The sequence below is a fragment of the Myxocyprinus asiaticus genome, chromosome 8 (genome assembly GCF_019703515.2).
Source record: "Myxocyprinus asiaticus isolate MX2 ecotype Aquarium Trade chromosome 8, UBuf_Myxa_2, whole genome shotgun sequence".
NCBI lineage: Eukaryota > Metazoa > Chordata > Actinopteri > Cypriniformes > Catostomidae > Myxocyprinus > Myxocyprinus asiaticus.
The window spans coordinates 46,171,668-46,692,804 of NC_059351.1; the positions used below are offsets into that span (position 1 = coordinate 46,171,668).

A 521,137-nucleotide genomic window follows, 5' to 3' on the forward strand; every position below is an offset into this window, starting at 1 on the left:
ACATATGTGAAATAGAGGAGCATTCCTAAAATTAAAGCACGAGTTTACAGCATCTTTCAAGTCTTTGGTGTGCTACCTGACAACATTTTTACTCTGGAACATTTGAACTCTGTGGCCCCCTGGGAGTTGGGGGCCCCCCTGCAGCCAGGGGCTCCGGGGCTTCAGCCCAGGCAAGCCTGTGCATTAATGCAGCCCTGCTGCCCTGAAACTAGTAACATATACTTGACATGATGGGTGCATTCCATTCAGAAGTGATAATCCCTATTCCCCTTTACCTTCCACTATTGGAGGGCTTAATGGTTTAATAAAACAGTCATTCTAAACTCATTTTTTAAGTAATTCTTTGATTGAAAAATCCTATAATGTGACCATCATTAATGTATTCCCTTGGAAATGTCCTGTGAAGCATCATTTATGCTGTTTGGAACGCAGTATATGTCTTCTCGTCGTAACACCTGATGAAACAACCCATAGTGTCCAATGATGATAAAACACATAAAAATCCGGTATGACCGTTCAGACTGAGATGCATTAACAAAAATCAGATTTATCGGATTCCAAACCACCTACGAATGTGGTTTGGATCAGGCTTGTAAAAAAAGATTTTTTGTGTTTTTGTCCTGTTCAGACTACAAAAACCTAAACAGACTGGAGTCAGATTGGCCAAAAAATTCTATTTTTTTTCTTCCTGTGTGAACATATCCTAGATTTTCCCAAATACTTGAGTCCACCATCTGCACGGATATTTTTTTCTGTCTGCACAGAAGCAACATATGATGTGCATGACTGCACACATGTGCAGGGAACAGTGTTTCCGGGACTGTATGCACCAGCCAAGCAACTGCTACTGACATGAATGGGAAGGCTAATAGAAAGCTCTTTCCAGGTATATTACAACTACTTGATTAAATCCAGGCACGATTTGGGGTTTCAAATATGAGACGATTTGCATAAAAATGTTCAGAGGTATTGAAAGTTGAAGAATAAGCCTCTCACACCACTGATTAATAAAGTTTGGAAGATTCATGAAAATGTTTGGGCATCTAAGTCAAGAAGGACCAAAGGGACAAGACTCTTTCTAGAGTTCTTTTTTTCTTTCTTCTTTTAAGAAACCGTGGCCATTAACATTCTGCACAGATTGCCAAACACTCCCACATAAAAACAGTGGCTCTATGTAAATTACAATAGTCTGATGAGTGAACGATGAATCCACGTGCTCTTACCAAAAGCCACAGAAACCATTCACTTTTTAGAAGTGAGTCGACTAAACCTTTTATTTACTCAATGATCGTACAAGTTGGCTTGTACAAAAGTGTATGACTTTTACTCCCATACAGAACAAATAAATGAACCAACAAACAATGTTATTATGATTTTTCATAAGTTTAACCCCTAACCCAAACTTAAACCTAACCATAAGGTCTAACTATGCCCTTACCCAACACCTAACCTTAACCATGATCTTAATAGGAAAATCACTGTTGTGAACCATGGAAGAAAGAAAAGAAGCATAAAGCAGGTTATAGATCTACATCAGTCATTTGAATTGCAGAAATAAATATGGAATGAGTAACAAAACCATGCCAATCATGAAAGAAAAACAAATGTATGTGTGTGAACAGGGCTGACTTGTTGCTGTAAAGGCAAATAGTGAAATGTCACCCATTGTAACTGCAGACTAGAACCAATATATGCCTACTAACAATGAGGATACAGTCCATGAATGATGCGCGAAGTTACTGCCTATGTAGAGCATTTCAAAATTGGTCTCTTGTGAGACTTAATTTCAGTTAGGATGCTACCATAGAAGACAGCTGGTGACTTAGGCAGGAGACAGCAAGGCAGCTCACTAAGTTTTAGAGCAGACCAGTGGTGTAGTCAGGGCCATACGCACATATACGCCGTATGCTTACTTTTTTCCTAGGGCTGTTTGCATTTAACAACTTCTAAGGATCAATATTTGCGTATACCCTTGGTATACCCACTTGTTTTGCTGCTTCAAAAGTCCATAATCTACTGTTGTTAGTTTCCCTTTAACTGTATTTAACTGCTGTTTTGTGAAACTGGAGATTCTTTGTTGTAATTGGTGCACTATCACTTGAATTCTGCCATTCCCTGCCCCTGACAACCGTTGTCACCACCATCATTGACTTAGGGAATTTATGACAGTGAGTGGAGAGAGAGACACCCTCACGCTGAAGCAGTATCAGGTAAAATTAATTAACAAAATATGCCAAACGCCTGTAAAATAAGGAATCGTCACGTAATTAATGGAAAAAACTGCGTTCCGTATGAAATCCACGATGCCGTTTGTCATGTATTTTAGTGTCACACAACCGAACTGCTGAGAATGTTTCCCTAATTTAAATATATTGACCTGAAACACACACACCTTTCGCGTGAGATATTGGATGTTGCTTTACACGGACGCAACACTTGACAGAAACAGCTGGGGGAAAGATCAGCACAGGTTTTGCCAGATTTAGCTAACTTCTAGACACAGGCTCACACATGTAGGCCCACCCTACACTCACATAACATCAAACAGCATGTGATCTATGGCAAGCCGTTTTGACATTTATTCCTTAAAATTTACTAGTATCTATTTTTATGTTACTAGTACTTATTTTTTAGTGACTAGTAACTATTCCATTAGATACTAGTACTTATTCATTAGGTACTAGTACTTATTCTAATAGTGACTAGTATCTTAGTATATATGTTACTATCCTAGAAAATTTAAGCACTAGTAATTAATTTTTAATGACTATTAACTATTTAGTCCACAGATATCCATTTCCAGAGCACATTTGCATACTATGCAAATATTATGTTGAATATAAATGCAACACCACTCTCTTTCTTAAATGGGTAGTATCACTTTAACACCCAGTGACACCTAGTGGCAGAAAACTGAAACATCAGTGCTGCTGAATGAACAATTAATGGCATAGACATTACAGAACTGCTGAGCAGCATGATGAAATAAATAAATTAAATGGAAAAGGGTGTCATGTTTTTTCTATTTATCCCACAAATTCGGCAGTAATACAATACATGGCTAATTAAATTATAAGAGGCTATTGTAGTCAGTTACTTTACATTTCTATTGTAAATTGTCTTATTTTTTAATCCATGATGACACTTTTCCTTAAAGATTATGTGCAATAAATTACAGCAACAAACTAATTACAACAAACTACTATGACTGTATATAGTCATGGAACCAACATTCTGAGGAGAATGCTTCTTTCTGTGTTCATATTCTAGTTTTTTTTTTTTCATTCATAAATCAATAATTATTTGCACTCCGTCTAACCTCGGATCATTCCTAGGAGGAAAAAAAATCTGCCTATATGCGTAAGCACGTCTTTGACATATATGCAGTCAGTCAGTGCTTGTTGTTGAGCTCAGTCCATAATGAAGTAGGCCTATACAATGGCAAGTAAGTTAAAAAAATTCTTGGTTCTATTCTATTCTAAATTCAGTTTTGTATTGGTAGATAAACTGTATACTTAACGTAAATGAACAGTAATCTTGACTATTTTCTCTCTCTCTCTCTCTCTCTCTCGCTCTCTCTCTCTCTCGTTCTCTCTCTGTCTCTCTCTCTCTGCTCCCTCCACCCTCGGCAGGGGAGACAAATTTACCTCAGAATCAGGTACAAGCTGACACAGGTGCAGCTGTCTAGAAAAAATCTGCATTTGTGCAGATTATGTCAAATTAGGTAAATGCAAGTAGTAATAAGTGATAATTAAAAAAAAAAAATTATGGAATTATAAGAAAAAAAAAAAATCATCCAAATGATTCAATTGTAGTTTGGGGCCATTCACACAGGACGCGTTCTAGCTTTTCCTCCGCATTGTTTTTTAAGTGCTGGTAAGATCTGTGTTAGAGGACTGCACTCTGCAGGGGCATGAATTTAAACCTGTATCATAATTAATAGCCATGATAGGTTTTCTACACTATATGGATGCATACTTTTAGGCTACAGATGTTTTTGCCGCTGCTGTCCTCTCATGGAACTCTCAATAAAGTTTGTAGTAATTATGATACTGATTATTAGCTCATATATCATTTAGTGATACATGGGGGCACTGTTGCATATTGAATTGCTCTTCCACCTGGTCCTTAGACATCACACAGAACAGAATAAATCTGTTATGATGATAACAGCGGTAAAAAAAAAATATTTATTTTTAACATGCATTAGAACTTCAGTTTTATAATTAATGAAAGCGAACAATGACTGTCAGAGTTAATGAGCATTGCGTTGTTCAGACAGTGAGTAAAACTGAAAATGGTTTAACTTTTGAAAAATGCAAATCGAGACCCCTGCATTCAGTTCCATTCTGGTTTGATCCATCTTTCTGTTTTGTACGCAAAAATTTTAGGTCTTTCTCAACTTGTATTTAGACCAGTAGTGTCCATTAAGTAACATTAATATCGATTAAATATTTATCTTTCAGTGTTTACTTGATCCTGGCCCTGCACTGAAAAATGCACTACTTCTCCTGTCTGTCAGTTTTTATCCTTGTTACCATACCTTTTAATTTGCTTTATATGTATCTTTTACTTCAGTGTTTTGCTATATGTAATTGTCATGTCATGCTCTAGTTTCCCTATTCTTGCCATGTTCCAATAAAAAATAAAGAATAAAAGACTAAAGTATTGTGTTTTCTTTATGAAGCAATAATAATAATAATAATAATAATAATAATAATAATAATACAAAGGCAGCTAAATGCAAATAGAGATAAGCTAGATGCTATTTACACTAAATAGCAACAAAAAGCATCTTCTTTGCATTAAGTGTGACTAGTGTTAGGTATTATTTGCACTCTTAATTAAACACTAACATGCAAATAGGGGCATCACTTCAGCGTGTTTATTGTGTTTATTTAGAGTCCCACACCATCCCCTACCCCTAAACCTAACCTTAACCTTACAAAAATTAACCATGGTTTTACTGCTGTAACCATATATTACCATGGTATTTTAAAGCACAAAATTAAACATGATCACACTAATATTACTGTTGTAAGACCATGGTTAATTGCATGAAAACTATGGCTTCCACCAAAAAAAACATGGTTACTACCATATTATTAGAAAACCATGGTTAATTTTACCCAGATCATCCCTTCCTCTCAACTCACCAACCTTCACACTGACCAAACCACTGCCAGGCAATCAACCTTTATATTAATTTGTATTTATTATTATAGTAGTATTAAAGGAAATATAAAGAGTAGAGACATGAAACAGGATTGGGAAAAGTGGGGAATCCAACCCCGGACTTCTGCTTCATAAAACATTGATTTGAAACTTTTATAATTCTTTGATTTATCTAAAGTATAGTTGTAAAGTTGAAAAGACATCTCTTCTTTTGAAAAAAAAAAAAAAAAAAAAAACTTTGTGTTGAGGATTTAAGATGTATATCTGTCTGGATTTGATGGATAAGTGATGCAGACATACAATTTGTGGTAGAAGGCTGTTAGTGCATTATGATAATGTATTCAAATGTCAGTCGAGTCTTGCCCTTCATTCCATAACTAATGCAACAAACAGCCAAATTCAACTAATTTCTCTTTCTTTGTGTTTTCATTGATGCTATGCTAACATTCCTAAAGCAGGTTAGCTATAGCCTATAATCCTATCAAAATTTAATTTCATTTCGATCTATATGGCAATATAGATGTGGTAGCTAAAAGGTTCTCATGTTTATGCAATGACCAGTTTGAATGAAGATATCCTCATTCACATTCTTACTAGTTCCTTTTGTTGTTGGAGATACCTCCAAATTTAAGATACTAGTACTTATTCTGTTTTTGATATCAACTGTTCACTTCTGACTGGTATGTATTACGATAGTTACTAGTACTTATTTATTAGACACTAGTACTTATTCATTAGGTACTAGTACTTTTTATTTAGATACTAGTACTTATTTATTAAATACTAGTGCCTATTTATTAGGCACTAGTGTCTTTTCCTATTGTTACTAGAAACATTTCATATCTTACTAGTAACAATTTTTTTTTTTACCTGTCAAATGTAATGACTAGTCAGAATGGCGACTGTAGAGTAGAATTAAAAACTTACTAGTAAAATAACAAATCTTACTAGTAACATTTGGAATAAGTACTAGTATATAATGAATAAGTACTAGTATCTTATGAATAATAACTAGCATCTAATGAATAAGTACTAGTATATATTGGATAAGTACCAGTACCTAATGAATAAGTACTAGTATCTAATGAATAAGTACTAGTCTCTAATGAACAAGTACTAATATATAATGTATGAGTACTAGTATCTAATGGGATATTTACTAGTATCTATTGAATAAGTACTAGTATCTGTTGGAATACACACTAGTAAGAAATGAATAGGTGATATCTGAACCACAGATCTCCATAGGAATCAATGGTAAAATTTAGAAATGTGTTATTAGTAACAATGGAATAGTTACTAGTCACTATTGAAATACATACTAGTATCTAATGAATAAGTACTAGTATCTCATAAATAAGTACTAGTACCTAATAAACAAGTACTAGTATCTATTGAATAAGTACTAGTATCAAATGAACAATTACTAGTATCTAATGGAATAGTTACCAGTATCTATTGAATAAGCACTAGTATCTAATGAATATGGAACAGTATCTAATAAATAAGTACAAGTATCTATTTAATAAGAACTAGTACCTAATGAATAAGTACTAGTATCTATTGAATAAGTACTAGTATTTAATGAAATAGTTACTAGTCACTAAAAAATAAGTACTTGTATCAGACAAATAGATACTAGTAAGTTTTAGGGAATAAATGTCAAAACAGCTTGCCATATGTGGTCATCCTGTCTCTGCTGAAGAAAGGCAGCCTGCTGAAGCAGCCCATGCGAGCTGATCTGTGAGGACTGTTGGTTATCCATGCTGAGCTCCTGCAATTTTGTCCTTGTCAACACAAGTGCGCCTTGTCTGGCCACAGCATCCCCGTGCGCGTGGATGACAAGAGAAAAAAATAAAACCGTGCGCGTTCTTATGCCAAACCAACCAAACCAACCTGATCTCCCTCTTCTTAGTGATACATTACGCAAAAGAAACAACACATTTTTAGGAATGCATTTTTTATTTGTATTTAATTTTATTGGTATAAAGATAATTCCATAAGTTATGCTACGTGGCTTCCGCCGATGTTATATAGCCTAGTTTGCGCACATGAAGTCAGTGTTATCAGCTGTGCAAACAGGACAATGTGTCTGAAGCAAATAATAGCCTAATAAATAAATATTAAAATAAATAAATAAAAAGATAAATGAGTAAATATTTTTTTTATTATTATTATTATTCTGAAGCAGAAACCTAGTGATTAAGGTTAATACATTTGAGCATTAACAATAAGAATGAGAGTATATATAATAAATAATAGCCTAGTAAATATAATAAAACATTATTATTATTTTTTAAATTATATTTGTACTACTTAAGTATATATTTATTATATTATTATTTATATAAATAATACGCACGCTGTCACTATGAACCCCCCCCCCCCCCCCCACCGACGCAGCAACGACTTGGCTTGGATTCAGTACCTCCCTATGTGCTGCCTCACTCCATCACATCCCCGAACGTGAGCGGTGTTGCTGAGGAGCACTTCTTTAAAACCCCGACACTTCACTGGAGTTGTTTCCCTGCGCGTTACAGAGTCGGAGGAAGGGGAGAACCATTCCCCAAAATCTATTCTAACAATGGAGACCAGTCTGGGCTTTTTCCCTGGCTCACAATTTACTATTTCTACCTGGCTTATTCTATCCTCCTTATATTTTTTTCCACATGTAAAGGCTGATATAACTTGCGCACCATGCGTGTCGCCAATGCAAATGTACAACGGAGGAAATGTGCATTTGCGCGACCCGCCCGATCTTGGGAAAAATCCAAGACAGGATCAAAAGAAACCCAAAATGACAACAGATCTTTACCCGAATATTGGAGTACCCGATGGAAGCGCGGTGGATGATTTTCCTGAATTGGAAAGGGACGCGAACGCAGAGGAGCTCAATTCCCGTGCGCCTGTGGAGAACTTCACCGAGTCCGCTTTGGACGAAGAATTCTTTTCGGATGAATATATGGGAAGTGAATCCGAGGTAAATCAAGTGGACGCCGCTTTAAGGAGGGTCCAAAGAAGCGTTCCGGAGCAGCCCGAGTTTGTGGAGAGCGCACGGAGGAGCGGTGATGCCCGCACGGAGGAGCAAAGAAAGAGCACTGTTCTGCGACTAGACAGGCAGAGTAAACGTGCCGAAGTTCGCTGGAACAGGGATGATGATGAGGAGGATGGCAAAGTATCGGATTCCAGACCAGACGAACCCAAACTGACCAGCAGCACTTTTGCACTGGCTGGAGACTCCGCGCACAACCACGCAGTCGTTTACTGGTCCGGCAAGAACAGCAGCGTAAGTCCGCAACATCCAATTCCACTTGGCTGTTTCAATGTGAAATATCACCCCATTCTAATATATAACCCCCCACTTTTATCACAACCATGGCATATGATGCTGAATTCAGGAGTCTTTGTTGTCACATTTTGCTATGAGGGCTCATGTCAACTTCAGTTGTTGTCACTGAAATAACGCACATCTTGAGTCACCATGGTGTCATTTAGGATGTGTTACCCCAATGCGCCCTGAACATAAGAAAAACGTTTAAAGAACATAGTGTTGATCATCTGTTTGTAGCACATGAAGATCTGATGCATAATATGATCTCTAGAATTGGAATTTCATGCATTATTGCCATGAAAGTCTTTGATATGCACTTCTTGTATTTATTTTTATTTTTATTTATTTTTTACAAAACTGCATTGAGGTGAATCGATTGTAGGAGGAAAAGTCTGCAAATATTAATTTAAATATGAAGCATCCTCAGCATTGTCAGTAATCATTTTCCGCTGAAATGGTTTGCTTGTAGAGAGAGCAGGTTGTTGGCTGGATCCTCCTGGACGCAGCACTGTCTGTTGCTCACTTAGGTGCGAGACAGACAAGTGTTGCCTGAGATTTTTTGGATTGGCAAGATAGCAGACTTCAGAATACCACTTCTTAATAATTCAGAGATCTACCTATTTGAGGCAGATGAACCAAAATAACCCTGTCCTTAAATATGGAAAGTAAAAATAACTGGAAACTTGTGCTTTAAGGAGATCTGGATGTTCTTCGGATTTGTGGTTCACAGGCAGGTGGTGTTTGATGATAGTAGAATGGAGTGAGATCTGAGAGAGAAAGAGCAGAGAGAAAGGCAGATTAGTTCTACCATGTTTAAGCCTGTTTTTTTATGTCTTTGCAATATAATATAATATAATATAATATAATATAACAAATACATCTCAGGTATCTATACTAACCTCTCAAAAATAAAGATTGTTCCAAGCTATTTGTGTCACAATCAAATTAATTTAAAGTCAACAGGCTCTTTTGCTATATCTTTGAAATAATTTCTCCAGCAGTACGAGGAGGGCAAGTTATATAAATCAGACTCAATTAAACATCCCCCTGTCCAAAGCCCTACCGACTCAACCTTATCAAGCGGACCACCTCATCCATTGTCTTTAGATGTTGCACAAGAAATGCAATAAATCTGAAGAAATAGCCCACAGTTTTCGGACCCAGTCCAGGCAATTTACACCCGGCTTTATTAACTTGTTTAGTAGCTGTCAGTAAAAGTAAAACTGCAGCAATTTTGGGGAAGGGTTACTGTCCGTCAGGTCCCCTCCCTCATTCCTGTAGCTGTAAATCTCCCATAATTATCTTCAAGACTGAGGCAGCCATTTTAAAAGATTCTGTCCTGTTCAGGGACTGCCTAATCGAGCATGTTTTCCCTGCTTGCATGCCTGCCTGAGAGCTTTGTCTTCATTTGCTGGAGGTTTTATGAGAGATGAATGAAGAGTTCAAGGACAGTTAGCGGTATTTTTTATTTTTTCATACCCTGTTCATGAACAAATAATTTCGTTTGCATACTGTTATGGAGACCAGTACAGTTTTTTGTGCAATATTTAATATAAACAGTAAACACATCTCTAGATCGCAGCTCTAGAGTCCCAAGCACTATATTTTCATTACTAATTCTTCTGGAGGCACTTATACAATGCATATCAAAAGTTTGGAAACACTTGACTTAATTATTTTTCCCACAATCTTAAACCTTTTGATCTAAAGGTTTATGCTTAAAAGCTTGAAATTAGTTTAGTAGATAAATACAAATCATGCCTACCTATGAATCTCTTTACAAAAGAAAAAAAAAATGATTGAAAGGGATGAATTGAAAAAAAAAAAAGAATCTTCCCTCAATAAGTTGGTTGAGAGAATGCCCAGAGTGTGTAGAGGTGTAATCTAGGCAAAGGATGCCTACTTTTAAAAAGCTAAAATACCTTCACCCTGTGAATTTGGCAAGACAAGATTGAAAGTTCTTCAGCTGAAATCGGTCTGTGCTTACTGAGATTCAAATCACTGCCCACAGTGGCCAAAGCAAAAAATAAAAATAAAGGTAATTTCTGAGTGAAAATGCAACTTACGATCTGTGCTCACCATTGTTTATATGAAGAGGATTACTTCCTGATTCCCATGGGACCAGAACCTGTGTCTCTGAAGTTGATCGCATTCAGTCAATTCAGGTATCTCATCCAATTAAAATCCAGCATCTTCTTGATAAGCTCTCCAGCTGTCTTTCATTGCTCATTATGCCGTGTTATTTTCTCCCCACCACTTTACCATCAGTTAAGGTCTTGTCCTGCTGTAAGGGGAAGTTCCTCTCCCCTGCCATCATAGTCGTCCTGCAGGATCTGACGGATCAAGCGAGAATCTGAGTGCTGAACCGTAGCACTGGGCTTACGCCAAAGGAAAATATTTTCTCCCTCTATCCATGATTATTCACATTTATTCAGAGTCTCTCTGGTAGAAAGAAATGTGTTCACAATTTAATGAATGCAAAAATGTCTGATGGGTGATGACGCTACTCAGTAATTTGACTGAATGGAGTTGATTTCAGGGTACATGAACCTTTGGAAGCAACATGGGGCCTGTCAATCCATTAGGCATCATAGGCAGCCACCTAGGGCATCACCATAATTGGGGCGCCGCCCCACCAAATCCGATTAACAGTACTGAGCCACATTTAACGTTCCTCATGCCTTTTATTACCTCAGAAAATTTGTTTGGTCAAATTGGCTTGTTGGTGTCCCCTAGTGCCGATGTAAATAAGCGGCAGTGTGTGCATGGCTGTATTAAGTGCAACACGACACTCACCACCGGTGGTTTTTTACATTTATTTTTAATAAAATTAAAAAGTACATCATACTTATCAGTCATCACCGTTGGTGTGTCTGTGTGACTGTGAAGTGTGTGTGAGAGTCAGTGATGATGATTTTGTTTTTTTACGGCATTATGGACGATAATGATCATGGCATAATTTTTATGCTAATGCTGCTAAAGTATTACTGGCAGTAGCAATCAAGATTGTTAGTTGAGATGCAAAATGAAGCGACAAAAACCATCAGGAGCTCAATTTTGAAAAAAGAAGAAGAGGCAAAGCATGAAAAAAACAAAAGTAAGCTTATTACAATTTCTATATCATTTGTCATTTTTGTGGTGTTAAATTATTTAGATAATGAATTTACAATGAAGACCGGGATTGGTTGACTTTTGTCCAACTTCTGTAAAAATGCTAATGGTTAAGCACACCACAGAATGATTTTTGCTTCCATAATAAGATGCTGTTATAGATGTGCAGTATCTGAATGTTTGACTTGTGTTACTAAAAAGTTCAAACCTGTTCAGTCGATGAAGTCACACACTCTGATAATTTGTGCCAACAACAAACCCCAGGCAGTCTCCCCTAATATATTTAAATAATAAAGACGATTATTACTAATTATTACTGTGCTGTCCGCAAGCAACAAGCTAGCTATTTAAAAGCAAAGCCAGTGATCTTTTAACTAGTTAGCGCTGACTGAGAATACAGCAGTTCTGCAGTAACAAAGAACAACATGTTCTAATTATGGAAATAGCTATGGCTATGCTTTTAATAGTAATGACTTACAATTTCAGATACTTTTTTAAAGTACCTGGAAACACCTGATAAAACTGGAAAAACAAGTACATCTGTCTCAGATCCACAGATGCCAGCTTCCACAGGTGAGGAAAAACTTGTTGTACTGTACACCATAAAAGCATGCAAACTGATGGCCTAAGTAAAGTGGACTATACTTTGCAAGTTGTATCTAATTAGTCATTAAAACTTTCTATTTTTATTCAAGCTTACTTGGATTTTTAAAGGCAGTCCATTTGCATGCTTTTTAAAATTAAGTTGAACTAATTCAATTTTACAGTATAGTAGATTAAAATGTAATTTAATGTAAATGACAAAACTGAGGAGTAAAATAAAATAAAATAATAATAATAATAATAATAATAATAATAATAATAATATATATATATATGCAGTTGTGATAGTCAAACTTTTCTTCCTTCTTTCTTTTCTTTTCTTTTCTTCATCATCATGAACTGTAAAATTATAGAATCAACCGAAGGAACATCATGTCTTGAACCTATATCCTCTTCTGAAGATGAGAGCACATTAATGACATTTGACTCCACAATGCCACCTTGCCCAGGTATGTGTGAAAACACAAGAAATATTATGTGTGAAATATTTCTCATGTGTGATTGTATTGTACATAAGAGATATTATGAAACTCATTCATGTGAACGCAATGACAAATATAATGTTTGTTCCCTGGACCCTGCAGAAGCACCAGAAGAATTCCTGAAGGCTGAGGAATCCGCTGGGCAAAGTTTGGCCACTTTAATTTTGCAGAGATTGGAGAATCTTCAGATTTCCTTCGATGACTGCAGAGGACAGTCATATGACAATGGTGCAAACATGAGGGGCAAAAACAAAGGAGTTCAGGCCAGGCTACTGCAGAAAAATCCAAGAGCTCTGTTTGTTCCACGTGGGGCTCATACTTTAAATCTGGTCATTTCAGATGCTGCCAAAAGCTCAAAAGATGCCACAGGATATTTTGGTGTCTTGCAGAATCTTTATTACTTGTTTTCTGCCTCTACACAAAGGTGGGCAATACTTGAAAAACATATAAAAAAGACTCTCAAAATGTGATCAGACACAAGATGGGAGAGCCAGGTGATGGCTATTGAACCTCTTCGATATGAGGCAGCAGCTGTGAGAGAGGCATTGCTTGAAATACGGAGCCAAACCAAAGACCCAACCATCAAGATTGAGGCCCAGTTTCTGGCTAAGGAAGTGGGGTCATTCCGCTTTTCAATTTGCACAGCGGTCTGGTATGACCTCTTAAAGAAATTCAACAGGTGAGCAAAGTTATGCAGCATGAAAAAATCCAGCTAGATGTATCAATCAGTCTGCTTAAAAAAGTAGATGCAGCACTCCAGACATACAAAGCCACAGGCTTTACAGCTGCACAAACCTTAGCAAAGGAAATGTGTGATAACATTAACGTGGAGGCAGTCCTTTCACAGAAGAGGCTGATGTCTACAAGGAGGCACTTTTCATATGAGGCTCCTGATGAGCCAATCCAGGATGCTTTAAAAAATCTGGAGGTGACTTTCTTTAACCAGGTTGTTGATGTTGCCATCTCAGCCCTTAGGGAGAGATTCCAAACTCTTGGAGATGTTGGCTCAATGTTTGGAGTGATTATTAACTTCCAAAGTCTACCAGATCAGGATGTGATTAAGCAAGCAGAATCCCTTGGACAAACCGTAAGCTTTGAAGGTCTGTCTGATATTGATGGGAAGGAGCTTGCTCGTAAATTGAAAAGCCTAACTGACTTGCCATCAAGCAACATGACCGCCCTGGAGATGCTGGACTTCATACAAGAGAAGCAGCTATCAGAAATTTACCCAAACCTGTGGGTTGCTCTTCGGATTGCAGTGACTCTACCAGTCAGTAGCTTCAGCGGAGAGGAGCTTTTCAAAACTGAAACTTATCAAGATATGCTTATGGTCAGCTATGTCACAGGAGCATCTCAGCGGTCTGGCTGTGATTGCCATTAACCATGACATTGCTGGTCTAATCTCATATGATGACATTATTAATGATTTTGCAGCAAGGAAGGCCAGGAAGGTAAAATTTCTAAAAGCACACATTACTTGAAACAAATGCAGGTACAGCACAGTGTTTAAATTACAGTATATACTGCATTGTTATTTTTGTATTTTTATTTATGTTTATTATTATAATTTTTTTATTTATTATTATTTAAAAAAAATCTTAGCACTTGCTTTGTATTGAGCATATAATAAGGTAAATTTGTTTTTATATTCTTTTTTGTGGTTATACCTACCTGTATCCACGATGGCTATTTATTTGTAAAAATTTGCTTTATGTTATTATTTTTTATTAGTGAAGTAAATAAAATGTTATTGAGTATGAGAAATGAGTGTTGTATAATTTTTATTTTTGTGGGGGGGGGGGGGTGTTGAGGATGAATCTCGCCTAGGCACCAAATGGGCTAGGACCGGCACTGAAGCAACACGTTGATTTCCTACAGTACTTCCCATATTTGCATTTCTGTTATTTTATAGTTCTGATGAATTTACTATTATTTAAAAAATAGAATATAGTAATAATACAAATTGAGCTTGTAGTGTATGTATATTGGTATTTTATGAGCCAAATTTCAGCTTCTCAATCATGTTGAATGATAGTCATCATATTTTATTTTGATCTATGATTTTAGTTTAGTGCTAGTTTCAGACATTCTTCGAAGTTCAAATCTGTCTTCATGTGACCCATAAACCAAGTTCATAAATTCTCCATATGAATGAGACACATTAAAAAGAGTGACTAACTAGGTGGAGAGAAAAATCCACTCCACTAGAGCTTAACACTGGCGTTTTCAGTTTTACATCACTTATTTATATATTTCATGATTCACACGTCCCATCAAGCTTTGATGTCAGGCATTCAGGAGGAAAATAAAGCATCAGATTTGCATAAGATCCAAGTTGTTAGCCTGGCATGCACGAATGGATTCTGAAATAGTCTTCATGAAGACTGGGTCATTCTAGACCATAATGTCACATTCTCCAAGGATCTCTTTGAAACTGCAACACCTCAGTGAATATCTAAGCAAAAAAAAAAAAAAAAAAAAAAAAGGCGTGAACTGCTGTGGTAAATGAGCTTTGTCAAATAGTTTCCCTAGAAAGATGTGCTGTCATGTTAGTGGTGTTATGCAATTTGCTTAAATTAGGGGACAATGGAAAAACTTTTGGCATTAATTTGTTTAAATTTAAAACAAGACCCAGTTCAGTATTTAACTATTTATATTTATGCATTTGGAAGACACTTCTGGCCAAAGCGATTTACAGTAAATTCAAGGTACATACTGGATTAGTAGGTGAGTTCTCTGCACTGTAGAAATAGTTTAGTCTTTCATTTAACTTGTTCCAATCATTTCAGTCATTTCTACTTTAGAGTTTCAACTCGATTTTCATCATTAGCAAAATTCATGGATGACAAAAAGTGCAATTAACTAATTTCATCAGGTTGTAATTTTGGCACTACTGACACATTTAAAGCAGCAATTTAACTTGAGTTCTCAATTTTAGTGGCTTGAATTGTGTTTGAATTGACATTGGCAATGTTAGTACATTTACTTCCAGATGAGCTACATGAACTAGATTTATCTCTGTGTCTACTTTTTTCTTTTCAGGGCTATCTGGATGTGTGTGTTTCTTTTATATATATATATATATATATATATATATATATATATATATATATATATATATATATATATAATAATTATTATTATTATTATTATTATTAAAGGAAAATTTTACACCAAAATGAAAAATGTGTCAACATTCTCAACCTCACAAAAAGTGAAAAATGTTAACCTCAACCACCTTTTACTTTTGTTGTATCATTTTTCCATACAATCAAAGTGAGAATGTTGTCATCAAACATGGTGGAGATTCCTTGGCATGTAACCTCAGGGAGTCGCATCCCATTTTGTTGTGAATCCAGATTGCTGTGTGAATTGGGGTGCAAATGGGACGACGGGAGAACAGTGTTGAAAGTCAAACCATCTGTTCTGCTTGTATATGATCTTTACATTTCTGGAGTCATGTCTGAAGAGATTTGCCCTTTCTGTGTTGAATTCTTTGCTTATAAAATGGTTGTTTACATTTAGGTGATTTTTAGGTTTTACAAGTTTCTGTCTCAGCAGGATGAATACTGTGTTTGTCTAAGACTCCAACCGTGTATAGACAAGGATACTGTCTGTTCTGCTGTCCCATTTGCTTGTGGGTCTGGTGTCTCTGTTGGACTTTCTTAGTTTGTTGATGAAGGCCCAGTTGGGGTACCCACTAGTCTTTTTGAGTGGGTTTTCTGTACTTTGATGTTCAGAACCCTGCCTTCTTTAAAGCTGTGTGTAATGTTTTAATGGTCAGATATATTTTCCAATCCCAACTTGATGTCAACCTGAAATCAAAATGTACTCTGTTCACTTTTATAATATGTGTTTCTGGTCTTATTGTGAATGATTGATCTGTGCACTCTATTCCAAAGAAAAAAAAAAAGGTCACCAAAATGTAGGGTTGAACGATTAATCGAACTAAATATCAAAATCGCAATTTTACGTAGTGCAAGGACTGCTATTTCATTAAATAATTGGTTCCGAACACGCTGCCTGCTATGAGCGCAGGTCTGTTTTGACTGTAGTGCGTAGTGTTTTCTTAAGTGCATTAGAGTTAGTATATTTCAAAATCCAATTTGTTATCTTGTACACACTCCTGTGTGACACCTCTTTAAAATTGCTTAAATTTTTTTGACACTTTTGACAATTATAAGCATAATAATATACACCAATCAGCCACAACATTAAAATCACCTGCCTAATATTGTATAAAAGTGTCAAAAGAAAACAGTGCCAACCCGCATCTCAGAATAGCATTCTGAGATGCAATTCTTCTCAGCACAATTGTACAGAGTGGTTATCTGAGTTACCATAGACTTTGTCAGTTCGAACCAGTCTGTCCATTCTCTGCTGACCTCTCTCATCAACAAGGCATTTCCGTCCACAGAACTGCCGCTCACTGGATGTTTTTTGTTTTGTTTTTGGCACCATTCTGAAAAAATTCTAGAAACTGTTGTGCATGAAAATCCCAAGAGATCAGCAGTAACAGAAATACTCAAGCCAGCCCATCTGGCACCAACAATCATGCCATGGTCCAAATCACTGAGATCAAAAATTTGTTTCCCCCAATCTGATAGTTGATGTGAATATTAACTGAAGCTTCTGACCCATATCTGAATGATTTTATGCACTGCACTGCTGCCATAGGATTGGCTGATTAGATAATCGCATGGATGTTTGTTGGTGCCAGACGGGCTGGTTTGAGTATTTCTGTAACTGCTGATCTCCTGGGATTTTCACACACAACAGTCTCTAGAATTTACTCAGAATAGTGCCAAAAACAAAAAGTATTCAGTGAGCAGCAGTTCGGTGGACAGAAATGCCTTGTTGATGAGAGAGGTCAACAGAGAATGGCCAGAATGGTTCGAACTGACAAAGTCTACAGTAACTCAGATAACCGCTCTGTACAATTGTGGTGAGAAGAATAGCTATTCTGAGATGCGGGTTGGCGCTGTTTTGGCAGCACGAGGGGGACCTACACAATATTAGGCAGGTGGTTTTAAAGTTGTGGCTGATCGCTGTATCTTTTAAGAGGTATTTTTTTTCTTATTAATCAGGTGCTATTTTCAGTGGGCTGTAATCCAGAACCCAAAATTCTCATTTTAATGAGGGAACATGTCCATATTTAGAATGTGTTTCACACGAAAAGTGCTAATCAAGATATTTCTATTCAAATTTAACCCATCCTAAATCCTCAACTTGTAAATATGTTATTGTATATTATCAATACAATGTGTACAGATATCTATAGAGTATGAATAAATAGATATGTCCTCTCTTCAATGGTTTGCTACACCAACACTTCACTTTTAAGCACACTTCAACGTTTAAAGCACCCAGGCTAACAGTAGTTCATCACCAACAACTCAAGAGTAGATTTTTGCTCCCTCCTCAACAGCATTTCCCATTCCTGAACATGATGTAGTTGCACTAATGCTTTGTAAAGTGGTTTGTTTATTTAGCATAGATGCTAATTACTAGTAAAAGAGGCTATGGAATGTCATAAATAATTTAGCTAACCCAATGTAATATGCCCTCCAACCTCCAATTAGTGTTTACACATTTGTTTCCCGGCCCTTTTTAATGCAGCTGAGGTCCTTCTGGTGGGAGCTGTTGGTACAGTAAGGGGATTTATTATTTTGCCGTAGGAGCCAAAATCCAGGCTGACATACCAAGATCTGTGGGCAATATCATACTCAACTCCTAAGCACAAATTATTACTTTAGGATACAAAATGAAAATAAGTGGAACATTTTAAAGCTGTATTATTTATTTATTTGTTTGTTAATAAAATACCTTTTCTACTGTTTCTATACTATTAGAAATGTTTTGTCAGGTAACATACAAATGTGCTTAATGTGGTAACATCTAAATTTACTGATTTTATTCAGATTGATCTCATAGTGAAATTAGAAACAATAGGTTGACTATCCCTTAGCTAAAATCGGTCTGTGCTTACCGAAATTCTAAACACTGCCCCCAGTGGCACAAGCGGTAAGTGTTGTTGGGCATATATGGGCACGTGAGCTCCATTTTTTAGGTGTACAGGCTGTGATACAGTGAAGATGAATGCACATTTTATAAATGTACTCCCCAACACAAACCCCAAACCTAAACCTAATCAGAGGAGTTAAAATATAATGTTAGAGGGGAAAATGCAGCAAAAAGGTGCACAATACGACGATACTTGAACAAAAATTAGCTGCATGGTTGAGTTGCCAGAAAGAAGCCAATGCCACAAAAAAAGCCCAGTTACAATATGCCCGACAACACCTTGACAGGCCTCACAGCTTCTGGCACACTGTAATTTGGAGTGATGAGACCAAAATAGAGCTTTATGGTCACAACCATAAGCGCTATGTTTGGAGAGGGGTCAACAAGTATTGTGCTCCTTGAAACAACCACACCATCTTTTTCTAGAGCAGCCTGTATTTCTCCTGAGGTTACCTGTGGGTTTTTCTTTGTATCCCGAACAATTCTTTCTGGCAGTTGTGGCTGAAATCTTTCTTAGTCTACCTGACCATGGCTTGGTATCAAGAGATCCCTGAATTTTCCACTTCTTAATAAGTGATTGAACAGTACTGACTGGCATTTTCAAGGCTTTGGATATCTTTTTATATCCTTTTCCATCTTTATAAAGTTCCATTACCTTGTCACACAGGTCTTTTGACAGTTCTTTTCTGCTCCCCATGGCTCAGTATCTAGCCTGCTCAGTGCATCCACGTGAGAGCTAGCAAACTCATTGACTATTTATACACAGACACTAATTGCAATTTAAAAAGCCACAGGTATGGGAAATTAACCTTTAATTGCCATTTAAACCTGTGTGTGTCACCTTGTGTGTCTGTAACAAGGCCAAACAACAAGGGTATGTAAACTTTTGATCAGGGCCATTTGGGTGATTTCTGTTATCATTATGATTTAAAAAGGAGCAAAACAACTATGTGATAATAAATGGCTTCATATGATCACTATCCTTAAATAAAAGACTTTTTTTTTTTTTTTTGCATGATCAGTCATATTTTCAAAATCAATGCCAAAATTTCACAATTTCTGCCAGGGTATGCAAACTTTTGAGCACAACTGGATTGCTCATAGAATTCTAAACTGCCAGCAGTAGGTGAAGCATCTTACTATTCCCTACCGAAAGAGGGCATTGACCGCCAACGGACGAAACTCTCAAGATGGCCCAATGTGCTGCATTTAACTGCGAAACAACGTTCACTAAAGGATGTGGCATAAGTGCCCACAGGTTGTAATGTATACGATTCTCTGCCTTCATAGAGTTTAAAAAAAGTTCTGAGATCAGTGATTTTTAATAAAAACGACTAGCTTTGTGTTGATATTGTAACTTGACAGTACCTCTTTAGAATAAATCCAGAAGAGCCAAATATAAAAATGCAGTATAGTATATATACACAGAAGTTCATATGCAGTTTATAGTATATACATGAATTTACCTTTACTTAATGTAATTATCCCATGCATTTGCATTCATTTTTGGAATATGCACTCACCAGCTAGTGAGCATTTAATAATTGACCAATCAATAAATCAATATTTCCACAATCCTCTGATCTATTAGATCATAATCAGAAAGAGGTATATTGACATTTATGCACACTCAAGGAAATCATACATATATATTTGTTCAATAACAGAAGCTTCCAAGTACACACACAAATTGACTGTTAAACTGAGCAATACAATAAAAATTTGAAGATATGTGGGGACAAATCTGCTAATGGATTTAACAACAAACCCACAGCAAGGCAATTTAAGTCAGCTTTCAAAAGAATGATAGCAAGACAAGCCATCAGAGCCTGTGGCAACTGTTCACCACTGGATAGCACAGTGGGACTGGAGGCAACACCTTCTGCTATGCTGAGTGACATTCAGCCTTCAGTCTTCCCAGCTTGTCCATGTTCAAAGAGGCTGTGGTGGGGACATAGCAGGCTTTGTAGTTAAAACTGCTATGAAGAAGATTCAGTGCACTACCTGTTTATCAGCACTCAGTGTTGAGAGCTCTTCCCAAGATGAACTTGGACACACACTGATCGACATGATGTCCCGAGGTGGACTTATCAGACCATCAGACAGCGTCCTGAAAGTCTGAAAGACAGCTGAGAGATTTATTCAACAGCACACACTCACAAGGCTCATCTCTGAATTTGACACCAAATTTAAATCCAGGGTCTCCACAAAGGTTCTGTAACTCTATGGTGATTTTGCATTCAAGGAACTTGAGGCACACATGTTCAACCTCGAACCATACAACAATCACATCTATATAAGTGCATTGCAGAAAGCTACACTAACATCAGGCTCCACTCCATTGCCAAGGAAACATGTGCTGCATCACACTCCAAATGGCTTAGGAAAACTCTGGGCAAGCTTGTACTGCAAAAAAATAAAAAAATAAAAAAATAAATAAAAAAAATCAGTAAGATATAAAGATCAGTTCCTACTGTCAGCAACACTCTCTGCAAGAGCCAAGCCCATCCCTAGAAATTAAATTTTTTAAATAATCATCATCATTTTTTTTTTTTATAACAATATGTAATAAAGATAAAAAAAATAAAAATAAAAATAAAAAAGAGATGAGAAGTGTATTATACATATATTACAAGGGATAGTTTACCCAAAATGTAAATTATATCATCATTTATTCAACCTCATGTCCTTCCAAACCTGTATGACTTTTTCTGTGGAACACAAAAGATGATATTTTAAAGAATGTTTTTGTCCATATAATGAAAGTCAATGGTGACCAAAATAAGCAATTTTGCTAACCATTTACATACAAAATACCTTATTTTGGGTTCTGCAAAAGAAGGTCACATGGATTTGGAAGGACATGAGTTTAAGTAAATGATGACAGAATTTTTTTTATTTTTATTATATTCATCAGTTGTATCACCGTTGTTGATCTGTAAATATCCAAAAAAGCTAACTTGGTGAGCTACTGTTATTCATTGTGGTTGTTTTCCTAAGCTAACGTTAGCTACATAGCTAATATTAATTTAGCCTAAGAAAATAACCACAATGAATGTTCAACGTAAACAAAAGTTACAAAACATAATTATGTATTCAGAATAAACGCTTTAAAGCCTGCAAAACATATGTTTGAAAATGTCTACTGATATCTTTCCTCAGTTTCTTAAACTTGTTTCTTTTGAGGTAACACGTGCACCGCTGAAGATAATGCTGCTGCAGTAGAGAGTAACATAACACGCTCACACTTACAATAAGCAGGGTAAAAAATTGAGAGTCCAAATAAATAACTAATTACATGTATAGGAAGATTGCATTGTGATGCTGTATATGCAGACTTATTTTCTTTTATTTTTTAAAGTGACTGGAGGGGTAAAAATTACTCACCAAAAACAGATGATTACCCATCAAGACCCATAGGGAGTACAGAATGTTAGGTAATACAAAGATGGTGGCGCAGTAGCTTCACTGTTGTGACGTCATGATCAGTCCAGTTATATATATAGATCAGTGGTTTCAACACAGGATCTGAACCCAGGTCTACCACATTGCTGATGCAACGCGGATCCACCAGGGAAGGTTAACATGCTGGAGCCGATCCAAAAATATCTGACAGGAGATGGCGCTTGTCAGTGAGTTGGTATAATGTGGCCGATCCTAGGGTACTCTCGGAAACAACACGCTGACTTCCGGTGCGATGTTGTTTTATTCAGGTGAGAAATGCTATTACCTAAATCAACCTGACAAATTAAGGTTACACCAACAAAAGTAATTTTTATGATTTAGATCAAGAAAAAAAGATCATTGAGGTAACAATTGCAGGTTACCACTTTTTTCAGTGTATTAATTTGCAGAGACTACTAGTTAAGTTTTGCTCTATTACATCTCAAACATTGCTCTCTATATTTGAGCATGTTCACCATCCTGACATCACAATATTGGCTCAACCAATGGCATGAATTTGGGGGCAGGGCTATTTATTTGTCCGACCGATAACTATTTATTCTTTTTTCATATTTATTTATTTATTTTACACTGGTCACACTAGTGGCATATACGTCTCACACTTCACCTTTAAATATTAGAGGCCCTTTGTGAAGAATTCAATGATTCAGCAGCATTATAAAACACTGAAAATGTTAGGGCACTTTTCGTCACAATCTTTTCTATTCAGAACTGTAGAAAATTTAATTTCCTTTTATCTAACTCTGCGTTTATACTTCATTTATCTCTCTAATATTAAGCTCTCCAAGTGGTGCATGGTGGGACATAGCATACCAACGTATCAGCCACATCCCCCTCCATCATAAAAGCATCATCCACTGAATGAGCTTGGTGAAGAATCAGTTTACAAGCCGCCTAAACGTAACCATCATCTCCATTGTTAGGGACGACAGAGACATAGTGGAAGGGCTGGGCTCTCTCGAGACGAGAACACTCCGGCATAATCACACGCTTGGTCGCTGAACCCAAGCAAGCAACAAGGGTGTCTGTGAATCTCCCTGTCCTCCTGTGCTAATTACACTGATATAACAATGTCAGATGTGATTTTAGTTTCATCTCTGTTGCGTTAAACACTTTGTTCTCCACTGGGTTGCTCAGGAAGTCTCTCTTTTGCTCTCTCTTTCTCTATATCCCTCTATCTCTTGGCTGTGTGACAGATCAATACTCTGAGGTAGATTAAAATAATACTCTGCTGTGATATCATCTATATATCTCTTTGGATTCATTTGAAAGCTGCACTCAGTATTTTTATTTATTTTTTACTCAAAGAGTTTTACCTTTAAATAAATGAATAGTACTTTTAAAAAATGAACTACGATTTTCCATTATTCTCTCACGTGAACATCATTTCACTGGAGTTCTCCATCGCTCTTACATAATTCATCCATTGCACCTGTGACATGATCGCTTGAGTGGGAATACTACTATATGGTCTTGTAATTGCATGTCACCAAGGTTGATTTGAACAATAATTTCACAATAATTTGCACCTACTAATGACATAAATCTTCCTAAGGTGGACATTGTTTGAGACCAGGGACTAAAAACGGTTCAAGGAACAAAAAATGAAAACAAACTAAACGTTTGGCAGAACTTAACCAAAAATGGGAACAAAGTGATCTTCAGTTGTTCCGGAGTGAAAATGTTATTTTTAAATTCTGGTAATGGGTTATAACTGGTTAATTTTGTTCCGATAATTTTTTCATGAAACCAAAGGTTAAAGGGTTTGTCACAGTAAATATTTGGACCTACACCACTTCATGTTGCCTGAAAAAATTGAACATGTGCTTTGATCCTGAAGAAAACTGCTGCATCACACATTTCTTTGCCTAATCCTGCTATAGATGTAGCATTCTACCCTTTTAACAGCTATGTATAATTATATATACTCTACATGCACAGCTAATCCAGATAAAATGAAAACCTTATTAGAGGTAAAAAGTATATTCCTCAGTTGTTTCCAAGTCTTCACTGAATTATTGTTAGATATGATGCATTGATACAGATTTGATGCTGCCAGGTTTTGAAATTAAAATTATGCTTAACTGTTAATTAACTGTATGCTTGTTATGTTTTCTATGCTGATATATCCATCACACAGGGGAAAAATTGCTTATATTTGCTTATTTTGGTGAGGTGAGTGGCTTATTTCGGGCTTGTTTTTCCAGACCAGGTTCCTTGTTTCTCTTGCGAGATCTTGCAACACTGCAACTGGTATTACACCCACCCCTTAGCACATAGTACTGTCATTTTAAAAAAGAACGTAATTAACCATTCTTTTACTTTGATCTAACTGGTTACCATTTGGAAAGGAGGCTGCAGAACTTCTGAGCCGGAAAAATACAGTTTTTGCTCAGAACGAATCGGAATGAAAAACATTTCATTTTTAGTCCCTGTTTGAGATTGTGTTAATTGGGTTAATTAACATTCCAGTATTTTCAATAATAATAAGACTCAGAGAGTCTTATATTAGTATTACTTAGTATTAAAATGTTTACAGATGTAGCTGATGATAAAAAAAAAAAAAAAAAAAAAAAAAAAAAGTGTCAACATAATCTTTTTTTTCAAAATTCTATGTCGGTACTTCAAATGTCACGAAAAACTAGTTTGGAAACTCTTTTTGTGGAGAAAAAAATGGCATTACGCAAAAAAATAACGTGTCACATGACAGAATTTACAGCATTTATGTTAGACTTACCTGTACAGATGAAAAACACAGCTGCATCATGGGCACTTCCAGAAGTGCCAACGCAGTTATCTCATGTCATGCACCTGTCATTGACAAGTGCATGGAAAACAATGGATGGCCACCTTCTGAGATGAATGTAGCCATCCGTCGGGGGAAGAATGGGGATGTGTAAACCTGTGGCACATGGTGCGCCAAGGAATTACGGTGCACAATTTTATTGGCCTCCGCTACAGTTGGCTGCCTGATATAATGGCGCATCAATTTTTCTCTAAAAGCTGTGCACACAGCATATACAAATCGATGGATGGTCATTTTACTTACCCAGAAAGTTTCCACCACTACTCTGTACTTTGCGATGGTGATGGGCACAACATCAGTACAAGTAAATTGGCACAGCATCTCAAACATCACCCGTGACATCCTAAAATGTTGCAGCAAGAGACTTGCTGTGAAGTGTCTCTCTAACAGATCCTCCCAGAATGCCATGCATTGTCGCTCCCAGACCCATGGGCTTAGTCACATTAGGGCGTTTAATTTCAGTCCTATCAGATGAACAACTGTTCCATTTTGGCATTGTCTTCTGATATTTCCTTCTATTGCAATTATTTGTGAAATTACAATGACAGTACGCTGGCCATTTTCAATGAATTGTCTCAATACTCTGTCCATTTTACCAAGATTTGTGGACAAAATTTGGGGACTTCTGTGTACCAAAAGGTACACGATTTGCAAAATACACAATTCTGTATGGAAACAGCTTAAGGGCTGATTTCTTTTGAGATAAACCAAAATGTATGCGACAGTGCATTTTTTTTAAGGATGATGTCAACAAGCACACAATTTTATAGGTGAAAGGCCAAGTGGATGGAAATGAGCAGGAGACAGCAAAAAAATTTGTTTACGCATGTTCACTTTGTCGATAACAGAACAGCGCATAAAGTGGATGAAAACTTGGTTGGTGAAAAGCCTAATGCACAGATCCGATATTTTGACATTTGATTGCTTGGGTCCTGTCTGTTTAGATTCACTTTAGATAACTGTCAATGGATTCACTTGATGCTGTCCAGTAAGTTTGTGCAAATATTGGTGAGGCACAAAGATCTGACCTCTGCAAACAAATCAGAATTGTTGGGCATTGTAAATGCACCCAGAGAGTTCATCTTAACCATGTTTGTGCCCTCTCTCAGGGAAAGTGAATGTGCCCTTAAAATGTCTCTCCCTCACACTCTAATCAGGGGAGAGGATGGATGAACAAGACATGACCATAGACTTTCTGTTCACTGGTGTGTGTGTGTGTGTGTGTGTGTGTGTGTGTGTGTGTGTGTGCGTGCGTGCGTGCATGTGCGTGTGTGTGCGAGTTTTGCAGAGAGTGTGTCTTAACAAGTGTGCGTGTATCATGTTCATTTGCAGCCTCTCTTGATGTAGACTAATTATGACAGATTCCTCCCCAGAACCAGCACTCTATCTACACACTGTCTAATTAAAACTAATTTGCTAGCTCATCTTCACTGGCTGAAATCAAAATATGCTACATTAACATTATTACAGTTTCTGACAGCTTTGTTGTTTACTCTCTGGCATGTAATCTGATGCTTAACCGGCTAAAACACACAAAACAAGTTGAGGGTACATTTTGCCTTATTCAGAAGGACGATTACATGGATGATGTGTGTTTCATTTGCTGATGTGGTAGTCTGCTGGATTCCACCCCCCCCCCCCCCCATTTTTTTATTTTATATGTAAAGAAAAAAATAGGGGAAAGGGATGCTTTGCCAAGGAATCTCTTCTTCACAAATGCAGCTTTTAAATAAATAATAATAATACCTGAACTAAGGCAGCCCAATATTTGGATCATTCATCAAAAGGAGTGCCATTTCTGTCACTCATAGAAACAGTAGGCTATGAAAAAAATACTGTATGAATAGCTGATGGAAACTTTTACTGTTAATGTAGACATTTTCTTAAATGTATGTGAAAAAAAAAAAAATGTATGTGACATGAAAATGCCTTTTTAGCATGACACATACGTGAAATTTATATATAAGTTTATTCAAAATAAGCTAACTCCAACAAACTGTTTAAACAAATAAATACAAATAAAACAAACAATATGCATTAATAAAAAATAAAAATAAATAAACAAATAAATAAATAAATGAAGGTTTAAAAATAACAGCTGGAAAAGGCCTGTATCCGATTGAGGCCTGACTAAACCTTGAGGGAAAGATAGCCTATGTTGTGTTCTGTTTAATGATGTCATTGCAGGGATTGTTTGAAGTTTTGAGAGTCATGTGACTAAGCCAAAGGATCTGAGCTCAGAGGGCCTGTCGGATTTATGATAAACCTGCAACCCTTACAATACTTGCTTAAGATTTTTGTTGAAAGATAACCAATGATGCACCTCTGAATCATGGCATTTATGTAGTTGCGCAGAATTAAATGTATTAACCCGTAAATATAATTTTTCTGATTGAATGTTTAAAGTCCTACAAACATGTACTTAAAGGAATAGTTCACCCAAAAATGAAAATTTGCTGATAATTTACTCACCCTTAGGCCATCCAAGATGTATCTGTTTTACTTTCTTCATCAAAACAGAATTGAAGACTTTTAGGATTTCATTTCAGGCCTCCTCCTCTAAACAATGCAAGCTCACGAGAGGGATGACGTAAGCTCGTTGGTAAGGTCACGTGGAGGAGGAGACACGTGACGCGTGACCTTACCAACGAGCTTACGTCATCCCTCTCACGTTACAGAGATGTACGGAAGTGAACATTTGTAGTTAAAAAGTATATAAGTATTGTTTTGTTTCTAAAAATAATCAATCATTTGCATTCAGAAGAACTTTATTTGTCGACTGGAGTCGTGTGGATTATTTTGATTCACCCTAAATATGCATTCAAAAAATGGAGGACATTCATTTGCATTGTTTAGAGGAGAAGACCTGAAATTAAATCCTAAAAGTCTTCAATTCTGTTTTGATGAAGAAAGAAACTCGGATACATCTTGGATGGCCTGAGAGTGAGTAAATTATCAGCAAATTCTAATTTTTGGGTGAACCATTCCTTTAAATCCCCAAACTTGAAATGACAGTCATAGAATGATCCATTTGCTCCAAGTAAACAGAACAAAACAAAAAAGTTGGCTAAACTGTGAGACAGAAATGTTTTTTTTTTCTTTTTCTTTCCTTTTTTTTTTTTTTTTGTGAATGCTTTTATCTTTATATATATATATTATTTTTTTTTTGTTTGTTTTTTTTTTTTAATTTTTTTTTTTTTTGGTGTTAAGCTCAATTTAAATATTTAAAGCTTTTGTAACAGTTTTGAAAGAGTCTTAATGGAAACAGCAGAAGAGCAGAGTAGAGAGATGGATGTAGATAAATTTTTAAAGGCTCTTGTTCTTTAAAGGTCTGTGTGTACAGTATGTGGGATTAGGAGTCTAGATGCCAGCAAAACTAGGATGAGTTTAAGAGTTCAGGAGAGCAGAGTCTTGCACCAGGGTTCAGGCACTTATCTGTGTTTTGAGTTGTGGTTGTTGTGTCCGCGTCTATAAGAAGCGCTTTGTGTGTTGTTATATTGTGGTCCTCCTGGGTTTTTTATTTAATGTGCTTGATAAAAATTCTAAAACTGTTGAAAGATCGCTGAGTAGAGGTATCTACTATGGCAACACTGGCCCTCCGTAGACCCCTTAACCAATAATCAGTTTCTCTTAATTAATTTTATTTTGACTTTGACCCATACTGTACTCCCAATTAACTTTTCTATTCACATTGTGTCTATGGAGCCACCTACCCAGGCTTTTTCAGCTTCTGTGCTCACCCGTACTCAATAGGAACAGCAGATGTTATTTCACAACCTTTATCTAACCTTTGTATTTCATACTCTCAGTGTTAAACAGGCCTGATCAGCTGTTTAGGTAATCACTGTGCAGAAAACACAAGTTTAGCATATTGTCTGGCTACTTAATTCACACTACTTAAAGGGATAGTTCACCCAAAAATTAAAATTATCTCATTACTTTTTTCTTCTGCTGAACACAAATTATGATTTTTAGAAGAATATTTTAGCTCTGTGAGTCCATACAATGAGAGTGAATGGGTGCCAAAATTGTGATGCTCCAAAAAGCACATAAAGGCAGCATAAAAGTAATCCACATGACTCAATTGTTTTAATCCATATCTTCTGAAGTGATATAATAGGTGTGGGTGAGAAACAGATCAAAATCTGAAATTCTTCTCCCTGCCCAGTAGGGGGTAATATGCATGAAGAATGTGAATCACCAAAAACACAAGAAGAAGAATGTGAAAATGGCGATTGACTGAGCAGAGAAGATAATTTAAAGTAAAAAAGTACTTCAATATTGATCTATTTCTCACCTACACCTATCACATCGCTTCTGAAGACATGGATTTATCCACTCAATACAATCAGTTTCTGTGCTAGGATGTGCAGTCAAGTTGAGCATGTACCTTCTGGAAATGTATATATGCCAATTTTAACCACAGAAAGTGGGAGAAAACATTTCAGGAAGTGAAAAAAAGAATACTGCATTAATTACGTAATTTTTTAAAGGCGTTAAACAGTCAACTATTAATCACAGAAATTAACGCGTTAAAATTAATATTATTTATGATCAATATAACTTTATTGGACATTAGTGTCATTTATCATATTGCTGTTGCCACAGTTTTCTAAAAAAAAAACAATAAGACACTCTGTATTTTACATTTGACCACAGGTTATAGGTGTTTTTAGTCACAACGCAAAGCAGCGGCACCTTGTGGCCCTTATTTAGTACTAATTCAACTTCATTACCAGTGACCGGAGGAAATTACACCATTTGAACAGTTTTGCATTTAGCAAACACGTTAATCAGATCTTTGCTCACAGCGTGAATGTTTCTTCTGCTTGCAAGGGTGCCTATCTGACACACAGTGTGACTCTTGGATCATAATAAACTTATAAATAAATATGATAATATAAATAATATAAATAATAAACAAGCGAGTTGAGGCTTTACTATTTGCGGTTATTGCCCATCTCGGCGAGTTCGATAAAGAAAGGCGAAAATTGCTTTCAGCCCTTATTACTTGTCTGTGTGCACCTGGATGTTTCTCGTTTCCTCTTTAAGACCCCAAATATAAAGTAAGGCAGACAGGGAGCGAGTGAATCAGACCATCAGAAAGCGAGAGAGTATGGAAGAGGAATACATAGGTGAATGAAAGACATTGCAAAATGAAGATGAAGGCATACGATAGCAAGAACAAGGAAGAAAAAAGAACTTGTGTATGCCTAAGCACTCAACAAGCCAATGCAAGCGCCAAGTGAGTGTGTGTAGATACATGTGTGGTTAATTGTTCTGCCCATTTAAAAGAGTCACTGAGTAGCACTAGGTTTGTTCACCATGGCTGTTGCTATGACGATCCAGAGCATGTTTGACACAGGGAAGACTGTGAAAGAGTGAATTAAATGTGTCTGATCATAATTTGCTGAGTTCTGTTTAACAACATGTTGCAAGAAAATGCTCCTTTTCACAGCATTAGAGCTTTGTTTAAAGTAAGTGGGCCAATTACTGAAAAAAAGATATGCAATATAAAACATTGTGACATTCTCACAAAGGATAAAGCTACATGTGCACACAAGTTCGCACCTCAAACATTCACACTCACTTGACCAACACACGTCTGTAAGATCACATTTTAAAGGAAAGTTTACCCAAAATTAAAACTTTTCTCATTGTTTACGCACCCCCTGTTTTTGCAAAACTGCATGCTGTTATTTTATTGTGGAACACAAAAGGAACTTATTTGCAGAATCTTTCCACAGCTCTTTTTCATACAGTGGTAGAGGTCTGCATGAGCATTAAAATGAAACCCGACCCGTACCTGGGACCGTGTGGCCTGACCCTACCCTGCCTGAACGATACTGTCAGATTTTAAGCCCGATTCCGACTCGAAATCGCTTACTATCTAATTTCTTCTCCTAGTAAATACTGTTGTAATAGGCTGTATTTTATGTAAGCATATAGGCAACATTCGTAACAGTACTGAAACAGTAAACATACACAGTTTTATCAAGGCACAGCAGCCCCTCAGTACACTAGAGCACAAGGGGAAAATAAGCATTGCCTTACCGTTTATTTGCTGAAACTTCATTTGGTGCAGAAACATCTGGAATAATCTGAAACAATACAACAGTCCCCTCTATGCAGTCTGAACTTGTTTAAAATGTTGAATCTTTGTGACAACTGTGCTAAAACAATCTAGATGCAGCGAAATGAATGAAACGGAGTGCAGGTGTCTCAACATGCGTTTTTGAAAGTTTTAAGTTCTTTTTAACTTGACATGGTGTTTAAAATATGCCGGTCCTGTGTGAGACGCTGAAGAAAAAGCGAGACATGGTGCAAATGTCAAAGGCATTGTGTTTAAACAATGGGAAAACAGAACAGATGCACGCAAAAACACTTTCGGTGTGAATGGCCCCTAACTCGTCTGTTCGCACGTGTCTGTGAGTGAGAACATGTGTGCGAAACAAGTTCAGTAAGCCTGTTTATTTTTTCATTAATTGCAAACCGGAACCCGACCCAAACCCGAAGTCCTACTTGAAAAACTGACCCGAACCCGGCCTGAAACCCGTTGGGTTCTCGGGTCCTGTTGGGCCCAGGTCGGGTTGCAGACCTCTATATAGTGGCAGTTAATGGTGACCATGTCTGTCAAACTCCAAATAAGACAGCAAAACAACAAAAAAGCACTATTCAAATAGTCCATATGACTTGTGCACTTTACTTCAAGTCATACGATAGCTTTCAATGAGGAACAGACCAAAATATAAGTCTTTATTCACTAAAAATCTTCCCCTCCATTGTAGTTCTCAATTCAGATATCCATCAAATCCGTATTGTTTGGTAACAAGATACACAAGAACCAAAGAAGTTTGATGTTGTTGACAGCCATCCTGCGGCACAGATGGCACATTTTATTTCAGTGCTTTTTCATAATATAGTTTCAGAATATTTGGAATATCATGCATATATACTGTATACAGCAGTTATGAACTCATTGTATGGACAAAAGCTGTGTAAATTATCCTGTTGTGTTCCACGGACAAAAATAACAGCATATGGGTTTGGAAATTACTCTTTCTTTAAAGATTAACACAACACATTTCTTGAGGGATGTAGTATGCTGTGGTATTCCCAGGTTGGCCAGCACACTTTTGTCTCACTACTGTCACACTGTTAGTCTCAGTTCTTTGTATTTTAGTCAGTCAAAGTTTAGTCCTCTCTGTGTGCCATTAAAATTATAAAAACTAAAAGAGCAGTTAAAATACATTTGATATCTGCCCAATCCTTTGCAGCCCTCCTACCTGCTTCCATCTGTGTCATCTTGTGCAAATTAGATGACTTTTTGGGTTTGAAGAGTGCTGGGCAGACACACTCCTCATAATAATATCAAACATTCACACCTAAAACACAAAAGGAGAACGGTTCCATTTGGAAGAACTGCACTCCAGAAATTGTTCAGCAGCTAAACCAGATTCCCTATCTGTCACTCACTCGACATTGTGTTGATGTAGTGACACTAGGGGTCACTCTTGGGAGCTCAAGTCACCAATGAAAATTGGCGAGTGGTATTTGCATGCCACTCCCCTGGACATACGGGTATAAAAGGAGCTGGCATGCAACCACTCATTCAGATTTTCTCTTTGGAGCCGAACGGTCGATGTCTACTGAGCTGACTGTTCATTCACCTCTGCTGGATCTGACGGCGCATTTCAGCGGTTTCTCCTTCCTCTGCACTGGTGCACTGCAGAGAACGCCCCTGGGTGCTTCGGCAGAAAAAAAAGAGTATATTTTCCTGAAAGAGTATATTTCTCTAAAAGAGCGGCACACACGGAACGTCTTTTTAAAGACGCGTCTTTTTAAAGATACCTTTCCGATTGTGTGTTATTCCTGGTTGCGGTCGTTACCTCTCAACTTCAAACAGTCACGATCGCTGTCTTTCATGTCTGAGCGCAACCCATACGGAGGCAGCATTCATGGATGGCTCATGTTCTCACTGTGAGAACATGACCATGGCAACGTTGAGGTCATGGCTTGCTTTCATGAGAAGCCGATGAGCTCTCGAGCGCAGCATCGGAGAGCGGGCCTGTCCAATTGGACGCAGAAGCCTCAGCTGGGCTCCCCCTTCGGGGATGATTGCCCAGTCACAGGCTGATGCAGAGATGATGGACATGCTTTCCCGGGCGGCCACGAGCGTCGGGCTAGAGTGGAACCCTCCGCTCTCCCCTGAACCCTCGTGGCTCGATGATTGGTTCCTGGGCTCGCAGCGCCTCTCAAAGCAGCCACGCCCCGCTCCAGTGCCTTTCTTCCCGGAAGTGCACGAGGATTTGACAAAATCGTGGGAGGTACCTTTTACTGCCCGATCCTGATTTCTCAGTTCCCCCGCCCTCACTACCCTTGATAGCGGGGCGGTCAGGGGCTATACAGTTTTCCCTGGTGGATAAGGCGCTCGTGGTGCACCTATGCCCGCAGAGCACCGCCACCTGGCGTGGACACCCTAAGCTACCGTCCAAGCCCTGTAGATTCACGTCGTCCCTGACGGCCAAAGCCTACAGTGCTGCTGGACAAGCCGCCTCTGCCCTGCACGCCATGGCTCTCCTGCAGGTCCACCAAGCCAAGGTGCTAAAAGAACTGCACGAGGGTAGTTCCGCCCCAGATCTGATGCAGGAACTGCGCTCAGCGACCAACCTCGCTCTCCGAGCGACGAAGGTCACGGCGCGGTCTCTCAGGCGGACGATGTCCACAGTAGTCGTCCAGGAGCGCCACCTTTGGCTCAACCTGGTCGAGATGGGTGAGGCCGACAAGACACGGTTCCTTGCTGACCCTATCTCCCAGGTTGGCCTATTCGACGGCACCGTCGAGGACTTTGCCCAGCAGTTCTCGATGGTGAAGCAGCAGACAGAGGCTATCCGCATATCCTGCCCCGGCGCGGCTCAAGATCCCACAACCCATCTGCTCGTTGCCAAGGGCATCACTCTGCGGTGACTGCACTGGCTCCGCCACAGCCCGCCCCTTTGGCCCCGCCCCGGCTTGGAGCCCACCACAGGAAGCAGACGCCACCTGTCTCATGGCCGGCCGCCAAGAACCCATGAAGATCGTCAAAGCGCCCCTGAGACGGGTGACCCAGGGTCGACTAAACCCACTGCACTGGGGCTGGTAGTAAGACCATTCCATCCTCCGGTGGAGGGCCGGGTGGAGTATCTTTTGTTGCCTTTACATTTGATTTCGCCGCATGCCCAAGTGGCTGCGGTACCCAACAGTTCAGCAAAAGAGCAGTTTCATCCTTCCCTTGGTCAAATACCCGGTGTGCACGGTCGTCATCACGACCACCATCCACCTTTTTTCCCTTGCAGGATTGGTGCTCCAGTGGCGGTCTCCCCGCCCCTGTGCGCCCAGCTGTGGCACACATCCACCCCCGATGTGACAGTCTCCACGGGTTGCGAGGACAGGCCTCTTCCTCCCCCGTCCCAGGCTGTTCTGGGGATGGTCTCAAGGAGCCAGGTAAGTGCTTCGATGTCCCTAGACTCAGCACGGCCACGACATGGTGTGGCACCATGAGCTCCACTCTGCCGCGAGGCCCTACCTACCGGTATGTCCTACGGTACGTCCGTTGTCCCTTTGTCCCCCTCGCACGGAACTTGGATGCATGGCTTGCGCTTTCCAATCCGTCGCGATGGCTGGTCCAGACCGTCTGACTCGGCTATGCGATTCAGTTCGCCAAGCATCCGCCAAGCTTCAGCGGTATCCACTTTACCTTGGTGAAGGACAAAAACGCTGCTTCCTTGTGCGCGGAGATAGAACCTGTCCCTCCGACTGAGATGAAGAAGGGGTTTTACAGCCCCTACTTCATCGTACTGAAAAAAGGCGGTGAGTTGCGGCCAATCTTGGACCTGTGAGTACTGAACTGGGCTTTACACAGACTCCCATTCAAGATGCAAAAACGCATTCTGGCGAGCGTCCGGCATCAAGATTGGTTCGCGGCGGTAGACCTGAAGGATGCGTACTTTCACGTCTCGATTCTACCTCAACACAGACCCTTCCTCCGGTTTGCATTCGAGGGTCAGGCATATCAGTACAAGGTCTTCACGAAGGTTGCAGAGGCAGCTCTTGCCCCGTTAAGGGAGGTGGGCATTTGCATTCTCAACTATCTCGAAGATTGGCTAATCCTAGCTCACTCTCGGGACATGTTGTGTGCACACAGGGACTTGGTGCTCTCGCACCTCAGCCGATTAGGGCTTCGGGTCAACTGGGAAAAGAGCAAGCTCCTCTTGGTTCAGAGCATCTCTTTTCTCGGTTTGGAGTTGGAAACAGTCTCATTGACAGCACACCTTATGAAGGAGCACGCACAGTCGGTGCTGACCTGTTTGAAGGCATTCAAACAGAAAACAGTGGTTCCACTGAAACTCTTTCAGAGGCTCCTGGGGCATATGGCATCCTCAGCGGTGGCCAACCTGCTTGGGTTGATGCATATGAGACCGCTTCAGCACTGGCTTCAGACTCGAGTCCCGAGATGGGCATGGTGCCATAGGACACATCGCGTGGTCATCACGCCAGTCTGTCACCGTATCTTCAGCCCTTGGACCGACCTCTCATTTCTACAGGCAGGCGTTCCCCTAGAGCAGGTCTCCAGGTGTGTTGTGGTCACGACAGACACCTCCAAAATGGGCTGGGGCACTGTTTGCATTGGGCACGCAGACGCCGGCTTATGGACGGGCCCGTGGCTGCGTTGGCACATCAACTGTCTCGAGTTGCTGGCAATTCTGCTCGCCCTGTGGAGGTTTCGGCCATTGATCCAGGGCAAGCACGTGTTAGTTCAGACAGACAGCATGGCAACGGTAGCATATGTCAACCGCCAAAGCGGTCTGCGCTCTCGTTGTATGTCACAACTCGCCCGCCGTCTCCTCCTTTAGAGTCAGCAGCACCTCAAGTCGCTGTGAGCCATTCACATCCCGGGTGACCTCAACACTGCAGCGGATGTGCTGTCACTGCAGGTTACCCTCAGGGGAGAGTGGAGACTCCACCCTCAGGTGCGGGGGCAGTGGTGGCTCAGCGGTTAAGGCTCTGGGTTACTGATCAGAAGGTCGGGGGTTCAAGCCCCAGCACCGCCAAGATGCCACTGTTGGGCCCTTGAGCAAGGCCCTTGACCCTATCTGCTCCAGGGGCACTGTATCATGGCTGACCCTGCACTCTGACCCCAGTTTAGCTGGGATATGTGGAAAAAAAAGAATTTCACTGTATATGTGCAAATATATATGTGTGATAAATAAATATAATTAAAAAAATTAAAATTAATTAGGTGATCTGGAGTTGAATCGGACAGGCACACGTAGAGACCTGTTCGCCTCCCAAGAATCCTCCCACTGCCCGTTCCGGTACACCCTGACCGAGGCACCTCTCGGCATAGATGCCCTGGCACACAGCTGGCCCTTTTGGCCTGCACAAATATGCGTTTCCCCCAGTGAGTCTACTTGCACAGACTCAATGTCAGGGAGGACGAGGAGCAGGTCATCCTGGTAGCACACTACTGACCCACCCAAACGTGGTTCTCGGATCTCACGCTCCTCGCGACAGCCCCCCCCTGGCGAATTCCCCTGAGGAAGGACCTTCTTTCTCAGGGACAGGGCACCATCTGGCACCCGCAACCAGACCTCTGGAATCTCCATGTCTGGCCCCTGGATGGGATGCGGAAGACCTAAGCTGTCTACCACCCACAGTGGTAGACATGATCACTCAGGCTAGGGCCCCCTCTACGAGGTGCCTGTATGCCTTTAAGTGGCATCTGTTCGTTAAGTGGTGTTCTTCCCGACGGGAAGACCCCCAGAGATGCGCAGTCGGATCGGTGCTTTCCTTCCTGCAGGAGAGGTTGGAAGGGTGCATGTCCCCTTCCACCTTGAAGGTGTACATTGCTGCTATAGCAGCACACCACAACACAGTGGACGGTAAGTCCTTAGGGAAGCATGACCTGATCATCAGGTTCCTGTGAGGCACCAGGAGGCTGAACCCCTCCACACCGTGCCACATTCCCACATGGGACCTTTCTGTAGTTCTTCAGGGTCTACAGAGAGCCAGCTGAGCTTAAGGCACTCTCCTTGAAGACTGCCCTCCTGACTGCGCTCACTTCCATCAAGAGGGTAGGAGACCTGCAAGCGTTCTCTGTCAGTGAAATGTGCCTGGAGTTCGGTCCGGGCTACTCTCACATGATCTTGAGACCCCGACCGGGCTATGTGCCCAAGGTTCCCATGACCCCTTTTAGGGACCAGGTGCGCTGCTTCAGGAGGAGGCATACCCAGCCCTGTCATTGCCGTGTCCAGTGCATGCTTTACGCATCTATTTGGAACGCATTCAGAGCTTTAGGATCTCTGAGCAGCTCTTTGTCTGCTTTGGTGCGGAAAGGAAGCGCTGTCTCCAAGCAGAGGATCTCCCACTGGCTCATCGACGCCATAGCTATGGCATATCACGCCCAGGACTTGCCGCCCCCGGTAGGGCTACGAGCCCATTCTACCAGGGATGTAGCAGCCTCCTGTGCCCTGGCCAGGGGTGTCTCTCTAACAGACATTTGCATAGCAGCGGGCTGGGCAACACCCAACACCTTTGCGAGGTTCTACAACCTCCGGGTGGAACCGGTTTCCTCCCGGGTAGTGGCACGCAATACAAGCAGATAAGCCAGATAGCCGGCCGGGTGTATCGCTTGCACATAGCGCCTGCACCAGACATGCGCCATTAATTCCCAGTAATGTTTACAAACTATGTTGCTTCCTCCGAGCCCTGTGGCAGTCGAGTTTTTGGAGAGACTCGCTGCCGGCCCAGTAAATGTGCTAACTAAGAGCCCTATTCTTGGGTAGGTGCTCCGCATGTGGCGGTTCCCTGTAAGGTAACCCCATGTGATGTATATCTTACGCTAATTCGTTTCCCTGTTGGCAAACGGCGTCTTCCTTGGGCAGAGCCCCCTCTCCCCCGTTGGGTTGGATCTACCATGAGACTTCTCCACATGGTCAGCAAGACATATTTTCCACTTAAATATCCCCCCCCTCTCTGGGCGAGGTATGGTCTGCAGTGTCCTCCCCTTGGGAGGGACACCCCCTGACTAGACCTGGTCGGCCCAGTCGGATATTCCCTCTTTTTTTAGGGAGTGACAAAAAGAAGGGGAAAAGAGGCCACGACTGGGCTTGCCTGTCTCTAACTTTTGGGTAGTCGACTTGTCCCCAAAGCGCTGTTCAACACTCATAACTATGTTGGGGGAGGTTACGTGTCGGCCTGGTGCACTGGCTATGAGGCATACAGTTGTCTGCCCGTCACACACCGCCAGTTCACGTAACACAGTTCAGCCAGTTGTGGCGTTTTGCATAGGGACCCCTAGTGTCACTATATCGACACAATGTCAAGTGAGTGACAGGTAGGGAACGTCATGGTTACTTGTGTAACCTCTGTTTCCTGATGGCAGGAACCAGACATTGTGTCCCTCCTGCCACAACACTGAACTACCTGCTGAAATGGCCGGACCTTGTCTCGGCTCCTCAGCATAAAACCTGAATGAGTGGTTGCACGCCAGCTCTTTTTATACCCGTATGTCCGGGGGAGAGGCATGCAAATACCACTCGCCAATTTTCATTGGCCTTTTATCAAAGACCAGAAGTGTCTCAGGCTCCCAAGAGTGACCCCTAGTGTCACTACATCAATACATGTCTCGTTCCCTCAGGGAATGGAGGTTATGCAAGTAACCATGACGTTTCATGTAATCAGTTAAAAGGCGAAAGAAGAGTGTCTAATTAAAAGACACATCGGCCAATTTACTTTTCAGACACATGGTTGGAACCACAGAGATAGTAATTATCTAAAGAGCTTTATGTTTTATTTGAGCCTTACATCAGTGTTACCCTGTCAAGGCTGATGTGTTACTTAAAGGGATTGTTCACACCCACTTTATCACCTTCATTTTGTTTCTTTGCAGTTTCTTCTGTCTGTGAAACACAAAAGGAGATCAGTGATTCTGGAGATAAGGGACAAAACATGTCTTACATAAAAAAAGACATGTTTAAAATTCAAGAAATTCATAATAAAAATACTGGAAAAGTTTAATATAAAGGAAATATTTATTCTCAGGGCATTTATTACTTCTATTTTTAAATAATTTCATTTTTTTTAAATGCATGCTTTTAACAAAGTGTTTAAAAATGCAGCATATTCATAAATATCAATATCAAATGAAAGGTATGGATCTGAAAGATATCAAACAGTACACAAAGAAAACTACATTATATTTTCCATTAAAAAAAAAAAAAAACTGTCCATCAAATTTGTGTCCTCACTTTGCATTAACATTTTTTTTTTAAAAATCCTGAATAAATCAGACAATGTTGTGGTCAGCTATAACTCTGAGTACCCCTTTCCAACTTCCTGCACATGGTGGATGCAACAGTAGGACACGTGGTTTGGTAAGTTTTATATATTTTTTTATATTTTAAACAAACAATGTTTAAGTCTCTGTGGTCACAGCTTCAACTTCGTCATTCCTATTATGATTATTTCTATTAGAATTGTGGGATATAATTTGCCATTTTAGTTTAGGATATAGAGGCAGCTTTAACTGAGGAAAAAAACAAAATGGCTCCAATGTACAACATTTAAGATGGAAAAATATTTAATTTTGTCAACTCCATCAGAATTAAAAAAAATAAAAAAATAATAATAATAAAAAAAAAAACATTTATAGAATGCATTTCATCACTTAACTCAGTAATTGAACACTGTTATTAGATAAAGACTTTACACTTTTGTTGGATGGATCAAATTAATATAGCACGCTTTTTATTGTGTCTGAGGGAGTTGACAAATTACAGTAAGATGTAAGTGAATAAATGTCAATTTTCAGATTTTTTTAAAATAAAAACCCATTCCCTTACGTGGTTCGTTAACTGACACCTTCATCTACAAATATATCTAATTCGAATGAATTTAGTATAAAAAAAATAAAATTAAAAAAATTAACGTGTTGTCCCTTATCTCAAGAATCAGTGAGATATTAATCAGAATGCCCAAACTGCTCTTTTCCATAAATTGAAATTTCAGTTTAATTGTATGCAAAAAGCATCACTCAGACATTCTGCTAGATAACTCATTTTGTGTTCCTCGAAAGAAAATTATATGGGTTTGAAAAAATGATTTAGTTTTGGGTCAATTGTATTTTTCAGCCCTAACTTCTGTAACTTAAATGTATATTTGCTCATAGCATGTTTTATCAAGGTTAGAGGTCAGTTAATATTTACTGCTTATGAGAGTGTGAGAGATCTGACCTCTGCCAGTAGAAATTTAATGTATTTATATACCTAGATGATCCATCTTATTAGCATACAATGGAAGTGTGCAAGTATGCAAATAGCCAGCTTTATAAATATTTTAAAGCAATAATTTTCAGCTCTTCTAGTTTAAAGATCATTTTGCTGCTTATAATTCCATGGTAGGCTACCACCGTTTGAGTTCACTGAAAACCATTAAAATGTATCTTTCACCCTCCGTCCACATTCATTGAAATTCCAGCATATTACAAAACAGGCTGGTATTTCTGTTCATATTACAGGTCACATTACAGGTGACTTAATTCTGGAAGTGTTAGATGAAGTTCAGAGCAAAAGTTTGAGAGGATCATAATGTCACCTGCTTGAGGATGAAGATGAATGCAGAGGCTGCAGGTGAACACAAAAGCAGTGTTTTAATGATGAAAATAGACAATTATAAACTTAGAGATACCACAGATAAATAAACAAAAGAGATTAGCAATAATATACAGCATTTAGCTTGGAAACATTTATATAGATAGATCAATGCTGCTTTAGACAAGACTAGACACTGACTGAAGGAAAGTGGTGAGTATAAATAGTCCTTGATTAGTATGTGACAGGTGATGCCTATGATGAGATTAGTGTTGATGAGAGCAGGTGATAGTGGAGGACTGGAAGACTGGTGGGGGTGGGGGAATGCTCTTGAAGCCCAAAAAAGAAAAATGACAATAGTCCAGGGCGGAGCCGGTAGCCAGGGAAGTGGCTCCAGGAAGGGAGCGGGGTCCAGCGGTTGGGTGGCGGCTCCAGGAAGGGAGCCGACGGACTGTTTGGAGGTCTAGGAGGAGGCCTCAGGAAAAAGACAGAATCTGGCGTCCATGGTGTCAAAGGCGGAGCTGCTGGAGGCGGAGTCAGAGGCAGCTTCAGAGTCAGAGCCACAGGTGTCTCAGGGAATGGAGTCGCAGGAGGCAGAGCCGGAGGAGGTAGAGCCACAGGAGGAGGAGTGGGCAGAACCACAGCAGGCTCGGGGAATTGAGTCTCAGGAGGCTGAGGCACAGAGGGAGGAGCCACAGGAGGCTCAGGAGGAGGAGTGGGCAGAGCCACTGGAGGAGAAGAGGATGCAACCACAGTAGACTCAGGGAATTGACTCTACGGAGGTGGAGCGGGCAGAGCCTCAGGAGGAAGAGTTTCAGTTTTAAGAGGAGTGTTGCAGAGCAACAGAAGACTCGGAGGGCGGAGCCACAAAAGACTCAGAGTGCAGGATAGCGGGGATGACAGAGTCTAGACGCGCTAGCTCTGAGACGGACAAGGTTCCAAGCACTGGCTCTGGGACTGTGGCAGGCGTGGGCGCTGGCTCGTAGACTGTGGCATGTGTGGGCACTGGCTCATGGACCATGGCAGGCATAGTGGGGAACTCCACCATGGAATCCACTGCAAGAGTGTTGGCCTCCTCCCTCGCCCCTACAGTGAAGGCTGATCCACTCAGTAACAATGCCAGATCAATAAATTGGGCCAGGATCCAGGGGCTTTTACCATAAGGCATGACGGACTTCACTGGCCTGTTCAATCCAATTTGGAAAAGTTCTTTCAAAGCCACATCATTGAAGTCAACCACATTAGCCAACTCACAGAATTCCACTACATATTCTTCCAGTGAGCAATTCCCTTGACACAGCTAGAGAAGTCTAACTGCTAGGTTCATGTTGAGTCTAGTCTTCTGTCATGCTTGAGGATGAAGATGAATGCAGAGGCTGCAGGTGAACCCAAATTCAGTGTTTTAATGATGAAAATAAATAATTATGAACTTAGAGATTCCACAGATAAATAAACAAAAAAGATTAGCAACAATAGCAATAATAATGCACAGCACTCAGCTTGTAGAAACAAACGTAGATAGATCAATGCTGCTTTAGACGAGACCAGACATCGACTGGAGGAAAGTGGTAAGTATAAATAGTCATTGATTAATGCGTGACAGGTGATGCCAGTGATGGGATTCGTGTTGATGAATGTGTTGTCAATTCCATTTGTTGTCACTAGAGAAACAGAAATGACATATTTTAGCTTTATTTATATTGTAGCTGAATTCATATTTCTCATTTGATTGTAAGATTTAGGAAGCAAATAGGGACAAACATCACCAAGATCATCATTTAAGGGTTAGGTGACGCATGTTGGAATAATTTATTAGGAGATGGTTCGAAGCTCTGTAGATCATCATGGGTTCTGCAGAGAACTCGAGAAATGTTTTTAGCATAGCAGTGTAGGAGTTCTGACAAACGGTGTGCAAACCAACATTATTTTTTGTTTTTCAGCTTTGACTACAGAAATTATTCTGTTGAAGCATAGCTTCTTGGCATCTCCACCAATGGAGAATTCATTTTATGTGAGCATTACTGACCCAAGAGACCAAGAGGTCAGATCTGTTCAATTCTGTAAGTGCATTTGTGTGTTTACTGCCATGTTATGCGCACACCAATGAGCCAAAAGATGGACACTGACCTCTTGGGCACTTGAGGCTCATTGGGGTGCACACAACACAGATGCACAAACAAATACACATATGTCTTTACTGTCTCTGTGTGTAAAATCCCATGGCCTCACACAAATACACATACACTCTCTCCTCATTTCAACCTGGGAGGATATTCTTTGCGTGATGGCCCACTGAAACATCCTGAGGCATTAGCTCAAATGCTCACTAGGGGGAGTATGCAGCTTGAAGCTAAAAAGTGAAAGCACATTCTGTGGTGATGCCTCTGTACTGATATCTCATTAAGGGTTGTGATGTTCCTTTTTGCAGGCGTCCCATTTTCTTCACCCGCTGAGCTGTTAAAATGGCTCCTTTTTTGATGACTTCACTGGGGCTGAGTTTCCCTCACATGCTCCTGAGACCGGTTTTCAAGGCGAATAAAAAGTCAGTTGAAGCTGATGGAAAGTTTGAGTTCTGTGCTGTGCTTTCAAGAGAAGAAATACATTTAGATGAGCTCCCCATAATCACAAGGTTTATAGGAAATGGTGAGAGGAAGAAAACAGCGTGGGGCGAGACCCAGAATACAGACAAATTCTACAGATTTAGTCGGGTTCAAAGCTTTCATGTCGAGGACCATATACACCAGAAATGGAAACAAAACAGTAAGCAAAGCATTTTTGGAATAGATGGCATTTTGTCTTTTGTGGTGACAATTATGGCTTGCGGTTCTTCCCGTGCCTTACATTTTTAGGTAACTATGGGACTTTCTCATAAAAAAAAAAAAAATACAAAAAAATAAAACATTTGTAATTCATTGTCCTGGTATTCAGTACAACAGCACTTTGGCTTATTTGATATTGTATAACAATTCAATTTACAAGGTTATATTGAGTAACATATGTTTTAGATACAATATGGCCAGTTATTTTGTATATCCACCAACAAAACTATTTCCAAATGAAGCCAACGCAGGATTATAAGTTGCGTGTCACTAAGCAACAGTGTATGGCCTTATTTCATGCCAGCCAGTCAACACGAGTGGCTCAACAAAGTACAACCAAAACAAGACACCGCAAGACATTTGTATAAAACAAATTTCAGTTCTTCTGTGTCAGTGTCCTCGTCAATGCAACTAATGCAATATTCATGAGCTTACCCGGCACTTGAATAGTCCTGAGTTGTCAACATGGGCTCAAAGGCTACTGGGCTGTTTGATCCGCCTTCCTTCCAAGGCGTGGTATATGACAGGCTTAAGTGATAGAGAGAGGCAGGTTAGCCAATTCCTAACCCTCAGATGGGGTTTCGGGCAACAAACCTGACTCACCTTCTCAGTAGAGATATGGCCCCCAGACTAATATCACTCTGTTGCAAGAGTTTGGGTCTTTACTGCAATATACTTGAGCCCTTCTTTAGTGTAATAATGTGAGTGAAATCCAAGGAAAAGGAGTAGCTACAGTGAGAGTATAATAATGTAGCAATGGTGTTTGTTTGGCTCTTTTTCAGTCACAGTATAAAGCACCAGACATGAATAGGCGTTTGTGATCTATGACCTGATTAATTGTGTAAACATTTTTTTTGTTTGTTTGTTTGTTTGTTTTTATGCTCCTAAAAATAAGCTTCATTACATTCATGCAAAATAGTTTTTCTTCTTTCTTGTGATTTTGGGGTGACACATGTTTTTGTGAGATTCACCCAATCAGATATCGTTATGGAAATAATAACATCCTAACTGGCATGTGAACCTGTGCAGTTGTTACCTTAAGGAGCTATTTCACTTATCTAATATAGCCAGGTTGATTTAGTTATATTAAATTATACCATGGTCTGTTCGAATACTCAATTCTGATTTGATGGAATATGTGCATTAAAACAGTTTAGTTTAGCACAGGTATTTCCAATCAGTTTTAACCAACATTCTGTATGAAAGGGATAGTTCATCTAAAAATTAAAATTCACTCATCATTTACTCACCCTTACACCATCCCAGATGTGTATGACTTTCATCTGCTGAACTCAAATGAAGATTTTTAGGAGAATTTCTCAGCTCTTTAGGTCCATACAATTCAAGTGAATGGGTACTAAACTTTTGAAGCCTGATGGAGGGAACGAGACTTTGTGTCGATGTAGTGACACTAGAGGTCACTCTTGGGAGCCCCAAACACCTCAGATCTTTGAGAAAAGGCCAATAGGAATTGGCGAGTGGAATTTGCATGCCACTCACCCGGACATACGGGTATAAAAGGAGCTGGCTCGCAACTACTCATTCAGGTTTTGTGCTGAGGAGCAGAGACAAGGTTCCGGCCATTTCAGCGGGTATTTCAGTGTTGTGGCAGGAGGGACACAATGTCTTGTTCCCTCCATCAGGGAATGGAGCTTGCAAATGTAACCAAGACATTCCCTATCTGTCACTCACTCGACGTTGTGTCGATGTAGTGACACTAGGGGTCCCTATACGAAATGCCACAACTAGCTGAACTGTGTTACGTGGACTGGCGGAGCGAGACGGGCGGGCCATAGTGTGCCTCGTAGCCAGCGCACCTGGCCGTCACGTAACCTCCCCCAACGCTCCTATGAGCATCGTACGGTCCCCTGCACCTCGGGGACAAGTCGACTGCCCAAAAATGGCCTCTTCTCTTTTTCTTTCTCCCCAAAAAAGAATGGAACTCTTGTTCAGCTGGGGGCCATTAAGTGTATGCGTCGGGGAGGTGTCCCTTCCCAAGGGAGGTAATTGTGTGGAAATACATCACATGGTCTTACCGAGCTTGTCGGCAGTATCGCACGTGGAGAAGTCCCTGTGGTTGGTCCCCGTGGTAGGCTTGTCGATTGGTTCCTGGGCTCAGAGCGCCACTCACGGCCGTGACCCGCCCCGGTCCCTTTCTTCCCGGAGGTGCATGAGGAGCTCATGAGGTCGTGGCGGGCACCTTTCACTGCCCAGACCCGGTCCTCCATAATGACACATTGCGAAAATTTTATGCCTCTGTTCAAATGCCCTCCGGATGCTAATATAGTCTCAGGGCTGGGATTAACCATCACATCACAAAAAAAACATAATCAAGTCATGCAATACCATTTTTAAATTAAGTGTGAAGTGCTACAGGAAACACAGAAAATACAACAGTGTTCATCAGCCCCGTTTTACTCACCTAAAGCTCTTGTAAGGAATGTATGGTTTGATATTCAGCTGTTTTGCATGGAGGGGGAGAGAAGGTAACCTGGACCTATTAAATGCATATTTTGCTGTCAGACAAGACAAGGCAAGATGATTTGAGTTGTCATATGATAAAACATCATCTAATTTTGCTTCCCTGCTCAACATATGCGCTAGAGGGTGCCCCGCGATCACACATCACTGACTGAAGCTCTGGATGGAGACTGTTTCATAGCACGCAGCCTTTTGCGGTGCAGTAATCTTGCAAGGCCACATCACAATTTTATTCTTAATTCAGTTAATCGTGCAGCCTTAATGGATACCATATGGATGTTTCAGATGTCAAAATCTGCAGGATTAGAGCGTTTTGGATTATTTTTTCTCCTCATTATGAACAGTAAAAGCTACTTTTACAATGCCATTTTTTTCTCATTTATGTGAAAAGAACAGTGAATAGGAATTAAATATTACATGTTCTGAGAAGTGCCAATCCTTCTACATTATGTGACTACTACAATTTCTGGACTGAGTATTTAAATTAACAGTTTTTAAAGACTTTTTGGTCTCCACAAATCTGTGACGTTTTTGCACTACTTTATCTCTGTGTCTGATTTAGAACGGGCAGAACTCGAGATCTAACAACCTGTAGAGAAAGTTAACTGTTATTGTTATTCTTCCAGTCAAAATTTACACTGTACAAATCAAGGACAGTTGTAACTAAACAATGCTGGCAAGTAACCATGGTATAAGCGGGATAATTCATGGCTAGGTGTGCGGCTAAATGATTTGAATACAAGATATACAAGAGGGTATAGGTAAGGAAGGTATAGGATCCTGCCTCTATCAATCAAATTGATAAAAAGGACAAGAATAACCCATAAGTCGACTCCTCATTATATACGATATGAAATGTAATCAACATTTGCTTGTAATATCTCGTGGACATACATACAGTAGCTCCCAAAATCCCTTGTAACTTCTGTCCACTGCACAGATCTGGTTGATAATGTGATCAGTATCTGAGGGGAAGTAAACTCTGGGTCCGGCTGTGCTGGAGAACACATGGACACTTTTTAAATTCACAGGAGCAATGGAGCTATCATTTCCAGCCCTGATACAGACAGGCAGACAGATGATGCAGCCAGCTGGAAAGTCTCCGATCTGCATGCGGCGTGTTTATTCACGTGTGTGTGCAAGTTTTATGCAACCGCATGCAGATACTATATGTTCAACATGCGTGCAGCTACAGAAGTACACACAAATATTGGCTTACCTCCTTTTGTGTCACAGGCCTTATGGATGTTCCAACATCTAGATTATAATTTTATTTATTTTTTTTATCTTAGATGTAACTCGGGTGGAAAATCTATATTGTTATCCATCTAATCTGAGCACTATTTTTTCTAGACTTTGCACTATCTGCACATCCAATCTATCTGTAATTACACATACAAGGCATGGAAGATTTAACAAATTAGCAGGATTAATTTAATCCATGAATGAAAGTGTCCAAATAATTTAGAATTTTCATTTTTGGGTAAACTATCTCTTTAAAGTGATAGCTCAGCCATAATTTTATATTCTGTCATAATTTCCCTACCCTCATGTTGTTCCAAACCAGTGTGATGCTTTGCATTATGTGGAACACAAAATATGTTAGACAGAATGTTAGGGACTGACAGTCTCACCATTCACCATTCACTTTCAAAATATGGAGAAAAAAATACATTCACTGAAAGTAAATAGTGACTCATGCAAACATTCTGTCTAATTTCTCCTTATTGTGTTGCATGGAAGAATGAAAGTCATACAGGTTTGGAACAACATGATGGTGAATGATGACATAATTTCCATTAATAATAATAATAATAATAATTCTGTAATACATGTTCAATGTGTATTATCTAATGGAATATAGGGGAGTAAACGTCTGTTATGTAATTTGTGAAAGTAACGAGTTACTCACTACTTGAGTACTCTTTTAATTGGATACTTTCTACTCTTACTCAAGTAATTATTTATGTTTAGTACTTTTACTTCTACTTGAGTAATTATTTTTTTAAAGTAATTGTACTTTTACTTGAGTATAGTTTTTGGCTACTCTACCCACCTCTGAAAATAATGTAAACTAAAATCAATATTTTATGTATTTATTTGGTAAGTAGCCATGTAATAGGTCGCTCAAGCCTCTGCTTTGCATCAGGGTCCTGATTACCCTGTTAGTTCATATTACGATAATGACTGGCTTACTGTACATCATCCCTTTCTCATTTACTTCTCTAAATATCTTCTCCAGGTCTTTTTTCACTTCTGTCTTTGACCTTGAGAAAGAAAGATACGTTTTCTATCTTCCATCACAAAAAGACATGAGGGAGTGCTCAGATACTTCACTAAAGCTGTTGGCTACCCTTGAGAGATCCTTATTCTCAGATGCGCAGATTATGTTTTTTACTTCTCCAGATAAATTAATGAACATGATAGCAAATCAGAACTTTTTTGTAAGATTGTTTTTTTTTTTTTTTCTCATTTATTCTTTAACCCCACTTGAATATAAATGTATATTTTATATGAATGTCTCAATTATTACTTTGAGTGCGAGCGTGAATTTCCACTTTTGGTTCATTTAAGCGAGCAAAGATGGTCCACTGAACTGCTTGAACATTTAGACATGTTTTCATTAAGACTAAAATTAGAATTCAAATAAATAATTTCATTCAGATTTCAGGCTTTAATTCAAATGAGGCAGGCATTTCGAGTCAGCAGAATACATGATATCCTCTTCTTGACTTGCATTTCTTAGTGCAGCTCTGCACAATGCTCATTTCTGTCCACCTCTCTCTTCTGCCAAACCTAATCCAGTCCCTCTGAGAGATATACACAGATCAATTAGAACGCTGTATTAAAAGTCAGTCATGCCATATGCACGCTCGTAGAGACTGGCAGGTCACTCCCAAATCCTCCTTAGGCACTGATCCAATCAGAGTGGAGGAGAATGAGAAAATGTTCCTTGAAATAAGTCAAAAAGGAAAGTTTTCCCTTATGAGATAGAACAGAGTACAGGGCTAGAGTGAGCGTCTTGGAAATATAGAATTATACGGCTAGATAATAAGGATGGCCCAATGGCCTGGGGACAGTGTGAGAGAATTTGTGACCAGTTCAAGGAACACCAATTATATACTGTATTATGTAAAACTGAGTGTTGCATTTTAAGTCTGTCCTATAATAACATGACTATTAATGTAATTACATATGATGTTATGATGGTTACATTATGATGGTTACATTGCAAAGCTATAAAAATAACAATAATGGATGTACAGTGTAACATTAATGTGTGGTTAAAACAACACAGTCCCCTTTAAACAAAAAGTGCACTTTTGTTGTTAATGCTACGGTTGCTTTCAATTTGATTCTTTGAATTTGACTTCAAGGATTATATTCTCTCATCTGAAGCACCCAGCTCTTTGAAATAGTAGTTTTCTTTTCTCTGCTCCTGATAGCCATGCATTAGCTCTCTGAATGTGATCAAGCGAATAGCTGTGCTAAGATCCTTGCGGCCAGGCCATGTTGCCACGGCTTTGATGCCGGGCTTTTCTGTTGACTCTCGGAGGCCATTGTGGGTGTTATAAAGGCCAGGGTGTCCCTGGAGAGATCAGGAAGATGAAACTAAGAATACCCTCCACTGCGCTATCTAAAGTTCATGTGGTTGTCAAAGGAACTCAAAATGGTTTTTGTTGCTGTTTAAGCGATTGCTCTCGCTTGCGTTTGTTTGTTTCTCTGGTATACAAACATCATTAATGAGCTAGTACAAATCTGTTCAGTGAATTCTCATACAACAAGTCCTTAATTACCATTCCACAAGCATTTTAATTTAATACTGCTTTGCATTTACATTCTTTTTAATTTAATAAAACATTCAAAACTAATTATATTGTCAGCATAACAATTTGAGTGAAAAGTGCCTTGTTGAAAAGGGCATGTTGACATAAAAGGCCAACATGTGTTTAATGAACTGTTTTTCATTTTCATTTTCTTTTTCTTTTTCTTTTTTTTCTTCTGTGCAATAACTAAAAATATTAAATAGCTTTTTTGTAGCCAAGAATTTAAGGTATGTGGCTATGTAAAGTTGATTCTAAAAAATAAACCTATCCTGAGAAATACTGATTGCACACAATCACACTACATATACAGTGCATCAAAACTCAATCTAATGTTAAGGGCAATTCTAGTACTGTATTTACTAAATCTATACAACCTTGTTTGTCTCATAAGCTTTGATTAACACTTTCTGCAAGTTTCAAAGAAACTTCTTTCATGTTGTCATTATGGGGTATTGTTTGTAGAATTTTGAGGAAAATAATGAATTTAATCCATTTTGGAATAAGGCTGTAACATAAAATGTGGAAAAAGTGAAGCGCTGTGAATACTTTCTGGATGCAATGTAGTTCTCAACACTTTTCTTTTGTAGAATCTTCCCTGGATGCATTTCCCATAGCAGCAAATTTTAAACTCATAATGACACTTTTTAGAAGAAATTATTTGTGCTCATAATTATGAGTTCTTGTTAATCAAGGTCATTTTATTCCTGGGACAACTGTAATATAGTATTTACTCCGTGATGCATCCATTGAAACAAAATACAAAAAACAACGAAATAAACAACAAAAAAAAAAAATCCATTGAAACAAAAAAAAATAATAAAAAAATAAATAATAATAATAATAATAATAATAATAATAATAATAATAATAAACATGTTAATTGTCGTAGAATCCCCATTAATCCAATTCCATTTTAAACTTTTAACAAAATATTGACACGTATTGATTAAAAAGAAAGAGGATACACTTTAAAAATATACTTTACATATACAGTATTTTATGTTCAGATTAATGCATTTGTTCAGATGAGGACCAAGCAATATATTTCACAGTAGGGCATCCATGCACAATTTTCCCCTTGTACTTTGAAATGCTTCATGATTGTATTTTTTTCTGATTTATAATGCATAAGATGGGCTCAAAAGTTTTTGAGTGTAAATAGCTGTGATGTGGAGAGGATTGCAGGGAAGTTTAATCTTCTCTTGCTAGAAATTATCTAGGTCTGTGTCTCTCAGAGCAGTTACACTTCTGGTTTTGGCAAGGGAGGTGTGACATCACTTTAAAATAACTTTACTGACAATTGTTAAATCACTGACATTAGTCAGTTTGCCTTTTTTTAGTGGTCGTGAACATTTTTGATAGGACTGGGTACTGATACAGATTTCCTGTTTCGATTACTATTCACGATCTTGATTCGATTCCAATTTTGATTTGATATAGATTTATATGGGTATATTTCAGCTATAATATCCCTTTTGCTTACACATGAAAAATTATTTTCCAGCTAATGCTAAAATTATACAAGGTACAATTTAACTAGGTACATTATGAAAATATAATTTTTACTAATTATATTTTATTATTTTTTCATCATTTTGGTCACATTTATGCTTTAAAAAAATGAACAAATCCATGTATTCAATTGATAAATAACATATTATATTTTATAATTTATTTTTGGTTACATTTTTATTGTTTAATTGCATAATATTAACTATGTATAAGTATTTACATTGATTTGTTTATGGCATGCTAAAACTGAAAGAGTGTCTGTAAATGAGTGCATGATCTATGCTATGTATGATTAGAGTTAACTGGATATTTTTCGTTGTTTTTAATGAACAACTGACTGTAAAGGACAGAAAGGGTATTAAAAGAGACATTATTCAATGACAAATGGGTCGTGTGGATCTCGTCTTTGGACACACATTACAAGTCTCAACATGCAGTGAAAGGATCTCACTGCTGAAGACTTCACTACTGTACTGCACAATCAGTGGTGAGTGAAATCTAAACATTTTCAAGCCAGTTTCCAAATATAGACATATTAGCCGCATAGCATGAAATTTGTTTGCAAACGCCAGTGATTTTCTCATTATAGTAGAGGGTTGTGCATAGAGTAAAAGACTGACCTTGGGATTTAAGAATCGATATTGAGAACGTTCAAATGAAGATCGCAATGCATCAGAAAATCAATATTTTTTTTTACCCGCCCCTAATTTTTACAGAGCAATTATTAATAATGAAACAATTTACAAATTTAATGTTGTTTAAATGCTGAGAAAGAAGCCAATAAAATTTGTCATAAATATGTAGAATGTAAATCTATTTTACACTATTTAAAGAGTACCACATGGCTGTTGAATTGACACTCAACACACATCCTTTTTTTTTTTTCTTCTTTTTTTGGCTGTGCACAAGAAGCAACACAGTCACTGTGAAAGTGAAGGCAGATATAAATGGTAAGATATATGCAAGGGTAAATGCATTTGTGATCTGGTTACCAAAACAGATGTTGTGGATGTTACCCCAGGTATAAAGGAGGCCAAAGTAAGCTTAAAAGATCGAAATGGCCATTGATATGGCATGACCCCAAACAAATACAATATCAAAACCATCAACTAGCTTCATAATTCATTATAACTCCTGTTTTACAATGTACTCTGAACTAAACAAATGCGACACTTCATGGGGTTGTTGGTTATGCTGAATTTATCCTTTGTTGTGTATCCTAAATAAAATGAACTCTCAAGTGAGAGGGTTTCCAGAAACAGGATGTGCCCCTCAGGGGTTGGAGTCTAATGAGATCTAAATAAATATACCATCAAATATTTAATTGCACCAGAAACCCCACAGAGCTGAAGCTCATCTCTGCCACAGTAGTACCACTACTCGCTGTGCTATGATTTATTTAGCAGAAGATTCGCCAGTAAGGTAGGCACTGCAGGTTCCTTGTTTTTTCCTTAATAATAAAGGTGGCAATGAAATATTGCTCCCATGTGTGCAAAGTGTGAGACATGCGTCAGTCAGCGAGAACATTGACATAATAAATTTAAAGCCCTCCAAAAGTGTGAATATTTAATATATAAGAAAAAAAAAAAAAGGTTTCTAGCCAATGCTCCTCTCTGGAATAGAAGAGCAGAGATTGAATAAAGGGCTATACAGTGCAAAAATGATTAAATGTAATAAGACAAGCTCATAATCTCTGTATATAAACTGTTGAGCTGTCAGATTTTATGAATTTTGTAGACTCCACAAATTATCTTAAATCCCTCACAATAAAGCTGAATGTAGAGGGTTTCATTAAAGGAATTCTTCACCCAAAAATGAAAATTGCATTTTTCATTCAAAGATAGTTGTAAAGCTCCAAAAAGGACAAAAAAAGCAGCATAAATATTTCAAGTCTTTTGAAGCCTTTGTGGTGGGGAGTGTAAGAGACAGACACAGTGAGTGTGGCATCAGGCCTAGGAGAGGCATTTACACTGAACAAAAATATAAACGCAACATGTAAAGTGTTGGTCCCATGTTTCATGAGCTGAAATAAAAGATCCCAGAAATTTTCAATATGCATTGATTAGATTAGATTAGGGCCTAATGAATTTATTTCAATTGACTGATTTCCTTAAATGAACTGTAACTCAGTAAAATCTTTGAAATTGTTGCATGTTGCATTTATATTTTTGTTCAGTATATTTTAAATAATAAACAACATAAAATGTAAAAAAAGAAAAAAAAAAGAAAGAAAGGAAAATAATGTGTACATGGGGGAATAGTGTCCAAAAAAAGGGGGAATCTGGCATTCTCACAGTGAGTCGTGGGATTAATGAAGGTCGGGGATTGCAATGGGATGGTCCAGGATGTGGGCGGGGTCCGATGGCCACACGTGCTCCCTTCCTAGTTCTGGGACGCAAGGGGTGCCAGTTTCTTCGGCGGCCTAACTTCCCTGGGGCCACGGTGAGTGTAAAGGAAGGAAGCTTTCTAGGCTTCCTAGCCCGACATTCTGGGGAGCACGTCTATCAGTGCTTTTAATTCGGCTGGTACCCTCCGCGCTCTGCTCCTGGACCTGCAAGGACACCAGTGTGCATGCACTGGAGTTAGAGACTGGTCTCCTGAAGAGAGGCACACCCTGCCTTTTAAAGGCAGTGATGATAAGGCTCCATTCACCTCAGGTGCGCCTCATCATCCACTGCCAAACGAGGCTTAATAAATTGCACCTCTCCTCCAACCTCTAACCTGCCAATTCGCATTGTGATCCTGGCTGAAGGACGGCCTTTAGAAGAGGCAGCGCAACAGCGACATGAGGGATGTGCTGGTCATTCCGCCACATATTACAGTAGCTTTGTGTGAAGAACAGACCAATTTTCAAGACATTACTCACTGAATATCTTCCCTTGCAGAGAAGTTCTTCTCCTTTAAACTGGTCCAACACATTCAGATACTACGAGAACCATTTGCCGATTTCACAATCTTCAACACTGGGTTACATCCTTGTCAGTTTTGGTCACTATCACTAAGTAAACATTAACACAATTTCCATTGTTGGAAGAACTGTTCCTTTAACATTGTTATGTATTCATTGTGCATTTTGAACTCTACAAAAGTGCAAAGCATACTGTAGGAACGAACACCACCAGACAAAGCTTCAATTCCAGGCCAACCCAATCAGTGATCTCAGCGCCTAGTTGCCCTCTTTCTATTAGCAGCAAAACAGGCCAATTAGTATTCTTGGCTTGACAGACGACAAGGCTGGGAACACTTGGCACTGGATCTGACCGAGTGTCTAAAGTCTTTCATTTCAGGCCCATCCTCAGGCCCAGCTCTGTGAGAAGATTTACAGAGGATCAATACACAGGCAGCGTTGAGCAATTTCAGTTTCAGCGTGTGTAACTTTCAATGACTCACTTATCAACAAAAACATCTTATCAACAAACTATGTGCTATGTGATACGAAAAGAAAATATATTTAAAAAAATGGGTTTGGGCATTATTAAACAGATGGAAAAATCATGGTTTAGCTGGTTAGCATGGACAGTTAGCCCCTGCTGGCAGATACTGTAATTATACCATTTTGCGGGCCTGTTACGCTGTTGACGTCCATTCTAAAGTAGCTGTGCATCAAATCAAATCAAATCACTTTTATTGTCACACAACCATATACACAAGTGCAATACTGTGTGAAATTCTTGGGTGCAGTTCCGAGCAACACAGTAGTCGTGAAAGTGATGAGACATATACCAATTTACAATAACATCTGATTTACACAACACAATTTATAATCTAATATACACATAATTACACAAAACACAATATACAAATAATAACATACAATGTACAGTATACAATACACACAATATAGAATACACATTATACAATAAAAATAGTATATATAGTATATATAAAATATACAGTATGTTGTATTGTACTGTATTGACATTCAGGCTGTCGGTTGATAGTAAGCTGCCAGTGTGTTGTTAAGAGAATATAATTTATGACAGTCCGGTGTGAGATAATAAGAGTAATAAAGTGCAGTGCTGCTGTATTTGGTCGTGAGAGATCAAGAGTTCAAAAGTCTGATTGCTTGGGGGAAGAAGCTGTCATGTAGTTGGCTGGTGCAGGTCCTGATGCTGCGATACCGCCTGCCTGATGGTAGCAGTGAGAACAGCCCATGGCCCGGGTGGCTGGAGTTTCTGATGATCCCCCGAGCTTTTTTCATAAACCGCATGGTATATATGTCCTGGAGCGAGGGAAGCTCACCTCCGATGATGTGTCTGGCAGTTCGCACCACCTTTTGCAGGGCTTTGCGGTTGTGGACGGTGCTATTGCCGTACCAGGCAGAGATGCAGCCAGTCAGGATACTCTCTACAGTGCAGGTGTAGAACCGTGTGAGGATGTGGCGGTTCATTCCAAACTTCCTCAGCTGTCTCAGGAAGAAGAGGTGCTGATGAGCCTTCTTCACAACGACCTCAGTGTGGACCGACCATGTGAGTTCCTCAGTGATGTGGACACCCAGGAACTTGAAGCTGCTGACTCTCTCCACTGGTGCTCCATTGATAGTGATGGGGCTGTGTTCTCTTTCTCTTCTCCTGAAGTCCACCACAAGCTCCTTTGTCTTACTGACGTTGAGGGAGAGGTTGTGCTCCTGACACCAGCATGTCAGAGTGTGCACCTCCTCTCTGTAGGCTGTTTCATCATTGTCAGTAATCAGACCTACCACCGTCGTATCATCAGCAAACTTAATGATGGCATTTGAGCTGTGTGTTGCCACACAGTCATGTGTGTACAGAGAATACAGGAGTGGGCTGAGAACACAGCCCTGCGGGGCTCCAGTGTTGAGGGTCAGTGATGAGGAGATGTTGCTGCCCATTCTAACCACCTGGCGTCTGCTTGACAGGAAGTCCAGGATCCAGCTGCACAGCGAGCTGTTTAAGCCCAGAGCCCGGAGTTTCACATAAAGCTTGGAGGGCACTATGGTGTTGAATGCTGAGCTGTAGTCTACAAACAACATTCTCACATAAGTGTTCTTTTTTTCCAGGTGGGAGAGAGCAGTGTGTATTGTGGATGCAATGGCATCATCAGTGGAGTGGTTGTTGTGGTCAGCAAACTGCAGTGGGTCCAGTGATGGAGGCAGCACAGAGCAGATTTAATCTCTGATTAGTCTCTCAAAGCATTTGCTGATGATGGGGGTCAGAGCAACAGAACGCCAGTCATTTAAGCAAGTGATTTTGGATTCCTTTGGAACAGGCACAATGGTGGACGTTTTAAAGCATGTGGGGACCACAGACAAGGAGAGGGAAAGGTTGAAAATGTCCGTAAAAACACCAGCCAGTTGGTTCGCACACGCTCTGATGACGCAGCCCGGAATGCCGTCTGGACCCATGGCTTTACGGATATTCACCCGTCGGAAGGATCGGGTTACATCCGCTACAGAGACGGAGAGTGAACTAACCTCTGTAGCTTCGGCCGCGAGAGCTCTCTCCATGAGGGCAGTGTTATTTCCCTCGAAACGAGCATAAAAAGTATTCCCTATAAAGTCCATGATGATGTTAATTCCCTGCCACATGCTTCTAGAGTGGGTGGTGTTGAACTGTCCTTCAATCTTTTTCCTGTACTGACGTTTTGCTGTTCTGATTTTTCGGAGGACATAACTGGCTTGTTTATGCTCCTCCGTGTTCCCGGAATCAAGTGCCGCATCAAGTGCCGCGCGAACATCGCTATTAATCCAAAGTTTCTGGTTCGGGTAGATCCGTATTATTTTGGTCGGAACAACGTCCTCTACGCACTTTCTGATGAAACACGTTACGCTGTCAGCGTTAAGCTCGATGTCGTCATCAGAGGCGGACCGGAACATCTCCCAGTCTGCGTGATCAAAACAGTCTTGTAGCATAGAGTCTGATTGGTCCGACCAGCACTGGATCGTTCTGAGGGTGGGTGCTTCCTATTTCAGTTTCTGCCTGTAAGTGGGCAGAAGCAGAATGGAAGAGTGGTCCGATTTGCCAAATGGTGGGCGGGGGAGGGATTTGTAGCCATCTCAGAAGGGAGAGTAGCAATGGTCCAAAACCCGGTCCCCTCGTGTGTTAAAACGAATGTGTTGGTGGTATTTTGGTGCGACTGATTTGAGATTGGCTTTGTTAAAGTCCCCGGTCACAATGAACGCGGCTTCAGGGTGTGCGGTTTCCTGCTTGCTTATAATCCCATACAGTTCCTTGAGTGCCCGGTCTGTGTCGGCTTGTGGCGGGATGTACACAGCAGTGATAATGACTGCTGTGAATTCCCTCAGTAGCCAGAATGGTCGACACAGAAGCATGAAAAATTCCAGATCAGGAGAGCAGAAAGACTTGATAGAATGTACATTCCTCTGATCACACCATGATTTGTTGATCATAAAACATACACCACCACCTCTGCTTTTACCTGAGAGGTCTTTTGCTCTGTCCACTCGGTGCACGGAGAACCCCGCGGGTTCAATGGCTGAGTCTGGAATCTCCGCAGACATCCAAGTTTCTGTAAGGCAGATAATGCAGCAGTCCCTCATCTCTCGTTGGAAAGAGATCCGCGCTCTCAGCTCGCAGAGCTTGTTGTCCAGAGACTAAACATTTGCCAGTAGAATACTGGGTAGCGGGGGTCGATTTGCGCGACGTCTTACTCTGATGAGAACGCCGGCTCTGTTTCCCCTTTTCCTTTTGCGTTTCCGGGGCCGGGCTGCCTAAACAAAGGGCTCCGGCGTGTTTGTAAACAGCGGGTCGGCATTGAGGAATTTGAAGTCCGGTTTACGGTGTGTAATTGCAGAACCAATGTCCAAAAGTGTTTGTCTGTCCTAGACAATAAGGCAGACAACATCCAAGACAAAAAACATAAGAATTGTAAACAAAACAAACAAAAAACTACAATGTTGTGTCAGAGCTCGCAACGCAGCAGCCATACTCGGCGCCATCTTGAGTCCAAGACTGATTGCATTGTAATGAAATAAGTTTTTCTGCATGCAACATATAAATAGCATATATATATATATATATATATATATATATATATATATATATATATATATATATATTATAAATAGCATATATATATATATATATATATTCATATTAAAGTACATTTGCAAGTGAAATTTTTTGAAGGGCACTTAAAAGTAAAATGGTTATTTTCCAACATTTTTCCCCTGTCTGCTTCCTTTAAAGTCACTGCTCAGTCGCTAGTGAAGGGCTAGGCCAATCAGCATTCTCATGAGTCATTAGAGATAGGAACCATATGACATTTAATGATTCTGATTCTGATGTTTCATTAGTGATTCTTACTTTTGAGGAACACATATTTGGAAATAAATGCAATTTTTATTGCATTTACTGCCATCATTCTGTTGCCAAAGGTCATTTCAGATTTCAACAGAGCAGATTCATCAGATCAGATGTAAATAAAACACTTCTTGCAAAAGGCATGTTTACACAGACTTTTTAGTAATTTGGTCACTGGCCACGCTTTAGATTTAAAAGAACTGGCTCATAAGAGTCATTTGTTTTGGAATCGGACTACATTGGTTGCACTGTGTTTCGTAATATGAATTCAGTAGAAAGGCAGCATGTGTCACTCTTCATTTGAGAGATCCCTGTTAACAAATACTGTGATAACTGTAATATCAAACCTATCTTGATGCTTTTAAAAGGTGGTAGTTAATTTGTCATGTTAATTAAAATGCTGCTTTTAAGAAAATTCAATACAGGTTGATAAACGATGGAAAAATGTATGGGGAAAAAAGAGGTGTAAAACCACCTGCAGGTTACTCGTCGTTAGTCATTAACTCTGGCCCTCGGTAGACTGCTGGGTTGCATTGATATTGGCTAATATCTCTCACGGCTTGAACAAGACCTTTTACACAGGGCCGGCTTGCTTTGGTGCTAATGTATAGGCAAAATTATTCTCACAGCACACAGAAAGGAACAAGTGAGAGCTACAAAGTGAATGCAAGTGAAACTGAGCATGTTTGAACTATGCTGAAGGGAGGCAACACAGCTGGCATTATAGTGGAAGAAAACCACATTTTTTTCCCTTTCAAAGCATCCACCCACATGCAGAGCTTGTCATCTTTGCTGTTTTCTCTCGATCCTGGACAGCATTGTGCAGTTTAGACCCCTAATGGCCACATTTTCCCTTTTGTCTCATGTTTACACATAAAAAAAAAAAAAAGAAAAAAAAAAAGAAATTCATTAATTACAGTGGCTGTTAAAGGCCAACAGAGCCACAGATTTACCAAAATCATGTTAACAGCACCTCAAATATGAATGCTAATGGCTAGAGGCATTTGTGTGAGGGGTTAGTGCCATAAATGCTTTTCTCTGCTGGTGACTCACCCAGACAAAAAAAAAAAAAAAACTACAGGAAATTATTTAATTACACATGCAGAATTTTTGGGAACCTATTCCCATACCTACTGTGATGAAGCATAAAAGTCACAGCAAAGCAAAAGTGTAATTCATTTACTACACTTAGATGTTGACAGTCTTGTTTTTAGGAGATAATTTCTTGCCAAGGCAACTTTCTCTCCAAGAATAAGCTCCTGAAAAAAAAAAAAAAAAAAGTACAAAATATAAGAACTACAATTATATTTGCATCTGATTTGCATAAAGTCTGGTCCTCTTATTCTGGCCAAGAACTGCCGACTCAGACAGGAATAGACCATCTTACCAACATGTGAAGCAATCAAACATAGTTAAGTTTGTTTTTACGTGCCATTTATGGTGGGTAAATCCGAAAATGTAGATGTTAGAAAGAAGTCTGCTTGCTGCTCAGTGCCTTAAACAAAACGTCCTGGTTACTTTCATAACCTCCGTTCCCTGATGGAGGGAACGAGACGTTGTATCAATGTAGTGACACTAGGGTCACTCTTGGGAGCCCCGAACACCTCTACTTTTTGAAAAAATTCCAAAGAAAATTGGCAAGTGGTATTTGCATGCCACTACCCTGAACATACGGGTATAAAAGGAGCTGGCATGCAACCACTCATTCAGGTTTTGTGCTGAGGAGCCGAGACAAGGTCCCGGCCATTTCAGCGGGTAGTTCAGCATTGTGGCAAGAGGGACACAACGTCTCATTCCCTCCATCAGGGAACGGAGGTTACGAAAGTAATCAGGATGTTCCCTATCTGTCACTCACTCGACGTTGTGGGTCCCTATACAAAACACCACAACTAGCTGAACTGTATTATGTGGACTGGTGGTGTGAGACCTCTTTTCCCCTTTTTTTCTCCCCAAAAAGAGTGGAATTGGTTAACCGACTGGGGGCCATAAATGTCTACGTCGGGGGGGTGTCACTCCCAAGGGGAAGACAACGCGGAGACCACACCCCACCCAGATAATGGGGGGGGGGGGGGGGATTTCGAGTTGAAATATGTCACATGGTCTTACCGAGTCTTGTCGGAAGTATGTCATGTGGAGAAGTCGCATGGTAGGTCCTACCTGAGGGGGGAGGAGTTTCTACAAGGTAACTGGGGCAGAGGGGCTTTTGCCCAAGGAAGACACAGTTTACTGACAGGGAAACGATTTAGTGGAGATATATCACATGGAGTCACCTATGGGGAACCAGCGCATGTGGAGCACCTACCCCAGTACAGGGCTTAGTTAGCATATGTACTGGGCCGGCAGCAAGTTTCTCTGCAAACTCGTCTGCCACAGGGCTAAGGAGGAAAGTCATCCAGGGATCACAACTTGTGAACACGAATGGGAGTCAAAAGCGCATGTCTTCACCTCAGGGGAGGGGAAAGGTGCTATACGCAAGTGGTCCACCCGGCCAGCTGTCCCAGAACTTACCTGTTCGGACCTGACAACACACGGTACGAAACCAGCTCAACCCGGAGATTATAGAACCTTGCAAAGGTGTTGGGTGTCGCCCAGCCCACTGCTCTGCAGATGTCGGCCAAAGAGACACCACTGGTCAGGGCCCAGGAGGCCGCTACGCTCCTAGTAGAGTGGGCTCGTAGCGCCACGGGGGTGGCACGTCCTGAGCATGATATGCCATCATGATGGCGTCAATGACCCAGTGGGTGATCCTCTGTTTGGAGACAGTGCTTCCTTTCCGCTGTCCACCAAAGCAGACAAAGAGCTGCTCAGAGCTTCTAAAGCTCTGCGTGCGATCCAAATAGATGCGTAAAGCATGCACCGGACACAGCAACGCCAAAGCTGGGTCTGCCTCTTCCTGGAGCAGCGCTTGCAGGTTCACCACCTGATCCCTAAACGGGGTCGTGGGAACCTTTGGCACATAATCCGGTCGGGGTCTCAGGATCATATTAGAGTAGCCCGGACAGAACTCCAGGCATGTTTTGCTGACAGAGAACACCTGCAGGTCCCCTACCCTTTTGATGGAAGTGAGCGCAGTCAGGAGAGCAGTCTTCAAAGAGAGTGCCTTAAGCTCAGCTGACTCCAGGGGAAGGGGGCTCCCCGTAGACCCCGAAGGACTACAGAGAGGTCCCATGAGGGGATGAGACATGGTCTGGAGGGATTCAACCTCCTAGCACCTCTCAGGAACCTGATGATCAGGTCGTGCTTCCCTAAGAACTTAGCGTCCACTGTGTCATGGTGTGCTGCTATAGTGGCTATATACGCCTTCAAGGTGGAGGGGGACAGCCACCCCTCCAGCCTCTCCTGTTGCAAGGAAAGCACCAATCCGACTGCGCATCTCTGGGGGTCTTCGTGTCGGGAAGAACACCACTTAGCGAACAGACGCCACTTCAAAACATACAGGCGCCTCATAGAGGGAGCTCTAGCCTGAGTTATCATGTCTATCACCGCGGGTGGTAGGCCACTTAGGTCTTCTGCGTCCCATCCAAGGGCCAGACATGGAGATTCAAGAGGTCTGGTCGCGGGTGCCAGATGGTGCCCCGTCCCTGAGAAAGAAGGTCCTTCCTCAGGGGAATTCACCAGGGGGGCTGTCGTGAGGAGCGTGAGGTCCGAGAACCATATCTGGGTGGGCCAGTAGGGTGCTACTAGGATGACACAAAATAGTTCCCTATCTGTCACTCACTCGACGTTGTGTCGATGTCACACTTGGGAGCCCCGAACACCTCTGCTTTCTGAAAAAAGGCCAATGGGAATTGGCGAGTGGAATTTGCATGCCACTCCCCCAGACATACGGGTATAAAAGGAGCTGGTATGCAACCACTCATTCAGATTTTCTCTTCGGAGACGAGCGGTTGCATTCAGTGCACTGAATTTAATTCAAACTCATTTCTATTTACCGTTCACCTAAAACTGCTGGATTTTCGGCGCATTTCAGAGGCTTCTCCCCCTCTCCTCATCCTCCCTCACCTTGCACAGGGTCTGTGCAAGTATGCTCACTGTGGGAAATGCGTATTTGTGTAATACAGAGGGCCAGCTGTGTGCCAGCGCATCTATACCGAGGGGTGCCTTGGTCAGGGCGTACCAAAGCGGGCAGTGGGAGGATTCCCGGGAAGCAAACAGGTCAACCTGTGCTTGACTGAATCGACTCCAAATCAGCTGGACCACCTGGGGGTGGAGTCTCCACTCTCCCCTGAGTGTAACCTGTCATGACAGTGCATCCGCTGCAGTGAGTGGCTTGTAGCAACTTGAGGTGCTGCTGACTCCAGAGGAGGAGACGGCGTGTGAGTTGTGACATACAACGGGAGTGTAGACTGCCTTGATGGTTGATATACGCTACCGTTGCCGTGTTGTCCATCCGGACCAACACATGCTTGCCCTGGATCAAGGGCCGGAACCTCTGCAGGGCGAGCAGTACTGCCAACAACTAGAGGCAGTTGATGTGCCAACGCAGCCACAGGCCAGTCCAAGAGCTTGCAGCTGTGTGCATATGGCACCCCAGCCCATCTTGTTGGCATCTGTCATAACCACGATACGCCTGGAGACCTGCTCTAGGGGAACCCCTGCCCGTAGAAATGCTAGGTCATTCCAAGGGCTGAAGAGGCGGCGACAAATCGGCATGACGACCACACGATGTGTCCCACAGCACCATGCCAATCTCGGGACTCGAGTCTGAAGCCAGTGCTGAATTGGTCTCATATGCATCAACCCGAGCGGTGTGGCAACCGCAGAGGATGCCATATGCCCCAGGAGCCTCTGAAAAAGTTTCAGTGGAACTGCTGTCTTCTGTCTGAATGCCTTCAGACAGTTCAGCACTGACTGTGCACGCTCGTTCGTGAGGCATGCTGTTATTGAGACTGAGTCCAACTCCAAGCCGAGAAAAGAGATGCTCTGAACCGGGGAGAGCTTGCTCTTTTCCCTGTTGACCCGAAGCCCTAGACGGCTGAGGTTCCTGAGCACCAGGTGCCTGTGTGTGCACAGTAACTCACGAGAGTGAGCTAGGATCAATCAGTCAACGAGGTAGTTGAGTATGCGGATGCCCACTTCCCTTAGCGGGGCAAGGGCTGCCTCTGTGACATTCATGAAGACACGAGGGGACAAGGACAGGCCGAAGGGGAGGATCTTGTACTGGTATGCCCGGCCCTTGAAAGCAAACCGCTGGAAGGGTCTGTGTCGAGGTAAAACCGAGATGTGGAAGTATGCATCCTTCAGGTCTACCGCCGCGAACCAATCTTGATGCCGGACACTCGCTAGAATGCGTTTTTGCATCAGCATCTTGAACGGGCGTCTGTGCAAGGCTCAGTTCAGAACTCGCAGGTCCAAGATTGGCCGCAACCCACCGCCTTTCTTCGATATGATGAAGTAAGGGCTGTAAAACCCTTTATCTCGGCTGGAGGGACAGGCCTATCGTGCCCTTGCGCAGAAGGCTCGTGATCTCTGCACGCAAGGTAGAGGCAATCTCACCCTTCACCGAGGTGAAGCGTACGCCGCTGAACCTGGGTGGGCGTCTGGCGAACTGAATCGCATAGCCGAGTCGGACGGTCCGGGTCAGCCATTGCGACGGGTTGGAAAGCGCAAGCCACGCGTCCAAACGCCGGGTGAGGGGGACCAAGGGGATAATCACGACGGATGTACCAGTGGGTGGGGCCTCGCGGCGGGGCAGAGCCTGAGGCACCACATCACAGGGGCTCGAGTCCTGTGGCCGTGCTGAGTCCAGGGACATAGAAGAACTTACCTTGCTCCTAATACACACCATAAGATTAGTCGAGGAGGGGGGAGGAGGAACATCGTCCCCGCAGTCCGTAGGAGCCAATCCGGTGTGGGCGTGTTTGTGCCACAGCTGGGCGCGCAGGGGCGGGGGGTCTGCCGCTGGAGCGCCAAACCTGCCGAAATGGGATGGTGGACGGCGGTCGTGATGATGGCCGTGCGCACCTGACATGAGACCCAGAGAACAAGGAAACCACTCTTTTGTTGATGTTTTGGGTACCGCAGCCTCTTGGGAATGCGGTGAAAAATTAAACAAAAGATTCTCCTCCCAGCCCTCCACCGGGGGATGGAGTGGTCTGTCTACCAGTCTGTCTGCGGTGGGCTCCACGCCGGGGCCGGGCCGCGGGGGCGGGCTGCGGAGGAGCCGGTGCTGTTGCTGCAGGAGGATGCCCTTGGTGACGAGCAGACGGGTCTTGACCCACGCCGGGGCAGGATATGTTGAATGGCCTCCATCTGCTGCTTCACCACCGAGAACTGCTGCATCCTCTCTCATCTCGACCAGATTGAGCCAAAGGTGGCGTTCCTGGACCACCAGGGTGGACATCGCCTGCCCAAGAGATCGCACTGTGACCTTCGTCGCCTGGAGAGTGAGGTCAGTCGCAGAGCGCAGTTCCTGCATCAATCCCGGGTCAGAATTACCCTCGTGCAGCTCTTTTAGCGCCTTGGCTTGGTGAACTTGCAGGAGAGCCTTGGCGTGCAGGGCGGAGGCGGCTTGTCCAGCGGCACCATAGGCCTTAGCCATCAGGGATGACATAAACCTACAGGCCCTGAATGGGAGCTTCCACCTGGGGGATCACCGAATACCCCTTGGCCGCCCCACCATTGAGGGTTGGGAGAGCGGGGAAGCTGAAAGATTGGGATTGGGCAGTAAAAGGTGCCCCCCACGATCTTGTCAGCTCCTCATGCACTTCCGGGAAGAAAGGGACCGGGGCGAGGCATGGCCGTGAGCGGCACTCTGGGCCCAGGAACCAATCATCGAGCCGCGAGGGTTCAGGGGAGAGCGGAGGGTTCCACTCTAGCCCGACGTTTGCGGCTGCCCGGGAAAGTGACCGCAACCAGGAATAACACACAAATGGAAAGGCATCTTTAAAAAGACGTTTCCGTGTGTGCCGTTCTTTTAGAAAGAAAATATACTCTTTTAGAATATATTCTTTTGCTCTGCCGAAGCGCCCAGGGGCGTTCTCTGCACTCCACGGGTGCAGAGGGGGAGAAGCCTCTGAAATGCGCCGAAAATCCAGCAGTTTTAGGTGAACGGTAAATAGAAATGAGTTTGAATTAAATTCAGTGCACTGAATGCAACCACTCGTCTCCGAAGAGAAAATCTGAATGAGTGGTTGCATACCAGCTCCTTTTATACCCGTATGTCTGGGGGAGTGGCGTGCAAATTCCACTCGCCAATTCCCATTGGCCTTTTTTCAGAAAGCAGAGGTGTTCGGGGCTCCCAAGTGTGACATCGACACAATGTCGAGTGAGTGACAGATAGGGAACTATTTTTGTAGCGTCTCTCGCATAAGCAACATGTTTTAAGACGATGTGTCAAGTATAAGAGCTTAAACTTTTAAAAACACATCAAGACACCTGCATTCTGTTCCATTTGTTGTGCTGCATCTAGCTTTTTTATGCAAAAACACGGTCTGAACAGCCCCTACTGTAAGTGTAAATAGATCATTTCCCATTCTAAGTCAGTTTCACCTCTTTTTTTATGAGGTGAAACCACATTCACCTAATGAAAAAAAAAACTCTCCTGGGATTTCTACCCCAATTTCTATATAAATGAATAAATGTATGGGATAGACAAAAGAGATTGGAGTAAATGTGTTCTTCAAGAGTGACTCACATCTGCTGCTGCCTGGTGAGCATCATCTTGCTCTTCGTTTTCCTCGTCAACCATGTCTTCCTCCAAAGGTGTGTCCAAGATTGCTCCAATGTCCTTTGCACTGCAAGATTACTGTGCTTGGCAGTCACAATTTACAGTTACTTGGATGTGGCAAATTGCAATCCATCAGATGATTTCTTATGGTTCCATAAACAAAGCCTACACCAACCCAGTGGTGATCTCTGCTGGCATAACAGGCCTCACTTTTTCTGTTTCATTTTAAAGTTTGAACTAGGCTGGCATAAGCATTCAGTGTCATGTTTTGGTGGTGGCTTTTTGGTCCAAGTTCTTGAGCATTTTTTCAAATGTCAATAGCCTCCTTGCTACTGTATGCTGCTGTGATGTAAGGCACTGTAATGTATGATGCCCATTAGGTGTCCTAGTCATCGTGAAACTGTTGTCTTAACGGCAAGTATCACACTGAAGGCCTACAGAACTGGTTTGGCTTGACTGTCATTGTAGCCCTTTTGTCTGCGAGTTAATGTCATGGATTTGTCTGTAGTAACCTCATAAAGATTTTCCTGTGCCTTTCCATTTCATTACAACTTGTTTTATAGATTTCTAGAAATTGTAATCTGCAGAGTATTAAATGTGAATAAAACTGTGATTGATAAGAGCAGACCCCCTTGCTTACACAATGTCACATGTTTTTCTTGGGCTTACAGTCATTAATGTCTTAATTTACTTTTACATTTACATTTAGAATTTTTTTTTAGCAAGGTAATACTATTACTTGACAATGTTCAGTAGCATTGGACCATTTCATGACTCTTACATTTATGCATTTATGACAGAAACAAAAGTAACAGACAGTGCCTTCCAGCTATACATTAAAGGAATGTTCCAGGTTCAATCCAAGTTAAGCTCAATTGACAGCATTTGTGGCATAATGTTGATTACCACAAAAATTTATTTCAACTCGTTCCTCCTTTTGTTTAAAAAAAAAAAAAAGCAAAAATATGGGTCTCAGTGAGGTACTTCCAATGGATGTGAATGTTGCAATTTTTTTGAAGTTAAAATACTCACTGTTTCAAAAATATAGCCACAAGACATAAACAATATATATGTAAACATGAGTTTAGTGTGAAAACATCACTTAAAAACATTTTCTGTGTGAAGTTATAGCCAATTTTACACATTCGTTACCATGACAATGAAATGTCAACAAACCCTAAAACCCTAAATCGACTGTAAAAATTACAATTTGTACAACTTCAGAGCTCAAATAATACACACGTTTTAACAGAAGAATAATAAATGTGCTTTTGTCCTTATTGTCCCCATTCACTTCCATTGTAATTGCCTCACTGTAACCATGGATGCCATGCTCTACCATTTGAGCTAAAGAAACTTAATAATAGTAATAATATTTTTACCATGCACTTTTCACAATATTGTCCCAAAGCAGCTTTATAAGTCTTTTATTTTTATTATTATTATTTTATTGTTTTTATGTAGAGAAATTCCATATAATTGTGTCAGAAGATTTGGGCTCAGTTCAGCACCACTGGATTGGACAGCTCTTTTACTAATAAGCATATGTGCTGGTTTGGGAAACAGGCACATCATCATAGGTAACACAGTATGTCAGTGATGAAGATCATGATTTACAACATACTCAGGATGCCTGGAAACAATCAGAACAGGCCTTTGAGTGGAGGTACTACTTTACATGATTAAAAAGTTTATTACCTTTAGCCTACTTAATTAATGAATGTCCCCCTTGTTACTTGGAAAAAGACAAACACAAGTACTTAGTTCATTCATTCATCATGGATATGTGTGATATGATATGAAGTCCATCAAACCTTGTATGAGAAAGCTAACACATACATGTAGTGCAAATATCTGCAGACAATCAATAGTAAGATTACAAGGAAAATGTCAATTTTTTTTCCAGAAACTTTGTCTGAACTTTGCATCCTCAAATTCATCTGCAATTTTCAGCCCTTTTTATTATGTGATCTGGCCCCTGTCCATGGATATTCTCTCAACTGCCAGAGAGAAGTGTATTACACTAAAAATGAATTTATGACTCAATGTTTCCACAGCTGAAAATTCCAGCCTCCCTAATTTGTGCCGAATCTTTGATTCTGTTTTTAGAGGGAATATTTTACACTTGTATCCCTCTGTCCACTTGTATATACGTACGCAACTTTTGAACGTTTAATTTCTAGTGGCTGTATTTTTTTCCATTTGAACAACAGACAGTGTGAAATCCTTTGAGTAGGCTATAGTTTTGTATGGCAAAAATAAGAATTCCAGTGTAGTAGAGAACGAGAAAAGACTAATTTGATAATATTCAAACATTAAATATTTTATTATTATTATTATTATTATTATTTTTGCCTCTTTCGTGTTAAAAAATATGATTGAAGCTCAAGAAGAGGGGCCAAATACAATAAGTCACAGTTAAAAAACATCCAAACCTTTACCTAGCAGTCATTACCTCCTGAGGTTCCTCTTTTCTTTTGAGGTCCTTTCCTCTCTCTTGTCTCAGATCAGAGTTGACTGTTAACGTTAAACTTTCAGAGCCTCCCCTCTCCAAATTCTAAATGCCAGCATGAGTGGTGGCATTTAAATAGGCTAAACCTAAATATTTAACAGAGCTGGAGCTTTGTTAGACTGCCTCTGACAAGACCCCTCATTAATTAACAAACTGAGGATTTGACTATGCCAGAGTAGGTCCTGTCTGATTCCAAATCTAAATTGTGCTGTTTGATTTGATGTATTACAGAGCTACTGGTTCATTGAGACTGTGTCCCTCAACAGGCAAACTTATTAGCAGTTGTATTTGCTGATAGCTGTGATAAAAGACCATTGTTAAATGTAGGTGCTCGGTAGGGAATGACTACAGAAGGGTTCCAATAGGAACTGGGGTATTCATGTTTTCCAATTACAGTTTTCTTACTGATAAAAGAAGTGCTCAAATGTTGTAGAACGCACTGGAAAATTTAGTGAACTTGAAGAGCCCATGGAATAGTACAGAGCCTAATTTCTCAGAATAGTTTTGTATTCCCTTACAATCATTTGCTTTTTCTCACAATTATTTTGGGTTCCCTCGGAGTAGTATACATTCCTTAAGAAAACTGACCATGGTTTCACCACAGTAACCACATAATTGATCATGGTTTTAATAAAGTAACTACATTTTAAGCATGATATTCATCTTAAACCCATAGTAATAATAATAATAATAATAATAATAATAAACATGGTTACTATAGTTTTACAAATGGTAACACCATGGCTAATTTGTAATACAAGGTTTCCAGCAAAACACATGCACTCACAAAATTAACCATGGTGTTACTATTCTAAAACGGCTGTATCCATGACTGTAGTAACCATTTTTGTGGTTAGAACCATGGTAAATGTACCACTAATGAACCAAAGATTTACTATAGTAAAACTAACCATGTTTTTGTAAGAATGATTATGATTTTATTACCACAGTTTTGGTTTTCCTGTATTATTACTATGGTTTTACGAATATCATGTTTAATATATGTTTACTGTAGTAAAACAATGGAAATTTTGTAGATATGGATTCACAACTACAACTACCACAGTTGAACTATAGTTTTCTGTCCTGTCCTGTGTTGACGCATTTCCTATTAAAACAGGAAGTTGGGTCTGGATATATTGAAGTACTTGTCTATTTTATTTTATTTTTTAATAGCCAATAGGTTTTAGTTACATCACAGCCATGAACTAGGATTGGCAAGTTGCTGGTCAGTTGGATTATCATTCTTGAAAGAATTTTTCTGGACAAAAATGTAGTGCAAAAAGTGAAAGACTGGACATTTTAAATGCTTATATCTGCTAAAAACACATTTTGTCAGCCTTGAATCACTCTCTTTTCAAATCCATAATCAATTCCACATTCAAATCCATAATGTCAATTCCACATTGACAACATTATTCAGATCTTTCCTGCATTAGCAAATAACTTCTTTTTTTTTTTCCTTCTTCCAAAACGTCACTTAAGATGCAAGCTTGTACCTCAGCTCTTAAAATCTGGCACCCACACTGCCACGAAAAACTGTCAAAGAAGTCTTGAAGGCAGACTGCAGCCAAGAGAAACTGATGGCAAAGTCATGTTCCAACTTCATCCATCAAATATAGACCAAGAGTGAGAGACAAGTGGAGGAGCTGTTTTTGTGTTCCACCCATCATTAGAAAAGGCTTCTGATGCACTCTGTCTAAAGTGTTGGGAGTTTGAGGGTTCAGTGCTCAAATATTTCCAAGCACCACTGGTTAATTGGCTGTTTGGATAAGGTCTAGCCCACACAGTAGGGACAGCTCAATCGCTTATGTTCTTGTGGAGCTTTCAGGGGATGGGAGGGATTTAGGCTTTGTTTTATCTCTAGTCACCAGCCTTAGTCCTTTGGGTCATTCTGAACCCTGTGATAGAGGGCAGCTGATAAGACATATGCAGTTAGTGGCAAATAAAAACTATGAGAGTTCTGACTTGGTTTATGATTAGATGAGCCACGTTCAAACTCATTGTAAAATATCCAATATGTAGGGCCCTATGATTTCCAAGAAGCAGAGAATGTGGATGGAATGGCAGACTCCAGTGATAAAAATGGAATCAACTATAATTAATTCACAATTAAATTAAAATCATTAGATGGCCTGGTGTGAGTATAGAAAGGTCTTCACGTCAAAATAAAAGCTTGATTAAACTAGACACATGGAATTTAAGAAATTGTGACAAATATATAACTACTAAAAAGTAAAATGTAATATTAATAAAATATAATTTAAACAAAACAACAATTAGAAAAAAAGATTATTATTTTTAAAATTAACATTTTCATTTACATTTAACATGTTATATTTTCTAATATTTTCAATGATACTCCGATGTGCTGTTGTACTATATATTATGCTACGAGTTACTGTATAAAGACCTTGAATGTGATAAAAAATAATGCAGTGATTATTTTTATATTTTCATTTGATTATTTTTTTTATTTTTATTAAAGTTTATGAAATTTAATTAGACACACTTTTGATGATAAAATGTTATTAAACTTTATATGAATATACATTAAACATTGTATGTGCTGTTTTATTTTCTGTTGATTTTATATCTTTTTTTTGTTTTTGCAACCCTGTTACCAAAATTTGGGACTGATTTGTGTGATTTTTATTATTTTGTAGCAATACAAATAAAATTAACATAAAATATAAATACATGGAATAGTAAAAAATTATATATATAAAAAAAAAAAAAAAAAATAGAATGGATAACAGGGTTAACAGAGTAACATGGTAATTTAAGCTATTTGGTATGGGCTAGATATTTTGTGACCAAATGCTGTTTTGTAGTTATTGATAAACTTATTTTTTCGCATAAATTAAAGAAAAATATTTGCTTCAAATTTTTATTTATTTATTTGTTTGTTTGTATATATTTTGTGATCATATATTTGGTAATAGGATTGAATGGTTGAGCTTGACAAATGCAGTCAGGCGATTATTTACTACTGAGCAAATTATGCTATGATGTTGTTAATTTTATTTCAAATATAAGTTTAAATAACATAGATTATAGTTATCTTTCTAAAGAACACAAGATCTATGCCTTTTTTGTTTAAAGTAAAGGGTGTTTGTACCATATTTGTGGAACGTCAGACACACCTGTGTCAGACACACCTGTGACTGCATACCAGTTGAATTTATTACATGCATTTATGCAATAACTTTTTAATGGTTGCTTACTTTAGTATATTTCCTGTATATATTTATGCCATAACTTGAACCTCGAAATTAAAGGTGTGCGTTTACTTTAGTGTCTTTAAATATTAACTACTATCTGTGGATCTTTGGGGTTTACTGTGTAAAATATCTGCTTCCTTTATAGCTGTTGCCTTCAAAAGCCATTTCAGTAGTTTGCAAGTAAATGTAATCCTGCACTGAGGACAATGTAAACGTGTGGCAACGCAGCATCTAAACGGTGGGGCCAGCTTATTGAACAGATGAGGATGAAGCAAGCGTCCCCCTACCCCGATTGTGAACATTGTGATTAGTTAATTAGGGCTTGTTGTGCTTTCCTGATATGGAGATGGTTGGTGCGGATGTAGCTGAGATATGTGTCGGATGACCAGTGGCCCAGTAATCATATTTGGTTACACAAGCCTTTGTGGGCTGCTGTGGTTGCGGCACCGATGCAAAATAAACTGGCTTGATTATAGTTTATCTGAGATGCCGGAATTGAGCAGGACATATTTGAGGTGTTTTTGGAACCAGAATCGTGAAACTGCTTCGTTTTTGTCGGCTACGAAAAGTGGATTGAGAGGGGTTCTGGTTAGGGACCCTCTGTAATGGAGATAGTGTGCTAATGATTGAAAGGGCTGGATGGGATTTGGCAGATTGAAAATGAAAATTGAATGCCCTTTTTGGTCTGATCTGTTTTGCTTGGTTTGATAAGGTATTGGATTGTCTCTTTGTCTATGATATGGGAGTCCGAAATGGTGGGATGGATTCTTGGGTCGAATTTAGCCATGGTAGTGACTTCTGAACAGCGAAGGAAGCCGATGAAGGCAAGGATAAACATTGCGTCTAGAGTTTTTGAGGTGTTTGGGGAAATGTAGCCCTGGCGGAGAGTATTTAAGCATCGGATTAGCAGATCGATGGTAAGGTGGAAGCCTGGTATCGGTTCTGGTGGGTAGAGATTTGTGGAGAACTTTGACGAGAAGTGAGATCTGGGGTGGCTAATTGAATTAATTAATGAATGAATGAACGTTACATTTATATAGTGCTTTTCTGACACTACACACAAAGCACTTTACACAGTGAACAGGGGACTCTCCTCAACCACCACCAATGTGCAGCATCCACCTGGATGATGCAATGGCAGCCATAGTGCACCAGTGCGCTCACCACACACCAGCTATTGGTGGAGAGGAGAGAGTAGAGTTATAGAGCCAGTTAATGGATGGGGATTATTAGGAGGCCATGATTGAGAAGGGCCAATGGGGGGAATTTGGCCAGGACAACAGAGTTACACACCTACTCTTTATGAGAAGTGCCCTGGGATTTTTAATGACCACAGAGAGTCAGGACCTTGGTTTAATGTCTCATCCGAAGGACGGTGCCTTTTTACAGTATAGCGACCCATCACTGTACCCGGGGCATTGGAACCCACACAGACCGCTGGGTGAGAACCCCCTGCTGGCCTCCATAATACCTCTTCCTCTTATTGTGGAGGATTTTTTGCCAAAAATTTATTTATATAACAAATGGATGCTGCTTATGTAACCTTTGATGGTTCCAGGACAGAGGTTTTTGGATTGACTGAGGTGTGAGGCAAAGGAGGATGTGGAGAGGAGAAAAAAATCTGAAAATGGAAGAACCTATGTTTTTGTGTGAAAAGTTTACACTGCGTATGAGCGAGAACTCACCATGCAATATGAAAGGTTGAGTCGTTGAGCACGGCATTCGACGTGAGGTCATATAGAATGCTTTATTCGAATGAAATTGATTGATACAGAGATGCGGCTTGTGTTGAACTGTTTAGGGAAGACCTGAAATGGCCCGATTGTTATCGATCACCAAGTGGGTAATGGTTCATTTGGAATGAATGGAATAATATGGGTAATGGTGTCATGTAAGCTTAGACATATGGCCTGAAAGACATGCCACGGTTGTGGCATGTGAACGACGCATTGCGCTGTTTGCGGTGTAGTGGGAGTTTGTCGCATGGACCAAAAGACACCACAGTTACGGCACTTGGACAGCACGCTGCGCTGTTTGATGTGTAGTGGGAGTTTGTCGCATGCCCCAAAAGATGCCGCAGTTGTGGTGCTTGGACAGCACCTTGCACTGTTTGCAGTATAGTGGGAGGTTTAGTCACACGGCCCAAAAGACACCCGGACAACACATTTATGCTGCTTACAGATGTATTGAGCCAATAGAAAACATGGTAATGTGGTAAACGTAGCGTCTGCTGATGCCAGAACGCAATTGTTTGCTATATTAAATGTTGGGAAAATATATGAAGTAATGTCAGGAAACAAGGCACCTGAATCTGAGTGCCCAGATGAATACCATAGTCTGACGTTTATTAACTTAAGCATATGGTTTGGAGCTTTGTAGATTGTTCCCTATCTGTCACTCACTCGACATTGTGTCGATGTAGTGACACTAGGGGGTCACCCTTGGGAGCCCCAAACACGCTTTTTTTAAAAAAGGCCAATGAGAATTGGCAAGTGGAATTTGTATGCCACTCCCCCGGACGTATGGGTATAAAAGGAGCTGGTATGCAACCGCTCATTCAGATTTTCTCTTCAGAGCTGAGCGGTTCTATTCATTGAGGCTGAATTCATCCACGAGTTCATTCACCTCATCTGCTGGATTCTACGGCGCATTTCAGCGGCTTCTCCCCCTCTGCACCCGTGGAGTGCAGAGAACGCCCCTGGGCGCTTTGGCAGAACAACAAATGAGTATATTCTAAAAAAGTATATTTTCTTTCTAAAAGAGCGGCATACACGGAACGTCTTTTTAAAGATGCCTTTCCGTTTGTGTGTTATTCCTGGTTGCGGTCGTTATCTCTCCACTTCTAAAGGCCACGATCGCTGTCTTACGTGTCTGGGCGCTGCCCACGTGGAGACATCATTCGTGGATGGGTGAACATGACCATGGCAACGTTGTGGTCGCGGCTTGCATTCGTAAGAATGCAAGCCACCCCAGCGGCTCCCCGCCTCGGTCCTTCTACCTAGGGGTATGAGGCCGTGCCGGTGGCCATGGCGCCACCCCGACGCAGACACTTATGGCTCCCTGTCGGTTAACAAATTCCACTCTTTTTGGGGAGAAAAGAGAGGGAAAGAGGCCTCAGCTGGGCTAGCCTGTCCCTATTGTTGAGCAGTCGACTTGTTCCTTAAGGACCGTTCGACACTCATAAGAGCGCTGGGGGAGGTTACGTGACAGCCAGGTGTGCTGGCTACGAGGCACACAGCGGTCTGCCCATCACACACCACCAGTTCACGTAACACAGTTCAGCTAGCTGTGGCGTTTTGTATAGGGACCCCTAGTGTCACTACATCGATACAACGTCGAGTGAGTGACAGATAGGGAATGTCCTGGTTACTTTCTTAACCTCCGTTCCCTGATGGAGGGAACGAGACATTGTGTCCCTCTTGCCACAATGCTAAACTACCCGCTGAAATGGCCAGGACCTGGTCTCAGCTCCTCATCACAAAACCTGAATGAGTAGTTGCATACCAGCTCCTTTTATACCCCTATGTCCGGGGGAGTGGCATGCAAATTCCACTAACCAATTCTAATTGGCCTTTTTTCAAAAAAGTAGAGGTGTTTGGGGCTCCCAAGAGTGACCCCCTAGTGTCACTATATCGACACAGCGTCTCGTTCCCTCCATCAGGGAACGGAGGTTACGAAAGTAACCAGGACGTTTTCCAATGTAATGCGAGTCATTTCATAACTCTGTATTGTTGGCATGGGGTGACATCTCGTTTTGACGAGAACGTATGAAATTGTTGGAGTTTATGCCTAAGAGTTGGATTTAATAGATACTATGAGAGCACCGTTTGCAGTTGTGTGATGAATAAAATGACTTGTTTATATTGACGACTTGCAATAAATTCTAGTTTGCAGTAGTGTGGTGAATAAAACGACTTGTTTATATTGATGACTGTGGCAAGCAGGGCAGGTCCGAGTGGTGTCTAGGCCGAGTGAGGCCGGGAAGATGAGTGATGAATGAGCTCCACCTGTGTGCCACACCGATCTTGTGTTTCAGTGAGGGGCGGCGGGAGTATTTGAGGAGAGAAGACAGTGGCAAATGGGAGAGAGAGACACACGAATCTGTCTGTCTGTCTGTGTGTCAGTGTCGTTAGTGTTTAATGTCCACTGAAAAGTGTCACATTAAAGTGTCTTACGTGTTTGTAAAGCCGGTCCCAGCTTCCTCCTTGCCCATCTTGTGAACTTGTAATAAATTCTACAGAGAAACTCAAATATTGTGAGTATGAAGCAAAGTGCAAAGCCGAATCGTCCGGCGTCGGTTTGACCCTGTTACTTTAAACTTGGGTGGAGCGTGAGATTATGATGGATTGTTTAAATGCTTTAAAAGTCATGCAGCAATTAGGTTCTATGGTCGAGCTTGTTAAGAGTTTGTAATCCAATGATTCGGGCGAAAGTAGAGAAGACTTGTCTGTAACATAAAATGATGTACTGATTTTTACCTGCGTGAAGCATTTGTCCTGGGCGGGAGGAGGGAAAGTCATGTTATGGTCTAGAGATGAGTAGAAGTTTGTAGAAACGATTGTTTCATGGTTATTGGGGCTATGTGGCGAGGTGAGCTCGAATGCTTTGTGGAGGAGAGACACGTTTGCGGAATGATTATGAATGAGTTGGATGCGGCGCGCGATCCACCTTTTGCGGAGCCAAATACGGCTCATGTCTGTTTGAACAGAGGTTGTGTATAGCCGTAGTGAGCTGTAGAATGGTCAGAGCAGGAGCTGCTGTGGCAGCGAGTATGTAATGAAGTAGCGGTCGTACTGTTGCATAATGCCCCTGTGTTCCGAATGGAATAAATCACACTCTGAAGGGCGCTTTGAAGGGCGATTATCGCTGAATGGAGCATGCCCTAAACGAGCTGCGTGGCGAGATAATGAGGCTGACAGGAATCATCTGTGTGGGAGAACAAGATAGAAATGCTGGAGAGTGTTGGAATGATGCTTAAATTAAATGGTTAATCTTTTGTTTCCCTCGCGTTCAAATGAAGCTGTGATAGAGCTCAAGTGGCATGAAGCCAGAGCAGCGCCCGTTCACGGAGGCAGGCTTACACAATGGACTGTTCCAGGTGGGAAGTTTAGATAGGAGAACATATGAACAGCCGTAGGGAGCTGTTTCACGTGTATACAGAGCCAAAGTGGTCGGCGTGCGGAAGCAGATTTGCACAATGGACCGCTCTGGGTAGAAAGTTTAGATCAGAGGGCATATGAGCAGTCGTAGAGAGATGTTTGACATATATACAGTGCTGAAGCAGCCAGTTTGCGGAAGCAACTTCACACTATAATCTGCTTTGGCGAATAGAGAATAGAAAGAAAGACAGAATAAAATATAACACTTAACGTAGTAGCGGTCAATACTGCAAAAACCAACTTCTGTTAAATAACGAGATTGTTTGGACAGAAGAGCTGTTCTGATGAAGGCAAATGCTTTGCAGCGAAGTTGCATCAGACGATCCAAGTCACTTGCACGGGTTCTGTTCGTGGGCAATGGGCAGGGCTGAATGCCAGAAGACTCGATGCCACGTAGAGGTAAGCAGCTGTTTATATACTCTTACTCTGGCAGTGTGATTGGTCAGATTAAATGACTTGCTCCTCCCGAACCTTGTTAAATGAAACTCCATTTAGATCAAATTGTTTGTGGGTGGGTTGGTATCATTAGAATCTTATCAGGGACAGATTAACCACCGGGCCGATTGGGCCGTGTCCCAGGGACCTCTAAACCCAAGGGGCCTCGAGCTCCAAATAAATTATTTATTTATTATTTCATTTATTTATTTATTTTGAGATATCTATTATAAATCCATGTAAATGTCAGCCTTATGTGAAATACCATTTGTTCGGTTGAATGCGTGCTGGACTACAGTAGAGTGAGCACAGGCATTGAAGTATGCTCAAGGAATCTGCGTCTTGCAGGTGCAGCGTGTTTATTTGAAGGACTACAAAGAACAGCCTTTGATTGACAAAATACTTTCAAACACAAAGATAAGGTGCAGTTTACCCTGGCTGTGTACAAAACTGATGGTTTAAATTCATATAAGCGACAGAATTCGTGCAACAGTATGGAGGACTTTAAAATGTCATGTATGCATTTAATGTTTAATGATAAAGCGAAAGATGCCTTAAATACCCTAAATATGTGCACAAACTTTGTCGGGAGTCAGGACTCAACAATAAACTACAATTATTTACATGGATGCATCAAACACAAACTCAGATTAAAAGGAAATAAATGTGTTCAAATGATAACATCAAATTTAATTCGTACAAATATAATCTCTGTCACTGCCTGCAACATAGTACGCCAATTTTTAATCAATGGAAAATGTGTAATTCTTCCCGGGCAGGTTCACTTTTCAAGAGGCAGCGAACGTTACGCTTTATAAACCTCTTCGGGATGCTTTGATTTTTAAATGTTTCAGTATTTAACTTATGTAACTATTGTCTGCACACCAGAGCAAAAAAAAAACAACAAAAAAAACATTTGCTCACCATTTACTGTATCAAGCACTGAAAATTTGCCAGGTGAAAAACAATCTGGAATCATGTGTAACAGTCACATTAAGTTGCAACCTGAACTTCATCAGAATGTCGATTTGTGACACTAGCATTGAAAAAGTTTGATGCAGTGCAACAAATGATGAAACAGAACACAAGTGCCTCGAGATGCATTTATAAATATTGAAGTTCTTTTTAACAAAAAAATGCGACGGTCCTGCATGATACGCTGAAAAAGTGAGTTGTGATTCTCATTGATCAAAGACGTTCGTCCAGTGTGTGTTTACATAGAAAAAAAACTCGCCCTATAGCCTACTTGATCAAACTGAAATTCACGGCTTTTTAACACTTCTGTGTACAAATTTGAAGGTTGCTTATTGGATCAATACATGTAAACGTCATATTATGCGACTATGCATTACTTTACGGAGAGCTTACAACCTTCTAGTTAAGTCTTGCCTTAAGAACAGGTGGTGCAACCAAATTAAGCACTGATTTAGTTACAAACTAACTAGTAGTTATTGAGCCCTTAGTGCGAACTTTACGTCTCAAGTTAAGTCAGACCACACACAGTGGGTGCAACCCTATCCTGTAGCGCATAAATGTGAACGTAGTCACGTCATGGGGGGGCCTCCATGGTGTACTGGCCCATGGGCCTCTCAGTTCTTAATCTGCCCTTGAATCATTTCATACACAATTCTTATTGCTTCACCACCAGACTTATTATTGGTTATTAGATAAATGCTAGGGTGGCCAGACATCCTGTTTTTCCAGGGACAGTCCCGTATTTAAACACTTTTTCTAGTGTCCTAACTTATTCTTAAAAAATCATGTTTTGTCCCATATTTTCCTTCTCCTAATATTTCTCTATTGCCTATGTGGCTTTCTCAGTCACGTGAGTATTCTAATCAAAGGTAGCCAAGGATACGTCTTGTAAAACCAATAAAATCACACCATGTTATTTGAAGTACATGATTGGATTAAACTATCCAATCACAATCCCCTATCAATAGACGTCCAGTTAGTGAACTGATTGAAGAGTCATTTTGAAAGAGCACACAGATGAAATTGCGGCTGGAAAAATGTCAAGGAAGCATGTATTTACATTTAATGAGGACCTTCAAAAAGAGTTTACATTTCTAAAAAAGGAGTCACAGACAGAGCCTAATAAAGTGAGGTGTGAGATTTGTGGAGCTTGCTTTTCCATCGCCCATGGAGGTCACACTGAAGTCACACAGCATGTTCATAAAAAAAGCATGTGGATGCTGCTAAAGTAAGTGTGCCACACCAAGTGTTAGCGATTTTTTTTGTGAAGCAAAGTTCCAAATCTGACAAGGTGCATGCAAGTGAAGCACATTTTGCTTATCATTCTGTTGTGCACGGCCATAGCTTTGCACATTCATGACCTGAGAAAAGTCTTGCAGGCCAGGCTGGAGGAATCATTCATACCCTCTGACATTAAAAAGCAGTTGGATGCCCTGGTTGAAGCTGGTGACATGAGAGTGGATGATTTCTTTTGTGCAGTCAGAAACTTTTATTCAACATCGATGGATTACCTCCAAAATTGGAGCCACTCATTGAAGAACACAGAAACACTTGAGTGGGCCCTACTGAGAGACATTCCAGAGTGGAAAGACATTCAGAGCAGCCTCGAACACTTCTACTCCAGAATCCCTGCTCTCAGTTTGATTGATGAAATCATGCTCTTTGATGAGTGGGCTTGCACGAAAAACGTTGTCACTCGTCACATCGCTGAGTGGAACATGAACAAGACGGCCATGTCTGAGAGACATTTTTCACGAGCTGGAGAGCAAGACCATCAACTTAGGAGTCTTAGCCAAAGTTGTGGAGTTTTTTTGTGCCTGCCTGAGACATCTGCATCTGTGGAGCATGTGTTCTCATTAATGAACGCAGCATGGACACCGGATAAATCTCGACTCAGTGTAACAATCATGAAGACAATGCTTTTCATACGTCTTAATTTTGTACTGGACTGCTCTGCATTTTATGATAAACTCTTGAAAGACAAGTGCACACTGACAGAAATTGCTGCAGCGAAAAGTACAAGGTGATGCACCCTCTACTTCACATTGATCTGAGCCTAGGTAATGACACGTCAGTTTCATTTTTGCTGGGAGGGGTCTGTCCCGTTTTCCATAGGCAAGAATATGGTCACCCTATTAAATGCTCTCCACTGTCCAGATCAATGCATCAGTCTCCATACAGATGATGCATTGTTAGAAAGCATCTTAAAATAGAGCTCCTTTTCTATAATTCATCATCAACAAAACTCTGACAGCATCTTTTCTAAAAGATCATTATGTTGTTATTCTGCCATTGTCAGATATTGGTGTCTGTGTGCTTTGATGATAATCTTCGATGTACAGACACTTCTAAGTGATAAAGTCAGCCTAAACCTGGGTTTCTGAATACACTCTTTTATCCCTCCCAGCTATTACATGGATCATTTACCCCGAAACACGTTACTGACAGATTGAGAGACAAGGCTCTGTTCATCCCGGCCTGTTGCTTGGAACATTTACAGAGGCAATGGAGACGGTACAGAGAAAGAGAATGCTGTGTTATTCAGTAGGATAGAGGGAGAAAATTACAGATTGTTGCACTTCCCAAATAAAACCCTTAAACTTTTAATTGGCAAGTATGGTAGAAACTATTGATGCTCTGATACCGCTTTTTCTCTACTGATTGGATTCCGATACCTGAACTCTCGGTATTGGCCAATACAGATCCCGATCCGATACCAGTGTTTGTTTCTTAATCAGTTTATATAGAATATTATTGAATACTATATAATAATAGAATATTAATATATAGGCTACACATTTATATTGAAATAATGTGTAGTTAGAGATTTGTGTTATATATATATATATATATATATATATATATATATATATATATATATATATATATATATATATCACACACACAAATCTCTAACTACACATTATTTCAATATAAATGTGTAGCCTAAATAAAATATATTAACTTTTAGAAATGTATAATGCAATATTATTATACTATATATTCAGTCGTGCCTTTTTAACTTTAAAACCCTTAGGTTTTTATTTTGACGGTTGGAACACTCTAAGAAGTCCTTGAGTGTGTGTGTGTCTCTCTCTCTCTCTCTCTCTCTGTATGTGTGTGTGTGTGTGTGTGTGTGTGTGTGTGTGTAACCTAGTTCACAGTATTTAAATACGCTTCTCACATAAAATCTGATGAAATCCTTCTCTGGTGCTGTTCTCGATGCAACCGATCTGGTTAAAAACATCAGTATCATTGGATCGGTGCATCCCTAGTAGAAACACTAATGCAGTTGAACTGGTAAAATTACATCACAATGAAATCGCATAACTATAAGTCTCAGCCTCAGATGGCGCACCTACAGACCACCCACAAGTCTGTTCACTGATCGTCTGATGTGTATTTTAGCAGAAAACTGTAAAGCATTTATGGAAATTGAAAACTCAAAACTGATTGCGCAACTTTATCACAACTTTGAGGAGTTGAACAGGCTATTATCTGTTTGCTGGGAAACAGTATTGTGTTTAAAAGGTACCGGGTGGATAATGTGAGTGGTTGTTGTGAGGAAGAACCAATCAGAAATATATATATTGGTGTCTTTTCTGTATGGAAATTCTGCTCACAAAGTATTTTCCCATTTATTGATAATTTTTGTGATTTTTTTTCCCCTCACATATATATACACCGATCAGCCACAACATTAACACCACCTGCCTAATATTGTGTAGGTCCCCTTCGTGCCACCAAAACAGCGCCAACCTGCATCTCAGAATAGCATAGAGATGTTATTCTTCTCACTACAATTGTACAGAGCCGTAGACTTTGTCAGTTCGAACCAGTCTGGCCATTCTCACCTCTCTCATCAATAAGGCATTTCTGTCCACAGAACTGCCGCTCACTGGATGTTTTTTTTTTTTGTTTTGTTTTGTTTTTTGGCACCATTTAGAGTAAAATTTAGAGACTGTTGTGCTTGAAAATCCCAGGAGATCAGCTGTTACAGGAATACTCAAACCAGCCCATCTGGCACCAACAATAATGCCACGGTCCAAATCACTAAGATCACATTTTTTTCCCCATTCTGATGGTTGATGTGAACATTAATTGAAGCTCCTGACCCGTATCTGCATGATTTTATGCACTGCATTGCTGCCACACTATTGGCTGATTAGATATTCACATGGATGATTGTTGGTGCCAGACGGGCTGGTTTGAGTATTTCTGTATTTCTGGTTTGAGTACAATTGTGGTGAGAAGAATAGCATCTCAGAATGCTATTCTGAGATGTGGGTTGGCGCTGTTTTGGTGGCACTAGGGGGACCTACACAATATTAGGCAGGTGGTTTTAATGTTGTGGCTGATCGGTGTATATTTTTATCCTAAACATAAGGGGTGGGTGAAAATATACATTTATGGATCAGTATTATTATCAATATTATCAACAATATTACTATTATCAATATTAATCGCAATCTTAATTTGAATAGTCCCAGTATTGTTTCTTAAAATCCCAAGATATATATTTTTTTATTTAAAGTGTACTTTTGACACTTTTAGTTGTGTTAATTATTATACTGTATCTGTTAAATTAAAAGACTACATACCTAGCCCTAACAACCGTTTGCGGAGAGTTTCAGGCCATTTTCTTTAATTATTACTGAATTATTGTTTTTGGTACGTAAATACAAAATGAACTGTCGCACCCCATTTTTTTGCCCACTTGAGCACAAAAATTTAATTCCACATGATCTCTCCATTTTAAAAATGATGTGGCCAAAATATTTGTATTTGATTTTCCCAAGTATCACTTGACAATATGTGCCCATTAATTTTCGTTTTTCAGAACCCTTTGAGTGCCTCTTTATCCTCAACTGCCCACGATTAGCATTGTCTAAACTCAATAATCAGGGAATAAAAACAGGGACATTTGAGACCAGACAATAAACATGCACCCACAGTGCTGTTCTTACCACCTATGTTGAGCATGGACTATGAAAAATTACGCTAATTATCGTAGGGCGCTCCATCCTGATGCATCAAGACATTTGATAAGCAATGACTGAACTTTCTGTTCCATTTCCACTCACAATAATGTGCCAATTGACACTGGCGCTGCAAAAAAATCTAGTGCATGTCCCAGTGATTAGTGGCTAGCATCACATGCTACAGTATTTGAGTTTATTCAAACCTCCTACCTTATCAAATATGTATTCACTGTATTGCAGAAAGAACTTGAGGTGCGCTGGCTCGTGAAAGGTATAGTTATAGGTTTATGTATGCATTTACATTTGCCATTAATATTAGATTGAACAATGAAGGGAGTTGGTCATTTTAAATGTTACTAGAGCGCATCAAGCCCTTGTCAGTATGATTGTTTTCAAACGGTTGACATTATAAATGCAAAGTCACATTCGCAATTCCATTTCCCCTCATCATCGTATCTTTAATTAAAAACCTTGTGAAAATGAATGGATGTGAGTGTCAGTTGAGGTAGACAAGAGTCATGACAGCTGACACGTGGATGGTTGCGAGATATTACTATTCTGTCATAAATTGGGAACTTTTAATAGTTTCTGAACACTTTTGACTGATTGGACAAAATGTTAAAGTAATTAAAAAGTGAATTTTAAAGAGAGTGTTTGTTTGGAATTGTCATTCTGGTAAAGGAAGGACAATATGACGGAACGTTGTGAAAATGTCACACATGTGATTTGTTGGTAGGAAGTTTTGGCATGTTTTTATATCCCTTCTCTCTCTCCACTAGGGATATACACACACCATGCTTGGAGAACTTGGACCTCAATGTTCATGGCCCATTTGTTTGTAAGCACATCAATTTCGGAAGCCATCTGTGTTTTGTTTCAGTGGAAAATGAACTCCCTGAGAGCCTCGTAATGAAGCAGGGATAATAAAAATGTTCCTGTAACATTCCTTTTCTAAGTAGCAAAACATTTCCTTTTTCAAATATTCACAGTGTTACCTAACATGTATCTTTGAATTCATAAGCACTAGTGCTGCTTTCATTTCAATTATAGTTGTACTTTGGTGGAAAATTTTAAGCTATCACATTAAATTTAACTATTCTTACAGCTATAGAGAATGTGTGATTAAACATTAAACAAAAGTTCAGCCAACCAAGGTTATTATAGTTTTGGGTTTTTAAATTAGTTTTCATTTTTATTTCATTTTCAATTTCAAATTAATATTTAGTTTAGTTTCAGTTATTTTACCAACTGTGTTTGTTAGTTTTAGTTTAGTTTTAGTTTTTCAATAAATTTTAGTTTTCATTTTTATTTTAGTCTATCAATATATTTTATATGTTTTTATTTTTATTTCAGTTAACACAGATGAGTAAATTACTTTGCAGTGGACAACTTTATGTAATGTTCAAGCTAAACTATTCCCTATCCAGTCCAGATTACACATAGGTCTATAGTGTATAGCTAGGTTGACATCCAACATGGTAAAAACAACCAAAAAGGACTTCAAATGTGGAGAGACACTCATCGACCACTTTATTAGGAACAAGGTTTGACATGTTGTGCATTCTGAGATGCTATTCTGCTCACTACAATTGTACAGAGTGGTTATCTGAGTTACTGTAGCCTTTCTGAGTTACTGTAGCCTTTCTGTCAGCTCGAACCAGTCTGGGCTGCATTTCCCAAAACCATCGTAAGCTTAAGCTTAAGATCAGCAGTTACAGAAATACTCAAACCAGCTCGTCTGGCACCAACAATCATGCCACAGTCGAAATCACTGAGACCACATTTTTTCCCCATTCTGATGGTTGATGTCAATATTAATTGAAGCTCCTAACCCGTATCTGAATGATTTTATACATTACACTGCTGCCACACGATTGGCTAATTAGATAATGGCATGAATAAGTAGGTGTAAAGGTGTATCTAATAAAATGGTCGGTGAGTGTATGTATCCTTTTATTTTTTGAACAGCAATGGATGATGTGATTAAAACAACTAATCCATTTATCTTCCAACATTGAGCACATAACCGAATGTGGGCACACACACAAAACTCATGGCCTGTAGATGGCATGTTTGCAATGCAACAGATGGAAACATTAAGTATTAAGTCAAAGTATTAAAAATGAAAACTGAAAATATTTTAATATAATTTCTATTTAATTTTAGTTAGTTCTGAAGCAATCCATGATAGCTTTATCATTTAGTTTTAGCTTTTTGGAAAAAAAAAAATAGTTTTAGTTTTAATTTTGTTTTTCTGGGTTATTTTTTGGAATTTAGATTCAGTTTTAGTTTCAGTTTCATTTAACTATAATAACCTTGCACCCAACAATGAAAATTCTGTCATTTACTCGCCATTGTTGTTGTTCTAAGCCTGTATTACTTACTTTCTTCTGTAGAACACAAGAGATGTATCTTAGTCTCAGTCACCATTCACTTTCACTGCATCTTTTGTCCATACAATGCAAGTGAATGGTGACAAACATCTCATTTTGTGTTTTGTGAAAGAAAGCAAGTCTTACAAGTTTGGAACAACATGCAGTTGTTAACAGAATTTAAATTTTTAGGTGAGCTATCCCTTTAAAAATCTTTCTTTGAGAGGGAGTTTGAAGAATTTGCTCTTTTTCATATTGATTTCATATTGATTTCATATTTTTTGTGGACTTCAGTTTGGCTTTCAACACCATCATCCCAGCTATTATCCGGACTAAATTACACCAACTCTCTGTTCCCACGTCTATCTGTCAGTGGATTACCAGCTTTCTGACAGACAGGCAGCAGCTTGTGAGACAGGGGAAATTCACTTCCAGCACCTGTACAATCAGCACTGGTGCCCCCCAGGGATGTGTGCTCTCCCCACTACTCTTCTCCCTCTACACCAATGACTGCATTGCCAAGGACCCCTCTGTCAAGCTCCTGAAGTTTGCAGACGACACCACTGTCATCAGCCTCATCCGAGATGACGATGAGTCTGCATACAGAAGGGAGGTTAAACAGCTGGCTGTCTGGTGCAGTCAAAACCACCTTGTGCTGAACATACTCAAAACGGTGGAAATGATTGTGGACTTTAAGAGGAACTCCCCAACACTGTCCCCCCTCACCATGCTAAACAGCACTGTGGCAGCAGTGGAGTCATTCAGGGTCCTGGGCATTACCATCTCACAGGACCTGAAGTGGGAGACCCACATTGACTCCATTGCGAAAAAGGCCCAGCAGAGGTTGTTCTTCCTTTGCCAGTTGAGGAAGTTCAACCTGCCACAGGCACTGCTGATACAGTTCTACTAAGCGGTCATTGAGTCTGTCCTCTGCACTTCAATAACTGTCTGGTTTGGTTCAGCTACGAAATCAGACATCAGAAGACTACAAAGGACAGTTCGGACTGCTGAGAGGATTATTGATTGCCCCCTGCCCCCTTCAAGAAATATACACTTCCAGAGTGAGGAAAAAGGCTGGAAAAATCACTCTGGACCCCACTCACCCTGCCCACAACCTTTTTGAACTGTTGCCTTCTGGCCGACGCTTCAGAGCTCTGAGCACCAGAACCGTCAGGCACAGGAACAGTTTTTCCCCCAGGCTATCCATCTCATGAACAGTTAAAACTGCCCCTTTGAGCAATAATTAATGTTTAATACACAGCTTAGTCTTTTTATATTATCCAACACATCCTACCTCTTCTGCCATTACATTCCCTTGCACTGTACATAACCAATTTGTATTTAGATTTGCATTACGTATGTGTGTGTGTATGTATGTATGTATGTATGTGTGTTTGTATATATATATATATATATATATATATATATATATATATATATATATATATATATATGTATGTGTGTGTGTGTGTGTGTATGTGTGTGTGTATATATATATATATATATATAAATTATCTATTGTGTATTCTATATATACTTTTTCTTTTCAATATTAATCTATTTTTTATTCAATTTTAATTATTTTTTAAAAGTCTTGTTACTGTTTTTGTATTGTTGTGTACTGGAAATCCCTGTCACCAAGACAAATTCCTTGTATGTGTAAGCATACTTGGCAATAAAGCTCATTATGATTCTGATTCTGATTTTGATTCTGATTATACAAATAAGAAAGACAAGATGAACATGTTCACTGTTCTCATCACATTTACCTGGGTCATTGACAATGGAAGGATTTACTTTGTTTCGTTTTTTACTATATATATATATATATATATATATATATATATATATATATATATATATCCATATTTGTACTAATATATATATATATATATATATATATATATATATATATATATATATATATATATATATTATTATTATTATTATTATTGTTTTTTTGGTTTTTTTTTTGAAGATCTAAAGGGGTCTCTGTTCCCTATTTGTCACTCACTCGATGTTGTGTCGATGTAGTGACACTAGGGGTCACTCTTGGGAGCCCTAAACACCGATGTGGCGCCTCAGGCTCTGCCCCACTGTGAGGCCCCACCTGCCGGTACGTCCGACTTGATTATCCCATTGGTCCCCCTCGCCTGGAGTTTGGATGCGTGGCTTGCGCTTTCCAACCCATCGCGATGGCTGACTCGGACTGTCTGACTCGGCTACGTGATTCAGTTCGCCAGGCACCCGCCCAGGTTCAGCGCCGTCCGCTTCACCTCGGTGAAGGGCAAGAGCGCCGCTACCTTGCTTGCGGAGATTGTGACCCTTCTGTGCAAGGGCACGATAGAGCCTGTCCCTCCAGCCGAGATGAAGAACAGGTTTTACAGTCCTTACTTCATCGTACCGAAGAAAGGCGGTGGGTTGCGGCCAATCTTGGACCTGCAAGTTCTGAACCGGGCATTGCACAGACTCTCGTTCAAGATGCTGATGCAAAAACGCATTTTAGCGAGCATCCGGCATCAAGATTGGTTTGCGGCGGTAGACCTGAAGGACACGTACTTCTAAGTCTCGGTTTTTCCTCGACACAGACCCTTCCTGCGATTTGCTTTCGAGTGCCAGACATACCAGTACAAGGTCCTCCCCTTCGGCCTGTTCTCGTCCCCTCGCATCTTCACGAATGTCACAGAGGCAGCCCTTGCCCCGCTAAGGGAAGTGGGCGTCTGAATACTCAACTACCTCGACGACTGGCTGATCCTAGCTCACTCTCAAGAGTTACTGTGCGCACACAGGGACCTGGTGCTCAGGCACCTCAGCTGTCTAGGGCTTCGGGTCAACTGGGAAAAGAGCAAGCTCTCCCCGGTTCAGAGTATCTCTTTTCTCTTTTCTCGATGACGGCATGCCTCACGAACGAGCGTGCACAGTCAGTGCTGAACTGTCTGAAGGCATTCAGACAGAAGACAGCGGTTCCACTGAAACTTTTTCAGAGGCTCCTGAGGCATATGGCATCCTCTACGGTTGCCACACCACTCGGGTTGATGCATATGAGCAATCTCCACATCTGGCCCCTGGACAGGACGTGGAAGACCTAAGTGGTCTGCCACCCACGGTGGTAGACATGATCACTCAGGCTAGGGCTCCCTCTATGAGGCGCCTGTATGCTTTGAAGTGGCATCTGTTCGCTAAGTGGTGTTCTTCCCGACGCGAAGACCCCCAGAGATGCGCAGTCAGATCGGTGCTTTCCTTCCTATAGGAGAGGCTGGAGGGGTGGCTGTCCCCCTCCACCTTGAAGGTGTATGTAGCCGCTATAGTGGCACACCACGACACAGTGGACGGTAAGTCCTTAGGGAAGCACGACCTGATCATCAGGTTCCTGAGCGGCGCTAGGAGGTTGAATCCCTCCAGACCGCATCTCATCCCCTCATGGGACCTCTCTGTAGTCCTTCAGGGTCTGCGGGGAGCCCCCTTCAAGCCCATGGAGTCAGCTGAACTTAAGGCACTCTCTTTGAAGATTGCCTTCCTGACTGCACTCACTTCCAACAAGAGGGTAGGGGACCTGCAGGCGTTCTCTGTCAGCGAATCGTGCCTGGAGTTCGGTCTGGTCTACTCTCACGTGATCCTGTGACCCCGACCGGGCTATGTGCCAAGGTTCCCACGACCCCATTTAGGGATCAGATGGTGAACCTGCAAGTGCTGCCCCAGGAGGAGGCAGACCCAGCTTTGGCGTTGCTGTGTCCGGTGCATGCTTTAGACATCTATTTGGATCGCACGCAGAGCTTTAGGAGCTCCAAGCAGCTCTTTGTCTGCTTTGGTGGACAGCGGAAAGGAAGCGCTGTCTCCAAACAGAGGGTCACCCACTGGGTCATTGACGTCATCATGATGGCATTTCACACTCAGGACGTGCCGCCCCCTGTGGTGCTACGAGCCCACTCTACTAGGAGTGTAGTGGCCTTGTGGGCCCTGACCAGTGGCACCTCTTTGGCAGACATCTGCAGAGCAGTGGGCTGGGTGACACCCAACACCTTTGCGAGGTTCTATAATCTCCGGGTTGAGCCGGTTTCATCCCGTGTGTTGTCAGGTCTGAACAGGTCATTTCCGGGACAGCCAGCCGGGTGTACCACTTGCGTATAGCGCCTTTCCCCTTCCATGAGGTGGAGACGTGCACCTTTGACTCCCAGTCGTGTTCACAAGTTGTGATCCCTGGATGATTTTCCTCCTTAGCCCTGTGGCAGACGAGTTTGTGGAGAAACTCACTGCCGGCCCAGTACATGTGCTAACTAAGCCCTATACTGGGGTAGGTGCTCCAAATGTTCCCCATAGGTGACCCCATGTGATATATCTTCCCCTAAATCGTTTCCCTGTCAGTAAACTGCATCTTCCTTGGGCAGAGGACCGTTCGACGCTCATAAGAGCGTTGGGGGAGGTTACGTGATGGCCTGGTGTAATGGCTACGAGGCACACAGAGGTCTGCCCATCTCGCACCGCTAGTCCACGTAACACAGTTCAGTAGTCATGTCGTTTTGTATAGGGACCCCTAGTGTCACTACATCGACACAATGCCGAGTGAGTGACAGATAGGGAACATCCTGGTTACTTTCGTAACCTCCGTTCCCTGATGGAGGGAACGAGACGTTGTGTTCCTCTTGCCACAATGCTGAACTACCCGCAAACCTTGTCTTGGCTCCTCAGCACAAAATCTGAATGAGTGGTTGCATACCAGCTCCTTTTATACCCGTATGTGCGGGGGAGTGGCATGCAAATTCCACTCACCAATTCCCACTGGCCTTTTTTCAAAGATCCCAAGAGTGACCCCTAGTGTCACTACATAGACACAACATCTCATTCCCTCCATCAGGGAATGGAGGTTACGAAAGTAACCAGGACGTTTTTTTCACATGACAACAAAATGGCTAGTTAATTGTAAGTTACATTACATGAATTTGATTTGGTGGACAAATGCTTTTTGAGCATTTTTCATATTTTGAAATAAAATAGTTTCACTGATATTTTTTAAAGAAATAATAATAAAAGATAAATCTGCACTTTTTTCATTTCTTTTCTTAGGACTTTCAGCTTTTAAAGATACTTTTTCTTTCTTTTTTTTTTTTTTTTTTTTTTAAGCCCCGTAAAAAAATATAACGTCATTGACTCACCCTCCTCAAAACAAAGTTACAAACAGTAGAATATGTTATGCTGTCAAAATTACACCAAGATTAATAGAACAGGACTCTGAAATTATTATGTATTGCCATTACTACAGTTATAAGGTGATACGACTCTGAATTTAGGAGCATTGTCAAGGCTGTAATGAGGTCTTTGAGACCTTTAATGATGATGTAATGCTTTACAACAGAGACAGAGTTTGAGTGACATTCATAGACATTGGTAAGGCCTCCATCCATCTGTCCCCAAATCCAGTGGCTTTGCCTTTGAGGGAATGCTTGTTGAAATGCCATCATTCATGTCTGCTCTTGGTGGCACAAATAGCATATTTCTGGCACATATTGGAGGGAAACTAGTCACAGAAAGCCACCTTGAAGCTCTAAATCCAAATCACTGCTGTCTGCAGATGAACAGTTTTACAAAGTTTTTCCTGAGGATGTCAACTCTAAGACCGTGGATAGACATTATCTTTAACTCAAGGCTAGACATACAATACCATAATAAATTCTGTTTATCTCCTTAAGTTTGCATAAATTCATAAAGCTTGTCAGCTTTTTTAATCAAAGCACATTATGTATTGTGTTTACATGTGTTTACAGGCTTGTGAAAGCAATCAGATATATCAGCTATCATTACATTATTTAAAGGGCAACTATATAGGCTACAGTGGCCCCAAAAATGTATTTGGTCACATTTAATATATATATATATATATATATATATATATATATATATATATATATATATATATATATATATATTAGTGTGATTGAATTAGATAACAAAATATTAGGTGACATTTATTTTAAAGAAAGATAGCAGATGCACACTTTTCATGATAAATAAATAAATAAATAATAACAAAACAAAGGAAAATGTATTTGGACACTTTCTGGTCTTTAAATGTGGAAAATGTCCATTAATATGATGAACTACCTGTGGTTACTCCAGGAAATGTGTGAACATACACTTAAAATAAATGTAATTAAAAATAATTGAAATAAAAGGCAAAGGTAAATTCTGAGAAAAGGTCTAGCATCATTTATTTTCTATAGTTGCCATTTGGATTGATATTTTGTTATTAATACAATGAAATTAATACATTTTTAAGTGTGGCTCAAGTGTTCAATATTAGTATCAGGTGCTGTAAGAGAGAATACAGTGATGATGTATATTTGTAACTTTTAAAGTTTTTTTCTTTATCTTAATACTTTTAAGTACAGTTGTGGCCAAATATTGTCACCCTTATTAAATATGAGCAAAGAAGGCTGTGAAAAATATGTCTTTATTGTTTATGCTTTTGATCTTTCATTCAAAATATTCACAAACATCTTTCCTCTAATGGATATCAAACAATTGCAAACACAACACAAATTTAATCAAAAAACAAATATTTTTGTCAAATATATGTGTGGCACAATTACTGGCACCCTTTTATTCAATACTTTGTGCAACCTCCCTTTGCCAAGATAATGCCTAATGAGGTTGGAGAACACATGGCAAGGGATCTGAGACCATTCCTCATTACAGAATTAGTTCACCCCACAGGTTTTCTAAGGGGTTCAGTTCAGGGGACTGGGGTGGCAATGGTAGAACCTTGATTTTGTGGTCAGTGAACCATTTCTGTGTTGATTTTGATGTGTGTTTTGGATCATTGTCCTGTTGGAAGATCCAGCCAAGGCCCATTTTAAGCTTTCTGACAGAGGTAGTCAGGTTTTGATTTTTTATCTGTTGGTATTTGATAGAGCTGCACGATTAATCGTTAAAAGATTGCGATCTCGATTCAGACACCCACACAAACTCATTTTTGAATGACAATGATTCTGCAATGTATATTAATGTTCCCGTGGCATGCCTTTGGAAGGCAGACAAATGTAAATTTGAAATTCACCTCAAGACATGTTTTTAAATGATGATATTTTAAACTTTGTATGGCTTCTACAAAACACAATGCTCCAGCACGAGAAGCTGAATAAACTAAAACGCAATGCCAAAGACGTTTGTCCAGCACAGTGGTTTACAAACTGCAGGGTGCTGCCATGATTAGCTAGGAGTGTGATGAAATCTTTGCTCAGTTCAATATTTTAATAGCTACCGAGTCTTATGCTAAAAAAAAAAAAAAATACCGGCATTACCTAGATCTGACTAAATTCGCTACACGTGTGCTGTTTAATTACATGCGCTTGTGTCTCAAAGGTGCTTTTTAATTAAAATAGTTAATATATATATATATATATATATATATATATATATATATATATATATATATATATATATATATATATATAAACTTTTGTAAAATAACAATGTTTAATTGCATATTTGCTTACCAGTGGAACAATAAGTTAACATAGAACTGTTAATGAAGCTTTTTCCCTCTCGTTTTGCTTTTTATTTAGCATGTGAAAAACTTAATGCACTTTTTAACAGGATTTGTTTTGTTGTTGATTTTTTGCAATAGTAACAAGAACTCTGTTGCCTCACAGCAAGAAGGTCCCGGGTTCGAGTCCCGGCTAAACTGGGCCTTTCTGTGTGGAGTTTGCATGTTCTCCCTGTGTTCGCATGGGTTTCCTCCGGGTGCTCCGGTTTCCCCCACAAGTCCAAAAACATGCAGGTTAAGTGAATTGGAGGCTCTAAAATTGCCCTGTAGTTCTGAGTGAGAGTTCCCCAGCCACTAGGGGTTGCGTCAGGAAGGGCATCCAGCGTAAAACCTGTGCCAAGTCAAATATGTGGATCACGGATGGTCAAGTCAACCTTTATTTATAGAGCACATTTAAAAAAACAACAGAGGTTGACCCAAAGTGCTTTACAGATCAAACAAATAAATACATAATGACAGAGTAATATAAAACAGATTGATATAAAGTTAAATATAAAACTGTAACAAGGTTAAAATTGGAAAGGAGGAGGCGGGAACCAGCTGAACGATCAAAATAATATTTAATGAAACAAAAAGACACACAACACAAACGCACACACGGCAGCTGCGTGTGGCTCTCTCTCTCTCTCGAACTGCTGCATCCTGCTGCACTTATCCCTCTCCTCGGCTGATTAGCCCGACTGGGGGCCGGGCGTGCGTTTTCAAAAAAGATTTAAAAATGGATAATGATGAAGCTGACGTAACGTGGAAAGGGAGACTATTCCATTGATTACGACCTATCACAGAAAAGGTATGCTCACCCTTAGATCTATAGCGGCATCGAGGAACCCTCAGTAGAAGTAGATCAGAAGACCTGAGCGCTCTGGTGGGGGAGTAAGGGAGGGGAAGGTCACTGATATACTGGGGTGCGAGACCAGATAGTGCCTTGTAGACATAAATCAGAATTTTTAAATCGACCCTGAATTTCGCAGGAAGCCAGTGTAGTGATACTAAAACAGGGGAAATGTGATCCCTCATTCTTGACCCTGTTAAAAGCCTAGCTGCCGTGTTTTGAACGCAGTTTGGGGGATACCAATGTACAATGAGTTACAATAGTCTAACCTTGATGAAAAGTCTTTATGGGAAAGAAAAAGTTTTATTTTAACGATAGATCTCAGGTGGAAAAAGCTACCCTAAAATCACTCCTTGCATGATCTTGTACTATCAACAACAGAGGACCTAACTGAGCAACCAGGCCAGGTAAGGAGGACATGGATGAACCAACCTAAAATCAGAACTTCGATTTTGCTTTCATTTAATTGTAAAAAATTGTTTGCCAGCCAATGTTTAATATATTTGAAGCAATTTAGGGTGTTCTCAAACGAAAAATTATTGTCTACACTCACTGGGAAGTAAAATTGTGAATCGTCAGCATAACAGTGATAAGACATGCTGTACTTCTGAAAAATAGAGCTCAGAGGAAGCATATACAGGGAAAATAACAAGGGTCCTAAAATCGACCCTTGAGGGACACCACACTGTAATTGAGCCGACATAGAAGAAAAATTACTTAAATTTACAGAGAACGTCCTTTCTTTTAGATTAAGGAAAACCACTGGAGGGCCAAACCTGGATGCCAACCATACACTCAAGATGATTGAGAAGAAAATTATGGTCGATAGTGTTGATCGTGGCACTGAGATCTAATAAAACTAAGACAACAGATGAACCTCAATCCATGGAGAGAAAAATATAAATATAATTAGTGACCTTCAACAATGCAGATTCAGTGCTGTGCAAAGGTCTATAACCAGACTGAAATGTATCTAAAATGTTAAATGTATTTAGATAGGAGTAGAGCTGCGAATAAACAACTCTCTCCAAAATCTTGGAAATAAAAGTTTGGAGATTGGTCTGTAATTGTTGTGTATTGCCAGATTCCTTTTTAACAAAGGATGTAGAATTGCATGTTTAAAACTACTTGGAACAACTCCACTTGCTAAGGAACTGTTAATTATAGCTGTTACACAGGAGCTGGTAGTTATGAAAACTTCTTAATAAGGTGTGGTGAAAGAATATCCAGCTTGTAACTGGAACACTTCATCTTGGAGACTATACCTGCTAACTGGGCTGACGTAACTGGTTGAAAGTGAGTCAGGGAGATGGACGGGGAAGGTATTAGTGGTTGATCAAATTGTGAAGGTACAATAGCACCTTTAATCTGCTCAATTTTATGAGTAAAGAAGTTTAAAAATGTTTCACATGTCTCTTGGGTCACGTCCAGAAAAGCATTTCTAGTTGGGTTTAAAACAAAATTGATTGTTTTGAACAATACTTTTGGTCTGCTGTTGCTGTTTTAGTTGCACCCTCTTGTGGACTAAGGACATTTTAAATTAATATATTTGATTTACAACTTTATTGCATTTTTGCATAGACTGAAGCAAAGAACATTTTGTCAGAACCTCTAGTAAATTGCATGTTACTTTGTTAAGTACCCTTATGTCCAGGTTTTGTAAATCACTGAAATAAGCATTTTTTTCTTCTTCTTCAGAATCGTGAGAGAATTTATTTTAGGCAAAAAAAATTGTGAATCTCAATTTATCCAGAATCATGCAGCTCTAGTATTTAATAGAGTCCATGATGCCATGTATCCGAACAAGATGTCCAGGTCCTCTGGCATAAAATCAGCCCCACAACACTGAAGATCCACCACCATATTTAACCGTGGGCATGAGGTACTTTTCCATATGGCTACTTCTCTCTGATATTTGCTGCCAAAAAGCTCTATTTTTGTTTCATCTGACCATAGAACATGGTCCCATTTGAAGTTCCAGTAGTGTCTGGCACACTGAAGATGCTTGAGTTTGTTGTTGGATGAGAGCAGAGGCTTTTTTCTTGAAACCCTCCCAAACAACTTGTTGTGATGTAGGTGACGTCTGATTGTAGTTTTGAGACTTTCTGACCACAAGACCCAGCTGATTTCTGCAAATTTTCCAGCTGTGGTCCTTGAAGAATGTTTGGCCACTTAAACCATCCTCCTCACCATGCGTGGAGACACACGTCCCCTTCCAGGCCGATTCTTAACATCTCCAGTTGATTGGAAGTTCTTGATTATTGCCCTGATGGTGGAAATGGGTATTTTTTAATGCTTTAGCTATTTTCTTATAGCCACTACCCATTTTGTGAAGCTCAACAACCTTTTGCTGCACATCATAACTTTATTCTTTGGTCTTACCCATTGTGACGGATGACTAAGGGAATTTGGCTTGTGTGTTGACTCAGATTTATATCCCTGTGAAACAGGAAGTCATGGCTGAACAATTTCATGTTCCTAGTCACCCAGGTGTATTAAAAAAATAAATAAATAAATAAAATATGAATGGGAATATACTTCAAATATATTTTACTCATAAGAATTTCTAGGGGTGCCAATAATTGTTGCAAACATGTTTTGGAAAAAAAATATTTATTTAATTATGAGATTTTTCCCCTTTTCAATTAGTTTACTTGAATTAAAGGTAAGATTTTTGTGAATAATTTGAATGAAAGATCAAAAGCATAAACAATAAAGACATAATTTTAGGCCACAACTGTAGCTTTAGTCTACACCCACATAAAAACAGTGTTTTCATTTTCACAATGCTCTCAGTCCACACTGCCATTTTCAAAAAGTTGCTCATCCACACTAAAACAATTATCTGGTGTTCAGCTGCTGAACACTTATTCCGAATAAACTTCCATCAGCTTTGAAGGCATGCAACATTTAGGTTGTACAAGGTAACATTTATCTTTAACAGGGCTATCAAAGTGAACATCAGGCACAACAGTGCCACTATAACACAGGCCGCCATCTTGATTGCTTTGGGGTGAATGGATCACACGACTGCATCAAATGACAACAAATACGTCATCGTTTTCCAATGTCTCCATTTTTCCAGTCCACACTACAATGCGAAGATGATGTTTTCAAATGTATCCACTTGGGAGTGTTTTCAAAAAGCTCTGTTTTCCCTAGACAAAAATGCTGTTTCAGTGAGAACGGAAGGCCAAAATGTAGAGAAAAGGAAGTGTTTTAAACTAAAACGTATTAGTGTGGATGTTCCTTATTAGGCCTACAAACTGCTTACTAGAGAAAGCTCATACAGGCAGGAATGCATATGGCCCATTTGTGGAAAGAGCCATGACAGTTTGAAATTAAGTGGCAATACAGCAAATTTGCTCTTTGAAAGCAGAACCCACTTGTCTGACATTCTTATTGATCAACAGATACCTGGTCAGAGTGCATTGCAGCAAAAGTTCAAATGCTCATTTGAGATTAGCAAATACAATCCAGAACCGTCTTTATTAAAAACTAAAGATGAATGGAAAAGACACAGATTTCTGTAGGAATTAAAATAACATTGGGTTAATTGTTCATCATATTCATCTTCGTAAAAAAAGCTGGTCCTTTTATAAAAAGTGCTTGTTGTACAAATGGACTGCTCTATTTTTGACACATTGTGATATTTTGCCATACAAACTTAATAGATAGATAATGAGAATTCATATTTTTAAAAGGATATTGACCACTACTCATAGCAAGTATGTGAAAAGGTGGTACAAATTCCAAATGTAGAACAAGTTAAGAATATAACTGCACAAAACACCAAAGTCCAATGAAAATATTTTTAAATATGGGAAGCATCATTTATGAAGTTATGTTTAAATCTACTGTATACCAAACATAAGGGTAAAACATAATTCGAACAATTGTGCATCTATGAGCATCAAAATGGCTGTTGGACTAAAACTCAACAACACCATCAGTGGTGAGTTACAATGAGCAAAAAGAAGAAACCCTTAATCAGTGGAGGGAATACAATCTAAATGACAGCCTGTAGTTAGGTCCATCTGTGGTTAGCCTGTGGTACATAAAGGTCAAATGGGTAGGTGGAGGAAGAGAAAGAGACACGGAGATGTACTATTGAGGGAACAATACAGGGCCCAGGTCAGCCCCGAGGTACGCCAGCACTGAGAGGTTAATGAGGATGGCAAACCTGCTCTGTGATTTTTACAGTCAGGCTGCAAAAATGACAATAATCTGTCAAAAGTAGTTTATACAACTCTTGCGCTACATTCCAGATTATAATATATATATATATATATATATATATATATATATATATATATATATATATATATATATGTTGCTCTCCACAATACAGCGTTTAGTCAGATGTCATCTTCATCGTGTCTCTCTTACACCTTCCTGTACTGTGCTGTTCCAGAAAAAATGCACCCACATTAATCCAACGTCAAAAGGTATTAATCTCCTCTTGGGGCAATCACTGTGCTGCGAAAGATGTATTGCAATTGTTCTTCAATCGTGTTACTGTAGATCAGTGATGTGTGGGGCTTCTTATGAGATGCACATACACAGGGTTGGGAGGGTTACTTTTTAAATGTAATCTGTTACATATTACTTATTACTTAACAATAAATGTTATCAGTAACATAATCCAATTACTGAAATATAAAACATTATAAAAGTAATGTAATTGGGTTGGGTTACTTTTCATTACTTTTGGATTGCCACAAGGGCACATATGTAAATAAATTCAAGATGAAATCAATATGATCTCTAAAGCTTTAAATTATGCCTTGAATGTAAACAGATCATGTTTGAGTAATATTATGAGTACAGTTGTAGCTGTTATTATATCTAAGGAAAAGAAACATGTATACTGCACCCTACCAAGAAAACAGAAAATGAGCTGTTAATGTAGAACAACTCTGTATTTTTTAAAGAAATCAGGTGAGTTCTCTGTCTGCTACAGAAAAAGAAAATTTCTCATAAAGCAAATATAATCAGAACAGATGCACTAAATTATGTCTTAAAAACACTGCAAAGTGTAATTCTACCATGTATTGCAGTTAGTGTGTATAGGCAATGGTAATTTGCTCTATTCATTAACTTCAGACTATATTCAATAGGTAGATCACACATTATCATCATCATCGTTGTTATTATTGTCATAATTAAATGCTGGAGAGTGTCTTTCCTCTACTTGTACATGATCTAAAGTCAAACATCACCAGCTAACAATTTATGTCTGATTTCTATGTTTATGTTTATGTTTAAGGAGCATTTTAAAGGGAAAAAAGTTTTGATTCCAAAAAGAAAACAAAATCTAGTTTTAAAGAATAGATCAAAACAGATTTACACTTTTAGTGTGTCTTTTCAAATACCCTAATTAACCTAATTAAATGTGTTGAACATGTTACATTTGCCAGAATGTCTCCCTCATCCAGACATTTGAACTCAACAATAATGTATCAAAATCAATTAAATTTTTCATTGAACTTTCTTTCCTAAGAACTTAAAACACATTTTCAATTAATTTGGTATTTATTTGTACAATTTTGATTTGTTAATAATGATCAGTGATGCAAAATCATGAGAGGTAAAAAATGAGTGAAAGTCATAGCAGGTTTTCCAGGGGTATTTTTTTTTCTGTTGATTTTTGTATTGTTATTTTTTTTTTTTTTTTCTTAAATGATTAAGGTTTAAGTACCGTTCACCTGGGGGAGGGGTCATTTTGTCAGCTTACAGGACGTCCTGGCTAATATAGTACAGTTCACATTTTCAACCTTGCAAACCAGGGGATTTCTATGTCAGTACTGGCAGCTATTCCTGTTCCCGCCAAATGATGAGGGCCATGGATTTCTTTGAGCACTAAGGCTAACTCATTTAAAAAAATAAAAAAAAAAATATATTAACTAATTTTAGCTAACCTAGCTAATGTGATTTCTGTGTGGCTCTAATTACCTTCAAATTCTCATGTCCTTGGATAATGAGAGCATCTTCACTGCTGAAAGGCATAAATTCCACTGAACTTTAATGTTGTTTCACTTTTCACTTTTAAAGAGCAAATAATGTCACAATTTCCAAGAATATAATGCATGTTCTGCCGTGGCCATCGTTATGAAGTAGCTGTTTGCCTTGAGAGCTGTCTGTATCACTTTATGTCAGGAAAATTCACTATTTCTTTTGTCAGAAATTAAAACGTGTAATATACGTGTAATAATCCTGACAGTAATCCCAATTTTTTTTTTTTATGTAACTGTGATATGAACTTTTTTGGTGTTGAAAAGTTGTTTGAAAGCACTTTTGAAATGCATATATATTTAGGCTATGTGCAAAACCTTTTGTGTTTTGGAAATCATTGACAAAAACATCCCAAATATTATTAAGTCCGGTCATCAGAGAAAAAAACAACACATGACACACACAATAACACAGTTCTTTAGGACAGATAGTCCAGAGTTGTTTGTTGTTCAGTGGTTGCCAAACGCTGGTGGTTTATGAACAGCTGATTCATGGTAGAAAAGAACCACTAGCTTTGCCAAAGGCCAGGTTCAACTTTTGTCTGCCAAAATTTACATTCAGTTCACTTTGCACACAGCTTCAGTTTCATGCTAACTGGCATTACAGAAAAGGACATTAACAATGGGAACTGAGACATAGTGAACATTTAGTCTATGACAATTGATGTTTGCATAACAGTAAAAAAGTATTTTCATGAAAAGGGTGCATTTTGTTGTCCCATACTTTCCTTAGGAGTAGAAATACATGGGTTCCTCAACATTGACTAGTCGACCAATAGCTCAGACAATTCACCGAATGGTCAACTGGTAGTTTTGCACATCCCTACGAGTTAACAAAGCTAAATATATCAAAGCATCAAATCGCAATACTTTAAAAATCACAATACATTTCGAATTGTTAAGTAAATAACACTGTAATATCAAATCAGGAGGTCTGTGACAATCTCCAGTACTATACTGCAGTAGTTAAAATCATACAACAAGGTCATAATTTTGATATAATTTGTTGAATTGATATTCAACTCATTGGAACAAAAACTATTTTTTAATTATCTTTAAAGTTACATTTACATTTACATTTACATTTATTCATTTGGCAGATGCTTTTATCCAAAGCGACTTACAAAAGAGGAAAACAAAAGCGAATCATCAACCTTTCTTTTATCGTAATGAAACGTCCTTGACTTAATGAGCTATGCAAGTACACTTTGTTTATTTGTCATTCATTAGAATTTAAAGAGGGGTTAACCAAGTTCCTCTCTTCCACTCCAGTGCTTTACATAGCTTTTTATCTACCTGCATAAAGGTGGATGCAGTACAGATTTATTCACTTATTTTAACTATGCATAATACTGAATGCAATCAGGAAGTTAAACAGGTTTTACAATTAGAGATATCTTTTAGTTTGTACAGGACGTTACCAAAGCCACAAAGTTGATATGGTTCACAAATTAGGTGATCAAAGATATGCAATGACATTTTCTGAAAGAAACAAAAGCCTGTTTTCAACACAAAAGGTCTCTGTTTGAAGAAGACAAAAACAATTATGGAAGAACTGCAGCGTAACTAATCCCAGTTAGCTCGCGGGATTACTGCACACGGAGAATCCCAGCCTACTCTGGTGTGTTTCAATAGAGGTGAAACGATGCTTGTCTGTGTGTGTGTGTGTGTGTGTGTGTGTGTGTGTGTGTGTGTGTTGTATGCCCCAAATGGGACTCTGTATTAAGTGGCATTTTAAATTTTGTGCTACATGGTCCCAGTGATCTTTTTAAGTTTCAGTACATTTGAGGAAGACAAGCTTTATACATTTTGTGTATTCATTCATAATTTAATGCTTAAAACTCACTGGCATTTTTGTAGATGAGTGATCTATCAGTGCTTCTGTACCTTCCTTAGATGTGACTGTTGTTTGGTTATGTTAAACTTAAAGCAACAGAACATATATATATATATATATATATATATATATATATATATATATATAAGTTTAGGAGTTGTCCTGAGCCAAAAGCTAGATTAAAAGATGAAATCAATATTGACCTTATTTGCTACTAATATTTTCTTTCTTATTGCGCACAATTCATCAGTGCACATTATTTTTAAAGAAGATAGTTTGTTTTCATAATCTTTCATCAAAATATTATAATATTCTATGTCTTTAAAATAACTTGTCTATTCAGGCAGATGTAACCACAGAAGTGGGGAGAAATAACAATATTATAGCCAATTTTCATGATCCAATCAGATTCCAATGGACACAATCAACTTGATCATTAGCACATTATTTTCTACTGAATTTTCGTTTTTCTTTTGGAATTTGTCACATTATGAAAGTTAATGTATTCTGTTTCAAGATGTCTTCAATGCTCAGACTTGTTAGTGGTGCCTTACAGAAGTCAAACATTACATCAACCTTTCTTTTATTAATTTATGGGTGAATTATCTCTTGTAGGTTTATTTATTTATTTATTTATTTATTTATTTATTTTTTCTTAGGAGTGTATTTGTCTCTTTATTCATACTTCAAAGACATCCTCTACATTTTTTCACAAATAAGGACACTGTAAATACATTTATTTTTTTATTTTTTATTTTTTTTTTTGTGACAAATTTAGCTTAAGTGATCATTACATTTGCAAATAAATTGTTTTGGGGAGAGAGAAAAAGCCATCTCAATTTGTTTCAGCAGAAGACTGGAATGGTGCTTCATATATGATGCCAGCTTGGAATCTTTGCAATGAAGACAAATTAAGATTTGTACTTGTTTACTTATCTATACCATATGGTTTACCTTGCACAGGTGAGCAGAAAAGCCAGCCATAGATGATGGATTGGTTTGGGTTGCATGAAGTGAAAGAGCAAATAAACAAGTAAAACAAACAAGGTAAAAGTTGAGCAATCTTTTTATTTTCTCATTATATAGAGAGGTGTAACAGAGCAGGGAGGGGGTGTGCAAACACACAAACAGGGTCAGGGTTTTAGCTGAGGCTCCTTTGAATTATATTTCTGCATCCAGAGGGGAAAACCAGAGCTCTTCTCCCTGCAGACTGGATTTCTTGGTCGGCCAGTAGGTGAGGGTCCAAGGTCCTGGCCCTGATTCTATTTTCCTCGCCTGCTTCAGTAAACTGAACTCAGTATTGTGTGTAGAGGAAGATGCACTGCATATCCTTGCGATCTAAAGGCAAAAAGCCAAAGTAATAGAGGTGTGCAAGTGGACTTTGGTTTTCATGAGCATAAATTTGATTTCAGAATCTTGTGGGTTTATTATGGTGAAATGTATTCAGAAACATAAGTAAAAAAAAATTCTATACCCCCCCCCCCCCATTATATATTCTGTATATATAATCAATAATGCAAGCGTGCAAAATGTCATACTTAAATACAAATGATACTGTAATGCCACTTTGCCATTTCAATAAATAAATAAATAATGAACATTTATTTTCAACTGAAGAGACAACAGACAATTCAATTAATTTAGCAATGGTTACATAATTGCATATTAGCTTGTAGATCTCCATGTACTTGTATGTGTGCGGAATAGCAAAACAACATTCCTCCCTATGGCAGAATACAGCATTAATAAAACATTAAGAATTTACTGCATTGCTGATGAGACTGTGTTGTTAATGAGAATAATTTCACAAAACCATAGATGCCATTCATTCAAATAACTTTCAAGCTTTAAAGAAAGATCACACAAAAACTTAGGCTTGCAAGCTTCATTTGTGCTGAACTGTTCATATTATTCGTCATTTTGTGCTTTTAGCAACTTAAAAAGCACAAAACTAGTCTGAATGATTCTTTCATGAATCAGATCACTACTTCTCATAAAACCTCATGAATGAACCAAGGAAATCAAGCCAAATGTCATTTTTTTTTTTAAAGTAAAGAACTACTTAAATAACTTTTATATGACTTAAAATAGCTCTTTGTTAAATAGCTATTATAGCTTGGTATATACTCTAGAACTTGTATCAGCCACTTTTATGATATTTTTTATGGTGCATTTGTGTCCATTTTGAAGCCTGAAAGCTCCAATCCCCTTTTATTGTAATATTGTAATACACACACACACACACACACACACACACACACACACACACACACACACACACACATTACTGGTCAAATGTTTTGAAACACACTCATTCTTTATTATAATTTTTCTTCACATTTTAGAATAATAGTAAAGTGTAAACTATGGAATAACATAAATGGAACTATGGGAATTATGTTGTGACTAAACAAAATCCAAAATAAATCAAAACTGTGTTATATTTTATCTTCAAAGTAGTCACCCTCTGCCTAGAATTTGCAGACATGTACTCTTGACATTTTCTCAAGCAACTTCTTGAGGTATCACCCTGGGATGCTTTTTAAAAAGTATTGAAGGAGTTCCCATCTATGCTGGGCACTTATTGGCTGCTTTTCTTTATTATTTGGTCCAAGTCATCAATTTAAAAAAAATAAAATAAAAAAATAAAATATATATATATATATATATATATATATATATATACACAGTATATATTTATTTATTTTTTTATTTTAGTTTTATAATGAAATAAATTAATATGGTGGCACAATTATATTTTTGTCTACACAACTAATTTCAAACATTTAAGCATATGCCTTCAGATCAAAAGATTTTTAAGATCATGAGAAACATTTCAGTCAAGTGTTTCAAAAGTTTTGAACAGTAGTGTATATATATATATATATACGTATATATATATATATATATATATATATATATATATGTATGTATGTATACTTTTTTACTAAAAATGTTCTCTTCCGGCCAGCTTGAGGTTTGAACTTTGATGAGGGTGGAGTTCAAACTGCCTCTTGCATGATGTGACGTAAGCGTGTAAGCCTCCTCTGCATAGAGATTAATACATAGATCCCTTATTAGCAGCTGTTTCTATGGACCACAGTACTTTTTGACACAAAAGGAGTTTATGTAGCGGTCTGAGCAAGGAGCTCAATCTGAGGCATCTCCACTAACTCGCATTCAAACCGATTCAAATAGCTCTCTTTGTTCACTGCTCCAAGGAGCTGCAGTTGACATATTCAAACCAGCCGAATGAGGCATTTATGTATGATTCTCTATGATCCTCTGTTATAAACAACACTGTGCTTTTTTTTCGTATTTCACACGTCAGTTCTCACGTGAACTTGCCAACGCGTTAGTGAATTTTTAGTAAAAAACGTTTTAAATATTGATCCATTTCTTACACCTAGCATTTCGCTTCAGAAGATTTTAATTAATACACTGGAATCGAACGGATTACATTTATGATGGCTATATGTACTTTTTGGAGCTTCAAAAATTTGCCACTCATTCACTTAGAGCTGAAATATTTTTCTAAAAATCTTAATTTGTGTTCTGAAGAAGAATGAAAGTCATACATCTGGGATGGCATGAGGATGAGTAAAATTATGAGAGAATTTCAACATTTTTGGGTGAACTAATCTTTTAAGGGCACTTTGCCCATTTTAAAACTTGGTAGTAAAAATCACCAGCCACTTTAATTGAATGGAAAAGAGTATCAAAATTTTATTTTTCCAATAATAATAATAATAATAATAATAATAATAATAATAAAGACATGAGGATGAGTGAATAACAAAATTACCATTTTGGGTGAACTATTCTTTACAGCAATATTTTATAGCATTGTCATCTGAATGTCATTATAAATAAAAGTACACCATTCTATGACTGATGTAATATGGCTATGTTTTCTTTTTCTTATTTACTGAATTCAGATCAGGTAAAGAAATCCTGACCTTTCCTCACCATTATCACTTAGCTAAGCTCTAAGGACTGTTTTATTTTTCATGATTTGTTGTGAGCCTCATTCCGGGGTCTAAGTCTGATGGTGACCTTTACAAACACAGCAAATGTAGGCTATCACGGCTGGTTAGAGTGAGAGTTGTTACCAAATACCAGGCTGATAATGAGGCTGTAGGCAGATTCTAAACTGATAGCTGATAAGTAAGAAAAGGCCAATTGCCAAGGGACATAATTTGACCACTAAGGTTTGGAAATGTAGGACACAACCCACTGCATGCAGCATACAGACTTAATAAAGAGTTGAACGTGAATGGTACATGGGCTAAAGGGGAACATCCATGCTATACAAACAACAGAAGTGAAATGTAAGCCTGTAAGCCATGCATGTGCCATTACTGTATGTCTGTTTGCATGTTATATATCAGACAAGCGAGGGATGCAACGATACAAAATTACGTGTGCTGATACGTTATCCGATTATTTCGAAAAACATCTGCCGATACCAGTACAGATAGTTTTGTGGTTCATATCACTAAATTACAAGTTTGAAAGAAATTTAGGTAACACTTTACAATAAGGTTCCATTTGTTAACATTAGTTAATATGAACTAACAATGAACAATACTTATTAAGCATTTATTAATCTTAATGTTAATTTCAACATATACTAATCCATTTTTAAAATCAAAAGTTGTATTAGTTAACATTAGTTAATGAACAATGAACTAACGAGAACTAACAATGAACAATATTATTTTATTAACTAGCATTAACAAATATTAATATATGCTGTAACAAATATATTGTTAATTGTTTATTCATGATAACTAATGCATTTACTAATGTTAACAAATGTAACCTTATTGTAAAGTGTTACCAACATTTTTAAATCACTTTTCTTCTCTTTGTCTCTACAAGTTTTCCATGTTTCAGAGTAACTGGTCTCAGTTGTCAGCAAAACACTGAAACAAAAAGCACATTATTAACTCACATTAACATTCTTAATTCACATGAACTAAATTCTGAATAGCCTCCTGTTAGGCTCACATTAAATTGGGAAGATTTTGTAATTTTTTTATTGTTCTTAACTCACATTAACTTGTCCCTTTTAGCTGAAGGAGTCTATGCTTTAGCTTTAACAAACTTTTCATATTTCTTGCTGTGTCAAACTTTAATGTGAATGATCAGATTAGTTGTGTCAAAGGTTTTAAAGGAATATCCCAGATAATATTCCATAATATTAATGCAAGTTAAACTGAATCAACAGCATTTGTGGCATAACGTTGATAATCAGTAATATAAAAATATTTTGACATGTCTCACCTTTCCTTGAAAACAAAAAAACAAAAATCGTGGTTACAGTGAGGCACTTATAATACAAGTGAAGGGTTTTAAGGCAGAAATTTGAAGCTTATAATTTTATAAAAGCACTTACATTAATTCTTCTTTTAAATCTTTGTAAAGTTGTTTTTTTTCATCAAACTATAAGAAATTACTGATATTACAGGGTTTGCGATATGTCATCATGTCAACAAAGTTGTAAATTGGATATAACTTTACACAGAAAATGTTAGTAAGCAATTTTAACACAATAAAATTATTTTAACACACATATTGTTTAAGTCTTGTAGCTATGTTTTTTCATTTGAATTTACTTTTGAATAGTATTTTAATGTTTACGGATTGGCCCCATTCACTTTCATTCTAATTGCCTCACAGTAATCACGATTTTTGCTTTTAAAAAGAAAACGAGATTGTCAATAGAGCTTAACTTCTATTCAACCTGGAATGTTTCTTTAACTATAGTTCTATCTATCATAAAAATTCTAGCAGTGCATAATTTACTAATTGCAACTCGGTATTCATTGTCAAGTAATTCCACACAAGAGACATTTTCTTTCTCACATGAGTTTTGTAGGAAAATTGTCCTACACGTTTTTCCATCCACTTTTGACAGGAATTCATCAACCCTGATCATTAGCTGTTTTTAAACAATCGGCTGATGCACGATAATGCAGATAATTGCTTTTTCCGGCCGATACCGATGTTTGACCTATAGAATAGTGCATCTCTAAGATCTCTAACTAATTTAATTCATACTGTACTGTAATGGAATTTATTCAATTTTGTAGTCTGCATCACTGAAATACAGTACGTGATAGCATCATTCAAACATGATAATATCAAAAGATTGCTAAGGCTTTAGGAAATGTGACATACGCTGGGTGTTAGGGGTGGGTACATCTGAAATATATGAAACACAATAAAAGGCTGGCATGGAAAAAAACTCATTCAAAATCAACTCTTTTGGCGCAACAGTCTCTACTAATGGTTGTACAGAAAATACAGAAGAAACTTGCTGAAATGTGTGTAGACTAAGTTTTCAGTCTAGAGTGGTTACTACGAAGAAGGGATGTGAATGAATAATTGACTTAGCGAGTACTCGTTCGGCACCAGCTACTCGAATATTAAAAACGCTACTTGAATATCGCAAATTGATTTTTCTTTCTGCATTTGCCTGCCATGAGCAATGTTGAATTACACTGTACTTTCCCCCTGAATCTCTCACCACATCTTGCAGTCACAATTGAGTCCACGGTGAGCGCTGTCAATGTATGTCATTGTGGTGTTGGATGAGAGAAGATGTGATGGAGTCTGTGCTTTTGAAAGCAAAGCCAAATGTAGCAATACTTTACATTTTGATTCTCATAGAATTACACTCTGTTGGTCTTCAATTCTTGTTGGAGTCATGCAAACCATCACAAAATGATCTGATTTCATGGTGGAAAAAAATGCAAAGCAGTACTTGAAACTTAAGTGTGATTGTGTGTTAAATCTCTTAACACCAACAGAGCACATTTTATAAAAAGACAATTTTCACCACTTGTTTATATATATATATATATATTAAAATTTGAAATTATAAAAAAGGGGTAGCATGTAGATAGTTGACCCAATGTTTATATATGTCTGTTACCCCAATGTCGTCAGCATTCGAGTGAGTGCAAATCCTCTTGTTGTCTTCACTGGTAAATGTGCAACCATGTCCCTGCGCACGTCCACCGGGGGGGTGTGTGCAGATGGCCTCTTAGCTGGGGTCCCGTTTGGTTCACTCCCATCTGAGGACAGTCTCTTGTGAGCATTCAAAGGGCTCCTTGATGTCACCGTCTGTGTTACTGGGCTGCCACCGGCTGAAGATGGTCGCCCTCTCTTTGGTTTAATTGGAGTTATGTTCACCTGAATTGGATTAGAACAGAATCTTTAAGAAAAATTAAGATGTCAAAAATACATTAGGATACAAGTCAGATATGTTATAAACAGTGAAATATTAAACATATTGCAAACAGTAAATAGCAGAAATGCATTCTCTCCAGGATAAGGGAATCTGCTAGTTCTGCCTGAAAGTGTTTCCTGTTCAGCATCTCTTTTGGCAAAATCTTGAGTGCTTTGCAGTCTCGCTTGTAGAGGAGCCAGGTGTTGATCACAGCGAGAATAATGGTGTGCCAGAAGATGTACAGGTACCACTGTTTCAATTTTATGCTGAACTTATATTTGGCAGCAAATTAATCCAATAAATCCACACCTCCCATGAATTTGTTGTAAGTTCCCACAATGTAAGGCCTCTCAACTTCAATGTAGGTTTTGGTGGCTTTGTCCCAGCATTTAATTTTCTGCACAGGTTCTGGACCAGCAAAGGATGACAAGATACAATTTCAAATACTGCAACCAGAAATTATTTACTGACTGATTCAATTCTGGCCTAAACTAAAAATTTTAACAAAGAAAACACACATTCTCACAAGCCCCAGAATTATGCTACAACTATCCTCTAAAACATTCAAAAACATCCAGAACCTGTTTCTGCCCAACTGTTTCTGACTAACAAACAAAGCCCAGGGCCAGTTCAATGTAATTTTTTACAACTAGAATGTAGTAATTTATTCAATTCAGGTCTAAATTCAAAATGTTAACAAAGAAAACACATTTAGAACTTAGTTATAGTGAATAATCAAAGACATTATATCTATATTAGTATTAGTTTTCCATTTGGGCACATGTGAGAAGTGCAATGCGACACATAGCAGCAGAGTCCGACACCCAGCAGGAATGGAGATGGATCTGGCAGGGCTCTGGTAACCTTGGGATATGAATCCTGAGGTTGAGACATGTAAACAAATATAATAATATTAGCGTAGATGGCATTACATTTTATGCAGAGTTATAGATCATGTTGGATGTTCCTGGTTCCGGCAGACCTAACTAAAGCAGCCTAATTGTGAGTTGAAGGATAAATAACTTCATTGTACCAAAAAAAGGCGGTGGGTTGCGACCAATCTTGGACCTGCGAGTACTGAACCGAAACAGTATCTACCGGCTTCTCTTTCTCACCGACCTCCACTAGTGTTCGGATGTGTGCCTCTAACTCATTAAACTTCTCTGTCAGCCTGACTAATTACTTGCATTTTTCAAATGTGAATCCCTCACTGCTGACAGAAGAAGCTGTAGTAAACATGTGGCATGTAATGAAGGAAGCAATAACATGAGCGAATTCAATGACTTACCACAATTGTTTGTTGTTATTGTTGTTGTTATGGTTGTTCTTCAGTGGCGAGGGTTTGAGATCGATGTGGTTCCTAATCAGCAGATGTTTGAGATTGATGCAATACTCCGTGTAAAACAAAGTGGAGAAAACTAATGCACGAAGTCTGTACTTAAACTATACTGTAAAAAGGCACCGTCCTTTGGATGAGACATTAAACCGAGGTCCTGACTCTCTGTGGTCATTAAAAATCCTAAAAGAGTAGGGGTGTAACCCCAGTTTCCTGGCCAAATTCCCCCTATTGGACCTTATCAATCATGGCTTCCTAATAATCCCCATCCATTATTTGGCTCTATCACTCCATTCTCTCCTCTCCACCAATAGCTGGTGTGTGGTGAGCGTACTGGTGCACAATGGCTGCCGGGTGGATGCTGCACACTGGTGATGGTTGTGGAGAGTCCCCTGTTCACTGTGTAAAGCGCTTTGAGTGTAGAGTCAGAAAAGCACTATATAAATGTAATGTTCATTCATTAATGCACGCAGTCAAGACACGAGATGTAGACAAGCAGAAGGGTTCCCGGAGTGGCCGGGGTGGTCAGGTGTGTGCGGTATAATACACAGATGAAACAGTAGAAAAGCGGAAAAACCCAAAGCATGTGGTAAAATGGCAAAGGATAAAATGAACGTATAATAATAAGCAATGCTAAGCAGGCTAGCAAGCTACAGGGCCAACTCCGGAAGATTTGGTCCAATCACGAAAACTTTATAATCGTGCCAGGGGGCACTTGCTTCATCCTTGTCCATTCACTAGGACGGCCCTACCATTTGGACGGCGCGAGGACCACCCCCGGCCAGTCCGGGAACCCTCCTGTCTCAAATCGCCCGCCTGCTTAAGCACATCAAGGGCTCTCCCATTCAAATTGCAGTGAGGGTTCTCCCGTTTGAATGCAGTGTGAGCCAACTCACGTTTATTTATATTGTGGGCTCTCACATTCGAAGCTTTTATTCGAGCTCGGGTCAAGTCTCGAGCCTCAAGCCCTTCACCCAAGACAGTGAGCCAAACACATTTACACTATCCTCAATGCAGGATTACATTAACTTGTGAACTACTGAACTTAAATTTTAATTTACGAGTAATCGATTACGATTACTTCTATTAGTACTCGACTACAAAATTACTCAAAATTTCCCATCCCTTACTAAGTAACTCAAAACTCTATCTCACAAGCCATCATAAGATCAATAAGGTACCTTGTTAACACCATTTCCCAGCAGAGTTTGCCATCTGCAATATGCATCCAAATGGTCCATGGGTGTGCTGTGTAAGGCCAAGACAAGGCTTGACCCTCCTACATACAAGTATCAGTGACTCTGCTTTTCATATCACATAAGGGTAACATGACAACACTTACAGTCATATAAGTGGATCTCTCTTTAACTAGTGCTATCACTTCATTATAATGAAAGTGCAGGGAGAAAGAGAGAAAGAAGAAAGGAAAGAGAAGAGAAGGGTGAGCTACAGTAAAAGGGACTGGACAGGAATATCAAGCCTGTCTGGTAAGGTGCATCCAACATCAAATAAATTACACTCCAGTAGGGTTGCAGCGGATACCAGTTTCACGGTATACCACGGTATGAAAATTGACGGATATCATACCATGTACATTTGCTTATCTACGGTATTGAGAAAAAAACTGCAACCGGATGGAGAATCTCACCTGCGCGTGTGCATCTCCTTTCCTCCTCGACTGCCTGTCAGACTTGTCAACTTGCCCCCCACACACAAATGCAGTGGAGAAAATGTCAGAGAGAAGTTTGGCGAGGGTGTCTGACATAAGTGAGTGTGTGTGTGTGTGAGTTAAAGCAGTGTTTCTCAACTGGTGGGTCGTAGGTCTATCGACTGGGTCGCAGACAGCAGGGAAAGAACAATGCCATGGTTCTCCCATTGAAGATATTTCGGCGGCCCTCCAAGTGATAGCCTATTTAGGACTGCCGAGGCAGATTTAATGATAATCTCGCAATCAGCTAAAGGCTTCTCATCTGCATTTTCGCACAAGTGTAACGGAACCAGCTCGCGCTAATGATCTGCTCTGCTAATGAGACTTTTCTAGTTTAAAGCGTTACGGAGGAAGTCAAGTCAAACCCATCAAACAGTAGGCAGCCCTGACATGCCAAACAGCACTGAGGAGGAATCATCACCTATTTAAAAATATTTCACGATTTTACATGAGTAATATTTGGACAAAATTTTATATTTTCTTATTAAAATAATCTAAAAGGTAGAATCTATTTGACCTAATTTTATATCAACAGTGGCAGTTGTAGTTAAAGTTTCAATATGTGTTTCAGCTAGTATTTTCATAAATGCTATAATTGTTATTATTATTACTATTATTTAAGACTAGCTACACTGACTTAATCATGGTAATGAGGAGCCTTTCCTCCTGTGTAATATGTATGTTCTGTTTGAATTATGTTTGAAATTAGGAAACAAACGGGATAATAATGGGCTCACCTAAGTAAATATGCTCTTCCATTTTTAAAAGGGGGGAGAGAAAACTTCCTGTAGATTTTGTTGTTGACATCAACAACAAAAATAATGTCACTTGATGCATGTCCTTGTACTTGAAAACCATTAACAAAACTATTCAACATAAAAGGAAATGCGACCCAGGATACATTAAATACAGGTTATGTTTTTACTATGGCGGGTCGCCACTTGATTTCCAATGTAAAATCTGGGTCCTGAAGCAAAGCCAGTTGAGAACCACTGAGTTAAAGGTACAGACAGGAGCAGTCTGGCTGCGCTGTTGCGTACCTACATTATATGTTAATTGTTAATAATCATAGGACATTACTTCAAAAGCTCACACAGCTGATGTTTTTTTTTCATTTAGTAGTTAATTTAACATACTATGCTAATATGTAAACTAACATGCTTTAGTTATATAACATGTTATAGTTACATGCTATTTTTTTTATCATGTTTATAATTTGGTTTATTATTACAATTCTGTTAGCTTTCTTATTTATTCTATTTATTTTATTTATTTTCAAAAGGGAGAATTTTTTTTACACCATTTAAAAAAATTGTTTCAAGTTTCAGTTATAATATTGTTCAACCAAAAAAAAAAAAAAAAGAAAAATGACCCTTTAAGGGTCATTGTAACTGATAATAATAATTGTGTAATACCGTATACCGTGATACCTAGAAACCGTGATATTTTCTGTGACGGTTATCGTACCGTGAAAATCTCATACCGTTGCAACCCTACACTCCAGTTTCCTAAAGTGGGCCAACAAAGAGGACCCATATGGAGTCAGCAGAGAACTAATATTGTCCCCAAGGAACAAAATCACACTTGAACCTAATATAGTATGTGAGGTTGGCAGAAAACTGAGATGATAATGCTCCCACACCCTTTGTCTGTGGTTGTGCTCAGTTTGCTGTCTTCTCTCGTTGAGCCACACAAGAAGCCAGGACACAGGAAGTGCTAAAATCAGACATCCTTAAAAAAGTTCCCAAGGTGGAAGCATGCCAGATGTAGTCTGCATCTTTTATTAAAAATGAGCATCACAAAACTGCTGCATCTGCTCATTTGCAAAAAGCACACTATCCGGGATTTCTTTCCTCTAATTCTTTGCTGCACTTTGCACATTGGCCCGTAAACAATGTTTCACCTGCCAAGCGCAAACAGACATTATGTAGAGTAACTGAGGAAGGAACAGGAGGTGTGTGGATCAGCGGGGGGTGGGGGGGGAGTGGTGTTAGTACCGCACCACAACAGCTGGGATGGAATGGGACCCCTCACAAACTGACTCTCTCAAACGACTGGCTGTGATCAATTATGCAGGAGACTGGCCATGTACAAACTGAGTTGCCAGTCACTACAAAGGGATGGTTAACTGAGGAGAGGCATAGAATGAGACAAAACTGAGGGAATGCAGACAGATGCTCTAGTACTTTTCAGACTGGTTCCGATAATGCACTTGCACATTTTAGAGTTAAAAACAAACAGAAATTTTGCTTCTATCAAAAAGGCGATTGGCTTATTCGACTGAAAGGTGGGGCTTCTTTTCCTACAGCCATATAGAGCTCAGTAGTGCCCACCCACCTTTTCATCCATCTTGGTTCCAGAAGTGTCTTTCCCATTCATTTTCCCCCATAGTGATTTCATAAATGTCTTCATAAAAGTGTTCTAAGTCACGAACCAAATCAACCAGCTCTAAGGTGTTGTAATCACAAGAATACAAGATTTGATTTAAAGCAAAACAAGTATCTGAAAATCAGACACAAAGGTACAAGACTGTGTATTAACATATTACTATCCCATGAAGCATTGTGAATGATGTAATTGAATGAAAAACAATCTGAATATACAGTAGACAAACATCTGATTTTAAGTTGTTGATTGTAAGTATGGAAACAGTACATTTAAAGTTTATTGCTAAATATTCAGATATATACAAATACATAAATTGTTTGAGAGCAGGAGACAGACTTGATTGCATCATGGGAGTGAGCAGTCTCTGCAACGCTTTTTAGCCGCGGTTTGCTGCGACTCTATTATTGAGATGAAATAATGCAGACTGATGGCTTCAACAAAAGCATAAACCATCGATTAACAACCTCTGTGTTAAGTTATTGTTAAAAAATTAATTCCCCTATGGAGAAAATAAAAAGTGATCTTTACTTCTGGAACCAGAATGTTGCGCTCTGTTAAGATATTGTGATTTCCTTCATTCGATTTCAATGAGTGGTCCATCTCCTCCTCATTATGTTGTCTCTGGTTATTGCCTGTAGTGCTCCAAATCAGTCAGTTACAAGGATCAATTTTAGTTTTGCATTAGAAGGCAGCTGCCTATGTAGGCAGTAGATAGCAAGACAGCTCACTACGTTTCAGAGCAGAACTTGTAAGAGAAACAGAGGAGATAGATAGATGTTTTCTTGATGCCTCCTTTTTGTGGAAGTTTTAGTGATTTCTAAAACAAAGTGCTAATGATGTCTCACACTTTTGCTGACCTTTTCTCTCTGTCGTTTTCTCATACAGACACACACACACACACACACAAACAACAACATTTGGTTCCAGTCTAATATTCTTAAATGCCACTGACTCGTTCGGTCTCTCTGACAGTTCCTCACGTTCCTCAAAAGACCACAGTACATTGTGCCTCCAACTACAACAACACTACCCTGTAATTCCCTCTCAGCGATGGTCAGAGGCCGTTTTGGACTTCTCTTTGGAGTCTCAGGCTTAACTGAAAGAGAATTAGATGTAATTTGATGGGCTGGTGGGCTGTGAATATTCCAGAGGAGAGGACAGCTGTCTCGCCCAGAGAACAATTGTGATGGATTGCAGGGGTAGCCACAGAGACATATGGAAATTCCTGAGCATGCAGAGAAGAAACACTGTGGTTGTAGTCACTAGAACACACACACACACACACACACACACACACACACACACACACACACACACACACACACACACTGTTTGGTTTTCATTTAGCCCAAAGCAGCATGAAAGGAGACAAGGTAAAGAATCTTTCCCCTGTAAATCTTATCATGGCCAAGTTATGACAGATTGGTATAAATTAAGATGAATTGGCTGACTTCCATTGAATTCAGTACATACTATGTAAGTAAGAGAATTCAGACACAGCCCTAGTGAGCTGTGTTGCTGTATACTGCTCTACACAAATTTCAACTGCAGTGGAACTGTATAAGTGGCTAATTTGCAGGTCCAAACCAAATCTGCATACTTTTTTTGACATATTCTATGTTGTTGTTGTTGTTGTGTTTCTTAATGGCTGTTAAAAGCACTGTTAAATTAACTCAAATATTTAACAAACAAATATGCAAGGGAATTAGGATGAGTGCAAATCTGTGAATGATGGGTCTACCAAATCTGTGGAAATGTGCAGTTTTCTGCAGAATTCTATGTGCACTGATTCCATATCCATAGTTTTCCTGAGCAACCACTGGGAGGCTCCATTATGATTGTAATTGTCTGTTTTCTGTTTCTGGCCTCGAGACACAATGTAAAAAATAACAAAATTATAGATTCAGGCATTGAATAACAACCATTTAAGTTATATATATATATATACTGTACATACTGTATATGTGTGTGTGTGTGTGTTTGTGTGTGTGTGTGCATGTGTGTGTGTGTGTGTGTGTGTGTAAAAATGTATATATATATATATATATATATATATATATATATATGGCAGCCAGAAGTTTGGAATAATGTACAGATTTTGCTTTTATGGAAAGAAATGGGTACTTTTATTTACCAAAGTGGCATTCAACTGATCACAACATATAGTCAACACATTAATAACGTGAACTTCTTAAACTTCTTCAAAGAGTTCTCATCAAAAAATCCTCCACATGCAGCAATGACAGCTTTGCAGATCCTTGGCATTCCAGCTGTCAGTTTATCCAGATACTCATCTGATATTTCACCCCACACTTACTGTAGCACTTGCCATAGATGTGGCTGTCTTGTCGGGCACTTCTCACGCACCTTACAGTCTAGCTGATCCCACAAAAGCTCAATGGGGTTAAGATCCATAACACTCTTTTCCAATTATCTGTTGTCCAATGTCTGTGTTTCTTTGCCCACTCTAACCTTTTCTTTTTGTTTTTCTGTTTCAAAAGTGGCTTTTTTTGCAATTCTTCCCATAAGGCCTGCACCCCTGAGTCTTCTCTTTACTGTTGTTCATGAAACTGGTGTTGAGCAGGTAGAATGCAATGAAGCTGTCAGCTGAGGACATGTGAGGCATCTATTTTTCAAACTAGAGCCTCTGATGTAATTATCCTCTTCTTCTTTATTTGTACATCTTGCCTTCCACATCTTTTTCTGTCCTTGTTAGAGCCAGTTGTCCTTTGTCTTTGAAGACTGTAGTGTACACCTTTGTATGAAATCTTCATTTTTTATTTTTGTTTTTGCAATTTCAAGCATCGTATAGCCTTCATTCCTCAAAACAATGATTGACTGATGAGTTTCTAGAGAAAGCTGTTTCTTTTTTGCCTTTGTTGACCTAATATTGACCTTAAGACACGGCAGTCTATTGCATACTGTGGCAACTCAAAAACAAACACAAAGACAATGTTAAGCTTCATTTAACAAACCAGATAGCTTCCAACTGTGTTTGATGTAACGGTAAGTGATTTTCTAGTACCAAATTAGCAATTTAGTATAATTACTCAAGGATAAGGTGTTGGAGTGATGGCTGCTGGAAATGTCTAGATTTGATGAAAAATGACTTTTTTCCAAATAGTGATGGTGCTGTTTTTTACATCAGTAATGTCCTGACTATACTGTGATCAGTTGAATGCCACTTTGGTGGATTAAAGTACCAATTTCCTTCAGAAACAGCAAAATCTGTACATTATTCCAAACTTTTGGCTGCCAGTGTGTGTGTGTGTGTGTATATATATATATATATATATATATATATATATATATATATATATACACACACACACACACACACACACAGTACTGTATATATATATATATATATATATATATATATATATATATATATATATATATATATACAGAACTGTGCAAAAGTCTTAGGCACACAAAAAAAGCATTTGTCTTAAGATGGTTTTTTATATCTTCAGCTTTAGTGTGTCAATAGGAAATATAAATGTTAGACTCCCAAACATTACTTTTGCAAATTAAAAAAAAAGATTAGAAAAGAAGAACAGAGAGCCCTGCAACAGATGTCATGGCCCCCAGAAAGCCCCCCACTGAACATTGTGTCTGTCTGAGACATGAAGAGGCAGAAGCAATTGAGACAGCCTAAAAAGATAGAAGAACTGTGGTGAATTCTTCAAGAAACTTGGAACATCCTATCTGCCAACAACCAAGAAAAACTGTGTCCAGGTGTACACAAGAGAATTGGTGCTGTTTTAAAGGCAAAGGTGGTCACATCGAATATTGATTTAGCTTTTTTAAGTTTAATGGACTTTGTATGACATTAAGTGATAAATGAAAACTATTTATTTCATTACATTTGAAGACATCCTCACTATGCAACATTTTTCACAAGTGCCTAAAACTTTTGCAGAGTACTGTATATATATGAGTAAAAGTGAATTCCGGGCTGTCCCAGGCGTGGATGACATTCTTTCTTTGCCAGAACACATTTTAAGAAAAATAGAAAAATATATTAGCTCAGTAGGTCCTTAAAATGCAAGTGAATGGAGATTTCTCTTTTGAAGCTCCAAAAATCATAGACAGTCAGCATAAGCTTTTTTTTTCTGCAGCAGTAAGCACGTGTGACGTAATCACATTGGCATTTGAAACGCGAGAACTGACACAAGTGCATCACAGCCGGAAGAGCGGTGCTCTTTTCAAGTGTGAAGGAGGAACACTGCACTGTAGATTGGTTGGTTTTGGTTTAGATCTGGAGTAATATCAATGACGTTTATGCTGACTGTCTGTGATTTTTGGAGCTTCAAAAGAGAAATTACCATCCACTTGCATTTTAAGGACCTACTGAGCTAAGATATTTTTTTCAGTTTTTCTTCAAATGTGTTCTGGTGAAGACAGAAAGTCATACACACCTGGGATATCATGAGGGTGAGTATATAATGAGATAATTTTCATTTTTGGGGTAACTATCCCTTTAAACATCACATTACCTGCTAAGAATATTCGCTGATGTGAGTTAAAACACTGGAGACCAGAAATTGAAACAGTCGAATGATGGTACACTTCCGCGTTCGGGAAAATGGTGGATAGGCCTGCCAAATTGGAACACTCTTTATACGCATAAACTCTGTGTGCCCTACGAATAGCGTTCCTCATGCAAAAGTGCATGGGAGACTCAACATAGCATTGGTTTTAATAGAGTTTGGCGCTATCATGTTGCTTAACTAACGACATGATACTCCTAAGATGAGGTCACACTACATTTTGCGCTCTATTCACTCCCACTGAAACACTTTCAAATGCGAAAGACTGGAAATGCAAGCTGATGTGAATAGATTTTGCATTCCATAGCGCACAAAAGTTTGGTGAACTCTGACCTGCGAATTTCATTATTATTTACTTTTTTATTTTATTTTATTTTTTTTTTTTTTGCAGGGAAGTGAGTAGATGGTATATTTTAACATTTTTTTATCTAATATTATTTGTTATTTATTATTTATTAAAACCAGAAGTCTTGGAGTGTGACATCATATCCTGTCTTTTTAGTGCCCAAAATACATTTGCATGCTCAAAGCATAGTGTGACCATGGCTTAAAAATCATAAATATTAGAACCGTCCATTTAACATGTTAATTCAGTTAACTATATATAAAAATAAAAAAAATATTGCATTAAAAATTTACTCATTTCGAAGTGGCTTACATTGTCTTACAGTGACACCTAGTGGCCTGGATGCTACATCATTAAACACAGTAATTATTCAATTACCAACGCTACTAAAGAAATTCACTAAGCACAGTAAAACAGGATTAATTTAATCCATGAATGAAATTGTCCAGTAACAGGGCAGTTAATGAGATTAAGTGAATAGTATCCAGCTGGTCATGTGATCCTAACATGGCTACCCCCATAAGGCCGCCCCTGCCCATGTAGAATAAAAGAGCTTTTATAAGTTTACTGATATGACTGAACTCTTCATCTCACATGAGTGTTCATGATTTCATACATATGTTTCAATATTACTTTTTATTTATTTAGAAGTAACACTTTATAAATGAGAAAAAAAAAAAAAAAATGACTGAGTGCACCTTTAAGGTGAATTTTAGATGGAGGTTTTAATGAGTAAAATGTACCTCCCTCACCTAAAACTTTACCCTAAACCTAACCAAGAGTGTCCTGAATGATAAATGAGAGTTTAACAAAACAGACATCCTTACCCTTAACCAACAACTAACCCTAACCGATAGTGTTTTAATATGCCAATTAAAAATGAAAAGCACATTTTCTGAAGCAACCGTGTCATTTCGTGCGTCGTGCGTCTTTTGGCTTATGCCCCCTGGCCTGTATGGAAATGTAATTCTAAGTCATTGTTCCTACCATTGGAGCATTTCAACTTTTAAGTCCAACTTAAATCAAACTTTTTTGCATGTCCACGATCAACTCTGCTACTACATGCAATGCACCTAGCCGAGAACGCAAAGCTACAGTACATACTGCAAATGCACAGCACTGAAAGAATAAAAAGTCCTTTAGACAGAATGCATTCTTGCATTCAAAAACAGCTGGACGGAACCAATGTCTTTCTAGAAAGTCAGTCCACTGGCGGCCATCTTTGGAACACTCCTGGGAGACTATTTCCAGTCATGACAGTGCAGCTCCTATCTACTTGAATGGGGTAACACTGAAATCTCAAAAACTGGTTGTCAAGCTTGTGTTTAAACACCATATTTCAAATCAGCAGTAAAATCTGACAACACTGGTTTCATAAATTTTGATATTTGGTATCATAGTACGCTAAAACATGCACATTTCCCGGCTTGTGTAGCTAATGCACATGCGCATTCTCGAGTTGATTGACAGGCGATGTCTGTATCTAAAAGGTGATTGGCTCTTTTACCTGTGAGGTGGGACTTCCTTAATGTTTAATGCTCCTTGGTTGGGCGTTCCAATTTCTCCCATAAATTTTAATAGAAGTGGCACGTTTCTGCTAAATAGTCTCAGACGGAACAGAATGCAGGGGCTTCGAGACACGTTTTTTAAAGTTGAACTATTTTTAACTTTACACACGTGGCATTCAGGGTGCAATGCGCTGAAAACATTAACAGTGAGGTAAAGAATCTTTCCCCCGAGTATTGTAAAATGACCAAGTAATGAAAGATTATGAATGACGACAAATTGGCTGACATTAGCCTCCAGTGAATGTATTTATTAAAGCGTGTGTGTTCAGACCTACATATTTACTCCGAACAGGCTGAAACATCCCACAATGACACAAATTACCTCAGACCTTTGTCCCATTTTGTGCTTATACAGCATGTATCCTGGGAATCATTACAGGCCTGACAGTGGCTGAAGGTATAGGAGAGATAGAGGCTTGGACTGTTTCTTGGCGCTTGGGGTGTTTGTTTTTTGTTTTTTTTTTCACACTTCAGTATATTTTCCCACCCATCTGACTCAGCGGAAGCACTGCAGGCTAACCATTCAGGAACATAGATTTGGTTGTGCCCCAGGGAAATGGAGACAGGGAGAGACAGAGGGAATGACGGATAGATGCAAACCCACCCTGAGAGAATCAACAGTGAAAAGGGATGAGGTGACAGTGGAGCATATGAGAGATTATATACACATGTTTACAGAAGTTTAGGATAAAAGGACTTCAAGTCCTGAAGGATATATGTGGTTTCCCAAGAATTTGGCCAACAAAACATATCTTCTAAGGCAACACTGGCTCACTGGGTTTTGGAACAGAGCGATGAAGGATTCACACCCAGGCATTTAGCAGTACAATATTTTAAACAGCTTGTACTTCTATCCTGCACAGCCTCATTTACATTTGAATAATATTAAATGTGTATGGGACTGTTGATTGTGTTTCGAAGTCTTAGATTTAAATGAAATATAAATAGCTGTATTCTTTTTTACATTAGTTTAGCTTCATCGGAAACTGAATGCTGGCATTTGGTCATTTAAATTGGAATGATTTTTGGAGAATTCTCGTCATAACACTCCCTCTATCTTTTCATTCCATCCAGACATTGTTATTAAACAAGAGTAACAGAACAGAAAGCTTTTATTCATTTATTTATTCAGTTTTAAACTTTTGGTCCTGTGGACTCCTTTAAAACATACTTTTCAAAGTCACTAGTTTTTATAAACAATGTCAAACGATGAATAGACATGCGTGGCAGGACAGTTCTTGTTCTTTTTTCAATCATCATAAAAAATTTAATTTCCACCACATCTTAAATCACTTCTTATTCTGTTGTGGAATTCACATTTAATTATTATTATTTTATTTATTTGTTTTTTACAAAACACTTCTTTTGTTTTGCATAGGCTAATTTCATATCTAGCAATGCAAATGATGCACAGCAATTTTAAGACTGAAAGTCTAGGTTTGTGTGAAGGCTAAAACAATAAAAAATAACATAAAAGACATGTGAAAAATAACAAAAATAAATGATGGTAAAAAGTCACAACTTTTAATGTGTCCCTAGTAATAAAAAGAAGAAAAAAAAAAAAAAGTTAAAATCTGTAAAGTAATTTAAAATAAACCCCTGGAATATTAACGTGCCTGTAGTTGAAAAATGCCCTATTATAGGTTTGTCTAATTGTGAAAGTCTTTTAATAAGGAAACATTTTTAAATGTTTAAAAAAAAATAAATAAATAAATAAATAAAATCCCAGCTACAATGAAAACATTTGTTTTAAACATTCTCCATAACAATCTGCAGGAGGAAAATGGGAAACTCAGTCAAGTACAAGTAAACAAATATATAATTTGGCATATTAATTGAGATGCATGACCATTGTGCACATCTTTTTTTCATGGATCCATGGTCTCCATCTCCATATGGACGTCTGTAATATAACCACGGCACTATTTGTTTGTGCCATGCTTCGCTAGTGTAGGAAATTAGCGACTTCGTGGCAGGGATTATTTACAACTGCCAGCATTTATCACAAATAATATGTAAACATTTTATATGTAAATTAGTTTAGGAATCTTGGCTGCATCCTACCACCATTATATGAAGGATAAATGACAAATGATCAGATTAGAAATTTGAATAAAAATATGTAATACAACAGGCTTGTTGTATCTGCTCACAATTTATATCTAAGGGATTATAGAAGGGAATTATGATTAATTCGGGAAACACTGAAATAATTAAGGAGTACGTCTGATCACTCGGCCACGCTGAGTTGATCTGACGCATTGTTAACTCTTTAGATTAATACTATTCTCATGGCCATTGAAATTTCACAAATATGTTGAAATATTGTTCGAGCACAGAGCACAGATCTTTTAAGAATCAATTGACGAGATTATTTATCAAAATATACCACAGTCAAGATCTCTTTGAATACAAACAAGATTTTATTTCTAATATAAAAACTAAACTAACACACAGACAAACATACAAACAGGTTGGAGAATGAGATGTAACAGAAGGTGAATGGAGATGACATGTAATGGAGGAAATTGAACATTATGGAGTCTATAGGCCAAGCCCTGAGAACCATCAATACTTCATTTATTATACCTCGATTTGCAATCGGGTTACCTGAAGTATTTAAATAAAACACCAGCACTTTCTAGCAAAAGTCTGGAGGTGTACTTGTGTTTCGTTGCGTTGCATTTCGTTGCGTTGAATTTTGTTGCATTGCATTTCGTTGCATTGCTTTGGTTCTTTGGCTCTTTGACTGTGTCCGTAGAAAGTTATGGTTGTTCTCTGTCGATGTTTTTGGATGCCGGATGGTTCAGTGCTGGAATGATCAGGTGGGACTTTGAAGCGAGGCCTCCCACAAGAGAGACTCGTGACTCCCCTTCACGTGTGTGAGTCATAGCACAGAGAAGAGTACTCCTCTCGAAACTTTGTGCTCCGAGCTTTCCTGAATTCTACATTGTGCGGTACCTGGGCAGAGGGGCGCTGAAGCAAAGCCAGCCAAAGAAGGGCTAAAATAAAAGCAAGAGCCAAGAGAGAAGAGTTCATCCTAGGTGGGGAGGTTTTGTTGAGTTGAGGTTGGCCGCACCCTAAAGGTGTCTTGAGCCAATCAGAAGTGTCTTTTGTTGGGTCACATGGTCATTTCTGTCCTCCCCTCAAAATAAATATTTTATGGCCCATTGTGTATCATGATTTCTGTTTCCCACTCAAAACAGGGCAATGTTTAATCATGAACTTTTATATCTTAAATTTAAAAAAATATATATAACAATAAATTAATTCAGTTCATTCACCCATTGCTCTCCTCATGGGAAAACAAAACTTCACATACCACGATAAATTTTGATAAAAACCGTAAAATTGTCTTTTGAAGAGATAAGAAAAAAACAAAAGTTTGTGTCCAAATAAAAACAGCTAAACGGTTCAGATCCAGTACATGTCTGTTCAATCTCTCTGTCTTGAACAATGAGTTTTAGCATGTGATGGTCGTGCTTCCACAGAGAATGTCTTGTTATAGGTTATATCAAAGGAAAAAGGATTTCCATTCAGCGAATGGCCAGTCATGTGATGACCATGAACGTTTAGGGCATTTCTGATTTACATCATGGATGAGGAGGGGTCTTGTTGCATCCACAGAACTCTCTTTGTTCTCAAGACGGTCGACACTCAACACTACAGCTTATAACTCACTTATGCCCGGTTTTAGTAGACTTTTTTGGCATCAGCAGGCAGAGTCTTTAATTTATGACATTGAGGAATTGCGGGGGTATCTCTGTGTCTTAGTTTTAATTAGTTTTAATAACTTGGAAGTAAATATCTGTGTAAATCCTGGATTTAAATCATTCTATATATAAATTGTTAATTCTTCTGCCCATAAGATCCTACACTAGTTAAATTTAATTGATTGATTTAATTTACGTCTCTAGGTATAAAAAAAAAAAATCAATAGAAAGAAAGACAACAATAAAACCATGTAAAACTGTGTTTACTATGAGGATGAATTATGCAAAATATTCAACCTTTTATTAAAATTAATTAACTAAAAATACATGTTCCCTTTTGTGGAACTCGAGCTGCGTATTATAGCTATGGGACACCATCCGAGTGTCACATGCTCTGAAGCCCTTTTACAATCACGGCAATTTATTGGCTGATGGCGGATAAGCTGGAGAGCTATGTCACAGGCTCCATAAAGGTGCTCGCTTTCGTGCCATCGAGTCAGATTATTTTGTTCTTCAGTGCACGAATTGTCTAAGCCCATGTTTGTTTCTAGCAACTCGTGTCAAAGTGAGGATTATTTTTCTCCATTTTGAGTGGCAAACACATGAGGATGTCAGTGACACAGCTTAAATTTTCAGAGAAATTTCAATGTGCTTTTTCCAAACATTACAAAGGACCGACAAGGACAACGGTGTTTCGTCGAGGCTCACAATTTCTCACCACAAATTGTTATCCCCACTTCTTCCAGTTCTACGGCCTCCAGATTTGGAGCTCCTTGTGCTGGAGCAGGTTGGGATTTCGGCTTTGTGTCTGAGAAGATAGGAGTGCGAACGGACACCGGATTCCTCCTCGTGTTTGTTGCCCTCCCCCTGAATGAAAGTGTGAGTTTCGTCGGACATGCTCTGAGGCTTAGCTTGGCAGCCATTTTCTGACGAACAATGCGTGCGAGAGACCATGTGCATCGTGAGCTGTCACCATTAAAAAATGCTGTATGAGTGAATTCATCGTTGGACGATAAGGAAACAAAATGGGCCCCTTTGTACCTATTGTCTTTTTCTGTGTTGTTCTGGGAGAATACACATGAATAAGGCAATGGAGGAGCAGCCTCGGCCTCTCTCTCTCTCCCCTCCCCGTTCGAAGTGCTGCTTGCGGCGGAGGGGATCATGCATGGATTGGTGAGCCCGGCCGCAGAATGAGGGGGCTGGAATAAGAGAGTATTCCCCAACTGAGTGATGGCAAACCAATGCGCGATACCATTATCTCTCAGGTTTCTATCAGGAGATTCAAGTTTTTTTTTTTTTCTTGCATTCATGCATTAATTCCTCTGTCTGTCCATCTAGCGGATTGGCAGCAGTTGCAGAGCATTTCAAACTGGGTACTTTGAATGATAGAGCATGGTTATATCATTAAATTCAGACGTGCGCCGCCAGTATTCAATGGGGTTGTTCCGACAGACGTCTCTCTCTTAGAAAAAGGGGCAATAGAGGAATTCCCCCTTCTCAGAGAGATGGCGGAGAATACCGCAACTGGGCCCCATGGGAGTTCGGGGCCCCCCTGCAGCCGCGGGCCCCGGGGCTTAAGCCCCAGTAAGCCTGTTCGTTAATGCGGCCCTGATTGTATCGTTGTGTAATAAATTATCTCCTGACACATTTTGGAACACAACAATGCGCAAAATCAAGCTTGTGTAGCTAGAAGCACCTACATTCACATACTTACACAGAGTATGTTTCAGCCTTAAATGCATCATTGTAAATTTGCACATTTATTTTCTGTGGCTGTGTAAGAGAATTATTAACTTTCGAGCGTGTGACACATTGTTTGCCATTGTGTGATTCTGTTGTGACTACCCTTTAAATTTAGAGTTTATGATGCAGAACACTGGATGGTTGTTTTCTTTAAGATGTTGTAAAATAAAGCTTATACAGCCTTTTTGTCCTTGGCTGTTAAACTTAGCAAATGTTTGTTTTGCACAACACCACAGTATAAGGCCTCTTTTTTGTGGCATACTGTATATGCCAGTTCTAAAGCTCCATCCCACTTATATGATTTAATTCATCTAACTCAGACTGATCCTCCTCTGGGTTCACGGTGTCTCCAGCTTCCTGAACGATGTGTTGTGAGTGTCGTAGTCTGTGAGATCGATGGAACAAAAGCTGCAGGAAAACAGGCGCATAGATCTAACAGTCCAGCAAACCCCAACCCAAAATCAAGAGAGAGAGAAATATATGGTTTAAATTCTCTAATGATAAAGATCCTTTTAAAACCCGTGATGATGCATCTTTAAGTTGGATGCACATATACTGTAAATGTCATTCTTCATTGCAATCCCTGATGAATTAGAACAGAACAGGAATAGCTATCTGCAGAATGAGGACTGAAAAACAAAAAAAAAAAAAAAAAACAGCAGTAGTCTAACAGGAATGTCTGTTATGCTTTTAGCAGATTAAAGTGAAAATAATTTTTGGTCTTTTGCTTGCTTTAAGGTTTCTTCAAATTGTGTTTTGAATGTTTCTCCTAAGCTGGTTACACTGAAAATGATGAGTTGGATTTACTTAAAATATATACGTAACATTATTGCATCATGTTTTTCAAGCAAATTCAACTTAAGATAATTTTAAGTCTACTTAGTTAGAAATCAATAAATGTATGAGATCATTTAACTTCCTTTACATAAAAAAAGATTTAACAAAGTCACACCAAAAGATTTAACAAACAATGGCAAGTTGTTTCAAAGTAATATTTAAGCTAAACTTAACTTAATTAAGTTTACTTAACTTTTACTTAAAGTATGTCACACCATTATGATTAAACAAATAATGGCAAGTAATTTTTAAGCTTTTCAAATACAGCTTATTTACATTACAATGGTTAATTCATCATGTTGAACCAACATAAAATTAGATTGATATATTTTATTTTTAAAAAACTACATGGTCTTTTCCTTCCGATCATCCAGAACAAAGTACTAAAATAAACACACCACAAAGACAATTAAAACATTAACGTGTTCTTTATTTTTAAAAGTACAGCAATGTGCAACGCGAGCAGTATGGGAAATGTCTCAAGAAAGTTCATTTCACAAAATGCACTTTTTTATTTTGTATTATTTTATTTTTATTCCACTGCCACCATCCTGGTGGGTTTGTTCACCCAAAAATTCAAATTCTCTCATGATTTACTTACCTTTAAGCCATCCCAGATGTGTATGACTTTCCTTCTTCAGCAGAACCGAAATGAAGATTTTTATAAGCAGATTTCAACTCTGTTTGAACATACAATGCAAGTAAACGGTGCCATCAGGATGCTGGCTGTTTGATTGTCCAAAAGGTGTACTGTATTTAGGCAGCAAAAAAGTAATACACATGACTCGAGTCGATCAATTAATGTCTTATTAAGAAGACAGAAGTGTGTGCTTTGTATAGAACAGAGGAACAAACGTCAGTCGAGAGTTAGTTCATTTCAAACATAAATACAGGTGGCCGGAAGCAACGATTTAATGTTAAAAACATTTTTATTATCAATTAGTTTCTTACACAAACATATAAGTTTGATACAGAAGATATTAATTGATTGACTGGAGTTGTGTGGATTACTTTTATGCTGCCTAAATATGTCCCTTGGACCGTCAAATAGCCAGCACCCATTTACTTACATTGTATGGACTGAAATGTGCTTATAAAAATCTTCATTTCGGTTCTGCTGAAGAAGGAAATCATACACATCTGGGATGGCTTAAAGGTAAGTGAATCATGAGAAAAAGAAAAAAAAATTATGGTGCCTATGCAGGAGCTGACTTTTAAAAATAAATAAATTTACCCTGAAAAATATTCACTCAAGTAAAAAGTCTTGCCTACTCATACACTAACCTTCTTGCCTACTCACACAGAATGCAAATGGGAAAAAGTCTTGCGGAAATGTGAATCTCAATGCACAGTTTCACACGCATGCCAGTAACCCCATGGATGCATTTACAGTATACTTCGAAAATACTTGCGCATTAATGTCACTCGAAGGATGATCATGTACTTGTGAAATACACAGAGCATGCGCATTGTTAAGAAAAACTTACTTAAATAGTCTATTGAGGTAAAATGTGAACATGGGCACCCTTTCGCGCAGGCGCGAAAACTGGATTGACGCACATATACTTAAATTAGAAAATTCCAGATGCGCACATATTTCTAAAATACTCACGCATACTGTATATGTAACTTGAAGGATGCCTATTGTAATGTTTTTGTGTGTTTTTGTTCATTTGCTATTTCATGTCTTTTATTTTGAAAAGTAGATCACTGTTTCAAATCAAATCAAATCACTTTTATTGTCACACAATCATATACACAAGTGCAATAGTGTATGAAATTCTTGGGTGCAGTTCCGAGCAACATAGTAGTCGTGACAGTGATGGGACATATACTAATTTACAATAAACATCAGATTTATAACACAATTTAAAATCTAATATACACATATTTACACAACACAATATACAAATAATAACATACAATGTACATTATACAATACACACAATATAGAATACACATTATACAATAAAAAAGTATATATAGTATATATAAAATATACAGTAGGTTGTATTGTACTGTATTGACATTCAGGCTGTCGGTTGATAGTAAGTTGCCAGTGTGTTGTTAAGAGAGAATATAATATAATAATAATATAATTTATGACAGTCCAGTGTGAGATAATAAGATTAATAAAGTGCAGTGCTGATGTATTTTGATCGTGGGAGATCAAGAGTTCAAAAGTCTGATTGCTTGGGGGAAGAAGCTATCATGAAGTCAGCTGGTGCGGGTCCTGATGCTGCAATACCCTCTGCCTGATGGTAGCAGTGAGAACAGCCCATGGCCGGGGTGGCTGGAGTCTCTGATGATCCTCCGAGCTTTTTTCACACACCGCCTGGTATATATGTCCTGGAGGGAGGGAAGCTCACCTCCGATGATGTGTCTGGCAGTTCGCACCACCCTTTGCAGTGCTTTGCGGTTGTGGATGGTGCTATTGCCATACCAGGTGGAGATGCAGCCAGTCAGGATGCTCTCTACAGTGCAGGCGTAGAACCGTGTGAGGATGTGGCGGTTCATTCCAAACTTCCTCAGTTGTCTCAGGAAGAAGAGGCGCTGATGAGCCTTCTTCACAACTGCTTCAGTGTGGATGGACCATGTGAGTTCCTCAGTGATGTGGACACCCAGGAACTTGAAGCTGCTGACTCTCTTCATTGGTGCTCCATTGATGGTGATGGGACTGTGTTCTCTGTCTTTTCTCCTAAAGTCCACCACAAGCTCCTTTGTCTTACTGACGTTGAGGAAGAGGTTGTGCTCCTGACACCAGTGTGTCAGAGTGTGCACCTCCTCTCTGTAGGCTGTTTCATCATTGTCAGTGATCAGACCTACCACCATCATATCATCAGCAAACTGATGGAGCTGTGTGTTGCAACACAGTCATGTGTGTACAGGGAATACAGGAGTGGGCTGAGAACACAGCCCTGCGGGGCTCAAGTGTTGAGGGTAAGTGATGAGGAGATGTTACATCTCTGTATAATCCCATACAGTTCCTTGAGTGCCTGGTCTGTGTCAGCTTGTGGTGGGATGTACACAGCAGTGAGAATGACCACTGTGAATTCACTCGGTAGATCAGGAGAGCAGAAAGACTTGATAGAATGTACGTTCCTCTGATCACACCAGGATTTGTTGATCATACTCACACATTATTAATCATAAATTATAATTTTACTTATTTATCACACATTTGCAGTGAAATTCTTTTTTTCCACATATCCCAGCTAAGCTGGGGGTCAGAGTGCAGGGTCAGGCCCTAGAGAAGATAGGGTCAAGGGCCTTGCTCAAGGGCCCAACAGTGGCATCTTGGTAGTGCTGGGGTTTGAACCCCCAACCTTCTGATCAGTAACCCAGAGCCTTAACCACTGAGCCACCACTGCCCCTTACATACACCACCACCTCTGCTTTTCAATGGCTGAATCTGGAATCTCAGCAGACATCCAAGTTTCCGTAAGGCAGAAAATGCAGCAGTCCCTCGTCTCACGTTGGAAAGAGATCCGCGCTCTCAGATCACAGAGCTTGTTGTCCAGAGACTGAACATTTGCCAGTAGAATACAGGGTAGCGGGGGTCGATTTGCACGACGTCTTACTCTGATGAGAATGCCGGCTCTGTTTCACCCTTTTCATTTTGTGTTTCCGCGGCCGGGCAGCCCAGACAAAGGGCTCCGCTGGTGTGTTTGTAAACATCGGGTCGGCATTGAGGAATTTGAAGTCCGGTTTACAGTGTGTAATTGCAGAACTAATGTCCAAAAGTGTTTGTCTGTCATAGACAAAAAGGCAGACAACATCCAAGACAAAAAACATAAGAATTGTAAACAAAACAAACAAAACACTACAATGTTGTGTCGGAGCTTGCAACGCAGCAGCCATACTCGGCGCCATCTTGAGTCCAAAACCCTGTTCCCACCTTACTTCCTGTTCATGTGACATTATTTCCTGTTCCCACCATGTTTCATGTGTTATGTTTTTATTGGTTCCTTGGTTTATTAGTCTTCTCTTGTTATTTGTTCATGTTTCATTGTCTTGTTATCAGGCTTGTATTTTCATTGGTTGTCTTGTTAACTTGTTTCCCCAAGTCTGTGTATTTAGCCCTCATGTTGCCTTTTGTTCCGGGTCAAGTATTGTTGGTGTAATGTTTGTGGTAACGTTGTAGTCTTGTCTTAGTCTTAGTCTTAGTCTCAGTCAAGTCTAGTTCAAGTTCAAGTTAATTTTAGTCTAGTCAAGTTTACAGTTTATGTTCTGCTTCATGTTCAAGTTAATGTTTTACATCTTGGAGGAATTTCACATTTGGATGCCACTTTGTAAATAAAGATTCCACATCATCTTCGTCATCATTTTCGTCTGTTCCTGTCTTCAGCCTGCCAGAACATGACACCTATATAATTATAAAATACTCACACGCATCCATTTAACTCGATGTATGCACATATGCTACCATGTTAAATACGTGTCAACACAGTGCATGCACATAGCCTACACTTAAGAAAAACTCAAACTTACTTGGAGAGTCGATGGATTTACACATTAATTTTTCTTGCGTATGTGAAAAGTTGATGCACATTATTAAACACATGGAAACACTAGACATGCAAACTCGATATTCACACTTATGAAATACTTTTGTTCAAAAGACAAATTCCAATATTTTATAATTTATTTAAAGACATCTTACTTCAGAAAGATTCTGCCGTCGTCACTGAGCTTCTCAAAATGGCTTTCTCAATCGCTGTTGCTTTTCACATGGTTTGTAGTAAAATGTGTTAAATTTTAAGTAAGGTTTGCATAATTTTAACTGACAGTTGACACATCTCATAATTATTTGTTCTTTGTTTGCATCACTCTGAGGTCATGATATTACTTACATTTTTGTGGTGCACACATTAATGCATTTTAAGTAAAACTAAAAATGTCGGAAATATGGAATTATTTTAGAAAAATAAATATGTATCTTAATATGTTGTTGTTGTTGAGCCAAAAAAAAAAAAAAAAAAGTGTAGGCTTGTCTATTATGCTGGTTTTAGAGGGTTTTTGGGGTCTTGTTGTTGGGCCTCATGTATTCAGATAGAAGACAGTCGTAAAACCTAACTCAGGCCCACATACAAAGTCATAAATCTTACTGATAAAAACCACACCAAAATCAAACAAAGGGAGTCCACAACAGACTAAAATCCCATGAAGCCTTGCTCGCTAAAGGATCGAACTCTCAACTCCTATTGGATGAGGCACACAACAGAACGTCCCTCAACCATGACATCATCAGGAGTAGAAATACCTCTGAAATGCTTCCAGGATTTGCTTCCAGCAACTTTGCTTGCCGTGTGTAGACGCAGCTCATCGCTGCTCTCAGGTGTAGCCTCGTGGCACAAGGAAGTAACGTCCGACTTGAAACTGTGGCCATACAGTCTCCATCTCGCTGGACAAGTTGAGATTACTCTGTGTTCCACCAAACACTCTTAACGGATCCGAAGGAGACTGCCGAGCAATCCACATCTTCATCCGTTTGCCTGCAGAAGTGAAGAGAGAAAAGATTTCTCTTCCATCTTCAATCAAGTCGATGTTGCTGATTTCTCCGCCAGCCCGCCGAGAATCAGCAGCCGTACCACCCACCGACAGAGCAAGGAAACGGCCTCCCGTCATCACCCGAGCCTCAAGGAACCAAGTCGGAGTTAAAGGACGGATGAACACACATTCTACGTCCTCATAAGATTCAAGTAAGAGGTTTACGTCTGGGCAGAGATAGAATATTATAGTGTGTTATTCTTGTGTATCAAGGTTATTGCTTGTACAGTTTACAGACCGCCGAGTCCGCTCATTGCGGCTAATACTCAAGGTATTTAATTATCACGAATGAGATTTGCTGTGTTGTAGTCCAACCACATTGGACTGTTGTGCATTTCCGCCATCGCGGGTGAGACCGGCAAACTGAGTTTATCCATTAAAGAATCAAAGACCGCAGGATGGTTTACGAGTCGTCCACCGAGTCTCTGAGTGATAAACTAACAGCTGCTTTCTCTCCCACGATCGCGAAATCGGCTTTGGGGCCGTCACTTTATTCTCTCTTTCTCTTATACTAACCACACACACGCGACCCCTCACAAACATTCTCGCACACATTTTTGGCTAGTAGATAGCTTTGTGATAAAGCTCAGCTTTGTCCCTAAGCTATCGTACAAGCGGATACACGTGGTAAACTGGTAGACGCCATTGACTGGTTTCTCTCCACCCACATTCGCGGCTATATTCTCTGGCCGCAAGTCTCGCATGACATACTCTCCACGAGAGTCACGTCCGCCATTTTGTGCGCATTCCTCCTTACACACATACACACACACACACACTCACACACACACCCTCATGTGTTATAGGATTATTTTGATTTCCATATCTAATCATATCACTGTTTAGTTTGTAGTTGTAAGTTGTAAGTTTATTGACTGCATTGTATTAAATATTAATTGATATTACTGCATAAATAAACTTTGTTATATTTCAAAGAGAAGTGTTTTGGTTTGTTTTTCTTACACCTGTGTCACATGCTGACAGGATGTCAGTGCTCAGATTCAAGCCTTCATTCATTGTTTTTTTTTTTGTTTTTTTGAAAATCGATATTCTTTTGATGTCGATTTTCCTAAGAAAACAATCTAATATTGAGACTGTTATATTATCTGGTTATTAGTCCCTGATTCCAGGGTGGTGCCCCGGCAATATTAATCCTTATTAATATTCTATAGATTTTTGATAATTGATAATTATCTTTGATGATTGTTGAATTTGAATGATCAATAAGCTAGTGTTAATTTTAATTAATATTTCATCGATGTTAATGATTAGTGATTGTCTTTGATAATTGTTGATTTAAAGGATTAAAAAAAAGCTAACATTGATTCTCATCAATGTTCTATTGATTTTAATAATTATTAATTATCTTTGAAAATTATTAATTATTGCTAATAACAAAACCCGCTCCTAAACGTAGCGCACTACATTTACTGGAGCCCCATGAGAGGTTTTAATGAGTTAGATTCAATTAATTAATTTAAATATTAATTAATAACTAAATAAATAATTACCAATTATTTCTGATAGTAACACTGATCTAAACAACCAGTAAAGCCCTACATTGTCATCTTGTCAGACTGGGAAACAAACCAGTTAAACCAGCTTAAACAGGCTAACAGAAGCAAAACCACCTAAGCATGTGAAAGAGATTCAGTACAAAATCAAAACAGTTTAGTTGAGGGCCTTCCTCAAAGCCTGTTGTGGTTCAGTGGAGAATTCTGCATCTTTCTGGCTTAAAGGAATTAGAAATTCATGAGATGCATTGACTGTGCCTCAGATATTGACAGACAAAATAAATGTGCAGCACATTGTAACGATCAGGGAATTTGTGCCTGTTTGTGTTTGTTTGGGCGTGCTATTTTCAAAGTATGTAGAGTATCAAGGAGAAACTTGATTAGGCTTAAGTTCTGGCTAATAAGCTTTAATGGTTTAAATAAATTGCCTTAATAGAGGCTCCATTCTCTTCCTCTTCCCTTCAAAGCTTTAGAAAAAGATTACTGCTAAGAGTCAGAGAGTACCATGGAAAAGCCTTTGATTTAGTCATTGAGATTATATGGTAAGCCAATGAGTAAACCGTTCACATGGAATAGGCTATATTTTATCTCTAGCCACTTTTTCACTATCGGAAAGTGCGAGTCGGGGCAAAAACTGGTCAGCCGGGGCCAACAGCCTCAGACCTCGAGCTGCAAAACCAATACGAGCTCTACATTCCCACCATCAGGCCAAAAGCCCCGCAGCATTGCCCTAAAACCCACCCTTAATACCCCACCCTGGTGCAAACATCACACAAATATGCATGTTATCTAGTTATCAAGTATATCAAGTCTATATTGTATGTAAACATTAGCTAGCTACCAAGATAAATTAACGTTGACAACTCACCGACTTTAATTGCCATGGTGTCCCGAGTGATCTCTCTACTAACAGCAGGATGATGTCCCAGCTCACCATCAATGATCTCGAACCAAGGAAAGTTCTTCCTTTGGGCACTGCTTTGTCCATTGTGTGTCTTAACAGATTTGTAATGTGTCTGCAGTTTTTTTCACTGACATGCAGGTGCGTGACGTCACACAAACATGTCGGCATCCAGAGATGTACAAATTTAGTGACAAACATTCACTTTTATTAAATGATATCAATCACTGAGTCAGAGTTCCTACATTACAAGATGTTAAAGCTTGTTTAAAGCTACACTATGTAACTTTTGTCCCTCTAGCGGTTAAAAAATAAACTGCATGCTTCTTGCCGAAGAACATTGTTTTGGTTGTGGTTCTCTGCGCAGATGAATGTGGTTCGAGGCACCGGTGTACACATGAATACAGGACATCTTATCAGAGTGAATGGCCAAAAATTACGAAAGAAAGGAAAAGATGGATATCCAAAAACGTCACCTGAGCAGATAAATGCCATATCTTATGCTGTTATTTTGACTTACTGGAAACATTGATGTTTTTAAATAAATGACATTACAAAAGTTAAGCAACGTTTGTTAACATCAGACATAATGATTACTAGTCTGATAAGGTCAAATGTTGTAAAGTTTTTATAACTGCAGGATATTCTGGCCAAATAGACCACTGTAGTAAATACAAGTTAAGCTCAATCGACAGCATTTGTGGCATAATGTTGATTACCATCAAAAAATAAATAAATAAATAAAAATTCAACCCGTCCCTCCTTTTCTAAAAAAAGTTACAATTAAAAATAGTGTTTTTTTTTATTTTTTTTTTTAAACTTTCTATCATTATGACGTTCTTTCTTTCTCTCACACAAAAGAGAATGATACCCTCAGTCACTGTTCACTTCCATTTGTATGGGAAAAAAAAAAAGATGCAATGAAAGTGAATGATGACTGAACTATCCCTTTTACCCCAGGTAACTCAAAGTGGACTGATCCTGCAATAACTACACCATAAGTCTCTTTAGACAAAAAGCATCGTCTGATGGATGATAATGGTCATTTATAAATCTGCCAGCTGGACAGTGTTGAATATCTGGTTAAAACATGCAGAGAGGTTGGATTCCCTTTGTTGTTTTGGCTTCTACACAAGTGCACAAGTGTTCTTGTAGTAAACAACCACCTGATAATGTGCGTACTTGAACAGTGCAGAAAAAGGCCAGCGCTGTTGCGTGTCCCCGCTGAACTCTCTCTCTCTTCTTCTTCCATCTGTGCACTCGTTCCCTTCATCCTCTCAAATTCAAGTGTTTTAATAACATGCACAATTGGATTGCAAAGCATTAGCTCTGTTGGTCAAATTTAAACTAAGGACCAATCTACTTAGATGTTTTTTTTTTTTTTTTCTCTCTGACCTTTCCAGTGCTAATTGGTTTGAACGAAATCACCCAAAGGAACATTGTTTTCAAAATGGATTAGGAAACCTTCTCTTGGTTGTTTTACAAGCCTTAGTTTTCACACTGATTGTTTTAATTTTTTGTCATGGTGTCAGAATTATTTAAAACTTGTATATTGGACTTTGTAGGGATCTTGAAAGCTGCATATGAAGTTTAATGATGGCTGTATTTTCTGTAGAGCTGCTTTGAAAAAATATGTATTGTGAAAAGTGCTATACAAATAACAGTGACTTGACTTATTGATAACAACACTCATACAATCACAAGTTGTACACATAGTATTTGTTATGTATGGCTATATGGGTGGGCAGTATGAGCAATTTGTTTATATATTTCACAATAATTATTTTTGTTGGTAACTCATTTAAAAAATTAATTTAATTTTTTTTTTTTATCTATTTGAACTTAAACTGTGAAATGTTAAATAACACCCGAGTTAAAAGCAAAAGTAGTAAAAAAAAAAAAAAAAAAACATCAAAATAATACAAATAACATTATAAAATGGTACGTCCCTACTTTAAATTCTGATTGGATGAAGCCGCTGTAAAATCAACATGATTATACAGGAAATCAACATGTTGCTTCCGAAAGTTCATGTGTCTTGCATGGGACTTTCCCCTAGTGGCCAGTAGAGGTTGCGGGGAGTTTGGACTAAGCTATTGTGCATTGTTTAAGTTGTGTCTTTGTTCTTGGTGTCTCACTTAATGGTTCCCAAGTGTGTCTTGTTAACCTACAGTATTTAGTTATTGTGTAATTACATAATTTAACCTGAAATCAACCACATTCAGCCGAACTACTGACAAGCGCCATACTCCATTAATAATTTTAACTGTGATTGCATTCCCCTTAGAGCTACTGGTAGCGTGTTGCACGAGGCTCCAGTGGTCTTGCTTGAAACAGGTAGTAATCACTACATTTGAACTTCACTGATGGTTAGGTTTAGGGTTGGGGTTTGGGAGTACAGTTAATAAAATATGCATTTGTGATGAGTGGATAATAAAATTCACAACTAAAAATGCAACTCGCTTTTGGCGCCACACTGGAAATTTCAACCAGACACTGAAACTGACACGTGCCTAGACATTCAGCAACACTTCCAGAATCGGTCACTGGGAGGCAGAGATTCACATTTTGGCAAGAACAGACCATTTTCAGTTGCAGAACTTTTAATCTACCTTCACTGAGTTGACAGTGTGATAAAACAGAAAATATAAGCATCTGAGACCACAGAACAATTAAATACTATATTAATGCGTCAAGTTGCGATGTTGCTTGGTAACCATAAATCACTCACCTTAAAGGGATAGTTCACCCATAGACTTTGTTGCTTTGCAGAACACAAACAAAGATTTTTAGAAAAAATCTCAGCTCTGTTGGTCCATACAATACAATTGAATGGGTAAAACTTTGAAGCTCCAAAAAGCACATAAAGACAGCATAAAAATGATCTGTACGACTCCAGTGGTTAAATCTATATCTTCTGAAGCAATAAGATATGTGTGGGTGAGAAACATATTAATATTTAAATCTTTTGTATTATATATGTCCACTTTCAATTTCACATTCTTCTTTTGTTTTTGGTGATTCGCCCTATTCCTGCATATCGCTACCACAAAATCTCTACTGCTTGACACATTTCTACTGTTGCATGATGTATACCATCATACCGCTCAGCCCCACATGGCCAGTGTTTTAAATGTCTAGCTTATTTTATTTTTTTTTTTATTTTTTTTTTTTAATGACAAGAGTTTTCAGTGTTGGAGCCCGGATCCTGTATAATCTAGTGGTGGCAGAACAGTGTATAAAATATATTTATTAATAAAGAAAAATGTCTAAAGTATTTCTGTCATTTTCAGTGGCATTTTTTGTGTAGTTAATGTTTGACACTGGCACAGAATGAAGTGGAACCAGATTGCTTGTGGTTTTCTAGAATGACAGTAAAACCTTTGAGAGACATGACTATGATTAGCTGCATCCTGTCATGTCCTTTCGCTATGCCCCTTTAACTGAACTTATCTCTTTACGCATTTGAATTAACACGATAAAGAGCTTACACTTGGGAAAAAATATTACAGTAAATAATGAGAAGGATGTTCCCGCCATGGGTTAATTCTCTTACATAAATAGTTCCTCAGTCATCAACCTATGGTGCTTATAGGATTAGTCGTTCACCTTTCTTCTCATGTAATGTTCTCTGCTTTCGCTCTTGAGTCCAGGGGTAAAGTTCAGTGCACTGGAGCTGAAACGGTGACTCATTTGTATGGACCTTGAGAGGGCTCTCAGTGCACGTCAGGCCGAATCACGGCATGCCAAACATGGCAAGCCTGTTTATCTACTTTTGCTCTGGGGAAAGAGGGATTTTGAGGAAGTCTAACCTCATGTGAAGAGTTTATTCATTGCATTTTGCATTCAGTCTTTCCACATGGGCAGTTTCATTCTCTCATTTTCATTCTTTCATTTTTCATGATTTTATCAAAGATTGTCAGCCTGATCTCATGAAATTATGTGATGATGAAAACATTTAAGCAATTCTATATTAGGTATTACACGTTTGGCTGCAGTTTCCAGGTGAAATGTCCAGCTGGGGGTGCCAAAAGCAAGTGAAATGGTGTCGTATTCAGACAAGATTTTAAGTTGCAATTTAGATTGTTTTAATGATTAAAACGTACCTCACTAACCTAAAATTTCAGCCTATACCTAACCAATAGTGTTTTAAAATATAAATGAGACATTAAAAAAAGACATCCTAACCCAATAAACGCCTAAACCTAACCGATAAAATGAAAAGCACATTTTCTGAAGGTCCTCCGAGTTCAAAGTCTAACGGCCTATGAGGTGAGCTACCGTGCAAGATATTCACATTGGATTAAGTGTATATATGTAGGTGGATCTGTAAGTGTTTAAGGGATATATCACCCAAAAATGAAACTTCTCTCATCATTTACTCACCCTCATGCCATCCCAGATGTGTATGACTTTCTTTCTTCCACAAATTGTGATTTTTAGAAGAATATGTCAGTTCTGTAGGTCCCCACAATGCAAGTGAATGGTGAACAGACCTTTGTAGCTCCAAAAACAGCAGTCGAACAACAGATACATTTCATTACCCCAACACAAGTTTATGGTTTTCATCCAATAAGCTTCCAGGGGTGTAAAGTAACAAATTACAAATACTCTTGTTACTGTAATTGAGTAGTTTTTACCAATAATTGTACTTTTAAGTAGTTTAAAAATGCTATATTTTTATTTGTACTTGAGTACATTTTAAGTGCTGTAACTGTACTTTTACTGCACTATTTTCCTTCCGTCTGTGTTCGCTACCTCCCTTTCCTGATTTTATTTTTATCCAACAGCATGATTGGTTACCAGAGTCTCGTGACTCCCGTCAAATCAAATCATGCATAAAACACTTGCAGCTGTAGATCTGGCGCCAACTGCAGTGAATGTGGAGGATGCCTCAAGCAACAGTTCAACATTAACACCTGAACATCCATGGCTGCACCTGAAAGGGATTTTCGCAGTGAAGAAGGCCAAATGCTTGATCGTGCCATGTGAGTTTAGCTTGCTCAAGCCAGTCGAGATATCAGCATTAATTCTGCCTCTAATTTGAAGAAACGTATGGAGGTAAATTTCATATTTCTGCTTACTAGATTCTATGTATGTATAACGTACCTGTAAATTAGCTATGTATCACTGAGATTATTGGGCTTCTGTGAGAGATTTATGTAATGTTAGCAATATGGCTGGCTGATAAAACGATTGCGATATTAATTAAAAAAAAAAAAAATCCTCTTTATCGATGATAAACTTTGGAGTAATTTTCTATATTTAACCTATGTTTACATCTAAAACAGGTGAACTGTGACATTTTAATAATAATTTGTTTTAATAATATTGTTAATGGTTTTTTTTAATAATATTGACCCCTGATGTAGAGAGTATTTTAATTTGATTAAAAATGACCAGGAAAGTAGAAATTATAAAATAATCTATAATTATGCTTAGCCTTGATCATGTTTGTCTAATGCCTGATAGAGAAGTATGAACCTTTATAGAGCAATACTTCAGGCAGAATAATTTATCAGTCACAAATACACTTCAGAAAATTGTGCATCATGCATTAGAATGAGAACACAACTATTTCTGGGCTTAAAAGATACAAGAACTAAATCAATGTTGAACGCTGTATCTCAAAATGAATACAATGTGACCCCTCATGTACTACTTAAAGTCCAATGTGGCCCCTGTACCAAAAAACTATGCCCATCCCTGCTCTATACCCCCTCTATTGTGCAGAACATGACATGTCAAGTGACAATCTTTTTCTGCTTTTTTTAGCATTTTTTGCATTCTTTGCATTGTTTTGAACAATGTTTTATGAGCAACAATAACTCGCTCTGTTGGCATTAAGGGCAATTTAGACCCTACACATAAACTGATTTTAATGTGTTTGTTTCATACATTATGATTTAAAATGGTGATCAGTGTTTTGAAAATAACTTTTTCATCTTTTCATCTCTGTAATCATGTATCCCTTTTATTTTTTGAATTAGATACATGTAGATAAGTGATGTATTTTAAAAGTTGGCTGTGAAAAAGAAAATTGTTGGAGGATAATTACATTTTTCATTCTTTCTGACAAACAGCCATAACATGGAATGGGAATTACAGTATGTACAGTATTCAACATTTTGAAATTGCCTCATACAGTGTGTATTATAAGGGGGCATTTCACTACTCAGTACTCAGTACTAACTACTCATGAGTACTTGTAAATGAGCTACTCTTTTACTCATAGTTTTTAGGACAGGTACTTTTACTCTACTCACACTACATTTTTAAAGAAGGAACAATACTTTTACTTGAGTATGATTTTTCAGTACTCTTTCCACCCCTGTAAGCTCCATGTTGGTTGGCTCCATTTTGAAGAAGTATGGGTAAATTAGAGCAGTCTTGGAAATTAAGTTCTTTCACCTTGGTCCATAAATAAAACAAAGTATATATTGAAATTAAATGCAATTTTCTATGGGTGGGTTGTAACAATAAGGATTAATCTTAGATTTTGATTAAATCAGGGTTTATCTTATTGTTTTACACCAAACTTGAAATCGTGTTTAAAAATAATCAGGGTTACATTTAAACTATCATTTAAATCCTGATTTTAATTTCTGATTTTAATCTAGATTAATTTAAACCTATTGCTCTATTACTTTTAAACTCTGATTACAATCTCAGTTAGGGATTCACTTTAAAACATTACAAAGCTTTAAACTTTATTTAAAAGCTTTTAAAACAAAATTAATCGTAGGAGAAGGTTTTAATCACAGGTGAAAATTTTAATCTCTAATTTGTTAAATTCTATTTAAAATTAAGTGTTGCAACACAACTCAAATTTAAATAAAATTTGGATCAACAAACACTGGATTAGCTCTAAACTCTGCTTAATTTAATCCTTACTGATGCAACCCACCTTAAAGGTGGTTTTTCAAACATTGGTTATTAACACCTTGCTACATCCTCCTGTCTTAATTACATCTCTCTTGTCACACCGAGTTACTGATGGGTCACTTTTTAACCTCAAAGTTAGTTCAAATGCAAATTTAAAAAAACGGAGCCACATATAACTAATAGTGTAACGTCACATGAAGACATCAGTCATGGGAAATTAGAAAGGGAATATGTTGTCTGTTTTACAGCTGCGAGGTATGACTTCTGCCCAGTAGGTGTTACCACGAAGACTGCTTGCTGTCATCCATCAAGAAGTGAATCCTTGAGTAATATAGGATATTACCTATTGGACGATGCAAGGCTACTTAGCAAAGCTCAGACTGTCAAGGCTAGCGTGATGTGAGAGCTAAATTATGAAGAGAGCTCTGGTCTTCATGGATACTACAGTATGTGAATAAGGCTTGCAGTTCTTTGCATGACTCGTGCATCCTATCAGGGTTGTGCACAAATCAGAATATGCCTCTAATTCCAATTCAATTCCGGACTTTTATTTGATTTGAGATTCCAAGCAGCAAGCTGAATTATGTAAATTTAAATTCAAGGAAGTAGAATTACAATGAATTGTACTTCATATAATTGCAAATTTTCCATGACCATGGGGACCCTGACAACAGTAATTTGTTTTTTTGTATGAATCCTAAAAACATCTTTTCGTACTCAACATAAATTGTTTATTTATAGATACATTAGATTATACTAATCAAGAGGATGAGCTCTCTCTCTCTCTCTGTGTGTGTGTGTGTGTGTGTATGTGTGTGTGTGTGTGTGTAATATGTTTATACTACATTGTGGGGACCAAATGTCCCCACAAGGATAGTAAAACCTGAGATCACCACGAGGGAAATGGCTTATTAAACATACTAAACGATGTTTTTTTGAAAATGTAAAAATGCAAAAATGTTTCTGTGAGGGTTAGGTTTAGGGGTAGGGTTAGGGTTAGGAGATAGAAATTATCGTTAGATCTGTATAAAATCCAAAAAATGCATGGAAGTCTATGGAGAGTCCCCACAATGTTATAAAAACATAGTTTTGTGTGTGTGTGTGTGTGTGTGTGTGTGTGTGTGTATGTGTGTGTGTGTGTGTGTGTGTGTGTGTGTGTGTGTGTGTGTGTGTGTGTGTGTGTGAGAGAGAGCTCTTTCATTGCTGAGGAGACTTATGAAGGGATAGTTCACCCAAAAATGAAAATTCTTTCATCACTTACTCACCCTCATGCCATCCCAGATCCTCTTAAAGGGACAGTTCACCCATAGATATGTATGAATTTCTTTCTTCTTTAGACCACAAATTATGATTTTCAGAAAAATATTTCAGATCTGTAGGTCCATACAATGCAAGTGAATGGGTGCCAAAATGTTGACGCTCCAAAAAGCACATAAAGGCATCATAAAAGTAATCCATAAAACTCCAGTGTTTTAATCCATATCTTCAGAAGTTATAAAATAGGTGTGGGTGAGAAACAGTTCAATTTTTTTTTTTTACTATAATTCTCCTCCCTGCCCAGAAGGTGGCGATATGCAAGAATAATGTGAATCACAAAAACAAAAGTAGAAGAATGTGAAAGTAAAAGTTAAAGCAGAGACTGACTGAGCTGGAATGAGAATTTATAGTAAAAAAAAAAAAAAAAAAAAAAAAAGATAAATAAATAAAAATACTTAAATATTAATCTGTTTCTCACCCACACTTATCGTATTGCTTCTGAAGACATTCATTTAACCACTGGAGTCTGATGGATTACTTTTATGCTGACTCATGTGATTTTTGGAACTTCAAAGTTTTGGTCACAATTCACTTGCATTGTATGGACCCAAAGAGCTGAGAAATTCTTCTAAAAATCTTCATTTGAGTTCAGCAGATGAAAGAAAGTCATGCACATCTTGGATGGCATAAGGATGAGCAAATGATGAGAGAGTTTTTCATTTTTGGGTGAACTATTTCTTTAATGAAGTTTTCAGTTATTTTATTTAGTTAGCAAGCAAGCATTTGGCAGATGCCTTTATCCAAAGCAAATTACAGTGCAGTCACGCAATACATTTTATCAGTAAGTATCAACTTTGTCTTGGATGTTTCACTTTAAATTAATTTGGTAAAATACAAAATGAAGCAAATGTGACAATTGTTGACATACAGTAAGAGTAAAAAGGGATACAGTTAATGTGGATTGCATAACCCAGATATTTTCATTTTGTAAGAATTTGATGAGAAATGTTTGATTTTATATTGAAATCTGACTTTTGATCGCAGACTTTTGATATCTAGGCAAATCTGAGCATAGTTTGAGACGTTGAGATCTCAACGGAAACTCCCAAGGAGACACTTGACCAACTTGACACTTCACAAATGACAAACAGCTGACTTGAGCAAATGTCTCACTTTATGAAAGCATTTCTCTCTCAGCTTATGCTGTAAGAATTATACAGGAAACTTCTAATTTGGTACATTATGAAAATATTAATTCTAAAAATTACAAATGCAGTTCAGTTGCTATTTATTCAACATATAAAATGCTCAACACAACCAGAAGTGAAGTAAACTTTAAAGTAAAAGTTAAAGATAGATCTTAAGATTTTAAGAATCGTTAACGGGATCATTCTAATGAAGATGGCGATTATTTGGAAAATCAAGATTAGTGTATTCAAATGTATTTACTGTATATGGAGTTTCATAACAAAGTTCGGGAGGAGCATGTTCATTTAATCCGACCAATCACATTGCCAGAGTAAGTGTATATAAACAGCTGATTACTTCCATGCTGTGACAATTCCTCCAGCATTTGGCTCTGCTCACTTACCCACGAAAGATCCATGTGACAGTTTTGGATGACACACTACTCTGCGCAAAGCATTTGCCCTCATCAGATAAGCTCTTCCATCTCAATCGTTATGTTATTCACCAAGCTGCTGCAGCAGTCACTATTCATATTGTATGGCAACGCTGGCTGCCAATTTAACCTTTTTTTATTTTCATCTTTCCTCACCGAAGCAGACCTGGTGTCGAAGCTGCCTCCTCACAGGCCACTGCTTCGGTATATAACTGTCATACAGCCCCCTATTGCTGTACACAGTTCCTCTCGTATATTTTTCCACCCAGAGCGGTCCCTATAGCATGAGGCTTCCTCCGCGAATTGGCGCTGCTCCACTTGAGCTGTATTACAGATTTAATTTAACGTAAGGGAATCAAAAGATTAACACCATAATTCATTAATTAATTCAAACATTATTCCAACGCACTCCAGCGTTCCAGTCTGGTTCTCCCACACAGGTGATTCCTGTCAGCATGATTACCTCACAGTGCAGCTCGTTTAGGGTGTATTCCACTCAGTGATCGTTCCCAGGCCCTATTCCCTTTGAAGACTTTACCACCAACCATGAAATATTTGGAGGGCTAAGAAGTGGGGGGCTCAAAAAATTCAGAACTCACTTTTAAGCCTTTATTATCAGAAAAGTTATCTTCCAACATGACTATAATGATTGTTCTCCCTTCAAAGTGTCCTTCAGAGTGTGATTTATTCAATCTGGAACTCAGGGGCAATCATGCAACAAGTGAACTTCCTTTCAAATGACCGCTACTCTAATTACAAATATCTTTCCAAATCAGTGCAGATATTTTAGCGCGAGATCGCTGCCGTAGCATTATCCGCTCTGACCATGCTACAGCTCACTATGGCTATATACAGCTTCTGTCTGAACAGACCCAAGCCAAATTCGGCTCCGCAAGCGGCGGGTCGCACCCTGCTTCACAACTTGTTCATGAATCATTCCGCAAACATGTCTTGCCTCCTCACAGCATACGAGCTCACCTCGCCGCACAGCTCCGATAACTATAAAGCAAGTGCTTCTACAAACTTCTATTCATCTCTAGACTATAACATGACTTTCTCTCCTCCCGCCCAGGACAAACGTTTCACGCAGGTGCAATCAATCCATCATTTTAATTTTAAAGACAAGTCTTCTCTACTTTTGCCCATATCATTGGATTACAAACTCTTAACAAGCTTGACCATATAGCTGCATGACTTTAAAGTGTTTCAACAATATGTCATAATCTTGCGCTCCACTCAAACTTAAAGTAACGGGTTGAAAATGGCACCAGATGATTTGGCTTTGCATTTTGCTTCATCCTCACAATATTTCAGTTTTTCTGTAGAATTTATTACAGGTTATCAATATAAACAAGTCATATTTATTCACCACACCACTGCAAAATGGCACCCATGTAGTATCTTTTCTCAGACACAAACTCCAAATGATTTCGTACATCCTCGTAAAAACGAGACGAGTCACCCTGTGACAATAATACAGTGTTAACTGAATTACTCGCATTACGTTAGAGAACAATCTACAAAGCTCCAAACCATACACTTACAGTAAGTTAAATAAATATCAGACTTGGTATTTAGTTTCAGGTGCCTTCTAATTTAATGACAAATCACAACTTTAAATGACGTTGTATGTATGCACATGCAAGCATGTATCTTGACATTGCTTCACAAATGTTCCAGATATTTAATCTAGCAAACAATTAAGTGTAAGGTGTTTGCAGACATTACATTTAATTATGTCTCCCTCAACAAGCATTTGTACAAGCGTATTTGCAGGTGTCTTGCAACACCAAATCTTGAAAAAACAAAACTCAAAGTTCTAAATATCTTCCAAGAAGCGCTTTTACAGGGGATCCCCTTTTACGATCCTGGCTCAACTATTCGTCTGTTACCCCAATAGCCAGCACAATTTAATGCTAGGTGTTTCTGCAAATGCATGTTTTACATATTACTGTTTACATTATCCATAAATGTTATATTATCCATAAACTGTCCCTCTATGAAGCAGCAAGTAGTGGTAGACCTGCTTCCAATGTTTCCAACAATGCACACCCACTATCAGAGTGCTGGGCTAGGCCATTATCTCAGCAGAATACAGATGCCTGCCCAACCTTGAGCCCCGGCTAGCTGCAAGGTTAGTTGCGGACCAATGCGATCTATGTCCAACCACTTCAGGTTCCTTCGGCCACATTCACTAATGGCTCTAATACCAACCCACTGCAGCCTCAGCATTTTACCATGCTTCCGCCGTAGCCGCTTTCATCTATGCCTCACCAAGCCGTAACAAGCCCTGACTTTGCAACTGCAAGTCCCTTTCTCTTCGAACTCATACTTACCACCCCAGTACCTCACTGTAAATCCTCTCCTCAGACAGTGCACTCAAGCTTGGCAACACTGCAACCGTGGCACCCCTGTTATTGGCTCAATGCATCTCCGAAGCAGCGCAAACGCGCCGTCCACAGGCCATGCGTCTAAGCATCCATGGCTCCGTAACCATGACGTGTTTTTTTTTGCTTAACCGTCCCATATTATGCCACTAATACCAAACGAACCATTACCCACCTGGTGATTGACAACAATCAGGCTGTTTTAGGCCTTCCCTAAACATTTCACCATAAGCCTGCATCTCTGCATCAATCAATTTCATTCAAATATAGCCTACTATATGCCCTCCCGTCGAATGCCGTGCTTGACTCTTCCTGTTAAATGCCATGGGGTCCCCTGCTCAAGGATTCAGCCTGTTTGTTTCGCATAGGGAGTTCTTTTAAAATGTAGCATATATCACTTTCACAAGAATCAAGTGTCCTACATCATTACGGATTATATAAATAGGATCCTTGGGTCGCTGGTTTGATTCCTTTTTTATTCATTTGTTGATATCTGTCAATGTCTATATTGTTTGCTGTTTGCATATGCATGAGTTGAACTGGTGGCAAATGAGTTTCCCCCACAGGGATTAATAAAGTTGTCAATCAATCTAGGAAAATTGAATTCATCATGGTATAACCCCTTTAACATAATTAAAATAATGAAATTCTATTCTGACTTGTGGGCTTGGCGATACAGAGCTGAAAGAGAGTATAGAGTGAGAGAGGAGTTGTGGTTCTACATAAAAGGGTTTTAACTTTTGTCTTGCACTTAAACCTTGCTGCCTGTAATCCAAGCAGTCAAATAATGTTATATGTGCTCGACTTGCTTGAGAGGTGGCCAGGGAGAAGCAGATGCACCCTGGGAAAAGTGAAGTGGGCATTTGAGGGAGTGGAAACAATAGTCTCTGCATGTTTTTGCAGTTTATTTTTCCTTTTTTTGGAGGAATGTCAACAGGATTATAAGTTCATGCATACCTTAGACATGTACAAAAGCAAGTGTCTAAATTTTTTTTCTCTCTTTGGAAAGTGATGCTTGAACTCAAATTAGGTGTGTCAGTTTTTTGTTTTATTTATTAAATTTTTTACATAATATATGAATACATCAGCTGAACAAAAAGATGGTTTAGGATAATCCAAACATGTTTGAGTATAAAGTTACAGCGGCTTTAACATTTTGACTTGAGACAATTTCAATGGCTACATATGCTGTAATGCATTTATAGTATACATAGTTTTCTTGACTGAACAAAATGGATTCCTGATGATTGTCAGCCAGTCGCAAAGAGCCAAAACGGATGTAGCCACATATTTTTGTGGTGGGCCTTGTTTCCATAGTAACATGCTCCTTACAGAACTGAAATAGGGAAAAATGTGCAGTCAACAATGTTTATTACTTATAAATCTGTTTAATAGATTTATATTCCATGAATGGCAGCCATTAGCATGACTGAAGTCTTTAATTACTTTTTCGATTAAAATTGAAGACATGCTCTGGAAACACTTCAGGGTCAAGATGTTTGTAAAGATGAAACCCTAACATTGGATGTTATCACGTGACATCACTGTCACGACTGCTATGTTGATCGGAACTGCACCCAAGAATTTCACACACCATTGCACTTGTGTATATGGCTGTGTGACAATAAAGTGATTTGATTTGATTTGATTTGACTTTATCTTTACCATGCCCAAGGCTCTGACTGGGCATAGATTTATTTGAAAAAAATAATAAAATAAAAAAATAAAAACATTAAAATATGTTAGATGGAACATTATCATTCAGTAAAACTTTTATTTTCCCTACTACCAGTAACAAACTACCTGATGTACAATATTGGGGGGGACCAAAGATACATTTCAAGAACTAGTCAACTGGTCAAAAACCTGTACTGAGCACATCAACTTCTAATCTGAATATTAGAATGGATGTGTCCACCTCAATATCCATGAATTTAATTTCCACTTATTAAAAACTAAAGTTCTGTAGTCAAGAACATGTAGCTTTGTTAGATTGTTCTTGACAGATGGGGTGTAAAATCCATATTTTAAAGATCTGCTTAATTATATTTCAGAGCGTTTATCACACTTACATTGCTTTTAATTAGGAATAACCTAGGCTATGTGTAACACCATTGTGACTCCTTTTTGTATGGTGATCTAGGAACATCTGTTTAGTTTCTCTCTTGTGAAAACAGGGCCTAAACACAGAAAAGTACTATACTGAACACGTTTTTTTTTGTTTTTGTTTTTTAGAATTCTGTGTGCAGGGAGACAGTGTCGACTCATAGCAGTGAACTGTAGTAGCTTAATTAGACAGTGATAGGAACTCAAACTGTCGCTGTGCAGCAAAGTCACATTTTGGTTTTAGCCTGGCCTGTTGGTCTGATTAGAATCTAATTAACAGTAAAAATGCAAATTAATAAGTGTGAGGCAGTAATGGTTCTATAGTAATTTATGTGATTTCTGTGTTGCACTTGAAGGCACTTTAAAGTGCCTGTTGTGTGTTATACTACATTTTTGGAGTTGTGGTTTGGGTCTTGTGACACCTAAAACTTGGCCTTTGTCTGGATTTGGGTTTCATTACTTTGTGTTTTGGTTTGGATATGGGTCTCAAATTCTGAAGTCCTGGTCTTGGGCTCAGAACCTTAAGTCTGCTGTCAAGACCTGATGTTTTGGTTTGGTTCTCAAAACCTAAAGTACTGGTTGGTGTCTTAAAACTTAAAGCCATAATCTGGGCCTCAAAACCTGATGTCTTGATCTGGCCCTTATTTCTTGGTGTCTTGGTGTGTGACTCAAAACCTGACATCTTGATCAGGGTCTCATTATTTGGTGTTTTGGTCTGGGTCTCAAAACCTGACGTCTTGGTCTGGCCCCCATTGCTTGGTGTATTGGTGTGTGTCTCAAAACCTGACGTCTTGGTTTGGGACTTATTGCTTGGTGTCTTGGTCTGTGTCTCAACTCAGAGTCTTGGTCTGGGTCTCAAAGCTTAAAGTCTTGGTCTGGGCCTGGTTACTTAGTTTCTTGCTCTTAAAACCTAAAGTCTTAGTCTTGGCCTTTTTACTTTGTGTCTTGGTCTGGGTCTCAGCCCGAAGTCTTGGTCTGTGCCCCGTTACTTGGTGTCTTGATCTGGAACTAAAACTCAAATCTGGGTCTGGGCCGCAGAACCCAAATTCTTGGACCATCTGATCTTGGTCTGGGTTTTAGGGTTAAAGCTTGGTATGGATTTGGGTCTTGATGGGTCTGTCTAGGTCTGGCTCCAGGTCTTAAGGAAGTCTGGCATTGATCTGGGTTCTTTGAGTAGACATGTTGTTATTGTGACTCATATAATGTCCCTGTGTCTTTGTTTCATTTTCAGGTGTGAAATGACACAAGCTAGCATGGGTTTGATTCCTCGTTGAGTTACAAGGCAGTGGATGCCATAGAGAGAGAGAGAGAGAGAGAGAGAGAGAGAGAGAGAGAGAGAGAGAGAAACGATAAATTATATGTATGTGTGATAGCACAGAATATTCCATGTTCACTTTAATGAGAAATCCCCCTCCTATTGTGTGAACAGCTTCACTGACAAAACTACACTCTGTTAAGAATAGCAATATAGCATCATTGTGTGTCATATGTCTCTGTATGGATTTTCTCAATGCCATTTTATTGAGCTATATGGCATCTCTCTGGTACTACATCAAAACGTCAGCATGTTGTTTTATGTGTTATTATGCCAATACCCTGAGGCTAAACTATCCCTCCTTTTGGATTCAGAGAACAGGAATAACTGTGTCATCCAAAAACATTTTTAAAAGGGATGAGCCTAAATCAAGTCAAGTCATATTTATTTGTATAGCACTTTTCACAACACACATAATTTCAAAGCAGCTTTACAGAAAATCATGCATTAACAGAAAATGAAACTGTAATATCTATAACGTCTTAGAATGATCATTGTGTAGTTTGATTACATATGATTGTACATTGTATACAAATAAATAAATAAATAAAAATTGTATTTAGAACCCCATTGAGCAGGCCGAAGGCGACTGTGGTAAGGAACACAAAACTCCATAAGATGCTGGTTAATGGAGAAAAATAATCTTGGGAGAAACCAGGATCACTGTGGGGGCCAGTTCCCCTCTGGCTAAACAGCATGGATATAATGCCAGTATTAGTTATTTATGTGCAGTGCAAGTCATGGTTTAAAATTAGTAAACTAAGTAAGTGTTAAGGGCCAGTGTTTAAACAAAGATTTTGTATAAACTGTAAGATTAATGAGTAATGTTTTTGAAGTTCATCCTGGATTAACTGCAGAAGTTCACATAAATGCATTGTCCTTTGTTAGTTGGCTGATGAAGGCTTTTGTTGGCAATTAATTGATAGTGTATGTATTCCATTTTAAGAGTGTAGTCCATTATTAGACCAAGGTGAAGCAGGCAGAGATGAGTGAGGTGCATCACAGTTCAAACGGCAGGTCATTTAGTTGAGGTTAAAGTTCAAGCAGTGGCATATGAAGTATTCCAAATCCATTTGAAAACTTAACACACATACAGAAAATATTATGAAATGACAATTTGTAACTGACAGGTAATGTGTACATTTACCATTTGTATCAACAGATTGTTTTGAGCACGAAGCCATTCTTTCCCAAACAAAAGATTGATTTAAATATGTATATATATATATATATATATATATATATATATATATATATATATATATATATATATATTTCAACCTTATCTACTGTAAATGCAGTTATTGAAGTGTTTTTTTGTTTGTTTTTTCAATGTTAAAATACTTACATATATTTGCATTGCAAATAGCTATAAATAAATAAATAAATAAACACTTTTCTACTTCACAGGCCTTATTTCTTGGCTGAGCTTCTTGACTTCGGTGACTGATTTAACTCAACATATTCATAAACAGTCTTCACACTCTCCTACTTAAAATGCAACACTTAATTTATGGCCACACAGGTCAGTATGCAGTTGACCCTGTGGTAGCCTCCGGATATCAGGACATAAAACAATTCAAAATACTTCAAAAGAGACTGAGAGATGGAGAGATTCTAGGGCACAATTAAAAGTACTTGCGAGAGGGAGGGAGTTAGACAGTGACCAAATCTTTTTTCCAAAAAAGTCATTAGTCCCTTCATTAGTTGTGGGGCAAACTGTGTCAATTTACAAAATTGAGTTTGACACTTTCAGTTGGTCTTTGTGGACACAGAACATTTAGTTATGCTAATAATATTTCTGTTTTCCACGGTTGCATTAATGAAAGTCCAATGATGATAATCCAAGTCATGGATAATTGACATTTCTATGATTAATTGCAGGTCAATTGGGGTTTCGTGGATAGAATCATCGATGGAGGAGTAGCATCTACTTGCATCGTTTTTGAACTAGAACACACATCATGTGACAAGTTAAATGAATTAACAGATAGGCTAGTGCTTGAATGGAACTGTGAAACTCAATGATTGAAAACAATAAAACAAAATGGATTGTGCTTGTTTACTAATGCTTTCATCTAAAGAAATTCAAAACAATTCCTCAAAGAATGAATGGAACTTGTAACTTTCCTTCTTTATAGAGGCTTTTGACACTTAAGGCCTTAAGAAACTATTACGGTGGTGCCATGGTATTCCAATGGTATCAGATGGCAAAACGTCCTGGTTACTTGTGTAACCTCCGTTCCCTGATGGAGGGAACGAGACGCTGTGTCGATGTAGTGACACTAGGGGTCACTCTTGGGAGCCCCAAATACCTCTGATCATTGATAAAAGGCCAATGAAAATTGGCGAGTGGTATTTCCATACCACTCCCCCAGACATACGGGTATAAAAGGAGCTGGTATGCAACCACTCATTCGGGTTTTGTGCTGAGGAGCCGAGACAAGGTCCCGGCCATTTCAGTGGGTAGTTCAGCGTTGTGGCAGAAGGGACACAACGTCTCGTTCCCTCCATCATGGAACGGAGGTTACGCAAGTAACCAGGACGTTCCCTATCTGTCACTCACTCAACGTTGTGTCGATGTAGTGACACTAGTGGTCCCTATACAAAAACGCCGCAACTGGCTGAACTGTGTTACATGAACTGGCGGTGTGTGATGGGCAGATCACTGTGTGCATCGTAGCCAGCACACCAGGCCGACACGTAACCTCCCCCAAAACAGTTATGAGTGTCGAACTGCCCTTTGGGGACAAGTCGACTACCCAAATGATGGTCTAGCCCAGTCGTGGCCTCTTATCCCCTTTTTTTTACCCACTCCCTAAAAAAAGGGGGATTAACCGACTGGGCTCACCAGGTCTAGTCGGGAGGGTGTCCCTCCCAAGGGGAAGACACCGCGGAGACCACACCCCGCCCGGGTTACTACAAGCATGGTGACTGGGGCAGAGGGGCCTCTGCCCAAGGAAGATGCAGTTTGCCAGCAGGGAAATGAATTAGCAGAAGATATACATTGCATGGGGTTACCTACGGGGAACCACCACATGCGGATCACCTACCCCAGTACAGGGCTTAGTTAGCACATGTACTGAGCCGGCAGCGAGTCTCTCCGCAAACTCATCCGCCACAGGGCTCGGAGGAAATCAACCAGGGAACACAGTTTGTGAACACTACTGGTAGTTAACGGTGCATGTCTTCAGCTCAGGGGAGGTGAAAGGCACTATGCACAAGCAATACATCCGGCTGGCTGTCCCGGACTTACCTGCTTGTGCGTGCCACTACACGGGATTGTAGAACCTCGCAAAGGTGTTGGGTGTTGCCCAGCCCGCTGCTCTGCAAATGTCTGTTAGAGAGGTGCCCCTGGTCAAGGCCCAGGAGGCTGCTACACCCCTGGTAGAATGGGCCAATAGCCCTACCGGGGGCGGCACGTCCTGGGCGTGATATGCCATAGTTATGGCGTCAATGAGCCAGTGGGCGATCCTCTGTTTGGAGACAGCGCTTCCTTTCCGCTGTCTACCAAAGCAGACAAAGAGCTGCTCAGAGACTCTAAAACTCTGCGTGCGATCCAAATAGATGCATAAAGTGCGCACCGGACACAGCAACATCAGGGCTGGGTCTGACTCCTCCCGGGGCAGCGCTTGCAGGTTCACCACCTGGTCCCTAAAAGGGATCATGGGAACCTTGGGCACATAGCCCGGTCGGGGTCTCAGGATCACATGAGAGTAGACCGGACCGAACTCCAGGCACATTTCACTGACAGAGAACGCTTGCAGGTCTCCTACCCTCTTGATGGAAGTTAGCGCAGTCAGGAGGGCAGTCTTCAAGGAGAGTGCCTTAAGCTCAGCTGACTGCAAAGGCTCAAAGGGGGCTCTCTGTAGACCCTGAAGAACTACAGAGAGGTCCCATGAGGGAACGAGGCACGGTCTGAAGGGATTCAACCTCCTGGTGCCTCTCAGGAACCTGATGATCAGGTCGTGCTTCCCTAAGGACTTACCATCCACTGTGTCGTGGTGTGCTGCTATAGCGGCTACTTACTGCTTCAAGGTGGAAGGGGACAGCCACCCTTCCAACCTCTCCTGCAGGAAGGAAAGCACCAATCTGACTGCGCATCTCTGGGCGTCTTCGCCACTTAAAGGCATACAGGTGCCTCATAGGGGGGGCCCTAGCCTGAGTGATCGTGTCTACCACCGCGGGTGGTAGACCGCTTAGGTCTTACACGTCCTGTCCAGGGGCCAGACTTGGAGATTTCAGAGGTCTGGTCGCGGGTTCCAGATGGTGCCCCATCCCTGAGAAAGAAGGTCCTTCCTCAGGGGAATTTGCCTGGGGGGGGCTGTTGCGAGGAGCTTGAGGTCAGAGAACCACGTCTGGGTGGGCCAGTAGGGTGCTACCAGGATGACCTGCTCCTCATCCTCCCTGACCTTGCACAGGGTCTGTGCAAGTAGGCTCACTGGGGAAATGCATATTTGCGAAGTCCAGGGAGCCAGCTGTGTGCCAGCGCGTCTATACCGAGAGGTGCCTCGGTCAGGGCGTACCAGAGCGGGCAGTGGGAGGATTATTGAGAGGCGAACAGGTCTACCTGTGCCTGTCTGAATCGACTCCAGATCAGCTGGACAACCTGAGGGTGGAGTCTCCACTCTCCCTTGAGGGTAACATGCCATGACAGCGCGTCCGCTGCAGTGTTGAGATCACCCAGGATATGAGTGGCTCGCAGCGACTTGAGGTGCTGCTGACTCCAGAGGAGGAGATGGCGGGCGAGTTGTGACATACAACGGGAGCATATACCGCCTTGACGGTGGACATATGCTACATTTTCCATGTTGTCTGTCCGAACTAACACGTGCTTGCCCTAGATCAATGGCCGGAACCTCCACAGGGTGAGCAGAATTGCCAGCAACTCAAGGCAGTTGATGTACCAACGCAGCCGCGGGCCCGTCCATAAGCTGGCAGCTGCGTACCCATTGCATACAGTGCCCCAGCACATTTTGGAGGCGTCTGTCATAACCACGACACACCTGGAGACCTGCTCTAGGGGAACGCCTGCCCGTAGAAACGTGAGGTCGGTCCAAGGGCTGAAGAGGCGTTGACAGATCAGCGTGATGGCCACGCAATGTGTCCCGCATCGCCATGCCCATCTCGGGACTCGAATCTGAAGCCAGTGCTGAAGCAGTCTCATATGCATCAACCCGAGCGGAGTGGCCGCCGCTGAGGATGCCATATGCCCCAGGAGCCTCTGAAAGTGTTTCAGTGGAACCACTGTTTTCTGTCTAAACACCTTCAAACAGGTCAGCACCGACTGTGCGCGCTCGTTCGTGAGGCGCGCCGTCAACGAGACTGAGTTGAACTCCAAACCGAGATAAAAGATGCTCTGAACCGGGAGGAGCTTGCTCTTTTCCCAGTTGACCCGTAGCCCTAGTCGGCTGAGGTGCGAGGGCACCAGGTCCCTGTGTGCACACAACACATTCCAAGAGTGAGCTAGGATTAGCCAATCGTCGAGATAGTTGAGGATGCGAATGCCCACTTACCTTAGCGGGGCAAGGGCTGCCTCTGCGACCTTCGTGAAGATGCGAGGGGACAAGGACAGACCGAAAGGGAGGACCTTTTACTGATACACTCAACCCTCGAATGCAAACCGCATGAAGGGTCTTTGTTGAGGTAGAATCGAGATGTGGAAGTACGCGTCCTTCAGGTCTACTGCCGCGAACCAATCTTGATGCCGGACGCTCTCTAGAGTGCGTCTTTGTGTCAGCGTCTTTGAATGTGACTCTGTGTAAAGCCCGGTTCAGTACTCTCAGGTCCAAGATTGGCCGCAACCCACCGCCTTTTTTCGGTATAATGAAGTAGGGGCTGTAAAACCCCTTCTTCATCTCGGCCGGAGGGACAATCTCATCGGACGTACTGGCAGGTTGGGCCTCGCGGCGGGGCGGAGCTTGAGGTGCCACACCATGTCGTGGCCGTGCTGAGTTCAGGGACATCGCAGTACTTACCTGGCTCCTTGTGACCACCCCTGGAACAGCCTGGGACGGGGGAGGAAGAGGCCTTTCCTCATGACCCATGGAGACTGTCACATCGGGGCGGATTTGTGCCACAGCTGGGCGCTCAGGGGCAGGGAGACCGCTGCTGGAGCACCAAACCTGCCAAAATGGAGTGGTGGATGGTGGCCGTGATGACGGCTGTGCACACCAGGTATGTGACCCAGGGAACAAGGAAAACACTCTTGCTGAACTCTTGGGTACTTGGGCATACGCCGCAATTAAATGCAAAGGTAACAAAAGATTCTCCTCCCGGCCCTCCACCGGGGGATGAAGTGGTCTGCTTACCAGCTCCAGAGCAGCGGGTTTCGTCATCCCTGGGTTGCCCTTCACAGGGGCGCTTGGAAGCCTTTCACGCTTCGAAGCCTTTCGTGGGTTCTTGGTGGCCGCGAGACGGGTGGCGTCTGCTTCCTGTGGTGGGCTCCATGCTGGGGCTGGGCCGCAGGGGCAGGCTGCAGTGGAGCCGGTGCAGTCACCGCATGGGGACGCCCTTGGCGACGAGCAGACAGGGTTATTTATTAATAACAAAAGGCAGTCACTGTGGATGTCGAGGATCTCAGCTGCAGCAGCGGGAAGAGGCGACAAGGAAGTGAGCGTGCTGAGGCCGTGCTTGGGAACAATCCTTGAAGAGTGTGTTCGGAGAATGAGTGTGTGCATTGTGGAAGTCAGGAACAGATTCGTAGAATCCTCTGTTGAAGCTAATGAGGTGCTGAACAGCGCCCAGCTGGAGCTACTGATACTACTCCCGACACGTGGGCAGAGACAAGGTATCCTCCGTGGAAGACCAGCTGACATGCAGCAATACTGGAAGGCAACCACACACCCGACACGTGGGCAACCAACAGATACACAAGACAGGACCATCTAGACAGAGAGAGTAAGGTAGTACTCAACATCAAACAACAATTTAGTAAAGATACTGAGAACACGACAGACTTAAGAAGGGCATGAAATAGAGGAGAACAAGTGTTGCTTGGCATGCTAATCAGTGGCATGATCAGTGTTTCCCCGGGAACAATCAGTATTCCCATAGAAACGCAGATCATGCATGCTGGCCGTGCCTGCAAGACATGGGGGAAAGAAAATTACAAAACAAACAAAACAAATCAGCGAACTCACCAGAGCCGTGACAGTACCCACCCATCCCACCCAGGGATGCCTCCTGGTGTTCCCGACAGAATTATCTTGCCAGAGATGAAACTGATCTATGAGGGCATGGTCCAGGATGTCCTGAGCCGAGACCTAGCATCTCTGGTCCATAACCTTCCCAGTCAACCAGGTACTGGAACCCTCTGCCCCTCCGCCTGATGTCGATCAGTCTCCTGACCGTATACGCCGGAGAGCCCTCATCAAGATGCGGAGGAGGTGGGACAGGTGTGGCAGGGTGTAACTCAGAATGTAAAACAGGATTGATTTTGGAGACGTGGAAAACAGGGTGAATGCGCTTAATGGGAGGAGGTAGTTTGAGACAGATTGCTACTGGACTAATGACCTTGGTGATGGGAAAAGGCCCGATAAATTTGGGACCCAGCTTATGTGAAGGAAGTTGGAGCGGGATGTCCTTAGAGGACAGCCAATCCTTCTGCCCGCACAGGTAAGCTGGGGCCTTAGCCCAATGCCGGTCCACTGATCTCTTAATGTCAGCACCAGTCCATATGGTAGCTTTCCAGATGTGTTGGTACCTCTAGATAAAGGCGTGGGCACACAGAATCTGTACGTCAGGTTCTTGTGTGGAGAACAGAGGGGGCTGATAACCGAGGCTGCACTGGGAGGGTGATAACCCGTAGTCGACGACTGCAAGGAGTTGTGGGCATCATACAATGATAGCTTCAAGAAGACGGATTAATGGGAGGCCACACAGCGCAGGGCCTTTTCCAGCAATTATGAAATCCATGGCTATGTGTGACCAGGGTCTCGAAGGGACAGGCAGCGGCTGGAGGAACCCGGCTGGGGGTTCACAGGACATCACACTAGTCACACAAATGGGGCAAGCTGCTAAAAATCAACATACATCCTGCATTAGTGATGGCCACCACAATCGCTGTCTAATGAGTGTCTGGGAGCGAGTTGCCCCTTGATGGCAAGTGACATTGGATGAGTGACCCCACTGTAGGATGTGCATCCGGGCAGATCGCAGAACAAACACCCGGCCCGCTGGGCACGTGGCGGGGGGCGTGGTGTTTCGTAGCGCAGCCCGGAACCCCATGTGAGTGGTGGGTAGAATGGTATCTGGTGGGGCGGTGGAGGTCTTGACCTCAAAACATCGAGATCGGGCTTTAAGAACCCAGATGATATGACAGGACAAAATTGAATCACGTGAAAAAAAGTGCCCAGCGAGCCTGTCGTCAGTTGAGGCGTTTAGTGCTACAAATATACTCTAGGTTCTTATGATCTTTCCAGACCATGAAAGGTACCCCCGAACCCTCTAACCAATGACGCCATTCACCCAAGGCCAACCGGACAGCCAATAATTCTCAGTTGCCGACTTTGTAATTCCATTCAGCTGGTGTTAAGCGGTGCAAAAAAAAAAGCACAAACATCAACCTCAGATGCATCCACCTCCACCACAAACTGACTTGCAAGGTCAGGAGTAATGAGGATGGGTGCGGTAGAAAACCACTCCTTTAATTTGAAAAATGTGGCCTCAGCCCGCGGGACCAACACAGAGGTGCAGCAACTTGAATGTAGTTCCTTATAAATCTCTGGTAAAAATAAGCGAACCCCAGAAACCTCTGCAATGCCTTGCAAGAATCTGGGGTAGGCCAATCGGCTCTAACCTTAGCCGGGTCCATGTACACTCCCTCAGACGAAACGATGAACCCCAGGAATGGAACCGTCAGTGCATGAAAAGTACACTTCTCCACCTTGACGAACAGCCAATTCTCTAGCAGTCACTGAAGCACCTGCTTGATGTGCTGCACATGGTCCTGGATATTCTGGGAGAAAATCAGAATATAGTCAAGATAGAAAAACACAAAACGATCGACCATGTCTCTAAGCATGTCATTCACGAGCCCTTGGAAGATGGCGGGGGTGTTGACCAATCCAAAAGGCATGAGCAAGTATTCAAAGTGCCCCCTATGGATGTTAAAAGCCATCTTCCACTCATCCCCCTTCCTAATCCCGACAAGGTGATAAGCGTTGTGTAAGACTAACTTCGTAAAGATGGACGCTCCCTACAAGAGTTCGAAGGCTGAAGACATCAATGGCAAATGATAGTGGTTCTTCACTGTGATGTCATTTAGCCCCCAATAATCTATACAGGGTCTAAGCGAGCCATCCTTCTTCTCCACAAAGAACAACCCTGCCCCTGCCGGCGATGAGGAGCTGCCAGAGAATCGTTGATATACCTGTTCATGGCCTCCCTCTCAGGAGCCATGAGCGGATACAGCCATCCCGAGGTGGCGAGGTGCCAGGAAGCAGTTCAATTGCACAATCGTATGGGCAATGAGGAGGAAGGGTCGTGGCTGGCTGATTACCGCCCTCATGTCATGGTATGTCAACGATACTCCGCATAATTCTGTCGGTTCATCCTGCAACGAAACACAAGACTGGACAGGGGAAACAGCAGAGCTAAAACAGTGTAACAAAAAATAAGGACTCGAAGCAAGAACAGAGTTGGTTGACCAGTCTATGTGTGGGTTGTGCGCTACTAACCAAGGAGGCCCCAACACTACCGGTGCCGATGGAGACTGGATCAGGTAGAAAGACAACTGCTCCGTATGATTCCCAGAGACGAAGGTGACTGGCTTTGTGGATTGAGTGATGACGGACAGCGATGTTCCACTGAAGGTGTAAGCTGTGATGGGTTTATCCAACTGGACCATAGGAAGATGCCATTTAGAAGCCAAGTCGAAATCCATGTAGTTCCCTTTGGCTCCAGAATCGACCAAAGCAGAAATAGTGTGACAAGCAGATCCATACTGCAGCCGGGCCGGGAGAAGTGTGCAAAGTCCAGGGGTTTTGTCCAAAGGTGTAGCGCTCGCCAGTAACCCCTCTCCAACTGACGAGCGATGTCTTTTGACAGGAAGCAGAAAGATGATCAGATCGATCGCAGTTAAAACACAGTCCATTAACAAGACGTCACTGCTTCTCCCTACATGAGATTCAGGTTCTAGCGACTTGCATAGGCTCAGTGTCAGGCTGTGATGTCGGTGAGAAGGATGAAGAATCAGATCGAGTAGGAGGATCAGCCGCCAGGGTGGGTGGAGAGCAGTGTTGATGAAAAGCAAGCGTTGATCAACTCGGTTAGCCAAATCCGCCAAGTCATCGAAGTGTGGAGGCAAATCCAAAGAGTAAATCTCATTCAGAATGTTGTCAGAAAGGCCATGCAGAAATTGATCTCACATAGCGTGGTCATTCCACTCATACGAAGCAGCTAGGGTGCAAAATTCAATTGCATAATCGGAAACTCGTCGATTTCCTGGAGACAGTCCAGATAAGACCCTCGCCGCCTCCCGACCTTCAGCCGAGTGATCAAACACTCGTCGGAGCTCTGTGGAAAAAGCATGATAGGAAGCGCTGCAGGGATGTCTGTTGTCCCACATGGCAGTGCCCCATTCGCCAGCCCTTCTGGTGAGGAGCGTAATAACGCAGGCCACCTTGATCGTATCCGAGGTGAAAGTGGAGGGCTGCAATGTGAAAAACAGGGATCGTTGCAAGATGAATGCGCTGCAGGATTCAGTCTCACCTGAATATGGGGTTGGAGGGGGATGCGGGCTTCAAAGTGTCCAGGAGCCAGCGGAATCCCCGGAGCGGGTAAGGAAGCCTCCTGAGGGGGCTCAGCATCAGGAGATAGGCAGAGCTGCTGCACTGTGGAGGTGAGCTCGGCGAGCTGCAAAGCCATCATCTCCAGGGGCCAGTTTGAAGCAGAGATCTGGTCCTGCTGATGTCCCAGCAGGGCTCCAGGCTTAGAGAGGGTGGAGCAACGAGTAGATTCCTCCACTGGGTCCATACTGGCTAGATTGCTCTGTAACGATGCGATAGGGAGAACAAACTAAGGAAACGTTAATGGAATTTATCAATAACAAAAGGCAGTCACTGTGGATGTCGAGGAACCCGGCACCGGCTGCAGCAGCGGGAAGAGGCGACAGGGAAGCGAGTGCACTGAGCCACACTCGGGGACATTCCTTGAAGAGCGTGTTCGTAGGATGAGAGTGTGCATTGTGGAAGTCAGGAACAGATTTGTAGAATCCTCCGTTGAAGCTAGTGAGGTGCAGAACAGCACCCATCTGAAGAGGGCGATACTACTCCTGATACACAGGTATCGAGGTATCCTCTGTGGAAGACCAGTTGACACACAGCAATACTGAAAGGCAACCACACACCTGACACGTGGGCAACCAACAGATACATGAGACAGGACCAACTAGACAGAGAGAGTGAGGTTATTACCAGTGTTGTAGTCAAGACCACCTAAACCGCGACTAAGTCAAGACCAAGACCAGAGTGTATCGAGACCGAGACAAGACCAAGACTTGTGGGGTTGAGACCAAGTCGAGACCAAGACCAAGGCAGGGCAAGACTGAGTCAAGACCAAGACCAGACCAGTGTGAGTCCCACACTGCATGACACACTTACGATAAAATGTGGAACATGCAAACCATAGGCACTCCTCAAATTGATCTGAAAGATCCACATTCCCATAAAATCCCCACAGAAAACAAATGAAGATTCTTCTTCATTCACCTCTTTTATTGCCATATGTGTGTGTGTGTGTGTGTGTGTGTGTGTGTGTGTGTGTGTGTGTGTGTGTGTGTGTTTGTATATGTATCAGTGTACCATGAGATAAATCTATTATTTTACCATCTTGATAAAATAATAAAAAGGCATTGCAGAGGTGAATTGTATGTGTGTGAATTGTCCTTTGTTTTCTATGAGAAAACAAATACAAACAAACACTAAGGAGCTGAAATCAACTTAACTATCTTTATTCAGCACTCTTTTTCCAAGTTTTACCATCCACCTAAAACAATAGAAAAATTTGTGCAAGCATCACATCAGGTTTTCTGGATGACTCTTCCCCTAGAAACCATCATTAAGTACAGAATATATCAAACAATTATTCAATACTTAAGTCTTCACTTTTCTCTGTCTTTTCTTAAACAATATATTAACTTTCCGAGTTGAATGGAATTCAGCAAGAGGCAGATTGCTAACATTAGCTAGCTAGCTTTGCTAGCATCACTTACATTTAGCTTACCTTTATTTATGCTTCCTAAGTGCTGATAAAAGTTTTATGTAGTCCCAGCCATCTCGGTAAGCATTGCATTGCAGAATTTACATACTGCTGTGTGTTTTCTTTTGGATGCTTTTTTGCAGATTAACTCTTTGTGGTTTAGGTCAGCGTTTCCCTAATTTTTTTCTGCGGCACACTTTTTATGATTAAAAAATCCCATGGTACACCACTATCCCACATAACCATCATCGATAGTTTTCCTTTTCAAAAACTTATCTATGCTTTCTGTCTGTCTTAGTAACGTGAACTCGTAATGTTTGAAATTCGGCTATGCAAAAAATGCAATAAGATAGGTACGCTGTATAATGAGGTCACAGATGCCAAGAGCACTAATTGGATAATGAAAAACCAACAAATTTGTGTCTTTTCCAATTTGTAGATTTGTTCTTGCAAATTAATTCTTGCAACGGTACAGCAAATCATTTTATTTATTTATTTACTGTATTTTCCAAAAATAAAGTTGCACCTGATTATAAGTCGCACTGGGTCAAAATTGTGTTGTTGACAGAGAGAAAAAAAAAAGTTGCACTGACAGAGGTTGGATCTGACAGGCACTACATTTACATTTATTCATTTGGCAGACGCTTTAATCCAAAGCGACTTACAAAGGAGGAAATCATAAGCGAATCATCTTAAGGAGACAGTGGTATGAAAAAGTGCCATATTACAAAGTTTCACTAGCATCAGAATAGTATTAAAAACAGATTAAAGTGCAACAAGAATTATTATTTTTTTTTTAATTATTTTTTTTATTAGTGACTGGTTAAGTGCTTATGGAAAAGATGTGTTTTTAGTCGTTTTTTGAAGACAGAAAGTGAGTCAGCTTCACGGATGGAGTTTGGAAGGTCATTCCACAAATGTGGTATGATGAAGCTGAAAGTCCATGAAAGTGTTTTGGTGCCTCTTTGTGTTGGTACAACAAGGCAATGTTCCTTAGCCGACCGCAGGCTTCTAGTGGGTGAGTAGCTCTGCAGGAATGATTTTAGGTATGCTGGAGCAGACCCAGTGACTGTTCTGTATGTCAGCATCAGAGCCTTGAATTTGATACGTGCATTAACCGGCAGCCAGTGGAGAGAGACAAGGAGTGGTGTAACATGCGCTCTCTTTGGTTGATTAAAGACCAGACATGCTGCTGCATTCTGGATCATTTGCAGGGGTCTAATTGCACATGCAGGGAGGCCTGCAATGACAGTGTTACAGTAGTCTAGTCTAGTTATGACAAGTGACTGAACAAGAAGTTGTGTGGCATGTTCAGAGAGGAAGGGTCTTATCTTCCTGATATTGTAGAATGTAAATCTACATGATCTTGCGGTCTTTGAGATGTGGTCTGTGAAATTTAGCTTGTTATTGATGGTTACCCTTAGATTTCTGACCGTTTGGAAGGCGTTACTGTAGTTGCACCCAGCTGCACGGTGATGTTGTGTTCAACAGCAGGGTTGGCTGGAAAGACGAGGAGTTCGGTCTTGGCTGGGTTGAGTTGCAGGTGGCGTTCCTTCATCCAGGCCGAGATGTCTGCCAGGCAGGCAGAGATTCGAGCAGTCACTGTGGTGTCATTGGGCTGGAAAGACAAGTAGAGCTGTGTGTCATCAACATAGCAGTGGTAAGAGAAACCGTGTGCCTGAATGATGGGTCCCAGTGATGTTGTGTATATAGAGAAGAGAAGTGGCCCAAGCACTGATCTCTGAGGTACCCCAGTAAGTAGCTGATGTGGACTGGATACCTCAACTCTCCAGGCTACCTTGAAGGACCTACCTAAGAGATAGGAATTAAACCAGTCAAGCACAGTTCCTGTGATGCCCAGCGAAGAGAGGGTGGAGAGTAAGATCTGATGGTTGACTGTGTCAAAGGCTGCAGAAAGGTCCAGCAGAATCAGGACGGATGATCTGGATTCAGCTTTCGCCTGTCTCAGCGACTCAGTGACAGACAGCAGAGCAGTCTCGGTGGAGTGTCCACTTTTGAAGCCTGACTGGTTGTCATCCAGAAGCTTGTTCTGTGAGAGATTTGATTGAAAACTGCCCTTTGAAGTGTTTTTGCCATGAATGGGATGAGAGAGACTGGTCTGTAGTGTTCTATTTGTGTGGGGTTAATTGTGGGTTTCTTCAGCAGCGGGGTTACTCGAGCCTCCTTAAATGTAGTGGGAAAAGTGCCTGCAAGTAGAGATATGTTAATTATGTGTGTGAGTGCAGGTAGGATGGATGGAGAGATGGCCTGGAGAAGGTGAGAAGGAATGGGATCAAGGGAACAGGTGGTGGGGTGGTTGGAGAGGAGGAGTTTAGAATCTTTAGATTTCCGCCATCTCCTCTCAGCTGCCCTGAGGTCAGTCTGATGTTCAAGAAGGCTGTCAGAGAGCCAGGGGCTGGGTGGTGTTGCACATGCTGGCCTAGAAGAGAGAGGACAGATGTTGTCTAGACAGGTTGTTAAGTAGAGCTTAGTGTGTAAAGCTGTGAGCACTAGGACGCACAAGTAGCCGCCTGGCTTCCATTCACTGGTTCAGATGTCAAACACGCTCCATGAAGATTACAGAGAATCTACACATCGTATCACAGTGTTTTTGGACATGTTTAAAACAGGAGAATTTTTAGTAATCATATGTAACAGTTTCTCATATTCTTTTTATGTTGCATGAGAGAAATGCAACAAGTAAGCCACATCTGTTCATAATATCTGTAAATCTATGCTGTGCACAAATAAACAGCTTTTAGTCTTTGAGTAAAACAATACACCTGTTGTATTCTACTCATTCATTCAGTTCACTGACTGAATGTTTTTACTACAAGTGTGATTATAAAGTGTCATTTTGTGGGCATGTGAGGAGTTGCGTATAATAGCAGACTAGAGTTTGTTTGAACAATAATGTTATGATGGACAAAATGTTTAAACATTGCATAAAAAACTTTGTAATGGAAAATATACTGAATTGGCAACTTTAAAACTCTTCTACCATCTCTATGCCTTCACTAAAATACCGGAAAAAAACTGTATTTATTTATTTTGAGGAATTTGACAATTTTCCCATGGCAACACTGGTTTAGGTAGCCAAACTGTATTACAGAAGATTTGGCTGACATCTCTCAGACAGCCACAGATTCTTCTCCTGTATCCTGCATTTGCTTTATTGGAGTGCGTGTGAAGGGGGGCGGGGAGGGGTGACAGCCGTTAACATTAACGAAAATTTCAAATTAGAAATGAGTCAAGTTATTGCTTGCATTTGAAGCAGGAAGTTTTACATCTAATCACAGTAATGATGTGAACAAATAAATCAGACAATGCACAGGAAGTTTAGTGATATCTCCGCAGTTGTGGTCTTGACTGGTCTTGAAATAAAATCCTGAGTCCTCTTTGTCTGAGACCGAGACAAAAATGCAGTCGATTCCGAGACAAGACCGAGACCTTCAAAAAGTGGTATCGAGACCAAGACTGATTTTGAGTACTACAACACTGGTTAGTACTCAACATCAAACAACAATCTAGCAAAGATACTGAGAACATGACAGGATTAAGAAGAGCGTGAATTAGAGAACAGGTGTTGCTCTGCACGCTAATCAGTGGCATGATCAGCGTTTCCCCGGAAACAATAAATGTTCCCATGGAAACGCCGATCATGCATGCCGGCCGCACCTGCAAGACGTGGGAGAGAAAGTGACAAAACAAATTGCCGAACTCACCGGAGCCGTGACAAGTGCAGCGGTTGATTGGCAGGTGAGGGGTGGCGCTTCGCTGCTAAAGGAATGCAAACAGGACGGATTTGCCTTCAGATGCGTTTTTGACCACATACGTATGTGGTTTTTGAGATCCGATCACAAAACATTTTAGACCCCGTTTTGAGATCCAATCACCAAAAACACATCTGAATACCAGGTGGAAGTGGGGTCTGAGTGGTGCAGCACAGCTTGTATTCAAATTAAACTTGGCTCAACAAACCCTGGATTAGCTCTAAACTTTGCTTAATTTAATCCTTATTAGTTTTACCCACCCTTTATGTTGTTTACATGGGGGGAGGAAAATACTTTTGTCCTAAATATCTATTACATTTTGGAACAGCTACCATCTTTTACTGATATCTGGTTAGTTTGGACTGGTTCAGTCATCAGTGGTGGATCTTTGTTTTATTTATCACAAGAGTTCTGGTGACCTGCTCAAAATGTACAATGCAGAACAGCATCAAGAGGTTGAAGCTTTCCACTGTGTTTGTGAACAACTCACTTCAGCTAGGTTGTCTGTGGATTTTACACAATAAAGAATAGATGCCCTAAGGAATGACAGGAAATTTCATTCACACACCCCTGTTTTATTTCCTCTGGAGTCTTCTCAGTTTCTAAACTGCTAGTCTATATTTTGAGAGGATTTTTTTCTCCCTTGAAATAATTAAATTGATAAGTTATTTACCATTTTTTCAGAGTTGAATAACATTGAATAACACTTTACTATTCTTAAATCTTTGCAAAAAGGATTTTTACGTTGCTCGTTGTACCTATCGCGGCAATTTCCCACATAAAAATAACTCGAGGCGCTAAAACAACAATTTGTATTCCCTTTCACACAAATCACGAGTGAACATGTAAAACATCTCATGACATGTAAAAACTTTTACTTCAGTGCATGACTTGCAAGGCAATACATTTTAACATCTGCTTTACATAACCAACTACATTTACAAGCTTGTTTGAGTGCAATGAAATTTCACAGTAGCTTAAATAATAGAGCATTGCACTTGTAATGCAAAGGACCGGGTTATGAGATTGCAAGTCATCATGTGAACTACAAGTCTTGTTGAAGCGCCACATATTGACCTGGTTGCTTCAAAGATAGCATTTTACATATCAAGATGGATTTTTATGACACTATCGGTTTGGTTTAAGGTTTAGAGTTGGAAGGAAGGTTTTTACGATTTAAAACTTGATAGGGCATTAACCCAAAAAGCGGCATCCATGTGAGAGAAAAGTTAACTTGCTTTTAGCACCACTCACAGTGGACATTTCACCTTGAAACATCCATGATACATGTACATGGGCCTAAATACCATTTTTACATATTTAGTGGCATGGCTGGCCTTTGGTTTCTATGGAGCCACTGGTTCGGTTCACACTTTTTGTTCACACTTTTCTCTGACAAGGAAGCACATATTTCCCTCTCTTACATTACTTTCTTTCTTCTTCTTCTTCTTCTTATTATTATTATTATTATTATTTGTACATTTCATTCACTTTTATCTCTTGAAACAGACACGGTGTAGCCGCTACTACCAACATAACTCAAAGTGACAGCTTGTTTGTAGCCTTGCCTCAAGGAAAATGCCTGTTTTACACCAGGCAATACTATCAAAGGACACTTAATATGAATATGCAAATGAAACCCATCATCTCAGGCCTACCTAGACATGTACAGGAAATACAGCAACATTTGACAGAAGGAAATAGCCTTAATTAAGGAAAATGTCAACGTGAGGGAACGTATCGCAATAGTGACTTATAATCATGCCTGCCCACGGTTGCTAGGTACCACTGGCTTCTTAAAAGCTCTGAAGAAGTTTTCTGAACATTAATGCAGAGAGAACTCAGAAAACTAGATTTACATTTCCTGAAGGAAATACCAGTGCTTGCAATGCAGAAAAAGTGAGAACAGTGTTAGTGTTAAAGGAATATTTTCCCCAAAACACACACACACACACACACACACACACACACACACAAAATCCAGATCTATCTTTTCAATACAATGGCAGTGGCTTTAGTGCCTCACTTTAATGCTTAATAAAGCAGCCAAAAGTATCATAAAAGTAGCCCAAGTCTTCTGAAGCATTAAATAGGTTTTGGTGGGAAACAACCCAAAATGTAAGTAATTTGTCAGGAAAATCTTGACGGCCGTTCATTGGCACTTTTAGAAAAGCTTGTTCACAGTGGTTCACTTTTTCATGCAAGACCTTTGTGATGAGGAGGAGGGTGACAGCCAATCGGTCTAATCAGCCGAGGAGAGGGATAAAGGCAGCCGGTTGCGGCAGTTCGAGAGAGAGAGAGAGAGAGAGAGAGAGAGAGAGAGAGAGAGAGCCACACGCAGCTGCTGTGTGTGTATTTGTGTTTGTGTCTTTCTGTTTAAATTATATATTACTTTGACTGTTCAGTCAGTTCCCACCGCCTCCTTGCCCATTTTAAACCCTGTTCCATTGGTCCTGGGTTTCAGGACCAATGTAAGAGACTCGAGTCTAAAGTCCAACGCTCAATCAGGTGAGCTACCAAGCAAGCAATTCATGTTGGAATAAGTGTGCATATGTAGGTGGATCTGTAATAGGACCACCTACATCTACACATATACAATGTATCATATACAATGTATCATGCGTTAAAGTAAAAGTGTTTGGTATCATAACTTACCAGGAGGTGAGTAATAGAGCGAAAAATTATTGTTTATAAAGTCATAATCAGCATTTGTACTTGTGATTTGTGTGACAAAGTATAAAACGCACAGTTGTTATAGCGCCTGTAGTGTGCATTTCACCAGGAAACTGCTACGAAACTTAGAAAGCGGCACGTTAAAGTCAGTTTGCAGAAATGGATATAGAGTAAAGTTCATTCTGAGACCAGGTTGAAAGTTTTATGACAAACTTAGCTTTCAGGATTTAGTTTGGGCATTGTCATGACATTCAGTATAGTATTTATTTTTAGTCAGCTGTGTTAGAATCAGCACAATGTGAAAAAGTCATTGCTTTGTAAAGGCAGCTGTATAGTATTTGGTGAAATAGCTGCAAGGAATGAAGACCAATCACAATTCCGTATGAAAAAGGCTGTCAGAAAGAAGACCAATCTGAATTCATATGCACATATTTCGATTAAATCATCACTGTTGGTTACATTTTGAGTTCTGAACATTCTATTTATATAAGTCAATGGGAGATTTTTCAACTTTAGTCATACCTTTCTTGGGCCACGTCCACACTAAAATGTTTTAGGTTGAAAATGACACATGTTGATTTGCAACAATGATTTGAAACTAACCATCAGTGGAGTGAAAATGTAATGTTAGAGGGAAAAATGCAACCTCCGAATCATGCTTGTCACTAAGTACGCGAACGTGATTACTTCCTGGTTTCAATATGAGATCTTAACCCATGTCTCACATGCTGCTGACACAACGTGCTCCTTGTCACGGCACAGGGAAAGGCAAACATGGAAGATGGCGCTTATCAGTGAGTCTCAAAATGTGGATGATCCTTGGATACTGGAACTCTTGGAAACAACATGCCGACTTCCCTTGTGATCATGCTAGCATACTTTGGAAATCAATGATGTTAGGACACTGAAAACTGGAATTTTCAAACAAAAATGCCTTAGTGTGGACATGGCCAAAAATAGAATGCTTTTAAAATTGTTGGATTTGTGTATCATTTTCATGGTTTTCTTTTTGGCTCTTACAAACTAAATCATAAAACTTCTTGAACGAACCACTAAAACTGTTCTTTTAATGGCAACTTGCAATATATGCAGTCTCCTGTAGGTTGCTTTGCCAAAAATGTGTCTGTTATAAATGTAAATATGTTAGTGGAATGTAAGAAATGGATATTTATCAATAAATAAATAAATAAATAAATAAATAAATAAATAAATAACTCGATAAAAATTGATTTATTTTATGTTGTTTATCTTTTCACAGGTGATTCTGATCCTCACCAAGCTGTATGACTTTCACCTTGGCAGTGTTACAGAAAGCACTCTATGGAGGTGAGATAAAGCTCCCTGCTTTCTCACCCCATCTCTTTCCTCCTGTCTAAGCCCTTTTCCATTCTCAATTACCCTCTCTGTCCCTGCTTCCACCCACACATATTCATGACCAAGAGCTGTCTTTTGCCTTCATTTGCTACATTCATTACATGCAATGTTAAGATGCATTTTTTTCCTAGCATGCCCCCCTCCTCTTCTGTGTCTCTCAGATGTTGTTCTTTCCAGCATGCAAATTATGTTATTGTTTTGTCTAAGATTAGCGAGAGACAAACGTTCAGACATATATGGATGTCCCTCCATCTCTTGGAAAAGAGAAAGACACTCCACATTTAGAAACCACGTCATGAAAGCTGTTTAGTTTTCACCTGTAGTTGGGACTATTAGTAAAATAGTAATTTCCTGTTTAAACATCTACTACTGAATGGAAAGTGAACTATATCCATATTTAGAGAAGAAAAAGGGCTTCAAACATTTTCCTTGGCACATATCTGAACCCCATAAGTCTTCCACAATCTAAATTCAATTTGTTTTGTCATCCCTTTGAAATCCTTGTTGGCTCTGTTAGTTTCTCATATGATGGTGTTTTTGGTAATAATTTGTGCAGTTGAGGGATCTGAACAGTCTTATCCTCCACATGCTCAGTTGAACACTTCAAATCGGATGGAGCGAAGCTTCGTATTGAGGTGCTTAAATCTGATGAGTTGAGAAGACATCTGATTTTAGATGACAAGTGTGATGAGCTGCTGTAGGACAGAGTGATTTTAAGGTTAATTATTTTTTTAGAATATACTAAAGGATTTTTCTTATTCAATGACATCTTAGTTCTGGTGTAATATGAGAATAAAAAAATTAGGATGTGACAGGTGTTTATTATTATCATAATGCAAATATGGTATGTTGAATTTAAAGGTTACTTCAAATTACTTCAAAAAACTTGACTAAACTTAACTTAATTTGACATGACTTGGCTTGGCTTGGCTTGGCTATGAAACTTGACATAGAACGCTGTACACCAACAACGATACATGCAAACAATACTTGACAATTGACAATGGCAAACATGAGGGTAAAATACTTGGACATGGAAGAACACAAGACAAAGATAACCAATGAACACTAAGAACTCTAAACAAGATAACAAGACTGCAAACAACCTAATGAAACAATGAACCAATGGGGACAAGACACAAGAACATGGGAAACACATGACCAGATCACATGACAAGGAAACCACATGACATGAAACAGGAACAGGAACTAAACTTTCAAAATAAAAGACATGAAAAACATAAACAAACACACACAACCCTGACATAAAGTATTCAGTGGTAAATAAAATTTGTGGTAAACGTAACTATTTAGTTTATTTATGTATTTCTTTATTGTGTGTTTTGAGACATGTCCACCCTGTTATGAGAAGATATAGGAAAAATTTATATATTTTTTAACTATATTTATGTTATATATATATATATATATATATATATATATATATATATATATATATATATATATATATATATATATATACAGTTGAAGTCAGAAGTTTACATACACTTAGGTTGAAGCATTTTTAACCACTCCATAGATTTCATATTAGCCAAATATTGTGTTGGCAAGTTATTTAGGACTACTCTCTACTTTGTGCATGACACAAGTAATTTTTCCAACAATTGTTTGCAGACATATCGTTTCACTTTTAATTGACTATATCACAATTTCAGTGGGTCAGAAGTTTACATACACTACGTTAACTGTGCCTTTAAGCAGCTTGGAAAATTCCAGAAAATTATGCAAGCCTTTAGGCAATTAGCCAATTATCTTCTGATAGGCTAATTGGCAAGTTGAAGTTAATTGGAGGTGTAGCTGTGAATGTATTTTAAGGCCTACCTTCAAACTCAGTGCCTCTTTGCTTGACATTATGGGAAAATAAAAAGCAATCAGCCAAGACCTCAGAAAAAAAAAAAAATGTAGACCTCCACAAGTCTGGTTCATCCTTAGGAGCAATTTCCAAATGCCTGAAGGTACCGTGTTCATCTGTACAAACAATAGTACACAAGTATAAACACCATAGTACCATGCAGCCAACATACCACTCAGGAAGGAGACGCATTCTGTCTCCTAGAGATGAACGTAGTTTGGTGCGAAAAGTGCAAATCAATCCCAGAACAACAGCAAAGGACCTTGTGAAGATGCTGGAGGAAACAGGAAGACAAGTATCTATATCCACTGTAAAATGAGTCCTATATCGACTTAACCTGAAAGGTTTCTCAGCAAGGAAGAAGCCACTGCTCTAAAACTGCCATAAAAAAGCCAGACTACAGTTTGCAAGTGCACATGGGGACAAAGATCGTACTTTTTGGAGAAATGTATTCTGGTCTGATGAAACAAAAATTGAACTGTTTGGCCATAATGACCATAGTTATGTTTGGAGGAAAAAGGGTGAGGCTTGCAAGCCAAAGAACACCATCCCAAACATGAAGCATGGGGGTGGCAGCATCATGTTGTGGGGGTGCTGTTCTGCAGGAGGGACTGGTGCACTTCACAAAATAGATGGCATCATGAGGAAGGAAAATTATGTGGATATATTGAAGCAACATTTTAAGACATCAGCCAGGAAGTTAAAGCCCGGTCGCAAATGGGTTTTCCAATGGACAATGACCCCAAGCATACCTCCAATGTTGTGACAAAATGGCTTAAGGACACCAGTGTCAAGATATTGGAGTGGCCATCACAAAGCCCTTACCTCAATCCGTTATAAAATTTGTGGGCACAACTGAAAAAGCGTTTGCAAGCAAGGAGGCCTGCTTCCAGCAACTTATTGTGAGAAGCTTGTGGAAGGCTACCCAAAACGTTTGACCCAAGTTAAAAAATGTAAAGGCAATTCTACCAAATGCTAACAAAGTGTATGTAAACTTCTGAGTTCTGACCCACTAGGAATGTGATGAAAGAAATAAAAGCTGAAATAAATAATTCTCTCTACTATTATTCTGATATTTCACATTCTTAAAATAAATTGTGATCAAAACTGACTGTAATGAACTAGCCATGGAGACGGTGTTAGGATCCATATACACGAAGTTTATTAAAAGAGACACAAGCAAACACTCCAAAACAGCAGGCAGAAAGACGTAGTCGAAAAGCAGGCAGATAAATCCAATAAACCAAATAGACAGTCCAACCAGGCAAACAAAACAAAGAGATATCCAAAAAGCAGTAAATCTAGAAAACAGGCAATGGTCATAACATGAATCAATAAACAGTGGCAATGGAAAACGCTTGGTAAGGCAGGGTAAATTGGCAGTACTTCGCAATGAACAATGAAACTGCATGGCTATATATACATATGGTAAACAGGAAATGAGCAGTGAAGAAATGGGTGATGATCAGTAATTGGGAGAGGGCTCCCTCTGGTGGTTGGTAGGATGGGTAACAACCTCAGATGTTACACAACCCCCCCCCCCCCCCCCACGAACAACTCCTGGTGTTCTTCTGCTGGGACAGCCACTTGGTCGTGGTGCTGGATGATTAGGATGAGCTTGGTGGAACTCTTGGATCAGGAACGGATCCAGTATGTCCTTGGCGGCTACCCACAATCTCTCCTCTGGTCCGTAGCCTTCCCAGTCCACCATGTATTGCATCTGGCTCCCTCGTCGCCTTGAGTCCATGATCTCTCTGACCATATACGCAGGTGCTCCATCAACCTCCAATGGAGGCGGAGGCTCGGGATTCGTGATTCCAGGGCCAGACACCGGGTGAACCAGTTTCAGCAAGGACACATGGAAAGAAGGAGAGATGTGGTAGTTAGCAGGAAGCTCTAATCGGTAAGTAACTGGGTTTATTTGACGGATATTTCTGAATGGACCCACATACCTTGGACTGAGCTTCCTGCAGGGTAGTTGCAGCTTCACGGCTACAGTAGCTCCGAAGATATCTGCCAATCTCCTGGTTTAAACGTTCCACCTGTCAGTTGGCTTGGGGGTATAGCCTGAGGTGAGACTCACATTGATGTCCAGTTGCTTATAGAATGCCTGCCAAACTCGGGACATGAACTGTGAACCTCAATCGGACACAATGTCTTCTGGTAATCCATAGACTTTGAATACTTGGTGAAACAGAGTGTTAGCAGTTTCCATAGCCATGGGTAAACCCTTGAGAGGGATTTTGAGAATCGGTCAATAATTACCAGTATGGTGGTGTATCTGTTGGAGTTTGGCATGTCTGTGACGAAACCGATGGACAGGTGAGACCATGGTCTTTGGGGTATTGGCAGTGGTTGGAGTAATCCCATGGGTAGTTCCCTGGTTTCTTAGATTGTGCACACACTTGACAAGACTTCACATAGTTAGTAACATCACGAATCAAAGATGGCCACCAGAAGGAATTACGTACCAGTGTGATTGTTCTTTGGATGCCAGGGTGTCCTGTGCTCAAAGAAGTGTGGACCCATTGGATAGTTCTCAGATGTAGAGTTTGTGGTACAAAGTGCTTGGTTGGGGGGCAGTCAGGTGGTGACAGTTTGTGCTGTTGTGCTCGTTGTATTTCTTCCATGATATCCCAACTAATCGGTGCAATGATGACAGATGGTGGTAGGATTGATCCAGGATGAGGTTGCGTGAAAGTGCATCTGCTTTGCTATTCTTGCTGCCAGGGCGGTAAGTAATGGTCAAATTGAACCTGGTGAAGAACAAGGACCATCGGGCTTGATGTGGCTTAAGTCTCTTGGCTGCCATGATGTATTCAAGGTTCTTGTGATCAGTGATAACTTGGAATAGGTGAACTGCCCCCTCTAACCAGTGATGCCACTCTTCGAGTGCTGCCTTCATGGGAAGTAATTCCTTGTTCCTCACCTCATAGTTTCATTCAGCAGAATTTAACTTTCTGGAGAAAAAAGCACAAGGGTAAATCTTGCCTGGGGTACCATGACGTTGTGACAGGACCGCTCCAATCCCACAATCAGAAGCATCTACTTCAATGAGGAAAGGAAGATTGGGGTCGGGGTCTTTCAGTATAGGAGCGGTCGTGAAGCTTGACTTGAGGGAGACGGAAGGCTTGGTATGCGCCGTCGTTCCATGGTAACTTGTTGGGTTTTTCCTTGAGCAATGACATGATTGGTGCTGCAATGATACTGAAGTTTCTGATGAAGCGGTGGTAGAAATTGGCAAAGCCTTGAAATCGCTGTAGTTCTTTGATTGTGGAAGGTCGAGGCCATTCGGTAACTGCTGTGATTTTAGAGAAATCCATTCCAGTCTACCCCCCCCCCGGAACATGAGCAGGGAGAGGGGAGAGAGAAAGACAGAGCGGGAGAGCCAAAGATAGAAAAGAAAGAGAAGGGAAAGAAAAAAATGTGTGGTTCCACCAGGTCCTCAGTTAGCTGGAATACCTCCATCAGCAACGCTGGACAATGGCACTGGACTCACTCAGCCTTCGGGCTCCTCCGCCTATACACACATTACATAGTAATTGCATTGTGATAACAATGTTATTACACTGTAGTATAAGCACTTTGTTGGGGAACCAAGAAAAAAATAACAGAAGAAAAGAGAGAGCAAGAAATATGGTCTCATAAAAAAATGATTACAACACAGTACTAACATAATAGTGATCAACAATAACGCAAATACAATCCCAAACACAAATCCAACTGTTTACACAAACCCAACTGTTTTCACAGAGACTAAACTCTCACTCTGTTGTTTTGTCTAGCCTGCTAAACACTGCGGCTCTGTGCGGCGAGAGTTCCAGTCCATCACAGTGGCTGTTCCTACTGCAATAAAAGCATGTATTAAAAAAAATGATGGCTTGCTAATATTCAGTTTTCCACAAAGCAGGCCTCAGGGGAGTCCTTTCTAACCATTTAAACATGCTAACTGAAAATATAAGCACAACCCTTGCACTTCTTGATATTTTCTTTCTGCATGCACATTTAGCCTGGGTTATTCAGTTTCATAATATAATATGTTCCAGGACCCACACATCTTCATTGTTAATTGAGATCAAAGTTTAATTAATATAGAGGTGGATTTTAAAGGAGCAAATGGTGAAGTTTAGATCCGGCACCAGAAAACTAGACAGCTGTTGACTTTTTGAGAAAGGTCAGGGCACTAGCAATGCTCTGAGAAACGGCATGTCAGTTTTAATGAACAGCATGACCTTAAACAATGGAGCCAGATCAGTCATTTTTCCAGATAATATTCAAAGAGTTTGAACCCCTCTGTGCATGGATGTGAAAGAAATATCGATGCTAATAATCAAACTGACATGGTTATGTTCAAATCTCTGTACCACACTCTCACGCAAACATCCTTCTCGAAGGAAGACGAAACGCTTCATATCTTATTTATGATTCATTAGCAACAAATAGATGCAAAATGGTGCTCTTAAAGTCTGAAACAGCCTTGAAAATTGTCAGGAATTGTTTAGTTTAATCAAATATAAAGAAAGCAGAAAAGTGAATGGAAGAGAAATAACAGGCAAATATGTCAGAGCGAGAGTGAGACAGAGACCCAATTGCAGAAGAACAGTTCAAAGGATTTATTAACAACAAATGTCAACATAAACTGTGCTGGCGAAGTATTAGAATCCCAGCAGTGGCTGCATTAGCAGGAGGCGAGGAACAAGTCTGTGTGCACGTAGTGGGCGCGCAAAGGGCAAAGGAGGAGTGTGTTTGTAGACAGGTGTATGCATTGTGGAAATCAGGATCAGATTCATAGGAAGAGTCTGTTAAAGCGTGGTGTGGTGCAGAGAACAAAGCCCGGACGAAGGAGGGCAGTTGTATTCCCGACATGCGGGCGAGACAGGCAACCAACAGATACACGAGACAGCACCAACTAGACAAAGAGAGCAAGGTTAACTGCTTGACAGCACAAGCATTTGCATAAGATAGACTACATTCAACACTGAACCACATAAATGTTAAACCACACTGAACGATCCAGCATCAGACATGGCACACAAGGGGATTTAAATAAGCAGGAAACAAACAAGGGGCAGCTGCCACTCGCAGCTGAAAGTTGTCAAGATCAGCGTTCCTATGGAAACAATTAGGGTTCCCATGGAAATGTTGATTCCACGTGCCAGCGGCACCTGAAACACATGAGGGCAAAACGTAAATATGTCTTGACCAAAAAAAAAAGCAGGGAACAATGATGCCATGACATGACATCACCGGAGGGCGCATGGCGGTAACCAACAACCAGAGTTGTGCACCCACACAAAGCATGTACATGAAACACAAGACAGACAGGGGATGATGATGCCATGGTCCTCGTCAGAGAAAACCCAACCTGACCAGGTGACAGGACTGTGACAAAATGCATCACCAGTGTCAAACGTTGTATGGGGCATGCTCATAAATACTTTTAAGGATAACGTTTCTAAACGCCATTCACGCTTCAAGATAAAAAGCATGTTCCCTATCTGTCACTCACTCGACGCTGTGTCGATGTAGTGACACTAGGGGTCACTCTTGGGAGCCCCAAACACCTCTGCTTTTTGAAAAAGGCCAATGGGAATTGGCGAGTAGATTTTTCAATTCTAAAAGAGCGACACACACAGAACGTCTTTTTAAAGATACCTTTCTGTTTGTGTGTTATTCCTGGTTGTGGTCGTTATCTCTCCATTTCTGATGGCCACGATCGCTGTCTTACATGTCTTGGCAATGCCCACGTGTAGACTTCATTCATGGATGGGTCTTGTCCTCATTGCAAGAACATGACCATGGCAACGTTGCGGTCACGGCTTGCCTTCTTAAGAAAGCAAGCCACCCCAGTGGCTCCCCACCTCAGTCCTTCTACCTATGGGTATGAGGCCATGTCAGTTAGCACTGGGGGCGATTTGGGGACTCCAATGGGACCACCTCCGCCGGGTAACCCCCCACGGACCTCCCATTCCTCAGCATGCTCGCTTGCCCCGGTCAGGCTCTCTGATGAGACCGCTGGCTCGTCTCAGGGCGAGTTCGACCTCTTATTCGGGGCCTGGGAAGATGATGAGCTATCGAGCGCATCATCAGAGAGCGGGCTCATCCACTCTGACACGGAGGCTTCGGCTGGGCTTCCCCCTTCGGGTGTGGTCGCCCAGTCTCAGGCCGACGCGGAGATGACGGACATGCTTTCCCGGGCAGCCGCGAGCATCGGACTATAGTAGAACCCTCCACTCTCCCCTGAACCCTCGAGGCTCGATGATTGGTTGCTGGGCCCAGAGCACCGTTCACGGCCATGCCCTGCCCCAGTTCCTTTCTTCCCGGAAGTGCATGAGGAGCTGACAAGATCGTGGGGGGCACCTTTTACTTCCCGGTCCCGATCTTTCAGCTCCCCCATTCTCACTACCCTCTATGGTGGGACGGCCAAGGGGTATTTGGTGATCCCCAGGTGCATTTGTGCCAGCAGAGCACCACCACCTGGCATGGGCGCCCGAAGCTCCCATCCAGGGCCTGTAGGTTTACGTCGTCTCTGACGGCTAAGGCCTATGGTGCCGCTGGACAAGCCACCTCCACCCTGCATGCCATGGCTCTCCTGCAGGTACACCAAACCAAGGCACTAAAAGAGCTGCACGAGGGTATTTCTGACCCAGGATTGATGCAGGAACTGCACTCGGTGACAGACCTCGCTCTCTGAGCGTCGAAGGTCATGGTGCGGTCTCTCGGGCAGGCGATGTCCACCCTGGTGGTCCAGGAATGCCACCATTGGCTCAACCTCGACATGAGAGAGGCTGACAAGGTGCGGTTCCTTGACGCCCCCATCTCCCAGGTTGGCCTGTTCGGTGACTCGAGGACTTTGCTCAGCAGTTCTCGGCGGTGAAGCAGCAGACAGAGGCCATTCAACACATCCTGCCCCGGCACAGCTCAAGACCCCGCACCCATCTGCTCGTCGCCAAGGGCGTCCTCCTGCAGTAACAGCACCGGCTCCGCCGCAGCCCGCCCCATGGCCCAGCTTCGGCGTGGAGCCCACCGCAGGAAGCAGATGCCAACTGTCTCAAGGCCGGCCGCCAAGAACCCTAGGAAGGCTTTGAAGCGCCCCTGAGACGGACGACCCAGGGACGAGGAGACCCGCTTCTACGGAGCTGGTAGACAGACCAGTCCATCCCCCGGTGGAGAGCTGGGAGTACAAGCTTTTGTTTCATTTTTCACCGCATGCCCAAGAGGCTGCGGTACCCAAAACTTCAACAAAAGAGTGGTTTCCTTGTTCTCTGGGTCAAATGTCAGGTGCGTCGTCACGACCGCCGTCCACCGTCCCATTTTGGCAGATTTGGTGCTCCAGTGGCGGACCCCCCCGCCTCTTCGCGCCCAGCTATGGCACAAACATGCCCACACCGGGTTGGTTCCGATGGACTGCAGGGACGATAATCCTCCTCCCCCCTCCTCGACCAATCTTATGGTGGGTGTCAGGAGTCAGGTAAGTGCTTCGATGTCTCTGGACTCAGCACAGCCATGGGGTTTGAGCCCCCTCGACGTGGCACCTCACCTGCCGTTACGTCCGATGTGATTATCCCCTTGGTCCCCCTCGCCCGGAGTTTGGACGTGTGGCTCACGCTTTCCAACCCGTCTCGAAGGCTGACCCGGACCGTCTGACTCGGCTAGGCGATTCAGTTCGCCAGGTGCCCGCCCAGGTTCAGCGGCGTCCGCTTCACCTTGGTGAAAGGCGAGAATGCCACTACCTTGTATGCGGAGATCGCTACCCTTCTATGGAAGAGTGCGATAGAGCCTGTCCCTCCAGCCGAGATGAAGAAGGGGTTTTACAGCCCCTACTTCATCGTACTGAAGAAAGGCGGTGGGTTGCGGCCAATCTTGGACCTGCAAGTACTGAACCGGGCCACAGACTCCCATTCAAGATTCTGACTCAAAAATGTATTTTAGCAAGCATCCGGCATCAAGATTGGTTCGTGGTGGTAGACCTGAAGGATGCGTACATCCACGTCTCTGTCTTACCTCGACACAGACCCTTCCTGCGGTTTGCTTTCGAGGGCCGGGCATACCAGTACAAGGTCCTCCCCTTCGGCCTATCCTTGTCCCCTCGCATCTTCACGAAGGTCGCAGAGGCAGCCCTTGCCCCGCTAAGGGAAGTGGGCATCCGCATCCTCAATTATCTCAATGACTGGCTAATCCTAACTCACTCTAGGGATGTATTGTGTGCACACAGGGACCAGGTGCTCACGCACCTCAGCCGACTGGGGCTTCGGGTCAACTGGGAAAAGAACAAGCTCTCCCTGGTTCAGAGCATCTCTTTTCTCGCCTTGGAGTTGGACTCAGACTCAATGACAGCATGCCTCACGAACGAGCATGCACAGTCAGTGCTGAACTGTCTGAAGGCGTTCAGCAGCGGGCTGGGAAACACCTAACACCCAACCTTTGCAAGGTTTTATAATCTCCGGGTTGAGCCGGTTTCGTCCTGTGTGTTGTCAGGTACGAGCAGGTAAGTTCTGGGACAGCTGGCCAGGTGTACCACTTGCGAATAGCGCCTTTCCCCTCCCATGAGGTGAAGATGTGCGCTTTTGACTCCCAGTCGTGTTCACAAGCTGTGACCCCCGGATGACTTTCCTCCTTAGCCCTGTGGCAGACGAGTTTGTGGAGAAACTCGCTGCCGGCCCAGTACATGTGCTAATTAGGCCCCATACTGAGGTAGGTGCTCCACATGTGCTGGTTCCCCGTAGGTGACCCCATGTGATATCTTCCGCTAAATTGTTTCCCTTTTGTTAAACTGCATCTTCCTTGGGCAGAGGCCCCTCTGCCCCCGGTCACCATGTTTGTAGAAACTCCTCCCCCCTCGGGTAGGACATACCATGGGACTTCTCCACATGACATACTTCCGACAAGACTCGGTAAGACTATGTGACGTATATGGGCGGGGTGTGGTCTACATGGTGTCTTCCCCTTGGGAGTGACCCCCGATGTAGACATTTATGGCCCGCAGTCAGTTAACAAATTCCACTCTTTTTGGGGAGAAAAAAAGAGGAAAAGAGGCCACGGCTGGGCTAGCCTGTCCCTATTTTTTGGGCAGTCAACTTGTTCCCAAAGGACCGTTCGACACTCATAAGAGTGTTGGGGGAGGTTACATGACGGCCTGGTGCGCTGGCTACGAAGCACACAGCGGTGTGCCCGTCTCGCACCGCCAGTCCACGTAACACAGTTCAGCTAGTTGTTCCGTTTTGTATAGGGACCCCTAGTGTCACTACATCGACACAACTTCGAATGAGTGACAGATAGGGAACGTCCTGGTTACTTTCATAACCTCCATTCCCTGATGGAGGGAACGAGACGTTGTGTCACTCTTGCCACAACACTGAACTACCCGCTGAAATGGCCAGGACCTTGTCTCGGCTCCTCAGCACAAAACCTGAATGAGTGGTTGCATACCAGCTCCTTTTATACCCCTATGTCCGGGGGAGTGGCATGCAAATTCCACTCGCCAATTCCCATTGGCTTTTTTCAAAAAGCAGAGGTGTTTCGGGCTCCCAAGAGTGACCCCTAGTGTCACTACATCGTCACAATTTCTCGTTCCATCCATCAGGGAATGGAGGTTATGAAAGTAACCAGGACGTTTGGTGTAGCAGTCATGTTGATGTGGAAAAGTGGAAGACAAACATTTAATTATGCCCAAAATATGCAAACAATCCAAAACTTTGTAAATTGTCAGAAATATAGAAAAAATGCAACACGGAAATATCAAGAATTACATTTAGCTATTAATTCTTGGGTTTATGGTCTATTTTGGTCATTGATAACTATGATTAAGGTAATATATTCTGGTCATAATTTCTGCTACATGATTACCAAATATGGAGCCAAAAAGAAGCTAACTTGACTTGTGCTCCAAGTAGCAAACTTGCCATTCCACACATTAAAGATCTTTTATCACAAAGTAAATGAGAGTCTCTTCAGTTTGAAGAATTGATGTCTTCATAATGAGGCAGAAAATGTTATGGAAATAACTGTACTTTCAAGATAATGTGTAAAGAGAGATTGCACTTCAAATATTTGCCTCCGATTATTTCAGATTTCACAAATCAAACTGAAAGGCAATCATGCACTTCGAGTCTGAAGCTTGACGCCCTTTAATGTATTAAGTGTATGACTAGTCTGTGACAAAAAGCCAACTCTTTCTGCATTTGGCACTATCATCAGCCGCTGTGTAACTGTGAAGAGAACCCAGAGATAAGTCTTAACACTTAAAACTTAACATTGCCTGCTGTTTCTGCTTTAAAACTACATTTAAGTTCCCACATCCACCTCAAATGGAAGTATTTCTAGACCATCTAACCACCATTTCATACTTCCGCCCGACACTGATGCCGAAAGGGGTCACGCAAGGGTGAGCGCTTACAGACTTTCAAATTGCATCATTTTGGCGATGGCATCTTCTATATAGAGTTGATATTTCACAGGTCAGCGCATGCAACACCAGTCAGACCTTTCCGAGAAGGATGTACCTGATGTCCCTGACCTTTTAAAGATGTCGGAACTTACCTCTCAGCAAGAGCAAAAACAAGAATTTTGGCAATGTTCGATTTCCCCAGGGATCCTCTGCGTGCCATCTCTTATTAGGGGAAAGAAATATCTAGCTGTTTCTACGATGTCAGTGCCTTTATGGAATTGACATTTTTGTTTCTGCTGCCAAACAATGGCTCTTGTCAGATAGGACAGGCATTTAAATTGCAGCCTACTAAAAAACATTTTACATTAAAATGTCTTGTATCTTCACTTCCAACAACTTTTTATTTACTTTGTATAGTTTATCTGCTCTGAAGTAAATACACATATCTGAAGCTGCCTAAATATTTTACAAGCAATTTTATAGTTTTATGGACACTACCATGATGGTAATACTATGATATCCTTTGAAGTACCTTGGAGTACAATTTTAATACTGTAAGAGTATAGTATTTATGATGTACCATGTTGTACAGTGGCCCCAAGAAGTGTTTGGATTCTTAGTGGCAAATTCACTAAACAGTTGTGGCACTTGTGTGTGATATTTGAATGCAAATAAATAAATAAATAAATAAATAAAAATGCATAAATAAATAAAACCCTGCATCTCTTTCACTAACCACTCACAGTCTAGTTTAAGCAGGCACAATCAGAATTTAAATATTGCTGCTTCTTGAGGATTGAAATTAAGTTATTGTCGTTCCTTTCCATTTAAACTCTCCTTTGTAATTTAGGCTCATTATTATAGATTGTGCTTTTTTTTCCACAAAAATAAGTGTTATGTGCCGGCACAAAAAACATCACCCTATTACCACCCGAGGAAAGCAGGCGGTAAACTTAATTTCATTTAAAGGTGCTTTATTATTATTATAATTAAATGACATACAGGAAACGTGCCTATGCAGTATCACAGCTCGGAAGACAGCGGGGAAAAAAAGATGGCCATGGTCAGATTAGCTAATTAGAAGACTTTCTGCACTTTCTGCCAGTCAATCAATGTGCATGTGCACAGGGCAGCACATGTATGCTCGTGAAAGTGACGGTACGGTGTCCTGGTACCGCAAAACACTCTGGGTTGGATGGCAAAACGCTCAGAGGGAACCCTTCACCCTCCATCTGCTCCTTCTCTGATTACAACAGTCTCCAAGTGTGTCTGAGCTAAAACTAAAAAAAAAATAAATAAAAAAAAAAAACACCAGTAAAAATTACAATTTAAACAACTTTACAGCTCAAATAATTCTCAAGATTTAACAGAAGAATTAGCGTGTGCTTTTATATTAGCTTCACACTTGTGCCTTTAAACCCTCCAAGAATTGGCCCCATTCACTTCCATTGTAACTGCTTCACTGTAACATTGATTATTGGATATTCCTTTAATCATGGCTGCAGTAATTCATCAAATAATAATCAAATTATTGAGAAGAGCATTATAACCTTGCAGAGCCTTAACTAGTGGGGTGAAAGGTGGAAATTATTCTAGGAGTCCAAAGGTCCAGGGGGGCCCACAACAAATTCAAAAGCTCTTTTGGTCCATACAATGCAAGTGATTGGGTGCCAAAATTTTAAAGCAACAAAAATAAAAAATGTCAGCATAAAAATAATCCATAAGACTCCAGTGGTTAAGTAAATATCTTTAGAAGCGATATGATAGGTGTTGGTGAGAAACAGATCACTTTCACATTCTTCTTCTTGTGATTTTGGTGATTCACATTCTTTATGCCTACCGCCCCCTACTGGGCAGGGAGAAGAATTTCAAGCAAATAAGGACCTAAATATTGATCTGTTTCTCATCCACACCTTTCATATCACTTATGGATTAAACCACTGGCGTCATATGAATTACTTTTATGATGCCTTTATGTGCTTTTTGAAGTGTCCAAATTTTGGCTCGCAGTTGCCTGAATTATTTTTATTTAATTCCATATAATAATGTAGAACATTATTATTAATTTTTAAGTATGGTTAAAGTGTCCAAATATATTTTGGGGCCATTGTATTTCAAAGTGCTATGGGATCATTATGGTGTTTTTACATGAAAGTCCAGAGGAACACAAAATGTCTTTCAGCTGAATTTAATTCTGTACCATGTCATGCTTCCGCCCTCAACATTGCTCATAAACCTCATGGTTATGTTCCAGATTTAATATATATATATAAAATGTATGAAAATTTCCATGGGCTCTCATTCGCCCCCTCCCTTTGCTTTTAGACTACAATCATAAATCACTAACGATTATTATTCAGGAGGTCATTTACCACACTCTTTTTAGTATTATTATTATTATTATTTGATTTATTGATATTCTTACCTTTTTAAATACACTCTGGTGGGACTTCCCCTTATATCCCAGAGCCAGCTCTAATTTAGTGTCTGTCATAATAATAAATTGAGAATATCATCACCACCTTCAGCATGCACTCACAAGACTGAATTTGCAAGCAGGTTTGAGTTTCAGGAGCAGCATTAGAGGCACTTGTTATGTCTTTGCTGTAATCAAATTAAAATCCCATCAGCACACCAGTTGTGTTAGAAATGAGAGTGCGCTGTTTCTTGTCCTGCTTTACTGCCCCCAATGGTCTTACATTCTAAGGTATAGAGTCTAAATGAGTCATGTATTTGACAGAAACTCTGTTAATGTAAAGATTACTGGTTTAAATGTCTTATTTTCTTTTGAGTCCTTATTTTCTTTTAGTTCCATAAGTGATTGGGGGTTGCTAGGGTGGTCTGGACATTTGTTAGGTGGTTGCTTACTAGCCCAAGTCAAAAGAACCCCCACACCATGAAGTCTCACTGCTATGGTCCTCCACAAACCATACGATTTGAGAAGTATTTCATGTCCAAAGCACAAACGGTGCAAAATGAGTTACGTGGACTTTCATAACAAAGTTCGGGATGAGCATGTTCATTTAATCTGACCAATCACATCGCCAGAGTAAGTGTGTATGAACAGCTGATTACATCCATGCTGCGACGATTCCTCCATCATTTGGCTTCACCCACTTACACACTACAGATTCATGTGACAGTTTTGGATGACACACTAGTCTGCACAAAGCATTTCAACAATTTGTCATATTCTTGCGCTTCATTCAGGCTTAAAGTAATGGGTTGAAATCAGCGCCGGATGATTCGGCTTTGCATTTTGCTTCATCCTCACAATATTTAAGTTTTTTTGTGGAATTTATTACAGGTTATCTATATAAATAAGTCATATTTATTCACCACATTACTGTAAACAGCGGCCATATAGTTTCTATTAAATTCAATTCTCAGGCACAAACTCCGAATGATTTTGTACGTCCTTGTCAAAATGAAATGAGTCACCCCATGCCAATAATACAGAGTTAACAGAATTACTCGCATTACGTTGGAGAACAATCGACAAAGCTCCAAACCATATGCATAAGTTAAATAAATATCAGACTACGGTATTCATCTTGGTACTTAGTTTCAGATGCCTTCTAATTTAATGACAAATCACCACTTTAAATGACATTGTTCGAATGCACATGCGAGCATGTATCCTGACATTGCTTCACATATGTTCCAGATATTTAGTATAGCAAACTATTAAGTTTAAGCTGTCCGCAGATGCTACGTTTAATTATGTCTCCCTCAACAAGCATTTGTACAAGTGTGTTCGCAGCTGTCTTGCAACACCTAATAAAATTTTTAAAAACAAAAATAAAATAAAAAAAAAAACTCAAAGTTCGAAATATCTTCCTAGAAGTGCTTTAACAGGGGATCCCCTTTTACGATCCTGGTTCAACTTTTCGTCTGTTACCCCACTCGCCAGCACCATTTAATGCTATGCGTTACTACAAATGCATGTTTTACATATTACTGTTTACATTATCCGTAAATGTTATATTATCCATAAGTGCATCCCTCTAGGAAGCAGCAAGTAGTGGTAGACCTGCTTCCAATGTTTCCAACAATGTACACCCACTATCAGAGTGCTGGGCTAGGCTGTTATCTCAGCAGAACACAGATGCCTGCCCAACCTTGAGCCCCGGCTAGCTGCAACGTTAGCTGCGGACCAGTACAATCTATGTCTGACTACTTCAGGTTACTTTGGCCACATTCACTAATGACTCTAATACCAACCCAATGCAGCCTCAGCATTTTACCATGCTTCCACTGAATCCCCTTTCGTCTATGCCTCACTGCAGCCGTAACAAGCCCCGACTTTGCAACTGCAAGTCCCTTTCTCCTCTAACTCATACATACCACTCCATTAACTTACGCAAATCCTCTTCTAAGGCAGTGTGCTCAAGCTGTGTGACACAGCAACCACGGCGCCCCTGCTATTAGCTCAATACATCTCCGAAGCAGTGCAAATGCACCATGCACGTGCTGCAACCGCGCCATGTCTTTCAGGCCATGCGTCTAAGCATCCGTGACTCCATAACGTGACATGTTTTGTCTGCTTACTCGTCCCATATTATGCCATTCATACCAAATGAACCATTACCCGCCTAGTGATTGACAACCATAAGCCTGCATCTTTGCATCAATCAATTTAATTCTAATATAGCCTACTATATGCCCTCCTGTTGAATGCCATGCCTGAAGACTCAGCCCATTCGTATCGCAGAGTGAGTTCTCGTTTATATGCAGCATAAACTTTTCACACGAAAATACAGGCTCTTCCTGTTAAATGCCGTGTGGTCCCCTGCTCGAGGATTCAGCCTATTCTTCTCGCATAGGGAGTTCTTTTAAAATGCAGCATATATCACTTTCACAAGAATCAACTGTTCTACCGTCGAATGCTGTGTAGGCCCACATCTGCAAATTCAGCTGCTCGCAGCACTGAGCGAGCTCAGTAATATATAGCATAAACCTTTCTCACATGAATCGTATACTCTCCCATTAAACACAGTGCAGTGCCTCGCTCGAGGATTCAGCCCGATCATATTGCAAAGAGGGGGAGGGCTCTTATTTTAAAGCAACTTTAATCACTTAATTTGAATGTAGCACAGGCTCTCCCATTCGAATGCAGTGAGAGTCACCACGTCCAGGCCATGGGCTCTCCAATTCGAATCGCAGTACGGCTTTCCCGTTCAAACGCAGTATGGCTCTCCCATTCAAACGCAGTACGGCTGTCCCGTTCAAACACAGCACAGGCTCTTCCGTTCGAATCGCAATAAGGGCTCTCCCTTTCGAATGCAGCGAGAGTCACTATGTCCAAGCTGTGCCTCTCCCATTCAAATGCAGCACGGGCTTTCCCATTCGAATCGCAGTAAGAGCTCTTCCGTTCTAATGTAGTGAGAGTCACCAGGTGCCGTGGACTCTCCTGTTCGAATCGCAGTATGGCTCTCCCGTTCACATGCAGTACCACTCTCCCGTTCAAACACAGTACGGCTCTCCCGTTATAATACAGCATGGCTCTCCCATTAAAACACATCACAGGCTGTTCCATTTTTATGGCTCTACCGTTTGAATCGCAGTGAGGGCTCTGCCGTTTGAATGCAGTACGGGATCTTCTGTTTGAATCACAGTAAGGGCTCTCCCATTCGAATGCAGCGAGAGTCACCATGTCCAGGCTGTGGGCTCTCCTGTTCAAATTGCAGTGAATGCTCTTCCATTCGAACGTGGGAGGACCCACATTCGAATGCAGGCTGGTCTTACCTGTTCGAATCGCCATGCAAACCATACGTCAGTAGGATGCAGGATACGCAACAGAGTAAATAATTTACGCGAATCAAATCAACAAAAGAGGACACTCAATTTACATTTTCAACCTGCTGAATTTCGTCCAGCTCTCCCAAGTTAAATCCCCATGCGACCTGTTCTTCACAGACGAAATAAGTAAATTCCATTGTTTGGGGGCTCGCTTTAACATCTCAATATTCCTACCCAAACACATTGCTTTCGGTGTTTCATGAGGCTCCGACACTAGCGACTCACTGCCCAGTCTTGGCTTTTTTTAGGCGGTATTCAAGCTCGGGTCAAGTCTTGAGCTTCGAGCCCTCCTCCAGGGACAGCGAGCCAAACACGTTTACACTATCCTCATGGCAGGATTACATTAACTTGCGAACTACTGTTTCATAACATTGTTCGGGAGGAGCATGTTTATTTAATCTGACCAATCACATCGACAGAGTAAGCGTATATAAACAGCTGCTTACATCCATGCTGCGACGATTCCTCCAGCATCCCTCCACCACCCCAACTCCTCCCATCTATTCATTAATAACTCAACAAGTCCAGGGGGGGTTTCGAGCTCGGGTCAAGTCTCGAGCCTCAAGTCTTCCTCCAGGGACCGCAAGCCAAACACGTTTACACAATCCTTATGGCAGTATTACATTAACTTGTGAATTACTGAAGTGTCAACATTTAATACACTCAAAAAATAACTCTTTCTGAACTTGGTTCAATCATGGACAGTGGTTCCACATGTATAATATTAGTTTTCTTAAATTAAAATGACCATGTTATTTTAACTTAAATACTTCAAGTAGAGGGAACCTAAATGAATCGAGTAAACCCACCAGATTTAACATGTCAAAATGCTAAAATGAAACTTTTAGTGATATGCTAGCTAGTTCATTTTGAATGGATCTTTTATGGGACTCAAAATAAGAAGTAGTCTCAGAGAGTGATTCGTTCATTTTGTGTTGGCTGTGCATGCGCATTGCGCAACCTCCGTTCGTTTGTTACGTGAAAATCGCATAGGCGCTATACAGGAAACAGAAATGATTAGTTCACCTTTCAACTCTTTTGGTCTGAGTCGTTCATTCTTTTGTCACGTGACAGCCGTATATGCTATGCATTGCTCACACAGGAAACAGAAATTATTAGTTCACCACTCGAGTCATCTGGTCCAAGTCGTTCATTCTTTTGTCACGTGACAGCTGTACATGCTAAGAGCTCCAGAGGTGAACTAATCTTTCTGTTTCTCATAATTTGTCCTTGGCTGCATTATAATTTTTTTCCTTATTTGGACTATAGTCAAAGTTCGCGTAAGCAGACGTGTTGGGGGGATGTGGCTATTGAAAATTTTATCAGAATCAGAATCAGAATGAGCTTTATTGCCAAGTATGCTTACACATACAAGGAATGTGTCTTGGTGACAGGAGCTTCCAGTACACAACAATACAAAAACAGCAACAAGACTTTAAAAAAATAATTAAAATTGAATAAAAATTAGATAAATATTGAAAATAAAAAAGTATATATAGAATACACAATAGACAATACATATATATATATATATATATACACATACATACATACACACATACATACATACATATACACACACATACATACATATACACACATACATACACACACATACACATACGTAGTGCAACTCTAAATACAAATCGGTTATATACAGTGCAAGGGAATGTAATGGCAGAAGAGGTAGGATGTGTTGGATAATATAAAAAGACTGTGTATTGAACATTAATTATTGCTCAAAGGGGCAGTTTTAACTGTTCATGAGATGGATAGCCTGGGGGAAAAACTGTTCCTGTGCCTGACGGTTCTGGTGCTCAGAGCTCTGAAGCATCGGCCAGAAGGCAACTGTTCAGAAAGGTAGTGGGCAGGGTGAGTGGGGTCCAGAGTGATTTTTCCAGCCTTTTTCCTCACTCTGGAAGTGTATAGTTCTTGAAGGGAGGGCAGGGGGCAACCAATAATCCTCTCAGCAGTCCGAACTGTCCTTTGTAGTCTTCTGATATCCGATTGTGTAGCTGAACCAAACCAGAAAGTTATAGAAGTGCAGAGGACAGACTCAATGACTGCTGAGTAGAACTGTATCAGCAGTGCCTGTGGCAGGTTGAACTTCCTCAACTGGCGAAGGAATTACAACCTCTGCTGGGCCTTTTTCACAATGGAGTCAATGTGGATCTCCCATTTCAGGTCCTGTGAGATGATAGTGCCTAGGAACCTGAATGACTCCACTGCTGCCACAGTGCTGTTTAGAATGGTAAGGGGGGACAGTGTTGGGGGTTCCTCCTAAAGTCCACAATCATCTCCACCGTTTTGAGAGTGTTCAGCTCAAGGTTGTTTTGACTACACCAGACAGCCAGCTGTTTAACCTCCTTTCTGTATGCAGACTTATCGTCATCTCGGATGAGGCCGACGACAGTGGTGTCATCTGCAAACTTCAGGAGCTTGATAGAGGGGTCCTTGGCGATGCAGTCGTTGGTGTAGAGGGAGAAGAGTAGTGGGGAGAGCACACATCCCTGGGGGGCACCAGTGCTGTCTCACAAGCTGCTGCCTGTCTGTCAGAAAGCTGGAAATCCACTGACAGATAGACGTGGGAACAGAGAGTTGGTGTAATTTAGTCCGGAGAATAGCTGGGATGATGGTGTTGAAAGCTGAACTGATGTCCACAAAAAGGATCCTTGCATATGTCCCTGGTCTGACCAGATGTTGCAGGATATGATGCAATCCCATGTTGACTGCATCATCCACTGACCTGTTTGCTCATTAAGCAAATTGAAGGGGATCTAGAAAGGGTCCAGTGATGTCCTTTAGGTAGGCCAACACCAGTCTCTCAAATGACTTCATGACCACAGATGCCAGGGCGACAGGTCTGTAGTCATTAAGTCCTGTGATTTCTGGTTTCTTTGGGATGGGGATGATAGTGGAACGTTTGAAGCAGCATGGGACTTCACACTGCTCCAGTGATCTATTGAAGATCTGTGTGAAGATGGGGGCCAGCTGGTTAGCACAGGATCTAAGACATGCAGGTGAAACGCCATCTGGGCCCTGTGCTTTCCTTATCCTTTGTTTTCGAAAGACATGGCACACATCATCTTTACAGATCTTTAGTGCAGGTTGAGTAGCAGGAGGGGGGTTGTTGGTGTGTGTTGGTGTTTGTGTGAAGTGAAGGTCAGAGTGGATGTGGGGTGTGAGATTGGGCCTTTCAAATCTACAGTAGAACACATTCAGGTTGTCAGCCAGTTGTTGGTCCACCACAGGGTTGGGGGCAGGAGTCCTGTAATTTGTAAGTTGTTTCATGCCACTCCACACTGATGCAAGGTCGTTAGCTGAAAACTTGTTTTTCAGCTTCTCAGAGTATCTTCTTTTAGCCACTCTGATTCCCTTATTCAGTGTGTTCCTGGCCTGATTGTACAAGACTTTATCCCCAACTCTGTAAGCATCCTCTTTGGCCTGACGAAGCTGCCTGAGTTCAGCTGTAAGCCATGGTTTGTCATTGTTAAATGTTAAATAAGTCCTAGTAGGAATGCACATATCCTCACAGAAACTGATGTTTACCTTACAGTATCTGTGAGCTCGTCCAGATTGGTGTTTCTGCAGCTTCAAAATCACTCCAATCAGTGCAGTCAAAGCAGGCTTGTAGTTCCAGCTCTGCCTCATTGGTCCATACCCTTACTACAGGCTTAGCAGATTTTAATTTCTGTCTGTAGGTTGGAAGAAGATGAACCAGACAGTGATCAGATAGTCCCAATTCTGCTCTAGGAACAGAGCGATATGCATCCTTTATTGTTGTGTAGCAGTGATCCAGTATATTTCTCTCTGCTTGGGCATGTAGTGTGCTGTTTGTATTTGGGCAGTTCATGTGTGAGGTTTTCTTTGTTAAAATCGTTATATCAAGAATAATAATAACTGAGTCCGTGTATTGTTGTTCCATGTCTGTGATTTGATCAGCCAGCTGTTGTATCGTGGCATTCAAACACGCATTTGGCGCGATATACACACTTACCAGAATAAAAGAGGAAAACTCCCGTTGCGAGTAGAAAGGCTTACAGTTAATAAAGAATGCTTCCAAATTAGGACAGCACATCTTCTTTAACGTTGTTACATCTGTACACCAACTTTCATTGATGTAAAAGCATGTTCCACCGCCTCTCGTTTTCCCCGTTAACTCCGTGATGCGATCCGCTCTGAACAGCTGAAAGCCCGGCAAATATAATGTGCTGTCTGGAATGGCTTCACTCAGCCAGGTTTCTGTGAAGCACAAGGCAGCAGAGGTTAAAAATTCCTTGTTTATGCGGGTGAGGAGATGTAATACGTCCGTTTTGTTAGGGAGAGAGTGGAGATTCGCAAGATGAATGCTCGGCAGCGCTGTTCGAAAGCCACGCCGACAGAGCTTGACCAGTGCGCCTGCTCGTCTCCCTCGCCTGCTTCTCGTAGTGCATATAAACAACACAGCCATGCCTCCAACTAAAATGTCCAACAAAATGTCAGAATATTCAAAATCCGGGAAAAGATTGACTGGTATATGCTGTCAAATGTTCAGCAGTTCTTCTCTTGTAAAACTGACTGGAAAAAGATTACTAAACACAGGACAAACAAACAAAAACAACAAAACAATAAAATTAACATTTTAATTTAATTTTGCTCAAATGAACGAAATTACTTGAATAAAGATTTGTTGCTGAACGAGACTCAAAGATCCAAGTCAGTAAAATGATCCAATCTTCCCATCACTACTAGCTAGTGACAGGAAATGTTAGCATTCTAAATAGAGTACATGCTTGTGAAAAGCACTACTGAGTGCAGCTTGGTCACTATGCTATGGTTAGAACAGCTATTGCTCTATGGACAAATCAACATGAAGAATGCTCAGTTTGTCTTGGTTCTCAACCTAGGCTCAAGCTCCACTCTTTATAATGATAGTAACCCCCAAAACTACAACACAACATAAATTATTCTCAATTGCAACATAACAAAACATTAAACACTAACAAGTCTCCCCCTTTATATTCATTTTGCACAAAGACACATACAATAACACTTAATTTTAATATTTACTGTCCCTGTTGAGTCCCATAAAAAGCATGCTGGGAACTAGAAATCCTCTTCCCAGTAGTTAACTAAATTCATATTTTCCCAATGCAAATTAAGTAAAGCTGACAAGACACTTTAAAAAAAAAAAAAAAAAAAAAAAAAATTATTCAATCAACTCTGGAGTAAAACTGACGATAGTCAAAGTTAACATAGGGTTAGGGGTTTGTTCAAATCCTTTACGCTATGTATGATCTGTAGTAATAGTGATGTTTGTCTTAGAAAATAAAAACTTTAAAAAAATCTAAACCCTAATCCCTTAATTATGCCTGCATTTTGACTCATAAAAAAAAATTAAAAAAAATAAACAATTTAAAAAAAAAACCTCAACCCAATAGTAACCAAATTGCAACTCTAAAACTATAAATAAGTAAAATAATGAACACCTAATACATAACCGTAATGGTACATTTAACAATGGATTACACAACCAAAACAAACTTAAATGGTAACAGACCTTAAATAGAAGCAAAATGGTGTTTTCTTCACAATTTCAAAATGGTGATTCTTCAGATATGGGCTGCACGTCATCTCCATGGAAAATAAACTTTCCAAAAGAGCTTTGAACAATATTTCTCTCCTGAGTTACAAGTTTAGGCTGATTGGATCCAAAGCCACTAATTGGGGGAGAAAGAAACAGAAAATGGGGGGAAAAAAATTGAAAAAAGAACGATGGCAATAAAACAGTAACTTTCAGTTTCACTTGAAGGGTGGCTTTTGCAGAGTTATGCCTTTAAAACACCAACAAAACTCACAAGCGAGTTTTAAGGAGGAAATGAGAGTCTGTGTGAACATTCTATCAAACACACTCGTTGAAAATGGAAGAATGCCGGGTGGGAGGAAAGATACAACAAGTTCTAATATTGGAGTTTACACTTCTGTTCTACTTTTTAACCTCCCAACAACAGAATCCAGGGAAAGTCATGAAGACACAATAGCATTTAGTTGCTGCTCAATTGTTGAATGATTTAGGTGTCACAGCAGTAGATAGAGAGTGGGGAAAAAAAGTTGCGACAGAAACATAAATCACACTCTCACACTCTCACGTGCTCTCTTTTCCATTTTCTGTCCTGTTGCCCTACTTTCCAGGTAGAAAGTCAGAAACACACATTTACACATAACCAGACCTGCATGCTCACAACCCATAGATGTCACCTTAGTCCTGCTGTCCTGAGAGGATACTGCCTGCACACATGTCATGTTTGAAATGTTTATCTGTGCTGAACATTTCCCTCTCCTCTCCTCTCCTCTCCTCTCCTCTCCTCTCCTCTCTTTGTATCAGGGAATTAAATTGGGCACTCCCTGATGGATTTGAGTATCGAGTATGAATAAAAAACTAAAACATAAATAATTACATAACTGATTTAGACTAATTATCCCTCTCTAATAAGTGTAATACATATTTTCTCAGTTTATTAGACACATAAATTGTATTAACACCACCACAAAAACTCCACATTCAAAAACTGTCAATTTTGGTATGGACATCAAAATGGGAAACTATTACAGTTTTTCTGAATTGCTCCAGATCTCCATTCTCTGAACCAAATGCTCAGTGGCCTAAACACATTTGTCAAATCAATCACTCTTTTTGCAAAAATCAAAACACATTCTCACTCACTAAAACACATTCTGCACTGTGATGCACTTGTGTTGCAAAATGGTAAACACGGGTAGCAAAAGTTAAACACAACTACAACACAGTTGTCATCGTTTACACATAATGACTCAAAAACGTTCACACTTGTTTCTAATGATGTGAAAACGTGATCCTGAGGCTGAATGAATCTCTAATTGACTTTGATTTTGCAGTTGCACACCAGTTTTGAGTCAACTGTAATGTTTACATACACCTTAGCCAAATACATTTAAACTCAGTTTTTCACAATTCCTGACATTTAATCGTAGAAAACATTCCCTGTCTTAGGTCAGTTAGGATCACTACTTTATTTTAAGAATGTGAAATGTCAGAATAAAAGTAGAGAGAATGATTTAGTTCAGCTTTTATTTCTTTCATCACATTCCCAGTGGGTAAGAAGTTTACATACAATTTGTTAGTATTTGGTAGCATTGCCTTTTAATTGTTTAACTTGGGTCAAATGTTTTGGGTAGCCTTCCACAAGCTTCTCACAATATGTTGCTGGAATTTTTGCCCATTCCTCCAGACAGAACTGGTGTAACTGAGTCAGGTTTGTAGGCCTCCTTCCTCGCAAACACTTTTTCAGTTCTGCCCACACATTTTCTATCAGACTGAGGTCAGGGCTTTGTGATGGCCAGTCCAATACCTTGACTTTGTTGTCCTTAAGCCATTTTGCCACAACTTTGGAGGTATGCTTGTGTTGTCCATTTGGAAGACCCATTTACGATGGCGCTTTCTTTATGGCTGATGTTTTGAGATGTTGCTTCAATATATCCACATAATTCGCTTTCCTCATGATGCCATCTATTTTGTGAAGTGCACCAGTCCCTCCTGCAGCAAAGCACCCCCACAACATGATGCTGCCACCCCCATGCTTCACGGTTGGGATGGTGTTCTTCGGATTGCATGCCTCACCCTTTATCCTCCAAACATAACAATGGTCATTATTGCCAAAAAGTTCCATTTTTGTTTCATCGGTCCAGTGAAAATTTCTCCAAAATTACAGTTTTTCTCGATTGCTAACACACATTTCTTGAATATGTACTACGTTTTCTCAAAACCCTAAACACACGTCTTGATACTCACACCATTTTAGCCAAACACTTGACTTTTGACCCAAAAGTAAACATTGTAGTCAAAACCATATCATCTGTCGTAGAAACAAAACTTTGCATTCAAATTACACACAAAACCATCAAATACAATCAACCTTCTGAATACCCTTTACACACTGCTGGGAGGTATTGAAAAAACTATTATGAAAATGTTATCATGAACCAATAACTATAACGTGTCCCTGAATTTCAGATATGTTCCACTCCATGAGTTTGACACAATGTGAATCATACAATAACACAAATACTACAACTGTCCTTCTTACAGGATGTTTATTTTCTATTCAAACATTCTACAGTACAGTACTGCAATTGCTTGTTGAATAATCATGCTTGTCACTGTAGTGGTCACAGTAATGTACTGTAAGTCACCAACACAAATCGCCAAAATGGAATTTGTGAAAAACAAAGAAGGCTTAGAAAACAAGGAAAGGGACATAGAGCATTTTCACCTAGGTAAGAGGGTTAGAGTATGCTACACTACTGTTATAGCAATAACAGGTAATTCTGGGTCAGCATCCTGTCTCCGACCAGGGTCAGGCCAGAAATGTTCATCAACAACACAGGCTATGTTTTCCATAGCCAAACAGCGGAGGAAATATGCCCTTGAATGCCTGAGCCATCCCTGACTGGACTCCACAGCAATGTCCCCACAAGCTTTCTCCAAGCTTTCTCCATGGCTTGAAGAAGGTTGTTCTGTACATAGGGATTTCTGTCATAGACCTTACACTGCCATGCTGAGAAGACTCCTCTATCAGATTGAGGAAAGGTGAGTATGGTGGAAGGAACACATTTGTGAATCTTGGATCATTCATGAACCAGTTCCGGACCAGAACAACATGTTGGAAACGTACATTGTCCCAAACAACAACATAACAAGGCTGCACTTCTCTCTGAGAATGTTGGAAAAGAGCTTCCCGTAGGCCATCTAGAAAAGTCAGAAGACGTTGAGTGTTATATGGGCCAACAGTAGCATGGTGGTGAAGGAGTCCATGGTTGCTGATGGCTGCACAAAGTGTAACATTACCCCCACACTGGCCAGGGACGTCCACGAAAGCACATTGGCCAATAATGTTGCGCCCTATTTGTCTTCCCTTTGTGAGGTTGTCACTGGCATTAAGCTGGAGTATTGTCTGTATGAGATTTGATAACATTACATTTCAGTATAGCCAATCTAGTATTGTTACAGTAAGCCAAGAACACTATATCACAACATGCAAGTTATCTGTAGCCTACACAGTACAATAGTTGATATTTATCCACAAATTATGGAATACATGTAAACACATACCTGGACATACTGGAAATGCAGCTATTTCACTCTCTCTGAGTTCCTCCAAAATGGAACCTGGTACACTTGTTTCATGCGCATATAGTTGCGCCAAAGGATGCGATCAATTGTTGAAATACTGACTCTATACATTGGAAAATGTCATTGTCTTCAATAATTATTTCCTGGATTTCTCTGAGGCATATGAGGTTGTTTACCACAACCATGTTCACGATGGCGTTGACTTTGGACTCAGAAAAAATGCTTGGTCTACCACCAACAACTGGTTGACTTTCAATTTTGCAAACAAACAACAGTGTTTGACATTTTCACACATAATTGACAATATGAATCCTCAACTTCATGTCATTTTCTTGTATTGTCTGCTTCTGCTACTGCAATGCATATAGTTTCATGGTACGTATAGTACAGAAAAGTACAACTTCATAGTATGGTACCTGTTTTCATCCCTGAAAGTCTGGACAATCGATGCAACACTGAAACGGTTCAGGTTTGGCTGTACTCTCAGCCCAGCTTCCCTCATTGGTACATACATACCATGTACAACAACATGGTCCACTACAGTAGCACGGATCTCATTTGAGATTGTTGTTCTTCTTCTTCTTCCTCTGCCTCTCCCTTGTCCACCTCCTCTCATTCTTACTATTCCTCTGCCTCATTCTCTGATGTTTGCATCCATGATTCCGAAACACAGGTGAGCTTACCTGTTGCCCTTTTTATTAATTTCAATCTCGTGATTGCTTGTTGAGTAATTTTTGTCGGTAGTGCTTACACATGGACAATTGTATGTTAAGGGTGTTGGAATTGCACTGGTTTGAGTTTACTTATTGAACGGCAATGTTTTCTAAATTACAACATGGTGACAATTGTGTCTTAAAGTAAGAGGTGTGTTCAGACTTTTGCAAAGAAGTGTGAATGGACCAGAGAAATGTGGCAAAAAGGGTAAATAGTGTTTATAGACTGGGGTACATTGTCTTTCTGCTGGGAATTGGCAAACTGGTTTCGTGAGGATGGCTTACACTAATAATTTTTGTGTGTTAGCAGTCAATAAAAACTGTAAGATCTTTGTCCCCATGTGTACTTGCAAACTGTAGTCTGGCTTTTTTATGGCAGTTTTGGAGCATTGGCTTATTCCTTGCTGAGCAGCCTTTCAGGTTATGTCGATATAGGACTCGTTTTACTGTGGATATAGATACTTGTCTACCTGTTTCCTCCAGCATCTTCACAAGGACCTTTGCTGTTGTTCTGGGATTGATTTGCACTTTTCGTACCAAACTACATTCACCTCTAGGAGACAGAGTTTGTCTCCTTCCTGAGTGGTGTGATGGCTTTGTGGTCCCATGGTGTTTATACTTGTGTACTGTGGTACCTTCAGGCATTTGGAAATTACTCCCAAAATGATCCAGACATGTGGATAATGTGTCTTGGCTGATTTATTTTGGTTTTCCCATGATGTCAAGCAAAGAGGCACTGAGTTTGAAAGTAGGCCTTAAAATACATCCACAGGTACACTTCCAATTCAGTACACCTCCTATCAGAAGCTTATTGGCAAATTGTCTAAAGGCTTGACACAATTTTCTGGAATTTTCCAAGCTTCTTAAAGGCACAGTTAACTTAGTGTATGTAAACTTCTGACCCACTGGAACTGTGATATAGTCAATTAAAAGTGAAACATTCTGTCTGTAAACAATTGTTAGAAAGGGTTAGGTTTTGTCATGCAAAAAATAGATGTCCTAAACAACTTGCTAAAACTATAGTTTGCTTATATTAAATCTGTGGAGTGGTTAAAAAATGAGTTTTAATGACTTTGTTGGGCCTCATGTACTCAGATAGAAGACAAAGGCTGGCCTAACAGTCGTAAAAGCCTGATCACATACAAAGTCATAAATCTTACTGATAAAAACCATGCCAAAATCAAACAAAGGGAGTCCAAAACAGACTACAAATCCCATGAAGCCTTGCTCACTAAAGGATCGAACTCTCAACTCCTATTGGATGAGGCACACAACAGAACGCCTCTCAACCATGACGTCATCAGGAGTAGAAATATCTCTGAGATGCTTCTGGGATTTGCTTCCAGCAATTTTGCTCTCGGTGCGTAGACGCAGCTCATCGCTGCTCTCAGGTGTAGCCTCGTGGCACAAGGAAGAAATGTCCGACTTGAAACTGTGACCATACAATCTCCATCTTTCTGGACAAGTTGAGATTACTCTGTGTTCCACCGAAAACTCTAACGGATCCGAAGGAGACTGCCGAGCAATCCGCATCTTCATCCGTTTGCAGTTTAAAGTGAAGAGATAAAAGATTTCTCTTCCATCTTCAATCAAGTCGACGTTGCTGATTTCTCCGCCAGCCCGCCGAGAATCAGCAGCCGTACCACCCGCCGACAGAGCGAGGAAACGGCCTCCCGTCACCACCCGAGCCTCGAGGAACCGAGTCGGAGTCAAACGATGGATAAACACACATTCTAGCTGCATCCTCATGCGATTCAAGTAAGAGGTTTACGTCTGGGCAGAGATAGAATATTATAGTGTGTTATTCTTGTGTATCAAGGTTATTGCTTGTACAGTTTACGGACCGCCGAGTCTGCTCATTGTGGCTAATACTCAAGGTATTACTTTAATGTGCGGTTATCATGAATGAGATCTGCTGTGTTGTAATCCAACCACATTGGAATGTTGTGTATTTCCGCCATCGCGGGTGAGACCGACATTGAGTTTATCCATTAAAGAATCAAAGACTGCGGGACGGTTTACGAGCCGTCCACCGCGTCTCTGAGTGATAAACTAACAGCTGCTTTCTCTCCCACGATCACAAAACCGGCTTTGGGGCCTTCACTTTATTCTCTCTCTCTCACTCGTACTAACCACACACACACACACACACACACACACACGCAACCCCTCACAAACATTCTCACACACACTTTTGGCTAGTAGATAACTTCGTGATAAAGCTCAGCTTTGTCCCTAAGTTATCATACAAGTGGAGACACGTGGTAAACTGGTAGATGCCATTGACCGGTTTCTCTCCTCCCACATTCGCGGCCATATTCTCTGGCCGGAAATCTTGTGTGACGTACTCTCCACGAGAGTCACGTCCGCCATTTTGTGCGCATCCCTCCTTACACACACACACACACACACACACACACACCTTCCTCATGTGTTATAGGATTATTTTGGTTACCATATCTAATTATATCACTGTTTAGTTTGTCGGAAGTTTATTGACTGCATTGTATTGATTATTAATTTATATTATTGCATAAATAAACTTCGTTATATTTCAAAGAGAAGTGTTTTGGTTTGTTTGTATACATCTGTGTCAAATGCTGACGGGATGTCAGTGCTCGGATTCAAGCCTTCATTGTTTTTTTCCGAAAATCGATGTCGATTTTCCTAAGAGAACAATGTAATATTGAGACTGTTATACTATCTGGTTATTAGTCCCTGATTCCAGGGTGGTGCCCCGGCGATATTAATCCTTATTAATATTCTATTGATTTTTGATAATTGATAATTATCTTTGATGATTGTTGAATTTGAAGGATCAATAAGCTAGTGTTAGTTTTAATCAGTGTTTCATTGATGTTAACTAATAACGATTATCTTTGATAATTGTTGATTTTAAAGATTAAAAAAAGCTAACATTGATTCAAATCAATGTTCTATTGATTTTAATAATTCATAATTATCTTTGATAATTATTAATTATTGCTAATAACCAAACCCGCTCCTAAACGTAGCGCACTACATTTACTGGAGCCCCATATGAGGTTTTAATGAGTTAGATTCTATTATTTAATTTTAATATTAACTATTAACTAAAGAAATAATTAATTATATCTGATAGTAACACTGATCTAAACAACCAGTAAAGCCCTACAACTTCAACCTAAGTGTATGTAAACTTCTGACTTCAACTATACAGACATTCAATACTGTATTACTTGCAGTACTAACAGTATACAATATATTCAATGGAGGTTGTGATTACTATACTTTTTTTTGACAGCAATTGCAAAATGTGCTTACTATATACAATATTTTATTTTAATTTTATTTTTTTTTACTTCATGTTCTCCATTTTCTGATGTAGTGTCTAATGAATGCTTTGTAGTGTTTGTTTATTGGCCTGAGATTGTTTGGTTTTGCCGGAAGAGTCAGTGTTTATTTTGTGAATGTAGTTTGAAGATTTGGTTTTGTGTTTAAATTTGTTAGAAAATGGGTGAAGGTTTCAATAAATGTGTTTTAGCAATTTAGGAAAACTGTAATATTATATAGATTTTTGACTCCATTTTGAAGACTATTGAGTAAATTTACTATGGGGTAAATTAGATATTTTTGGGAAATAAAGTGGTGTTCCAGCATGGTCTATAAAAGTAAGGTTAATTTATTAAATATAATGAAATCTACCTAAATTCACATTTCTGTAGGTGGCATTTTAAATATTATGGGGATTTCTTTATTTTTTAATATTATTTCTTTGAATTTCATTCAATTTTAATTCAACTTTTCAATTCTATTACTTCACTTTTCAAATTACAACTCTGCATTCTAATTGCTACCTCATTTCAAATTAAGGAATTCAATTAGAATTTAAAAGACATTCTCAATTAAATTCTGAATGTCACATCCCTGCTCCATATTCAGTAGATTTGCTCTCTGTGTAAGCTGTGCTCAACAGTTTCCCAGAAAACTGACCGCTTTAAACCGCAGATGGATTACACAAAAGACAGGAAGCTCATCCTCTCTCCCAGCTCTATGTTTTGAATGTTGACATGCCGAAGATGATCCTGAATTGACCACCGTCTGATCCCATTTACAGGCTGCAGTCGTTCCCCAGTGAGCACCCGAGTATGTGTGACCAATGTTTCTTTTTGTCTTCAACCTGGGATGGTCTCGGCCCTCATGCATGAGTAATAGTGCCTTGTGGAAATGTCAAACTTTTATACTTCTATTTTAAAAATTAATTTATGAGAATAAAAGCTTTCTTGAAGATCAAGGAGCAAAGAGAGTGGTCTACAGAGGATACTTGCGTGTTTGACAAGATGTGAGGTTGCACCGTTGTGATGTAGTTTAGTTGTAGTCTCATTTTTCTTTAGGACAGAAAGGAAAGACAGATTTTTGTTTTTCTCCTTTTTTGTCATAATTCTAGGAATAGAAAGTAAAGGTAAAAAACAAATATTAATGCTTCTTTTTACTTCAAAACAAGAACACGTAAACTGTAATCATCCCCAATATTTCCCTTTTTTTAATAATACTGAGACAATTTTGAGAGAATTCTGTCCAGTGCAATTAATCATAATTGTAGACATCCCAAATATACTTTTATTAGCCTTTTTGAGTTTATGTTGTGATAGAAAATAGATATATAAATAAATAAATAAAATGACATAAAGGGGAAAAACATATAGAATTTTAAGTAAGGATCAACTCATTGTAGTTTGGATGTAACGTCACACCCTGATTGGTTCACTGCAGTGGGTGTCATTCAAGGGTTTATTTGAGTTATCGTTTTTTTTTTTCATTTCTTTTTTCCACAAATATAGGGAATGGGGGAAGGAAAGTATGGGTTAACATTATTATGAAATTACATGAGCCATACTCAAACTAATGTCCAACATGATCACACATGAAGTCGGTGTGTTGTTTCCTACAGTCCCACTACCCTAGGATCGGCCACATTATGCCGACTCACTGACAAGTGCCATCTCCTATCAGACATGTTTACATCGGTTCCAGCATGTGTACTTTCCTCTGTGGTGCAACTGGAAACACGTTGCATCAGCTGCAATGGAGACCTGTGTTGAGATCCCACGTTGAAGCCAGGAAATAATCGCGTTTACATAATCAGTTATGAGTGCGATTCAGAGGCTGCATTTTCCCTCATTACATTTTTACTACAATAATAGTTAGGTTTAGATTTGGTGTTTTTTTATTTATTTATTTATTTATTTTATATGCTTTCCTCTTCAGCTTGTATAGCAGAAAACAAGTCGCTTCAAAACCTCCACATGAGTGGAACATGTGATTGCAAATATTTTATCTAATCATGGTTATTTGAGATAACTGCTATTATTGTGCACTTCAAATTACAATCACATTTTAATGCCCAATTAAGGGATTTTTCATCAAATATATAAATGCCATCAACGGCATGTTTGTGTGACATTCAGTTGAACTTCAAGCATCACTGAGCCGCACCGCACATGTCAACCAGAACAGTTCCTGTCCGGAAGAGCACATGGAGAACTTCTCAAGCACTCTGATGCAAACACTGTCACACTGAAAAAATAAATAAAATGGAAAGCATTAGAAATTGAATATACTAAACCAGTACATTTAAAATCAACCTAATACATTTATGTTTGATATAAGAACATAATTATATTGTGTCAAGTCCAAGTAAAATTCAACACAGTCATAAAAAAGTGATATGATTATATTGATATGAAATGATCAAATTAATTCAGACTTTTAATGGATAGAGTTCACTCAACTCTCAGCTTTCTCCAATTAAATTGAGTTAATCCAACAATTATTTAGCATTTGGTCTCAACTTAATTTCATTTTATACAATCCAACTATGTTTACTTAATCCAATTGTGTTGGGACTATGTGAAAAAGATTTGTTGCATCAAAGTATTTCTGGGGAAAGGGGATTTACATTTCCCAGCATGCTTTGCATGAGACTGGATTGGTAGAGTACATTTTGAAATTTTGTGTTATTTTAATGTATTTCTACACAAAATGAAAGAAGTAGGAGACTTGTAATGTTTTGTTATGTTGGAATTTAGAGAATATTCTGTCATGGTTGATATTTTTCGGAGGTTACCATTGTGGAGAAGAGTGAAGCTAATGGTTAGGTTGAGGATGGGTGATTTTCAACATTGTATTTTGCTAAACAATATGTGTGTATTGCTTGGTTATGAAGCAGAGGCTGATTGAGGATCAGTAAACCTGCAGTAGCACCATCTTTGTAGATCTAGTTTAAGTGAGATTAATTTAATTATTTTCAGATTATGCAACACAAAACATTTAAGTAGATCCTACATTTTCATTTTATATTAAGGAAACTCATTTTCATTATGTGGAACCAGTGTCCATAATTGAATTATGTAAAATCAACTAAATTTGTTTTCAGTGCAACAGAGGCTCTCGTGAACGCAAAGCACTCTGGCTTCACTTTAAATGATTGTGTAATGGCAAATATTCCTGGTCATGCCAGGTTCATTCACGCTGTGTTAATAATACGCAATGACAAAGAAGAGGAGTCTCATGCTTTATTTCAGTGGATTGATAAAATGATGAAACAAAATCTCAAAGGTTTTGCTTCATGAGAAATAAGGGTTCATGGGTTTTGTCAAAGAGCATTAAAATAACTTGTGAATGTGAAGGAATTACGACAGAAATATTTTACTGTTGCATAATATAATATAAATATATAAAAATATGTATTTTATTTTGTATTAAAAATATAATATAAAATATACAATATATTCCAAAAACAACAGTGTAAATGTAAAATTTATATTATTTTATATTGTATTATCTATAAATTATATTATTTTAATTATTTCGAAATATTTTGATATTTAAAACATTATTTTTCATGCCATTCTGAGGTTTTAAAGCCTTAAAAGGAAATCATATATCCTATTTATTATCTGATTTACTGTATATATTTGAAGTTAAATATGTAAAAATTACTTCTTAAGGTGTATTAAGCTCACATGCACCTTAAGAAATATGACAATGTATATGACAATTAATCACAAAAGCCCTAAAAGAGACAATTAATCGTCATAATCACATTATTTGTTTGACATTTAATCGTCAGCCAAATTTCATAATCGTGACAGCCCTAGTGATACACAAAGTATTGTGATATAGTACAATTTATCAGCGGTCAGTCTATAAAAAAAAATAAAAATAATATATATATATATATATATATATATATATATATATATATATAAATTGGGTGAACCCATGTAATCAGTTTCACTTTAAAATAGTATTATTAAACTATTAGATTATAAGAAGCAATTCATTTTGTGTAAGTGGACCTAGTTGAAAAAAAAAAAAACAAATCAGGTTGATGGATAATAATAATATAAATAACAATAATGATTACAAATATTGATACTTTACATAATTATATTGATGCAATATCCAGACAAAAGTGTCTGAATACTATAAGCCTACTATATTGAGGTGGTTTCTGTTCACCTCTGATAAGTGTTTCGACCTATGCCAAAAAACTGACCCAGACCTTTGAACTTTGAACCTCTAACTGCAGACACTTTTACCGTTTAAGGAAATCTACAGTAAGAATGATTCAATTTATGTTTTGGCTCAGGAAGACAGATCCTAGGTTATAAAAAGTTTGTGCAGGGCAGTTGTTATGTTACTGAGGTAATCGTCACCTTTGATTCTTAATTGATCTTTAACAGACCCCAACAATAAAGGTTGTGACCCATAGTGTTTTTATTTCTGCTTATGGATGGTAGAACGAAATCCCAGAATGTTTGCTCTCCTACACAGACCTACTTTTTATCTGTTCTTTTTATTTTATTTATTTCTGTATTATTTTTGTATCCGTGTTTCAGTTCTTTGTTTCTGAAACTCTGACCTTTGTGCTGTCATTGTGAAGAGCTTTGCTTTAATATTCATACTGTGACGAGGCAGGCGAGGAATGAGGATCTAAATGCAGCTTTAATGAAAACAAAGTAACTCAGAATAAAATGAAACAAAAACAAGGGAAACCAGGCACAGAACATGACAGGGAAAACAAGGGCTTAAATACACAGGGACAAACAAGGGAACGAGGAACACCTGGGGAAACAATCGGGGAAAACCAATCATGAAAAAAAAAAAAAAAAAAAACAGGAAACAGGAACAAAACAAGAATTTCAACATAAGTCTAACCAAAAAACAGGGAATACATGACAGAGCCTCCCTTTAAAGAGCAGATTCCTGACGCTCCGAAAAAAAAAAAAAAAAAAAAAATTGTCCATGGGGTGTGGGGTCAAAGGGGAAACAGGCAGTTCAAGGGGGCACAATGGGAGCAGAGGAACAAGGCAAAGACAGGGAGGCTTGAGACCAAGGCAGAGCCATAGGGATGAAGAGCCAGGGTGACGCTGCAGGCTCGGAGGACCAAGCTGGAGCCAGAGGTACAGAGGGCTGAGGTGGAGCTGGGGCTCGGAGACAGAGGCAGAGCCGGTGGGAGTGAGGACCAAGGAGACCAGAGCATATCAGGTGGGTGGCCAGGAGACCAGAGCAGATCAGGAGACCAGAGCAGATCAGGCGGATGGCCAGGAGACCAAGGAGACCACCTCAAGTTGGGGACTGGGTCAGGAGTCCTGGTAGGTGGCCGCAGGACCGAGACAGGGTCAGGAGCTCTGGGAGGTGGCCGCAGGGCCGAGACAGGGTCAGGCGGCGGAGCCGCTGTAAGAGGAGTCTCTGATAAGGCGGACGGAACCGCTGGAGGAATAGTCTCTGGACGAGCGGGCGAAGCCGTGGAAGACTCAGTGGGTGGAGCCGGGAGAGGCTCAACGAAGGCAGACGGAGCCGGGAGAGGCTCGAGGGGTGAAGCCATGGAAGGCGGAGCCGTGGGAGGCTCGAGGGGTGAAGCCGTGGAATGGAGCTCTGGCAGGCTTGAGGGGCGAAGCCGTGGAAGGCGGAGCCGTGGGAGGCTCGAGACAAAGAGTCCTGGATGACTGGCAAACGACCTCCGTGGTCGCGAACATGGGAAGAGACTCGGGAACGACCTCTGTGGTCATAAACATTGGCTGAGACTCGGAGACGACCTCTGTGGTCGTGGGCGGAGACTCGGAGACGACCTCTGTGGTTGTGGTCGGAGACTCGGGAATGACCTCCGTGGTCGTGGCCAGAGACACGGGAACGACCTCCGTGGCCGGAGACTCGGGAACAACCTCCGTGTTTGGAGACTCGGGAACGACCTCCGTGGTCGGAGACTCGGGAACGACCTCCGTGGTCATGGGCGGAGACTCGAGAATGACCTCTGTGGTTGTGTACACAGGAAGAGACTTGGGAACAGAAGCCTTTCTTCTCCTCCTCCTCCGGATGGCTGAAGTTGGCAACACTGGCTCTGGGATGGGCGAGGCTGGCAACACTGGCTCTAGGAAGGACGAGGCTTCCGGCTCATTGGCCGTGGCAGGCGTTGGCGCTGGCTCGTTGGCCGTGGCAGGTGTGGGCGCTGACAATTTGTGAGGTAGGGTCTTCATGGCCCTATGCACCGACATCAGTGGCAGATCATTCAACTTGGAGATAGGGGATGTGGAAGGCTTCGAGACAGGGGCCGTGGAAGGCTTGGACAAGGGAGCAGAAGATGCAGGTTTTGGCCTGCGGTTCCCGGCATAACCCACTGTGTAAAGGGATCCTCAAAGTTCCAGAGCCTTCTCCATGTATTCGCAAAGCTTCCAGTGAGGATCAGCCGGAGGCATCAATTCATTCAGTGCACTATTCAGACCGGTCCGGAAGAAAACCACCAGAGAGCGGTCTGGATAGTGCACTAAATTTGCTAGTTCTAAAAACTCACGGACGTGATCCTCAACTGGACGCTCCCCTTGCTTCAGAAGCAAAATTCTGACAGCCGCTAGATCCATTTTTGGTCAGTCTTTCTGTGATGAGGCAGGCAAGGAATGAGGATCTAAATGCAGCTTTAATGAAAACAAAAGATGAACAAAGTAACTCGGGAACGAAAGTAAAACTAAACAAAAACATGGGAAACCAGGCACAGAACACAACAACACATGTGAAGACTGACAAAGAAAACAGGGAAAACAAGGGCTTAAATACACAGGGGCAAACAAAGGAACGAGGAACACCTGGGGAAACAATCAGGGGAAAACCAATCATGAAAAGAAATTACAAAAGACTACAAAACTAACAGAAAACAGGAACAAAACAAGAATTTCAACATAAACGTCTAGGCAAAAAACAAGGAATACATGACACATATGAGACATTCTCTCAAAAACACCTTGCAAATTTTCAGGTGAGCTGCTGTTTTTGCATTCCGCACATCCATTTCTCACCAATCACTCCTTGTACAGAGTGTCTCATATTTTCTCTTTCCTCCTGTCTCACCTTTATCTCTCTCCTGAAAGATGTCTCATTTCTTGAGGTCACCTTGAGAGCGCCGTGGAAATGAAGGAAAAGTCCTCTCAGACCGTGCGCCATCTATAAATGTGAACGGTTCAGTTTTATTATTTATCCACACTCCATCCCTTTCTATTCCTCCCTATCGCCCTTCTTTTCTTTTCCGCATTTGGCTTCTTCTCGCTCTCTAACGAGAAACCCTTCCACCTCTCCTTCTCACTTTATTTCTCTGAAACACCTGCAGATATCCACCATACTCCCTTAATGTGGCAATTCCCCAAAGTCATTTTCAATTATGCTTCAATAAGCACTGTTATTAGAGCAGAGATGCTGCCACCGATGGTCTGCCTGAGGCCTGAATTGTGAGAGAGAGTGTATGTGTGTGTGTGTGTGATGATTGTCTTTGATGTGTGTTTGAGAGGAAAGGTCTACACTAGATTGAAAATGTCTGGGTGTGTGTTGCTGCCTTTAAGTCATGTCAGAATGATCATATTTATAAGACTGAATGCACGTAAATGCTACCACAATGTTGTAATTACCAGTACAATACTAGTTTTTCCTTAAATCTTGAGGTGGGGCGAGGGATGTTATGATACCAATGCAGCATCGCCTAATTAATATTAATAAGCCAGGCCAAAAAAATAAATAAATAAATAAATAAATAAATAAAATAAAAGAAAGAAAAAGGTTTATAATGTAAGCCCTCCCTCTTTTCAGATTGTTTATTATTTAACTAAATAATGGTGTCCTATTGTAATCAATTCTGACAGACTTACAGTAATTTCACCTGTTTGTAGGCTATATTGATTTTATTTGAATTTCTTTTAATGTTTGAATTTGTATTTATTATTAACTGCAAAATGTGTGCTTGACATTTCACAATTTGCTTGACATCTCTTGCCTCCAGAATAATGTTGTTATACATGTACAGACAAACAAAAATTCTGTTTCATGCAGATATTAATATCTGAAATATCAGGAGAAATCACAACATATTCCACAGTTAATGTAGCCTACAAATTCAGCTTCATCTGGTAATAAAATAATAATAATAATAATAATAATAATAATAATAATAGTAATAATAATAATAATGATAATAATAATAATAATAATAATTATTATTATTATTATTATTATTATTAGGCTATTATTATGAAAAGGAATATGCAAGGCATATTTTATTAATAGAAATTATAAATGTAAGAGTAACACTTAAAAAAGGGTGTTTCATTTAGTTTTGACTTCCGGTTAAGCCCCGCCCACACACTGTTCTATCCAAGTACATAGACAGATACAGATAATTTTGTCATATGAACAGATACAGATACAAATACAGATAAAGACTTCGCTGCACACCCCAAATGCAAGCCTAACATTATAAATATATTGCTGATTCTTGAGATAAGGGACAAAATATGTTGAATCTTATTTTTTATTTTTTAATACAAAATTAATTTGAAATGGATATACAGTATTTGTAGACAAAGGAGTCAGCTAATGAACCATTTAAACACACATAAAGAATGAAATTTTAATTTGATTCATCAAAAAGAGTGCAAAGTCTTCAGTTACCAAATTATCACAATGGGATAACAGTATTGACATGTTGAACTTACCAGACCACGTGTCCTACTGATTCATCCACCATAAGCAGCAAGTGGGGAAAGAGGTAGTCAGAGTTATAGCTGACCACGACATTGTCTGATTTATTCAGGATTATAAAAAATACAAAAAATCTTGTTGAGTTGACGCAAAGTGAGGACACAACTTTGATAGACAGTTTTTTAAATAGAAAATATAATTTAAAGTTTCATTTATATATTGATTATATCATTCAGATACCTACCTTTCATTTGATATTTATATTTATGAATTTGTTAAATTTTTAATCACTTTGTTTGGCAGTTTAACATTGTGACCTCTTGCTGTGGAAAGGTTGTTACAGTGCATCCGGAAAGTATTAACAACGCTTCACTTTTTCCACATTTTGTTATGTTACAGCCTTATTCCAAAATGGATTAAATTCATTATTTTCCTCAAAATTCTACAAACAACACCCCATAATGACAATGTGAAAGAAGTTTGTTTGAAATCTTTGCAAATTTATTAAAAATAAAAAATGAAAAAAATCACATGTACATAAGTATTCACAGCCTTTGCTCAATACTTTGTTGAAGCACCTTTGGCACCAATTACAGCCTCAAGTCTTTTTGAGTATGATGTTACAAGCTTGGCACACCTATTTTTGGGCAGTTTCTCCCATTCTTCTTTGCAGGACCTCTCAAGCTCCATCAGGTTGGATGGGGGGTGTCGGTGCACAGCCATTTTCAGATCTCTCCAGAGATGTTCAATCGGGTTCAAGTCTGGGCTCTGGCTGGGCCACTCAAGGACATTCACAGAGTTGTCCTGGAGCCATTCTTTTGTTAACTTGGCTGTGTGCTTAGGGTCGTTGTCCTGTTGGAAGATGAACCTTCACCCCAGTCTGAGGTCCAGAGCGCTCTGGAGCAGACAAAGATGTCTCTGTACATTGCTGCATTCATCTTTCCCTCGATCCTGACTAGTCTCCCTGTTTCTGCTGCTGAAAAACATCCCCACAGCATGATGCTGCCACCACCATGCTTCACTGTAGGGATGATATTGGCCAGGTGATGAGCGGTGCCCGGTTTCCTCCAGACATGACGCTTGCCATTCAGGCCAAAGAGTTTAATTTTTGTTTCTCATGGTCTGAGAGTCCTTCAGGTGCCTTTTGGCAAACTCCAGGTGGGCTGTCATGTGCCTTTCACTGAGGAGAGACTTCCGTCTGGACACTCTACCATACAGGCCCGATTGGTGGAGTGTTGCAGAGATGGTTGTTCTTCTGGAAGATTCTCCTCTCTCCACAGAGAAATGCTTGAGCTCTGTCAGAGTGACCATTGGGTTCTTGGTCACCTCCCTGACTAAGGCCCTTCTCCCCCGATCACTCAGTTTTGCCAGGCGGCCAGCTCTAGGAAGAGTCCTGGTGGTTCCAAACCTCTTCCATTTATGGATGATGGAGGTCACTGTGCTCACTGGGACCTTCAATGCTGCAGAAATTTTTCTGTACCCTTCCCCAGATCTGTGCCTCGATACAATCCTGCCTCTGAGGTCTACAGACAATTCCTTGGACTTCATGGCTTGGTTTGTGCTCTGACATGCACTGTTAACTGTGGGACCTTATATAGACAGGTGTGTGCCTTTCCAAATCATGTCCAATCAACTGAATTTACCATAGGTGGACTCCAATCAAGTTGTAGAAACATCTCAAGGATGATCAGTGGAAACAGGATGCACCTGAGCTCAGTTTTGAGTGTCATGGCAAAGGCTGTGAATACTTATGTACATGTGATTTTTTTCATTTTTTATTTTTAATAAATTTGCAAAGATTTCAAACAAACTTCTTTTACATTGTCATTATGGGGTATTGTTTGTAGAATTTTGAGGAAAATAATGAATTTAATCCATTTTGGAATAAGGCTGTAACATAACAAAATGTGGAAAAAGTGAAGCGCTATGAATACTTACCGGATGCATTGTATCAAATCAAATCAAAATCAAATCACTTTTATTGTCACACAACCATATACACAAGTGCAATAGTGTGTGAAATTCTTGGGTGCAGTTCTGAGCAACATAGTAGTTGTGACAGTGATAAGACATATGCCAATTTACAATAAACATCAGATTTACACAACACAATTTAAAATCTAATATACACATAATTACACACAACACAATATACAAATAATAACATACAATGTACAGTATACAATACACACAATATGGAATACACATTATACAATAAAAAAAAAGAAAATAGTATATGTAGTATATATAAAATATACAGTAGGTTGTATTGTACTGTATTGATATTCAGGCTGTCGGTTGATATTAGGTTGCCAGTGTGTTGTTAAGAGAGAATATCATTTATAACAGTCCAGTGTGAGATAATAAGATTAATAAAGTGCAGTGCTGATGTATTTTGATCATGAGAGATCAAGAGTTCAAAAGTCTGATTGCTTGGGGGAAGAAGCTGTCATGTAGTTGGCTGGTGCGGGTCCTGATGCCGCGATACCGCCTGCCTGATGGTAGCAGTGAGAACAGCCCATGGCTCGGGTGGCTGGAGTCTCTGATGATCCTCCGAGCTTTTTTCACACACCGCCTGGTATGTATGTCCTGGAGGGAGGGAAGCTCACCTCCGATGATGTGTCTGGCAGTTCGCACCCCCCTTTGCAGGGCTTTGCGGTTGTGGGCGGTGCTATTGCCGTACCAGGCGGAGATGCAGCCAGTCAGGATGCTCTCTACAGTGCTGGTGTAGAACCGTGTGAGAATGTGGCGGTTCATTCCAAACTTCCTCAGCCGTCTCAGGAAGAAGAGGTGCTGATGAGCCTTCTTCACAATGGCCTCAGTGTGGACCGACCATGTGAGTTCCTCAGTGATGTGGACACCCAGGAACTTGAAGCTGCTGACTCTCTCCACAGGTGCTCCATTGATGGTGATGGGGCTGTATTCTCTTTCTCTTCTCTTGAAGTCCACCACAAGCTCCTTTGTCTTACTGACGTTGAGGGAGAGGTTGTGCTCCTGACACCGGTGTGTCAGAGTGTGCACCTCCTCTCCTCTCAAAGTTTCATCATTGTCAGTGATCAGACCTACCACTGTCGTATCATCAGCAAACTTAATGATGGCATTGGAGCTGTGTGTTGCCACACAGTCATGTGTGTACAGAGAATACAGGAGTGGGCTGAGAGCACAGCCCTGCGGGGCTCCAGTGTTGAGGGTCAGTGATGAGGAGATGTTGCTGCCCATTCTAACCACTTGGCATCTGTGCCAGCTGCACAGCGAGCTGTTTAAGCCCAGAGCCCGGAGTTTCACATAAAGCTTGGAGGGCACTATGGTGTTGAATGCTGAGCTGTAGTCTACAAACAGCATTCTCACATAAGTGTTCTTTTTTTCCAGGTGGGAGAGAGCAGTGGGTATTGTAGATGCAATGGCATCATCAGTGGAGCGGTTGTTGTGGTCAGCAAACTGCAATGGGTCCAGTGATGGAGGCAGCACAGAGCAGATGTAACCTCTGATTAGTCTCTCAAACCATTTGCTGATGATGGGGGTCAGAGCAACTGGACGCCAGTCATTTAAGCAAGTGCTTTGGAACAGGCACAATGGTGGACGTTTTAAAGCATGTGGGGACCACAGACAAGGAGAGGGAAAGGTTGAAAATGTCTGTAAAAACACCAGCCAGTTGGTTCGCACACGCTCTGATGACACAGCCCGGAATGCCGTCTGGACCCGCGGCTTTACAGATATTCACCCATTGGAAGGATCGGGTTACATCCGCTACAGAGACTGAGAGTGAACTAACCACTGTAGCTTCGGCCGCGAGCTCTCTCCACGAAGGCTGTGTTATTTCCCTTGAAATGAGCATAAAAAGTATTTAGCTCATCCGGGAGAGCCGCAGCGGTGTTCACAGCAGAGTTTTTATTCCCTTTAAAGTCCATGATGATGTTAATTCCCTGCCACATGCTTCTAGAGTTGATGGTGTTAAACTGTCCTTCAGTCTTGTCCCTGTACTGGCGTTTTGCTGTTCTGATTTGATTCTGTTTTTCAGAGGGCATGTGCATGTGCTTCAAGTATAGAGCAAGCATTTTTAAAGAATTCTAATGAAATTATTTAAAAACACAAGTAATAAATGCCCTGAGTATACACATTTCCTTTAGATAATTTTTTTTCTTTCTGTATTTTTATTAATATACATTTCTTGGTTTTTAAAGGGATAGTGAAAATTATCTCATTATTTGCACACCCTTATGATATCCCAGGTGTGTATAACTTTCTTTCTTCACCAGAACACATTTGAAGAAAATTAGAAAAATATCCCAGAAGGTCCTTAAAATGCAAGTGGAAGGCGATCCGGTGATCCGGTTTTTGAAACTCCAAATATCACAGACAGACAGCATAAATGTCATCCATACGACTCCAGCTGTTAAATAAATGTCTTCTAAAGCAACACGATCGCTTTTGGTGCAAAAAAGATACATGTTTAAGTACTTTTTTTACCTCTAAATCATGCTTCTGTTTGGCAGTGGTATGCGCATGTGACGTAATCACTTTGGCATTTGAAACACGCAAGAACTGATGCACATGACTCACAGCCGGAAGAGCAGCACTGTTTACAAGTGAGAAGGAGGAATGCTGTACAGTAACTTGTTTGTTTTTTGTTTAGATTTGTATTTATTGTTTCTTTACTCACAATTGTGTGTTTGTGTGCTTATCCTGGTAGTCTCAACTGAGTGGAGAACATGAGATTACATTCATATCATAGCAACGGTAATACGTCACATGAGAGACTGCGTGATCTCCACCCTCTCGTGAAGCTTACAGGAAGCGATCATTTAGAGTTTAAAAAGTACTTAAACATTGATATTTTTCACATCAAAAGCGATCATATGGCTTTAGAAGACACTAATTTAACCGCTGGAGTTGTATCGATGATGTTTATGCTGACTGACAGTGATTTTTGGAGCTTCAAAAATCATTCACTTGCATTTTAAGGACCTACTGAGCTAAGATATTTTTCCAATTTTCTTCAAATGTGTTCTGGTGAAGAAAGAAAGTCATACACACCTGAGATTTCATGAGTGTGAGTAAATAATGAGATAATTTTCATTTTTGGGTGAACTATCTTTTTAACAGAAAGAGGAATATTGTGCGTAGGACATGTCCCTTTTCTCAGGAATCAGTGAAATACATAGTATATACTATATACCACAAGAGTGTCAGGATCCAAAAAAAAAAATAAAAACTATAAACAAGACCAACAGAGGTGGCAGGATCTTGAAATAATTTGCCATAGTTCTTCTATCTGTTTAGCTGTCTCAATTGCTTCTTTCTCTTCATGTAATCTCAGACTGACTCAATGATGTTGAGATCCGGGCTTTGTGGGGACCATACCATCTGTTGTAGGGCTCCTTGTTCTTCTTCTATTCAATTCTATTTGCAATCTAAAATTGATATTTCCTGCTGATACACTAAATACAGAATATATTAAATAACCATTTTAAGACAAATGTTTTTGTGAAAAATACAATGCACCTAAGACGTTTGCACAGTACTGTATGTTTGTGTATTTGTGACACTGTAAAAGGTGACTGGTACAGTAATGAAAATCATAACCGAAAACAATTTGAATGGTAAATATAAAATGTCTTTGCAATAATCAGAATTAGGGGTAAAATGTTCTGATTTTTATTTATTTATTTATTTATTTATTTGGTATGTTTATTAATTTGGGGTTAAATACGACCAGGACGTTTTCTTCACAGGTTTTTGAGAGTTATCCATTCCCCCTCATTCTCAGTGATGACATGAATTTCTTGTGTCTTTGTTGTGTGTTTGTGAGAAAATTGCTCAGCGTTGAGTAAATTGCTTGGTGTGTGTTGCCATATTCACAAACACTCTACGTGTCCGGTGTGAATGTATATTCAACTGATAAACATGATGACAGCATGTGCAATAGCTCTCTGCTCACTAAGATAAGCTTGCTGATGGAAGTCCAGATTATGAAAATTTTAGTTGCTTTGCCTTTTCCTTGGACACCATGACAGCAAATGCATCCATAATTTCTCCACCCTATCTCTCTTTCTCTCGATTTCCTTTTCATTTCCTTGGTGTGGAGGCTTAGCAGAATGGATTTTCAGTCATCATACAACTTTCAGTTATGCATCTGGGTGTGAAGACTTGTCTGGGGTGAACTACCATAGTACAATGCATTGTTAGATAAACTAACTAGTTAGTCACAAGTGTTTCCTGAAACCTTAGTAACTATGTTGCACATCCATAGTTCGAACCATGTTGTTTCAACAATGTGGAGCTGTCATTAATGATGTTACTCAGGGGGTTGAGTAATAACTTATGCAGAGATCGAATGGATATCAACTTATAACAGCTAATTTACATGGACAGAAAGCCGTTTATTGTGAAAAAACTGCTTAAGACACGAAATAGACATTTAAGTTTATATGCACTTTGTTAGTGGTGTACTCTTTACTATAGTAAGTGGTTTGGTCAGTTAGCAGCTCCACAGCAATGTGTGTTCCCTGTGACGCTGCTGTTAATAACGAACATGGCATCAGAGGACTACTTGTTATTTTCTGTTCTCCATTGTTTGGCTTTATTTTCACATGCCCCTCTGTTGCTGGTGTGTTTTTTTCATCACAACCTCTAACAGCATTGAGCTGCAATAGTGGGGTTTCACTCTTACCTCACTTTACCACACTTGAGCACAAAACATATGCGCACTCTTCAAAAACCAATAAGAACCCCACTTTTATTCTTGACACAATGAAAGATATATAATTAAATATATATGGAGTGAAAGATACAGACTGGGTCTGTCAAATGGGGCTCTAGTGAAGCTGTGTGGTGCTGCATGGCAATAAACATACAAGGTTGCTTTTCAGTGACAGAGAAGTTAAAACCCTTCATAATCTGAATTTAAATACAAAATTTTATTGAATTTATTTATTATTGAAATGCCAGATCAATTGTAGGCAATTATTGTGTGAATCATGTCATGCAATGTAACGTCCCCCAACGCTGCTATGAGCATCGAACGGTCCTTCAGGAACAAGTCGACTTCCCAACAAATAGGGACAGGCTAGCCCAGCCGAGGCCTCTTTTCTCTCTTTTTTCTCCCCAAAAGAGTGGAATTTTGTTAACGGACTGGGATCCGTGAGTGTCCACGTCTGGGGGGTGTCACTCCGAAGGGGAAGACACTGCGGAGACCACACCCCGCCCGGGGGGGGGGGGGGGGGTATTTTGAGTGGAAATACATCACATGGTCTTTAGCGAGCCTTGTCGGAAGTATGTCATGTGGAGAGGTCCCATAGTAGGTCCTACCCAAAGGGGGAGGAGTTTCTACAAAGCATGGCGACCCCTGCCCAAGGAAGGGGAAAGGCGCTGTGCGCAAGCAGTACACCCGGCCAGTTGTCCCGGAACTTACCTGCTCGTGCCTGCCACTACTCGGGACGAGACCGCCTCAACCCGGAGATTGTAGAACCTCGCAAATATGATGGGTGTTGCCCAGCCCGCTGCTCTGCAGATGTCTGCCAAAGAGGCGCCACTGGCCAGGGCCTAGGAGGCCGCCACACTCCTGGTAGAGTGGGCACTTAACCACACAGGGGGTGGCATGTCCTGAGCTTGATATGCCATAACGATGGTGTCAATGACCCAGTGGGTGATCCTCTGTTTGGAGACAGCGCTTCCTTTCCACTGTCCCCAAAGCAGACAAAGAGCTGCTCGGAGCTTCTAAAGCGCTGCATGCAATCCAAATAAATGCGTAAAGCTCGCACCGGACACAGCAATGCGAAGGCTGGGTCTGCCTCCTCCTGGGGTAGCGCTTGAAGGTTCACCACCTGATCCCTAAAAGGGGTCGTGGGACCCCGGTCGGGGTCTCAGGATCACGTGAGAGTAACCTGGACTGAACTCCAGGCACGATTCACTGACAGAGAACGCTTGCAGGTCCCCTACCCTCTTGATGGAAGTGAGCGCAGTCAGGAGGGCAGTCTTCAAAGAGAGTGCCTTAAGCTCAGCTGACTCCAAGGGCTCAAAGGGAGCTCCCCGTAGACCCTGAAGGACTACAGAGAGGTCCCATGGGGGAACGAGGTGTGGTCAAGAGGGGTTCAACCTCCTAGCGCCTCTCAGGAACCTGATGATCAAGTCGTGCTTCCCCAAGTACTTACCATCTACTGCATCGTGATGAGCCGAAATAGCGGCTACATACATCTTCAAGGTGGAGGGGGACAGCCGCCCCTCCAACCTTTCCTGCAGGAAGGAAAGCACCGATCCGACTGCGCATCTCTGGGGGTCTTTGCGTCGGGAAGAACACCACTTAGTGAACAGACACCACTTCAAGGCATACAGGCACCTCATAGAGGGCGCCCTAGCCTGAGTGATTGTGTCTACCACCGTGGGCAGTAAGGCACTTAAGTCCTCCACGTCCCATCCAAGGGCCAGACGTGGAGATTCCAGAGGTCTGGTCACGGATGCCAGAAAGAAGGTCCTTCCTCAGGGGAATTCGCCAGGGGGGGCTGTCGTGAGGAGTGTGAGATCTGAGAACCATGTCTGGGTGGGCCAGTAGGGTGCTACTAGGATGACTTGCACAGACCCTGTGCAAGGTCAGGGAGGATGGGGAGCAAGTAGGCTCACTGTGGGAAATGCATACTTGCATAGTCCAGGGGACCAGCTGTGTGCCAATGTGTCTATACCGAGAGGTGCCTCGGTCAGGGCGAACCAAAGCAGGCAGTGGGAGTATTCCCGGGAAGCAAACAGGTCTACATGTGCTCGAATGAATCAACTCCAAATCAGCTGGACCACCTGAAGGTGGAGTCTCCACTCTCCCCTGAGGGTAACCTGACATGACAGCGCGTCCGCTGTGGTGTTTAGGTCATCCAGGATGTAAGTGGCTCGTAGCGACTTGAGGCGCTGCTGACTCCAGAGGAGGAGACGGCGGGTGAGTTGTGACATGCAATGGGTGCGTAGACCACCTTGGTGGTTGATGTAAGCTACCATCGCTGTGTTGTCCATCCGGACCAACACGTGCTTGTCCTGGATAAACGGCCGAAACCTCCGCAAGGCGAGCAGTACTGCCAACAACTCTAGGCAGTTGATGTGCCAACACAGCCGCGGGCCAGTCCAAGAGCCGGCATACATTACATACAGCACCCCAGCCCATCTTGGAGGCGTCTGTTGTAACCACTACGTGCCTGGAGACCTGCTGTGGGGGAACCCGTGCCCATAGAAATGCCAGGTCGGTCCAAGGGCTGAAGAGGCAGCAACAGACCGGCGTGATGGTCACTCGATGTGTCCCGCGGCGCCATGCCCATCTTGGGACTCGAGTTCGAAGCCAGTGCTGAAGCGGTCTCATATGCATCAACCCGAATGGTGTGGCCGCTGCTGAGGATGCCATATGCCCCAGGATCCTCTGAAAGTGTTTCAATGGAAACGCTGTTCTCCGTCTGAACCCTTCAGATGGTTCAGCACCGACTGTGCGCGCTCCTTTGTGAGGCACGCTGTCAACGAGACTGAGTCCAACTCCAGACCGAGAAAAGAGATGCTCTTAACCGAGGAGAGCTTGCTCTTTTCCCAGTTGACCTGAAGCCCCAGTCAGCTGAGGTGCCGGAGCACGAGGTCCCTGTGTGCGCATAGCAACTCTCGAGAGTGAGCTAAGATCAGCCAGTCACCGAGATAGTTGAGAATGCGGATGCCCACTTCCCTTAGTGGGGCAAGGTCTGCCTCCGTGACCTTTGTGAAGACACGAGGAGACAAGGACAGGCCAAAGGGGAGGACCTTGTACTGGTATGCCTGGCCCTCGAATGCAAACCGCAGAAAGGGTCTGTGTCGAGGTAGGACTGAGACGTGGAAGTACGTGTCCATCAGGTCTACCGCCGTGAACCAATCTAGATGTCTGATGCTCACTAGACTGCGTTTTTGTGTCAGCATCTTGAACGGGAGTCTGTACAAAGCCCGGTTCAGTATTCACAGGTCCAAGATTGGTCGCAACCCACCACCTTTCTTTGGTACGATGAAGTAAGGGCTGTAAAACCCTTTCCTTATCTCGGCTGGAGGGACAGGCTCTATCGTGCCCTCGCTCAGGAGGGTCGCGTTCTCCGCACGCAAGGTAGCGGCGTTCTCACCCTTCACTGAGGTGAAACGGATGCCGCTGAGCCTTGGCGGGCACCTGGCAAACTGAATCGCATAGCCGAGTCGGACGGTCCGGGTCAGCCATCACGACGGGTTTGAAAGCGCGAGCCACACGTCCAAACTCCGGGTGAGGGGGACCAAGGGGATAATCATGTCGGACGTACCGGCTATATATAGCCTCCGTCTGCTTCTTCACCATTGTGAACTGCTGGGCAAAGTCCTCGACGGTGTCGCCAAACAGGCCAACCAGGGAGATGGGTGCATCAAGGAACCATGCCTTGTCAAACTCTCGCATCTCTACCAAGTTGAGCCAGAGGTGGCGCTCCTGGGCAACGAGAGTGGACATCACCTGCCCAAGAGACCGCGCTGTGACCTTCGTCGCCCGGAGAGCGAGGTCAGTCGCCAAGCACAGTTTCTGCATCAATCCCGGGTCAGAACTACCTCGTGCAGTTCTTTTAGCGCCTTGGCTTGGTGTACTTGCAGGAGAGCCATGGTGGCTTGTCCAGCGGCACCGTAGGCCTTAGCCGTCAGAGACAATGTAAACCTACAGGCCTTGGATGGGAGCTTCGGGCACCCACGCTAGGTGGCAGCGCTCTGCGGACATAAGTGCACCACGAGCGCCTTTTCCTCCTGGGGGATCACCGAATACCCCCTGGCCACTCCGCCATCGAGGGTAGCGAGCAGGGGAGCTGAAAGATCGGGACCAGGCAGTAAAAGGTGCCTCCCACAATCTTATCAGCTCCCCATGCACTTCCTGGGAAGAAAGGAACCGGGGTGGGGCGCAGCTGTGGGTGGTGCCCCGAGCCCAGGAACCAATCGTCGAGCCACGAGGGTTCAGGGCAGAGCGGAGGGTTCCACTCTAGCCCGATGCTTGCGGCCGCCTGGGAAAGCATGTCCGTCATTTCCGCGTTGACCTGAGACTGGGCGACTGTTCCCGAAGGAGGAAGCCCAGTCGAAGCCTCAGCATCAGACCGGACAAGCCTGCTCTCCGATGCTGCACTCGATAACTCATCATCTTCCGTGGCGCCGGACGAGATGTCGAGCCCACCCTGAGACGAGCCGGCGATCTCGCCTGAGAGCCTGATCGGGGCAAGCAAGCGTGCTGGGGAATGGGAGGTCCGTGGGGGGATACCCGGCAGAGGTGGTCCCATTGAGGTCCCCAAATCACCCCCAGTGCTAACCGGCACGGCCTCATACCCGTAGGTGGAAGGACCGAGGCGGAGAGCCGCTGAGCCGCGACCGCAACGTTACCATGGTCATGTTCTTGCAATGAGGACATGATCCATCCACGAATGATGTCTCCGCGTGAGCAGCGCCCAGAGACGTAAGACAGCGATCGTGGCCATTAGAAGCGGAGAGATAGCGACCGCAACCAGGAATAACACACAAACAGAAAGGCATCTTTAAAAAGATGTTACGTGTGTGCCACTCTTTTATGAATGGAAAATACACTCTTTTCAGAATATACTCTTTTTTTTTTTGCTCTGCCGAAGCGCCCAGGGGCGTTCTCTGCACTGCACAGGCACAGAGGGGGAGAAGCCGCTGAAATGCGTCGTCAAATCCAGCAGTCTTTAGCGAGGTGAGTTCTTTTAAGAGTAATTGTATTCAGTGCACTGAATGCAACCGCTCGGCTCCGAAGAGAAAATCTGAATGAGTGGTTGCATACCAGCTCCTTTTATACCCGTATGTCTGGGGAGTGGCATGCAAATTCCACTCGCCAATTCACATCTGCCTTTTTTCAAAAGATCAGAGGTGTTTCGGGCTCCCAAGAGTGACCCCTAGTGTCACTACATCGACACAACTTCGAGTGAGTGACAGATAGGGAACAGTCATTAACACAGTTCTCCAAACAACACACACAAGTACTGGTTAGATGATAACATTTAGACTGGTAATTTAGTGTATTCTGTAACTGGAGCCATCTATACAGCAAGGCTGAGAGCAAGAGTGTTCATGTGGCTTTTAGTATTTATAAATCTACACGTTTGAGTTGTCAGGCGGTATCAAGTGTCACTTAGAGTTGTCTCCCTTTGCTGTTATCCTCCTCCAATATTTATCTACCTTCTGTGGCATCCCCAGCAAACAGCAGCCCATCTCCTCAACCAGTTTTTATGAAGAAATTAGATTTTTACATTTACTGAAGAAAATGTTAGTGGTACTTGCCTGTGCAAAACTTGCCACCATGATGCTAGTAAGGCGAGGCTCTGTGGTTGCTAGGGTGTTCTAGGTGGTTGTTATGTGGTTCAGGTTGGAACAAATCAGAAGAGCCCACACCCAAGTCTTGTTGATATTCCGGTCCCTAGATATGGCTCTGGGCAGTGCTTGAAGTGGGGCAGTGCTTGAAGTGGGGCGGTACGCAGTACCTACACTTCTATAATTTACTCTACAGCGTACTGGCAGTTTTTCTTGCGTACCACCTCTTCTCAGAGTCTCCCGGTACGATGTAATGTCTTTATTTAATGAAAGTCAGTGATTCAATGAGGCCAGCCAATCACATTTATCTTAACTTCCTAATGATTTTTGATAAAACCTTGTTGAGGTAAACATCCAAGCCCTCTGCGCAAAACTCAGCAGTGAGTTTAACAACACTCAACAAATGCAACAACAGCATCGCGGCCGTCAAGTGATCTATGGTCCAGTTCCAGAGGAGCGCGCATGATTAAGCTTGTCTGGGCATAGTTCAGTTACACTCTTTTCCAAAACACGAACAAGCAACTTTTAGGTGAGTACATTTTATCACGTCTTATTCAATCAAATGTATTTATGCAAACTGTTTGGCTGCTGGGTGCAGTCTAAACTACAGACTTTTAAAAAAAAAATTCAAAAAAATGTCAAAGCTGTTACAGAGGTGATGACAGCTCATATGCACAACCTTTTTTCACAAAAGATAAATTGATGATGAAAACCAAAGCTTCAAATAAAATACACAGGAAAATTAGCTTTTTATTCTCAATTCTTTTCTGTAGTGCTCGTAAAAAGATTGTGAAGTGTCATTGAACCTGCCTATGCATGAATCCTGACAGTGTTTAGTTCTACATACTAGGGATGTGTCTAAACCGAATACCTTATTCGGAAATGTACGAATATTGACTTCAAAACAAATAATGGATTCATCGGAATAATATAAAAAATATTCGTATGACTGTTTATCCAAGAGGCACAAGGATAAACTGAGATTTTAAATAAACATATACAAAATTACAAAGAATTTATGAATCTGTGCAAACATGTAAACGTTATGAATGAAAATGTGCACGTTGTTATTTCAGATCGGATGGGCGCGGTCTCTGTTAATTGTGCGTGTCTGGAGTCTGTCAAGTGTAACATTAACTAAGATACGACATCATAGACACTTTCCACTTCTTGAAATGTATTTGATAATATATCACGTTTCACACGTGATTCCCATGTATTCATTCATAGCCTAAACCTGAGCGTGACATTAAATGCCTGACATGAAATGATGATTTCACATCGGAGCCCATCTATCCCTCTTTTAAAGTTGACCATATATATGTCCACATCAGCGATTAAGAAAATTATCTGGTTAAGACTTTATTCTGAAAAAAAAATGCTCCATAGAGTATTCATCTATTAGGAAAATTCCTCCTTATGTAAAAATAAATATGCTGTCTTTTTTCTTCTTTAAACTGTGCTAACTCTGGTAAGGCGCTATATAAATTTAACATTATTATTGTTAATTTTTTTCTCGGTTGCTTAAACACATTTCTTGAAATTATGCCTCCTTTTCTCGATACTCTAAACACAAATCCATAACTTCTCACCCAATTCCCCAAACTTCCTATTTTCAGTTCAAAATGAAGCTCTCCACTCAAAACCATTCAATCTTGCTGAAAAACCAAACTTTGCCCTCAGACATGACACACAAGCCCTCAAAAACACACACACTACAACATAGTCTTACACACTGGTGAGATAAATTCAAAACAATACTACAAAAACCGGTAATAAGTTATGTTGCTTGTGGTTCTCCCTCTCAAAAACCTTTTCACATGATGAACACAAAGACACAAATGTATACATTTGCACATTTTTTAATTCCTTAAATGAACTTACTGTACAGAACAATACACCAAACAACAACAACACAAAATTATTCTGCCCCAGCATCCCGTCTTTGTTCTGGGACAGGCCAGAGAATCTCGTCAACATCACAGGCTATATTGGCCCTAGCCAGGCAGCGGGAGTAAAATCCTCTTGCATGCCTGATCCAATGCTGGCATGCATCAACTGAAATGTCTAGGCAGGCTTCTTCCATGGCCTGGAGGAGGTGAACATGGATGTGAGGTTCTCGGTCACACACTTTCCACCGCCATGCAGAAAAAAACTCCTCTATCAGGTTTAGAAAGGGAGAATATGCAGGCAGAAAGATGTTGGAAAACCTTGGGTTATTGGTAAACCAGTCACGAAACAGAGCAGCACGATGGAAGCTGACGTTATCCCAAACAACTATGTAGCGAGGCTGCTCTGGTTGTTGTTGCTCCCTCTGGTCAAGCTGGAACACACACACTCTTAGACCATCAAGGAAACCGAGGAGCATAGTGTTATAGGGTCCAAGAATGGCATGGCGGTGGAGTACCCCTCGTTGGCTGATGGCCGTGCACATAGTTACATTCCCTCCTCGCTGACCAGAGACATTCACAATAGCCCGATGGCCAATTATGTTCCTCCCCCTTCTCTTGGTCAAGTTAAATCCAGCCTCATCAACAAAGATAATCTCATGGGGAACAGGCCGGCCTTCAATCTCAAAGATTCTCTGCAAAACACACAAAACACAGTAGAGTAAATGACTACCCTGAAACACAGTTCAAGAGGGCACAAATGGCAGACTACCATATGTACTTTGTGCTACAGTATAAATTGCTGTACTGCTATACTGTGATGGTACACAATACTTCATACAATATAAAAACTCAAATAGACGCTGGTTTTTCACTCTGTCAGAATTTCGTTCGAAAGGGACATGGTAGGCCTGTTTCATCCAGAACCTGTGCTTTCGGAGGATGTGATCAATTGTGGAGAGGCTGATGGCATTTATCGCTCGAAATTGGTGATTGTCTTCAATCACTCTCCTTTGAATCTCTCACAGGTGGATTACATTGTTGGCAATGACCATATTTATCATGGCATGAAATGTACAGGTATATCATGATAAATATTGATATCGATGATATGAAATATATATATATATATATATATATATATATATATATATATATATATATATATATACACTATATTGCCAAAAGTATTCGCTCACCCATCCAAATAATTGAATTCAGGTGTTCCAATCACTTCCATGGCCACAGGTGTATAAAATGAAGCACCTAGTCATGCAGACTGCTTCTACAAACATTTGTGAAAGAATGGGCCGCTCTCAGGAGCTCAGTGAATTCCAGCGTGGTACTGTGATAGGATGCCACCTGTGCAACAAGTCCAGTCGTGAAATTTCCTCGCTACTAGATATTCCACAGTCAACTGTCAGTGGTATTATAACAAAGTGGAAGCGATTGGGAATGACAGCAACTCAGCCACAAAGTGGTAGGCCACGTAAAATGACAGAGCGGGGTCAGCGGATGCTGAGGCACATAGTGTGCAGAGGTCACCAACTTTCTGCAGAGTCAATCGCTACAGACCTCCAAAGTTCATGTGGCCTTCAGATTAGCTCAAGAACAGTGCGTAGAGAGCTTCATGGAATGGGTTTCCATGGCCGAGCAGCTGCATCCAAGCCATACATCACCAAGTGCAATGCAAAGCGTCGGATGCAGTGGTGTAAAGCACGCCGCCACTGGACTCTAGAGCAGTGGAGATGCGTTCTCTGGAGTGATGAATCACGCTTCTTCATCTGACAATCTGATGGACAAGTCTGGGTTTGGCAGTTGCCAGGAGAACGGTACTTGTCTGACTGCATTGTGCCAACTGTGAAGTTTGGTGGAGGGGGATTATGGTGTGGGGTTGTTTTTCAGGAGCTGGGCTTGGCCCCTTAGTTCCAGTGAAAGGAACTCTGAATGCTTCAGCATACCAAGAGATTTTGGACAATTCCATGCTCCCAACTTTGTGGGAACAGTTTGGGGATGGCCCCTTCCTGTTCCAACATGACTGCGCACCAGTGCACAAAGCAAGGTCCATAAAGACATGGATGAGCGAGTTTGGTGTGGAAGAACTTGACTGGCCTGCACAGAGTCCTGACCTCAACCCGATAGAGCACCTTTGGGATGAATTAGAGCGAAGACTGCGAGCCAGGCCTTCTCGTCCAACATCAGTGTCTGACCTCACAAATGCGCTTCTGGAAGAATGGTCAAAAATTCCCATAAACACACTCCTAAACCTTGTGGAAAGCCTTCCCAGAAGAGTTGAAGCTGTTATAGCTGCAAAGGGTGGGCTGACATCATATTAAACCCTATGGATTAAGAATGGGATGTCACTTAAGTTCATATGCGTCTAAAGGCAGATGAGCGAATACTTTTGGCAATATAGTGTATATATATATATATAGTGATTATATTTTTGGCCATATTGCCCAGCCCTATTTACTGTTTAAATCTTTGTACCTCCCCTTCCTCCATGTATTTCTGTTATTCTCAATGCCCCAAACCACAATGCAGGTAGTCTGTCATGTCAGGAGCCAAATTAACCACCTACCTCACGCACGCAAACACAAACTTCCTCTACCAATGGTTTCAACCAGCAAAAATGCCGTAATAGATCACAATGGGATCACAATGGGTTGTGCCCACATTTCACCTGATGTTCAGCTCACATTCCACCTTTGTTCCTACACACTCAAACAGTGCTGGATGCTTACTGCTGTCCTCCAGGCTTACTGTTGCTCCAGGGTGTCTAGGCTGAGGGAGTTTCAGTCTCTCTATAGTATTATCCTGAATAGCTTAAAGGATAGACTCACCCTCATATTGTTCCAAACGTGTATGACTTCAATTATTTTGTAGAACACAAAATTATTCTTTTTTTTTTTTTTTTTTTTTTTTAAGAATCTTGTTGCTTTTATTTCCATATATTGACAGTGCATGCCATCGGAAGCCATCAAGCAATAAAAAATAAAAAAAACACAAAAGTACCATAATTCTAAAAAAAAAAAAAAGAAAGAAAGAAAAGAAGAAAAAAGTGTCATATGGTTTGGAATGCCATGAAACATTTTTGATAGAATTTTAATTTTTGTGTGAACTATCCCTTTAAGTTCAGGTATGAAAAAGCTTTTCCATTCATAATCCTCTTCCAGTCACCCAGGCAGATGGCTTGAGGGGAATGTGTGGCCAAGCGATTACTCCAGAAGTTATTTTTCTGCCTTCTTTCACTTTTCACTGCTCTCTGCCGACACCACTGTCCCTCTCTGTGGATTTTGTGTTCGTTGTCTAGTGTTATCACAGCCAACACAGACACTATCTTCTGGTCAGTGGCCCACTGACTTCAGCAAAGTAGACCATAGTGTGTTCTCCCAGGGACAGATCAGGAACGATTTCCTTTTTTCAATTGCAACTATGCAATCAAGAAGTGTCTAAAACAATATCTTCTGTAGGGTCTCATCCTGATATTATTGAGGGGAGGGATTTGGTGAGCAGTGGTAGTCCATGAGGAAATTTTTGTCAGAGGCCGATGTGTAAATTAATATGGATCAAACGGGGAATCCATATGCACAGACACCATTTATATTTGTCTGCAAAACTAATTTCAAACATTTACGCATAGGCCTTAAGATCAAAAACAGAAGTTCAGTCAAATATGTGTCCAAACCTTAGCTGTGTACACTCATTCATGTAGTACAGTTGTTCGCTTGTTTTGAAATCCTTCAGTAATGGACTCCCATCAATGTTTTTGCTGTTTATTTATTTATTAATTGTGTCTCTCTCCACCTGTTGTGTTTACCAACAAGCATCTAGATGCACAAAAATTATACTGAAAGCTAAATCAGGGCTTGACAATAAGGACTGTCCGAAGGCCCAGGGCCAGTACGACAACGTTTCAGGCCAGTTGTTAAAACTGTCACTTGCCCGATCGGGCAAGTGCCACCCTTATAATTTTAGTGCAAGAAAAGAACATGCAAGATAGCACAAAAATTACACAGTGCGAACACAGTCTTCTAACCTAGAACTCAGTGACGAGAGAGCATGATTATATTGAGCACAGAGAAACAAATGAGCACATGCCAAGGCACCGTCGCATGAGCACATGAGCATGCAGACCGACGAGCACAAGCACTGAGCAAGCTGTCCTTGAACTGTCATAAATCTGTTCCAAGTTTCTTGGCAGCATCAATTTCCAATGTGTTTACATTACAAACCTTATAGAAGAAAAAAAAGAAAAAAAAAAAAGAAATAAAAAGTCATATTTTAGACCAGGATTGCACATCTTGCACATTTTAATTATCCTTGCACAGTTCACAGTATGTGAAATTCCCACATTTTATACATACAAATTCATTTAACAACTAGGTAACGTTTCAAAATAAAAGCATTCATTCGATATGCTATTAGCGTTTGATCTGAAAAGAAGCAAAATCACTATGGCTAATATTATTATCAGAGTTTTTCAGCTTCAGGGTGAAGATGACTATTTAAAACAGTCTACTTCATATTAGCCTCATAACTGTTACATTACTCATTTCTGGACTGTGCAAGCATTTTATTTTATTTTTTTCTGTGCTTTGTGTATCAGTCAGTTTTTGTCTTGTTTGGGTTGTCTTATTTCATGATAATATGCACATTATTTAATTCAAAGATTATGCCTAATACTACTGAATATAGTTAGTAGCTTGATTGGTTCTCTCAGGGATATGTTTATTATACTCAGCCAACAATCAGATCTTTAACACAGTGACTACATCTTTCATCCTGCTTGTGAAAACACTAAAAAAAAAATTAAAAAAAAAGTTGACAGCATGACTAAATGACAGAACGAAAACCCATCATCTGCTCCACTGAACTCTTCGCTAAAAAACACAAGTGTAAAGGGCAGGACTGCTAAGTTTATATCATGTATTTATGAAATCATATCTGTAAATATGGGGTTACATAAAGCGTAATGCTGTAATTTACAGCGTTACTACAAATTATAAATGTGATACAATTTTGGGGGAAATTGTCTTACACATAATATACAGTATATATAGCTGCTTAGGACATTTGTTTTAAAGCTGTGATTGTAGCGAAGACACCGGGGCATTTATGTTAAGCTCCATTTGCAGTTTAATAAACGTATGAACAGTACAAAGTAGCAAATAAAAGGATAAACGACAAAACAGGCGAGGGTCCGTTACACAGGAGACAGTCCAAGAAATGCAAACCAAGTAAATTCGAGAGAGAGGGGAAACCCAATAAACAGGCAAAAGGTCCAAAAACTCACAAGCAGACAGGGAAATACAATAAACTGGCAGGAGTCAAAAACACATGAAGAACAGATATGATAATAACACTCAGAATTGCAGACTAGTCAGAACAAGACTTTGCACTGAATGCAGGTAAATAGAGAACTTAAATAGTCTGGGATAATATGAAACAGGTGAGTGAGTAATCAGTCTGAGCGGGGGATTATGGGAAATGTAGTTTGTGAAGGGAAAGCTAGAATTCCGGAGATGGAGACCTCTGGCGGCGTTCTGGAGAGATACCAGACGCTGTAGGTGTAACAGTGATGGTAAAAACAGCTATTTTTCTTTTTTGTGTTGGGCCTGACCTGACCAGCAGAAAAAAATAAATAAATAAATAAATAAATAAATAAATAAATAAAAAATAAAAAATAAAAACTATAGTATTGTAGTGATAAATGGTTTTTGCTCATACATTTGGTTATTTCATTCAAATTTTATTTCTACTCCCTTATTTGCTAGAATCAGAGAATTATGGCAAACAAACCACAACAGAGACTTCTTTCTACACTCTCAAACTACTTATAGATTTGCAAATATCTGAATATTTTGCAGTACACTTGAAATACTGTATATTGATTCTGAACAAGCAACTTTAAATCAATAGTTTTATATTTTCCCCTCATTTTAAATTTGATTACGTGACATTTGTAATCCTTCATGGGATTGTTGTTCATTCCCTCAATAAAGACTGTAAGTACACAATCTTGTATCTTTATCTTGTCTTTTATTTTTATAATTTTTTGCTTGAAATCAAAGTTTGTAATGGTGCGATTTACCTCAGAGCAAGTTGTTTTTGGTTTATTAGAACTCTTTGAAAGATTTTATGAAACCAAAAAATGAGAAAAATACTTAAGACAGAAAATGTGGGTGGGCACTGTTGTGCTCTTTTGAGGATAACTCATTTGCAGAGCCATTCTGATTGATCAGTAAACTCATCAGAGGAGTGTTTAGGCTCTTAGACTCATCGGGCATTCAGGTAGTGATGTCACTCACCTTATGGGCTACAACAAATAAAAAAAAAAGTTAAAAAAACCCCACTGTGTATATATATATATATATATATATATATATATATATATATATATATATATATATATATATATATATAATAGATCAGTTATAAACAAGAGTTATGAACATTAATAAGAAATTGATTAAAACAAGTTATTTGTGGTGTTTTCAGGCCTGTAGCTTGATTGATTTGTTCTGAAACAGGGCCTAAAATTGTTACAGTGTTGCATTTACTTCTTGATTTGGTTCGCTTTCACGAGGGAATATTAAAAACAGACACCAATTTTGTTGATAAAAGTCAGTGTGATCAAGCTTTCCCCTCACTGGTCACAATGTTTGTGCGCTGTTCTGGGATTTAGCTCATCCATTGATATACCAGTTAAAATGATATACCTATAAAAATGTGTCAACCTTTACAAATTTCTGAGTATTATGTTAATGTTTTTTATAGGGATATTGTTTGGTACGTTGGTACGTTGGGTCGGATTGCATTCTCACCACAGGCAAACCACTCCAGGGGGTCTCGGATTGATTGTTTTGTTATGGATCTGAGTATGATTGCAGTGTTCTTAAATGCCTAAACTAACTGAACTAATGAAGACAATGCATGAGGTTTATTAACAAATGCTCCAAATGAAAACGCCCATAGAATACATTTTTTAGGAAGCTCAGCCTCACTTGACAGACTGCTACGGTCAGTGAGGTGGTGACTCTTTTTGAAGTTCTCTGCTGAGTTCATTGTTCTTGCCATCCCTGGAGCTTGGATCACATGCCTCCACATTGTTCTGCTTTACTGCTTCACCATCTGGCTTCTCCTCACAGACAATCCCTGATGTGATACAAGGCAACCAATTCTCTCATTTCCTCGCATTTCTCTATGCCTTTGTCTCTTTCTCGCTTACCTTCTGTTTTTTCTTTATTCATTGGAAGTTTGTGTAGAACTTGGATTTGCTACTGGCTTGCAGTTCTGGATTCAGGGGACTAAGCCCATTTTCATCAAAACAAAGAAGGCACGTGGTCAGACCTCAGGAAACACATCTTGGAATTGGGTGTCCCTACATTGTAGAACACACACTCAAGTCTTTTTGTCTGCAGATGGAATATTTCCAAGTTGTGCGACACATTGCGCTTTCGATATTTCCAATCTTGAATGTGAAAATGGAAGACAACAGTTATTCAAAAGGTACGCCAGTCTCACACAGATCTGAGACATAAAAAGCCATTGCTTTCATTTCACCAAAAGTGTACCTGTCCCGGGAGTTTCAGTGAGAAACATTTTCACATGTGCCTCCAAAAAACAAAGTCTCGTTTAATTTCCGAACTTCAATTCAAGTTGGGATTGGATGCAGTCCTTTTTACTCCATTTATTTATTTCCTGGAATACTGGAATAGTCCATATTGTGTTGTTGGGCTGTGTTAATGTTGCCACTGCTTCAAGCAGTTTAGTTTTTACTGGACTTTCAAGGCTCGAAACAAAAGCTTTTTTTTTTTTCTGTTCTTACCTTCCGTTCATGCATTTGCTATCCTGCTGTTCCCTATCTGTCACTCACTCGAAGTTGTGTCGATGTAGTGACACTAGGGGTCACTCTTGGGAGCCCGAGACACCTCTGGTCTTTGATAAAAGGCCAGTGAAAATTGGCGAGTGGTATGTGCATGCCACTCCCCTGGACATACGGGTATAAAAGGAGCTGGTATGCAACCACTCATTCAGATTTTCTCTTTGGAGCCAAACGGTCATGCTCACTGAGCTGAATTCCCACGACTGTTCATTCACCTCTGCTGGATCTGATGGTGCATTTCAGCGGCTTCTCCCTCCTCTGCACTGGTGCACTGCAGAGAATGCCCCTGGGAGCTTTGGCAGAAATAAGAGTATATTTCTCTAAAAGAGCGGCACACACGGAACGTCTTTTTAAAGACGCGTCTTTTTAAAGATGCCTTTCTGATTGTGTGTTATTCCTGGTTGCGCTCATTCTCTCTCGCCTTCTGATGGTCACGATCACTGTGTTTCATGTCTGGGCACTGCTCATGCGGAGACAGCGTTCGTGGATGGTCATGTTCTCATTGCGAGGACATGTCAATGGCAACGATGCGGTCATGGCTCGCCTTCGTAAGAAAGCAAGCCACCCCAGAGGCTCCCCGCCTCGATCCTTTTACCCACGGGTATGAGGCCAGCGCGGCTAGCACTGGGGGCGATTTGGGGACCCCGATGGGACCGCCTCCACCGAGTATCTCCCCGCGGACCTCCCATTCCCCAGCACGCTCGTCTGCTCCAATCGGGCTTCCAGATGAGTTCGCCGGCTCGTCTAACGGCGAGTTCGACCTCTTATTCGGAGCCCGCGAAAGTGATGAGCTCTCAAGCGCAGCATTGGAGAGTGGGCTCGTCCAGTCAGACGCGGAAGCCTCAGCTGGGCTCCTCCCTTCGGGGACGATTGCCCAGTCACAGGCTGACACGGAGATGACGACATGCTTTCCCGGGCAGCCGCGAGCGTCGGCTAGAGTGGAACCGTCCGCTCTTCCCTGAACCGCTCAAAGCCATGCCCCGCCCCCGTTCCTTTCTTCCCAGAAGTGCATGAAGAGCTGACAAGGTCGTGGGAGGCACTTTTTACTGCCCGGTCCTGATCTTTTCAGCTTCTCCGCCCTCACTACCCTCGATGGTGGGGCGGCCAAGGGCTATTCGGCAATCCCCCGGTGGATAAAGGCACTCACGGTGCACCTATGCCCGCAGAGCGACGCCACCTGGCACGGGTGCCCAAATCCCCTGTCCCAGGCCTGTAGGTTTACGTTGTCTCTGATGGCCAAGGCCTACAGTGCCGCTGGACAAGACGCCTCCGCCCTGCACACCATGGCTCTCCTGCAAGTCCGCCAAGGCACTATAGGAACGGCACAAGGGTAGTTCTGCCCCGGGATTAATGCAGGAACTGCGCTCGGCGACCGACCTCGCTCTCCGAGCGACGGAGGTCACGGCGCGGTCTCTTGGGCGGACGATGTCCACATTAGTGGTCCAGGAGTGCCACCTTTGGCTCAACCTGGTCGAGATGGGTGAGGCTGACAGGACACGATTCCTTACTGCCCCCATCTCCCAGGCTGGCCTATTCGGCGACACCATCAAGGACTTTGCCAAAGCAGTTCTCGACAGTGGAGCAGTAGACGGAGGCTATCTGGCATATCCTGCTCTGGCGCGGCTCAAGATCCCGCACCCCGTCTACTCATCGCCAAGGGCATCCCCCTGCAGTGACTGCACCGGCTCCGCCGCAGCCCACCCCTTCAGCCCGGCCCCGGCGTAGAGCCCACCGCAGGAAGCAGACGCCACCCGTCTTGTGGCCGCCAAGAACCCGTGAAAGGCTTCAAAGCGCCCTTGACGGGCGACCCAGGGATGACGAAACCCGCTGCTCTGGAGCTGGTAAGCAGATCTCTCCATAATTTTGTTACCTTTGCATTTAATTGTGCTGCATGCCCAAGTGGCTGCAGTACTCAAGAGTTCAGCAAGAGCGGTTTACTTGTTCCCTGGGTCACGTATCCAGTGTGCACGGCCGTCATCACGACCACCGTCCACCACTCTATCAGTACAAGGTCCTCCCTTTTGGCCTGTCCCTGTCTCCTTGCATCTTCACAAAGGTCGCAGAGGCAGCCCTTGCCCTGTTAAGGGAGGTTGGCATTCACATTCTCAACTATCTCGACGACTGGCTAATCTTAGCTCACTCTCGGGACATGTTGTGCGCACACAGGGACTTGGTGCTCTCACACCTCAGCCGACCAGGGCTTCGGATCAACTGGGAAAAGAGCAAGCTCCTCCCGGTTCAGAGCATCTCTTTTCTTGGTTTGGAGTTGGACTCAGTCTCTTTGACAGCACGCCTCATGAACGAGCGCACCCAGTTGGTGTTGATCTGTTTGAAGGCATTCAAACAGAAAACAGCGGTTCCACTGAAACTTTTTCAGAGGCTCCTGGGGCATATGGCATCCTCAGCTGTGGCCATCCCGCTCGGGTTGATGCATATGAGACCGCTTCAGCACTGGCTTCAGACTCGAGTCCCGAGATGGGCATGGTGCCGCGGGACACATCGTGTGGTCATCATGGTGGTCTGTCACCATCTTTTCAGCCCTTGGACCGACCTCTCATTTCTACGGGCAGGTGTTCCCCTAGAACTGGCCTTCAGGTGCGTCGTGGTCACGACGGACGCTTCCCAAACGGGCTGGGACATTGTTTGCAATGGGCACGCAGCCGCCAGCTTGTGGACTGGCCCGCGACTGCATTGGCGCATCAACTGCCTCAAGTTGTTGGCAATTCTGCTCGCCCTGCAGAGGTTTCGGCCGTTGATCCAGGGCAAGCACATGTTAGTTCAGACAGACAACATGGCAACGGTAGTATATGTCAACCGCCAAGGCGGTCTGCACTCTTGTTGTATGTCACAACTCGCCCGCCGTCTCCTCCTCTGGAGTCAGCAGCATTTCAAGTTGCTGCGAGCCACTCACATCCTGGGCAACCTCAACACTACAGTGGACGCGCTGTCATGACAGGTTACCTTCAGGGGAGAGTGGTCCAGCTGATTTGGAGTCGATTCGGACAGGCACAGGTGCACCTGTTCACCTCCCAAGAATCCTCCCCACTGCCCACTGTGGTATGCCCTGACCGAGGCCCCCCTTGGCATAAATGCGCTGGCACAGCTGGCATGCGCAAATATGCATTTCCCCAGTGAGCCTACTTGCACAGACCCTGTTCAAGGTCAGGGAGGACGAGAAGGAGGTCGTCCTGGTAGCACCCTACTGGCCCACCCAGATGTGGTTCTCAGACCTCACGGTCCTCGCAACAGCCCCCCCCCCGGCGAATTCCCCTGAGGAAGGACCTTCTGTCTCAGGGACGGGGCACCATCTGGCACCCACGACCAGACCTCTGGAATCTTCATGTCTGGCCCCTGGACGATACGTGGAAGACCTAAGTGGTCTCCTGTGGTGGTTTCACAATCACTCAGGCTAGGGTCCCCTCTATGAGGTGCCTGTATGCCTTTAAGTGGCATCTGTTCGCTAAGTGGTGTTCTTCCCGACGGGAAGACCCCCAGAGATGCGGAGTCAGATCAGTGCTTTCCTTCCTGCAGGAGAGGTTGGAAGGGAGGCTGTCCCCTTCCACCTTTAAGGTGTACGTTGCCGCCACAGCAGCACACCACGACGCAGTCAACGGTAAGTCCTTACGGAAACACGACCTGATCATTAGGTTCCTAAGAGGTTCCAGGAGGCTGAATCCACCTAGACCACGCCTTGTTCCCTCATCGGACCTCTCTGTAGTTCTTCAGGGTCTACAGAGAGCCCCCTTTGAGCCTTTGCAGTCAGCCGAGCTTAAGGCACTCTCCTTGAAGACTGCCCTCCTGACTGCACTCACTTCCATCAAGAGGGTAGAAGACCTGCAAGCGTTCTCTGTCAGCAAAATGTGCCTGGAGTTCGGTCCGGGCTACTCTCACGTGATCCTGAGACCCCGACCGGGCTATGTGCCCAAGGTTCCCACGACCCCTTTTAGGGACCAGGTGGTGAACCTGCAAGCACCACCCCAGGAGGAGGCAGACCCAGCCCTGTTATTGCTGTGTCCGGTGCGCGCTTTACGCATCTATTTGGATTGCACGCAGAGCTTTAGGATCTCTGAGCAGCACTTTGTCTGTTTTGGTGCATAGTGGAAAGGAAGCACTCTCTCCAAGTAGAGGATCACCCACTGGCTCATTGACGCCATAACTATGGCATATCACGCCCAGGACATGTCACCCCCAGTAGGGCTACGTGCCCATTCTACCAGGGGTGTAGCGGCCTCCGGGGCCCTGGCCAGGGGTGCCTCTCTAACAGACAATTGCAGAGCAGCAGGCTGGGCAACACCCAACACCTTTGCAAGGTTCTACAACCTCCGGGTGGAACCGGTTTCGTCCCAGGTAGTGGCACGCAATACAAGCGGATAAGCCCGGGACAGCCGGCCGGGTGTATCACTTGCACATAGCGCCATCCACCTCCTTTTGAGCTGAAGAAATGCGCCATTAATTCCCAGTAGTGTTCACAAACTTTGTTCCCTGGTCGACATCCTCCGAGCCCTGTGGCAGTCGAGTTTTCAGAGAGACTCGCTGCCGGCCCAGTACACGTGCTAACTAAGAGTCCTGTTCTGGGGTAGGTGCTCCGCATGTGGCGGTTCACTGTAAGGCTAACCCCATGCGATATATATCTTCCGCTAATTCGTTTCCCTGTTGGCAAACTGCATCTTCCTTGGGCAGAGCCCCTCTGCCCCAGTCTCCATGTTTGTAGTAACTCCTCCCCCATTGGGTAGGATCTACCTTGAAGACTCTCCACATGGTTGGAAAGACCATGTGATGTATTTTTCCACTTAAATATCCCCCCCTCTCTTTTTGTGCGAGGTGTGGTTTCCGCGGTGTCTTCCCCTTGGGAGGGACACCCTCCGACTAGACCTGGTGGCCCAGTCAGATAATCCCCCTTCTTTTTTAGGGAGTGGAAAAAAAGAAGGGGAATAGAGGCCACGACTGGGTTAGCCTGTCTCTATCTTTTGGGTAGCCTGTCTCTATCTTTTGTCCCCAAAAGGCCATTTGACACTCATAACTATGTTGGGGGAGGTTACGTGTCGACTTGGTGTGCTGGCTATGAGGCACACAATAGTCTGCCCACCACACACCACCAGTTCACGTAACACAGTTCAGCCAATTGTGGCATTTCGTATAGGGACCCCTAGTGTCACTACATCGACACAACATCGAGTGAGTGACAGATAGGGAACGTCATGGTTACTTGTGTAACCTCCGTTCCCTGATGGAGGGAACAAGATGTTGTGTCCATCCTGCCACAATGCTGAACTACCCACTGAAATGGCCGGACCTTATATCGGCTCCTCAGCATAAAACCTGAATGAGTGGTTGCATACCAGCTCCTTTTATACCCGTATGTCCGGGGGAGTGGCATGCAAATACCACTCGCCAATTTTCATTGGCCTTTTATCAAAGACCAGAGGTGTCTCGGGCTCCCAAGTGTGACCCCTAGTGTCACTACATCGACACAACATCTCGTTCCCTCCATCAGGGAACGGAGATTACACAAGTAACCATGACGTTTTTTAATGCTTTAATGCTATTTGTAATTGTTTATCATGCATCCCAAACACAATTCCCCAAACTTGTGAACATAATAACAGGTGTATTAAATATGAAAATACACTTACCCCAGCTATCTCGAAAGATGGAAATTAAATAATTGAATAACACAACACTTATTTTTTGGCCCTGTGTAAGGAAAACATTATGAGGACAGATGCTAAACTTTAATCATGGACAATGTCCTCTAATGGGTTTGAGCTGATCTCTTGTTGTGTTTGGTTACAAAAGAGGATGCAATTCACCCATGTCACTAGGGTATCAAGAGCAATGCACAAATGTAAGAAACAGCCACACCAGTTATACAAGGTTATTTTTAATGACTCACAACTCCATAATAATTCCTGTGTGCAACTGTGTCCATTATGAAAATAATGGTACCGCTGACATGAACATTATGAACATTATTCTTTCAGAATGTCATGATATTACTACACTCAGTAAACCTCAGAACTCAGAACTACCTCAGTCTTCTAAAATTAGAAGCTTATAATGAGACACAGTGTTACAATGAGTTTATTTCCTCCTGTACTACCTGAAATGATAGTGATATGATTTTTTTTTTTTTTTTTTAAGTAATTTAGTGAAGCTTTAACCCTTCTGATCCTTGAGCATGACATGAAAACAGTGTCAAGCATGTTCCTCAGCAAATGGACTGTATGGTTGGAGTTCACATATGTTCTCTGTGGATTTCTCCCCTCAGCCGCCCTCTGTTGTAATGTCCAAAGAATTTACTTTTTTTTTTTTTGATGGTTGCTTTTTCTCTGTATGATATAATCCTTATGCAACACACTCACATAAGGAAACATAACTCCAAAAAATAACTTCCATATTCTAGTTCCATTCTACTTGTGTGCTATATTCCAAGTCTTCTGAAGACATATGATAGCTTTGTGCAAGGAACAAAATGATATTTAAGTTGTTTTTCCCTGAAAATATTCCAATCTGCCAAAGCACTCATTGGTACATTTAAGGCGAAAGACAAGCAAATTATTTTCCATAGGGGTGGGTAAAAAATATCCATTTTCCAATGCATCACGATGTTCATTTGAACGATTTCGATACCGATTCTTAAAGGTGCACTCAGTAACTTTTTGCTCATTTCATCTTGGACTTACAGTGACACCTAGAGGTCAGGATGCAGCATCATTCAAAACCAACAGTTTTCAGTTGCAGATGCCATTGTAGAAATTTACTATTCACAATCAGCCATGATTAATTTAATCAAAGAGTGAAAGTGTCCAATAACAAGACGGTTACTGAGATTAAGCGAGTAGTATTCAGCTGGTCATGTGATTCTAAAATGGCAGCCTCCATGAGGGCACTTCTGCCCCATGTAGAATAAAACATCTTTTATGACTAGAGTCCTCATCACATGTGAGTGGTCATGCTTTTATACATAGGTTTCAAAATTAAAATTCATTTCTTTAGAAGTAAAACTTTTTATTGGGGAAACAATTACTGAGTGCACCTTTAAATCCTATCAGTATATATATATATATATATATATATATATATATATATATATATATATATATATGGCATATATATGTTGCTATTGTGTATATCATACAGTACTTATATTTTATATTCACTTTTTATTCTATTTTTCTATTATCTCTGTCTTGTTGTTGTATTGTTTGTGCACTGGAAGCTTCTGTCAACAAGACAAATACCTTGTATGTGTAAGCATACTTGGCAATAAAGCTCATTCTGATTCTGATGAATCATATTGTAATTAAAACCACTTCCATGTTTGTATCATACAAATATGTGATTTATATCCAAAATTTGATGTGGCATTAACAGAATCCTCTGAACTGAGGTAAGAATTTCACAAGAGTGATGTTTTGATGGTGCACAGATAAAATTATCTACAGCAGCATTTCCCTTAAGATACTGCCCTGCTTTATCTTTCCTGCTGAAATTAATAAATAAATAAATCAGCTTAAACCAGCCAGAGATGGTTTGATGATCTTAGCTGGTTTAAGATGGTCTCTCCGTACAATTGTAGTGAGCAGAATAGCATCTCAGAATGCACAACATGTCAAATCTTGAGGCAGATGATCTACGACAACAGAAGATCACATCAGGTTCCACTTCTGTCAGCCAAGAACAGAAAGCTGAGGCTGCAGTGGGCCTACCATCTGCATGTTGCAGCAGAAATCGAGATTTGTCTGACCAGGTGATGTTTTTCTAATCGTCTACCGTCCAGTTTTGGTGAGCCTGTGCCCACTGCAGCCTCAGTTTCCTATTCTTAACTGACAGTAGTGGGACCTGGATGGGTCTTCTGCTGCCGTAGTCCATCCGCCTCAATGTTCGACGTGTTGTATGTTCAGAAATGCTTTTCTGCATAGCACTGTTGTAATGTGCGGCTATCTGGGTTACTTTCACCTTCCTGTCAGCTTGGACCAGTCTGGCCATTCTCCTCTGACCTCTGTCATAAACAAGCCGCTTTCGCCCACAGAACTGCCGCTTGTTGGATGTTTTTTGTCTTTCACACCATTCTCTATACACTCCAGAGACTATTGTGAGATCCCAGGAGATCACCAGTTACAGAAATACTCAAACCAGCCCATCTGGCACCAACAATCATGCCATGGTCAAAATCAATGAGATCACATTTTTCCCCATTCTGATGGTTGATGTGAACATTAACTGAAGCTCTTGACCCATTTCTGCTTGATTTTATGTATTTCACTGCTGCCACATGATTGGCGATTATATTATCGCATGAATAATTAGGTGTACAGGTGTACCTAATAAAGTGGTCGGTGAGTATATATATATATATATATATATATATATATATATATATATATATATATATATATATATATATATATTGCTGTTACAGAATAAAACAGAATGAGGAAAATTGCATTCTCATAATTGCATAGAACAAGGAAATTACTGTATCCTCTCTAACTAACCCATAATAATTAACCATTCGGCGTGGGGGCGTGCACCTATGAAGAATGAAAAAGGAATTGTGATATGCTACTGTAAATGGGAATCGTCCATTGTGCGTCACTTAGATTGCCTATGGAGGCAGCGTGTATTATATGTATCTGTTTTTTGTTTTTTAGACAGTCACTATGATATGGGGTCAGTGATGTTGTTGAAAACACCATCTACTTTGCACTATTGCTGTAAACAGAAAGCAAACATGATGGAGAAGTATTAGAGCATTAGGGAGGATTGTGTTGCTTAACTCATTTCTCCTGTTAAATTATTCAGGCTTGAGAACCCAGGCCTATTCACTCATGTTTGCTTTGCCTATATTTTAAATGTAAGTCATTAGGAGGGCATAAATGATTATGAAATTAATGTTTTTCTTATGAGGCTGATGCATTTGACTTTTTTCAATGTATAACTTATTCACAAATATAGTTTAAATAACATGCGAAGGGTTGGTCTTTAATTATGGCAGGGGGTGAGCTCCATGTGTGATATGTACAATATAGCTGGTGATTATTTACAGAATGTATAGCAAACCATTTTGGCTGGGAATTACCCAAAGCGAATGTATGATGATCGCTTCGCATAAAATAAATAAATAAATAAAAAACAATGATTGTGCATGCATGACATTTTAAAGGAATAGTTCACCCAAAAATGAAAATTTGCTGATAATTTACTCACCTTCAGGCCATCCAAGATGTATCTGAGTTTCTTTCTTCATCATCATGATGGCACTGTGGATGGCTGCCTCGGTGTGGAGCTCCTCAGTTCTTTTGTTGTTTTTGTTTGTTTGTCCTGTGTTTAGTAATCTTTTTATGTGTGTATGTATGTATGTGTGCGTCTGTACGTATGTGTATAATTAGTTTTAATTTTTTATTATTATCTATGTCTTGCTGCTGTTTTTGTATTGTTTTTGTATTGTTATACACTGGATGCTCCTGTCACCAAGACAAATTCCTTATATGTGTAAGCACACTTGGCAATAAAGCTGATTTTGATTCTAATTCTGAAAACAGAATTTAAGACTTTCATTTCAGGCCTCCTCCTCTAAACAATGCAAGTGAATGTCCTCCATTTTTTGACGGTCCAAAATGCATATTTAGGGTGCATCAAAATAATCCACACGACTCCAGTCAACAAATAAAGTTCTTCTGAACGCAAACGATTGATTATTTTTAGAAACAAAACAATACTTATCTACTTTTTTACTACAAATGTTCACTTCCGTACATCTCTGTGACATGTGCTCATGAGAGGGTTGACGTAAGCTCGTTGTTAAGGTCACACGTCACGTGGAGGAGGAGTCAGGAAGCGCGTCATTGTTTACATTGTTTTTTTTTTAATTATTATTATTATTTGGAAATTGTTTTGGACTGTTTTGGTTTGTGAACGGCACAAGTTTCTCTTGTAAACAATGACACGCTTCCTGACTCCTCCTCCACGTGACGTGTGACATTACCAATGAGCTTACGTCATCCCTTTCATAATATAGAGATCGACTGATATTTGATTTTCTCAAAGACAATTTATAGTGCAACCAAAATTCCAATAATAACCAGTAAAAAAAAATTAATAATAAAATAAAATAATAAAAAAAGATTTGGTGCATAACATAGGACTTGAAAGGGTTAGTTCACCCAAAAAATGAAAATTCTCTCATCATTTACTCCCAGGTGTGTATGACCTTAGTTCTTCAGCAGAACCCATTTGAAATAAAATATCTTAGCTCAGTAAGTCCTTAACATGCAAGTGGATTGTGATCAGACTTTTGAAGCTCCAAAAAGAACAGATAGTCAGCATAAACGTCATCCATATGACTCAGAATCAGAATCAGAATGAGCTTTATTGCCAAGTATGCTTACACTACAAGGAATTTGTCTTGGTGACAGGAGCTTCCAGTACACAACAATACAAAAACACCAACAAGACTTTTAAAAAAGTACAACCTCTGCTGGGCCTTTTTCGCAATGGAGTCAGTGTGGGTCTCCCACTTCAGGTCCTGTGAGATGATAGTCCCCAGGAACCTGAATGACTCCACTGCTGCCACAGTGCTGTTTAGAATGGTGAGGGGGGACAGTGTTGGGGGGTTCCTCCTAAAGTCCACAATCATCTCCACCGTTTTGAGAGTGTTCAGCTCAAGGTTGTTTTGACTGCACCAGACAGCCAGCTGTTTAACCTCCCTTCTGTATGCAGACTCATCGTCATCTCGGATGAGGCCGATGACAGTGGTGTCATCTGCAAACTTCAGAAGCTTGACAGAGGGGTCCTTGGTGATGCAGTCGTTGATGTAGAGGGAGAAGAGTAGTGGGGAGAGCACACATCCCTGAGGGGCACCGGTGCTGATTGTACAGGTGCTGGAAGTGAATTTCCCCTGTCTCACAAGCTGCTGCCTGTCTGTCAGAAAGCTGGTAATCCACTGACAGATAGATGTGGGAACAGAGAGTTGGTGTAATTTAGAATAGCTGGGATGATGGTGTTGAAAGCCAAACTGAAGTCCACAAAAAAGATCCTTGCATATGTCCCTGGTCTGTCCAGATGTTGCAGGATATGATGCAATCCCATGTTGACTGCATCATCCACTGACCTGTTTGCTTGATAAGCAAATTGAAGGGGATCTAGAAAGGGTCCAGTGATGTCCTTCAGGTGGGCCAACACCAGTCTCTCAAATGACTTCATGACCACAGACATCAGGGCGACAGGTCTGTAGTCATTAAGTCCTGTGATTTTTGGTTTCTTTGGGATGGGGATGATAGTGGAATGTTTGAAGCAGCATGGGACTTCACACTGCTCCAGTGATCTATTGAAGATCTGTGTGAAGATGGAGGCCAGCTGGTTAGCACAGGATCTAAGACATGCAGGTGAAATGTCATCTGGGCCCTGTGCTTTCCTTATCCTTTGTTTTAGAAAGTCACAGCACACATCATCTTCACAGATCTTAAGTGCAGGTTGAATAGCAGGAGTGGGGAGGAGGGAGGTTGCAGGAAGTGTTGGTGTTTGTGTGACGTGAGGGTCAGAGTGGGTGTGGGGTGTGAGATTGGGCCTTTCAAATCTACAGTAGAACACATTCAGATTGTCAGCCAGTTGTTGGTCCACCACAGAGTTGGGGGCAGGAGTCCTATAATTCATAAGTTGTTTCATGACACTCTACACTGATGCAGGGTCGTTAGCGGTTAAACGGCTGGTGCACAAGAGTCTTTCACTATAGATTAAGTTACTGTTTACAAACAAACGCTCCGGCCCGCCCCTTCCAGGTTATTGTTGTAGCCCAGAAAAGAACTGCTGTCTATGGGCACTTCGCTCAAATTGCGCTGAAACTGCCCAAAAAGTGCTGTTTGTTGGGTTGAAACACCCTGTTTCCCACAGATTATTGGAGAGTGGGCCTTTTTTAAATTTCCACCAGATCGAGTCTCTTTTACATAAATGATGATATTTCTGCTCTTTTTTAGTCCCAATTAACACACAGCAGCTGTTGGTGGAAATTAACTTTTTTTTGTTTTTTTTACAAGGAATTTACGTAAACTCTGATTGCAAAATGCTTTTTTTAATTTCCAAAGGTGCTGTCACTGTGACAGATATGAGGTCAAATATGATTTAACAATGATCTTATCTGATCAAGACCACCATATGATACAACGGGAGGAACAGATCCCGTCTCCACCTCCGCAGCACATGAATTACTGTGAAAGGATAAGTGAATAAAAATAATATCATACTGCTAAAATGATGTCTTTGCATTTATTTTGAATGCAGTAAATAATATTGTTCAATTGAAAACAGCTGTTATTAAGTTTTGATATGGAATATGATCATATTGATGTAATAATGTTATTATTTATTCTATGTGGGCTAATAATTTAAGCAGTAAAGATACATATTGCATGTCTAGTGGTATTTTTTATTTGTATATATCACATTTATTAGGCTTTAGAAGTGTGTTAACCATGTGAGGATGTGTATTCATCAACCTGTTACTTGTCCAACATAATCATGCAGGCTCATTGAACCAAGATTAAACTTGTTTTGCTGATATTTTAGAAAAGAACCCACATACTTCTTTTCACTGTAAACCATAGATAAACCATTTATAATAACTTGTATTAACATTAAAAGTACATTATTACATTCTATAAAGCTTTAAAAAGTATTAAAACTGCAGTGCTGCCTATTTCCACCATTGAAATCTGCTGCTCGAAAAAACCCGGAAGTGTGGTTTCCTGCAGTCTCTCATCTCTCCACCTTTTTTCTGACTTCTCCATGGGTGGCACCATTACGGTGAGCTACATCCTCTCGAATGCTCCGCACTTCCGCTTAGTTGTTGTTATCGTACGCTAGAGCTAGACAGACATTACTGGTGATGCTGATCATCTGAGGCTCTTGAGGAATATGTGCTGTTAGAGGATGTTATAACAACTAATGTTGCTTTAAAAAAAGTGGCTTTAAAAATTACTGGAAAATGAATTTTACAACAATAAACCCACCCAAAAACTGTCAATGCCTGAAACTTTGAGTCGCACCAGATGCAATAAGCAGAGGTTGCATTAACATAATTATCCGTCATTTGCCTATTTTTTTAAAACACAGATGGATAATTCCAAATGATACATCCCATAAATCTGCTGATTTTTAAATGAAACCTAGGGAGAACATACGTCCTCCTATCACATACATGTCCTTTTTTTTTGGACCTTAAAAAGTGTCCAGTCGGATTCAGATGCCCAGATTTGTCCGTTTTCATATTGAAATACTTTCTATCATCATCATCATACATTGTGTGTGCAAAAAGAATCCCGGTGAAATCTAGCACATCATAAATGTGAATTCTCTCTCTGTGTGCTGAATGTCTGTGTGTCTCACACACACACAGACACACACACACACACACACACACACACACTGGGCGTGTGTAGAAAGCGTGAGAGCCCAGTGTTGTAACTTTACCATGTAAATGTGTGTGATTGTGTATTTATTTATTCAGCGATTGCCGTCGAAAGCGTCCATACACAGATTTTATTGAGAAAGGGATTTATGTTAAGTAAACAGGGAGTGTTCCATCGTCGTTAGTGATTATTTCAATGCTTGGTAATGGGAATAAGTTGTGAACCAGAAGTCTGTAGCATCCGCGTTGGGAGTACGCGCTAAGTATAACGGGTAATTTTGCCACCTGTGAAAATCGTGAATAGAAACCGCAATCTCCTCCGCCATTTTGAACAGTATTTTCTCTCCAGTGTGGTAAGAGGTAAGTGCCTTGAGTTTGTGTAATTAAGCAGTCTGTTGTGTCTCTCAGCTGTGATGAGCCTTAATGCTGAAGTTGTTAGTTTAAAGCCATTTATAGCTATTTCCTAGTTTTAGTAGTGTAGTAGTAATACAAGCGATCACGGAGTGCTGTTGAATGTAAACACTGAGTGACGCTGACTCACTTCACGTCACCAACTGGCTCATATTACAAACAAAAATGGTCTTTTTCCACCACCTGCTGGCTAAAATATGTAATGTCACAAAATTAAATGTGAAGAGACAGCTCTTAACACATCAAATCAAATCAAATCACTTTATTGTCACACAGCCATATACACAAGTGCAATGGTGTGTGAAATTCTTGGGTGCAGTTCCAATCAACATAGCAGTCGTGACAGTGATGAGACATATACCAATTTACAATAACATCAAATTAACACAGCACAATTTAAACATCTGATATACACATAATTACACTCAACAATATACAAATAATAACATACACTGTACAGTATACAATGCGCACTATATAGATACACATTATTCAATAAAAATAAAAAATAAAAATATATAAAAAAGTATATATAGTAGTAAATATAGAATGTACAGTATTGTACTGTATTGACATTCAGGCTGTCGGTTGATAGTCAGTTGTTAAGAGAGAATATAATATAATAATAATATAATTTATGACAGTCTGGTGTGAGATATAAGAGTAAGGGTAATAAAGTAAGGGTAATAAAGTGCAGTGCTGATGTATTTTGATTGTGGGAGATCAAGAGTTCAGAAGTCTGATTGCTTGGGGGAAGAAGCTGTCATGGAGTCGGCTGGTGCGGGTCCTGATGCTGCGATACCGCCTGCCTGATGGTAGCAGTGAGAACAGCCCATGGCTTGGGTGGCTGGAGTCTCTGATGATCCTCCGAGCTTTTTTCACACACCGCCTGGTATGTATGTCCTGGAGGGAGGGAAGCTCACCTCCGATGATGTGTCTGGCAGTTCGCACCACCCTTTGCAGTGCTTTGCAGTTGTGGGCGGTGCTATTGCCGTACCAGGTGGAGATGCAGCCAGTCAGGATGCTCTCTACAGTGCAGGTGTAGAACCGTGTGAGGATGTGGCGGTTCATTCCAAACTTCCTCGGCCGTCTCAGGAAGAAGAGGCGCTGATGAGCCTTCTTCACAACGACTTCAGTGTGGATGGACCATGTGAGTTCCTCAGTGATGTGGACACCCAGAAACTTGAAGCTGCTGACTCTCTCCACTGGTGCTCCATTGATGGTGATGGGACTGTGTTCTCTGTCTTTTCTTCTGAAGTCCACCACAAGCTCCTTTGTCTTACTGACGTTGAGGGAGAGGTTGTGCTCCTGACACCAGTGTGTCAGAGTGTGCACCTCCTCTCTGTAGGCTGTTTCATCATTGTCAGTGATCAGACCTACCACCTTCATGTCATCAGCAAACTTAATGATGGCATTGAAGCTGTGTGTTGCCACACAGTCATGTGTGTACAAGGAATACAATAGTGGGCTGAGAATACAGCCCTGTGGGGCTCCAGTGTTGAGGGTCAGTGATGAGGAGATGTTGCTGCCTATTCTAACCACCTGGCGTCTGCTTGACAGGAAGTCCAGGATCCAGCTGCACAGCAAGCTGTTTAAGCCCAGAGCCCGGAGTTTCTCATCTAGCTTGGAGGGCACTATGGTGTTGAATGCTGAGCTGTAGTCTACAAACAGCATTCTCACATAAGTATTCTTTTTTTCCAGGTGGGAGAGAGCAGTGTGTATTGTAGATGCAATGGCATCATCAGTGGAGCGGTTGTTGCGGTAAGCAAACGGCAATGGGTCAAGAAAGAGAGGCAGCACAGAGCAGATGTAATCTCTGATTAGTCTCTCAAAGCATTTGCTGATGATGGGGGTCAGAGCAACAGGACGCCAGACATTTAAGCAAATTATTTTTGATTGTTTTGGAACAGGCACAAAGGTGGATGTTTTAAAGCAAGTGGGGACTACAGACAAAGAGAGGGAAAGGTTGAAAATGTCTGTAGACGGCCCGGAATGCCGTCTGGGCCTGCAGCTTTGCGGATATTCACCCGTCAGAAGGATCGGGTTACATCCGCTACAGAGATGGAGAGTGAACTAACCTCTGTAGCTTCGGCCGCGAGAGCTCTCTCCGCGAGGGCGGTGTTATTTTCCTTAAAACAAGCATAAAAAATATTTAGCTCATCCGGGAGAGAGGCAGCGGTGTTCATGGTGGAGTTTTTATTCCCTTTAAAGTCCGTGATGATGTTAATTCCTTGCCACATGCTTCTAGAGTTGGTGGTGTTAAACCGTCCTTCAGTCTTGCTCCTGTACTGATGTTTTGCGGTTCTGATAACCGGCTTGTTTATGCTCCTCCGCATTCCCGGAATTAAAAGCGGAGGTCCGCACATTAAGTGCCACGCGAACATCGCTATTTATCCATGGTTTCTGATTCGGATAGATCGTATTGTTCTGGTCGGAACCACGTCCTCTACGCACTTTCTTATGAAACACATTACACTATCAGCGTAAAGCTCGATGTCGTCATCAGAGGCGGACTGGAACATCTCCCAGTCCGTGTGATCAAAACAGTCTTGTAGCGTAGAATCTGATTGGTCCGACCAGCGCTGGATCGTTCTGAGGGTGGGTGCTTCCTGTTTCAGTTTCTGCCTGTAAGTGGGCAGAAGCAGAATGGAAGAGTGGTCCAATTTGCCAAATGGTGGGCAGGGGAGGGATTTGTAGCCATCCTGGAAGGGAGAGTAGCAATGGTCCAAAACCCGGTCCCCTCGTGTGTTGAAACTAATGTGCTGGTGGTATTTTGGTGCGACTGATTTGAAACTGGCTTTATTAAAGTCCCCAGTCACAATGAACGCGGCCTCAGGGTGCGCGGTTTCCTGCTCACTTATACTCCCGTACAGTTCCTTGAGTGCCCTGTCTGTGTCGGCTTGTGGGGGGATGTACAGAGCAGTGATAATGACCGCTGTGAATTCCCTCGGTAGCCAGAATGGTCGACACAGAAGCATGAGAAATTCCAGATCAGGAGAGCAGAAAGACTTGATTGAATGTACGTTCCTCTGATCACACCAGGATTTGTTGATCATAAAACATACTCCACCACCTCTACTTTTACCTGAGAGGTCTTTCACTCTGTCCGCTGAACCCCACGGGTTCAATGGCTGAGTCTGGAATCTCCGCAGACATCCAAGTTTCCGTAAGGCAGATAATGCAGCAGTCCCTCGTCTCTCGTTGGAAAGAGATCCGCGCTTTCAGCTCGCAGAGCTTGTTATCCAGAGACTGAACATTTGCCAGTAGAATAGTGGGTAGCGGGGGTCGATTTGCGCGGCGTCTTACTCTGATGAGAACGCCGGCTCTGTTTCCCCTTTTCCTCCTGCGTTTCCACGGCCATGCGGCCCAGACAAAGGGCTCCGCTTGCGTGTTTGTAAACAGCGAGTCGGCATTGAGGAAGTTGAAGTCCGGTTTATGGTGTGAAATTGCTGAACCAATGTCCAAAAGTGTTTGTCTGTCGTAGACAATAAGGCAGACAACATCCAATACAAAAAACATAAGAATTGTGAACAAAACAAACAAAACATTACTATGTTGTGTCGGAGCTCGCAATGCAGCAGCCATATATATATATATATATATATATATATATATATATATATATATATATATATATATTAGGGATGTAACGGTATGAAATTTTCACGGTATGAAAACCATCACAAAAAATACCTCGGTATCACGGTATAATGGTTCTTATTATCTTATAAACCTGTAATTTTAGGTTTGGCACATGTCTGATAAACAGAAATTTTTTTACGTTTCTTTAGAACACTTTCTTAATCACATGACATACACATAATATAATCATAAAACAAGTTTAAAAAAAGCAAAAAAATAATAATAATAATTTTGCAATGGTTTTTAATATAATTGAAAAATGTAAAATATGTCAAATCAGATTCATACTCTATATCAAGTCAGGGTAGGTTGTGATGCAAAAAAGTAAGCATATTTATGTTAACTGTGCTGAGGCAGGAGTGTTGTTTTAAGCATAAACCTTGTTGAATTTTGATAAATTGCCCTGAAAACACAACATTATATTATACTGTGTGAATATATTGCGTAAATGAAGTCAAGTTAATATATCTTGAGAAAAATATTTTATGCAGTGTAATGAATGGATGTAATTTTAAAAAGTTTATGATATCAAATTGAGCCAAACAAGATACATTTGTGACCTGCTCCAACAAAATGAGACATAAGGATTTTCATTATATTTAATTTTTCTTTTAATCATGAAATTCACAAAATAAATGTTATTTTAACAGTCTTTGCCATGACCACCAATCACTGTTTTTGCCTCAAGTTCGAGCAGCGTCACTGAGCAACACTCGCGGCCCGCGGGTGCATCATTGTATGTACATTACAAGTAGCACAAAATGGAAAATATCAGAGATTTTAAAAGATACAGTATACATTACTAAAATGTTTAATCTGCTAATGTTTCAACCACGGGGAGTCGGCTTGTCATCTAACGCGCGACATTTACCTCATCTAATGCCCGTAGTTCATTATTTGACTAGAGCAATAAATTCAAGAGGAGTATATTGCCAAAATGTTAAATATAATATTACATTTGTGCATTAATTTGTATATGTGAATTATATATTTTTTCTTAATCTGTTATTGATGGCTGAGACTTTTCTCGTTCATTCAAAATGCGTTTTGGGGGCAAAATGACCCAAAATGATGGATCAGGTCACATTTGTAGGTAATATATTAATGTTTTACCACAGTAAATTTGACTTTCTGTGGGTTTTTATTATTTTACAAATACATCATTGCCTTAGTCTTTCAAAATGTTACAGATGCGCTTAGAAAGCAGAAGCACTAACGCAATGTAAGCTTATAAACCAATTCCAAATAATGGGTAACTAGTCTTGAAAACATGTATTGCATCTGCTTATGTATTCTATGAAAAGGGATCTATATTTTTTAATTGATTAACAGAAGTTTTCGCTTACATTCATGTCCACAAATTCTGTGGGATGGTGCTCTCGGAGATGGTGCTTCAAGTGTTTCCAGACTGAGCCAACACTTTTCTCCGACACATTTTGCAAATAAGGTGTCCGTCAACACTGATGTTGCCTCTTGTTTCTTTTAAATAACCAAAATACTCCCACAGAGCGGACTTTAACCGCTTAGGTGGGGTAAAAGAGGCTCCTTCAAGTCCGACATTTCGTTCTACACAGCGCTCATGTGCTGCTGTCCGTTGTTCTGACAGAGTGACATGACATGTTGAATGCGACTTTCTCATCTTTCATTTAAAAAATGTTTTAGTGATTTTTTTTTATTTATTTATTTTTTTTATAATTTTTTATTAAATGAACCATTAGTAAATGGAAATATAATTAATTTACTTGGGATTTTTTAAATGTATATATATATATATATATATATTTTTCACATGCATATACACATCATTAAGAAAAAGTCAACGGTATGGAAACCGTCTGTTTTTAATACAACGTTACCGTCATACCGTTACATCCCTAATATATATATACCTATATACTGTATATACATTTTAAAATATATCGCCCCCTTAAATAGCTTCAATATAGTTAACTACTTTATGTTAGTAATTTGTAGTGGAGCTAACTATTTCAACAACACCCAACACTTTTTTTTTTTTTTTGTTTTTTTTTTTTTTTGCAGAGAGGTTAATAAGAGAGAGAAAGTGGTGGGCGAATCATGGGCTGGACTTTTACTCAGCTAAAATAGGTAATGCTGAGGAGAAAAAGAAAGGTGGAGGCAAAAAAAAAAGAGATAGCAGAAAACGGAAAGTCAGAATTGATAAGATAAAATTGGGTGTTGGAGTGCAGGAGAGAGAGCGAGAGAGAGAGAGAAAGAGAGAGGGAGAAAGAGAGAGAGAGAGTTCAAGAAAAGAAGGGAATCAGAAAGTAATATGAGCATTCCAAAAACTCTTCATTAAGCATTAGGCACATAAGAATCTGTAAGAGTTTCTGAGGAACTGGTTCCTAATCTGTCACTCACAACTGACGTTGTGTCGATGTAGTGACACTAAGGGTCACTCTTGGGAGCCCAAGACACCTCTGGTCTTTGATAAAAGGCCAATGAAAATTGGCGAGTGGTATTTGCATGCCACTCCCCCGGACATACGGGAATAAAAGGAGCTGGTATGCAACCACTCATTCAGATTTTCTCTTCGGAGCTGAATGGTCATGCTCATTGAGCTGAATACTACTGTTCATTCACCTCTGCTGGATCTGATGGCGCATTTCAGCGGCTTCTCCCTTCTCTGCACTGGTGCACTGCAAAGAACGCCCCTGGGCGCTTCGGCAGAAAAAACTAGAGAGTATATTTTCTGAAAGAGCTTTTCCCCTCTAAAAGAGTATATATTTCTCTAAAAGAGCGCACACACGGAATGTCTTTTTAAAGACGCGTCTTATTTTAGACGTGTGTTATTCCTGGTTGCGGTCGTTATCTCTTAACTTCGGATGGTCATGATCACTGTCTTTCGTGTCTGGGCACGACCCACACGGAGGCAGCGTTTGTGAATGGTTCATGTTCTCACTGCGAGAACATGACCATGGCAACGTTGCGGTCCCGGCTTGCTTTCATAAGAAAAGCTCCCCGCCTCGGTCCTTCTACCTACGGGTATGAGGCCAGCGCGGCTAGCACTGGGGGCGATTTGGGGACCCCAATGGGATCGTCTCCGCTGGGTATCCCCCTGCGGACCTCCCATTCCCCAGCACGCTCGTCTGCCCCAATCGGGCTTCCGGATGAGTTCGCCGGCTCGTCTCACGGCGAGTCTGGCTTCTTGTTCAGAGCCCGCGAAGATGATGAGCTCTCAAGCGCAGAATCGGAGAGCGGGCTTGTCCAGTCGGACGCAGAAGCCTCAGCTGGGCTTCCCCTTTCGGGGACGGACGGACATGCTTTCCCGGGCGGCCGCGAGCGTTGGGTTAGAGTGGAACCCTCCACTCTCCCCTGAACCCTCTCGGCTTGATGATTGGTTTCTGGGCTCGCGGCGCTGCTCAAAGCAGCCACGCCCCACTCCAGTGCCATTCTTCCCGGAAGTGCATGAGGAGCTGACAAAGTCGTGGAAGGCACCTTTTTCTGCCCGGCCCCGACTCCGCAGTTCCCCCGCTCTCACTACCCTCGATGGCGGAGCGGCCAAGGGCTATACGGCAATTCCCCTGGTGGATAAGGCGCTCGCGGTGCACCTATGCCCAGCAGAGTGCCGCCACCTAGCGCGGATGCCCTAAGCTCCCGTCCAAGCCCTGTAGGCTCACGTCGTCCCTGACGGCTAAAGCCTACAGTGCTGCTGGACAAGCCGCCTCTGTCCTGCACACCATGGCTCTCCTGCAGGTCCACCGAGCCAAGGCGCTGAAAGAACTGCACGAGAGTAGTTCCGCCCCAAATTTCATGCAGGAACTGCGCTCAGCGACCGACCTCGCTCTGCGGGCGATGAAGGTCACATCGTGGTCTCTTGGGCGGACGATGGCCACACTAGTGGTCCAGAAGCACCACCTTTGGCTCAACCTGGTCGAGATGGGTGAGGCCAACAAGACACGGTTCCTTGCTGCCACCATTTCCCAGGCGGGCCTATTCGGCGACACCGTCGAGGACTTTGCCCAGCAGTTCTTGACGGTGAAGCAGCAGACGGAGGCAATCCGGCACATCCTGCCCCGGTGCAGCTCAAGATCCAGCACCCCATCTGCTTGTCGCCAAGGGCGTCGCCCTGTGGTGACTGCACCGGCTCCACCGCAGCCCACCCCTTCGGCCCGGCCCCAGCGTGGAGCCCACCGCAGGAAGCCAACGCCACCCGTCTCACAGCCGGCGCCAAAGAACCCACGGAGGTCCTCGAAGTGCCCCTGTGACGGGCGACCCAGGGACGAGGGAACCCACTCACGTGGAGCTGGTAAGAAGACCACTCCATCCCCTGGTGGAGGGCCGGGTGGAAAATCTTTTGTTGCCTTTTTGTTTGATTTCACCGCATGCCCAAGTGGCTGCGGTACCCAACCGTTCAGCAAAAGAGCGGCTTCCTTCCTCCCTGGGTCACATGCCCAGTGTGTACGGTCGTCACCACAATTACCGTCCACGGGCTTTTTCTTGCAGGATTGGCGCTCCAGCGGTGGCCTTTCCGCCCCGATCGCCCAGCTGTGGCACACAGCTGCGCCTGAGGATAGGCCTCTTCCTCCCCCATCCCAGGCTGTTCTGGGGTGGTCACAAGGAGCCAGGTAAATGCTTCGATGTCCCTAGACTCAGCATGGCCACAACGTGCTGTGGAACCTCATGCTCCTCCCCGCCGCGAGGCCCCACCTGCCGGTACGTCCGACGACGTTGTCCCCTTTGTCCCCCTTGCGTGGCACTTGGACGCGTGTCTCACGCTTTCCAATCGCGATGGCTGATCCAGACCGTCCGACTCAGCTACGCGATTCAGTTCACCAGGCGCCCACCCAGGTTCAGCGATATTCACTTCACCTTGGTCAAGGGCGAAAACGCTGCCACCCTGCGCACGGAGATCGCTACCCTCCTACGGAAGGACACGATAGAACCTGTCCCTCCAGCCAAGATGAAGAAATGGTTTTACAGCACCTACTTCATCATACCGAAAAAAGGCGGTAGGTTGCGGCCAATCTTGGACCTGCGAGTACTGAACCGGGCTTTACACAGACTCCTGTTCAAGATGCTGATGCAAAAACACATACTGGCGAGCGTCCGGCATCAAGATTGGTTCACGGCGGTAGACCCGAAGGATGCGTACTTCCACGTCTCGACCCTTCCTCGACACAGACCGTTCCTGCGGTTCGCGTTCGAGGGTCAGGCGTATCAGTACAAAGTCCTCTCTTTCGGCCTGTCCCTATCTCTTCGCATCTTTACGAAGATCGCAGAGGCTGCCCTTGCCCCATTAAGGGAGGTGGGCATTCGCATTCTCAACTATCTTGACGACTGGCTAATCCTAGCTCACTCTCAAGGCATGTTGTGCGCACAAAGGAACCTGGTGCTCTCACACCTCAGCCGACTAGGGCTTCGGGTCAACTGGGAAAAGAGCAAGCTCCTCCCAGTTCAGAGCATCTCTTTTCTCAGATTGGAGTTGGACTCAGTCTCCTTGACGGCGTGCCTTACGAACGAGCGCGCCCAGTCGGTGCAGGCCTGTTTGAAGGTGTTCAAACAGGGAACAACGGTTCCACTGAAATTTTTTCAGAGGCTCCTGGGGCATATGGCATCCTCGGCGGTGGCCACCCCGCTCGGGTTGATGCATATGAGGCCGCTTCAGCACTGGCTCCAGACTCGAGTCCCAAGATGGGCATGGCGCCACGGGACACATCGCGTGGCCATCACGTCGGTCTGTCACCGTCTTTTCAGCCCTTGGACCAACCTCTCGTTTCTACAAGCAGGTGTTCCTCTAGAACTTGTCTACAGGCGCGTTGTGGTCATGACAGATGCCTCCAAAATGGGCTGGGGCGCTGTTTGCAATGGGCACGCAGCCGCCGGCCTCTGGATGGGCCCGCAACTGCATTGGCACTTCAACTGCCTCGAGTTGTTGACAATTCTGCTCACCCTGCGGAGGTTCCGGCTGTTGATCCAGGGCAAGCACGTGTTAGTTCGGACAGACAGCACGGCAACGGTAGCATATGTCAACCGCCAAGACGGTCTGCACTCTCTTTGTATGTCACAACTTGCCTGCCATCTCCTCCTCTGGAGTCAGCAGCACTTCAAGTAGCTGCGAGTCATTCACATCCCGGGCAACCTCAACACTACAGCAGATGTGCTGTCACAGCAGGTTAACCTCAGGGGAGAGTGGAGACTCCACCCTCAGGTGGTCCAGCTGATTTGGAGTCGATTCGGACGGGCACAGGTAGACCTGTTCAGCTCCCAAGAATCCTCCCACTGCCCGCTCTGGTACGCCCTCACCGAGGCTTCCCTCAGCATAGACGCGCTGACACACAGCTGGCCCCCTTGCCTACGCAAATATGTGTTTCCCCCAGTGAGGCTGCTTGCACAGACCCTGTGCAAGGTCAGGGAGGATGAGGAGCAGGTCATCCACCTGTGGTGGTAGACACAATCACTCAGGCTAGGGCCCCCTCTACGAGGCACCTGTATGCCTTTAAGTGGCGTCTGTTCACTAAGTGGTGTTCTTCCCGACGCGAAGACCCCCAGAGCACGACCTGATCATCAGGTTCCTAAGAGGTGCCAAGAGGCTGAATCCCTCCAGACCACACCTCGTTCCCTCATGGGACCTCTCCGTAGTTCTTCAGGGTCTACAGAGAGCCCCCTTTGAGCCTTTGCAGTCAGCTGAGCTTAAGGCACTCTCCTTGAAGACTACCCTCCTGACTGCGCTCACTTCCATCAAGAGGGTAGGTGACCTGCAAGCGTTCTCTGTCAGTGAAACGTGCCTGGATTTTGGTCCGGGTTACTCTCACGTGATCCTGAGACCCCGACCGGGCTATGTGCCCAAGGTTCCCACCACCTCTCTTAGGGACCAGGTGGTGAACCTGCAAGCGCTGCCCCAGGAGGAGGCAGACCCAGCCCTGTCGTTGCTGCGTCCGATGCACGCTTTACGCATCTATTTGGATCGCACGCAGAGCTTTAGAATCTCTGAGCAGCTCTTTGTCTGCTTTGGTGCACAGCAGAAAGGAAGCGCTGTCTCCAAGCAGAGGATCGCCCACTGGCTCATTGACTCCATAACTATGGCATATCTCGCCCAGAACATGCTGCCTCCGGTAGGGCTACGAGCCCATTCTACCAGAGGTGTAGCGGCTTCCTGGGTCCTGGCCAGAGGTGCCTCTCTAACAGACATTTGCAGAGCAGCGGGCTGGGCAACACCCAACACCTTTGCAAGGTTCTACAACCTCCGGGTGGAACCGGTTTCGTCCCAGGTAGTGGCACGCAACACAAGCAGATAAGCCCAGGATAGCTGGCTGGGTGTATCACTTGCACATAGCGCCTTCCACCTCCCTTGGAGCTGAAGACATGCGCCATTAATTCCCAGTAGTGTTCACAAACTTTGTTCACTGGGTGACTTCCTCCGAGCCCTGTGGCAGTTGAGTTTTCAGAGTGACTCGCTGCCGGCCCAGTACACATGCTAAGTAAGAGTCCTGTTCTGGGGTAGGTGCTCCGCATGTGGTGGTTCCCTGTAAGGCTAACCCCATGCGATATATATCTTCCGCTAGTTCGTTTCCCTGTTGGCAAACTGCGTCTTCCTTGGGCAGAGCCCCCCTGTCCCAGTCTCCATGTTTGTAGTAACTCCTCCCCCATTGGGCAGGATCTACCTTGAAGACTCTCCACATGGTTGGAAAGACCATGTGACGTATTCTTCCACTTAAACATCCCCCCCTCTCTTTGGGCGAGGTGTGGTCTCCGCGGTGTCTTCCCCTTAGGAGGGACACCCCCCGACTAGACCTGACGGCCCAGTTGGATAATCCCCCTTCTTTTTTAGGGAGTGGAAAAAAAGAAGGGGAAAAGAGGCCACGACTGGGTTAAGCCTGTCTCTATCTTTTGGGTAGTCGACTTGTCCCCAAAAAGGGCCGTTCGACACTCATAACTATGTTGGGGGAGGTTACGTGTCGACCTGGTGTGCTTGCTATGAGGCACACAGTAGTCTGCCCACCACACACCGCCAGTTCACGTAACACAGTTCAGCCAGTTGTGGCGTTTCGTATAGTGATCCCTAGTGTCACTACATCGACACAACGTCGAGTGAGTGACAGATAGGGAACATCATGGTTACTTGTGTAACCTCCTTTCCCTCATGGAGGGAACGAGATGTTGTGTTCCTCCTGCCACAATGCTGAACTACCCGCTGAAATGGCCGGACCTTATATCGGCTCTTCAGCATAAAACCTGAATGAGTGGTTGCAAACCAGCTCCTTTTATACCCGTATGTCCGGGGGAGTGGCAATTTTCATTGGCTTTTTATCAAAGACCAGAGATGTCTCAGGCTCCCAAGAGTGGCCCCTAGTGTCACTACATCGACACTACGTCTCGTTCCCTCCATCAGGGAACGGAGGATACACAAGTAACCATGACGATTTGTAGGGTCGACAGAAGAACTATGGGTCTTTTGCAACACACAAAATTTGTCTGAAAAGTGTAAATCTAGTAATGTGCATCTGTATTCAACGGTGTTTTTGGTAGGAACATAATAAAACTGTCATGACTGTGATCCAAAAATGAAAATAAATAAATAAATAATAATAATAATAATAATAATAATAATAATAATAATAATAATATAAATAAAAAATAGAAATATAAATAAGTTGGAATGCTTATAACTCCAGAAGTATTAAAGATCTCAATGACCTTTTAGGCTCTGAACAAACTGTCTTCTTGTATCTTAATTTCTAATGCCCTCTTTGATCAATCCCATGGGGCACTCGATGTGGCTGCATCCAAAAAGTGTTACATTTAAAAAAATATCTTCAGTTGAAAACCAAATGTGGGTCATATGGTATGATTTTCTTGTCAAACAAAATAAAGTACAAATGATGTTAAAACAAGAAATTTACCTTTATTTATTCACATAAAATCAAATAATTTATTTGTTTTATTTTTTTATTTTTTATTTTTTTTACAAACAAACTAGTATTTATATGACACATAAACGTCTTGGTTACTGGTGTAACCTCTGTTCTCTGATGGAGGGAACGAGACGTTGTGTCAATGTAGTGACACTAGGGGTTAGATCTTGAGAGCCCCAATCACCTTTGCTTAAAATAGAAAAGGCCAATGAGAATTGGCGAGTGGAATTTGCATGCCACTCTCTGTCCCCAGACATATGGGTATAAAAGGAGATGGCATGCACCACTCATTCAGATTTATGCTGAGGAGCCGATAGAGAGTCCTGGCCACGTCAGCAGCCAGTTCAGCGCTGCAGCAGGAGGGACACAACATCTCGTTCCCTCCATCAGGGAACAGAGGTTACACCAGAAAACAAGACGTTCCCTGTCTGTCACTCACTCACTCAAAGTTGTGTCGATGTAGTGATACTAGGGGTTCCTATAGGAAATGCTGCAGGCGCTGAACCATGTCACGAGGTACGGAAGAGTGGACACGGGCAAGCTGCTGCATGCCTCGCAGCAAGCGCTCAACCACGTCGTGACCTTCCAGCGAGTTAGGTAAGGCATCTTTCTAGAATAGCGCTGGGAAATGCTCTTCCCTCTCCAGGAAGGAGAGCACTACAGAGACCACATCTTACCGGAGGGAGGTTAACATGTTGAGAATACCTCACATGGACTAACCAATGCGGAAGTTCACATATGGAATGATAACATCGGAGGACCCTATCTACAGAGAGGGTACGCAGCCACAGTTGCCAAGGCAGAGAAAGCTCTGGCGAGGGGAAACACAGAGTTCACCTAAGGGGAAACCGAACTGTGGAAATTCATCATATGGGATTACCAAGGGGGAATCACCATGCATGGAGCACTGAGCCTGAGCACACAGGCTCACCTGAAAAGGGGTATACCACGAGTACTGGGCCTGGTGCCATTACTCCTCTGCCGAGTTCGTCACCGAACAGTGCTTAAGAATTAAAGAGGTGTCGGGGTTCACCAGATATGGGGAAATGATGTGGACAAAAAGGCACACATTATCACCTTTGAAAAAGGGGAAAGGCACAATGCAAGTGGTACACCCAACTGGCCGCCCGGTCGGGTCGAATCTAGGTCTATGCGTAGGTTATAAAACCTTGCAAAGGTGTTGGATGTAGCCCAACCCGCAGCTCTGCATATGTCTGCTAGAGAGGTCCCCCTTGCCAGTGCCCAGGAGGATGCAACACCTCTAGTGGAGTGCGCCCCGGCTCCCAAGGGGCATGGCAAGTCCTGAGATTGGTATGCAAGAGAAATGGCATCCACAATCCAATGGGCTAGCCTCTGCTTGGAGACAGCTTTCCCCTTCTGCTGTCCTCCAAAACAGACAAAGAGCTGCTCCGAGTGTCTAAAACTCTGCGTGCGGTCCAGATAGATTTGCAGGGCGTGAACTGGATACAGCAACTACAAGGCCAGGTCTTCCTCCTCTGAAGGGAGCACTTGCAGGTTCACCACCTGGTCCCAAAAAGGAATGGTGGGAACTTTGGGCATGTAACCGGGCCGGGGTCTCAAGATCACATGAGAGTGTGCCAGTCCGAACTCCAGGCATTCGCTGGTAACAGAGAGTGCCTGCAGGTCCCCACCCTCTGGATGGAAGTGAGCGCCACCAGGAGGGCCGTCTTCAGAGACAAATTACTGAGCTCAGCCTGCTCCAGGGGATCAAAGGGGTTCTCTGTAGGGCAGGTAGGACCACAGATCGCCCGCGGTGCTTGCCGACCCAGCCGGCTGAGCATCAGCCCAGGCCAGAGCGGGTTGGGGAGCAGCCGCGGTGGCTCCTTGCTTTCAAGAAGGAAGTGAGCCGCGACCGCAACGTTCTGATGGGCATGTTCTCGCAATGAGAACATAACCGCTCCACGAAAGCTGCCTTGGCATGCTGGCACCCCAAGCACTCGAGATAGATTTCATGGCTGTCCGGAGGGGAAAGATAACAGCCACATCCAGTAGCGCAAACGCAGAAGGACATCTTTAAAAAGACGCTAAGCATTTGAGCGAGCTCTTTTAGAAGGAAATATACTCTTTTGAATATACTCTTTTAGGAGGACTCAGCCGCCGAAGCACCCAGGGGAAGCACAACACTTGACCGTGCGAGGGTGACCACTGACATGCACCATAAAATCCAGCAGTGTAAGCGAAAGGTGAGAGGACGAACACAAGCATGCATTCGGCTCTGAAGAAGAAATCTGAATGAGTGGTGCACGCCATCTCCTTTTATTCCCGTATGTCCGGGGGTGGAGTGTTGGCATTCAAATTCCACTCGCCAATTCTCACTGGCCTTTTCTATTTTAAGCAAAGGGGATTGGGGCTCTCAAGATCGAACCCCTAGTGTCACTACATCGACACAATGTCGAGTGAGTGACAGGCAGGTGAACAGTAAATAACCCAATAGGTTGACAGTATCAAAATTAATACGTTTTAAATATGAGCTTAAATGCAATTTGCTTTTATTTTATTTTTATTTTTATTTTTTTTTATGAAAAGTCAACATCTAATGCAAACTGTAAAAATGCAGTTTGTAATCAGAGACACCTAACCCTCCTAGATACTGCTGAAAACTTTCTTGTGCATGCAAGACAGTATAATTAGAAACTGTTAATTCAATATATATAAAGGAAATAAAATACTTTTATTCTATGAATGAAAACGTGACACAGCATACTTATAATACATTCAATAGACCTTCGTATAATACATTAAGTCACAAATGCGATTGCTAGGGATTATTCTGTATTCTAATGGTATCTTTGGTAGGGACATGTTCCCTACCATCCACAACCAAATCTAAGCTAATTTCTCTATTGCACGAAGTATAAATATCATTAGGCACTTTAAACAAATCAATGTATGCTTTGGATCAGTTGTCACTGTTATGCCCAGGGGTTGCACGATGACAGTTTTGCTAACTGTTAAACAAGGCAGAATTGCTCAGCATATGCTCAGCAGATTGTGTTTGTCTAAGTGAAATTTCCATTCATCACAGAGGATCAGGGAAATATAAATAGCCAAGGAACGGAACAAAAAAACGTGAAACACTCTCATGAATATAATTTGCAGAAATCTGTTCAGTTCAGCTGAGTTGCGCAATTCCAATCTCGATTCATTTTGGAAGGGGATGTTTTCATTTCGCTCGGGTCATGAATGGAGCATGGATATCTATACTTGCATGGGCATGCATCCTCAGTATTTTATTAAGGATTTTTCTATTTTCTATTTGCAGATCAACAGATTATGGAAGCACATATGAGAGACTGAATGATAAAGTGGGAGTCAAGATCGTTCTGAGTTACCTCTATGTCTGCCCCACCAACAAGAGAAAGGTACAATTTCCAAAAATCACATTCTATAGCTGGAACTCTAGAAGGCTTTTCACACTGTGCTGAACCAAGGGTTAATGTATTTTTAAACAATGGGTAAAAGCCACTTTTAACTCTGGTAAAAAGTGTTGTAATTTATATATATATATATATATATATATATATATATATATATATATATATATATATATATATATTAGTTGCATATTTTTAATAACATGAATATTCTGACCTGGTCTCATAGATACACTTTATTATACCTACATCTTTGCAAATTTATTTTTACGTGGCTTATTTCACAGTGAAATAAACACTTGAGGTGCTTTTTAGGGCCCTATGAAATCCTTTTTTCATCCAAATTCCTTTTTTTTTTCTCCCAAATTCAGTGTTTCCATTTTATTTAATTATTATTATTTTGTTTTTCTTTCTTCGATTTTTAGTTTAATTACATTATATCATAAAAGCATCTCGTTTACGTATGCAACCTTGGTTCCCTGAGGGGAACGAGATGCCAAGTCTGATCGCTATGTGACACCGTCCTAGTGTCACGTGGTCTGAAGCACTTATACAACCACGCCAATTTATTGCTGATGGCGCTTAAGCGACACCCCCTAGGGAGCTACATCACAGGCTCCATAAAGACACTCGCTTTAGCGCCTTCGCAGCTGCTAGGGAGTATGGCCAGCTATGCAGCATCTCATTCCCGCGTGTAAACTCCATGGGAAAATGTCGAGCCGAATCCAGGGAGAATGACAGAAAGAACCAAAGGTTGGCCTGATTCTCAGCTCCCATCTCCTCAGCGTCCGTGTCATCTGACTTCCCTGGCAGACACGTGGCCAGAACGAGCATGCGGCTTGACTGAATCCCTTCCAAAGGAGGTAAGCCTTTCACGGAGCGTCCTGATGTTCATCAAGTCACACTGTTGGCAATCTGAACCCTCCAAAGCGGCCTCCGCATGGCAAAATTCTAGACAGGAAACACACATGTCATGGGAATCCTCACCGACAATGAACCGTTTACATGGAGGTAAGCACTTTTAGTAAGTACTAAAATCCATCCTGTGATGCCCCTCAAAAGGGAGAAGTAATAATCTTCACTTCGATGTGAGTTGCTAGTACAACCTGGGCCAGACAAATTGTGCACTGAAGAACAGAAAATCTGAATCGATAGCGCGAAAGCGAGCACCTTTATGGAACCCATGACATAGCTTCCTAGAGGGTGTAGCTTAAACGCCATCAGCCAATAAACTGCCGTGATTGTATAAGGGCTTCAGACCACATGACACTCAAACGGTGTCCCATAGCGATTATACGCTGCTCCAGTTCAATGAAAGGTAACTGTCTTATCAAATAAATTCATAGAACTTAAATTAAATGAAAATAAAACAATTACTTTCCAACATACCATTGCATTATTTGTACTAAATTAAGTGCTTGCAGATCCTCACAACACATTCAAAAATGCAACATTGTTGTCTTTTTTTTTTTTTTTTTTTTTTTTGTCAAATGCTGTGCTGCACAATTAAATCACAGTATTAAAGGGATAGTTCACCCCAAAATGAAAATTCTGTCATTAGTTACTCATCCTCATGATATCCCAGGTGTATATGACTTATTTTCTTCACCAGAACACATTTGAAGAAAAACTGAAAAAATATGTCAAAAAGGTCCTTAAAATAAAAGTGAATGGAGCTCTTTTGAAGCTCCAAAAATCACAGACAGTCAGCATAAACATCATCAATATGACTCCAGCGGTTACATGAATGTGTTCTAAAGCGATACAGTCACTTTTGGTGTGAAAAAAAGATCAATATTAAGTACTTTTTAACAATAAACCATCGCTTCCGTTAGGCTTCACAAGAGGGTGGAGTCCAAGCAGTTCAAGCAGCAAATGCAATTATATCACACGCGCATACCGCTGCAGAATGGAAGCATGATTTAGAGTTAAAAAAAGGTACTTAAATATTTATCTTTATTGCACCAAAGGTGATTGTGTCACTTTAGAAGACATTCATTTAACAGCTGCTGTTGTATGAATGACGTTTATGCTGACTGTCTGTGATTTTTGGAGCTTCAAAAGAGAAATATCCATTCACTTGCATTTTAAGGACCTACTGAGCTAAAATATTTCTGGTGAAGAAAGAATGCCATACACACCTGGGATATCACAAGGGTGAGTAAATAATGAGAGAATTTACATTTTTGGGTGAACTATATGAAATCATTGATGAACATGTTTAGTGAGTACAACAGTACTCTCGCTTGTGGGATACTGATTATATATAAATACTATTGCTATTATTATTATTGATATTATTATTATTATTATTATTATTATTATTATTATTATTATTATTAACACTATATTGTATATTTCAATTTACTATACAGTAGTCATATATGTCTTTGACATTTACTTTCACACTTCTAATTAAACTGAGCTTTTATTTTGGCAGCAAGCCAAATGAAGGACTTTTAGTGTGTATATTTTGTTGTATGACAACAGCTTCACACTTCTGACTAAGCAGTTTGCTATATGCCTTAACGTGCTTATCAAACTGCTAAAGGCTGTGATTTAATTATATACAGTAAATACATATAGTCTGCATGTGCTGCACGCTTTACAGTAAATGAATGCTCTGCTATTTGTTTTATATTGCACAAACAGAGCGGGCGTGTTGATTATGAGAGATACAGTATTAGTGAATGAACCGCATGAAGACTGCATATTATTTATTTACATCTCAGCCTTTTGTGGTTTAATCATAATAATTGGGCATATCACAATTTCACTTTGATTAATTATCAAACACATCTTGTTTGTACTATTACTATTTAATGTAACTAGATGGGCACAGGCCCCAAATATTACAATACAGTATTAATTCATCCATACTTACCCTTCAGGTTATGTGGTTCCTGATGAATTGTCAAATGTTTTGCTTGTGGTTTGAAAATAAATAAATACAGTAAATTAAAACCAAACAGCTTGTCAATACACAGCTGGTGGTGGTAAGAAATGCTCTATGGTTAGTATTTATTTAAACTTGTGTATGACCTGTAAAGAGCCTAAAGGTTTATCAGCTTCTCTGCCAAACTCAGTTAAATGATACTCTCTGAACTGTCTGAACAATGTGTGTTTGCCAATAGAAATTACACGTTCAAAGAGGTTCTATAGTATATTTTCCTTACAAATCTTTAAAACAATAATGATAGCTTTTGGTCTCCCCATGTCACAAAGGCATCATGAGACTTCATGGGCTACAGTGAGCACAGTTGGAAGCCTACATCATATCAGTCCTTCAACCAGCTCTTACACTTTTGACCCCATTTGCCCTCAGACATTCTCATAAGTCCCATGAGTCCAATTTCTCTGCAGAATAGGTCTCCTTTGTAAAGGGCAAGCTATTTGTTTACTTCTGTTTTTGTTGTGCGGAAATGTATTTGTAACTGTTGAATGGAAACACACAACATTAATGAGTCATGATAACACCTTTTTGGCTTTAAATCCACAAACTTTTCAAGCTGATTGCATTGTTTAGATGCGTAAAATACCAAGTCATGTCAGTTTTTGTGGTGTTAGAACTGAAAAAGTGTTAACTAGGCCTGTGTGAATGCAAATGGGTTAAATAGTACCCACAAAGTGATTTATCATGCCTGTGCAAATAAGTATAACTTAGAGGCAGGTATTAATCCAATTCATGTTGTGCACCATGGCTGCTGTCATTGTGGCAAAACAGAGAAATTGAGAAGGGGTAATAAGTTACATATACATACCTGAACTTTCTGTTGTATCCAAACCTTAAATATATCCCATATTATAACTCTGACTATTTGCTTTTTAATAAATTTGAAAATGTGAACATTTATTACATTTCAAAGTTGATTTTTAACTGGTGGCTCTCTTTAGTTTATGCTATTAAATTCAAATTTCTTTTTTGGTATGAATTCATAGTGTATTGACTTAAGCAAATAAATAATACCACATTTTATTCTTTGTGATTTATGAATTTCTAATATATATATATATATATATATATATATATATATATATATATATATATATATATATATATATACAGGTGCATCTCAATAAATTAGAATGTCGTGGAAAAGTTCATTTATTTCAGTAATTCAACTCAAATTGTGAAACTCGTGTATTAAATAAATTCAGTGCACACAGACTGAAATAATTTAAGTCTTTGGTTCTTTTAATTGTGATGATTTTGGCTCACATTTAACAAAAACCCACCAATTCACTATCTCAAAAAATTAGAATATGTTGACATGCCCATCAGTTAATCAACTCAAAACACCTGCAAAGGTTTCCTGAGCCTTCAAAATGGTCTCTCAGTTTGGTTCACTAGGCTACACAATCATGGGGAAGACTGCTGATCTGACAGCTGTCCAGAAGACAATCGTTGACACCCTTCACAAGGAGGGTAAGCCACAAACATTCATTGCCAAAGAAGCTGGCTGTTCACAGAGTGCTGTATCCAAGCATGTTAACAGAAAGTTGAGTGGAAGGAAAAAGTGTTGAAGAAAAAGACGCACAACCAACCAAGAGAACCACAGCTTTATGAGGATTGTCAAGCAAAATTGATTCAAGAATTTGGGTGAACTTCACAAGGAATGGACTGAGGCTGGGGTCAAGGCATCAAGAGCCACCACACACAGACGTGTCAAGGAATTTGGCTACAGTTGTCGTATTCCTCTTGTTAAGCCACTCCTGAACCACAGACAACGTCAGAGGCGTCTTACCTGGGCTAAGGAGAAGAAGAACTGGACTGTTGCCCAGTGGTCCAAAGTCCTCTTTTCAGATGAGAGCAAGTTTTGTATTTCATTTGGAAACCAAGGTCCTAGAGTCTGGAGGAAGGGTGGAGAAGCTCATAGCCCAAGTTGCTTGAAGTCCAGTGTTAAGTTTCCACAGTCTGTGATGATTTGGGGTGCAATGTCATTTGCTGGTGTTGGTCCATTGTGTTTTTTGAAAACCAAAGTCACTGCACCCGTTTACCAAGAAATTTTGGAGCACTTCATGCTTCCTTCTGCTGACCAGCTTTTTAAAGATGCTGATTTCATTTTCCAGCAGGATTTGGCACATGCCCACTCTGCCAAAAGCACCAAAAGTTGGTTAAATGACCATGGTGTTGGTGTGCTTGACTGGCCAGCAAACTCACCAGACCTGAACCCCATAGAGAATCTATGGGGTATTGTCAAGAGGAAAATGAGAAACAAGAGACCAAAAAATGCAGATGAGCTGAAGGCCACCGTCAAAGAAACCTGGGCTTCCATACCACCTCAGCAGTGCCACAAACTGATCACCTCCATGCCACGCCAAATTGAGGCAGTAATTAAAGCAAAAGGAGCCCCTACCAAGTATTGAGTACATATACAGTAAATGAACATACTTTCCAGAAGCCCAACAATTCACTAAAAATGTTTTTTTTTATTGGCCTTATGATGTATTCTAATTTGTTGAGATAGTGAATTGGTGGGTTTTTGTAAAATGTGAGCCAAAATCATCACAATTAAAAGAACCAAAGACTTAAACTACTTCAGTCTGTGTGCATTGAATTTATTTAATACACGAGTTTCACAATTTGAGTTGAATTACTGAAATAAATGAACTTTTCCACGACATTCTAATTTATTGAGATGCACCTGTATATATATATATATATATATATATATATATATATATATATATATATATATATATATATCAGTATAACAACCTCATCGGTTCTATCATAGGAGAGAGTGTAATGGTCAACTAGCATTACAACAGTAAATCACTGTTTGCGGAAACCATATAAATGAATAGGGAGAGCCGTAAACTGACCTACTTGTCGCAAAATTTTATGTGTCTTCTCCAATAAAACAGCAATTTTATCATAGTAAACTCCACACATAGTTCATGTAGGCTCCACTTAGAAGGGCTTTGGTTTTAGACAAAAGACCATTTTTATGTGTTATGAGCCAGTTAAGTTTGACGTGCATTGAGTCAGAGCACGTCAGTCAGCGAGCGGTTTCTTTGAAGTCATCGGCACTGTCTCTCACTCCATGATTGATCAGACTACTACTATACTACTATAGCTGGGAAATACAGTTGAATTAACAGCTTAAAATGGCATATCAGAGCAGAGAGACACAACTGTGTAATTGTGTGTGTGTGTGTGTGTGTGTGTGTGTGTGTGTGTGTGTGCGATTACCTTCGTTTGTCTCGACTACCAAGCAGTGATGAACATTCAAGCTATAGCTGTTTAACTTTATTTACTGTCATGCATCAGGGCTGCATTTCCCGATAACGATCAATCTTTGCTCTTAAGAGTTTTCTTCAAGTGCAAAGTTACGAACATTCTTTCCTTTTTCACGTGCGTTTCCCAAAAATGCACTTTGCAGCAATGCACTTTAAGTGCTTCTTAAGAGTTGCTGTCCCTGTGTGAGTGCTGAAATGTGACCATATATTGACGATTGTCATTGTAATTTTATTATAGCTTAGCGCATAACTTTATAAATACATAATTTGGATGCAAACATCCAGTGAGCAGCAGTTCTGTGGACGGAAACGCCTTGTTGATGAGAGAGGTCAACAGAGAATGGCCAGACTGCTTCGAAATGACAAAGTCTACAGTAACTCAGATAACCACTCTCTACAATTGTGCTGAGAAGAATAGCATCTCAGAATGCTATTCTGAGATGCGGGTTGGTGCTGTTTTGGCGCCACGAGGAGGACCTACACAATATTAGGCAGGTGGTTTTAATGTTGTGGCTGACCGGTGTATACACACACACACACACACACACACACACACACACACACACACTATATATATATATATATATATATATATATATATATATATATATATATATATACACACTACTGGTCAAAAGTTTTGGAACATTTACTCATTCTATATTATAATATTTTTTTTATTTTTATTTTTATTTTATTTTTTTCACATTTTAGAATAATAGTAGTTATCAAAACTATGGAATAACATAAATGGAACTATGGGAATTATGTTGTGACTAAACAAAATCCAAAAATAAATCAAAACTGGGTTATAATTTATCATCTTCAAAGTAGTCACCCTTTGCCTAGAATTTGCAGACATGTGGTGTTGACATTTTCTCAACCAAGACGTTTTATTATTATTATCTATATATTTTCCAGTTGCTGAAATGAGAATATCATAATGACCATCTTTTTTTCTTTTGCTTTGTGGTAATGAGAACTGGAGGGTAAAATGTGCGTAACTTTCAAGGAAAATAATATCACAATTTAAAAAAACCTTAATGACCCTAAAATAGGCTTCATTTTGTTTATGAAAAATATAAGGACCAGGACATTTTTTTTGTTTTTTTTTGTTTTTTGGCAGGTTTCATGAGAATCACCCACCTGCAATATGCCCACAAAGCCTTCTCACAATTTGTAAGATTACCCAACCAAATTAGCACCCTCAATTTGGGATCTTAGTAAATCAGCGCATTTGTGGTCAAACACATACTTCCTCTGTCCAGAAAAAAGGATTGGCTCTGGCAGATGCCCTAGCTATTTTCAAATAGGGCTAAGTTTAGGCCTAACCTTTAGCGCAACACTTTTCCATTTGAGAGATGGGCATGACATTTCTGCCGCTCTGCCTGAGCTCTTAAATGGGGACTTGTCAAGAATCCCAAGTGCTTTGTGTAAATTCAGAGGCTCTTTTAGTGATCACGATGGAGCCGAGATTACATGCTGATGCAAAGATTGCCAAAACAATTTGCCTGTTTAAATTCCTGCCACTCTGTTTCTTATAAAATGCAGTTGATCAGACATGACATGACTAATTTCAGACCATGTGTCCTTTTCCTGCTGTTTACCTTGCTCAGCCAGCGCTAGCACCAATCACTTTAAACAGTCAGAATGTACGTGTGGGCCATTAACTGTGCGCTGCATGTAGATGAGTTTGTGGGTTGCTGGCAGTCTGGGTGTCAACAGATAACAGAGATCCCTTAACCCTTTTATTGATTATACTTTGCAGCTCTTCTCACTCCTTTGTGCAGCAGAGAAACATTTGTTCACAGTTGTCATGTGCTTGTGGCTTGACAACTTAATTATGCATTAATGCTCCCTCAGTATCTGCCTGACCTTAAATTTGTGTTTTCCGGCTGTACAGCTCAGACATGACCCGCAAGACCTGTTTACACCTGGTATTAACACCTGACTTTTTTTGCAGAACACAAATGAAGGATTTTAGAAGAATCCAGCTTTGTAGGTCCATGCAATGCAAGTGAATGATAACCAGAAGTCAGAAGGTCCAAATATCACATAAAAGCAGCATAAAATTAATCCATACAACTCCAGTGGTTTAATCAATATCTTCTGAAGTGATCCAGTCAGTTTTGGGTGAGAACAGACCAAAATGTAATTCCTTTTTCACTTTCAATCTTGACAGCAGTCTCCTTGGCAATCTTGATTTCAAGATGCGTAAGACACTTTTGGAGTATCTCAATTTGGTTGTGTCGTGTCTTTGATTTTCAGTGTCTCTTGCCATAAATGCCACATTTTTAGGATGTAGTGTCTATTCCCGATGATTCAATTTTATCTTTTTTTTAAAACACATTCTTTTTTACATAATTAAGCACACTAAATTAATGCATTAAACTGCCAGCCCTAACTAAAACAGTCAAATTCATTTTATTAAACAGGACGTTCCACTTTCAGAAAGTGAGACTAACTGAGACGTAAGAAGTGCAAGATGAGAAGTAATTTCCCTTTCATAACAAATGCTGTTACAGAATACAACATTATGGAAAATGATTAGACCTTAAAGTCTATGAATTGCTTCTGACAAGCCCAAAGACACCAGCAGACACAGGGGGGCTCTTTCCATCTTCTTGTAATGATAATGAACAGTAAAAATTGGATGCCCAGGCCAACAAAATCCTGGCTGTGATTCGGCTGGCTGTTTATTGGCGCTTAATGAAAAACAATTTATCTAAATGACTGCCCTGGAGGATTCGTACTTAAAGCTCGTGGAGAGAGGGGTGGGATTTTTGTCAGTGAAAAATGCATCACGGTTTTTCCAATTCAAATCCAGTTGAGGGAAGAAAACAGCCATTTACACTGAGGCTGTATGGAGGCGATGAAGAGAACGAGAATAAAGTGGGGGGTCTCGTCCTTTGTTTCAGAGCCTAGATGTCAGCTTTAGCCCACTTATATTAGTCTATCGAGTGAAGCCTCTTTCTCACTTATTCAGTGAAATGCTGTGGGGCCTATTACTGTAGCTACCACTTAAAGAAAAAGACATCAAAGACACATAACTCACATATTTGCAAGCAGTAACGGTCCATAAATGAAAATGTCTGCAACTGTTTTTAGCTTCGATAAGCACTGAAGCAATAAAACTATATACAATTATGAATGACTATGTCACGCAATGAACCAGGAGAGCACAAGGCTTGGGGAGGAGAAAAAAAAACAAAAAAAAACAAAAAAACAAAGGGGCAAGTTAGCTTCACTGCTACTATGGACTAGACAAGGAACAATTAAACATGAAAGTATAAATAGGGGCACAAATGAAGGCAAATACAAAACAGCTGAACACAATGATGAATAAAGAGTCTAGAAGACAGGGGAAAACACAGAACAGTTTGTGACAGACTATTGATGTGAAATGTAAAAACTCTATTAAATAACAGAACAAAACATTTTAGGAAAATGCACAAAGGATGCCAGTTCACTTTTTATTTTATTTTGGCTTTTAGTCCATGTATGTTAGCTTTGAGGTCATCTATATGCTAGTGTACTCCTAAAAGTTGACCACATTTACTTTTAGCAGACATATGGAATTGAAATGTACAGTATTCATTTTCTGGGAAAGTAGACCAAAATAATAATGACTCATCTTGGACTTGAGGGCATATACATATTTTTGTCCAATCAAATATTTTCTAGAATAAGAATGTCTCCCCCACTAATACCACGTGCATCTGACTAGCAAGTAGTAAGCCATGGTTCACAACTGGGGCATAAACGAAAGACTATGGGCTAATTGAAACAAAAAGGGATGAGCCCTTGATATGTCCTGCCCCAACTTTCTGTTTCAAATAGGAAATAGGCCTAAAGTCACACTCACGGTAAAGTGCTTCTTTGTTCGTCGCTCAGAGCCAACAAAAAGTTCAAAACAGCTAAGCAACGACAAACAGTTAGCGAACTTTCAGACACCGGCAATGCTGCTGGGGGAGGCATTTACAGGAGCATTTAAATATGAGGATGCTCAAGACCACAAAACATCAACTAATATGACATTAAAATGTGTTATCAATCATTATGATCATTCTATGAGCAGAATCCACATGAGATCAGTAAAAGAATATATGTAAAATAAAATATGTAAAATAATATATGTAATAATAATATATATATATATATATATATATATATATATATATATATATATATATATATATATATATACAGTGCATCCGGAAAGTATTCACAGCGCTTCACTTTTTCCACATTTTGTTATGTTACAGCCTTATTCCAAAATGGATTAAATTCATTATTTTCCTCAAAATTCTACAAACAATACCTCATAATGACAACGTGAAAGAAGTTTGTTTGAAATCTTTGCAAAATTATTAAAAATAAAAAACGAAAAAAAAAAAAAAGAAAAAAAAAATCACATGTACATTCACAGCCTTTGCTCAATACTTTGTTGAAGCACCTTTGGCACCAATTACAGCCTCAAGTCTTTTTGAATATGATGCTACGAGCTTGGCACACCTATTTTTGGGCAGTTTCTCCCATTCTTCTTTGCAGGACCTCTCAAGCTCCATCAGGTTGGATGGGGAGCGTCAGTGCACAGCCATTTTCAGATCTCTCCAGAGATGTTCAATCGGGTTAAAGTCTGGGCTCTGGCTGGGCCACTCAAGGACATTCACAGAGTTGTCCCGTAGCCACTCCTTTGTTATCTTGGCTGTGTGCTTAGGGTCGTTGTCCTGTTGGAAGATGAACCTTCGCCCCAGTCTGAGGTCCAGAGTGCTCTGGAGCAGGTTTTCATCAAGGATGTCTCTGTACATTGCTGCATTCATCTTTCCCTCGAACCTGACTAGTTTCCTAGTTCCTGCCACTGAAAAACATCCCCACAGCAAGATGCTGCCACCACCATGCTTCCCTGTAGGGATGGTATTGGCCAGGTGATGAGCGGTGCCTGGTTTCCTCCAGACTTGACGCTTGCCATTCAGGCCAAAGAGTTCAATCTTTGTTTCTCATGGTCTGGGAGTCCTTCAGGTGCCTCTTGGAAAACTCCAGGTGGGCTGTCATGTGCCTTTTACTGAGGAGTGGCTTCCGTCTGGCCACTCTACCATACAGGCCTGATTGGTGGAGTGCTGCAGAGATGGTTGTTCTTCTGGAAGGTTCTCTCTCCACAGAGAAATGCTGGAGCTCTGTCAGAGTGACCATTGGGTTCTTGGTCACCTCCCTGACTAAGGCCCTTCTCCCCCGATTGCTCAGTTTGGCCAGGCAGCCAGCTCTAGGAAGAGTCCTGGTGGTTCCATACTTCTTCCATTTACGGATGATGGAGGCCACTGTGCTCATTGGGACCTTCAATGCTGCAGAAATTTTTCTGTACCCTTCCCCAGATCTGTGCCTCGATACAGTCCTGTCTCTGAGGTCTACAGACAATTCCTTGGCCTTCATGGCTTGGTTTGTTCTCTGACATGCACTGTTAACTGTTTGACCTTATATAGACAGGTGTGTGGCTTTCCAAATCATGTCCAATCCACTGAATTTACCACAGGTGGACTCCAATCAAGTTGTAGAATCATCTCAAGGATGATCAGTGGAAACAGGATGCACCTGAGCTCAATTCTGAGTGTCATGGCAAAGGCTGTGAATACTTATGTACATTTTTTTCGTTTTTTATTTTTAATAAATTTGCAAAGATTTCAAACAAACTTCTTTCATGTTGTCATTATGGAGTATTGTTTGTAGAATTTTGAGGAAAATAATGAATTTAATCCATTTTGGAATAAGGCTGTAACATAACAAAATGTGGAAAAAGTGAAGCGCTGTGAATACTTTCCGGATGCACTGTATATATATTGCTATGTTATATATATACACTGCTATGTTGCTCAGAACTGCACCCAAGACTTTCACCCACTGTTGCACTTGTGTATATGGTTGAGTGACAATTGAAGTTCAAAACTTTTGACCGGTAGTGTATATATATATAAGAGTGTTAATGGGCAGAATACAGACAAAACAATGGTGATAGGTATATTTAACTTTGGGTGTGTGTGAATGGCTTTCGGCTGCCAATAGCAATGTGAATGTGAATGTGAATGGGCACTTAAGAGTATTTGAGTAGATTTGATTCCTTTTTTAGACTAATAAAAATAAAAAATAAAAAAAATAAAAATGCATGACATGTTCTTGGTAAATGTCTCTAGGTAAACAATTATAAAGATGTATTTAATGTACATGTATTTGTGCCAGCTCGCTAATAATTCTGCATGGCGGTGTGTTCATGTTCACTGATCTTGACTGACTGGATGGGAATTAGTTGTCTGCCACAGAGTAGGTGGTGCTCCAGATCACACCTACCAATAGCTTGGTCCAATGGCAGTAAGAAGGTGTTTACCAGCCGTTACACATTTTTCCTAAAAGTTCGCATTGGCGAGCTGTGACAAACCTCTGAAACAAACTCAAAAACACTTTTATTTTGGCCAGATTTTGTTCTAATGGCACATCTGTTAATTCTTATGAAGTGTGCCGGGGCCTTAAGTTAACACAGGAAAGAAAACTGCGCTTATGATGACATTTCATGGGTTCTTTAATTGCTTGTAAGGAAAATATAAAATACAGCACAAATACTAAGTGATTTGCAATATGCTCACAATTTAAGTTAAACTGCCTGCATATCTTCACCAATAATATGTAGGATTTTATATGTAAATAATTAGTTTAAGAATCTTGGCTGCATTCGACTACCAAAATAATTGAGGGAAATACTGTAAATGCAGGATAAATGACAAATGAGCAGATTGGAAATCTGATTAAAATTCTCCACCATTAAATATGTAATTTAGCTCAATAATGGACTTATACTTAATTCATGGAATATTGAAAGAATTAATGTTTACGTTTGAGCAACCTGCAGCCAGCGCTGAGTTGTGATGTATCGGTTAACTCTTTAAAGTAATATAATTCTCATGGCCAAATAATATCACAAATATGTTGAAATATTGCTTGAGCAGGTAGCTTGATCTTAAAATTTAAGTTCAAAACATACAACATCAGACAAACATGTTAATGAATTAGTTTTGACAGAGCATGAATGGAAATAAACTGTAACAGGATAATGAACGTTATGGAGTCTACAGACCTTGCCTTAAAACCACCAATACTTCATTTAGTACACCGTGATTTGAGATCAGGTTACTCAAATTCTATATTAAAGAGACACCAGCAACTTTAGCGGAAGTCTGGAGTTGTGTATTGTGTTGCATTGCTTGGCGTGTGGAATTCTTTGAAGTCCTTTGGCTTGGTTCAGTTCAAGGAAGACTTTGTTGGGCTCAATGGTCTGGAAGTTCCAATACAACTCTGAGCTCCGAAGAGAGAGAGGTTATATTTTGGAGAAGAGCAGGTGAGCACTGAAGAGCGTGGAAGAGAGGACGGAAGGAAGAATGGAAGAGAGAGTGAGAGGCATGGCCTTTTAACCCTCTCTGTTCAGTCCAACCCTGAAAAGGCTCTAAACCAATCAGAAGTGGCATGTGGTCCATTCTCTCCACCTTCATAAAAGGTGATTTATGAGATCTTTATGTGTGTGAAGATTCTCTTTTGTGCTCGAAAAAGGCAATGTTTTAGTCATTAACTTTATTTCTTAAATACAACAGATTATAACGATAAAATTAATTCACCCATTGTTTTCCTCATGGAAAGACAACATGTTTCATATCAAACATGATCAATCTGCTTTGAATAATATTTGACAAACTATTTCAACATGGATAATACAAGATTAAAAATCAGAATCATCAGTTATAGAAGCGATTACAAGTCATCACACATACAGTATGTTAAAGGTTACATCAGGCTATAATAATTTGTGTAAGATTAATTTGTCCATTTTTAGTATCAGAAATAGACTGCTTTGTGAAGTGCAAAATGATGATACAATTGAGTCTTTTGATAGTGTTAAAGTTCAAAATATATGTATATGCATTATAAAACTGTAAAATTGACTTTTGAAGAGATAAGAAAAACATATTAGTTTGTGTCCAACTAAAAAGAGAATACAAAGGGATCATTCCAGAGAAAGTTTCCAAGTCTCGTGCTCCCTTATTAGTCTAATTTTTAAGTGTAGCAAATTGGTTATATCGAAGGACAAAGACTGGTTTAGTTCTGGAATTCTGTGGTTTTCAAGGCCACGTTCCATTAACTGAGAGGGTTAAAATCATCCTTTTGTTCTGTAAGACAGTTCTATAAGACATCTTTTTTTCTATCTTTGTTAGATAATGGTGCTGACTGACCCAGAGTTTGAAAGCAGTGTTCTCATCAGTTCAGATGAAGGTGCCAGTTACCAGAAATACCGCTTGAGTTTCTACGTCTTAAGTCTTCTCTTCCATCACACACAAGAGGATTGGGCATTGGCCTACAGCCACGACCAGAAGGTAAGCTTTGCTGAGCTTAGGCTTAAACCAAAATTCAAAAACTGAAGCCATCACTGGTCTGTACAGATGTGCATGAGTTTAACTTCAAGGGTATCTTGAGTAAACAAGATATAGTAGGCTTAGAATTTGTTTGCTGATTTGGATTTGTGATGTGAAGTGCTCAGTTTTTTAAGCAATATAAACTTTGATTGGTATTTGGTGCTTAACTAGGCTCTGCCTAGACAAGTCTACTTTATAGCAGACTATGAATATTGTCTGGTATGGTATTTAAATGGCAAGAATAGTGACTAAGTAATATCATTATCTTTTTTGCATTGGTACAGTTTTACTTTTCTTCTCAGATAACATGAACAAATTGTGTGGAACTCTGTAGTGAAGCTTGCAATAACAGGATCGGTTATAGACAAAAACTTCTGATATGAGATGTAGAAGCATTGACTGAGGTGATAGAAAGAGTGAGTGTGGGAAAGATAGATGGAGATAGCAGAAAAGGAGAGAGATCTTTGACTTTTAAAAGTCTCACTTTATTTACCAGTGATTAAAATTCATAGTTGGCCCATTAAGGCAACCCAGTGATGGAAAGAATTGACCCAGTCTCTACAACTTCTTTTGAAAGATGGGTGTTAATCTGTCCTGCACTGTAAAATAGGATGAAAAATGTAAATGTAACCCTGAACAGAATGTGCATACTTTACTGCGGCAAAGTGAAATAAGGCGAAAGCATGTAGATTCTCAATCGTAAATTCTCTGTAAAAATACAGGGACAATATAACACGAGGAATGTCATGACACGAGAAAAATAATTTAAACATAATTTAAATAAAATATAATCAAATGTGATGTTGCATAGTTTTTTCGTCGTTGTTTTTTAAAGGTGTTTTTCACCGTAAATTACAAGTCGATTCATACATTTAACTCACAAAGAAACATAATTTTAACAATATTTTATTGTAAAAGGACATGAATTGTCTTGTTAAACATAATCAGCCTGGATAGACACTAAAAGTGCAATATGGACATTTTAAAAGCATCTAAAATGTATTTTGTATGTATTTACAGCTTTAGAAATGGAAATATTTACAAATCCATTAAAATATATATCGAATACACAAATCCATTAAAATTGTATTTGGGTAAATTATCTATTATGTATTTATACTAAATAAATATATTTGTGCATTTTTACTGTTTCATAGATATTTTAGATCTGTACCCAACCCCTAAACATAACCACGTTTCAACAGTATAAAAAGACGTAACAGTAAGATTCATGTTGTCTTACAGTAGATTAATTTATATAGATTTTTCAGCCACCCTAATTTAATCCCACTCTACCCCTAAACCTAACCATAAACATTTATTATTCATATAAAAAACTTCATAGGCAGATACATTAAATCACTATAATTTATTCTGAAAACAATGGCAAAATTCAGTAAAAAGTAGTCCAAAGGATGATGCACTGCATCCGATGTGCTTCCTGATGGCATATAATAGCTTAGTGTGAGGTAGAGAGCGGAATTAAAATTATTAGTTTCTGGAAATCTTCTCCTGATGCACTCTGTAAAGGCACTGTCATATTTCATTCAAACATACACATCACGGAATATGGCATGTTGGAATTGATCACGGGACACGTGAGAGCCAATGAGTATTCAAACATCACTGTCGTAAAACCTGTGTTGTAACGCCTCTTGAGGCAGCAATTTTTGAATTATGTAAACATAACCAATGCAGGTTGACATTTGCTGCGGGCAATACAGTGGATAGACATGGAGATCGTTGAACAAAATGCTTAAATTTGGGTCTGTTTCCTTACACAAAGCTATATGAAGATTTAGATTTTAGCAAACAAATAAAATTACCTTTATGATTGATTCATGGTGCTTCTGTGTACTTTATTCAATTATTTATTATCTGGGAATATTCTGAAAACTCATTTTGTGTGCCATTACAAACTAAATAATAATAATAATTTAAAAAAAAAAAATGCTTAATGAAATATTAAACAATTACAGAAATTTTATTCATTTAATCATTTTAAAGTTTAGTCTTGATTAAAGTAATATAATCCTATACAAAGTTGAATAGGGCACCAGAAATAACACAGAACCGAATGAATTATAAAGTTATATTAGGTCGACTGCGTTAAATAAATGTGATGGCATTTAACATGTAATTAATCTCATTGTGCAAAGAATTCAATATTCATCCATTCAATAAGTATACATAAACATCTGTGCATAACTGAAGGAGTTAATACATAAAATGATTAAATTTTAGATGCTGTATGTTCATCAATATTGTACGTTAATATTGTAAGAAAAAAATGCACTTTCGCGTATGAATACATACAAATTCTCATGAGATTATGTTGATATAATATAGAATTGTACCATGAATTATAAGGTAATTAATACTTTTTACTTCTTTTGGTAACACTTTGCAATAAGGTTCTATTTATTAACATTAGTTAACATGAACTAACATTGATCAATACTTTTACAGCATTTATTAATCTTGGTTAATGTTAATTTCAAAATACTTATGAATTTTTTTAATACATTTTTTATTTGTTAACATTACTTAATGCACTATGAAGGAGCATCAACTAACAATGCACAATTGTATTTGTATTAACTAACATTAACAAAGATTAATAAATGCCATACAAATGTATATTGTTAATTGTTTGTTCAGGATACCTAATGCATTAACTAATGTTAATGAACTGAACCTTATTGTAAAGTGTTACCCTTATTTTATTTTATTTTTTCTTGCAGTAATTTACAGTGAAATAACATTTACAACTAGTCTTATTAAATCTTATATAAAGTTTACTGTGTATTGTAAGGTAATAGTTAACCAAACAGGTTAACAAGTGATAACCATAGTAATGCTGCAGCCTCTTACACCTGTAAACAAGAAACATCTATGCCACCAGCTTAACCTGTTTTGTGTTTGCTGTTTTTAAGCAAAGCAATTAACCAGAGACATATTATTATCTGGCAATGTTATTTAGCTGCCATCGACTTTTGCTGTGTTTTGTTATGCACGTCCAAGCGGCTGCTGTTTAACAGCACGAGCACTCTCTCTGGACTGTAATGGATGGTTTTCCCCCGAGACTGCAGGGCTGTTGAGGGAAACTACAGTGGAGAAAGACTGGAATACACCGATCAGCCACAACATTAAAACCACCTGCCTAATATTGTGTAGGTCCCCCTCATGCCGCCAAAACAGCGCCAACTCGCATCTCAGAATAGAATTCTGAGATGCTATTCTTCTCACCACAATTGTACAGAGCGGTTATCTGAGTTACCGTAGATTTTGTCAGCTCGAACCAGTCTGGCCATTCTCTGATGACCTCTCTCATCAACAAGGTGTTTCCATCTACAGAACTGCCCCTCACTGGGAGTTTTTTTGACGTGATTATAAGAAGCGAATCGCCAACGAATGGCCCTTGCACATAGAAAGCGATGCGAATGACCACCATTAGGACATTCATGACTTTACAATAGGTGGCGCTAATTGACAAGCAATTTTACACTGGTACGGTAGGTGGCTCAATGCACCTTTCAGCTGGTCTGCCCTCTGCCTATGACAGATGAGTAGAAGAAGTACTTTACAAGTAGATCGAAATAAGAAAACTGATTTCTCTACAAGCTGCAGCAGTGGTGAAGATTTTGTTATTGATTTGCTCAACGAGAAAGAAAACATTTGAGATACTTCACACTCTGTCTCTGAAGCTTGCCTAAAATTTGGTGGTTAATCTCAGTCATTGGTCTCGGTAGTACCCATAACAATGTAATATTAAACCATGCTGCAATGCACTTTAAAGTCAGCCATCTGACTTGCTCAGCAATGATACACATTAATGATGTATCCATGTGGCCTCAAAGTGTCTCATTTTCTGAATCGTCACTGACACTGTGCCCAGACACATCACAGGTAGAGCAGAACTGTGGATTCGGTCAACACTTGAAGCATTGTCTTATAGAGAGGTGCCAGACTAGTCAGGCCCGGTCTTTGACGAGTCACTGAAAATAGATGGTGATTTAGGTTCTGCTTTTCAGAAAACATAAGCGACATTAGCCCACCTCAGGCCTCTTATTAGGAGCCCATGGGCAGCCTACAGTCAAACAACTTGAAAATGTTGATCCTTACCCACCTTCATACAGTGGAAAGCCAAGGATTCCTTGACCACCAAAAGTCCACCAAAGTCATTGGATGTGTTTAATGGTACGAATAGTTTGCTAGATCTACTGTAATTGACCGTTTCATGCAATAGTGAGGCAACCAGGTTGGCTTATAGTGAATGGCTCTGTAAGATAGCTAGGGAAGCGACTATTAAGACAACTGGAAAGGTTTTTAAGCTTTTCAAATAAGGCTGTCACGATTACTCGGTTTAAATCGATTACTCGATTCAAAACAATTCCTTCATGACAAAATTGCCAAATCGACAAATCGAAAATAAAGCAGAAGTGGTGCAGTCCACAGACGAGGGTGCGAACACATAACGTCAAGAGGTGTCAGCTGTGCTTCGCTTTAGATTTGAAAAACAATGCTGGATCTAAAAAACATTACTTCAACAATGCAACAGCACTTGAAAAGATGGCATGCAGTTTTCACAGACCCGCTGGACACACACCCGGTAAACTCATCTGCATGCGATTGCAGTGCTGCCTATCCAGATGCGCGAGAGAAGTTGAGCCCTTCATCACTGAACTCAGCAAAAAACACATTGGAATGCATTCTAACCTTTTTATCAACACGATCGTTTGCAATATAGGTTTTTATGAAGCAACATAAAATAATGTCTTGATAAAGACATCTGTCGGATTTAATTGCCACACGCAGTGATGGATGCTCAAACCCTTTCTTTTCAATAAATTTGGCTAAAAACAGACATCTAAGAAGGTTATTTTCAGCAAATTATCGTTTGAGTTCTGTTCTGAGTAAATTAATTACCATTTGAATGTAATGCGATCTTTCTCCTCATGTAAATGATATTTTGTGATGATTGTTTAAAAAAAAATAGATCACAACACCCCACTTCCGATAAATATTTTATAGTTTATGGCCATTATTTCAGGTAAAACTGAATGTGGGAAATAACTTTATTTACTGAATGCCTGTATGCTGTTAGTCAAAGCTCTACACGAGCCACAGCTGTGTGTCTCGTGCCCCACTGATGCAATATAAAACTTTGGCTTACCTCCACATGTGAAATTATTATGTATTTACTCAGTAAGGAACTGAATGTCCAGATGCTGAAGGGCATTTTAAATGGTAAGTGGCAAGCAACAAGCTTTTGCGATCTGCATGTAGCACATGCGCAACAATGCGCACAACTGCTGCAGCTCAATGTAAGAGTGAAAACATTTATCTCACGTGAATACTGTGAATATTGTAGTCCATTTTGCATGCAAAAAACAACAAACAAATAAAATGGCTTTTATTTCTATATAAAATAGTTTAACCACATATATAACTTATCCTTAATAAACATGTTTGGTGGGCAAAAATTGTCTCTGAAAATATTTATTTTTATTGAAATATTTTATTTCCATGGCCTGTTTTCCAATATTTGAGTTCTAAACTAAAATGTGTACATCATTTTGAACTAGTTAAAGAAAAAAGTAGATCTTGCATTTAAAAAGTTGGGCACACCTGGAGAAGCCAATCTCTGTCAGCTTGAATTATATAAATGTTTTGTATTATATATCTGCTTTGGGTGTCTGTTGGCTTTAGATTTTGTTTGCACAATTGTTTTGTTGTTGTTATTCTGTAACGTTGCTGCTGGCATAGGCAATGACGATGACGATGAAGTGAGAACCCAAGTGCAATTTATTAAATAAACGTGAAATCCAAAACCCTAACTACACGTGAACTAAACTAAACATAAACATGAACATGACTTGACTTGACTTAAACATGGCTTGACATAAACGTGGCTTGACTTAAACATCTACAAATCACATTCAATACTTGACAACTGACAATGGAAAACATGAGGGTTTAAATACATGGACATGGGAGAACATAAACCAATGAACAAACAGAACTCTAAACAAGATAATTAAACAATGAACCAATGAAAACAAGACACATGAACATGGAGGGAAAACAAGACATCACATGACTAGGGAACAGGAACTAAACTTTTCAAAATAAAAGACATGAAATACATGAACACACACATTAAACATTACATATCCCCCACTAGGGGCGACGCCCCAAAATATGAACACACACAATAAACATGATATAGTTCGAAAGTTCTGTAGGGAGCTTGAGCAATGTCTTCAAGCGCGGAGCATGGCGCAGGGCATGGGACCAGGGCAGGGTCCATGGAAGGTGGGGCTCGGAGAGGCTCAAAGGGTGGCCCTGTGGCCGGTGCAGCAGTGAGAGACTTGAAGGGTGGAGTCACGGAAAGCGGAGCCGTGAGAGACTGAAGGGCGACATCATGGACCATGGTACCGGAGACTAGCTCGAAGACTTGTAGGGCTAGTGGAGCCAGAGGCATGGGGACCAAGACGGCGTTGGAGGCTCGGATGAGCTAGGTGGAGCTGTGGCATCGGAGCAGTCTGAGGCATAGCTGGTGGGACTGATGGACCAAGGTGGAGCCGTAGGCTGAAGGCGGTTGCTGGTGGAGCATGACAGATCGGAGCAGGCTGAGGCGCTGCTGTGACATGATCATGAGAGCCAAGGCGGAGCCAGGTGACTCTGACATGACCATGGAGGAGCTGGAGGGCTGAAGGACCCCAGCAATGCTGACAGGCTGAAGGACCACAGTGGAGCCATGGAACGCAGAGCTGAGGCGTTGCTGGGGACTGACATGACAAGGCGGAGTCCAGGGCTCGGAGGGTCCAGGAGGGTCGGAGGGTTAAAGCTCCCTTGCCATGCACATGGAGCAGGCTGAGGCGTTGCTCTGAGCGTGGGAACCATGGAGCAGGTCCGACGGCTCAGATGTGGCTCTGACATGACATGGAGCAGGCTGAGGCGTTGGCTCTGACATGACATGGAGCAGGCTGAGGCGTTGCTCTGACATGACATGGAGCAGGCTGAGGCGTTGCTCTGACATGACATGGAGCAGGCTGAGGCGTTGCTCTGACATGACATGGAGCAGGCTGAGGCGTTGCTGTGACATGACATGGAGCAGGCTGAGGCGTTGCTGTGACATGGCATGGAGCAGGCTGAGGCGTTACTGTGACAAGGCACGGAACAAAAGATGATGCTAGCTCAGCGACCATGACGAGAAGCTCTGGCTTGGCGGCCATGACGTGAAACTTTGGCTCGGCGGTGGCCATGACGTGGAATTCTGGCTCGGCGGCGGCCATGACGTGGAACTCTGGCTCGGCGGCGGCCATGATGTGGAACTCTGGCTTGGCATCCGCCTCCCCCACAGTGAACGTAGAACCAGTGATCTGCAGGGCAAGGTCGATATACTGAGCGAGGGTGAGGGTACTCTTACCGCCTGGCATCAGAGAAGAGATGGGCTCATAAAGTCCAAATCGGAAACAGTCCTTGTGGGCCACCTCATTAAAATCCACCAGGTAGGCCAGAGCGCAAAAGTCCTCCACATAGTCCTCCAGGGGACGATTCCCCTGACGTAGGCGGAGGAGCTGGATTGCTGGGTTCATAGTCAGTCAAGTATTCTGTAACGTTGCTGCTGGCATAGGCAATGATGATGACGATGAAGTGAGAACCCAAGTGCAATTTATTAAATAAACGTGAAATCCAAAACCCTAACTACAAGTGAACTAAACTAAACATAAACATGAACATGACTTGACTTGATTTAAACATGGCTTGACATAAACGTGGCTTGACTTAAACATCTACAATCACATTCAATACTTGACAACCGACAATGGAAAACATGAGGGTTTAAATACATGGACATGGGAGAACATAAACCAATGAACAAACAGAACTCTAATCAAGATAATTAAACAATGAACCAATAAAAACAAGACACATGAACATGGAGGGAAAACAGGACATCACATGACTAGGGAACAAAAACTAAACTTTTCAAAATAAAAGACATGAAATACATGAACACACACATTAAACATTACATATTCAGTCGTAAAATACATTTAAAAAAAAGAACCTTAGGCTAATTAATGCATTTTGGCCAAATGTGACTTCACCTCAACAAATCTACAGTCTGAGTCATTAATTGTTATTTTTTACGATTACGCAATTAATCGTCAGAGTACTTGTTAGATTACTCGATTACCAAAACAATCGATAGTGACAGCCCTATTTTCAAACTCCTTTCCCGTGTTCAGTGTGAGTGCGTATATATATATATATATATATATATATATATATATATATATATATATATATATAGTTATATAAAATATAATAAAATATAATAAATAATACAATTCTTTTAAAATTCATATATGTTTTTTAAATGACTCATTTTGATGTTTTAATGAGTTTTAAGACATGAGTAAGATGTTAGGCTCAATAATATATTATAATTTATAGAATTTATATAGTGATCACCATGGCTAAAATGCATACTGTGTAGTAGAGTTATACATAAGACGAAGCTCATTTCTCTACATTATGCTACGCCTTGTTGAATTGTTTTCTCTTTCGTCACTATCATTTATTAGCATGGCTTGTGTATTTAAAGATATTGAGAGAGAACTGCTCGTCATGGGCACAGCATAATAAATAGACAAAGAACATTGTATCCATGTAATAACTTTATAATGGTTTGATAGTAAGCTAACATATGGTGTTAGATAAAACTGTTACCAGCCAATCTATGTGCATATTAACTGTGTTCATTAATTAACCTCAAGCGATGGTCTAATTATTTATAAGATAAAAGATTATTTAATGTTTATTTAGGAGTCCCACCAATCATAAATCAAAGAGGAATTATGTCTTACCACTATTGTGAGGTGAAAATGAGGATCCACTGTGCCAGTGTCACTCAGTCACCATCTGTAAATTCTTTCAGAATACAGCGTGTGGTGGACTCGGATGTGTTTAGAATTTTATGATGTTAAAAATATGGTTTGGATTATTTATGAAAACTGGGACAGAAAATGGACAATGTCGCATTGTCACTGCAAGCATTTGAAAAAAAAAAAAAAAAGAAAATCTAGTTTTGTGTTTCTAGTATTGTAGTTTTAATGAAACACCAGGGGACCACCCAGATTACATGATTTTGGCTTAATGTGGGGTCCCTTAACTCTCATGGGGGGATAAGGACCCCTCCTCAATTCGAACACTGGGTGAAAGAGATGACCATTTTGTACATCAGGTGTTTTCAAACTGGGGTGGGGGACCACTTTTTGAGGTGGGGTTGGGAGTGTAAAAAAAAAAAAGTTTTAAAATATTAGTGTTTCATTCTGATTTCTAAAGACTGTTCAGAAATCATGAGATAAATATTGGTTATTTTATTGACAGCAATAGTTTTTAAAATTAATAAATAAAAACAAGTCTGTATATATTGTGATAAAACAAAATTTCTATAACCTTTATCTTGCTCGCTGGGTTTTACAAGGCTGCTTTCTCTGTAAAGCTGCTTTTAAACGATATTTATTGTGAAGAGCACAATACAAACACTCTACAAATATTTGAATTTAATGTTTCTCTTCATGTTTTTTTAATCTAACATAAAAAAAGATGATGATGATAAAAAAAAAACTGTAAACTTTAAAAACTCTAAACTCTAAAATTTTGAAAGATAATTGTAGTTCTCTATCTGTCACTCATTCGAAGTTGTGTCAATATAGTGACACTAGGGGTCGCGATTGGGAGCCCCAAACACCTCTGATATTTGAGAAAATGCCAATGAGAATTGGCGAGTGGAATTTGCATGCCACTCCTCCGGACATATGGGTATAAAAGGAGCCGGCTTGCAACCACTTATTCAGATTTGTTCTTCAGAGCCACGCAGTGTTGAAGAAATCCACCAGCGTTCCATTCACCTCTGAAAGCGAAAGTGTAAAACGGCTGTTGGATATATGCCACATTACATCGGGTTCTCCCTTTCCAACAGATAAGTGCAGAGAATGCCCCTAGGCACATAAGCAGCCACACTTGAAGATAAATAAAAGAGTATATTTTCTCTAAAAGGGTGAGCACTGACGGAGAGCGTCTTTTCAAAGATGCCTTTCCGTTTATGTGCAGTTCCTGGGTGCGGTTGTCCTCTCTCTCCCTCTCTCTCCCCACGATAGCTGTCTCATGTCCCCCCGCCCGAGGCGAACCCCGGTTCGTCCTCAGGGAGTGAGGTCACACAGCGTGCTGCCCCCGTAGTCATGCTGAGACAGCGTTCGTGGGTGGCTCATGTTCTCACTGCGAGAGCACGGCCATGGCAATGTTGCGATCGTGGCTTTCTTTCTTTCATAGAAAGAAATCCACTCCAGCCGCTCCCCATCCTGGTTCTTCTGCTTATATGCACATGGTGGGGGTTAGCACTGGGGGCGATTTGGGGGCTTTAATGGGAGCATTTCCGCCGGGCGAATCCCCACAGACCTCCCATTCCCCAGCACTGTCATTTCCACCGGTCGAGTTCATGGATGGGTCAGGGCTTAATGTCTCATTCGGGGCTCGGGAGGAGGATGAGCTCTCAGTTGCAGCATCGGAGAGCGGGCTGCTACAGTCAGACATGGAGGACTCGGCGGGGCTCCCACCTTCGGGTGTGGTCGCCCAGTCTGAGGCCGATGAGGAGCTGGCGGTCATGCTTGCCCATGCTGTCGCGAGCATCGGCTCGAGTGGAACCCTCCACCCTGCCCTGAGCCCTCGCGGCTCGATGACTGGTTCCTGGGCTCCACTCACAGCCGCACTCCACCCCAGTTCCATTCTCCCTGGAGGTGCATGAGGAACTCATGAAGTCATGGCAGGCACCTTTTACTGCCCGGACCCAGCTTCTGAGTTCCTCTGCTCTCACTACCCTCAACGGTGGGGCAGCCAGGGGGTATACAGAGGTTCCTCAGGTGGAGCAGGCAATTGCGGTGCACCTGTGCCCGCAAAACACCGCCACCTGGCAGAATCGCCCTAGGCTCCCATCCAAGGCCTGTAAGTCCACGTCGTCCCTGATGGCCAAGGCTTGCAATGCCGCTGGACAGACTCTCCGCCCTGCATGCCATGGCCCTCCTGCAAGTTCACCAGGCCAAGGCACTGAAAAAGCTGCACGAGTGTAGTCCTGACACGGGAGTGATGCAGGAGCTGAGCTCGGTGACTGACGAAGGTCACAGCGCGGGCTCTCAGGCAGGCCATGTCCACTGTGGTGGTCCAGGAGCACCACCTGTGGAGATGGGCGACGCCGCCTTTTTGACACTCCCATCTCTCAAGGTGGCCTGTTCAGCGACACTGCCGAGGACTTTGCCACAGCAGTTCTCGGCAGTCAAGAACAAGACAGGGGCGCATCCTGCCCTGCAATGATTCCTCCGCCACCTGCAGCCAGTCGAGATCCAGTACCCTGTCTGCTCATCACCGAGGGTGTCCGCCACAGCCTAAGCCAACGGCTCGGCCTCAGCGTAGAGCCTCCCTCAGGAATTTGACACCTTCCATCCCTTCCTGAAGGACTCGTACTTTCATATCTCGATTTTGCCTCGACACAGACCATTCCTTCGGTTTGTCTTTGAGGGCCAGGCATATCAGTACAAGGTCCTCCCCTTTGGTCTGTCCCTGTCGCCTCACGTCTTTACAAAGGACCTCCTTTCTCAGGGAAGGGGCACGATTTGGCACACCATGATGTGGTGGACGGTAAGTCCTTGGGGAAGCACGACCTGATCATCAGGTTCCTTAGAGGCGCCAGGAGGTTGAATCCTCCTAGGCCACGCCTCGTTTCCTCTTGGGATCTCACTGTGGTCCTGCTGGGCCTACAGAGAGCCCTGTTTGAGCCCCTGGAGTCGAGCTAAAGGCCCTCTCACTGAAGATGGTCCTCCTGACTATGCTCACTTCCATCAAGAGGGTTGGGGACCTGCAGACATTCTCTGTCAGCGATGCGTGCCAAGAGTTCAGTCCGGCATACTCTCACGTGATCCTGAGACCCTGGCTGGGCTATGTGCCCAAGGTTCCCACTACCCATTTTAGGGATCAGGTGGTGAACCTGCAAGCGCTGCCCCGGGAGGAGGCAGACCCAGCCTTGTTGTTGCTGAGTCCGGTATGCGCTTTGCATGTTTACTTGGACCACACGGAGTGCTTTAGATACTCTGATCAGCTCTTTGTCTGTTTTGGGGGACAGCAGAAGGGGAAGGCTGTCTTCAGACAGAGGATTGCCCACTGGATCGTGGATGCCATCACTTTGGCATACCAGGCCCAAGACGTGCTGTCCCCCCTGGGAGAATGAGCACACTCCACTAGGAGTGTGGCATACTCCTGGGCCCTGGCGAACAGCACCTCTCTAACAGACATCTGTAGAGCAGCAGGCTGGGCAACACCCAATACCGTTGCGATATTTTATAATCTCTGGGTTGAGCCAGTTTTGTCCCGTGTGTTAGCAGGTACGAACAGGTAAGTATGCTGGCCGTATGTACCACTTGCACACAGCGCTTTTCCCATCCCTGAGGGGATAATGTGCACTTTTTTCATCCACGTGAGTTCCGGGGACCGGTGAACCCTGGATGTCTTTCCTCCTCAGCCCTGCGGCAGGCAAATTCGGCAGAGGAATTTGATTCCAGGCCCAGTACTTGCGTTAGAATGTCCTGTCAGGTCAGCCCCTGTACTGGGATAGGTGCTCCATATGTATTGGTTGCCTGTTGGTAACCCCATGTGATGTATTCTCCACGGTACCGTTTCCCTGACAGCAAACCCGTGTCTTCCCTTGGGCAGAGCCTGCTCTGCCACCAGTCGCCACATTTGTAGAGTTCCTCCCCTCCGGGTAGGACCTACCGCGGGGGCTTCTTTCCATATGTGGTACTTCCTGGTTGGTAAGTCCATGTGACGTATTCTCCACATGTTAACCTCCCCTTCAGGCAGGATGTGGTCTCTGTGCCTTCCCAGACGCGAATACATCTGGCCACAGCTGAACTCTCATTTTCGTGGGATAAAAAGAAGAGAAATTGCCAAAGCGGCTGGTGTGGCCTGTTCCCATTGTAAGTACGTCTCCCCCCCCCCCCCCGGGTACAAGGGACCATGCGACATACGTGGGGCATTGGGAAGGTTACATTGGGGCCGAGTGCACTTGCTACTAGGCACGCAGTGGCCTGCCTGCACCTGCACCGCTGATCCACGTAACACAGTTCAGCTGGTTGTGCCGTTTTGTATAGGGACCCCTAGTGTCACTACATCGACACAACGTCGAGTGAGTGACAGATAGGGAATGTCTTGGTCACTGTTGTAACCTCTGTTCCCTGATAGAAGGAACGAGACGTTGTGTCCCTCTTGCCACAACACTGAACTACCCGCTGAAATGGCCGGGACTCTGTCTCGGCTCCTCAGCACAAACCTGAATGAGTGGTTGCAAGCCGGCTCCTTTTATACCCGTATGTCTGGGGGAGTGGCATGCAAATTCCACTCGCCAGTTCTCATTGGCCTTTTCTCAAATATCAGAGGTGTTTGGGGCTCCCAAGCACGACTCATAGTGTCACTACATCGACACAACGTCTCGTTCCCTCCATCAGGGAACAGAGGTTACAACAGTAACCAAGACGATAATATACAGTAGTAATAATTTATTTTGAGTTTAGTATGATATAAAAGCCAATTATTTAATTTAGTTAACATGCTGTCTTTATAATATCACACTTATTTTCTCACAGTAAAAATGAGTCGTACTTCATGAAAATGCAAAGATGTCTTTATATATTTGGAAGTGGCGTCCCTCACAATGGTATGATCATACAGTATTTGGAGGTCTGTGACATAAAAAAGTTTGAAAACCCCTTTTTTGCATAATACAAATGCAATATATTGGTCTATATAAAAAAAAAATAATAATAATAATAAAAAATAAAAAAATAATTGTAATTACATTTCAGTGTTTTCTCTTTTCTTCATTTGTCCATAAGATAAAAATCACAGTAGCGACTTTTATATCTGAACTATCAAAATGTTGCTTAGGTGACATTCTTACCTCAGTTTGCATAATTCCGTCAAAGCCTTGTACATTTTGGATATTATCACTGGTTTAAGTGACACAAAAACACCGAAGTGACTGTAACCACAATGTTTTATTATATTTACATTATAAATATACTTTTATAGTTATATGCTACTATAATATGTATGTATTTTAGACATAATTTACATCAAACCTTGCACAGCAAGTTTTAAGGTGCAAATTTTGAACGTCGGATGAGTACAGAGCTTTGGCAGAGAGGAAGATTTTTAGGGAATAAACTTTTTTTTTTCTCACATTATCGTATGACTTCAGAAGACTTGTAATATTGTTCAAATTATGGCAATACTCTGATTTGTGCCTAACAGTTTAGGTGTAATGAAAATATGTAACCTTTTCGTTCATCCACTGATCACCATCAACCTCTGTGGGCCTATAAAACCACATTCAAACCCCAGTCACATCGTGAGCCTGTAGTGCTCAAGCACTCTGACCTCTCCCCTGGGGTGGCCATCTCATGGGACAGCTCGTAAAAGCCTGTGGATAACTCCTCAGGTGCTCCTTGACCCCCTGAATAATTCAGAAAGCTGGAAATGCCTCCCCAGAGAGAGAGGAAGAGAGCAAGATGGAGAGCTGACAGAGGACAAGAGATAGAAAATTGAGGTTGGGAGGGAGGGTGGTACGAAAGTATAGAAATTCATAAGGTATTGTGCCAAGCTCTGCAGGAAGCGTTTGTGAAGCGTTAAAAGAGAAACAGCTGATGTGATATAAACCTTGCTTGTGATAATGCCCTCAAAGAGTTTGATGCTCAGCAGAAATAAAAAAATGATGGTTCCACATATTTGAAACTGTACAAACATTTTAAGAAAAAAATAATGTAAATAAGGGCTGCACGATTTGTTAAAATTAATTTTGCAATTGTCACAGCCACGCCTGAGTCTGCTCCATGCCATGTCACAACCACACCTGAGCCTGCTCCATGCCATGTCACAGCCACGCCTGAGCCTGCTCCATGCCATGTCACAGCCACGCCTGAGCCTGCTCCATGCCATGTCACAGCCATGCCTCAGTCTGCTCCTTGCCATGTCACAGCCACGCCTCAGTCTGCTCCATGCCATGTCACAGCCATGCCTCAGTCTGCTCCATGCCATGTCACAACCATGCCTCAGCCTGCTCCATGCCATGTCACAGTCACGACTCAGTCTACTCCATACCAAGTCACAGCCACACCTGAGACTGCTCCATGCCATGTCACAGCCAAGCTTCAGTCTGTTTCATGCAATGTCTCAGGCTCGCCTCTGGTCAACAAGCCAATGCCTAAGCCTGCCACAGTCAACGAGCCAACGCCCATGTCTGCCATGGCCAACAACCAGCGTTGCAAGCCTCGTCCATTAAAACAACAATTAAAAAAAACAAAACAAAGGATGAGTAAAATAATCAAAAGAACCCAAAATAAAAGTGTTGATAATAAAAGAGATAGAAAACTAAATTAATCTATCTGCCTTAATATGGCCTTCATACAGTATATATACAGTTGTGCTCAAAAGTTTGCATACCCTTGGAGAATTGGTAATATATGTACCATTTTTAAAGAAAACATGAGTGAGCAGATTCATATGGGATTCATATTCAACTGTAGGTTATAACAGAATGGCACAATCATAAAACAAAACATGACAACAAAGAAAAAAATGAAATGACCCCTGTTCAAAAGTCTGCATACCCTTAGTTCTTAATAATATACTGTGTATTGCCCCCTTTAGCATCAATGACAGCGTGCAGTCTTTTGTAATAGTTGCCTATGAGACCCCAAATTCTTGTAGGTGGTATAGCTCCAGGTCATGCAAAGTCTTTGGTTGTCTTGCATGAACCGCACGTTTGAGATCTCCCCAGAGTGGCTCGATGATATTAAGGTCAGGAGACTGTGATGGCCACTCCAGAACCTTCACCTTTTTCTGCTGTAACCACTGGAGGGTCAACTTGGCCTTGTGCTTACGGTCATTGTCGTACTTGAAAGTCCAAGAGTGTCACATGTGCAGCTTTCTTGCAGAAGAATGCAAATTGTCTGCCAGTATTTTCTGATAACATGCTGCATTTATCTTGCCATCAATTTTCACAAGATTTCCGTGCCTTTAGAGCTCACACACCCCCAAAACATCAGTGAGCCACCACCATGCTTCACAGTGTGGTTGGTATTCTTTTCACTATAGGCGTTGTTGACCCCTCTCCAAACATAATGCTTATGGTTGTGATCATAAAGCTCTATTTTGGTCTCATCACTCCAAATTACTGTGTGCCAGAAGCTGTGAGGCATGTCAAGGTGTTGTCAGACATATTGTAACCGGGCTTTTTTGTGGCATTGGCGCAATAAAGGCTTCTTTCTGGCAACTCGACCATGCAGCTCATTTTTGTTAAAGTATTGTCGTATTGTGCTCCTTGAAACAACCACACCATCTTTTTCCAGAGCAGCCTGTTTTTCTCCTGAGGTTACCAGTGGGTTTTTCTTTGTATCCCGAACAATTCTTCTGGCTGTTGTGGCTGAAATCTTTCTTGGTCTACCTGACCTTGGCTTGGTATCAAGAGATCCCTGAATTTTGCACTTCTTAATAAGTGATTGAACAGTACTGACTGGCATTTCAAAGGCTTTGGATATCTTTTTATATCCTTTTCCATCTTTATAAAGTTCCATTACCTTGTTACACAGGTCTTTTGACAGTTCTTTTCTGCTCCCCATGGCTCAGTATCTAGCCTGCTCAGTGCATCCACATGAGAGCTAACAGACTCATTGACTATTTATACACAGACACTAATTGCAATTTTAAAAGCCACAGGTGTGGGAAATTAACCTTTAATTGCCATTTAAACCTGTGTGTGTGTCACCTTGTGTGTCTGTAACAAGGCCTAACATTCAAGGGTATGTCAACTTTTGATCAGGGCCATTTGGGTGATTTCTGTTATCACTATGATTTAAAAAGGAGCCAAACAACTATGTGATAATAAATGGCTTCATATGATCACTATCCTTAAATAAAAGACAGTTTTGTTTTTTTTGCATGATCAGTCATATTTTCAAAATCAATGCCATAATTTCACAATTTCTGCCAGGGTATGCAAACCTTTGAGCACAACTGTATATATATATATATATATATATATATATATATATATATATATATATATATATATATATGGTTCTGGTCTCTACAGTCAACATGATTCATACGAGAAATCTACATGATGCTACTGAATGTTCTTGTACACAACAATTTACCCCATTTCACCGAGTTACTGTCAAGCGTCATCTCCCATCAGACATTTTTGCATTAACTCAAATATGTTTACCTTTTCCTGTGGCCTCAGAGACATGGGTTCTGGTCCAATAGAAACCAGGAAGAAAATACATTCACATAATCAATTAAAAGCATGATTCGGAGGTTGCATCTTTGCTCTAAAATATTTTTTTTTTAACTCAACTGACAGTAAGGTTTAGGGTCTGGGTTAGGGGGATAGTGTAAGGAAAGATGCATTCCTTTTGACTATTACATCATTTACAATAATACAATTTAAAAAATAAATAAAACGCTCGCTTTTACAATTCACATCTGGCGCCACTCTGTGGATATTTCACCTGGAAACTGGTGCCCATATGTTCAACAACATTTTCAGCTTTGGCCACTGGGGGCAGTGGTTCAAACTGCTCTAAGACCAAACCTATTTCAGTGGATAAACATGTCTACCTATCTGTCACAGAATTCACACTGAGATCAGTTTGCTACAGCAGTAAGAATTATCTGCAAGGTTCAAGCCCTAGATCAGCATCTAAGCCCAACACACACAATTGCTTTGTTTTTTTACAGTCAGCCTGACAATGCTGGGTAATGGCTTATAGCAGTAGCTCAGACAGATCTTTAAAGAGCCAGGCCTGGACAGCACTGGAAAACAAGAATACTGTTAAATGAAATGGGCCCTGGATCATACTGTACAGTTCTCTTGGGCTTTCCCAGCCCCTCTAATTGACGGGGCAACAGTGAATCAGTGAATGGTGTGAAATGTCTTACAAGGACCCAATTCCAGTAACAGTAAGCTGCCTTGATATGAAAAAACCTCAACTATTCACTGGTAAACAAAGAGTGCCCTTCCCACACTGTGTTTAAGTGACAAAATAATTTTGTTTCTCTAATATATTTACTGTTATATGTTAAACAGCTCTTCACTGGATATCTCCCTGGGTTGTATATTTTAAAAGATAATGCACTTGTCTTAGAGTAGATCAGCACAACCTCCAGCCGCACCTCACTGATTCTGAAAAACAATCTGAGCCAAACAGTGTGGCAGGGAGGAGGGCGGGGCCGGGTCATGATGCTGCATACCCGGCCCCTAATCAGTCTAATCAAGCCCTCGAGAGGGATAAAGACAACCGGAGGCAGCAGTTCCAGAGAGTGAAAGTTACGGGCAGCTGCCCAGCATGTGTTTGTGTTTGTCCTTTTGTTTAAGTTTATTATTAAATTATTATTTATATTGTCAAGCCGGTTCTTGCCTCCTTTCTCTTTGAACCCCTTTACACAGATCTTGGCCTTCAGACTGGAGCGTGCTACTGCAATGTTATGTAGCATGTTACATTAACCAGCAGATCTTCACCACTTTGTACTTGAAGTAGTAAGCTTTTTTATTATTATTACAAGATTATTTATCTTTTCATGGGTCATTGGAGCAGACAGCTATTTACAAAGTGCCATGGCAGAGTCGGCAGAGATACAGTTCTGCTACTTTCTCTAGCAGAGGTTATGTATGTTGGTTTCAAACACCTGGTTCAAAACCCTCTTGAATTTTTTTTCTTGTGAATTATACCCTCCAAAGTAAATTTTCACAATCATAATTTTTGTTATAGCTCTTGGGTTGACAAGAAAACAAATATAAACCACACTGTCATACATTAGGGAAAGGTCATTATGTTATGGAGGCATATTTTTACCGAAGGATTTAAATTAGTTCTTTGGGAAGTATTTTTCATGAAAGTAATTTTTAATGGGACAGGATGCCATGTGGTGGAATGACCCACCCCTCCCTCTCGTCATCATCGCCCCGCCTCTTAGGGCTGTCCTTCAGCCAGGCTCATGACAGGAGTTGGGCAGGAGAAAAGAAAAGGTGCATAATTAACAAACCTCATTGGGGTGGCGTTTGATGAGGCTCACCTGAATTGGATGGAGCCTCATCAAAGCTGCCATAAAACGCAGTGCGTGCCTCTTCTCGGGGAGCCGGCCTCTATTCTCCATATGTGCACACACTTGCATCCTCACAGGTTCCAGGAGCAGAGTGGAGGAGGAGGGTACAGGCCGAGTTAGATGCACGCTGGACCCGCTCCCTCGGAAACCCTGTTGTGGCCAGGGAGCACGGCCCTTGGGAAGACAGGCTGCCACAGAAGCTGCCGCCCCTTGTGCTGTGGACCACGGAGGGGAGCGTGAGCAGCCAGTTGACCCTGCCCACATCCTGGACCCTTCCTGTGAACAACACCCCTTCCTACACATGCCCACTGACCGCAAGGACACCAGATTCCCCTTTATATTGGACACTGTTCCCCTTGAACACTATTTTCCCAATTTTTGGACGTTTTATGTTTATTATTATTTCCAATAAATGCCTCTCCGAGGCTTGACGCCACATCCACTGTTTCTGTCTCTTGCTCACCCCGCCACAGCGTCATATTTTCTTTTTCTCCTTTCTCCTCCACTTTCCGTTGGGGTCCTGATCACCCTGTCTGGGTTTACTGTGCAATAACAACCGGCTGACTGTACATTATCCCTTACATTAAGACTTATTTTACGCACTATTACTCACACACTGTTATGTTCTGATATCGAAATATGTATAATGCATAATTTGAAAAACAATACATTTTAAGGTTTGTATAACAGACTCACCTACAATTGCTCACTTATTTCAATGTGATTCGCTTCCGCGGTTGCTCTCCTGATTTTAGACTAGGAAGTCCACGGTTCGAGACCAGCCTAGCACGCTAGCTAACACTTAAGACAAGAGTGAGTGATGACTTTTGCTTTTGGTGAGAACATTAGTGTTACACAGGCAGAAACACACTGTCAATCAAATGCCATGGCCTTTTCACTGCAGGAGAATAAAACACCATGTGAGAGGCAACGCAGATCAGTCACTCTGATACTGCTTGCCTTTAATAGCTGTACAGATTACACATGATTGACACTGGCATAGCTACACATCACACTTTAATTACAGGGCCTGAGATGGCATCATGTCCACTGAGAACTGTCTGAGAGCAAGTTTCCCTGAATTTTCATAAAGTCACTGACATGAGCAAATGTCATACCGACAGTATATGTCGACACCTACACAGTCAATGAATTCATGAATTACAGTGGTAAACTGACACGAAATGGACTCTCTCTGTCATCACGGTGATCTTAAGCAAGTTACTCTACCCAACAATTATTGTTATAGATGTGTCATTACATATTTGGATATGTGTATTACATGATTTTTAAGTATCTGTAAATGCTTATAGTGTTCTGGAGATAATGGATACATTTAAAAAAAAAAAGAAAGTGTCATCATCATGAACTTAAGATAAACTGCATACTGATGCTATTGGCATGTTATCACATAGCTACTACACATCTATAATGTCCATAAGCACAATGCAGTGGTTTAGATATAATTGATACATTTAAATCCTTATTTTTAAAAAAGTGTCACCATCATGCTCTTCCTAATTTGAATAAATGGCATATTGATGCTGTGGAAATAATGCTATTACTTAGCCATTACACATCTACAACTGCCCATAAGCACAATGCAGTGGTTTAGAAACAATTATACTAAATCTTTATTTTTTAGTAAATGTCACGAAATGTCACAAACAAAAAGTTTTCTCATCACATTTTTTAAGATAATTTTCTTTTGTCTTTCACTGCATCTGGCAAACAACAGATGACAGACCACAGGTCAGTCTTTTCAAATGGAGTGTCACATGGCGGCTGTGTGGAGTGCTGACCATCTACAGAGGTTAAATTTCAGATTTGATTTGAGCTTCGGATATGTTGAAATATTTGTGCGACTACACCGTATGTACACAGACGTACACCCAACAGAATGTGATGTGTTAATTTAAAACTATGAGCAAGAAAGTGAGAAACACTGACAGCTTTTGTCCTAAATTATATTCTAAATGCCTGCTTCTTCTACAGATTGGACAGTTATGAAATCAAAAATTATCATTCACGTTGCAAATATATACACAGTATAAGAACAAAAGGCTTTTGTGATTAAATATGTACATGTCATTTATTTCTACACTTGGCTTCATATTTAAATCATATCTATGAATTTATTCTCCCTATTCGCTGAATTATTATTGTGGTTGTTAGGCTATTAATTATAATAATAGCAACTATTAAACCAGCAATAATAATAATAATAAATAATAATAATAATAATAATAATAATAATAGAATCTGATTAAAGATTAATTATGAATTTTATTGAATTCATCCATCTGCTCAACAGCAAGGTTTGGTAGCAAACCTCAGAAAACTATTCACAAAACCAACAAAATTACTAACTTTCTTCAAAGCTTCATTTTAATTTTTTTGATCTTTCTCTATGTATGTCTTAAGGGGCTGGGAGCGCTTACATCGCAATTTGTGTGTGCTTACTCCCATGCAATGAAGATTGTGTGACTGTGGCAACATTTTTACAAAATAAAATTGTGTGGTTCATTCCACGTCTCAGAGCAGTTTCGAAGTGAAATATCCACTGTGTGGTGCTAAAAGCGAGTGAAATGTTCTCCCGAACAGATTAGGTTTTTAAGGTTAATGTTCTATCAAGATTTAAATAAAAAAAACTGACCACCCTAAACCTTAAACCTAACCGATAGTGTCATAAAAAATGAAATGTGGCAGGAAAAACTCAATTTCTGAAGCAACCACATCATTTTGTAGTGCTTCTTTGACACTTTGGGCTCGCATGTTAACTTGCATGCTCTTCAGGACTCGTACATTCACAAGTGTAAAGCTCTATCAGTTGAACTACCACGTAATTTGATTGTTTGAATACGTTTGTGAATGTAGTTTGTTATGTAATGAAAACGTTAAAATGAGTCATGTGCTACAGTAAAAGTGTTTATATGTCATAAGATAGCATTGTGTGGGGAACAGGGCAAAAAGTACGTGTTTATGAATTGATAATCTGTCGTTTTACTTGTGATGTGTGAAAGTGGATAAAAGTCAGTGTTGTTTTAGCGCCTCTGGTGTTCATTCCACCTGGAAATTGTCATGTTACATACAACAGGCCATATACAAATCATTTTGCAAAAATATAGTTATTGTAACATGATTCTTTGACCAGGTTGTGAATCCCACTGGGGGAGAAATATGTCATCGGAGACAGTAAAAAGGTGACTTAAACCTATCGAATTTGACAACATCCTCTCACACAATTTCCTCTCTTGATTTCATTCTAGCTAGGAAAAAGGTTGCTTCTTGTTTAATACTTAAGTTAAATTTAATGTGAATAATTTTTTACTTTCACTCAAGTATGTTTTTGGCTAGATACTTGGACTTTTAATTGAGTACAGTTTTCACTTAGTATCCGTACTAGTGTACTTTTAGTGTACTAAGAGTACTTTTTACACCCCTGCAACTACTACACATATATAAATCTGCAAAAGCACAATGCTAAGTTTTAGAGGTAATTGATACATTTAAATCTTTATTTTTAAAAAGTGTCATCATCATAAACATTTTAGTAAGATAAACCTCATAGTGATGCTATAGACACGTTATTACATAGAAATCACACATCTATAAATGTCCATCAGTGTAATGCATTGTTCTAGACATAATTTATATAGTTAAATATTTTTATATATGTGTCACCATCTTGTACCATTGTGTACATGTTATTACATAGCTATTACATATTTATAAATGTCAAGAAGTACAATGCACTGTTCTAGATATAACTGATACAGTTAAATCTTTATGATTTTAAAAGTGTCATATTATAAACTTCTTAATTAGGATAAACTGCATATTGATGCTAAAGATAACAGCAGCCACTGCGGCACATTATATGAGCCACAGAGGCAGAGTTTTGCTTGTGATAACTAATAAGCAACAGATAAAAATAAACTTGAGAAGCTGTTGCATCTGTGAAGTTTTCCCACATTTTTCTGTGGTTGTTGTGGAGGATACAGATGAAATAGACAGGTGAATGTGAACATACACCTGTTGATTCTCTGAAGAATGCATCTCAGCCACACATCTGCGAATCAGTGTCACCCTGTAAAAAATAAAAAAATAAATAAAAATGAAACACAACTAGAATTAAAGTTATATTAAAGCTCATATAAAGTGCTGTTGCTTTATATCGAAGAGTGCCAGGAGACAGATGGATTAACACTTGTGTTGGACTGGAAAAAAGCGTGCTTGTTTTGTGAATTTAGCAGATGGTGCATTTTAGGTACAAATGCTGCAAAATGAAATCCGTTATAGGATGTGACAAAAACATTGACAAACAAGATGGGTTTCATATAGCAATATTCAATCTATGGAACAATGGAGCTCTTTTGGTATAATGTCTATTTACAGTGCGTGATTCTTTCACTTGGCTAAATTGCATGGCAGGTCTGGTGCACAAGCATAATTTGTGACCACTTTATATTCTGTCTCTGGTGTCCTTGTTTCAGAGCATGTGAGCGAAGCGGAGTGGTGTGACACTCCGCTCAATAACCCGCTCACAGCCCAAGCGGACACTCCGCTCATGCTCACCGGTAAAAAAGCATTCACTCAAATCCCGCTCTGACATTAAATTTCTCTGTAGAGTACTTGGTTCCAAGCACGTACACAGGGGGTACTTCTGTGGCCCAAGCAACTGCCCCTTTGCCCATGTAGCTTACACCTGGCAGATGACTGCGGCTGGCTTACTGAATCCAGGGAAGTCACAGCAACAGTTCCACTTAGACGGACAACACCCGGTGATCGGCTGCGGCTGATCAGTTGTATCCAATAAGGTCGCGGCACCAGTTTTATGTAGCAGATCCAGTTCTGCACATAAGAAATTTCAGACCGGAGACAGCAGGATAGCTTCAAAACACCTCCATTTATTGACCCTGGAAACATATGGGACACTTGATCAGAGAAACATCCGTTGTGCTAACTTCTTCCCACATTAAACACAATTGTGACTGGAAGAAGAGAAGGGGAAAATGTGCATCTTGCCTCGCCAGCGTCCATTCGCGGTCTGAGGCTGATGTATTACGATTATATATGTTTAACATTATGTAATACACATTAAAGCAAGTAACAAGACATTGCTGTTATATTAAAGGAAAAATAAAGAAATTAAATAAAATGGCTGGTTGTGTATTATTCACTCTGACAATTACTATCTCCACATGTATTAACAATGAATGATGTGACAATATTGTTCATAAGAACCAATATACAAACATTCCCTCAAAACAATCATACATATTCACATTATACTCTGTAGAACTGCAAAAACCCAGCGTAACAGTTGGATATAAAGCAACTGAATGTATTACAGAGTAAGAAAGTAATAAAATAAAATATAGAATCTGTACAAAAGCACAGTCTACATACATTGTCATCCGAATTACACAAGTTAGATCACTTTATACTGTTTGGGTTAAAGAATTGAACATACCTGGAAACATATGGGACACTTGATCAGAGAAACATCCGTTGCGCTAACTTCTTCCCACGTTAAACACTGTGCACAAACCACTAGTTAGTTAGCTCCACGTGCGTCAGACAAAAGTCACACAAAACTCACATAAAGTAACCAATACACAAAAATACATTTGTATACTTGACTTAGAACACATTCCGTTTGATATTTAATGAACTTTAACCGAATTAATACTTTTAAACATACCAATAGTGACTGGAAGAAGAGAAGGGGAAAATGTGCGTCTTGCCTCGCCAGCGTCCATTCGCGGTCTGAGGCTAACGTAACTCACGCACTCCCCAAAAGCATAGCGCGCGACACGATAAGCATCCCACTTGAACAAAACACCTTAATTGATAGTTCCTACCAACAATAACATTGCATGACCCCTATAGGTATTTAATACATAATGAAACCAAATGTCTTTAACTCATGGCAAAATAGTTTTGGGAAGTTCATTACATAGAAATAAAATACAATTAATATTTCACTCTTCCCAACAGGCTACACCCACATGGGCTGAGCCCCTCTGAGTGAAATATAGACTGTAGTCCAACATTTATAAAATTTTCAAATGATTAGTAATGTACACATCTGAAATTTTGTGATTGTATTGTTGTGTTTTAGTATATAAAATCTTGTTGTTTATTTTGGACTGGTTTACAACAGCTGTTAGATAATCGCATGAACCAGACCTTCCTTATCATTTGTAATCAGTAAAATATTTCTCTGTTAGCACATATGTCATCAACATCTTCAAATAATACCTTAAACAAAAATTTAGTTCTAAATGACCATTATTTACATTAAACAAGTCATCAAACATGCCTCTACGAGTGATAAAACATATGTGCATTGGCACGGAAACTCGCATACGAGCAAATTTGCGCTTTTCATTTTAAACTGGACCCGAGTGATACAACCGACCCAGAAAACCATTTTCAACTTTAAAGTTTGTTCGAGTCGTTTATGTCAATAATGAAAACATGGACTGGTACCAGGTAAATATTGCAGGTAAAAGAGAAATTCATAATTGTTTTTCAGTTGCGTTGTCTCCATGGAATGATTATAGATTTGATACATTAATAGGTTTCTGATTTAATGCTATCATACTTTGGGTCTGTAAATTAAAATGAGCAAATTTCTCATCCTACTTTTGTGTTCAGTTTTAAAGGGTTTATTAAGTTATCCAGAAAAGAGCAGTGAATGTTTTTCTCTTTTTCAGTGTTGTTGCTTTATTAATATTCCCTGCAATTTTATATGTACGAATCATATGCAATCTAAAGGACTGTGGTTATTTATATAATAATTATTATATTATTAGATAGCATATGCCTCCTTTGTTTTTTCTTGATATTAGTGAATCTGGACTTTATATGAGTCAAACGATCATGTTGTACATGCACTCTTTATATGTACAGTAGGGTTTAACCATGGATTTAACAAATAAAAAATATTTGTCCTGCATAAAGTGAGATTTTGTCCTACATATATATATATATATATAAGATGAAATGTTTTCATGTTTAATGATCCTAAAACAAATAAAAAATTATTTAATTCACAAATTACACTGCCTTCATTTAAGAAAAGTTTTTTCCTAATGTACAATAATTTATAGATTTTTTTCTCTGCATCAAGTGATGTTGAAGATGTTATCTGCAACCACTAATCTAGAATAATTTTTTTAATGTTTCACTTATCGATAAGGTGTGGATTTTACTTTAGGAAACTCACCAGCAGTTATGTGCCACTTTATCCCGAAGCGGATATCAAAAGCAACAGGCGGTCGATTAAGTGAGATAATTCCGCTATGAAATTCTCTATGCGAGAGCAGAAATCTTTACCAATCAAATGCTCAATTGTACAATAGAGGCATGAAAACAGAATGCTGCGCCTGCAAATTAGGACACACTGATCTGCAAGATCATACATGTTTATTGGTTTTGATGCAGGGATTTTTTGTGTGTGTTCAAGGGATTCAAGGAAAAATGCTTTGCCAATATATAGTATTATTAAGCATACATATTCAATTGAGGGTGCTCTAACGTTCGCAACCCCGCAGAACTGGGCTTGCATCTAGCTGGCAGCTGCACTGACATGATTGCAAAACAATAAGATACATTACTTATCTATTCATTTATTAGCAAATAGTAGTATAGTCTACTAGCTCACCTTTTGCTGCACTACCATGTTCGCCTAGCACATCCTCGTGCTCTCTGGCAATGTGACAGGTACGACTCCAAAAGGAATATTTGCTAATTCTCACGGTCTCTCCACACTCCCTTTCGATTTTCTCATTCTAAGCTTTGATTTATACTTTGCATTTATTTAGGTTATAAGGTTTGCAAATTCACTAAAACAATGTTAGAGTTCCATAACATCAGGCCTATTGCTTATTTAGCAGATTCCCAAATCAGCATATCACGAAGCGCATTCTGGGTTGTGCGAGCGGCACTGAGCGGCCTGAGCGAGCGGAGCGGAATCTTCAAAAAGGTGCTCTCCGCTCAGGTGAAATTATCGCCACTCCGCTCTGCTCACATGCTCTGCTTTGTTTAAATTGCTTAAAAACTATTTATCGATGCTCAGATTCAGCGTCACGACTTTGCTTAGCAGGATACATTTGCAATGTGTGCACTGTGGCTATATGCAACACTTAAAATATTTCACAATTTAGTGTGGCATAACTGGGTTTAAAATAATGAGTAATATTGCTTTAAAAAATAAAAAATAAAAAAAATTAAAAAAACTGCTTTGAGTTCTAAAAGATAAGAAAAGGCATATTTCTGAATGAAGATTTGGGTGCTATTGACCTTGCAAGATTCTTCTTTGTCTTCAGAAAGTATTTAGAATTCAGATCTCTTGTAGGCACTTTGTTTTTAAATCTGCACACTGACCTTTTGTTATTATTATTTTTTTTTATTTTTACCTGACCAGTTCTCTTAAAGGTGGGAGCCGTCACTTAGCCTTTGACATCTTGGATAATAACTGCTAGAAAGTTGTATGTGTTAGTCACAGAGAGAGGGAGACTGTGGATTGGGAAAAGCAGGATCCATGCTGAGAGGCATACTAAGCAAACCAGAGAAGTTAAAGAGATGTTTCTCCCAAAAAAATCAAAATGTTGTCATCATTTACTCACACTCATGTGGTTCCTGTATTACTTGTTTTCTCTTCCGTGGAACACAGAAGGAGATGCTAGGCAGAATGTTAGACCTAGTCACCATACACACAAAAAAAAAAAAAAAGAAAGAAAGAAAAGAAAAAAATATGGTGACTTACAACGTGGTCACACATACAATACCTTATCATGGCGAAATTCCATGGCTGAAGATGACGTGGACGGACGTTGACTTTGTGTAAACCAGCAAAAATATAATTGTCAAGCAACACTTTTAATGCTGTTCTTTATTCTCAGTGAGAATTAAGATAAAAAGAAACTCACTGCTAAATTTATATTCTTGTCTATTGTGAATATTCAGTATAGATGTAAATGAAGCAGTGCCCACACAGAGGTCACTGAGCCAAGTAACTTCCTATTGGTCATTGCGGCGATTTCACCCGTCAAAGTTCACCAAACTTGAACTTGAGAAAATTCTTTGCCACTGGAAATCCATCACACGAAATTCATGATTCCCATTGAGATAACTGTATTTTGCCAGCCAAATTTTGCCATAAGAAGGTATGTGTGACTGCACTTTTAGGCTCCCATTTAAACCCATAACATCTACTTTTGTGTTCCACGGGATGAAGTTATACGGGTTTGAAATGTGATCACATGATGCCGAATTTCCATTTTGGTTGACTGGTTTGGTTGATTTATCATGTTTTGTGAAGAAATAACAAATTCAGTAAGAAATGCCCTCTGATTGTTCTCTATTAATTTTTCTTTTTAATAACTTACGAACTATTTTAGCTTCTTTGAAAATGCTTTAGTTAGATCAGTTCCCAGGTTCATTATACCCAAAGATTAACTGTAATTTTTATAGAATGTTATTGAATGTTATGTGATCCCTTTCAAAACCATACGGATGGTACTTGAAACAACTTGATCTTCATGGTTAGTCCATGAAATGTATTTGGCACCAGCCAAACATCAAACAAATCAAAACGTTTTGTACAGTGTCAATATTTGGGGTGGGTAAAAATATAAACTTTCTAATGCATTGCAGTCTTCATTTAAACAATTTAGATTCTAAAATCTCAAGATCAATCGTTTACTCTATGCGCAGCCCTCTACTACAATGAGAAGAAATCACTGGCATTTTCAACTAAATTTCGTGCTATGCGACTGAATTGTATCTGTTTGGAAACTGGCTGGTAAATGTATAGATTTCACTCACCAGTGATTTTGTAGTATAGTGGTGGATTATTCAGCAGCGAGATCCTTTCACTGCATGTTGAGAGTAAAAGTTGTTCCGTGTAATGCGTGTCCAAATACGAGATCCACACGACCCATTTGTCAATGAATAATGTCTCTTTTAATACCCTTTCTTTTCTTTTCAGTCAGTTGTTAACAAAAGAAGCATTTAATTCTAACCTTGCATAAAGATAAAGCTGTTCAAATCTCTTTTGTTAAAATGCCTTCATCTACAGATGCTCTTTACAGATATGCCGGTTTTCTTAAAGAGACAGTACCGGTTTTCAGCACGTCTTCATGTAATACCAGTAAACATTAAATTATGCATGTAAACAATAAACATGTAGCTAAAAATAATTTATGCAATATAATATCATATTTATTAATTGAATACATATACCTGTATTTTGTTTTCATTTTTAAAAAGCTAATATTTGGTCAAAAATTGGTAAAATTTATATTTTCATAATGTACAAATAAGAAGGTCCCCTGTGTAATTAATAGCATTAGCTGGGAGAGAGTGTTTTCATATGTAAGTAAAATGGACATTATAACTGAAATATACCCAAACGAATCTATATTGAATCGAAATCGGAATCAAATCGAATTGGGAAATCTGTTATGTAATGAAAATGTAATACCTTCAGAAGAACAACTAATAAACACGAATTGCGCTCATTGATTGGCTTCTGAAGAGCTGTCAATATAGAACTAGTGGACCAATGGAGACACTAGTGCACCTACCTCGCCTTGCTCTGTATAAACTGTAATCGTAAAATTTGGGATGACAAGTGAAGAACTTGAGAGCAAAGAAAAACAAACCTTGATTATTTGGTCTACTATCATGATCAATTTGCTTCCATTTTTCTAAATTCTTTTTTTATGCGTTTTCAATTTTATAATTCACGTTTATAATTTTTTTTTTTTTTTTTTTGCGACTGCAACACATTTCATGTTAAATTGATGCCACAGTTTCGCAAAAATTCTGTAAGATAAATTAAGCTCTCATAAATAGTGGTGAAAACTGATTGTGCATTTTAACCATCTTATCTAATTCAGTTGCTTACTTTATAATGCAGTTTTCTTACTTTTTGCACCATTGCAGAATTTGCAGTTTTATGATTCCATAGGTTTTAGGGACTCATGGGACCCCTTAAGTCCATGGTGACAGGCATTTATTGCTGTGCTGCTCAAATACTCATCCTTTTACCCATCCTCTATCACACTGCATATTATTCCATCCATCCTTTCCTCTCTGCCTATTTGTTTCTAAACCTGTCGTCACTGTTTACTATCAAAGACCATACTGGGGCTCTAGACAAGGCTGACATTTACTTACGCAAACAGGAGCAGCTTAGTGTCACCACTCTGTACCCACAGGATGTCTGTCGGGATGACAAAATAAGGACTCTTACTATATTTCACCATTTGCACACATTTAGTGCAGTATGCAAGTGTTTTTCAAACTGAGAGATAATTAAACCAGGGCTTTTTTTAATTTTATGTCTAGAGAATATATATACTACCGTTTTGAAGCACTTACTCATTCTTTATTATATTTTTTTCTTCACATTTTAGAATAATAGTAAAGTCATCAAAACTATGGAATAACATAAATGGAACTATGGGAATTATGTTGTGACTAAACAAAATCCAAAATAAATCAAAACTGTGTTACATTTTAGCATCTTCAAAGTAGTCACCCTTTGCCTAGAATTTGCAGACATGTACTCTTGACATTTTCTCAACCAGCTTCTTAAGGTAACACCCTGGGATGCTTTTTAAACAGTATTGAAGGAGTTCCCATCTATGTTGGGCACTTATTGGCTGCTTTTCTTTATTATTTGGTCCAAGTAATCAATTTCAAAAACTTTTTTTTTTTTTATTATTTTTATTAAATTTTAGTTTTATAATGAAATAAATTAATATGGTGGCACAATTATATTTTTGTCTACAAAACTAATTTCAAACATTTAAGCATACGCCTTCAGATCAAAATATTTTTAAGATCATGAGAAACATTTCAGTCAAGTGTTTCAAAACTTTTGACTGGTATTGTATATATATATATATCTAGACATAATCTAGACATCTAGACATAATAAAAAAAATAATTAAAAAAAAGCCTATTTTTTAATTTTTTTGCAGAATATAATTTCTTAATAATTTATTTAATAATTTATTTCCTTTTGATTTTGGGACACAACAACACCCAGACATGTTTTCTTGACATGATTGGCTTTAGAGCCAGCATGAGACTAACAGTTACATGTGTTAGCACAGATTATACTTAAGGTTTTATTTGTGTGTGGTTTCACCCAGTCAATACTGCACTGTAAACAGTGGAAACTGTGCAACTGTTACCATACAACACTATTTCTACCTGATCTGTCCCATAAAAATGACATTCATCGGTGTCACCTATTGTAGTCAGCAGTGTTGGGTAACATTACTTTTAAAAGTAACTCGTTAGAATATTGCATTACTCCTTAAAAAAATAACTTAATTAATTTAATAAGTTTAATAATTTAATAAGTTATTTTTTATGGAAAGTAAAGCGTTACGTTACTTATGTGTTATTTTTGCGTTACTTTTTTCTCACATCCACTTTATCTTCTGCTATGCTATGCATTCCATACAAATAAGCCATGCATTGTATACAAGAGACATTACAGGTCATGCTAGCTACTGTACAACACTCATTGTCAAAACAACACAGTAAACAAACAGACATTTAGAAAGTAGGTCTTCACGTCATATTTATAATAAAGAATCAATATCATGAATATTTTTACATCAACATGGCAGACAATATTATAATGAAGAATAACCACTGTCTTACCTTAAGCAGCAAAGTCCAACACTTGAACCTGCATCATATATGTCATCATGTGCTGTGCCCATTGAAAATATCAGAGTCAATTTAAGATGTTTTCAAAAGTCAGGATAAGATTGAGTGGGGAATGCCAGCCTAACATTTTCAAGGAATGTGTCTGATAATAAAATAATATTTTTCACTTAAGTCATCTCAGTTCACGCTTGTTTTAAGTTGATCCACGGTGCGTACAGACACCACTTGTTGATCGCATACAAATTCAAAGGCGCATGTTGATAGCAACTTGAATGGAATTGTTTTTTAATGCTACCAAAATGTCATCAAAACGGTTTGTTTCATGAATCAAACTACTCGTTTTTAAAACAAAAATGTAGAATCTTTTTAGAAACTTAGACATTTTCTCTGTGTAACACAATCGATGTAGAACATTGCTCGGAGCCACTGATCCAGAGTCAGCTTTTTTCATCCCATTCTCCCAGTTACAGGGAGCTGTAAAACAGAGCAGTTCGACTGCATAAGTCAGTGAATTGAGCAAGTATTTCACTCTGTGTATCATGTCGTGGCCAGTGGAAGACTAGTCTTATAATCCCTCTGCCTAAACGTGCTTACTGATGTTTTAATGCAGTGTGTATCAATCGCATTTCACTCAACCGAATGTTGACCTCATATTATGCTAAAACACGTAATTTTCCCAGCTTGTGTAGCTAATGCACATGTGCGTTAGCGAGTTGATTGACAGGTCTGTATCTAAAAGGTGACTGGCTCTTTTACCTGCAAGGCAGGACTTCCTTTTTACATCCATTGACTGTTGGGTGCTAGAGCTTCTTGTCTTGGTGTTCCAGTTTACCCCATTCATTTAAATAGAAGTGACTCATCTCTGCTAAATAGTCTTTTACCTCACACTCTATAGAACTACAATGTCCATCATGCACTACATCTCCTCCCCAAAGTTTGCACACTTTTACTCCTGATTTCTTGCAATACAGGGAAAGTAGAGGTGTAAAAAAAGCAATGCATCACTTTATTTAAAAATTACAGTAACTCCAATATTATGGTCAAAATAAAAAAAATACAAAAGTTATGTTACTTGTTACTCTAAAAAAAAAATCTGATTACGTAACATGCATTTCTTTTAACACATTACCCCCAACACTGGTAGTCAGGTTGATTCAATAATTTTGTTCCCACATGAAGTCTGTTTTTAGGTTACTAGACAACAAATTTTTTACAATGACTACGTTGACAGACACCAGAAAGCATCTTATTGTGAGAAAGTGGGCTATTGCAAAAAAACAGCATTCTGGTTTGCATGCACTGTATAAGCGGCGTACTCTCTACTCCCATATACATGCGGCTCAGCCAGTAAGCGGCTTTCTTCAGAGCAATGTAATTTCCCCGCAATGTTTTGTTGGGCTTTATCTATGACGTTTGTTATCCCGGTCAGTTCCATGCACGCACACTCTTGAAACATCCATAAGAATGCCGCATGCATGTTTACTTGGCCACATTAAGCCGTGTTCTCCGAGAGAAAACCTAGGTGTTTTAAACCGCTTTCTCAGATTGTTCAATCATTTTGTTCCCACATGAAGTCTGTTTTTAGGTTACTAGACAACACATTTTTTACAATGACTACGTTGACAGATTATGGGTCTCACTTTAAATTAGGTGTCTTTAACTACTTTATACTAACACTAAAATGCATACAATACAATGTATTTATTGTGTAACTACATGATGTTCTGCAAAATCCCCATAAGATTCACATTTTCTGCCACTGAGGTTGAGGTACTGATAGGTTTAGGAAAAGGATTAGACTTAGGGTTTAGGGTAAGGGTTAGGGTAGGTTTAGTTTAGGGGTAAGGTTAACAGTGCAACTACAGATGTAATTAAATGCAGTTACTTGAAATGTTGTAATGATGGCTGGCAATGTAATGACAGGCAGACGAAGACGAGATGATGTGAAGAACCCAAGTGCATTTTATTACAAACAAGCAATCCAGAAACCGTAAATCAAACGTGAAACAAAACAGACATAAACGACTTGACTTGATGTGACTTGACTTGACCAAAGAATCAACATTACACAAACATAATACCTCACAAAGGACCATGGCAAACATGAGGGTATAAATACATGGACAATGGTAACAAGACAACCAATGAACAGACAGAACTATAAACAAGATTACAAGACTAATAAACATAAACCAGTGACAAACTAGAACTGATAACAAGTTAACAAGACAATAAACCAATGAAAACAAGACACATGAACATGGAGGGAAACAGGATGATCACATGACTTGACATGGAAACAGGGAATCACATGACATGGCAGGGAAACAGGAAATAACATGACATGGAACCACATGACTTTTAAAAAAAACACATGAAAACAAAAACAAAACACAAACATCGCAAATGTACTTTAAGTACATTGCAACAACACATATGTACATAATAAGGATATTGTATCAAATACTTACATCAAGTACATAGAGTATTAGTTAAATACATCTAATATAAAGTGGGTCTGGCTTATGATTTGCATTCAAAGTTGTAATCTTTATAGTGACTGGATAATTATACACTGTAATCTAAATCTATTTGCAAGCAATAATTTCAACTTAACATAAAACAAGCATAATAAAAAAGAAAACAAGTTAGTATAATAGGCTGAATAAAAAGACTGAAAATGATTATAAAGCATTAGAGTCTGGTGAGATTAATGCTTTTTATGTGGGTAGTATGTTTACTGTTGCTTGTAAGAATGCCGAGTAAATATTAAAATGAATACAATTAAACATAAAATAAAAAGTTACTATGTATATATACATATTATTAAAACCAATGCTGTAACAATACTGTATGATCTGGTCTATTGCTATTTAGATTTTATTCTGTGGTAAACTCTTCCAAGTTTCTTACAAGATTTGCAGGATTGGCACTTTTTCTTCTTCCTTTCCTTATTCACCCTGTCCCACATAGCTTTAGTTATATTAAGTTTGGGTGTGAAGCGGCCGGTATGCAGCTGCTAATGTCGACATGCCACTGTGTTTTAGGCGTGGCCTAAAACATGCCACTGTGCTTCATAGAACACTTCTCACAACCTTTCTTCTGAAATATAGGTGTTTTGGTGAATCAGTAATTTTAGATTTGTTCTCTGCATGATGTTCTGTCAATGGTTGTCACTCTGTGCTTCGTGGACTTGTGTGTAGCTACTGTAAACTTTTCAGCTAGTTGTCTTCCTGCAAGGATGGCTTCTTATAAGCCCTATAAGTCTACTGTACCTTGGTGTTGAATGGCTCTCCTACTGTAAGATGCTGAGTAAGCACTTCATTGGAACTCTTGCTGTCCCTTAAGGAAGTGTCCTTTAAGCTGTGTAACAGCTTTGAAGATAATTTATATGGGTGGTCTAAGCCATGCATGTATGCATGTAATTTTATTTAGTGAAGGATAATCTCTCCTTCCTTTTATGTCCAAACCACACTGACCACGTATACATGCACTTAAGAAAACAGTTTATTCCAGGATTTTAGCAGAAAGCAGTGTTCTGACACGTTGTGTAAACAAGAACGCTGATTTCCATACGTCGTTTAAGGGATTAAGAGAAAGCGGTTTAAAACACCTTAGGTTTTCTCTCTTAGAACACGGCTTAATGTGGCTAAGTAAACATGCATGCGGCATTCTTATGGATGTTTCAAGAGTGTGCGTGCGTGGAACTGACCGGGATAACAAACGTCATAGATAGAGCCCAACAAAACATTGCGGGGAAATTACATTGCTCTGAAGAAAGCCGCTTACTGGCTGAGCCGCATGTATATGGGAGTAGAGAGTACGCCGCTTATACAGTGCATGCAAACCAGAATGCTGTTTTTTTGCAGTAGCCCACTTTCTCACAATAAGATGCTTTTTGGTGTCTGTCAACGTAGTCATTGTAAAAAATGTGTTGTCTAGTAACCTAAAAACAGATGTCATGTGGGAACAAAATGATTGAATCAACCTGACTACCAGTGTAGGGGGTAATGTGTTAAAAGAAATGCATGTTACGTAATCGGATTTCTTTTTTAGAGTAACAAGTAACATAACTTTTGTATTTTTTTATTTTGACCATAATATTGGAGTTACTGTAATTTTTAAATAAAGTGATGCGTTGCTTTTTTTACACCTCTACTTTCCCTGTATTGCAAGAAATCAGGAGTAAAAGTGTGCAAACTTTGGGGAGGAGATGTAGTGCATGATGGGCATTGTAGTTCTATAGAGTGTGAGGCAAAAGACTATTTAGCAGAGATGAATCCTACATGGGAATGGAATCAAATTTGCTTTCAAAAATACTGCTGGAATATAGATTACAACTGAATTGGTCATATTTTATATCTTTTGGTTGCAATTCACATTTATCACTGCTTGAGGCGAGATCCGCTTCCTGTCAAGGCCAAAAACCTGTGTTCAGCATGGCAATAGAAAAATATTCATCCAGGACAGCATGTTGTCATTTCCTATCTAGGCCATGAAATTAGAAGGCCACCAACAATAGAAACGTGTCATGGTCAGAGAGGCTAGGGGAAGATTAATAGTTATAAAGTGCAGCTCTGCCAGCCAGCTGTGCATGAGTTTGTCCACCACGTCTTCTACATTTCCACTCCCTGCTATTCCACTAATGATTATAACTCGCCACCAGCTCCATTAATCCTGAATACACCGGATGTAAGTGTTTCATCATTATACACCGAAACCTATTGGCTGGCTGGCAAAGAGCTTCACAAAAAGGAAGGTTAATTGTGGGAGAAGTGGGAGCTGCTAGGAAGTGATGTCAATAAGTGTAGGGGAAACTGAGGCTAACTGTGTCATGGTTTCCACACTGTGTGAACCAAGGAAAGAGGGTAGGACTCAAAAATGCAGAATATGGGAATTTATTAAACAAATAAAAGTTAAAAAAAAAAAAAAAACATCCACAAGGGGAGAAAACAATACAGTCCAGGATGACTAAATACAGATGGGCTGGGCTGGAGCAAAACTGGAATATAAAACAGGAGACACAACTGACAGGACAGACTGGATCAGGAAACAAGACAAACTGGCACAGGACAGCGCACACGAGGAGACTAAAACAGGGAGACAAATCAACAGGTTTTCAAGCAGGGCAGGTGAAACAAATGAACTAATAATGGACAGACAAGGAGGAGGAGTATGATGTAAGACACGTGGCAAAACAGAAACAAAACACACACTCTAACAAAACACAAACACATGAATGACACGAGTGCATATTGCCAGAAACTAGAAGGCAACACGCGCTCATGCCAAACAACAGACGAGACAGGAGAATGCACAGCAATACCAACAAAGCAATGCCATGCACTTTAACACTAGACAAAACCTGAGCGTGCATCGCAAGGCAACCGCCATGTGACGCACAGAACAGGCGACAAACGAGACAAGACACCTGTGCGAGATTTCGGCCATAAATAAGCCTGACATCTCAGACCAAAGTGACCGAACCTCAGCACAACGTGAAGACAGATCAGGACCCGGACACAAAGCGCAAAATGAGTGCAACGTGAAGAGGTCGCGAGAGACAGACACGAACTATTGACGCGAGTGCATGCCGCCAAGATGACAAAAAAAGCAATGCACTCACGCCAATACCAGACAAGACATGAGAACGTATAGATTTTGCAGTAAAATTTGAATCATTAAACAAAAATATGGTGATAAAGTATATCCAGTTTGGAGGATAGAATTCACTAAAATTCCAATTTAAGAACTAGGTTTTTAAAAACCAGCATACAAAACCACTCTTAGAGAGAAAACACACATTTGGACTTTAAATTCAAAATCCTTGCCAAGTGTTGTAAAATCAAGTTTTGGAGATATATCCTTGTAACAACTAGCCCCAACCTCCCCTATATGCCTACTGTAAACCATTGCTACTTCAGTTTTGGTTGTAAGATGGCACAAAACTTGACAGCACAACTTAATATGTCTCTTTGTGCTTGGTTAACATACAGTAGATGTTGATAAAGTGGAAAGCTCAGTCTACTTAATAATATAGCTAATATTAAATTACAGTTCTTTAATATGTTTATTTATTTATTTATTTATTTATTTTTTACTGTGGTAAAGACATCTTTTACCTTGGCTTAAAGCATTATTATTTATAGGTCCACAGAGCAAGGTGTAATAAGAAATCACAGTCTTTTCTTTGAATAGCATCTAATGAGCTTGATACCTCTAGCCTTTTAAACGGTATAACCTATTGTGCTGAAGTGCAAAGGAGTAAATAAATAAATAAAAAGGAAAAGAAAACATGCCACTATTGACATGCCACTATACACCACATAAGATGTGACACACAGCAGGAGTCCAGTCAAGTCATTTTATTAGCATAGCTCTTTTCACAATACACGTTGTGTCAAAGCAGCTTTATAGAAAGCCATACTGTATTAATTGAGATGATTAAGTGATGCATTTTAGTAAGCAGTGGTAAAATCTGTAAATGGTACTGATTGAACTGCAAGGTGGTGATTGTTTTCAGAATTTTTAGAATTAATAGAATTAAAACTGCTAGATTTTAAATGTGCATTTTTGTACCTTAGAGCATATATTTAGATCAAATGTTGTAAATGTAATGTGACATACAGTAGGGTCCTCTAGTGAAAGTGCCTTTATTTAGCATTTTTCTAATTTAATACAAAAATGTTAATTACAAATTATATTATCGTAATTATATATAGTAATTCTAATTTTAACTCAGTTTCATAATTTCTTAATATTTAGTATGCATGCCAGCATGCACTCTAAATGTTTGTGAAAAACTTGATGATCCTTGTTATCCCAGCATGATTTAGGCATGTTGCAAAGAGAATCTTGTGCTTCCAGCAAGTGGAAGGAAATCTGACCTCATTGTCACAAATTTACTCACAATTGATTAGTTACCAGTAAATAGTACAGTATATTAAATATTCTTTAAATAAAACTTAATTTAACGTCATAAGTGGTTTTGTTTGTTTGTTTTAAATTTTTTGATAGTCTAAGACTTTCTGTTTGTTTCCTGGTTTGCATGAAATAAATCCCAGATTTACCATGTGGTCTCATTTTTAATTTTTATTTATTTTTAATTTATGTATTTATTTATTTTGGACACTGACTATACTTTTAAATAAAAGCACAAAAACACTGTTTTTTATGACATACCCCAAAAATGTTCTTCATGTGTTACGTCTAAATTAACTTCAAACATCAAAATATTATTTAATAAGACTGAAGCAATCTAAATGCATCATGTTATACCAATAGGAGTAATTTTTATAGGTCAATCTAGTAGAAATGGCACCTTAAGGAAACAACTGTGTGTAACCACTTTTTCTGAAGTAGGAATGGCTAAACTTAAAAAGATTATGAATTTAGGCAGATTTGCTGAACGACATGTTAATTCCAGACATTTCCCTGAGATCACACTGAACAGATGCTGCTACACCTGGGTTATCCGGACCCTGACAGATGCCCACAGGATTATACAATAGCGGTTCTAGCATTGTATGGCACCCTGCAACCCTCGCAACCCACCGTGCTGAAGCAGATCAGGTCGTCTACCAGTCATTTAGCACCAGGTTCTCCAAAAACGAGCAGAGCGTAATGGGAGAGGGGGGGGGGCACTCATCCGGCTGCGCCCCGGCCTCGTCTCGAATGGCTCTCCTTGCTGGGCCCTCATGGTATTGTTATGTTTATGGGGGATTCTGACTTAGAGGCATTCAGTCATAATCCCACAGGTGGTAGCTTCGCACTAGTGGCTCCTCAGCCAAGCACACGCACCAAATGTCTGAACCTGCGGTTCCTCTCGTACTGAGCAGGATTATTACTGCAACAACACATCATCAGTTTGGTAAAATAACCTATCTTGCAACGGTCTAAACCCAGCTCACGTTCCCTATTAGTGGATGAACAATCCAATGCTTGGTGAATTCTGCTTCACAATGATAAGAAGAGCCGACATCGAAGGATCAAAAAGCGACGTCGCTATGAAGCCAGTTATCCCTGTGGTAACTTTTCTGACACCTCCTACTAAAACCCAAAAAGCCAGAAGGATTGTGAGGCCCCGCTTTCACAGTCCATATTCATACTGAAAATCAAGATCGAGCGAGCTTTTGCCCTTCTGCTCCACGGGAGGGTTCTGTCCTCTCTGAGCTCGCCTTAGGACACCTGCATTACCGTTTGACAGGTGTACTGCCCCAGTCAAACTCCCCACTTGCTGCTGTCCCCGGGGCAGGTCACGCCTGTGCCGCGAGGGGTGCCGGGCGCTTGACGCCAGAACACCTCCCTGCCTCACCGGGTAAGTGAGGAAACAAACCCTGCAAGATGCTGATATCACCCATGCCTAAATCTGCCACTGGGATTTTAGCTTTCAGGTGTGGGTGCAAAATGGAATGTTTGCTTGTAAAATTGACATCTCATGAAAGTTATTATCAACTGTAGGCCAGGATTAGTTAAAGCAGATGGATGCTACTAGTTCATACGAGAGTTATACAGCAGTGATTTACATAACATTTTGTTATGTAAGTATCTACGGACCATGAGTGTCTTTTTCCTGTATAGCTCTACCTGGAATGTAATTAATTTAGCATTTGTGAGGTTTAGCAACATGTTGAGCAACAAAACAAAGAACATGTTGTTTTTGTAGTGCACCCTTATGAGTTTGCCCTCATTCAAATGCTTGAAATTGAATTAGTTGTCTTTGTTTGCGTTCTGAAGTATGTTTGCTAACGTCAAATCTGCCTGTAACAACTGAGCAGTTTTCGACGTTGTTTACCCTAAGGTAATAGCTACCTTATTGAAAGTCTAGCACTCGTGTTGTTTCTCTGAATTCACAAACATTCTTTGACTTAAGCCTTGCTAATGATGCAAATGTATGCCATTAATTAATTTCGCACACAATTGCAACAGTGGCAAAATGCTAGCTACCATGCTACGGGGGCAACGCTTGAAATAGAATGCATTGGGAGGAAAATGTTATCCCTGCAACAGGGCATTGTTTTATTGTGTTGTTTGTGCTGTTGCATTGAAAAGTCTTTGTGTTTTTGAAATTAGCACCAGAACGATGTGTTAATAGTAATCGTGTGAACACAGTCTCAGCGGATGACCCCTCGGTTCTGGAGAGCTTTCAAGAGGTTACTGGTGGTAATTTGTACCATGTCTGACTGAAGTGGATGGATTCGTGTCTCTTAATGCTAAGCGTATGGGATCATGTAATTTAAGCCTAGAGTGACACCTTTTATTCATCACTGCTTTGATTAGTAAAGCAGAATGACTTTGCAAGGATGATCTGGCGTGTAGCTCTTAATGTGCCCTTTTAAAGGATTACATTGTGTGAAATAGAGAAGCATACTGCCAGCCTTCAACGTTAGTGTGATGTCCATTCACATCAGTTTTATATGTTATAATTACCTTGATTACCACTAAAAGGACCCCCATATTCAGGATACATCTTTGGTGAAGTGTGTAATTTTCACCACTAGGGGCACCAAATGAAACTGTGCAAATGATGACTGTTTGGTCTCAACTACCTGGTCTCAAAGACACACATTACCATACATACATTTTTGCGAAATGATTTTTTTTCGCATAAGTTTGATGGTGATATGGACACTAGAGGCACTAAAACACAAGTAAAACAGCAGATAATCAGTTCATAAACACGTGCTTTATGCCCTGTGCCTCACACAATGCTATCTTATGACATCAAATCACTCTTACTATAGTGCATTACTTGGAAGGCAATATATTTTAACATTTGCATACTGTAACAACTACATTTACAAGCTTGTTTGAGGAAGATCAAATTGCACAGATGCTCAACTGATACTCAACTGAGTTGACATGGCTGCTTCAGCAATTGCGTTTTTCATCTCACATTTGCTTTTGATGACACTGTTAGTTAGGTTCAGATTTAGGGTAGCGAAGTAGATTTTGTTGATTTATTTTTGTAGATTTTTTTGTTGATTGTTTTGGAGAAATTTTAACTTGCCATTAACTTGCCATTTTTTTTCTTCTCGGAGCTGCCAGTATGTGCAATTAACCACATAATATTGTTTTGCAAAAATAAAATTCTCAAAAAAGTTCGCAAGGTCACGTCATTTTAATGAAATTAAGCTGAAATGGTTGTATACATTAGGGTCTTTCCCACTGGTGGTACTAAAGCTCGTTTTAGGTACTTTTCCCTGCTAGTGCTTTTTGTTGCTTTTGCACCTAAGGAACTATAGTTCCTCGAAGCCAAAGCTGTCAGTAGATGGCTCGCACAGACCCAACACTTACAGTGCAGTATTAATATATTGCAGTATACAGTATATTAATATATAAGTATAATATATGTATTATATTAATATATACATATTATTTACTTTTAATATTTGTAGTATTTTAAAGATTCAAGTATTTCAAAATAATTGCGTAATTATGCTAAATTAGCTGCTTAAATAAAGGACATCTTGTGGAGGGCTTGCTTCTGTTTCACATGACAATAAAAGACTGAGCACAAGCTGGTCCTGAATAAATTATTTAATCAATTACAATAATGACAATTGTGCATGTGCACAATATATATTTTTTTACTCTGTACTTGTGCATTGTGGGATTTAAATGAATCCAAGTGGCTCGAGTGTTTGATTACGTTCACCAATATTCATTCAGATCCATTTGATGATTCAGTGACCATTTCTGATAATGCCAGAAGGTGGTGACAAATGAGTGTCTTATGTGAAATTAGTTAGTCACTGAATCAATGATCAAAAGAAAATTGTAATCCTTTAAAATTTGTATGTCTACTGACCTACATAGAGACTTTAGTAGAGGTTTTAAGCATAAGAACAAAGCGAATCTGTAATTTCCCTACAGTTTGTGAGCTGCTGAGCATGGCTCAGACAACAATAATAGTCTTATAATAATTATGAGTTTCAATAACGTCCATACATTTTCATGTATTTCAAAACTTGACTACATGTCTTTTCACTTCATTAAAATGCCTAAGTGTTCAAAGAACACAGCAGTGTCTACATGTCTATTCACTTCATTAAAATGCCTAAGTGTTGTAAGAACACAGCAGATCTATCTTTTTCCCTACAGTTTGTCAACTGCACACCAACATAGAGGTAAAAAAAAAAAAAAAAAACTGATATTAAAAATAGCTTTACATATATAACACAGATCAAGTAATCTGCTTAAACTGGCAAACAAAACCGATCAAACTATTACCTCACAATTTTTATTTTTTTTAATCGGCATCACCCGATAAATTTTCCCCTTTGGACGATTTGTTTCTTGAGGGCTCTGAGAATCACCTGTTTGCATGTGAAGTGACTGAGTCATATAAACAACCAGTCACGGTTCGTTTTGTTGTTACATGCCATCATGTTACTAAAATAATAGACCGGTGTGCAACACAGTCTCATGTAAACAGTCCGCATATCAAAGCCAATCAAGAATGATATGCCGATAATATCTCTCGTTTGTGTGTTCCTCATCTCTAGATTATTAATTTAGATCAACATCAATGCTGATAAAAAATAAAATAAATAAATAAAAACATGGATAAATGAGCAATGATGAAAGCAGCTTTGTAAAAATTAACGGAGCTGTGTTGATTAGACTGTCTGACTGTTACATAAGGGTTGTTTCGCTCATGAAATTGGCTGGGTGATTGCTGGATGATCGCTCAGTCAGCCCAAAGTAACACAACACAAATTTGGAATCGGTATAGGTTTAGCTTGGAAAAGTACAGGGGACAAAAATCACCTTTTTAAAGAGTGCGGGGGACGTGTCTCCCACATACCCTGCAGCTGCTACGCCCTTGGAAGGTGGGTAATTAAACTTTATTATACACTAAACCATCATTAAATCTAGTTTTCATGAGGGAAGTATTGTGTGCCTGTTACTGCATGGTTAACTTGCATCAGGACATCTTTTTTAAGTCAATGAGTGAGTATTTCGGTACAGTAATTTATGTTGAGTCATAAAAGCCTTTATTGTAAAAGATTGTGTTGATAAATAGGTTTATAGTGCATTTTCAACATGTTGTCCACTGAGTTCAGTGTGTGCAGCGTGGTTAAAGAGCACTTTTCGCCACCTCGTCTCATCTCTCCGGCTGCAGTACGGAGCACCGCACACACGGCTCATGAGCCCAGTTTAAACTGTAACCTGAAGACAGGCTGCTTCCGAAAACTGGAAAATGATGCCTTCAGAGGCTGTATAAGGTTGGATGAAGGTAGGATAAAATAACGTGCTTTTTAAACTGTTCAGAGAGTTCCATTCTTCCAAAAACACTGTTGTTTAAACCATTAACTGATAAGGACGCTGCCTACATTTTCCGATGCAGCCAAAGTTCATATAAAACAGCCCTAAAACAAACAAAAGTGTAGCTCCGATCCTGGCGTCCTCTGTCGGTGTCGTTGATTTTGTTGTTGTTGTTTTGAAACGTGCGTGCAAATAACGTCAGAATAAAAACGGTTGATACTAGATGAGTTCGATGGTACTTTATGAATGCAAATGCAACAGGGGAAAGTTTCCTCGTGTGACCCGTTCCTCGTAAGAGTTCTCATCTAGAAAGTTACAAGGGAAAAGTACCAGGTCTACATTTCCCAAAAGCATCGCAAGCTTAAGCTGATCGTAGAGACCATTGGCGCCAATGGTGTCTAAGGCTTGTAGCGAATTTGGTAGAATAAATGTACACGGGATGGGTTAAAGTGCCCATGTACCTCCACCATTATATGTAGGGAAACAGTATGTGTGAGCTAGGAATTAAATTAAACTGTGCTTATTCTACATTATTATGTAAGGAAATTTATAATGGAATTAGTCGCGTTCGACAACCATTATAAATTAGATAAATTCTCCACCATTAAAATCATAATACAATGTCTTGTTGTATCTGCTCACAATTTCTATTGTAAGTAATTAGCTTTAATAAGAGAATTATTATTAATTATCTAATTGGAGTTATATTATTCTCATGGCTTATTGAAAATAATATTACACATATTTAGGTACAGCTTTAAAGCAAAATCTTTTAAAAACAGGGATGAGATTATTTATCAAAATATACCACCGTCAAATGATCTTTAAAAGGGACATATGAATAAATAATCACAACTCGTTATAATTAATTATAAATATTTCATATAAATACTTGATGTAGATGAATTAACATTACAATCAATTAATCTGTTCGTTCAGCGAACACTCAATATTGATCATCTATCAACTCTCAGAAAGGATATTTTTCATGGCCACGGAAAAATAACTTTTTCTTAGCATGTAGCTGTGATCAAATCATTAAATTGACATTGATTTACAAGCAGACCAGAATTAACTCGCAAGAATGTACACAAAAGCTTTATTTAACTAAATCACGAACACATAACTTATCTAAACAAACACATACACACAAATCACGCATACAAGGGAAATGGAAAAGTGAAAGTGAATGACACCGGAACAGAACAGGAGAATGAAGCACCCAGATGCTGTCTCAGGAGAAAGTCTTGATGGTTCCTTGAGTCGATGGTGTTGAAGTTGCAATCAATTTCTTCCGTGTTGAATGAAGAAATGATGATGAACTTGCGGTGTTAGTTTGACTCCGTTATGCTCGAGGAAGTTACACATGGCTTGATTTGTTTGAGGCCTGCCAGCCCGCGACTTCGCGGTCGGACTGGGTGTTTCCGGTCCCACACGAACAGCAACCAGGAGAAGGGAGAGAGAGAGAGAGAGAGAGAAGAGAGGAGAGGAGAGAGGGAGGTCACTCCGACAGTGCCCTTAAATCCTGAGCGAGGCCACTCCTCTCAAGTTTGGCTTGACCAATGAGAAAGATGCAATTTTCCAGCGGGAAAAGTTCCTTTGTTTGGAAGCTGACTCATTTTCATGATTAGAGTAAGCTGGCAGTTTGTACCCCTTTATGCTCTGATTAATATAAAAAGCATATAATGCATGCTATAAGGGGGTGCTATACACCAATGATTAGGGCATCACACAAGGATTAATTTGATAGAAAGCATGATACCAATAATTTTACATTATCTAGTGGTTCTGTCATAAAGCATGCACAAAATGGTATACAGTACAAAAGACACTATATGAGACAGTAATAATCATACACACAATGTCCTGGGGATATGCATGTTCATTTATAGAACAGTTTGTCTATAAATTAATGAAGAAAAGTCTGTTTTATGGGCTTTATGTGTCTTTCCTATGGGGGAATGGAGTGAGCTACTTCTCCCCACATTCCTTTGCTTTTGCATGTGGCTACCTGGAATGTCTCTGAGGTCCACTAGTTGCTGGACCAGTGTCAGCAAAGGGGGAGTAAAAGCTGATAATTATTAGTGGGAGAGTAGACATCTCAGAGTCTGCTTGGGCCTACTTGGACCTTTGCTTGTTACGGTCTTGAGACGTCTGTTGGATTATTCTTTAAATAATGAATAATTGTGTGTCTGATTGGTCCAGATGCTACAGCTTATGATGCTTTTGGGGACAGCCAAGGACTGTAAGTGGGAAAGGGCCTATTGACTTTAGTTAATAAATTAGTTAACAAGAACTAACTGTGAATATATAATACTTTTACAACATTTATCAATCTTGGTTCATGTTCCTTTCTACACATACTAATAAATTTTTAACTTTACAATTTTATACGTTTACATTAGTTAATGCATTATGAGCTAACATGAGCTAACATTGAAAAGTAATAAAAACCACAGTTAGATAGTGCTCATAACATAATTTCAGTGGCCATTCGAACACCTGCCTTGCACTACGCACCAAAGTTTTAATGCTGGCCAACATGTCCAGGAATGATACAGTTTGCTGGATAAATTGGAAAAAACCCGCTCATCTCATCTCTAAGTATGCACATTTGAAGCTCTGTTAATTCAGGTATACACTAAATTACTTAGAATTCTCCTCTGCATAATAGTGCTTTTGATAGTGCACTAGCCACTGTAGAACAGCAGAAGATGCTGGAACCCTGCAAGTAATCTACACTGTCATTAGCCCATATAATCCCACCGAATGGGGTGAAAGGGGTCTAAAAGCAGTTGTTGATATATTTTACACAGAGTTGTCAATTGTAAGACAGTGCATATTCTTTTTTTTTTTTTTTTTTTGCATGAGTGGTACAAATAGTCACATGACCAGAGCTATTTAATTCCACTGTGCTCCTCTCAACATTGGGCGTTTCTCAATACCAAGTGCGCCAAATTCGGAGTTGCGTACTTAATAGTTCCGACCTTGACAAGTTCGACTCGGGAGTACAACTCCCGAGGACGGGAGGACGCAGTACGGTCATTCTGCAATTGGAACTGTAATGTATATTTACAATAAAATGAAATATGACATAAAACAACCCTGCTTCTTTTCATTTTCATTTTAAAAATATTAATATGTATATATTTTGAGTGTTCCAAGATCTGTAGCCTACATATAAAAAGCCAGTGGTGGGAAAAAGGTTGTCGTTATGGACTTGGTGAATGAATGAGGAGAAACAAAATGAGACATCAGACATTAGAAAATTAGACAAATAGCATCCAAATGGATCAGACCAGATTGCCAATGGTGCGCTTTATAAAGAAGCTGAAGAGGAGGCTGCCCAAATGAGGAGGCAAATCCATCAAAGTAGAGTCAGTATGTGGTGGAGGATGGAGAGGAGACGTGCCATATTTGCATCTCTCTTGCTTTGTACGTTTGTCTAATCATTATGCTTTTTTTGTTAACCTGTCTACGCGTTTATATGTTTACTTGGTTCACCTAGATAAAAACTAATGCAGTTTAATATTGTATAAAGTCTTTATTTAATGTTTTAGAGAGGTGTTGATTTATTTTTTGTGTCAGCTTGTGGTGCTGTTGAACTATACTGGGTTATACTGAGATGTGTTCTAATATTTAGTCTATCCTAATTCACTTGAATGGGATTGAAAAACACCTCTCAAAAACAGATTACATAAAATACTTAACCTCAGCAAGGTTATAATGTTAACATTTATTGCAGGGCTGTTGTATTAGACTACATTTGATTTATAATAAACTGGCAAGTACAGAGGAGGTTTGACACTTAATAATATTGACATGGATTAGCCTACATTCCACATACATACCTGACGTTTGTCTTCTTGTTACTTAAACATCAAGAGGTTGATACTCAGTCTGACAGACTTTGTACAGTTAGGTGCTCAAACATCGATATACATTAATGCTAAAAGTACCTGAACCTCATCTGTCATGGACATCATTAGTCATTAACCAGGACAGACTTCAACAGAAACAGGACCTTGCTGGCCATGAGGCATTCCACTGTGCTGCCAGTGCCATCGATGGGTGCCACATCAAGATTCTTCCTCCTGCAGAGCCACTGAAGAAATGTTACATAAACAGAAAACTTTTCCCCTCAGTGCTACTGCATGGCATCTGTGATCTCTCTCTCTCTCTCTCTCTCTCTCTCTCTCTCTCTCTCTCTCTCTCTCTCTCTCTCTCTCTCTCTCTATATATATTTTATTTTATTTATTTTTTTACATATTTTGAATTGTGCTGTGTTCATTTTCTGTTGTAGGGTAGGTTGTCTGTAAATGACTGAAAAACAATAAATACTTCTGAATGAAGCATATTTTGTCCACTCATGAGATATTGTGATTAATCGCGATTAACTACAAGAAAACATGGAGTTAATCATGGTTAAAAATGTTTTTAATATATATTAGGGCTGTCAAACGATTAACGTTTTTAACTGCACCTCCATATAATGTATATATAATTACATTTTATAAAGATGAATTAATGTTTTAAAAATGTATGTTCATTGTAAGTTCAGGATACCTAATGCATTAACAAATGTTAACAAATAGAACCTTCTTGTTCCTTAAGTGTTAAACATGAATAAAGAAATCAGTGAGAGACAACAGTAAAATCTATCCATTTTCCTTGTTTTAATACTGTTAAGATAAATGCATGTTTGCTTGTCCTCTGTGTATTTGTCTCATTTTGGACCCATGTTTCAATTGGCCTAGAGGCAGCTGTTATATTCATACAGATAGAAACAATGCACAATTTGTGTGATATTGCTGCCAAATCAGGTCCAAAAGCAACACAAAAACATGTTCAGTAAATGTTGCTAGTTAAAATTTGAGTTACCAACATGAGCACCATGGCTCAAACATATTAGAGCTAGGCCAGATCACCATAACAATTTTAATCTGGGAAATGCACTGGTCCAAAATTATATGCATGCAAACGTGTTTAACCTTGTGTTTGTGTGTGCATTCCCTCGTTTCTGTGCATGTGCTATTTCTTCTCTACCACGTCTGTGTAAGTCCCTACGTGTCCTCTCTTCAAGCTGGCTGAGTGTGTGCATGAGCAAGGAGCGTGTATGTGCACCTTTGCCTCTTTGCTGTAAAGTCAGTTGTTCCAGTGCCGTCCGAGCTGAATTTCTCAGCTCACTGCACCTCCAGATGGTGCGTATCTTTAGCCGGATTCCCGTCTGTCACCTCTCTGTGTTTTACTTTACCCTTCATACCTCGCGTGAATGCCTCCCGATGAAGCCTCCCAGGCTTTCTGAAGCTCCCTTAATGTGGAAACACAACTCCAGTGCCAAGCCAAAAGGCCACTTAGCCACTCAGAATATTTATGAGGACTAATAGTTTTGTGTGTCTTCTGTATATGTTTTACATAGTAATGACGAAATGCTTAATTGAGGCACTTGAGCCTGACGTGTTATTGTGATGAATTATTCAAATATTTGCGTGTGTGAAATGCACAGGAGTCATTTTTAGGGACATATTTACATTTCAGATTTTCTTTTTTTAAATAAGTACTATATATTTGTGTTCTGGTGATGTGTGCAGTGGTTAAAGGTGTAGTTTATCCAAAAATGAAAATGATGTCATTATTTACTACAAGCACCATTTTTGTGAAGGTCTCGGAAGGAAACTTGGCACATCTTGGTGCGGCAATAAATAAAGGAAGAACACACTTTTTGTCTGGGATTTGACATTTTTTTAAGGTAATGCTCTAATGAACATGGCATTGCAGGTATTACCTAATGAGGAAACTATTTTCAGAAGTACTTCCAGTCTCTATTTATATATTTGTCTATTGTTAGTTTGCTTTTTGAGGGCATCATGCTATGCCAGACAGAATTCTGGAAGTCTGTGCCTTTAATAGAGTGTTTAATAATATAATCTGTTCATTAATATTCAAGGTCTGACTGCCTCATTGGGCTGACAATACCACCTCATCAACTGTTGTCCCAAAACAATGTACAAATGCACTTTCCTGGTGCTTTCCTGAAGTAGGTTTGCTATGACCGTAAAAGCAATAAAAAAATAAAATAAAAAATCCATCTCCGGAACTCTTACTCTCAAAGCTAGATTCCTTCCAATGTCTGTTTAATTTGCTGCACAAAACTGCACAACATTGCATAAATCGGGCTAGTTTACACTAGCCTGGGATCACTTAATAATAAAAGACATGCTTTACATGCTATACAATAATTTCTTCAATTATTTTGTGTTTTTGCCATTTAAACCTAAAATAAACTATAACCTAAGCGAATTAATCTATTAGCAGATTAACCCTAAAATGCATGCATTGCATCTAATTTTTGTTTAGCTAACAATCCCAAAATTGCATTATCAAAGGAATAGTTCATACAAAAAGGAAATCAATCTGTCATTATTAACTCAACATTATGTTGTTCCAAACTCATAGGATTTTCTTTCTTCTCTGGATCACTAAAGAAGATGTTAGGAAGAATATTATGGACTGACAACCTCAGTCACCATTCGCTTTCATTGTATGGGAAAGAACAGTGTCAGCATACTTCAAAATTTCTCATAAAGTTAGTCATAAAGGGTTTACAACATTATAAGAGTAAATGTATACAGAATTTACAGTGCATACAGATGCATCTTATTGTATCCCATAACAAATTAGCTTCTAATTGCATCCCGTAAAGAATATTCCTCTAACTGTCTCACAAAAAGAACATGCATTTAATTGTATCCCATAAAGACTGTGTATCCAATTGTATCACGTAAAGAATATGCATCTAATTGTGTCCTAAACAATATGCATTTAATTGTATGCTGTAAAGAATATGCACTTAATTGTGTCACATAAAGAATATGCCTTAATTATATCCTGTAAAGGATAGGCAACTCATTTTATCCCCCAAATAATTTGCATCTAATTTTATTCTGGAAAGAATATTCATCTAATTTAATTGTATCCCATAAAAAAAGCATGTATTTGTGTCCTGTAAAGAATATGCATCTAACTGTATCCCGTAAAGCAGGGGTGGGGAACCTTTTACCTATTAAGGGCCAATTGAGTATTTGCAAAATAATTTGCAGTTCAAACTTGCAATTTCTGATTGTGGGTTGAAATTAAAGGCCTGATGTTCCCCACCCCTGCTGTAAAGAATATGCATTGAATTGTATCCCATAAAAAAATAGGCATCTAATTGTATCCTGTATGGAATATGCATTTAATTTCATATTAGATCTAGTGGAGTAAATTTAGTGGTACATTTTAGGGTTGAAATGATGTGATTAGGATAAAAGTGAGTCAGAAACCTCTTCTTATTTTTGCACATTCATTATATTAATATGGGCTCATATTAATGAATGTGTCACACTTATAAACACCCGTGAGACAAACAGTTTTGGCAAACTTACTTGAGAGTGATGGGTTAGAGAGGTGTAATATTGGAGGTCTGTGTGTCACAGATAACTATAACCCAAAAAAATCCCAGTGCATAATTTGCATATGCTATTTCACCGTGCTACCTTCTTCTGCAGTTGTCTCGGGATCATGATCATGAAGCATGTTCTTAGCTTGACAGGGAAATGAAGAAAGAAAGGATTAGTTCAGCTGTTTCAATTGCAAGCTCTCTCTGCAGGATGACAGATGATTTAGAGTGGTTATATAAGTGCATCAGGAATTTATAGCTAACTTAATTAGCCAGTATAAAAGTGAATTATGATAATGGTCAGACATAGGAACAATAACATTTGGTTGCTCATTTCCATAATTCCATAATCTGATCACGCCCCCTAACTTCCCCTACTTCTGTTGTATGTTTAGTAAAATGAAAAACATAATTATATTGCTATTGCTCAACTATTTTTTTTTTAAGAAGTGGGACTTAGAAAATGGTATAGAGTAAATTTCAGATGTATATTTTGTAGTATAAACAGTTCATTTAGTAACTAAATCCAGTTAGCTTTAAAATTCTAAACTTTCTGGCATTTGATTTGTTTAATCTGGTGGTATACATCAGGATATACCAATGATGTTGAATTGCAACCAATTGCTCTCCCACTCTAAAACAGTCCTGATTACTATGTTAGAGAATGATGTGTTAAAATTATGGCTGAAAACTTCCAAATTGCCAGTATCGCTCTCAATTTTGCCAAACTAGTTATTGTTTCGGATTTTGTGAAATCGAGTCTCTTCTGAAAATCACACCTGAGCAAGCTAAATTTGTCCTCCTGCTTCAAATCTGAGCTATAAATTGGGCTAATTCTGCCATCTGCCTTGCTAGCATAAACATTTTGTGCTTGACGGATCATTTAAACACTGTTGCTGAGACCTCTAAGACTCCAAACACCTGGTGACTTCTGGAAAAAAAAGCTGTTAATCTGTTCTGAATTTCATATTCGCTTGTTGATTTGCTCTAGAATGTATTGTATCTGCTACAGGTATATTGTACTAGTAGCACTTGTTTGTTTCTGTAAAGAAAGCACTTCATTTCTAGCAGATAGCAATCCAAATTGCATGCTTGACATCTGTTGATCACAATGGTTTCACGCTTTTGTAAATCGCTCTGGCAAAGAGCATCAGCTTAATCCCTTAAATATAAATGTAAATGTTATTTCCTGGCTACATAACATTTACAGTTTCCTCTACTAAATCAACAGTAATGTCAAAAAACTGAGATGTTGAACTAAAATGTTAATACAGTAAGTGCTGTAAAAGTATTGTCCATTGTGCTTTCGGGTTAACTAATGTTAACTTATGTTAACAAATACAACTTTATTGTAAAGTGTTACAGAATCAACAGTTATAAGCTGTCTTTGCTTGGAAATGTGAGAGTTTCAAAGCAAACACTTAGATGAGGTTTCAGGCTGTCGAGGTGAGTTGACATGCTATAAAGAGCATGATTCTTTAGATGAAAGATGTGAGGTGTTGCGGTAAGCCAGAATAGTATCAATCATTCACTGAACATTAGATGATCCCTTAGAGAACTTCACACTTACTTAAAGGGGTCATCAAACTTACCATGATATCTTGACATATAAGAGTTCATAGCACTATAAAAACATTCTGTAAATTTCAGAACCGAAAACTTCTTCATTAGTCTAAAAAAAAAAAAAAAGGTTTTATTGAAACCAAGGTGCCAAAATGGCTTGTTCTCTACTTTCTCCTCACTAATATGTCATAGTGAGGTATTACGTCAGCACAGGCCAGCTTCTGCATAAACAGATCAACGCCTACTTTATCGTCGACAATGCTTAGGCCCGCCCAAGCAGGTGGCTGAGATTATTTTTGGAGCAACAGGAGGTGTCACGATGGCCACAAAGATGTCAAGACGTTGTGCAGTGCCAGGTTGTGGGAAACTAGATCTCTTGCCTTTGCTTCGCAAGGATTCCAACATTAAGAAAGAGTGGCTGACGTTTATTTTTAATGAAGTCCTGGGTCGCGTCGGTAAGAATATGTTTGTTTGCTCACTTCATTTTACCGATGATTCTTTCACAAACAAGACACAGTTTGAAGCCAGGCTATATTGGACCCGACAGTGATGTCGCAACAAACAAGTGTGAGCATCCATGTTAATTGTTTTGCTTCGTATGTTACAGACTGTTATAAGTGTACTGAGTATTTGATTTGATCCTAGTGATTTTAGATGCTCGTGTATTAGTTTTAATGCACAGGGATCTCTAAGCAGCATATATTTTCTTGTTCTGTTGGCATGATGGCACACTTGCCACAAATGCACCTAAAGAGTATTGATATCAATATATTTAGACAACCTCTTTCCTTTTTAATGAAAACATGACTCATTGTAATGAACAACGTATGTGTTTGTCACTACACTTAATATATGATGAAAGACGATTATATGACGAACGACAGTGCGACAAACACCGGCGAATGTATCCTGTATAAGTTTACATGTTACACAGTAAGTGAATCCTTTCACAGTTATAAACATGATAGCACCATGTATTTACACTTTATTTGGTACTGTCATGCCTCAGCATTTGTAAAACACGGAAATGTTTCACCGTTGGAAAATGCCCCAACTATGTAACAAGATACACACCGTTGTGTCGCGTCTTGGTTTAAACAAGAATAAAAGTAATACCAATTACACAAATAGACAAGTAAATTACTGTGATTACTTACCACGCTGTCACAGACTGCAGTATCCGTGGTGTTTGTGGAGGGGGTTAATTCGAGATCAGACTCTGGCTCAAACATGTATGGATGAATTCCTCCGGTTGTCATTTTTTTAACCATCCAAAGTTTTCAAAACAACACCACAAGCGCGTAATGGCGGGGGCATTTACACTTATCCACATGCAAAGATGTTACCCAATCACAGCAGTGGGTGTTTACACTGAAGTATTCAAGAACACACGCCCCCAAAAAAGAGCATTTGAATCAGAGGCATAAAAACTGGATAGAAAATGAGCAATTATTCCTCAATTATGACTACTTTTAATGAAAAAAATCACACTAACATTATAAGTGGACCTCAAGAAACATTATAAAATAAAATAAAAATCCACTTCATGACACCTTTAAGACTCGAACAAATTGCCCCACTGATAGGTTTTTTTTGTTTGTTTTTTTTGTCTGTTTCTTCTGTAAGTTGACAGTGATGAGAAACAAGACCTTATGTTTCAGAGCTAAAACGCAGCAACTATATTATAAAAATATAGTGTGGACGATGTGACCAAAATCTGAATAATTTTATATTACAATATATGTTTTGTGATATAAAATTATTATTATTATTATTATTAAAATTAAAAGTATTATATCACAATATAGTATTTCTTTCTGGAAAATAAATAAAAATGGGTTTATATTAAATAATAATATTGTAATGTCTATTTTTGGATAATCCAGTCAGTGAATTAAATATATAAATTAAAACTACTTCCTCTTTTATAATTTTGTCTTTGGAATTTTATCTTTATCTTATTAGGAACTTGATGGATATAAAAAAAAAAAAAAAAAAAAAAAAAAAAAAATCAGCTTGGTTTTAAATCAACCTTCCCATAATACTTCACATTATGCCACAATTAAGTCTGATATGTTGTTGAATATTATTGTTATTGTAAACTTTACTCAAGAAAATTAACATATATTCAAAGCTATGCAACAAATAAAATAATACATATCCAATGAAAATAAACACTTAATGATTTAAGTTATCTCTATAGAGAATATATGAATATCTGAAGGCAAACATGGCAGGGTTTGTTTCTTAATATCTAATATAATTTTAACAGAATTTTTTCAAAGGTAATAATGTTTTGTTTAAAAACCCTATACTTTGGCACATAACAGTGTTGTAACTGTTTTCCTCGTCAGTGGTGGTTAAACTGTAAGGCTGTCTAACTGTTTGATTTTATTCAGTGATTTAATGTAAAAAAAAAAAAAAAAGAAAGAAACTCTTAAGTTTTGTGGTATTCGCCGCGAGTGATCCCGCTCTGCGCTCTCCTGTCTCTGGAGCACAAATATCGGGAAGCCTGCTGCACTTGCCCACATTTTCGTGCTCCAGAGATAGTGTGTGCAACACTCATGTGAAAGATAGATGTGTGTGTCAGATGAGAAGCAAATTTAGTGCTTATGAAGCACTGAACGCAAGATAAATGTCATTGAATTTGCTGAAATTCATTTAAATTTTCAAAGCCAGAAAAACCCTGTCCATGTCTCTTCAATTCTCTTAATCTCAAGTCCTGCCCACTGATAGATATGCACACGGTGCGCACGTGGACACTCACATATCGCAATATACGCAATATAGCAAACTCTCTATCGACTGACACTTTTTATCCTCGCCACGATATATACCGCCATATCGCCCAGCCCTAAAGTAAAATAAAGAAATATTATGATGTAAAATTAATTAGAAATATTTCAAAGTGGGCTCTCTTCATACAGTGTAAGTAGCTAAGTAAATTTGGGGCATTGACCATGTGAACTCATTTTTACAAATGGTCAGACTTCTTTGCTTATTTGCACATCCTGGATAACAAGGATCATTAGGATTAGCATTTTGTTATTTTTATTTATTTATTTTATTTTTTTGGAAATCATTGCCGACTCGACTGTATGCTGTTATTAAAGCAAAATGAGGGACATATCAAATACTAAGAAATTCTCAAAATCATATTATTATTATTATTATTATTATTATTATTTTTTTAATTCAACTTTCCACTCAAATTGTTGTGGTGATAATATATTTTTTCTCAAATTAATTATTTTCTTGTTACATGATATTAAATGACTGGTAACACTTTAAAATAAGGTTACATTTGATAACATTAGTTAACAACATTAGTTAACAATGATCAATACTTTTACAGCATTTATTAATCTTGGTTAATGTTATTCTCAACATATACTAACACATTTTTTTTTTAAGCAAAAGTTGTATATGTTAACATTAGTTAATGCACATTGAACTAACGTGAACTATTAGTAGTAAAGCATTTACTCATGTTAACAAATGCAACCTTATTATAATGTGATACCAAATTACTTATGCAATGTATTATGTCCTGTCTTTTCCTTGTCTTCCATGGTTATCCCTCATCCTCCTCCTACAATCATCCCTTGTATTCCCTCTTCCATCTCTCCATCAGAATTTAATGGAAATGATCCAAGTGTTCAGGGCATTATGCAAATATGAGCTATAGATTTTCTTTTCATTATAAGTACAATATTAAAATCAGCTCTCATCTCCTGGTGCCCCTCACCTCCTATTAGAAAGCATAGGAGTCTCCCCGTTGGCTGTCACCAACTGTCACGATTGCTTGCCACAGCTAGTGGTTTATTGATGTAAGTGGGAAGCTATAAAGCTGACTTTGTGACAGCTCCGAGCTTTTAAAATTGAGCATGTCATTGGGATGATGAATGACTACAGGTTGAGCTCACCCAGAGGCACAATATGTCATCGTCCACGCTTATGAGGGACCCACTGGTCCAAGAGGCTCTTACACCGACAACGGATATATAGTATGAGCTGTGCCAATCCGGTCTCTTTCCACATTTGGACAGACTGCGTTAAATGTGAAAGGCCTGACATAATTCGAGATTTGCTCTGAATAAGGAAACTAGTTTTGAAAGGTATAAAAAACTGACAGGGTACTAAAACTCTCATTTGATTAACTTTGGTATTTTTCTGATGAGAATGATTTTTTTTTTTTTTATATATATATATATATTAGAGCCCGACCGATATGGGATTTTTGAGACCGATACCGATTTTAGAGAGGGAAAATTCACTGATTACCGATATGGTGACCGATATAGCTAATTGTTGAGCTGGAATGAAAACAGACCTTTTCTATGTGGATTGTGCACCGATTTTGCACCGATATGACTATGCAAAGGTACTGCTTTCTTAAACAAATATTTTCATCAAAAAACATTTGACATTATTATTATACATAGTCAACAAATTCTAGAAATGAACACTGAGAAAATAAAGAATACATAAAAATACAATAAATAGCTTAATAAACATCAGTACTGTTAGTATGTCAATTGCTGACCACTTAAAGAATAAATAAAATAAAATAAAAAATCAGTACTGTATGTTCAGTCAAATGCTGACCATTCAAATAAAGAATAAATAAAACTATAATAAATAGCTAAATAAAAATCAGTACTGTATATTTAGTATAAGTCAAATGCTGACCATTTATATAAAGAATAAATTCAAATAAAATAAATAGCTAAATAAACATCAGTACTGTTTAGTATCAGTCAATGGCTGACCATTTAAATAAAGAATAAATAAAAATACAATAAATAGCTAAATAAACATCAGGGGCCGGTTGCACCAGCTATACGTATGTTACAACTTAGCCTAGTTGTGGCGTAAATGGGCACTAAGTCACAATTTATGCTCTACTAAATATTTGACCGTTGCACCATTAAACTTAGGTAGGATGTAACCCTACGTATAAACTAAATATATGCGGCAGCCTCCAACCAGGAGTAACTGATGGAATAAAAAAGCAGACTCATTTAATGACATCAATGAGCTCATGTTTTGGTTGACAGGCTTCAGTCCTTTCGACATATATGATGATGTTGGCATTTACACTCATTTACATTTACGAGACAGAAAAAAAAAACTTACTTTTAAGCGGCTCTTCAGCATGAAACCATTGTAACGGTGCCGTTTTTAGGGTGTGTTGCCCGGTGTCAAGTTTCAACACATTCAAAATATATATATATAGCATATTAAAATGAATAAATGTCTATTTTTCCAGCCTGTTGTATTAGTATTTATCACCCCTCATTTATTTTAGATACAGTTCCTATATATTATTATTGACACAGGGTAAATATACTATTTATTAAATCTACTTTTATTATGTATCCTATTTTAATGTCTGGAAAACCAGAATTGTAAATATTACATTTTATAAATGCAATGACTGGAATTGTTCGGTTGAAGGGGGTACCAAACTGTGAATCCTGAACAAAACAGTTTGGTGAATACATATTTACACGCTGACAAGGTATGAAAGTAGCTACATGGTTAGCTAGTTAGCTGTAAGCTCGTTGCCACGGAGAGTAAAAGATGGATTTTATTTACTTTCCAGCATTGTGTCTTACCAACTAGGTAACAGCAAAGCATGAAATCAACACTCACCACACACAATCCACCACCACTCTGATGTTTACCTTTCAATCTGCTACATTACTGACTGCACTGACAAAATATAGCTGGCTAACAGCAAACAGACATGAGTGACATGGTTGTCAGGGACAGGGTTAACGTTATATAAAATGACGGGGTCATTTTTTTAATTAACTTTCCAGTATGTATTTCACAAACTAGTTAGCAATTTAATGAGAAGAGACCACTCAAATCCGCACCGTTTAACTCCGCCCTGTCTGCAGAACCACCGTCAGCTCAGAGTCAGCCCTGTAAACAATAGAGTTGGAGCGCGCTCTGCTGGACAAACTACGCTATGACACCAATTCTAAAGCATTGTTTTCTGCATTATATGTTCTGAAAAAAAGTTTTCATATCGACGCATATCGGTAAAATATACACCGATACGGATATATCGGTGAAAAGCTAATATATAAGGATAATATCGGCTGTATATTAATATATACTGTATATTTATACAGTATATATACAGTATATAATTTATTTTTATTCTAAATGAAATATTTTGACACTATCTGGTTGTTAAACTTTGTGGAACATGTATATAATTCATTTGACACCTGTGTGAACAAGGGGGCAACTGACTTCATACATCCACTTTAAATTACCTTGAGACAAGTTGGTTAAAAATAATGGCAACAATTTTGAAGTTCTGTGAAAAGGTCTAGCATTACATCATTTGAGTGCAGACTGTCTTTTTCTTGCCACTTGGTTTTGATAGTTTGTATCTACTACAAGGTTACAAAATGTGACAATTTTCTGTGTGATTTAAAGGGATGGTTCACCCAAAAAAAATAAGATTATGTTATAACATTCTGACCCTCATGTTGTTCCTAACCCATATGACTTTTTCTTTTGAGGAATGTAAGGGGCCGTTCAAACCGAACGTGTTTTTCCATCAGTCTTGTCAGTTTTTTTTTTGTTTTGTTTTTTTTTTGTTTTTTTTTGTAAACATGCGCTAGTTGGACGTCTTTGACCATTGTGGCACATCTCGATGTTTTGTCAGTGTCCTGCGCTGGAGCGCCTTGTTTTTTTAGACTCTGTGTCAAGTAAAAATAACTTCATCTGTTAAAAATGCGCCCCAAGACCCCTTAATTTTGCTCTATTTGTGGTGCTGCCTCAATTTATTTTTATTTTTTTATTTTTTTTGTGCATGGATGTATTCGATGTGAACGCTCCCTTTGGCAGTATGCTAGTCACGTTAACATCCAATGTCAATGCATCTTTGTTCTGTACAATTTCCTATTGCGTTTCACAGAAAAAGTCATAAAGATTTGGAAACAGCATAAGGATGAGCAAATTATGCAATAAAGTCACAATAATTACATAATTGTTATTTTTAGGTGCACAAATGCTTTAATTGGCCAAAGGGGGCCACTGTACTGTATGTCTCCACGTAATGGCAAAACAAAATACTGCTGCTCTAGCTCCACCGTACTTTTAAGACAGCTATGAGAAATCTTTCCACAAAACGTAACGTTCCACTATTCCTCTATTTATTTATTTTTTTACAGATATATCGGTTTCAGTTTTTTTTTTTTTTTTTTTTTTTTTTTTTTTGTCCATCTCCATGCATTAGCCATCAATAATCATAATAAATCTTAGTGGAAATAGGCCATGGCTTGACTGGGTCTGTGACTTCTCTTTGTAAGACAAGAATAACAGTGTGCTGTTCCCAGCAGGGGGCAGATCAACAGTGGCATCAATCAGAGTAATAGGAACGCGCCAGGCGTTGCCATTAATTGTGTGGCTGGGCATGCAGAAACACAATTAGAGCAGTGGAAATTAGGCCATGTGTTTAGCAACTTGTAGGGGTCATGCTGGCTTTCATGTACCCGGCTGGTGAGTTGTGTAGCGAGTCAGTAAAGGATCACTCTGCACTTTTTTGAGGGCATGGTCAATATGTCTTGTGTTACGCTTCTGTCAACATTATGTATGGCAGAATAGGACCTTAATCTATGGGTCATAAGTTGTATCTCCTGATGGATGCAATCTGTTCTCCTTCCTCATTCATTCCACTGTTAGCTCTATTTCCTTCCATTTTTTTCACACCTTCTTCCTCTTAGTACTATTTTTGTTGTCCATATTGTTTTCCATTTTGTCACTTTTATTAATAAGACAAAGAGATATAGAGGACACTGTAAATGATGGGGATAAAATTCCCTCAAAATTAACAGTCTTTCTCCTCTGGGAAATATTAACTCTACACAGAATTTTGTCCAATCAAATTCTTTCTAAAATAAGAATGTCAGAGTACATCACCATGTACAGCCTGATCTCATTAATATACGTAGCTATTTGTATGTTAATATTTGTAACATTTAAACGTATGTACATGTTTGTATGTTTGGACAGACAATAAAACGTACAATATGGACGTTTGAAAGCATCTAAAACGTAAGCTTTTTTACATATTTACAGCTTTATAAACGTAAAATATTGACAAATCCATTACAAATATATTTGATACACAAATCGATTATAAATATATTTGTACATTTTGATTGTTTTATATATAAACAGTAAAACAGTTTGAACTTTAACAATTGGAGGCATTCTTCTCAGAAATTCTGTCCTCAAAAGCATCAGTCCTGTTATTGGGTATTTGTGAAATGCGCCCAGCTCCTATCAGTAAACAGCTTGTAATGCTAACTCTCTTTGTTCTGTCCTAATGTAATGCTCAGCGACTTATCAAGATGTAAAACACAATCTTCAGGCCTTTGTTTGACCGTTATGGTTCTATTCCTTTGAAGATGCGAACAGCTGCATCAGTTTCTTTTCTTTTTTTTTTTTTTTTTTTTCTGAATATACTGTATAAGTAATATGCTATGTCATTCTTCTATTCAAATACTTACATTTAATCATATCATTTACACTGGGAATATACAGTATGTTACCTCATACCCATAAAATAAATTTAACATCAAATCATTTTTTTTTCCTGTGATAATAACTAATAAATTAGTTTATAAGAGAATATTAAGAATTATGTCAAACGTTATAAAAAAGAAAAAAAAAGAAAAAAAAAAGAAGTACACACCGTACATACAGGTTGCCTCAGAATGCAGAAGAAAAAAAAAGAGAGAGAAAAACATAATATCCCTAACAGATCTAGAAAAAAAAGCTGCAGCTTAGCTGCTCTGGAAACTGAAGGCACAGTCTATGTTCTTGTCCTCAGATTGAGTTTACTGACTAGAACACACATTGAGGCAGAAATCTTGGATTCAACCTCAAAATGAATTCCCTCAGGGCCTGTGTGGACTTATCCATTAGGACTCCCTTGAAATTCACCTTGCAGCTTCAAGTCCAAATAATTCCATTTAGACACATTTTGATGTGTGCTCTGTCTCACGCACTGTCAGCTCCAGGTAATCGCTTAACCTCGAATGATCTGTGCTTTCTACTCCTGCCAGCATTTTCTTTTTTTGTTCCTGTCTGGTATATGTTCCCTTCCTGTCATACTCTGGAATTTGAGTGATAATAATGCGTAAGATAAATTTGGAAGTATAGTACTTTGATAAACATAATATGTTTGATATAGGCATCAAAAGGAAATATACCATTCACTCTGACTTTTTGGTACACAAACAGATAAAACAGGAAAGTGGCCTAAACAAGATGTTAAAGTTCTAACCAACTTCTCTTGAAGACCCCAAGAAATCAAAATAGGAGTTTTGTGGCTTTTATTCCATGTCTGTTAGCTTTGAGACCTTGATATGCACTCATAAAAGTTGAAATATGTATAAACACATTTAAAATATGCAGTCTGTCTTCCTTTTTCGGAAGAACAGACCAAACATATTGATGACTTATCTTGTGCTTATGGGACAAACCCTTCAATATGTCCTGTCCCAACTTCCTGTTTCGATACGAAATGCTTCAATATGGTTTCTATTTAAACATCATTCAAATGGCACATATTTCTTACAAATAAAAGACCCAGTATATATTCTCACTATGCATGCCCAACCCTAATGGTTGGTCTTAATGGCGATTTCCTTCTTTACCCATGACAATTTATCACTTTAGTGCTCTACAATGAGCCATTGGAAAGCACCACGCAATGATTCAACTATGTAATAAAATCCAAATCACAATTGTGAATCAGTTTTATTCAGAGAAACAACTCTTAACTGAAATGAAAATAATCTGACTTCACAGTTCAAGTTAACCGAGCGGATGATTGCAGATTTTAATGACTTACTGTTTTTTTTCTCTCTTTACTTTTCTTTTCTCTTCCTCCAGCTATACAGCTCGTTTGACTTTGGTCGAAAGTGGCAACTAGTTCACGAGCGAGTGACTCCGAACCGCTTCTACTGGTACATGATACAGTCACAATCACACCTCATCTCCATTTCTCAGACGTTGTCACTAGCTTACAATTTTCTGTCTGAACAGGGGGGATTTGGTAGAGTGCTGGTTGACATTGACATGATCCTAAGATTTTGAGCAACATGGTTGCAAAAAGGTCCATGATTTGTTCCCCTCTTATGCTCAGAAAATGGGCAGGCTGTTGTGCATTTCTACATGAGGTGAAATCTGCATAACTGTATAAGCTTTAAGAGCTTTGTTGCACAACTCTTATTCATTCAATACGGAGACAATAAACGGAAGATACTTTGAGGATAAGAGAGAATAAGCATGGCAGGAGAAGATGGGAAGAAAATAGAAGCATAGAGGTGGATAAGGAGAGCATAAGAGAATGGAAGATTGTAGACTCATCATTGCGTGCATCTGCAATAATAAATATTTGCATCATCTGTGCACTTTCTAGTAAGTAGCTTTTGTAAGAAAGTCCTCTACTAAGAAAGTAAATGTAAGTGAAATATCCTTGCATCAATTTTGAATACATAATATTACATACTTAGCACAATCCTAAATAATGCACTTGCTATCCCCTTCTTGTGCAACCCAATGCTAGCCGCTGAAGAACGTCTAAAGTTGGGGGAGGATACAGAGCTTTTAGCTGATTTATTTAAAAGTTGTTAATGAGGCACAGAGAAAGTAGTATGTGGTTCCGCCTACCTGAGCTAAAATAAACTCTTTGTCTTGCAAATGGTAGGGTTGTTTATGGGGTGTGTTTTTATATGAATACATACACCACACACCCACTCTCACATTTCCAACAGGTGTCATCATTCTCATTCCCATTGTACTCCATCCCTAACACCCTCCAACACACTGTTATGCACAAATACACACCTAGAAATACATGGCTTTATACATACCTTTTGCTGCTGAAATAAAATGTACTTTGATTCCATTTCCCATCATGTGGCATTTGGTGAAGTGGCAGCCCACAAAGATGATCTTAGTTTACTTGGCTGGATGAAATGGACCTTCATTAAGACATCTATTATGAAGCAGTGATTTTTTTCTCCTTTTTTGCTGTCCCTTTAAATAAAAGTTGTTTCTCCTCCCTGTGGTGTGTGTCCAATGCAGGTCAGTAACTGGTCTGGACAAGGAATTAGATCTAGTGCACATGGAAGTCCACACTCCTGATGGCCGTGAGTCCTTCCTTTATTTCTTTCTTTCATTCTTTCTTACAGTATCCTGCAATAAATGCTTCTTCCTTCCTTAATTTTCCATCCATATTCTCCTACTGTATCCTGCTGTCTCTTGTCCTTCCTTTCTTCCTTCTTCCTTCCTTCCTTCCTTCCTTTTCCATCCATATTCTCCTACTGTATCCTGCTGTCTCTTGTCCTTCCTTTCTTCCTTATTGCTTCCTTCTTCCTTCCTTCTTTCCATCCATATTCTCCTACTGTATACTGCTGTCTCTTTTCCTTCCTTCCTTCCTTCCTTCCTTTTCTAACCACATTCTCCTATATATATTGTCCCATTCCTATTTTTGTAAGGTTTATTTGCCCCAAGCATCTTTAACTTTCTCCTCTTCTAAATTCATCAAAACATTACTGCACTCTTTTCTTATATCCTGCTCTTTCTATTTCATCCCCTTTAACTGTGCCTCATCTGTCTCTCCTCCTACGTGTCCAACAAAACCTTGCAAATACTTATTTTCCTTTTCTCTCACTCCCCCCCATCCCATCCTCTCATCCTCTGATCTATAATGCACTCCTTCAACCTAATGTCTGAAGGGAGAACGGATGAGAGGAAAGGCAGTGAGTTTGTGGATAGATCCTTAGGCAGAAGATAAAACCACTCCTCCAGCCTACCAGACAGGATTACCTTACTGATAAATACACCACATGATAGCAGATTAATACAGAACCCAATCGTTCCAAACCTGTATGACTTTCTTTCTTATGTGGAATAAATAATTAGATATTTTGAACATTTTTAGTAGTCGTTCTTTCCCATGCAATTACAATGAATGGACACTTCAAGCTTCAGAAATGACATATAAACACACCAAGGAGAATTTGGGATGATTCCTTTAATGCTGGACAGGTAATTTCAAAACTTGTGTGACCTATTTATCTGTATTTCTGGGGCATCCTTAGAGATTCTGAGAATCAGACAGGCGTTGTTGGACTGAATGCCTCATCAAAAATCTAATTAACAGCTAGTATCCTCTTTCTGTCTCTCTCTGTATATCAGACTGCCAGTATGTGACATGCAGGGCTCAAGCCTGTTCTGAATCCAGTCAGACATATCCATTTCCCAGCTATATTGAGACCAACTCACTTGTGGTTCAGGATGAATACATGTTCGTGCAGGTATGGAGCTCACCTTACTATGTTTTAGTCTTGTTTATATTTGCGTAGGACTGCACCGCAGAACTTTGTAGCATGCTCCACATATTTCCACACATTATGTAATGTTCTACAGATACCTCAACCCTTGCAAGCTTGTTTGTTCTTAAAAAAAAGAAAGAAAGAAAGAAAGAAAGAAAGAAAGAAAGAAAAATGCATAAAATATCCATTTGACCTCAAAGATATCACATAATATCACATAGTGGTTCTCGCACTCAATGGGGCAGGTGGTAAGTTGTGCATGGATCGCGGAGGGTAGCATGAGCCTCCACATGTTGTGAGTCTCCGTGGTGTCATGCACAACGAGCCACATGATAAGATGCGTGGACTTGACTGTCTTAAAAGCGGAGGCAACTGAGACTTGTCCTCCGCCATCCGGATTGAGGTGAGTAACCGTGCCACCACGAGGACCTACTAAGTAATGGGAATTGGGCATTCCAAATTAGGGAGAAAAAAAAATTAGCCCCATTCACCTCCATTGTAAATGCCTCGTTGTAAGCATGTTTTTTTTTTAAGGAGGGACGAGTCAAAATTATGATATATATACACAGTGTTGGGGAGTAACAAAATACATCTAACAGGATTATGTATTTAAAATACAAAATATAAGGAACTGTATTCCACTACAGTTACAGTTTAAATAATTAGTATTTAGAATACGGTTACATTCAAAAAGTATTTTGATTACTGAAGAGATTACTTTGCATTTTATTGTCATTTGTTTAATTTAATATTTAGTCCTTTCAGATGGAAAACATTTATACCTTTAACCCTTACCAGTCGGAGCTTTCAAATTTGGGTACAATTATTCCCATGGTTCCTGTCTCAGTATCTTCACCGTCCAATCACCGATTTTATTTCTTAAAACTGCCAGATACTCATGACAATATAAGCTAAAAGCACATATGATTGGTTAAGGGGTTACTGGGCGTGAATAATAAATTTATCGTCATCATCGTCATCCTCAATTTGCCTGAGCGGAGCCAGAGAGGATATGCCGGGAGATTACTTCCAGTGTTGGACTTACTGCTTCAAATTGAAAACTGAGGCAATCTTTCGAGGTAAGACAAGTTATTTAACATGTGTTGTCAATATTGTCTATTGAAAGTCAAAACGTTTTAGTTACAAAGCATTTATCTGTAGGAGTAACGCTAGTTATTTCTGGAAAAAATGACATGACCGTCGGTGTTCATCGGACAGGCAGCTAGCCTCTATTTTTAAGCAATTTTCTGTGAAACTTGCTAAATAAACATTAGCTAGCAATACTATGTACATTTTTAGCTAAATAATAATAACTTTTTTCGCTAATTTTGTCGCTTGTGGAAGACAGTCAAACCTTTTTAGTTACGAAGCATTTATTTGTAGGAGTAGCGTTAGCTAGTTTTTTCTGGAAAAATTGACGTGACCGTCATCAGCGAGCCTCTTTTTATATCAACCTTTTTTTGGCAGTTTCTGTGAAACTTGCTAAATAAACATTAGCTAGCAATACTATGTAAATTTTTAACTAAATATCAATAACTTTTTTTTGCCAATTTTGTCACTTGTGAAAAATCAGCTGGAAGTAATGTGATTTATTTTTTTTACGCTGTTCAGACCTGCCTGGAAACTGGCCAGCTAGTTAGATAAGTTATCTAGCTTGTTGATTTTCACATGTAATTAAAAAAAAAAATGGTAGATATATTTCTATAATTTAGCAGATAGCCTTACCCATCCATCACACAGACATGATTTTAGATTGTGTGTAGCTTCCTGTTCACAAGGAAAGTGTGAGAGTGCTGTCTGCTGTTGGACATTTTGCTTAGTCTGCAAGCCTTTTGGTGACTATTCAGTGTATGGATTTGTGAAGAACACATTGCTGGCTACCAATTGTTGTACTTTTTTTTTCTGTTGTGGAGATGGATAAAGACTATGGCTCTCTGCTCTGCACCCTCAAGAGGAGGAGGCAACTGACTGCTGATGAGCTTAGGTTCATAGCAGAGAAGGACATGGCTCATGAGGGCATGAGCACACAGGAGGAAGATCTGCTGGACCAGGAACTACTGCAGGAAGACCTGGACCATGAGGAGATGGAGGATGAGATGGAACCTGATCCTCAGCCAAGACCATCAACTGGGTATGTATAAATGTGTATGTATTGTTTGTTTCTATTTCTCATATGACTGATACTCACAGTAACACTAACACTGTTACTCTTATGATTTTTGGTATGGCTAGCCACTCTCGCACAGGTCCCAAGTCAGCTAGAAAGCGTAAATGCTTCCCTGACTCTGTTTCTTATCCCTCGTACTCTGACATCGATTCACAGGCACCAAAATCTCTCCCATTTAAGCCTAGCCATCCATTCGGTATTGACTTAGGTAGCGTGCGTCAGGCTGTGCGGTCAACCTCCAATATGTTGTTGCGAGAAATTTACTTTTTCATGCTGTTTTTCACTCAGGCTGTAGTTGCTGAGATATGCAGCTTTACAAACCATCAGGGGTGGGAGCTCATCCTAAACTGTCTGTCATATTCCAGCTACCAAAGAGCTTGGATGAAGGTGACCTCCGATGAATTTTAAAAATTTCTTGGGTTGCTCATTTACATGGGGTTTTCAATTCTCCCTGATTCCCATTGTCATTGGGGAACCAAGTCACTTCAGGGCTCGTGGGCGAGGGGATTTATGTCGCGTGACCGCTACAAGGCTCTTTTAGCAGCTCTACATGTTGTAGACCCTACCACAGAGGATAATCAGGATTGCCTTAGGAAGTTGCGTTATCTTATGGACCACCTCAAACAAAAATGCCAGCAGCTCTTCCAGCCTAACCAAAATCTCGCAATAGATGAACGTGGGGTCAAGTCTAAAGCTCGGTCAGGATTTAAACAATACATGAAGGGCAAGCCTACTCGGTGGGGTTTTAAATTATGGGTAATTGCAACATCAGACTCGGGGTATACTCTCGACTGTAATGTTTACACAGGTAGTCATGATGGGCATGTCACTGACTTGGCCACCAAAGTAGTTGAATCATTACTGCAGCCATTCAAAGACCAGGGCCACAATGTTTGGTTTGACAAATTTTACACGTCCCCAGCTCTTATGGTCAAGTTGTTAGAAATGGGAACGATTGACTGTGGGACATGCAGGGTGAATCGTAATCTGTTTCCTGCAGAATTTAAAGACATCAAAAGATGGGAACGCAAGACAGCTCATGGGGATATGAGGTGGGATTGAGGGGAATATATTTGTAATTCAGTGGAAGGACATGTGTGCAGTTACATGCCTCTCCAATTTCCACAATGCGAATGGATCAACCAAAAATACTAGGTTTGTAAAAAATGATGGCAACTGGACAAAAGAAGTAGCCCTCCAGCCCACTGTCATCAGGGATTATAACAAAAACATGGGCGGTGTTGATAGGTCAGACCAAATTATAAAATATTACGACGTCCTAAAAAAACTCAGAAGTGGTGGAAGACTCTTTTTTTCCAGTTCATACACATTTCCATCATCAATAGTTTCATATTAAGGAATGGCAACACATTCATGCGGCACCAGGGAATGAGCGTAGACCGGTGAACTTAACCCAGATAGATTTCAGAGAAAACCTGGCTCGTCAGCTGGGAGGTATCGATATTCACGCAAGTTTCCCTTTGCATACACTAAAGCCTGTAGTCCCTCCTTCATCATCACTCCACATAGCCCATGTCCCTAAATTTGAAGAGTCCTCTAAGAGATGTTGGCTATGCTATCGGAAAAGTAGGACTGAAAATAAAACTAAAGTAGCTTGTTGCGCGCCGGAATGTAATGGCAAAAGACTTTGCTTGGTTTATGATAAGAACTGTTTTCAGTCTTGGCACTCAGCTGAGTGTGACCAGTTTCGCGAAGAGGCCTAGGTTGGACTGTATTTACTGGTGTTGTTGTCCTCACCCTTCCCTCTTTTCTCCCTCTCTTCTCTCCACAGGTATTGCAGTTGTTGGGTATTTATGAATTTATATATATTCTGTTCCTGCACTCTTTATTAAAAATGTATTTACTGTGGATAGTTCGAAAGTTTGATTTTGTATGTTATGCTGTGTAATTCGTGTGTAATTCTAATGTTCAAATAAAATAAAGTGTGTGTTTTATTGAACACATAAAATGTATATTTCAGTGTTTGTGTCCTTCAATTTCAGATGCAATCTCAATTTATTATTGCAGGTGCTCAAATGTAGTATTTGAGGAGTGGTCATGTGAAATGTATCTTAACATTCTAAATGTTTGTTTTATTCTGTTTTCCCACTAATCACTAGATTGGTCATAACTTTTAAACAATAGATTATATTTCTAATCTGTCTGCTATTCTACATTGCCCACAGAATTATGTATATTTCATACACTCTAAGTTTCCCTCTAGCTTGTAATTAAAATGGTTGAAAATGCAGTTGTCTGATGAAGTATGGTGGCCAGAGAAGATTTTTGTAAAAATTGCTGTGTGAAATCTTATTGATAAAGGATGATTAGCCTTAAATAATCATACATATATTATATCATAGTTCTTCTCTTCAATATGGTATATAAAGTTCTGGTGTGTGATGTTATATGAATATGAACGTAATATGAATATGGATATGAATATCATATTCTGGCACAGAATGGAATTTTCGGAATTTTGGGCTCAGGCTTTAAAGGGATAAATGATGCGATCCAAGGTGCATTTGAACAGCGGTGAAACACTTTCTTATGATGTATTACATTCATATGAGCAGACAGAGAAGTAAGGTTGGAGCAGAAGAAATAGAAATAAACTTTGTGTAAATTGTCAGCTTACACTAAGCTAAAATGCTATTTCTAGCCATTTTACATGCACGTTACCAGGCACAATCATAGTTTTTTATCAAGAAAATTCACGTTGGATCATAAATTCTTTTTTTCTAGTAAGACCTTTGGTATTAGGGCAAAAATCGTATTCTTGATAATAATTTTTGTATTGCTTTCCTGTAAAAATATACAAATATCATTAAAACAAGATCAGTTTGATTGATCTTGTTTTAGAAACAACATTGCATAATATATTTATGTTTTTCAGAGAATGTATTTTTAACGTGTATTTTTTTTTTCTTACTGTACTGGCAGAGTTTTTATAGTCAAAACAAATGAAAAAATCTACCAGTGCTGAAGAAGTAATCCGAAGTATTTAGAATGTTACTGACCTTGAGTAATCTAATGGAATACGTTACAAATTACATTTTACAGCATGTATTCTGTAATCTGTAGTGGAATACATTTCAAAAGTAACCCTCCCAACCCTGTATATACACTGGGGGGCAAAAGTTTGGAATAATGTACAGATTTTGCTGTTTCGGAAGGAAATTGATATTTTAATTCACCAAAGTGGCATTCAACTGATCACAAAGTATAGTCAGGACATTACTGATGTAAAAAAACAGCACCATCACTATTTGAAAAAAGTAATTTTTTGATCAAATCTAGACAGGCCCCATTTCCAGCAGCCATCACTCCAACACCTTATCCTTGAGTAATCATGCTCAATTGCTAATTTGGTACTAGAAAATCACTTGCCATTATATCAAACACAGGTTAAAGGTATTAGGTTCATTGATTGAAGCTTAACATTGTCTTTGTGTTTGTTTTTTTGTTGCCACAGTATGCAATCGACTGGCAAGTCTTAAGGTCAATATTAGGTTACTCTAGGAACTCGTCAGTCAATCATTGTTTTGAGTAATGAAAGCTATACAATGCTTGAAATTGCCAAAAAACTGAAGATTTCATTCAAAGATGTACACTACAGTCTTCAAAGACAAAGGACAACTGGCTCTAACAAGGACAGAAAGAGATGTGGAAGGCCAGATGTACATCTAAACAAGAAGATAAGTACATAAGAGTCTCTAGTTTGATAAATAGACACCTCACGTGTCCTCAGCTGACAGCTTCATTGAATTCTACCAGCTTAACACCAGTTTCATGTACAACAGTAAAGAGAAGACTCAGGGGTGCAGGCCATATGGGAATACTTGCAAAGATAAAGCCACTATTGAAACAGAAAAACAAAAAGAAAATGTTAGAGTGGGCAAAGAAACACAGCCGTTGGACAACAGATAATTGGAAAAGAGTGTTATGGATCTTTACCCCATTGAGCTTTTGTGGGATCAGCTAGACTGTAAGGTGTGTGAGAAGTGCCCGACAAGACATCCACATCTATGGCAAGTGCTACAGGAAGTGTGAGGTCAAATATCACCTGAGTATCTGGACAAATTACTAAAAAATAGTAATTTTTCACATTATTAATGTCCTGACTAAACATTGTGGTCAATTGAATGCCATTTTGGTGAATAAAAGTACCAATTTCTTTCCATAAGAGCAAAATCTGTACATTATTCCTAACTTTTGGCTGCCAGTGTTTATACTGATACATATATATATATATATATATATATATATATATATATATATATATATATATATATATATATATATATATATATATATATATATAACACACCTAAGAATAAAATTTTGTGACTTGACTGAGAATCTGAATCCAACAACTTGTTGTTACTGCTGTAAATTGGACTAATAACTTTGGTTCCCCTTCTGTCACTCAATCGACGTTGTGTCGATGTAGTGACACTAGGGGTCACCCTTGGGAGCCCCAAACACCTCAGATCTTTGAGAAAAGGCCAATGAGAATTGCCAAGTGGAATTTGTATGCCACTCTCCCGGACATATGGGTATAAAAGGAGCTGGCTCGCAACCATTCATTCAGATTTTTTCTTCGGAGCCGAGCAGTTGTGTGTCAGCAAGCTGTCTTCCACTACCGGTCCATTCACCTCCCAAGAAGCATTTGCTGTTGGATATACGGCACATTCCAGTGGCTTTTCTCTACTTCTGCACCGATCTGTGCAGATTATGCCCCTGAGCGCTTCGACAGCGCTAAGAGAGTTTATATTCCTGCAAAGAGTATAGTTTCTCTATTAGAGCAAACACATCGACTTGAAAGTCTTTTTAAAGATGCGTCTTTTTCAAGATGCCTTTCTGTCTTTGTGTGATTCCTGGATGCGGTCGCTATCCCGCCGCTTCCGACGGCCACGGGCGCTGCCTCATGTGTCTGGGTCGTAATCACACTGAGGCAGCATTCGTGGATGGTTCATGTTCTCATTGCGAGAATATGACCATGGCAACGTTGCGGTCGCGGCTTTCCTTCTTCCGGGGGAAAGCCACTCTAGCTGCCCCCCGCACCGTGCCTTCTACCTCCGGGTATGAGGCCGGCCCGGCTGGCGCTGGAGGCGATTTGGGGGCTTCAATGGTGCGGCTCCGCCGTGTAAATCCCCGCAGACCTCCCATTCCCCAGCATGCTCGTTTGCCCCCGGGCCAGCTTAGTGTCCCTTTCGGAGATCCGGAGCGGGATGAGTTCTCGATCGCTGCATCGGAGAGCATACTAGCTATGCCAGACACTGAGAACTCGACTGGGCTGCCACCTTCTGCGCAAGGGCGCGATAGAGCCTGTCCCTCCAGCCGAGATGAAGAAAGGGTTTTACAGCCCTTACTTCATCGTACCGAAGAAAGGCGGTGGGTTGCGACCAATCTTGGACCTGTGAGTTCTGAACCGGGACTTGCACAGACTCCCGTTCAAGATGCTGACGCTAAAGCACATTTTGGCATGTGTCCGGCATCAAGATTGGTTCGCAGCAGTAGACCTGAAGGATGCGTACTTTCACGTCTTGGTTCTACCTCGACACAGACCCTTCCTACGGTTTGCTTTGGACGTCCGGGTGTATCAGTACAAGGTCCTCCCCTTCAGCCTGTCCCTGTTCCGTCATGTCTTCACGAAAGTCTATATTCACTGAAACACTTTCAGAGGCTCCTGGGGCATATGGCATCCTCGGCGCTGGTCACGCCACTAGGGTTGATGCATATGAGACCACTTCAGCACTGGCTTCAGACTCGAGTCCCGAGATGGGCATGGTGCCGCGGCACACATTACGTGGCCATCACACCGATCTGCCGGCACTTGTTCAGCCCTTGGACAGACCTTGCATTTCTACGGACAGGAGTTCCCCTACAGCAAGTGTCCAGGCGTGTCGTCATTATGACAGATGCCTCCAAGCGAGGCTGGGGCACCGTGTGCAATGGGCATGCAGCTGCTACCTCCTGGACAGGACCATGACTGGGTTGGCAGATCAGCTGCCTTGAGTTGCTGGCAGTATTTCTCGCCCTGCGGAGGCTTTTGTCATTGATCCGGGACAAGCATGTGTTGTTCTGGATGGACAACACAGTGACAGTAGAATATATAAATCACCAAGGTGGCTTACGCTCACGTCGCATGTTGAAACTCGTTCGCCGTCTCCTCCTATGGAGTCAGCGGCGACTGAGGTCGCTGCGGGCCACTCACATCCTGGGCAACCTCAACGCCACATACGGCAGGTGATGCTCAGGGGAGAGTGGAGACTCCACCCCCAGGTGGACCAGCTGATTTGGAGTTGGTTCAGCAAAGCACAAGTAGACCTATTTTCCTCCTGAGAAACCTCCCACTGTCCGCTCTGGTACTCTCTGACGGGGGCCCCCCTCAGCCAAGATACGCTGGCACACAGCTGGCCCTGGGGGCTGAGCAAGTATGTGTTACCCCAGTGAGCCTACTTGTACAGACCCTGTGTAAGGTCAGGGAGGACGAGGAGCAGGTCACCCTCATGGCCCCATATTGGCCCACCCAGATTGGTTCTCAGACCTCACGCTCCTCGCGACAGCTTCTCCCTGGTGAATTCCCCTGAGGAAGGACCTTCTTTCTCAGGGACGGGGCACCATCTGGCACCCGCACCCAGACATCTGGAACCTCCATGTCTAGCCCTTGGATGGGATGCGGAAGACCTAAGTGGCCTACCACCAGCAGTGGTAGATACGATCACTCAGGCCAGAGCTCCCTCCACGAGGCAGCTTTATACCCTGAAGTGGCGTCGGTTCGTGAATTGGTGTTCTTCCCGAGCTGAAGACCCTCAGAGATGCGCAGTTGGGTTCAGTGCTTTCCTTCCTGCAGGAGAGGCTGGAGGAACGGCTATCCCCCTCCACCTTGAAGGTGTATGTTGCTGCCATAGTGGCACACCACGATACAGTGGACGATAAATCCTTAGGGAAGCGCAACCTGATCATCAGGTTCCTGATAGGCGCCCGGAGGCTGAATCCCGGAGCCCCCTTTGAGCCGCTAGAGTCAGTCGAGTTGAAAGCCCTCTCCTTGAAGATGGCCCTCCTGATTGTGCTCACCTCCATCAAGAGGGTCAGGGACCTGCAAGCATTATCTGTCAGCGATACCTGCCTGGAGTTCGGTCTGGGTGACTCTCACGTAATCCTGAGACCCCAGCCGGGCTATGTGCCCAAGGTTCCCACAACCCCCTTCAGGGATCAGGTGGTGAACCTGCAAGCACTACTCCAGGAGGAGGCATACCCAGCCCTGTCGTTGCTGTGTCCGGTGCATACTTTGTGCATCTACTTGCATCACACAGAGCTTTAGATGCTCTGAGCAGCTCATTGTCTGCTTTGGTGGACAGCAGAAAGGGAATGCTGTCTCCAAACAGAGGTTTGCCCACTGGATCGTGGATGCCATCGCTATGGCATACCAGCCCCAGCCCCAGGCCATGCCCGCCCCTTCGGGAATACGAGCACACTCCACAAGGAGTCTGGCATCCTTGTGGGCACTGGCCCATGGCACCTCTCTAGCCGACATCTGCAGGGCAGCAGGCTGGGCGACACCCAATACCTTCGTGAGATTTTACAATCTCCGGGTTGAGCCGGTTTTGTCCCATGTTCTGTCAGGTACGAACAGGTAAGTTCGGGAATATGGACAGCCAGCCGGGTTTATCGCTTGTGTATAGAGCCTTTCTCCTCCAAAGAGGCGAAGATGTGTGCTTCTTATCCCATGCGAGTTCACGAAACCATGAACCCTGGATGTCCTTCCTCCCTAGCCCTGTGGCTCATGAATTCAGTGAAGGAATTCACAGCCGGAACCAGTATGTCTGCTAAGATGCCCTTACTGAGGTAGATGCTCCACAGGTGCTGGTTAATCCGGTAACCCCCTGTGATGTATTTTCCGCAGTACGGTCTCCCTGTTGGCAGACCTGCATCTCCCTTTGACACAGCCCTCTCTGTTCCGGTCACCATGTTTGTAGAGCTCCTCCCCTTTCAGGTAGGACCTACCACCGTGCCTCTTCCACATGAGCCCACATGACATGCTTGCCACATGTTACCTCCCCTCCGGGCAGGATGTGGTCTCCGCGGGGTCTTTTCCCCCTGAAAGAATAGGATAGGAAAAGAACACCTTCCCCGGCACATATACTGAGCGTTAAAATGGCCCCAGTCGAATAACTGAATACTCTGTGGAGAGAAAACATTGAGAGTGGGCCTGCTCCCATACCAGATACATCTCATGTGTGGGGAACTATCCGATGTTTTTTAGGGCGTTGGGGGAGGCTACGTGCAGACCGGTGCACCTGCTACTACGCATGCAGCCGCTTGCTTGCACCTGCACCGGCAGTCCACATAACACGGTTCAGCTAGTTGTGGTGTTTCATATATGGACCCCTAGTGTCACTACATCGACACAACTTCGAGTGAGTGACAGAAGGGGAACGTCTCGGTTACTGTCGTAACCTCCATTCCCTGATGGAGGGAATGAGACGTTGTGTTTCCCCCTGCCACAACATTGTACTACCCGCTGAAATGGCCGGGACCCTGTCTCGGCTCCTCAGCACAAAACCTGAATGAGATGTTGCGAGCCAGCTCCTTTTATACCCGTATGTCCGGGGGAGTGGCATGCAAATTCTCAAATTTTTTCAAAGATCTGAGGTGTTTGGGACTCCCAAGGGCGACCCCTAGTGTCACTACATTGACACAACATCTCGTTTCCTCCATCAGGGAATGGAGGTTACGACAGTAACCGAGACGTGTCTGTTTTCAAAAACATAATTACACAGCTCTCTGGAAATCTTGATTCTGATTAGTCATTCTTTTGTCAAATATTTTTGTATAATGAGCACTAAACTGTATAACTGATCGTTGTCCCTGGCAGGCAATTTCCTAAAAGGTGCTAGTTCTTTTCACATGATAAAATAATGAACTCAAACAATTATATTCCATGTATAATTATTTATTTATTTGTTAAGTAGCCATGTATTAAATTTGATAGTGTACAGTCAATTGGTTATTATTACAAAGTAAACCTCTTCAGGATGATCCAAGTCCTCACCACTTTACATCAAGGTCCTGATCACCTTGTTGGGATTTATTTTGCAGTAATGGCCAACTGAATGTACGTTATCCCTTGATTAGTACGTATGTGTTAGACTGTTTTTCTATGGACTACAGAAAAAAGTTTGATTTACTAGGCTTGCCTGAGATAATGCTCCTTGTTGGAAAGATATCACAGAAAGTAATTGTTTTAGTTATCTGTGTTCTTTTCCCATCGGGTTGCTGGTAATTGGCGTAAAGTTGCAAAAAAAAAAGTAATGTTGCATTAAATCACCAAATCTAATTGAAAATGAATTACTTCTGGATGCTTAGTTACTGCAAATCGCTATTAGTTTGGATAAACCTTAAACCTAAATCTGTTAAATGTCAGTTGTAGAAAGGAACAGTGTGGTTTTAAAGGAAAGTAAAAGCCACCCAACCAGATTTCCGCATTGTGCATTTCAAAAACTTGTCTTAAACTTCACATCAATTTTGTGAAATTGCTTGGCCTAGCTTCATCTTCCAGGCAAGGTGGAGAAGCAGAGAACATTCTGTGTGTGTATGTGTACATTATGTATATGTATGGTTATGTCATTTGGACTGCACAGTGGATCAGAATAATGATCTTATGCCTATGGGAGGAAGTGAAATGATAATGACCTAAATTTCCAGTTCTGATCCAGGACAGTTTTAGAATATTTTAATTTCTGTCTCCATGAACATTATTGTCTTCGACACAGGACAAATGAGGAAGCAAGTATTTTAGGGCACCTAAGAAAATACATGTAATTGTATTATATATAGGTTATGGTATCTATCAAAACCTGGTCACTCTACTTCAAACTTGGAATTATATATTTATTTATTTATTATTATTATTATTTTATTTTATTTTATTTTATTTTATTTTTTTAGCAAATTACAGTATTTCTAAGGCAACTGAAAAGTTTCACACATTGTCGATGAGTTTCAAAACATTTCCTCACAACCCTCCAAAAGGCTTTCTGCAGAGCGGATAACATGTTCTACCAATAAGGACTGAATGTTGAAGTCCAATTTTTTTGTCACGTCACATCACATTCCAAAAAATGTGAAACACATAAATCGATCATCCCAATTTCTTCCGAAGTTCAACTGTCCCTGAAAACCATCGATCCTGTCTGCGCTGAGCTTATGTTGCATGCAGAGCCATTTTGGAGACACGTTAGACATGCTGTTTGTTTAGAACTTTCTCTTTCTCTCCTTCTCTCTCCTCTATTACTGAATGGTGCATATTACCCTCAAAGAACCATAATTGTTTCTGTCATATAGTCATGGACCCATTTTATTCTCATGTTCAAATCAGAAGACTGTTGGGTGTATATATGCCCTCTAATTGAAATTATAAAAGGAGGTGGGATAAATTAAATGTGTCTGCTACATTGTCGGAATGAAGTAGCTTTTGTGCTGCCGAAGAATTATTTATTTAATTTTTCCGTTCCCTCTTGTGCAGCTGTAGATATGACAAGGCTTTGACAGCTCCTGCTGTGTATGCTAACAACCAGTGTGCATTTGCTACTTGTGCTATCATTAACGCCAACAATCCCCCTCAGAGTGGGGTAGGGGGGCCCGTTGCTTGTGAGAATATTTCTCTTGACAGAGAATAATGAGGCTATTGATTGTCCTACAAGATATTTACCACTCTCTACTCCTGAACTGCAAAGGGTATCAACAAACTGAGGCCAAGCGGTTTCCTCACAGTCATGGTCGGGGGTTTCTTTAAACGGATTGTTCTAGAAGTAACTAGCGCACTCAGAAACTTAATTAGCACTCTACTTTATAGCTTAGATAGATGTGCTCGAACAGGCTCTCATTATTTGACAATGTGCACAGAAAGAGTTAGGGCTTAGTATACAGCGTGCAACAGTAGAAATGTTTCAAGCCATAGAGATTCTGCTATACCGCGGTCGATATAGAGTATGTGCATCAGTGGGCAGGACTTCTTCACATTATTTACACATGAGGGAAACAAAGAAGCATGGAGGAATACGAAAAAAACAGAGTGCAACCTGTCTAAAATTTAGGTGAGCATGAAGTTGTTGTTAAGAGGTAATGTGAGGAACAATGCAAGTCAGAGTTTAGTTCCCTTTCTAAAGAAACTTTGACGTTGCGTAATGACGCAACTGGGACTGCGTAATGACGCAACTGGGACTATGTCAGTGGTCTCACGTGGTCTGAAGCCTGCATGCAACTGTGCCAATTTATTGGCTGATGGCGCTTAAGCGACACCCATAGGGAGCCACGTCATGGGCTCTATATAGGCAAGCGCTTGGCGCCATCTCGCCAGAATTTCTTACTTCAGTGCACAAATTTGTCTAACCCTGTGTTGATTACTTGCGACTCACGCCGAAGCGAGGACTGTATTCGCCCTTCTGAGTGACAACATGTGAGGACGTCATTGGAAATGAGCAGTTCGTGTGTGGATTCAACCACATTGTTAAACAGGCCCGATGGCGCTTCATCGAGGCTCTGTCAGAACATGCAGTCTCTGAAAGGAGCCATATGAGCCTTGAAGATCCAGCTCTCGTCATAAGAAGAATTGAGGTTCTCTCTCCCTCTAGATGGATGCAACATTCTCACTGAGACATGCTCCTTTATCTGGCGCGTGACCTAGTTCGGCGCCGTTACACATCACACAGGCCATTTTTCATCAGGAAATGCTGATTTGGAGGTGTTTCAACACAGGAACGATGGAAAAAGTAGGCACTTGTTTATAAATACTTAATTTATTCTATTTTATCACCCTAGAGAGTTCGCAGAAATGCTCATGAGGTACGGGGCACAGCCCAGTCCTTTCTTTCCCGTTTTTGGAGCACTGTTGCAGGCAAGATGCCCGCGTGATCAGTGCTCAGGCCCGGAGACTTAAAAGGCTCAAAAAATTGCATTTTTCTCTAATAAAATATTGTTAACCGACATGTGGGATGCTTCGACGGTGTTACTATTCTGCCTGGGTCCCAGGAGATGGCGAGGCTGAGAAACTCATATGGTTGCACGGCTGTCTTTTCTTTGATGGGTGAAGAGACGCAAATTCTTTCTCTGTCCCTGTTCAATGGCGGCACATACTTCGTACTTCTCACTCCTTTTAAGATGTGTTAGTTCTGTACTCACTGATTTTGCAGTCTTTCCGTCATTAAGGAGTTGTGTTTTTAGTTCTCCATCGGTCACGCTCTTGCTTCTCCTTGTGCGAGTCCACCGTTTGATACACATCGGACACTCGAGATTTAGCGTGTATGGATGATCGACTAGGTCATAAGAAACCTTTGGGTCATACTTTGTATATGGATGCAAATTTGTATCAGATTTCTATGGAGGCCAATTGTTATCAAAATTTTCCTATGGAGGCCAATTGGTATCAAAATTTGCCTATTAAAGATAGGTTATGGCTCATTTTCCCCTGTGACTCAAACTTGGAAGTGATTTTTTTTTATTTATTTTTTTTTATCTCTCATTCTGAATCCAGCCTCTTTCCCATGTTCACACATTCTTCCCCATTTGAGTTCTAGGGAAGATGGGTTATCTGACAATCTCTGCTATAAATACACTGAGTGACCCATTCTTTATATTTGATCCAATTCGGCCTCTGTCCTCATGGCCAAGGGTCTCGGTACAGCCATAACAGAATTCGATATATAATAAAAACAAGTGTTCACGAATCACACTGTCATAAATGCCACATGATGTTCCCCTCATAATAAATGCTGGGGCCATTGTGGCAAACCTCAGTTCCCACCATGTTCGCACATTCTTCCCCGTTTTATGCTAGAGAAGATGGTTTATCTGGTGTCCTCTGCTGCAAATACATTCAGATTGACCTCTTTTTATAATTGCCTGATCGAATTCGCTAAAATGCTAAAACGCTCTGTCCCCATGGCCAAGGGTTTCGTCACAGGTATAACAGAATTTGAAGTGCTCTTCCCCAATGTTCATACTCTCTTTCCCTTTCAAAACACCAGCAAAGATATTTTTTTCTGTAAACATTCCAGCTATAAACACACTTAAGGATGACAGTCATTATGCCTACATGTACTAAAGCAAACATTGTTAAACCCCATTCAATCAGTCACAATGATGGAGGCACAAGAGCTTCCCTCCACTGTGCCATTGATTGCAAGGCGGCCGCCAAATGTAAGCCAAGAGCACCATATAGTGGAATCATTACTGGAACCGTTTAGGAACCAAAATGGTTAAGAGGAATCAGAATTGGAACCGGAATCATTAAATTCCTTACAATGCCCATCCCTACTCTCGAATAATGCAGGCGCCCCTGTCTCCAACTCGTGTTCTGTCATTCCGCCAGTGTCTAGCAATGTTCGGAGTGGGACATATTCTCCCTGCGAGAATGTTTCGCTGTTCTCCCTGTTACCATAGAAACAGAAACGCTTCCTGTGGATGGATGTCCATTGGGACAGGAATGATGCTGCATGGTAATAACAACAGACGCTTCCTCTATGGGTTGGGGCGCTGTGTACGATAACCATCCTGCTCAAGGAGTATGGACAGGTTAGCAGCTGAATTGGCACAATAAAACTGTCTACAGATGCTAGCAGTGCTGTTGGCTTTGAGGTTTTTCCTTCCAGAAATTCTGGGCAGTCGTGTCCTTATCCGATCGGACAACAGGTTGGTGGTGGCTTACATCAACCGTTAGGGAGGGGTGCGCTCTCGTGCCATGCTAAGGGTGGCACGTTATATTCTTCTGTGGGCACAGGACAATGTTCTGTCTCTATGAGCAGTACATGTTCAGAGTTGAATTTGGGGGTGGATCTCCTGTCCAGACAGGTTCTGATGCCTGGAGAATGGACATTACACCTGCAGATTGCAGAACAAATCTAGATAAGTTTCGGCAGAGCGGAAGTGGGCCTGTTTGCGTCAAGCAAGGCCTCAAACTGTCCCCTCTGGTTTTCTCTCTCACCCCCAGCACTGCTGGGCATCAATGCGCTGGCACATCAGTGGCTGACAGTGTGTTTTTATGCATTTCCACTGATCACCCTGCTGCACTCGGTTCTGCAGATGGTTCGGGAGGATCATGTTTGGCTTCTGTTTGTGGCGCCGTATTGGCTATCTTAAGTAGGGTTTTTGACTCTGGTCTCTCTCCTGGAGAGAATGCCTTGGGAGATTCCAGCCAGAAAGGACATGTTGTCTCAGGCGCAGGGCAGCATTTGGCACCCCTGGCCCGAGTTATGGAAATTGTGGGTTTGGCCCCTCAACGGGGCCCACTTTTGAATGATGGTTTATCCCCCGCTGTGGCTGATACCATCTTAAATGCAAGAACTCCATCAATGAGAAGGTTATGTACATTTAAATAGTGTATTTTTGCCTCTTGGTGCTCAGTGAGGGGTGAGGATCCAGTCCACTGCGCAGTTAGTTCAGTGCTGGATTTTTTTTAGAGTGTTTTGGGGCCGGGGTTACCTCAGGAATGCTTAAAGTTTACATGGCCACTATAGCGGTTGAGCGTGCGCTTATGAACAGAGTTTCTATTGGAAAACATTCTCTTGTCTCTCATTGCACGGAGCATGCAGGCTTAGACCTTTTTGTCACATCCGCGTCCCTTTATGGGATTTATCTATGGTGTTAGAGTCGCTCTCGGCTGCTCCGTTCGAGCCTTTAACATCAGTATTTGATACATTTCTGATTTTTAAGATGACGCTGTTATTAGCATTGGCATCATTTAAGAGGGTTGGTGATTTGCATGCCCTGTTGATCAATCCCTTGTTCACGGATTTTGCACCATGGTTATCCAAGGTCATGCTGAGACCACTTTTGGGCTATTTGCCTAAAATCATCTCTACGTACTTTCACACACAGATTATTAATTTGCAGCCCTTTTCTCCTCCACCATTTGAGTTGGAGGAGTATAAGAGGCTACATATACTATGCCCAGTACGGGCTTTGCGGGTTTATGTTGACTGTACTTGCCAATGGTGTAAATCGGAGCATTTGTTTGTGTGCTTTGGTGGCCACAACGGGGGTGTTTCATGTCCAAGCAAATACTGTCTCATTGGATTGTGGAGCATGTCATCCTCATGGGCATTTGCTAGAGGTGCATCCTTGGAAGACATTTGTATGGTGGCAGGATGGTCTTCTCTGCATACTTTTGTTAGATTTTATAAACTCTTGGGCAAGAGTTTGACTCCTGCTTCCCAAGTTCTCTCTGATGGAACAGTAGTAAGTTCATGAGGTTTATATTTCTTTAGCTCGCTTGTGCACCGCTATAAGATTGCCACACGGTCTTAGGGAGTTGGCAGCTACTGTTCGCATGGCATGATGGTATTCGTCCCAATTGCGTCAATATGCAACGTCGAAGTTTTCTTTGAAAGGGAACGTCTTGGTTACATACATAACCTTGGTTTCCTGAGAGGGAACGAGACGTTTCATGGCTGGCCATACTCTCTAGTTCCTGCATAGGCTCGTGCCTTTTGCAGAAAATCTGGCGAGATGGCACCATGTGCTCGCCTATATACAGCCCGTGATGTAACTCCCTATGGGTGTCGCTTAATAAATTGGCATGATTTTATACAGGCTTCAGACCACGTGAGACCACTGACGTAGTCCCAACTGCATCATTACGCAACATCTCATTCCCTCTCAGGGAACCAAGTTTACGTTCGTAACTGAGACGTTTTACATTTATACTCATTGAGCACTTTATTAGGAACACTATGGTACTAATAAAGTGCCCAACGTGGTCTTCTGCTGTTGTAGCCCATCCGCCTCAAGGTTTGACGTGTTGTGCATTCTGAGATGCTATTCTGTTCACTACAAAGGTACAGAGGGGTTATCTGAGTTACCGTAGCCTTTCTGTCAGCTCGAACCAATCTGGCCATTCTCTGTTGACCTCTCTCATAAACAAAGCCTTTCCGTCCGCAGAACTGCCACTCACTGGATCTTGTTTGTTTTTGGTACAATTCTGAGTAAACTCTAGAGACTGTTGTGTGTGAAAATCCTAGGAGATCAGCAGTTACAGAAATACTCAAACCAGCCCGTCTGGCACCAACAATCATACCATGGTCGAAATCACAGAGATCATATTTTTTTTTTCCGATTCTGATGGTTGATGTGAACATTAACTGAAGTTCCTGACCAGTATCTGTATGATTTTATCCATTGCACTTCTTCCACACGATTGGCTGATTAGATAATTGCATGAATATTAGGTCTGCATGGGTTTCATATAAAGTATTCAATGAGTGTACATTTACAAATAGTCATTTAGCAGATAGTTTCATCCAACGCGACTGACAAATGAAGAACATAAATAATTTGTTATACAAAAGTCAACAATATCTGCAGTATTGCAGATATAAGTTCTTAAAGGCTGCCAAGCAACTTTGGAACATTGTGCCTTAGTGGACTCTTTTCAAAATGTCCTAGTATGGAACACAAAAGTAAAGTGTAGCTGGGTAACCTTTTATAGCGGTGAATGGGAGACCACAGCAAATATTGTTTTGTGTATTTTTTTGCAATCCCTTTAGCTACACCAGCAAAATAAAAAATCCACTATTATGTTTCCACGACTTTCCATAAGTGGGAAAAAATGAAAAAGTGAGAGCGGTGGATTACGACAGTCAGAAGTCTGAAAGACTGCAAATGTACTCCCTCAGCAGCTATAATAATTTTATGCTTCAAGATAATGTAGAAAAGTGTAATCACAGTCTTAGAAAAGGCTTAAAGGGATATTCTGGATTCAGTGTAAATTAATCTCAATCTGCAGCATTTGTGGCATAATGATTACCACAAAAAATATGTTTGACTCGTCCCCCTGCACTTACAGTGAAAACGAATGGGACCAGTCCATAAACATAAAAATACACACTGTTTTAAAAATAGCCACAAGATGTAAATATTATAAATTTTAACATGATTTTAGTGTGATAGAAATCATTTACTAACCTTATCATTGTAAAATTATTCTCGTAATGTCTTGCTATCTCTTATCTCTATTTACTTTCACTCTCCAATATTAAAATTTTATTGCCATGACGACGCAATGCCAGTAAACCCTGTAAGCGATTTTAGCAAGCTAAAATAGTGTACAAAAGAGATTTTATCACAATAAAATCATGTTAACACATATAATGTTTATGTCTTGTGGCTATACTTTTGAAACAGTGATTGTTTCAATGTTTATGGACCCGCCCCATTTACTTCCATTGTAAGTGCCTTACTATTACTTTTGTTTTTTTTTTTGTTTTTTGGTATCAACATAATGCTAAAGATACTATCAACTGAGCTAAACTTGTACTGAACCCAGAATATTCCTGCAAAATGTAACTTGTCCAGTTGGAAATTAATATTGTAATTGTCCATTTTAAAATGTTTTGAGTATTTGTATTATTATTTTTATTTGTATAATTTTTTTTTTTACATAGCTATTAAATAATGTGAGACTTATAATTAATTTATTATGAATAATCATTTTTAGTCCAACTAGTTCCAAATTAAAAGAGAACATAATAAAATATGATTAACTACCATTAATTTGTATTTAAAAAAATAAAAATGACAATTATGATATTACTATTATCATAAAACCATTAAAGTGATATAAAATTATTCATCCTGCAATGTAAGATTTTGGTCATATCGCCCAACACTAAACTGGGCTCATTTTGTGCACATTTTATTTAAAGTACATAGATAAATCAATACTTGTTTGCAAATCTTGTTATGTTGATTTCAGTTATTTGTTTTGTATTATTTTCTTTCCATGCAGGTAACGACAACTGGTCGGGCGAGTTACTATGTGTCCTATCAAAGGGAACCTTTTGTACGCATTAAAATTCCTAAGTACTCCTTGCCCAAGGTAAGAGACTAGTTTTAAAAAATTCTAATGAATTACCCTTGCTGTCATACTGGAAATCTTTTTATTGATACTGCATGGTATTAGTCGCTATAAAGGCACGTTCAGTTATTATGTTGCACTGGCTGATACAACAGTGGTCTTGGACTTAAAGGAATAGTTCGCCCAAAAATGAAAATTCTCTCATCATTTACTCACCCTTATGCCATCCCAGATGTGTATGACTTTCTTTCGCCTGCTGAACTCAAATGAAGATGTTTAGAATAATTTCTCACCTCTTTTGGTCCATACAATGAAAGTGAATGGGTGCCAACATTTTGAAACTCCAGAAATCACATAAGGCAGCATAAAAGTAATCCATAAGACTTCAGTGGTTAAATCCATGTCTTCAGAAGCGATATGATAGAAATGGCTGACAAACAGATCAATATTTCAGTCCTTTAAATTCTCCTCCCAACTCAGTCAATCTCCATTAACTTTCACATTCTTCATCTTGTGTTATTGTTGATTCACATTCTTCAAGCCCATTGCCCCCTAATGGGCAGGGAGAATAATTTATATCAAAACAGGATTTACAGGTGCACTCAGTAATTTTTTGAAGTATGTTGAAGTGGCTTACATTGGCTTACAGTGACAACTAGTGGCCTGGATGCTGTGTCATTCAAACACAGTAGTTTTTATTTACCAGTGTCATTGTAGAAATTCACTATTCACAGTAAACCAGGATTAATTTAATCCATGAATGAAAGTGTCCAATAACAGGGCAGTTGCTTAGATTAAGCAAGTAGTATTCAGCTAGTCATATGATGCTAACATGGCTGCCCCTATGAGGGCGCCCCCACCCCATGTAGAATAAAAGAGCTTTTATAAGGTTACTGATATGACTGAACTCTTCATCTCACATGAGTGGTCATGATTTTATACCTATGTTTTAAAATTACTATTCATTTCTTTAGAAGTAAAACCTTTTAAATGAGAGAGAGAAAAGAAAAAACAAATACAGAGTGAGCCTTTAAATACTGATCTGTTTCTTACTCACCTATCAAATCACTTCTGAAGATAAGGATTAAAACACTGGAGTCTAATTATGCCTTTATGCACTTTTTGAAGCTTCAATTTTCGCACCCATTCACTTGTACTCTATGGACCTACGGAGCTGAAATATTCTTCTAAAAATCATAATTTGTGTTCTGCAGAAGAAAGAAAGTCATACACATCTGGGATGACATGAGAGTGAGTAAATGATGAGGTCATTTTCTTTTTTGGGTGAACTATACCTTTAATTCTGACTCCCATTGGCGTCTTGCAATTTAAATAGCACAATGTGGAAATACCCTATTCATAGGCACATTTGTTACGCCTGACTAATTGATTCTGCAAACAGATTGGTGATTTGGGGAATACTGATATGCAGTAAAGTGAGTTGTATTTGGTTGGTCATATGATCTGGACCACCCTTGTGTAGAATAAAACAGCTTTCTCTAGACCACTCTTATGACTGGCTTCATCTCATATAGGTGTATATTATTTTACATTCAGTGGCACCAGAAAGTAAATGTATGAATGATATTACATTAGACCAATACATTTAAAAACAAGTTGCATCTTAAAACAAATGATGCTAGACCTTTTCTCATGCTAAGACTTTCGGAGCCATTTTTGCAAATACTTTTAACCAACTGGTGTCTATGGGTGACCTATAAGAGTATGGACAATCAGGACATTTGACAACCAGAAAGTGTCCGAATAAGTTTTGTCTTCATTTTGAAAAGAATTTATCATTTGAAAACTTATCAATTTTCTTTTTGCAGAATATTTAGCTTGAAATGTGTGCTTGTGCTATCTCTCTTTGATTTTTGTTAGCTAATGCATTGACATTAATATGTATTTTTAAGAGTGGATTATGTACCCAGATACATTTTGGGGCCACTGTATTTGTCAAAAGTACAGTTTATTTCTTGATATGTAAAACTTTTTAATGAGGAAAAAAAAAGACAGAGTGGACACCTTCAAGTGTGCTGTATGTAGAGGATTTCAACATAAAACCTGCACATTTTCATTCTCCGTCTTGAAGAACTGAAGAGAAAAATCTCCTTTGCAGTTGGCTTCCCTTTGTCAGCTGGGTATACATTAAAACACATGTTCCTCTACGCATGTAATCCTGTAGCGGCTGCCTACCAAGAACTAGCAGGGGTCCTTGCTAATGACTTCTGCTTTCTTCTTTCTCTCTCTCTCTGCTGTCTTTTTTCTCTCTCTTTTATAGGACATGCATATCGTAAGCACAGATCAGGGCCAGGTTTTCGCAGCTGTCCAGGAGTGGAACCAGAATGACACCTATAACCTGTACATATCTGACACGTGTGGGGTGTACTTCACCTTGGCCCTGGAGAACATCAGGATGAGCCGCGGCCTCAGTGGCAACAGCATGATCGACCTTTACGAGGCATAACTTCATCTCGAACCTGTTAACATGCTAACATTATCCCTCAAGTCAGCGGTGACATGCTAAGATGCTCGTTACTCCACAAGCAGCATTAAAATTCAAGTCAGAGCCCACATCTCGCCATGACACTCAGGCATAGCCAACATTGTCTTAAGCATCTGGGGGTTTTACCATTGTAAATGAAAGTTAGCAAAGAAGACAGAGAGATGAATTGAGTTGTAGTTAAATGTTGTTGAGGGGGGCTCACAGGGAGACATTGCTAGTTCGGTGGGAACAATTTGGGTTTCGTGTCGTAGGGAAGGGTTTTCAAATGAATTACTGGTGTATCAGATTCCTTTAGGGTCATAATTTCCCTTGATCTTTTGAGATAAACAAGTTTACGCTGTAACTTTCAAAACGCAAAATTTCCTCGCCAGTCCTTAAAGCGAGCTATTGAAAACCAAGCTTCAAAAACTTTGTTTTGAAATCAGCTCATTGGTTCATTACTGACATTATAAAACCGCAACATTAACATATGATCACTCACATTTGCATGTCCATGACACCTAGTCCTTGTTTAGAAACTCATTCCACCCAGTCATGGTGAGGAGGAAAGTTATACTTTCATTCAGATAATTATTCTAAACACCATAAGAACTAACAATAAGTGTATAAAGTGCGTAAAATAGTGGTTTAGGTTTATGTTCAACAAGGTCCCTGATCATTTTAGTCTGATATTAACAGTGGCACAATTCAACATCAATTGATATTTGAACTTTGAAAAAGGCTGTGAATGATGTATGGGACAGTTAAAAACTACATTGTATCAGACAGCAAACTCATGTGCAGTGTTAATCTCGAAGCTCCGAAGCTCAGGTTTTCACAATGAGGACAGTATGTACAGTATCTTTTATAAGTTTGATAAATGTTTAAATGAATACATGTTTATAGATTGTTTTAAATGTTTTAATATTTTATTTAGGTTTTATTTGCACATTATCATCAATTAAAATGTTATTTTCGTTGACTAAAATTATATGCCATTCTAGTCTGAGTAAAGCTAACTAAAATTAATGAATATAATATGTTGAAATATTGACTAAATAAGACAAAAAAAAAAAAAAAAAGTACACTGCTCATGTGTGAGCACTGTAACTCTTTTCACATGCAAAGAGAATGTTTACATAGAAGTCTTAGTAGCAAAAAAATACTTAAGGTACAACGGGGCTAAAGGCACCCCTTAAGGAAATTTGGCTTTTTTTCTGGTCACAAAATGTATCAAGGTTAAAAAAGGAGCAACATAATTTGTGTGAAAAGAAATAATAACAGAAGGTTGTTTCGATTAAAATTCAGTAATATATATATATATATATATATATATATATATATATATATATATATATATATATATAATTATTGTTTTTTTTTTACTTGCCACCCCTTTTCTTTAAAAAAAGGAGTATATATATATATATATATATATATATATATATATATATATATATATATATATATATATTTTTTTTTTTTTTTTAGTAATCAATATTATGTCACAAATGCTGTCGATTGAGCTTGACTTGTACTGAACCGGAATATTCCTTTAAACAACACAGAATGATTGATCTGCCCATCCCTATTTTGTTGCCAAATTTGGACACCAGCAAGCTACTACTGTCTCTTTTTTCCATAAAAGAAGCTTGCCTATTGAGGAAAATCATTCCAGCTTCTTCATGTCAGTAAGACGTTGGCATCAGTAAATGGCTGCTCTTAGCATGTACCATATCACTTTAAAATTAGGAGCCCTCTACCAAGTATGAAAAAAACTTTGAGGAGTGAAATATTTTGCTCCTCTTGTACAAGGATCTAAAAATAGTCTCCATTAGTGAGTGCAAGCGAGGATAGTTTCATTAATGCACTGGGTTATGATGCGTTTCCCCACTGCCGTGCCAAGATTGGCTCAATGCACACTCACCCTGCCAATACTGAATCCGCAGTCCATTCATATCTCTAATAGATTGCAGCAGTCTTCATTAAAGCTTATTGAAAGCTGTTTCGCTGAAGCTCCAGTTGGAGCCGCAAGATAGATACAGTTCATGACTGGATGTTTTTCATATTTATCTATCTATTGTTCAGTGAAAAGTGGGGTTATTTTACTTTTAAATATTTTATATTACAGTAATGCTTAATAATGTATGTGCAGGGTTGGGGAGTAACGGAATACATGTAACAGGATTTACAAATTATGTAAAATACAAAATATAAGTAACTGTATTCCACTACAGTTACAGTTTAAATCATTAGTATTTAGAATACAGTTACATTCAAAAAGTATTTTGATTACTGAAGAGATTACTTTGCATTTTAGTGTCATTTGTTTCATTTAATATTTGGTCCTTTCAGATGGAAAACATTTATACATATAAATGATGCGATCCAAAGTACATTTGTACAGCAGTGAAACACTTTCTTAGGATGTGTTACATTCATAAGAGCAGACAGATAAGTAAGTTTGGAGCGGAAGAAATAGAAATAAACCTTGTGTAAATTGTCAGCTTTACGCTAAGCTAAAATGCCATTTTACATGCATATGTTACCAGGCACGATCATATTTTTTTATCAAGAAAATTCACTTTGGATCATAATATCTTTTTTTCTAGTAACACCTTTGATATTACGGCAAAAATCGTATTCTTGATAATAATTTTTGTGTTGTTTTCCTGTAAAAATATCTAAAAATCCTTAAAATAAGATCAATTTGATTTATCTTGTTTTAGAAACAACACTGCTTAAGATATTTAGGTTTTACAGAGAATGTATTTTTAACATGTGTATTTTGTCTTACTGTACTGGCAGAGTTTTTATAGTCAAAACAATTAAAAAAAATCGGAATTGGAAAAAATACTTAACAAGTAACTCATTAATTAAAGTAATCCAAGTATTTAGAATACGTTTCTGACCTTGAGTAATCTAACGGAAAACGTTACAAATTACATTTTACAGCATGTATTCTGTAATCTGTAGTGCTTTGTTGGTTCAATTGCTTCTTTTATTCATTTCCATAATTCTGCACATGTATGTCTGATGAAGTTATTGTAACCACAATCCCAGAACTAGGTTGCTCAGTGCATTCTTTCTGTGTGATTTGCAGAGTATGCTTAATATGAACCACTCTACTGCAACCATTCACAAATTCCATCTATCTGTCCTCTGGGAGAACATTGGAATGGAGAGATGGATGCAAAAGGATAATAAATAATTACAGTTGTGATTGACACGTCTGGCCAACAGAGGAGGGGACCTCATTAGCCGTGTCCGTCCAATGCGGCTCTGTCACTGTGACACTGTCAAATGCACTCCTTATAAGTACCACATACAGTGTCGGACACTGCCTTAGAGCTTGCTTCACTAGCGGGGCATGATTTAAAATGTGTCATCAGCAGTCACGATTCAATATTTCTAAGTTTGGACTTGTTTCAAGACAAGTATGAGCAGTGGGTTAGATGCTTGTCAGCTGGAGTAAACAGCAGTATGAGTATGTCAGATACAGCTTCAGTCAGCTATCGTAAGTGTGGGGACAAGTGTCTACATAATTAAGAGGCTTTATTAGGTGACAGTCGAGAGCAGTGGAGCCTGGGTGTAGATGCTCATGTTTGTTTCGTATTTCTTTCCCCCTGTTCCCAGGTAGCAGGGATTGAAGGTATGCTCATCGCTAATAGGAAGGTGGAGAACCAGGTAAAGACGTACATCACTTACAACAAAGGACACGACTGGAGGCTTCTGAAGGCGCCCACTACGGACCTAGCAGGAAATCAGATTCATTGTGTCCTGGTAAGGAGGTTAGAGGAAAAGGTGGAGGTCATGTTGACAATAAAGAAATAAGTGGGGATAAGAAAAGCAGAGGGAATTGAGAACATTAAGATACAGTATAACATTTTGTAGAAGGAATCATTTTTTTTTGTATCATTTTACATTTAAGGTTCCCTTTGAAAAGGTTTATAAAAGGATTTATTAATGAATAATAACTAATCTACAAATGCATTATTATCATTTCTGTGCAGTTATAACAACATGAATAAAAAGGGTGAATTTCATGCAATGCCTGCCAAAGAGTGAGCCAGTTTTAACTCATGTTATAAATGCTTAATAAAGGGACTTTACATTTACATTTGGCAGATGCTTTTATCCAAAGCGACTTACAGTGTAATTATTACAGGGACAATCCCCCTGGAGCAACCTGGAGTTAAATGCCTTGCTCAAGGACACAATGGTGGTGGTTGTGGGGATTGAACCAACAAACTTTTGCTTACCAGTTCAGTGCTTTAGTCCACTACACCACCACCACCCACATATCATATGTCATGATCCAGCAAAAATTGACTAGTATGGAGTTTAAAAGGTGTTGTGTCTATATCCATTACTGTAATGCCTTGACTTATGCCAATTTCCTGGTAATTTTAATGTAAAAAGAATGGTGCTACTCTGAGTGATGTTTTGCCCAGTCCTCTGCGGGTCGTCATGCTCACCCATGCTCACATTGTTTGACAGTTCTTATTTCTCTATTGTTTAGCAAAAGATTGTTCACACACATACAAAAAAAAAGTGAATACCTGTGAACCATGAGTCGGTTAACCAAGAACTAGTCGGTTGTTGGACGACTAGTCGATCTTCCTGACCCATACCTATTAATTATTCATGAAAATGCAAAAGAGTCACGAGCAAAAGTATAGGAAACGTAGAAAATATTTATCTCGTCGGACAGATATCTTGCCATGCAAGAATGGCTGGGCATGTGGTTAGTGTAACTTTCTAATTATCGCATGGTAATGTTTCTCCTCCAAAGGATTTGATTTAAGTCAGCAGATTCTATATGCAGGTTCTATATGCTGGTTATCTCTTTACCACTGCCATTTTTAATGAAAAGTAGTTTTAGGGACTTAGCATCATGGATATGTTCAGTGAACCAAGAATGTTTATTAGCCATAACTTGTTATGATACAGTATGTGTGTGTAAGTGAAACAAACAAAGAATGAAGAAACACACACAGGAAGCACCACCAGATTAAAGAGGCTTTTGTCCAAGTTGAGTGTAATGGCCCTCTCCTCTGACGCTCTCATTAGCCTCTTATAATCCTCATGATTACCGACTTTAAAATCCTGTTTTCCTTTGCCATTCACATAATAATGTCATGACACCCACTGAGAGGGTGAAAAGGGACGATTTGCAGTGCACAGAGTTCAGATATAATTCTCGTTTTGTTTTGTTGGAGGTCCCAGGAGAGTTGATTTTCTTTTTTCATGTCAAATCCCTGTCTTTACCGATAATGACTGTAAAAGGCAATTAGCACTCACGGTAAGGGTATTGGTCTCTACAGAGGGCACTCCAAACCTGATTATATTTAATTATTCTAGATACTTTAGTGCAGCCATAACATTATTATTCATTTGGGATCTTCACATTGTTTTTTTTTTTTTTTTTACGATTGTGTAATTGAGAACATGCTCCTCACTGTTGCACTCAGTTATAAAACATTGCACCTGCACTTTATCTAAAAACAAAACACATACTTCTGCTCCATCTGAGTGTTTAACAGCATTGAACTGTCATCGCAGAATTTTTATTAAGGCCACGTCCACACTAATATGTTTTAGTTTGACAACGCTTTTATTTTGATACGTTTACGCCTCTCATCCACACTGGAATGTTGTTTTTTTCGTTCACCAAAAACGTAGACTTTCAAAAATGTTCTTTGGAAAACAATAAAATTAGGAAACGGAAGTGTGGACATGGCCAACCACAGAATTAGAACCAGTCTGTAAGCTTGAGGCTACACTTTAAAAGTAAAATAATATAAAATCAGATAAAATAAAATCTCACTTTTTTTAATGGAAATGCTTGGCATAAATGTTTACGATTTTAAGAATAATGAAATTATTTTGTTACAACTACATATTTGGTTGCGCGATTTGGTTACAAGGTGACTTCTTTGACAAACAAAAACCAGCAAAGCTGACGTAACAGCAAAATTTTGTGTCCTTAGGGGTTGTTCATACCGAACGAGTTTTTGCGTCCATTTGCGTGGTTTTTTTAATTGTGTTTCTGTGTAAACGTGCTGTAAACTGACATCTTTGACCATTGTGCCATGTCTCGCTGTTTTTTTTTTTTTTCAATGTCTTGTGCAGGAGTGCTATGTTTTTAACCTCTTGAGTCACGAGCGTGACTGCTGTGTCCATTTTCCATTTCCCTTTTTGATTTGTAACTGGTAGCACCTAATAAATGAGCAAATAGTTTTCCAAGCAATTGTTATTCACATATGTGGATAGTGGGACTAAGTTGTAAAATTTTAAATAATACCAAGCTCTAGTGTCATGCCCACTCCAGTCTCTCCCTCACTCACCAGATCAGCCTCTCCCGTATACTAATCAGCGCTTCATGGGACTCACCTGTTTCCCATTATCCCCATTAGCTAGTGTGTATTTAAGTTGCTCCTTTTCCTTTATTCCTTGTCAAGTCTTGTTTGTGTTCCAACCTATCGTGTGTACACAGCATCTGACCCTCTTTATCACTGGTTTCGATCATGCTAAGTGTTATGTGTTCTCTTGTTTCAACCCTGCTTGTTTGGTGTTTGTTTTGTATTCTGTTTTTATTAAATACTCCTACATTTGTATCTACACTACCTTAGTCTCTTTTCATCTTTCCTCTCACCTGACATATAGAAAGTCATATTTTTTCATCAAATTGTTTATAATGATTCCAGGAGAGTTGGTTATTCATGTTTTTGAGACGTTACGGGCATTAGAGCTTATTTTCATGCTGAAAAAATAATCCTTATTCAAAGTAATGGCCAGCATCATCCAATCATTGGCAACCTTGTTAAAATAAAATGTAGAATTATATAATTCTGAATCTATGTATTGATAACCCTTGTCCCATGTCTGCCAAACATGTTGAATGGTCCAAACTTTGTCTGCAGCCTGAAACTGGTCAGATTTTAGGAGTGAATGCACTTAGCTGCATAGAAAACTATAGGGTGCACCCTTGCTCCCTATTTAGTGAATGACTTAACCTCCAGTGTGCTGTCTGCCTGCTCTGGTCTCAGAACGGTTCGAAATGCACCTATTTTCATCCTAAATCCATATAAAGCCTCTGAAAGCAAAAAAAATCAGCTTTTGGATGAACACTTTGATTCACAATGTGAAAATGCACAGTAAATAAATAGTAATGCATTTATTAGTGTAAATGAATAGAACCATATTGTACAGTGATAAAAAAAAAAAAAAAAAAAAAACATAAAATTTATATTAAAATGAAGCAAAATAACCCACAGATTTGTAAATGTTGAAAGTTATTCAAAATAACAAAAAAAAAATTGTTGTTTATGTTGTTGTTGTTTTTTTTTTTTTAAAAACTTTTTAATAAGGTCCCGTTTTCCACATACAATATGTGGACTTTATGGTATTTTTATCAGTGCGCTGCCTCGAGAAAAATTAACAGATTTTTTTAAAGTGACATATCAAACAAAACTAGAGACACTATTATTTACAAACAAACTGGTTTCAATCAAAAAACTTAAAGAGGTTCCTTACCAGAGGCACTTTTGTCAGCGCTGCTCCCATAGGAGCGCTTCACGAAAATGTACGTCATTCTGTTGTGTCTCGTGACTTGGTGTGCCAGAAGTTTAATATTTAAATGACAGAGTAGAGTGCTGTGAACCATATTCAGTCGGTTTAAATTAATAAAAATTATGTTTTGCATATAGTGAAGCCAAAATGCAATGTCCACATATGGACGTGGGGTCGCAAGAGTTTAAGATATAGTATCAAATTAAAAGAAATTTTTAAAACTGTGTCTCACGACACCTGCTTTCTGTTCCATTCTTTGTGCTGCTCCTATTTTTTAGTGCAACAATGCATTAATTTCGAACGACTCCTTATACAGATCATAATCCAAGCATTAAGCAATGGAATGCTACTATCGTATCCCATTATTTCATATGATTGTCCTTTATAATCCTTGAGTGGCTGACTGGAAAGTTGATTGGCTGACTTTGTTTCATTGATTTACGGAAAGCTATCGGCTTGATTTACCTAAGCTGTTATTTTTATATAAGTATTCTACTGAAAGATTTAGTGAATCCAATATGTCATAGATCACACATATTATTATCCATATTATTACAGTGCCATGACAGTGAATTATGGGAATGGTTTCTGCATTTTGAATTGTGTAATATTCAGCGTAAAGTCGCCTATGTTATGGCAAACACAGCACCGCTTGTGCCCTTATTGTCTTAGACTTTCTTGTGCCTACAGGATCATGCAGGCTTGTTTTGATTGACAGTTACATAATAACTCTGTTGTGGCTAATGGAGGATGTGTCACTTTCTCTCCACTCAGCCATTCTGTTCCCTGCACCTACAACTGCAAATGTCGGAGAATCCATACCTTTCAGGCTCTATATTCACAAAGAGCTCGGCACCTGGAGTCATAGTGGCTACAGGTAAACCACAAAATTGAGAAGCATGTACTATTTGTGTGTGCATCATTGACTGTGTTTGGGGACAAGTTTGTAATCACCCAACACATTGCTTGTTTTGTCAGGCCAGTTACTAAAAGCACAAGGGGAAAAAAGGGGAAACAAGATGCTGTTGTTCTATATATATATATATATATATATATATATATATATATATATATATATATATATACTGGCGGCCAAAAGTTTGGAATAATGTACATATTTTGCGTTTCGGAACGAAATTGGTACTTTAATTCACCAAAGTGGCATTCAACTGATCACAAAGTATAGTCAGGACATTACTGATGTAAAAAACAGCACCATCACTATTTGAAAAAAGTAATTTTTGATTTTTTGATGAGAACACTTTGAAGTAGTTATAATAGTTTTTTTTTTTTAGGTAAGATTTCGGGTTCAATACAAGATAAGCTTTATCAACAGCATTTATTACCACAACACTTAATTTTGTCCATAAAAAAAAAAAAAAAAAAGGAAAAATCTGGGTTACAGTCAGGCGCTTACAATGGAAGTGAATGGGGCCAATCTGTAAACATTAAATTATTTGTGTATTTATTTTTTTTAATAAGATTTAGCCGCAAGACGTAAACAATATGCATAGCATAAATAATATGCATGTTAACATGATTTTAGTCTAATAAAAGTTCTTACTTAGCATTTTGTTAAGTTATATCCAATGTTATAACTTTGTTGCCATGACAACATAACACTGTAAAGCATGTAATCTCAGTAAACAATGATTTAAACAACTTTATAGTTCAAATAATACATGAGTTTTAACATAATAATGAATGTAAATGCTTTTATCAAATTATTATCACATTAGCCTTAAAACCCTCCAAAAATTGGCCCCATTCACATTTCAATGTAAGTGCCTAACTGTAACCTCGATATTTACTTTTTTTTTAAGAAAAGCATGGATGAGTGAAATTACACTATATGGCCAAAAGTTTGTAGACACCAAATGTGCTTGATGAACATTTGATTTCAAAACCATAGGTATCATTTTCCCCCTTTGCTGTAATAACAGCTTCCATTCTTTTGGGAAGGCTTTCCACTATACTGTATGTAGTAACATGGCTGCAGGGATTTGCCCTCATTCAGACACAAGGCTATCAGTGAGGTCAGGAATTGATGTTGGTCGATGGGGCCTGACTTACAGTTGCTGTTCCAGTTCACCACAAAATTGATCAGTGGGGTTCAGGTCTGGGCTTTGTGCAGGCCAGTCAATTTCTTCCACACCAGACACAGTAAACCATTTCTTTATGGACCTCACTTTGTTCACAGGGGCATTGTCATGCTGGAACAGAAAAGGGCTATCCCCAAACAGTTGCCACAAATTTGGAAGCACACAAAGCCCAAGCCATTACATAAAGTAACATTAAGATTTTTCTCTACTGAATTTAATGGAGTAACCAAATTTGATAATTAGAAGGGGGTGTCCACAAACTTTTGGCCATAAAGTGTATATTTGTGGTAATCAACATTGTATCACAAATGCTGATATACTGTGAGCAAAAGTGGCACAACTGTTGGGGAATTCGGCCTACCGTGTCTTATGACTCATTTCACCTTTCACTTGTCCTTAGTGTACTTTAATTCAAGGTCAGATGTATTTGTCTTGTAATAACCTCAAGTGCAATCAGTTCTGAAATAGTCCTTCATTTTAAGAACACGGACATTCTCTAAGCATGAACAGTTCTCTTGTTTTACATCCCCATGGGGTGTGCTGTTAAAGTTGTCACTTGAAGGAAATAAACACATTTTTTACAGTCCCTCAAGGACATTATCACTTCACCCCTTAGTTCACTTTCACACATTTAGAACAGGGCAACGGAAAATAACAGAGCTGAATGCAGGCAGGCTTCACGCTAGACGTGACGTGTGTAGGTGAGTTTGTGTGTGTAGGCGTTAAAAACTAAATGCAACACATTAAAACTACTACACAAGAGTAGCAGTTCATTTGTGGTTATGGTAGTGCCCTGGTGGAGTGACACACACACGCACTCTTTCTATTAGCTCTGAGTCAATGGTGCCTCTGCTCATGAACATGACAAAAATAATCCACATATTGTATGTGCACAAAGTCTCACTGCTAAGTGTATATGTATGTATGTTGTAGTTAGCATTGTGTAAATACTGAATTAAGCATTCTGACCTCTCATTGCCTCCAACTACTAAGAAATATGTGTTGTTGTATGAATTTTAAATGTGCTGTACTAGTGCTCTTCATTGTTTCCCCATTCTCATTTCCCATTTTTAAATATAATATTTGAATTTGGTTTGTTACCCAGGAAATATTGGCTCTGAACTGTCTTATAACAATGTGGCGATGTACATTTCATCAGATGCAGGAAATAACTGGAGACAGGTACGTGGGTTCATACTCTTTGTGACTCTGTTTCATGTTATTGATGATGATCAATAACACAATCTCATGATCGTCAAAACCATTTCGATAAAGGCTTGTGCGTAATTGCTTGAAATTTGTTTTATAGATATTAGACAAATAAAAATGGTGCCTACTTATGAATTTCCTGAAAATATAGTTATAAATATATTTATATTATACTATATTTTCATGATTTGTAAATATATATTCTGATTTATAACTACTGTATATATTTAGAATTTTATGTAATTATTTCCTGTTTGTGATGGATGGATGGATGGATGGATGGATGGATGGATGGATGGATGGATGGATGGATTTTTATCATGTCACATTATCAAATTTCAAGAGTTAACCAGAGTACTACAAAAGCTAGAACTAAGATAGAAATAGTTATGTATTGTTCTTTCCATTTTGCAGATTTTTGAGGAAGAGCACAACATCTGGTTTTTGGACAAAGGTGGAGCTTTGGTTGCAGTTAAACAGCCCACAGTTCCCACTAGACATCTTTGGTATGGCAAGAACCTCCTAGAATGTGTTTTACTTTTATTCATACTTGTTTGGGGGAAATCCTGCATGTCTTTGGTACTCTATCTCTCTGATAGTCAGTTTTCTGATATTAAGTTGATGTTAATCAAACATACTTTGAACAGGAGACAAGAGAGGAAAACTGAAATGCCTCAACAAAAGAGCTGCCAGTGAACAAATTGGAATTAGTTTTTACGCACCATGGGAAGTGTTCCACAGCTTCCCTCTTATCCCCCTTGAGTTCACACATTGGTTCCTTCTTCAAATTGGCCCTTCCTGGTTTTGCTTCAGTGATGTTTAATCCTCAAGAGTCTAAATTTTTTTCTCTCTTATCACTTGGCTTTAGTTTTAGGCTCATTGAAGTGTGGCACCTTTAGTTTTTAGTGCTCTTAAACAACTCAAGCGAGACGGTAAGCAGAGTCACAACTGTGCAGGGCAATCGTGTCTTTTCCTGCAAGTATGACTTCAAATAATCGCCTGACCATATGTTTTCTTAATGGATACGTGTTGACACTCTGTCATCGACTGTTGCTTTTAGCAGACTGGAGTGAGCTTGGACGTTTCCAAAGCAACACATCATACCTTAGTCCTTACATTGTTTCAATCTTCAACCTCGCACAAGGTACCCTACTGTTTGCACCTGTGAAGTGTTGATAAGCTGTCGGAAGAGATCACGATCAGACTCGCAGGATGAAAGTACTCCAACTCTTACTTGTGTCGACTCCCCCTCCTCTGTCGCTTTTGTAGATGTTAAGAACTTGAAATGTTTTAGTTTTTTTTTACACTACTGAAAAAAAGCCTAAACCAGTATAAAGTGGTTTGCTGGTCTTAGCTGTTCTAGGCTGATTTATGCTGGTCTAGCTGGTATTTATCTGGTTCAATAGGTCAGCCAACTGGTTTCCCAGCTTGAACAGCGGACAAGTACCCAAAAACCTCTAAAACCAGCTTAACAGACCAGCCTAACCACTTTGGCTAGGCTGGGAGACCACCTAAACCACCTTAGTCTAGTCTAAGCTGTTTTTTCAGCAGTGTTTTTAGACCCTCTTGGGTTTACTTTTTGAACCCAAGATTGTTGTCGCATCACGTATATTGAAGTCGGAACATTTCTTTCACAGGATCAGCTTTGATGAAGGTCGTCAGTGGATGCGTCACAGTTTCTCTGCCATGCCGCTGTTTGTGGATGGTGTTCTGGTAGAGGCAGGTGCAGAAAACCAGATCATGACGTAAGTGTATGTGGGTGGCCATGGTTTGTTTTTGACCGTTTCTCTTGCACACACACTCAAACAGAAAACTACTGTGTCCTCATTATCTCCTATGCTATACAGAAGAATGGATTCCTCCGAACTCCTATACAGTAAACTGCTCATTCAACAGACATGCTCATCAGGAAAGGTTAATTAATTAGACTCTTAAGCTAATGTTATGAGTCTCAGTGGATAAACAATGCTTCTCATTATGTCCTGGTGATGGTATGTAGTTTAAAGCAGTTTCCATCTCTCTTCCATCTGCATAAAGTCTGGTCCACATTGCAGCTTATTCTAGCTAAGAACCATACACTTAAAGGGATAGTTCACCCAAAAATTTAAATTCTCTCATCATTTACATGCCATCCCAGATGTGTATTACATTCTTTCTTCTGCAGAACACAAATAAATAATATTTTGGACCCACTTTATATTAGATGGCCTTAAAGGAATAGTTCACCCAAAAATGGAAATTTGCTGATAATTTACTCACCCGCAGGCCATCCAAGATGTATCTGAGTTTCTTTCTTCATAAAAACAGAATTTAAGATTTTTAGGATTTCATTTCAGGCCTCCTCCTTTAAACAATGCAAGTGAATGTACTCCATTTTTTTGACAGTCCAAAATGCATATTTAAGGTGCATCAAAAAAATCCACATGACTCCAGTTGACAAATAAAGTTCTTCTGAAACCAAACGATTGATTATTTTTTAGAAACAAAACAATACTTATATACTTTTTAACTACAAATGTTCACTTCCGTACATCTCTGTGACGCGCTCATGAGAGGGATGACGTAAGGTCGTTGGTAAGGTCACGCGTGGAGGAGGCAGGAAGCGCGTCATTGTTTACAGTACAAGAGAAACTTGGACAGCCCATAGACCAAGCGCCATTCACAAACCAAAACATTCCAAAACAATTTCAAAACAATATAAAATAAAAAGAAAAAATCATTTCCAAATAATAATAATAAAAATAAAAAATAAAACATTACTGCAGTAAATAACCATACTTTATTTCGGAGCAATGCCATTGCATTATCTACTTGCGCTTTTTCATTAGCAGAAATATATAGGCTATGTGACTGTCAGGAATTCAAGCCACACAAGTTGTTGTTAGTGAAATGAAATGCGAGAGAAATTACTGAGATTCACAGGATTTACAGGGTTTACACAGTGAGATCAATGGTACAGGTGATATCACACAGAAGAGAAGCTTCACAAACTGAAGAGTGATTCACAAGTTTGATGTCCACAGAACTGAAGAAGAGGTAACAGGCGAAACAGCAGGGTAAGCACTAAACAGATATCGACAAAGATCCAGAGCAAATACAGACAGGTAAACAAACACTGCGTGAGAGCAGCACAGTCAAACTAGAGTCCTTTGTGTGAGACTTGACAGTGAAGTGGTGTGAAGGTGAGTTATTTATGCAGGCAGTGATGAGCGAGTGAATTGAGTGCAGGTGCGGTGAATTAGAAATTGGGTGATGAGGAGCGGAGGTGCAGAGCCCGAGGGAGGTGTGACAATGACAAAGTTTTCACACATACCTGAGTTTGCTGGAAAAACAGCACGGGCACAGACGATGAATTCAGAAATCGACCCTTTGTTTCTTTCGATGGTCTGAAATCCTCAGGGGTAAAATGTTCACTGCACACCCTCCAATACTTGAGAGAATGTAGGGGTGTACTGATATCCAGGTTCAGTGCGATAAGCCAGAGCTTCAATCACTCATGATCATGTATATGCAATCGATGAAAAGTTAATATTTTTGCCGGCGTGCATTTTCTTTGGGGTTTTTGAAGGTTGAAGCATCCAGGATACACACACCAAACGACCATTTTGAACAACACACTTATACAAATACAAATCTACAGCAAAGACAATTAAACTTTTGTACAGCGCTCCACTTGTAAACAATGACGCACTTCCTGCCTCCTCCTCCACGTGACGCGTGACCTTACCGAGCTTATGTCATCCCTCTCATGAGTGAGCATCACAGAGATGTACGGAAGCGAACATTTGTAGTTAAAAAGTATACAAGTATTGCTTTGTTTCTAAAAATAATCAATCGTTTGGGTTCAGAAGAACTTTATTTGTCGACTGGAGTCCTGTGGATTATTTTGATGCACCCTAAATATGCATTTTGGACCGTCAAAAAAATGGAGTACATTCACCTGCATTGTTTAAAGGAGGAGGCCTGAAATGAAATCCTAAAAATCTTAAATTCTGGTTTGATAAGGAAAGAAACTCAGATACATCTTGGATGGCCTGCGGGTGAGTAAATTATCAGCAAATTTTCATTTTTGGGTGAACTATTCCTTTAACTACTTTGTACTTAACCATTTGATACAATGCACTTATTATGTGCATACATGTTGTTGCATTGTAACTACATTTAAAGTACTTGCATTTAATTACATTTGTAGTTATACTGTTAACTTTACCTCCAACCCTTACCCCAAAACCTAACTCTAACCCCTAACCCCTAATTCTAACCCTAACCCACCCTTACACCTAAACCTAACCGTACTTCAACCTCAGTAAAAGCAAATGTGGCAATTTTGCAGAACAACATGTAGTTACACAGTAAATGCATAGTCTTGTATATATTTAATGTTAGTACATAGTAGTTAAGGCCACCTAATATAAAGTGTGACCAAAATTTTTTGAAAAATATTTCAGCTCTGTAGGTCCATACAATGCAAGTGAATGGTGACCGGAACTTTCAAGCTCCAAAAAGCACATAAAGGCAGCATGAAAGTAATCCATATGACTCCAGTGATTAACCATTTCATATGTACCATCACACATATGTGACGGTTAATAACTGGGCCCCGCAGAGTAATGTCACACATATGTGTTTCTGCAACAGCCAGTTACATTACAAGCTGCCAATACAGGCTGCGGTGGTCAAGCGTCTGTTATTTATATTTGCTCAAACAGTTACTCATACAGTTTTTTTAAAACCACAGAATACATTTATTTTAAATACATACATCCAACTCATCACCAAAGTACCACTATAAAAAGTTTACAGTTCTTAAACGCACAGTCAATACATCAAATGCAATCATCCTCCGATGCATGCTGCCATTTGTTTACATTAGTAGCGGTTTAGTAGCGGTTGTCATTCGTCAAACAAAAAGCTACTCAAAGAGTCTTTTCAAGCACATAATATGTTTATTTTATGTAACAAACAGCCAAATTGTCACCAAAGTACCACGATAACAGTTCAAAGCTTGTATATGCACAGCCAACATATAAATGCAATATTCCCATGCATGCAGACACGGCTGCTTATTATTGCAGATGCGGTTTTCATTCAGACAAACAGCAGCTTAAACAGTCTTTTCAGGCATATAATATGTTTGTTTTCTGAAAGAGACAGCCAAACTATCACAAAAGCACCACGATAACAGTTTAAGCCTTGCATACTCAGATGCTGATTGAGCGTGATTGTCCATGCACACAGCCAAGTCTGTTTACATTTGCGCTTGTCTCACACGCACACACACGCACGCACACACACACACACACACACACACACACACACACACGCACGCACGCACGCACACATACAATGTCTAAGAAGTCAAACAGTGCATAAAGGCAAATAGGATTGCTGGTATTATTTGTTCATTTGTTTTTTACAGCTAAAAAAACTAAATAAATCAAACAAAAACTGTACAGCAGACATAACCCATTTGTTCACGTTTACTATATTATATACAGTATTTTTGTATTTTATTTTATGACAAGAAATCAATAATTAAAATAAAATAATTTCACAAAAAAATACTTGTCTGCACTGCCCCCCTCTGCCAGCTGTGCAGTGTCACGTGCAAAAAGAAATCACTCCAGGGGGCACTGCAGAGGAATTTAGACCCTACTCATGAAAAGGTTATAGCCATTTCTTGTGTGGGTGAGAAACAGATCAAAATTTAAGTCATTTTTTTTACTATAAATATTTAGTAAAAATGGTCTTAAATATTGATCTGTTTCTTACCCAAACCTATTATGAAAGACATGGATTTAACCACTAATTTCATGTGGATAATATTGCATGAACTTGCATTTTATGGACCTACAGAGCCAAAATATTCTTCTAACAAAAACTGTTCTACGGTAGAAAGAAAATAATTCACATCTGGGATGGCCTGAGGGTGAATACATGAGCAAACTATTCTTTTAAGTCACCTTTTCACTGTATCCGACAAACGACAGGCAATAGACTGAAGTCATTTCTTTCCAATGGAGTGTTGCACAAGGGTAGCGTGGGGTTCCGACTGTCTCCGCATTTTCAGATCCGAAATGATCTTTGGCTGTGTTGAAATATTTCAACTTATTTGATTAAACAGTATGTGACCACCCACACGGATGTAATATATTCCTTCAAAACTAGTAGAGCAAAGTGAGAAATATTAACAGACTTTTTTCAAAATGCCTGCTATTTCTGTATAGTGGATGATTATGTATGTTTAAGTCAGAAATAATAATTAACTCACATTCTTTTTTAATTACAGTAAATGTGAGCATGTGTCATTAATTTCTGCACATGCAAAACTTACATATTTACAGTAAAATTGCAATTATGAATTTCTGCTTCCTGAGTTATGGTTGTTGCCGTTAATTATCATAATAATAACTATTTAACACTGTTAATAATACATAATTAATCATGCAAAATATGGCAGAGCAGTCTCCACAAAGGGTTGTGTCACGGCCGGCTCCTAAGCCGCAACAATAAGGGGGACTACACACTGGATATCTTACTCAAAGTATAATTTATTAAAAAGAATAATAAAAATAATTTAATTCTAAAAACATAGAATAAATTGTAACAGAAGATAATACTAGCAAAACAACAAAAGTCTGGATCGGGGAGATGCACTGCTGGGTTGATGAGAGCTGGTTTTTAAAAGCCCTCTCCGCCCTCCGCACAGGTGAATCTGGGTAGGCTTAATGAGCAGGGCTCATCAACTCAAAGTGAAGCACCAGCCCACAAACACCAGGGAGAAGAAAAACCACGAGCCCAGCAGGGGTTATCACAGTTGTACAGAAATTTATGGAAACCAACATAGTAAGTGCAGGTTTCACAAACTGAAAATTGTTGGAATGTACAGTTCTCAGTTTTGTTCTTGGAGATCTACCTTCCTGAAGTGTTTACTTCCAAAACTTATTTAACACACCTGAATCAGTTAATCAAGGCATTCAGTTTCACTTGAGAATGACAGACAGGCAGAGGTGTCATCACATGTGTCAAAGAAGTATTGCCAAATATAAGTATATTTCTTTATGAATTTTTTAATGCTATGAATTTGTTCTCTGGGTATACAGAGAAACCTGACCAAATAAAGAAGTTACTGTGCAAGGGTGTCCAGGGGCATGCACCCCCGTGAGAATCTTTTTGCAAAAACAACACCAAAGTGTTCAAAGTGAAACTCTTTTACTGCATGAGAAACAATCTCACCTAAATTTCAGAAGGGGTTACTTTTCCCAATTTTCACCTCTAGTTTTATTCTGATGGAATATTTTTTTATATATATATATATATATAATAATTTTTTATTATATAGCCTACATTATGGCCCTTCTCTTCAGTCACTTGTTTCCCACCAAGACATAATGCCATAATGTGCTGACTTACATTTATATTGTTGTTCTGGCAAATGCCTTTAAAGGGATAGTTCACCCAAAAATTTAAATTTTCTTATCATTTACTCACCCTCATGCCATCCCAGATGTGTATGACTTTCTTCTGCTGAACACAAATGAAGATTTTTAGAAGAATATCTCAGCTTTGTTGGTCCATACAATGCAAGTGAATGGTGATCAGACCTTTGTAGCTCCAAATCACATAAAGGAAACGGAAGTAATCCATACGACTCCAGTGGTTAAATCCATGTCTTCAGAAGCGATTGGTGTGGGTGAGAAACAGATAAAAATGTAAGTCTTTTTTTTTTCTTTACTCTAAATCTCCACTTCCACTTTTACATCTGAAAGTGAAAGTTAAAGTGCAGATTTAGTAAAAAAGGACTTAACCCTTTCGCACGTACTATCAAACCGGTGTGATTACACTAGGCTGGGCTCAGACACATACGTTCAAACTGGTGAGATCTGCATTCATGCTGCTGTTTACCAGCAAAATCGGTTGTCATAATGACTGAAGTGGTTGTCATAATGAACCAGCTACTCAAATAGTCTTTTCAACATCACAATATGTTTATTTTTATATGTTTTAAACTGTAAAACGGTCACTAAATAAAAGTATAAAGTCGTTACCGTCGGAGCGCACTGTTTAGATGCCGCGTTGCGGCCGTGTTCTCTGACATCAAAGAATATACAAACTAGTCAGTCCACTCGAGCCTTCTCCCATTCCGTCTGTCACAACCATGTCTGGTGCTGGGAGAGTGGAATGAATTTTTTTTCATACAATGAAAGTGAATACTGAGACTAACATTCTGCTTAGCATCTCCTTTTGAGTTCCAAATAAGGAAAATAGTCATGGGTTTGAAAATGTAAAGCGATGACAGATTTATTATATTTTATTTTTTATTTTATTTTTAATTATTATTATTTCTTTATTTTTTTCATTTTGGGTGAACAATACCTTTAACTGTCAATGCTCACAAGTTTAAAGTAGACAAAATGCACATGTTAATATGAACATGTTAACAGATGAAATCCTAAAAAAAGGGGGCCTTGTTGCTAAATAATTTATGCTGTTTACTGAAAGATAATAACATATATATTAAAGATAGATAATAAAACTATCTTTTGAATACTGAATGTAGGCTATATTACAAGTATTAACATTATAGTATTAAGATTATTATTATTATTATGTATACTATTCATTCAGGCTACATATGGCCTACTTATATTATTCAACTTTACTAAATCACAAGGAAGTGATGACCTATAGCTGACATCAGATGATGGAGATGAGGGATGTAACAGGTGTTTAACTGAGTGATGAATTCAGTTTGAAGCATTTCTCTTCTTCTCTTCTTCACTTCTGATTGCATTACACACAAATATTTATTTTGCTATTGCTGCCTTTCTTGTCAAAAATTCTGTTTTATAAAGGGAACGCCATGATGTGACAAGACAAAACTACATCGCTCCAACGTTGCTTGCTTGCACTGCATAAATAGGAGCGATTGTTTTATCATGTTGCTTGCTTGCAGAGACGCAATATAACACAATTACATGTCGTATTAACATGTTTATTTAGGTTTAATCTCCAAGTTCAGCAAATGTGCAACTTCCTTTGCTTACTGTGCGCTCATGCTGCACGAGAGAGAGAGAGAGAGAGAGAGAGAGAGAGAGAGAGAGAGAGAGAGAGAGAGAGAGAGAGACGCAGTGCTGCTTTACCAGAGCTAAATATTAAGGTTAATGAAGATGTACGAAGGAAGAAAAGTAGTATTGCCAAGCAATACTTAAAGGTGCAATATGTAATATATTTACTTTACTAAACCATAAAATTATCATAATATGTTATCAGATATTTAGGAAACATGGTAAGTTCTGGCTTCTCCAAAAACAATGCTATAGCCAGTATCTTCTACTTTGAGATGTCCATTCTGGGACGGAATTTCTGTTTGTGTTTTGGCCTGTGTGATCCCACCCACTGCCCATTTCCCAATAGTATTTCGACACCCCGGATTGCCACATTTGAAATGATTTAGCAGGCAAACACAGCGCGCTGCAGCCATGGAAGCCAGCAATACATCTAGCTAACATTGACAATCCACATGAGCTGGTTTATAATTTGCAAACAATAAAACATTGCAAACGTAAACATTAGCTGATCAACTTACAGTGTAAGGCTCGTCTCTTGCCATTGTCAGTTTGCTCGTTCCTGTTGCATGTCCTCAACCTGGCAACCCGTGTGAGCTTTGAGTCTGGGGAGTAGGGGGCGGGGGAGACAACTCTCTCCAGTATTTTGAATTTGGACTGTAGTACCCATTAAACGCTTGATGTCAATGGTACATATTGCTTCTTTAAAATAACAGTAGTATTGCCATGGCAAAATTATAATGACACTCTGCTGTAAAGCAGGCTTGAGCTTCCTTGATCTTACCCTGTCTTTGTGTGTTGTCAGGTTTTTTGGACACTTCAGCCATCGGTCTGAATGGCAGCTGATCAAAATTGATTACAAGTCCATATTCACCAAAAGGTGCACAGAGGGAGACTACCAAACCTGGCACCTGCATAACCAGGTAAAAAGAAAAACGTAAGCCTAAGCCGTACCCTGGCTTTTAGAATTTCTGAATCGTGATATACGTTGTAACTAACGTTGATGTTGTTTTATAGGGTGAGCCATGCATAATGGGTCAGAAGCAGATCTACATGAAACGTCGTCCAGGTAACTACTGTATGGTGGGGTGGGACAGCTCCAGAATCCTGTCTGCAGAACCCTGCATCTGTAGAGCACATGACTTTGAGTGGTGAGTGAACCACACTAGAAATGAAAACTCTGTCATTATTTATTCTCCCTCAAGGTTTTTGAAAGGTTTTGAAACCTTTATTTTGTTTTGTTATTTGGGTTTTGTGCTCCACAACAAATGGAGAAACAAAAGAAAAAATTTTGAAGAATCTTCACACAGCTCTTTTCTATGCAACAACAGTTTATACAAACCACAGCTGTCAAGCTCCAAAAATGGCCCAAAAAGCACTATAAACATTTGTTCCAAGTCTTCCTAATCCATGTGGCAGATTTACATAAGGATTCATGTAATCGGGTTCACATAAACAATGGTAAGCATGATTCAGAGGGTGCATTTTTGCTCTAAATGTATATGTTTAATCGTGAATGGTTAGGTTCAGGGTAGGATTAGTAAAATATGCATTCCTGTGGATTAATTACATCATTTACTACTTAAAATGCAACTCGATTTTGCCGCCATTCTGTGGACACTTCACCCGAAAACTGGAGTGTATACTTGCCCATACATTCAACAACACTTTCCATCTTTGTCCACTGGAGTCAATGTTTTCAATTTTTGTTAACAGACCGATTCAGCAGCAAACGTTTGACCTACTGTTCACAGTGCGATCAGTCTGGTCCTGATGGCAGCAGGCAGAAACGACAACATGACTGATTGAGCTGGCCTTGTTAAAATGTGCATTTAGTCACTGATTCTCATGCAATGGTGGTGCTTCTCTAGTCTATCACAGCATAGCACAGCCAGATGGCCTTTATGAACTGACAGAGTCTCTTTATAAAGTTGAGTGTGGTGTAGATTTCCTGGTGCAGTGCAGTTGTGTTGTTTTGTGGTCTTGTGTGCTGTTTCGGTGGGCTCGCAGGTGTTTATAAAACTGCACTGCCTCTGCGTTCTGTTGACTGGAGGTCTGGGAGCTGTTTTCAAGGATCTCAGAATAGTGCTTCTGCAGCAGTCTGCTACTTAACCTCCTCTTAAGGTCAGTGTAGGTGGGGTTGTTTCCTTATCAGATTTTAGATGCATAATAAACACAGTCCCTGGACGACAATGCATCCAAAGGGATGCACCAATACAAAATGTGTGTGCTGATACCAACATACGATTATTTAGAGCAATATTTGCTGAGACCGATTGTTTGGTGGTTCCTCTTTTTTATGATACCTTGTTTCAAATCACTGATAATTAATTACACATCTTTGAGGAAATCTATAATCATTATAACTTTTTATTGTGTATGTCTGTACATGTTTCCATGTGATCTCAGTTAAAAAAAACAAAAAACACTGAATCAAAAAGCACATTACTAACTCACATTAACACTCTAAACTCACATTAACAGAATTTTGAAAAGCCTCCCATTAGGCTCCCATTAAAATGATAAGATCTCTTAATTTTTAGAATGTTCTTAACCCACATTCACTGAATTCTGAATGCTGAAGCTTGTCGCTTTTTCGCTGGAGCACTTTAGTTTGAACACACTTATCATATGCCCTGCTGTCGAGCTTTAAGTTGAGTAATCACATTTGTTGCCTTAATGGTTTTAACGATACTTCCACCTCTTGGAATTCTAGCAGTGTAAAGCTTTCAAATTTAATTGAGCTTTCAGATTCAATTTGAAATCATTCAAATGGTGTCAAAACAAATGTTAGTGTTTGTCACCGAGACAATGATCTTTCAAACACAGCAAGAGTTGTAGGCTAATTGTCTGCTTGGATTTTCTGCCCCCTTTTGATTGACAGGAAATAATCGGCCCTGATCATCTGCAGTTTATGAACAATCGACTGATGTCCGATACTGATGATTAGCCGATACGCCAGTGTATTGCTACATTTAACATATTTCCAGACTGCGGTGTGAGTTTACTTAACACCTGCAGCAATTTTGTATGTGCTGTATTTCAGTGTGAAAGAAATGCGTCTAATTCACTAATTAACCACAGTCCAATTTAACCAATCACTAAATGCGCTAAAATGGCATTGCACCGTACTTAAATAATTATATTCAGAGCAAACACGCCTACTTTCTATGTAAATGTATCCGGGGGGTTGAAAATAATCACGAAATATGTTCAGCGAAATATGGTAGAGGCTAATGTCAAATGAAAACACAAACAGGACATTAGCTTACTCATATCCATCAGCATACATCACCTTAATACGTGCCTATATCATTCACAGCATTTTATGCATTTAACACATGCTTATATCACTTGCATTTTATGCATTTAACACATGCTTAAACATGCTTCAAAACTTAGCCAGGCTTTAAGGACATGTATGACAGTTTAAAACAATATAATTCTCATATTTTCACATATAACACACATTACAATTATTTGGAAAACACCCTGGGCTATAAATAATTAAATAAGATATGATTGATACTAAATTTACATACCCAGTTCTCACATGTGTGCACCAAATGTGGTCAAACTCCACACATGCATTCCATATGCATCCTTCAGAAATGATCCATAACAAACACTCAATTTTAACATACAACTCTTCTGAACACATATTTAATGCAATTTATGAGCATCTTGTGTCAAATTTGATATTTACCCAAAGAATTATCAACCGATGAACAAAACCGGGAGCTCTCTTGCACAACATTTGTTTTCACATCTCCAGAAAGCGGGTGTTACAAAACTCTTAAAGGGGCCACATGCAATTATGATTAGGTTAACATACATACAATTTCTTGACTTGGCTACATAAATAATTTTAATTACAGATTGCACTGTTTGCCTGGCACAGTTTAAGTTGCATTATTACCATCAACAGGAAGCAGGAAGTTGACGTTAAGCAGTAAAAAGTTTATATTTCTGTTAATCACGACAGCAGTAATTCATCATTAATTCATAAGTGAATCTGGTGGTAAAACAACACAAACAGCATATGCAAAAAACAACGCTATTAGTACGCACAATGCATTAATTGTCAGTCCCCCTAAGTGTTTAATCTTCTTCCATATGAGCCCAAGTTCTGTCAAACAACAACATTTTTCCTTAATTTATATAGCGCCTTTCCAGAGCTCAAGGACACTTTACAGTAGTAACACAATAATACAAAAACAAAGAACAGTCACAAAAACACAGTTCAGATAGCACAGTCACTGAGAGTGAATACATAACACATTAAGATATGTAACACTGAGAAAACAAAAAAGTTTTAAGCTGAGATTTAAACTCAGAGATAGAAGAGATGCTGCAAAGAGTCAGTGAGAGTGAATTCCATATATTGGATGCTACTACGCTGAATGACCTGCCACCCATAGTAGAGAGGCGAGATCTAGGGACAGAAAGGAGTCCGGACCAAGAAGACCTAAGTGAGCAGATCGGGTTGTAGGGGAGAAGCAATTCACTAAGATAGTGAGGTGCCAGACCATGAAGTGATTTATATGTAAGAAGGATTAGTTTATATTTGATGCGAAACAAAACTGGTAACCAGTGAAGTTCAAACAGGAATGGAGAAATATGAGCTGAGCGCTTGGTATGTTTAAGAATTCTAGCAGCAGAATTTTGAATATATTGCAACCTAGCAATAGAGTTAGCAGGTAAAGCAAAGAAGAGGGCATTGCAATAGTCAAGACGTGAGGATATAAATGCATGAACCAGAATTTTGGCATCTTTGAGACTTATAAAGAGACAAAGGCGAGCAATGCAGCGAAGGTGGAAGAAGGCAATTTTAGAAACAGATTTAATATGAGCTTCAAAATTGAGGGAGGGATCAAAGATGATACCTATATTTTTTACAGTATTGGACGGTTTGATGAAAGTGCCATCAATATCACAACCAAAGTCATAAGGAATTTTTTTTCGTAAGTGTTGGTGTTCCAATAATAATGATCTCAGTTTTATCCATGTTCAATTTTTTAAAAATGTATTGCCATGTTTGGTCTCATTTTTCAGCTAACAGTATCTTAGAAAAAAATCATATAAAGTATTGTTCTAGAGATATGCTAATTCACCTTATCTAAATGCAAGTATTCCAAAGGATACCTCTGAGTTTTTAATTTCCCTATTCCTTTGATTCCAATGCTGGATTGTTTGACTGAGCCATTTTTTGCTCAATGTTCAAAAGTACAGACTACACTAAAGAGAGTACACATCCTCTTCACCACATCTGTGGCACTTACATGTCAGGATAATGATTGAAGGCAACCTCTCCAGCACACCTGTGATTATATTCTTAGCATTCCTTACTTAAATATTCCCTGCAAGACTGTTTGTGTTTACAGGTTTACCTCTGCCACTGCAGCAATCTGCTCATGGAAACTCTAAACCTCAGCTCTCCTCTTATAGTTTCCTTCCACATCATTTATATAAAGGGTCTGAGTCACTGTTTTGCACATAGTAATATGGTTAGAAGGCTTCTTGCCAAAGCCGCAGTGCACAATTTAGAACAAATTGTATTTTATTTTAGGTACCATTATTACAATAATGTTAACTTTATGTTAAGTTAATTTATTTTTGGTACTGTTCAGGCCACTTTTATTGACAGAGGCAGGAAAGAGTAAAGAAATAAGGAAAGAGATCAGGACACATTGCAGGCTGGACTCAAACCTGTAACCCCCAGCACCATATCTCCACACCTGGAGCATATAGGTGACCATAATGAAAAATCATAAAATAAAAATCATTGCTTAATGAATATGGCTTGGATACATCTGATCTTTGGACACACCACAAGAAGACAAAATATTTATCTTCAAATGTGTTCTGGTGAAGAAAGTCATACACACCTGGAATATCAGTAAATGATGAGAGTATTTTCATTTTTGGAGAACTATCCCTTTAAACTTTAACTCTCATGCTGATATTGAAATCCAACACAAAGCGTTTTGCTGATCGTTTTGCTGACCTGAAGCCCACTTAATATTTCTCATTGTAATGTTTTTAAGATAACTGGCAATGGAAATGGTTTGGCAGATTTCCAAAAGTGAACTGATTCATTTTTATAAGCTATTATTTTGTTTAAATTACATTGTCAGATGGCAGCCAATAAAATAAGACCATGCATCTCTGCTAAATGCTTGTAAAATTGTGACCTTATCGATTTTATGGGCTTGTATGGTCACCCTAGGAGCATATGCATTTAACGCTAGGCCACAATTCCAAACAATTAGCCTTATTGGAATTAGATTAACATCAAGTTTCAACATGTCATTCTTGCTTTTGTTTCAGCATATTGGTTCAAACTTAGAGTCAGGTTACAACCCTATAGGGCTTTGTGACTACGAATTCTTTAAAATTTGAACAAAGTTAAGAGAATTTCTGCCAGAACACAGGTGAATAATTATCAAATTTATTACAACACATTTACAAATTTATGCAATTTTTAATTTTTTTTTTTGTCCTGTATAAATACAGATCCATAAAGCACAGTTTTAATGCTATTTATTTATGTAATGGTTTTTATGTGATTTGCACCAGCAATATTTGTGATGATACTGAGACGACAAGCTACTAAACAGATTTAATTTGCATGCAAATTTTTACCCAGTTATGCTTGTTATCTTAAATTGACAGCATGTGGAAATGCTCTGGTACTCTTTTTATGATTTATTTCTGAAGGAGGTCAAATTGCTGCAGTCTAATTTAAGTCCATTATTTTCTATGATAGTTTGTTTTCATTTTTTTTTTTTTTTTTTCTTTAGCCAGATCAATTTAACCCACTGTAATATATGTTAGAGTGCTGTTCCATGATCTAAAAATGCATGAAAAATAAAACAACTTTATTAGCATTTGCTGTGAAACCACCAGATAGCTTTTGATTTGTTTTGAAATGGGTAAAACAGGGTATGTGATATGAAGTGTAATTAATCTTTTGGATATAATGTGTTTGTTTCTATCTAATAGTTCTGATACTGAGAGCTCATCTAATGACTGTGATTTGTTTAGGTTGTGCTGCCTCTCGGACTTGTCTTCTAACTGGAGACTATCACAACATAGTGTATCCTGTCAAAATGATCATTGACTGTGGAATCAGAGTAACCCACAATTATGCATTTTTTGTGAGGACATCTGTAATTAGGAAATCATAATATCTTTATCTGTAGCAATAAACTTGGGCATAGATTTGTGTATTAATAGTAGTAAAAAGCTTAACTGAGTTAGCTAATGTTAACGAATACAACCTTATTGTAAAGTATTACCATTTATAATCAATATGTTAATGTGAAAATGTTTAATTCCATCAAATGTATTTATTATTTATTTGAATAAACATTAAAAAATGTATTTAGCACATGCATTTACCTAATTTGACAGTTCCGGTGTCTACCCAGTCGTACGAACATTACACAACATATGAATAATCAGAGTGTTACCTCACAAATATCCTTTAAAGCTTGACTCATAACTATTAGATTGAAACTGCACATAATTAAAAAAAAAAAAACAAATGCCTGTTGGAAAACAGAAGCCCCTCTGTGCCGAGAGGGACCGTGTGTGATCTGAGTTTTGTTGTGGATCACTAATTAATTGATAAATCAAAGTCACTGGTGATATTTGAACAGACATTCACTTCAGCAGGTTTTGTTTCTGAGACTAAAGAGAATGAACAGACATTGAAGACGTACGCTGAAGCCTGAAGCTCTCAGAGTAAAAAAAGACATTTGTCATGAAAGAATTAATACATCTCAATGGTTGCAATTGTCTGAAGGGCATGAAAAGGGGGAAATGGTTGAATGCAAGATGTATTACTTGACATGAGTAGTTAAAACATGCTATTTTTCAACATTATTGACATGTAAGGGGAAAGAGGGTCATCAAATGTCTCAAGCCAGATTCAAACTTGAAATATCCACTGTGTGGCACTAAAAGTGAGTAAAATTTTCTCCCAAAAGGATGAGGCTTTTAACGTTAATTCTCTATCGAGTTTTAATTAAATGAAAACTACCTCCTCTACGTGTGACATGATGTTTGGTCATGTGACGCGATGAGAACCAATAAGGTTTGACGTTATCGACAGAGCTGCCATATTTAATTTAAGTGCTTTATTAATTACAGTATATGATTTAATTTGAGAATGAATAAGGACATAATTTCCATTTGGTTCATTGCACAAAGTGATCGTATCCCTTGAGAAGACTTAATATAGGAATATAGTGCACAAGTTTTTATCGATTACTTTTAATGTGGTTTTATGGTGTTTTTCGTCATTTTTCGAGCTTTACAGACCAGATTCACTACTCACTTTAATTATATCATGTAGACTTTTTCCAAATTTACCTTTTATGTTCCTTGGAAGAAAGAAAGTCATTCAGGTTTGGAGCAACATTAGGGTAAGTAAATAATGGGTGAACTATTTCTCTAAGTATTTTTCTTGTGTGTGTTTTGCAGTGATTATGGTTTTGAGAGAAGAGGGGATGGAAACTGTCTACCTGCATTTTGGTTCAACCCCTCATCTGTGTCAAAAAGCTGCATCCAAGGACAAAACTACATCAACAGCACAGGGTAAGAAACTCTCACGCAGATTTGCTTAGCTATCTAAATAAGAACACACCATGAGAACTCACTACCACTCTAAATTAAATACTCTAAATCTTTTATTTATTTATTTATTTACATTTTTGTGCATTTTTAGAGTTTATTAAAAACAATTATAATATATACAGACATATATGTATATAATATATAATGCTCGTACACTCAATTACACACAAATCACAGAAAAAAAAAAAAAAGAAAAAAAAAAAAATAGTTACCAACCAATAGTTAACTTATATTACACTCTATCCATGTATTTAATATTTTCTTGACTGCCAGTGTTCCACTGAGATATAGTGGGGAGAAATACTTCATTTGAAAAGCAATTTCAACCAGACTAACATTAAACCCATCTTAATTAAGTGTGTGCCATGATGTAAACTTATTGCTGATGAGCAGACACAAGCTTTATTGACGTGAGCAGGTTTGAAACATTCTGGAGATTGTAACCTTCGTCTTTACGACAACTTTCTGGACAGACAATCCATACAAAGAGACAGAATAACAGATAACACTGTGAAATGGAAAGTCTTCATTTAAACCCAATTTAAGTCCGACAGCAATCAGAGAGCATGTCTATTTTGAAAAAAGAGTGCCACATTACAGAAAAAGAAAGAAAGAGAGAGAAAAGCGATATTATCATGTCATTATCTCTTAAATAAGTATGTTATGTTTTACATGATAAAACTGTACAGGCCTATATACTGTATAAAATTAAAGGAGTATTCCGGGTTCAATACAAGTTAAGCTCAATAGACAGCATTTGTGGCATAATATTGATTACCACTAAAATAAATTTTGACTCTTCCTTCCTTTTCTTTAAAAAAAGCACAAATTTAAATGACAGTGAGGCACTTACAATGGAAGTGAATGAGGGCCAATTTTTGAATGTTAAAATACTCGCTGTTTCAAAAGTATAGCCACAAGACATAAACAATATGCATTTTAAAATGATTTTAGTGTGATAAAATCACTTACTATCCTTTTCTGTGTAAAGTTATAGCCAATAGCCATACCGATGTAATGTAAACAAACCCTAAAATGACTGTAAATTGACTATTTACACAACTTTACAGCTCAAATAATACACAGAATAATAAGCTTCACATTTCTGCCTTTAAACCCTCCTAAAAGTGGCACATTTACTTGCATTCTAAGTGCCTCACTGTAACCTCAATTGTTTTTTTTTGTTTTGTTTTTTTTTTTTTTTTTTTATTTAACAGGAGGGATAAGTAAAAATATATTTTTGTGGTAATCAACATTATGCCACAAAAACTGTCGATTGAGTTTAACTTGTATTGAACCTGGAATATTCCTTTAAGATTAAAAAAATTATTTGGACACTATCTGGTTGTGAAACGTTAGTGGAACTTGTCTAGCAAGTCTTAACTGTGGCTTAGTTGTTCAAATCATTTTTGGGGCCACTGTACATCCTTATTATTTGCAAACTGTAAATACACATCTGAAATTCTTGTGTGTTCATAATTTCAGGTATCGTAAAGTGGTAGCGAACAACTGCACCAAGGGAGTTAAAGAGATGTATACTGCCAGGAAGCAGCAGTGCCCAAACCGCCCACCGCGAGGTTTAGTCCTGACGACTCATGACGAAAAACTCACCGCCAACCTGGGCAGCAATGTCACCTTCCTGGTGCGACTAGAAGAGGTGAGATTCATCATTCTGATGAACTAAAATCTGACGCTAATAAATGATTATTAGATTCACTGATCAGATAATGTAAGTGCAGCATGACTAGAAGCTATAATTATGGGCTTGATATGAAGTCAAGACCTAAATTATAGAACAATAATTAGCCAATTGATGTGCTAAACTCCCTATTAGCAGATAATCATTGACCACATATCAATTTGAAAGCAGTCGATTTGAAATGGTAAGACAATTATTTCTGTTAGCTAGAAAAGTATATATTTTAAGGGATAGTTCACCCCAAAAAAAATTTGCTCACCCTCCTGTTGTTGCAAACACGTATGCAGGTTTTTTTAAATTTTTTTTATTTATTTTTTTTTTGCATTGAAAAATCTGTTGAATTCGAAAGGTTCCAGATGCTTAGATGTTCAAAAATACACTATATCCAATACAAACAAGAAATAAAACTACATATTTATGTAAATTATTACTTAAAGCTGAAGTATGTAATTTCTGCGACACTAGTACCACCAAACAGATTTGCAAAAGTAAACTTTGTTTTCAAAACACCTTTCTGAATACGCTCCCCATCTGCCGTTGGTCACACAAAAAGACAGTCCCGCCCCCAATCATGCCATTGGTTTAGAAACATTGTTGGGGTGGGTATTAGCAGGTCATTCTAAACAAACAATGAAATTTTCAAAACACCACAGAAAGACAGTGCTTACAGTTTTCAAGAAAATTACATACCTATATATTGCAGAACCGGCAAAAAAATAGTGCAGCTACTCTCTTGTCTATGGCTTCTCATTTCTAAAACTGTCCCTTTCCTTTGCGTCCTGTCAGCTCCCTCTTAGGATAAGAGGAAAAGTTGCAAAGATAGGAAACAAGGATGGAGGGATCCAAGTGAAATGTATTTGTAAAATGAAATGCCCCGCTCATTCAAGCGTTACTTCAGAGCGTCGCCTTTGCACAGTTGCATTTCCTCGTAGCGCTTGCCGTTATGTTTATCAAATTTCATTAATTGATATATTAAGAAGAAATCCTAATAATTCAAGGTGCACTGTCGTGTAATGTGACAATTACAGTATGTTAAAACAGCAGGGAAAACATGAATTAGAACTAATGTGTCAGATGTGAGTAGAATTGATGCGTGCGTCAAGTGCTTTGACACAAAAGATTTCCACATTAATCCACCTGTTCATCCTCGCTCAAGCCTCCTCATAAAGCTTCCTCTGTCCTCGTTTCAGTCATTTTCATATAAACATGAGCTGGATGAATGTCTTTTTGCCGCATTTTGCTGTGTTTTTAGACGCTGTAAAAGAATGTCAATGGTTAAAAACGTGTCTCGAGACACCAGCGTTCTGTCTTATTCATTGCGCTGCATCTTGCTTTTTTTAACGCAAGAACGTGTTTGGTCTGAACCAAGGTAAGAAATTAACAAGGGCTCAGGGCAAAAATGCCACTGAAGGTGAGAAAAATGACCCCAAAATTTTAAATGTAGGGGTTAAAAAAGAAAACAAAAAAATTGGCCACTGATGATTTCTAGTTCTTATTTGCAACATTGGATATATTTATTTTTCTATTCTTGACCTAGTATTTACGTATCATAATAAAGTGTTTGATGTTCATTTGAATTTATAGGTACCCACTTATCTAATTATTCAGGTTGAACATGTATTTTAAGGAACTGAATAATTTGAAGTATTTGGTGTAACACAATGACATCATATTGTCATATTTTGTATGGTTATTAAATAATAAAAATTGTGAAAAAAGCCCCTAAAAAACATTTCAGGGGGCAAATGTTGCCCCTTAATAGAAAAATAAATTTCTAACAATAGTCTATATAGCCTATTTTAGAAATGCTTTAGCCAATAGTTATATGAACGCTATACATACTCAATAAAATAATAATAATAATAATAATATTAATAAATGCCTATCTCAAAGTCACCAAAATCTAATGCTTTGGTGCTGTGTTACCAATAAAAGTCTCTACAAAAATGGTACACTTGAAATATGTTTTTAAATATAATAGAATAACAAAGAATAACACACGTTGATAGATGCATGTCACAAAAAAATGTCATTTGCATGCTTTTATGTGTTACTTTTCACACTTTAACAAGCCTGAGGTAGAATTAATAATTGGATTTCCCTAACTTTGCAAGGTTTGTGGCACCAAATATTAAAATATATATTTAGTTTTGTTTGTGGCACTTAGTTGCAAGTCAATTATCCATGAACAGAATTGTACTTTCCTCTTTTTACTTTTAGACCGATAGAATTTCTGATTACAAAGTCTACACATATTTCTGCTAATTTCTTCAGTGCTTTCTGTACAGCTGTTTTCACATCGACACTGCTGCACCATAACATGATTGTTTTTTTGTTTTGTTTTTTCGCCATGGTCACTGGTCACTTTCATGTTGGTCAGACGTTCTCTTCCTGTCTAAGTGGATGGTTTCTGGCCAGAATAAGCTGCAAAATGGACCAGACTTTATGCTGACCATCAAAACTACTCAATATTAAAAGCTTTACCATATTCACCAGCATTCTGATATGGGAAACTTTCTAGAATCCTCTCATAATTTTCTGCACTCTGCTCTGAGCTGTACTGGAGATCTGTTGCAGATGAGAAGGCTTCGTTCTCTACAGATGGTGCAGGTCGAGCCGGATACATATTACGAGCCTTCTGGGGAATAACTTTTCATTGAGGTGCAATGCACACATGGCCACACATTTTTTTTTTTTTTTTTTACTCTGCCTTTCTGGGATTTGTACAGATACACACACACACACACACACACACACACACACACACACACACATTCCAGGTAAGTGTTTCTCCCCCGGAGTCTCACCACAGCAGAGTTGTCACATTACAGTATGATGAGATGAGGAAATGAGGGCTTATTCCTTTCATTAAGGGAGTGAGAGCTAGTAAGAGAGAGTCAGCCTGAGAGAGAGAGAGAGAGAGAGAGAGAGAGAGAGAGAGAGAGAGAGAGAATTGTCTTGAAAATAGTCTTAGAATTTAGATTATTTTTATGAATATTTATATTTATGATGGTCAGTGACTAGGCTGTTTCTTAGGCAAATCAAATGGACCTTAATATTTAATGTCGTTGAGGTGCAACACAGGTTTGAAAAAAAGGTGAGAAAGCAGCTCAAGGTTTTCCAGTCGAAAGGAATGGAAGCAGGCACTGGAGTTAACTGTGAAATAGATTTGCTGAAGCCAAGTTGGGTTTTCTTAGTCCAGAGGGTCAGAACTACTGGACAAAATATGGATCGTCTACCAAAATTCCAGTTAAGGCCAGATAGTGTGAATATAGACAATGCATAGGCAATAAATTGTTCCAAACCAGAGGCAAGGATAAAGGATAGTTCATCCAAAAATTACAATTCTGTCATCATTTACTCACTCTCATGTCATTCTAAACGTTTATGATTTGCTTTTTTGTCTCATGAAAACCAGGAAGTAATCATGTTCAAATAAGAAAAGGTTTATTTGCTCTCTAAAATTAATTTTTTTAACCCATTGACGGTTAGATTTAGGGTTTGGGGTTTGGGTTGCTGGATAGAGTTCTAAAATATACATTCATGTTTTACAGCTAAAACTACATGTAGCTTTTGGCGCCACCATATGGACATTTCACCCGAAAACAGGTCAGCAGCACTTCCAATTTTGGCCACTGGGGGCAGTGGCTCAAATTTATCATAACACAGGCTAATTTCAGCAACAGAACTTTCAACCTACTGTCGCCGAATTAACAGTGTCTTCAGTCTGGAGAGTGAGTTCATTTTGTACTTCTGTGCCATTTTTTTAGATAAATGCAACACTCAACATGGATGTAATGAATGAGGCTGGTATTCATTCAACCGACCGCCAGAGGGAGCCCTCTCCCAAATACTAATTTTGAACCGCTTCTTCTATGGTGACTTCCTGTTTACACCATATAAATAGCCATGCCTGTCCATTGTTACTTTGTGAAGTATTGCCAGTTTCACTGCCTTACCAAGCATTTTTCCCAGTGCCTGTTTCTTTGCCTTTTTGTTATGACCATCGTGCCTGATTTATTGGATTACTGATTTTTGGATTACTCTTTTGCACTCTCTTCCATCCCCACAAGCTACACCGGTAAGATTTGCTCTTCTTCATAAGTTTGATGGCTCACCTGAGAAATGTAAAGACGTCTCTGTTCAGCTGCTTCATGTATGCCAGGGTTCACGTTCTGCAGCTGACTTTAACTGACTTTAACACATCAAAGCTGTTAAAATGGTCCTTTCACACCTACAGAAACATCAACTCTATGTGAAAGCAGAAAAATGTGAGTTCCACACTACCTAGACAACATTCTTGGGGTATATAATCAGTCATAGGGGTGTCAAGATGGATAACTCCAAGATCCAGGCAGTCACAGAATGGCCAAGACCCAATACTATTAAGGAGCTACAACATTTTCTGGGCTTTGCGAACTTCTACAGGAGGTTTATCGCAACTACAGTCTCATCTCTGCCCCTGTAACATCATTGCTCAAAGGAAAACCATCCAAACTGCCATGGAGTGACTCTGCTCAAGCCTTCGAAACCCTCTAGACAAATTTCACGACCGCCCTCATTCTTAAGCACCCCGATCCTAACCAACCGTTCATTGTGGAAGTGGATGCATCAGACTGCGACATCGGGGCGGTTCTCTCTCAATGCCATGTTAACCCTGGAAAACTTTAACCTTGTGCTTTCTTTTCACGTAAAATAAACTCAGCTGAAAGGAACTATGATGTTGGAAACAAAGAGCTACTCTCCATGAAGGCAGCATTAGAAGAGTGGCACCACTAGCTTGAAGGATCAGTCCATCCATTCCAAGTAATCACCAACCATAAAAACCTTGAATACATCAAGGGAGCAAAATGACTCAATCCAAGACAAGACCGATGGTCACTCTTCTTCACAAGATTTCAATTCAGTCACCTATCGCCTTGGCAGTAAGAACTGCAAGGCTGATGCTCTTTCCCGTCACAATGATCCTTCTCACAACATACCTCTAAAGGTATCCATATTACCACCTTCAGTCATCATCGCACCTGTAAGCTGGGACATCATGGAAGAAATCCAAAGCGTCCAACAGACAGACCCTGCACCACCAGAATGCCCCCCAACAAAACAGTATGTACCACGCATTCTATGCCAGAGAACGATCCAATGGATCCATACCTCCCTCAGCACTGGACACCCTGGCATCCAGAGGATGATTAGCCCGGTACGTAACTCATTTTGGTGCCCTTCACTCAATAATGATGTCACTGCATATGTTAAGGCATGTCAAGTTTGTGCACAGTCAAAAAAACCCAGAGAACTGCCAGCCGGTCTTCTACAGCCACTGCCTATCCCTCAGAGACCCTGGTCCCACCTGTCTGTTGACTTCATCACAGATCTGCCAAACTCCAGTGGGTATAATACCATCTTTGTTATCATTGATTGTTTCTCTAATCATGCAGACTAATCCCCTTGAAAGGTCTACCCACTGCCATGGAGACCACTAACACTCTCTTCCACCAAGTTTTCAGGGTCTATTTTTTGCCAGAAGACATAGTGTCTGATCGGGGACCGCAGTTTACCTCCAGAATCTGGCAGGCCTTCTGCAAGCAGCTAGACATCAATGTCAGCCTCATGTCTGGTTATCATCCTCAAGCAAATGGACAGGTGGAGAGGCTGAACCAGGAGATAGGCAGATATCTCAGGTCCTACTGCAGTTGTGAACAACAGAAGTGGATCGACTTCCTCCCATGGACAGAATATGCTGAGAACTCCCTCACTCACTCCTCTACTAGACTCACTCCTTTCCAATGTGTGCTGAGCTACCAACCTCCTATGTTCCCTTGGTCAGGTGAACCCTCTATGGTGCCAGCGGTGGATGACTGGATCAGGCAGAGCGAGCAGGTGTGGGACAGTGTGCACGTCAGACTGCAGCGGGCCGTCCAGTCCCAATGAATCTAAGCCGATCGACGGAGGCGTCCCCACCCTGACTACTAGCCTGGTCAGAGAGTCTGGTTATCCACACGTGACCTTAATTTGCGGCTACCCTGCAGGAAGCTCAGCCCCAGGTATGTTGGCCCATTCAGAATTCTCAAACAGATCAATCATGTAACATACCGATTGGAGCTAACTACCGCATCTCTCCTTCCTTTCATGTGTCATTGTTTAAACCAGTCCACCCGACATCTGGCCCCGAAACCTCGGATCCTGAGCCTCCTCCTCCATTGGAGATCGACGGACCACCTGCTTATATGGTCAGAGAGATCATGGACTCTCATCATAGAGGGGGCCAGATACAGTACCTGGTGGACTGGGAAGGTTACGGACAAGAGGAGAGATCGTGGGTAGCCGCCAACAACATACTGGATCCATCCTTGATTCATGACTTTCACCAAGGGCACCCGAATCGTCCAGCACCACGACCAAGGGGACGACCCCAAAGGAGAACACCGGGAATTATTCACGGGGGGGGGGGTTCTGTAACGAATGAGGCTGGTATTCATTCAGCCGACCGCCAGAGGGAGCCCTCTCCCGAATACTAACTTTGAACCACTTCTATGGTGACTTCCTGTTTACACCATATAAATAGCCATGTCTGTCCATTGTTACTTTGCAAAGTATTGCCAGTTTAATTGCCTTACCAAGCGTTTTTCACATTGCCTGTTAATTTGCCTTCTTGTTATGACCATCGTGCCTGCTTTATTGGATTACTGTTTTGCTCTGTTTACCTGGTTGGACTGATTATTTGTTAACAACTATTTTGCCTGCTTCAACTATTACACGTCTGCCCTGTGTTTTGGATTTGTTTGCTGTGTTTAATAAACTTCCTGCATATGGATTCTACCTTCGCCTCCATGTCGAGTCCCTCACAATGGATGCTTTAGGAAAGGAAGTCCCACCTTTTGATTTAAAAAGCCAGTGTGTGTTTTTCTTTTTTGGCAAATACATCACCTGGTCTTTACAATTGTCCTTCCTATAGTTTTAACATTAGCCGAATTAACCCAGGAAAAATCTCAATCTGTTCCCTGTATTAAGTAAACAACCCAGGTATTTAAACTCATTCCAGTGCACATTAAACTTTCCCCAGAGCCCTTCTATCAAGAGGAGCCTACAAGGTTAGCAAAGCAATGCATAACACAGTGGTCCCATAGATATTCTATGGGCGGTAAACTGGCAAAGAGAAAATGGGCCTTGTTGTACATCAAACAATCCTTTTGGAATGAACTGCTGTGTGTGTGTGGAGTTTACTACAGTAAAATTGTTGTTGAATATCCCCATTCATTTGTATGGTATCCGCAAACAGTGACTTACTGTCATAACATGCTAGTTGACCATTACGCTCTCTTCTATGGTAAAAACGTGGAGGTTTTTGTCTCAGTATAGAAGATCTCTGCATTCGCTCCCTTGAAATTCCTATAATGCACTATGAAACCAGTGAGCAACAGCTGCTCAATATATTCACATAGCTAAAATGTCGACATGTCCTCTTCAGTCTCTAAAATCCTCAGAAATAGAGGACTCATATATATGCACACCAATACACTGATAACTACCACATATTAGTTTAAAAACCTAACAACACAAGAAAACTGTCTTTACAAGACATTTGAAATCATTGAGTTATTCTATGCTTTAGATATCAACACTGGAACACATTATCAGTCAGTAAGGATGTCTGTAAAGGTGTTTATATGGAGAGCAAAATTGGGGTTATGGGCAAAAATGTACATGTGCAATCAGTTTTTGCTTAAACCATTTATGACCTTTCCTTTATAAAGGAAAACCGTGACAACATGGCGTTTACATGACCACATACTTTGTCGGCTTATTAAGCATAATATTGTGCATGTAAACATGCTCAATGGCACTGTACTTTTTGACAGTTACTATGAAGATGCACAATAAACAAAACAAATTATGCCAAAAAAATATCAGTCGTGGCTTGTTTTACAGCACAACCTTAAACTGTAATGGATCAAGGCTCTTGCTAGTTCTTTCTTTTGCTGAACACATATGAAGATTTTTAGATGAAAATTTCAGCTCTGTAGGTCCATACAATGCAAGTGAATGGTGACCAGATCTTAGAATCTCCAAAAGCACATTAAGGCAGCATAAAAGTAACCAGTAGTTAAATCCATGTATTCTGAAATGATATGATAGGAGTGGGTGAGAAACAATTCAGTATTTAAGTCCTTTTTTACGATAAATTGTCCTCCCTGCCCAGTAAGTGGAGATATGCACAAAGTTTGTGAATCGCCAAAAACAAAAGAAGAAAAATATGAAAATGGATATTTATAGTAAAACATTTATGTAACAGGTAAAGGACGGGCAAGGAGGAGGCGGGAACCGGCTGAACAGTAAACAAAGTTTTAATGAGAAACTCAACTTAAAACAAACGTAAACCAACACAGATACATATGCAACGTGGCTGTGTGCGTCTCTCTCTTGAACCAGCATCTACAGCTGCCCTTATCTCGCTCTCCTGCTGATCAAATGATTCTGCGCCGGGCATGCTCCAACACGGCCCAGCCATTCCCTCCTCCTTGTCACAATTTATTATTTTCTTTTTTTGTTTTTAGTTTTTTAGTTTTTTCAACAAATAAATTATTATTATTTTTCAGTTTTTCAATGCTCAGATTTCATTGTAAGCTAATATAAGCTTCGCAAACAACTTTGGCTATTTGAGGAGATTTCCTAATTCAAGTAAATAGTAGCTGTGCTTGTCCTGCCCAGGAGAGTCACCAAGATGGCCACCAAGTGAACGGACTTTAACCTTAAAAGAAATTTGTCTGAACTTCCTAAGTTCAACACACACACTGTCCGTAACCTTGCGTCACTATACAAACTCTCACTTTGTTCATTCATCTCTCCTTTTCTACTCCCACAAATGTAGTTTTGATTTTCTGCACAAAGTGGTGTGAAATATCTTAAAAGCCTCCCAGTGCACAAACTCACACAGAAGCATGCAGAAGCGGGCTGCTTTCACAGTCAGCAGTGCCTAAAACCAAACAGACAGGGAAAAAAACAGACAGGCTTGGATTTGTCATTATGCAGGATATAAACAACCCCCCTTTCCTTCATGTGCTGCTAATGCAGTGTTACAAATTAATATCCCAATAGTATTAGGCTACAATGTGCTAAAGGCGGAAAGAGAGAGAGAGAGTGATTTAGGGAAGTGTAATCATGGATTTGGGAAAATCGCACATTCTCACACACACATCCATTCGTATGCTTCAGTGTTCCTTCTCTCGCGGCAGGGGACCCATGACCAGATGTAAAGCCTGAAGGGCTACAAGTGTGACAGGGTGGTCAAGTTCAAGGACTGAACTCGTCTCAACATTCTCTCCTCTATTTCTATCTTTTCTAGGATTGTATGCGAATTGTGTAATCCCATACATTAAGCCAGGGGTGCCCAAACTTTTATTGTAGATAAATGTATTGAAAAAATTGCAACACACAACATGGATGCTTTAGGAAAGGAAGTCCAACCTTTCAATTTAAAAAGCCTTTTTTTTTTTTTTTTTGGCAAATACATCACCTGGTCTTTACAACAGTACTTCCTTTAGATTTAACATTAGTTTACATTAGTATGTGTGCAGTTTACTACAGTATAATTGTTTTTTTTAATAAGAGAAGACACAGCTAATTTTGCAACAAGCAGGTGTCAGTTTACAACTCTCCCCATTCATTTGTATGGTATCCGCAAACAGTGACTTACTGTCGTAACATGCTAGTTGACCGTTACACTCTCTACTATGGTAAAACTGTGGAGGTTTTTATCTCAGTAAAGAAGATCTCTGCATTTGCTCCCTAGATATTCTTGTAATGCACTGTGAAACCAGTGAGCAACAGCTGCTCAATATATTCACATAGCTAAAATGTTGACATGTCTTCTTCAGTCTCTCAAATCCTCAGAAATAGAGGACTCATTTATATGCACACCAATACACAGATAACTACCACATATCAGTTTAAAAACCTGACAATGCAAGAAAACTGTCTTTACATGACATTTGAAATCCTTGGGTTATTTTCTGCTTTTGATATCAACACTGGAACACATTATCAGTTGGTAAAAACATCTGTAAAGGTGTTTATATGGAGAGTGAAACTGGGGTAATGGGCAAATAGCTGCATGTGCGATCAGTTTTTGCTTTAACCATTTATGACCTTACCTCGATAAAGGAAAACGTCTTGATTACTGTCATAACCTCTGTTCCCCGATGGAGGGAATGAGACGTTGTGTCGATGTAGTGAGTACTCAGGGAAGGGAAAAGGTGCTATATTCAAGCGATACACCCAGTCAGTTGTTCCGTATTACCAAACTCTACCTGTTCATATCTGACAAAACACGTGACGAAACCGGCTCAACCCAGAGATTGTAAAATCTCACAAAGGTATTGGGTGTAGCCCAGCCCGCTGCTCTGCAGATGTCTGCTAGAGAGGTGCCATGGGCCAGTGCCCATGAGTATGCCACACTCCTAGTAGAGTGTGCTCGTATTTCCCAAAGGGGCGGGCACGGCCTGGGCCTGGTATGCCAGAACGATGGCATCCATGATCCAGTGGGCAAGCCTCTGTTTGGAGACAGCGTTCCCTTTCCGCTGTCCGCCGAAGCAGACAAAGAGCTGCTCAGAGCATCTAAAGCTCTGCGTGCGATCCAAGTAGGTGCGCAAAGCACGCACCAGAAACAGCAACGACAGGGTTGGGTCTGCCTCCTCCCGGGGCAGTGCTTGCAGGCTCACCACCTGATCCCTGAAGGGGGTCATGGGAACCTTGGGCACATAGCCCAGCCGGGGTCTCAGGATCACGTGAGAATCTGCCGGACTGAACTCCAGGCAATTGTCGCTGACAGAAAATGCTTGCAGGTCCCCAACCCTCTTGATGGAGGTGAGCGCAATCAGGAGGGCCGTCTTCAAGGAGAGGGCTTTCCACTCAACAGACTCTAGCAGCTCAAAGGGGGCTCCGCGAAGGCCTACGAGGACCATGGAGAGATCCCATTAGGGAAAGAGGCGTGGCCTGGGAGGATTCAGCCTCCGGGCGCCTCTGAGGAACCTGATGATCAGGTCGTGCTTCCCTAGGGACTTACCATCCACTGTGTCATGGTGGGCCGCTATAGCAGCTACATATACCTTCAAGGTGGAGGGGGACAGCCGACCCTCCAGCCTCTCCTGCAGGAAGGAAAGCACTGACCCAACTGCACATCTCTGGAGGTCTTCAACTCGGGAAGAACACCAATTCGTGAACAAGTGCCACTTCAGGTGACATGTGAGGAGAGCGAACACTGCCATGGCAATTTATGTATGCTACTGTCACTGTGTTGTCCGACTGGACCAACACATGCTTGCTCCGGATCAATGGTAATAGCCTCCGCAGGGCGAGCAGTACAGCCAACAACTCTAGGTAGTTGATGTGCCAACCCAGTCGCGGTCCTGTCCAGGAACCAGCGGCTGTGTGCCCATTGCACATGGCACCCCAGCCCAACTTGGAGGCATCTGTGGTGACCACAACGTGTCTGGACACCTGCTGTAGGGGAACTCCTGCACGCAAAAACATGAGGTATGTCCAAGGGCTGAATAAGTGGTGGCAGAGCGGCATGTGTGAGCTATGCGATGTGTGCCACGGTGCCATGCCCATCTCGGGACTCGAGTCTGAAGCCAGTGCTGAAGTGGTCTCATATGCATTAACCGTGACTGCCGCTGAGGAAGCTATATGCCCCAGGAGCCTCTGAAAGTGTTTCAGTGGAACCGCTGTCCTCCGCCTGAATGACTTCGGGCAGTTCAGCACTGACTGCGCACGCTCGCTTGTGAGGTGTGCTATCATTGAGACAGAGTCTAAATCCATGCAGAGAAAAGAGATGCTCTGAACTGGGGAGAGCTTGCTCTTTTCCCAGTTGATCCAAAGCTCTAGACGGCTGAGGTGCCTGAGCACCAGGTCCCTGTGCGCATACAGCAACTCTCGAGAATGTGCTAGAATCAGCCAGTCGTCGAGGTAGTTGAGTATGTGGATGCCCACTTCCCTTATTGGGGCAAGAGCTGCCTCTGCGACTTTCGTGAAGATCGTGAAGAGGGGACAGGGAGAGGCCAAAGGGGAGGACCTTGTACTGATACGCCCAGCCATCGAAAGCAAACCATAGGAAGAGTCTGTGTCGAGGTAAAACCGAGACGTGAAAGTATGCATCCTTCAGGTCTATCGCCGTGAACCAATCTTGATTGGAACTCTCGGGTCATCCTCGAGACTTGTCACAACCGGTTGGCCGTAGGCATGGCGCAGCCGGGCGCGTGAAAGCGGGTGGCTGTGAGTGCTCGGCGTCTGGTCGCCGTGACAATGGCAGCCGTGAACACCGATTATGTGACCCAAGGAGTGAGGAAACCGCTCTTTTTAAGGCAATTTGGGTATCGCAGCCCATGCGAGTTCAACACGCATCCTGTCCGTAACCTTGCGTTATTATACAAACTCTTCCTTTGTTCATTCATCTCTCCTTTTCTACTCCCAAAAATGTAGTTCCGATTTTCTGCACAAAGTGGCGTGAAATATCTTAAAAGCCACCCAGTGCACAAACTCACACTGAAGCGTGCAGAGGCGGGCTGCTTTCACAGTCAGCAGCACCTAAAAGCAAACAGACGGGCTTGGATTTGTCATTATGCAGGGTATAAACAACCTCCATTTCCTTCATGTGCTGCTTTTGCAGTGTTACAAATTAATATCCCAATAGCATTAGGCTACTATGTGCTAAAGGTGGAAAGAGAAAAAGGAGAGTGATTTAGGGAAGTGTAATCATGGATTTGGGAATATCACACATTCACACACACACACACACACACACACACACACACACACACACACACACACACACACACACACACACACATCTATGTGTACAATTCAACATTCCTTCTCTCGTGGCAGGGGATGCCCATAAACAGATGTAAAGCCTGAAGGGCTACAAGTGTGACAAGTGGACTCATCTCAACTTTCTCTACTCTATTTCTATCTTTTCTAGGATTGTATGTGAATTGTGTAATCCCATATACAGTATTAAGCAGATGAGAAGTTGATTATTTTATGGCTGTTTGGACTGAACTTCTTAGAAATAAGATTGTGGATTCATATTTGTTCCATACACACACTACCATCCACGTACTTGACGTTTGTAGATTTATTGTCTTTTTGTTTATTTATATACCTGCTTTTAGCATATATGAATTGTGGAGGAATGCCTGACAGCTGTCTCACTCACAACCATATATGAGTTGCATGTACTGTCATATTCCCTTCACAATACCAAAACTCATAAACAGTAATTATGATAGCAGTGGTGTTATGATGAAAATTGTCTCATCAGGATATTTGAGATATTGAAAACAGTATTTCAATATAAGCTAAACCAATACAATATTGAATATAAGATATTGTAGAGCCGAGGAGGGCGGGGCCGGGCTGGAATGAGGCACACCCGGTCCCCAATCAGCCTGATGGGGCGCGCGAGGGATAAAGGCGGCCGGGGACGACAGTTCGAGAGAGAGAGAATTGCAGGCAGCTGTACTGTGTGTAAGGGGGTTCAGTGGAAAGGAGGAGGCGAGAACCGGCTTAATAATATAAATAATAATTTGATAAACAATTTAAACAAAACACACAACCAAAAACACACAGCCCCCGGCATGACGTACATTAAAAGGTTTAAAATCAAATGATATTGAACTTGTCTAATTATTGTACTTTAGTCTGCACAACCGAGCAAAAGGGGGAAAAAAAAATACCGTCTTACCGTTTATCAAGCGTTGAATCTTTGCTTTGTTGAAAACAACCTGGAATCATGAAACCCAACGCAGGTGTTTTGAGATGCGTTTATTAAACAGTTTAGTTATTTTTAGCTTTACTCAGTGATCCCATGATGCCGTTTTATTGCCACGTAAAAAAAAAAGAAGATTTCAATAATAAAGTCTTAATATTTTGCGAATAAAGTAAAAATGACAAGAATTACGTTGAAGCATTATGAGAATAAAATTGTAGCAATAAGATATTTAATTTTGAATGAGAATAAAGTCAAAATTATTAGAATAAAGTCATAGCATTTTGAGATTGTTGTCATAATGTTTTGAGAATAAATTAAAAATTATTAGAATAAAATCGATGCATTGTGAGAATAAAGTAGTATATTAGCAGTGTTAGGTAATGTTACTTTTAAAAGTAACTTGTTGGAATATTGCGTTACTCCTAAACAAAGTAACAAAGTTATTTTCTTTTTAATGGAAAGTAAAGCGTTACTTTACTTTTGTGTTACTTTTGCATATTTTTTTTCCTCACAGCCACTTTTTCTTCTGCTATGCTATACATCCCATACAAATAAGCCATGCATTGCATACAAGAGACATTACAGGTCATGCTATTACTGTACAACACTCATGTCGAAACAACACAGTAAACAAACAGATATTTAGAAAGTAGTTCTTCACATCATTTTTATAATAAAGAATCAATAACATGAATATGCATGATTTGTTTTTCCATCAACATGGCAGCCAATTTGAATAATCACCGTATTACCTAAAGCAGTGGATAAAAAATTCAGTGGGGAATGCCAGCCTAACATGTTCAAGGAATAAGTCTGATGAATAAAAAATATTTTTCACTTAAATCATCTCAGTACATGCTTATTTTGAGTTGATCCATGGTGCGTACAGATGCCACCGTTTTATCGCACAACTTCAAAAGGCGCATGTTGATAGCAAATTGAATGGAATTGTTTTTAATGCTACCAAAATGTCATAAAAATGGTTTGTTTCATAAATCAAACTACTTGTTTATTATAAAACAAAAATGTAGAATAGTTTTAGAAACTAAGACATTTTCTCTGCGTACACCATCAATGAAGAACGTTGCTCAGAGCCATTGATCCAGGGTCAGCTTTTCTCATCCCATTCTCCCAGATTCAGGGGGCTGTAACACGGAGCAGTTTGGCTGCATAAGTTAATGAATTGAGTGAGTATTTTACCCTGTGTATCATGTCGTCGCCAGTGGAAGACTAGTTTTATAATCCCATAAACTGATTTTTTAATGCAGTGTGTATTAACACATGACTCAGTCGCGTTTCACTCAACCGAATGTTGACCTCATATTACGCTAAAACATGCAATTTTCCCGGCTTGTATAGCTAATGCGCATGCACGTTGGTGAGTTGATTGACAGGCCATATCTGTATCTAAAAGGTGATTGGCTCTTTTACCTGCAAGGCGGGACTTCCTTTCTACATCCATTGACTGTTAGGTGCTAGAGCTTCTTGGTTGGGCATTCCAATTTCTCCCATACATTTAAACAGAAGTGACTCATCTCTGCTAAAAAGTCTCTGGCCTCACACTCTATAGAGCTACAATGACAATCATGCACACAAAGTTTGCACACTTTTACTCCTGATTTCTTGACGTTGAGCCAGCAGCTTCATTAATGCAAGAGATGGATGTGGAGGATGTAGTTAAATCATAGGCCTAGTTTAGTTTAGGATTAATCAAAAACAAAATATCAGCACAGAGTTATTAGTATCCAGACTCTGCAGTGGTTATGTTGGAAATTTAATTTATTCAGGAGAAAGAACCAGACAGATTCAAGCAGTCCCGCTCGGCATTGTTGTTGGGTTTTCCTCTCTAAACAATACTGTAACTGACGTGATGTTACCACATACAATACCTTGATATGGACTTATATAATTCACAGCATTTCTAATTATTTTTTGCTTCACTTGAGTGTGAGCCTATATCGCCTCCCTTTACAAACACCCCATGTACTAATGCACACTTCATTCATGAACAGAGAGCTTACAAAAACTTCCCACAAATTCAGCTTGGTTGCATAGCCAAGTTATCTCCCTGGTTAGTGATGTTGTATGTAAAGACCCAGACGCTCCACTTTGCTGTTGTCACCACATCACTTTGATGTTACTTTCCTTTTGATTTATTCTCAAAATATTATGAATTTATTCTCATACTGCTTCAAATGTCTTCTCGTAATTTTTTTACTTTATTCTCAGAATATTATGACAAATGACAATTCCAAATGTAAATTGTTAAATTACTTTGATTTTATTGTTAGCGTTAGTTTCTGCACAATGATCAAATGAGCCGACAAGTTGTAATTTTCGCTTTGATCGCAATTTAAATTAAAAAAGTGTTTGATCCATTTATTGTGTGCCTGACGTTTGCTCATATAAAGTTCTGAATAGGTGTCAGTGTTGTACACTTAATATGGGCCCTAACTGTTATTTGACAGGTAGGGTGGTAATTTTTTAAGTCATGGAATGAAGGATTTTTCATATTTTTATATTTTAATATGCCCTGTAGGCTAAGCCCCGGATGTCGCTTAAGTCTAGCAACACCCCTGTTTCAAAGTATCAATGTTGCACATTTTCGCTTGTGATAAGTGACCAAATGATGCAGAATCGTATATTTTTCTCAAAAACTGAATTACTCCAAGGCTGAAAACAATGGATTGTGTAAGAAAACAGATGGTAACAGTGTCTGTGTGAGCAGAATGAAGTTACTCACAGCTGTTGTTTAGTTAGCGAGACATACAGTGATTAAGGGAGGTGCTAAAGAGCTGCTGTAGTAATTGCACTGAGCTCTGTGTGTTGTGTTTAGGGGGACTCCATGAGGACGAACATTCAGCTAGACTTTGGAGATGGCACGGCGGTTTCCTTTTCGAACCTGAGCTGGACGCAGGAGGGCATCAGACATATGTACCGCAGTGCTGGTATTTTCAAAGTATCAGCGATGGCGGAGAACAGCCTCGGGTTCGACGTGTCCTTACTCTACCTGCATGTGACATGTAGGTTTGACAATTTTTTAATTTTTTTTTTAACAGGAAGGATGTGATTTCAGATGCTTTATGCTACTTATTATTAACCTATAATTTACTTTTAAAACATTCTCCATATGCAGAGGTACCGAAAATAACTGATTAATCTGAGTATTTTTTATTACATTTGTCAAAATTCACAACATTCTGCTTTTGAAGGGTAATTGAAATGTATTTAAAAAAAAAAACAAAAAAAAAACAAACAAAAAAAAAAACTGGCTTTTTAGATGGTAATTTAAAGGTTTTTCTGTCACGCCCTATTATGAAGTAATGTAATTTTGTTTACATCAAATATGACGATACTGGCTTGTCTTCTTAGCTTTTCTTCAGGAAATCTCTAATTTTCCAAGCTAAATTATAGTGGCCATGCAGATAATAAAGTCTCATGGTCATTTCTGCAAACTTTGCAATCATAGATTTTAAAAACAAAATGTGAATGATACACTTGGCAAGTTAAATTCATACAGTCTGTCTGCCAAAATCTATGCATCTCCTCCAACTCTACAGGTGTAGTAGACTACGGTGATCAATTGCAGCTTCTGTCTCCTCCTTTTACAACAGACAGGGGCTTGTCAGATGAAAAGATGAGATCAAGGTCCAACGTTTTATTTCCTGTTGCAAGATCTGTACTAAATACTGAAGCAGCATTGCTAAAAGTAATTGGCAAGAGTCATTTTTTAGACTTTTTTTACAAGATAAAAAATTGCACTTCGACCAATAACGGCAAAAGGAGAGGGTAACTATTATGAAGCTACTTTTTGTCACAATACCACATAAATCCTATTTATGATTGAATTGAAAGAAAACACTTTTAAAGGGATAGTTCACCCAAAAATGATTTTTTTCTTAGCCTTTACTCTTACCCTCATGCCATCCCAGATGTATATGACTTACTTTCTTCTGCAGAAAACAAACAAAGATTTTTAGAAAAATATTAGCTCAAGTAGGTCCATAAAATGCAAGTGAATGGTGATCAGAAATTTGTAGCTCTAAAAATCACACAAAGGAAACATAAAAGTAATCCATATGACTCCAGTTGTTAAATAGTTGTATAATATGTGTGGGTGAGAAGCAGAACAATACTTCAATATTTTTTTAATCTAAATCTCCACTTTAACTTTCACTTTCAGATGTGAAAGTGAAACTAAACAGGCACCACATGTGACTTTCAGGTGTAAAAGTGAAAGTGGAGATTTAAATTAATAAAAAATAAATAAAAAAAGACTTTGTATCTGTTTCTCACTCACAAATATCATATCACTTCAAAAGACATGGATTTAATCATGGAAGACTTGTGGATTACTTTTATTCTGCATTAATGTGATTTTTGGGGATATAAAGTTCTGATCACCATTCACTTGCATGGACCTACAGAGCTGGGATATTCTTCTAAAAATGTTTGTTTGTGTTCTGCTGTAGAAGGAAATTCATACACATCTGGGATGGCATGAGGGTGAGTAATTGATGAGAGAATTTTCATTTTTTGAATGAACTATCCCTTTAATGTTTTTTCTTTAGAAGTTTAAAAGTACTTTCTTTCAAGAGTGTAGTGATGTTGGCAGGAGAGATTTTGCACACTGTACATAAACCATGCACTAAAAGTATGCACTTTGCTCGCAATGTGAAAGTATAGGTATACTTTTGAGTAGCGCATGTAGTAAGAACTGAAGTGCACCAGTATTGGGATAAACTACCACATCATAAAATTACATCTTAATATCAAAGATATCAGCCTTAAAATTTTGTATTACTTTTACATTCATACATTTAAAAACTGCTATGATAGCATCTGTCTCCCATTCTTCAGCACTTTACACATGCACAGATGCTCACTAAGAATGTCTACAGATACGCATCATCCGGGTACCTTGGGCATACTGTTTTAAGTTTACTTAGTGAACTAATTTATGTAAGACTCACTAATTCTAATCATACTATTTAGGACAGCTTTTGTGCAAATTTGGTATACAGCAATTGGTTACACCCCCTTTACTTGGCTCAGGAGCCAATTAGTATGAGCTGAAAAGGTGATGCATTGCACTCCCTGACACGTTTATATTTTTACCTCTTCAGAAGACACTTGTTGGAGGCTGGTATCTTGTGCTGAGAGATGACACACAGTGAATATTGCTTTCATCACACTCTGTTCTGCACATTGTAAATTCTGAATGTGAGTTTTGAGAGCTCTGTTCTAGACTGTTCGGGAGAGTGATGTCTGTACAGTCTGGCACAACAAAGGGGGAACCGTTGATGGAAAATGAGCTTGAATGCTCTGCCCTGCACCTGAACCCAACAAACAGAGGCAGAAACCCATTTTCTGATGTTTTCTGTTAGTTGATTTACAAAAATATGTATATTTGTGCATGTCTACATGTGGGTTACAAGCCCCTGTGTTAATATAGGGAGAAAAAGTGATGGAAAGGGGAGAAAATAAAGTCTTAAAGCGCAGAGAGGGAGATCTGAGTGAGGATCTGAAGAGAGAAAGGTGATTCCAAGTGTCGTCCAGCCTTGCGATATTTTACTGAACAATGAAGTTCAAGATTATAGATGCATTGATTTAAACTTTTGACTTTTCACATCAAATGTTTTCGTGACTGAATTAATAAATAGAATTTATCAGTACAATTTATAAATGCGGCTAATGATTTTTAAGTCTTTTTAACTGTTATTGTAGCATGTGTTTTGTTAAGTCTGGGTCGTTATAGACCTAACTTCTAAGCAGTTTTTGTAAAATTGAAAACTACGATGGATAAAAATATAGCAAGATGGAAAATGGACAACCCAGTCTGTCAAATTAATGGATACTCATTATTATTTGTGGCTTAAAGGTGCACTCGTAAGTTTTGGCTAATTAAAAAAGTTACACATAAAGACATGAACAGTTTTCTGAAATTTGTCAAAAATGATGCACGCTTACATTGCATGAGATGAAGACTCCAGTCATACCAGTATCTCAATAAAAGCTGTTTAATTTTACACTGAGCTGGTCACCCCCTAATGGGTGCTGCCATGTTGATATAATAAGACAATCTGTGTCATGCAATTGACTGACTTACTACAACTTATTTTAACATTAAGAACAAAATGTTTCTTATATAGAGAGTTTTTAGCCGATGCTCAAACATAAAAGTGCATGAAAATCCAAACAAGCAAACCAAACAATATAACAACAAATGCAATATACTGTATATAGTACAGATGACAACAGAGCCTAAGTCAAACAAACTTCAGGCATCCATGATGACAGGTGTCAGTATAGAGTTCAAAAGCACTGGTACTAATGGAATGAATAAGAGGCAGATAAAAACTTACCGAATGTACTTTTAACCTCTGTAACAAGAATACATTTGCATTTACACCTTTGTTGAATGTGGTTAGAATCCGTGCCTGTGGTTACAGCGATCTGAAAACAATGTGTCACTCACAATGCATTTACACCTAACTTTTTAAGTGGCCAGTTGTTATATCTAACTGTGATCTGATCAAACGAAAACGTGTTAATTCCATTTCTAAAAAGGGCTTTTCTAGTACTCATAGTAGTTCTAGAATTCAAAAATGCAGCTCCCAAAGTCACCAGAAATACTGGCGTGAGCATGCCCCCCTTTGACCCCCCATGAAAAAAAAAAGTACACTCTTTTATTTAAATGGACAGTTCACCCAAAAATGAAAATCCTCTTAACATTTACTCACCCTCATGTTATCTCAGATGTATATGACTTTCTTTCTTTTGCTGAAAACAAACCATTTTTAGATGAATATCTCAGCTGTGTTGGTCTATTTATTCCAAGTGAATGGTGGCCAGAATTTTGAAGCTCCAAAAAGCACATAAAGGCACCGTACAAGTAATCCATAAAACTCCAGTGGTTGAATCCATGTATTCAGAAGCAGTATGTTAGGTGTGGGTGAGAAACAGGTCAATATTTAAGTTCTTTTTACTTTAAATTCTCCTCTCTGCCCAGCAGGTGGCGATACACATGAAGAATCCAAATTGCCAAAAACAAAAGAAGAATATTAAAGTGCAAGTGAAGATTTATTGTAAAAAAAAAAAAAAAAAACTTAAACATTGATCTGTTTCTCACCCATAGTGATCATATAGCTTCTGATGACATGGATTTAACCACTGGAGGTGTATGGATATATTTTATACTTTATATGCTTTTTAGACCTTCAAAGTTCTGTGCAACATTCCCTTGCATTAAATGGATCAAACAGAGCTATTCAGAGATATTCTTCTTAAAATGTTCATTAGTGTTCTGCAGAAGAAAGTCATACACATCTGGGATGGCATGTTTAGATGAACTATTACTTTAATGGGAAGCCTGTGCTCCAGTACTGATTAAAGACTAGAAATGTCCCTGGTGTTGTCTGTTGCATATTGTGCTTATTTTCGCCTTTCACTGCTCTGGTTTTGGTGTCTTGTAGTACTGTGTGTGTGTGTGTGTGTGTGTGCGTTTCAGGCCCAGTGGAGCATATTCAGCTTTTGGCACCATATGTGGTCATTAAGAATAAGGAGGTGAACCTGACGGCAGTGGTCTGGCCCTCTCACTTCAGAACACTCACCTACTTCTGGTGGCTGGGGAACAACACGGAGGTACAAGCAGCACCTAATTATATTTTTGTTGCCTCTCATTATGGGCCTAAGGCCTCTGAGGCATTTTAGGATAGAAGATAAACAGAACATGAGATTTCTCATAAATTCCATAAAATGATAATTCCTGCTTGTTATTGCATCGTATTTTCATTTGCTATACATTGACTTCATTTGTATATTATTGTGGGTTTAGCCGATTATTACGCTGGACAGCAGTATCTCCTACACGTTTAGCACTGAGGGTATGATCACCATAACAGTTCAGGTCTCGTCAAGTGACTCCATACTACAGGACACCAAAACCATCGCAGTACAAGGTGAGCGAACACGTTCGTCCAACACTGTGACAGGTATGACTCACTGGAATTACAGATTTGTGACCTGCTCCTTCATTTTAAGTCACTTCGACCCAGAAACACATTTTGAGTTTTATGCATTAAAGTAAAAAGCTTCATTGCAGAGGTATAATCATTTAAATGTTGGCTAAGGCTTTCCATTTTACTTTAGTGCACAAAACTCAAAATGTGTTTCTCGGTCAAAGTGACTTAGAATGGTGGAGCAGGTCACATTCGTGGTACATTAAGTGTTTGCATTGACAGTAGTGTTGAACGTTGAGCTGATTTAGCAAAAAAAGAGCTCAATTTAGTTTAATTTTGCTTGTCAACATGAAATGGCGTTCGCAACCCATATTACCTCTGTAAAGTAATGTCTTTATGAGTGAAAGAGGATATTTGCGAGAGCGAAATTTTTTTTAGAATTGGTTGGATTTTGAAAAGTGGTCGTTTCCAACCAAAATGGATACCTGACCTATATGTGAGTTTGCTGTAACAATGTCTAAATAGCTATTTGGCTATTAGTTATCATTATCAATAGCCTGTGCTATTGAAAACTAAATAAAGTCTTGTAAGTGTTAGGTATTTGAAGGATGCATTACGATAAGCTAATAATTGTTTATGCATTTTTTTGTATAACATATACTATTTATATGTATCACAGTGTCGAGATTTTTTTTTTCTTCCATGGCAACACTGATCTATATATAAATATAAATAACTCTAACCTTGATTTAAAGTATTATCGCAGCTTTCCGAGCATTCAGAATGACAGGAAATTGTCTCTTGACACTGCAAGCTAGTAATAAAAACTCCCTTCTGGCGCAGCCAAATAGACTGTAATCATTTTTTGTGATCAGCACTAACCTTTCCATACCTGTCAGTAATGATAATTCTGCTACAGCTTGACTAAATCATCTGGAACAAATCATAGCAGATAGAGGGTGTTGGGCATCTTATGGGAGAAAGAATTAAGGGTCTCTCTCTCTCTCTCTCTCTCTCTCTCTCTCTCTCTCTCTCTCTTTCTGTTTCTCTACTTCCCTCGGCCTGTGACAGAATTCTTCAAATCGCTTCTTTTATCTTTCTCACCTAATCTGGACGAGGCCAACCCCGACATCCCTGAATGGCGACAGGATGTAGGTCGGGTAATTAAGAAGGCTGTTCTCCAAGTGAGTGGGAATTTATTCCATCCGTCTTCTCTCTCTCACTGGTCAAATTTCTCATCTTATACTCTGTCTTTTTGCCTCACAGATCACTTTCATATTCTCTTTTACTGCAAAAAGTTATTTGCTTGGTCAGTACTTTAGTCTTGTTGTCCAGTAAAAATATCTATAAACATCTTTAAAGGGAAAGTTCACCCGAAAATGAAAATTCTCTTATCATTTACTCACCCTCATGCCATCCCAGATGTGTATGCCTTTATTTCTTCTGCTGAACACAAAAAAAGATTTTCAGAAGAATATCTCAGCTCTGTAGGCCCATACAATGCAAGTGAATGGTGGCCAAAATGTTGAAGCTCTAAAAAGCACATAAAGGCAGCATTAAAGTAATCCACAAGAATCCAGTGATTAAATCTATATCCTGAGATGCGATGTGATAGGTGTAGGCGAGAAACAGGTCAATATTTAAGTTGATTATTACTAAAAATTCTCCTCCCTGCCCAGTAGTGGGCAATATGCACGAAGAATGCAAATTGCTAAAAAGAAAAGAAGAATGTGAAAGTGAAAGTGGAGATTGATAGTAAAAAAGGACTAAAACATTGACCTGTTTCTCACCCACACCTATTGAAAAATATAATTAATTTGAAGACCTGTTCTCTGAAAACAAGTACTATCATCTTTTGCTTCTTAAGTAAATTAATCTATTAATTATAGAAAACAAGACAAAAGCACTGATTAAGAAGACGATTTTTTGCAGTTTACTTTTGACGTCTCTCTATGTCTCTCAGGAGTTTCTCATTTCACAGAGGGGTCAATGAGTACACGTGTGTTTGAAGATCATATAAACGACCTGCAGCACTGGTAGCACCTCTGCAGTGTGTGTGCATGTGTGGGGTTTATTTAAATGTCAGTGGACAACAGCACTGATTCACACACTTGAGAATCTCAGCTCCGCTCTGTGCTGACAGGGAGGTTGAACGCACTGCTGGTCAATATATTGACACACACACTCTCTCAAGTGCACATACACATGTACAATACTAGGGCTGTCAGTCCAACACTGGGATCACTGCAGCTCAATATCAATGTCCTTAAAAAAGAAATGGCATGGGATCTTTGCGGTTTGGTCAATTTTGGTCAATAATGACTGCATTTTTTCAATTTTAGATTAACTATTTCTTTAAAAATCCACCTGATAACAAGGCCAGAATATAAAGCTGTGCACAAAAAAAAAAAAAAAAAAAAAAAAAACGAGCCCTCATGATAAAGTTACTCACTTTTTCCACTCCTTTAATTTATCCTCTCATACATGCCATAAAGCCCTAGAGGCAGAGATACACTTTAACCATACTGTTGCTGATAAACAGCTCAGCGTATTAAAAAGGGAGAGAGAGGGAGTAGGAGGGAATAATCAAAGTCAAGGTCCATTTAAGATGCCTGTTTGAGGCAATGGGCAGGCAAGGCGATTGGAGGCGGGTGTCTGTTCTGGTGCACCAGTGCGATAGCGATATAACAGCCTGAGGAGATGAGAAGAGAGGGTTTCAGTAGCAGAGGTTAGAGGCAGTGTCAGTCATCCAGACTCAACAGAACGTACGTCATAAACACCTTGACACTGAAAGAAATACAAATGCAGTGTTTTCTGCACCACTATTCAGTGGTCAACCTGGCCTCAGAGAATCACGTTACTATACCTACATTTTTGCAAATAGTTTTATAACATGGCTCGTTGTACATACCCTGGCATTTCCCTGGTGAAATAACACTAGAGGTGCTAAAACAAAAAGGACTTTCCCTTTCACATAAATGATGAGTAATTGCAGATAATCTATTCATAAACACTTATTTTTCACTCTGTTCCTCACACAATGCTATTTTGGGACATTAAAAACTTTTACTGTAGCGCATGGCTTGTAAGGCGTTTGCTTTACATAGCAAACTACATTTAGAAGCTTGTTAGGGCATGTTCAAATTGTGCAGTAGCTCAACTGGTAGAGCGTTGCTCTTGCAATGCAAAGGACTGGGGTACGAGTCTTGAAGAGCACACCAGTTTATTTGCTCTTTATTACACTATCGGTTAGGTTTTAAGGTTTCGGGTAGGGAGGAAGGTTTTGTTGATTTAAAACTTGATAGACCAAAAAACATTAACAAAAATGTCACTGTTTTGGTGGAAATGTAACTCTCTTTTCATCTTGGAACTACCACATTGTGTCTAAGGAGCCAGGTAATATTCTTTTGCAAAAATGTTGCCACTGCCACATAATTTTCATGAGATTAGGCTCTCGGCAGTATATGTTACACCATGCATATATGGTACTTCAAGAAATTGTGAGTTTACAATCTGTATGGAAGGAGACAATGCATTTTTCTTTTACAATGCCTCCACTGGGTGCAGGTAAAAACAAATGACCACTGTAGTCCAATAAATGAGCCGGTTCTTTTAAAGAATTGGTCAAAAAGACTCAACTAAGAGTCATTGAAATGAATCAGTCTGATGAATCCTTCACTGAATGAGCTCAAAGAATCAGCCACAGCAGTTACTGGATAAACATTTTACTCACTTACCAAACCACAAGTTTAAATCAGTGTCATCACATCTGGCCACATCAGAACCCTATAGACCCCATCAGAACGTATAGTGATCACATCGTACCTCTTAAAGTCCACATTAGACCCAAACAGATATATTCAGACCCCTAGAGACCTCACTGGACATTATCAGACCCCCCACACAATTTAAAACCCCATTGGACCTCATTAGACCCCCCTAGACATCCCATTAGACCCCATCAGATCTCCTAAAGACAAAATTAGACCCCAAAAGACCTAATCAGCCTGCAAATAGTCCACCTAAGGACTTATAAAGATGACATGAGACCACATAGAGACCACTTCAGACCCCAAAATACCTCAACAGACCCCATTAGACATCATCAATCCCCCCTAAAGACCCCATTAGACCGCATCAGACCCCCTAGAGACCAAATTAGACCCCCTAAAGACCACATTAGTCCTTAATAGATCTATTCAGACCACATACAGGCCACATAGGAAACCAATAAAAACCACAATAGACCTCCTCAGACTCTCTTGACCACATCAGACCCCTATAGACACCATCAGGCCCCATAGAGACCACATCAGACTTCTTTAACACCACAGCAGACCCTAATAGACCCCATTAGATACCTCAAGCCCTCATAGAAACCACATCAGACATCATAAGATATCATCAGACCACATAATACCCCATCAGACCCCCTTGAGATCACATCAGACCCCAACTGACAGTGTCAGATTACATTTAGATCACAAAAGAACCCATAGAGACCACATCAGACCACAGTAGACCTCATCAGACTCCCTATGAACCACAAAAGACCCCATTAGTCCTGTAAAGCATTTGCATTATAGAGGAGAGGCAATATTACACATAGCTGAGTAGGAATTTACTTAAATATCAAAAGATGAACAACGCAGAGAGTAGAGACAACTGATGTCTAAACAACTTTTTAAAAACAACTTTGTCCTCAGCTACCATGCATTCTTGCTTCTGTGTCTTTAATATCTCACAGTTATTCTGTATGGGAAGCAACATTTTGACATTTAGATATTTAATTTAAAAAAATGACCCTCTTTTGCTGTCTAATGGACTTTTATACCTTAATTCACTGGCAGACAGGGGTGTATGTTGATTCTAATGTTAAGTTGAGAGAAATATAGAGGCTAGATTTTGAAGATGTGTGTTAATCATTAGAAATATCAGTAGCAGTGGCACATAGGCTGAATCCTTCAATGGGCCCCTGGGCTTTTCAATAATATATTGCAGCAGTGAGGACAAACTTAGACTCAAAGTATTGATTTGTAAAACTGCTCTGGCTCTGGATACATTGCTCATTGTAAATTATGTCTGATCCTGAGCCAGTGTCTTACAGCTGGTTGAGCCCTATGTGATTAATATCCGATAAAACAAAGATTATTTATTTATTTTTGTAATTATTATTAGTATTTTGGCCTGCCCTACTTCCGAGGACTAGACGTTTTCGACTGTATCCAACAGTTAAAATCTTACAGTCCAATAGTGTCATATTTTGACATAATCTATTGAACTGATTTTTAATTAATTGTGTTTAAACTATTTTTAATTTTTAGCCAATTGTATTAATCTAAAAACATAATATTTAGCCATAGCTAATTTGGGTACAACCCAGTTACAAAAACTGTAACATTCAATAAAACTGGAACACCAAAGAAGTAACAATAATTAAATGTTTTCTACAGCATGGCAAGAGGACAAGTAAATAATTTAATTCTATTTTCTCCGTTTTTACAAATACTGTTGCGTTGACTATATTTGTTACATTAAGCTGTTAACGACCATTCAAACCTCTTACAGAACTGATTGTAATTTTTCTAATATATAGTAAATACATCAACAGTGTTAGGTGTAATCTTATTACAAAATAATTATTTACTGTAATCTGATTACTTTAGTAAAAATGTAGTGTAATGCATTATATTTTCAATTCATGTACAGTTACTAATTACGTTTAAGATAATTACTTGGGTTACACATTTCTAAAATGTAATTATCTACTTATCTACTTTAAAACATGAACTATGTTAATATGTTTTTCTGTTTACATTTCTGTAAAAGCCGAAGGCTGTGCACTCCCTATGAGTCTTTGGAAGGGAGAAACATCTGGTGCTGAATGTAAGACTTGCATGCAACAGTGAAAAAGGAGGACATATAGACATTAATTTCAATTAGTTCTGTGAAAAAAATAAAACTTGTCTGTGAAAAGTGTTTTGGAATGCAACAAAGTAATTAGTAATTTGATAACTTTTTTCTATGAAGTAATCAGTATATTCCGTAATCTGATTTATTAGAAAAGTAATTAGTAATTTAAAGTGGAGTAGTGTTGAGTAACAGTACAGTATACTACAAACTTGTAGTCCCTTAAGGCTAGGGTATAGTACTTAGATTTGCCATGTGGAAAACCAAAATGAAGTTTGATCTTTACTGATTTATAGCTTAATTTAGGCTAAATTTGCAACCCTGTTACTATATATATATATATATATATATTTTGAACCCCATTTGTGGTACGTGTCAGTAGACTTCCTTTTACTGGTTTTGTGGTAGCCCATAATGCCTCAACCATTGTGCTTTTTAGTGGCTCTCTGACATGTGTACTGATCATGGTTTTTAGGTTTTCAGTATGTGTATAACTGCTCTCACACATAGCACTTGCGTCTAATAATTTCTTGGCTAGGAGTCATTGTATATCAAATACTGGAAGCCATCAGCCTCATTTTAAATGAACATAACCCTCATAAATGTAAGGGGCCAAAACACATCAATCATATGCAAATTAGAGGACTGATTTTGTCCTGTGCCACCCAGGTTGCTGATGTTCCAGAGGAACAGCTGCTGGTCGCCGTGTTTCCTGGAATTCCAACTGCTGCCGAACTCTTCCTGCTTCCTCCCAGGAACCAATCAGATGGCAGGAAAAGGAGCGAGGAGAATCTTGAGCAGGTCAGGCATGCACATGAGAGATAGCATGCAAATTGTACTGTTTCCTATTAATTTTCAAGGTTGAATTGTAGGTGCGTGGTCCTTGATCAGAATTAAAGATTTGCTTCTGCCTGGGGATACTCTAAAAGTAATTGTCACCTGAAAGGAGACAGTAGGTCAAAAATATTCTGAAGGACATTGGACGACATTTTTACCATGGTTTACACAAATTTTCTTTCCCCTGTAAGACATCATTATCTCTGTGTTAATGTTTAAAGGACCAGTGCCTAATTAGACATGACAAGGACATGTTAATAGCTCTTCCCTTTGAAGAGCTATTCAATAGGTTCTTTTTAATGTAATAAACTTTTGAGAGTCAGGCTTTTATTAGTGGTGCTTGCTAAGGCTATTACTATTGCTCATACTTGGGGTGTGTTATTACGTTTCTAAGCGATCTGACAATTGACGTATGATAAAATGGGCGAAAAACTTTCAAAAACTTACTCTGAAGGAGGGACCTGAGCTCTTTTTGGCTCTTTTGACCTTGGACAGTTAGCGACCATGCAAAACACCCCAGCAGCCACCTAACAACACCCTAGAAATATCATTGCAATACACTAAAGAACACTCAGAACACCATTGCAACTGCATCATGGCATCGAGTTTTGAATGGGCAAGTACCACTCACATTTTCTTTATAAAATGGGGGGCTGGATTCAAGAAAAAAAATTCTTAGGATAAATTCCCAGAAGATATCTAGCTATAAACACTGACGGTGCAAGAAAAAGATGAGAGCATTTTTATGGAGTCTAAAGGAATACAAAATATTTAACAAAATATTAAGTTAGAAAATAAGCAATAAAATACTAGTTTAGAATAAAATGTCATAGCTTTTTTTAAGAATGTTTCGTGAATCCAGCCTTGGGTCTGTATCTAACTATTCTGAATGTTCTCTTTTCCTAGATTTCAGAAATCCTGGTCAGCTCATTGAATCAGATCTCAGTGGAGTTTGAGTTAAAACCAAGCTCTCGGGTTATCGTTTACATCACACAATTAACTTTAGGTAAGAAACAATTTTACTATATATCACTGTCATATCAGATGACACTATGGTTTATTTTGAGATATTGTATATGATTTACAGTACACCTGCTTACACTTTATTAGATTGCATAGAGTGACTTCAGTTAATCTCCTTCTAAAGCCTCTGTTAGGTGCTATGCAATGTTGCTTAGACTCTTGTGAGTAATTATGATGCTTTATGGGACCAGAGAGCATATATTGTTGAAAGATTGTGCTGTTTTACTCCACCAGTGATGCTGAAAGCCTTACGTAAGATAATTGGATAATATCTCACCAGCAATCATGGCTGACAAACTCTTCTCACTTTTTAGACTATAAAGCAAGGTCCCCACTGAAAAGATTTTTGGTCTGCTGCTTCAACTTGAACTATTTTTGGACAAGGGCTGTTGTAGATTAAGTATTCAGGGCTTGGCCCAGGCCTCAACATGGGGCCATTCTTTGAATACACTTCATAATAAAAGTTTACTTTTAAACTTTTAAAAGTAACTTTTGTCTTAGCCTTAAATACACTCAAACTTCAGAATTTGCGTGCTTTAACTCTTAAGTACTTTAAAGCATTGTTTATTTTTGTTAATTTATTTATTTATTCTTTGCCGTTTTGTCCCTTTCAGCTTTCTGTATTCATTCATCAGGTGTTTTGAAGATATACAAGTGCTTATAGGGGAATTTTGTATTTTTTTTTGCTGAATTTGCCAAAATTTGTGAGGTTTAAAGAATTGTGTCTACAAAAAAGAGTTTTGCAGAAAACACAATGTCCTAGCTCGTGTCTTAAAGTTAGCAAATTCCTCAAGCTCATCTGTATTACTCTTTGTTTTCAGGGTTATACATCTAAATGTTTGGTACTTATTGCATCTGGTTGCACAGAGTCAACAATGTTTCCATATCTCACCAAGACAGGCATTGTGTCTGTTCACACAAAGCCATGATTGCAAGTCAAGGCTATGTGTATTGGTATTACAGATACTGTAGAAAGGCCAGTATCATTACTTGTATACAGTATGTTACTTAATATCAAAGTATATTTATATTTAATATCGACTTCATACCAAAGTACTGGTATTTTTGTCATTCCTACAAGATGATAACATTTGGGGCTTTACTGAAAACATTCGGTGTTTAAGCCCCAGTATCCCACCCCTAGTGTTGCTCATGTTTTTGAAGAAAATTATGATTATTTGTGATATAAATAGTTGGGCTGGTAACCGATAACTGTTTCTCTCCAGAACTAGTTCCATTTCTTAAATAATACTGAAACCGATTGATTTTTAATGAAGTTTGGTTCTTTAAGTTCTTGACATCTGTGTTCAGTTGTCAATATAGACGTAATGTCTTGTTAAAAAAAAAACAAAAAAAAAAAAAATACCTTAGCTTAGCAGTCTTAATTTAGTGGATCAACAGGTTTTATACTAATTTGTGAAGTCCAAGCAACCTCAAGACATGCTGGCATTAAAAGCAAAATACTAAGATTGGCTGTACCAAGAATTTCTAAAATTCACTAAAAATCTTTAACTTTTCACTCAAAATTGTTATGCTGATAAAATAATTTTTAAAGAAACATTTGCATTAAATTATAAAATAGAAAATGCATTAAATTTAGAAATCTAAGGATTTTCAGTAGTGGTCTTAAAAATGATGGACACCACTGGGCTTGACAAAATAAGCAGTAAAACCTCTTACTATTGAAATGTTGTGCTTTTGAAATCATATGGTAGGTAAGGACAAAGGGAGGTAGGATCAGACTATCATGGCTATGAATCAAGGGTTATATACTCCATACCATACCATTGAATCTATTAAATAGTCTTTCAATATTTCTTCAGCGTGAGAAGCGTTTCAGATGGAAGTTTTTCATATAAAAGAGATCAGAGGGGTACGAACACAAGTGACTTCTGTTGTTACTGTTTTTTTGTTTTTTTTCCCAAAGCCCCTCTGGTTGACTCCATCCCGAGACACAGCAGTTCTGCTATGCTGATGCTTCTATCGGTTGTGTTTTTGGGTTTAGCTGTATTCCTCATCTACAAATTTAAGAGGTACATCTGTGTTAACATTTCGTCCATCACTCATTCCTTTCAAATTCATGTTCTTCCATGCACTCCATAGTTTCCGTTGTTGTTGATTTATATACTATAAAGATGACATATTAAGCAAGATATGGAATGGTATCAGGATCAACTTTCCTTTGCAGCAAATTAGTTTGTGTATGGCAGAAACATGAGAGCAACATTTCTGTGAAATTGAGAAAAAGAAAATAAATGAATTGTTTGATATGCAGCCGTGGTTCCTCTACTGGAAAACTGTTTTGTAATGCATTTAATTATTTATTTTCTCAGAAAAATCATTCAAATAGAAAAGACCCAGGGAAATATTGAAACAATCATTAATAATATATATATATATATTTTTTTCCCTCCAAGTAATTTAAAGAGGAAGCATATTTATGAAAATGTCACACTTGAAAAAACAAAGCAATTAACTCACAAAATTAATAATAATTTGAAATAAAGTGAAGACACTTACTCTAATTCATAAAATATAAATGAGAGCTTGGGAAATGGCAGACACTTTACATCGTAGTTTCTGTGTTGCAAAAGCACACCATGAAATTTGGGGGAAGTACAAAAACATCTCTGTAATTGGTTTCGGGTTGTCCCGCAAAGTTATCAAGACAAGTGGTGAATGTGTTTTGCTTCTAGCTATCTCTGATTGGAAGACATGGTAGGATAGCAACTTCTGCTCCAGAAATTATTAAATAAAGTCAGCAATTATCATAGTAATTTCAGAAACACAATGAAAGATTGCACTCACACAATATTAAATAATGTTTGTATTGTATTGCATGTATACAAGAGCAGTATAACAAGTTTGCATGCACACAGCCATTACCTTGTGTCGTAGTGCATGTAATGGCAATTTGCTGCTGTCATGGACACACAATGTAACATATTTGTTCATATTTGTCCATTTTAGTAATTTGTTTCAATACCATTTGATTTCTAAATTTCAATTGATTTGATAACTGCTGTTATTAAGAAAAGCAGTAAAGCTGATGTGTCTAACTTCAGCGGCACTTGCTGCACCAAAGAGAATTGTGAAAATAATCTGTCTTCCAACACGTTTCAAACACTCTGTAATTGTTGGGATATGGGTAGTATTGCTCCAAAATCATTGGTTGAGACAATGTTGTCATGCCCAAAACAACATGATCACATGGGAAATTGACATGTAGCTTGCGAAAGTTCATGTACCCTGAAATCAACCCCATTCTGCCAAATTACTGACAAGTATGACCATATTTTCCTCTAGCGCTACTGATAGCGCATTGCGTAAACAACATCAGAGACTTGGGAAATAATCATGTTCACATAAACAATGGTGAGTGTGATTCTGAAATTGGATTTAAACTTTAAAGTTACACTTTTACTCCACTGACGGTTAGATTTAGGGTTGGGTAATGATTAGAGGATAGAGTTAATAAAACATGCATTCCTAGTGACTGTATTACATCATTTACAAGTAAAAATTTTACTTGTTTTTGACACCACTCTGTGAACATTTCAACCAGAAGCTGGAGTGCCCAGTTGTTCAGCAACACTTCCAGTTTGGGCCACTATGGGAGTAGTGATTTGCAAGCACAAATCAATTTCAGCTGAAGAACTTTTGACCTACTGTTGCCAAATCCACAGTGTGATCAGTCTGTCGGACAACATTCAAACAAACAGATTAAAAATCAGTTTGGAGTCACTTGTTGCACAGAAATTATACACTTTAGCTTTAAAACCACACCACACCCATGGTTTTTCTCAGTAATAGTAATACAAATAATACAAACTTTGTCATCTACAGAAAAATCCCCTGGATTAACATCTATGCGGAGGTGAACCATGAGAAAGAGCAGGAGATGATTAGTACGGTGGGGCAAAATGATGCCACACCTAAAATCGCCCTGAGTGAGTTCTCCACCCAGAAAGAGCTGATGGATAAAGAGCTGGAGGCCCGCGCCAAACGTCAGTATAATGATCAGTCACTTTCTCATCAACCCTTTAGAATTAGATCAGTGGTTCTCAACTGGTTTTGCTTTAAGACCCAGATTTTGCATTGGACTCAGGTGGTGACCCATTACAGTACCACAGTTTTGATGGTTTTCAAGAATGAGTGCATGTTACACAACCTGTCCATGTTGGCATCTGCCTAATTTGACTAGTTTCTACCAAGTGATGGATGAATTTGCAACAAAGTACCGTAGAGTTTGACTGGACGCACGGCCTTTGACATCAAAAACAAAATAAATGGAAAGTGTTTTCTCCTCGTTTGAAAAGTTGATAAACCAATTTATTTTGCTAACCGAACAATGCATGATTATATTAGTTAGTTGCATTTTATTATTTGCATTTAGCATTGTTTTTTCCCTGCTCTCAGCAACACTGTCAGACCAGATGTTAGACCTGTTTTTGGGTTGCAACCCATCAGTTGAGAACCACTGATTTAGAGGACTCGTATCTTTAGAAAATTCATTATTTAATGCTCCATTGTATTTCTAGGACTTTAATACTTTAGAGACTGAGTCTCTGCTTTTGTAGTTCCCATGGATAACAGATAATGAAAGGAAAAGTCTTTGTCAGCCTCAGGAATATTTGAGTCAAGGATCTGATCTGTTAAGCTCTCTTTTCCACGAAAATATAGCATTCTGTTTTCATAATTACATATTGAAAGCAATTTGACCAAAAACACCCTTTGAAATCAGGATTCTATTAGAGTTTATAATCTGACACATATTGCATACTAATGAGAACTGTCTACAGTGGCCCAAAGTGTCCTAATTTCCCAAGTGGATGCGTCTGTGATCATGTAATTGCTTAATAACTGTAAATTAATATTTAATTGGTGCTGTTAAGCAGTGATTATAAAGGAGCACTAATTATACAATAAAAGTGGAAACCCTGGGTTCAAATTGGGGTCGATGTGATAACAACAACTGCGATGATTAAACATTGTTGTGCCACATAGAAAATTACTTCCACCACAGCTCAGTTTGTGTGAGGATTAATAGGGGTATGAAACTTTTTTTTTTTTTTTTTTTTTTAAAGGTTACATTTTTAGGCTGCTGTTCATTATTTTGCTGACCCCATTGGGATAAATATTTTTTTAAAACATTCAGTCTGTTATTTTTTAGAGTAATACTGTATATACTTGTTCATGCAATCAAGCATTTAAAGGTACAGTATCATGAAACAGCATTTGCAATGCATTTAACTTATAGTAAGTACTGTTATGGCAGGACCACTGATATATATATATAACTGGATCGCTGATGCAACATTAAACTGTCAGTAGGAGGTGAAGCGACCGGAAATGTTCGATCGGCCATATTAGTATGCCCAAACTGCCATAGAGCATCAATGACTGACAGGTGAAAACACCCCTGTTTCACCATCTCTGACCTGTGGATACGACAGTTGCATTTCGCCCTCTAGTGACAATCATGTTTAATGTTTAATTAGCTGTTATGGATAATACACGTTACAAGGGAGAAGATATACACAGATCGTGATGTCAGAGCATTCACCTGCCCCAGTGTTCAATCTATCAGTGCAGCACAACGATCACCAAAGTAAGTGGCAAAACTATCCACAAGTTGTAATGTAAGTAAGAAAGCTGTAATATTTGCTTGTTTTGGTGTGACAGCATGTCCATTTGCCTTGGGGGGTCCTTAAAAAAGTCAAACCGGGATTTTTAATTTGCCTAAAATGCCAGGGATTTGTCTGTTTTCATACTGAAATGCTCGCTGTAGTCATACATGGATACATGTCATAAATTACATGTTCGTTTGCCATTGAAATCTAGTGTATCAGTTTAATTTTAAACAGCTTTGCTTTGCGTGTCTCCCTCAGGCGCTGAATGTGTGATAGAGAGAGGGCGCACGCTCTTATTCAAGTGACCACGAGAAAAAGGCACTTTTTTGATGAAAACATAAAACAAGTAACTCTGAACAAACACTTCGATGTTCACAATAAATAAGTCTGAAAATGTCTGTTTCTGTCTTACCTCAGTTTCAGTGAACTTGTTCAGCTGATCTGTTCGCCGATGTAGTTTGTTAGAGGTCCACTGTTTGATAGATATACTGTACATAACTCGCTTGGGCTTTCAAGAAACAGGAAAAATTCCTGACTTTAAATAAATAAATAATTGCATGTGCAGGACATTTGCATTGTTGGAAAGTACATGCAGATTTCAGATATAAAATCAGTGACTGAATGACTAATGTTTATTCGCTGAAATGAGATGAGATTTCCTGTTATGTCAATAGGGACATTGCAATGTTTGTGCATAGCAATATGGTGGCGCAGTGGCATCACTGATATGACGTCATGAGCAATCCAGTTCTATACATACATATGCAGTATATCAGTGGGCAGGACCTGATTTTTTTTTTTTTTTTTTCATTTTATCCAAACCTTTTTGACTTTCTTCTGTGAAACACAAAATAATCAATTCTGGTTAATGTTGACGTTGCTATTTTTTTTTTTTTTTCATATAATGAAAGTATAGTGACTGAGGCTGACAGTCCTTAACATTCTGCCTAAAATCACCTTTTGTTTTCCATGTACTGTAAGAAAGAAAGTAATATGTGTTTGGAACTAAACAAATTTTGACCATTTTATATATATATATATATATATATATATATATATATATATATATATATATATATATATATATATATATATAACATTTCTTTAAGAAAGTAATTTGGATCAATTTGTTATGTTTTTTTACTAGGAGGAGTGATCAACACCAGTGAAAGCACAAGGGAGATCCCAAATTGTACGAGTGTCTGAAAAAGTCAGGACAATGTGGTGGTGTAATATAATAATGTGTACAGAGGTATCACAATTTTAAAGGTCGACAGTTTTTCTTTTGCTTTTTTGTAATTTCAAAACACTGTCATTGTTAATAGTTTTCTAAGGAGCTAAGATTTGCATGAGCGTCTTGTTTGTTACAATCTGTGTGGAAAATTAAAAATGTACTGTACCTAACCACATGCCATTGATTATGATTAAAACATCCTTAGATAATCCAAAAATGTACCCAGATTCGAAATCGAATATTTTGGCAAATTTAAAGCTGAATATTACAGACTAAGCTTAATGGACCATTTCATACAAAGCCACAATGCTAACATAATTTTTCCCCATTGCACAGGTTATATTCACATACATTTGTTGTTAAATCTCTCTCTCTCTCTCTCTCTCTCTCTCTCTCTCTCTCTCTCATTGACATGGCAAGTTTGCCTAGTTTGGGCTTTTTTTCTGTTACTAATACAGTTAAACTGTTTTTATTTTATTTTTTGTATTTATTTTTTTACACATTTTGAGGAGTGCAATTAATTATTATATTGGTTGATTTTTTTTATTTTTATTGATCAGTAGGTCATAAATGTTTTATACTTGTTTTAAATTGAATTGAGGGAGCAAAATTACAGGGGAAAAAATAGTTTTTATAGACCTCTCAAGATTACACATTTGCCTTGATAGAATAGTTAAATTGGCTGTTGCTTAGTTATTGAAATTTTGAATTATACATTTATCTCATATCTAAAGGCATATAGATATGAACTAAAATGTGAATTTCTCAGTCAGGAAGGGAAATAAACTCCCAAAAGCACTGTGAAAAAAAAAAAAATAAATAAATAATGGCAAGTTTTTTTTTTTACTTGAAGAATATAGCAAGTTAACAATCACAAGGCTATTTGTGTAGCCCAGATTTAGTTCAAAGTCCATTAACTACTATTCTTTGACAACGTTTCATGGAATAAACCTCTTGGTTTACAAACAAAATGCAAGTTGTGGCTTGAAGGGCAAATGGTACAAAAGCTTAACCAGCTAAATGTAAGTTCCAGTAAGCTCCTCCTCTACTGTATTTCATATCTGTGCACATTCCAGGAAGTTATTTTACATTCATCTTGTTCTTTGAACTTGTTTTTAATAGATAAAATGGCTTACAGAATAATTTTGTTTTATAAGTGAATGCCTTACTAATAAGAATGCCTTTTTGTAATTACGTGTATTCATCATAATGTCTGGCCATCTGAAATTGTAATTGAATTAGAATTTATAACGGCTATTTTTTCTTTTCTTTTTTTTTTTTTTTTTTTTTTATCAATATGGTGTCTCACCTCCTAGAGAAAAAACATTGAACTTGTACAGTATTCTTAATAAGTCTCTAATTTATCTACATATACAGCAAGTGTATTTTCATTTTCATATGCTTATATTGTATATATAATAGTGAAGACTGGACTTCACTGGACATAATCTGCTATACACGACAGAAAGAGTGTGTTCAGAATCAAGACTTTTATTAATTGATGTGCTGTAGATAAGCCAGTGCTGTAAATATTTTTTTATTCATTCATTGTTCAACAAAAGTAAATATGTACTGCATATGCATCTATGTTGCCATTTGGATTTAATCTCATATTTATGAACTATAGACTGCAGTGTTTCAGTATATGGTTAGTCTTTTTAGTATTGGACTTGACTGAAAAACTGGGATTCCATTGCGAATGTAAATGTATAGCAATATATCAGAATAGAAGTGACTTTGGCCAGAATGACATCCCACACAATTAATTACATTTAAAACTCAATTAGTGGCATTTATTACAAACCAAAAAAGCATGTTAAGTTCTCGTGCTTTACCTTTTTTATGCTTAAATCATGCTTTACAAGCAGACAGTTCTTTTCAAGGAGTGTTGTTGTTGTGTGTGTGTGTGTGTGTGTGTGTGTGTGTGTGTGTATATATATATATATATATATATATATATATATATATATATATATATATATATATATATGTGCACTTTTTTAAATACATTTTATGATCATTTTCATAATAAGGCTTCAACAGTTGTACGATACACTAAGACAGTCTTTGTGTTTGATCATCTCAGACCCAAAGTTTACTTATACACCAGCCGGACCAATCAAAACCTCATTGTTTGTATTGGTATGTCCTGAATTTTATCAAGATAACTTGAGCCTAAAGGCCTTTTCAAACCAAAACGGGAACTTTTGACGTGATTTCTCGCCACGATTAACAGTTTTTTTATGGTAACAATGGATTCCTAATCAGCCTAAACTTAGTATTAAACTTTTAACTTATATTAAAATCTGATAAATTTGAGGTTCATAAAGGTAGGGGAAAAAATAAAAATAATTAATTTGAGTAGAAAATTTGGGTTTTAAAGGAATGTTCCCGGCTCAATACTTGTAAAGCTCTATTGTTTGCATCAGTGGTATATAATGTTGATAACCACAAAACATAATTTTGATTCATCCCTCAGTTCTTTCTTTTTCTTTTTTTTTTTTTTTTTTATTTATTTCTTTTTTATTTATTTTTTTATTGCAAAAATTATTTAAAAAAACCAAAAGGGTTTATTTTTACCAAATTTACTGCCTCCCAGTGGTTGAAGCCAGTTGTTGTTGAGCGTATGGGCACAGCTCCAGTTTCTGGGTGAAATGTCCGCAGAGTGGCGCCAAAGGCGAGTTGTATTTTTTGTTGTGAAAGATGTACTAAAGTTAACAGGAATACATGTTATTTACTTCATGCCCTAACCCAAACGTAACCATCAGAGCGAACATACAAACTCTGAATCACGCTCATCATTATTTATGTGAATGTGGTTGTTTTTTCCTGATTTCCATGGGATTAGAACCCAAGTCTTGGAAGTTACACTATTGGATTGATGCAAAAATGTCTGATGGGGGATGCCTCTTTTCAATAATTTGGCAGAATGGGGTTGATTTCAGCGTACATGTACATTCGGAAGCAACATTTCGATTTCCTTTGTGATCATGTTGGCTTTTAAATGCTCTGGAATATTGGCCCTCTTCAGTTCAATTAAAATGTCTTGCTGTAACCACAATGTTTTTAATTAAAACTGAGGGACCAGTGGAAATGATTTTCTGTGGTAATCAACATTGTTACAAATGCTGTCAATAAACTTTCATTAAACCCGGAACTTTCCTTTAAAGTCTGTATATCTAGGCCTACTTCTATTCTCACATACATCCACATGTCTTTGTTATACCTACCTTGGCATTTATTGATTTTTTTTTTTTTTTTACATTTGCTGCAACAACTCTAGAACCTCTTAAAATGCTTTGTGTTTGTAAGTAGCACATTGGTTTTGTCTCTAAAGATGCATATGGGTACACTGTTTATGCTTAACACTGCTTTCTCCATGAATAAACTTCAAATAGACTACAGAGACTCCTCTGCTCTGTATTTTCAAGCACAGCAGTCTGTGCAGTCCAAAAGCAGTGTGACAAGAAACAGTGTTTTACCCTTAATCGCTGCTGCCTACATCTCGAAGCTCCGTGGTGTGCTGAAGTCAGCATGCAATTACAGCAGCCCAGGCCTTGAGCTGAGTGAACAGGGGAAAGCTGTTAGTTTTCATCTTAACACGCATTCTCTCATTAACACTCACATGTTCAGCTTAGCACGCTGCTTTATCTCTGAAATGCACAGTTGCTGTCTCATGGTAATTGTAACACTGATTTTGAGTCATTGTTGCTATAACGCAACAGCTATGTATAAAAAAAATAAAATAAAAAAAAAGAACTTGGAACATAGGCTTAAACCTGTTTTCTTTTGTTTAATCAGCATTTTGGGCTATTCCGACATTTTGATGAAAATGTACAGTTCATGTTTATCTGTAAACCCCCTTCTAGCCTAAACTTATCATAATGTCCTTACCAGACCCTACATAGAAAAGCAACAAGCGATAAATCCTATCACTTCCACATTAATATGCGTGTTGGCATGCACAATCTTACACAATTATATTCCGGGTTCAATACAAGTTAAGCTCAATGGACAGCATTTGTAGCATAATGTTGATTACCACGAAAATGAATCTGGGTTACAGTAAGGCAGGGGCAGTACTAGGATGTGATCTTTAGGGGTTGTTTTGATCTTTAGGGTAGGTAACTGTTTATCTCTTTGTGTTTCACCATTGGTCCAGGGGATGTCGGAAGCACAAGGAAAATCTACACTGAAAAAGTTTTTAGTGTGAGTTTACAGTATATTCCTGGCTACTAGTTGCATGACTTTCACAGTATATTTTACAGAAGTATTTCTACGATTTATCACAATTAATAGACAATGGTATATTGTGACTTCACAATGAAAAGGTCCAATAAATTACTGTAATTTAGCAATGCTGCGTTTGTAGAATCACAATGATTATCTGCATTTTTATTTTATTTTATATATATATATATATATATATATATATATATATATATATATATATATATATATATATATATATATATAAATATAATTTTTTTTTTTTTGTATATACAGTGCTTGTTAATTGTCACCATCGTTGAGTTTTATATGCTGAGTGTTGATATCTGTGTGTGCCTGGTTGACAATTTTTTCTAAAAGTTGATGAAATAAAACCAATCATGTGATAGCACTGCAAATATCCCTTCCTCATTTTATATTTAAAATGATCGTGCTTCTTTACTTTCAGTTAGAATATATTATGTAGCCTACACATCATGACCAGACATAAAGTCAATCATTAAATTAAAAAAAAAAAATTTCTCCATACATCAAAGTGCAACAAATTGTGTTTGACAGAAAATGACCTAGTCTACTTTGGTTTTACAGTAAAATTCTGAATACAGTATTTTATTGTAAGAAGTTACAGGTAAATCTGGTAAAATCCAGGCATTTTTTTTTTACAGTGTGTGTGGGGGGGTGCAATGCCCTCCCTAACCTCGCAAAGGTGTTGGGTGTTGCCCAGCCCGCTGCTCTGCAGATGTCTGCCAAAGAGGCGCCACTGGCCAGGTCCCAGGAGGCTGCCACACTCCTGGTGGAGGGGGCTCGTAACCCCGCAGGGGGTGGCACGTCCTGAGCCTGATATGCCATCGCGATGGCATCAATGACCCAGTGGGCGATCCTCTGTTTGGAGACAGCGCTTCCTTTCCGCTGTCCACCAAAGCAAACAAAGAGCTGCTTGGAGCTTCTAAGGCTCTGCGTGCAATCCAAGTAGATGTGTAAAGCTCGCACCGGACACAGCAACGCCAAGGCTGGGTCTGCCTCCTCTTGGGGCAGAGCTTGCAGGTTCACCACCTGATCCCTAAAAGGGGTCGTGGGAACCTTGGGCACATAGCCCGGTCGGGGTCTCAGGATCACATGAGAGTAACCCAGACCGAACTCCAGGCACGATTCGCTGACAGAGAACGCCTGCAGGTCCACAACCCTTTTGATGGAAGTGAGCGCAGTCAGGAGGGCAGTCTTCAAAGAGAGTGCCTTAAGCTCAGCTGACTCCAAGGGCTCAAAGGGAGCTCCCTGTAGACCCCGAAGGACTACAGAGGGGTCCCACGAGGGGACGAGGTGCGGTCTGGAGGGATTCAACCTCCTAGTGCCTCTCAGGAACCTGATGATCAAGTCGTGCTTCCCCAAATACTTACCATCTACTGCATCGTGATGAGCCAAAATAGCGGCTACATACACCTTCAGGGTGGAGGGGGACAGCCGCCCCTCCAGCCTGTCCTGCAGGAAGGAAAGCACTGATCCGACTGCGCATCTCTGGGGGTCTTGGAGTTGGGAAGAACACCACTTAGCAAACAGACACCACTTAAAGGCATACAGGCGCCTCATAGAGGGAGCCCTAGCCTGAGTGATCATGTCTACCATCGTGGGTGGTAGGCCACTTAGGTCTTCCATGTCCCGTCCAGGGGCCAGACGCGGAGATTCCAGAGAAAGAAGGTCCTTCCTCAGGGGAATTCGCCGGGGGGGCTATCGCGAGGAGCATGAGATCCGAGAACCACGTCTGGGTGGGCCAGTAGGGTGCTACTAGGATGATCTGCTCCTCGTCCTCCCTGACCTTGCACAGGGTCTGTGCAAGTAGGCTCACTGGGGGAAACACGTATTTGCGTAGTCCAGGGGGCAAGCTGTGTGCCAGCAAATGTATACTGAAGGGTTCCTCGGTCAGGGTGTACCAAAGTGAGCAGTGGGAGGATTCCCGGGAAGCAAACAGGTCTACCTGTGCTCAACCAAATCGACTCCAAATCAGCTGGACCACCTGAGGGTGGAGTCTCCACTCTCCCCTGAGGGTAACCTGATGTGGCAGCACGTCCGCTGCAGTGTTGAGGACGCCCAGGATATGAGTGGCTTGTAGCGACTTGAGGTGCTGCTGACTCCAGAGGAGGAGACGGCGGGCGAGTTGTGACATGCAATGGGAGCGTAGACCACCTTGGTTGATGTACGCTACCATCGCTGTGTTGTCCGTCCGGACCAACACGTGCTTGCCCTGGATCAACGGCCAAAACCTCCGCAGGGCGAGCAGTACTGCCAACAACTCTAGGCAGTTGATGTGCCAACGCGGCCAGTCCAGGAGCCGGCGGCTGTGTGCCCGTTGCATACAGCGCCCCAGCCCGTCTTGGAGGTGTCTGTTGTAACCACGACGTGCCTGGAGACCTGCTCTAGGGGAACCCCTGCCTGTAGAAATACAAGGTCAGTCCAAGGGCTGAAGAGGCGGCGACAGATCGGCATGATGGTCACGCAATGTGTCCCGCGGCGCCATGCCCATCTCGGGACTCGAGTCTGAAGCCAGTGCTGAAGCGGTCTCATATGCATCAACTTGAGCGCTGTGGCCGCCGCTGAGGATGCCATTTGCCCAAGGAGCCTCTGAAAAAGTTTCAGTGGAACCGCTGTTCTCCATCTGAACGACTTCAGACAGTTCAGCACTGACTGTGCACACTCGTTTGTGAGGCGCGCTGTCATCGAGACTGAGTCCAAGTCCAAACTGAGAAAAGAGATGCTCTGAACCGGGGCGAGCTTGCTCTTTTCCCAGTTGACCCGAAGCCCCAGTCAGCTGAGGTGCCAGACACGAGGTCCCTGTGTGCGCACAGCAACTCTCGAGAGTGAGCTAGGATTAGCCAGTCGTTGAGAAAGTTGAGGATGCGGATGCCCACTTCCCTTAGCGGGGCAAGGGCTGCCTCTGCAACCTTCATGAAGACACGAGGGGACAAGGACAGGCCGAAGGGGAGGACCTTGTACCGGTACGCCTGGCCTTCGAAGGCAAACCGCAGGAAGGGTCTGTGTCGAGGTAAGACCGAGACGTGGAAGTACGCGTCCTTCAGGTCTACCGCCATGAACCAATCTTGATGCTGGACGCTCGCTAGAATGCGTTTTTGCATCAGCATCTTGAACGGGAGTATGTGCAAAGCCCAGTTCAGTACACGCAGGTCCAGGATTGGTCGCAACCCACCTCCTTTCTTCGGTATGATGAAGTAAGGGCTGTAGAACCCGTTCTTCAGCTTGGCTGGAGGGACAGGCTCTATCGTGCCCTTGCTGGAGCGCCATACTTGCAAAGATGGGACTGTGGACGGTGGTCATGATGACGGCCATGCGCACCGGACATGTGACCCAGGGAACAAGAAAACCACTCTTTTGTTAAATTTTTGGGTACCGCAACCTCTTGGACATGCAGCAAAAAAAACTTTCTTACGAATGCAAGCCACGACCGCAACGTTGCCATGGTCATGTTCTCGCAATGAGGACAAGACCCATCCACGAACGATGTCTCCGTGTGGGCAGCGCCCAGACACGTAAGACAGCAATCGTGGCCGTCAGAAGCAGAGAGATAATGACCGCAACCAGGAATAACACACAAATGGAAAGGCATCTTTAAAAAGACGTTCCGTGTGTGCCGCTCTTTCAGAAAGAAAATATACTCTTTTTAGAATATACTCTTTTAGTTGTTTCTGCCGAAGCGCCCAGGGGCATTCTCTGCACTCCACGGGTGCAGAGGGGGAGAAGCCGCTGAAATGCACCGTAGAATCCAGCAGATGAGGTGAATGAACTTCGCAGATGAATTCAGCTTCAGTGAATAGAACCGCTTGGCTCCGAAGAGAAAATCTGAATGAGGGAACGAGACGTTGTGTCCCTCTTGCCACAACACTGAACTACCTGCTGAAATGGCCGGGACCTGGTCTCGGCTCCTCAGCGCAAAACCTGAATGAGTGGTTGCATACCAGCTCCTTTTATACCCGTATGTCCGGGGGAGTGGCATGTAAATTCCACTCGCCAATTCTCATTAGCCTTTTTTCAAAAAAGCAGAGGTGTTTGGGGCTCCCAAGAGTGACCCCTAGTGTCACTACATCGACACAATGTCGGGTGAGTGACAGATAGGGAATTGAATTTTTTTATAATTTTTTTGTTTTCTTTTTTGTGGTAATCAACATTATGCTACAAATGTTGCCGATTGATCTTAACTTGTATTGAACCCGGAATACTCTTTTAATAATCGACAATGTGTGTGGTAATATAAGACATATTAAACATCTTTCCTTTTCCAGGGTGTGGTTATAAACGCTTTAAGTATGAATCAATCAGCACATAAAAGTGTTTCGATTTCGCATTGCATGTAAACATTTTTACCAGCATTGTTACCAGCTTATCCAAAGTGTGCAAGTGTTGTGCGCATGACTTTTTACAATTTAATGTGACAAAGTCAGAGACTAATCTGATGATTTCAAATATCATGTAAATGCATTTATTTATTTATTTATTTATGTTTTTTTTTTTTTTTTTTTTTACATTGTTACATTTAGGTTTTTTTTTTACGTTTTACATTGGGTTCTATTTTTTTATTTTATGTTTTGCGTTGTGCTGGGTAGCTCCACCCACTGTGAATTCTAAGTTGCCTAAAATCCTATAAAGTTAAAATATATGTTTTGATTGGTTGATTTTTTTCATTTTTACTTTTAGTGTGGGCTGATTTTTTTTTTTTTTTTTTTTTTTTAGGACATTGTGTAAAAGTTATGGTATGTCTGGTGAGCTGAGCACTTGTCATAACCTGTTATTTACTGTAGGTTAGTAGGAATCCCTGTCCATGTAGAAGAGTGCTTGCCAGCTTGCAAAAACTTGCATTTTTGTCTATTTTTCTTTTAGTTTTTTATTTTTATTTTATTTATTTAGTTATTTACCATTCTGTGTGAACGATCTCCCTTTTATCATGTTTGGTGCAGTTATCATAGTATCATGTTCATCATATTTTATTTGCTCTACTGACACTCTCTTTGTGATATAGATCATAACATTGTAACAGTAATGATACTGAGAACATTCAAGCAAAATGAAGCTGATAGAAAATATACTTGCCATAAAATTGATGTGTTATAGAAATCAGTCTTTTTGACAAGCAAATAATTGTAATACTTAATCTCCCGTTGCACAAATTCTACAGTTGCATGACTCATGGCTATTGTTACTTATCTTTATTCCAATATTTCTATGGAAAACTACTGTCATTTTGGAATTGTTTCAAATAAATGTATTTTTGTACATGAGGTATGGATTCCAGGTGTCACTGTCTGTGATATTTTTTTAATTTACACTACAGTGTTCAAACTACAGTGGAAAATTTTTGTTTTCTAATGATATTTTTTGTCATTAGTGTCTTTAGGCAATATGTGCACTGCTGGTGTGTGCTTGAGGCAAATTGTGCAGTACACAAGCAAAACCTATAACATATAATACTATCAGAGGCCTCTGAACTCTGTCTATTAACAGAAGCACAATGGTGCTCTGGGCATTTGGAGCTGTGCGAATATGTGACATGTTAGATGTTAAGATGTGCAAAAGAGGGTGAAATGACTTTGAATTTGTTTAGTCCTTTCTTAAAATAACTGCTGCTCCATGGAGACAATATAATCCCTTACAGAGTGCTGATTCATTCATGTTTAGTCTGATTCACAGTTGTCTAGTAACTGGGGCTGTCAATTTAACACCTACATTTTTTTTGTGATAGACCTTAGATCTATCGCTAAAATAAAATAAAAAAATCCTTCCCATAAAGACTTGGAAATTGTGATCCATTCACTTATTTCATCAAGGCTAGACTATCGCAACTCATTGTGCATTGGTCTGCCCCAAACTGCGTTACCCCACCTACAGCTTGTTCAAAACGCGCCAGCTAGGCTTTTAACAGGGTGAAGAAAGAGGGATCACATTTCCCCAGTTTTAGCATTTCTATACTGGCTTCCGGTGAAATTCAGGGTCGATTTTAAAATTCTGATTTTTGTCTCCAAGTCACTATCTGGTCTCGCGGCCCAATATTTATAAAACCAATATTACTCCCGAACCAGAGCGCTCAGGTCTTCTGATCAACTTCTATTGAAGGTTCCTCATTGCCGCTATAAATCTAAGGGTGACTGTGTCTTTTCTGTGATAGGTCCTAATCTATGGAATATTCTCCCTTTCCATGTGAGGTCAGCTTCATCATTTGCCATTTTTAAATCTTTTTTAAAAATATATTTATATTCTGTGGCTTTTGAATAGATCATTGAATAGGTTGAAGTGGATTAATACATGATGTTGTATTTAAATGTTTTTATTTATTTTATTATGTTTTATATTTAACTTTAAATCAATCTGTTTTTATATATTTTGTTTGTTTGATCTGTAAAGCACTGTATCTGTAAAGCACTTAGGGTCAACTTCTGTTGTTTAAATGTGCTCTATAAATAAAGGTTGATTTGAATAATTAAATTTGATAATTAAAAAAGTATTACAAATAAAATGTAAAATGTATTGCGCCCCCTGATCCATATATTTTCGTGAATTCCGTGAAGGTGGGTGGGGGGCACCATTAATCCTCTCAGCAGTCCTGAATGTCCATTGTAGTTTCCTTCTGTCTGATTTGGTGGCTGAACCAAACCAGACAGTTATAGATGTACACAGGACAGACTCAGTGACGGCCGAGTAGAACTGTGTCAGCAGCTCCTGTGGCAGTTTGAACTTCCTCAGCTGGTGAAGGAAGTACAACCTCTGCTGAGCCTTCTTCACAATGGGTCTATGTGGGTGTCCCATTCCAGGTCCTGAGAGATGGTAGAACCCAGGAACCAGAATGACTCCACTGCTGCCACAGTGCTGTTCAGGTTGGTGATGGGGGGAGTTCGGGGGGATTTCTCCTGAAGTCCACTTTCATCTCCACTGTTTTGAGCGTGTTCAGCTCAAGGTTGTTGTGACCGCACCAGACAGCCAGCTGATCAACCTACCGTCTGTATGCAGACTCGTCACCATAGAGGATGAGGCCAATGACCGTGGTGTCATCTGCAAACTTCAGGAGCTTGACAGTGGGGTCTTTTGCAGTTCAGTCATTTGTGTAAAGGGAGAAGAGCAGTAGAGAGAGAACGCATCCCTGAGGAGCACCAGCTCTAATAGTGAGGGTGCCGGATGTGGGTTTCCCCAGTCTTGCTAGCTGCTGCCTATCTGTCAGAAAGCTGGTGATCCATCGACAGATTGGGGTGGGCAAGGAGAGCTGGGTCAGTTTGGTTGAGAGAAGATCAGGCATGATGGTATTGAAGGCTGAACTGAAGTCCACAAATAGGATCTTTACATAAGTCCCAGGTCTGTTGAGGTGTTGCAGGATATAATGCAGTCCCATATTGACAGCACTATTCACAGACCTGTTTGCTCAGTAAGCAAACAGAAGAGGGACCAGCAGGGGTCCAGTGATGTCCTGAATTTAGGCCAAAACCAGTCTCTCAAATGACTTCATGACCACAGACTTGAGAGCAACAGGTCTGTAGTCATTAAGTCCTGTGATTTTGTTTTTTTGGGGGGGACCGGAATGATGGTGGAGCATTTGAAGCAGCAAGGAACTTCACACTGCTCCAATGATCTATTGAAGATCTGTGTGAAGATGGGGGCCAGTTGGTCAGTGCAGACTTTCAGACAGGCAGGTGAAACACCATCTGGGCCTGAAGCTTTCCTAGTCATTTGTTTCTAAAATACCCAGAGCACACATCCTCTTCACAGATCGTAAGTGCAGATTGAGTAGCAGGAGTGGGGAGGAGTGTGGTTCCAGGAGGTGTTGGTGTGTGTGTGAAGTGAAGATCAGAGCAGGGGAGTGGTGTGAGACTGGGCTTTTCAAACCTGCAGTAAAACACATTCAGTTCATCAGCCATTAGCTGACTCTCTAAAGAGCGAGGGGGAGGTGTCTTGTACTTGGTGATGCTTTTTAGGCCTTTCCACACAGATGCAGGATCGTTGGCTGAAAACAGTTTTTTCAGCTTTTTAGAGTAGCTTCTTTTAGCCACTTTGATTTCCTTAGTAAGTGTGTTCCTGGCCTGGTTGTATAATATTTTATCCCCACTTCTGTAAGCATCCTCTTTGGCATGACATAGCTGTCTGAGTTTTCCTGTAAACCATGGTTTATCGTTATTGAATGATAAAAATGTCCTAGTAGGAATGCACATATCCTCACAGAAACTGATATATGATGTCACAGTATCTGTGAGCTCGTCCAGGTCTGTGGCTGCAGCCTCACAAACACTCCAATCAGTGCAGTCAAAGCAGGCTTATAGTTCCAGCTCTGCTTCATTGGTCCATGTCTTTACAGTCCTAACTACAGGCTTAGCTGATTTTAGATTATGCTTGTATGTCAGGAGAACGTGAACCAGACAGTGATCAGAGAGTCCTAAAGCTGCACGTGGGACAGATCGATATGCATGCTTTACAGTGTAGCAGTGGTCCAATATATTTCTTTCTCTGGTGAGGCATGTGATGTGTTGTTTGTATTTTGGCAGTTCACTGGTGAGGTTAGCTTTATTAAAATCTCCCAGAATAATTATAAGTGAGTCCAGGTGTTGTTGCTCCATGTATGTGATCTGATCAGCCAGCTGTTGCAGCGTTGCGTTCATGCATGTTTGTGGCAGGATGTTCACACTTACCAGAATAAATTAAGAAAACTACTGCGGTGAGTAGAAAGGCTTACAGTTGATGAAGAGTGCCTCTTGATCAGTTGTTATATCTGTACACCAACTTTCATTGATGTAAAAGCATGTTCCACCACCTCTCATTTTCCCTGATAACCCTGCGATGCGATCCGCTCTGAACAGCTGAAAGCCCGGCAGATGTAACACGCTGTCCGGGATGGCTTCATTCAGCCAGGTTTCCATGAAACACAGAGCAGCAGAGTTAGATAAGTCCTTATTTGTTTGAGTGAGCAGAAGCGGAGGGAGCGGATATTTGCCAAATGACTAATCGGCAGCAGAGTCCTAAAGACACTTTTATGAAGCTTCACAAGCGTGCTGGCTCGCTTCCCTCGCTTGCGTCTTTTGGATCGCTTGTAGAGCGGTGCTCTACCTCCAACTAAGATGTCTAATAAAAAGTCTGAATAATCAAACACCGGCAAAAATTATCAGGTATGCTCTGCCGAATATTCAGCAGTACATCCCTGGTGAAACTGATCGGGAAAGAGTGACAAAAAATATGACAAACAAACAAAAGTAACAAAAACACTGCGGTGCCATCTTGCTTAATGTTAATATTGTAATTTTTATTCTATATACGTTTTATTAATCAAAAATAATTGAGTACTAAAAGTTATTGTTTGTCAATTTTATGAATCAATAGTAATTTATCATTAAAAAATAGTACAGGCCGAACACAAATGCATGCAAACAGCCCTTACATTTATCTCAGACATATATATATATATATAATTTAATATATATTTTTGTTTTATATTACGTTTTTTCATCAATATTTATTTTTATATAAAAAACGCATACATATACACATACTTTTCTCAGCAAATATTGCTGTGTGATTAATTGTGATTAATTTAAAGAATGCATCACCATTTAATGAACATTTTTTAATCAGTTGACAGCACTACTAATAAAAAAATAAAATAAATTCTTCACAAACTAACTGGGAAATGTTTACGCAGAATGACAAGTGGATGTCTTCACTCTGATATTGAGTAAATGATAGTTGCTGTTTTATGGGTAGATGAGCAAATCTATATTTAGCCAAGGCTGAGTTCCAATGCAGCTCTGTGGGCCTGTGAATACATAAATTCTCCCAGTGGTAGGGGATCTGTGACTTCAGTAATCAAACTTTGATATATGAAACATACTCCTGCTGGCATCGCTTTAATGATCACTAAGGGATTTGTGTTCGTAGCCTTGAACATATGGGCCATGCGCACACACATACAAACACTGTAAAGCGCTTTCATCAAAGCTCCATCTTTTGGCCAGCGGTAGATAAATATTCATTAATGTGACATCTTGCGCCTGTGAAATAAACTGAACCCGTATCAACATTTAGTATACAGTCTATGTGGGCATATGTTGGATTTTCTATCCATATTTTCTTTCGTGCTTATTCTGTCTCTCTCTCTGGGAATGAAATGATGGGGACCTGGCTTGATAAAAGACCCTTGTCAGGGAAGTTGGCAGCATTGTCATTTCACATTGTCATTTCACAGCGTGACCCACAGGATTGCTCTTGCCAAGGTAAGAAAGTATCCTGTCAGTTAATAGGGCTTTCCTCCATTAAAGTTCTTCATTATTTCATCTTTTTGGGGGTGGGGGTACAGCTGGCAGATTGGACTAAGACATGGAAGAGACATGCAAGATGGCTAGTTGGCACAAAACGGTCAATTGTTCTCTATTCGCAGAGGAAAGAAGCCAGACAGAGGCCTTATTACACCACAGGATAGATTAATCTCTCTAACTGTCTGTCTTTCTTTCTCCTACCCACATATACTCATTCTCTCCTGCCTCCTCTCTCCTCTCTCTCTTTCATACACTAGCACAATTGCTATCTACCTTTCACATCCAATCTACCCCTCCATCTTTCCTTCTCTCCCCTCTGTATCTCTCTCCTCCCCTTGTGCTCTATCATTCTCTCACCTTCAACCTTGAGAGTGGCTCATGGCATGGTTTGCACCTCTGTATACACAAAGACGCAGACTTACCTCTAGTGGGGTTACTGAAAATGAAAGATGTAATGAAGAGTCCTTGACTGAAACAATGACTCGGAGAATGTGTCACAATAGTGGTGGGGTTCCTTTGGTACAATTGCTTTAAAAAAAACAAAAACAATCAACATCTCATTAAACTTTGTGCCGCTTTTGAGACACTCTTGATGATTTGAGGGTCTTCCTGTAATAGCTTTAAGCAGACATTGCAAAGTTGGTTTGAACATCATTGACCAGCCTGCCATAGCAACAGTGCCTCAACCAATGGTGTGCATTTGTGACGGGACTATCTGTTTACGACCAGTGGCATGTTGGGGAGTGTTCAGGGAAACCTGTTTGACAATACTGTTTATCTACAGACATGTTTTATTTTTTTTTATTTATTTATTTATTTTTTTTTTATTTCCTAGACCAAGACCTTAATTATCAACAGTAACTCCTAGAGCTTTTAAGCTACAACCACCAAACTTGGCACAGACCTTCAGACTTTTCTGACTAAGTGTGCTATATTATGGTTTTCACACAGCTGATGATAAAAAATCCAAAAACTCCCACAGGCCATGTCCACACTAATCAGTTTTCATTGAAAAGCTCTGTTTTCAGTTTCCCAACATCATCATTTTCCAAAGTATGCGGTAATGGAAAGCCTTTTCGAAATGCTCTGTTTTCGGTAGAAGAAAACACCATTCTAATGTAGATGAGAGGCATAAGCATTGCTAAATTAAAGGAATATTTAGTTTTCAATATGTGTTACGCTCAATCGACTGCATTTGTGGCATAATGTTGATTACCACAAAAATGTATTTCGACTCGTCCCTCCTGTTCTTTAAAATAGTAAAAATCTGGGTTACAGTGAGGCAGTTACAATGGAAGTGAATGGGGCCAATCAAAAGAATAGCCATAAGACATAAACAATATGTGTGTTTACAAGATTTTAGTGTATAAAATTGCTTACTAACCTATTCTGTGTAAAGTTACAGTATACATACATACAAGTATTTATTTATTTATTATTATTATTATTATTTATTTATTTATTTATCTTAAAAAATGCTCAACAAAAATTACAAATAAATCTTAATGAAAAAAAAAAAGCTGCTGGCTCCCAGGAGGTTTAGAATAGCTTGTTATTTCTCAGTTTTTGGATCTTATCAAATCTATTGAATGTTATTCAGATACTCCAAATAATTAAAGCATATAAATTTCATATTTCCAATCTTATCTGCTACAGGTTAGAGTGGAGATTTTCATAAATTTATGTATGACTATACACACTCTTCGGAGCAGATGGAAGTGCTAAATATTCAGCATAAACCCAACATGTAAATTAGAATTAACGTGAACCTTTTTGATCAGTTATCACCATCAGCCAGTGGTGATTTATCAGCCAAGAGACTACATATTTATCATATTTTTAACCTTCAGCTAGTGGACAGTCAGGAATTATCATCATGCCTTCGTCTGTGAATTTTGTTACTGCAGACACATTTATGCTTATGAAAGGCAAAGGATACAGTCACTGTAATAGCTGGAGTTTCATATGTTTTGCAAAGCACATAGTAATAGAAACTAATATAGCAACAAAAAACATGACTTTTTATGACTTACTTTTAAGACCCTGTGAAATTGCTTGAAAACCTCTGTTTTCTTTCCTGTGCTGACATATTTCCTATTGAAACAGGAAGTTTGGGCAGGACATATTGAATGACTTGCTATTTTAATAGCCATGAGACTTTAGTTTATGTCACAGCCATGAACTATGATTTACTATATTTTGATAAATCTGCAAAAAATTAAGTGTCAACTTTTAAGAGTACATTAGATGACCACAAAGCTAAAAAAAAATAAAAAATAAAATAAAAAAAGCTCCAATTCTGATTTCATGGTGTCAGTGACCAACAGGTGAGCAGAGAAAGTTTCTGGTTATATGGTACATATTAATTATTCTCATGAGCTCACATTCAACATCATGGTGCCATTATAATTGCTATACAGTTCTACTCAGCAGTCACTGAGTCTGTCCACTACACTTCAATAACTGTATGTTTTGGTTCAGCTACGAAATCGGATATCAGAAGACTACAAAGGACAGTTCGGACTGCTGAGAGGATTATTGGTTGCCCCCTGCCCTCCCTTCATAAACTATACACTTCCAGAGTGAGGAAAAAGGCTAGAAAAATCATTCTGGACCCAAATCACCCTGCCCACTACATTTTTGAACTGTTGCCTTCTGGCCAGCGCTACAGAGCACTGAACACCAGAACCGTCAGGCACAGTAACAGTTTTTTCCCTCAGGCTATCCATCTCATGAACAGTTAAAACTGCCCCATTGAGCAATAATTATGTGCATTCACAGTCTAGTCTTTTTATATTTATCCAACACATCCAGCCTCTTCTGTCATTACATTCCCTTGCACTGTATAACAGATTTGTATTTAGATTTGCAATATGTATGTGTATGTGTGTATGTATGTATGTGTGTATGTGTGTGTGTATGTATGTATGTATGTTTATGTGTATGTATGTATATGTATATATGTATGTGTGTGTATAATATATATATATATATATATATATATATATATATATATATATATATATATTTAAGCAATATCACACGAGCAAAAGTGTGATATGGCCCTACATCAACACTGCTGCCGCAGGCCGAGTGCCATAGGTAATCATAGCAGTGCTGATTTAGGGCCATATAGCACAATTGTGAGTGTGATATCGCTTATATACAACAGTTCAATAAACAACTAAATAAAAAAAAATAAAAAAATAGGAACATTTGTGCATGGAACTACTTTATTACACGGCGGATCAGAATCTGCCGTTGCTGGTTCAAAACAAATGATGTGTCCAAGCCTCCATTAGTAATTCAAAAAGTTAATTTCAGAAATAGTATCAGGGCTTGTGCTGTTTCTAACAAGTTATTGGATAAACAAGGATGGATGGATGGATGGATGGATGTGTGTGTGTGTGTGTGTGTGTGTGTGAGAGAGAGAGAGAGAGAGAGAGAGAGAGAGCGAGAGAGAGAGAGAGAGACGGAGCGTGTGCGATCACCTGTTGCCACACCCAAAAAGAGATGCTGTCAGCTTTCTGAAGATCAGCTTTCTCAGTGGAAAAATAGCAGTCCAAGCGGGGGTAAATCTACCTATTTCGCAGTAACCGGTGCGCAAGAGTCGATCACTATAGAAACCGCAGTGTCCTCCATTTTAAACAGTGTGTCCACTCCAAAGTGGAAAGTCCGATAAGAGGTAAGCGCCTTCAGTTTGTGTAATTAATCAGTCTGTTGTGTCTCTCAGCTGTGATGAGCCATAATGCTGAAGTTGTTCGTTTAAAGCCGTTTAAAGCTATTTCCTAGCTTTAGTAGTACTAATACAAGCGATCATATAGTGCTGTATGTAAACACTGGCTGAAGCAGATTCACTTCACCTCACCTAACTGGCTCATATTACACATAAAAATGATCTTTTGCCGCCAAAAAAAAAAAAAAAACGTAGCTCTTAACAGATCTGCACTGCTCTTACACTTTAGTTTAGAACGGCAGGAACACAAGCGGAGTGATACACACAGTGAAGCGTCAGAGTGCTGATGGAATGTCTCTCGTCCAATCAGATTCGAGGACCGGAACTAACTGTTGTGTATATATATATATATATATATATATATATATATATATATATATATATATATATATATATATATAAGAAACGTCCCTTTTTCAGGACATTGTATTTTAAAGATATTTTTTTTAAATCCAAATAACTTTACAGATCTTTATCGTAAAGTGTTTAAACAATGTTTTACATGCTTGTTCAATGAACCATAAACAATAAATGAACATGCACTTGTGGAACAGTCGTTAAGACACTAACAGCTTACAGACGGTAGGCAAATAAGGTCACAGTTATAAAAACTTAGGACACTAAAGAGAACTATCTACTGACTCTGAAAAACACCAAAAGAAAGATGCCCAGGGTCCCTGCTCATCTGCATGAACATGCCTTAGGCATGCTGCATGGAGGCATGAGGACTGCAGATGTGGCCAGGGCAATACATTGCAATGTTCGTACTGTGAGATGCCTAAGACAGCGCTACTGGGAGACAGGAAAGACAGCTGATCATCCTCGCAGTGGCAGACCACGTGTAACAACACCTGCACGGGATCGGTACATCCGAATATCACACCTGCGGGACAGGTACAGGATGGCAACAACAACTGCCCGAGTTACACCAGGAATGCACAATCCATCCATCAGTGCTCAGACTGTCTGCAATAGGCTGAGAGAGGCTGGACTGAGGGCTTGTAGGCCTGTTGTAAGGCAGGTCCTTACCAGACATCACCGGCAACAACGTCGCCTATGGGCACAAACCCACCTTCGTTGGACCAGACAGGACTGGCAAAAAGAGCTCTTCACTGATGAGTCGCGGTTTTGTCTCACCAGGGGTGATGGTCGGACTCGCATTTATCATCAAAGGAATGAGCGTTACACCAAGGCCTGTCTCTGGAGCAGGATCGATTTGGAGGTGGAGGGTCCATAATGGTCTGGGGCGGATTGTCACAGCATCATCGGACTGAGCTTGTTGTCACTGCAGGCAATCTCAACGCTGTGCGTTACAGGGAAGACATCCTTCTGCCTCATGTGGTACCCTTGAGGCCTGCAGGCTCATCCTGACATGACCATACTGATCGTTCTGTGTGTGATTTCCTGCAAGATAGGAATGTCAGTGTTCTGCCATGGCCAGTGAAGAGCCTGGATCTCAATCCCATTGAGCACGTCTGGGACCTGTTGGATCGGAGGGTGAGGGCTAAGGCAATTCCCTCCAGAAATGTCTGGGAACTTGCAAGTGCCTTGGTGGAAGAGTGGGTAACATCTCATAGCAAGAACTGGTAAATCTGGTGCAGTCCATGAGGAGGAGATGCACTGCATCAATAAAAGCAGTTGAAAGTGAGAGGAAGTTTCTTTTTTTTTTGCTGAGTTTATATATATATATATATTTGTCTTATTGTGTATTCTATATATACTTTATTTTCTATTACATTTTTATTTATTTTTTATTCAATTTTGTATTATTTTTTTTTTTAATTATTATTATCTATGTCTTGTTGCTGTTTGTATTGTTGTGCACTGTAAGCTCCTGCACCAAGACAAATTCCTTGTTTGTGTAAGCATACTTGGCAGTAAAGCTGATAATTGTGCCTTTTGGAAGTCATTGTACTTCTCACTACTGTGTTGTCTCAGGACTTAATACCCGAGCGGATGCCCTCTAAAAGTAATATTCAGCTGACTAAAGATGGAGTCACATAGATGAGTCCAGATAACAACTCTATTTTATATATTATAACTAATTTTAATTTAGAAATTGAGTATATACTGTATATATCTTCAGAAAGCATGGTTTTACTGCAGTAATATTGTAAAGGTTAATTGTGTGGTAACTATGGTTTAACTAAATACCATGGTTAAACTATAGCTCCTGTAGTGAAACCATGGTTAATTTTTGTAAGGGCAAACAAAACAGAAGCCTAATAATTTTCTGTTTAGGCTCACAAATGTAAATAATAATAATAATAATAATAATAACTTGAATTATGACTAAAAATAATATTTTAAAGTACTAATTTTATCCCAAGAAATCGCAATTATTTATTTTATTTAATAGAAGTATTGGTGTTGGTATTGGTATTGGTATCGGTATCAGCGATATTGGACTTGAAATTATTGGTAAAATAAAATAAAATAAGTGGTATTGCCCCTCCCTAACAAACATTAGGTTGACTTTTCTTCAGCTGAAATCCTTCTGTGCTTACCGAAATGTGAAACACTGCCCTCAGTGGACAAAGCGGTAAGTGTTGCTGGGCATGTGGGCATGTGTGAGCTCCATTTTCTTGGTGAAATGTCCACGGATGGGCACCAAAAGTGAGTTGTGAAGCGAGTTGTTTTCAGCTTTACAGGCTGTAAGAGAGTGAGTAGGAATGTATTTTTCAGAAACTGTACCCCCAAACCACAGACCCAGGGCCGGAGTGGGATTCATATTCAGCCCGGGAATTTTATGGGGGGTGGGGGTATGATAGCAATAAACAAGAACACAGCACAAAAAAATAAAAAATAAATACAAAATGTGCAATTACTTGAAAATTATTTAAGCTCTCTATGTCTTTATGACACATATGGCATTCACTTAAATTTTCACTTTCTGACATTAGACTTCATTGCATCAGCTGTAAAAATAAGTGAATCTTAAAGGGATAGTTCACCCAAAAATCATCATTTACTCAACCTCATGCCATCCCAGATGTGTATGACTTTCTGAGATATTCTTCTAAAAACCTTCATTTGTGTTCTACAGAAGAAAGAAAGTCATACACATCTGGGATGGCATGAGGGTGAGTAAATGATGAGAGAATTTTCATTTTTGGGTGAACTTTCCTTTTAATGTCAAGTATATTTTAAAGTCTACCTAGACAAATAATAACACTGTAGAACTGTAACTGTACATAAATATTTCAAGATGTACAGACTTACAATTCAAATTGTCAGTGCTTTGTATTTTAGATAATTAGCATAGCAACAGATCCAACGAAAACATGTGCAACAATTAAATGCTCAGGAAACAATGAAGATTGAGTGATTGCACTTACATTTTTACATGCCATTTAACACAAATGCCATTTACCAACAAAAAAGAGAGAGAGAGAGAAAAAAAAAAAAAAACTTTTACTTGGAATGTAAATGTTATGGACAATATGGTTAATGTCTCTTTAAGAGAGTTTTGAGCATGATACAATATTAAAGGCACTCTATTAAAGGCATATGCAGTATGTTTCGCTGAGTTTAATCTCTTGTGAGCTGTAAAGTCTCATTATTTTCGTACTGTGTTGTGCTGTTGCATCTGTACTGATTTACTTTAAGTATTCTTTTATTTTATGACAAGAAACAATGTTGTTTTCATTCTGCAATACTCGGAATGAGGGTTTCAGAGATTAACTGATTGAGATTGTAAGACTACAGTCAGTATTAAACTTGTGATAATCTTGTACCTGAAGCACGTTCATCCATTCAAATAATAGTGTTTGTTCTCACTGGATATTCAGTGATCCTTTCCCCGCAGTCAAGTGAAGCATCGGTGATAGTGCAACAGTCAATGTGTCTCTCACAGCCCACTCTCTCATTTGTTTGTGTGTGAGACGATAAAATACGTTAGAGACCGTGTCTGCTATAATACAGAACGCAATTCTCATACCTTAAATACTGGATGACACGGGCGGCAACTGAAACTGAAAAGTTTAATATGCAGACCTGCCCGCCCAATTGTTGACCAGCCCACCAGGAATTCTCTTGATCCACCTGATTAGCCACTCCGGACCTGCCCAAACCTAAACCTAACCATCAGTGGAGTAAAAATGTAATGTTAGAGGGAAAAATGCAACCTCAAATTCGTGCTTTTCACTGATTATGCGAACACTAGTATTTTCTGGATTCAACACAGGATCTGAACCTGGGTCTCCCACGCTGTTGACACAACAGGCATCCGGTCACACCACAGGGGAAAGTAAACACACTGGAGCCGATGCAAAAATGTTTGATAGGAAATGGCCCTTGTCGGTGAATCTGAAAATGTGGCTGATCTTACGGTGCCGGAACTCTCTAAAACATGCCAACTTTGCATGTGATCATGTTGAATTGGAGCTCACACGTGCCCATATGCCCAACAACAGTTGCTGCTTTGGCCACTGGGGGCAGTGTTTTGCATTTCAGGTAGCACAGACCGATTTCAGCAAAAAAAAAAAAAAAAAGCTTAAAAAAAAGTAAATCTGCAGTTTATTATTTCCTTGTGAGATCAGTCTGGTTTGTGTATGTTTTCCAAGCAACATAGCAGACTTGCTGGATTAATATATAATGTGCGCAGTCACAGATGTGCATTTATCTGAATTTCACAACAGCTTGGAATATGGCTTATCTAATCAGAATTTAGATTTGGAGATCTATTGTATGTTAGTTTTATTTAGTTATGTAGCTTTACTGAAACATTAGAGATGCCAAATGTCAATCCCATCTTACATTTCAGTATATTTATGTTTTTTTTTTCTCTCTTAAAGAAGTCAAATTATCATAACGATGACTTGACTATTCTGTGCAACACTTCACATCCTTTGGCAGACACAGATGGTTCTGTCACTCCTGCTAAAATAAATATGACGTTGACCCAGAAACGTCAACAATGTGCCAAAATTATCACCACATTTAGTACGACACCAATAAGGCGACACACTTAAGACGGGAAACGCACAGTGAGTTCACGGGGGTGTTTTGGAATTCCATGAGAGTTCTGAAACTCTTTGACGAAGTCATATCCCCAGATGAATCCTGACAACATCTGTCCCTTCACTTTCTATTCCAGATAGTGTAACAAGCATATGGAGTCTGTCTGAAGTTATTGTGTTCTCTGTGAAAAGACTCCCAAGCTTCCTCTGCAACTCACCTTTATCTTTATAGACTTTTAATCCATTGGGTATTAAGAGGGCTCTTGTACTAAACTGATAGTGTACTAGGGAAATTACAACATACCTAAGCTACATTAAAAACTAGTTTTTTGAAGTACTTAGAACTTGTCAGTGGTTTACATCTGAATTTTCAATTACAAAGAATGGGATTTTGTGAAACATTCTACCAAAAGGCTTGTGGAGTAATATCAGGAGGATTCTGTATTATAAGTGTAGATAAACTCCAAAAGTAGCCTACACAAAAATATATTGTCAGTTTTGCTTAGATTTACCATGATAGTTCACCCAAAAATAGAAATTTTGTCATTATTTACAGTACTCACCCTTATGTCGTTGCCAGCCTGAAACCTGTAAAAAGTCCTAGTAATACTTGGAGCTTGACAGACCCAGCCCTCATTCATATTCATTATATTGAAAAATTCTCCTTTTGATTTCTATGGTAAAAAGAACATCATGGGTTTGGAATGTCATGGTTTGGCCAACTATTCCTTTTAAGCTAAGGTAAAAGGCTTTGCAAAGAATTAGCCAAGATTTCATAAGCAAAATTATGTATTTCTGTCTAAATATCATAAGGTGAATTGCTTAAAAGGCTTAGTCTGGCTCAGAACATCTTTCATAGAATTTTCAGCAGAGGTGTTTACCTCAAGCGAGTCTCACCACTCTGGTTCTAGACTGTCATTTTGGTGGCTCTTTGATCTAAGCGTAGCCGCAAATTGTAATACTTGATGCGCCATTAGCTGTGGATGTGAAGGTGAATCTTCCACCTGAAATTAAAACAGCCTCAGAATACCACCTCAATAATGCATTAATGCCCAGATTTATCCAGCTGTAATGGAATATTTTGCCATAGGTTAACTGTATCGGCTTCTTGAATATATTGTGCCTCTAAAATGTGCAAGTGGCACCACTGTGTCTTCCATTCATTTCTTTACTTTTGATTAATTTTTGGGCATAATATATGCATACAGAACTTTGGAAATTTTAGCCCTCTGCAATAGAAACGGTTAACTAAAGCACTAGATCAACAGGGGTGCAGACAGCAGGAAAAAAACAAAAACAACAAACAATTTTTATTCAAAAATGTGCATATATTAGGATAGCAAACAAATAGGCTTATCAACTTTTTAAAGGGGAGTGGGTAAAAGAAAAAGAAAATGAATGACCTAGACTACATTAAATCCAAGAATGCTTGCTTGAATGAGGATGATGGCCCGAGTGCCCTAAAAGAAAAGAAGCAGATGGTAATGGTGATTTATGTTGTTCGACATGAAGATGAGGAACCAACGGATGAGCCTGTGGACATTGGTGTCATGATTGAAGGGGTTGTAGTTCTCAGTTGTTTGTGGAGTGCAGATGTTGCATCGGCAATGTTGTTTGGACTCATTTATGCCTTGGACATTAGCTGTGCAAAATCTATATTTAAAGTAATCCAGAAACTGTTTTTCAACCTAAATGGACACAGACTTCCACCAAAGGTGCATGCTTTAAAGAACGAAGAAAGATGTTACAATAAGTCACGAACTATTTATGTCTATTGGGGACTGACTCAGAAACATTGTAATTATATAATACATGGATAAAAATTTTTTGGTCGGTTTCTTATTTTGATATTTTATTTTATTTTATTATATTTTTTATTTATTTTTTTATTTATTGTTTAGTCTTTTATTTTGGTATTATATATATATATATATATATATATATATATATATATATATATATATATATTTGCTACATGTACAGTATATTGAGTGGCAAAGTATTGCCTTAAATTTGTTAATAAAAGAAAAGATGTTTTTTTTTCTTGTTGGTGAAGTTAACTCAAAAAGCAATAATTTCATGCTATATCTCACTGAAGTTGGATAAACTAGAGTAAATAGCACTCAGTAAAAATGCACAGAATAAATTGAATCAAAACGATGCAATCTCATTGGATCAAGATGAAATTTCCTCTTTATTCCATTAGTCAAGATTAATTTCAGACAAATTTATTCAAATGTGTGGAAATGTGTATCATAATTAAATTAGGTTACACAAACACATCATTTTTTGAGTGAAAGATAAACCTGGTTTGTGCCGATCACAATTTACTCCCAATCTTATAGTCCATTACGCATTCACAGTGGCATGTGTGCAAACATAAGAACTTGTGTTGTTTTTAGTGCTAAAATTACTTAGCCCTCCTATTGTCTTAGGGTCATGAATAAAGCATACGTTATAAATACTGCATTGTTTTTAGTACTGGAACCAAACATTGTGACGTTGTTGAGACCAGCAAAACAAACAAAATATAAAATTATAATATATATATATACAATTGTTTAAGAGAAATTACAATTTAGAACAAATTGTCTATTGTCTAAATGGGTAAATTTTGACCCGTATGTGAAAAACCAGTTGTGACCTTTCACCTTTGAACTTTTTGAATGTTAGCTTTAAATTGTTTTCTGTACATCTATGAACCAAATTTGACCTAAAATATTTCACATTTTCTCAAATATAGCCCCTATCCCCTTCCTGTCCTCTAGCTTGCACTGGGTACTGCATTTTCCCACAAATTGCGTACTTTACACAATAAAACAGATTTATGTTAAGGGGTCTTCAGTGCTGTTGTGCACTTATCAAGAATTTATGCATTTTGAATTGTTTTCAGAATGGGTCAAAAATGACCTGAAGGACAAAAGGAGGGTGCAGTTTCATAAGACAAGAGGAGGATTAAATTTTGTGTTGTTTTTCACTAAAATCTATTGTATGTCTTCAGAAGACTTGGAATATGACACAGGTGCCACATGATTACTTATATGATACTTTTTAAGCTTTAAAGTGGGGCACTATTAACTGTCATTGTATTGAAAATATGTTTTAATTAAAATGTCTCCTTTAGTGTTCCAGAGTCATGTGGGTTTGGAACGAATGAATGAATGAATGTTACATATATATAGCAATTTTCTGACTCTACACTCAAAGTGCTTTACACAGTGAACTCTGGGGGGACTCTCCTCAACAAGTGTGAATAAATAATTGCAGAATTTTCATTTTTACATAAACTATTCCTTTAATTAGCAAGTACAAGTCCTGCCTCCCATCAATCATTGTGCACTGTTTGCCTGCATTTTTGGGAAATTAATGTTTGTAAAAAAATAAAATAAATAATAAAATGTTGTTACACCTGCTGAATTCATTCAACAGAAAAGGACAGAAAAACCACATTTGGTTTTCTCAAATTTCCCAAAGTCCCCTGTGCTACATAACCAAATGAGCCAAGTCTCTTTAATCTAAGATTTGACATTCAGCGGCACGGCAAAGTCACTGAACTTGAATCGTATTTGCATCTTTCTTTTGATGGATCAGATTAAAAAAAACTAGATGATTGTACTTGGTCCCCAGACAGATTTCTTATAGGCTTACCTTCAGAATTAAAAGTAATCCGAATCCCATGCTTCTATGTTTGTCCTCGTACTGTACATCAAAAGATGTTTTGTTTGACTAGAAATCCCATTTACATAAATAACAAACAAGGCGAGCTTGCTGCAGATGCACAACGTGTTGGCATCATTTGAGTTAATATGGATGAAAGTGATGGCTCATGAAATAAGCATCTGGAATGTTTTTTTTCCGCAGTCAAGATGTTGCAATTTAGATTAACAACAAACCAACACGTAACTATTAAACCTGTGTCCAAATGCCCTTGGAGTGCAAAGGTGTTTTCTGTAATGCTCAGAAATGTTGGAGATAACAGAGTTTGTAACAAGAGGAGGAAGTCAAATACAGGTCAGCCATGGATGCTACTGTGTAAGGTCCTGCAGTCTTAGAAATGATTTACTGTAGATAATATTTAAATGGGGGGAGCATATCTAGATGCCTCTGTGTAACAGCTTGTGTTGAAAAATCTGTAGATTTTCACATTAATTTGCTTAGAGAAGTAAAGTATCAAAATCAGCTTTTAATTCTAAGAATCAGTGAGTGGATGGAATGTTTTGTGCAGAAAACCTTGACTAACATACAGTGCATCCGGAAAGTATTCACAGCGCTTCACTTTTTCCTTATTCCAAAATGGATTAAATTCATTATTTTCCTCAAAATTCTACAAACAATACCCCACAATGACAATGTGAAAGAAGTTTGTTTGAAATCTTTGCAAATTTATAAAAAAAATAAAAAATAAAAAAAAATAAAAAAAATCACATGTACTTAAGTATTCACAGCCTTTGCTCAATACTTTGTTGAAGCACCTTTGGCACCAATTACAGCCTCAAGTCTTTTTGAGTATGATGCTACAAGTTTGGCACACATATTTTTGGGCAGTTTCTCCCATTCTTCTTTGCAGGACCTCTCAAGCTCCATCAGGTTGGATGGGGAGCGACGGTGCACAGCCATTTTCAGATCTCTCCAGAGATGTTCAATCGGGTTAAAGTCTGGGCTCTGGCTGGGCCACTCAAGGACATTCACAGAGTTGTCCCAGAGCCACTCCTTTGTTATCTTGGCTGTGTGCTTAGGGTCGTTGTCCTGTTGGAAGATGAACCTTCGCCCCTGTCTGAGGTCCAGAGCACTCTGGAGCGAGTTTTCATCAAGGATGTCTCTGTATATTGCTGCATTCATTTTTCCCTCGATCCTGACTAGTCTCCCAGTTCCTGCCGCTGAAAAACATCCCCACAGCATGATGCTGCCACCACCATGCTTCACTGCAGGGATGGTATTGGTCAGGTGATGAGCGGTGCCTGGTTTCCTCCAGACATGATGCTTGCCATTCAGGCCAAAGAGTTCAATTTTTGTTTCTCATGGTCTGAGAGTCCTTCAGGTGCCTTTTTGCAAACTCCAGGCGGGCTGTCATGTGCCTTTTACTGAGGAGTGTAAAAGGCACATGATTCCGTCTGGCCACTCTACCATATAGGCCTGATTGGTGAAGTGCTGCAGAGATGGTTGTTCTTCTGGAAGGTTCTCCTCTCTCCACAGAGAAATGCTGGAGCTCTGTCAGAGTGACCATTGGGTTCTTGGTCACCTCCCTGACTAAGGCCCTTCTCCCCCGATCGCTCAGTTTGGCCAGGCGGCCAGCTCTAGGAAGAGTCCTGGTGGTTCCAAACTTCTTCCATTTACGGATGATGGAGGCCACTGTGCTCATTTGGACCTTCAATGCTGCAGAAATTTTTTCTGTACCCTTCCCCAGATCTGTGCCTCGATACAATCCTGTCTTGGAGCTCTACAGACAATTCCTTGGACTTCATGGCTTGGTTTGTGCTCTGACATGCACTGTTAACTGTGGGACCTTATATAGACAGGTGTGTGCCTTTCCAAATCATGTCCAATCAACTGAATTTACCACAGTTGGACTCCAATCAAGTTGTAGAAACATCTCAAGGATGATCAGTGGAAACAGGATGCACCTGAGCTCAATTTTGAGTGTCATGGCAAAGGCTGTGAATACTTATGTACGTGATTTTTTTTATTTTTTTTATTTTTATTTTTTTTTAATAAATTGCAAAGATTTCAAACAAACTTCTTTCACGTTGTCATTGTGGGGTACTGTTTGTAGAATTTTGAGAAAAATAATTAATTTAATCCATTTTGGAATAAGGCTGTAACATAACAAAATGTGGAAAAGGTGAAGCGCTGTGAACACTTTCCAGATGCACTGTAAATGGACTTCATGGAAAAAACATAAAAAGCTTAACAAATTTAGAATAAGGTCCCTTTAATTGTAATCTAGATGCATGTATTTGGTTCCTGACTCTTGCCCATGTAACAATTTTACACTTCAAGTTCATGCTAGTATGGGATTATGATAAAGTTAAATAGATAATAATGTATGCTTACATTCTAAGATGGGAGTTTTACTTTAAACAGTTGTTTTGATGCAAATTACTAATTACAAACTAAAAAAAAAAAAAAAAATGATTAGTAAACAAATCCCCCAAAAAAGTAACATAATTTGATTGCTTCTACTACTTTACGATTACCTCAAAGCCACATATGGATCTATGATTAAGTAAAACAGCAAGTTTGGCACTTGATCCAGGGCTCCAGACTGTGACTTAAATTAAAAAAATATATAATAACTGCGACAATAATTCAAAATATAGTTGCCTTTGGCTACAGTAGGGAACAATTTGAGTGTGTTCATATGCGGTTTCATCAGATTTCATCTTTTGAGTTATTCAATTGCATCTTTAGAGTACAAGCCGGTGTGTCTTCTACACTGATTTTTAGCCTTTCTGCTGAAATCAGAAGAAGCAGCGCGAGCCATGATGTCCGATTCACGGACAAATTATTATTTTGAACCAGCTCTTTTTATGAATTTGCCGAAAAGATTCACAAAACAAGCTAGCTCAGGTTAGCTGTTTGAATCAGAGTTACTTTACCACTATATCATGCAGTAAATCAGCCTTAAGCGAGTTCGCAGTTGACAACTGGAATACTGGACATTTAACACGTGATCACTGATGATCTACTGTTGATGAATTACTGCTCATTTTGTTACATGAAAATTTTCACTTTGTAGTGTTTATATTATTATACATTGTAAATGACTGTAAGATTACATATTTTGTTTCCTTTATCTGTTTGTGAGAGCACGTGGAAGTGCAGACATTTAAAAATAAGAGTCCCTGGTGCATCATAATATAGAACTTTTTTTTTTTTTTTTACACATTTTTATACATAGGTATTAAAACTATCGGCAGATTAATCAATTATCAGCTGTCTCTTTTATTCGGCTTTCTATATTGCTTCTGAACAACCTTCTAAACCTAGCAATTCTGTAATTTGGCAACTAAAAAACATCCAGCATCCTTTTTTTTTTTTTTTTTTTTTTTTTTGTCTGGTGCCCTGTGTTGCACAAAGCACTAAAGTCCAATGAAAATGAACGAGAAACAAGTAAGTAAAATATTGCAATACATTACACTTTTTGCATAGCAATACATAAAAAAAGTGAAAAAAGATGAAACAAAAAAGTGACAGTACTATTCTTTCATGACCCAGATATCGATATAATATTTATGCCAGGTGTCTGATGATTCCCACCTTTATAATTTATGTCTTTTGAGAATATAATTATAAAAGAATACCAGTAATTGTTTTGGTATCCTTATTCTATAACCATTACAAGTATTCCGTAACTCCCCAAGTCTGCTTATAGACCATTTCAAGGATGTAAACAATTACAAAGGGATTAGAACAATAAGCATTTCCGGTCTCATTACCAGATCCTTTAAATAAGGTTCTGAGTAAAAAAAAAAAAAAAAAAAATAAAAAAAATATATAATTCTCAAAAGAACATCAAACATTTACCTGAAGTGACATGAGAACCAGATGAAAATGTAAGTCCTTTTTTTACTCCAAATCTTCACTATAACTTTTGCATCTGAAAGTCACATGTGGTGCCTGTTTAGTTTCACTTTAACATCTGAAAGTTAAAGTCGAGATTTAAAGTAAAAAATAACTACATTATTGTTTTGCTACTCACCCTCACCAATTATTTTGCATCTGAAGACATGGATTTGTCATATGGATTACTTTTATGTTTCCTTTATGTGATTTTTGGAGCTATAAAGGTCTGATCACCATTGTATGGACTTACAGAGCTGAGATATTTTTTCTAAAAATCTTCATTTGTGTTCTGCTGAAGAAAGAAATGTACACGCATCTGGGATGGCTTGAGTGTGAGTAAATGATAAGAGAATTTTCAGTTTTGGGTGAACAATCCCTTTAAAGCAATGTTCTGGGTTCAGTACAAGTTAAGCTCAATCGACAGCATTTGTGGCATAATGTTGATAACCACAAACATTAATTTTGACTCGTCCCTCCTTTTCTTAAAAACAAAACAATAACAAAAACAAGAAAAAACAAAAACCAAAAAACAAAAAACAAAACAACAATAAAAAATCAAGGTTACTCTGAGGCACTTACAATCAGGGGTTAAATTGGGATTTTGGAGGTGGGGGAACCCTAAAATCATGTGATGTTGCAATCATGCCACCCACCCATGTATTTTGTAAATTTTTAGTTCAATACATGGGTGTCTAAATATGGATTTATTAATAGGCTTGTTTGTAATTCATAGAAGTTTTTTTTTTTTTTTTTTCAGATGCATCAATTTTATTGGGATAATGATTCGTCTGTCAATATTTATGTACATAATTAATCAACTTAATTGTGAAAAAAAAATAATACATAATAACATGGAATATTTGGTTTAGTATCTTACATTAGATGAAAAAAAAAAAAAAAACTTGATAAAGAATGATATCAAATATATTTTATACATTTTCTAAAAATCAAATGACAGCTGGGACAAATTATCTTCTTCTTGCCCTAGATTGTGGGCATCTTATAGAACATGCTAAACTTAGGCCTAAATCTAATTATGTTACAATTTAAAAGTAAATGCACATTGTTCTTATTGGGGGAAACAAATGCCTTCTACACAACTACATTTTACTCAAATTGTTATTCTGACAATATAATTTGTAATGAAAACATTTTCATTAAATTATAAAAGAGTTTAAAATTCTTCACTTTGGCGTCTGTATATTTACTAGAATTTTTATTTATTTATTTTTTTATTTTTTTATTTTTTCAAAAGAAAAATAAGAGTGAAACCTTTTACATTGTGTTGGTCGAGTGGTCTTTTGATCTCAAGTGATATTTTGATCTATGCTGATGTCATTTTTCATGTGAATGATTCCGAATACAAAACCCCTTCGTGTATACAGCTTTTTTTTTTTTTTTTTTTTTTTTTTTTTTTATCAAATCCCTTCTGCATTTCAGTGGATCTAAGAAAAAGGTGAGCAGTTGATTCCATATTATGTGATTTCTATGAAAAAGAGATCGGACCCCGGTGCGAAACAGAAACGAAAAGTGCGTTTATGCGTGGGCCTGCGGTCTCGCTCTTGAATATGTTGCCTCTACCAGCGTCTGCAACTGACTAGAGCAAAGCATAATGAGCTTGACCTATTTTTGAACAAGCACACTCGCTAAATAGAGATAGAATGTGTTAAATGGATCAACAAAAACCGCATCGGAGAATACAATATATGGAACGGATAGATAAACAAGCATTTTTTTTTTTTTTGGAATCGAAGGTGCCAGAACAGAGCTCCGGACCGTACTGGCCCAATATAACCCCTGCTTACAACTGAAGTTAAGTGGCCAATGAAAGTTAATGTGGCCAATTTTTGGAGAGTTTAAAGGCAGAAATGTGATGCTTATAATTTTATAAAAGCACTTACATTAATTCTTCTGTTAAAACTCATGTTCCCTTACCATTACAGTTCACTCAACATAGTGTCATGCTGACGCATATGGGAAATTCCTTTTCTGACGACCTAGTTGAAACCCTTCTACAATAACGGCAATTCTAAGATTGGCCATGGTGTTTAAGCCCCACCCTTTTAGGCGCGAAGCTGTCTGGTATATAAGCGGGTACAAAAACACCATTTCTCCTAAATTTCTTCCTTCAAGACAACGATTCATCTCTCGTCTTAGAAGCCCTCTACATTCGTCACTGTCGAAATACACGAGTCAGCGGATGGAATCTTCGCAAGCTTAGAAGACTCTCCGCTCCCCTGCAGTGTTCCGGCGGACATTCTACACCTTGCCATTAGATGCTTCGTTGGTGAACGGGTCTTCGCTTCAGCGATACATCTACTCCATGCAGCGTTTCGGCCTGAATATCCTTTATTGCTATATCTGCTATATTCATATATATATATATATATATATATATATATATATATATATATATAATTGTGGCGAGCAGGGTGGGGCCGAGTGGCGTCTGGGCAGAACGAGGCCTGGAAGATAAGTGGTGAATAAGGTCCACCTGTGTGCCACACCGTTCTCGCGTTCCAGTGAGGGGCGGCGGGAGTATTTAAGGAGAGGAGACAGCAGCAGACCAGAGAAAGATGCACAAAGTTGACTGTGTGTAGTGTTGAGCTGAAAAGCCAACTGAATTTATTTGTAGTGAAGCAGAAAAGCATAATGTAGTGTGAAGCAGTGTGTTATTGTGTGCGACTGAAAAGTGCAACAAGGCCCCAGCTTCCTCCTCTCCACAAACTGTTACAATAATATATATATTTGTGTGTGTGTATATATATATATATATATATATATATATATATATATATATATATACTGTATATAAATGGTGTTTTCGCGCCCTCTTATATACCAGACAGCTTCGTGCCTAAAAGGGTGGGGCTTAAACACCATGGCCAATCTTAGAATTGGCATTATTGTAGAAGGGTTTCAACTAGGTCTTCAGAAAAGGAATTTTCCATATGTGTCAGCATGATGCAATAGTCTAGTTTCCATCCACTTTTTGCGCTATTTTGTTATCGACAAAGTGGAAATGCATAAAAAAAAGTTTGGGAAATTTGCCATCTTCTGCCTGTTTCCATTCAAATGGCCATTTAACTATAAAAACGGTGTGCGTGATGACGTCATGCTTAAAAAATCACTTTGTCACATAAGTTTTGGTTTATCGCAAAATAAATCTGCTCTTAAGGTTTCCATACAGAAATGTGTGTTTATTGCTAATTGTGTGCCTTTCGCCTCCCAGATGACCCCATTTATTTGGTTAAATGGGGAGAGTATTGAGACAGTTCTTTGAAATTAGACAGCTTACTGTCATTTTAATTTCACAAATAAATGCAATCAGAAGACAGAATTGCAATCAAAAGGGAACAGTTGCCCTTCTGATAGGACTGTAATATTGTTCCTGATGTTGCACCTATCTCAGGTTGCCACCGGTTCTGACCCGAAAGCGAATCGTCATGGCCCTGTTCAAGCTGGCAACCTGCACCAAGTAGTGGGGGAAATTTTCAGTCTTAGTATAAGGACCATCCATCTATGTGTAAATGCTGTGTGCACAGTTATTAAAGCAAAACTGATGCGGTGTAATATCAGGGTTTACATATGATGCATTCCTGAGATTCATTAGGCTATTTTGAACAATCATATAATAAAGCATTGCCATCACAACTGCATTATGTCCCGCATATTTGTCCAGCAACTTTTAATGACCAACTGAACTTGATTATGATGCTAAAATTTATTTTAGATGACAATGTAATTTACATTTTCTGAAGAAGAGGCTCTAGAGGGTTAGATTTAAATCTAGTTTTCTGAAAGTGAACTCAGCACTGGACAAATAATTCTGATAGTGCATAGTCTTAAAGTCTTAAAAGTGTAGAACATTCTGAGAATGACATTCTGCTGACTTTTTTCATCTACAAAAAAGGGTAAGGCTAATTTAAATTTGTGTAAAGAAAATGCATATATAGGTCTTATATATATATATATATATATATATATATATATATATAATATATATATGTATATATATATTTAGTTTGGTAATTAATTATTTTATTTAATGCTTTATTCATTTGGTAGACTGATTTATTTAATTTAATTCAGGGAATTTTGAAGGTATTTTTCAAAAGTAAGCTAAACAATAATTTTATAGAATTGGGCTATGTTAGTGTTCCAAAAAAGTACACTGATACTTTTCTCTCAGTATTGTGTATTTATTTTTAATTTAAAACATCTTTGTGCATAGAAATTATATGGTTTTTGTATTGTGGGCTAATTCCATGACTGCCGTCTATTATTTTGAATGGTGTGGAAAAGCAATTTTAATAAATAAATGGATGGCTACCGTGATTAAATTAATTGCAAACAGTGGCCATTCATTTGTTCTCCGTGCACTTGTCAATGTGCATCATACGAGATATTTGTGTTGGCACTCCTGGAAGTGTCATGTTTGCAGCATCGGATCTGTGCAGATATGCCATTAAGATCAATCCATAATTACGTACAATAAATTTGCTTTCAAGGATGTATATCATCGTCATGATTAACACAGGCTAACGACTGGGGTAAATTCTGTCATGTGACACTATATTTTTGCGTTAATGCCAATTTTCTCGACAAAAAGTGTTTCCAAACCAGTTTTTCACGACATTTGAAGTATCGACATAGAGTTTATGCACTAGAGTTAAACGGTTAAATATTATGTCGACACCTGTGAAATTTTAGCGATAATTTGCGTTTCTGTCAGCTTAATTTGGATGCGCTAAAACTTTTTCCGCAAAAAATCCTGGGTGGAAATGTAGTTAATGTCTCGTTCTCTTCATCTCAGGGAACTGAGGTTACATACATAACCGAAACATTTTGTTTGAACTGTAAAGTTGTTTAAATTGTCATGTTTACAGTCATTTCAGGGTTTTAGGGTTTATTGACATTACATCGTAATGGCAACGAAGATGTAAAATTGACTGTTACTTTTCACAGAAAAGGTCAGTAAGTGATTTTATCACACTAAAATCATGTGTACATGCATATTGTTTGTCTTGTGGCTATACTTTTGAAAAAAATGAGTATTTTTACATTCCCCATTCACCTTCATTGTAAGTGCCTCACTGTAACCCAGATTTATGCTTTTTTTAAAGAAAAGGAGTGATGAGTCAAACTGATTTTTGGTGGTAATCAGTACTATGCCACAAATGCTGTCGACTGAGTTTAACTTGTATTGAACCCGGAGCATTCCTTTAATATTTTTAACGTTAATCGTGTTAGTCACCATGAAATGGTTTAAATTAGTTTGACAACTAGTAGGAAATGTTCAAGGAACAAAGACGTCACTTCCTTTAACTGATTAATAGTCCTTAAAATGGTCTATATTTCATGAAGGCTTTGTGTGAGTGTAGATGCAATGGCATTTACTCGATTTGAACTCATGAAGACTAGACTTCACAGTAGGAATCTCACATCGGTTCTCTCTCCTGCACTTTCCCCGTGTTTCTGCGGGATACCACAGATTTCACTGCTGTTTCAGAGGCTAAAGCATGTTATTAACAGACAGAAACTGACATGAAACAACAGGGAATGACAGTTTAAAAGGATACTGCGCAATTGGCCAAATTCAAATATCAATGCAAAGGTCAATTTAGTTTGATTTTCCTCCTGCAGCTCGCAGAGAAAGACTCCGCATGGACTGAGAAATTAATTGATGGAGCTTCACAGATGGAGGCGTGTGTCTGTCCGATTGACCAGAAACAGGCCATAAGAATTATCTTGTGGGAGTAGTGTCAGCTTCACAGGAGAAAACACTGGAAATATCATTCCCTTCTGCATGATCGCTAAAGGCTGATTCTATTCAATATTCCAGCACAGCTGAACAGTAGCCTGTAAATTTCAGTATCCCCTGTAGGCTGATGTGTTCGTGGTCAACAATCTGTCAAACAAGATCCAACTGGTTCTGAACAAAATACAGAAATGCAAATGAAGAATAGAGGATCCGAATTAGATTTGATTTGTATGGATTTCAAAAATGAAAACAGACTTGCTGAGTATACACAAAATAAATAACTAAATAAAATAAAAAAATAATCAGATCAGTATCTTGCAATATCATTTTTAAAACAAGATTTACTTGAGAAGCAAAATTGCAAAAGATATTAATACTTGTTTTAATGGAATTTATATCTTAAATTAAGTTTTACCCTATTGGCATATAGTTATTCTGTTTGAGCTGAATGTACACAATGAGGTGGTAAATCAGATTCTAGGACAGTATTTAAACCCTCATGTACCATGTCAACCAACAATGCATAACTGCTGGTGTGTTACGAATGGCACAATGTGCACAGCTGTCATGAGTTGAACACTTGGCCCTTTGTGAAAAGGAATGGCATATTTATGTCCTGCATTAGTGTGGTAATGACCTCAAAGAGATAGATGACATTTCTAGAATGTTCCATTAACAGACCTCAGATGTCAGAACCGATGTCTCAAACAATGAAATGCATTACAGTTTTAAAAGTGGGGCTGAAAGAAGTTAATATTTCATCATTCCATCTATTGAACTGTTCTTTGCCATAGAACAGAAGAAAAAATTGAATATTGATTTGAGTATTTCTGTAACTGTTGATCTCCTGGGATTTTCACACACAATAGTCTCTAGAATTTACTCAGAATGGTGGTAAAAACAAAAAATATCCTGTGAGGGGCAGTTCTGTGGATGGAAATGCCTTGTTGATGAGAGAGGTCAACAGAGAATGGCCAAATTTGTGCGAACTGACAAAGTCTATGTTAACTCAGATAGCCACTCTGTACAATTGTGGTGAGAAGAATAGCTATTCTGAGATGCGGGTTGGCACTGTTTTGGCGGCACGAGGGGGACCTACACAATATTTATGCAGGTGGCTTTAATGTGTGTGTATATACTGTGTATATATATATATATATATATATATATATATATATATATATACAGAATCAACTTTAATCCCATTATTTCCCCAACTTTAAATATTTCTTACCACTGCACCCTAACTAGATGCTATAAAACGACACGTGATGAAAGGTGGATTCTTTATTCATCAGAGTTGTTGTCCTATTAAGTGGGATGGGTTCTATTTCTCTGGTGTCATGCTGGGTAGCTCCGACCATTGTGAACTCTCATTGGTCCAAAATCAAGCTAATCATATAGTACATTAAACATCAAATATGTTTTGACTGGCTATGATTGTGTCATGTTGTGCATCATTGTTGCATTCAGGAAAGACAGATATTGCTGGTTAGCACTTGAAGAAGACTTGACCACACTATGGACCCAGCGGGATCGGATTTGCATCGTGCAACTGATATCATCGATGCGCTGGTGCAACAGCTTCATCAGTCCCTCTCTGCTCTGACTGCCGCAGCTACGAGCGGCCCTGCTCGCACTTCGGACGAACTCACTGACATGCTAAACCCATCTGGAGCCTCAGTGATTCCTTCTCTGCAGCCTTCAGCCCCTTTGACACCTGTCAGCACTCCAGCTGGTCCTCTGGCCACACCTACAGCGTACTCTGGGTCAGCGGAAGGCTGCAGTGGATTTCTGCTGCAATGCTCTCTCGCTATCGAGATGCAACCTCATCAATTCCCCACAGAGCATTCCAAGGTGGCCTTCATAATATCCCTCCTGTCTGGCCAAGCCCTCCAATGGGCTACCACAATCTGGGAACAAGGCGGCCCCGTCACTCACTCCGTCGATGCCTTTATGTCCCAATTCCGTGAGGTCTTTGGTAGCTTTGTTGGTGGTGCCCAAGCTAGAGAGCAGCTTCACTGCATACGTCAAGGATGAAGTTCCATCACGGTGATGTTTTGTACCCTCGCCGAGGACAGTGGGTGGAACGAGATGGCTCTCCTCACCACCTATCGCCAAGGGCTAAATCCCTCCTTGCGGTTACAACTGGCTGGCTATGATGACTCTATGGGCCTGGAGCACTTCATACAACTTTCTGTCAGAATCGCTAATCAAATGCAATCCTGCCTGATTGAAACTTCCCTCCTCTGCTTCAAATTCCTGGGTCTCGGACATCAGGGGAAATTTGTGCCTGGGGTGATCAGTGTTTTCAGAGCTGTCTCACTCTTCCTCATCGTTGCCAGTTCCCTGAATCTCCGGTTGCAGTTCACCTCTACTCAACGTCTATCGAGAGCCCCTCCATTGTTCAACACCTCTCCATCATGCCTGAATACCATGAGTTTATTGAGGTTTTCAGTCCCCAATGAGCTACCCAGTTACCACCTCATCGCTCATGGGATTGCTCCAACGACTTGTTACCAGGCGCTCCCTTGCTCCGTGGTCAAGTGTATCCACTGTCCCTGCCAGAGCAGAAGGCCATGGAGGAGTACATTGTCGAAGCTATTCAACAGGGTTACATCCATCCCTCAACATCTCCCGCAACATTCAGTTTTATCTTTGTGGCCAAGAAAGATAGTGGCCTATGACCTTGCATCAACTGCCGGGCCCTCAACAATGTCACAGTGAAATACCGGTATCCACTTCCCCTGGTCCCTACTGCCCTTGAAACCCTACGAGGAGCAATGTTGTTCACTAAATTTGACTTAAGGAGCACCTATAACCTCATTCGCATTCGTCACGGAGATGAGTGGAAGACTGCCTTCAACACCCCTAATGGCCATTATGAGTATTGGGTGATGCCGTATGGACTGGCCAATGCCCACTCAGTCTTCCAAAGCTTCATGAACGAGATCTTCCGAGAGTATCTCCACTGGTTCCTCATCATCTAAATAGACGATATACTCATCTTCTCCACCAATCTGACCGACCATCGCCAACATGTAAAACTAGTTCTTCAATGCCTCTGTGACCATCAATTATTCCTCAAAGCGGAAAAATTTTTCTTCCATCAGCCCTCTGTACAGTTGCTGGGTTACCACATATGCCGTACCAGTGTGCAGATGGATCCGGGGAAGGTGCAAGCCATTCTCTCCTGGCCACAACCCACAACAGTGAAGGAACTCCACTGCTTCTTGGGATTTGCTAATTTTTACAGGTGCTTTATCAGAAACTTTAGCACCATCATGGCTCCTTTAACTTCTCTCCTCCAAAACAAACCTAAAATCCTCCATGGTCTCCTGAAGCCTCCACGGCATTCCAAATGCTCAGGGAAAGATTCACCACGGCACTGTAACAAATTAGCTCAAAAGGGAAATATGAATAATTAATCATAACTTGTTATAATTAATTATAAATATTTAGATCAGTTAATAGAATTAACTTGATGTAGCTGAATTAATATTACAATCAATTAATCTGTTCATCCAGCAAACACTCAGTACTGATCATCTATCAACTCTCAGAAAGGATATTTTTCATGGTGTAGGTTCTACTGGTTGTTTAGATCAGTGTTACTATCAGAAATAATTCATATATTCTTTAGTTATTAATTAATATTTAAATTAAATAATATAATCTAACTCATTAAAACCTCATACGGGGCACCAGTAAATGTAGTGTGCTATGTTCAGGAGAGGGTTTGGTTATTAGCAATAATTACTAATTATCAAAGATAATTATCAATTATTAAAATCAATAGAACATTGATTTGAATCAATGTTAGCTCTTTTAATCCTTCACATCAAAGATAACCATCAAATTCAATAGAATATTAATTATCATCAAAGATAATCATCAATTATTAAAATCAGTGGAACATTGATTAGAATTAACACCAACTTATTGATCCTTCAAATTCAACAATCATCAAAGACAATTATCAATTATCAAAATCAATTGAATATTAATAAGGATTTATATTGCTGGGGCACCACCCTGGAATCAGGAACTAATAACCAGACAGTATAACAGTCTCAATATTAGATTGTTCTCTTAAGAAAATCGACATTCAAATGGAAACAATGAAGGTTTGAATCTGAGCACTGACATCCCCTGCCAGCATTTGACACAGGTGTATGCAGAACAAACCAAAACACTTCTCTTTGAAATATAACAGTTTATTTATGCAGTAATATCAATTAATAATCAATACAATGCAGTCAATAAACTTTCGACATACAACTACAAACTAAACAGTGACATGATTAGATATGGTTTGAGAAAGCAGTGGGAGAGAAAGCAGCTGTTAGTTTATCACTCAGAGACGCGGTGAACGGCTCGTAAACTGTCCCGCGGTCTTTGGTTCTTTAATGGATAAACTCAGTGTGCTGGTCTCACCCGCAATGGCGGAAATACACAACAGTCCAGTGTGCTTGGACAACAACACAGCAGATCTCATTCGTGATAACAGTACATAACAGTAATACCTTTAGTATTATTAGCAGCAATGAGCGGACTCGGTGGTCCGTAAACTGTACAAGCAATAACCTTGATACACAAGAATAACACACTATAATATTCTATCTCTACCCAGACGTAAACCTCTTACTTGAATCGCATGAGGACGCAAGTAGAATGTGTGTTCATCCGTCGTTTGACTCCGACTCATTTCCTCGAGGCTCGGGTGATGACGGGAGGCTGTTTCCTCGCTCTGTCGGTGGGCGGTACGGCTGCTGATGCTCGGTGGGCTGGCAGAGAAATCAGCGACGTCAACTTGATTGAAGAGGGAAGAGAAATCTTTTTTCTTTACTTCTGCAGGCAAACGGATGAAGATGCGGATTGCTCGGCGGTCTCCTTCGGATCCGTTAGAGTGTTCGGTGGAACACAGAGTAATCTCAACTCATCCAGCGAGATGGAGATTGTATGGCCACAGTTTCAAGTCAGATGTTACTTCCTTGTGCCACGAGGCTACACCTGAGAGCAGCGATGAGCTGTGTCTAACACACGGCAAGCAAAGTTGCTGGAAGCAATGCCCAGATGGATCTCAGAGGTATTTCTACTCCTGATGACATCATGGTTGAGGGGCGTTCTGTCATGTGCCTCATCCAATATGAGTTGAGAGTTCAATCCTTTAGTGAGCAAGGCTTCATGGGATTTGTAGTCTGTTTTGGACTCCCTTTATTTGATTTTGGCACGGTTTTTATCAGTAAGATTTTTGACTTTGTGTGTGGGCCTCAGTCAGGCTTTTTACGACTGTGTTAGGCCTGCCTTTGTCTTATATCAGAATACATGAGGCCCAACAGTGGCCACAGAAAAATAACTCTTTCTCAGCATGTAGCTGTGATCAAATCGTTAAATTGACGTTGATTTAAAAGAAGACCAGAATCAACTCGCAAGAATGTACACAAAAGCTTTATTTAACTAAATCATGAACACATAACTAATCGAAACAAACACATACACACAAATTACGCATACATGGGAAATGGAAAAGTGAAAGTGAATGAAACTGGTACAGAACAGGGGAATGAAGCTATGAAAAGAGTCATTTAACCATCTGAAAGAACCATCAGATTCTTACTTAAAAACACCTTTGTAAACAAAGGGGTTCACAGCTTATACTAAACCTCTGTTTGGTTAGTTAATTGTACGATACTTGCAATGCCTTGGCTGTTGAGAGAGTGCCCAGATGCAGTCTCAGGAGAAAGTCTTGATGGTTCCTTGAGTCGATGGTGTTGAAGTTGCAATCAGTTTCTTCCATGTTGAATGAAGAAATGAGGATGAACTTGTGGTGTTAGTTTGACTCTGTTATGGTCGAAGAAGTTCCACATGGCTTGATGTGTTTGAGGCCTGCCGGCCCGTGACCTTGCAGTTGGACTGGGTGTTTCCGGTCCCACACGAACAGCAACCAGGAGAAGAAGGGAGAGAGAGAGAGAGAGAGAGAGAGAGAGAGAGAGAGAGAGAGAGAGAGAGAGAGAGAGAGAGAGAGAGGTCACTTCGACAGTGCCCTTTAACTCCTGAGGGAGGTCACTCCTCTCGAGTTTGGCTTGACCAATGAGAAAGGTGCAATTTTCCAGCGGGAAAAGTTCCTTTGTTTGGAAGCTGGCTCATTTGAATGATTGGAGTAAGCTTGAGGTTTGTGCCCCTTTATGCTCTAATTAATATAACAAGCATACAATGCATGCTATAAGGCAGTGATATACACCAATGTGCAGGGCGTCACACAAGAATTAATTTGATAGGAAGCATGATACCAATAATTTTACATTATCTAGTGGTTCTGTCATAAAGCATGCATAAAACGGTATACAGTACAAAAGACACTATACGAGACAGTAATAATCATACACACAATGTCCTGGGGATATTCATGTTCATTTATAGAACAGTTTGTCTATAAATTAATGAAGAAAAATATATTTATGGATTTTATGTGTCTTTCCTATGGGGGAATGGAGTGAGTTTACTCTCCCCACATTCCTTTGCTTTTGCATGTGGCTACCTTCCCCCACCTGGAATGTCTCTGAGGTCCACTAGTTGCTGGACCAGTGTCAGCAAAGGGGGAGTAAAAGCTGATAATGATCAGTGGGAGAGTAGACATCTCAGAGTCTTCTTGGGCCTACTTGGACCTTTGCTTGTTACAGTCTTGAGACATCTGTTGGATTATTCATTAAATAATGAATAATTGTGTGACTGATTGGTCAAGATGCTACAGCACCCATTCTCCGCCATCCCAACCCTGAGCTCCCGTTTGTGGTGGAAGTTGATGCCTCAACCACCAGCGTAGGGGCGGTGCATTTTCAGCGACAAGGTACTCCTTCCAAACACTTTCCTTGTGCCTTCTTCTCCCAGAAACTCTCATCAGTGGAACAGAATTATGACATTGGCAACTGGGAATTATTAGCCATTAAACTGGCACTTGAGGAGTGGCGCCACTGGCTCGAGTGTTCTCATCATCCGTTCCAGGTTATTACGGACTATCGGAACCTGGAGTACTTCTGAGATGCTAAACGGTTAAACCCTTGCTAGGCCCAGTGGGCCTTATTCTTTATCCGCTTCACCTTCACTGACACCTATCATCCAGGATCCAAAAACATAAAAGCCGATGCACTCTCTTGTATTCACTCTTCTGAGCCAGTCATCTCAAACCCTGAACCTATTCTCCCTTCAACTATCATCATCAGCCCCATTCAGTGGACCCTGGACGAGCAAATCAAGTTAAGTCAACTCCCAGCCGGCAATCTCCTCCCGCTGCCGGTTCCTCATCGACCCTGGTCACACCTAGGAGTGGACTTCATTACTGGCTTACCTTCCTCTAATGGGTACTCATGTGTGCTGGTCATAATAGATTGCTTTTCTAAAGCCTGCCTCCTAGTAACTTTCAAGAGCCTCCCTACGGCCCTGGAGACCGCAGAAACACTGTTCCATCATGTCTTCCAGAATTATGGCCTCCCGGAAGACATAGTGTCTGGCCACGGCCCCTAATTCACCTCAAAGGTTTGGAAGGCATTCTTCAGGCACCTAGGTGTGTCCGTAAGCCTCTCCTCCGGTTACCACCTGCAGTCAAATAGGCAAATGGAGAGGAAGATTCAAGAAATAGGCCAGTACCTATGGACTTACAGCCACTGCCATTAGCACCAATGGAGATGCTACCTTCCTTGGGCCGAGTATGCCTAGAACTTCCTTTGCCAACCAACCACTGGCCTCACTCCATTCCAGTGCGTACTCGGCTTCCAACCACCTCTCTTCCCTTGTAACCAGGCCGATGCTCAGGCCGATGTTGCAAATGCAACAGCCCAGTACCACCCCTTGCAGAAGTCCCCTCTACATTGGTCCCTTTACCATCTTAGAACAGATAAATGCAGTCACATACCGTCTTCAATTACTCCCCACCCCACCCACTACCGTACTGCACCCTCATTTGATGTTTCCCTTCTAAAACTTTACCATCCCTCTCTCTCTTCTTCATCCCCAGAGTCCGGTGAGGGTAGTGAAGCCCCTTTGCCGCTGCTCCTGGAGGACGGTTACGCATACTCCGTACGGCACATCCTGGACTCCCGGCACTGGAGGGGTTGTTTTGAGTACCTTATTGACTGGGAGGGGTACGGCCCAGAGGAACGTTCGTGGGTTGCTCAAGACGACATCCTGGACCCAACTCTACTTACCAGCTTCCACACAGAACATCCAGATCATCCAGCGGCCCGTGGAGGGGGAGGAGGGGTACTGTCATGCCCACACCAGGCTCTCCTTCTCTGCCTATACTCCGATCTCTTTCTCTCACTTCGTGACAGTATATGGTGTGAACGAAGCCCAAAACCTGCAAAGGGTGTGCAGGTGTGCAGTTGTTTTGAGTTTGTTGTATTTCAAATCTTCAGTGACCTTTTCAAACCCCCACTGCTTTGTTAACTTTGTTATTAAACATTTTAATTGAGTCTGTAATTACTCAAGTGTTGTCTTGTCATGTTGCATTAACACGACCTGTTGTATTTCTCTGGCTTGATCCATAAAGCCAGCTGCCCTGAGTCACACCTGTTAAATCAAGCTTGGTCATGAGGATATAAATAACAACACCCCTTAAACGCAGTATTTTTCTTGTCCCTCGCCATTATCCGAGTGCATGGCAAACTCTTGTTATATGAACTCCACTCCTGCGGCTAAAAGTGGTGAATCACAGCTTGACAAGACACAACACTTGCAATTTTACAAAATAGTAGCAACAAAATGCTTTCATACTTGCAAATGATGTTATTTTGTAATAGCTATCTAAATACTTAATTCATTCAATTAATATCATACAATAATGGATGCATTAATAACAATAAAATGGAGGAGGTTTATACAATTTTAGCAGAACTGTGTGCAATACCTTGAAGGTAGTGATATTTCAGTTTCATTAAAATATAAAGCTTTGAATAAAAATTAATACGTGTTTTGAGTCAGCAGTATAGATTAAGTGATAAAACATATGCAGGGTAAAGCTGGTCATTAACCTTCTAATTGAATACTGATGTTGCAGCTGTTTCATTCATATATGTGTGTTATTGAAATTAAGCACTCTATTCCCTGTTGATAGGCAAGTAACTACTTTTTAGTTACACAATATTTTCAAACTAGTAGGTGGTGGATTCATGTATTTATTCTCCCTGTTTTGTTTTCTTAGTTTTTTTATTTGTATTTATTTATTTATAAATTTTTATTTATGGTAGCATTTTTTTACATTCTTTACTGATTTAAAATACAAAAATTTTTACTAGAGATTTTTATCATTTAGAAAGGAATAATCTTTATGGAGCAAACAAAAGTAATAATCTCTAAATTAATTCCAAATGTAAATTTGGGATTGTTCATCAAGGCCTGCCAACCATATCCCAAGGATAAATAAGCAGCTGCTTCCCTTACACCAGTGACGATTCTTCTGGGATCCATCCACCTCGCCATCTCCACCATTATATTTTATAAGGCCTATACCAATTATTATTAAAAATTATCTTTATTTCTTGCTTTAGTCAAGTAGTCCAGGGGGCGGGGTTGGGATGTCAGTGCTCAGGCCCAGTCCCTTTCTAAAGCCTCTCCATTATGGACAGAATGGTAAATCCTTTTACCTTAACGTGCTCCAGGACTACTGTATATGATCACATCAGGTGAGAAACAGATCCATTTTTAAATCCTTTTTTACTATAAATCTCCACCTTTGACCAGTCCCAATCAGTGGGTGGTGATAAGCACAAACAATGTGAATCGCGAAAAAAAAAAAAAAAAGAAAAAAAAAAGAAGACTTTTTCTCACCCACACCTACAGTATTATATAACTTCTGATGATATGCATTTAACCACTGGAGATGTATGGATTACTTTCATGCTACCTTTATGTGCTTTTTGGAGCTTCAAAGTTTTGGTCACCATTCACTTGCATTGAACTATTCTTCTAAAAATTTTCTTTTGTATTCTGTGTAAGCAACAAAGTCAAACACATCTGGGATGGCCTGAGGGTGAGTAAATGATAAGAGAATTTTCATTGTTGGGTAAACTATCCCTTTAACAAAACCAGAGTAGATTATTTCCGCAGTTGTTGTTATTACGTCATATATTCGGGCCACGGGTCAATTCCCATATCCCCAGATGAAGTATATCCGGAATCTATTAATACTACCGACATGCATACCTAAAGAACGTACTGTTTTACCAGCCAAAAAGTGTGTCCTTCATCAAATACAGTACAAACTCTAACAGTATGCACTTTCAGACTCAGAGACAGAGTGACAACCCTTAAAATATAAGACTTGCAGAATTAGTTGCATACCTGTATGTGCATCTGTACAGAGTTTGACTGATTTTAAAATGTCCTTACCGATGTAAAAAACCAAACCCATGCCCTTGGCCTGGCTTCCAGCACTATAGAAATACTACCTCCAGAGTAGAGGGGATGTTTAGCTGAGTACACTGTAACAGATATTTTTGAACACAATGTTAATACTAGCCTGTCCTCTGAGGCCATCATCATGTCCCATCCAGCTGAGCACATCTGCATCTGTCTCAAAAATGAGCAACTGAAAGTGATGTCTCTCAACGCCTGGTGTGTGTGCTGCAGTGCCCAGAAATAGAGTAGTAAATGTAATTACAGCGTAGACGTAGAGGGAGCGCAGGTGCCTGTGCTTTGGAGTGTGGGTGTGTGTATGTGTGTGTGTGCGTGCAGGTCTTGTCCATACAGTATGTCTGCACACAGATGTGTACTTTGTAGACACTCTGATATGCCTGTTCCATAGAGACTACTCCAGCTGGGAGAGGTGTTGGCAGGTTGTGTGTGCAATTCGTGTTTGTGTATGGTTGTGTTTTTGTGTATTTGGCCATCTTCAGTTTAAAAGCTGGTTGATTATTGAGGCAGCAAAAATAGTTGCAGTAAACATTACTTGCTTATGTATTGCCGTGTTTGGTTGTCATGTCATTTGGTTTTCCAAATCACATAATTTCAAATTGCCATTCAGTTTGTAAAAATGAACTAAAATAATGTTTACAGTAATGCACTTGCAGTACAATAAAAATCTATGGAGCTAAGTATAAGGGTTTAAAGGCAAAATTTTGCAGCTTGAATTATTTGCGCTGTGGAGTTGCACCGAAGATTGTTGTTTTAATGCCCAATGTAGCTGCTCTTCTAGGTGGATCAACTTTTATGTGGATAAGCTTTACAGACAATTCCCTAGGGTAGATTTTTCTCTATCCTAACACATATCATGCAAAAGTTCCAGGAAGCTGAAATGGATTGAAATTGGATTGATATTGGAAGGTTAATAAGCAATTTTATCACATTTCATCGTGTAACACATATGTTTAAAGGAATAGTTAACATAAAAATTAAAATTCAGTCATCATTTACTCACCCTGATGTTGTTCCAAACACATATAACTTTATTTCTTTGTTGCAATACAAATGATGTTAGCCTCCTTTAGTCTGTTATTGATTTTAAACATCTGATGTATACAATTTTCATTACAAACCACAGATTCAGTGGCTGTCACAGTCTATTACACTGCAGTGAGTTATTGAGCTACTTTTGTTATTGTTTTAAGAGGACAAAATTAATGATAACGACTGACAAGCAAACAGAAACACAATCATGTCTTTGCAGAATTGATTATAGACCATTGCCAGCACAGTAATCCATTCAAAAGTGAAATTCTGTAGGTAAGCTCCTTCACAAATCAGACTTTATGTATTTTCCTTACCTGTGCCAGGCATAAACTAATGACATTCTTTCACACCTGGTCATCAAGACAACTTTCATTCGTCTTGACTTATTGCATTTCCACATTGCAATAAATGTAGTGCACTGATTAATTAATCAGCAACAAACTAAATTATGTGTAATTAAATCTATTGATTTCTTCTCTGCAAAAATAACATAACATAAAAGGTAGCAATCAACCTTTAATTTAATAAAATTCCATATTGTTTATCAGTGGTTTTGAATTGCACCTTGCTTTACTCTCCATAAATCAGGGCAACCTGCTAATTTGGATCGATGCTTAAAGGGATAATTCACCAAACAATTATCATTTATCCTCATGCCATCCCAGATGTGAGTGACTCTCTTTCTTCTGAAAAACACAAATGGAGATTTTTAGAAGAAGATCTCAGCTCTGTAGGTCAATTAAATCCAAGTGAATGGTGGCCAGAACTTTGAAGCTCCAAAAAAGAACATAAAGGTAGATTCAAAAGGTGTGGGTGATAAACAAATCAATATTTACAGTAAGCCTTTTTTTTATTTTTATTTTTATTTTTTTTACTGTAACTCTCCACTTTCATTTTCACATTCTTTTGTTTTTGGTGATTCACATTATTTGTGCACATTGCCACCTACTGGGTAAAGAGGAGATTTTTATAGTAAAATGTAATAGCAAAAATCGCTTTTGATCCTTGTCTGTGTTGTTTATTGACAAACATTACTTTTATTCGCATTAAAAATATAATGAACAGTATGTTGACATTATACACAGTAGTGCTTCGTTATTGTTACAATTATCACATCTACCCCCAATACAATAAACAGTCCAGTTGGTATGCATTTAACACTGTCCTTCGTGCATTTCCTGTTTAACTGTGTCTGACTTGATAAAATTAATCAGCACAGGGAATGTCATCCGACATGTTAAATATATATATATATATATATATATATATATATATATATATATATATATATATATATATTTTTTTTTATTTTTTTAGGACTTTCTGTGCATTTTATGAATACATGTGCAAAGTGTTTTAACCCTGTTCTTCCCTTCATCGATGTTAATTATTTGCGTAATGAAGCCATATCACTTAAAATATATAACTTTATTAAAGGGGGAAAAAATCTGGTTGCATTAGGACTTTATCAAGCTATATGTTTATAAATAGAAACAAAAGTTTCGCCTTGTTTTGTCGCATCCTAAAACAATTCAAGGTTTTTAGGACCCACATTTACATTAAAACGTTGAATCAATTTAGTAAGTGCCATCCTTCTACTAGAATACATAGTCCCTGAACTGTAAGCTAAGGTTAATAGTTAATAGTGATGGTGGTGTAGTGGACTAAAGCACATAACTGGTAACTGGCATAGTCCCCACCTCCACAACATACATTATCATTGCGGCCAGTGAGTTGACAGAGAGAGTAAGCAGCTCGCATACTGAAACACTGAAAGTGGTACTATTGTAACTGCAGTTGCTTTTATCAGTGAAAAAAGTGGAGTGGTGGTGGCGTAGTGGGCAAAAGCACACAGATGGTGTCCGGTTCGATTCCCACAGCCACCACCATTGTGTCCTTGAGCAAGGCACTTAACTCCAGGTTGCTCCAGGGGGATTGTCCCTGTAATAAGGGCACTGTAAGTCACTTTGGATAAAAGCATCTGCCAAATGCATAAATGTAAATGTAATAGTAGTCCTATACGGGCAATTACAATATATATACTGTAGTGAGGTGTACAACTGTTACTATTACATATTTGATATGTGTTGTTGAGGCATGAAGAGACAACCCAGCATACTTTGCTAATACGTATGCAGCCTCTGTCCTCTACTCTTTCTCTCAGACATTCACAATCTGTTTGCCATCAGTCTGTGACATGAAACATGGACAAGGTCCTGGAACTCCTCCAGACTTTTTCCTCACTGTACCTTCACTCTCTTTGTGTAAATGTGTGTGGGTGTCAATACTGTACAGTTAAAGGATAGTTCAACCCTAAAAATAACATTTAGTTTTATTTACTGTCCCTTCTGTCATTTTGAAACCCATAACATTTGTTTTTATTTTACCGTGAAACACAAAAGGATAAATTTAGCAGAAAGTCCAAGCTCTTCTTGTCCATATGTAACTAGTTTATTTATATGGGCCTATCTATTTTTATCTTTTTTTATTTTTTTTCATAAGCCTTCAGTTACAACATTTTTGAATTTTTTAAACTTTTTTAAGCTTTTTTTTATTTACATATGATATGTCTATGTTGTCATTATAGAATGGGTTCATATAATGTGGTATGGATAAAATGGATGTAAACATATCATGTGGTGTGAGTAGTCTTCCATGCTACTACTTGTGCACTACAGTATATTCCAAGTTGTCCAAAGCCATACGATAACTTTATCTAAAGAACAGACTAAAATTTAAGTCACTATTCACTGAAATCTTCCTATCCACCAGAATTTTCAAATCTCTTTTGAGCTTGTGTTTGGTTCAGAAATGCCCCCTTTGGACACGATACACCAGGGTTAACGCCATTAAGCTCAATTACATGCACAATCTTACATTGATTATGCTTCATAAGCTGAGCACACGTAAGGTCTCATAAACACCAGGTTTCCCTTTTTTTTAATAATCAGAGTTTTGTTAGTTTGGTATTTGCGCATTTTCGTGATGCAACGTTTTTGAAAAATGCAACCGCAGGTGAGATCTGGAGCTATGTACTGTAAATAATGACAAGATTTTAATTATTTTTTTTTTGGGGTGAAATATTCCTTTAAAGTACATGTAGTAAATGAGCATATGCGAGGCTATAGATCTGCGTACCGCTTTTCCTTAGTGTATTTAGCACCATCCTGGAAATAACCACCTCATAAAACCCATCATTTTACTTTACCTACGTTCCATTAGGGTTTTAAAGCCACATATTTCTTTATAGCACTTATTTTCCAAAATGGTTCCCTCACTACATATTTGCTGCCTGAAACCTCTTCCCCTTCCTCTCCAAAAACTACAGATATATTCTTGAGGTTTCCTTAGCGAGTGTTTACATGTGGTGTGTTGTATCAGTTTCACCCCGGCTGGCCATGACTTCCTCTTCATTGTGAATGCAGGCAGGAAGTGCTGATGCATGAAGCTTCTGCTCCTGTAAGGATGAATCCCACAGAGCATTTGTTATGTGATTATAAATGAGGCAGCCACTGCCACAAGGAGAGAGGAACTATTGATGGACTTCAGATCAGACAATTCCTCACGGACACACAGAAGTCCAACTGTAGTTGGTGTGGAGAGAAAGAGAGAGAGTGTATCAAAAAGGAAAGAACTGATTTACAAATAGAAATTATGATATACTGTATATTTAATTTATTGCCCAGCCCTATTTAAGAACAAGTAAATGAACAATGAAACAAAATAAAAAGGTGACTCCTTCTGACTCCACCTCTCAGTATAAACTCCATGCTATGATTACTGTTTGGCTAATTTGCCTTTGAGTTGACATAAGATTATACTTTACACCTTTTTTTTAAAATTATTATTATTCTTTGGATCAAGCTTTATAGATGATTTCTATTTTTGAGACGTAACCTTTTTATTTATTAAATCACATATTTAGTTATAAATTTAAATGTGTGTGTGTGTGAGTGTGTGTGCTTACAAGTTTCTGCATCTACAAAGGGAGTAATATTATTTTGTGATAATAAATTAAGTATGTGTGTGTGTGTAGTTGCCTTCAGGAGGAATTAGTTTTCTTTCAAATTCAAATACATTAGAAGAGTTTTTTTACAGACACAAAATCCATGATTTCCCCTGGGCAAGGGTCAAGGAATGGAGCAAGATTAACATGCTCAAGGTGGAAAGAAAAAAGGTCCTTGAACAAAGGATTTGAAAATGTTGTTGTCGGAATGAACAAACAATGTCTTCTTGTTATGTACGAACCAAATGCCCAAGTCTAGAAAAGGTACACACATTTTCAAGCTAACTAACTGAATTGGTCTTCTTTGCTTTATCATGGCTGTAGTGTTAAAAGCTGAAATATGTAATTCCTGCATTATAGCGACACCAAATGGAATCAAAAATGTAATTCCTGTTTTCAAACAGGTTTCCCCAACACTGCCCCCATTTTCCATTTGTGGGACAAACAGATACACACCCAAACTCACACCATTGGTTGAGTCGATGTTGCTGTGTTGGGCCTGCTGGGATGCTAAAATAAGCAGAGCAATGTTTTAACAGTGTTTGCACTTTTCGTGGAAATCTACCTACAAATGGTATACTTACAGTTGTCTCTGCATATTAAGCTGGGATATGAGAAAGTATTCCCCCAGTAAAAAAAATTACACACTTCCACTTTAGCTATTTGTTCTGTTTGAAATGTGAGATATTACTAAAACCCAGGACACGTACACTCACCGGCCACTTTGTTAGGTACACGTGCACATCTAACATCTGGCACCAACAATCATGCAACAGTCTAAATCACTGAGATCACATTTTTTCCACATTCTGATGGTTGATGTGAAAATTAACTTAAGCTCCTGACCCATATCTGCATGAGTTTATATATTACGCTGCTGCCACACGATTGGCTGATTAGATAATCGCATGAATAAGTACAGTAGATGTACAGATGTACCTAATAAAGTGGTCTCAATACACCAGCTGATGACAAACCAATAAATCACCTTGGAAAATCAGCCTTAGTTGAGGTTGTCTTCATACACTGACCCTGGACCACTTTTCACTACCCAGAATTGGGGGGTGAACCATTATCTGAGGAAAGCCATAAAACTAATCAGAGATTGCCGGCAGTGGGCAATTTTGAAACATTTCCCACCCATGGAGTGAAATTTCTCCATCAAATCGAGCTTTTTATGCTTTCTCTTTTTTTCTGGTATTGATCAGAAGCGAGGCTGATGACAGCTAAAATAATGCTTTTTTGAGGCTTGATCGAGTGTTTCAAAAGAGATTAATTATACTGCATGTAATAAATGTCCCACAGAGCTCCTGTTGGGTCCCACCTGGAACAATCTATTTGAAGAATGTCAGGGGACAAATTGGGGATATAAATCCTTGGTTTGTAAGAAGCAAATCAGGAATAATCATTGAACTGTGTATCTGTTTTCTTGATTGAAGCATATAGAGAGGTGTTTTGGATATCTGGATAACATAGTGATAGGAAAGAAAGGAATGACAGTTAGCATGAAAAGGCAATCTGCTTCAGTGGCCTGGATTATTATTATTATTATTTTTTTTTTTTTTGTTCAGCTTACATTCCTTTGATGTCACGGTCAGAAAGATCATATTATATTATCTTGATTATTATAATATTTACTTTACGCTTCTGTTTTAAAAAACAGGAAAAAACAATTCTGTTCTGTTCTAATAACCTATTTTGATTGGCAGGAATGCGTGCAGTTCAAACCGTTGAATGCACAAGTAGTTCTGGTCACTTTTAATCACGTTCGATATTAATGCGCTGTTTGTAACCATAGCAACATAACATTATAGTGCAAGCAGAGTGAGCAATAGCAAGTGAAATCATTTCCTAACCACTTTCATCAGCATAGCTAATATAATGGAATTCAGCTTGTTTTGCATGGAGGGTGAGAGAAGGAAATCCGGACCAAGACGGGTCGGCAGCGAGAGAGAGAGAGGAGAGAGAGGAAATACCTGGTTCACTGGCACCCAGATACGTTGTCGCCTGGCCCACAGCCACCTCTGGCGGATGACAGCTTGCTCTTCCCCCTGTGGACGGTAGTCGGTCCTCCGGCCTCGGGCAGAAGGTCATGCTCCTCCCCCTCTTTTCTCTCTCTTTTCTTTTTTTTCTATTATTTTTTATTTTTTTTCCTATGGGGGACGGCAGTGTGCCTCAGATCCTCGGTGGCCGGCAGTGACACCTCCGTCCCCAGGCGGACGGCCGTGGGTGCTCTTCGGCCAGCTGGTAGTGGCGAGGACTCCACGACAGCGCATCCCTCCTCCTTCCCGGTTTTCGTCACCAATGTAACAGGGAGGTTAAAATGGGAAAAGAGGAGGCGTGAACCAGACGAACCATCAAATTAATGTTTAATGACAAATTAAAACATAAAGACAAAATGCACACGGCAGCTGCGTGTCTCTCTCTCTCTCTCCCGAACTGCTGCATCCGGCTGCCTTTATCCCACTCCTCGGCTGATTAGTCCTCCTCCTCGTCACAGTAACCCTTATGGATATCTTTGTATTAAATTACGAAATGTCCAACCAAGTGGCATCTACAAACAAATGGCACTAGACCTTTTGTCAGAACTTTTCTGAGACATTTTTGCAATTGTGATTACTTTCATTGAATGTACTGTATCAAGTCAGCTCTCCTTAAGTTCACACAGGTGTCCTTGCAGAGAAACCACAGGTTTAGTTCATCACATTAACTATGGACATGATCCACTAACATTTGACAAACGGGAAGTGTCCAAATAAGTTTTGACTTTATTTTGAAAAGTATATCTATTAACATTTAAACCTAACAAACTTCCTTGTGTGAAATTTTTTGCTGGAAAGTAAGCCTGTGCTATATTTATTTCTTAATTTTTATTTTAAATTAGTGGCACTTTATTTGATATTTCGTTTATCTTATGCAATGACATTTTTATATTATTGAGTGTGGCTTAAGTGTCCAAATACTTTTATGGGGGCTATGATATGTTGCAACTGGAATGTTTCTGCTCTTTACCAATTTTGCTGGGCCTTCATTTATAGCTCAGAGCTATACATTCACAACACACTACAAAATCGTAATTAGCTTTCATATGAGTGCTGGCTTCTTTGTTACCTCTGCTTCTGTCTCTGCTCAGTCAGCAGTCGGAGAGGGTTTGCTCTAAAACAGTATGTGATATCCAGCAATTACACATGTCTCCTCTGATGCAAAGCTAATGGGACAGGCTCCTCGACTCGATTGGAAATCAATTTAACTTTTGCAGCCCAACATAAAATCAAATACAGCAAGGCAGGAGTGCTGAGAAGATACTCAAGAGCAATGTCATTGGCGAGAACCCTGAAATATTTCAAGACACCTCTAAAGCTGTATTTATTATTCTTACTGCAAAATAAGGCATAAAACATAAACTGTGATGAAGCCAGAGCAAGGTAGTGTCCCTTTTTAAGAGCCAACTGGGAGAAGGATAATCAGCTGAAAGCTCAGTACAATGTGATTACACTTTACAACGGTGCATATCCAATTCTATGGTGGCATACATAAAATGCCCCATATACATCATTAACTGTTCATTGTCTTTCATATCCATATTTGCATGCAGCACAAAAGCAGAGATGACCAAGGAGATCTATACTACCTGGATAGAACTATTCACTAACATTCCCATACATTTCAATAGCAGTTACTGGGATGTAGGGAAGTATGCAACTTGCATACTACCATCTTTGTTCATGGGCATAATAACATAATCACCTGAGCCATAAAATTGCACAAATCGGCACTGCTAAAACATCCACTATAAGATAATGACGTTTTTGCAATTTGTACAGTACCCTAAAATTATTACTTCAGAATGCAATGTTACTTTTAAATGGTCATCAATGAAGAAACAGACTTTTCCCCCACTGAATGGTGTGGTTACAACATCTACCAGCAGGGGCTAACTGGACCCCTTGGGGGACATATATAGCCTTTGCTGCACAAAATCTGAGATGACCAAACTGCATTTGACCAACTCAACCGGGGACAAAGTTTAACAGGACAATCGTGTCAACAAAACCTTAACAAAGCAGTTAAGAGAAGTAAAACAAAAGAGTAGTAAAATCTCCAAGGGCATTAGAATTCACAGCTCTGAACATAAAACACTGTTTAATTAATTATTAGAAAACCTTTCCATCTGCAGCATCCATAAGTTCCAGTCTTAAATGGTCCAGGGAGTTTTTCTTTTTTTTTTGTTTTTTTTTTTTTTACACAAGCGCTATTAGATGACGATTTTTGAGCAAGATCAGGGAGCAGCCTATTGATAAATGCCACATTTATAATGCCTGGGGGGAAATGATGGTCAGTGGTAATTTTAGTCCTGTAATGTTTGATCTGCTGCAGAGCTGCATGCTGGAGTGATGGATGTTTTCTGCATCCATCAGCCTGGTTACAATGGTCGTAATAAAGAACGTTTGAAATACTACAGAGGCAACAGAATTCACAAGCTCAGCCTCCCCACTTTCCTAAAGCCGGGTACACACTGTGCGAATTTTGCAATGATGTTGCCGCTTAATTTTATATGTAAGGATGTCAGAACAGATGTAGACCTGGTTGCAGAGTCCAAAATCATTCTTTAGATATATTTGGGAGATTGGGAGTAGTTGTCACAAGGGGAAGTTGTCACAAGGGCTAAATCTCAGTAATGTCAAAAGTCCAATTGCTCAAACCTGTGTTTTTTTTTTTTTTTTTCTATCAGAGGTTTTATATGCTGGTTTCAAACGTCTAGTCAGTCAAACCTGACCATGGTGTTACAAAGAGTTTACACAGAATATGCATTTTGTTACCAATAATTTGTTTCAAATATCAAAATACAATAACTCAATAAAGAAAATTAGTTTACTTAAGATTCTTTGTTTCCATAACATGCAGTGTTTTCTTTGGAAAGTATATACATTGGAGCAAAACTGTTTTTGTTCTTTGATTTCTTTGTGCGTGTGAGTGAGTGAGTGTGTGTGCGTGTGTGTGTGTGTGTGTGTGTGGGTGGGTGTGTAAAATGTTCTGCGTTCTGTATTCTGACTGTGTAATTCTCAATCATTCATGTGTGTGTGTGTGTGTGTGTGTGTGTGTGTGTGTTTGTGTGTGTGTGTGTGTGTGTGTGTGTGTGTGTGTGTGCAATTACCTTTTTATTTAAAAGAACATACCTCTTTTTTGTAATTCTAATTTCAACAGCAACTGTTTTGTTGGCAATAACAAGCTCTTGAATGTGAATCAACAAGATTTTTGTGAACACGGTTGAGTGGCAGTTGTATGCTTGCAAAAATTGTCTTGTCACTTTTAAGATCCTGCCTTGTCAGTGATGCCTTTGGGAATCTGACTGTTAAAAAAGGGACTTACTTTACTGAATTATTGCTAAATATGATTCTATTTGTGTCTAAGATCCTATATTGCCTGCTCAATTGGCTTACCTATAAAAAGGCCACATGAATTTTAGCAGTGGCCTTATATGAAACATGAACATGGTAATCATTAAGTATTATGAAACTTATTGAAGTACCATGTTATTACCATTTGATAACATAACTAACTATTTTATTTATTTTTTTTTTTATTTTATTTTTTTTTGTAAGGTCAATAGAAAAAATCTATATTTATAACTGAAATTGTAAGATAGCTAATGATTTGCATTTTTATAAATGATAACGTTTAAGCTTACAATTTTTAAAGCCAGAATTTGAATCAATCAGATGACATTAGCAACTGATGTCTTACAGTTCTGGTAGATTGCGCCCCTGTCTGGATTTTTATTAAACATTTATGTCTGTCAGCAAAGCACTTACTGTAGCTCACTTAGCCTTTCTAACTGGAGAGGCTACAGTTTGTGCTATAGTTGAGAAAATGTTCTCTCTTTTTTAACTCTCGCTCTCTTTACCTTTTTTTGCTGATGTGAAAGAGAACTTTCTGGCATTCCTCCTACAACACTAATTAATACTCCAGCTTGTGATGTATCGCTCCCACCTTAGCCCATTCATCACTTCATGTATAAGGCTACAACTCAAAACTAGCCCCTCTGTCCCGACTGTCCAATCTGTCGAACACTTTCATATTTTTGCGTGATATTGTTGTAATATCAAAAACAGAGAGAGCTGCTCATAAACTCCTCAAGTCAAATGCATTAGTTAACATAATGCAGATTAATCTTTAGCATTAGCTTTCAATCATCATGGCTTGTCAAAACATTGCAGGCTTTTGAGATCTCATAAATCAGTGCTTGGTTTTTCCTGTTGCTTAATCTTAACTCGCTTCTGCGTTACCGACACAGAGAAAATAATTCAGTCGTTGGCAGTGTTGAGGGTGCACCAACCTGAAACAGAGGATTTAAAAAATAGGGTTCCTGATGTAAAATTCCCTTTTCGCCATAGAAAATTAGATTTTTAATGATAACATAAACCATTCAATACACATCTACCATGAACTCCAAGTGTACAGGGGTGCAACCATTCATTTCCTAGTGGTTATGCAAAACAAAATTTTGTGCCCCATGTACTTTATCTGTAGAGGGCGTAGGGGGTTGATGTTGGAGGGGTGGAGGAGGCCGATTGTGGCCCCTTTTGTGAGCCGCTGGCGCCCCTATGCATTGCACACCGTGCATATATGGTTTTTACGCCTCTGCTTTTGTAGAAGCCACAAATCAGTGTAATTTTAAGTTCATTAAAAATAAATAAATAGATAAATAAATGTTTATTTCTCAGTGAAGAACTACACTACCCATTATCTTGTGTGTTGTGTTGTGTAGTTCATTGCCTCATACAATAATTTAGGTACAAAACCTTGCTCTTTTTATTTATTTATTTATTTTAGATTTTCAAGTATGTAATGGTGTGATACATCTTGGTTGGTTTGGTTCATTGTTTTTTTTTTTTTTGTTTTTTTTTTTATCTCTATGGAGAAAATGAATGGGAAAACACTTCCAGAACCAAGGTCACTGAAAAAGTGGGCTGCCACTTTTGTGCTCTGTTGCGAATGCTTGAGATGATTTGCATTTTATTCTTACAAAATCTGTTTAAATAGCCCTCACTTAAGAGTACTTAAGACAGATCTTCGAAGATATGCATTGCCCCCTTACTTGTAAAACACGTTTTATATAAAAAATTCCTCTCCTGACACAAAAGTCAGTCAAATGTTTCCACAGTTGCTCCATTAAGGTAATGTCTTTATCAGAGTTGAGAGTCTTCTAAAAGCTACAAATATGCTTGCTATATTGGATTTACCATTCCCTCTCTGCAAAAACCCAACAACAGCCCTTCCATCTTCTAGGCCTTTCGTATGTGGCTCTTTAAGCTCAATGACTTTGCCTTTAACCTTCGGGGAAATGAAGCCCGGCACTTTAATTACAGGCCTGGAAAGGCTCTGCTAATGATTAGCTGTTAGCACTGACACCCTAATATAGATCTTTGTCTCCTCAGAGACTAGCGAGGTAATGCATTCGGCCGCTTGGTTTGCGGAGACTCGCACCTGCCAAGCTAAAACAGACCCAATGTAAATTAATATGCAGAGATGGCAGTCACTGCAGACACTCGCAGTAGTCTGGATAACAGGGGTGTGTCGCTGATGCGCTACGACAAGATGAAAAATTTTATGGGGGTGTGGGATGATTTAGGAGCCACCAAGGCAGAAGAGCTGTAATGTAACAGTCAAGGAGGGAAAATGGGTCCGAGTGGAGCTGAGGATTTTACGTCAAAGTGAGAGAATGTCACAGATTTCAGCATTTTTAAAGGGATGACTGGATATTTATGACAGTATTGCATTTTGTTCATGTCTTCAGCTCAGTGGTCCCATGTTGTAAATTATTTTCCTTCTGTCTTTATATTCAAGAAATTAAGCATTAATTTAATTAACAAAAAAGCACCAAAAACACCATGGTAATATGGTTTATGTACCATGGTATTATTTGAAGAAACTTGGAGCACCATGGTACATGATTATGGCAGTAATTTAAGTAACATGGTAAATGTCACCATACCATGTTATAATAATAATAATTAATAATTATTTTAATTTATATAGTGCTTTTCTAGGCACTCAAAACGCTTTACATAGTATAGGGGGAATCTCCTCAACCACCACCAGTGTGCAGCATCCACCTGGATGATGCAACGGCAGCCATAGTGTGCCAGGATGCTCACCACACACCAGCTATTGGTGGAGAGGAGAGAGTAGAGTTATAGAGCCAATTAATGGATGGGGATTATTAGGAGGCCATGATTGAGAAGGGCCAATGTTATCACCATAGTACTTTTTTTTTTTTTTTTCTAAACAAGCTAGGACATGTTTTCAAAAGTGTCTGAATTTGGTAAGAAAATGTGATAAAGTATGATAGTGTTTATTAATTCAAAATAATTATGTTACCCAATAACTAAATTTTCTTGGGTTAATAATATCATTTATTGATGAAGCTACTCAGGCTTTATTTTTATTTTTACCTTATATGCATGTTGACATGCATTGATCCACAAATTGTTATTTCCTGTATGTCAAGTAGTGTAAACAAGTCTATGGAAGGCATTCTGTAGCCTCCTATGATAAAAGATGATAAATATTGAAGATGTGTACTGTGGAGAATTCAAGACTCTTACTCTCTCTTACTTTACCTCAGATGCCCCCTAAGCTTTCCCCCCTAAGCTTGCCCCTCCTTTTCTTAAAAATCTGGGTTCCAGTGAGGTACTTACAATAGAAGTGAATGGAGCCAACCAGTAAACATTAAAATACTCACTGTTTCAAAAGTATAGCCACAAGATGGAAACAATATGTGTGTTAACATGATGTTGGTGTGATAAAATAGCTTAATAACCTTTTCTGTTTAAAGTTATAGCCAATGTTACAACTTTGTTGCCACGGCAGTGTAATATCAACAAACCTTAAAACGACTGTAGAAAATTACAATTTAAACAACTTTACAACTCAAATAATGCCTGAGTTTTAGTAGAAGAATAAATGTAAGTGCTTTTATAAAATTATAAGCCTCATATTTTTGCTTTTAAACCCTCCAAAAAATGGCCCTATTTACTTCCATTGTAAGTGCCACACTGTAACCTCCATTTTTGCTTTTTTTTAAGGAAAAGGAGGGACGAGTCAAATAAATTTTTGTGGTTATCTACATTATGGAATGTGCAGTGCACTTCTGTTTTTAACAGATGTTTAAAACCGTATGCTAAAGCTGCTCAAAACAGACTCGCCGCAAGACTTCAAACCAAAGAACAGTCATCGAAAAGAGTGTGCTGCATGCAGCTCATTTTTTCATCATCATCAGCGTTTGTAGTTTTCGTATTGCTACTGCGCCTTTGGAGGCCTTTCACGGTATTGGATTGATTTCTCTTCGAGAGTCGAGACAGATACTCTCATCATTTGGCAAAGGAAATGTGTAAATAGCTTTTGCGAGTCCCACCCCTGAGACCACGTGTCTTTGTGTGCCTTCCATCTGCCAGAGCTCAGGGGTAACAGCTAATGACATTTAAAACATTACAGGCTATTACACAACCCCATTCCTCTCGACTAACATCTATCGGCTTAAAAAAAAAAAAAAAAAAAAGCCCTGCAAGTACAGCACAGGCTTGAAATTCATGGTGGGTGCTGAATTAAAGATATGGCAGAAATAACAATCAGTTAATCACTGGTTTTAATGAGAACATTGCTTTTAATGAGCACTTGCTTTTATCATTAATTGTTTGCTGTGAACATTGGGGTGTTTGTTTGTGAGGAAATGGGAGATGCTTCAGGCAGTGGCTTTCTAAATGAGTTCTGCTGATGCCTGTGTTGCCTTCTTTCTATGTACTTGCTGAATGAGTGTGTGTGTGTTTGAGAGAGAGAGAGAGAGAGAGAGAGAGAGAGAGAGTTTTGTCTTGACTCTAGTCTAGAACAATGCTGATGAGCTTAAAAGAATAAACATCCCATATTTTTTTCCAAAAAATTTAGTCCTCTGTCTGAAACGCTCCGTTTGACCCACAGTACAGCTTTAAGACACGCCCACTGTTATGATTGGCTAACATCATTGAAAAGCAGACACCTTCCCGCTATCACAATGAAATGAAGGAATGAAAAATTGCAAGCGATTTACAAAATGCCCTAAAGCACTCATTCCAGGCAATCATTGATATGAACATACAGTATGTCCCAATTTATTAAAAGCACACAATGAAACTTCAACAGTTGTTCGACTGAAATAACAATATAAAACTGAACAAAAATGGCACACTGTTTCTCACCAATACTTATCAGGCATTCAAGATTTGGTGATAAAATAACGCTATTTAAACAGCGAAAATAGCTACAGATGTGAAGTGTTAATAAATATGTATTAAGCTGTAGGGAGAGTGTTTTAAGGGTCAGTCGGTGCAGGGATTCCCCTGTTTGATCTCCCTCTTTGAGCTTCAATACGCATCCCATGTCTGGAAAAAAGGGACTTTCGCCAGCTGGGGAATCACCTTTAAATGAGTTGCCATTCGACCAAAGGGAGAGTGTCTCCCTCTATAAATCTGCTGCTTAAATAAGTGAAATGGTGCGTCCCGATCCGTTTATTTCGCCAAAATGTGGGACATCGTGGCTAATATGAGACAGATGAGAAAGCAGGGAGCCTTATTGCCATATTGTTTTTCATTGCACTCTGCGTTCTTCAGCCATATTTAAATAATTTAATCTCAAATCAATATTTTGTGAGGAATTATGTATTTCTTTGGTAAGTAACAATGTAATAAGCACGCTCCGCTCCCTTTTTGGGCCATAATCATGGTTAATTTTGCTATAAAAACATCTGACAGTCCTTACATATCAAACAAACACAGGCAGATGGAACTTTAGAATCACACTTATTACTCACCGGCACTACTGTCATGTTCGATATTGTTGCCACTGCTACATCTTTCAATAAAAGCTTCTTCGCAAAGCCTGAATCCTTTGTTCTCAGAAGAATTCATCCATGAGTCCAAAGAATTCAAACATTTATTCCCATATTGATGCATTGAGGAACTTTGTTTTAGTCACTCATTCCTAATGTTGGAATCCTTCAGTAAGCTATGCAGAGATACGGTTTTTCCACAAACAGTAACACAGCAATGTCTGGGTCCTAACTTACAATTATGCATTTGGCAGACGCTTTTATCCAAAGCGACTTACTGTGCACTTATTACAGGGACAATCCCCCTGGAGCATCCTGGAGTTAAGTGCCTTGCTCAAGGACACAATGGTGGTGGCTGTGGGAATCGAACCGGACACCATTTGTGTGCTTTTGCCCACTACGCCACCACCACTCCACTTTTTTCACTGGTAAAAGCAACTGCAGTTACAATAGTACCACTTTCAGTGTTTCAGTATGCGAGCTGCTTACTCTCTCTGTCAACTCACTGGCCGCAATGATAATGTATGTTGTGGAGGTGGGGACTATGCAAATGCCTACTATCCTCTACGTCACAAGGGGGGCGATTTCAAAATGAGTCGTTTTTGCAGGGTTGAAACATTAAATGCTCTTATTGGGCTGGAGAGCATATTTTTAGTTCTGATTTTATAGCACAATGACCTCTTATATGTCAAAATATCAAGGAAAATTTGATTCCTCATGACATGACCCCTTTAATATTAATGGGAGAATTTGGAACGCCCAATATGGCAGATGTAGAAAGTATAAATATAAAATATATATATATATATATAGACGCTCCACTCTGACACTTCCGGGTTCTTTTTGCAGTGGAGAAAAAAATAAAAAAAACTGCAAATTGAGCTGAAAAATCACCCAAAAGTGTTGTTTGTTGGGTTGAAACAGTGTGTTTACGAAAGATTATTTGACATTTGGGCTTTTTAAAATTTCCATCAGGTTCAGTGGATCATGATTAATCAGGATTTGACATAATCTCACAGATCACTGTCATTGTTATGCTGTAATGAGACACACTTAGCTTGCAGCTGCTGTTGGTGGATTAAAACTTTTCACAAAGGAATCACACAAACTCCGATCGCAAAAGGCTGTTTTTAATTTCCAAAGTGCAATCGCTGTCTCCACCATTGCATATGCTACTGCTTCTACTTAATCAAGTTAAAACTGAAAGAACCTACATAATTTATTCAATGTAAACCATTGATATTCCTTTATAATAACTTTTATACACATCAACAAACATTATTACATTATATAATGTTTAAAAGATTATTACAAATGCAGCACTGCATATATCCAACATTGAAATCTGCTGCTCGAAAGAACCTAGAAGCGTGATTGTCTGCGGTGTGACGTCAGAGTAATTTCATTTATAACAAGTTTCACTTCAATAAGTACAAGCGTTGCCAATATATAGCTTCACGTTCTGTTTTTCAAATGATTGCTGTCAAATTTGTTGATGCATTATATGAGAAAGGTTTGGTCTATCAAAATGAATTCTATAACGTTTGCCAGCATGGTCTGAAGATTATCTGAGCACAATTTGGTGCAAATTAGATGAACACTCCAGGAGGAGTTATTGTAGGAATAATCAGTTGTTGTTTTTTTGTTTTTTTCCTGAAAATTCAAAGTGACAGAAAATCTTGTTGGGTGGAAAATAATACCATGGAATGCGTTCAACTCGTTATTAGCATAAACATAAGTCACATTTTGTGCTGTTGGTGGTGCTAGAGTGTTAGAGATAGAGACAACAAATTTGCTATGGTACAAGTTAGGCTTGGGATCCTGCCTTTATCACGCATGGATAATCAGAAAATTTTCTGATTATTGGCATTTTTTTTTTTATTGGCTATATTGGCATTTTTATATAAATAAGCCTACTAGTTGCACGATAGTCTTTAGGGGGTTGCACACTGGACAAATCTGGCTGAAGACATGGCACATTTTAAAATTTGAAATAATTGTTATCTATGCATGTACGCACACATGCGTCCAGCTACGCACACATGCGTCCAGCTACGACTCTGGAGGCTGCTCAAAATTCTGCAGCGCCATAGAGCGCAACTCGCAAAGTTTTCCTTTAAAATTCGACCCGAAATCATTATCAAAGGACATAGATCATTTACTCTAGCCATCACTGGATGAACTATTGTGTATATGTTTCTTTCATATAGCATCAACAATGTATTTTCCGTAACAAGTTTGCTGTGTTTTGGTTTGATAGCCTGAATGAAACCTACTTAGCTTCAGTATTATGCACAGTAAATAGTATATCACCCCCTTGTGTCCCAAAGCAATTATGTCAGACTACATTAAACAGAAGGCCTGGCCAACTGAGAGTGAATAAGAAAGCATGCAAATTAGGTTTTTAATTTTAATATCGGCTAATAATGCTTATATGTCGATGCCTCAAAAATGTATCAAGAAAATAACGTGTCAATCAGTAATCGATGTATCGATATTTTATGACATTCCTAGCATAAGGTCAGACTGTCCTTTGTGTGCCAAATTTAAAAACTTTCCTCCAAATGGTCCTAAAGGGTTCCGTAGACCTCAATGGCGGAGTAATAATAATAAAAATTAGAAGAAAACTACAAAAGGTACAACTTTTATTCCCATAGAGACCAACCAGTCAACAAACAGAATTTCAAATCGAGACAATACGGGCATCAAATTTTATCAAACGCTTTATTTAAAAAAAAAAAAAACATCTATCAAAAAATGTGGGTTCTCATTCCATATTTATTTATACAATACAAATGACTAATGTATGTCAGTAACCTTTAACACGCTTCCCTCTTCTCATTCCAAACCCCTATGTTTTCTTTCTTTGACACTGACGGATTGAAAGCTGGGCTTTTAGCCTTCAAAGAGGAGAGCTGGTGTAAGACTTGGCTGACTGATGTGGAAATCTTGCCAGTTAGGACTGACTGCTCTGTGTTCCTAAGATTTGAGAAAGTTTCTCACCAAATGGAGAAAGTGAGATTCGGGATATGTAAATGGTAGGGTGTTCTGTCGGGTTGTAAGGATTATCGGGATCTATCCAGTCTGAGAGGTTCAAGTGGGTGTTAATTTTTGTTCTTGGCGAGGGTTTCTTGTGAATGCTATATGGACAAAATTAATTTAGATCTGGGTCATGTCAAATCAACCAAATTTTTTACATTTTTTAACCAAAACTTCCTCAGCTGTTTTTATTTTTTTATTTTTTTATTTATATATATATATATATATATATATATATATATATATATATATATATATATATATATATATATATATATACCTTTTCTAAATGAAGATAAATATAAATGATGATTAAAAACCAAAATAATAAAAGCCATGGATATATATTTAATGAGTAATTCATTATTTTTGAAGTGAGGGGCAAAATGACAATGTTTGCCTATGGTTTTGGAGCAAAACTACAGGAGAAAAAAATAAAAAATACCTTAGAAAGGTCAATGGCTTGAGTCCAACAGTCCATCAAAAAAAGAAAAACAGAACTGTGTATTGTTTTCCAAAGTTGAAGTGCCAATATCTCTACAACTATTAAAGATATCCTTGATATCCTTTAAGATTCTGGTTCAGAACAAACTTTCAGTTTGTTATCTTAATTGTAATGGCCATATATGTTTTCTCAATGTGGCTCCATTAGTAAATTGTTACATTTTACCCATTTTTAATGTTCGAAAACCAGATGTGGGTCACATTGTATGAGGCTAGTTTTCTTTGTGCAAAAGCTAGTTTTCTGAAGTACAAATTCTGCTGAAACTATAAATGTACCTTTATTTTTTTTCCAATAAAAACAATGTCAAAATCTTGATTTTCGATTGTCAAAAAACATAATTTATCTTAAGAATAAGTGACACACATGGATCTTCCTACAAATCATGTGGCTTCAGAAAACTTGAAATATAACAAAAGTTGATATTTTGGTAGTTTTATGCTGCTATTTTTGGAGTTTGATTGCATCCAACCCCATTCACTTTATATGGAAAAGAGTACCATGAACGTTCTGCCTAACATATATTGGGTTGAAACAATATGAGGGTGAGTAAAGGATGACAGTATTTTCATTTTTGGGCGAGCTAACCCTTTAAATCTGTTTTAAGATACAGTGTGAGTTACAGTCACATTGTACATCCAAATTTACTTGGCCAAAGTGTGCTTTAGTTGGGGCTCGTTATCTCCAGACAGGCACCACAAAGAGAAGAAGAATGTCTCACAGGAAAAAATCAGAAGACTGAGCTCACGTAAGTGCTGTTCCGTCCAGTTAAAGCATCTGCTTTGTTAGTGCAAGCATTCTGTTCACTAAACAGTATTTATGCAGTGCCATCTACTGCATGAGCCAGTGTACTACTGATAGGAGATGAGGTAAACACATATGGAATAGAAACCTTCCCTACATCATAACTCTAACTGTAACAAGTGCCTGAACACTAAAAAGTGCAAAGGAGAAACCTGTATGAACTGTATTAAAGTGCATTAATTTGATTCATATCTGTCCACTATGTTTAATAGCAAAATTGGCCCTGCAAACTATTGTAATACATATTCCATGTATTGTTGTGAACAACTGATCAGAACAACTTATTCTAAAGACAAAATCTTTACTTGCTTCACTTCTTAAATTACTTTCCTTTTCGACTCGTCACCAAACCTATAAAATCTAGACCCGCCATACAGTAAAATTTTTTAAACCTAATTTCACTCTTTATTCTTTATTGTATCTTCATTCACTCAATACATCAGATTAAGAAAGTACAATGGATAGCGAACACTTCGACAACATAGTCGAGCCACTTTAATTGTACAATAGCTGTGATTTTCATTAAATGGGTCTGTATCAGTGCTACACATTTTGTCAGTGAAATGTTTGCCCATTCTTCTTCAAAATTCCTCATGCTGGATGGAGAGGCATGGTGAATAGACATTTTTAAGTCATTCCACTAATGCTCAGTTAGATTGATGTCTGGATTTTGGCAGGGCCACTTGGGACCATTAACCTTTTTCCCCCCTTTAAAGTCACTCCGTTTCCTGTGGGAAGATGAAAAAATTGCCAGAGTTCTTGCTGATTGTCACACTTTATCCTGTGAGATATTCCTGTATTTAGCACCATCCATTTTTTTCTTCTTCTACCTTTATGAGTTTTCCACAGAAAACTCATACTTCACAGAAAGGACTGTGTTACAGGTGATGTGCTTTGTTCGGTTGCACTAAACATAGCCTTACCACTCAGGCCAAGAAATTTCAATTCCCTATCTGTCACTCACTCGACGTTGTGTTGATGTAGTGACACTAGGGGTAACTCTTGGGAGCCCCAAACACCTCTGCTTTTTTGAAAAAAGGCCAATGAGAATTGGAGAGTGGAATTTGCATGCCACTTCCCCGGACATACGGGTATAAAAGGAGCTGGTATGCAACCACTCATTCAGATTTTCTCATTGGAGCCGAGCGGTTCTATTCACTGAGCTGAATTCATCTGCCGAGTTCATTCACCTCTCTCTGCTGGATCTTATGGAGGTTTCTGTGGTTTGCAGAGAACGCCCCTGGGTGCTTCGGCAGAACATTTAAAAGAGTATATTCTAAAAGAGTATATTTTCTTTCTGAAAGAGCGGCACACACGGAACGTCTTTTTAAAGACACGTCTTTTTAAAGATGCCTTTCCGTTTGTGTGTTATTCCTGGTTGCGGTCTTTATCTCTCCGCTTCCGACAGCCACGATCGCTGTCTTACGTGTCTGGGCACTGCCCACGCGGAGACATCGTTCGTGGATGAGTCATGTCCTCATTGCGAGAACATGACCATGGCAACGGCTCCCCGCACCGGTCCTTCTACCTACGGGTTTGAGGCCGTGTCAGTTAGCACTGGGGGTGATTTGGGGACATCAATGGGACCACCTCCGCCAGGTATCCCCCAATGGACCTCCCATTCCCCAGCACACTCACTTGCCCCGATCGGGCTCTCGCACGAGATCGGCTGCTCGTTTCAGCGTGGGTTCGACTTCTCGTTCGGCGCTCCGGAAGACAATGAGTTATCGAGCGCAGCATCGGAGAGCGGGCTCGTCCAGTCTGACGCAGAGGCTTCGGCTCAGCTTCCACCTTCGGGAACGGTCACCCAGCCACACGCCGATGTGGAAATGATGCCCCCATTAATTTCTTTCCGGAAGTGCATGCGGAGCTGACAAGATCGTGGGAGGCACCTTTTAATGCCCGGTCCTGGTCTTTACCTTAGGAAGTTTTCGAAGCGCACCTGAGACGGGTGACCCAGGGGCGAGGAGATCCACTTCTCTGGGGTTGGTCGACAGACCACTCCATCCCCTGGTGGAGGGCCGGGAGGAGAATCTATGTCGCCGCATGCCCAGGAGGCTGCGGCACCCAAAAGCCTGACAAAAGAATGGTTCCCTTGTCTCCTGGGTCACATATCCGGTGCGCACGGCCGTCGTCGTGTCCACCATCCCATTTTGGCAGGTATGGCGCTCCAGCAGCACCTCGAGCTCCGCCCTGCCGTGAGGCCCCACCCGCCGGTACGTCCAATGTGATCATTCCCTTGGTTCCCCTTGCCCGGAGTTTGGGTGCATGGCTCGCGCTTTCCAACCCGTTGTGATGGCTGACCCGGATTGCTACCCTTCTGCACAAGGGCGCGATAGAACCTGTCCCTCCAGCCGAGATGAAGAAAGGGTTCTACAGCCCTTACTTCATTGTACCGAAGAAAGGAGGTGGGTTGCGATCAATCCTGGACCTGCTTTGCACAGACTCCAGTTCAAGATGCTGATGCAAAAATGCATTCTAGCGAGCGTCCGACATCTAGATTGGTTTGCGGCGGTAGTCCTGAAGGACACGTACTTCCACGTCTCGGTCCTACCTCGACACAGACCCTTCCTGCAGTTTGCATTCGAGGGCCAGGCGTACCAGTACAAGGTCCTCCCCTTCGGCCTGTCCTTGTCCCCTCGCGTCTTCATGAAGGTCACGGAGGCAGCCCTTGCCCCGCTAAGGGAAGTGGGCATCCGCATTCTCAACTATCTCGACGACTGGCTGATCTTAGCTCACTCTCGAGAGTTGCTATGCGCACACAGGGACCTCGTGCTTCAGCACCTCAGCCGACTGGGTCTTCAGGTCAACTGGGACTCTCTCCCCGGTTCAGAGCATCTCTTTTCTTGGTCTGGAGTTGGACTCAGTCTCGATGACAGCGCACCTCACGAACGAGCGCGCACAGTCGGTGCTGAACTGTCTGAAGGCGTTCAGACAGAGAACAGCGGTTCCACTGAAACACTTTCAGAGGCTCCTGTGACATACGCCATCTTCAGCGGCAGCCACACCGCTCGTGTTGATGCATATGAGACCGCTTCAGCACTGGCTTTGGACTCGAGTCCTGAGATGGGCATGGCGCCGCGGGACACATCACGTGATCATCACGCCGGTCTGTCGCCGCCTCTTCAGCCCTTGGACCGACCTGGCATTTCTACAGGCAGGGGTTCCCCTAGAGCAGGTCTCCAGGTGCGTCGTGGTTACAACAGATGCCTCCAAGACAGGCTGGGGCACCGTATGCAATGGGCTGGCCCGCGGCTGCGTTGGTACATCAACTGCCTAGAGTTGTTGGCAGTACTGCTCACCTTGCGGAGGTTTCGGCCGTTGATCCAGGGCAAGCACGTGTTGGTCCGAATGGACAACACAGCGACAGTAGCTTACATCAACCGCCAAGGCGGTCTACGCTCCCATTGCATGTCACAACTCGCCCGCCGTCTCCTCCTCTGGAGTCAGCGGCGCCTCAAGTTGCTACGAGCCACTCACATCCCGGACGACCTCAACAGGGATGCGCTGTCACGTCAGGTTACCCTCAGGGGAGAGTGGAGACTCCACCCTCAGGTGGTCCAGCTGATTTGGAGTCGATTCGGTCGAGCACAGGTAGACCTGTTTGCTCCCGGGAATCCTCCCACCGCCCGCTTTGGTACGGGTATAGACCCGTTGGCACACAGCTGGCCCCCTGGACTACGCAAGTATTTGTTTCCCCCAGTGAGCCTACTTGCACAGACCCTGTCTCCACGGTAACACACTCAACAAGCCACGTGATAAGATGCGCAGATTGAGGCAACTGAGATTCGTCCTCCGCCACCTGGATTGAGGTAAATCACTACACCACCATGAGTACTTAGAGCACATTGGGAATTGGGCATTCCAAATTGGGGTGAAAAGGGGAGAAAAAAAGAAAAAGAAAAAAGAATTGATCATCTCTATGCCCCATTCCCTTAGAAGACTTTACCATCCACTGTGAGAGCTTTGGAGGGCTGAAAATAAGTAATCTGGAACTCACTTTTTCAAGTAATTTTTATTGGAAATTCTGTTTGGACCGACTTTACAGCATGGCTGTCATGATTGTTCTTCCTTCTAAGGTTTATCCAGTTTGGAATGCAGGGAATATGACTATGAATTTGAAAATGAATTTGAAAATGTTGTAGCCATAATGCTCGCTAGTTGGTGAGCATTCTTGAGGATTAAAAGAATAGTTCAAACAAAAATGAAAATTCTATCATGAATTAATCACCCCTCTTGTTATTCCAAACCCATATGCAGTATTATTATTATTATAATGTATTTTTGTCGAACAAAATTTTTTTGAAGAATCTTCATGCAGTACAAGTGCAATAAATGAAGTCCATAAGAATTATGCACTATATTCCAAGTCCTGTTGTTGTATGGAAAAGGGCTGCATAAAGATTCCTAAAAAAGATCTCTCAGTGTGTAATAAATAACTAACACAAGTTTACACATTTTGTCATTTTTGGTGAACACTCATTATTTAAAGGAGAAATTCACCCCAAAATTCAAATTGTCTCATCATTTACTCACCCTCATGCCATCCCAGATGTATTACTTTCTTTCTTCTGCTGAACACAAATTAAGATTTTTGAAAAATATCTAAGCTCAGTTGGTCCATTTATGCAAGTTAATGGTGACCAAAACTTTGAAGCTCCAAAAAGCACATAAAGCACATCCATACGACTCCAGTGATTAAATCTCTATCTTAAGAAGCGATATGATAGGTGTGGGTGAGAAACAGATCAATAGTTAAGTCATTTTTTCCTATAAATCTCCACTTTCAAACAGCCCTCCTAAGCACACGCTTTTCTTCTTCTTTTGTTTTGTGGTGATTCGCATTCTTCTTGCATATTGCCACCTACTGGGCATGGAGGAGAATTTATAGTAAAAAATTACTTTAATATTGATCTGTTTCTCACCCACACCTATCATATCGCTTCAGTAGACATGGATTTAACCACTGAAGTCATATGGATTACTTTTATGCTGCCTTTATGTGCTTTTTTGAGCTTCGAAGTCTTGGTCACCATTCACTTGCATTTTATGGACAGATAATATAATATTATACTAAAAATAGCATAAGAAAGAAAGTCATACACATCTGGGATGGCATGAGGGTGAGCAATGATGAGAACATATTAATTTTGGGTGAACTATCCCTTTAATGAAGTCAAGTGTATATATAAGTCATATAAGTCAGTGTACAGGTGCATCTCAATAAATTAGAATGTCATGGAAAAGTTCATTTATTTCAGTAATTCAACTCAAATTGTGAAACTCGTGTATTAAATAAATTCAATGCACACAGACTGAAGTAGTTTAAGTCTTTGGTTCTTTTAATTGTGATGATTTTGGCTCACATTTAACAAAAACCCACCAATTCACTATCTCAAAAAATTAGAATATGGTGACATGCCAATCAGCTAATCAACTCAAAACACCTGCAAAGGTTTCCTGAGCCTTCAAAATGGTCTCTCAGTTTGGTTCACTAGGCTACACAACCATGGGGAAGACTGCTGATCTGACAGTTGTCCAGAAGACAATCATTGACACCCTTCACAAGGAGGGTAAGCCACAAACATTCATTGCCAAAGAAGCTGGCTGTTCACAGAGTGCTGTATCCAAGCATGTTAACAGAAAGTTGAGTGGAAGGAAAAAGTGTGGAAGAAAAAGATGCACAACCAACCGAGAGAACCGCAGCCTTATGAGGATTGTCAAGCAAAATCGATTCAAGAATTTGGGTGAACTTCACAAGGAATGGACTAAGGCTGGGGTCAAGGCATCAAGAGCCACCACACACAGACATGTCAAGGAATTTGACTACAGTTGTCGTATTCCTCTTGTTAAGCCACTCCTGAACCACAGACAACGTCAGAGGCGTCTTACCTGGGCTAAGGAGAAGAAGAACTGGACTGTTGCCCAGTGGTCCAAAGTCCTCTTTTCAGATGAGAGCAAGTTTTGTATTTCATTTGGAAACCAAGGTCCTAGAGTCTGGAGGAAGGGTGGAGAAGCTCATAGCCCAAGTTGCTTGAAGTCCAGTGTTAAGTTTCCACAGTCTGTGATGATTTGGGGTGCAATGTCATCTGCTGGTGTTGGTCCATTGTGTTTTTTGAAAACCAAAGTCACTGCACCCGTTTACCAAGGAATTTTGGAGCACTTCATGCTTCCTTCTGCTGACCAGCTTTTTAAAGTTGCTGATTTCATTTTCCAGCAGGATTTGGCATCTGCCCACACTGCCAAAAGCACCAAACGTTGGTTAAATGACCATGGTGTTGGTGTGCTTAACTGGCCAGCAAACTCACCAGACCTGAACCCCATAGTGAATCTATGGGGTATTGTCAAGAGGAAAATGAGAAACAAGAGACCAAAAAATGCAGATGAGCTGAAGGCCACTGTCAAAGAAACCTGGGCTTCCATACCACCTCAGCAGTGCCACAAACTGATCACCTCCATGCCACGCTGAATTGAGGCAGTAATTAAAGAAAAAGGAGCCCCTACCAAGTATTGAGTACATATACAGTAAATGAACATACTTTCCAGAAGGCCAACAATTCACTAAAAATGTTTTTTTTTATTTTTTATTGGTCTTATGATGTATTCTAATTTTTTGAGATAGTGAATTGGTGGGTTTTTGTTAAATGTGAGCCAAAATCATCACAATTAAAAGAACCAGAGACTTAAACTACTTCAGTCTGCGTGCATTGAATTTATTTAATACACGAGTTTCACAATTTGAGTTGAATTACTGAAATAAATGAACTTTTCCACGACATTCTAATTTATTGAGATGCACCTGTATATTTATGTCATATAAGGCAGTGTGTATCTGCCTTATGTATATTTCTTGATAGACAGTAAAAAAGGGAGAGACTGAAGTTCTTGGTCATTTAAAGGCATTGGAACAATGCCTTTAAATGCCTTCTTTTTTTTTGTTTTTTTGTTTTTTTTTAGGCGTTTTTAGCTCTTAGAACAATTTGCATGCACAGAGTGGTTGTTTTCCACTTTATGTTGTCACATTATTGTAATGTATTAATAAATATACTGTATGTTAACTTGACACTTGTGCAGACTGAATTAGTTTTGCTCAGTACTGCCTCTTGGTCTGTTAAGTTCTCCTATGGTTGGTGTCAGAAAAGACAGCATAATACTACACTTACTTTCCTCAGCTGTGGCAGAATGAGGTGTTATGAGGAACAGAACTTTTCAAACTGCTCTTTATTTCACTTTAAATCACGGAAAGAGAAGTACTTCCACATTTTTTTGTCACTTCACCTATAGCTTATGATTATGGTGTCACCTTAAGAGCTGCCTCTGTTCACTTGACCTTATATTTCGACCCCTACGTATATTTTCAGCAGTTAAGCCAAGAAATGGATGTATGACTTGACAGTAATTGTTATTTAAACAAAGGGAGATGTAGCTGTAAGACAGGTGAGGAGAGACAGTCTCCATCAATGCCCAGCACTTACCCCTTTTTTTCCCTTCCAGGATGGTCATTTTTTGAAAGCTGAAAGTGTGCTGGTGGTCCCACATCTCCCCCTATAGAGAGTTTATAGTACTGCAACTTACGCACTTGTATGCAGAAAAAAAAGTGGTGACTAAATGATAAAAACATTTTCATTTATTGGTGAATTATGCCTAAAAGGCAAGTTTGACAAACTTTTATGTGTCAGCTATAAGATGCAGTAATGATGAGAGAGGTTGTTTAGGTGCATGATGCAATGACAGCAGTTTTAAGAATAATGCAATGTACATCTACTTCATATAAATCACCCCTTCATATCTCAGTGAAAACTAAGATTTGTAGTTTTGTGCTGTAATTATGAAATAAATAACTATGTAATGTCACCACTGAGTACAAGTGAACAACAAAAACAGAATATGGAGCATTGTTTACATTCACACAGCTGTGATTAATGCTTTTGATTAGAGCTAAATGTTTATAGGGGATACAGTCATTTATTTAATCGGTAACTGCTATGTTATGCCTCAAAATGTTTCTTGCTTTCCTTTCCTTTCCTTTTTTTTTCTTTGTTTTCGTGAATATCTAAAGTCGTGCCTTTTTACCTTCAGCGATATCTTGTCAAATGATCTGCATGATTGCCTCTGTTTGTAAAGCAAACAATGTTCTCATTAATTAAAACAAATCAGCTGCACAGTTCATAACATAATTACCCATGACCACTAATTTTAACTGCATTGACCATGAGGTGCGGTAATTTGTCCATCAAACTACATTGTTAGAGCAGTTTTATTCTTGTCAATTGATGCAGAAAGTTTTCAAAGGGAAAGGAAGGGGGCAACTGGGCACTGTAAACAATCTAATGAGGATAAAGGTGTCAAAGGCTTTATTAACTTAAATTTCAATGAGAGTGCTGAGCTTAAATTGCAGCTCATTATGGCAAAGCCAGTCTTGTTCATTAAAATGCTTTGCTTCAAAAGATTATTGAACAGCCAAAGCTAGGCATCTCTCACAACCAGTTTTCTGTACATGTAGTTTTGTGGTGTGTAGTGCAACATGATCACACGGGAAGTCAGCATGTTGTTTCGGAGACTTACAGTGCCCTACAATTGGACTCATTAGGCAGACTTAATGGAATGTGTCATATTCCATCAGACATTTTTGCATCGGCTCAAGTGTGTTTACCTTCCCTTGTGGCACGACTGGAAGTGTGTTGCGTCAACAGAGTGGGAGACTGGGTTCTGATCCCTTGTTGAAATCAGGAAGTATTGCATATTCAGTGAGGAGCACGAGTAGGTGATTGCATTTTTCACTCTAACATTATATTTTTATTCTTATGGCTAGGTTTAGGGTTTGGGTTGGGGGTTTCAGTTTATAAAATATGTATTGATCTTCACTGTATTACAGCCTGTACAGCTTAAAACAACTCTCTTCCATATTTGAATTGCCTATGCCAGAATTATTCGAGATATCCTTATATCATTTTATATTATGGTTCTGAACCTTCCCTTTTTGTATATTCATTTTTAAGGCCCTAGTTAAGCCCCTGAGATGTGGGGCTTTCAAAGTGGCTTTATGTATAAATAAAATCTGACCAATTTTCAATGGGCGAAAAACAAATGTGGGTCACATAGTATAAAGCTATTTTTTTTTTCTTGTCCAACAAAACAAAGGTTTGAAGGACAAATAACATTAAAACTAGAAATATACCTTTATTATTCACATAAAACAATAATGTCAGAATCTCGATTGAAAAGTGTCCAAAAATACACTTTTATGAAGAATAAGTGGCACAGGTGGCTCTTCAGTAAGTGAGATATCTATATCTAATTTTTTGTATTTCAGAAATGTACATCTGCAAAGCTTTGGAATGCATCATTAGGGTTCAAAACACCAAAGTGGTGAAACTAAACTGTACTTGTACTGTTTGTCTTTCTATTAAATATTCTATTTCTGCCCTAAAAGTATATGGGTGTCAGAGGCCGTAAATGGTAGAGATCCCTAACTTGGTGTGAGTTTGGTTACAGAAGTTAAGGGGGTTGTGAACACCATTTCATGTTGCCTTTAAAAGCTTTTTCCAGATAAAGTAATTGAAGAATAAAAGTAATTAATGCAGTCATGGTGTCAGCAAAATGCATGATGTTTACACTCCAGTGGAGAGTGATTTTAATGACCTGTTCTGCCATGTTGGGGTGTTTCATTGTGCAAATATAAAGAAAGAGTTTGATCAATACATGAACATATTTTACAGGTTGCATAGAAGCTATTCAGTCCTCCAGCTCTGGCTTTTATTCAAAACTGCACCGATCAGTTTAACGAGTAATCAGCCATATACATATGCATCATTCGAGTTTGCTTATTTTGCAGTTCCACTATGCATGGTAATCAATCAGGCCAAACACATAGATCAGCATCCATTCATTTGAAATATAATTTATTTGTGGTGTGCTGGCTCTGAAACATGAGGAAGTACTGCAAGGGCCTACTCTTGGCCCATTTTCGTTTTCCCTCAGGCGTCTCTAAGACCACTGAATGTAGTTCAGCCATGGTTCACAGTTGCTCTCTCATTAAAATATTCTTCTCTTTCTGTTCTGCTGCATAAGTAGCAAAAATTATTTTTTAACGGAGTGGGTATGTTCATGAAATCACTATCAAATAATCAATGTTTTCTTTACAGATATAAACAGAGCTGTCTATCTCTTCATCAGTGATGTGTGTTACCTTGCAAGGTGACAATTACATTTTAGCAGATTTATTTAACAGATATACATTTAAAACATACAGTCTTTCTCTTCCAAGAATGGCTGTGACGTAATTAAAGCCTATTGGCTAATTTTAAAACAGGTGAGAAAATATTTCAACACAAGACAGAAAACTGTGCTCATCATGGGGTATTTAAGAACAAGGACATTGTTTGATAAAGTCTCCAGAAGTGCAGGTTTGTTCCCCTAATCAAATACAGCTTTCCTGAATGCCAATTACTAGCAGACCATGCAAATCAGTCTGGAGAAGAGAGTGACTTCTCTTCTCTGGCCCACTTTAATGTCCAGAGAATACAATCTGTCCCTAGGGAGAGTTGGCGAGTTAATGAAGTGAATGGTTGGATAAGTACTTGAGCTGCGTACATCTCTCTTTCTTTCTCTTTCTGTCCCTCTTTTTCTTTGATGTCATGGTGTAGCTATGTTTAACTCACAGTATAGGTGCTGTGTAAGAGTTTGAGCAGGCATAACTGTCTGTCTCTGTGTATTTGCGTGTAAACTCAGATGTGCAACTTGTTTGTTTGTCTTAACAATGAGCAATCTAGCTAGTTAATGAAACAGCCATTGCAGCATTGTAAAATAAAGTACTAGGTGAGTTAAGGTAAAAAAAAAAGAAAAAAAAAAGTAAATATAATAAAAAACAGGGCTGTCAATTTAACGTGTTGATTCAGTGTCATTAATTTTATATATATATATATATATATATATATATATATATATATATATATATATATATATATATATATATATATATATATATATATATATATATATATATATATATATATATATATATATATATATATATACATATATATATATAAATGCATTAAATGTGTTAATTTATGTCCCCGAAAATTCCTACCATCAGAGCAATTCAATCTTGAAGTATCACTTGTTTTCTCCGGGGCCAGTAAGCGAAACTCCAGCTGTATAGGCAACATGCATCTTATACAGAGAACAAACCACACTTTCCGACAGCAGACAGCACAAGATGAGAACACGTTCTTGCATTCCAACACAGCTCGATTAGGGTGACCACCGAAATTGGAAGCTTTGTCCTGTGTCCCGCAAGTCATAAGCAGTGTCCCGCAATTTTTTTCAATTTTGCCTGTATTATTTTTTATTATTATTATTATTTCTGCATCATTTTATTTCATCGTCCTTTAAATTACAATTCCACAATAAAAAAAGTTACTAAGAAAACACTGAACATGTGCAGCGCAGCTGTTTTTGGTTCTGGCCAGAGCGGAAAAACACTGAAAAAAAAAAAAAAAAAAAACCTGCAACATAAAAATTGATCTATCCAGAGCTCCCGAGAAGAAAAAGCATTTTTGTTCATATAATAAAGAATGGGAGAAAAAATATACATGGTTAAAACCAGTTACATGTGACCCTAAAAAAGGAGAGTGCAGTGTATGCCACTGAAGTTTCACCATCACACATGGAGGTGAGGGGGATATAAGGAGGCATAGAGATAGGGAAAGTCACAAGAGAAATGCACAACAAAGAAATGCTAACGCTAGCGTGACAAGTTTTTTCTCTCCACCAAAAGATAGCAACCAAAATAAAATCACAGCAGCTGAAGTGACAAGTGCAGCATGGTTTATCGTATCGGTCAGGCAACTGTACTACTAAACTAGCCCCGGTCATTTTCCCCAATTCAGAAATAGCAAAGAAGCTTGCTTGTGGAAGAACTAAGAGTGCATCCATTGTTACAGGTGTGCTTGAACCAGCATCTTTAGAAACATGCTTGAAACAGTTAAATACGCCAATGATTGCAGATAGACCGGATTCTCTTCCACGTTTCTCAATTGCGTCTGATGCATCAAAACATGGAACAACCAAGTTATTCCCGTTAGCATTAAGATATTACACACCCGACCTAGGAGTGCAGAACATACTGTTGGACTTTTATGATGATTGCAACGAAAACTCTGATGCTATTTTTAACCAGGTTGTTTCAAGGCTCGAGGAGAGGAACCTGGGGTTAGAACGGATCTCTGCATACTCGGCTGATAACGCCAGCATGAATTATGGTGTGCATAACTCGTGTATAAAAAACTGATGGACAAGAATGCATCAATTATCTGCATGGCCCTTATTCTGCACAACTGTGGGAGGCATGCAGGCGATAAGATGAGAATTGACATTGAGAACATAGTCACAAAAGTTTACAACCACTTTTCGTCTTCAGCTAAATGTGTGCAAGAATTAAAGGAAGTGTTTGAGTTTGTGGATGAGGAGTACACGGCTCTTTACAAGAATGTGCCGACAAGGTGGCTAAGTGTGTGGCCTGCTGTCAAGCATCTGCACGACTCCTGGCCAGCTGTCAAAAGCTATTTTTTATCTCTTGGAGAAGAGTGCTGTCCATCAGCACTTTGGAAATTGCTCGCAAATGGCGAGGATGGAGAGGACGTGCCCTGTGAACTCCAAGCATACCTGATGTTTTTGCAAAATAGCCTCAAAGTGTTTTTCGACGCAGTGCTTAAGGTTGAGGCAGATGAGACAACTGTGTGTGAGTTTTTCGAGTTGATGACCAATCTCAGATTGAAACTCGGGCAAAGGGAAAAGGATCGATTCTTTGGATTGGAGACCAGCACTATCCTGCAACAGTTTCCCACTGCACAGGTTGCTGTTATAGAGCAGGACTTTCTTATGTTCTATCAAAGAGCGCTTGCTTACCTAAGCAAGTGGTTTGATTTCACTGATGGCAACTACCTAAAGCACATATCATACCTGGCTATCAAGAGGGAATTTAGCTTCCAAGACCTCCGTGGAGCAGCTGAAGCATTAAAAATGAGCTTTAAACTGGACATGAACCAGCTGTATGATGAATTCTGTGTTCTTTTGCCACGCGTAAAGGAAATCGCAACAACAACAAATCCTGTGGCATCAAAGTGGACAGCTCTGCTGAAGCACGTCAGTGCCCCAAACATGACAGCTCTGGTATCTTTGGCTTTGAGCATTCCTGTCACCAACGCGTTGGTGGAGAGGGTGTTTTCTCTGATGACCGCTGCGTGGACAGAGACAAGGTACCGAGCAACTGTAGACCTCATAAAAAGTGAACTCCTGGTGAAAGTGAACTATAGCTACACCTGCCAGGAGTTCTACAAACATGTAATAAATGAGAAGGTCCTACTCGAAGCTGCCAGATCAACAAAAAATATAAATTCAAGATGCACTGAATCCGGTAAGAGTGCATTTAATCTTTCTTGTCTTTCCTAATGGAATTTATGTGCTTATAAGGAAATGTGCTTTTTAACGATTAGATTATTATTTTCACTTCATTATATTTAGACTGAGTAGGTTGCTGTTGAAATTAGTTTGTATCATAGACCTTGTGCCAAACTGAGTGACGTTCACAGCGCCGGTCAGCGCCGTCATTGACATTTTATAAAGCCTATTAGCAATTTAAAGCATGTTAACATCACTGCAAAAAGACATCTAATATAAAATCAATATTTATTCACCTAGTATAATAATAGTAAGTTATCTCTCCCTCGTGTCCTGCATTGTCCCGCAAAATCAGGTCTGCTGACCTGCAACAGAGCAATAGCCAGGTGGTCACCTTAAGCTTGATGGAGCCCAAATCCGAATGCAGGGATCTCAAGGTGTTTTTTGTTTTGTTTTGTTTTTTATTCCCTTTTTCTCCACCTCAGTCCGGGTGGCAGAGGACAAGTCTCAGTTGCCTCCGCTTCTGAGACAGTCAATCCACGCATCTTATCACGTGGCTCATTGTGCATGACACCGTGGATACTCACAACACGGGAGGCTCATGATACTCTCAGCGATCCACGCACAACTTACCACGTGCCCCATTGAGAAAGATTTAAATATGCGATTAATTAATCGGCTTACCATGTAATAAATTTTATTAAAAACATTTTATCGATTGACAGCCCTAATAAAAAAGCAAAGTACAATAAATGTAGTCCAATGACTTGTGTGTAATTTTCCAAGATATGTATCCATCTGAAAGTGTTTTGGTGAGAAACAACACCAAATTTAAGTCATTTTTCAGTGAAAATCTTGACATGTTGCGGGTTCTCACTTGAACACTCTCGTCTCCCAGTCTCTCAGCGTTCATGAATGAGCAACGGACGTCAAGATTTTTGTTGAAAAATAACTTAAAATTTTTTATTTTTTTTTCAAAACCTTATATAATCTTGTATTTGGTCAAAACGCCATTCAAAATGAATAACTGATAAACTGTATGATACTTGTTTATGTTTATGCAATGTGTTTTATGCAGGGTGTGAGGGGAGGCATTGCTAAGGGGTTGTTAGGGCATTACTAAATGGTTGCTAGATGGTTACTTGATCAAAAGAGACCATCCCCAAGTCTCTTTGATATCCTGATTTCTAGATACTGTATGTGTGGGGACCTTTTTAATATAAGTCTATGTATATAATGGCAGATAGACGTAGTCGTTAAGCAGGTGGTTAAATCCAATATACCAAACAGACAGTCAAAGAAAACAAAACAAAGGGTTATCCAAAAAGCAGTAATTCCAGGAAAACAGGCAATGGTCATAACGTGAAAACGATCAGCAATAGCCACGGAAAAACGCTTGGTAAGGCAGGGTAAACATGCAGTACTTCGCAACGAACAATGGAGATGAATAGCTATTTATACATGAGGCAAACAGGAAATGAGCAGAGAAGAAATGTGTGATGATCAGTATTCGGGAGAGGGTTTCCTCTGGTGGTTGGTAGGATGTGTAACAGCCTCGGATGTTACTATATATATATTGTATTTCTATTCTTTTTTTTTTCTTTCAAAGTGTTAATATTCCAATTATCAATTTTTTGACCCAAAACGAAGAGTTTACTTAATATTCACTGTAAAAGACCACCACTGGCATTTAGGTGGCACTCTTTAAAGTTAAAATGATACTAGAAAAGCTTGTGTTCAGGGTAAAAAGCAAGCCTATGTCAATGTTCATTTTTGTAATCAAAAGGGGTGTGTTCTATATATATACTGTACTCTACCAGGTCTTTTTTGACCCAAACAGTCCAACCCGATCCCACGGAAATGTATGCCTATTTTATGAGTTGGTTATTTCGTATGGATGAATTCGTACGATTTCATCACTTTCAAGTGCCCGGTTGTGTAACGCGGAAGTAAGCGTGAGTTCCACATGCAAGGTGTCAAGGACATGCTTATTAATATTATGCCCTTATCCAAACCCCTTATCTAAACCTAACCAATCAGTAAAGTGTGTAAACATGACTGGAAGCTGTTGTGTGTGAAAGAAGGAAGTAATTGTCACGTATTAGATGAACATGATGTCCAGCGATGTCATTAGCTGTAGTGAACGTCATACAAAATCATACGAATTAGCCAAATTTAAAAAAGTCATACCAATCCTTACGATTTTGTTGTGAGAGTGTGTTGAACAGACACAAAGGGGTTAAAGTGAGTCACTATACACTGCCATCATACTGAAAAGATGCAGGGGGGTCTTCATTAAAATATTTCCTTTTGTGCTCCACTTGGAGAAACTGTTCCTTTAAGAGCATGAATTGCAACATTATCACAAAACTTAGCCTGATTGTGTTTTGTATAGAGAAGCACAGCCATAACATCATGAAACTATGCATATATAGAGAATATGATGTCTTGGCAGCACATCTGACAGGAAATCCCAGATTTTGCACTCATCAAATGATGTTTGCTCTTTGTGCATGTCACCAATCATTACCTGTTATGAAAGAAAAATCTTCTCTCATATGTAAAATATTGTTTGAATTTTAATATGAAATGAATTGCTAATGAAATTTTCCTTTCTCTGTTTGCGCTTGTGTGCGTGTGTCTCTCTCTCACTTTAAAGGTAATTAAATATGGTGAGTTGGATGGCTGCTAGCAGAGATGCCAGCAGTGGACAGTTTTCGCCGTAGGCACGTGTCACCAGAAAAATATTGAGTCTAATGTCCTTGGAGTATGAAGCCACAGGGAGCAGATTGAGTTGGTTATTATCCAAGAGAAGCAAGAAATGGCCATGATAAACTTTCATTTGTACACAAGTGGTACACTGTTTGCCTAATCCTTTATAATGAGTGCACATAATGTCTTATGGAGCAAATCAAAATGTATCATTATGTTTGAATTAGCCGTGCCCTTGACTGCAATTGCATAACAGGCACTCACATATACAAACACACAGTTACAGTTCCCTGGGCGCTGTTGAAAGTTACCTTGACATGTCAGCTGAGCTTGGGCCCCCGGTAGCATTGATTGCTCCCTAATCTGCAGTCTCATGTGCCTTCCAGTTATCTCTCACATTCTTTCTCACACTCTTTCTTTCTCTGTAGCTAGGCTGTCTCAGAGCCATTCATCGCTAATGGCCGCTCATTTCTCTTCTCTTCTCTTCCTCTCTTTTATCTCCACAAGGGAGCACAAATCATCTTATAACCAGCATTACTGTTCCAGTTTATTGGAAAATTTGGAGTTCTGAGAGACTAGTTAACATTGCTTTAAAATGTCTTGGGATTGATTTTAGTGTTTATTGTTTAACATATTCAGTTCATTATTCCTTTTTGCATTCTAATTTTACTATCATAATTAAAACATAAATAAATAATATATTGTTCACCCAATACCCATGCCTAAACAAATTAAACACTTTTATATGAAAAAGATAAATTGCAAAAATAGCATCTAGTTTATTATAAATTTTCTAAAGTATCATTTACATAAACTTTTACAGTAAACTTTAAAGGTAAAGTGCGTAGTACAGCACTATTTTTACTTATCAAATTTTGGGAATTTCAAGTCCCAGGGCTTGTTTTTTCAAATAAATAAATAATAAAAACTTTTTTTGTTATATGAAGTCTCATGAAAACTGTCTTAGAAACTTTTTACCAGGCCTTCATCATTTATTTTTGGTACTTTTCAAATGCCTTTTGTAAAGATTTGACAGTTTTAGCTTTGTCCAATAATAAAATTCAATATTAAACTATGAAAATCCATTATAAAATAATAATAATAATAATAATTACATGTTTAAAATAAATCAAAATAAACCATTTCAATATTTAATGTGTGAAAATTATTTCTAACAATTTTTATTTGTATTATATATAGTTGAAGTCAGAAATTTCCATACACCTTAGCCAAATACATTTAAACTCAGTTTTTCACAATTCCTGACATTTAATTGTAGAAAACATTCCCTGTCTTAGGTCAGTTAGAATCACTACTTTATTTTAAGAATGTGAAATGTCAGAATAATAGTAGAGAGAATTATTTATTTCAGCTTTTATTTTTTTCATCACATTCCCAGTGGGTCAGAAGTTTACATACAATATCTTAGCATTTGGTAGCATTGCCTTTAAATTGTTTAACTTGGGTCAAATGTTTTGGGTAGCCTTCCACAAGCTTCTCACAGTAAGTTTCTGGAATTTTGACAGAACTCCAGACAGAACTGGTGTAACTGAGTCAGGTTTGTAGGCCTCCTTGCTGCGCACACACTTTTTCAGTTCTGCCCACACATTTTCTATCAGATTGAGGTCAGGGCTTTGTGATGGCCACTCCAATACCTTGACTTTTTTGTCCTTAAGCCATTTTGCCACAACTTTGGGGGTATGCTTGGGGTCATTGTCCACTTGGAATACCCATTTGCGACCAAGCTTTAACTTCATGGCTGATGTCTTGAGATGTTGGTTCAATATATCCACATAATTTTCCACTACCCACAACATGATGCTGCCACCCCCATGCTTCACGGTTGGGATGGTGTTCTTCGGCTTGCAAACCTCACCCTTTTTCGTCCAAACATAACGATGATCATTATGGCCAAAAAGTTCCATTTTTGTTTCATCAGACCAGAGTAAATTTCTCCAAAAAGTAAGTTTGTTGTCCTCATGTGCACTTGCAAACTGTATTCTGGCTTTTTTTTTTATGGCAGTTGTGGAGCACTGGCTTCTTCCTTGCTGAGCAGCCATTCAGGTTATGTCGATATATGACTCATTTTACTGTGGATATAGATACTTGTCTACCTGTTTCCTCCAGCATCTTCACAAGGTCCTTTGCTGTTGTTTTGGGATTGATTTGCACTTGTCACAGAAAACTACATTCATCTCTAGGAGACAGAATGCGTCTCTTTCCTGAGCGGTATGATGGCTGCGTGGTCCCATGTTGTTTATACTTGCGTACTATTGTTTATACAGATGAACATGGTACCTTCGGGCTTTGAAAATTGCTCCCAAGGATGAACCAGACTTGTGGAGGTTGAATCTAGGCCTTAAAATACATCCACAGGTACACCTCCAATTCAGTACACCTCCTATCAGAAGCTAATTGGCTAATTGTCTAAAGCTTAACTTAATTTTCTGGAATTTTCCAAGCTGTTTAAAGGCACAGTTAACTTAGTGTATGTAAACATCTGACCCACTGGAATTGTGATATAGTCAATTAAAAGTGAAACAATCTGTTGTTGGAAAAATTACTCGTGTTATGCACAAATTAGATGTCCTAAACGACTTGCCAAAACTATAGTTTGCTAATATTAAATCTGTAGAGTGGTTAAAAAATGAGTTTTAATTACTTCTTATATTTTTAATTTTTTTATTATTTTTTTATTATAACTTTCCCACCATTGTGGCATCATTTACACCACACCAATTTTGACCATATATATATATATATATATATATATATATATATATATATATATATATATATATATATATATATATATTATTATTAATAGTAGTATTATTATTATTATTATTATTATTTATTTATTTATTTTTTTAAAAGTTAGTGCACTTGTTGACCAAGTCGACAAAAGTTGAAATATTAGATGGTTATGTTTAAGAAAACAAAGAAATATTCAATATTACCTGTGAGTAGAATGTTTTTAGTGGTCATCATTTCCAGTCATGCTAGAATTTGTTTTAAAAATTATGTAAAAAAAATAAATAAAATGAAAATATTATTTTATATATAATTTTATATATATATTTGTGTGTGTTTAGCATTAACAAGACAAAGGAGCTGGCAAATAAAAAAACACGAAACATTAAAATGTTATTTCAGTCACTGTCATTTCCACCACGGAATTCTATTAAGCACAATGCAGAATTCGAGATGTGTGGGAATTTTCATGATTTTCCCAAAAAAAAAAAAAAAAAAAAAAAACAATACAAAAATTACATAAATCTCCTGAGGTGCATGTACAGTACATACACTATTGGACATTGTTAGTATAGAAATAAAATAAACTAGTGACAGTGTAAAACTGTTACACTGCTAAAAATTCCCAAATGGCATAAAGAAAGCTTCTTTTTTATTATTAATTTTCTAATTTACCATATCCATACAATTTTATACTTTAAAGGTGAAATGTATGATTTCTTCATCATTTGTTACATACTCCCTGTCATTTAAAATGCAATACAATCTCATAAATTGTCATTTCAATAATAAATGAAACAAAGTGTGAAACCATTCTTGATTTATAATTTATTTGAATCTATGATTTAAAGGTTACTTCAGCAAATTACATAATGTTTTTACAAATACTGTAAGAAAATCAAATCACAATAACAGGGGCTTATTTCATTTGATAAATATGATTGCACCAAACAGAAACGATTCCACTTAGCAAACAGCTGAGGTCAAATAAAGATAAAAAAAGAAAAAACAACAAAACCTTACACACCTAAAATTGTTTATATATGTATATATATCTACTGTATATATATAAAATCTTTACTGTAATAAAACTTGTCTTCTACAAAAATAATCTTGCTTACTCTTTAGAGAGAAGTGGCAGCGCTGGACTTTGATTTCCTGCCTGCCACAGTTTATCCATTCAAAGCTCATAAAGTGTCTTGTTATTTAGCCAGTGGTTTAATAACATTTATCAGAGATCCTTCTTCAAAATACACCAACATGCACCAAAATTCCAAATGCACAACTCAGCTGAATAATAAGTTATATAGCCATAAATTTGGGGTCGGTTCAAGCAATGACTTTTAAGGTGTGGACCTTGATTGATTCAGTTTTATATTAATTACATTGATATCACTTTACAATAAGATCCTATTTGTTAACTTAAATGCATTTAGGATCATGAACACCGATTTGTTTTTTTTTTTTTTTTTTTTTTTTTTTTTTTTTTTGCAGCATTTATTACCGTAATCTTTATTTGTTAATCTATCAAAATACTATTGTTCATTGTTCACGCTAGATCATAATGCATTAACTAATGTTAACATATAAAACTTTTAATGTAAAAAATGTACAGTATTAGTTTGTAGAAATCAACATTAGGGTGATTCTCTTTAAAATTGTAGAGAAATTGCATGGTCCTATTTTACTCCAAAATCAAAAGACACAAATGAGAAATAATATATTTAAAAAAAAAAAAAAAAATATTTGTATGTGGTGTTGACCCAAAAAAATAAAAAAATAAAATATTGCTTCATGTATCCACAATGCCCTACTCTGATTTGATTGAGATTCAGTTTCAACAAAGTCCTCCATTGTCTCATATGTCAAATACCATAGAGTGTATGATATTATGAAAATATAAATTGTATTGTGATTGTGAATCAAGTCCATAGTGAATCTCAATATGAATATATCCTCTACTTTAGTGAGATGATTTATATAGCTTACAAAGCTGAGGTACAAGGACAATTAAATGAAAATTATCCATTAAGCATGCTTTTAAACATGAAGTCTTCAGTATCCTGACCATTCAGTAATAAAACCTCCATTGGCATAGGAATGTTAAAACATTGAAAATAACCATATTAGAACCTTGATATGAAAATAAAGACACATTGAAATGCAGAGATGGGAAGGATATAGAATAGTCCATATAAGTTGGAATAAAACATGGAATTAAGTGAAAAAGAAGCAGAATTTCTGTATTGAATTGATGTCACAGAATTATGTCATAAAGACATTAGGAACATGATCTATGCAGTTTATATGCTATAACAGCACAGTTATAATAAACAGGAGGGCATGCAATATAATAATAGTAATGGTGGAGGGAATGCAGTTTAGCATACAAGACATGCATGCGCACACATTTGCACGCACGCACACAAACACATTATTTTGGTGCTATCATAGTACAGAGAGTTCTCTGTTACCCAGTTCATCAGTAATAGTACTAAATTATATAGATTAGTATTTTCGTCCCTGTGTCACTGTTATTTTGCTCACATGTAAAAAGGGCAAAGTTAAACCAAAAAAAAAAAAAAAAAAAAGTCTTAAATACCTAAATATTTACTTACACATTCATATCTGTCATCCTGTACAGTTCACTTTTGGTATGACATGACAGTGGAAAAAAAAAACAAAAAAAAAAAACAAAACAAAAAACATGCAGCATATAACTGTGCTAAATTAAAACAGATGAATCATATATCTCACTGCACGTGAACATACATTATTTATTAGCAAAATTTTAAGC

The 521,137-nt window shown here is 39.5% G+C and overlaps 1 protein-coding gene across 1 annotated transcript; it reads left to right on the forward strand.

The window, feature by feature from the left end:
- Positions 1-7,692: 7,692 nt before the first annotated feature.
- LOC127445306 (VPS10 domain-containing receptor SorCS3-like) lies at positions 7,693-432,565 on the forward strand. Its single transcript, XM_051705291.1, has 27 exons — positions 7,693-8,461; positions 170,976-171,043; positions 262,712-262,811; positions 277,316-277,474; positions 340,650-340,723; positions 341,847-341,911; positions 342,963-343,081; positions 363,058-363,147; positions 365,408-365,587; positions 369,248-369,394; positions 373,961-374,063; positions 376,394-376,470; positions 376,912-377,003; positions 378,135-378,242; positions 386,371-386,488; positions 386,583-386,716; positions 394,056-394,169; positions 395,694-395,865; positions 412,512-412,698; positions 417,186-417,319; positions 417,513-417,636; positions 418,708-418,820; positions 424,216-424,347; positions 425,290-425,389; positions 427,334-427,439; positions 429,253-429,413; positions 432,187-432,565. Exons 1-27 carry the CDS (start codon positions 7,760-7,762, stop codon positions 432,243-432,245), a joined length of 3,738 nt encoding a protein of 1,245 aa, XP_051561251.1. The 5' UTR covers positions 7,693-7,759; the 3' UTR covers positions 432,246-432,565.
- Positions 432,566-521,137: the final 88,572 nt, after the last annotated feature.

What these genes read in the sequence shown, in the direction of transcription:
- LOC127445306 (XM_051705291.1), top strand. Translation starts at nt 7,760, where the DNA reads ATGGAGACCAGTCTGGGCTTTTTCCCTGGCTCACAATTTACTATTTCT. An exon ending in TGGAGTCATAGTGGCTACAG is followed by an intron (nt 374,064 to 376,393) that starts GTAAACCACAAA and finishes TTTGTTACCCAG; the next exon opens with GAAATATTGGCTCTGAACTG. An exon ending in AACTACATCAACAGCACAGG is followed by an intron (nt 394,170 to 395,693) that starts GTAAGAAACTCT and finishes TCATAATTTCAG; the next exon opens with GTATCGTAAAGTGGTAGCGA.